This window comes from Lissotriton helveticus, chromosome 3_1 (assembly GCF_964261635.1).
Source record: "Lissotriton helveticus chromosome 3_1, aLisHel1.1, whole genome shotgun sequence".
Classification (NCBI taxonomy): Eukaryota; Metazoa; Chordata; class Amphibia; order Caudata; family Salamandridae; genus Lissotriton; species Lissotriton helveticus.
Genome location: NC_136061.1, coordinates 810749225 through 811236811, shown reverse-complemented (window position 1 = coordinate 811236811; position 487587 = coordinate 810749225). Strand labels below are relative to the sequence as shown.

At 44.9% G+C, this 487587-nt stretch overlaps 1 protein-coding gene across 1 annotated transcript; it reads right to left on the bottom strand.

The window, feature by feature from the left end:
* Positions 1 to 20568: 20568 nt before the first annotated feature.
* On the bottom strand, positions 20569 to 268850 carry TPH1 (tryptophan hydroxylase 1). Its single transcript, XM_078681083.1, has 11 exons — positions 268067 to 268850; positions 174876 to 175022; positions 162466 to 162649; positions 157981 to 158081; positions 149868 to 149935; positions 136470 to 136666; positions 105353 to 105488; positions 95185 to 95311; positions 43053 to 43148; positions 41455 to 41588; positions 20569 to 24451 (listed from the first exon to the last, which is right to left on the bottom strand). Exons 1-11 carry the CDS (start codon positions 268151 to 268153, stop codon positions 24277 to 24279), a joined length of 1452 nt encoding a protein of 483 aa, XP_078537209.1. The 5' UTR covers positions 268154 to 268850; the 3' UTR covers positions 20569 to 24276.
* Between the last annotated feature and the right edge of the window lie 218737 nt (positions 268851 to 487587).

Genomic DNA, 487587 nt, shown 5'->3' with positions numbered 1-487587 from the left:
GCTGCATGGTGTGGAGGGCCATGTTAGCGGGCACCGGGCTTGTGGCTTGCAGCGGCAAGTGGTGGGACTTCCTGTCTACATGCCGGTGGTGGAAGGTGAGCAATGAGGCTGGGTGTGCATGGGCGGGCATGCTCCGATGTGTGGCAGTAGGGAATGGTGTGCCTCTGCCTGGGTGTGCATGTGCAGGTGGGCAATATTGTCTTGTGCAAGTATGTGTACTGTGCCAGTTGTGTATCTGGACCCTGTTTCAGAGGCTCTGACTCTGATGTGTGACCTGGTGTATTGCTATACATACCGGTAAGTGGTTGGAGACACACCGGTGGCAGCAGGTGAGCAGTGTGGCCTGGGTGTTCAGGGGCAGCACTAATTCTCTCTCTTCCCCTCTCTTCTTCTCTCTACCTCCCTCTCCCTCTCTTCTTCTCTCGCTCTCCCCCTCTCTTCTTCTGTCTCTCTCTCCCCTCTTCTTCTCTCTCTCTCCCCTCTCTTCTTCTCTCTCTCTCTCTCTCTTCTTCTCTCTCTCTCTCTCTCTTTCCCCCTCTCTTCTTCTCTCTCTCTCTCTCCCCCTCTCTTCTTCTCTCTCTCTCTCCACCTCTCTTCTATCTCTCTCTCTCCCCCTCTCTTCTGCTCTCTCTCTCCTTCACACTCTCTCTCTGTCCTTTGAAAGGTGCAGGAGACACCTTCTCATAATTTTTTTGTCTTGCAGGCTGTGACCTACGGATTGTGTTGAGGGGAGCTGCCATGTGTCTTCATTTCTGTGTTAATTTCAGTAAAGTTTCATTGTTTGCTTAAAAAGAGAATGTGGATGCTCATTTCTGTGACGACACATGCATGTCACCAGTTATGATTGTGCGACATCATGCGGATTATTTCGTACTTGTACATGTACATGTTTAGGTGTAGCTGATGTGGCATGTCTTTGGTCGGGGGTGCCAGGGAGGGGTGGTCCTAGGGGTGGTGTAGGTGGGTGTTGTGGCCCTCTTGGATGTCCGTGCTACATGTTCAGTTGCTACATGGCATCTGTTTGTCTTCAGGTGTGGCTGTGCGCTAGGCTCCTGTTTGTGGTGCAGGCTGTGGTCCACCTTTACACAAGGTCAGAGCAGGTGTTAATTTCCTGCTGCTAACTCGCCTTATCGCATGTTTTGTGTTCTTATACTGGCTGGTCGTTGTGAAAGTTCAAGTGTGGTGTTTTTTTGCACGGGAACGCCTACTCTGCATCTCATTGGCGATAGTTGCAAAGGTCCTCTGTGGCGATGTTTTTTGCGGCTGCTATGGCGGGTTAGCTGGTGCTGTAAGCTGTTAACACCAGCTTGTGAATGGGGAGGTACATTTATCACAACTTTTGCAGCAATAAAGTGCCGTTAATTCAGCGATAGCTCCTTCTGAATACGCCCCTTAGTCCTTTAAGTCCCAATCCATCACAGGAATACATAATTAAAGCTTTCCAGGACTTCAGGGTGACAGGCAGAAGCCAATAGTAGGGTTCAGCCCAAGTGAAGTTGACACTGGTCATCTGTGTACTTCCAGGAAAAGGTCTCTTATAGCTTGTTTTATCCCTTTAGCTTGGACAGGTCAGCCTTTTGACCGTTGGAGTTCACTTCTTTGTCCTGGGTACAGAAGGGAGCAAGTCCGGTCATTTAGGGGTGCTTTCAGGTCACAGACAGCTGGTCAAGTCCTTTTCTGAGATTTCGCAGGCCCAGTAGTGTTTGAAGTTGGTGCTTTGAGAGCCACATTTAAGCCTGGCACAAGCTAGTGGGTGGGCCTATCTCATTAGCACAACCTAATCAATAATAAAAAACTAATTTGGGGCAACCTTAGCCACTTTTTTGTAGTTCTTGTTTGCTTTACAGCAAACAGGCCCAAAATGCCATGCCATGTCTTACCACATTTTTAGGATGGCGAAAATCTTCAGCACACTTAACTTGGGCTCTCATGGTTGAGTGTGTAGGTGTAAGAAATTGGGTTATTGGTTGAGGAAAGTGGAAGCCCCACTCAGGCAACAACCATAATCCTTGTCAGGGTGAACCACAACAGTCACTAAAACTTACCTGTGCTTAAGCCTCTGGTACCTTGGCACAAAGCAATCAGGCTTAACTTAAAGGCAATGTATAAAGTATATATGCAGAACAGAAGTAGTAAAACAGTGAGAACACAACACAAGAAAAATCCCAAACCAATTCAGAGAAATAAAGTAAAGTGTATTGAATAAAATGATATCAGAATGACAAAAATCCAATCAGTAGAACCAAAGATATGAAATGTCAATGTTTTAAGTAAGTATAGCACCTAAAAGCACAAGGCTTAACTTGCAGTCATCTGGTCATGTCAGACCAGGTGAAAGCAACTAGTTGGCCAACCACAATGGAGCCTGGGCCAGACACAGGGACCAGGTTAGCACAGCTGAAAACTTGACCTTCTCGAAGTCTGGTGAGAACAGTCCAGTTTGTGGTAGAGGAATCCACTAGGAGCAGGGAAAGAATTGCAGATGGTCATTGCTTTAGCATGAAGAGGAGGTCTGACATTTTGGACGGTCACCACTGTAGTGAGAAGATCCGGTCCGTAGCTGGACCTTCACATTGTCGGTCACTGCAGATGTCACATTGCCAGCCATTGCTGACGAACGCTGTGGCATGTGGAGTTAGGTTCAGCAGAGCATCACATTGGCGGTTGTCGCAAGAGGCAGAGTCTTGGCACGAATAGGCCCGTTTGTAGTCCTGAAGACCCGTAAACATCAGAATTTAACTTTTTCTTAAAGAGGAGTGCGCTCTGATGCCAGCCAAGGGCACAGGAACTTGGAAGGCACCGCTTGGCAATCAGGGATTCCATCTAGCAGAGGCCAGCAGGGCTCAGACATGTCCAGTTCAAGGTCCAGGCAGGCCCATTTGCAGCAAGGCAGCTAGGTAGTTCCAGGGAGGTCTCTGGAGCATGTTGTTTCCCTTTAACTCATGACAGGATGTCAGCCAACTGACCCATTGTCAGGGGTCACGACAATCCTGTTCGTGCAGGCACAAGCTAGGGATGTCGGAACTACAATTCCCGGCAGCCCGTGGAGGATGCACCACGTCGGACGCTATGTTGCCAGAGTGTCCCACATGATGTGGAAGCACAGTCAAAGGCGAGGCGGCGAGAGGAACCGCTGCCGATTATTCCTTAGCTTTGGTCCCGCTGCAGTTCCTGCTTTTCTACAATTCCTGGTTCGGTAGGGGTGCCTCGCGCACCAATACTTTGCTCTCAATTCTGATTCTTGGTTCTAGGTTCCTGCGGTGCAATCTGGCCTCAGTAGCGGTGTTTTACGCGGCCAGGATATATTGCGGTATTGCAGCTCTTCCTATTGGGATACAAACATTTGCTCTGCTTGTTGTTCTGTTGAATGCCTTGCACTCTGCTCTGCCCTGAGATTTATTTCCCTACGTTGGCGAACTCCCGAATTCCATTTAGTTCATGCGAGGGAAATAAGGGCTATAGTGCTTTTCGTTATTTATATACTTTGATGTGCACATTTATTTGGAAGCCTCGTGAGGCTTAACACTCTTATTTTGAAACACACTTTATATCGGGAGGAGTGACGTAACTCTCCAGATATTACCTGGGATACTCTGTGCTACTTGACTTGGGTATTATGGTGTTATGACTTTCTGGGTTTGAATGCATTACACCCAGTTTATTTGCGTTCATCCTTAATCACATGACTGCATAATTGTTATATTTATGTTTCCTAATAGGGGGGTATACAGATGTTCTGTTTGAGCCACAGAAAGTACCTTCTGATTTCAGGTAGAATATAGAGAAAGGCAGAAAGAGGTTTAGAAGGTTTAGGACTGTATGATATTGACATGCCTATGTGTTGTTTCAGATATCCTGTGTAAGAAATAGAGGTGCAAGCTCAACACTCCCCTGTATGTTGGTGCACGTTGTTTTTCTTTACAGGTTAGTATAGTCATAGTGTTCTGCGCACACCATTCTATCAAGGAGTAATACACAACATATAGTAATCATATTCCCTTTTCTGTCTCATTACAGGTCTCCCTCCCTGCTGTCCCCATCCTTTCCTTCCCTCGCTCACCTTCCTTGTAGTCTGTGTATACTTTATGTCCAGACTTAAGGCGGATGAGAGGTGGACGCCATAGAGCATCGGTTGGACCCTGAGGATACTTTCAGGCCTGGGATAGAATAATCAGCCCAAGAATTGATTTATCCTCCTGGTCGATCAGATTCTGCGATGGCGACATTAGATGATGTGATGGCGGCATTAGCCCTGGTTCAGGTAGAGCTGGCAGCTTCTCGTAATGAAACCGCGGCTTTACAGGCAAGAGTGGATAGGATGCAACGTAATCCCTTTGATTTTGGTAACACAACTCAGCCACAACCAAGTTCCATGGTAGTTGAAATTCCGACCCCCATACCTCTTGCCCCACCAGAGAAATTCACAGGAGATACACACAAAGTACAGGTGTTTCTATCACAAATCCTTTTACATTTTAATTGCAAGCCTAAGCTGTTTTCTACCAATCAGGCCAGGGTCGCTTTTCTTATTTCGTATCTTGCGGGAGATGCAGCACAGTGGGCGGTTACTTTTGTTAGAAAAGATGACCCTATGTTGCATGATTGGGACAACTTTAGAGAAGAATTTGAAAAGACATTCGATCGTAGAGCAGATACTTTTTCAGCAGACAGAGAACTGCTGGAATTACGACAGGGGAACAAGGACCTCATTGGCTATCTGAATGCCTTTCGAAGACTGGTAACCGAAACCCAGTGGCCTGAAGACAAACAGTCAGTGATCTTCTATCAGGGGCTTAGAGACGACTTAAAAGACTTGATAGCACAAGTGGATCCTCAACCCCAGACATGCGCAGCACTCATAGAATTAACCATGAGGTTGGATTACAGAATGAAAGAACGGAGAGGCGAGCGAGGAGAAGGGAAGAGGGAGAAATATCAACTACGATAAGAAAGACCACGATCTGTGGATGCAGGAGGATCAAACCCGGAACCTATGGATATAGGAACTGTGCGAGCATCATTAACCATAGATAAGAGGGATCATAGGCGAAAGAACGGTTTATGTTTATACTGCGGGAAAAGAGGACACTTTTTGCGTGAATGTCCTATCAAACCCAAATTTAATCGTTTTAAAAACGGATCATCTGGGGGACCCAGTTCCAAGTCATCGGCGGAAAACTGCTCAGCTCGAGACCAACAGAAGGGGAGTCTTTGAGTAGAGCCTTTATCCCTTCATTAACCAATGAAAATATTTCTTCCAAGGAGCATTTTTTTATACCAATTGTGATCCAAATCGACGAAAGAATGTTTACCACACAAGCCATGGTGGATTCTGAAGCCACGGGTTTTTTCATGGATTCCCAAGAAGCTCAACGATTAGGAGTACATCTCATCACGAAAGCCATACCAGAAGTAGTGTTTGCAGTGGATGGAAAACAGCTGGAGGCGGGTCCTATCTGTCAAATCACCAAACCTTATGTGGTGGAGTGTGTCAAGGAACACACAGAGATTTTGTCGTTTAACATCATTCAAGCTCCATCACATGGCATCATATTGGGTTTACCATGGCTGACTACTCACTACCCCACCATCAATTGGAGTGAAAGAACTTTTGTAATGGATTCTGACTATTGCAAAGAACACTGTTGGAAATAAAACAACAGGGAGGTTACCATCATTGACATTTCGTTTCACATTGCTACGGCTGCAGAAAAAGAGACGATATTGCCCGATTGGTACCAAGAATATGAAGATGTGTTTGATGATCATATGGCGGAAGTATTGCCCCCGCATAGGCCATATGATTGTCGGATCGATTTGAAACCTGGGTCAGTGGTACCATGTGGCCGGGTTTATGCATTAACTGAACCAGAGAATCTACACCTGCGCCAATATTTGGACAAATATTTGACCATAGGTTTTATCAGACCATCCATGTCACCTGCTGCTTCTCCTTTATTTTTTATACCTAAGGCCAACGGAGAATTGAGAACGTGTATTGACTTTCGCGCTCTAAACGCTATCACTGTCCGCAATCAATACCCGCTTACACTGATCTCGGTGTTATTAGAACAGGTGAAAGGAGCAGTTATCTTCACGAAATTGGATCTAAGTGGGGCATACCATTTGGTTCGGATGCGCACTGGGGACGAGTGGAAGACAGCCTTCAAAACTAGATACGGCTTATATGAATACCTGGTGATGCCCTTAGGCCTATGTAACGCGCCCGCGGCTTTCCAATTTTTCCTAAATGACGTCCTCCGAGATTATCTGGATCGGATTGTAGTCGTGTATATCGACAATATACTGATCTACTCGACAAAGACTGAAGATCACGTTGAACATGTGAGTTTGATACTCCAGGCCTTGCGGAAACATCATCTATATTGCAAGCTCAGTAAATGTGAGTTCCATGTCTCTACGGTCGGATTTTTGGGAGTCATACTCTCTCCATTGGGTCAAGAAATGGCAGAACGGAAGGTCAATGCGATTATGGAATGGCCCAGTCCAAAGTCTGTGAAAAATATACAATGTTTTATGGGCTTAGCCAATTTTTATAGGCGATTTATATTCCAGTTTTCTAAGAAAGCAGCACCTCTTACCCGTCTTACCAAAAAGAATGTCCAGTTCCTATGGACCCCAGACGCACAAAAGGCATTTGAAGGAATGAAGGAGGCGTTTGTGACTGCACCCATACTAACTCATGCCAATCCTGAACTGCCTTTCATAGTAGAAGCTGATGCCTCTGATGTGGCGTTGGGCGCCGTGCTTTCCCAAAGGGATACGGTAACAGGGCAAATGCATCCTGTGGCATATATGTCAAAGAAATTAATTAGTGCGGAACAAAACTACACTATCACGGAAAAGGAGCTTTTGGCTATCAAGGAGGCCTTTTGTGAATGGTGACATTGGCTGTTAGGAGCTCGACATACAGTAACAGTATATACAGACCACCGGGAATCTCCAGTTCCTAAAGACAGCACTGCAACTAACACCTAGATTGCTGAGGTGGATCACCTTCTTTGAAGAATATGACTTCATAGTAACATTTCGTCCTGGGAGCCTGAACAAGAAAGCGGATGCTTTACCTCGACAGGAGTCCTCAACAATTCCTTTGATAAATCCTGATAGGTCTGTTTTGGAACCACAGAAGGTTATTGGAGTAGTGAACAGCAACCTATTTTTACGGAGGGTGGCGAGAGGTCTGCAGACCTTCAGATGGAAGGATTGGGTAAAGCACCATCCGGAATGGAAGAAGCAGCAAGGAATAATGATGAAAGGATCTCAAGTGTTAGTTCCCACTTGGCAGTTGAGACAGACAGTTTTTCAATGGTGTCATACTGATCCTAGCGCAGGGCATCAGGTGCCTGAAAAGACAAGTGAAAAGATGTTAAGAAATTTTTGGTGGCCTTCTATTCGAAGAGACTGTAAAGAATGGATCAAGGCTTGCACTGTCTGTGCTCAGAATAAGACACTTCCTGGGAAAGCTCAAGGGCTGCTCCATCCTCTTCCCTCTCCGGAGGTTCCATGGGAAAGATTTTCCTTGGACTTCATAGTAGGGCTTCCTTCAGATAAGGGGTATACTGTCATTTTGGTTGTTATAGACTACCTAACCAAGATGGGACATTTTATAGCCTTTAAATCTATTCCCTCTGCCGGTAGTCTGGCATCGCTATTAATGGAACATGTTATCAGGTTACATGGCCTACCTAAAGTGATAGTGTCAGACCGGGGCTCTCAATTCACAGCTAAATTCTGGAAAGTATGGTGTTCTGCATTACACATATCCTCAGCTCTTTCAACCAGCTTCCATTCCCAAACGGATGCCAAACAGAGAGATTAAATCGCACCCTGAAACAATATCTGCTTAGTTATGTAGATAGTAACACTGATGCATGGGTGGGTTGGTTATGGCTGGCGGAGATAGCTTACAATAATGCGCAACACAGTTCCACTAAACACTCTCCCTTTTATAGTACCTATGGGTTTCACCCTCGTTTCATTTCCTTTACAGTTCCGGGGAGGAGTGAACATATTCCGGAGGTACATGAGAGGATAGGACAGATACAGAGAGTATTGCTGGACACCAGAAAACATCTAGTTCAGGCTAAAATCCAGTACAAGAAACAGGCTGATAAGCACGGTCGACCAGGGCCCTTGTATGGGGTAGGTGATTTGGTGTGGCTCTCCACACGCAACATCCGTTTCAGACGATTTAGCGTGTTCAACACCAGATTTATTGGCCCCTACAAGATTGTGAGGGTAGTGAATCCTGTTGCTGTGAAATTGGCTTTGCCTTCTCATATGCGTATCCACCCGGTTTTCCATGTCTCTTTACTGAAACCGGCGTTTGGTCCTGCTCGTGCCAAACCTCCCTCGATGTGGGTGGATGATGAGGAGGAATATGAGGTAGCTAGAATCCTTGAATCGAAAATTCACCGTAACAAGCTGTGGTTTCTAGTTGCATGGAAGGGGTATGGTGCTGAGGAGAACTCTTGGGAACCAGAGTCTACGGTGCATGCTCCCAGATTGGTTGCGGCCTTTTACAGGCGTTGCCCTGCCAGTCCCTGCTCGTGCCTGTGCTCTTCGGGAGAAGGATGTACTGTCAGGGGTCACGACAATCCTGTTCGTGCAGGCACAAGCTAGGGATGTCGGAACTACAATTCCCGACAGCCCGTGGAGGACGCACCACGTCGGACGCAACGTTGCCAGAGCATCTCACGTGATGCGGAAGCACAGTCAAAGGCGAGGCAGCGAGAGGAACCGCTGCCGATTATTTCTTCGCTTTGGTCCCGCTGCAGTTCCTGCTTTTCTACGATTCCTGGTTCGGTAGGGGTGCCTCGCGCACCAATACTTTGCTCTCAATTCTGATTCTTGGTTCTAGGTTCCTGCGGTGCTATCTGGCCTCAGTAGCGGTGTTTTACGCGGCCAGGATATATTGCGGTATTGCAGTTCTTCCTATTGGAATACAAACATTTGCTCTGCTTGTTATTCTGTTGAATGCCTTGCACTCTGCTTTGCCCTGAGATTTATTTCCCTACGTTGGCGATCTCCCGAATTCCATTTAGTTCATGCGAGGGAAATAAGGGCTATAGTGCTTTTAGTTATTTATATACTTTGATGTGCACAGTTATTTGGAAGCCTCGTGAGGCTTAGCGCTCTTATTTTGAAACACACTTTATATCGGGAGGAGTGACGTAACTCTCCAGATATTACCTGGGGTACTCTGTGCTACTTGACTTTGGTATTACGGAGTTATGAATTTCTGGGTTTGAATGCATTACACCCAGTTTATTTGCGTTCATCCTTAATCACATGATTGCATAATTGTTATGTTTATGTTTCCTAACAAGGGGGTATACAGATGTTCTGTTTGAGCCACAGAAAGTACCTTCTAATTTCAGGTAGAATATAGAGAAAGGCAGAAAGAGGTTTAGAAGGTTTAGGACTGTATGATATTGACATGCCTATGTGTTGTTTCAGATATCCTGTGTAAGAAATAGAGGTGCAAGCTCAACACTCCCCTGTATGTTGGTGCACGTTGTTTTTCTTTACAGGTTAGTATAGTCATAGTGTTCTGCGCACACCATTCTATCAAGGAGAAATACACAACATATAGTAATCATATTCCCTTTTCTGTCTCATTACAGGTCTCCCTCCCTGCTGTCCCCATCCTTTCCTTCCCTCGCTCACCTTCCTTGTAGTCTGTATACTTTATGTCCAGACTTAAGGCGGATGAGAGGTGGACCCCATAGAGCATCGGTTCGACCCTGAGGATACTTTCAGGCCTGGGACACCCATGGAGCCAAGCAGCAGGACAGTCCTATGGGGGACAAGGCAGACCTTAAGCAGCCAGGCCTTCTTCTAGGGCACAAGGCAGTACTTCCTCTTTGAACGTCCGCAGGTCCAGTAGTGTACTGAAGAAGTGTTCAGAGGGTCCAATATTTATACCTGGTTCCACTTTGAAGTGTGGGCATCTCCTAGACTCGCCCCACATTGAATTCTGGAAAGTTCTTCCCATCCCTTCCCTTTCATGAATCGGAGATGTCTGGTGTAACAAAAGACTAGTGATTGAAAAATGTAATAAGTTCTCTCAGCTCCTCAAGCTTAAAAACAATAGTGAGAAAACGGATTTAACAGAATATCCGTTTCAGCAATCTAATGGTCAACATGTTTCTGCATATATGGACATTCCCAATGCATTCGTCAGGACCTTGATGTTGCTACTGCTGTGGGTGTTAGTGAGAAATAAAAAGGAACATATCACCTGTTGTTCAGGTTCAATGGACTCCACCACAATCCAATTCGTGTGGGGATCGCGCCTCACCTCACCTGGCTGCAGCTCAGGTAGTGAGGAGCACCGCTCTCTCCGTCGGTGTCTCCTGGCGTTCCTCTGCGCTTGACTGGGATTCTGTTAAATCCGTTTTCTCACTATTGTTTTTAAGCTTGAGGAGCTGAGAGAACTTATTAAATTTTTCATTTCTACCCAGTCTCACTCAATTTTACCCCATCACTTATCACTTTACTTGCACTGCTTTTTTCAGCTGTCACATAACATTGATACCACCCACCAGACAACACGGTAGGGGTTTCCTACACTATTGTGACAGAGATCACACTAACTCCTGGGTAAGGAGAACCCAAATGATGTGATAATGGTGGTACAGGACGGCAACTGATGGGAAAACTTTCACCTACCCCTGGTTGTGTGTTTCCCAATAAAAAAATCACGTACACTGAAATTCACCTCATCACGTGGTGTTACCAAGTAATTTGGTGCATGCCACCCAGTCTGTGTCACGTATATAGGGTCTTCTGTGTTTAGAGCTTTTTCCTTTGACTCCTAGATATTTTTTGTATGTTGTAAGCACTTAACATAGCCTCTTAATTACTCCTGGCCCTATATGAGTCTCATCCTTTTTCAATAATCACTTTCCCTTTCGCATGTACACCAAGAATTAAAACATTGCATCAGGAAATATTTTCTTATGATTAATCTGTTGATTTTTTTTTCATAACGAAGAAAAAAGCACATTCATATCTTAAAATGACGAAACAGATCTGACTAAATCATATGTAATTATTACGGGTACATTACTCAAAAACAGATATCTTAAATACATAACATCACATAAACAAGTGTCCAACATATAACACATATAGTTATTCAAATGGAAAACGGACGGCAGTAAATACTCTGCTGAGATGTAGAGTTACATACCACACTTGAGGGATATAATTATTTTCCGGGGAGGATACCGTAACCAAGTTTAGTAGGAACATGGAAAGGGGGCACTAAAGTGATGCAACATCTTGCTGTAATTTGGGAAAATGCATCAAGGTAGATGCCCAGATGGTACATTGCTAAAAAATCAACAAAGCCTTCTTGCATTTTAGCTCTGATCAAGTCCAAACAACAAAAATAAAGGTGTGACTGTGAATTATTGTCTTCACGACAAAGGTGGCCCACAATACATTTTAGAGCCCTGAGAAAGACCTTCATCTACACTCTAGGTCCTCAAGAAGGTCGAAATGCATCAGCATATTACATTGGGTTGATGGTGCACCTACAAGAAAGACATTGATAGAAATAGCTTACTAAATACATTGAAGTTGGACTGTCAAGGTACACAGAAGGATGCAATTGTAGGCCCCAACCTCCTAGGGCAGTTGGATCTTTCATGTTAAAAAAATAATAATAAATGAAACAATTGAATACCTATATGTGTTGTATGTTAGGCACTTGTTTATGTGATGCTATGTATTTAAGATAACAGTTTTTGAGTAATGTCCCTGTAATGTTTAGATATGATTTAGTCGCACCAGTTTTGTCATTTTAAGGTGTGACTGTACTTTTTTCTTTGTTATGCAAATACATTTAACAGATTCATCATGAGGAATTATTTTCTGTCCCAATGTTTTAATCATTGAAGTGTGAGGTTTGATGAATATTGAAAAACAATGAGACACTTATATAGTACTGGTCCGGAGTACTTACAAGGTCACATTAAGGGCCTCAATACGATGTCGGTCGGAAAGCATTCCTACTGACTCTTAGAAAGTGGGTATTTTCTTGCTTTATCATCTTGTGTCTACCTGTGGAATCAACGTCTGGTTTAGACTGACAATTGGGCTGTTTGTATATTTTTCTCTAGCCAGTCACACAATGGCAACTAAGGTGTGCCCTGCATGTCCTGATTGCCCATCACCAGGCTGATCGTCATTCCTGAGCAAGAGCAGTGGGAAGAGTTGTCACTGACACCTGAATAGGGTTGTGCCTGGCCTCTCACAATGCAATCTCCACCCCCATGTTGTGTGTCTGAACCAAGATAGGACAAGACAGGATCTTGCACTGCAAAGACTATTCTTTGAAGTATTCATACTTCAAAGGCCAAAAAGGTATAGGTTTTGGAACTATAACCCCAAACTTTTAGAACACTTCTGGATCAAGAGGAGACTTTGCCAAGAGGAAGAGCAGAAGTGCTTTCAGGAGGAGTACTGCCCCTTTGCGATGTTGCTTTGCTGGGTTGACCTGCAGTGGCTGCTTCTGTCTTGGAGAGGGCAAATATTTGACTTTGCTTTGGTATCCTGTTTAAGACATTTCTCCAAGGGCTTGTGTGTGCTTGCCACCTGTTAAGAAGTCTCAGGACTATCAGACTTCAACTGTAGCATCGCTAAACTCTACTGCTGGGAGTTCTGACCTGCCAAGTAGTACCAATTCTAGTTCTGGGCCCCTTGTAGGTGGTTTTGCTGCTTTTGGCCTTAAAGAATTCACACATTGCCATTTCAGAGCCATTTTTCCATTTGCAAGCTTGCCATGTGGTTGAAAAACCAACACATCACTGAAAAATCTACGTAGTGCCTTTTTGCGTCCCAAAGAACCACTGCAGCCAAAGTCCAGAGCACCTTGTCTCCAATGTACGAGACCCCTGTTCTAACTCCAATGCAGGCCCTGCTGTGCAGCTGAGAGAATTGACGCATCACCGGCCCACACTGAAATAAATGATGCAGCGCCTGTTTTGCCGCCGCCGCATGGACCTTCAGTGAGTCGGGATTTCCACGCATCGCACCTGTGCACCAAAGTTTCCAACGCATCGACCCCAGAAAGGAAACCGATGCATCGCTTCTCCTGTGTGCAGCAGGATTGACGCCTCCATCACTGTGTTTTCTGACACTTTCCTCCTTTCCTGCTGTTTTTCGTCTTGGATTTTGACGTATCAAAGGTACTTTGTGCTGAAATTACCGCATCCATAGAGTTCTATGGACAGAATTGCTTAAACGTTTTAAAAGTGATATTTTGCGTTATGTATGTTGGATTTTTGTTGTTTTGGTCTTGTCTTTTTTAACCCCTTCGCTGCGGCTGCGATTTTTCCACTGTGCGGTAAACAAAAGAATAGGGGGGGCCGTGATGAACCCCAGCCGTCATCTGCACACGAGCACTGCGGAGCGTGATGGCTGGGGTTCGTCACCAGCATGGGAGGGGTTAAATAAAGATTGATTATTTTTTCAAACTGGTGTGGTGTCCATTTGTAGTGTTTTCACTGTGTTACTGTATGTGTTAGGTACAAATGATTTACACATTGCCTCTGAGATAAGCCTGCCTGCTCACGCCAAGCTGCCAAAGGGTGACCAGGGGTTATCCTGGGTGTTGTTACTCCCTTACCCTGACTAGAAGGAAGGGTCACTACTTGGAGAGGGTGCAAGCCACTGCCAACTAAAACCCCCATTTCTAACATATGCCATGTCAATGGCTGTGACCTCTCAAAAACTAAATGAAAGGATCACATTTTTCTTTAAATAGAAGCTTGACCTGGGTGGTTACCAGGGGTTGGGACAACAAGCCTTTTTGTTACCAATTTCCTGTCCTCCATTTCTTAAACATTTTCCCTAGCTGAGGGGTAAACAGCCTTTGGCATATAAACAGGAGTGCAAGGCATGAAGACTTGTAGGCTAGGTTTGCCCCAAAAGATGAACTGGCAACTTGTGCCTATGGGTGCAGCCAAGGAAATCATACTGTCAAAAGAGCTTTCCAATTAAACCTCAACTCATCTTCTCCTGAGTGTCAGCAGACTTTACTGTCTATCACATCTATGTCAATCGTCACCTCACAAATAAGGAAAGCCCCCCATTAGCAGCTAATAGACTGAGAATGCCCAAGGTCTGATGGGAAAATGTAATGAGACATAATACCATGGATGTTTCATGTTTGCTTATAGTCATGGTTTAGGGCTACTCGCAGGAAGGCTTGCTCAAACAAATACACACATAATAACGCATGCTCATGCAAGCAGACACAAACACACACACACTTGCACAAGTCAGTGCCTATAATATAACTAGAAGGTTTAATATAATAAAAGGCTACATCTGGAGGTTCTATGTTGTTGAAACTGGTGAGATACAGGGATCGCAAGAGTGCTATGAAAGTAATGATTGTTTGCTAGGATGAGTGGTGGAGAGATGTGATGTGCCAGGGGGAAGACCAAGGAAGAAGATACCAGTTGTAATATTCCCATTTTTATAGAGTGATGCAACTACCAGGAAGCAGGACTCTTTCTACTGTAACTCCAATGCATTATATTTCATTTTCCATGAGTTTGCATTGGCATTTGCAATCAGAGCCTAGTGATCATTGTTGCTATTCTTGTAGACAGCAGTGAGCCTCTGAGACCACTGACGCTGCTGTTGTTGCCAGATTCTTTATCAGATTGATGGAAGTGTCACAGAAGTGAATATTCGTTTGAACTATAGTGTCAGTAGAAGAACATCAATGAACCCATGGGACTTGCTTGTCATTTTGTGCCCAGTAGATCTCAGCAATACTAGCGTTAGAAAATAATAGAAATTACTGATATGGATCTCCAGAGCACCTCTAGCTTTTGGCAAATTGCTGTAGCAATTTTTCTTTGTGGAAGATCCATCCCCCAACATCATGCTGAGGGTGTCCGAGGAGTGCCACCTTACAAGAATAGCACCATCACTGGAATGAAGATCTGATTTGTGGTCTCTTGACATTTAAATGTTGTCATGGGTCACATGGCCCTAGAGCAGGGGTCTTCAAACTGTGGGGCACGACCCCCAGGGCGGCCAGGGAGCGATGCAAAGGGGGTCGCGCTCCCAGTCACACTTCTGCTCAGGCCCAAGGGCTTATGCCCCCCTCTTCCCCTGTGTCTCAGCCCTGGCTGCTGCAGTGTAACTCGAGCTGCTGGGGCCTCAGCTGGGCAGTGTCTGGAGTCTTATCTCCAGCACGCCCATCAGAGTTTTTCACAGGTCTTTAAAGACCATTTACATATTTACATGCCTTTGTAAACTGGTTACAGAGGCTTAGTGTTTTTTTCCTGATTCCAGTACCCCCTGGGTCCCACTCTGCCTATTCCTTTTATTTGTATTTTACATTTACTGATGTAGTGTGAGAATTCATTTCATGAAAAGAAATATAAAGTAGGGTTGCCAAAAGTAAAATGCCTGTGCGTGTTGTTTAAAGAGCCTGCAGAGACCTCCTCTTGAAACTAAATAGATTTATAACTAAAAAAGTATGTGTTCATTCATTATGTGACTTTTCTGTGCTTGTTCTTTTTAATTATCAGTCATGGATCATTGAGGCAGTCCTAGAACACAATTAAAAGTGCTTTCTATTTATATTTGCTGTTTGAAGTATGCACATATAAGTGCTTAAAATACAGCTTTAGGTGACTGCTTATTTTTGTACCAACTGGGCCATCAAAATAATCTACTGGCAACCTTATCCATAAGACTGGAAGTTTGTTGCAGGATCAGCACATTATTTATTTCCTCCACCCTGCCATAATAGCAATAGTTCAACTTAGATCTTAAACCCTACGCTGCCGTCAATAACATACTGGGTTACTTCAAGTGTCTGGGAATGCACCCTGCATTCAGAGAACTCACTTCTCATTCTCGCACTTCACTTTCATGCTCACCCTGTTCTCATAGCGATCACAATGCACTCACACTGATCACCATGCACTCACACCATTCACCTGCTCACCCTGCACTCACAATGATTACTCTGCACTCACAATGCACTTGTGCTGTTCACCCTATACCTCACCCCGCAGTCACACAAGCACACTACTCATCCTGCACTCATGTGACACTTCACTCACCTGTCCCCCTCACTGCTGAATATACAACTCACTCAAACAATCCCAGCAGTAATCATACATTCATTCATCCCATTCTGAACTTGCATCCGCACCCAAATTCGTTCGGCACCTCACTCACCCTGCAGTCACTCCTCTCACCCTACTCTCACACTGTTGCATCGCTCACCGTGCGCTCACATGGGCCCTCCTGCCACCCACACAGCGCACAGGGTTAATGTGCCTGCTACAAAGAATATGTACTATGCAGATCACAGAAATGAGTGTGAGTAAACTATGAGTAGCGCTATAAAAAATGAAATGTTTGTCAGAAAGGTGTTATAGAGAGATGAGGTGCATTGTTGCTGAGTGGTAGTGAGGGAATTCATGGAGAAGGAGGAAGCGGGGGTAGGGCACCAAAAAAGACAGTTGCACTGGGTGCAACCAGTGTTAGGGCCAGCCCTGGCTGGGAGTGTTAGTACCCCTCCCCCAGAAGTTCTGGTCTAGTGGCTGCCCTGCTTCTGCAGATTATTATTATTTACATTTGTACTGCGCTACTGTTACCAAAAGAAGCCCTGGGGCTAATAACCATCTGCTGCCTGAAGGCAAATGAGAAACACACAGAAGGAGATGGATAACCAGCTAAATGGGGTTACCTACAGAGCATAGAGAAAGGTTTCTATATCTTCCTAAAGGATAATCGATTCTTGGTGGAGTGAAACAAAGGAGGTGTGCAAGTCCCATAACTGCGCGGCCTGCACCAAAACAGCGAGATAGACAACTCATGCCTTCTTGAATTGGGGAACAATAAGCAGAGTTGCACAGGCTGAGAGGAGCATACAGGTCCGACCCGTATGCTTGGTGAGGAGAGATGAGAGGATGAGAGAGGACAGCAAGGGATTGAGAGAATTTGATTGAAGAGGTCAGGGATGAGGAGAAATGTAAATTGCAGAAGAGTAGTGTGGACACGCTAGAAGTGAGTGTGAGCCAAAGGTGAGGGCTTCTGTCAGAACAAAGGGGAGATGTGAAAGATGAATGGGGGGACCTGAGAGGTGTAAGATACAAATAGATAATAAGTTGAATGGAGAGACAAGGTGAATGAGAAGCGCTCAGGGGAACGGGTGGTGATGGGGCCAATGAGGCCATGAGATAAATGCGAGAGACGAGGACAGTAAAAAGACAGAATGGCAAGAGGTGATTAAAGGTGAAGTGAGAAGTTGAATGGGGAGAGTTCAGAAGTTGTAAAAAGGGGTGAAAGAAAATGGCCTGCAAAGTGAGAGAGGGATCCAGGGTTGGGAGAGGAGAAAGGGATGGAAGGGAGGGAGTGAGTGAGAGAAAAACTGCATGGGTAAACTGCTTAACTCTGCAGAAAAACGCCAGGGTTTTAAGGGACCCCTGATTCTCCCGGCCAGGGCCAGGTGAGCTTATAATGTGGCAGCATGTATTCCTGCGGAGTGGAAGGCCCTTCACAAAGGTTGACTAGAAATCTTTCTGATGTTAATTTCTGTATTTTGGTTATAAACAGGTACTGATGTGGTGAAATCTTTCCTCAGTGTTACTGTGTGTAAAAAAATAATTTCAAAATAATGAAGCAATGCTATCCCAAAATTCGCTGCATCACGTAACATCATTTACATTTTCTTCCCACACAATTTAGTCAAGCCCGTTGCGTAATTTGGTCCTCAACTGCCTCATAATTCCAGTAGCCCTGCCTACAGGTTTAGAAATTTTTGTCAGGAGGGGGTCCTTACACCTCAAAATGTTGACAGGGGGGTGTCGGCATCCAAAAGAACTCTGCCCTAGAGTGTCACATACAATAACAGGAAGAGTTGGTCACCAGAGCCCTGCTGCACCCCAGTAAAGACAAATCATTGGCACCAACATTACTGTTGATGGCTCAAGGTTGTCCACTATCAGTTCAACCCTCTCAAGGTGGCAGATCAGATTCCACTTTTTACTTTAGGCTCTGTACAATGAACAATGTGCTCGGGAAGATACATCTGAAAAAGGCACCGGGGAATGTGGGCCCGCTTCACTAAGGGCCTCCCCTCTCGTGCTGAAGGCCCCGCAGTCATTGCGGGGGTTGACCGGCACTCATGGCACGACCTCCTCCCTGTAGTTATTCATTGTGGAGTTTGCGCCATTAGTTTGGGGCTCCCGCCACAACTGTGGCTCCCCTGCTATGAATGCAGAGGCACTTTGTGGATTGGCCCCTTTGTTAAGTCCACAGAAGAAGTGAAAAGCTAGTGCACTAGAGCACAGCCAAACATTATAGTTATCTGGACCCTGAGACAACACCGGTTAGGAGTATCATCACTTCTATCAACATTTGGCACACAAACACCTGTCATTCTGGGAGCAGCAAGTCATTGTAGAGCATATAGTTTGTGCAGATGCGAGAGACATCACACACAACAAAAAAGTATAAAATGGTTAACGTACTTTCTTTTAATACTTTCCATTTTCAATTTCTAGTTAATATGATTATCTGTTTCTTTGTTTGACCCTACCTGCCAAGTGATTGTGACTACTGAGCAAATGTGGTTGTGGACGAGAAGGTGTTAGAAGGCATGAGATTGTGGGTGCCTGCATGTGAGTGAGAATTGAATAATAGTGTCTTCCAATTGCGAGCCTGGGTGTTTCATCAACCTTGAATTCAGTCAAGCAGGGTACTGACTTGGGAATCACTAAAACTCATTCAGACTGATGAAGAGTCCGTTGCATGTCAGAATTTCAAGGACAAAAATATCAACCTGCCAGAATATTTTGGCCAAACTTTTAATTACCACTATACTGTGAAGGTAAGTATAGATAGGTTAGATCGATTTACTATTCTTAACTCAACATCTGCATTCAGAAATTATGACAGATTCATGAATTTTCTCATATTTTTCCCTCTAAATATGAATAGAAAATTCAGTTGTAAGTTAATGAGTGCCTATAACTGTGGGAAAAACCACATTGTTGATGTTCACTTCTTTAGCATTGCATTTTTCTGGTTACCCTTTCCCAAATTCCACCCCACCAACCGGGGACCTATACTTATAGGTGTCACTTACAAATATAGATAATTTTACTTTTATTGTTTAAATTCACATTTGTGAGATACAGATGCAAAACAGACTTTGTGAATCACCTGCTAACTCTTCAAATTATAACTTTTTGATGCAAAAAACGGACTAAAAACATTGTGCATCTGGCTCATTGTTTTTCGACAGCTGCACACAAATGAAGATTTAACATTTTAAATGTTTATAATGTCAACTCAGTACATTTCAGAGGAAAAAAGTCAATTTATGAAGCATGTGATCAATCTTCCCAGAATAGAATACTTTTCCAATTTGTCAGATGTTTCACCGGTGTAAACCCTATGGCGCATATTTATAAAAAAATAATGCAGCGCAGCAAGCAACATTGTTGTGCTGCATGATAGGTAAAGAACAAGAATGTACCGTAATTGACATTATATAACACATTCCTGTCTTTTACCTGGACTGGTGCACAGTGTGTGCCTAGCACCAACGCAGGCACCCTTGCACCACAGTGCCTGCATTATAAACAGGTTTGTGTTTGTGCAGGCAGGAACACTTTCCTGCACAGAAACAATCCCCTGAGTCTGAGGCAGTTTACTGCAGCACACAAAAAATAGGAAAAAACAAGGAGATATTAAAGATATTTTCCTTCATTACGCCTCGCCAGGGAAGGTGTAGCATTTTGACACCTTCCAATGTTAACAAGTAATGGTAAATCTGGGAAAGCAACAACATCCATTGGAAGCACCCACACCTCCCCCATGGAACGCCTCCCTGGGGCAGAGTAACAAAATGCGCTGATTTGCGCTGCGTTGCGTCACTCCGGATTTATCAAGCCACTCAGAGCCATGCACGGTGACCTTGCGTGGCTTGATAAATCTTACTTAAAATTTGTGTTGCTCTTGCACCTTGTGTGGCGCAAGGGCGAAGCAACTCATTGGAAAATTTGACCCTCTGTTTGGGGCATCCTATAACACAAATAAGTCTATTCTAACAACCATAGGACTCCAGTTGTGTTAGTCAGGATTATGTGAAAGTGAAATTAACAGTCAAATGCCATGTTAGAGCAAGGTGCAAGCAAGATTTATGTTCTCAAAGACTGCTAACACAATCTGAGAATTGATTATGATGAACCCTACTGTGCACCAGTTACCCTTTTGAATATAAAGTGTTTCACCTATTCTTCTTCTTTGTCTTCTTTTATTTCTTATTTCCATCTTCTTCTTCTTATTATTATTGTTTGTTATTATTATTTATTCATTATTATATGTAGTAGTGATACTATTAGTAGTAACAGTAGTGGCAGTAGTATAATTATCATTAAAGCTCAGTTCCAGGAAATGCATTTCAATTAACATGGTCAAATTATGCATTTTACCTAAATCAACCAATAATAATGACTCTTTTTGACAAAAAGCTTTCAAACAGATGGGTGCATTCATTAATTGCAATATTTATTGTGTTTTATGGTAATGAATTTGTAACAAGTATGTTTGCCATCAAGTTAACTAATGCATTCTCTAATTAATCTAATTTATGTAATAACTGTCACTGTCGTTAATTTCTGTAGAGGTTCACCTGTAAACCTTGATTATAATGAATATAATGATTAAAATGAACATTTAAATGTTAGTCTGTAAACAGTAAGCTTGCGTATGTTTCTTATACTATCATTCTATTAACATAGGACATTGACACCTTAAGAAAAATGACAAAATAAATCCAGTTCTAGAAAACGTAAGATGTGCCTGGCTTAACACGGACTGGAAGACAACATTACTTGCTATTATTAACCACAGTTTTATTGATATAATTAGGGACATGTGCATCACAACAGCACTTTCAGACTGTTTTAAAATGAAGTATCTCTCAAAACTAATAACATTTCAACATAAAAATTAGAACAAGCAGTAACACACTCTACTGCTAAGTCATAGACAGAAGGTATTGCATTATCTCTTGTAACAATGTTGTATTCTATTTACTAGGTAACAAAAGCACATTTTAAAAGAGTGTTTTGTTTATTTAAATGGGTCAAATGTAACTCCTATATTAGTTTCCATATATATTTTTATAGATGACATTCAGTTTTCATTTCCTTCTGCGTATCTCTTTATTTGTACTATGCTGCATTCATAGTTGGAGATTTTTGGAACAGTTTTACTCTTAAAGTTCCATTGTACTTGAAACACTTACAGGAATTAATTGCTCCAATTTCTATTTGTTAAATGACATCTCTGCACAAATGGGCCTATAGGCCACCTAGACAGCAGCCTATTCTTGTTTTTCAAGGCATTATTTACATTCAGAAAGACACTTAATGACTATGATTTGAACCATGTGGCCTTACCCTGGCATGCTTCCTGCCTCTTCCCCCTTTCTGATGTCATTTACAAAGACACTTTGGCAAACCTAACACATTTGACATGCACTGTATTGATATAACAGGCGCTCTTGCAACAGACAAATAATCATGTCTATGGACAGACGCTACAAAGAAATGTATGCCTTTGATACACACGGTAGTAACAGGGTGGTACTATAATGCCATGCATGTGAAATTGTGAAGTAGAAAATGACTATGTAGGAACTACAGTACTACAACACCAACGTCACAATGTAAAGTGTAATCATCTGATAAATCTTGTGCCCTGTATTGATATCATTGGTGCTTGCAGCAGACAACTACAGATGTATGTAGTGTGACACTAAACATTGCATCTCTCTGTCTTGTTTTGCACAGAAATGTAACAAGGTAGATTTGGTGATGGCATTCCTTGCCTAGCCTTTAAAACACAGATTTTGGAACCCTTTTACATACAGTTTTCGTCTATATGTATTTCAAATTGCACAGAAAATGCAGGTTAGGTTTACATTAGAGGTGAGGAGTTAGCGTGGTCATTGTAAAGTACCAGGTCACTCCATATCAACAGGGGCACTTTATTGTAGTCCTTGACTTTGCTTCTAAAATCATGGTGTGTTAGACCTTTTGGCTTAGCTGAATTGCCTAGAACAGACCTCTCAGAATGCAACTGGATGTTAAAGGAAATTGATAATACTAGAAAATGGTGTCACTGATGACATGGGGTCTATACATTGCCTTAGCAGAAGTTTCAATGCTGTGTTTAAAAATAGAAAATATGTTTCTGTCAGTAAAAGCAGAAGCAGTGATGGCTGAGTCACATGCAGTGATTACCTTTAAATAAGGTTACCAGATAACACCCAGTCATTGAGACACCATGCTTCCAGAATGTGGCTTTCATTTAAGAAGTTGGGGCCATATTATCAAGAAAGGGCGATACATTATCACCGCTTTTATCGTCAGGAAAGCCGCGCTAAAGCGGCGATAATTTGCTTGATAATATGCCCTTGTGAATTCCCATAGAAGCCCAGGTTCTGGTGTTAACCTGAGCTTCTATGGGAATTCACAAGGGCATATTATCAAGCACATTATCGCGGCTTTAGCGGCAGTTTCCTGCCGATAAAAGCGGCGATAATGTATCGCCCTTTCTTGATAATATGGCCCTTAGTGAATTCTGGAAGTTTTAGCCTAGGTTCAGTTCAGTTGTACTAACTGAGCTAACTCAACTGCTAAAAATACTATTTTAAATGAAACTCCAGAGAGGAAGTAGTTGTGTACCCCTGAATAGAGTCATCTTATTCTGGTACCCATTTAAACATATGTTGTGCAGTTGTTTCAGTCCAGATGGTCCCTTTTTAATGTTCAGTGGAGCCTCTCAGTCAAAAAAGATTATTTGTACACTCTGAATAAGTATATTCTAAACATATGTTTAAGAGTAAACACATAAACATACTTTCTGGCACAGTATTTCTCAGTAAAATACTGACATTTGTGATTGTATTACCGATTACAGACACAATAATTTACATTTCTTTAACATGTACACAGCACATACCACAATGACTATTTTTAGCACTCATCAGCTTCAAGCTAAATACATTTACTACAATTTCCACAATATGGTTGTACATCTGAAAACTTACAAATGAGCTGCAAGCCATATTACAGAAACATATTTCGGAAAGTGGTTTTCCTTCCAAACGTGCACTTACAATCTTCCTCTACATCCTCTTCCTTCTTTGGTAGGCTTGGACAGAATACATTATATAATGTTAATGTTTTGAGTTTTTGAGAAATTCTGAGTTCGAGAGACTCAACATTTTTGAAAGTTTATCTTGTAGTTGTTCTGCACATGTGCTTGAAAATGAAGTCAAAGTTTTATGATAATTGAATTTCTACATTGATGTTAAGAAAAGTGCTAAAAAGAGAATTCGATTTCAGATGAAACTAAAAAGGTAAAATCATATTGAGCTTGAAAGAAAACCACACTAAAGAAATGAACTGTGAGGGGTTAATTGTACTCTTTTATCAGATGAGACCCATGACAGGTCCACAATTAGATAGGGATATTTTCTGACAACCATGTGTCTCTACAGGACGAGCCGGAGCAGAGCCATACAAGGCATGTGTGGTTCAGTGACATCCATCTCCCTATCCATGGTTCTCTCTTCCATTTTTTACTTTTTATGGATGAACACTTCTTGGTGTTTGTTTCTGTGTCTGTCACAATGGTATACTAATTCTTAATGTTGGGATCCTACAGATAATATTTTGACCATAATATTGATGAAATGCAATCACTGCAAATTTAATAACAGTAAATCTATATTTGCCTCGATGTTACATTCTGAGTCAATATTATGGTCATGATTTATTTGTAGGTCAATATTTTAGGGGTTGATACTGTGATAGGCAATGGCCCCAGTGTACTTCTAATTGTGCCTAGTGAGAGAACTACAACAAACAACAGGGTTATGGATAAAATGCTTGAATTAATATAAACCACTGGTAATTGCTCAGGGCTGCATTCCAGTCCATTGTTTTTGCCCACCATGCCACTGTAAACAAAGGCCAGCCTCCTCATGGGAATAGTCTGTTTCAAATTCAGCTAATTTTGACTTGTAATATTTTTATAAGACAGGTGTCAGTTGAGAAAATTGAGAAATAAGTTGTGTTAAAGCAAACATGATAAGATTGTTAACAGTTTAGGAGGATATGAGCAAGTCCACTTTGCACTTCTTCATGCAGGAGGCAGATGACAGATGTTGCTGTTGGTTACTTAGACACCCAACTGTTTGTGAAGCTTACTAAGGGCGTCACTGACAATGTCCAGCTCATGGCGGAGGTCGCATACCACACTAGTGATACTTTTGGTGTCCTTGAGGATCTGCACACTCTGTGTGTAGGGGTTGTACTTCAAGCCAAAGGGACGCTGGATTGTAGTCGCAAATTCTCTGTTTAGTAAATAAAAAAAAGAAACATTTAGTTGAAGGTCATCTACTACAGCACAAGCCCCTGTGTTTCAGGAGAAGACTAATCATGTTTAATACAGCCACTTAAGTATCACTTCTGCAATGTTTTGACAGGGAATGTAAGACTGTTAAAGATGAGGCAGCATAAGTTCTTCCTTTAACTGCTCTTGCTTTCTCTTCAACTGGGATTCTTCTCATCCAATTAATAGTGTAGCTTCATACCAGCAACTTTTAAAAATACAATGTCAGATAAGCGAGAACATATTGACTTTTCCAAATCTATTTATTATGTAAATATCTTTTATTAATCATGAACTAGGCCTCATGGGTTTCAGAGCATTGTACACACATTTGACAGAATACCAAATATGTTGCAAGAACTGTGAACGGCACTCAGAATTGCCATTATATTATAATGACCAACTCTGAAGCCATTACCTATAAAACAAGCGAGAAGACAAAAGCTTTTGCCAAAAAAGTGAAACGGATTATTCATAAAAAGGGGCAATATTGCATATTCTGGAAAGAGTGTTCAATATACTAATCCAAAGATGAAAAATAGATTGAGTTTTTTAGAACTATTTCAGAGAAAAACAAAATAAGTTACTAAAAATTTACTTGTGAATATGTATGAGAAAAAATGCAAAAAACAAAATTTCCTAATTATCCTTAAGTAAGTCATGGGTGGGGAATCAAACGTTGGTCCTAATGATAAGAGTTATCATTTGTATTGAACTATATCATCTGACATTACAGTCAATCAAAATGACCAGTTAAAGAAAAAGGTCAACAAGGAACTTCTACAATCCCATATGCATGTAATTGTGAATGGCTGTTTTACTTTGCTTTCCGAATTATTATTATTATTATTATTATTATTCTGAGTTTTGTATAGCGCCTGGTTACCAAATAGGCATCCCAGCGCTTGCCAGATAATAACGCTACCAAAGAATAATGCAGGGTTAAACAGAAAACAGAAACGTCTTTAAAAGTTTGCGGAACCGGAGAAGACTAGCTTCCGAGCGAAGTTGTAGGGGCAGTGAATTCCACAAAGTGGCCACATTTATCGAAAACCTTCTGCCCCCGGTTCTAGCCCTCTTCACCCTCCCGACCTGAAGAAGATGTTGATGGTCGGAGCGAAGAGAGCGAGAAGCCTTGTAAGGCTGAACCATCTCCCCCAGAATAGGTGGGCCTACCCCATGCAGAACTTTATGGGCTATACAGAGTGATTTGAATTTCACCCTGTCCCTAACAGGGAGCCAATGCAGAGCCCTCAGCGCCGGGCGAGCAGACTGGCGCCTGGGGAGACCCGTCAAGAGCCTGGCGGCCGCATTCTGCACTTGCTGCAGTTTGTTCAGGGTAGATTCAGGTGCACCCAGGAATAACGCGTTGCTGAAGTCCAGCCGCGAGATGATCAATCCCTGGATGAGAAGCCTCCTAGTGGACGCTGGGAGTAAAGGTAAGATCTTCCGGGCTGAGCGGAGCAGGCCAAAACACACGCCAGCAGTCTTTTTAGCATGAGTTTTAAACGAGAGGCCCTGCTCCAGCCACACACCCAAGCTCTTGATCTCCTGCTTGGGGGTGGTTACCGGGCCCAGACAGTCAGGCCAGCTGCTGGGGGACAAAGATGGAGAGGAGTTCCCCAGCAGCATGAGTTCCGTCTTGGAGCCATTTAACTTTAGCGCTGAGCTGCACATCCACGTGTAGATCTTCTGCAGACACGAGTGCAGCCGGTCGGGATGATGCGCCGACTGGGAGAGGCCAACCACCAGCTGAGTATCATCAGCATAGCTGATGATTTTAATACCCAGCGGCAGTACCACACTCTCCAGGGGGGCCATGTAGATGTTGAATAAGGTAGGGCTCAATGAAGAGCCCTGTGGCACCCCACACTGGAGAGGGATTGTAGATGATTTTTCATGGCCTTCCCACACCTCAAATGTCCGACCTTCCAAGAAGGAAGCAAACCATTTGAGAGCCACACCAGTGACCCCCACCCCGACAGCCGTTGGAGAAGCACCTGATGGTCCACGGTATCAAAAGCAGCACTGAGGTCCAGGAGGATCACTGCCACTGATCCCCCCGAATCCAGAATGCTCCTTGCATTCTCCACGACCGCCAGCAGGGCGGTGTCAGTCCCCTGACCGGGACGAAAACCCGTTTGGGAATCGCCCAGGAGGGAGTTAGCTTCCAGGAAGTCCGACAGGCGACTGTTTACCAACTTCTCAGCCACCTTACTAATACCCGGCAGCAAGGAGATCGGCCTAAAGTTGGCGAGGTCGGCGGGGTCCAGGTTAGGCTTTTTCAGAAGAGCCTTAACCACCGCCCCTTTCCAACTGGGGGGGACTATCCCTTGAGTGAGGGACAAGTTTACAAGGTCCGTCACTGGGCCGCCGATGGTAGAAGCCACCTGTTTAAGATATTTAATAGGTGCTGGGTCTTTCGGGGAGCCACTCTGCATGGTCCTCAAAACCGAAAGAACTTCCTCCATCGTGACCGGACCAAGAGAGGCCAGCTCCACTGATCGCATCCTAAGTTGGGAACTGAAGTTGTCCTCCAAGGAAGAAACCTCCCCCTGGCGGGGAAGGGAAGCCAGTATGTTGTCGATTTTAGTTTTAAAAAAGGAGGCCAATTCTATGCATTTTTTGCGTGGGTCCTCATGGATGACCTGAGGTTCGGGGATATTCAGTAGTTCCTTTATGACCCTGAACGACTCTTTAGAAGAGTTGGCCGCAGAGCCTATTCTCTCTTCAAAGAATCCCGCTTTTGCCACCCGAATAGCAGATTTATAGCTGCTCAGAGCCGCACGATATTGTTTCCGGCTCGATTCACTCCAGTCTCTCCTCCAGGACCGCTCTAGCCTCTTGCATCCCTTCCTCAGGGTCCTCAATTCAGACGAATACCAAGGCGCCGAACCCACTCTCTTCCCCCTCGTAAGTTGTTTCTTTTTTGGAAGGAGGGTATCCAGCGAGTCCGAGAGCCAGGTGTAAAGATTGGCATCAGCAATGATCGGGTTAACTCCCTGAGGGGGTAGTGTAGCCTCCAGGTGTGCCGCCCAGGTATCAACTGCGAGCCTCGACCAGGCTCTTTCCAAGATGTGAACCCTTGGGGCCACCGCCACTGGACTATCAAATTGCCACATTGCGGACACCAAAAAATGGTCTGCCCAAGGCAGGGCCAAAGCCGGAGATGAATTGAGATAGTCCAGATTTGAAAGTATGGGATCAAGCAAGTGGCCCTTCTCATGGGTCGCACCCGAGTTGGCTAAATTGATTCCAAAAGATGTGAGATCCTCGAGTAGATCTACACCCACGGCGTTAGTGGGGTCATCAAGATGAATATTGAAATCTCCGAGAAGGACAAAGTTGGCAGTTGAGGAAGCAAGAAGTGCGGTAGTTTCTAGGAGAGAGTTAGGGAAATTTCCCAAGGGTCCGGGAGGGCGATAAATCAACAAGCCTACCAAGGACACTGTAGGTGAAAGACGAAGGGAAAACTGACAGCTCTCACAATCAGTCACCCCTCCGATCTGAATCTTACAAGCCAGCGTGTCTCTGAAAAGGATAGCAATGCCTCCTCCCCTCCCTATAGGTCTATCAAGATGGGATATAAGAAAACCTGGAGGGAGTGCTCTGACCATATCAGGGCCGGAGCTGGTTGAGAGCCAAGTCTCGTTAAGAAACAACACATCGAGCTCGTGATCCAGGATGAGTGAATTAATTTCAATGGCGTGACTCGGCAAGGACCGGCAGTTCAATAGGGCCATGGAAAGGGTGGATTTCCCCGCCACTGAATTCTGGCCGGACAGACAGGCTCTACACGGTAGAAAAGGAAAGGTTCCCTCCTGTGAAAAACAACAGATGGTAGGGTGGGGCGGACGATAGGAGATAAGAACATCCCTCCCATATCGTAACCTATTGGTAGGCGGCGCCAGAGGAACGGGCATGATGACAGGCCCTAGGCCCGTCTGGGCCCGGACGGGCACAGACGGGCTGAACTCTGGCGTAACTCCGGCGTCAATTCGGCGTCCCCGCTGCGCGTGACCGCTGCGCGTTGGCATGGCTACCTATATACTGAACCAGCAAGGTAGAGAAAGGACTGATGCACGCTGCTCCCACTCACCAAAGATGGCCGCCTCGAAACAGGGCGAAGGACCCGCAAAGAGCGGTGAGTTGTACCAATTAGGGTGCAAGTAGAGATGACAGAGATGAGGGTATGCGGGCCAGGCAATTTTAAAATCAAGGAATAAGTGCCCAAATTTAAAATAAACAAAAATACAAAAACGGGAGAGTTAAAACGAACAGACTGCTACTGCACACACACACCTAGTAAATAGCGCCACACGCTGGTCAAGGAACGCGCTGACCGAGGTTGCCTACCTATATACTCAACCAGCAAGGTAGAGAAAGGACTGATGCACGCTGCTCCCACTCACCAAAGATGGCCGCCTCGAAACAGGGCGAAGGACCCGCAAAGAGCGGTGAGTTGTACCAATTAGGGTGCAAGTAGAGATGACAGAGATGAGGGTATGCGGGCCAGGCAATTTTAAAATCAAGGAATAAGTGCCCAAATTTAAAATAAACAAAAATACAAAAACGGGAGAGTTAAAACGAACAGACTACTACTGCACACGCACTACTAGTAAATAGCGCCACACGCTGGTCAAGGAATGCGCTGACCGAGGTTGCCTACCTATATACTCAACCAGCAAGGTAGAGAAAGGACTGATGCACGCTGCTCCCACTCACCAAAGATGGCCGCCTCGAAACAGGGCGAAGGACCCGCAAAGAGCGGTGAGTTGTACCAATTAGGGTGCAAGTAGAGATGACAGAGATGAGGGTATGCGGGCCAGGCAATTTTAAAATCAAGGAATAAGTGCCCAAATTTAAAATAAACAAAAATACAAAAACAGGAGAGTTAAAACGAACAGACTGCTACTGCACACGCACTACTAGTAAATAGCGCCACACGCTGGTCAAGGAACGCGCTGACCGAGGTTGCCTACCTATATACTCAACCAGCAAGGTAGAGAAAGGACTGATGCACGCTGCTCCCACTCACCAAAGATGGCCGCCTCGAGACAGGGCGAAGGACCCGCAAAGAGCGGTGAGTTGTACCAATTAGGGTGCAAGTAGAGATGACAGAGATGAGGGTATGCAGGCCAGGCAATTTTAAAATCAAGGAATAAGTGCCCAAATTTAAAATAAACCAAAATACAAAAACGGGAGAGTTAAAACGAACAGACTGCTACTGCACACGCACTACTAGTAAATAGCGCCACACGCTGGTCAAGGGAATTCAATTAGTTGTATGAATATTTCATGACTAAATCATTTGATTTATTTAGTGAGTGAACACCCCTCTTCATTTTTTATATTTTATTGTGTTATGTCTGACAAGTTATTGAGATTGTATATTTCAATAAGTTGATTTACTTCAGATGTTGGATTTTTCACTTGGTTCTTATCAGTACCATTCTAGCAAACTCCTACATTTTCTTGTCACCTTCAGAAGGGCATTGGAATTTATAGCAGAGGATAAGATCTCATTAAATTCACCAATCAGTGCTGATACCTCATACTTCATTCCTAATGGCATTGTTTTTGAAAGTATCACTGAGCTCCGGGTCAGTTTGGTTTATCTCCCTGTTTCACATTTCTTTCTTTTCTAGATTGTTTATTTGTTTTACAAGAGTAATAATTTATGGAGAATGGGATCACATTGTGAGTAGATCAGTTACTGGGTAGTGGTTTTTTAACACTATTGTTATTGTGTTAAGAGTGGGTGAAAAAAGGACATCATGTGCAAGGTTATTGGTGGTAAGATATGTGGAACTAATCAATATTCTTCAGGGGAAGTTTTTTTTAACTTTCTTCAAAACCAACTCTCGTTTAGTCGATGACTGCAATTACATTGCTTCATTTCATTGCATCACACCCATCTGCTCACCCCTTAGTGATGCACTTAATACTATAGCAACATTGTTGGCAAAAATACATATGCTTTTAAACTATCTTTCAGCATGTTGACTGCAACTGAGTAAGAGGCAAGAAGACAGTGTGAGTTTTGAATGAGTGATTTTCACACGTGTTTACCATGTTAATTTCCAAAACCTCTTCTGCTAAATACACCTCTCTGTAAGAGAATGATAAAAGCATAAAATGCTGGAATGCTGCCTCTGGTGGATTTACGCATTACTGGCTCTAATAGTCATAAGCTAGTCATTCAATGCATATATTTGGAAGCTGTTTTCACTCACAGTGAATTTGGCTTTTCAACAGAATATAGTGAAGGGGAGGCCACACATCCCTTTTTGCAGGCTGGCTGCAGCATTATATCCCACTCACATCTTTGAGTGGGCTTTGGGTCATCCCTTTATGTTATGTTATGTTATGTTATGTTATAAGGGTCTTTTATAGCGCACGGCTACTCCAACGGAGTGTCCCGGCGCTTTATATTTCATGACCAGAGCAGGAAAAACAAACAAAACATAACAGTATAGATTCACAGGAAGAGGGATGATCACTGAATCCAGGGGTAGGCAGACAAAATATCGAAATTAAAATATCGATATACAATAATATCGATGTTTTAATATCGATGGTATAGTATATCGATGTGCCATAATATCGACAGACAGAATATCGAGATTAAGGTATGTATGTTAGTAATATCGAAATTTTGTTGTTTAGTGTTATGTATTTTATTTTGTTGTTTATATGTTTGCTAAATATGTTTAGAAATGTATGTTTGAAAATTAGTAATTTTGTTAACATTTTGCGTTTTAGTATTAGAGCGGGTTGTGGGTTTATAGGGGAATAGGGTGGGAAGTAATTTAATAATAATTAATTAATTAATATATGTTTGTAAATATTTGTAATTAATAATTAATTGGTAATTAATTAATATTAATTAGTTAATTAATATATGTTTGTAAATATTTTTAAATAATAATTAATTGGTAATTAATTAATATTAATTAGTTAATTAATTAATATAATTTTGTACATATTTTTAAATAATAATTGATTGGGAATTAATTAATATTAATTAGTTAATTAATTAATATAATTTTGTACATATTTTTAATTGATAATTAATTGGCAATTAATTAATATTAATTAGTTAATTACGTTAATTAGAGTAATTTTTTAATATATATCTTTTTTTTATTTTTTATTAATTATTTGGGAACAATTAATATTAATTAGTAAATTAAATTAATTATAGCTAATGTGCTAATATATTTACTTTATTGTTATTGTTAATTAATAATTAATTGGTAATTAAATAATGTTAATTAATTTTGGGTAAAGGAGTATTTTTAGGGTTCAGGGTCAGTTTTCAGTTCTTGGGTAAAGGGGTATTTTTTGGGTTCAGGGTCAGTTTTCAGTTTTTGGGTAAAGGGGTATTTTTAGGGTTCAGGGTCAGTTTTCAGTTTTTGGGTAAAGGGGTATTTTTAGGGTTCAGGGTCAGTTTTCAGTTTTTGGGTAAAGGGGTATTTTTAGGGTTCAGGGTCAGTTTTCAGTTTTTGGGTAAAAGGGTATTTTTAGGGTTCAGGGTCAGTTTTCAGTTCTTGGGTAAAGGGGTATTTTTAGGGTTCAGGGTCAGTTTTCAGTTTTTGGGTAAAGGGGTATTTTTAGGGTTCAGGGTCAGTTTTGGGTTTTTGGGGTACAGGGGTATTTTTAGGGTTCAGGGTCAGTTTTGGGTTTTTGGGGTACAGGGGTATTTTTAGGGTTCAGTGTCAGTTTTGGGTTTTTGGGGTACAGGCGTACAGGGTAAAAATAAAATAAATTTAAATTTATTTCAAATCAATTAAATGAAATTAAAAAAAATAAAATTACATTAAATTATTAAGTTTTTAATTTATTTTAAATGTATATGTATTACTTTTAATTTTTTAATTATGTTTTAATGTTTTTATTTAATATTTGTTAAATTATATGTATTTTAAAATTATTTTTACATTATTATTAATACATTTAAAAAACGATATTTTTAATTTCGATATTTTTGTACTACGATATATATTTTTTCGATATTTTTGTACTTACCATTATGTAGATATAATTTCGATATTTTTGATTTCGATATTTTTGTGTCGATATTTTTGTATGTAGATATTCTGTCTGTCGATATTATGTCAGACATTCGAATCCAGGAACTGGCGCAGGAGAGCCCTAGTGGGCAAAAAGCCATGTTTTTAGACCCTTCCTGAACGCCAACAAATTAGATACAGAACGCAAGGTCAGAGGGAGTGAGTTCCACAACTGCGGAGCTAGCAGCCTGAACGAACGCCCACCAATGCGGGCTTTTTTCACACGGGGCACCACAGCCAGAAAGAGGGACTCCGATCTCAAGGATCGTGCTGGATGATAAAAGGCGAGCCTCCTTTGCAGATATTGAGCTCCCGAGGCATGTAAAGCCTTGTGAGCCAATGTCATGGCCTTGAATATTATCCGCTTCCGGATGGGTAACCAGTGGAGCGATTGTAATAAGCTGGAACCGTGGCCCGCCTATGGAGGCCGAAGATGGCTCGTGCGGCCGTATTCTGGGCCACCTGTAGCCGTTGCAGGAGATACTCTGGTAAGCCAAGATATAAAATGTTAGAGTAATCTAATCTTGAGCCGATTAAGGCCTGGACAGTCGTCCTCCTATGCTCCTCAGAGAGCAGAGGGAAAAACTTCCGAAGCATCCTAAGGATGCCAAAGCAGGTTCCTGTGAGGGTCAGAACCTGGGATTTAAGTGACAGTCCTTTATCTATTTTAACTCCCAAGTTCTTGGCTACCTGGGATGGAAGCGCAGGAGGAAACATATCAGCAGGCCACCAACCATGCCAGTCAGGATCAGATGGACAACCGAAGAAGAGTATCTCAGATTTATCTGAGTTGCACTTGAGGCTGTTTAGCTGGAACCATTTAAAAACAGCCCCAAGGCACTCCCGGATACTCTCTCCATTGAAATCTTCTCCCTTCCGGCAGGTAAAGAGAAGCTGGGTATCCTCGGCTTAGGATACGATCTGGGCCCCGAAAGACTCCACCAGTGTCGCCAATGGGGTCATGAAGATGTTAAATAGAGTCGGGCTCAGCACGGAGCCCTGGGGGACTCCGACTCCCAGAGGCGACATCACGGCGGAGCCAGGGGAGGCCCAGACCGTTTGTCGACGGTTGGCTAGAAATGAACGAAACCAACTGAGCACCGTCCCCCTCAGACCGATCTCATGAAGTCTTGCGTGGAGACCCTCATGGGGGACGGTGTCGAAAGCCGCCGACAAATCAAGCATGACCAGCATAGCTTTGCCTCCAGAATCCAGCGACTCTTTAATGGCCTCCGATATCTCCAACAGCGCTGTCTCTGTACTTAGATTAGGTCGGAAGCCAGATTGAGAGGCATTTAGTAGCTCATGAGACTCCAAGAAATTTGAGAGCACACCATGTACATGCTTCTCCAGGATCTTAGCCAAAGCAGGAAGAAGCAAAATAGGCCTGTAGTTGGCGGGGACTTCCGGGGCAAGACTTGGTTTCTTAAGAAGGGGGATAACCATGGCCTGCTTCCATGACTGCGGAATTACGCCCTGACTCAAGGAAAGGTTCAGAAGTGGGTTGGCCAGAGGATTGATTATAGCTGCCACTTTAGCCAGGAATTTGGCAGGGCACGGATCGAGGGGAGAGCCAGATTTGAGATTCATCATCAGTGTCAGCGACGAAGGTGTCGAGAGTGACGAGAAAACTGCCAGGACTGGACCTGATGTAGTAGGGTGGACTGACCCATTCAACAAGCATGGATCAACATCGATCGGCCTAGTTGGAAAGGAGTCCTGTATCAGCCTGATTTTCGTGGTGAAAAAGTTGGCAAGGGTGGCAGCCCATGTCTCAGAGGGGGCAACCTGCGCTGAGTTGGAGCAGGGGGTCGTGAATTCTCTCACAATCGAAAAAATCTCCTTGCAGGAATTAGCTGCATCCTCAATTCTCCTAGCAAAATAACATTTTTTTTCCTGGAGAATTTCCCGATGGTAAGCTTTTACCATCCATTTATAGATAAGCCTTGCCTCCGTGTCATACTGAGATCGCCACGCCCTTTCGGCAACTTTGCATTGCCTACGGGAATGCGCCAGCACTTCAGTGAACCAGGGGGCCGAGACCCGTTTCAAAGTGGTGCAGGGGGGAGTCAAAGGGGCTAAGTCGTTCAACCTATCTATGAACCATATCTGCAGGGTTTCAAGATCTTTATCCAGATCCCCGGAAAAGGATATAGGATGGTCCTGTAAGGACTGAGCCAGCATCTCCGGGTTGACCCGATGATACGCCCTTGAAGTTGTTCCCTGATGTGTCGTAGTAGTAGTTATAGGTTTCTTAGTGCCTAGTATATAAAAGTAGGCTAGCCGATGATCGGACCATAATACCGGCAGCACAGCTGTCACCTCCACCGGGGATGTCGAAAAAACCTGGTCCAGAGTGTGGCCTTTATCATGAGTTGGTCCAGAGAGATAGCGGAAAAGGCCTAAAGACACCGTGATGTCAATCATTTTAGACGTATCCGGGTCAGAGCTATCTTCCATATGGAAGTTAAAATCCCCGGCCACAACACAGTGCTCCGATCTTAAAGTCAACGTCGAAATAATCGACTGAAGCTCCTCAAAAAAGGACCCTGCCGGGCCAGGGGGCCTATAGACTACAAGTCCTTTAAAGGATTGTTGAGGTGACAGGGATATGGAGAAAGCGAGGGATTCAGCGCCCGTGATGGCCTCCGTGTGAGTGATGGAACACGTGAAGGCTTTTTGTACCACGAGAGCCACGCCCCCCCTCTTCCCAGTGCTCTGTCTTGCCTAAAGATGTTATATTCAGGTGGAATCGCAGTAGCAATATCTGGGTGTGAAGACTCGCCTAGCCACGTCTCTGTCAACATCAGGCATACAGGTTTTTCAATAACCAAGAGATCTAAAATTTCTTGAGCATGTCTGTGGACAGATCTGGTGTTAAGGAGTAAGTAGAGACGCTTAACATCTTATACATAATAGAATGTCCAGAGCACCACACAATTGAAGTATCTTGGTCCGTCAATCCTGCAGGTCCAAAGCTTTTTCTTCAGGAACAAAGGGTTGGTAGTACATCAATCAAAGTCCAAATCTGAAGACAGTGTGTAGGTCGGTAGTTCCAAAGGCTTTTATTTCTTAGACGTTCAAACTAATTGGAGTCCAAAGATGAAACGGTTGACACATTTTTAGCCACTTGATTACTTTTTCAAGGCTGTAAGTTTGAAAAATGCATACTTTATACACTGTACACTATCAGTTACAATGGGTAATCACAGTGTATTAGATATTTCCTATTAGTCATTCGATTGATCACAGAACATGACTGGGTGGATTTCCTGTCTATGTAAGTTTTCTGCTCCTTTACCAGTGGCTTTTCTCCCTATTCCTAAGTTTGTCGCAACCCTAGAGTTTTTCATCTTTACCTTTGTTTCGTATTGAATGAGTTTTTTCTTTCCTACTACTGCTGACTTCTGGGAACTGTGTTGTTTTATTGTACTTTTAGCTCTCCATGGGAGCACATCTGTTTTCTCGCACTCTCCCAGTCTTGGCTTCCGAGACTGGGCCTCCGAGCCTCTTCTCTCAACTGTATTGTCAAATTATCTCCTACTCCTCTGTTCATCTTCTTCTTCTAGCCTTATTAATTCACTTTTTATTTGCCCTGGCTCTCTCTTTCTTGCCCAACTTTCCACTTCCACATGTCCAAAAATAACTACCACCCCTCTTCTTCTTGCTTAAACTTTAATGAAAAAAATAGTTTTAACTAGGATCCAGGAATTACACACTCTTACTGTGCCACTCACGTCAATCCATTTTCTTGCCAGTCGCTATTGACAATATTTCAGCGAAATGTTAATAATAAATTATAGCTCAATAAAATTCTAATAGCAGTTGCCAGTGCATCAATACTCATTGCCATGCACAAGTGACTGTCTTGGAATGCTTTTTTTCATTATGGCAAAAAGCAATCTAAATGGCCACCTATATGTGTGCAGTGTGCGAATGTTCCAGAGGCCATCTTAGAATGCTTTTTATCACAAAGAAAAAGAAGTCTCCCACGCATGTATGCATGTGTTCGGGATGTAAAATATTAAGTAATGTAGAAAATAATATTGATGTTTTAAAGATTGTTTTCACTAATATAGTGGTTAAAATTTCACGTTTTCATTATTTTACTATGTTTTAGTTCCTATATTAATTTTGTGTTACCATTGTTTGTATGGGTGTTATTAATTATTTTTAAGACATACCTTCTAATTTGAAATGATTTAGAGTTTTTAATTAATTTTTAATAGTAATCTATATGGTTGCATTGGGTTGTTGTCTTTGTAGGGAGGTATGATGGGAAGGTAATTAGGTAGTAATTAATTCAGAATTATGTGTTAACTATTATGTAATTAATTATATGATTAATATTTATTATGAAATTTATGTAATAGCCATTTATTTTCAGTATATTTTATTTGCAGGCTGTTTGATTTGTAGGGGTATTGGGTGGGAAGTTAATTAGGTAAGTAATAAGTATTTAACAATGAATTATTCATTAAATATTTAATTCATTTGTTATTATGTGAAATATTGAATACTGATATATTTTATTTATGTTATGATTTTGGGATGCTATGTTTGTAGGGTATGGGGTGGGAAGGTAATTAAGTAATAATTAATTAACAATTAATTATTAATTGTTAATTCATTATTTCATTTATTTTAAACATGTAAGCTATGGAATTGTTATTTTTCTATTTATATTTAAGGTGTGTGCTGCTAGGTTTGTAGGGGTACACGGTGACTGTGAGAAGTTAGTTAATCAATCAATAATTGAACAACAATTATTTATTAATTGATAAATATTTTTTTATTGAATACTAATTACATGAATCGATTGATTGTATTTCATAAATATGTATTTTTTATGTGATTTTTCTTAAAGAGTTTTATATTTTTTCTACATTCATGATGTTACTCAGTTACTCATCTAGGTAATATGTTGAAGTGAAGTAATTTCCCTACCCTTGCTTAGACTACAGTAGAAATAGTAAATTTCTCCCCTCCAAAGTCCAGCGCTTTCCCTACTGTTGTTCTGATTGGAGAAGTATTAATAAATCTAACTCCTCAGAAGCCCAACACTTTCACTTGTATTGCTGTGACTTAACTAGGAATGGTAAATCGAATCCCTTCGAAGTCCAACTTTCCCTACTGTTGCATGAATTAGAGGTGGAGTAGTATATTTAATATTCTTAAACTTCAATAGTTTTAATTAGGCCTGGGTGGTAAAGTCTGCTCCGCTAGCGGAATTTGCGTAATTTTGGCAAATCCGCGTTCTGCGATCCGCGGCGTACTAGAAGTTTTTCCTTGTTCGTGCTTTCAAAATGCGTGTTCGCGGACGTGGAAGCGACTTACCGGGTGTCAGACTATTAAAAGGATACTTCTTGCGTAGCTGCACAGGAACAGAGATGCTAGCTCCCGAATCCACCCAGGGCAATTACCCAGAGCTTATACACAAGTCTCTGAATAAATACCTCGGGGGGGAAGGGTGAAATTGGATAAAATAATAAACAACAAGAGAAGAGACTTTCTTGGCTGGTTCCTATCGTCAGTCCGACCTGCAGACCGCTACTTGCCTTGAACCTTAAAGGAAAAAATAACTATTACTCTCAACTCTAAAAACCCTTCACTTCCTATTCTACCCTCTCCTCTTTGACTTACACCTACCATTTACTTCCAAGAGTTTAACCCTCTCTTCTGTGCTCTTTTCTGGCATGTAGTGACAGAGTTTTCTTTTATGACTTCTCCTGTAATACAGAAAATATCCTCTCCTTATTTATGCTTTTCTATTCTACAATTCTACCCTTAATTCTGATTCCCTCTGTTACTCACTGTTTAATCATCTGTCCATTAGTTTCCTTCTCCTAGATGCCTTTCTAGTTTTTTCTGTCTTCTATTTCCTGTAAGGGTTGTAATTACACCAGGGGGATTACTATTTTAATTTATCCTCTCTAGCTCTTAGTTATTATATTCAATTAACTCTAACTTACGTTTTCCTCTAACCTGCTCTCTTGTAAATATCGAGGTCTTCTTTTAAACTTTGTTTATCTTTTCTTCTCTTTACTTTCAGATTATGAGGCGGCTGAATTCCTACTACTTAATGCTATGAGGCGTTTTTCTAGTCCTAACTATTTACACGGTAAGTACAACTGTATGATTAAGTCTGTTTAACTTTCCTTTAACAATATCAAAGGCTTCAAATTGCTTTTTCACTTCTCGTTTGTTTCTTCTTTTCTTCCTCAGGAATTTCGGGAAGTGTTCGTTTCTGTTGACACGCTCGCGGTGCTTCCTCTCCTGACAAGATGCAGCTGCTTCGTATTCGACGAGGTGAGTTCTACCGAATCAAGGCTTAACTCTCTTGAACACGGAGTCTCTTCAGTCAAGCGTTTCCTACTGAAAACGCTCAGAGTCGTTTCTTAGCTATGAAAACGCTCCGCTGGATTTATATGCGTCCGTTTCTAAAATTAAGCTACAAAGGTCAACTTCTCACGTCGGGACTACTAAACGAAGGGAAGTTGTGCTTTTTAAACTATGGCCTTCTCTTGTTTTACGGACTGTGACGCGATACCTCATAACCGGGCAAGTTCTCTGGTGAAGTGCGCAGATCTTGGTCAGCGCGCGCTCCAAACAGGCTAGGCTGGTGATGAGCCCAAAAACACTAGACCGCAAACGTGGACTCCAGTCTGGCGGCCAGCCTGGCGGCCATCTTGGAGTTCCGCGTTCTCACTCTTTTGGTCCATGAACTTCCAGTTTGTTGCCAAGTTGGATTCTGGTTCCTCTGGTGGGCTATTACAGCTAATTGAGAATCTGGGGTCCTGACACCGGGATCCCTGTGTTCATCGATGAGTTTTCCTATCCGTTTGCATCTGGCCGCGCGATCCCGCAGGAGTGTGCGATCGCAAACACGTCATTCGGGCGCGCCATCGGACATCCGCGTTCGCGAACAGGAAACACGCATCATGAGTGGGCAGTAAAAGTGAATCAAGATGGCTGCAACCGCATGGGCAAGTTCGCTAGATATTTTCCCCCGAGCACACAAATAGCATCCCCGTACAGGAAAAACGCATCGCGAATGGGCGGTACAAGCAATTCCGCTTGCTCGCGGAATTCTGCATAGCTCGCGGAGATTTTGTACCAATTCGAGGAACTTTGTGTAACGCAACTACGCAAATTCCGCCCACCACTAATTTTCATACTATTGGTTTAAAAGGTTTTATATTAAGTGTTTCATTTTATTTTATTTTTAAATTCATTTTAACATTTATACTATTTTTTGTAAATGTGTTTTTGTGATTTTTCATTTTTAAATATTCTATTTATTGTACACATTAATTAAGATATTTTTTGTTTTCTATTGTTTATATGTTCTATGGTACATATTGTGTGTGTGTGTGTGTATAGATAGATATAGTGTAATATAAGAAATACAAATATGAATTTTACATTATATTAATTGTATTATTATTTTATATTCAAATAATATGAATATATATATATTCATATCAACAAATGTAAAATATGAAAGGAAATCTAGTGTAAGACAAAAATATTTGTATTAATTATATTATATACATTCATAATGATTAATTTAAGATATTAAAAAAGTGATATAATGTAAAATAAAATATTATATTAATTAGGTTACATTATCTGTATGTATATATATATATTTATATAAATACAAACACATGTATATGTGTTTGTGTGTTTAAATACGTATATATAGATATATAGTATTAAATATTAGTGTAAAATATTTATTTTATGTCACGTTTAATTTACATATTAAAATATTCAAAGTTTAACTTTTACTATTTATAGCTCTATTAATATTTTAAAAAATTGGGTTTTTGTCTATTTTTAGACGACATTAGTGTCAATAATATTTTCTTTCTGATATTTATGTTCTTACCATTATAAGTATGGGAGCACAATATTGTGGCAAATAACATTTTTGTCACAATATTTTTGTCAACAATTTTGTTTACTTCGATATTTTGTCAGTGGTCCTGTATGTGGCAATGCATCAGCTGCCATGTGTTAATACATTTTTGACTGCAAAGCAAACAAGCACTGGCTCAGTCAATAGCTCTGTGCCTGGCCATTACAGGTAAAACTGATTGCTTCTGCTAATGCTTTTTCCCTGTGCCGTGACAGCTAACCTGCCTGTAACTGTGAAGATGTAGTAATTCACAAACTGAAATTCAACTAAACACTGGTTCTGAGCAAGGCAATGACCTGAAACTACCCTTTGCCAATCGATTCCTACTAAGATAAAATCAAATGCCCAGTATCACCTGAGTGTGGAAGAGATTAGAAAAACATGATCTCTATGCAAATAGAAAGCCCTATCCAGCATGGCCACAGAGCTTTGATTTTTCACATTTTTTAAACCATGACAGCAGACATTTGAGGGTGTACCAGCAAATCACAATGTGCTTAAATTTTACAGATGCTGACATCTCATGTGAACTGTGAGAGTTCCCAGAAATATTAAGTAATTCACTCATTTGAAGTGATCAGCGCCACGCTCAATTGATTATGTTTGGATGTCTTTGTATATGGCAGTAGAATACCCACATTTACCAATGTAACTTTTGCGCATGCGCCCCATTCACCCGGTTCCTTTGTCTTTGTAGTTATAAGTTACCAAAATTCTGAGTTGCCCAATCCTGAAGGAAAGTCCGATTCTTATATGTCTCTTTACAAATATTAGTGTGAGTGTGTTATAAAGCAGTGTCATCATTTTGATAATCTGCAATAATTGCGATTAGCATTGAGTATGAGGACATGTGCCTTAAGCACTGTTAATCATTATGACACTGTCAAAACACGAGTCAACCTGATTTTACTTAACTATCACTGTGGAAAATATAAGAACATTTGGAATTGTTAATAAAATCCATACCTCATCTTCTCCTTGGCTTCTTCAAAACTCCCAGAAACAAAATAGACATCCTGGAAGGTTGTGATGATGCATTCCTGGTTGCAGGTGACATGAGGATCAAACGTTTTTACTTTGGCAAGGCCAGAGAGAGCATGCTGGGGATTCAAATCCAATATCAACAGTTTAGGCAATACCTCCTCAAATGAATATTATATTATAACATGGAAAATAACATGCTGCCATAAAGAACAAGAGACACTTTGGTGAATCTATATATGTTATACAAATCAACAGTGAAATACAGGGCAATATATAAAGCAGAATCAGTAATAATGTACAGGGCATCCGAGATATTGTCATAGTCCTTATAGAAAATATGCTAAGGAGAATTATCAAGCTACTTAGGTATCTTCATCTCAAACTCTCAACAGATTGTCCAGACCATTACCATAGTGATCTCAAACGCTAAGTTGTTACAGAACGTCAGTTGCCATTAAAAGGGATGTAATTAGACACCATGGTAATGGTCCTTCCAAAGTATAGTCTCTGGTCTTCAGCTTTCATGAAGACAAAGGCATGGGACTGCAACCAAAATGTAGCTTTAGTGATGAGATAGGCACCTAACAGATATTACAAATACCTGGAATGGCCAAATGATACCACCATCACTGCTGTCCCACATGCTGATCATTCCACCATTATTCACGTACCTCAAAAAACCACTGAGGTGGCGGAGGCAGCCTCCTACCAAAAACTTTTCTCAATCTATTTCCATTCCACTCCTGGCCGTCAAAGCACTATTCTTAGAAAACAATGGCATTATATATCTATTTTTTTGTCCCTCTCAAGCCAACGGATCATTATATAATGACCTTGACCGAATCATTAGGACTTGCTACCCTTTGTTGTCCTCAGTTAATTCAGCTTAACCTTGAAAATAGACCAGCAAGATGTCCTATCCTATTCACTAAAATATTCTCCAACCACTGTGATACCAAAAGCCAATAAATCTCTGTTCACTCTCAAAATCAGTTCTCTCGACCTCATCTTTATTTCCACTTCACTCTAGTTGTGTCCCATCATTAACCCTACTTCCTCTGCCTAAGCCATAATCCTGGTTCCCATTGGTATTCCTTTCCTCTCTTCCAACCACCAGGACCCCTGTGACTAACTGAAAATTCAATTCATCCTTGGCGGTCCCTCTGGTCTCATCAACCGGATCTACTTTCCATCATTCGTTGTATCTACTACTCTCAATGTCCCCTTCTTACTACTTTCCACCCACCACATGCAGCAAGAATATCACCATGCACTTTCACTCTAGCATAAGGCTGACCTGCAGCATAACCACCAACACTGCAAATTTCCAACTGTTGAACATTCGTACGATCTACTCACACCTCACATCCACATTGTAAAGTCTCTGATCAACATCCCAGCCCTGAGTAAGGCAGTCTACTGCACCTGCCTTCTTAGCACTCTTTCTCGGTTCTTGACAAAATCATCAGCTGTTTAACATATGAACTCTTCCAGCGTTCTAGGCACACATCAGTGTCTCCAGAGTATCCAACATGAGCATTGTGGTCAGCTAGTCAGGTCACTGAAGCTTTGCTTATTACCTTGAGTTCACTGATTGACGAGAGCAGACCAGCTCCATAGACTCTTAGGTTTCCATCCTGTTTGCACAATCCAAACTCTATAGTAAAGAAGTAGCACTGAAAAAGAAAAAATTTAAATATTTAGTGAAATGTATAATTTTATAGTAGTGGTACCTATTATAAGAGTCTGCGTTTCAATAATCCAGACAAATTTAGCTGGTCAATATATCCAACAACTGGTTCTAAATTTACATGAAACAGGTGAGAACATAATCACTTCCTTCTAACGATTTGATTTACAGCGCTTTGATCTGCAACAGGTTCCTACTCCTGAAAATTTGGTAATGAGGTTCACTGAAGTCAGGAGTAAGACACAACTTCTGAAAGAAAATAGTTTGTGAAACATGCCTAAATAGCTCTAAGTGAGCTTCTGGTCAATATCTCGACCCCTAATAGCACATTTCCTACATACTGAAAAGCATCAGGTGCAAGTGCTGAAAACGAATCAGATCTAATTAGAGTCTGGATTAAAGTGGAGGGTGCCATTAAGTTATGATGTTAGCAGGATTTAAGAGGTCTCTGTTTTGGTTGTATGTGTTATGAACGAATAGCCAACTTAAAGAAAGTAACTCTAAAGATAGGTTTCAGTGAAACCAATGTTGACAATTTTTATTTTATGAATGCATTTCACAACGTTGACAAAATCAACCTGTTGAACCCCATGCATGATGAAAAATGTATTATTTCAGGCTATTTGTTTTTGACTTCTTGCCTGTTGTGCTAACCCCTTCCTACTTTACTTTCATATTCTTTCAAACCCTTTACCTTTACTCTTGCTTCAGTGTGTTTTTTTTTTACAAAACCCTCACTCCCATCCTGCTCTTACCCCTGTTTTTACCAACCACTTAATCCTCCTCCTGCTTTACCTTTTTTTATACAGACCCTTACTCCCACTCCCTCTGTATTGCCTTTTTTAACCCACCCCTTACTTTCCAGGTTTAATAACTTTTTTTTACAAATCCCTAATTTACTATCCCACATTAAACCCTTTTTTTTATAAAAGCACTTACTCCCCTCCTTCAATACTCCTTTTGTTTATTAAACCACGTATTCCCCTCCTGCTTTACTCTCTTTTACAAACCCTATTACTCTCCTCATGCAAATGCTTGTTTGATTTTCCTGGAGGACTAACGTGCGCAGTGTGGACATTTCTCCCCCCCTCGTTTGCTTACAGGCTTCATATGAAATATTTCTGTAAATGCTGAACTGTGCCTCAAAGATCCTTAGGCACACCTAACTAAGCATGTCCGACAACAGTCTCAGACCCTTCTTTAGAAAAAAAGTGAATATTTTCTAGAAGATCTCACCAGAAAGGACTGTAGTTTCTAATAGAGCCAATAAAGAAGCACCTACGTAGGTGAAAGCCAAGCAGGGTTCCGCTGTAGAGAAAACACTCACTACCCCAGCGCCACTCCCAGAGCAGAAGGATTAAACCTTCCCACTTTTTCCTGACTATGCAAAATCATAAATAAAACTAGAGAATCTGTATCAAAGATCCTTAAAACATTGGTGAATGGGGGGGGGTTGTTGGGAAGAGGGTGGGAGGCTGGGTTCGTCTTATTGTTCTGTTCGGTTGACTTTCTTGCATGGCACTTTTGCCAAAATGTGGACAATGCGTTTCTGCGTGGGCATGGTTTATTTGCTTCCTTGAAGACTCTTAGAGAAGACGTGCCTGTCTGTCTCGCTCGCTATATATGCCTACTACATACCTGCTACCTTGCTTTGCTTGTCATTCTTACCCTTAAAACCAATAAAACAAATTTGAAATTAAAACATTGGTGAATGCAAAACTGGAAGAAAACCACTTCCTCGGTGACCTCTATCTGGTTTCTAGCTTAAAACGTGATTCAAAGTGCCCTTATAAATGTCAAGGAATTGCTGTCCCCTCACTGTACCACAGCATGGCATGGTCTGTAACCTCATCAAAGTTTTAGTAGTTGAGCACAAGGCACATCTCAGCTGCATGGTGATTATCTGTGGATTTGAAAGCATGGTCCTGCTTTGGGCTTCCTTCTTGTTGTAACGGCCTGTGAGGAAAAATTGGCCTTCTACCTCTTTGCTACTATTGGCATCTCTTGAGGTGTAACTCAGGATATTTATTTGATAATGTTTAATATCTCTAATACACCACTCATGAACATCTATGAAAGCTACAACCCTAGATTTATGCTTTCAACTCCTAGATGTTAATTAGGATGTCCGAGAAGCCTTGATATCATCTGCAAATAATGGACTATCTCAAGAGTTTCCAAAATTGGACCCATCCAATCTAGTGGGAATCCTAATGCAGGCACTTGGGCCCAGATCTAATAAGATTTTGCCTTCACTTATTTTTGTGCACCCTTGATGCAAAATCTATTTTGGGATTTTAAAAGCCACGCTAAGCCCAAATCCCTTGGCACTGAAAAAAAAAAGAGAAACGCAAGGTAGCATCAATATATAGCGCTGCCTTGAGTTATCTTGCATCAGACAGGCATTAAATGGTTGGAACATGGGTTTTCCTGTTCATCCAGCCATGTATTTTGATGCAAACCCATATTTATGATGGAGCGCAATGGTGTTCTGTAATTCTTGGGGTGCTTCATAATCACGGATAATTCGCACCCACATTTATTCCTTTGTTGTCTTAACATTGGATCATTAGAAAGTGTTCAGTAATAACACGTAAAAGTGTAAGTGGTGAGGAAAAGTGTTGTGTCATGTAGAGAAACAATATAGCATTCATGTTAGGATATTGAAATCCATAGTATATGATGTCATTTGCCTAACGAAATTGCTTATATGTGATGTGTATGACTTAAACATGCACCATATTAAAGTTGCACATAGACGTGACTTAATTGCATTTAACGTGTAGACTTTCATAAGTTGCTTACAGTTAACATGAATTTGATGTGCTTCTGTAATGTAATGAGATGTAAACACCTGAATGAAATGTTCACTTAGGTATATTTGAGAGGCCTATGTGTTTCACTCTTATGTTGGCCGATTTCTGTAGTCCTGAATTGTATTTTCCGTGGGTGCTCGGGAGTAAGGCTTTAGTGAAACTTATGTGCATGTTGAATTTGTGCTGTTCTCACGTTTCTGTTGCAGGTGGAGAACGTTGTCTTTGTTAGTTAGAATAATGTCTTTTGTTTAGGAGAGTTAGACTCGGGAGGATGTGATACATTTTGGTGAGGAGAGTTGATAATTGCGAGCCGGTGTTCTTTCTCATTGTGGGAGGCCTGGGAATCAAGGTCGTTGAGCGAGGAGCATCGACACTGCATGGAAAATCACCTATGGGAAGTGTCCAGTGAGATGAGGTGATCTGTGGGAGTGTTCTATGTTTTTGTATTTTGTATTAGGGAGAGTGTTCTGGGGTGGAGTCAGGGAGAAGGGATGAGGAGATCGAAAGAGATAGAAGGAGCTTCTTCGAACAAGCATTGTAGCTGTTGGTAATTGACCCATACAACGTGAGTGTACCTCTTAGGAAGTCTTCACGCGCTGACACTTTTTTCCTGATCTTGCCTGGGAAATGCTAAGTAGGGATGTCACGATAGTTGTAGCGTAGGGACAGACTAATGCTTTTTATTCATTCTCCGCAGATGAAGAAGGAACTTGATGTGGGGGCAATTATTGCCTGTGTTCTACTTCTGGAGATTGTCATTCTGTTTATGATTCATCAGATAAAGTTAGCCAGAAGGTTTGGATTTGTATTTGTTCCCATGTACTTCTACAACCTCGTAATGAGGTGCTTGTACATCCAGTTGTTTTTGGCTCTGTAATAAACCCACTAACTTGGATTCCGGAGTCTGTGATTCTTCAGAGTCATGGTTCTTGTAAATTATGATCCTGTTGAAATGAATTGTTTCTCCCCTCTACACTTCTCAGCAGGCAATAAAGGTCCCACAGCCGTGAGTGCCACAGTAATTTGGTAGGGAGGAACTCGGCCCTTTCATTTAAAAAGCCTTGTAAACATGGATTTACACCAAAGTTGTGCAACTACCCGAGGTTGGCGTAACGAGGAAAAAGCTCTTTATTTCTCCTTGTTACTTCCTCTTTGCATCTGTGCTGCATCGTACAGCATAGGTAGAAAGAGGAATGAGCCTCAAAGGATAGTCTGAGCAAGAAGGTACCCCTTCCTACATAAAAACGATCCTGACTGTAATAAAGACACCCTTGCATCATGGCGCTGTTAGCTCTGGCAGCCCAAAGTGCGCGAGCGCAAGGAGAGAGCTGAACTACGCCATATCTCTGTATATTGCACAGTTCTGGTCTCTCCCTTTCACCCAATGTATTAAAGCAACTTCCCTTGCTTCCCGGTGCTGTGCTGTGTGAAATCTTTAGTAAATCCCCACCCTTGTAATTAATTTAACTTCACTTTTGTTAACTCCCTTCCCTTCTCCATCTCTGCCGTTTGACTGCTCACGCGGCCATCAGGTAGCATGAACACACTTGAAAATATAAAATGTATCTATCTGGCAATTGTATGTGGAGAACAAGAGCATTTTTATTGTTAATAATAATAATAATAATAATAAAACCATTTATAAAGCGCCTGGCTACACAAGACAGTGTGTCCCCGCGCTGACTACTGCTAAATTGCCCAAGAGGCGAGCGAGAGAGTGGCAGAAAGTAGCATAGGGGAGAAAAAGGAATTATACCAGGGGAAAAAGGAAGGTTTTGAGTTTTCCCCCGAACCTTGTTTCCGAGGGTTCCATCCTAAGATCGAGCGGGAGTTCGTCCCAGCATTTGGAGGACAGATATCTGAATGAACACCCACCCATCCTGGCTCTGGTGACTTTGGGGATTTTAAACATCATCGTTCCGGATGATCTCAGGTTCCTGATGAGCCGATGTATGGTGAAAAGGTTTTTCAGGTAGTTCGGACCTTTGCCATGGGCAATACGATGCACAAAGCAAAGGGACTTGAATTTAATACGCTCCTTAATAGGGAGCCAGTGGAGTTTAGCCAACGCGGTTTTCCCAGATGCTCTGCGAGGGAGTCTGAGCACAAGGCGGGCGGTGGCATTTTGAGCACACTGAAGTTGGTGAAGGCCTTTTTTGCTCAAACCCAAAAGCAGCGCGTTCCCATAATCAAGGTGGGGGGTCACCAAAGCGTGGACTATGGTCTTTCTGGATTCAATGGGGAGGATGTCTAAGACCTTGCGGAGGACTTTCAGTGTGCTGAAGCACCTGGCTATACCTTTGCTGACCTGGGACTTATAGGAAAGATTTGAGTCAAGTGTGATGCCAAGATTGCGCACTGAATCCACAGGACGGGGAGGGATACCTAGTTCCGCAGGCCACCATAAGTGTGACCATGCTGAGGCGGATTTCCCTACTATCAGCAGTTCGGTCTTGTCGCCATTCAGGCACAGACAATTGCTGTTCATCCATGCTGCCACCGATGACAGACAGTTGGAGAAATTGGTGGCATCTTCTCTGTGGTCAGGCGTGAGCTTGAACATCAATTGGGTGTCATCAGCGTAACTGACAATGCCCACCCCAAATGCTTCAACTATGCGAGCCAGGGGTTCCATGTAGATATTAAATAAGGTAGGGCTCAAACTCGAGCCCTGAGGAACCCCGTGGCTTGCTTTCCTGAGAGAGGATTTGAAAGGGGGGCAGTGCAGCTGGAAGCTCCTGTCAGCCAAGAAGGACTTAATCCAGGCTAATGCCCTTCCCTCCACACCCATAGCGGACAGCCGAGACAGCAGCGTTGAGTGCAGCACGGTGTCAAAAGCTGCACTAAGATCTAATAGAACCAACTCTTCTGTCTTTCCTGCATCCACTATTTTCCTGAGGCACTCAGTGGAAAAGAGTAAGGCTGACTCTGTGGAGTACCCAGCTCTGAAACCCGATTGAGTGGGGTGTAGGAGAGATTGTTCCTCCAGATATCTCATGAGCTGTCTATTCACCACCTTTTCCACAATCTTAGCACAGAAGGGAAGAAGGGAAATGGGGCGAAGATTTTGGAGTTGGGAAATGTGGATGTTGGATTTCTTTTTGAGGGGAATAACCTGAGCCGTTTTCCAAGCATCCAGTACTAGACATTCTTGGAAGGAAAGTGATACAATAAGAGTGATCTGATCAATTATAACATTCTCCATAACTCCTTTAAAGCGAGTCGGGGGCAGACATCGCAAGGCGATCCAGATTGAATGCTGTTGACGATGCGTACTAATTCCTGTCTCTCAGGGGTGGTAAAACATGTGAGACGGGAATTCCCCATATGGGTGTTTACGGTTTCTGTAGGTTTGCTTGAGAAATTCTCATCCTTTGTAAAGGTAGCATGGATTTTATCAATCTTGTCGATAAAATAATCGGCAATAGCGTCACGCAGTTCCTTGGAGTATGCATCTTGGGCATCAAGTCTAGTTGGGACCGTAAGTTCTCTATAGATGGTGAAGAGTTCTCTAGTGGGGTTGTCCGCTTGATCGATTCTGTTCTTGAGGTAGCAGCTTTTTTCAGATCTAACTAATTTATGGTATTTGTTCAGTTCCCTTTTATAATGTAATTTATCCTCTGGGTTATAGTTTTATCTCCAGCTGCGTTCCAATTTTTTGCATCTGGCTTTGGCAAGTTTAAGGTTTACCGTGAACCAAGGGGTGGTTTTAGATTGCCTAGCAGGGGGCTTGGATGTCCAGGGAGCTATAACATCATCCAGAGCATTAGTCAACCAGTTTTCGTAATTGTTCCAAGTCTCCTGCAGAGAGCTGCTTTGGGGAGGGGGATTTTCAAGTAGGGCACGTTGGAAAGCCTCTTGATTAAAATTTTTCCATTTTCTACGTTTCACTGGAAGGGGGTTGGTAACTCTATTATCAGGAGGCGTAATATCAATAGTAAACGGGATGATATAGTGATCTGACCAGGTTATTCTGACTGGGGGGGAGACTTTAATGCCCTCCCAGTTGGCAAAGATGGGGTCTAGGAGGTGACCCAGTTGGTGTGAGGGGGCGGTGGATTGTAAATTAAGCCCTAAAGAAGTAAGAGCTGCAGCCATATCCTGAGCTTCCCTACATTCACTGTCATCCAAATGGAGGTTTAAATCGCCTAAAATGATAAATTTTTTATAACGGAGAGCAGGCTGAGTAATAAAATCTGAAAGCTGGTTGCCGAACTGTCCCGCACTACCAGGCGGGCGGTACGCCAGCAGACCATTAATAATATTTCTAGGTCCCATTTTAATAGTGAATAGGCCACTTTCGCTATTAGGTATTGTGGCTTTTACTAAAGTGCATTCTAGCTCAGACTTATGAATGAGGGCTAACCCCCCCCCCCCTCTTTGTTTAAGTCTGTCTAAACGAAGTAGACAGTAGCCAGAAGGGATGGCCTCGAGGGCTTCAGGGGCTGAGTCCTCATCCATCCATGTCTCGGTGAGAAAAAGCACATCGGGACAATTAGTAGTTAATAAGTCATATATTTCCAACTTGTGTTTTTTCAATGACCTGCAATTTAGTAATAACATACTAGATTTAGGTGTTTCAGGCGTAGTCCTCTTAGGGAGATAAAAGGTCTGATCACAAGTACCGCATGACGGGGGTAATAAATCAGCATGAAATGAGTGGTAGCAACTATTTATCACACTGAAGCGTAGAGACAATAGCTCATGTTTACTGTACTGTAAACGATACCTGTCTGATCCAGCAAGGACAATTGGCGCAGAAGGACAAGGAGGGCCCGCCCCGGGCCTCGGTCTGTCGTGGATGGGCGCAGACGGGCTGGACTCTGGCTTGACTCCGGCGCGAATGCGGCGCGCCCGCTGAACGCGTCCGCTGCGCGGAGCCATGACCGTCTGTTTTTATAGTGTCGACTCTCGCCCCAATGGGAGGGAAGCCCTACCCAAAATGGCCGCCGTATCGACTCTGCCCGTGCCCCAGCTAGAACGGCCTCGAAATTGACCGGACTCTCTGTAGGAGGCAGCACTGAGTTTGGTATGTGCAACTAAAGTGATTTTAAAATAAGTGACTGAGATAAAAGCCTTCACCCTCAATCGGTGGAGACAAACAGCGACGCGCTAAATCCGCGCGCTGGTGCAGGGGGGGATAGGACACAAAGGCAAGTATATACAACTAGTAAATATTAAAACAGCTAAGAGTAATTGCACGAGTGACCGCTCGGCTCAAGCCTCAAGCGTCAGTAGCAGTAATCAGTTCCTTTCTGAATGAAGCCGTGCTCGTGTCCTCACTCTACCAAATGTCGCAAGACCGTTTCTTGACTTTTAGGGGCCCTCATGTTCCAGTTGAAATAGTGTAAAGGTTTGTTTGGTGCCATATCTGAGCACCAGACGTTTAAGTCCTTGTTAAATCTACTGTGATTGGAAAAGGGCTGGAAATCTTACAAAAACTCAGGATCCTTTGATCTTAAGTCAGAAACCAACCCTCAGTGTAAGGTGGCACATGTGTTGGCATGTTTTGTATTCTGCCACCTTAAAGAAGGCTCATTATAAACATGCCACTTGGTTGCACTATAAAGGGAGATTATCTGCAGCAAGTGTGTACCATGGTGCTAATGCTAAAATAAAGCTTTTGGACATTGGAAAGACGCGATTTTGAAAGCAAGGAAGAGCGTATTCATACGGAAATGGAAGGTATATTTGCATTGAGACAAACGGGGATGCAATCAACCCATACTTAATGTATGATCACTAACTAGATGGAAAGCCCATTGACAAAAATGTGCTTAGTCCAATCACTATTAATGACATTCAAGCAAGAAAATTACATTACATTTGAAACAAGAGTATTATTAACATCAGAAGGTTTCCGGAAGGAACCTTTATCTGCTTAAGCTATATTGGCTTTGAATGTGATCTCTGGGGGCCGAATTATATATTGTGTTTGTTATTGTGTTTATATAGTGCTTAGGGCCGGATATACAACCATGTTTTGCGGTCGCAAAGGGGTTTTAGGCCCGTTTACAACCTCAAAAAACGTGTGGCTCTTGTACCAACCCTATTTTGCGAGTCGCAAACAATTTGCGACTCGCAAAATAGGGTTTATTGACTCACTATTAGGAAGAAAACAAGTTACTTACCTGTAACTTTGGTTCCCCAGTATTGGTAACTTTCATAGATTCCCATGCTTTGTATCATTCCCCGTCGTCGGAATGGGAGTCTCGGTAACAAAAATACCATAGCTGTAGGTACAAAAGACCAGGAAAAAGGCCTAGGCCTCATTCCCCTTTTGTAGCATATCACCCTCTTTGTGTAAAAGAGACCAAACTTAGGCCTCAGCCAATCAGAAGTGCCTCCCCCTTCCTGAAGGAACCTCAGAGCCTCAGATTTTCGTAGCCGTTGTGTACTTAGACACCATATCTGTTGTAGGCTGAGCTTTCCTCGGGGAGGTGGGTGGGAGGGCGCATGGGAATCTATGAAAGTTACCAATACTGGGGAACCAAAGTTACAGGTAAGCAACTTGTTTTCTTACCCCAGTATTGGAACTTTCATAGATTCCCATGCTTTGTATCAGAGTAGTAAGCAGTTAGTAACAAAACCACATTTTGCATCATCACAATATAGCAATAGGCAACATGATATAAAGATACAAAATGTGAAAGATGGAAGGTGGGAAAGAAAGGAAAGCTCACCAATCATTGGAAGAGGTTCCTCAGGACAGCCTGTCCTACTGCCACATCATCTTGTTGTAAGGACTCCAAGCAGTAATGCCTGGTAAAGGTGTGCACGCTGCTCCAGGTAGCAGCTCTGCAAATGTCTTTGATCTGGACCCCTGCGAAGAGGGCTGTAGTAGAAGCCACAGATCTCGTGGAATGTGCTCGAACCCTCCCTGTCAGAGGTTTGTCTGTAGCAGTGTGACAATGCAGAATGGCACTCGTGATCCATCTAGAAATGCCTTGCTTGGAAAGAGGGAGGCCCTTGCTTGGACCTCCGAAGGCAACAAATAACTGAGAGGTTCTCCGAAAACTCTTAGTACGCTCCAAGTAGAATTTCAAACACCGTTGCACATCGAGGGAATGCAATGTCCTTTCTGCTGGTGTAGCCGGTTGAGGAAAGAACGCCTTCAGAATGACCGGTTCATTCAAGTGGAAGTCCGAGGGGACATTAGGCATAAACTTCTGATTATTTCTCATGATGACCGTGTTTCTCTTGAATTGAAGGAAAGGTTCTTGGATAGTCAAGGCCTGCAATTCTCCAACACGCCTAGCCGACGTGAGAGCGAGGAGGAGAGCCAATTTCCATGAAAGGTATTTCATTTCAGAATGATGGATCGGTTCAAACGGGCCCTTCATAAGTTGAGAAAGGACCAGATTCAGATGGCATGTTGGATGAGGTGGTCTTACTGGTGGATAAACTCTGAACAATCCTTTTAGAAATTGTTTGATAATTCTGGCGGACCACAAGGAGGGTCCAGAGCCAGTCCTCCTGAACCACGATATTGCCGCCAAATGGACCTTAACTGATGAATGGGCTAGTCCCGACTTGGCCAAGGACAGCAGATAAGGAAGGATCTGGTGCGGCTTGGAAGCGAAAGGATCAATGCCTTCTTTCGTGCACCAGCAACAAAATCTCTTCCACTTAAGACGGTAAGTCTTGTTCGTAGAAGGAGCTCTTGCCTGAGAAAGGACCTCCTTAATCTCACTTGAAATGGGTAGATTCATAAATTCTCGCTGCTCAGGAGCCATGCAGTCAGGTGTAGGGACTGCGGATCTGGGTGCCAAACTTGTCCCTCGGACATCGTGAGGAGATCTGGAAGAACCTCCAAAGGAAGAGGAGGTGCTATCGAGAGCAGATGGAGTTCCATGAACCAGAACTGCCTCGACCAAGCAGGGGCTATAAGGATCATCCTGCACGGCTCCACCTTGATCTTCCTGATGAGTCGTGGGATCAGAGGTATGGGAGGAAAAGCATAGACAAATGTCCTCGACCATGCTATCGAAAGCGCACTCCCCAGAGAATCTCGATGGGGAAGCCTGCTTGCGTAAGACCAGCATTTCTTGTTGGTCGGAGTGGCAAAAAGATCGTTCTCTGGTCTGCCCCACTGGCTGAAGACCTCCTCCAAGATTCTCAGATTCAATTCCCATTTGTGCTGACTGAGGAAGACTTGCTCAGTCTGTCGGCGTTTTCGTTACGGACGCCCGGCAAGTGTTCTGCTCTCAGCGAAACCCTCTGAAGAATCGCCCATTCCCAGATCAGTTGGGCCTCTTGCGACAATGGACGAGATCTGGTTCCCCCTTCCTTGTTTACATAGTGCATGGCCGTGGTGTTGTCCGTCCTGATAAGCACATGCGAACCTTTCAGGCGAGGAAGAAAAGCTTGCAGAGCCAGTCGTATTGCCCGTAACTCTAACAGGTTGATGTGGAGGCATTTCTCCTGGGGCGACCAATGACCACTGACATGCAGGTCTTGCATCACTGCCCCCCAACCCTCCAATGACGCGTCTGTTGTTATCACCTGTGGAGACGGGTCGCTTGCGAAGGATAGACCTTGGGACAAGTTGACGTGATTTGTCCACCATAAAGCTGCTTCCTTCATGCTTGGAGTGATCATCACTCTGTCTTCGAATGAACCGTGGACCTGCTGCCACTGGTTGTCTAGTTGCTCCTGCAGAGGGCGCATCCTTAGTCTGCAATGGGGAATTAGTGGGATACACGATGAAATCACCCCCAGCAGAGACTTGTAGCGGCGAACTGAAAGACACTTTTTTGTGCGCAAGTCCTGAGCAAGGGTTTGTAATTTGTCCCTCCTTTCCTGAGTAGGGAAGGCTCGTGAGAGGGTGGAATCCAAGATGGCTCCCAGGAAGCGAGCCTTTCTGGACAGGAGCAGGGAAGACTTCTCGTTGTTCAGAGTAAGCCCCAGATTCCGAAACAAATTGGTACAAGCTTGAACAGCCGTCAGCGCTTCCTCCTTGGACGGAGCCTTCAGTAACCAGTCGTCCAGGTAGGGGAAGACCTGGAAATGGTTCCTCCGCAGGAAAGCTGCCCCTGACGCCAGCACCTTTGTGAAAATTCTTGGGGCTGAATGGAGTCCAAAGGGTAAGACCCTGAACTGAAAATGTCTCTTGCCTACTGTGAATCGCAGAAACCTTCTGTGTGCTGGGTGAATCGGAACGTGGAAATACGCATCTTCGAGATCGAGCGTGGCCATGAAATCCCCCGGGTTGATGAGCTTCAGGATGTCCTGGAGAGAGACCATCCGGAAGGACAGGGAGACGAGATAGATGTTTAGCTCCCTGAGGTCTAAAATGGGGCGCCACTTTTCTTGCGTCTTCTTCACCAGGAAGAACCTGGAATAAAATCCTTGTCCCCTTTGGTTTGCAGGGACCGGCTCTATCGCTCCCTTCGGAGCATCTGTTGGACCTCGAGCCGCAGGAGACGCTGGTGTTGCGATGGAATGGCTGCCGGGGGCTTGGGTGGAGGGACTTGCGTGAATTCCAGGGTATGCCCTTTCCGAATGATGTTGAGCACCCAACGGTCCGATATTATTCTGGACCAGTTGTGAAGGTATTTGGTGACCCTGCCTCCAACTGATGATCTCTTGAAGGAGGGTCCAGTAGGAAGGGCCAGGAGGCCGCTATTGGCGTTTGGACGAATCTCGTCCTCGTCCAGCCTGTTTCCCCTCCATTGCGCAGTCAATGATTTCCATCGACGTTGCTTCTCCCTCCTGTAAGATTTTCTTTGCCTCAGTCGTAGATTCCAGAGGCAGCTGGTCAAGGTATGGAGCTACATCGCACCAAAGCTGGGGGTCGTATCTTCCCATGATTGCTAGGGCATTTGCCGCTCGCACCAGCAAACTTGCCATTGATGAGAATCTCTTCCCTACATTATCCAACCTCCGCCCTTCCTTGTCCGGAGGAGTTGTTAACGGAGCAGAGGGGTTACGGGATTTCCTCTGCGCAGCTTGTGAGATCACAGAGTCTTGTACTGGGATGACCCGTTAAGGCTGCCGGGCCATCAACTGGTGCCTTGTATTTTTTCTCTAGACGCGGTAGCACCGGGACCACCGTCGCCGGGTTTTTCATGGCTTTCAGGCCCTCCTTCCACACATGATCCACAATAGGAATGGACCTAGTGGATCTCATAAAAGGCTCCTTGAAATCGTATAAAAAGCATTCCGTGGCAACTTTAGGCATGGCCAGTTTGAATCTCGCAGCAGCTCTCTCCATCAGCTGGTGGAAGCCCCCAATGTCTGCAGGCGGGGAATCCGCCAGCTCTGGGACTGGCGATGCTGGATACAGAATGATATACTCGTCATATTCGGTATCGGGAATAGAGCCATGATCCGATTGCTGACCCTCATCCGAGGAATCATCATGGACGTCTTGTAACCCGGAGGACTCATGGTGGATGGGCATTTGAGGCCGAGGGGAAACTGGAGCTGGCGTGGAAGGTGCCACTAAGGAGGCTGACATCTCTGTAGGAGTTACTGGCGTGGACGGCACCGGCACAGGCCTAGACGCCTTAGATTTATAGTCCTGCAGCATCTTGTGCAGATCCTGGAGAAAAGAAGATGGCACTGAAACCATTTCCTGCTCTGCATGATGCTGTGACTGGGCCGACTGATGATGGCCCACATCCTCACGTCCGTAGTCGCCCTCAGAGTCGGTGTACTGGCATTTGACCAGAAGTTGGGAGGGACTATTAGCGTAGCTGTATGAGTCCTGGTCCTCCTCAGAATCTCCCTCTTGCAGAAGCATTGTTGACAGTAGAGGAGACATAGCTTGCGGAGAAGTGACCTCCGGCGTGATCCGCGTCACCGAAATAGTAATCCTCTTCTCAGAGGATAAGATCGTCGACGGTTGTATACGCGTCGACGAGATTGGGGTCGTCGCAGTCGTTGACGAGGAAATGGTCGACACGCCAGCCGTTGTTGTTGTTAAAGTATTCGTCGTCGATGCTCACGTCGACGAGACCGTCGTCGTCGACATCGTCGTCGACACCACCGTCGACGTCGGCACCATTGTTGAGGGTGAGATTGGAACCGCCGTCGTGGGCACCTTCATCGTCGGCTCCTTCGTCGTCGATACCTCCGTCGACGGCTTCGTCGTCGGCACCTTCGTTGTCGGCACCTTCGTCGTCGGCACCTTCGTCGTCGGCGACGCCCTCGTCAGCGTCTTCGTCGTCAGCATCTTCGTCGTCGGCGTCGCCACCGCCGACGCTGAAGAAACCGCTGTCGACAGAGCCGTCGTCGACGAGTCCCCTGTCGACGGGAACGTCGATGCATCGATGCAGATTTTGATTTTTTCGTCGACGGCACCTCCGTCGTCGACGTCTTCGTCGTCGAGGACTTGGAACTCCTCTCAGAAGACTGGGATGAAGGTTTTTTGAAGGCTGAAACAGTCTTCTCACCTTTAGAAGGTAAATCCGGTCCTTCCCTCTCCTTTACACCTCGGTGAGGAGATTTGCTGGGACCTGGGCTCTTAGACTCACTGGGGGTCTTTTTTGAGGCCTTGGAAGATCTTTCCATAGAGGGTGAAGGGGAACCCCTACCCCTTTTCACTGATCTTCTTGAAGAAGACGTAGATGCTGCATCCTCACTGTCACTGGAGACAGTCTCTTTCCTGGTTTTCAGTTTATGGAGCCATGTCAAGAGTCTTCCCTCACGGTCCCGGAGGGTCTTGGCCGAAAAGGTGCGACAGATTTTACAGTCCGCAGCCTGGTGGTCAGGATAGAGGCAGTAGATGCAGTCCTTGTGCTTATCCTCCACAAAAAGCCTTTTCTTACCACAGGTGGAACAAGGCTTGAAAAGGACTTTTTTCTTCTCCATTTCTGACAACAATCCTGAAGTGAAGGTGAAGATTTTGAAGTAGTAATCCTGAAGAAATCCTTTGTAAAAGTAGAATTTGAGCAGAGCTCAAAGGAGACTCCCTAAGCACAACGTGCAGTAGAAAATCTGAGGCTCTGAGGTTCCTTCAGGAAGGTTCTAAGGGGGAGGCACTTCTGATTGGCTGAGGCCTAAGTTTGGTCTCTTTTACACAAAGAGGGTGATATGCTACAAAAGGGGAATGAGGCCTAGGCCTTTTTCCTGGTCTTTTGTACCTACAGCTATGGTATTTTTGTTACCGAGACTCCCATTCCGACGACGGGGAATGATACAAAGCATAAGAATCTATGAAAGTTCCAATACTGGGGTAAGGGGTGTTCCCTCCCTACTAGCGACTCCAAAACCTATGTAAAAAAGTTTTGCGACCGCAATTGCAAAACACTTGCAGTTTACCACCCTTCTCAGAGGGCTGATAAAGCACTCGCAAACAGGAAGGAATACCCAGGGAACCCCTTCCTCTTTGGGAATGCATGCAGAAACATTTTGTAAGGGCAGGCAGAGGCCCCAGAGACCACTGCCTGCCCTTAAAAATTGAAAATGAAAAGTTACATTTTTATTTTTTCAATGCATCCTGTTTTCTTTTAAGGAAAACGGCTTGCATTTTTTTTTTAACTGCTTTATTTAAAAGCAATCCCAGACATGGAGGTCTGATGACCCCAGCAGGCACCATCCCTGGGAGTGCCAGCCATTCCCAATGGGGTCGCAAATTGCGACAGCCTCATTAATACGCATGAGGCATGCAATTTGCGACCCCATTGGGAATCGCAAATAGGGTGTCTGACATTGTTGTACATTGATGTCTGCGACTCACAAATTGCGACTCGCAATTTAATGCAATTTGCGAGTTGCAAACATCAATGGTCGTACATCTGGCCCTAAGTGGGCACACACATTTGCACTACATGAATTTGCAACCCCTTTATCATTGGACTACTATGTCTGGCAAACACAGGCGCATTTCCACCCTAATTGCATCTTCACAACACTCACACTTTGGCACACATAGTGCAATTTTCATGCTGCACGTTTTACAGATTATGTAACAGTGTGCTGGGCTTGAGTAATGATCAAAGAAAAATGTGTGTTCTGCTGCCTACTCATCTCTTGATGCACACAGTCTTGTGTTGCTCACAACACCCCATCCGTTAACGTACAGCGCTCCTTGCTCCCACACATAGGTTTGCACTTTATAAAATACTGATACAGAGAGGGTCAGCTGAGCAGGGGTCTGCACAGGGCCGACTTTGGCGCCGATGGAGCCCAGTGCGACTATGTTTGTTGGTGCCCCCCAACGGCCTCCTCCATAAATTCCCTCGCTATCACCCTTAACAGTGCCCCTCAAGTCTCCATAACTACTCTCTCACATGCTTTTCTTTTGTTTTATAGTGCCACTCATACCAGTATAGGGTTTCAGAGCACATTACTTCATACACAAGTTACACAGTGTTAGAAATGGGATTTCTGGTTGGCTAGGGCAGGCGCCTAAGCCAGGCAGAAACTACCCCACTAGTCAGGCAAGGGAGTTACACGCTGAAGATAACCCCTGCTCGCCCCCTTGGTAGCTTGGCACGAGCAGTCAGGCTTATCCCAGAGGCAATGTTCAAAGCGTTTGCGCAACACACACCCACAGCGGCAACACATTAGGCACACCACAAAAAAACTCCACACAATGTTATATAAAAAATAGCCTTTGTATTACCACGAACATATTAGATCATAACCACACATATACTCTGTGCCAACTGTTACCCGGTAGTAATTTACAGGGGATTATATACATGACAGGGCCAATTGGGCCACTGTTAAAACCATAAAAACAGGTAATAACACAACCAGCAACTCCTGGAAAAAATACTGTACTCCGCATCATCACAAGCAACATATACGCATTATGTCTGCATCACATTAGGCATAAACATCATAGTATGAAATTTGCATTAGGCATCACATTAGGCATACATCCTAATACAGTAGTGCACCCCAGTAGCACTAGGAAGGTGCGCACATCTCCTGGGGGCCTTACACCACACCAGGACACCAAAGGACCCCAGGACAACCGGCCTTCCTTGGAGCCCATCTGGGCTGTCCCAAATGCTCTTTGTCCCAAAGTCAGGGCTCAGTAATCATTGGGCCTTCCACCAGGCCCTCTGGCTGCCACGGCAGCAGAAAAGATGTGCGTGATGCACAGGGGGAGGGGGTGCAACTCACCCTTTCCTATCCATAAATATAAGAACTGACCCCACGTTGCAGCTGCCCGCGCTCTCGCGGTGCAGCTGGGAATATTAACCTCGGCAACACAGTGCCCATGGATCCCCGTTCACTGGGCTCCTTCTGGGGCCCTCAATCGGTACCAACAATGCCCTGACAGGCCCCACTCACCGAAGCTTCGCTGCGGAGGAAACTTGGAGTAGTCGGCTGTCACCCGTGAGGCTCCAGTCCCTCCTCTCCCTTCCAGACTCCGTGGGGACTTTACCGGCCTCCACGTAGGGGCCGCTTTCCTTCCTCATTTCTCGGGGGCACGTTGCGTACAATTGGCTTCTCAGAATCGGCCCACCTTTGATCAGGCACTTGCCTGGCATCCGGCCAGCGACTGGGCCGACCGGCTTCCAGAGCGTAGTCTCCTTTGCATCTGATTCCCAGTGAGGCAGCCCAGCCCCAATATTTATACAGGGTTTCTCTTTGTTATGCCCTGAGACAGGGCTTGGGGGACCAGTGTCAACTGGTTCTGGGGGGTACTGGAGCACTTTGTTTACCGTGCTTCTACTCCCCTTTCTCAGGTGGGGGCTCGTTCATCAGACACACCACAAGGGGGTGGAGCTAGCATTCACCCAGGCAGGCACAGATCTAATCACGGTCAGGTGACTACCCCTCCCACTACTCCAAATGCAGATCTCCTATTCAGCCTAGCGCCTACTCACCCTGCCCTCCCTGGAGCCACACACCTCACCAGCCTCTGTCACTCCAGAGCCAGACATGCAATACACATCAGGCAGGCAGAGACACGTAGCACACCGAAATGCCAACTTCTAAAAGTGGCATTTCTGAAATAGTGATTATAAATCTGCAAACAACATTACGCAGCATTTATCATTACTATTCAAAACATACCAAACTTGACCACGCTGCTCCTGTCATATCAGGAATTACCATTGAAACACTCATTAGGGAATCCCCAATGCATTCCTATGAGAGGACAGCCTCACAGCAGTGAGAAACCAAACTGGCTGTTTGTCACTACCGGGACATGTGACACGCTTAAGGTACATGTCCTACCTTCTACCTACAATGCATCCTGCCCATAGGGATAGCTCGGACCTACCTTAGGGGCGACTGCCATGCAGTGAAAAGGAGGCAAAGACGCGGCACGCACTTTAGGTGCCACGTCACAGCGGCAGTAACACTGCGCGCACAGGCCCTGCAATGGCAGAGACCTGAGACAGGTTTGAAAGGATAATTTGGTGGGTGGCACAATCAGCGCTGCAAGCCCACCAGTAGCATTTAATTTACTGGCCCTGGTTATCTGAGATACCACTTTACAAGAGACTGACAAGTAAACTACCTATGCCAAAAAGGTCTAGACCAATCTTACCATGTTTACCACAGAGACCACACGCACTTGACACTGGACAGAAGTGCTAAAGTGCCCAGAGTCCTAAAACCACCAACACCAGGTCAGAAACAATCATTTACCATGCAACGGTCTCGCCTTTGCCAAGTTAGAGCTATTGGCATTGTAAATGACAACATTTTTATTTATGTGTTGGAGTGGAGAAGTGTGGCTCACTGATTAGAGCAGCAGACTTTGAAGCCCCGACGCGGCAGGGTCTTGAGCTCAATGTCCGCGGACTCGATAATTCTCGCCTCGGCGCCTACTCTAATCATGGGTCCCACGCTGCAACTCTGGGCAATAGCTTGCTTAATCTCCACAACTGCCCCTACAACACTGTGTTGCCTGGCTTCCCCTTGGGGGTGCCCCAGAGGGGCTTCTCACAGGGAGAGCCAGGAAGGGTTCCACAGCGTTATACAGAGCCGGGACGCCCCGTTGGGGCAGCTGTGCGCTTTACAAAATACACTACATTTACATTTTGAAAACAGATAAACAAATGGCATTGTCATTTACAATGTCAATAGCTTAATCTCTCGCAAATGCGAGACCTATTGCATTTGCACCCACACACACACCCACACAGAGCCACACACACCCACACACATAGAGCCACACACACACACACACACACACGCAGAGCCACACACAGGGAACAGAGGCCAGAAAAACTATCACAACGAGGGAACGGGGGGGCAGAAAAGCAAGCACAACGAGGGAACAGGGGGGCGGGGCAGAAAAGCAAGCACAAAGAGGGAACGGGGGGCAGAAAAGCAAGCACAAAGAGGGAACGGGAGGCAGAAAAGCAAGCACAATGAGGGAACAGGGGGGGCGGAAAAGCTAGCACAGCGAGGGAACAGAGGCAAGAGGCATCTTCAAGGCAGGTGGCGTCTCCTGCGTGTTCTCTGCCAGGGCTGTGCCCAGGTCCACGATTCAGCAAAGATCCGATCTATCCTCTCCAACTTACCGAGGGTCACACAGCGCGTCAGTGTACTGTACTTGCATGCAGCACCTAGGGGAGCAGGGCCCCGCCAGGCTGGGAGGGAGGAACTCCCGCCAGATGCCCCACGGCCACACAACCCCGCGTGTTAGGCCCCAATGCAAGCAGCCAAACCGCCGGGTGGGAAACCTGACGCTTCACACTAGCACATACCAGTGGAACAGCACACCTCTCGATCCCAGCAAGATTTCAGGTCCCAAGTGCACGAGCCAGCAGGGGCAACCCTTGGCAGGGCAGAAACCACGCCTCCACTCTCCTCCCCGCTGCCCTGGAGAGCATACCCGGCGAAAGAAAGTGCCACTTCCCATTGTCCAATTCCTAGACTTCACCATTGCAACAAAGCTCCGAACTCGTCACCCTCAAAGCAGGAATCAGGGAGCTCAGCCATTAGGCAGCGGTGACTCATGGGGCCAGAGCAGTGGTCAAAGTGGGCGGGAACGGCAGGGCACGGCGTGCCCCTACTTCTTTAATTCTGTAGATTCCGTTCCCCTACTTTTTTATTATGAACATGCGTCCCTGGATGTCAGAAATATTCTGTTCATGGACAGGCGGGGAGCAGAGAAGGAAAAGGTCTGTGTCTCTTACTTCCTGCCCAGACAAGACAGGGAAGGTGTCCGCTTCTGCTCTGCTGCTGGCAGCTGCCCCCTCTTTCTTACTCCTATTCCCTCTCGTTCTGTCTAACTCCTTCTCACTTTTCCGAAAATCATGAATCAAGAAATGGTTCTCACCGTCTCTTCCTGTCGTCCATTTGTACCCCTGTGAAATGGATGCAAAAAAGAAAAACACTTTTGCTGGAAATGCCGTTTTGACATTTTTCTATTCCAAAGTGCAGCCTCGGAAATAAAATGTTTATTTATTTATTTTATTTATTTTTTACATTTGTATGGCGCACAGCTACCCAAAAAGGTTTTCCCGGCGCTGATGACTTACCGATGAACAGAAGTAGGAGGTAAAAGGGTCTTCATATTTATTTCTGGAAGAGCCAGGTATTTATGGTCTTTCTGAATCTGGCATAGTTTTCTTCCTTGCGAATATGGGGGGGAGTTTGTTCCAAAGAGAGGGCCCTAGGACAGAGAAGGATCTACCTCCCATTCTCGCTAGTTTGAATCTCGGGGTCGTAAAGTTTGCTGCGGTCTGGGAGCGCAGTTCTCTTCCCGGGATGTATGGGGTCGCTAGGGATTGCAGATACTTTGGTGCGGTGCCGGATTTGATCCTAAACATATAGCTCAGGGCTTTGAACCTGATGCGGTTTTCTACCCTGAGCCAATGTAGGTCATTCAGATGTTTCGACACACTGGCAGTTTTTGGAATTTTGCAAAGTAATCTTGCAGCCGAGTTTTGGACCAATTGTAGACGTTTGATAATAGCTTGATTAGAGCCCAGATAGAGAATGTTCCCGTAGTCAAGACGAGATGTGATGAGTGCATTGACTACGGTCTTTTGAGTTGCAAGGGGCAGCATCCATAGGATTTTTTTCAGCCATTTCATGATGGTGAAACATAGGCCTACCACTTTATTTGCTTGTAGTTTCATCGATAGGGCATTGTCGATGGTAACCCCCAGATTTCTTACGTGGGTAGCAGGGGTGGGGATGATACCTAGCTCGGAGGGCCAATGAGCGGCATTCCATAGGTCTTTGTTTTTTCCCAAGAGGAGGATTTCGGTTTTGTCACCGTTTAGCTTCAGCTGGTTAGAAGACATCCAGCTGAAGATATTTTGAAGCCCCTGTTTGAGAAGGGATGAGGCCGTTGGATTTGACTCTGACAGTGAAAAGATGATTTGAGAGTCATCTGCGTATGTCATAAGAGTGAGTCCTGACCTGTCAGCTAAATCGGCCAGGGGTCTAAGGTAGAGATTAAAAAACAGTGGGCTCAGGATGAAGCCCTGTGGTACTCCATGAGGGGCGCTAACCGTGTCAGAACAAGCGATGGAGGATGTGATCTGAAATGTTCTATGTAACAGAAAAGACTCAATCCATTTAAGTGCTTCACCCCGGATACCGTTTCTCCCAAGTGTGGCCAGAAGTTTGGTGTGAGAGAAGGTGTCAAAAGCCGCACTCAAATCTAACAGAATGAGTGTGACTGTCTGACCATCCTCTAGGAGTTTCCTGATGGTTTCGGTTACTCCCAGTAGAGCTGTTTCGGTGGAGAAACCTGCTCTGAAACCAGACTGTGACGGATGAAGGAGGGAGTTTGCTTCGGTGAAGAGAGTGAGGGCGGAGTGAATGTGTCTTTCAAGCAGTTTTGAAAAGATGGGGAGAAGAGATATGGGTCGGTAGTTCGCAGGTAGTTCGGGGTTGGCTGTAGGTTTTTTCAGGAGTGGACTGACCATAGCGTGTTTCCAGAGTGAGGGAACTGCGGAAAGCTCAAGAGAAGAGTTTAGAGTTTCGGCAATAATGGTCAGGGCGGGGACATCAATTTGTCTGAAAACAGTGGCGGGCAGTGGATCACGGGGGGAGCCGGATTTGATGGTCTTGAGGGTGGATTTAAGTGATTCCAAGGTGATTGGAGGCCAATGTTCAAGGGTGTTAATTTCGGGTGACCAAGGGGGCATTACCTCTTAAGGGTCGTGAGGGGAGGTGTTGCTGTTGATATCTGAGATGATTTTCTCAATTTTATCATTGAAAAAGGAAGCGAGGTCTTGACATTGTTTTTTTGTTCAAAGGGCGGGCCGTAGCAGTTGTATTTGCACCTGCAAGCTCTTTAACTGGATTGAAAAGTGTTCTTGCCTTGTTCGGCGCCGTATCAATGGCGTTTGCCACGTAAAGGGCTCGAGCTTTAGTGCGGGCGGAGTGGTATTAATTTCTGGCTTTATGGTATGTCACTTTTTTGTCGTGAGCATAGTCCTTGCGCCACTTTCTTTCGAGGGTTTTACATTTCGATTTTTTGATCTTCAGGGACTCAGTAAACCAGGGGGCTGGAGGACGGTGGGTGTTACTTTTTAACCAAGATAGGGGGAGGCAGCTATCGACGGCATTTTCAAGCCATGAGTGTGTGGCCATGGCAATACTTTCTATATCAGAGCCAGGGGCCGGGAGATTCTTGGCTAGACTTTTGTTGAGTTTTTCAACATCAAGCAACTTCCAGTTTCTCATGGACGATATAGGCCATGTGTTGTTCGATTTAAGAGGTGTTGGCAGTTTTAGGCAGAAGTGAATAAGATGGTGGTTTGACCAGCATATTGGGATCGTGTTTAGCCATTTCAGTTCAGGAATATTAGAAAAGATGGGATCCAACAGGTGTCCTGCCTTGTGGGTAGGCCCAGAGTTAAGTAGCGTTATGTTCAGTGCTGCTAGGTCGTCTAGTAGGTTTGGGCATGCCACGCTAGTGGGGTCATCGAAATGCAAATTCAAGTCTCCAGAAGAGAAAAGTTTTTAGAGGAGAGATGAAAGGGTGTGATGTGGTTAGCCAGATTTGCGGCCCATGTATTGGCATTCCCAGGAGGCCTATATATTAAAATGCCCGAGGCCGTAAAGTTGGGGTTAAGAGTGATTTAAAAAAAAGCCGCTTCACATTCAGGGATGTTGACGGGTTCCAGAGTGCATGTGAGTTCTCTATTGAATATGATAGCGATTCCCCCGCCCACTTGACCCTCTCGATCTCTTCTAACTATAGCATAGTTAGGGGGGAGGGCGGTAGCTATATCAGGACCCGCACTTTCGTGCAGCCAAGTTTCAGTTAAAAATAGAGCACTGGGATTGTTATCCAGTAGGAGATTAAAAATGTCTAATTTGTGCTGCGGTAGGGATCTACAGTTAATGCTGTAGGAAGAGAAATCATGGGTCGCTTGTTTTGGTCGCTGTTTTGGCGTTTGATTGCAGAGTTTAAGATCAGGGTAGGGCTGATAGTTAGAGAGAGTAAAATTACAGTTACAACAGGTGTTGGTTACTTTTTGAGTTGGCACTAGTACAGTGCAATTTTTATGTTTTTCGGGGCGCAGGCCCTTTAAAAAGCCAGAGCTCATACCTGTGTTTTCCAGCATAAGTAGGGTATAGGTCTGTGCCCCATGCCCCGTACTGTCCCGGACAGGCCCAGACGGGCTGGTCTTAGGCTTGTCTTCGGCGCGGCTATGGCGCGGTCGCAGCGCGTATTCGCTGCACGTCATAGAGGGCATCAGGCTTATGTAGAGGACGGGCTATTCATCAGCTCCGCCTCTACACGCTCGGCCAATCAGAGCCTGCCTCAGCCGGGAAGCCGGAAGAAGGTACCTCCCTGCGCCCTCCACACAAACAAGCCTAGTGCTTGCGGTGGACCGGGGCTGCAGGAGTGACGAATGCCACAGTGGTGAGTGAAGATAAATTCAATTTCTACAAAGTACACAGTGCAAATTATTAAAATCAATCGGCGCAGTGCATTTAAAATATTGCTCGCGCTTCCTAAACATAGAATCGTTTAGTGCGCGCTGGTTAAAAAATGCAGGTATTTACTTCAGGCAGTAGGCGGTGCAAATCGTAATTCTCATTCACACAGCCAGAGTTAGTACAACTACAGAAACGCTTCACCATTTACTTCACGCATGCGATTGTCATCAGGGGGAGTGTAGGAGTACAATGGGCTTATGTAGAGGACAGGCTATTCATCAGCTCCACCTCTACACGCTCGGCCAATCAGTGCCTGCCTCGGCCGGGAAGCCGGAAGAAGGTACCTCCCTGCGCCCTCCACACAAACAAGCCTAGCGCTTGCGGTGGACCGGGGCTGCAGGAGTGACGAATGCCACAGTGGTGAGTGAAGATAAATTCAATTTCTACAAAATACACAGTGCAAATTATTAAAATCAATCGGCGCAGTGCATTTAAAATATTGCTTGCGCTTCGTAAACATAGAATCGTTTAGTGCGCGCTGGTTAAAAAATGCAGGTGATGACAATCGCATGCGTGAAGTAAATGGTGAAGCGTTTCTGGAGTTGTACTAACTCTGGCTGTGTGAATGAGAATTACGATTTGCACCGCCTACTGCCTGAGGTAAAATGTTCAAACTCTGAAAAATAATTAAATAAAGCAAGATGGAGTGTTCTTAAAGTTGCCAGATAATTTTTTTCAAACCCCAACACATTAGCGCTACTTTACAGAGTTTGCCAGTAAAGTGCTACTTTTGTTTTCTTGTGTTTCTTTGAACAGCATTGTTTTCCTCCAGTACCGCTAGGCAGCTGCCCAGGGCCTGGCACTCTGCCTGCCAGGATGGGGCCCCCCACAATGGCAATTAACACACCACTAGTCCTCGTGTATGTCTGCCGATCAGAGTGAAAAAATGCTTCACAAACGGGGTCATGGGAGGGCCCCCCCCTCCTGGGGCCTCTAAGGGATGGTGTGGGAAGGTCTAGGGGAGGGTACACCTCTCAGGCAGCCAGTTCAGAGACTCGGCAGGGTGCCCATTGTCAGAACTTTAGCCCACACAGGTTTAACTCAGCCCCCAAGCAATTCTCACACCTTCAGTTCGAAATGGGCTGTACAAGAGTTGCTTGGGGTGGCTGAGAAGAGGAGCTGTGGCCCAAGTGGAGTTTGCACAAAGCAGCTTCCCCGAGATCAGAAGGTGTCACATGTGGATTTCAGGGGCCTCCCACATTCCCTTTTGCCCAGGGCCCCGAAAATCCTAGGACCGGCCCTGCCTGGAGGTACTGCAATACCTGGTTGATGGGTGGATTGGAAAACGAAATGTGTACGGCAGCTTTGTGTTCACAAATGTAGTCTTTTGAAACCATACTGCTTACGTTTTGTAAGCATATAAGCAGTGGACATTGAAATGGGTCCTTTCTGGGCCCTGTAGTTATGTCCTTAACTTTTCAGGCAAAAATACTTGTTGATTTCTGAATAATGACTGTAAAAGCGTTAAGTTCACCATGTTCCTGCTTACATTTTACATGCTTTATTAAATCTTTCATTCCTTATGAGTGTTTGCTTTTTCCAGGATGTTGTTACCTTTTCTTTTAGGCAGCATATTGCTCTTGCCTAGTGTGTAATTTGAATTGAGTCGCATCCAGTTATTTATAGCAGGTCAAATTGGATTGTAGCGGAAGGCAGTATGAGTTTCTCTCAGTGGGGCAGTATGGTGTTCAGTGAGGGAGCAGATGTAGCACTGGGGGCGGAGCTGCTAAATTTAGAACTGGGGAACCAGGTTCAGCCTTAATGAACAGTCCCCCAGACCACTCTCCTGAGGGAGCACATTCCCATGCCAGAACTTAGAAGGCACCAGAAAAGCCCTGGTGTGTTAGCACCAGCAGGTGGACCCTAGCAGTGGCAAGTGTGGGTTCACCTTGAAAGCTTGCCCACCACAATCCATACTGAAGTTCACCTCCAGTCTTGCGGGCAGGCCTACGAAGTAGCAGACCCTAGAGCAACAGTGACTCTGTCACTGAGGTCACAGGACCCCTGAGAAGAGCTGGCTCTAGGGCGGTGCGACTGGTGTGACCGCAACGGGCGCTGACTTTGAGTGGGGGCGTTGTATATTATGGTTTTAAGAGCACTGGCTGCCTCCTTCCTGGCCGCCAGCTATTTTCGGCAATAATAAAAATGTCATGATAACTCTGATGAATAAACTTCTTCCTAGAGCGAGATCGGAGATTTGTCTAGTGGAAGTTTTGACTCAGTTTATAAGTTAAAATCCTAACAAAGAACAGTGAGCTATTAACTTTCATCTAAGAGCTGCATAGAAACTGCAAGGTATAAACTAGAGCGTTATGTTTTTTTCCCTAAGCCTTTGATTATCCTAATGTTGCAAAAAGTGTTATTTTTGATACAAATCAATAATGATTTTTAAAGAGAACCCCCAATCATGGTATTAAGTTTTAAATTCTGAGTTTGTTTTTCTCCAGGCCAATCACTATTAAACTATACTGCCTACTAGTATGGTTATCATGTGACTCCTACACCTTGTAGTCCTTTGTCTTATGTAACATTTCCTATACAGTCATATACACACGTAAAATTGATTGTCTCTGTGTATATTGCTGACAACAGAAACTCCATGGCTCGGAAACAAATGGCTCGTGCTTCCACTTTTAAGCATTTTTGGGACATTCTGTGATTAAAATAAATTCACAAAGTGGAATATGTTTCTAATGTCGATAGCTCATATTAATCGTTAAATAATCATGTGTATCCATTGGTTGAATTACATAACATAATAAGCTGTAACTGGTCAATGAAATGCCACACAAATACTAAAGATTGGGATGTTTTGCGCTTCCTGGCCACACCTCTAACTCCGCCCACTGATCCAATCCTCAGGTTATTCCCGCCCTCTGATTCTCCATCCACAGTTCCCCTACTTTTTTTCCCCCACTTCGACCACTGGGCCCCCTTTCAAGTGAGGAGGAGACAACTGGCCTTCTCCTGGATTGCCTGTTAGGACGAACGAATCGCGACGAACTGGGAGAATCCGCAGGGTCACGAGGACAAGAGCCCCCCCCCCCACCTCCTTCAGTCCCAGCACGGTGGGTTCACGATGTCCGCCCTGCGTGACTCATACGCCAACCCCAATCAAAATGTACAATCTGGGTAAAATCTGCCATAAGAACACCCACAGGCGCACAGATCTGTCTTCCCATCAGCTTATCACTTTTGAACATCGATTGAACAGTAATGGAAAATTATCTGAAGCTCAGAAATCCTGTAAATGTGGCTGCCCTCCCCGTTCTAGCCCACGCGCAGCGGGCACAGCTCCGGCCTGGAGGGAGCACACATTCCAGCGTGCAGCCCGACCGCACGACCGGCCCCACTCCGCTCACCCGATCATTACTCTCGCCCGAAGTACCGATCGTTCATGCTTTACGTACTCCCTATCACCACACACCCACGCCTGCCAATACCAATCCATTTGTGTTTGCATGTCCAAAGTTTACTGCGCTGCATCCGCAGTGCTCAACCATCAGTACCTCCCAGGCATGCCCGGTACTCCCCCAAGGGTACCGGCCGCTCGTGCCCCCACACGCCCTGCCTCTTGTTGTGCCGCCTCCCCTCCCCCCCAGGATGACCAGGCCGCAATGCCCCTTCAAATCGGCTCGGAGCCGGGAGTGCCTCGAACCCCTCACTCCTCGGGACTAATCAGAGGCTAGCTCCTTCCTATCACTTCCAGGCGCTCCGGATTTTAATTCGGTCTTTCCTGATGGTGACACCCGTGGTGGAGAATACCCGATGTGGGGGAGAGGTGGGGGCTGTGCATGGAGCCACCGTGGGGCCTATCGTGGACTGCTGAGCGCTGAAGGCCAGCCCCCCCTCTCCCCACACATGCCAGCCCTGCAAGGAGCGCATCAGGCCACCCGGGTTGGTGCGTCAGAGGCAAGGGCTTAAGGCAGTCGGGCCGCGGCCCTCCCACTTGGTGCCACGCGTGAATCCCTACCCGAGGACCGCACCGCCAGGCCTCCTAGACAAGCGGCTGCCCCGCCACACTGCATCCCGTGCAGGGACGACCCGCGATAATAGCCCCGCTGGCATAAAGAAGGCAAGGGGTCAGGCCGAAGCCCCGCACCCAGGAAGAGCCGCGCCGGCCCAAATGACCCGAGGCCGACCCCAAGTTGGGGGGGGGGGGGACGTGCATGGCAGACAGCGGGAGGAGCCAGAAAAGCTCCTCAGTCTGCGGCTGGCCGGGCAGGCAAGCGCAGCATGCAGGTGGGAGTCAGACCCCCGTTACCCTGACGTGACCACGCCCGCAGGTACCGGCAGGCCGGGCTTCCTGCGGGGGCCAGGGAACTTACACTAGGGCGGTGTCCCTCACAGACCATGGCCTGCCTGGTCTGTGAGGGACTCCGGATAGCGACCACCAGATAACGATTCCCGCAGCAACTCACCTGTCCGACCAGCAAGACGACGCGTCCGGCGCAAATAGAGCCCCAGAAAGGCATGGGGAGGTGTAGCTCCTTCGTCCCCGCCTTCCCGGGGTCTTTGAATTGGCCATTGTGTCGGCTTCTCAGGTGTTCAAGCGGACCACGCCATGACACCACCATCTTCCTCCGAGGCGAAGCAGAAATGCCTCGGAGGAAGGTATCGTCATTTTGGGATTGAGGGGCGTGTTTTCTTTCTCTCCTCTTCCCATTGGCTGGAATGTAAAATTCCAGCCAATGGGAAGAGGAGAGAAAGAAAAGAGAAAGAAAGTAAAAAACACACCCCTCAATCCCAAAAAGACGGGGCTTGAACTGAGTGATGCCCCTCTCCTCCAATGGCTGGCCTCCGTTTAGGAAGCCAGCCAATGGAGAAGAAGGGCGGGTTCAAGCCTCACTCTGGAAAACATCAATTTCTCCCAGCGAGAGCTGCGCAAGCACAGCCTTTGCTAGGCGAAACCTAAAAAGACTAGGAGGAAGGCAAAAAGTTAAGGGATGACCCTGCATAATGGCCAAGTCCAACACACAGAGACAAAAAATCACAAGTGTGTAAATCAGTGTAAATAAAAAGTGATATTGGAAAGCAGACTACCAAGTACAGTGATCACGCCATCCATACTGGTAGGTAGCATTCTCTAAGAGTGCTTGATCTGAAGAAGCACAAACTCAGACTTCAATAGGTACCACCATGGTTGAGGCAGCGGCGAGAGGCACAGGTTATGTTATGTTATGTTATGTTAAGTCCACTTGTAGCGCGGGCGGATACTCACGAGTGTCCCGGCGCGATGCCTGAGAGGTACAAGAGGAAATTAACAAACAAAAAGATGAGTATTAAGTTTCTTTTTGAAAATGACAGGGTTCTGGATAGACCGCAGGGAGAGGGGGAGGGCATTCCAGGCTGCACTGGTCTTCACCGAAAGGGAACTGCCACCCATCCTCTGAAGCCTAAAGCGGGGTACCAGGGCAAGACATTGGGTCGCAGAACGGAGAGCACGAGCCGGGAAGTAAAAAGAAAACCGCTTCTGAAGATAAAGAGGACCAAGGCCATGAAGGGCACGGTGGGCCACCACTAGAGATTTAAACCGGACCCTCTCAGCAACAGGAAGCCAGTGAAGGGAGCGTAATTGAGAGGACACACTGTTCCTTGCCTAAATGCCCATAAGCAATCCAGCGGCCATATTTCTGAACTACCTATAGTTTTTTAAGCAGATAACCAGGGGACCCAACAAAGAGAGCATTGGCGTAGTCCAAGCGGGAAAGGATCAGAGCGCAGGTGACAGTTTCTCTGGCCGCCTGAGGAAGAAGCGGGATAAAGGACCGCAGAGACTTAAGGAGACCAAAGCAGCAGCCAGACAGTTTCTTAAAATGGTGGAGAAATAGAGACTCTCATCAAACCATACTCCCAGGTTTTTTGCAGGCTATCCTGACACCGGAGGGAGCTGGGAGCCAGGGGGCCACAGCTGCTCACGAAAATCAGCGGGGAAACCTGCCAAACAATATAATTTCTGATTTTTGTTCGTTACACTTCAGCTGAGCATCAGCCAGCCATTTAAAAATGGAAACCAGACACTGTTGAGCTGCTGAGACAGAGCTGGAGGTCTTATCCCAGGTCAATAGCAGCTGCGTGTCGTCGGCATAGGCCATCACCTTAGCCCCAAGCTCCTCTGCCAGGTATAAAAGAGGCGTAACATAGATGTTAAAGAGGAGCGGGCTAAGGGAGGAACCCTGAGGAACTCCAGTAGTGACCAGCTGGGGAGAGGAGGAAAAAGGGGGGAGCCAGATCTGCTCAGCCCGCTCTTCCAAAAATGACCTGAGCCAACCCCAAGCTGCTCCCGATACCCCAATCTCAGCCAGTCGGGCCAGAAGAAGAAAATGGGGGACCGTGTCGAACGCGGCCGAGAGATCGAGCAAAATCAATGCTGCCCTCCCGCCCGCGTCCAGACACTCCCGAATGGCCTCTACCACCTCCACTAAGACAGTCTCAGTGCTGTGGGAGGCACGAAACCCTGATTGAGCTGGGTGCAGGAGTCCCTCTGTCTCCACATACTCTGTGAGTTGGTTGTTAACAACCTTCTCACAGACCTTAGCGATGGCCGGGAGGAGGGAGATGGGATGGTAATTCCTTGGGGTAAGGGGATCCAGAGAGGCTTTCTTAAGAAGAGGCAGTATCTTCGCCTGCTTCCACCTTAGAGGGACCGCAGCAGTTTGGAGGGACAAATTGACAATACCATTCACCTCTGTATTCACAGTCTCTGCAACCGCTGCCAGGAGCCTCGCCGGGCAGGGGTCAGAGGGAGAGCCAGACTTAAGCCCCCTTACAATTTTAAGAGATTCCAGAGGCGGCCGGCAAAGGTAAGCGCATTGAGGCAGGACAGGTAAGCGCATTGGGGCGTTATGGTGGAGTGAGGGCGGGGCGGGCAGGATGGGAGGGGGTGAAAGTCCACACATGACAGAATAGGTATTATTAAATAAATTAAAAAATACATATTCCGTCGTCTGACGACTTCCTCCCCTGCCTCGTCCTGTTCTGCCTCAACGCGCTTACCTTTGCCGGCCGCCGCTGGGTTGAGGGTTGGCTTTACCAAATTAACCCTTTTTGCAACATTTGGTTAATGAAAGACTGGGGAAAAGATCATAACGCTCTAACATATACCTTTCAGTCTCGATGTTGCTCTTTGATGACAGTTAGCAGCTCACTGTTCTATATTTGGATTTAGTTTATAAATTGCAAGCAAAAAAAGGATCTCTCTGACAAAAGCAGTAACCCAGCTGTTTACAATATGTGCACTTCTGTGATGGACCTAAAGTAGGCGGTGGGAAGGACTATTAGCCTTCTGCTTACTTTATGATGATTCAAAACTTCCACTAGACAAAACTCGATCTCTCTCCAGCAGGTCCAATAATCACCTTTGTTATCTTGCCATTTTTATTGTTTTCGGAAAACTGCTGAAGGCAAGGAACGCTGCAGCAGGTGCTTTTAAATCAACAATATATTTGACAACATAGCACACCATGAAGTCAGTTACCAGAGAGGTGGCACAGATCGCACCACTCTAGAGCTGGCCCTGGGTTTGTGTGTTGGAAGATGCTAAGCTGATAGACCTTTGGGTCTGTTTGCTTTTTGTTTTTGAAGTTTGTCTTTTTATGGAACCCACCCCTCTAGAAAAATGGAATAACTTTAGTGTTTTGGCGATTGATTATGGGGCATATTTACCAAAAAGTCACACAGCGCAGAAAATCATCTTTGTGCACTGAGTGACAGGGAAAGGACTTAAATGTGCTGTATTTAAAATAATACGGCATATTCCTGTCTTTTCCCAGTGCTGGTGCACAATGTGCTGCCTAGCACCACCACAGGCACTCTTCCACGGGTGCCTGCGCTGTTAGCAGTATGCTTTCTGTGCAGGAAGCAACAGCTCCTCTGGGAAGGCACAGCATTCTTACGCATTCCCAGGTCCACCAGTATTAGTAAATCTGAGAATGCTTCAGAATCCAAAGGTGGATGCGTGGGGACACCCATGCTCCACCCATGGAACCCTTTCCCAGGACAGAGTAACGTAATACAGCGATTTGTGCTGAGCTGCATTACTCTTCATTTATCAAGCCACTCAGACCACGCAAGACGGCCTTGCATGGCTTGATAAATCAAACTTAAGAGTTGTGTCACTTTTGGGCCCTGTTGTGTGGCACAAAATGGATGCAACTCTTTGATACATATGCCCCTAAATGTATTCAGATTTAAATATGTTTCAGGAGCAGCAATGATGTCCAACATTTCTTGTTAATAAGAATTTCTCTGCCCGACTTAATATTGTAAGAGGCCTTGTGCATTGGCAGCGAGGTTCTACTTCATGTAAGAGTTGAATAAAATACTAAAACATTCTGAGAAGACTATAATGAAAAACCTATGATCCTCAGGATAAAATCACCTCTTAAAAAAATGCGCAATAATAAACATCTTGTAAGAAAAGCAAAAAAGCTACTAATGCCACAAGATCTTGAATGCTAAAAATAAATCCCTGGTCTTATTTAAAATTGTTGACTCGGGGGGCGTGGCCAAGGCGGCAAGCATGGCGGACGCAGCTTGAGTGAGCTCCGTCCCGCCGGTGCATTATCCGCGCCAATTATCCTACATCTCCCCGACCCGCGGACTCCCAGACCAGACGCTTTACTGCCGGTGGTGGAGGGGCGGCCCCGGTTGCGATTTGGACACACACAGAGCACACAACCCGACGCTGGGAGCCTGATGAAGTGGGGCCTGCGCGACGTGCTGAAGCCGGGACCTCGAGTTTCGTGAGGTCCGGCCGGAAGTGCGACAGCGACGGGGTCGGCCGCGAGGCCTGGGTTGGCTACCCGGAACTACTGATCCCTTCCTGAGATCGGAGGACTTGAGGGCTCCGGAGACACCGTAGAGGCAGCCTGGAGCTGGACCACTGACGATTGTGGGGTAAGCTGTCGGGGGGAGACGGGCGCCACTGAGGAGGGGGGAGACACTTATCGCCGCAGGCCAAACCCACTCGGCGGCCAGGTCGGACCGCGGGGGCAAGGGGTCCCCGGAGTACTAGGGGGCTCTTGCCTTCGCCCCTTCTCCCGGGGGCGCCCTTTCTTGCGGACTCCCCCCCATCTCTCCCCCCCCCCGTAGCGGTGATATGCGCGACGGCGACTGAGGTGGTCGGACCGAGGGTCTGCCGGACTAGAGTGGGCTGCTGACAGGGGCTGATGTCGAGCTGCAACCAGACCTTAGTTGCCTTCTAACGGCCGGATTCCCCCCCTACTGGCCGAGGCCCTCGACGGTCTTGTGGTGCAGGGCCTCATCGGGGGTCTCCTCTTCCTGAACTTGTGATCTGTGCTGGGGGCATACTCCTGTGGCTGCTGCAAGGGGGTTGTGGTGCTCTGCAGGAGGACGGCTCCACAAGCAGCCACACAGACATTCTTGGACACGTGTCTATTTTCCCCCTGAGGTCAAGACGAGGCGAGGATAAGCTCACTGGGATTCCTAGCCGGAGGGGCGACTACCAGTGGCCGGAGGGTCCTTGGACTCCGAACCCGCTACTCATCATGACGCGGGGCGGCAATAGTGGAGGTACTACCAAGCAGGGCCCCATTGATAAATTTACAGGGCCGAGCGGTGGAGCAGGAGCGTCCGGGGGCCAGCCTGGCCCAGGACCTGGCCCGGATAATGCGGCCCTAATGGCGGCAATAACGCAATCAAGGGACATGCTTGACGCCAAAATTGGGGCTGTCGGGGCCGATGTTACGCTGCTCCGCCAGGACCTACGTAATGCTGTGGCCAGAATCACGGAAACTGAAACCAGAATCACGGAGGTGGAGGACGATGTGGTAATTCTTAAGAAGAAGGTGGCTACTCTGGAGGGGCTACAGAAGGGCCTTGCGCTCAGGGCTGAGGACGCGGAAGGACGGGCCCGAAGAAATAACCTGCGATTCGTGGGTCTGCCGGAAGACTGCGAGAAAGGCAACATGGAGACATTCCTGACACAATGGCTGGAGGGGTGGCTTCCCCCGGACTCCCTATCACGATGCTTCATAATTGAACGGGCGCACTGCGCGCTTCTCCCGAAACCACCGTTGGGAGCTCGCCCCCGTCCGGTCCTTGCCAAACTGCATAACTATCACGACCGTGACACTATCCTCCGTCAGGTACGAGCCAAGGAGCCCCTGATGTATGAGAACCACAGAGTCCTGATCTTTCCGGATTACACGAAACTAGTACAGCAACAACGACAGTCCTTCACTGCAGCGAAGGCGCGGCTACGAGAACTTAAAATCCAATACGCCCTGCTCTACCCGGCCCGCCTGCGTGTAGTGTTTCAGTCCAAGACACAGTTCATCAACACTCCGGAGGAGGTCTTCGCATGGACAGATGAGACGGTCAGAGTTAAGGTGCATACCCCCCCAAGACGCAACTCCGACTCCTCCTCTTCGACGGGACCCTCGAGGACTCCTAGGAGATCGCGTAGCAGAAGTAACTGGAGGGCACGCTCTCAGAAGAACCGACCTCCCAAGGATGGCGCGACGGGCGGCGATGACGCAGCGGAGGCCCCGGCTCCGGAGTCATGACAATACATAACGCCTTGAAGCTCCCTAATGGACACCGCCACGTGGATTGCTGCATGACAGCGGTGTGGGACGAGCTGTAGGTCGGGGGATGCCCGTAAGTGGGCGGACATCACCCCGAAAACTAGAGTAGTTAGTTGGGTTACGGGTTAGTTGGGACTGGGTGGGCAGTTGGTGGGGATCCATTGGCATAGAGGGTTGGGGGCCTCCCGTTGGGGGCTGAAGACTGTCTATACCGCGACAGATACTTCAATGTTACTGAGGTATAGGGAGGGGGGGGAGGGGGGACAGCCAGAGACAAAGTTGGGGACATGAAGGGGGTTGGAGAGTTGGTTGGGGTTCCCGGGATCGGGGGGCGGGGTGGGGGGGGGGGGGTTGGAGGGAGGTGGGATAGTTACTTTTGGCACAGTGCACGTTCGAGTCTGGTTGCTATCATTGGTGTTTGTGTGGCCCCGAGTGCCCAGGACTTTGATCTATTCACCTAGAGATGGCGGTTGATACACATGAGACTAGTCCCCCACGGGCGTCGCTACGAGAGGTGAGCTGGAACGTCCGTGGAATGCTTGACAAAATAAAGAGGGGTGCGGTATTGCGGTTGGGGAAGAGAGAAAGGGCGGATGTGTTATTCTTGCAAGAAACTCACCTTCTAGGCAACAAAACACTTAGCTTACAACGCTATGGCTACCAACAAGTATTCCACGCAGGCTTTGTGAGAGGGTCACGGGGAGTGGCGATTCTGATACATCGTCGACTGTCCTATACGCATGAGACGCAATGGGTGGATGTTCAAGGTAGATTTGTTTTTATTAAAGGAATGGTGGGAGATGAGCCGATGGTCTTTGGCAGTGTGTATGCCCCACCCCCGCTGCAAGAAGCACTCATTGAGAAGTTGTTTGATGTCTGGGCTGCCATCCCTAGTGTGATGTCCATAGTGGGTGGAGACTGGAATGATGTCATGGATGGACGCATGGATAGGTACAGACCAGATGGGGGGCCTATAACACACGTTCCCACTAAACTGAATGGTACGGTGCGGGGGATGGGTTGGATCGATGCATGGCGATACCATCACCCACATAGCCGAGAATATACATACGTCTCTGCAGGGCACAAATCCTTCTCCAGACTTGATTGCTTGTTTGTTCCTAATACCTGGATGGGGAGAGTAGCCTCTTCGTCTATACTCCCGCGTGGCCTGTCGGATCACTCTCCGGTTGCAGTGGATATGCACCTTGGTAAGATGCGACAGCCCTTTAGGTGGCGCTTGTCCACATGGCAGCTACAACAAGACGACTACAGGTCGAATAATGCGTGAAGCCATCTCTCGATACTGGGACAGCAATGATCAGCCCGAAATGGACGCTATAACCCTTTGGGAAGCTCTGAAACCCGTGCTTCGGGGGGTAGATATCGCCTGGTGCGCAGCGGCGCGTAAGACCCGCAGGGGAGAGATAGAGGAGACTGCGCGGCGGGTTCGAGACCTTGAGGGAGAGAGCACTGCCGAGGGGCATGTGGACACCGTTGGGCGGTTATTACAGATGCAGCAGACGTATAACTCTCTCCTAATGGATGAGGCACGCCAACTGTGGCTAGCTACACAGAGTAGAATCTATCAATGGGGGGGACAAATCCGGTGCCATGCTATACAGGCTCTGTCAGGGAACTTTCCATGCCCAGTCCCTACCGGGACTTTGTGATGAGGCAGGGGATCCTATGATGGCATCAGTGGAACTGGCGGCCAGCTTTGCCCGATACTATGCAGCCCAATATGCCCCGCGAGAGGTCATCCCGGAGGCAGAAGTGGATAAATTCCTAGCAGATCTCCCGCCACGGGCTCTCTCTGATGAGGACCGGGACCAACTGGACCACCCACTGTCCTTGGAAGAATTGATTGCGGCGCTCGGGGAACTGAACACCGGTAAGGCCCCTGGGCCCAATGGGTTCCCGTGTGAATTTTTGAAGACATTCCATGTTCAACTGGGGGCGCGCTATAGACAGGCGCTGGAGGCGGCCGGAGATCGTGGTCGCCTGCCGGCTGACTGGCGGCACGCCGAGATTGTAGTCTTCTGTAAACCGGAAAGGCCCCCGGAGCAACACGCATCGTATAGACCGATTTCGCTCCTGAATGTTGAAGCGAAAATACTGGCGAAGGCCCTGGCCAATCGCCTCCTCCCGTATATTACGGATCTGGTTCACCCGGACCAGGCCGGGTTTATGCCCCATAGGGCAACACGGCACAACATCCGGCGCGCGCAGATGGTGATAGAGGCGGCCCGAGCTGCCGAGATCCCGACAGCGCTTCTTCTGGCTGACATAGATAGAGCCTTCGATTCAGTAAGCTGGGTCTATCTTCGTGCGCTTCTAGCTCGCCTGAACCTTGGACCCCGATTCCTCTCATATCTGCACTTACTATACGCGGACCTGACGGCGTCGGTGAGGATAGCGGGGGCGATTTCAGACCCCTTCCCCATAGGCCGAGGCACCCGACAGGGCTGCCCCCTATCGCCATACTTATTCGCCCTAGCCATGGAGCCGCTGGCGGCATGGGTGAGAATAGACGCGCAGCTGCGGGGACTGGAGTGGGTGCGGGGACCGTCTGATCGTATTGCATTGTATGCGGACGATGTCCTTTTCTTCCTCACAGACATAAATAAATCTGGACCCAGAGTTCTAGAAATAATGCGAGTATTTGGGGAGGTATCTGGCCTGCACCTGAATACACGTAAATCCACGCTGTGGGTGCTGGGAGAGCGCGGAGGACTTGGACCTTGGGCGTCAACGCTGCAGGAGGCGGCGGGAGGCATCAAATATCTAGGCGTATTCCTTACGGACATTCCGGGGATAGCCTGGACCCGCAATGTGGTGCCGGTGTGGGACCGGGTACGATCCGATATGAAGATCTGGTCCAGGATGCCCCTGAATATATATGGCCGCTCTGCCATTTTTAAGATGGAGGCTCTCCCGCGCCTTCCATACCAGTTGCAAAATCATCCGTACCCGATTGCGCCGCACTGGTTTAGGCAAGTAAACTCTGCCCTGAGTCAGTTTCTCTGGGCTGGCGGGGCGGTCAGAGTGGCGCTCCGCACCTGTTTCCTCTCCACGTATTGTGGGGGTCTGGCGACTTCGGACATCCTATCCTATTACCAGGCATCCCACCTTCTTGTACTAAATGACTGGTGGTATGGGGACCGGGGTGACCCGGCTTATGCCCTTGAAAGGTACCTGATGGACCCTGACACGCTCCATACCATCCTTTACTCGGCAGGCAAACGGAAAAAACTCCCAATGGTTACCCAGGTGGTCTTCCGAGTGTGTCGTGGAACCCTACGCTGTATGGGATGGTGGAATGTATTAACAAAAGAAACGCCATTGTGGCACAATGGACGTTTACCGGAGCTCGCGACTCTCCAGGGGTTCCGAGGCTGGGATGACATTGGCATCTCGACGTTGGGCCACGTTATGAAAGGTACGACCCTCAAATCGTTCCAGGTTTTGCAAGCTGAATATGATATGCCACAGACCCAATTTTATAAATATTTACAGTTCCGCCATGCCTTGTCCCCCTCTTTAATAGGCTTAGACACGCTACCCGACGTTAGCCCCATTGAAGCCAAGGTGTTTATGGGGGAATTGGGTGATAAGAAAATCTCCAATATATACCAAACTCTAGTCACGCACTGTTCTTCTTCACTAGATAAGCTACGTAAGGTATGGGAGGAAGATATAGGTGCCTTGGAGGAGGATGACTGGAGAGAGGCCTTAGAGGCTCCAAGAGGGGCGGCTGTTGCAGTGCGCTTGCGATTCATTCAGTTTATATATTTGCATCGTGCATATTATACCAGAGAACGATTATGGCGAGCTGGTCTGATTGCCTCCCCTGAGTGCCTGCGATGTGGTAGCACAGTGGGCACGTTTCTACATACAGTATGGTCGTGTGTGCGGCTGACACGGTTCTGGACGGGTGTGTGGGATTGCCTGTCCGAGGTGCTGGGCTGGGACCTCCCCCGCTCCCCGAAACTGGGCCTCCTTCACGTAATGGAACAGGTTGGTGGGAATATTTATAAACACCATCTACTGCTTCTGGGCCTTACGGTGGCCAAGAGAGATGTAGCTCGAGCCTGGAAGGACCCCAGGGCTCCCTTACTAGAGGTGTGGAAGAGAGGGTTGGACTTTACCATGGGACTGGAACGCCCGGTCTTTGAAGCCAGAGGTTGCCCCCGAAAACACTTTAAAATATGGAAACTTATACTTTGAATCGTATGACCACTGTGCCGGGGGGGGGGGGGGTTGGTTCCGGGAGTGAAGGGCCAGGGAGGGTGTGGGGGGAGGGGAGTTGGGTGGGGATCCTTTCATCCCAAAATGTTGATTGCAATGCTATTATGTGTTGATTGTCCTCTTTTCTCACTGAACCCTCGATACATGGGGGACGGTGTCCTATTTGTAATGCTTTATCAACGAAATAAAATCTGTTCTGAAAAAAAAACAAAATTGTTGACTCTCTATAAACCGGTGGTTGACTAGTAGTTGAATTGCCTCACTATAACCCAAAAGATGTTAAATTTTATGTCAAACTATTGTCAAGATAAAATGAGGAAAATTAAGGATAATCTGAATCCTAACACTCCTTGCGGTGCAAACAGGGATGAAACTCATCACTATCCTAAACATGAGGAGAAAGCCCTCTAGTATTTCACCACCATCTCTGAGGAAGAATGCCAAAGACGTATAAAAACCAGCACACCACCTCTGATCACCCGTACTAAGCCTTTCCATTTATCTGATAATCTTATAATGACACAAATTATAAATACCTACTGTTAGAAATGGGGGTCTCCAATTGGCAGAGGTATGTACCTTTGTCCAAATAAGGACCCTTGCTTCTAGTCAGGATGAGGGGATACACACTGTAGATGACCCCTGCTCACCCCTTTTGGTAGCCTGGCAGACAAGCTTATCCCAAAGGCAATGTGTAAAGTATTTGCACTAAAAACACACAGTAATGCAGTACACCAGTTTAGAAAAATTAAGTATCTTTATCTAAACTAAACTAGACCAAAATGACAAAAAAACAACATACATGTAATAAGAAAATGACTTTTAAAAGGTTTCAAGTGAATTGGGCCATAGAAAACTATGGACGCATGATTCTATACAAAGTACATGTAGATGTGTCAAAATTCACAAGGGCAAACAGTTGCAGAGAAGGGAATCATTGAGAAACAAAGAGATGCACCAGTTCCAGAGTCCTTGGGGAGGCAATGCGACAGTTCTGCTGCACGCAGGAGAAGTGATGCATCGAATCTGGACTGAGGAGGGCAAGTAATGCTCGACTCCAAGATGATTCTGGTCTGCTGGTGATGCATTGGAAAAACTTGCCATACAGGTGCGATGCATTGAAATCCAGGATGCGTTGGTGATCAATGCGGCAGCGGCAAGCGACGCTGCATTGGTTTCTTCAGCCACAATCCCACGATCTGTCCTTTCTTGCAGCCCCCACAGGCGCTGCATGGTTTCTGCAGTGGTGCATGGAAATTCCTCTCGCGATCAATCAATCAATCAAGAAATTTGTATAGCGCGCTACTCACCCGGAGGGTCTCAAGGCGCTTGGGGGAGAGAGGTCCGCTACTGCTCGAACAGCCAGGTCTTGAGTTGCTTCCTGAAGGAGAGGTGGTCTTGGGTCAGACGGAGGTGGATGGGGAGGGAGTTCCAAGTCTTGGCTGCCAGGTAAGAGAAGGATCTTCCTCCCATGGTGGCTCTTCGAATGCGTGGAACGGCTGTGAGGGCGTGGCTATTCGATCGTAGCTCGCGGGTGGGAGTGTAGAAGGTCAGGCGGTTGTTGAGGTACCTGGGGCCCAGGTCGTGGAGGGCCTTGTGTGCGTGGGTGAGGAGTCGGAACGTGATTCTCTTGCTGACGGGGAGCCAGTGCAGGTCTCTCAGGTGTCTGGAGATGTGGCTGTGTCGGGGGATGTCCAGGATGAGTCTGCGGACCCGTTCTGGATGCGTTGGAGTCTTTTCTGCAGTTTGGCTGTGGGTCCGGTGTAGAGGGTTTTTCCGTAGTCCAGTCGGCTGGTGACGAGTGCCTGGGTGACCGTCTTCCTGGTTTCGGTGGGGATCCATCGGAAGATCTCTCGGAGCATGCGTAGGATGTTGAAAAATGATGATGAGACGGCGTTGACTTGTCTGATCATCGAGAGGGAGGAGTCCAGAATGAATCCCAGGTTGCGTGCGTGGTCCGTTGGTTTGGGTGCGCTGCCCAGGGCAGGGGGCCACCAGGAGTCGTCCCAGGCAGAGGGTGATGATCCAAGGATGAGGATTTCCGTCTTGTCTGAGTTCAGTTTCAGGCGGCTGTTCATCATCCACTCGGCTACGTCTTTCATCCCTTCGTGTAGGTTGGATCTGGCGGTGGCTGGGTCGTTGGTGAGGGAGAGGATCAGCTGGGTGTCGTCGGCGTAGGAGATGATGTTGAGGTTGTGTTGGCATGCGATGGCTGCGAGGGGGCTCATGTAGACGTTGAAGAGGGTGGGGCTGAGTGATGATCCTGAGTGATGATCCACTCCAGTGCCACCTCTCGCACAAAGGTGCTGGTCGGGAAAGCAGCCGCAAGAAGGGCGAAGCATCAATTGCTCAGTTCTTCAGGTTTCTTCCAGCTCCCAACAGCAGGAGCAACCTCCAGAGGCCCAAAATGGGAACAAGCATCTCCTGGCAGGTCAGAACTCTCAGCAGCAGAGTTCAGGGGAGCTGGGGGTGAAGTCTTTGTGTCCCTGGGACTTCAGAACAGGAGACCAGCACGCACAGACCCTTGGAGATTCTTCTTCAAGCAGGTTCACAGCAAGTTTCCAGTCTGTGTCCTTCCCTTGGCAGAAACAGCAATTGCAGGCCAACCCCACAAAGCACACAGCAAAGGGGCAGTAGTCCTCCTAACAGCTGTTCAGCTCTTCTCCTCGGCAAAGGTTCCTCTTGAGTCCAGAAGTGAGCTAACGTTCTGGGGCTTAAGGTCTACTACTTATACCCCATGTTGTCTTTGTTCTCTTTGTGCGAGGGTCTCTGAGCCCAGTCCAACCCAGTTCTGTCCTCGCAGGTGTAGTATGACCACACAGGGGGTGAAGACAGCCTAGTGCAAGGGAGACAGGCCGTATTCAGGTGCAAGGAAAACTCCTCCCACTACTCTAAATGCAGCCAAGCCCCATTTAGCTCAGCTCTGAGTCATCCAGGAAGGTCCGGGCACACCTCAGTCCCTACAGAGGCTAAAGACTTGGGCAGAAGAGAGAGCAATTATTCCAGTGGAACAGGGCGGCTTCAAAGAAGGCCATTCCACAATAGACCATTGCTTTGCCCTATGGGCTTTGGTCCGGAAGTCAATAGAACAAAATGGGAAGTTGCATTGTTGTTTTGTTGACTTTCGGGCCGCGTTTGACTCTGTGAACCGGAACAAACTCTGGGAGGACTTGACGGGATATGGAATTCCGGATGGCCTATTGATGATCTTGAAAGATCTCCAAAGAGGGAACTGGGCCCAGGTTATTAGAGATTCGCATGGGTCACTAACCCACAAGATATCGATAGGGAATGGCCTTAGACAGGGGTGCGTCCTGGCACCCCTGTTATTTTCAATCTTTCTGGCAGATCTCCCTGCGACACTTGAAGTAGAAAGAAGTGCAAGCCCTAGAATGAGTGGGAACAAAGTGCCTTGCCTATTATACACAGATGACTTAGTGATCCTAGATCAAACAGAAATAGGACTTAAAAGGAAACTAAATGCTTTTAAAGGTTACTGTGATAGAACATTTTTGACTGTAAATATGGAAAAAACCAAGGTTTTATGTTTTGGAAAGAGCAAGAGGAACTTTAATTGGTTTTTGGGTAATAACAAATTAGAGGCAGTCAAGGAATATAGATATCTAGGCCTCTGGTTTGATAGTGCGCTAAATTGGCGCACCCATTTGAAGGCGCAAAGAGCCAAAGCTTTTTCATCCACATGTGGGTTGAAAAGGTTTAATAAAGAATATGGTGACATGACTCATAAACCAATGATAAAGGCATTTGGTGCAATGATCCCCCCCCAAGTATTGTATGGCGCAGAGGTGTTACACCTGAGCAGTAAACATGAGTGGGACCAGGAAGGGGCAAACATTTTAAAAATATTATTGTCCTTACCAAACTGTACTATGGTTCAAGCAATAAGAATGGAGCTAGGGCTAACTTCATGGACCGTACAATCTCAAATGGCCCTGGTAAGATTCTGGAAGCGCCAAGACCCAGGAGTGACATTAAAGGTCTCACAGTGGTGTAGGGATGAGATCCAAATAAGTAACCTTGCCTGGGCAAAGGATGTGTGCAAAACCCTGCAGAAAGTAACTGGGTGCCTTAATGTGAAATTTTCTCAGGACGCCTTGATAGCCGAGTTTACTAAGAAAACTCTTAGGGAACAAGGCCAGTCGCTCTCCAGGGCGCAGGACCTAGATTATATGTCAGAGAAAAAATCGGTCCAGTGGTTAAAAACGTCATGGGTAAATGATGGCTGGTTCCCGGGACATTCTGCCCAACCGAGTGCTGAGATATGAAATTCTTAGGACTCGGGTTGGGATCAACCCATGGAAGATAGATGGAAAATTAAAATCTGCACTGATCGGCCCAGAAGGTAACTGTAACTGTGGGCGTGGACTAAGACATGATATCCCGCATATTCTACTTGATTGCTTATTTGTACACGATATAAGGAAATTGTTTTTATGTCCGATATTTCTATCACATAAGATAACTTCTCGTGCCCAGGCGATCTGTTTACTTACCGATATGCCCACATTAGAAATTGCAATTGCATTGGGTACATTTTTGAAGGGTTTAAAAGAATATGGAAGCGTGATTTCGAAAGAGGGGCACTGATTTTAAGTTGTTTTAAAGTTTTATAAAATGAAAAATTTTCTTCTTAACCTTTTAGAATTTTTGAGATTTCTGTAAAAATAGGGCGTAGTGTATGTTGTGTTTCTGAGGGCGTCACCCTCTTTTAATTTACTTTTAACAAGTACTGAATTTTACCTATTTAAGATGTAGTAGAATTTTGTCTGTCCGTACTTTTTGATTCTAATTACGTGTGTTCTGTACTGTTTAAAAGACCAAGGTCTAAATAAACAAGTTTCTCTCTCTCATTCCCTACAGTGCCTGTCTATAGTGAATGCACATCCCCAGCCCCTGTTAGTCCAAAACCTGACAGTCAATCCACAAACAGGCAGAGGCACACAGAATGGTTAAACAAGAAAATGCCTACCTTCTAAAAGTGGCATTTTCAAACACACAATTTAAAAACCATCTTTACTAATAGATGTGTTACTAAATTCCGAGTTCAGAGAGGCTAAACTTTATTTCTGCATCTTGTTCCAATGGGAAGTTATGCTTGTAAGATGTTACAAAGTATCTCCCATTCTATCCTATAGGCAGATAGCCTTTCAATAATGAAAACCGAAATTGGCAGAATTTGACTATCAAGACATGTCACACACATCAGTACATGTCCTACCCTTCACATACACTGCCCGTGGGGGTACCGTGGGCCTACGATAGGAGTACCTTACTTGTAAGAAAAGGGAAGGCTAGGGCCTGGCAAGTAGGTGTACTTGTCAAGTTGACATGGCAGTTTAAAACTGTGCACAGCCACTGCAGTGGCAGGTCTGAAATACCTTTTATGGGCTACTCATGTGGGTGGCACAACCAGTGCTGCAGATCCAATAATAGCATTTGATTTACAGGTTCTGGCACACTCAGTGCACTTTACTACGGACTTACCAGTAAATCAAAGTTGCTAATCAGGGAGAACCAATTGTAATAACTGTTTGCACATATAGCTCTTGCACTATGACACTGGTCAGCAGTGGCAAAGTGCCCAAAGCTTCTAAGTCAGCAAAAATTGAATCCAGCACAGCATCAAAAATACAGGAGGTAGAGGCAAAATCTCAAGGGAATCCATGATAAAGATGCCAAGTCTAACACCCACTGATTTCTACCAGCTTTCCATTAAGTTTGAAAAAGACCAGCATTAGACCGATTCTAAAAAAAACATTTAAAACCTGGATGATCTGGCCAACTTCAGACCTATTTCTCCATTCCCATACATTGCCCAGTTCATGGAAAGAGGTGTCACAGGACAGTTTCAATCCTTTGGAAAAAGTACACTGGCTTTCATGCAGGATGGATTAAGACCTGGATACAGAACTGAACCTACCACTTCAGCAATAGATGACTTGAGACTTATTATGAACACATATGGATGAGGATAGCAATACTCCTGAACTTACATGACATTATTGACCACAAGACCCTCCTTCAATGACTAAAACATGACAATGGTTAGAATCTTTAATTGCCAATAGGACACAATATGTCCACTGGGATCCTGCGCATCCCCCACCCCCTACACTGGGTAGTTCCACTTGGGTCAGCTTTTTCCCCACAACTAGTCAATGTTCATGTTCAACCATCATGCTCAGTAAATTTGATGTGATGACTTTCCTGTGTGTTGACAATACACAAATCATCATTAGCTTAAACAACAATCCATCAACGTCTATTTCAGGGCTCGCCCTTCTCTGAACACAATTTACAGCTGGATGTGGCAAAACTACCTCAAATACAACCCAGCAAAATCTGAGATCCTACCCATCGTTAACAAACGGAAACACTGGGATACCTCTCTATGGCCACTAGAAGACTGCCATCAGTCTGCCTCATCAGTGAGTCAGTGAGCGAACTTGGGTTGATCCTTGACTCCAAGCTGAACCTTGAAAAACACATTGTAAATGTTACGAACACTTGCTTTCAATAAGGTGCGAGGTATCAGATGTATTATGTCATTCCTCCCTTTCACACACAAGATCGTGGTAGCTAATACCTTTATTCAGTCACATCTTTACAATGGCAATTGTGCCTGCCTGAGACTACCTAAAGATTCCATTTGCCATCTCCAAAAAATTAAAAATGCCTTTGCAAGCACTACTAATCATCGTCGCCAGCTCTGGTGACTACCTATGGAGAAACACATTCTGTTTAAAGTCTCATGTATGATGTACAAAATATTCAGTGAGTCGGCACCCAAATTCCTAAATAATAACTGTAACAAACATGTTACTACCAGAAACCTCAGATCCATCAATAAAGCCATCTTTGTAATCCCCTCTACAGATATGCCAAATGAGGTTACAGAGAATTCAGGGCAATATTCTCTGGAACAGAATACATCTTGAGATCTACATTCTGCCTTCCCTACTAAACTTTGAAAGGGCTTAAAATCGACCGTGGCTCTTCACTGAACACTCCACTATGATCCTCAGTACTTCTGTATTTCTGTGCTGCCTCAGTACCAAGGGACTCCATTGGAGTGAAAGCTGGGAATACACAATATATATAAATAAATAATAAGAGATAGGTTTGAAAGAGGAACACATGGTAACTTCTTATCACATTAGAAAACACAGCCACCTACTCTGGGAGTGATAATGAGAGGTAAGAGTTATGAACAGTGGTATACGTTTAGGAGCTGGTATGGAAAGCAAGACTTCACAGGAGCATGTGATAACTAGACGTGATTGCATGCAGGGATGGAAGCCTGGGTGTAGATGGTGAGGGTGAATGTAGAGTGCACTCAGAATGAAATCCAGATAGCAGTAGCAATTCATGAAAGTGGGAAAGGTACAGACAAAGAACCTGAAGAGGAAAGGACTTCTGAGGATGGCCAACATGTACCGGGATCCATTAGAAAGTTATTATGCAAACAACAGAGAAGGGGTGGCAAAGTGTACTTTATGGAAGAAAGAGGTCTCAGTGGCATCCTTAGTAGACTGTGTATTAGAAGAAGACTAGGATCCTATCTAGTGGTGCTGACACTGGCAGCTTCATAACTTGGTTAAAGTGCCACCAGTAGAAGGGTCTCCTGGAAAGCAGCTGCGAAATGCAACATGACTCTATCTACCCACTTCCCAAAAAATATCCTTTAAATCGTAACCTACACAGTGTACAAGATGGTACAGGTCGCCTCATTGTACTGTAGCATTGAGAATACGGTGCAGTTGGTATAATGGTGACCCACCCACCCAAAACCACGTAGACGTGTTAGCCAGGACTTGACGAGTGACTCCTTCTGTTTTTGTATTCCACTTTTTAGCACAGTTTATTTCTAGTATTTTTTGTTATTGTATCTTGGCTCTCTGAAGATGTGTGCTGTGACAACCTTTTTTGTATTCTTGGTACGTATGAAAACAATAAGGGACTATAGAGGATGCAGCATAAGGTGAGGGTGATAGCCTTTATGATGAACACCATGGCAGCAGAATGGTCACTGGATGCAAATGACGAGTTTTTATCATTTTAGGTGAATTTTGGTGAAATTTGCAGAGAGGAGTAGAATTACCCAGTCTTAAATGTACTGAGTCATTAGTTAAACAAGGCTCATCCTTTGGGATGGGTGGGGAGAGAGAACAGGGAGTAGCAGAGGGAAAGGAAATTAAAGTTCTGGCGTGGTCAGAAAACAAATGGGGCAGGAGGCTTGGCTGCTGTTGGCAAACCCACATGCAATTTTTTGGTCTGTAAAATTTGGACCTGATCCCCCGGCACCCAGAAATAAGCATTTGCAATTCAATCGGTCTCCTATTTGTACAAGTTAGAGCTATTGATGTTGTAAATGCCAATGTTTTTTTACTTTTGTTTTTTTGTTTGCAGTAGAGTGTTCATATTTGCATAGCGCTACTGCCATTCATATGACCTTGCAGCGCTAGAGAACTAGAAAATGGGAAATAGGTTATGAGGAAGGAAGGTGGAAAATAAATTACACCAATGGAAAAAGGAATTTAAAAAATCGGGGAAGAGTTGCTGTAAAGTGTTGGGGATAATGCATGACAGAAGAGAGAGTGATACCAGAGCAGGATTTGTGAGGGAGAGACAGAGAGAGCGAAAAGAGGGTTTAGAGAAAAGTGTGCATGAGTGTCAGGGAGAAAAGTATGGTTAGAGAAGAATAGGGCAGAGAAGAAGGAATATGAGAGGGAGTGGGAAACAGAGGGTGGTTGCGAGTTTGTGAGTAAGAGATTAGAGCACCATGGACAAAAGGAAGAAATGGGGGAGTGTCATTGGAAAGAACCTTGGTGAGAAAGAGGACGCTAATCTCGCAAAACTAGTCTTGGTCCAGGAACCAGAGACAAAACAATAGATGTCTGTTGTGTTAATATGTACAGCACTGATAAACAGGCCCTGAAGCAACATTACATGTGCAAAAATGCTTTAACTACACGATCTGCCTGAAGGCTCGACCTAATAAAAATATCAACAGCTGTGTGGTGCTCTCATCACATTATTTACTGTGTTCTCCTCCGAGGCAGACAGACACATTATGCTGTATCTACAGAACGGTTCCTGCAGGCTGGTTGGGTTTTGTATTTGTATTTGTATGTGGATTTGTAGAGCGCAGTTGCTGCCCGGAAGCATATGGCCAGGGACTACCTAAACCCCGATCCCTTATCAAACTTTATTAAATTACATGAGATGAATTTCTTTGGAAGCGGGGGTCGTACAACCCCCGGCTGTATTTATTAAACATAAAAATTAAAACAAAATTTAAAATCAACAAATATTTACATGATTACGTAGAAAACATTTTGCATGACAATGATTACATTTGATAAATACAGATGTCAGATGGCTATCCTTAACATAATTCTAGTACAAGGTGTTTCCTATCCGAATGTAACATATTATCCATAATCATACAGCATTTACTTTTCTGCGTATCCTATTTGGGCCTACGGCAAGGTCACTAACTGGTGTCAGATCCTTATCAATTAACCACGCCCTCCAGTTGGAGTGTTCATACGCCGAGGGCCTGTTTACCGTGAGGGTACTTCCACCCCCGGTTACCCCCGTACGCTCTATTAACTCCATTAAAGGGGGCCCTTTCATCTCTGCTCCATTTACTGGCATCATTGTGCACGTGCGGGGTGGCCAACCAGCCTAGAGAAAGCGTGACTCCCCCCTCCCCCACACCCATCTAGCCAACCGGCTGTAGCTGCCCCTGGACTTCTAGGAGAGACTACTTGTCCCTCCCCTTGGGCGACCCCATTCAAGAATGGCGCCACCCTCTAAGGACCTTAAATTTACTGCTCACCAATCATGACCTTAACGCCTGACCAATGAATAGCACTAAATATGACGATTGATGACCTGTAAACGGGATAAAGTTCTAATGAACAAAACATATTAGTACAACACACCTGTAAACCATTACTTATGCAAGAAACCTGCACAAAAAACCATCATAAATCACAACACCAAGAATCTGCTTTAGGGGACGATGGGTGGGGAAAACAATTACAGCCTCCTAGAGGCTGGTGAGGCAGGCTGTGGAGCGCGTAGTCAAAGAGGCAGACTCTCGTGCTCCACGGCCTTTTAACCTCTTACCTGCCAGGCCGGTTCTAACCGGCCTGGCCTTTGCTCCTCTGGTCACCCTGAAGTGATTCCATCACTTCCGGGTCACTGGGAGGCCCGGGAACCAATTGGCTTGGAGGCGTGCCTGTCACGTCATTGCTTGCCTCCACGATAGAGGCAAGGGGGGGGGCAGTGCGCCCGCCATACTTGTGGCGTGGCCGATGCCGGCCCCGCCTTTCTCTAAGCTTCTGCTATTCGATAGAGACCTTAAGGTCATTGCTGAAGGCAAGGTGATAGTAATACCAAGGCATGATCAACACGAAATTCATGCAATTTAGAATTTCTTATGAAATGAATTGCAAGAGCCCAAATGTCCCCAAAATAGATTGAAATGCATATAGAAATAGCTTTTTGTTCTTGAACTTTGTAAGTGAAAGACAGTACAGTTAAGTGCTGGTTGCAGGAATCTGTATTGAATCTGCACATCACAAGTACTGTAATTACATGAAACCGGACTTTACTGGGGGTGGGAGGTTAGGTGTGTGTGTTTCTTTTTGTTTTTCACGATAACAACCCTCTGAAGGTGGTTACATGTGAGTCCATATTTAATATTGGACATTAAACTACAAATCCCCTAGTTCAACGTGGTCTTCGCCTACTATACCATGTGTATATGGAGCCATGAAGCAGCAATAGTCACACGTTCAAATTTTGGCAGGGATGATTCAGGAATTCATATTTCCTGTTCTGCTAAACTGTGTAATAATATCAACGAAGCACCACCACAGACATTTCTGTGCACAACATAATTTCAGTATTATAACTCCCCAGAATGGTGTATAAAGCAATACGGAAATAATAATAGCCTGTTTATATACTTAGAGCATACCTTGCTGCAACCATCCCCTCGCAGGGGAAGAGAAAGGGCGTCAGCTGCGCAGACAGTGGTACACTGACCCCCTCAAGAGAAGCTCCTAACATGGAAGACAGGCAGCTCCTAAGGTCCTGCCTGGTACTGATCCAGGCCTCACATGGAACCGGAAACCATACTAGAAAGGAAGATTTTCTAAGTTGCCCAACGAGCGTACTACACAGAAGCGATGCATTAATGATGATACCGAGAAATGATTCAGATAGTTTTTAATGACTAAATGAAAATATTCAAGAGCTTTTCTACATACAATTTAGAAGTATGTTTATGTATTTTACATTATTAGAAGAAACGTGATAGATAAAGAAATGTGGGTAGGTGAATGTTGCTCTGTTAGCGTAGTCTTCTGAAACTAAAAGAAATGCAGTTGTTTTCGTAAAACCTAAAATCAGAACGCCTAAGTAAATATGGTGAAAATGCACAATGTGTAAACTGCACAGAACCCAAAGGCTCAAAGAAAGAAAGCACCTTACCTGCGCCGCACCAGGCTGTGCCGAGAAGGGGAGCTATAGCCTGGCTCTTACCTCCATATACAGGGGTCATCGGTGCAGGGCGGGTTGTGCTTCATGGCAGGTGCATAGTAGAGAGAAGGAGGGGGGGGGGCGGTCTCCTTTGCGCCTGCAGCCCAGGCTCTGGCCTCTTCCAGCACCCCTGCTATCACAAGCGAGCAGCGCTGACAGAGCGGCAAGGGAAGTGGGTGATAGTGGAGGAGGGGTGGGGAGATGAGAGGCTCAGATAGGAGAACGAGTTGATTGTGAATAGAATAAATAACTGCACGGGCTAAGAAATAAGCAGCCACGCCATTGCTGTGAACCGTTGCTCCCGACCTTCCCCATGCGGATCGGAGCTAGACAGGTTAAAAAACAAGCATTTACCTTGGAGGAGTGGTGGGGGCAGAACACACTCTAGCTTTTTAAAAAGATGTTAGCTGCTAGACGACGTGTCACAGTGCAGTTATTCTCCACTGCCAACACCAAAGAACACAGCTCCAACACGAGCTACGCAAAGTCAGTAAAAAAAGAATGCTAAAGAACTGTAAAAACCAAACAGAGTAAGAACACATGTAACAGGGGCAGTCCTCATGGGAGGTCACAACAGTTCAAAAGGAGGGACTAATAAACACATTAGCCAAACAAAAAATAGCATGTATTTTGGATACAGCATGTCTTGAAGACACAGCGCGCATGCACTGCCTTGGAGAGACGTGAAAATCGCTGCAAAAAAACCTGGCCCACTCCGGATTAGACTGCCTAGCTCAGAATCAGCGTGTATATAAATAGTGAAAGGGCACAGTAAATTTCAGCATGAGATTCTGATGTCGCTAAGTGTTCAATATTGATACTACAGGCATGCAAGCCAGATGCAATGGCAATTGTTGAGTATTGTGGAAGTCCGGGTATCCTAAAGATGTACAATAATGACATCACGCAACAGTTCAATTTGCCCGAATGCTGCTATTATTGCAAGAAACATTTTTATCATGCACCTTGCTGTTCAATTCAGCTCTAATATAATCCAGGCAAAGCTGGGCCAGTGGATGGAACAGGCAATATAACATCTATATTGAAAGGACTGGCTCATAGTGATACGAGGTGCATCATTCCCCATGATTGAAACTGGAGCTGAGTCTGGTTGTCTACATACTGGATATCGATAGAAATATTTCTGAAGCATGCGAAATAATTGGATGACTTCTTGGTCCACAGCCTGTGAATGCAATGACATTGGAAATATATGCAATTCATCATAAAGCAAGATATCTATTCAGGCCTGAGAGCTTTCCTTCATGACTATGGAGGCGTGCTGTGGCGAAGGCTATCTCTTCAGACACTGCAGCTTTTTCCAATAAAGCACCTCCGATCTGAAAATAAGGATGTAACCTAACCCAAATGCTTGATGCACTCTGCGGACTTTATACATTACTTACAATTCCTCGTTTCCTACACCTTCACTTTCGAAAAGTAATATGTTTCTTCCGAGTTAAAAATGATGAGACAACATTGACACAATTAATTTATGGAAATACAACACTTTCAGTGACAATTTGGAAAAAGGGAAACATGTTACTGATACAATAACAAATGGAAAGAACCTTAAATAAACATACCTGTGTTTTTCCTTAAAACAAAAAACACTCAACACTGCTGTCATCTTAACTACATAAGTAAATAGAAAAGTTACATTGGTAGAAATGCCATTGTGTTGCATTGGTATGAATTGTATAGCATAACATTGGTATGGATGTTCATTTAAGAGCACCTCCAGACCTATGCTCCTGCTGCGGCGCCTGGAAACCCTCAAGGGTGATAAGCTGCGCCATACAAATCTACATATTAAAACATAACATAACAGGTTATATTAACAGAGTTTTGCTAAAGCAATGGATAACAGGGACATACAAGTGTGTATGCTCCTTTTGGATTATTTGTCATTGTCAGAGGCAAAGACAGTGATAACTGTATTGAAATTGTATTGCCCACCCCTTATAAAGTGAAAACACCCTTTACATACCGTAGCAAGCTTCTGGACAGCTTCGTCTGATGCACCCAGTGATGCCAGACCAATTTCCTGAGAAAACTGAGCAAAACTCGGTTCAGCCAATAAAGGGACATGGCCCAGAAGCTCATGGCAAGTGTCTCTGAAAAACACAAATAGATTTTTTTTAGCAGATAAATGATAACAATTTCTCAATGGAAGACGGAAAATAATACTTTTCACTGTGTACTGCAATAAACGTCACCCCAATACATTTGTACATGACAGCATGAGCAATGAGAAGAAAGGTTTCAAAGTGTCTTTGATAGCATGTGGCTAATCGATAAAAAAATAAGCAAATCTAAATTGGCACAATCCTAGATTTACTTTTTTTAAATACATCTCAGAACTGACAGTTGTATGCATGGGCACACCAAAAATAAAATAAAAAATATGTTCCGAGGTTTCTTCTGCCACTCTAAGGTACTTTTACAATGTTTTGGAATGAACAATACTTTCCAGGGGAAGGTCTGCAAAGCTGCACCAGTGGCAGAATTCCAGGTGTAATCCTTGGAAAGTCATGGGACTTTTTGTACAGTAATGCAAATTTGCATAGTAAATGAAATTCCTAATTGTAGAAAGGCAGCATGGCTGCACACTTCCACATTTTCTTCTTTTTTTCATGGAGAAAAGATGACTTTCGAATAAGCGGCTAGTGCTGGCCTCTCACACCTGCTAAAGAGTGCCTGGATACACACACGGTTGATTAGCACTGTATAAAAAAACACATAAATAAACATTTTCACCGTGGAGAAATCCCTTCTTCTAAACCCCACAGAGTTTCAAGAATTTCCGTTCCTCTCCCCGTCTTCGGTATGGATTTATTCCCGCCCTATAAAGCAGGAAATCTATGATCATTTCCAGGGTGTGAAATTGTCAGAATTGAGTTTGTGAATGTAATTTCAAGACAAACCATGGGCAGTATTACACAAGATGCCACAGGGGCGCAATGGGTGTTTGCGCCTGCTTTGTGCGCCCCATGGCATTTTAGTATTACAGAAGGGGCGGCAGACACTTGTGCGGTCTCTTCTGTAATTCGGATAGCGGTGGCACACATAAAGCACCAGCATAAAGCACCAGAGCTATCTTCAGAGGGTGTTCTCTCATTTGCATAGGGGCGTGTCCCACGCAAATGAGGAAATCCCTTTGCTCCTGCACCCACGCCGTATTATAGACATGGGGGAAGAGACAAAGAATCTCTCAGGAGGCGCACTGATAGTGCGGCAACTAAACGGTGTTGCACTGTCAGCCCGCCCCCTGATTACAGCCCTCTGGCAGGGGCAAAGGTGGTCCCATGGACTCCCGGTCATCACCTTGCAGGTGGGTGAAGTCACTGACTGCACCCGCCTGCAAGGGGATCTCTAATTCTCTTTAAAAGTGCAGGCGGGGTGCAATCTGCACTGTGAAAACAGGGAGCGGCTTCAAAGCAGACGCTCTGTTTATCGCATGAATGTGCTGCAGCTCGAGTTATTGGCTGCCCTGGGGGCAGCGTATTCATCATAATATGGCGCATTGTCCTTCATTGCGCTGGGTGCACCTTTTAAAAGGTGGGCCCGGCGCAATGAAGGGAAAAGCACAGCATGTATAATATTGCCCTGTTTCTTCAGTCATATGAATTAGTTGGGGGTGGGTGGATAGTGGCTCCCATGGGAGTGCCCTGGGAGGTAGCATTTCCCACAATCAGAGCACTTGTAAACTCACATTTGCGCCAAGTGAGAGGAAGTTATGCAATGAGAATGGGAAACTGACTTAAAGACCCCATATTTTCAGAGAGTTGAGAAGAGCCATCTTCACTTTAAAAAAACTTTTCCTAGTGACAAAAAAGGTGAAAACATCAGTGCCGACCTCAGGATGGCAGACTGTTTGCTCTGCAGACAAGTTACGGACATACGGTTAGGCTAGTCAGGTGCGCACCAGCAATACCACATAAGTCATTGGACCTCATACACAAATGACATTTGCACATGTACAATTGTGTTACATGCAAAAATTGTCTGTTTCAAGCATGTAAGGCTTTCGAAAATGATAACCTTGTAGGCGTAGATCCATTTACTTCCATGTAAAATGTTACCCATGATTACATTGTATGACATGGAAGCAAATCACACAGAAGGGCTGAGGAGTGGGCTCTTCGAGACATGGGTCCGTATTATACATGCAGCACATTTTCCTTCATTGAGCTGGAGGAATTTTTAAAAGGTGTGCCCAGTGTAATGAAGGAAAATGTGCCAACATTATGACGAATGCGCTTTCTCCAGGGCAGCGCTTTCATGTGAAAAACGTTATGGCTGCTTTGAAGCTGCTCTGTGTTTTCATAGTGCAGGTGGCAATCGTCTTCACTTTTGAAGGGGATGTCTGGGGGATCCAGGGGACCCTCTCCCCCCCCCGCCAGAGGGCTGCAATAAGGGGGTGCACTGACATTAGACCACCATTTTGTTCGCGCACTATCAGTGTGCCTCCTGAGAGCATCTTTGCCTCTGCGCCCACATCTGTAATACAGCGCGGTTGCAGAGGTAAAGGGGTTCCCTCATTTGCATGGGGCACACCCCGATGCAAATGAGGCAAGGTCAGCGCTATCAGTATTTCAAAAGGGGCTGCACAAGTGTCTGCATCCCCTTCTGTAATACCAAAGTGGCCTGTGGGTGCGACAAGCAGGAGCAAAGCAAACGCACCTTGTGTAATACGGCCCCCGATGTGCAAATAAAATCTTTTTCAAATGTTCTTTTTTTCACAGAGGAGAAATGTTTTTCCCTGCGTGGAAATGGGGAAATGTTTGTGGTTTATGAATGTCAAGAAACATAGTTTTGTGGTGTTCACAGAATTATGAGAAAATCATGCCTTGTACCACTCACTCCCCACCGTTGCATGCAGTTTATAGCTGTATAATTCTATGCACTTGTAGCAGACATTTTGCAGAAGTAAAATCATTTACACATGTCAGAAATCCTTTTGTGATTTCCCGACAGGCTATTTTCCTTTTATGAATCAGGTCTGATATATCTGGGTTGTTATGTATCGTTTATCAACGCCATGAAAGGGACCCTTAAAAAAGTGACTGTCGGACAAGTGAACATTACCTGCCTCCTTGACTCGGGAAGGTTTGGGCAGTGTTTATTGGCACGAGATGAGATTATGCAATGGAGATTAGCTCCACTAGCATTTCCTTAAGCAGCGTCCCATTGGAGCGCTTAATGTTAGTCTGAACAATCACAACGCCACTTGAATACATCCAAAGTAGATGTACAAATTGCTTAATTTAAATGTGCAAGATGTTAACAAAAGATGAACGTGCACTCGTAAATTTATTTACTTATGCACAATATTTGCCTGCAACTGTACTATGTTGCCCGGTAGAGAATCCTACTCCAGGCACATGGAATTCATATTCCAACTGTGGATGTACTAAAAATGTGGGAACATTTACAAACACGTGTGTGGGTACTTTTCAAGTTTGTGGGACTTCATAAACCTTTTCCAATCCAGTCCCTCCCTGGAAACTGCCAGATATTTGGTATTGGCAAGGGCAGGAGTAAACCCCTTTGCATGGTTGGAATGGGAATTCAACGCTCTCAGAATAGATTGAGGTGTAGGGTAGGAGGTTTCTCCACATGACAAATATTTTTCTCAATGAGAAAATAAAATTATTAAAGCGCAGTTGCAGGCACGAAAAGGTTTATCTCCAAATTCACGTACGTTTTCTAGGAGAATGGCTGGAGGCCTTTGACTGTCACAAGTGATAGAGCGCCATGTTGTTTGAAAAATTGTAGGGGTGCATTATAACCGCCTGTAGTCAGCACCCGCATATTTAGAGCACATTATTAATGTTTGGTTTAGAAATGTAGGACTAATCGAGAGTGTTGCAATATATAGAAGTATGCTCATATCATTTATTGATTAATGAAGTGCTTAATCGAGAGAATAATGCTTTAAGTAATTTAGGTTTAATTGCTTAGTGTATGCAATGTGCCACGAGATTAAACGTGCCATATTAAAGTTGCACATGTAGTTTGCTTAGTGAGAAATCTAATGTTTTAACATGAGAATAATGTTCGTTAACATAGAGTGTAATGTTAGGATTTATTAATTAAATGTTTATGTTGTCGTATTAGAAATGCATTTAAAAGAGTAAAGGCCTGAGAGAAGAAATGCTAGAAAAGGCCTAACTGTGATTTTCTTAGCATGACTAGAAATGTTGCGCTGGAAAAAGGCTTAGGGAAAGAAACTTATGGTTGCAGTTGAATTTCGAATTGTAACTTGGGGCGTGCAGAGGGATCGTTCCCATGCATTTCTTTTGCAGGTGCACGGCCGTGGAGCTCGTTAGGTAGAATAAGTCATTGTTTAGAAGTTAGATTAGTAGGAGTGAGAACGAAAAGAATGAGCGTTCACAATATTAGGCGGAGAAGGTGCCTGGGATCCAAGGACACAGCAACAGTTTCTGGAAGAAGAAGGTTTGACACTGGAAAAGTACAAGGGGCTGTACCCGCTGAAGGAGGAGTGCCATGGACGTGTTCATTGTTTTGGGGTTTTTGGATTAGGGAAAGTGCCCCGAGGGTGGAGAGTTGGTTCGGTCTTAGTGAAGATAGGGTTAGGGTCAGTTGAGTTTAGACTGGGTCCTGTCTAAGGCAGTCCAATTGGGTGTGCAGTTAGACATGGGTCTTAGTTCTTGTGGTCCTGTGGTTCCTTTTCGTCACCAGTAATTTTGAAATGAGGTCATGTTTGACCCTACAGTGATTATACACTAACCTGTCGAGAGTATTGGGTCTGTGGATCCTCGCACCCTTTTACCCTGTTTTGTTTTATTTGTTTATTTGTTGCCCTTTAATAGTTTGGCCGGTTGGGGCGCATTAGGAAGGCGTTTTTTTCCCACCCGAATACTTGGTGTTCCATACCTTTTGCCAGATCGAGGAGATTTTTTTATAAAGTTGCACTCTCCCGCATGGCGATGCCCGAGGGAGGAATCTGTTTTGTCGGTCCCGTTAGATAGTCCACTTTTTAGGTTTATTAGTTTACGTGTGCACGTCCCGGTCACGTGGGACGCGCCGCGCTGCCTTTTAGGAGAAGAGATCTTCTGCATTCACACGCGAGTTTCCGCGGTGTTGTATGCAGATCCCCCAGAGTTAATGGGCAAATTGAAGCTTTCATTATAACAGGTAAGGAGTACTTTTGGAGCCCGGTCCGTGTGACCCGTGTGAGGGGGGAGTTGATTAGATCCTCCATGTAATATAGGTGGGACTTGACGCTCGTAGTTTGTTCCTTTTGTTTCCCGTGCAGTGGCTTGCACCTGGGATTAATTTCCCTATTGAAAGTGAGGTGTGAGAGTGAACCTCACCGATGTATTGCACAATTAAAAAAGGTATGATACCCCGTCGATGGGATCCAATAAGGTGTATGATGCCCAGTTAATACTTTAGAGGTGTCTATAGTGCGCCTTGTTTTATTTATATTTATTTAGATTTTTTCCCCCCTGTAGAACTGTTCGCTTGCTTTATATTATTGTGAAGGGTCCCGCCAGATCAGATTTACTGCTGAAAGTTATCCTTTGTGAGCTGACCTGTACTACTGTGCATGTGACTTTCCCTTTATGGCTGGTGTAGCACTTCCCGCCTGGTGTATCGCCTCTGAAGTTTGAGTACACGGCAGTAGCTGTTTGAAGTTTCCTTTGTTGACCTTTTCCTTTGGAGAGGTGGAGGTTCTATTAACTTTCTTTATAGGGTTGTTTTCCTTGGGGGCACGGTTTGATCACCCTTACGCCCATATTAAATTTGACACACTATTTGTTTTGCCTACTGGTGACGGAGTTGGTTTCTGGTGAATGAGGGCACAGAGAACTAGACAGATTGTTAGAAGGTGGTATACATCTTGTTGTATGTATTTTTTCAGATTTGTTTCACCCAGTCCTGAGGAGGCTGGATTGGTTGGAAGGCCGAAACGCGACCGCGTCGACACTTTCCATTAAGAGGAGTCTGATCCAAACTAAAATTAAAGTGTAATTATATTTCTTTGATACAGTTTTTATATTAGGTTCCATATTGTTTGTTTTTGAACCAATTGTGTCTGACTACCTCAGAGTGTACTTCCTAGAAGTAATAGGAGGACACCTAGCTTTTGTTTCAACAATTTTGTCTGGGTGAAGATGGATTTATTTGTAACTAAGTACTATTTGTATTAACTCTGTGTATTTTGTCCCTTGTTGTTGTATATAGTTGTGTACATATGTATGTATATTTGTGTATAATGTAAATTTGAAACTGACTGAAACTATTGAAGAATGTTTTCTTGTGATTATGATAATTAAAATGTATAATCACGTTCTCCAATATTTGTGATGGTTTGCTTGTTGATTAAATAGTAGGTTAGTGGACCAGTGCCACCAGTATAGGAGAATTAGTTGTCCCCTATGAATTAATCATTTAGATATTTATTCCTCCTCTACCATTTTCTAAGTTTGCTTGCTTTAGTTTGAACAAGGCAGGAGCATCTGAAAGCGAGCTTGGTAGTCAGGCTACTTACCTGGAAGGTGAATGCGCTTCTTAGGGAGCCTTCACAGCTGTCCCCTTCTCTTGCTTGGGAGGTATGTTAAGTAGGGATGTCACTTTAGAGTCAGTGTAGGGACAGACAAATCTTTGCTCTTCGCTGGAACAGATGCAGTCCGGTTTTCCAGTAGGCACGGTCTAATGCTTTTAGAATTAACTCTGCTTTTCATTTTGAGTCGTCTGAGACTCTTGCGTAGGATTATGTTTGTATTAGTGCCAGTTTATTTCTTGAACCTCTTGCTGAGGTGTTTGTATGTGAAGTTATTTTTGGCTTTGTAATAAATTCTTAAACTTTCTTTTGGAGTCCGTGATCCTTCAGATTAAAATGTATTCATTTGGGAAATTATCGAGATATATTGAATTTAAAGAATTCCCTTCACACTTTCAAGCAGGCTAAAGAAGACCCGTCAACCTGGGGATTCCTCAGAGTGGTAAGATGAAAAATCAAGGTGGGAATCTCAGCGTCATCACAAGTTTCCAGCTGTACTATGGGAAATCTTTGGCCATGAGTCCTAAAAAAGCAGCAAATCTGCACTTTTAGCAGAACTCGTACAAACAGGTGCAGATTTACTACTTTTTTGTAATTCATAGGCTTGGCCTAGAAAGCTGCACCAGTTGCAGATTCCAGGCATATTAATTGCAAAGGCATGTTTTCACATTTCTATTTCCCCGAAGCACAATTGCTCAAATAGTACAATTCTGCTCTGGGCAAAGGGAGCTCTGCTATTTTTATTTATTCTGGGCAAAACATTTTTCCGCCTTGAGAAACTCACTGTGTTCCACTCTCCTTCCATCCTGAAAGGGGATTTACTCTAGTAATTTGCGTTAGCAAATCTCCAACCATTTTCAGGTTTGGAAAGGGTCAGAAAAGAGTTTGACAATGGCCATGAATTCACAAATTTGTGGACAGTCACCCACTCTTAAGGCAAACCATACCTTGTATATCCCACACGTGTAACCCCTTAAGTAGATTTTACTAATGCCCAAATTATTGTCGGGTAGTATGGCTGCATGTATTGCTTACTGCTTATGACTCGGCAAATGTGGTGGAATGCTTTTCCAAACCTGCTTGCTCTTCGTCCATCTCAGGGGAAGGAAGGCTGGCAGTCCTTGCAGCATGCTGGAGCTGTTTGGAGTGGTGATTCACCTGCATGGATAATGACTTTGTGACAGTGCACCTACCACTCCTTTCATGTAATTTGCAGATGACGCAGTCATCTTGAATATTTGAGTATAACTTCCTTCATGACCCACAACGTCTTTGCTAGGCAATTGTGATACTAAATTGTGGCAGGTAGGACCTTGCTACGCTCATCTATGTCTTCCTCTGCAAAGATCAGTTACTTTCCTTGGAGTTTCATGCAGGACATTGGGAACACAGGTCAGTATTCTGAAAGTCGAGAAACAAACATTGAAATATATTACATTTCTTGTATTTTTAAATAAACTTTTCTAAGGACTGCAAAATTGATGCTTTAATCTTTAGGTTTTTCCTAAAAATGGAATAGGAATGATTCTTAATGCAGGATTATGTTACATGTGCTATTTATGTATGTTCTGATATATATATATATATAATACGACCATAGGGGGGCGGGAGAGTGGCTGCATGCCTGACTGACAGCCTACCCGGTATTTAAAGTGACTTTGTCATGGTTTGATCAATGTAAGACCAGGCAATCATGTTGTTTCTAAGACTCATTTTTTTAAAGTGAACAGGGGACGGAATTCCACTGCACTGCATACAATGCTGTTTGCCGACGACTGCATACTTTCAGGGCGCAGCAAGGCACCAATTTTATGCAGTTATTCTCCTGGTACTAGAAGTAAGCCAGGCCCTTTGCTGTTTTAAATGGTGCACAGTTCACTCTTTGGGCTCTTGGTGCGCCATAGAGAGAGATTCTGGGCAACAGATTAATGTACAAACTGCTCAGCAATCATCCAATCACAAAGCAGGTCCCTTTAGTGAGCACGGGTGCGAACCACACCCCTGTACGTCACCGGCTGCAGTGTTGGGGAAATCTAGGTTGCTGCAGCCTATCAACAGTAGAGGCGGTAACATATGTGCAGTGTGCACCTGTCTGCCTTCACCAGTGTCAATCTGAGAGAGAATTACGGCAGTGCTCGCGTGACCACGCACCATGATCGAATCAGATCGCCTATAGGTGTTCCCGATCCATAGCCCTCTTTATTTTCCACAGTTAGTTGGGGGTAAAGACCATGTTTAAAAGCTACTGCTTCCAATTCTTTATTTTCGTATGGCTTATGTTTATGACATGGCACTAGGGACAGGTAAAGAGAATACAATAGCATGATGCAATGCTTGTTTTAGCCCATCAAATAAAAAGAAGGTAAAATCAAATATCAACAGACTGTGATAGCATGAACGTGAACAAAGCATGAAATTCCATTTGGAAGATGGCTTAGTGCTAGAAAAACTGTAACAATGTAGTTCAGGATTAGTCACAAAGGCATCAAAGTACACTTATGCTTTTATATCAGATGTATAAACAGCGGTTCACAACATCTGAATATATTTGATGCACGCATGTTGTAGGGGTTCCAGCTCTCTATTTATTTTAGGCACCTCAAAAGTGAGGTGTTGGGTATTTTCATTTATCTGCACTCGCTGGGTGCACTATTGTGGTTGTTGAATATACATGCTACTAGGGCTGCTCTGTGTTCCCAGTGCAACACTGAATACATTTCAACTATTAGTAGCAGTGTCAAAGAAATAATGTCAACTTTAGGCTAGTACTTTTACTTCACAGATTTAAAATCCACCTAGAAGGGAGCTTTGACTTTTCAGAATTCCTTACCAGATTGGGCAATGCTCAATCTTAGCATATTGTTAAAAAACAGAAATCTAAGGCTTTTTTTGGGAGCATTTTCAAATCCAAGATGCAAGGGGGAATGAAAGCTCTCCCCACCAACATCCTAAACCATCTACTAGGATCCAGGCATTCACACCTCTCCTGCAGACCAGACTTCAATCAGCACAAGCATGGGGGGAACCTCGGGACCCAGATCACAGAACACTGTCCAAGCGGGCCCTATCAAGAACCAGCTTCTTTTGAGTGAGACCTCGGTCTCCTAAAACAACTCGACGGGACCAACCTGCTTTACATAATGGACAGAATCCCCATCAAACATCCCATCGCGACAATCTCACTCTTCGGCAGGGGTCCCCCGACTCCACATTTCTGAGATGTTTTCCCACCCATTTAGAACGACCATGGACCACCCCAGACCTATCCACTGAGACTGGAACAACCCCACATACTCCTTTCAGACATCATCTGTCAGTGTCCAACAAATGTGCGGATAGTACTGCGAAAGCGCGAAAATCAGTAAATATTTGCAATTCTCACTAATTCCATCGCTTAACCTGGCTTTTTCACTGCCTCACCACCACTTCCCTTTAGCTTCTGATTCATCTTCCCTTAACAAATGCAGAAAATAACTGTAACGCAATGTCCACTGCTGACCAGTCAATCCCAGTATAATATCACTTCTTATGTCTGTGCCCTGAGCACAACATCCTGTACAGCATTGTTTTCATACTGTTAGGAAGGCTGAGCGGGATTAGAAGCGAAAGCGGGATTACTCACGGCTCCGGGGTGTACAGAGGGTCAGAGTTGTGTCTGACATACTGAGTGCAGTGGAACACGCGGAAGGCCAATCCAGCTAAGAAGTCCCTGGGAGACAGGTATCCAGCCACGGGGCGGATTGTGAAGCCAGTGCGCTCTGAAAAAGAGATGACACATTAGTTATTTGTTGTGGCGATGCGTGACTTGGCATTTATATCAGTATCTACATGAATATGAAAAATGCTCCTCCTGTATTATTTTATTTCACAGATTCCTTTACAGTTTGCTGTTTGTTGCACTTCAAAGCTACTATTAGAATTGCATCATTGTTTTAATACAAGAAAGGCGAACAAAGAAGTAATACACTACCCCAAAAACTTGCCGAAGCCTGTACTGCGAAGTGATGTGTACCCGGTAGTACAGGGCTGTAGCAAGTGAGAGAGAAGCTACATTCTGTGTCATCACAGTCATCTGAGCAGATGCCAGAGGCTTTGCAGTACTCATTAAAGAGATATTTGCTTTTCCCCTTGCCAACTCTGGCAATTGAGTCACTGTAAATACTTGTACAAAAAAATCTGGTGCCACCATGTTGATGGTGCCCTACGAACAGGCCGATAATTGCCTTACTTTAGAACCAGCTCTGCCAGTCTCTAAGCAGCTTTCCTAACCTCGATTTAATGCACCTTGAAAGTGCATTAAATCAAGCAATACCCATTCAAGTATCACTATCCTGATTCCATGTTGAGCCACACGCTGATGCAACATTCTCACCTAGGACTGGACGCTTAAAATCCAATCAAGCTTTCAGGATATCCACCGTAAATGTGTAGGAGTTTAATTTACATGCAATTATTTTCATTGGAGGGAATTTGCACATTTCTTGGTCTTTCAAAAAACTGAACATGATTTTAGCTTTTAGAAGGTCAAAGATCACAGGGTATAAAAAACATACATCATAACACTAGTAGGAGAAGATGTTCTATAGTCAAATGTCTCATCTACATCTCAGTCCGTTCTCCTAATTTATTCATAGGTAGTCACATGCATGTTCATTCCCTTCTGACATATGTATTCCCTGACCTTTGCTGTTCTTCACTACTTCTCTATTCTCACATAATCTTCCTCATAATCATCAATCATAATTTATCTTGATTTAACAAGAAGTTTGGAAGTCTTGCTAAATGTATTCAATGTTCATTTGATAGTTAATAATTCACCTCATTGTTATCCTTACCATCCCACACTATAGCCACGCACTAAATCAGGAAGGTAACTCTACTGTATCACTGTGTGCACTGAGTGCAGCACCTTTTAAAACAGAAAATGATTAGATTATCAACTTAACACTACTGGACAAGGGCAGCGCTGCTAATGCCCTGACTTTCACCGCACCAATGCAACCCTAAGACCTCTATAAAAACTCACACCCAAAGCTAATATAACAAACAAGCAAACTTCTCTTCCTTCACTCCTAGGGTCTTTAGAATACAATAGTCTTTTGAAACTCCTCCCATAGTTACTATAGGCTGTATAGCATAGGGACCTTGCCCCTTTACAAAAAACTTATATATGTTATTGGCACATGGTTCTAGCAGAAACGTGGTAGGTTTGAAACATTCCCCTTTTGTCTTAACTCATCTACATGAGACCAGAATAACATTTACAGTGTCTACCCTGAGGTTAGTTTTTTTCTGTTTAACCCATCCCTCCACTACAAATCAGCGAGATCCTGAGATAGGGGTCTTCTGTCATCCATACACTGGAATCTGATTCTCAAATTCTACGGGCGCGTCACAATAACACCCTAAGTAATAAGGTGTCCATCCATGTTGCAACAACTTAGCATGGGTGAGGAGCGGGCTCATGATTAAACATATAACCACCACGTGGGTGAGGGCTTAAAATCCTTCCATGTAAAGTGGCCATTCTATTTCTCCTCCTGGTTCTGAAACAGTGTAAGAGCACATGGCCATCTCACACAGGCATCTGCAAGTCCCTTCATTGGTTCCTAAGTTCTCCTAGAGTATTGCTTGGTGCGAAAAACATGCCTGCTCTCATAAAATCTATGACAGTCAACTATCAGAAATAGTGACTGGGACATACTTAAGCATTAAAAATATCCAAACTCACACAGCTTGAAGCAAGCAGAAAAGACAGATACACACAAATACAACAAGAGACCGCGCTAACCTAATCTATGAGGAAACATTACAATTTGATGATTGCTCAGGTGAAATCCAAGTATGCTACGTAACTCTAATCTTCCGTGATCAAGTGTTGGCCCAATTTCTGAATACCAATAGGTGAAACACTGCCTTCTGATGAAAGGGGAAAAATGATTGGAAACTCTTCTAGCGGAGACCCAGTATTCTAATTGAGAAGGTTCTAGTCTTAGCTATAATCATGAATTAAAGTATGTGGCTTTGCCTGCTGTCCCATGATCAAATTTCCCATAGCTTCACTTGGATAAGTGTTTCAATAACACATCTCTGATTAATAGCGCAGTCCAAACTTTGCTAAGCCAGTTGTATGACAGAATATTGAGGACAAAAATATTATTGGACCAAAATATTGTGGCAAAAGTATTGAGGACCAAAACAATGAGGGCAAGTGCATATAGGTAGGTGCTAGAAACGGGGGTCTCTAGTTTGCAATGGTTTGCACCTTTGTCCAAATAGGGACCCTTGCTTCTTGTCAGGGAAAGGGGGATACACTCCTCAAATAATAACCCCTGCTCACCTCCTAGGTAGCTTGGCACGACCAGACTGGCTTATCACAGAGGCACAGTGTAAAGCATTTGTGAACACATACAGTAATACAATGAAGACACTACAGACGTACACCACACCAATTTAGAAAAATAAGTAATTTTTATCTAAACAAGACCAAGTGGCAAAACCCACAATACAGTATCAAAAATAAGCTTGTCAATGGTAGAAATAGTTCAGTTCAATGTAAGTTGTTAATGCAACACTTTTCCAACAAAGTACCTTAGACGCGTCATGCAAAACAAACAAAAGGGTCGCAGAGAGAGAAGGGGATGCGTCAGTTTCTTACTGCGTTCCGGTTACGATGCAACAAGATGGTGCCTTGATGGGATGTGACGATCCGATGCGATAAAATGGCGGGTTGATGCGATACGACGAACCTGTCCGAAGCATGAACTTTTGCAGCTGCACGGCTGGCGCTGCCGTGATGTTCTCGGTGATACGTCGGGACTCAGTGTAGATGCAGCACGCTTCCTCCCCGTGGCTCGGCGATGCGGCGTGTCTCGGTGCGGATGCGTCAAGCTTCTTCTTCGTTGCGTCGTGCTTTCAGCTCCCAGCGACAAACAGTCTCTACAGGTCTCAGGTTCTTCTTCTTGGCAAAGGTTCCTTTTCATTTCCCAGAAGTGATCTAAAGTTCTGGGGTCTGGGTCCGCCTTTTTATACACACAAATCCTTTGTCTCTGAAGGCAGAGAGTGTCTGTACCTAGCCAAAACTAGTTCTGTCCTCTCTGGTGCAGCTTAATGGCAGGAGGCGGAGACAGCATTGGTGAAAGCAGACCTTGCCCAGGCAGATGAAAGCAAATCTCCTCCTCCAACTCTAAATTCAACCCAGGACCCATTGAGCTCAGCCCTGACTCATCAGACTGCTGGAGCCGCAGCCCTCTCCTAGCTCCTGTCACTCACAAGCCAGACATGCAATACACAAACCTTGCAGAGGCATACTGGATGGTTAGGCAAGAAAATACCTACTTTCTAAAAGTGGTATTTTCAAACACAGAATGTTAAAATCACCCACACTAAAAGATGCACTTTTACATTCTGAGTTCAGGCATACTAAACTTTATTTTCCTATCGTGTTCCCTGGGTCAGTAATGTTTATAAGATATTATCATCAAACTGCCCATTCTGGCCTATGGGAACAGATAGCCTTGCAATAGTGAACACCGAAATTGGCAGTATTTCACTATCAGTACATGCTACACACATCAGAGCATGTCCTACCTTTCACATACACTGCACCCTGCCCACATGAGTATCTTGTGCCTACCTTAGGGGTGACTAACATAGAAAAGGGAAGGTTTTGGGACTGGCAAGGGTGTGCACTTGCCAATCAACATAGCAGTCCCAGACTGCACACAGGCTCAGCAATGGCAGGCCATGAGCAACATTTTACAAGCTGCTTCTGTGGGTGGCACAATCTGTGCTGCAAGCCCACTAGCAGCATTTGTTTTACAGGCCCTGGGCACACATGGTGCTCTGTACTAGGGTCTGTCAAGTAAATCAAATAACCAATCATGGAATCACTAATCCATACAACAATTTACAAAAGGGGGCACTTGCACTTTGGCACTGAACAGCAGTGGCAAAGTGCCCAAAGCATCTAGACCAGAAAAAACAGATTAGGCAACAGCAAAAAGTGGAAGGGAGACTCACGCCAATGGTACCAAGTCTAACACGTGTCCCCTCCAACTCAAATGTGGGGAGAACTACCCACCCTCTTGGGAGTTCTCTTCACTAAGGCAGAAAAATCTGGACAGACCATCAGCATTGGCATGTTCTGTACCAGGGCGGTGTTCCACCGTGAAGTCCATCCCTGTAGGGAAATGATCCACCTCAACAGTTTTGGATTCTCACCCCTCATCTGCATCAACCATCTGTAGGGCCTGTGGTCAGTCTGAATCCAGAAGTGAGTCCCAAACAAGTATGGTCTCAACTTCTTCAGTGCCCAGACCACAGCAAATGCCTTACGCTCAATCGCACTCCACCTATGTTCCCTTGGAAGTAACCTCCTACTAATGAATGCTACAGGTTGGTCTAGGCCCTCCTCATTCATCTTCGAAAGCACAGCCCCCACACCATGATCTGAAGCATCTGTTTGCACAATGAATTCCTTTGAGAAGTTGGGCGCCTGAAGCACGGGTGCCTTTCACATGGCAGATTTCAGGGCATCAAAAGCTTTCTGAAAGGCATCGGTCCAGTTCACTTCCTTGGGCTGCTTCCTGGAAGTCAGCTTTGTCAAGGGTGCAGCAATGGTGCCATACCCCTTGACAAACCTCCTGTAATACCCTGTGAGTCCTAAAAAGGCTCTCACCTCTGTCTGGGTCTTTGGGGTTCCAAGCCAGAATGGTATCAATCTTGAGGTGTAGGGGCGCCACCTGGCTGCTCCCAAGCTGGTGTCCCAAGTACACCACATAACCCTGCCCGATATGTCACTTACTCACCTTGATTGTGAGGCTTGCCCTGAGTAGCGCCTTCAACACTTCCCAGAGGTGGTGCAGATGTTCCTCCCAAGTGGCACTGAACACTGCAATGTCATCCAGATAGACGGCACTGAAATGTTCCAGTCCAGCCAACACCTGGTTGACCAACCTCTGAAAGGTGGCAGGGGCATTCTTCATCCCAAAGGGCATCACCCGGAATTGGTAGTGCCCATCTGGTGTGGAGAATGCTGACCTCTCTGGCCCCATCAGTTAAGGTGATCTGCAAGTACCCAGACATTAAGTCAAACGTACTAAGGTACCGGGCAGCCCCCACCCGATCGATGAGCTCATCAGCTCTGGGGATGGGGTGCCCGTCAGTCCTGGTGACTAAATTGAGCCCTAGGTAGTCTACACAGAAACGGACCTCTGGTGTGGCACCGATGCGGCAGCCTTTGGGACAAAGACCACTGGGCTGGCCCAAGGACTGTTTGAGGACTCCATCACCCCTAACGCTACCATTTTGGAGACCTCCTCCTTGATGCAAGCTCTGACCCTGTCAGTCACTCTGTAACTCTTATGTTTTACTGGAGGGCTGTCCTCAGTGTCTACATCATGGACACACCACTGAGTGACACCGGTAGTCAAGGAGAACAGATCAGGAAACTGTACCAACAGTTGGCAACAGTCATTCTGCTGCTCAGGGGTCAGGGTGGTAGAGAGGCTCACATCATCCACTGACCCATCTTTCTCTTTTGCAGACAGAAGGTCAGGAAGAGGCTCAGTCTCCTCTTCCATCCCGTCATCTGTGGCTAGGAGCATGCCTACTTTGGACCTCTCCAAGTGGGGCTTCAGGTGGTTCACATGCAGAACCCGCAAAGTGTTCCTAGGAGACTGCAAGTCCACCAGGTAGGTGACATTACTCTTGCGCTCCACCCACCTCAAATGGTCCGGTCCACTTATCCTGGAGCATGCAATGCTACACTGGGGCCATGACCCAAACTTTTTGTCCAGGCTGAAACTCGATCAGAGTGGCAGTCTGATCATACCAACATTTCATCTCCTCCTGGCTGGCTTCCAGATTCACCTGAGTGAGTTGTGTGAAACACCTCATCTGATTTCTGAAGGCCAGCATGTAGCCATATACATCCTGCGGAGGTTTACTGGGAGCTTTCTCCAAGCCTTCTTTCACCAAAGCCAGAGGTTCTCTTACAGGGTGACCATACACTAGTTCAAAGGGACTGAACCCTAAGGACTTCTAGGGCACCTCTCTGTAAGCAAACATAAGGCATGGCAAGAGAACATCCCACTTACACCTCATGGGTTCCCTCAAGACCCACAATCATACCCTTGAGGGTCAGGTTGAATCCCTCAACCAGCCCATTACCTTGGGGGTGGTAAAGAATGGTGAACTTATAGGTTACCCTGCACTCCTGCCACAGGCACTTCATATACATATGAAGTTGGTATCACGGTCTGACACCACCTCTCTGGGAAACCGGACACGGGAGAAAATCCCCATCAATGCACGTCCCAACACGGGGGCCGCCACAGTCCTGAGAGGGATGGCTTCCGGGTACCGGGTGGCATGGTCCACCAAGACAAGGATGAACCAGTTGCCCATTGCTGTCTTGGGATCCAGAGGCCCCACAATGTCAATGCCCATCCTTTCAAAGGGGGTGCTGACAACAAGGAAAGGCTGGAGAGGAGCCTTGTGCTTCCTCCCACTTTTACCACTTGCCTGGCAAGTCTGACAGGTCCTGCAATGAGTATCTGAACTCTGGGGCCAATACAAGTGGCTGACAAACCTCTTGTCTTGCCCCAAATGTCTTGCTAAATGCACATCATGAGCCAGACCCTGTAGGAAGGTTCCGAAGCGCTGGGGTACCACCAGCACACGGGCTGACTGAGGCTCAGCAACCTTATGCTCACTATACAGGAGACCATTCTCCAAGTAAATCCAATGTGATCCAGACTGATCACCTGCTGCCAGGTTTACAGCCTGTTGCCGCAAACCCACAAGAGAAGGGCACTTCTTCTGCTCCTCAAAGAACTCTTCCCTGAAGGGTCCTCCTTCCTGCTGCCAATGGGTCAGCTCAGGTAGGTCCCCCAGTTCAGCTACTTGTTCCCCTGTAGGTTCCAGGGCATCCCCCTCAAGGTCTGCCTCCTCCTGGACCGTGGGAACATTGGGGGCTGGTTTCTCGTGCCCCCTGAATCTTCTCTTTGAGGTAGGCACCTGGGCCACTCTTTCAGGCTCCAGGTCCTCTTGAACACCTTTACCGGCTGCCATTGACTGAGTGGTCACACACGCCCACTCTGGCAGACCCAACAGCTCCAGATGAGACCTTCCCTCTACCTTAGTCCAAGGGGAGCTCTCCAAATCTTTGCCTAGCAGACAGTCAACAGGCATGGCTGGCCTCATAGCTACTTGAATGGTGCCTGAGACCCCCCCACTCAGAGGGAACCTGTGCCACCGTGCAGTGGCACTCTGAATTGTCAACTACCGGGTAGAATGCATTGGGGATCACCTGCTCTTCAGACACCAGCCGACAACTGACAGCTATCACACTGGCTCCGGTGTCTCTCAGAGCCTCCACCCTATGGCCATTGATAGTCACCCACTGCCTGTACTTCTTAGTGTTATTAGGCAGTTGGATCCTAGTGACCATCTCACTGTCTCCTAAAGAGACTCGGCACATCTCTGCGGGACCCCACCCACCTTGAGCACCCATCTCCTCCCCCAGGGCTACACTAGCCATCTTCCAGGGCGGTGCACCAGTGGGTACCGAGTTTGCCACATCAAAATGTTGACCCTTAGGATCCCAAAAGAAGTGGCCCACCTTGCCACAACTAAAACAGGTTTTGGGACCCCTCTGAACAGGCTTACCTGTTGGGGACCTGGGTTTCCTCTCAGTGGAGGCTGGGAACCCTTCCCTTAGGGGGTTACTTTGGGACCCTTTCTGGAACTCCCTCTGTTTACCCTTGTTCCCCCCACTCTTTTGCTGGGGACCCTGCCCACCTATGGCGAAGTCTCCGACATGACCCTTGTGGACCCTGGTACTGACCCAGCGGTCCGCCTCCTCAGCAACCTTCCTGGGCTCAGTCAGCTTACTGTCAATCAAGTGTTGGCGTAGCTATGGAAAACAACTACTGGACAAGTGCTCCCATGCAACCAAATCATAGTGCACCTGAAAATCATTTACTTTGCTACCCTTCACCAAACCATCCAAGGCTCTGCAAAAAAAGGCACATACTCCACCCAGGTGGTACTGGACACCAGCCTCTTGCAATTTCTAAATTTCTGCCTATAAATCTTTGGGGTCAATCCATACTTGACTACTAAGGATTCCTTCATGGGGACATAGGACATGTGATCCTCAGTGGTCAGAGCTAGTAAGATGTCCCTTCCTTCAGCCATAAAGCGATTCCACAACCCCGCTCCCCAATCTCTCTCTGGGACCCGGTGGGACTTCATCGCTACCTCAAGGACTTAAACCACTTCCCAATGTCCTCATGCTTCATGAATTTCTTAATGACATCCTTGGGAATATATACTTTACTTTCTACAGGCACTGACGGTTTGCTGCCACCAGAGGGACTTATCTCTAAGAACTTTGCTTTCAGCTCCAGCCCTCTCATGCTCTAAAAGCATTCTCTTCTGTTCCATGGCTAACCTATTTTCTAACTCCAGTTTCTTATTCTCTATGTCATTCTGACTCCCCACTTTGAGCTTGGTTATCTCCATCTCATACACTCTGTTTTTCTCCCTGTCCTCCAGCTCTTCTGGGGACGGGCCACTTGAAGAAACACTGCTACCCACCCTGGAAGGCACTTTCTCCCCAGCCAGGTCCAATGGCCCCTCAAGCTGCCCATCTACATTTTCTGCCTCCTCCCTAGGCTCTTCAGGATGCTCACTGGCATTCCTACATTCCAGCCTCAGAGCCTTTTGGTATTCTTCTTTCCTGGTGAGGCTTTACATTTCTTGCAAACAGTTTTGAGGTGTGGCACAGTATAGGTATCAACCCTCTCTTCTTCAAACTCAATATCCACAGATGCTAATTTACTCATGGCAGTTCTCAAGAAAAAATAGAAGTTCCAAGGAAAAACTCTACCAAAATGTATGTGGTCATGTAATGGTCTGCACTCACTAGTAGTGTACAGCAATCACTGTATGTAAGTCACTGATGCAAGTCCAAATCCTCAACGCTGACCACCAATGTTAGAAATGGGGATCTCTAGTTCGCAATGGTCTGCACCTTTGTCCAAATACGGACCCTTGCTTCTAGTCAGGGAAAGGGGGATACACTACTAAAATAACCCTTGCTCACCCCTTTGTTGCTTGTCACAAGCAGACAGGCTTATCTCAGAGGCAGTGTGTAAAGCATTTGTGAACACATACAGTAATACAGTGAGGACACTACAGATGGACAGTACACCAGTTTAGAAAAATAAGTAATTTTAGCTAAACAAGACCAAAAGGCAAAAATTCACAATACAGTATCAAAAATAGACTCTTCAATGGTAAAAATAGTTCAGTTTAATGCAAGTTGTAACTGCCACACTTTTCCAACAAAGTGCCTTAGATGTGTCAAGCAAAACAAACAAAAGGGTCACAGGGAAGGCAATGCATCAGTTCCTTGCTTCGGGGGAGGCGGAGCACCTGGAGAGGAGGGGATGTGTCAGTTTCTTACTGCGTTCCGGTTACGATGCAAGAAGATGGCGCCTTGATGCGATGCGATGATCCTGTGCGATAAAATGGCGGCTTGATGCGATGTGATGAACCGGTCCAATGCGTGAACTTTTGCAGCCGCACAGCAGGCACTGCGACGATATTCTCAGTGATGCATCGGGATCTCGGTGTAAATGCAGCACGCTTCCTCCCCGTGGCTTGGCGATGCATCGGGTCTCGGTGCGGATGCGATACGCTTCTTCGTCGTGCGTCGCTTTTAGCTCCCAGTGACAAACAGTCTCTAAAGGTCCTAAACAGCAGCAGGCACCTCTCTCCAGGATAGAATTTCCAGAAAAGAAATTCAAGGATTGCTGGTGGTGAAGTCTTTGTGTCCCTGAGACTTCAGACAGGAGGCAAGCTCAATTTCAAGCCCTTGGATATCTTCCTCAAGATGACAAAGCAAACAGCAAAGTCATTTTTCTCCTTTCCTTGGCAACAAGTAACCACTGAAGGCCAACCCCAAACAGCAAAAAACACAGGGGCAGTAATCTTCCTTCAGCTTCTCCAGTTCTTCTCATTGGCAAAGGTTCCTCTTGGTTTCCCAGAAGTAATCTAAAGTTCTGGGGTCTCGGTCCCCCTTTTTATACACACAAATTGTTTGTCCCTGAAGGCAGAGAATGTCTGTACCCAGCCAAAACCAGTTCTGTACTCTCTGGGGCAGCTTCCTGGCAGGAGGTGGAGACAGCATTGTTGAAAGCAGACCTGGCCCAGGCAGGCGAAACGAAATCTCCTACCCCTACTCTAAATTCAACTCAGGTCCTTTTCAACCCAGACCTAACTCATCAGACTGCTGGAACATGAGCCCTCTCCCAGCTCCTGTCACTCACAAGCTAGACATGCAATACAAAAACCTAGCATAGGCATACTGGATGGTTAGGCAAGAAAAGACCTACTTTCTAAAAGTGGTATTTTCAAACACAGAATGTTAAAATCACCCACACTAAAAGATTCCCTTTAACATTCTGAGTTCAGGCATACTAAACTTTATTTTACTATTGTGTTCCCTGGGTCAGTTATGTTTATAATATGTTATAATCAAACAGCCCATTCTGGCCTATGTGAACAGATAGCCTTGCAATAGTGAAAAACCAAAATTTACAGTATTTCACTTTCAGAACATGCTAAACACATCAGAGCATGTCCTACCTTTCACATACACTGCACCCTGCCCACATGAGTATCTTGTGCCTACCTTAGGGGTGACTAACGTAGAAAAGGGAAGGTTTTGGGACTGGCAAGGGTGTGCACTTGCAAAGTCAACATAGCAGTCCCAGACTGCACACAGGCTCAGCAATGGTAGGCCTGAGCCAGATTTTACAAGCTGCTTCTGTGGGTGGCACAATCTGTGCTGCAAGCCCACCAGCAGCATTTGATGTACAGGCCCTGGGCACACATGGTGCTCTGTACTAGGGTCTGACAAGTAAATCAAATAACCAATCATGGAATCATTAATCCATACAATAATTTACAAAAGGGAGCACTTGTACTTTGGCACTGAACAGCAGTGGCAAAGTTCCCAAAGCATCTAGACCAGCAAAAACAGATGAGGCAACATCAAAAAGTAGAAGGGAGACTCAGGCCAATGGTGCCAAGTCAAACAGTGAGGAACAGGTGCACCGCCTCCCCCGAAGCAAGGAACCTTCCCTGCGACACTTTTGTTTGTTTTGCGTGACGATCTAAGGTACTTTGTTGGAAAAGTGTCGCATTTACAACTTGCATTGATCTGAACTATTTCCCAGCACTGCAACTGTACAGTGTCTGTGAGACGAGTATTCCGCCACAATATTGACAGCAGAATATTGTTGGGCCAAAATACAGTGGCAAATATATTAAGGACCAAAATATTGTGAAGATAGCTTTATCATAGGTAAGGTAACCATCAGTTTACTATACTTAACTTAAGAATTCTCCAGCATCTCAGGGCCATTACCAACGGCGACACTGTGTACCCTGTCGCAAGTCACTTTGAGGAAAGCCATAACAAGAATGCTGCTGAGCTCAGGTATTTTGTAATTGACACAATCCCACCACAGAGGAGGAGTGGTGATCGAGAATCTCTGCTACGTAAACTAGAGACCAGGCACATAATTCTGTTGGATACTAAGACTCCTAACGGTCTTAATGCGAGTAAGGATTGCTTTACATATCTTTGAGGATTGTTTTACATATCTTTGAGTTATATATATATATATATATGTATATATAATTTGCCTTTCACATTGTACATAACATCTAGCTGCCTTTTCACCTGGACCATTTTGGTCGATTTTAAGCAAAGATGTATTTATAGTCCCTTTTTACTCTTCATTTTATCACTTGGTTGCACTAATTTTATGCCTTAATTTATTCGCGCAATTTGCACAGCTTTCTTTCCACATCAAAATGTTGATCGGCTTATGCCCACTTGGGCTGTATTACTCAGTGTTCTTTAACAATTTATGGGAACACAATGGGCCCGATTCACAGAACTAACTTAAGACAAAATCCTAAACTTACTACCATTTTGGTATTCACAGAAGGCACTTACTCATTTTGGTATTCACAGAAGGCACTTACTCATTTTGGTATTCACAGAATGCCCTTACTCATTTCGGTATTCACAGAAGTTAGGAGTCCTAACTTTAGGACTCCTAAATGCCTTCTGTGAATTCTGAAAGCCTTAAAGTTAGGATTTTTCTCAGTTTAGGAGTCCTAAAGTTAGGACACCTAACTTTACTACTCCTAAACTGAGACAAATCCAAACTTTAAGACTTTTTGTATTCACACAAGGCATTTAGGAGTCCTAAAGTTAGGACTCCTAACTTTACTACTCCTAAACTTCTGTGAATACCGAAATGAGTAAGTCTTAAGTTAGTTTTGTGAATCGGGCCCAATGGTTGTAATTTACTGATTATCTTTTATCACATGTACAGTCTAAGATAATGTAGATCCTAGTTTTTACAGGATTTTACTTTGTCTTATTTTAGCCATGTGATTTTTTATTGATGTGTACTCACAGGTTTTATCAGCAATTTTAACAGTAATGTTGAGGAATATCTATATAATTTTAACATATTTATTTATCTATTTATATGGTTCTATATTTATTCTAAATTGCTGCTAAGTATGATAGACTCACAGACCTGTGATTTCTGGATTAACTGAATTTATTCAATCAGTCTTTAATTGTTTGTGCAAACCTTGCGCTTTGTAAGAACAAGACAGTATGTCATTTATGTCTATAATTTTGGCATCTTGAACTTTAAAAGGATTATCCCGCCCTTTGTACGTTGTCATGTGATCAAGGCCTCTTCAGGCTGAAACGCGTTATGGCGGAATGGTGTAGAGCACAATAAAATTTCAACGCACCTGTTTTGGGTTTGCCTCGTCCTTTGTTGCTGGATTGCTACAAGACGTCCATCTGCCAAATATATATATATATATATATACATATATATATATATATATGTATATATATGTATAGTAAACTGATGGTTACCTTACCTATGCAAAGCTATCTTCATAATGAACAATTGTTACTTACCTGTAAACAGGTGGTTCTCCAGTATTGGTGTCTTTCATAGATTCAAATGCTTGAATAGATTCACATGCTTGAATAGATTCACATGCTTGAATATTCCCCGTCGTCGAAGTGGGAGTCCCACGGTAAATAAAATAGCAATAATGCTAAATATAATATATATATATGTATAAATATAATACAAGAAAAAGAATGAAATACAACTGAAATCCTCTAAAAACGATTCCTACATAGGAATGCAAGGTAAAGAGAAAAAACCATTTGTAACACATTAGTGTCATTATGTTAGTCCAAACTGCAGCCAATCAGGCGCTAGCACCCTCTAGAACCTTCTCCTCAGAAGCTCAAGCCCTCAGATTTTCGTAGCACAAAGTAACTAAGAGTGCATGAGGAGAAGAGAGCCTCTGAGGGGAGGAGGGTGGGTCGCATGTGAATCTATGAAAGACACCAATACTGGAGAACCACCTATTTACAGGTAAGTAACAATTGTTCTTCTCCAGTATTAGGGGTGTCTTTCATAGATTCACATGCTTGAATAGAATAGAAAGCAGTAACCTCCTAGAACTGAGATTGCTAAGCATATGAAGAAGAAAACAAGACAGTACTATAATAATAATAATACAGTCATATAACATCAAAGCAATCACAGGAAACAATAAGGAAGAGGGAACAGAGGCTCACCTTACTGAAAAAGATGGCGAAGCACTGCCTGTCCCACTGTGGTATCCGCTTCATTGATGGCATCCAAACAGTAATGTTTGGTGAAGGTGTGCCTGCTGGACCATGTCGCTGCACGGCAAATCTGATGAAGTGGCACACCAGCAAACAAGGCGGTGGATGAAGACATCGCCCTCGTAGAATGAGCTCTCACTGAAGACTGCAATGGTCTGCCCGCTTGTTGGTGGCAGAAGGCAATGGCTGAGGAAAGCCACCGGGCAACCGTGGGCTTGGAAACTGGATGTCCCCTGCGCAGTCATCCGTATGCAATGAATAGTTGGTCGGACTTGCGGAAAGGGGCAGTTCTTGCAATGTAAAATTTAAGACAGCGCTTGATGTCCAAAGAATGTAGGCGCTGCTCCGCCGGAGATTTTGGGTCCGGAAAGAAAGTCTTAAGGAACACAGGCTCATTCAAATGAAAATCCGTAGGTACTTTAGGTAGGAAAGAGGGGTTGGTACGAAGTGCCACTCCGGTAGGTTTGAACTGGAGATAAGGCGGTTTGACAGTGAAAGCGTGAAGGTCACTCACGCGACGAGAGGAGGTCAAGGCCAGAAGAAGTGCAACCTTCCAGGTAATGCATTTGATATCGGCCTTATGGATAGGTTCAAATGGTGACTTCATAAGTTGAGATAATACCACATTGAGGTGCCAAGCTGGCGGAGGGCGACGCACAGGTGGAAACTTGCGGAAGAGCCCCTTGAAAAATTGACGTATAACTCTTGATGAACAGAGGGATGAAGAGCCATCATGCCGGAAACAAGATATTGCAGCTAAGAAAACTCTCAGAGTTGAATGAGAGAGTCCTGACTGAGCGAGGCTTAAAAAGAATGGAAGGAGCTGCTGGATGGGATGGATATTGGCTGAAGCGCACCAATGACAGAAACGCTTCCATTTAAGTTTGTAAGTCTTGATGGTAGACGGAGCTCTGGCATGAGCTAGAATGTCTCTGCACTCCTGGGATATGTTCAAGTCCGCGAACTCAAGGTGCTCAGGTTCCATGCCCACAATTGAAGCGTCGAGGGATCTGGATGACACAATAGACCATTGTCCATAGTTAGTAGGTCTGGACGAGGACGTAGAGGAATGGGCTCGCACTGGGACATTAGAAGCAGTTCCGTAAACCATGCCTGTCTGGGCCAACGAGGTGCGATCAACAGGATGTGGCAGGGCTGCCTCGGCATCTTCCACAGAACCCGCTGTATTAATGGGAGCGGCGGAAAAGCGTAAGCGAATAGATCGCAAAAGTTGATCAAAAGGGCATTCCCGCAGGACCCTGGGTGGGGATGCCAACTTGCATAAGACGGGCATTTCCGATTCTTCGGCGTTGCGAAGAGATCCAGATCTGGGTGACCCCATTGGCGGAACACATGATCCAGAGTCGGTTGGTGCAGTTCCCCTTCGTGTGTTGAGGAAGTGGACCTGCTCAACGAGTCCGCCAGTAGGTTTGACACGCCCGGAAGGTGGACAGCTGTCAAGGTGATGTGATGGCGTAGAGCCCAATCCCAGATTGACTGGGCAAAGCGGGACAGAAGTGGAGACCTGGTCCCTCCCTGTTTGTTCACGTAGTGCATACTGGTGGTGTTGTCCGTTTGGATTAGCACTGACTTCCCGTGAACAACTGGGAGGAAGGACTTGAGCACTAGAAAGATCGCCATCAATTCTAGTCTGTTGATATGCCACGTGCGCTGCATGGGCGACCACTTGCCTTTGATGGAGAGGCCCTGGAGATGAGCGCCCCACCCCTCCAATGAGGCGCCCGTCGTCAGCGTAAGGTCTGGAGCATGATCGAGGAAGGACACACCCATTTCCAGATTCGCAGGCTGCGCCCACCAAAACAGGCTCCTTTTCATGCGGGCTGTGACGGCCACTAGGTCGTTGAAGGACCCAGAGACCTGACGCCACTGTAAGTCCAGCTCTTCCTGAAAAGGACGGGTGCGCAACCTGCAATTTGGGATCAGCGCGATACAAGACAAAGCCATTCCCAAGAATGACTTTAACGTCCGAACAGAAACGGACTGTTTTCGACGAATGAGTGAGACCAGACGAAGTATCTTCAGACGCCGCTCGTTTGAGATGAACGCTTTTGAGAGCTGCGTGTCTAGGATCGCCCCCAGGAAGGATCTGGTCTGCAGAGGTGCAAACTGTGACTTTTCGACGTTGATGGTCAACCCCAGAGATAGAAACACCTGCTGGCAAAGGTGTGTGTCCCGACCCAGCTGATGGTGGCATTGAGACTTGAGAAGGCAATCGTCTAAATAGGGAAAGATCTGAACTCCTTGTAGACGCAGGTGAGCCACCACCGGGGCCAGTACCTTTGTGAATACACGAGGAGCTGAACGCAGTCCGAAGGGTAGAACTTTGAACTGAAAATGTATTGGTCCCACTTTGAAACGCAGGTACTGGCGATGTTGTTCGATGATTGGAACGTGAAAGTACGCATCTTGAAGATCTATGGTGGTCATAAAATCCTCGCTGGATAGAAGACGCAGGACTTCCAGTAGCGTCAGCATACGGAATGATTGAGACTTTAGGAACTGATTGAGAGCCCTCAAATCCAGAATAGGTCGCCAATCTCCGTTCTTCTTGAGTATGAGGAAAAATCGAGAGTAAAAACCCTTCCCTCTTAGATGTTTCGGGACCACTTCGACTGCCCCCTTTAACACAAGAAGACGGACCTGATGGTAAAGCTCCTCGAGATGTGGAGGAGGTGGGCCACGAGGTGGGGTGCAAGGAGGAATCTCTGTGAACTCCAGGGTATGACCCCGTTTGACAATGTCCAAAACCCAGCGGTCCGAGGTGATCGAGGACCACTGGGAATAAAACAGAGAGATTGGTCCTCCAACAGTTTGAGAGTGGCAAAAGTCATTGACGTTTCTGATTTGCGCCACGATAGGACGACTTTCCTCTGTATGTTTTGGAGGGTTGTTGTCGAGACTGCTGATTGGTCGTGTAACGTTGACCGCTCTGATTGTAGGAACGGTATTGCTGTCCACCGCGAAAGTTGGAAGAAGTGCCGCGTCCGCGCACACCTCGAAAGGACTGCTTACAAAATTGTAGCGTGCCCAAGGACTTCGCTGTATCGGTGTCCTTCTTGATGGACTCAAGGGCATCATCAATATGGGATCCGAATAATGATTCACCATCATATGGCATATCCAGTATTCTGGCTTGGACTTCCTGCCGGAAGGAGGTGGACTTCAGCCAGCCTTGCCGTCGGAGTGCCGCCGCACTTGCCAAGAGGCGGAAACCTGTGTTAGCCATATCGACTGCACAATCGATGATTTCTTCCGATGCCCTTTGACCATCGCGGAGAATCTGTAGTGCGTCAGCTTTGGAAGCAACAGGAATGAGTGCTATGTAATCTGCAATGTCTGACCACATCTGCCGGTCAAAACGTCCCAAAATGGCTAAGGCATTGGCTGCTCGGACAGACGTGGAGGCCATGGTTGAGAACTTGCGGCCAATTGCATCCAAGCGTCGACCCTCTCTGTCCAGAGGGGCTGTGATTTGGGACGCCGGATTCCGTGCTCTACGCTGTGCGGCCTGAGTCACGACAGAGTCCGGCTTGGGATGAGAAACCAGGCAAGCTGGAGACCCAGTTGGGGCCTTGTACTTCTTCTCAAGGCGCGGAATCTGTGCAGGTAAGGAGTTTGGAGCATTCATCAATTTAATGCCCTCTTTCCAAACAAAATCAATGATAGGGATTGTGTGCACCTGCTTAAATGGTTTGTCCTTAAAGTCATAAAGAAAACAATCCTCCTTGCGTTGTGATCGTGGGAGTTTGAAACGCTGAGCCGCTTTATCCATTAAAAGATGGAAACTGGCGATATCCACTGGTGGAGACTCACTCGAGGTACCAGGTTGAGGAGAGGGCGTCTGCGCCCGATAATAATCCCATTCAGCCATATCCTGGTCAACTGCCTCCTCATCCGTGTTGTCTGGGACTTCACCGTCCTCAAGGTCTGTGTTCGCTTCCTCATCATCCGCATCCTGCGGGTATATAGTGGTATGGATGCTTATAGATCTATGAACCTGTGAAGGTGCAGGTGGTACGATAGGCGGCAACGCAGGTGGAGGTAGAGCTACAGGAGCGGGAGATTGCGCAGGTGTAGTCTGCGGTGTTGCAGGAAAACGGCGATTATAATCGTCCAGCATATGTTGGAGATTCGAAATTAAGGACAAAGGATTGGTGGCCACAGGAGCTTGAGTGAACTGCTCCTCTTGTTGATAGACTGGGTCATTGTCATCATTAGAGTCTGTGTCTTGACATTTAATTATCAATTCCGAAGGGCTACGTGCTGCCCCAAAGGCGCCATCTTCATGCTCTGAATCTGTATCATGCTCCGATGTAGTTGCGAACATTGGAGAAGGTGGTTGAGGCTCTGGATCAGAGATCTGTTGGCACGGTACTGTAGTGCGAGAATGTGAAGATTTTGCGGTCTTCAATGGCACTAACGGCAAAGATGCAAATGAAATCGGTGCCGCCGCCGACGGAGCCGTCGCCGGTATCGTCGACGAGGCTGATCTTGGTGTCGTCAACGGTAATTTTGAAGAAACCTTCGCCGACGGAATGGTCGTCGACGGGGTCGTCGACGGTATCACCGTCGACGGGCGATCCACTGAAGGTATAGTCGTCGACGGGGCCGTCGTCGACGGGGTCGTCGTCGATGCTGGTACTGACTCCGTAGACGGAGTTTCCGTCAACGGGCCTGCCTTCGTCGACGAGATCTTCTTCGTCGACGAGATCTTGGTCGACGGCGTCTTCTTCAACGAGACTTTAGTCGACGGCGTCGTCGACGACGACGATGTCTTCGGGCCTTTCGTCGACGATGATTCTCTCTTCTTCGTCGACGAGATGGGAATCGTTGACGGGACAGGTTTAGACAACAACGAAACCCTCATCGACGTCGAGGCTGTAGACGAAACCGTCGTCGACGATGAGAAAGCTGAAGTGGTAGTCAGCGTCGTCGTCGAAAATGCAGGCAAAGCTGTTTTCGTCGTCGGAGCGCTCGTCGACGCTCCCGTCGACGGCGGGACTTTGAGAGGTGTGAAAACACCTCGAGAGGCAGCCAAAGACGCCTGAGAGCCAGGTCTCGTGGGCGTAAAGGTGGTAGGAGTGGCAGAAGACACCACAGGAGCCACAGACAAGGCTAATTTAGGTCTCTTGAGGAAAGGAGAAGGAACCTCCTGAACACTACCACGCTTAGAGGCTGCTGAAGAGAAACCAGAATGTAAACTTTCTGCGTCGGACAGCACAGTTTCCTTGTCCTTAAGACGCTGCAGCCAAAGGAGAAGACGGCCCTCCCTGTCCTTCAGAGTTTTGGTAGAAAAGGTTCTACAAAACTTGCAGCTGCCAGCCTCATGATCCGGGTACAAACAATAAATACACTTCTGGTGGGGGTCCTTTTCAAAAAGGCGCAGCTTCCCACAAGAAGAGCAGGGCCTAAATAAAGACTTCTTACTTGACATTGTTGAAGAATTTTCTGGAACTAGAGGAATAGAGAAGAAAACTGAGTACAGCTCAGGGAGACTCCCTTCACACGACGTGCGGTAGAAAATCTGAGGGCTTGAACTTCTGAGGAGAAGGTTCTAGAGGGTGCTAGCGCCTGATTGGCTGCAGTTTGGACTAACATAATGACACTAATGTGTTACAAATGTTTTTTTCTCTTTACCTTGCATTCCTATGTAGGAATCGTTTTTAGAGGATTTCAGTTGTATTTCCTTCTTTTTCTTGTATTATATTTATATTTATACATATATATATATTATATTTAGCATTATTGCTATTTTATTTACCGTGGGACTCCCACTTCGACGACGGGGAATATTCAAGCATGTGAATCTATTCAAGCATGTGAATCTATGAAAGACACCCCTATAACTGGAGAAATTTGCCACGGTATTTCGGCCTAACAATACTTTTTTTTGTGGTCCTCATCTCACCTTTCAAGCCTCTGCGGGTCTTATGAAGCCGCCTTTGTTATCTGTCGCCCCTATGGCTTACCGCACTTGCTTGGGTCGTCCGAGCGGTCCCATTATTTTGTAAGGGACCCTGGTGTAATCATAAGACCAATGATGTTACAGTAATCTTAAATTCTTACCCCAGCTCACGAGGGGGTGCCAAATGTTCGAGATCTTATCCTCCACTCCGTCGTACTCTAATCATGCCATAGAGAATGCAGCTTTAAGCCAATCTTCCCTTTGTGGGGGTAGGGGGTCTTTCCACCTCTTACACACTTCCCTTCTAGTCAACAGAATCAAATACAATAATAGTCCCCTGTCTTTCTGCGAGAGGGTCTGACTGAGGCGACCATCATCTCCAAAGAATACCAGTTGCATATTTATCTCTATGATGGTGTTGAAGATATCCAGTAAATTGTCCCCCACCTCAGTCCAAAATCTTGCAAGTGTTAAGCACTCATAAAAGATATGTAGGTCGTTGGCAAGAGGTGCCGCATATCTAGGGCATTTGGGGACACGATCAGGGGCGAACTTTGCAATTTTTGCAGGGGTGTAGTAGAGTCTATTAATGACGAAGAAATGTTTTTTTTTCAAACAGGCAGGTTTAACAGATCTGTATAGGGTCTTTAATGAAAATTCATACAAAGAGTCTGCTGATGGCCCAAATGGGGTTTCCGTCCACACTGCAGCAAGGGCAGGTGTCTCATGGTCCTCTATCTCCAACAAGCTGTTGTACCACAAAGAGATTTCCTTATTCAATGGGCATATCCCTTGCAACAGATCTTCTATCTCTCTATTTCCACTGATCTCCCCCTTTTCTGCCTCATACCATGTTGTTAACTGTATGTATTTGAATCTCGAGAGCCCCGGGCCGATCTTTGCCCTCAGATACTCCCAGGGATATATCCCCCCAGAGTCCAACAGTTCGGACCAAATTCTGATACCTGCCCTCTTTATCGGCAATGCCAAGCAATCCTGCAGGCAGTCCGGAGTTCCTGGTGCATCCCACACAGGAGCATTTTCAGAGTAGTATCCAATGCCCCAGCTGCGCCTGAGCCTGCACCATAACTCCAGAGATGCCCTTAAAACTTTCAGACGCACCCTCTTGAAGAACCTAGGTGATCCAAATTTACACAAAAACGCCTCACCATCTCCTCCCCCTTCCACCCGCACCATTTCGCCCAGCAGCCTCCCCCAGGCTGATTCTCCAGGCTTTACTAGCAGCATCCGTATGCTTTTGAACAGGAATGCTGCTGCGTACAGCCTTACATCTGGGAGGGCTAACCCGCCTTTTTTTAGTCTGCGTCTAAGTTTTTTCCACGCCAGGCAGACCCCTTTATTACTCCAAATAAAACTGCTGATCTTACTCTGTACTTTCATCAGATTTTTACTCAGGAATGTTAATGGGATTGAAGAGAAGAGGTAGGACAGCTTAGGAAGGATAACCATCTTTACTAAATTGGTTTTCCCATAGATGGTCAGTGGGAGATTTCTCCATCTACTAAATAGACTGTCAATTTCCTTTACCACCCTCTTAAGGTTCAACTCGGGAATCTTTTCAATTTTCTTCACTACATAAATCCCCAAGTATCTCATCTCTTCACTTACTATCCCTGGCCACTCCCGGTTCCAACTCATCACCTCCGTCTTAGTTCTATTAACGAGAAACCCAGAGAGCGATCCAAACTCACACATACACTCTTCCGCCCTCGTGATGGCTGTGTCTGGGTCACTTGTATACAGTATCAAGTCGTCAGCATACAGAGCTATTTTTTAGCTATATTGTTCTGATCTAAATGGGCAGATTGAATCATCCAGTCTGAGCATCTGGGCTAATGGTTCCACGTACAAATTAAACAAAAGAGGTGATATCGGACACCCCTGCCTTGTTCCTCTCTGAATATTAAAACTCGCAGTGAGGAACTCATTCAGAAATATTCGTGCAGAGGCACCCTGATAGCAGTTCTGCAGGGTCTGTATAAAGATAGGACCGAATCCCATAGCCTTCAGAACCTCCTATAGATATACCCAGCAAACTCTATCAAAGGCCTTGGCCGCGTCGACAGCGACAACGGCCAAGGGTTCTGTCCTCTGGATAGCCAAATCGATGTTGCCTATAAGGAGCTGTGTTTGTTCCTGGATATATCTACCTGCGACAAACCCTTTCTGATCTGGATGTATTAACTTGGGTATCAGTTTGGCAAGTCTTCCTGCTAAAATGCCCATAAAGATCTTATAAACGGCATTCAGCAGGGAGATTGGACGATAAGAGTCTGCCTTTTTTGGATCCTTGCCAGGTTTTAATATCAGAACTATTATTGCCTCTTTCCAGGTGTTAGGGACTTTCCCAGTTAAGCTATAGGTTGAATTTAAAGTATCTTCCAATACTTCTAGGAGCTCCACTTTAAGGTGTTTATATATTTCACTCGGGAGTACATCTGATCCAGCAGCTTTTTTGTTCTTGGATTTATTTATCTGAGCTGCGATCTCCTCTGACGTAAAGGGGGCATCTAAGTTGTTTTTGCTTTCTTCTGAGAGTACAGGGAGTTGTTTATTACTAAGACTGAATCGAACTTGGCAGGGGAGCCAAGTCTTCCCTATACAGTTCTGAGAACATAGAGAGAAGACAGGTCTGTATGTCCTCGGTCTTATTTGAAATATCCCCGCTAGCGTTGATTTTAAGTTATTTTATGTCATTCCTAGCTCGGTCAGTTCTGGCTTTCCATGCTAATAAGGCACCAGCCTTTTCCCCATATTCATAATTCTGCAACCTACTGGTATCCCACTGCACCCTACATTTAGCTTCTAGTCTCCCTCTGTACTCTGATCTCGCCTCTTCCAACTTCCCCAAGATCTGAGTGAGTTGCTCCCGGTCCCCGTTGCTAACACCATCTCTTTCTCTCTCCAAACCACTTATCTTCTCTTCAATACCCTTTAGTACCCCAGCTTTGATCTTATTCTTATAACAGATAATTCCGTGGAGTTTCCCCCTAAGCCAGGCCTTGTAGGCGTCCCAAACTACATCAGGTGTTGTAGAGCCTGAGTTCAGCAAGAAAAACTCCAAGGACGGGGCCTGTACGGCGGCAATCACCTCGGGGTCCTGCAACTTAGCCCTGTTAAGGGTCCATCTTGATGCTTGTCGCTGTACCTCCTTAATCTGATATAGAAAATGTAGGGGTGCGTGGTCGGACAAGTGACTCGGGAGAACTGAAACTTCTTGTGGATTGGCTATTGAGCCTCTATCTAAAACAATTTAGTCAATCCTAGATGAATGACAGTGCTTTTTACAATAGTAGGTAAAACTCTTCTCGTCTCCTTTTATTTCCCTCCATAGATCAACTAAGTCCATATCATGTATCATATTAACTAATGCCCCACGTACCTTCACCGCACCTTTGTAATGGCTTAAGTTAGATCTATCCTTGAGGGGTCTATCAGGACATTAAAATCTCCCCCTATCACGTATGGTGGAGGTTCCAGCATCAGCACAGATTGTAATTTGTGAATATAAGCTGGATCGTCCGTGTTTGGACCATAAAAAGAGGCACAAACCATATCCTGGTTTTCGAATGCTAATGTGACGGTCAACCATCTCCCAGAGGAATCAGACTGAACTTTTTTTATGTTGCAGGGCGTCCCTTGTTTAATTAGGATAGCGACCCCTCTATTTTGAGCTGTTCGTTTTGAAACACCAAAGCACTTTACCCAGGTAGTCTTTGAGAAAATTGAGGTGCTTTCTTCATGGCTCAGGTGTGTCTCCTGTAATAGACATATTTGTGCAGTTGATAGTTCTAAATGTTTAAGGATTAACCTCTGCCTCCGAGGGCACCTTAAACCATTCACGTTCCATGTGACAAATATTATCCCTCTATTTTTTTAAATCACACCTGCCATCATCCTCTTTTCCTACATGAAAGCATCGGCCCTTTTTGAGGCAAGAATTGACATGGATATACAGAAGGTTTGGATGAGGTAAAACATTTTTTGTTTTTTTCCCACGGCACCCCCACCACGTGCCCCCCCTCCTACCCGAACCCCCCCCCATAACCCCGTGCCCTCTCTACCCGTGAGGAACCCTCCCTACTAATAGGCAAAAGCCTATTTAGCCATCTCCCCCCCCATGGAGCAACTATGTGATCCCAGTTATTTGTTTACAAAATTTCCTACTAATTATACTTCATTTTAATTGAAGACCCATTTGATCTATTTCGACCTCTGCCACTCTTTTCTGTCTCTGATCTTGGCTATGAGAGCGTCAGCTTCCTCCCCTGACCTAATCTGGTGCATATGGTTGTTCCACATTACTCTCAACTGTGCCGGAAATTTTAACTGCGCCTTGGCTCCTAGGCCGTTCAACTCCTCCAGCCTTTTTCCCAACTCCTACTGCCTTGCTGCAGTAATATGTGATATATCGGATCTTATATAGACGGTAAAGGGGTTAGAGCTGTTGAAATGTATGGGGCCTTCTTTTAGTGCGATGTAAAGAATCTGTTCTTTTATGGAGTATGTCAAGAAGTTCACCAGGATCTTTCTGGGTTTAAGTTTTGTAAGATTTCTCTTGAAAGGGTCGCGATGTACCCTCTGTATGTCGTGCAGTAAATCTACCTCTGGTGTATCTTTTAATACTGTCCCCTTCAGTAGGGATATGATAAACCCCTTGATATCGCCCCCCTCCATGGACACCGGCACATTCAAGATTCTTAGATTATTCCGACGCGAATAATTCTCCAAGCGCTCAATGTCTTCCTTGAGTTCCTTATTCTGTGCAGACAGCTTAGTAACCTCTGCTTCAGTAGTACTCATCGATTCCTTGATCTTAGGGAGTTCCAACTCCATTGCCTCGGTCCTGAGAGTTACCTCATCTACCCTCTTGGTCAGTTCTTCGCATGAAGCCTTTATTGCTGCTTGGTTGGCCTCTGATACTGTAAATCTGTTGGCCATCTCAGCTTGGTTAGTTTCCGATACTGTAAACCTGCTGGTGATTTCTTTCTTCATGGCCAATAGTATAGTGGCCAACGTTCCTGCAGTTGTGTCTGGTTTATCTGTATGGGACTCAGCACCTGTGTCTGTACTGTCAGAGGGGTGCGCTGTGTTCAGCATATCTGTGCTTCTGGCCGATAATATGATATCCTGCGTTCCGCTTGGACCATCCTCATCTAATGCCCAATATCGATTAGTTAGACCAATGTCTGGATGTATTGTTACCTCTACTTCCACTGGGACGGTTCAGTTATCGGTGCTGTTTCCTTCGGCCCCTCCCTGTAGCGAACCTCCTAGGGTGTTTGCCCCCGGGGTAACTGAGGTAGGCTGAGAGTGCTGAGGGTACTGATTACCCTTATTGTTCTGAGCAGGCTGAGTAGAAATTGTATGCTGGGAAGGTCGAGTTTCCAATGGGTGGCATCCGGAAGCAGAGGTTGTAGTAACAGTGTTAGACATTACTTTATAGTAAGTTTTAAATGAGGGGGTTACTTTTATACTTGCCTCTGTCACTTTAGCTCCTTTTTTTTCCCCCTGCTTTTAATATTTTTAGAGCTTAAATACTCTTCAGAGGTGTTCCGCCTAGTTTCTCCCCTTCTTGCACGTTCCTTTATTTCCAAGATAGGGGGTGATATGCGCGGTGGATAAGCAGGTTTTCTCTTGGATGTATTTAACACTGTCCTGGCCCTTAATGTATACCTGTTTCTTTTCTCAGGGAACTGGCTTTCCTCGGTGTTACTGACTCCGTTTGTATTCTCTTTACCACCAGCATCTATGCCCTTGTCACCGCTTCCCTCTACATCCATACACCTTACCGAGGTACTCTTAAAGTTGCTGTTATATATTTGTAACAGTACGGTGCGAAATAATGTGCAGGGTTGAAAAAAGATTTCAGGGAAATTATAGTATGGGTCTATAAGTAATCCATTTAAATGCAGGAAAAACAGCTACTCCATGGGAGAAAGAAGGTGACTAAGGCTGTTCAGCTAGCGGCCGCCATGTTCCTCCTCAACAATACTCTGTTGTCAATATTTTGGTGGAATACTCGTCTCACAGACACTGCGCAGTTGCAATGCTGGGAACAAAGCAACTGAGATCTATTGTTTTACTAGTTGGCAACACACCATTCTTTAAAAAGGTCAGATAAATAATTTTTCGCTTTCTGGTGGGAATCGTGACATGAAATCTCAAAATTTTCTATTAACCCTGTTGCTGTAGAATCACAATCTGTCAGAGAATAATCTTAGATTTGTTAGCACATAATTTTTATGGGAATTGCTAAAGTGGAAAGTGGAAACCACTAGAATGAAACTGCTCCATTAATAGTATAGAAAAAGTTTAAGTTCACCAGGAGGTATAAAGTGAGACTGTAGAAATAAAAAAGGTTAAAAGTAATAGGCTAATTTGAATTGTAATTTCACTAAACAAGCACTACCCATCCCTAAGCCAATTGGACACCCATTAGGAATAAAGGGACAATAAGAAACAAAGGGATGACAGTAAAAATCAAATACATTAATTGCATGATAACTACAATGTGGTGAGCCAAAAGCAATCCTAATATATCTCGAAGCAAATTAAAATTAAATAATTAAAGTGTGAATGGCAATAAAGTGATATTTGTTATTGAAAAGCAAGTCATATGTATATATATTTATAAGCATGGTAAAACGGAAGAGAAAATGGTATGATACATATTGATATATGAAGGGATAAGTTTGGATGATTTTTTTCTAAATAATTGTTTGTCTGCACAATTCAGCAAAAAGACATTCTCTGTATCTACTAAGTGGGAATGGGTGGCATTTCATTGAATGTCTCTGACTTGTTGTCCTGACTGCAGAGCTGGATTTGTTCATATTCTCTCTGCCACTGTATGCTACTTCAGCTAAATTTAGATCAATTTAAATGTCTATTAGACTTGATTTTCAAAAGCTTTTGCAAGCCAATATGGGCAGGTATTTCAATAATAGAGGGGGGAGGATTCCCAAAATGCAAATCTACAAGTGTATAAGACAAACATAAATTGAATTATATTTTTGCACCTAGCGATACTTCTTACAATATCCATTGTCCATACGTATTTGAGAATAAGTTAAAACAATTTAAATAATATGGAATTAAATATGGAATCCTTAGCATAATACTAAGGCACATCATAATTATTATGAAATATTGTATTTAGTTACAAAATATTTAAGATAAGTTTGATAAAATATGTTACCCTAACCCAACTGGAAAGCTAAACCTAACCCAGTGACTAAACAATATTAATCATGTTATATAGTTAATTAGATTAAATCAAATTGTCTTACAATGATTTTTCAAAATAAGGAAACTTTATTCTAAACTAAATACTAACCATAACCTAAATACCAAAACTGGCCTCTACCGCAAACAAAGGCAAGCATTGTTTATTAGTTTTTTCCCTTAATGTCTGTAGTTTACATTATTTACATTCATACTCTTACCCTCATCCAAATTCTCTCGCTAACACCAAATATTTATTTCATTGCAGTCATTTTAATTATAAATAATAATATTATTTGTATTTATATTGAGCCGACAATCATTAAATTATAAATAAGTCATGTAAATACATAATCATTTTAATGTATTACCCTCTAATGAGGTGCGTGTGTAGCACGTGTTGGCTAACAGGTAATGGTAAGTTGATGTAATTTTTAAGAGGTAATATTTTGTCTCTTTTCGAAAGTTGTTTATCTTGTGCAATACCAACATCTTTTAAATCAAAGGGGAACACATAACCATAAATAAAAATATAAAAATTGCAATAAACAATTGTGGCCTATTCATTTGTAATGAACTGACAGGATACCCGCCCTAGAATAGATACACTGAGCATAATCTACAATAATGGTAACCAGCATATTATGCTCATACAAATTACTGTTTGAGATGTGAGCAAATGAGAATCACAAGGACAATAATATGACTATACCCAGGCAAAAAAAGTCAGACTGAAAAACGCACTGTACTATTAAATCTGTATCATTTTTTAAATTGTGTTTTGTGGGATCACTGACATAATATCGACGTCACAAATATCGAGATACAAAAATATCGAGTCAAAAATATCGATTGACAAAATATCGACTCCCTATCTTCAAACAGGTAAGTACCAAAATATCAACTCCAAAATATCGACTTACAAAAATATAGACTGTCAAAATATAGATTTTTTTAAATGTCTTAAAATTAAGTTAAAACTAATATAGTAATAAATATATTTAATATAAACTTAGAAATAATTATAAAAAAATGTAATTTTAATAAATAATTTATATAATTAAAAAAATTATATCACCAAAAATAATACATATATATATATATATATATATATATATATATATATATATATATATATATATATAAAACATATTATTAAATAAACATATATAAAATTTTTAGCGTAGCATAGAAAATGGTTAAAATTTATTGTTACAACTATAGTGAGTTCAACATTAGCAAAAGTGTTGGATAGCGTAGAGGTAAAATTTACTATTCCCACTCCAGTGGGTGCAACAGTAGGGAAAGCGCTGGATAGCGTAGGGGTTAAAATTACTATTCCCACTCCAGGGATGTATGACATTACAACGCATACTTTTACAACGCCTACCATTACAACAAAACTTTTACAACGCAAAAACGTTTACAACGCATACATTTACAACGCAAGATTTTACAACGCATATACCTTTACAACGCATACCATTACAACGTAAGTATTGGTAAGTATATAATAATTTTTTGAATATAAATTAATTAAAAATATTATAATATAATTTAATTTTATTTAATAAATTTAATTTAAATGTAATTTTACTTTATTTTTACAAAGTACCCCTGTACCCCAAAAACCCAAAACTGACCCTGAACCCTAAAAATACCCCTTTACCCAAAAACTGAAAACTGACCCTGAACCCTAAAAATACCCCTTTACCCCAAAAAACTGAAAACTGACCCTGAACCCTAAAAATACCCCTTTACCCAAAAACTGAAAACTAACCCTGAACCCTAAAAATACCCCTTTATCCCAAAAACTGAAAACTGACCCTGAACCCTAAAAATACCCCTTTACCCCAAAAACTGAAAACTGACCCTGAACCCTAAAAATACCCCTTTACCCAAAAACTGAAAACTGAACCTGAACCCTAAAAATACCCCTTTACCCTAGAAACTGAAAACTGACCCTGAACCCTAAAAATACCCCTTTACCCAAAAACTGAAAACTGACCCTGAACCCTAAAAATACCCCTTTACCCAAAAACCCAAACATATAACATTTTAAAAATAATTATATACTTACCAATACTTACGTTGTAATGGTATGCGTTGTAAAGGTATCTGCGTTGTAAAAACATGCTTTGTAAATGTATGCGTTGTAAAAGTTTTTGCGTTGTAAAAGTTTCGTTGTAATGGTAGTGCATAGTAAAAGTTAAGTTGTAAACGTTGCATACCCACTCCAGTGGGTGCAACAGTAGGGAAAGTGTTGGATAGCGTAGGGGTTAAAGTTACTATTCCAACTTCAGAGAGTGCAATAGTAGGGAAAGTAAATACTTCACAAATAGATATAAATAACATAAATAGTAATACCAATTACAAATAATTAAAATATTTTACAAGTGTATAAAATATATTAAATATTTATTTATAAATACAAAATAAAATTATTTAATTATAAAAATTGCCTACTCATACTAATTAATTACCTATTAACAATAAATTAATTTACAATTTAAAAATTAATCAATTAATTGTAATTAAAAATTATATTTTAATTTATTTCCTATTAATAATTAATTAACAATTAATTCAAAATAAATACCAATAAATTAAATGACATATTTAATTAATCAGAATTAAATTACTTCCCACCCTATTCCCCTATAAACCAACAACCCGCTACTGAAAATAAATTAATGAAATTAATATATTTATCAAGTAATCAATTAAAATTATTTACCAATTATATTTTAATTAATTACCAATTATTATTTAAGTAACAATTAATTCTAAATAATTAACAATGAATTAATTAACATATTTAATTAATTATAATTAAATTACTTCCCACCCTATTCCCCTATAAACCCACCACCCGCTACAGAAAATAAATTACCAAAATTAAAATATTTATCAATTAATCAATTTTAATTAATTACCAATTATATTTTAATTAATTACCAATTAATAATTATTTAACAATTAATTCTAAATAAATATCAATACATAAATTAACATATTTAATTAATTATAATTAAATTACTTCCCACCCTATTCCCCTATAAACCCACAACCCGCTACAGAAAATAAATTACCAAAATTAAAATATTTATCCATTAATCAATTTTAATTAATTACCAATTATATTTTAATTAATTACCAATTAATAATTATTTAACAATTAATTCTAAATAAATATCAATACATAAATTAACATATTTAATTAATTATAATTAAATTACTTTCCACCCTATTCCCCTATAAACCCACAACCCGCTACAGAATAATATTACACAAAAAATTAAAAATATTATTAACTTACCTTAAATTCGATATTTTTGTTGTCTATATTATGTCTAGTCGATATTATGTCCATTCTATATTTTTGATTCAATATTATGTCCATTCTATTCGATATACATTTTTTCTAGTCGATATTTTTTGTTGTCTATATTATGTCTAGTCGATATTTTGTCCATTCTATATTTTTTACTCGATATTCTGTCCAGTCGAAATAAAAAACTCGATAATATGACTGCACACCGTGTTTTGTGTACATAGAGGATTTATTTCCTAAGTAACCCTCATCATATGTGGACAAGAATACAATCTATAAGAGAAATACCAAATTGAAGTTCTATTCATTATAGGCAAGCATTTGAAAATAAACATGTGGAACTTCAGTTGTATTTGATTTCTTTAGCATAAGGCTGTTTGATGATTTTAATTTCTGTAGTGTCTACTTATTCCCTTCACAGTAAAGGAACACTAATGATGAAGATTAAATCATGCATACTATACCTTTCAGGAAGCGTGACACATCCTCCAATTGAGGTAGGTTATCTTCTCTATAACCACAGTATTTGGTAAGTAGGGGTAAATTCTTGAGGTATTCTCTGCATGCATGGGTTGGGTAAAGTTTATTTAGCTCTCGAAACACCGTCCCCCAGGTCTTGATCTCCTCGTCAGTGAATTCAATGCGGGGGATGAGCTCACCACTACATGAAGCAACAGAAATTGAATAATTCAATTAAAATTACCTTTGCAATTCAGACACATATTTTGCATCATTGATTATATCACAGAGTATCACATGTACTAACAATAGCTGCAATAACCTCTTATGAGATCTGTTATTAGACACAGGGCTGTAGGTGCATAGATCACATCGTTTATTAAGGGCAAAATGATGCATTCTACAACACATTTGTCATTATATATTGAATTATATTAGCTTTTATAGCATGGTACATTATGACTTTACTGTGCACCAGGATACAACACCCTTTGTTGGGGCTCTTCAATTATTCCCTCACTATCACCCTCCAACAGTGCCTCTTATCTCTCCATAGCCCCTCTGTCATATGTATTTCATTTATATTTTATAGCAACTCTCATACCAGTGTAGGGTGTCAGAGCACTTTACATCACACATATATAGAGTCATTGAATCATGACTAGGCAGTGGCTCCTTGGCGTTGTTGCAGTGACGCACATGCGTCACAAACAGCCCTAACACAGACCACACACAGTGCTGCTGGAGACATGTCTAAGATGTTTACTCATGGGAGAGATGGACTCAATGCTGCTCTACAGACAATACTTGGAGCTGGAGTCCAGAGGAAGACCCCAGAAGATTGTTGATGGGTTTCCAAATCCCAACAAAAGTGCCTTCAGAGAAACAAATAAGACAACAAAAGTAAGCCTCACAATGGACTCCAACAATGCTCTTAATGCACCCTTTGAAATGTTGAAATTAACCACAACTGTCCAAAGCATCCGTGGCGTGAACCAACTCTGTGCTCTTTAGACATGACATCAGCAGGTATGCTATCAGAACATCTTGGGCTTTCTTGCACCAGTGTGACTCACACTAGGTTAAATTAGGAATGCGAGCGATGATGTCCTATTGCAGCCAGCCTCATTTGTACAGTGATTCACGGTTGTCCTGCTAATCAACTTTTGAAACAAACAGACTCAGTTGTGTCCAATATGGTTTGTTTCCACTGCTGAACATGTTAACTTTTGTTTTGTTTTGTGGGAGGAATGTAGGGTCCTGATAGACACATCTCAGTACAGGTCTTCCAATAGGGCTGTCCCTAAATTCACCCATCCATCACAGGCATCACCAGTCAGATGACCCAGCTAGTGAAAAGCACTGCTGTGGTTGCTAATGCGGTGCATCCGTACGGTGGGTTGTCTCTTGCCCCTGCCTGATCACTTACCCACTTAGTCATTTCAGGATCGGCTTTCGAGTTAGCGATACTACACATTCCCGTGTGGTCCTCTGACTTAGCTTTACGCAAATCCAAGCAAGTTGGAAACTAACATGGATTGCTGTTTTTCACTCGTTCTTTTGTCTAGATGATGACGCATTAACTAAGCAGGGTTGAAACACCATCAATGCATTTAGCTAATGGAATTTGTTATGGATTTCCTCAACTCAGTGACCTATGACTACTAATATTATTGACTCACTAGACAACTGCTTGATCTGTTCCACTGCCATAATGTTTTTACACACATTTTATTACCCTTTGGATAGTTATCACTGTGTGAGCACATATGAGCATCAAGCACTTTCCTTTTAAGCAGTAAAAATCACATAGGGCCAGATGTACGACCCTATTTTTCATGCGCAAACGGGTTTGCGACCCATTTGCACATACAAAATGTGAATGGGCAATGTACAATTCCTAAATAGCGAGTCACAATTTATTTGCGACTTGCTATTTAGGAATCGCTATTAGGAAGGAGGCGTTCCCTTCCTAATAGCGACCACAATCCCATGTATGAATGTTTTGCAACCGCAATTGTGGTCACAAAACACTCGCAAATTACCACCCTCTTCAAGAGGGGTGGTAATGCAGTCGCAATATGGAAGAGGTCCCCAGCGGACCCCTTCAACTTTGTGACTGTCTCTGAAAATATTTTTAGGGGCAGGCAATGGTCCCAGGGACCACTGCCTGCCCTTAAAAAATGAAACAAAAATGTTTCATTTAATTTTTTTTTAAATGCAGCCCGTTTTCCTTTTAGGAAAACGGGCAGCATTTAAAAATAAACTGCTTTATTTAAAAGCAGTCCCAGAGACGGTGGTCTACTGAGCCCAGCAGGCCACCATCCATAGGAGGGCCATTCCCAATGGGCTCGGAAAATTGCGAGAGGCTCATTAATATTCATGAGCCTCGCAATTTGCGATCTTACTGGGAATCTCAAACAGTGTTAAACACACTGTTGTACATGCCAAAGAGCGCCTCGCAAATTGCGAGTCACAAATGAGTCACAATTTGCAAGGTGCTATTTTGCACGACGTACATCTTGCCCATAGTTTGCAAAGTATATGGTTGTCCTCTTAATTTATTAATTGAATGCCATGACCTTTGAAAATGTTTTGTATATTTCTCTTCCACATGGAATCTCTCTTCTAGATGTGTCAATTGCCTCTGGTTCCAGGTTCTTAGTTTTTAGGTCTCGTCTACATGGCGCATGTGCTGTGCTGCAAGATGTATTATTTACAATTCAGTGGGCCTACAACCCTCCCACAGCATACCATTAGTTATTTTCATTGTCACTTTCATTTGCAATCTTTCTATTTCGTAGATCCTGTAGACTTCCCTTCCTTCTTGTGTTAGCTCCTCCCTAGAGCATGGACCAACCATATATTTTTTTTCTTTGTTCTTCATTGTGTTTTTGCAATGCACTATTTTTTGGAGGCGTTTTGGTTTTATTCCTGGATGTGCAATGTGCATTCCTGCTTTCAACACAGGCACACAGCTTCTTATGTATGTTGCTTTCACTCTATCTGCTGTCCTTATTGACGCTTTAGTTACTTACACCCCCAACTGTACTACTCTACGCCACTCCCCTCTATGCCACTCCATTCCATTCTATGCCACTCTATACCACTCCTCGTCACTCCACTACACTAGCCACGCTGCTGTACAACATGTCTACAAGACATTGGGAAAGCCATAGCTATCAGATAGGCGAGACCTGGTGCCTTTGCCATTGCTTGTTTTAAGGACATCCTCTGTTTCCCTCATAAATAAAAGGGGCAAGGCGCAGAGCCCTTGGCCAGTTGCAGATATCATCTAAGTGTCTGTGTTGTCCTTTCATCCAACATGTGGGCCTCGAGCCCACGACATAACAGACGGCACTGGAACATCCACATCTGCAACCAAGAACACTCTGCTTAGCAAGGGCTCAGGAATATCACACCGGCTTTCCAAAATAATTCAGAAAAAGAGAATCGTTTAGCATGAGAGAATTGAAAAAAATTTAGAAAATATCCGTCATATGGCCCTCCCCACGGCCGTTAACACTTTAGCTCAAAAACAGGCTTTACAATTTTGGCAACAGCCCAACTTGCAATTAGTAATTTTGCCATCAAATGTATTAATGGAAATGCTTGTATACATACACGTTAGCTGACTTTAAGCACTGGATTAAATATATTCTCCAATAAATGTGACACCGCCGGCAACCAGTTAACTAGTGCTAATCCTCTTAGTACCAAGGTCAGTGCAAATTATAAAACAATGGCAACTTGTTTTTCAATATAATGAGCAACACTCTGCTCTGTATAGAACAGTTGCTGCTGTTCTTTTTAATCAGACATGTGGTGAATATTACTCATACAAAACCCTGTACCGTGTAATTCGACACGTTGCATGTCCCTTTCACCAGCTTCTCAAACTTGTGGCTGTTTGTGGACCATGCGTTCAGTGAAGTAAAGAACTGTGTTGCGCAGGTATAATTAAAGGCTGTGGGTCGAACAACAAATGCATTATCCTGTGGGATTTTTTCCAAAGATTTTAAAAAAAAATACATATATATCTCCAAACCTGTGAGGGGAAAATTCCCCTTGGCATTTTAGGGCCACATCACATAATATTATTGTAAAGAAAATCAGGATTTTTTTCACAACTCTTTGATGTTGACACTTCTCTCTGAAGGATCCTGCTTTCCCATGTTGTGGCCAAGCCTTCCTCTTCATGAGCCTTCTGGGGTGCTAGAAATATGACTCTCACGGTTCCATTACGTTGCGTGTAGCGGTATCTCAGGCAGAAAACCACTTTTGACAACTATGTGGCTGATTCTGATGCGGGTTGGAAATGCTTCCCGACTGAATCGGATTGGAAATGGTTTCCAACCCACTCGGATTGGGACAGTCCGACCGACGGAGTAGAATGCATCCGGATGCTTCTTGATACGATTTGGTTGGCCTGCCATTAACTTCAAGGGGAGCATATGTTCCTAACCGCATCATAATTGGGCACTGGGTCATTCCTGATCCGATTTGGAAGGAGCAAATGCCATTAGGAGGCCTTCTTAACCGCATCAGAATCAGGCCCTAGGTGGGAAAGCTTTCCAACCCGCATCAGAATCAGGCCCTAAATGGTTCCTGGTGTATTCAGGACCGGAATTATCAGGTCTGCAAACCCCATAATTCCGGGCCCAGAGACATCCGTGGCGCTGCAGAGGTTGTAGGCAGCTACTGTGCCCAGCCATGCCTGCTCACATCCTTCAGAAAAGGAGGAACAGAAGAATCTTTCCCAGCTGAAAGAAAAAATAACCCATCCTCCTGTCTTCTGGTACATAATCAAGTCATAGGGCAATAAGATCCCATAGTCAATTCGGTGTTACCAGGGTGGAAGCTCTTGTTTTGAGTGCTTGTGATTGCCATAAATCCTCTTCTTTCTGATCACATATTTATTGTGCATCGCATGCATATTATGTTCATGCTTCACATGCTGCTGAGGGAAATACAGAAACAAGCTAGGCATTACAATCCTTGTCTATTGGCAAAAAGTGTTATTTTTGCACATGTGGAACCCTAGCACTTGGTGTGCCAGGAATCTGTGTTAATACCTGCATTTCATCTACTAGGGAAAGAAGTTTGTTACAAATGTACTTAATACGTGGCCTAACAACTTCTGTAATAATCTGTTCTTCCTTGCATCAAGACTACAGCTTTTTCATATGATCACTCTTCAATTTGATTGGATCTAATTTGTTATACATAGAGCTCAATATTGACCCTAGGGTATGTTGACGCTTGAAAACACATCACCTACCTTAGCAGAGCCCTAGTCGGCTAAAAAAAACAAAAGCACATCAGCAAACCAGACAAGTCAGTGAGGAAACACAAATGAATGGGGAAGTCCTTCCATGCTATATGTCCATGGAAACAAAAGACTCAGCCATCTGATCGGACACTGTCTGTTCGGGTTCCCTGTCAGTGGCCTAACGCAAACGGATGGGCCCCCTCAGCAGTACGTGTAGAGAGGCCCCCGAGTTTCCCATATCTCACACATATGCATTGGCCTTGGGCTGAATTGGGCCCCCGCTGCACTGGAGGGGCTGCAGGGGCCAGTGTTCCAGCCCTGTTCCCTGAATCAAAAATAACTTACCCGAATTTAGGGAACGAGAGGGATATGAGAGATTCTTCAGGCGGGAGGACTCAGAAAAGAGATAAAACTGTATTCTTCTGTCAAGCTATCACCTACGTTTGCCCTCTAAGGAAATATACGCTAGTGTCACAAAAATAGTTTGTATTTGGAAAGAGGCCCTTACCAACATATTAAAACACACCATGGTTTCTGTCTAAACCCGTTCTTAGTGAAACTCTTCTCAACACCTGGGAGCGGTGGCCACCACATGCAACAGGTAATTCCCCAGAGAAAGTCGTATTACATTCAAGCAGTAACGCCAATACTAAAGTCAACTAAACAGCACAATAACATTTCAATACCTAAAGAAAAATAGACAAAAATATAATTAGCTAAAAGAGACCAAGATGAAACCAGAAAAGAAGCTATGTAGATCGATTTTTAAAAAACGTTTTAAGGTAAAAAGTGCCTTAAACAAGTAAAGCACCAACGTAAACTATAAGTTTGCAGTTGACCAGGAACTAAGGGCTCATTATGATGGCGGGAGGATCGCCACCGCCGGCCCGGTGGCAATCCTCCCGCCATCACAATGTGATTTACCCACTGCCAAATTAGGATGGCAGTGGGAATCATATTGGTTCTGCAGCGGATGGAAAGTCCGTCCGTCATGGTCCCGCAAGGCGGCCCTTTTACGCCCACCTTGTGGACCAGGGCATCATTGCAGAGGTGCGGTGGAGGCACCGCCATAGTGATTAGGATGAGTCCTTTCGCCAGTCTTTTTGTGGCAGATATCCCGCAGAAAAAAGACAGATAGAGACTGGCTTTGGGGGCCCGTTGCGGGCACCCTCTGTTGCGGGGGTGAAATGGGGGTGGGGGGTACCCATGGTAACTCCCTACATTTCCATGCACAAGGTGGCAGGCACCGTGTGGTGCCTGCCACGTTGTGCATGGAAATGCACATCATGGCATTTTCACATTGCGTACAGTGCTGCAGCTAGCAGCACCATCCGCAATGTGAAAAGGCCAGGATGTGCCCACCAGTTTGGCGGGTGCATCCTAATTGGGCTGGTGGGACCGCCGCACGTCTGGCGGGCGGTCCCATCACTGTTATAATGGCAGGCGGACTCCGTCTGCCATCATAATGATCCCCTTAGTACAATTTCAAAAGCTGATCACACTACAGCAGAGGGCTGATATCTAAGCATTGCCACACCGTAAACTGCACATTTGAACTGGATGCATTGCATTTCCAGAGTGCTGTAGCAATCTCAGGATGGCACAAAGTATAGTACAAACCATCCTAGATAGTTAAATAAATAGATAAAGCCCCTTGGTTTGAAATGTCCTCCCAGTTCACTGGTCACTGAAGAAAACCATCTGCTCCTCAGGAGATACCCTGAAACCTTCCACTTCTACCAGGATTAAACTATGTTCTCTCGACTTTTTTTCATATTTACAGATATGGTGTCCATCCAAGCACCCCAAAGTGCTTTATGTGCCATTATATAAGTGTAATAATAATGCAATGGATTCCTTTATCAACACGTACTAACTAAGAGGGGGATTTCATATGTAAAATTTCTAACTGGAGTCTTGCAAATTGCAATGAGCACAAATGGACAAAAATCAAAGACTATACCCCCAGATTCATCAAAGTCCCGTTTTGCGAGTCCTTAATAGCGAATATTAAGGAATCGCTATTAAAGACTCGCAAAACGGGATTCATGTAGAAATCACAATATTTGTAGCGATTTCTACTGCCTCCTTATTTGCGATTCGCTAATTGCAAATCGCAAATAAGGAATGGCTTTCCCATTCATTCCTATGGGCCTAAAGGCCCATAGGAATGAATGGGGAGTCATTCCTTTTTTGCGATTCGCAATTAGCGAATCGCAAATAAGGAAGCGATTTCAAGGGTGCCAGGGTGTCCAAAGGACACCCTGTAGCACCCCTGAAATGCTCATGTACACTGGTGTTGCGCGTGTGTAACATACAACTTATCACTGCGCGCTGCGCTCTGCAATCCAGGCGTTGTTTCATTTTTAAACATCCCCGTTTTGTCTTTTATTTTTAAACTAATTTGGATTTTTCCCTATTCTTAACTTACTTGCCGCATTGCCTGCACGTTAATCTGTGCCCCCCACCGCGATTTCAGCGGGCTGGCCATCGCGTTAAGGGATTCTCTGAGCGCCATCTTGGGGGTTGAGAGGGGACGCTAGGGATACTGGGCGAGCGCTCTAGCAGTCAGGCTGACTGGCTAGAGACAATCAGGTGCGGACCTCGGAGGACTATTTAGATCTCCTGTAAAGGTGGGTCTTGCCTGTTAAGGCTCATATCACTGCGCGCTGCGCTCTGCAATCCAGGCGTTGTTTCATTTTTAAACATCCCCATTTTGTCTTTTATTTTTAAACTAATTTGGATTTTTCCCTGTTCTTAACTTACTTGCCGCATTGCCTGCACGTTAATCTGTGCCCCCACCGCGATTTCAGCGGGCTGGCCATCGCGTTAAGGGAAACTCTGAGCGCCATCTTGGGGGTTGAGAGGGGACGCTAGGGATACTGGGCGAGCGCTCTAGCAGTCAGGCTGACTGGCTAGAGCCCTATATAATTCGAGTATGGTGGCGCGCAGCATGTGCGCGCTGCGTGTGCGCCGGAGCGACGCCGGAGTCAAGCCAGAGTCCAGCCCGTCTGCGCCCGTCCGCGCTGAGGACGGGCGGACGGATGGCTGTGATGTGGCTGTTCGCTCGACCTTTAAGTACTCGTTACAGGATGTGTTGAGGCTTAAACCGCTGGGACTTTCGTGTTTTCATAAAAGTTCCCCGGAGGATTTCCGATTATCTCCACGTTGTGGCTGTTTTCGGGCATGTCCTGGAAGCGCTGGCCTATCTCCTTCTATTCCCCTATTGGAACCACACGAGGATTTGACCGGTAGCGCATTGAGAGAAGTTTGTATTCTTATCAATGCTCGCTCGCTTATCAAAAACAATATTGCTTTCAAGGAGCTTGTACTTGACAGGAACCCCTCGTGGCTCTTTGTCACAGAAACATGGGCAAAGGACTCCTCTGGCCCTGACCTTGTCGAAGCAGTCCCTGAAGGGTACTCCCTGCCACGGCAGGACAGAATGGGCCGTGTGGGAGGTGGGTTAGCGATCCTTTATAAGGATAGCTTCCACTGTCACACTACACTAGTTTCTGATTCTAAGGATACTTTTCAAGCCCTATATTTCTCCTTGACAGGTCTCCATAAGTTCGCATTCAATGGGATTCTGGTTTACCGCCCACCAGGCCCCAGAGCAGACTTCGGACAGCAGTTGCTTCACGTACTAGAACCGTACTTTGGTCGTGAAAATTTAACTGTTTTGGGTGATTTTAATTTTCATCTGGAGCTGTTGGAGACCCCTGATACTTTCTCCCTGCTGGATGGTTTGTCTGCCTGTGGACTATCTCAACTGGTGAAAGGGGCCACCCATCGAGCAGGTCATACGCTCGATGGGATTTTCTCTAACGATCGGAGGCTGACGGTAAAAGACCCTTTCTGCCTCTCATGGTCAGATCATCTGGCCGTTCCATTCTATGTGGCCTGCCCGACCGTGGAAGGAACTAGAAATATTCCCAGTAAAAGGGAATTACGTAGGAATTTTAAGAACATTACGGAAAGTTCCTTTGCTCCCTGGATATCTAGCTTGTCTATTTCCCAGGAGGATAATGTTCAGTCGGCGGTCCTAAAATATGAAGAGACAGTTACGGAGGCTCTGGAAGCATTGGCTCCCCCTCGGCTGTGTTACTCAGCCAGGAAAAGACCATCAGCCCCGTGGTTTTCGGAGCATTTAAGACTCCTTAGACAGGAAGCTAGGAGACAGGAACGACTCTGGCACACCAGCTGGGATTTAAGGGATAAGGAAGCCCACAAGATCCTGCTAAGGTAATATAAGTTGGAAGTCATTAAGACAAAACAAGAATATTTTATGGCTCTTACCACTTCTCTTTCCTCTTCAAAAGAGCTCTTTAGGATAGTGGATTCCCTCACTACCCTCCAGACCCCGGACCCGATCACTCCATCTCAGGAGCTCTGTGACAGTATAGCCTCCTTTTTCCAGACTAAAATCTCGGATATTTATATCGCCTTGGAGTTGCAGAGATCTTTGACCTCTGAGCCCCCAGTCTCCGTTAACATGGACCCTGTTCTCGCGGAGAAACTCCTGCCGGGATGTTTGGAATCCTTCCCTCCGCTTTCTGTACAGGATCTAGAGATTCTCCTCAATAAAACCAAATCCGGCTCTCCTCTTGATGTCTGCCCGCTCAAGATCCTTAAGCAGTGTAGAGAATCCCTCTTGCCTCCCCTTGTTGACATCATGAATAAGGCTATGAGGGATGGTACTTTTCCCCAGCAGTGGAAAAGGGCAGTAGTAAGACCTTTACTCAAGAAACCTTCTCTTGTCCCTGGGGTAATGAAGAACTTTCACCCCATCTCACTGCTCCCGGCTCCTGCGAAGATGTTAGAAACACACTTGAACAAACATCTCGCTTCCTTCGTGGAAAGCTCGGGTTGTTTGGATCTCTCCCAGCATGGTTTCAGGAGGGAACATAGCACAGAGTCTGCCCTCACCATAGTGCTGGATAATATCCGCACGCGTGTGGATGGGGGACAGACCTCCCTCCTGATTCTTTTAGACCTTACAGCTGCCTTCGATACCCTTTCTCCCTCAGTCTTAACATCTCGCCTGAGGGAGATCGGGGTTCAGGGGGCGGCCTTGGGTTTACTCACTTCTTTCCTCGATCAACGAGAGCAAAGAGTGATGCTGGGTAAATTTCTATCTCCATCCCTGTCTGTGCAATGTGGGGTCCCCCAGGGGTCGGCGCTAAGTCCGACCCTTTTTAACATATACGTGACCCCTCTTGCCAGACTAATTAGATCTTTTGGGATGGAGGTAGTTTCTTATGCGGATAACACGCAGATCCTCGTCTCTCTCTCCCAGTCAGTGACTTCGACTGCCTCCAATTTTAGATCTTGTATGGAGGCAGTCGGTCAATGGATGATTCATAATTCGTTGAAACTGAATGGAGAGAAGACTGAGGTGATGGTGTTTGGAGGAAAGGAGGAGGTATGGTCAGCCGATTGGTGGCCAGACTCACTGGGAGCCTGTCCTGTCCCCGCTTCTTCTGCCAAAAACCTGGGGGTCGTGATCGATCCCACCCTCAGTATGTGCCAACAGGTCAATAGAACTGTTTCTACCTGTTGGGGTATTATCTGCATATTGAGGAAGGTTAGGCATTACCTTCCACAGCAGGCAAGGAAGCAACTTGCTATTGCCCTGGTTGGCTCGCGTCTGGACTACTGCAATGCGCTGTATGCGGGACTGAATAAAAGTCTGCTGCAGCGCTTGCAGGTAGTCCAGAATGCTGCGGCTAGGTTTGTTCTGGACCTACCCCGACGCACTTTGGCTACCTCTGCCAGAAAATCACTTCACTGGCTCCCTATAGAGGACCGTATACTCTTTAAAACCATGTGTATGATCTATAGGGCCTTGGCAAAAAATAATCCTACCGGAATTGGATCTATTCTGTCTCGCTACAGCCCTTGTAGGAACCTACGTTCCTCTAATAGACTCCTTCTATCAGTCCCTCGTATCCGGAGAAACAGATGGGGTGGTAGGGCCTTTTCCTGTCTGGCACCCAAGTGGTGGAACGCCCTCCCGGTGGAACTAAGGTCCCTTTCCACCCTTCAGCTCTTCAGAAATGCTCTGAAAACCCGTCTCTTTGCGAGGGCATATTTGTAGTGGTGCGTTGCCTTTTTTATGATCTGTTTTGGTAGGCGCCTTGATACCTTCGGGTTTTGGTTGCGCAATATAAATTGCTTTTAAATTTAAATTTAAATTTAGAAAAATGCACTAAAGTGCATTTTTCTAAGTTTTCGCTATTTACCACGAAGTCAGACTTCGCGGTAAATAGCGGGTCCAGATTGCGAATTCGCAATTTTTAAATGGTTCATGAATTGCATTTAAGGAATCTCTAATTGAGATTCCTTAAATGCAATTATTCGCAAATTTGCGATTTCTACAAATGCGATTTTTGCATTTGGGATGATGAATCCCAAATGCAAAAATAGCGCTCGCAAAGGGCCAGATTCTCAGAATCTGGCCCTTTGCGAGCCCTATGTGTTTTCAAGGAAACTTAAAAACTGAGTTCAGCCCTTTTTTTTTCTTTGGTAATTCATTTACTAGTTGCTCAGCTGGTGTGGGGTGGTCAGATGTGGAAGATTCCCCTTTCCCTTCACCTTGCATCCAGAAAGTCTATCATATCTCCATATTAATTGAGAGAGTTTATCTATTCCCTTCACCACTACACTGCCTGCGACATCACTCCTCCTTTTTACATTGCAATAATGCTCCCTAATGCATGTCTTCATTGTGCTTGGGGTTTTCAGCAATTTCAATTGCTTGTGGGATTCGTGTTGCTCTTTTGATGCTGTGCCTTCAACTGTGTCTTTAATTCTTCTGTTGGTTTGGATGCCGATCTTTCGAATGTTAGGTTGGGAGAAGGCAGGAGGGAAGTTCACAGAATATCCATTATCTTAAGTTCAGATCATGTGGTTCATTGACCCAGGAACCGCTGCGATTTGTGTCACTCGAGAGTTTATGAATTATATAGTATGAGTTGGACAGCTGCAGACTTTTTGCTGAAGCCAGGGAAAGTGCGAGTTTCTGTCAGTATTGTCAGAACCGTTTATGAACAGTGTAGAGTACTTTGAATTTGATTCTGAACTACACCTTGAGTCCGTTGAGGTATTTTAGGGCAGGTTTAATGAGATTAGCGACCATCTCGCTAGTATGCCTCCGCAACTTTTTACCCTGTCTGATGCAACTGGAAATGTCCTCATGATGGTGGTGTAGTGGTGTGGCTCACTGGTTAGAGGCGGCAGACCCGAAAGCAGAAGTCGGCCCGGGACCAGGGTTCGATTACCGACGCGGCAGGGTCATGGACCAGGGTCAGCAGACTCGACAATTCTCACCTCGGTGCCTACTCTTAACCTGGGGTCCCACTTGTTAACTCTGGGCATTAGCTTGCCTAATCTCCACACGGCCCTCTCAACGCCGGCGATGCCTGGCTCCACCTTGGGGATTCCCAGCAGTGACCATCCCACAGGGAAAGCCAGGACGGGTTCCCCAGCGGTATACAGCGCCAGGATGCCGACTGGCAACAGTGCGCTTTTACAAGTATACACATTACATTACATGGTTAGCCTGACAGGGTTGTCTCTAGATTCGCTCCACACAACAAAAAAATCTTATTCGTGTTTCCATTTAAGAAGAAGAAGCTCTCTTTCATTCATTTTTAGATGTAACCTTGACCTTTGCTGAATTTTACAAGACTTTCGTATTTCCTTTCCAGTTGGATGTGGATTTGACTTTCTTAGGTGTACATTTAAAAGAGTACCCCATACTGTTCTAAAACCTGGGCTACATGGAGATGTTGAACAACAGTGGCAAGATGAAGTATCCTCATTGCTCTACACACACCCCCATAAGTGTAGATATTTTCTCTGACACAAAGCACTTGTCAGCTTTTCGCCTTGCTATACATCCCCATCATTATTGTATTATCCTTATTTGAGAGGTTGAGCTTGTGAACCGTATGAAGTGTGCATTCCTTTTGGCCAAGAACTTGAAAATACATTTCAAATCTACGCCAGATGTTGTGTTATGTGAGCAATTCTTGCACAATAGATGATAAGTTGAAAAAATAACTATTTCACTGTGATAAAACGTAAAAGTAAATTAGAAACATGTATAAAAACTGCTTGTGCTTACTGCTTGTAGCTCATGGCTAGGTCTGCAAAGTACTTCCTTCTCTTGCGATAGACGTTGTCCTTGAAGCCCTGTAGGGGAAAAAGTTACAAAATATGTATTTTTGTAATACTTATTGAGTCACAATGATTATTTTACTCATGTTTGTACAATATTCAAGATATATATGTAGAGAAGAACACACTGTCTTTGTATAGCTGTTTATTCCAGCACTATTTTATAAGTATCCTACACCCTGCTCTATGAGCCTTCAGTACCACCAACCAATGACGAGCGTAGATTAAAGTCCATTGAATCTAGTCAATCGTAAGCAATGTCTTGTGCATACCTTGTTACTAGTTTGAACATTTGTTAGAGGGTACATGGCTTGGCATCTCAGTGGAAAGCTGCTTACTGCTACCTCAGGATTTTGATTTGATTTCATTTTTATACAGCGGGAACAATTACCCGAAGGTATCAAGGCGCTGTAGCCGAAAATCCAGAACTGAGCAGTGTCCATAGACACACCATATTAAGTAGTAGGCGGTAGCGCTGTCTATATAGTGTAGAGCCAATTTTAAGTGTCTTTCTACAAGACAAATGCCCTGTGATCGCCATAAGGCGCTGCGGTATAGAATTCCAGAGTTTGCCTGCAGCAAAAGAGAAGGCTCAGCCTCCCCATTTCATCGTTCTGATCCTAAGTACTGAGACCAAATTACGATGGTTTCTTACTGGAGTGTACCGATGAAACATATCTTTAATCCTAGCAGGGTTAGGAAGATAAAAGGCATTGTGTACAATACAAATGGCTTTAAACATAATGCGTTTTATGATGGCGAGCCAATGCAGAACACACAACCCAGCAGCAGCTGATTGTTGCCTCTGAATATCAAGGATCCCTCTGGCAAGTGCATTCTGTGCGTATAATAATATGGATTCCTAGAATCTCAGACTGTACACCAGGTGTTGGACTTCGCCCTTTCTGCATGGTTATCTTCAAAGTTTTTGCCTTCACCCTCTTGTTTTATGAAGCCATTTTTGTTGGCCTTTAGGACGCTGTGCACTTTACCACTGCTAATAAGTGCTGAAGTGCATTTGCTCTCTCCTCAAAACATGGTAGAATTGGCTTACATCCAATTGGCCTATGTAATTTACTTGTAGGCCCCCAGTAAAGTGGTACCTCATGCACCCATGCCCTGTAAATTAAATGCTACTAGTGGCCCTGCAGCACTGATTGTGCCATCCACTCAAGTAGCCCTCAGGCCTGCCATTGCAGCCTGTGTGTGCATTTTTTAAATTGACCTGTCCATCTGGCCAAATAAACCTTTTGCAAGTCCTAAACGTTCCTTATCATAAATATAAATCATCTCTAGGGTAGGCCATGGACAGCTCACAGGGCAGTGTGCAATATATAGAAAAAGTTGGACATGCACTTTTAAGTTTTACATGTCATGGTAGTTAAAAACCCTTAAATTCATGTTTTCACTCCTGCAAGGCCTGCCTCTCTTTCAGGATAAAATTGGAGTTACCTTATTATATTTAATATGCTGCACATTCCAATTGAGAGCAGGGAGACAGGTCAAGTATGGTGTCTATAGGTTTGTAATTAAACTCCCTCTTTAATTTATTTCTGATCACAATTCAGAAAATGGCACTTTTAAAACACTGGCATTGTATTGTCCTAACCATTTGATGCCTGCAGCCTGATCTTATGGCACATGTGTAGCTAGCAGTTGGTCTTTGTGTATTGCTCCCAGACAATAAGAAAAAGGGAAGGTAGGTGCTGGCAGGATCGGCAACTCTGAGTGAACAACGGGGATAAGCTGTCACCTACCACACTTGCACATCACAAAGGCTCTGCCTGAGCACTTTCACAGGGTTGATATGCTGGAGCCGGGACACGGAGGAAGGGGATGCCTGACACCTCAGGGGGGGTGGAAACATCCCCGAAGCTTATTCTACTTCAAAGTGGTCACTTTGTATAAAAAAACCAACCTCACACACCAACTTCTCAATACACTTCTGGACGCATGGAAGACTCCCCCAGAAATAAGGACAGCTGTGCTATTGAAAGGGCTGCCACTCTACTGGTATTCTGACTGAAGGACTGCTGCCTGCTGTGCACCCAGCTGCCTGCTGCCCTCTTGCCTGGGTAAAAGGAGTGGACCTGCATCCTGCAACCAGAACCACCAGAAATACTCCAAGGCCTAGTCTCTTGTAAACAGCACCTGGATTTCTGCAGCTGTGAGTCCTACCCTGCCAAGTGGTGCCACCCTAGTCCTGGTCCCTCGGAGTGGGCTCTTCCAGCGCACATGTGGATCTAACAGAACCAATGCATCACCTCTGCTATGCAGTGCAAACCTGAGCAGAACTGATGTATTGCTTCTGCTACAAGGATTCTTCCAGTACAAGGAATCCGCATCAACCTCGTAGCCCACAGACTCATCAGAACCAGACGGTGAGAAATTCATCCTGATGCAGGCCCTTGCCCCTCAAAACTCTTGTAGATGGCAGCCTCAACAACGATGCAGCACTTTGCATTGGAAGCCCTGTCGTCTCTTCAGAACCAAACGGTGCACCACGCATCCTCGACGCAGAACTTCATATCGCAAGCTCCCCTCGTCCACAGCCTCGTTGATGACAATGCAGGACCTCGCATCACAGCTTAGCAGCTCCCTGGAACCAATGAATGGCCTCGGCTGTGCGATGCATCCTCTATGCGGGACATCACAATGTTCTGCAACAAGGATTTAAGGTACTCTTCTTCAGTGGCTTAACTTGCTCCCTGTAGCTGGCCCACGCTTTTTCACGGTCGGCCTGAACTTGTGACTGTGTCCTGGTCCAGCGTGAACAGAAATCCACAATTGGAGCTTTGTGGTTTTTGCCGCTATATTCACTGAAATCTTTAAAATTGTATATCTCCAGTTCTACTGATTAGATTTTTGCCGTTTTGATCTTGTTTTAGATATTAAAATGTACTCTATCTTTCTAATCTTGTGTGGGATCCTTTTTGTGGTGTGTGTTCATTTTGTTACTGTTTGAAGTGTTGCATAAATAATATATGCACTGCGTCTAAGTTAAACCTCAGTGCTATGTGCCAAGCTACAAGAGGGTTCAGCACCAGTTAATTTAGGGTTTGTTTGAGACTTCACCCTGACAAGGATTGTGCTTCCTGCTTAAATAGGGTTTCACCCCCCCTCAACCAGAAACCCAGTTTCTTATACCTGGTGAAAGGAGCCATTCATCCATATAAATTAGACTTGCTCTTTTATCTCTGGTCCTTCAGCTCGAAAGGTATAAAATGGTTATACTGATTATGGGCATTTAGCCAAGCTTAACTGCAACTGAAATGTAAGGATGGTGCTGCCAATTCTAGAGCTCACTCCTAACTAACTCATAGATTCATAATAAGCAAAGAGCATCTGCCACAATCGTAATCCCAAAACTATGCTGCCTCCCTATCAGATCATACCTCACCTCTTCAGGTCCAGAATGAAGCAAGGTCTGTTGTTTGTCCAATACTTGGCTTCAGGCTCTTTACTGTCTCCGGTCAGGAGTCTTCCCTCACTTCCCCACATATTTGATTGTTTCCATGCTAAAACAGAGTTCACAGTGTCCAAATCAATCCGGAGAATGGAAAATCACCTCTTTCTACGCCTAAGACATCTTCTTAACTGGAGCCGTGCTCTCACTTTCTCATTTAGCCTTTTCACACTAGGTCTTAGATTCTCATTTAAGAACTCAAATCTATACGTGATTATGGAGCAGTGACCACAAGACATGGCCTAGAGCTGCTAAACTATCACAGATCAACATCTGCATAATAACTGGCCAAAGGGTATGTTGCGTGTTTGGCGTAGTGATGTTATGTGGAGAAAATAGCATAACATTAGCATGGACAGGATACTACAGGGTAGGATCTCAGTTCTCTCTGAACAACGCAAGTCAATTCCCCCTTAAAGCCCTACAAGTGTTTTTGTGTTTGGCTCAGGATTTCATTCCTACTAATTCACAATCCTTGTAGACTGAAGTACCCATTAACCTACCCTATAATACCCAGTCATTCCCACTATTCACCCTACACTGGTACTGGACTCCAAAACCCCTTTTCATATCTTGCAGCTTCTAAGGAATGCGTGCAATTTATCACAACCATTTCCATTGCTACATGCAACTGTCTTGAGTGCCCCGGGACCTTCAGCTCCATCCAGCCCACCCTGTTACAGGGCCTTCTCTGTTAACAACATCGGTCAGTCTCCAATTCATTTACCCGTGGAAATGTTCTCAACACCATGAATCCCCTTGAGACTTCCTTTTATTGCAAATTGGCTTTGCACTGAGGGGAGCTATAAACTTAGACACCTCTGAAACGCAAACTCACTTATCTGACTGCAGCTCTATTCAAATCAATAATTCTTGGACAATTTATACAATGAGCAGTGTATGGAATCCTAAATAACGGATTGGATGATGGTATGAATGAATGCACTATTCTTTGACCTTTCCACTTTTCCAAGACAAATTTACACCGGAGCACTGCTCAAAAGATACCATATGACCAAATCCTTCTGACAATGGCCAACCTACATTTTTTTAATTCTCCCAGACCAATGTGGCAACAAATCAGACAACTGAGCACTATAGTGCCACAAATGAGGCACTCGTTTGCTGTATAAATGTGAAGTAACAATTGCAATTTAGAATGCTCACTATTGTGTCATCTATTTTGGGGAAGCAAAGAGCTGTCAATCGTTGCCTACCAGCACTTCACAAGGTGAGATTCTAGCTCTGGATGGCACATAAATGGTTGCCAAAGGCAGGCATATGTTTGTCATTTGAAAGTAAAACAAAAACGACATGTAAAATGTATATATCAAATTCTGCCTGTGTTGGAATTTACCATGTTTTTCACCAAGTGAATTTTGGAAGGTTCAATTGCTAAAATTGTTCAAGGGAAAATGGTGGGGGGTGAGGTGTCTACCATATATCTCAGAATTCCAAACCCTGTGTGATCGGGGATAACATTTGACTCCAACTTGTAATTAGAGGGTGAGTGGTAATGTAAGTGGCCCTACTTAGCCGCATACTCATAATGCTTAAGACATCAATGATTTAAAAAACAAACAGTTTACATGTGGACCTGGCAAGGTAAAGGCCTATAATCAATCGTAAACTGAAAGCATATGAAAAATGTCTTAGTTATCATCAGTTTCTCAGTTGACAGAGACCTCTGTGCTGTCAAGAGGCAATTCATCCAGGTAGCCAAGCAAAAGAGACAGAGCTAATACCGTGCCTTATGGTCAACTGGACGTGCATGCACATAAGGCATAAGGCCATAGGAAGTCCTTAATAGATCATCCTGGTACTGGGTGCTTGCGCTTTCAGGAGCGAGCAATATAGGAAAGAATTTCATTTTTCTATTGGTTTACCAGTGACAGGCACCCTATACCCCCGTTCCAGGCATCCTGGAATCTGTAGGGTTACCCTAAATCCTCCTGCACATGCATCTAAAAAGCACTGGGGAAATCCCTAAATTTGCAGCGATCTATGCCACCCAACCACACTCTTTCCTATCCGACTGCCAATGTTAGAATCAGGCCATAAATACTGCCATGCACATATGTCTGAAGGATGAATTTCTGTCATCGATTCTATGAGATTTGTACCTCTGCATATTAATGTAGCTGGAAGGGAAGCAGAAGTTAGAATTTGACAGGAGGAGGCAGAAGCCTTCTCCAGGCAAACTCTAAATTGACCCCATGTGGCCATTATTGCAATTTCTCTTGTCATCCCTTTTCCAAATGTCTTAATATGAGCATTCTTAAGGATAGATGCTTATGGGTCAAATCTCGGACCCATTGAAGAGATTAAATCTTACAACTCTTTCCTTCCACCATTACTCGTTTGAGGTGATATAGGCAAATAGTTTCTAAGACATGTATAGGGAAAGGAGGAAGAAGATAAGACAAATATTTCTAAAATGTACATGGGATAATTCATACTCTAGCTGACAGCACACCTGGAGGCCGGGCCTCTGCCAGCCCACCAGAAGACTATCCACCTTCTTGAGAGATCCCCAGCTGCTTGACGGGGACCTCTGTGCTATGAAGGATCTCCCCCTGACAAGGCCCTCTTGACATAATTGAACGTTTGTCAGGTGGATGCCATGTTTAAAGGCCCTGCTCAGTAAACTTTGAGTAGAGAGAAAATAAACTACCTAAGCGGAATTTGATTTTTGAACAGAAATAATCTGTCATGCAGGGAGTCTCCCAATTCTTGTGGGCTATTGTACATTGTCCCTGCCTTTGTCAGCCAAGAAGGTGTATGGAAATTGAGTGACATTTGAGGAGAATGCCCACCAATGTGGCCTGGTAGCCCTTGGGTATATGGTCACCTAGATCAGAAGTTTACATTGGTGTAAACCTGGCACTTCCCCTGACGTGAAAGTGAATGGGAAACGGTTAATTTAACGGGGCAGGAGGACCCCCCGATTTATGAGGGTCCTGTGCTCTGCCAAACTCTAAATCAGGACCATAGATTGTTGATGTTTGATTGTGAAGGTGGATCCCTTGCTATTCTGTGTCCATCTCTATTATTACAGAATAATCTAGCAAATACATCCATTAACACATGCATGTTTTTTATGCTGTGCAATAGGCTTTGTGTTGATGAAATTGTTCAGGACATCGTTCAATTATTCAGTTTATTATATTACAAGTTCCATACATTTGTCATTAGCGCTGTTACAGGTTTGTAGCATACCTTCAACTGTGGCATGCCTCATTCCCATCAGCTTTCCCTGCTGTTCGGAATAGATGTTATCCTGAGCAGTCCTTCTTGATCAGGAAGTTGCTCTTTTGTTGACATTTACCTGCCTATTGATCCTATTCTTGTCTGAGTATGGACTTAGAAAATAACCTTTTGCACTACTCCTTCCCTCTACCGACTCTCGCAAAGTAATCTTAGCAGTAGAGCTTCCATTGTAGAGATTAGTTTGTAACCTGATCCTACCAACATGGATCCACTGAAGAGAGCGCCATCAAATTGGGTACCAATACCACCTGTTATAAGTGCCTCGAGAGGTTTCAGCTTGTGTAAAGAGTGATATTTAGGTGTCCTAATTATCCTTATCACTAATGAGGACTTGGTCCTAACATCTTTAGAGGTTGCATCCACGTAGTCACAGAACCCCTATCCTTTTTATTTGGCATCTGCATGAAGATGTGGCCTTACGGCTAGAGCAGTCGACTTTGAAGCTGGGGGTACCGGGTTTGGGTCTTGGCATGGAGGTTCAACATCTTGTGATTCTGAGCAAATCACTTAATCTCCCCATGTGTAACAAAATTAATATGTCCATCTGTAACACAACTGGTGCTCCTGTCAAGCGCTCTGATACCTTGGGGTCGAGTTTACGCTATATAAAACTCACAAAAAAAGTGCCTCCATTTTGAATCCACCACATGTGTTACTCACCATGTAGCGTAGTGTACTTTGGCATCTATTCTAAGTCCAGCAGTAAGCGCCCATGACACGTAAACTACTCCAGTCAATGCAATCCAGCTAAGAGTATTATAACTAACTTCAGAATTGCAAAAATCCAAATGAGTGCTCTCAGTAAATAAAATGACATATTTTTCTATCGAAAAAACTAGCGTTGCACCATTAACAGATTGGGGGGGGGGGGTTCACTTGCATGGAGTAGACACACATACAAATGCACTGAATATAGTGGAAAAGTTGCGCTGTTAAAAAGGAACAGACTCTTTTGGTATTATAGAGGGGATATTGTAACCCTTTCTTTGATATCAAAATTGCTAAAATGACCCTGCACCATTTATTTGGTTATTGCATCAGCTCTATTTTATGCAACGCCCAAAAAGCTTCATGATTTGTTCAGAAGGCTGGTCCATCTTTAGAAAGATCTTTCAGGCAAATGTCCCTTAAGTAGGTTTAACTCTCTAGTCGCCTTATGTGAGCTAAGGCCCACCTTCAGAGGTGTGCTGGCAGCGGTTGTACCATGTTTAAGAGCCGTCGAAAATTAACACAATCTTCAACGCCTTTAGAACATTTTCTGAATTAAATATGTATTCTTTGTAAATGTATGAATTAGTTACAAGAACTATAGTTGTTTACTCACAGGGTGGTCAGCGTCCAGTTCGGAGCCATACATCAGAACACGGTTAGCACATTTATCCAAATCTGAGATCTTCTTAGGAAACCAAGGAACATTCTCCATATCTACAAAATGTACACATATCAGCGTGTTATTATGAGAATACCTACTGAAAGCCAGCAACAGAGGTACAATTCATCACAACCATACTTTATAGTATGCCTCGGTTTTAGACCAGGGCTGATCTTGCTTTGATTTTTTACATGTTGGTGAAATAAATCCACATATAAAAGTACTTACAGTAGTCTCCTGTTGTTATCTGCTAGTCTGTATTGCATTCACCTAACCTGTCTCTGAAGTAACCATACTGTCTCAAACAGTGAATGACAAGTCATGGACTTGCCCTGTGGTGGAACTGCCCTTGCTGCCCCAATCTCAGAGGTCAAGGAAACAACAGAAAGAGCCTGACCCCCCCAGGATATTGCGGCATGGATTAGCAAATTTAGCGGCACAAATATGGAAATTTAGCGGCACAAAAATAGAAATTTAGTGGCATTTTTGCAGCACTTTATTTTACTCATAATCATTCATTTTCATCCTTAAATAAATAGAAAATGTTTTAGCAGAGTATTCCACTTTAAAATAGGCATGTTTAAAGTTCTGCTGCTCTACGGAAGCACAGCTCCAATCCTAACCTCGTTTGAGGGGGTCCTATTTCTCCCTGGGATGTTCTAGCACCCATGTACACACCTCTGCTGGAGCGCCGCTGCCTCTTGGATCCATGAGGCACGACATCTCCCTCAGGTGCCCTAGGGCACAGGATCGTAGTGGGTGGAGGTGCATTGCCACTACTAATGTAAGGATGATAAATATTGCTCTATGCCATGGCAGACATACTGAGGCCTATAGATGGGAAAACGTGTAATGTTTTGTTCACTGTTAGATAATATCGCATTATTGTAATAGTCTACAGGATGGATCTGTCCTAACCTTAAAAAGAAATGGGAGATGCACTGTATGTGCTTTCTGTAAGTTCAGTAATCATGCGTACCATGCAAGGTATATGGATCTTTTTATTTTAAATTGGGCAATTAATATTGAGACCACCACCTGCAGGACCCGAAATCATAGCCCCGGCCCTGTGAAAGAAGTGCAGGTGCTGAGCACCTGAAAAGCACCTGCTCAAATTAAGCCATGCACACAGTCCATTTGCATGTTAGTGAGGCCTTGCTGTTCGTTTCACCCCTTCTAAGAGCCCCTGCAGCTCCACTCTGCATGTTGCTTAAAGCTTCAGCCCCTCACCGAAATTTTTTCTTAGCCCCCCCCATCCCTTCCTACCCACCCCCGAAATTTGGCTCTAGTTTTGCCTCTGTCCAGGTCCAAGGGAGGCTGTAAAACGCGGAATGTAGTAAAAAACACAAGGGCCTAGTCACGAGGTTGGAAATGCGCTCCTTGTAAGGGCTTCGAGCCCACTGGATGAGGCGCTGTCTACATAATTATGTGTACATACCAAGAATGTTTTATCCAGTTCTATTTAGGACGAATTTTGATGAAAGGCATTAGAGTGCTTTAAATGAGCATTAAGTTACATTACAGATTTGTATTTTAAGATTTGTATAGGCACGGGGAGATTAACTGAATTGCCTAGAATCACGGGCTGTTGAGCGGACACCGAGACGTCTAAATCCAGCATTTCTGACTGTTAGGCCACATCCTCTCTCCCAAATGTTTATACAGCGTGAACCGACTTTCTTCTCTGTGACTGACTTGTCCTTGCATTGCTGCAATATGCAATGTTACGTGTGCAAATGGGAGATTTTTAAGTGCAATCACGGGATATTAAAAGATTTGGTAGTCAAGATGTGAGGTATTGCTGACTGTGTATGTATGGAGTCTCCCAACTCTTCTCTCTTTTCTCTATTGTATGTATTACTTATTGGATGTATTTCGAGCTTTTATATCGTATGTATTACCTATTGGATGTATTGATGGTAATTTTAATAGACTACGGTCTAAATAAATACAAGTTTGACTGACCATGTAGTTTGTATATTCTTGTGTGTCTATTAGCTGTTTGCTCTGGTGCGCTGCTGAGGGTGGAGGAAATGTGTGACCCTGTCCAGCTCTGTCCATCCTGGACTTCTGACAGCTCCTCCAAGCCAGGATAGAACTCCTTTCACCCCCACTGCCATTTACAGCCTGCTCCTCCCAAAAGGTCAAATTAAGCTATTTTGTGTACTTCCACACCCATTGGACTCATAGGACTTCAGCATTCCCCCCCACCCCGCTCCCGCCCCGCAGGGACAGCCTCCCGGGCACACACCCGCACCCAAGCACTTCACAGGTCTTTAAAAGACCACTTGCATGTTAATGAGGCTTTGTTGTTGTTTCAACCCTTCTAAGAGCCCCTGCAGCTCCACTCTGCCGATTGCTTAGAAATGCTCTAGTTGCGCCTCTGACCCCATGTGCCTTTTCGCCTGCTTCTCTCGTGTACTTTATCTCTAATGCTGTATGGAAACACGTAGTGACGTGCGTGTTTGCGTACATCCAATAAGAAGCCACCACTTTTTTTAAATAGCAGCAGGGACACCATTTTCGCGGCCGAAATGGTTAATATTGCGGCCATTGCGCTTTTCCCCTGATTTTGCTATTTTTTCGTGAATTGCAAAATTGCGAAAAGCTGGAGGGTCTGTAAAGGTAACACGGCTCCAGGAGGCCTGTTTACTTTCTGCATTTTCACTCATTGCCCTTTCCTCTACTCACTGAGGTGTAACTAGAGTGCTGTTGATGGACTACTGGTGGGACAAAGCGTCAACCCTGTGATGCAATCAGAGGTCAAACAGTGTATGGTGTCACTTTCAATACCTCTGGTATTTAAGTGAATACAGATTTGCAAGGGAAGCGGATTAATAAATGAGTGCCGTAGCAGCCGAGAAGATATACTCACCAGTTATTAACCATTAGCAAAGAGATGCGTAGCAAGGCTCCTGCTCTCACTCACATGCCCTCTGGACTTGAATGTAATTTTGCATTGCATACCTGACGTGAGATAGTTTGCAATTTGCTGAGAGGAGGGTTAGCCTGCAATTTTTCAGTGGCAGAGCTAAGCTGTGAAGAAGCATTGGTTTGTAGAAGGGTGGAGGGTACATGTGGACTATCTTTACAGTCCATACATGCACTTGTATTTCCATACATACAAATGACCAACTGGTTTTATAGGCCTTTTCCAAAACTTGATGATCACACAGAGGCATCAAAGACTGTGAACAATGTAAATGACAAATAAAGTATAGAAATATTTCTAAAAAAACAAATGCTGTGCTAAATTCATTGGTAAATGTTTGAACCGGGAAAGATAAAAAATGTAAAGTTTGACTATTGCTGCTGTGGCCCACTTCTAAATTAATTTTTGGCGGTGCAGTGACGACGAGGTTTATTCAAAGAATCCTAGCAAACACTTGAAGAATCCAAGGACTGTCCCGCAATAGGCAAACTCTATATTTTATATTCATCAAAGCTTTATTCAATATTGAAATATCTTAAAAGCACAGAACAATAAAAGTACAATTCATGTTGTTAATTAAAACACTTAATACATAATTAAAAGGCAAGATAAAACAGCATTAAACAATTAACAGCTTTGGAATAGTTAGCAAAAAAATATATAACGGGATTGTCAGGGAAAAATATTTTATATATTATTATTAATATCTGGGTGATCAAATACAGCCAGTTAGCTGCATTTGGAGACAATATTTGCTGAAATAAGGATGTATCTCACACTGTTCATATGCCACATGAACAGCAACGCAAGGCATTAGTTAAAATAAGGTGAACTTCCGTAACAGCATTACAATTATACATTGTATCTTATTCGGCGTTAAGCTGCAAGCTAATTTTGCATTATGGGTGTCACCAATGCTTGCTACATGCAAGTGTGTCTATCTATACTGTTGTTCTCGGTCACAGACTTGTTTTTCTCTAACGTGCTGCTCTGCTGCGTCAATGCGTGGTTCAACCCTGCTCTTGTGTTTCACTAATCTGCACAGCGGCCACTTGTGTGCTAGCAAATCACCTCACAAGATTGTGAACAACCTGCATTTACATCTACGACCACACACACACATGCGCATCTCAGACAGCCATCTACACCACTGGAGTCAAGCTATCCTGGCTGAAGACGGCTGATAGCCAGAAACCGGTCCTAGGATGCTTGATTCCGGTCCAGGAAAGACATGGCTTGACAGTTCAGGCTGGACTGTTCCCATGAGGCACAGGGTCAAGGCTGATTTGCATATGGCCATGTCTGAACTGGGGTGGTGTGGAGTGCAAAAAAACGATGGATTTAGGCCCAGATCTCTGTACTGGGGTGAATGTATGACATTGTTCTGCATTCTGTCCATCAACTGTTGTTTTGCAGCTATCTATTCTAGTACTGCGGAGCGTATAGGACAGAGCACGGCTTCCCGAGCCCTCCAGTCGACCATGGTCTTTCTCTACAGCACTTACCATCCTCTTGCATGCTGAAGTGTTCTGATGGGTTCATCGGTACAACATTGACGTGGGACGTAAGCAGCTGCAAGATCTCGTTCAGTTGCTCTCCGTTACTCTCACAGTCCACAAAGATCTCAAACTCTGAGTTTCGCCTCTTAGATTTTCGTGCCTCAACGTGGATCAGATTCTCATGCTTTTCCTGTTAAGAAAAGATGTATGTTCAAGTCTAAGCAGCGTTTTGTCCTAGATGGACCAGGAGAAGGAATGAGGTCAAGTTTACAATAAATACAGAGAGTAGAAGAAAGCTTTCTGCAGCTTCAATAGGGCTTTCTAAAGAACAGTATTGCACACTCTTGACAAATAGCTCTGATTCTGGATCCATACTTAGAGCCTCTTTATTCTTTGCAAAATTTTTCATATTAATCAGTTTGCTTATATTTCCATCACCATCATTTTTAACTCCCAGATCATGTATTCATAATTTATCTGTCAAAATACAGTTTAAATAAAGCTTTAAGCGTATTGGATTTCTGCCCTAGCATGTTTTACTCCTGTTAACAGTTGACTATTGATGTTTTTTCTATGTAGTTTGAATACTGTAAGCTATCGCACTTAGATTCAAAAGTGTCAGGCAGATTTTAGATAGTCCTGTTTCTTCAACATACTCAAAGCAGCCCTTGCTTGCTCTTCAGCAACAGCACACACCACCGGAACAGTCAAGCTGCACTTATAGTCCCGGGTTACCTCTGAACTGAGTAAAAATGGGCATTTAAGTCCATGTGCAACTTTTTCATGTATATTCTGTAGACACTGGAAAGCAGTATATTAAAGATTGGTTACCTTTTTTTACATCACTCTAACTCCTTTGTAAAAATGGGCTACAAAATCATGAGAACAGTAATAATGCAGCAAAGATGGGCAGATGGTGTGATACCAGAAGTGTTGGAAAGTGGATTATTGGTAGGTGCAAATGTATATTTGCCGCTGGCAATAAGACCACTAACACAGTATATGGCTCAGAATAGGTCTTAAAAACTTATTCCCATGCTCAACCCTTGGTAGCTTGGCTGAGAGCAGGCAGACTTAACTTCCAAGACAGGTATGTAAAGCATTTACAAACACAAATTCAATAAATCATTAAGACAGAATGCACAATGAAAATGAAACACCAATTTTAAAAAATAGGACATATTTGTATCTTTAAAATGACTTCAAAATGATACAAATCCAATGTATGGACCCAAAGATATGAATTTTCAAAGATTTTGCATTATATAGCACAAAGAAACTTATAGCGCCTTGTCTGGACATCTGGTCGCAATAGACCGGGTCAAAGTCAAAGTTTCAGGCTGACCATGATGGATTTCTGCGTGGCTACCCCTCGCGGTAGGTCTCAGTCAAAATTTTTACCTTCTGACTTAGAAATTTATCTGGAGCTTTTCTTGCCGGGGTCTCTCGAAGTTCTCAGCCAGTCCGATTCGGTGAGGGTTGGATGTCTGACCTACAAAGTGTTCCAGCAGGACAAACCAAGGATTCAGGCCGACTCGTGGTTGAAGGCAGGTTGCTTGGCTTCCGCGGTAACTCCCGGTCACCTTTTCTTCGTTCGGACTTAGAAACATTTACAGAGCTTTTTCTCACGGGGTCCCATGATGCTCTTCACCAGGCCAGATTCGTCGAGGGTTCGCCAGCCTCGGATTTCGCCTACTCCTGGCCAAACTCTGGAAGTAGCACCTACGGAGCTTTTCAGCGGAACAAACCAGGATGGCAGGCCGACTCGCGGTTGAAGGCAGGCAGCTTCGCTGACCAGGTTGAGTCAGTCCACTTATCGAGCTTTTTTCCAAAGTTGCTCCAAAGTTCTCCAAAATTCTGGAACTTCTTCTTGAAGTTCCCCAAAGGGTCCTAAAGTGTCTCAAACTCACTCCAAGGGTCTGGAAGCTCCAAGATGTTCCTTGAAAGTTGAGGACTTCAGTTCCCACAATCCACTTGGACAAAACCATTACAAACCAAATGGTAGTGCTCCAGGTTGAGGATTCTTGGTGGTGATGTTCCACATGAGCTCTGTTAACCTGTAGCTTGCAGGGAGTCCACTCTTTAGTCCTTTTACAGCATGGTTGTCCACAGGGTTGTAGTTCTAGATGGTGGAGAAGGCGTAATCTTCAGAGTGCAGGCCTTAGGGAATGCACATCAAACTTCCCAGCATGGCCCTTCTTGCTTTCTTAGGTTTCAAGCAGCAGATCTGAGAGGCTCTGCCCCTCTCAGATACTTATTCCAAGTTCTCTGGGTCAAGCAGTAGGTCGCTCCTGTCCAATGAGGAGTAGGGTACCGCCCCAAAGTATGACCACTTCCTTCAGAATGTGGCACTATTTTGTCCCAGAGTGCACCAATTCTTCCAAATTCATAATGGCAGATTTCCAGCAGGGAGAGAAGAGCTGGCTAAATACACTCCTAGGATGGCTAATCTCAATAGTCTCTCCCCGTGCATCTGCTCATTCCTTCCTTAAGCCCAGCATCTGGCTGGGTTCAAAAGAGTAGAGTTGTAAATGAGACTGGTGTATTCCCCTTCCCTTGAAGTCCATTGATTACGACTCCTTCCCCTACTCTGGCATTCCTGTGTAACAGAACACTGTCCTCCCAGCAGAGCTGGTCAACCCCAGGGGCTCTTTATCACCTCTTCAAAGAAGCCTAGCTTAATCCACTTACCTCTGACCTATCAGGAAGGCTGCATCTGGTCTTACAGGCAAGAAAGTCGTATAACTTCTTGTCTGCACACTTTAGTAGAAATTCAACGATATCATATTGTTGGATTTATTAATACCATTCTGGGAAGTCTTTGAATGCTATTTTTTTATCATTCTCCATCCAGATTCATTAGTTAATAACTTCTCGCCATGTTAACCTCTGTGGCAAGGGATTTGCAATTAGATTTTTCCAGCACCAGGGCTTAGTACTCTGCCTATATCCACAGGACCCCCACCCCTGAATCACCTAGGGGAAACATTAGGGGTTCTGAATATGTAAAAATACTGCAGATCCTCCCTCCGCAGTGCTCCTAGCACCAAAGTCGATTTTGGGCAGCACTTTATCACAATGTGGGGAGTGAAATGTGCAATTTCACTTACCCCAGGGTACATAACACTCATTTTATAAGGGCCCTCCTTATAAATACCTGACTCCAGCCCCTGGGAGTGGTATCAGGTAGCAATCCCCTTAGGTCCTGATGAAAAGCCTTGGGGTAGGGCTTTAAGCTAGTTGACCAGAGAACAGGTGGGTCATATACCCTACGAGTATCTCATCATCCCCATATTTTAACCATATCGACTAGGGGAGTGAATAAATTAACTCTTCTTCCCACTAGTCAGATATCTTAAACCTCTTATTTGCACTATAAAACCCACTCCAATACCATTACAACCAGCACAGGTGTATAGGAATACCATACTATTAGTGCTCCCGCGTACCCATTGGTGATAGCAAACCCCTTTCCGTAGGGGGTTAGGGATTAACCCTATGATGAAGCATTCCACCAAGGGGTAACCCTAGTGTGTGAGGGTTACTTAAAACGAAAACCTTTTTCCTTCCCAAGATGAGGTTGTTTTTTCCAAACATATATCTACACAATTTTCCAAATAAAATGTAATATTGCAATCTTAAATTTAGGATATTACATAGATCTGTGACAAAATACCTACAGAGAAAACTGCTGAGTTCCATGGCACTGCCATGAGAGCAATCATCATGTCAACAGTTAGCACTGGGAATATCACCCTGATGGGTCTACATAACATATGCAAACAGTTGGCGCTGGGAATATCACCCTGATGGATCTCCATAATAAGATAACTGAGAGAAGCAAAGTACAACAACCTTCCTTGCCGCAAAGACCTCTTTTCTATCTGTACCCTATCATCGTTGATATGAGATTAGAGAATGTAGCTATAGCTAAATATATTCAGTGCTAGGACTATATGCGCACTACTAGTACACAGTTGTTCGGCATACAGCACACAGTCATTTAACAGAGGGTACACCGTCGCATCACATAGGACCCTGATCACAACAGACGTTTGAATCTAAAATGGGATTAGAAGATGGGTGCAAATTTACAACCACACTGAAAACTTCCTTGCTATTTGCAGTAGTTATAACCTGCTGCACATCAACGTGTGTGCGATTCTAGTTGATGCCCCCTGGATCAGGTTAATTAATGGGAAATGGAGCAAGTAATTCTCAATTCCTTAGTGGCAAAATCAGAACTGAATGCAAATTGCCTACCAACTCATTAACACACCCTGCGGTATTGGTAATTGGCAGGTGTGAAATTTCCATCCACACTTACGCATTGTTTGTAATAAGGGTTAGTTGATAAGTCAAAAAGAGTCCCTATTTACATAGTATTTTATTGCATAAAAACCATAACATCTCCTCAACCTAAACCCCTGCACATCATTTCATTTCCTAAAAATGTCTTGCCTGCTTCAGATATTTGAGGCCTGATTACATAGACCGTACTATTATCAAGCAGTGCAAATGTTTGTGAAAAGTTGCACCACTGCAATATATGTATTCCATAAATATCTGTGCAAAACCGCCCTAGTGCAATCTATGTAACTCTCCTGTAGATTTTTGCTGGAACAAAATAGCACGGGCCACTGCAGAAGGAAACAGCACATCATTATAATATGTAATGTGGAGCCAGATAGCACCTAGGTGCAAATCAGCACCTCCTAAGCAGTGTATGTAGTCTGTCAATCGATTATTGAGGCCGCATAACCCATAATCAGGAATTAACTTCCCAATACAAGTAGGAAATGACAGTGCATTGCCCTTTGATCAGAGTTCGGGATATCTTAGGCAGTTAGTATGATTAAGATTTTCATCCAAGCAATTGCGTAAAATAATAGTTTGAGGCTAGTCAACCCATCCAGTCCCCGAAATCAAATGGATATGATGCTGGATTGGCAGTTAAGTATAATCAAAATCGCAAACTTCATACATTCTACCACCCCCCAGGCAAAGAAACCAGGTTCATAGACACGTTGATAGAAATCATCACAGCAAACTCTACCCCTCATTCCAATGATATTTTCTTAGGAGACTTCAATCTTCATTGGGAGGATCATTCTGACAATCAGATCAAGCTACTCAAAGCCTTCCTTGAAGATCAATTGCTGGTCCAAGAATGTGTTCTACCAACCCACTCCAAAGGCTCTACCTTAGACTGGATCATAGCTAAGGAAAACGCTATAGATAACATTGACATCACCCCATGTGATTGGTCTGATCATCACATCATTACCTCCCAAATACCCTTCACAAAACCAAAAGCTTCCTCACAAGCAAAACAAAACAGAAAATTGATGCATGACACTAGAGGGTTCAATATGGATATTATCGCAGCACGCTGTGAGATAGAATTGCAACCTTTTAATAACATGGTGGACGTCAATTACCTCACAGAGTATTACAATAATACAATGTCGAGTATTATTGAGGACATAGCCCTGCTAAAATTTAAAACGATCCCTGACAAAGATAAGAAAAGTGGTTTAACGGTCACCTCAATGAAGAAAGATGGTCACTCAGATTCACCAGCAGAAATGGTGACAACACCCTTCCTCACCCCATTTAATACAACTACGACAGGCCAGGAAAGCATACAATAAAAGCATTCTAAACTCAAAAAAATACTTCTTCAGGAAAGAACTGGACAATGGAAAAAATAGACAGAGGAAACTATTCGATCTGCTAAAAAATCAATCCAATAAAACGGCTAAATCTGCAACAACTCCTACAGACTCGAATACAAGCAGTGAAGATTTCTCTTCCTTCTTCACAGCCAAATCGATGGAGGTGGAGCTAAAAAAAGGAGCGGAAGGCCCTTGTATCACTAAGAGCACCCCAGATGAGATGAGTTTGAACGTCAGCCAGATCTGGAAACGTCTAAAAAATAATGCAAAGGGTTGGTCTACAATAAACCAACTGCTCATCCCATCTTGGACAAAGATCATCAAAGCTTTGCTGGCACACGGCTCAATACCGGACTGCCTAAAAACAGGGCAAGTCACACCAATCTTTAAAAAACCAACAGAGATCTCTCCTCGGCATTCGACTCAGTTAACCATGCCAAAATACTAGATCGCATAAAAAATAGGATGGTATTAGAGGGTACAGTCCTAAAATGGTTTAGATTGTTCTTAGAGAATAGAACGCAAAAATTCATAGTCAACCAAATATTATCAGCTTCTTCCAGAAATGTGATAGGAGTTCCTCAGGGCTCAACACTATCCCCGACACAATTCAATCTGTGCGTAGAGCCACTCACAGAAACCTTACAAAGAGCAAACATCTTTTTTCACATGTATGCAGATGACACACAGCTGGACATCAAGGTTACATCGACAGTAGAGATAGATATCATGAACCAAGCACTAAAGAGTACCATCCATTGGCTAACCAGTAATCACTTAAAGCTTAACCCTCTTGAAACCGAATTCCTGCTGATCTCCCCCCAGAAAGCGCTACGAACATCCTAGAGTGGACCAATCTGATCACAGCACTAAACTTTACTCCAAGGATTGTTGATTCTACCAAATCCCTGGGAATTATACTAGACAAAAACCTACATATGCTATCTCATATCAACACAATGGTAAAAAAATGCCTGGTTCCATTTAAGCTACCTCAGAAAAAACTCAAACCTTTCTTAAATAAGCCTGACCTTAAAACAGCAGCCTAGACAGTAGTAATATCAAAAATCGAGTATGGTTGCACAACCCTACCTGGTCTCCCCAAGATTTCAACAGCCCCACTGAAAGCCTGTCTCAATGCGGCCACAAAACTTATAACTGACTCCAGGAAATTCGACCACATCACCACTCATCTGAAAGCACTTAACTGGCTGCCTTACAAAGCGAGAATACAACTAAAAATGGCATGTATCACCCACAAAGCGATACACTACAAAACACCTGTGTACCTAGCCCAGAAAATCACACTATCAGGAGGATGCTGTGTCTCGGAGAGTCATGGAGATCTATTACTGAAACAGGCCCGATTCCGTAAGAAAAGAACTTATGACCGAGCTTTCTCTGGTGCAGCGCCTAGAATTTGGAACGCTCTCCTCCCTAACATTAGAAGAATTCCGTCAATCTCTGCATTGTAAAATTACGCCAAATCTTTTTACATGAGTAAATATCTCCCATAATCGCAGCAGAATCGCCACTATCATAGATCCACGATGATCATACGGATGCTACCTCTCATCGAACATTAACCTCATTTGAGTATTGTATATATGTATATTAAGCTTTAATGTTTTTCTTAAAATCTTTGTACAACTACTGATGACTTGGTAACAAAACTGTTGATTCATATGCAAATGTAAATCACTCTGATACCCCACTCAGGGTCATGTTCGCGCTATATAAAACACGAAATAAATAAATAAATACAAATATTTAGATGCATGGCTTCTAATATTATCTTTAAAGGCAATCTTGGAAAAAAGCCTCTTTGTTTAAAGCAGAGAAGCATGTATCACTGCATCAGCAACAAGGATGCCCCAAGTAAATCCCTGCTGTGTCACTTTAAAAAGCCACGGTCCATCTATGGAATGCATCTACCACTGCAGGAAATATTTTAAAAATAAATGTAAACAGAATAGAAGCTTAGATTCAATCGGAAGTTGCCACAGCGATGATAGATGCCATGAACTGTATGATTTGGGAAATCTGTGGGTAGTGTGCAGGGAGTTTGAGGTCTTGAGAGAGTTGCCTCAGAAACCCATAACATTGCACCTTTGTAACGGGTATTACTCTCATGGTTCGAGCTTTGAGAATGCACTCATTAGTAACACATAACTAGCGCATTCGTTGGTTTAAGACTACAGTTTTCCCCTATATGCATCGCACCCTCCCAGTTCCTCCCTAACGGACCTACTGGAGGAGTCTGGCATCCAACTGCCATGCCTCTCCCGAGAAGCTGCAGAGGCTCTGGACGGTCCCCTTACCCCTGAAGAAATTCACGGGGCTATCTCCCTGCTGCACTCCGGCTGGACGCCTGGACCTGACGGGTTCCCCCAGGAGTACTATGCGATCTTCCGGGATGATCTTGTTCCCCACTTGACAGAGCTCTTTCATCAAGTTACCGAGGTGGGTTCCTTTCCTGCTGAATCGGATATGGCCACCATTGTGGTCATCCCTAAGACACGGCCTCCCTCCCTGGACTGCTCGGACTACCGTCCGATCTCCATGATCAACACCGATGTTAAAATTTTCGCCACCACGTTAGCCCAATGACTTCGACCGCTGCTACAAGACCTCGTCCACCCTGCCCAGTGCGGCTTCATGCCTGCCAGGGGCACCCGCCACTGTATTCGTCCCCTTCATCTGGCGTTGGCTCACCGGCATCGGCTGTCCCCCTACCTCGCGCTGCTTCTCGTTGATTTCGAGAAAGCCTTTGACACGGTGGACTGGGGGTACCTGAGCGCCGTTGTGGAGAAAATGGATTTATGCCCTCCCTTCCGCCAACTGATTGGCATTCTTTATCAAAGTCCCAGAGCCCGGGTACTTGTCAATGGTGAGCTGTCGGAACCGTTCCCGATTCGAAGAGGCACCCGTCAGGGTTGTCCTCTCTCACCACTTCTATCTGCACTGGTCTTGGAGCCCCTTGTGGCGCTCATTCGGCAGAGTCCCCTGATCAAGGGCTGGGCTTGGGATCTGAGCCAGGTGGATAAGGTCGCCTTATATGCAGATGATGTCCTGCTCTACCTGGAAGACCCGGAACAATCTGTTCCTAGGGCTCTCGCGGCCCTTAAGGCGTTCGAACACGTCTCGGGGCTTCGCTCAACCCAAAGAAGTCTACCCTGGTCCCCCTGCACCCCTCCCGGGCGTGTTTCGACTGGCAGGAGGTGATCCCCCTTCGGAGGCAATCATTTAAATTCCTCGGTGTCTGGGTGACCCTCCTTCCGGAGCTGGAATGGGCCCTCAACATCGCCCCCTTGGTGGTCCGGATGAAGGCCGACGTCAGGAATTGTCAATCCCTCCCCCTCAACCCGCTGGGTAGGAGCGCCCTTTCTAAAATGATGGTCCTCCCCCGCTTTCTCTATATTCTGCAAAACACCACGGTACAGCTCTCAGGGAGGTGGTTTCGCAAATTAGACAGTTCCCTCACCAGATTCCTGTGGGCCGGTGGACGTCCGTGCTTGTCCCTATCCCACTGCCGGATCCCCCCATTTGACGGGGGCATGGGTGTTACCAGTCTCCACCTCTACTATTTGGCTACGAGGCTCTTCGTGATCCACGACTGGTTTGCAGGAGGTTGGTCTGACCTGGCCTATCGGGTGGAGCTCACCACCCTCGATTTTGCACGGCTCCAAGGCTTCCTTTATGGTTCCCCGTTGCCCCAGGCATGGCCCCCAGTTACCAGGTCAGTGATTACGGCTTGGCACACAGCCCTTAGATACGTGAGGTGGGATCGTCAGACGCCCCTATGGCATGGCACCTGGCTGCGGGAGGTCTCATCCCTGGAAGATTTCCATCGATGGGATTTGGTGGGGATCTCGCTCCTCGGGGATGTTTGGGTGGGAGACCATATGCGCTCCTTTTCGGATTTGCAACACAGGCACGCCCTCTCCCACTCCCAGTTTTACAAATACCTACAACTCCGCCATGCTCTCTGCACACACTTCCAGACACCTGCCACTCTCCTGGGATTCAGCCCCCTGGAAGCTCAGGTGATGATGGGCAACCTGGGTAGAGGAGGGGTGTCCCGTATATATCAAGCCCTGGTAAATAACGCCCCTACTTCCCTTGATTGGCTTAAGGCGCGATGGGAGGGATGAGTGGGCCCCCTAGACTGGCGCGACGCCCTTATGGCACCCAAAACCCTCACGACCTCCTCTAAGCTGCGCCTGATCCAACTTTACTACCTCCATGCAGCGTACCTCACCCTGGTGCGTTTTTTCAAAGCCGGCCTGAGGGCCTCCCCGGCATGTAAGCGCTGCGATTTTGACCCTGCAGACTTCTATCATGTAGTGTGGCTGTGCCCGGCCCTGGCACCCTTCTGGAGGGGGTTGGAGCGCGAGCTAACCCAGACCCTGGGTGGGAAGTGCCTCATGACCCCAAAACGTCTCCTATTAGGGATATTTGATAGTCTGGACTGTACCAGGATTGACAAGCGTTTCCTAGGGACCGCTTTGGCAGTGACGAAGCGGGACATAGCCGCCGGATGGTGTCTGGCTGCGCCTCCGACGCTGCGAAACTGGTAGAGAGGTGTGGACTGGTGTGGGGTCCAGGAGGAGTCCCTCTTTGAGGCCAGGGGGTGCCCCGACATGTTTACTAAGGTGTGGGGCAAATGATTTGGCCTTCTACCGCCTTGAGATATCCGCCTTCCCTAGGATGTACACCATCTGGTTGATAACGTACCTGTGTAAGGGGTTTTTACTGTGTCAATGCTGTAGACAGGGAGGGGAAAGGAATGCACTGCTATTACGTGATATGCTACCAATGAATTTCTCTGTTTTTAAAAATGACAATAAAAATGTGATTATCAAAAAAAAAAAAAAGACTACAGTTTTAAATTCACATTTATGTCTTCAAAATTGTCAGCTAGATCCTGGAACTAACTTATTGGTGAAAAGATTTGAGTCCTGGTTTACACATGGGTGTAGGCACCGCCTAATCCCTGATAACACCATGCCGCCCCCCATGGCAACCAATAATTATTGTCCTCTATTACAAGGGAAGCAGGTCTGTGGTGGGAGAATGATAGGCAGTGCCGGACATAAACATGGAGTACAAATACCATTGTGCTGACATCCCTCTCCCACCAGGTTGTTATTGAGGGATCACCTGGCAGAAATCACTCCTGGCAGAGACGCCAGGGTTGAGGAAATCCTGAAATTGTTGTCAGTGCAAAGCAGAACGGGAGGGATTGGGGGACAGATGGAAGGGGAATCCCTGGATTCCTTAGGCCTAAATGTGCCAATTCACCAAACTGATATCTATGATTAACTTTCCTGGATGCAATGAGAATCCTGGGGATCCGTCACCAGGATAGCACAAGCCTGTGATACCTGCAAGGAAATTCACCAATATGCGCTACCAGCAGTCATTTAACACTTGCCATCTTTATTTGGCTTCTCTATAGTCAGGTCTTCTTTTTTGTGCTTTTTAATATTTTTGGTAAGCTATTTTGTGGCATCTGATATGGGGACTGAAAATATTGGCATATTCCTAAATAAACAAAAGAAAAACAGATCTATTTGAAATTATATGCATCTCTCTTGCATCCTAAGTCTTCAGTAAATATTCTTTTGATCCAATGTCATTCAAGTATCGGCTCAAGACCACTCAATCACACGCATAAAGAACATATTGATACAGTCAATTTTTCAGCATTCATCCTAAAGAAGTTCCGAAGGAGGACGACCATGATGTTTTGTTGTTCGGCTGTCTCAAAACAGAGATGAGATACTTGCTGTAGCCATGTCTCAGTGCAAATCAGTATTTCTCTACATTTGGTAGAGGGGCACATTAGATTAGAGATCCTAGCATCAAATGTATTGTTCATTTCACACCAGTCTCAAATCAGTAGTTGACAAAGTACTCTAGACACCACGATGTCATCAAACTCCACAAATGCAAGCCTTTCCTAAAGTTAAATGTTCTTAGGATGATAAGGCTTCTTGAAAAATAAGAACATTTCAGTAGATGAACCAAAGTACTGTGATCTGGTATAACCAAGCCTCTCTCTGGAGCACGCAGGTTCCATCCCAACTCTCCTATGTCTAAGTTCACCTATTGACTCCTGTTTAAGATTCTTTATTAAAATGTATGGTTAAATGAATGCAAGAGAAACTTGAAAACATATATATTACAATAGGCGTCATTCCCTATTGAATCCTAAAGGCAAGTGTAAAATTGTCATTAATTTTACTCGTTCCTGTGCATCTACTGTCCCAATATATTCTTTTGTAACATAACATCTTTTTTTATCATACATGCTTTTTCAATAATCACCCCAATGACTCCTGGAAGTGTCCATGACCAACTTTAAGATCCGCCCACTTTTCCAAAACATGACCAACAAACATTTTCAATGTCTCTTCCCAAAATTCTCTGGTATCACCCATTGTGCAGTCTTTGTTGGGAAGCACGCTTTACCAGTGAAAAGAACAGTTTTGTTGATTTTCTGTGTCTGCTTAAGGTTTCACAAAGACCACTCAAGACCTTTAATGAATTTGGTGATTTTCTTCAACAGTTTCTTTTCAGTCCATTAAGGTAGTCGTCATTACAAGGTTTTGTTTAACAAGCATATCATAATGTTTGCAATAACAATAACTCCTTGCTTTAACATTACAAGGAAAAAGTCAGAAGTAAGGCAATTGTGTCCAGTCTTAAAATGTTAAAGGGTTTATACAATACCTGAAATAGTTTAAGAGCCTTCACCAGTCCACCAACTTCATTCTTTAAAGAAAAAATGATGGCAGCTCTTCCCCTTTCAGTGGAATGGTCTCTGTTATCCTTATTTTCCTTATTTTCTTCAGCATTTATGTATTTTAGCTTGTTTAGCTGTGAACACATGCAGAATTTGGGTTTGATTGTGAAACGAAAATTGCATAAGAGACAGGCTAGGACAAATGACCAATCAATTACTTGAGAAATGTGTTTCAACCATTTTCTTAAAATAAAAATGCAATTTAGTTTTATACAGATCTGTCAAGAGGTTAAGAGCCACAACTTAAAGTGGCACCTCTAACTACAGAGACAGGCAACACTTGTTCTAGGTCCGCACCCTATTTATGACCTCCAGTCACCTTCATGGGTGCATACGTAAGGTAAGTAGTTATTATGCAGCTTGGTCAGGATCTGCCCTGTATAAAGTGCACTGTGAATGTGTTTGTGTCGTTTTTTACAATTGACTGGTGTTGTCAAATACAATTTTGTCAGAACAACGTGCTAAATAGCATAACAAATAAAAGTAGACCGTATCTATGCAATTTAAAATGTGCCCTGCGGCTTAGCCTTACTGGTAAGAATAACATTCTAGAACTACTATAAGTGGATGTTTGGAATTACTGTAAGTACATGTTTAATTCCATTTGGTTATAGTATTTTTTACTGTTCTATGTTCAGACTTTCAATTCTTTTATTTAAAATTGTAATCTAACGTTCACTCCAATAATTTCGTGCATATAGTAGGCACATTTAATGGATAGGTTGATATTCATTTTATTTTGCCGAACAAAAGAGATGACCTACGTTGTTTTTTTTAAACATTTTTACTCTTGTTTGTTAATTTACTTTTTCAACGCATATTTGTGCATGCCTCCTTACCTCCGTCTTTTCAATCTTATTGTAGGTCCAATTTGCCTTAGGACTAGATGCTATACATTTCTAATCTATTGACGAGTAAGTGCTTCTTACTCTCAAAGTATAGAACTTCATTAGCCTATACTTTACAGAAACGTCTATTGAACGTACATTGATGTATTTGTGCAAGGCAATAAAGTTATAAAGTCAAACACTGAGCTGAAAACCAATCAATATCACATTAGGTATTTACACAACCATAAGGGTTGAACATATGCTTCAGCTGCAGGTTTAATTTTTCTATAATTGATGATTATTCTTGCACTTGTAATTATCTCATGAATAGTTAATACCATCAAGGCACAGTGCACTGAAATGCAGGACAGGCCATCCAATTATCTTATTTTTGCACAACGAATATGTTAGTGGTTTTTATAAATAAGGCCTTTGCGTGAATATTTAGAACAGTGTGTTAAAGCCAAAGAATATGAGTGAAGAAATGAAGTAACCAGGTGTTCAGCCTATTAACAATCAAGTCAACATTTATTTATGAGCAATGTACGGTAAAATTATTTTATAGATAACTTGGTTAAGTTTCCATTTACGTAAAACTTTATACCATTAGAGCTGAAGACATTCCTAAATCTTTCTGTGGTTGCTATAAGAGCTTGTTAGGGTGTCTAAACTTCACCTTTACAATGACAGTCCACAAGGAGGTATTTGGTACAGTCAGTTAACCCTTAATCCAGATATTTATGTGTATTTGTTATGACATGGTTGACGACCAAAGGTACCTGTTAATGTACAGTCAGTGCCAAAATAGTAGTGATTTATTGAGGTATAGCATCACAGTATCAGTATTTCATAGCACATGGTATACGTTGAGGCTGTTGTGTCCAAAAAAGCATATTCGTCACAGATCTACACTAAAATAACAATATTCATTTTTTTCTTTATGAGGAACATTAAACTTTGTACTTTTCCAAGTCTGTGTCAGTAGTTATACATAGGCAGTATTAAGTTATACTTTAAAATCACAACCTGTATATGGGCACACATGTTAGTGGCAAAGCAACCATGAGACACATCTGTAATACAAGAAAGTGTGATGTGACCGAGATGTCCAAGTGAGTAAAACAAGGTTAGGGAAGGAGGAAAAGCAGGCAGTGGAAAAGTAATTAGGAAAAAAAGCTTTTTGCCTATGTACAAGTACCCTCACAGCCTTGAAAAAGTGACACGCCTAACTGTACCTGAAGGTAAAACACATATGAGCCTTTCATTATAATAAAAAAAAAGAATATTGTTATATGAATGTTGATCTGCTTATAAACGTTTTTGGACATGGCACAGCTGCCTCCACTTACACTCCGTACTGTGAAATAATAATACCTAAATCTTGATTCATGTAAGATTGATTTTCAAATCTATATTGATTGAAATTTTATTTACTTTGATTTAGGGCAGAATTTTTCAAGTGTTAGGACCATACAGCAGGAATATGTCAGAGCACACCATTTCGTCAGTGATCCTCTTTATATAATGGTAACAAATGACACCACTGTATTTACAAAGTAGGATGCAAACTCTCTCCCTAAATGGGTTATGTTTTATCGAAGCTAGACAAGGGTCTGAAAGAAGAGCTAAATAGGCTGGTAAAGAAAATGGTGAAGTGGCAATGTGGGTGCTTGGCAAGAAACAGTTTTTGAAAACAACTTTAGTGCTAAATAATGAAATAAAAAATTTGAAGTTTGAAAATCGAAAAACAGATGAGGCTTGCCCAAAAGAGAGACTAGGGCTGCCTGATAGAGGCGTTGTAGAGAATGCCACAGCAGAGCCTGTAGAAAAATTACCTGTGAGGATGAAGGAGTTGAACACAAGGTTGCAATTCCCATGGTTTCTGTCTCATGGTATGCTGTGTAAAATAATGTATTAAATATGAAGTTGCGGATGGTAATCCAGGCCCCGGATGGCAGTGATGAGGAAAGAAGGGATAAGGAGTATAGGAACAAGAAGGAGGATAACTGGGAAATGACGAGGTGATTGGGCATTCAAATTAGAATTATGGTACTTTGGCTGAAGTATTGTGGATTCAGATTCAACTTTGCAGTATTTTGAATGGGCATATGCTTAGTAAAAATAAATTAAATACAAAGGGATTGTCACCAAAGTGATTGTGCTTAAAGGGGTTATCAGCAGCCAGTTAAACTTTGCTTCTCTAAGAAAGAGAACATGTAATTGTCCCTCATTCCCAGCCATCACAAGATATTGCACATATGGATATTTGTGTCCAGGATGGAAAATGAGAATCATGGTTTCTTAACAAGTTTCAAGAACGTTTCTGTATTCCAAAATAATTGGCTGTGGAAATCATACAAATGGAGGACTTAATATTAATTGAAGCTTGAACCCTAAAAGGCATATGCTTCCTTCTTGCCTGTAGACATTAATGATATTCTAGTCTCCAGCAAGTACAGCCATTATACAGCTGATCAAATGACTTACAATGCTGTGCATAATCACACCAATAGCCAAGAGCCTGGTCATTCTGAACACTCTCTAGTTCTGATTCCTCTTGAGTACCTTTCTTAGCATTTGGAGAGTTTGCCCAAGCACACCCACAATTACAGGAAGACCCACCAGCTAAACTGAGAAAAGGAAAAGGAAATCTCCCAACATTGTTGAAATCATATCAACCTAAAGATGGTGGGTAGCACACCAGAAAGATCTTTTAAGTCCCACTGGAGCCCCCAGGCACACAACTATATCTGCAGTACTACACCCAGCTTCAGTCAACAATCCGCTTCCAGTTTTTAATTAAAATGAATAATTCCTCAACGTCCTCGCAGTCTTTTCCTCTCTCTCATACCATTGGTGCATTACATTCAGTAGGTAGAGTCTGACAGGCACAGGCTTTGGCTATTGCCAATGATTTGTAGGGGAAAACCTGCCCTTTGGTTTGTACGGTTTGTAAGGTTCTGTACCCAGCAATCCTCCAGTTCATACCTTGCTAGGCATGTTTTGGTACGCAAACCAAAAATCCAGTTCTAAATCTACTCATCATATTTAACTCTTTTTATAAGCCCTTTTCTCATACCTTTCAGCCTACCTTGAGGGCACCTTCCCATTAATATATATTCATCTGACTTGTCCAGTTGAATCTAGAACAGTTAACAGACATTTTTCTGCTGCATCTGATCATCTTTGCACTTGGAGGATACCTACCTGGGGCAGCGCTACAGACAGGTGTGTGGTTTCGATTTTCTCCACCCTTGCAGCACTGTAGTGTTATAGAAGGTGCCTCAGACGCCTGTGCACCCCCTCCTGTAATACTGATAGTGCCAGTGCACATGTAGCACCAATACAATCTTAACAGGGCTTTCCCTTATTCACTTATTTGCATGGTGGCATGGCCGATGCATATGAGGGAAATCTCTTTCCCTCTGCACCTGCACTGCATTATGTATAAGGGCATAGAGGCAAGGAGGCCTTCAGGAGTTGCACTGACTGTACACCACAAAAAAGTAGCACATATTGTATCCTTAAGATCAGCCTTCTGGATAGGGGCCAGGGAGTTCCATGGACCCACCCAGACTTCCCCTTGCAGTCCGGTGCAGGGGGTTCTCTGCCCCTCCCCCCCTATGAAATGATTGGGATTCCTAGCTAAGGAAGAAAACTGAATAGGAATTGAAGATAATGAATAGCAGATGGAGTATGTGTAGCTGATGAGGCAGAAAAAAGAGAATCTCAGATTTTTAAGCATTGAGTTTTATGAAATAAGACGACATTCCGTTTTCAACTGCAGAGGGATATACAGCTCTCTAATTAAGAATGGAATTGCTAAAAGAGGAATATGAAAACAATATCTGAGAATCATCAGCATAAAAATGTGAGTTAAAACCAAATAATAATGGAAGGAAGGGAAATGATATACACTCAGGAATACCAAAAAGAACAGGTACGAAGACGATGTAGTGCCTATTGGGGAAACCGAGAAAGAGCAATCCATGAGATAGGAAAAATACTTTTAAGAAAAAGGCCAGAAACGTTCTCTATTGGACGGGGCACCAGGCAGGGTTGCCCACTATCCCCCTACCTATTTGCACTAGCAATGGAACCCTTAGCGTCCTGGGTACGGATTGACGCCTAGGTGACTGGTCTTGACTGGGCACCAGATCTGTCAGATCGTATTGCCCAGTACGCTGATGATGTTCTCTTTTTTCTAGACAGACAGGACTGCCATTGCTCTGCATTATGCAGATTTTCGGGGAGACCTTGGGCCTATATATGAACCCTCGTAAATCTACTCTTTGGGTCCTTGGGGGAGGGGTGAGTCTCGGTTCCTGGACCTCCTCCGTTCAGGTGGCCTCTGGGGGGTTGAAGTATCTGAGAGTGTTTTTATTGGATTTGCCAGTCACCTCTTGAGAAAGGAACTTAGCCTCTATATGGGATCGCGTGCAGGAGGATATTAAAACCTGATCTCATATGCCCTTGTCTATATATGGCAGATCAACCATCTTTAAGATGGTATCGTCCCCCGCCTACTTTATCAGCTACAAAACCATCCCTATCTGATTTCTCCCAGATGGTTCCGGCAGGTTAATGCGGCCCTGGGACTGTTTCTATTCGCTAGTGGAATGGTGAGGGTGGCCCTGCGGACCAGTTCCAGTCCAAATATTGCGGGGGGCTGGAAACCTCTTATATTTTGTAATATATTATATGGCCTCGCATCTGCTGGTTCTCAATGAGTGGTGGTATGGGGACAGGGCCGACCCAGCCTACGCGGTCGAGAGGCAGTGTATGGAAGATCACACCTTGCACACTATATTCTACTCCGCGCCGCTGTGCAACTCCTTGCCACCTGCCATGAAACGTATCTTCTGAATTTGGCGACAAGAATTGCGGAGGACCGGGTGGTGGAATAAGTTGACATGAGAGACCCCTCTTTGGCATAATGGCCGATTGTCGCAACTAGCTGCATTGTCTGGCTTTCAGGGCTAGGACCGTATCAGCATCTCTACTCTTGGGGACGTGATACAGGGATCGATTCTGAAATCATTTCAGGACCTACAGACTTTCAAATGCCTAATACCCAATTTTACTGATATCTACAGTTCCGACATGCCATCACTCTATACATTGAGGGGTTAGGGTCCCTGGCTGAGTTTAGTCCCAGGGAGGAAAAGGGATTCCATAATCACAAGATCTCCAAAATCTATCAGTCCCAGGTCACCCATAGCTCCCACACCCCGCAGCGCCTTAGGGAGGCCTGAGAGGGAGACATAGGTCCATGGGAGGAGGAGGATTGGACGGAGGCCTTCGCCTCTCCGCGGGGGTCAGCCATAGCTGTGAAACTACGCCTTATTCAGTTTAAGTATCTCCACTGGGTCTATTTTACTAGGGTTAGACTCTGGAGGGCGGGATTGGTGGCCTCCTCTGTGTGTCTTCGATGCGAGCATGAAGAAGGTACGCTGCTCCATACTGTCTGGCACTGCTCCCCGTTAGCACGCTTCTGGAGGGGTGTTATGTCGTGCCTCTCTGAGGTACTGGGCTGGGACCTCCCCAGCTCCCCGAAGCTGGTCCTGCTACATGTTATGGACGACATAGGAGGTAACATATACAAGTGCCATCTTATGTTACTAGGGTTCATTTTGGCCAAGAGAGATATCGCCAGAGCCTGGAAAGCTCCGGGGGCGCCCTCGGTGTCTGCGTGGGAAAATTGCATGTTTTTCTGTATGGGTCTGGAGATTCCCATCTTTGTGGCCAGGGGGTGCCTGCTTAGCATTATAACATCTGCTAGCGATGTGCAGAGTACCGTGGCTTAGAGCTGGAACCCGTTTCCATAGCCGGGACCCCCGACCCGGCTTTCCTCCCACCCTAGTCAACATGCAATATCGCCCCCTGGGTACTGATGGATCATGCCTATGTAGACAAGACTGTTCTCTTGTGGTGCTGCTCTAGGGTAGGTGCGAATGCAATGGGGGGGTGGGTTTCTGAGGTTTTTGTTTTCTTTTCTTTTTGTTAATATTTCAAATGCAATGCTCTTTAGTTGTCCTATTTTTGTTATTGAAATTGTCAAAGTCAATTTAATGTACATTTCATATGAATGAGTTGCTGGGTTACAGTGCTCTGCGCTATATTTGTTATTTGGCAAATGTTCTTATAAAAAAGGCCTGAAATCCCAAATTTATAGAAAGAACTAGCTTACCCATCGCGCGTTGCTGCGATCTCCGAAGAAAGGAAATTCAAGGAAACTCGTTATGATAACATTAAATTTACATTGTGTCATTTTTATTGAAACGTATTCATTTTAATATGGAAAACATTTCAAAGTGTTGTTTTAATTCTATTTATTTATTCGAGTGCTTGTGGATACACGATTTTTTGTTTTTCCGTCTGGTGCGTACATCAGTATTCACAAGTTTATGAGGGCCCTGGGGGTCCGATATTAAAAAAAGAATTATGCCAGAAACCTTCGCGGGAGTGTACTCAACAACTTCCCAAAGTTTTGTGCGATCGGATGAATGCTGTTTTAATTCTATTTATTTATTCGAGTGCTTGTGGATACACGATTTTTTGTTTTTCCATCTGGTGCGTACATCAGTATTCGAAAGATTATGAGGGCCCTGGGGGGGCCGATATTTAAAAAATGTTTATACCAGAAACCTTCGCTGGAGTGTACTCAACAACTTCCCAAAGTTTCATGGCGATCGGATGAATGGTGTAGTAATGCATAAAGGACAAACAGACAGACGTACTTTCATTTTTATATATATAGATGAACAGGAGGAAAATATTCAACCTTGTCAAAAGCAGCAGAGAGAATGAGAAGGATAAGAAATTAAGACTGTTCATTGTGATATAAATGAAGCACAGTCTTAGTTACAGAAAGAAGTGTTGACTTAGTATAGCTACCAGGATGAAGGACAGTTGAACAGTACAAAAAAGCTCAGTGGATTGAAGAAAAGAGGAAAGTTTAGAAAAACCAATATATTCCACTTTTGTAGAGAAAAATGGAAGCTGAGATATGGGTCACAATTTAGAGAGATTCTTAGAGTTGGCATCAATGTCTTGGCACACCATGAAAATATTCCAATATTTAAAAATTGCCCTTTCCAGACCTATGGTTTTTGAGTACATTTATGAAACAATTGTGCTTTAAAATCCACTATTTGACCTTGTTTGTTTTAAAATTTTCTTTGTGGGAGAACTCCTCCAAAACCTCCTACAAGTTGGGCTTGCACACTCGTTTTCAGGGCAAGTATTACATCGCAACACTATTTAAGACCATAAGCCACCTCCGCTAAAAATAATATGGATGCAATCCTAATCACATATGTTATTGTCAACTGTTTGTTTCTAATTTGAAACAATTTTGTGTTCTAAGCACATTCAGTAAATATATCAAAATTCTACAATATATACTATATGTCTCTTTCATTTCTTGTTAGATTCAATGCTCTTTACAAACTGGGAAAATGTCAGTGGCTATGCATGGTGAAAGAGTATATTTACCTTTGCTTACAGTATGTAAGTGATGACATAGTACAATAATATAAAACCTTGAAATGTGAGTAATAAATATATTCCAAGTCACAGCACATGACTTTAGAGAGGCCTGTACATAGTTCAGAAATTCTTGGTCAACTGTACAGTTGAGGGCAACATCCCGAGCCGTGTATGGAGCTCTCGCCATACTCCGCGGCTGAGATGTCTGACGACCCTCATCGGCATCCAAGATGGCACGCAGCGGCGCTGCGATGTTTGCTGGCTCTGCTCCTGATGGTTTTTGATTAATTTCGGCAGCATTGAAGTCTCAGCTCTGCCCCACCGAGAACAAACTGAGCTGGAGTTTTAGTTTTGGGCTCCACTCGATGTACCTGACCTGCTGCTGCTGCATTACCAGCCGACTTTGCGCACCCTTTGAATTGAATTGGTGGTTTTTGCAGCTTTTGAAGGCAGTGGACTCCTGGCTATGCTGGTTGGCTGCTTACTTTAGCTTGCTAAAAACTGCTGCAACTGCCTCCACCCCCATTACTTATCAGGTTGAGTGAGTAGACTACATTTTAAGATAATTGAACAGAGTGGAGTACCCTTAATTGCGACCCATGTGGAAGATGGCTAAAAAGGAGAGAAAAGTTGAGGCAATAAGAGAGGGGAGGCACTAGACTTCACCAGGGTGGGGAACACTCGTAGGGGTCACGGAGGCGGCCCATTTAGCTATGGGTACGGCTTGCTGTCTCTAAAAGTAATCTCTGAGTTGGACATTTACTTTGCAAATGGTGAATAATTAAACGGATTTCTCGAGATTCAACTAGTAAGCCTCGCTATTCTAAAGTACCTGCGAAGCTTTTTATTACCATTGCTGAATGTGGTGAGGAACCATGAGCCATAAGAGGCAAAGCATATATGGTTTAAGCCAAGGCATTTTTAAGTCTGGTCTACTGTCAGCGCATGCGCTGTGGCTACAAGCAATACTGTTTACAATAAAGGCTTGGAGCCCACCCATTGCTTACCATTCATTGGCTTCATTGATACTCTCCTTTAAAGCATCTTAATTGGCCAGCACATGCCAGGCGTTACTTCCATTACTCCACTCTACAACACTTTACTCCACTTTATGCTACCCCACTCCACTCTACTCTGCTCCACTCTACACCACTCCATTCTACAATACTCCACTCTACAATACACTACACTCTCCGACTCTCCATTCTACTCCACTTCCATACCTTAGAGGGTAATACTGAGTGAAGTAGGGTTGCATAGAGTGGAGTGGCATAGTGTGGAGTGACGCAGAGTTGACTAAACTGGCATGAAGTGTAGTATAGTGGAATGGCATAGTGTTGCAGATTGGGGTGTTGTAGAGTGGCACAGAGTAGAGTCGGGTAGAGGAGTGTCGTAGTCGTAGTGCGGGGTGGCATGAAGTGCAGTGGAGTGGCATAGAGAGGAGTAGAGTGGCCTAGAGTGCTTGGCATAGAGTGCTGTGTAATGTCGAAGAGTGGAATAGAGTGGCCTAAAGTGGTGTAGAGTGGAGCGTGTAGGGTGGGATGGAGTGACATATAGTGGAGTGCCATAGAGTTGAGAGGCATAGAGTGGAGTGGCATGGGAGTGGAGTGGAGCAGAGTGGTGAAAAGTGGAGTACAGAGGCAGAGTGGACAGAGTGGCACTGAGTGAAGTAGGGTTGCATAGAGTGGAATAGAGTGGCATAGAGGAGAGTGGTGTAGAGTGTCGTAGAGTGGAGTGGCGAATAGTGGAATAGCTTAGAGTAGAATAGAGTGGAGGGGTATTGAATTAAATTAAGTGGAGTATAGTGTCATAGAGTGGAGTCACGTAGAGTGGAGTATGCAATGGTGTGGTAGAGCACTGCCATTACAGACAACACATTTTTAATTGAAATGACCATTATGTTTGCACAGTCATACATTTTTACTGATAAAACTATACAGCAAACAAACAATAATGTCTTGAAATGGCATAACCTAGTGTATTGATTTGTTGTGATTTTATTAAAATATCTATTTCCACCATACTGCAGCATTTCAAACAAATTTTCTTCATTCTTGCTTTCTTAATTCTAATAAATTCTGAAATATTAGTGCAGTTCATTTGCAGACTATTAAATAATGTTGCATGCTGGAAAAAAAGCCTTTCCTTTCACACCTCCATATTGTCAGAATAATCCTCTCCTTTTGAAGTCAGAGAAAAAAAAGTAAACACCATGCTCCCTCGGAAGATTGAGCCTGATATTTGACCTCTTTCTTTGAATGCTACCGTGACAAGATAAGAACCCGATTTAAAGGTATGTTTACAGAAAGCAAGCACTCCTGAAAGAATACATTACACAAGATATGCTCCACAGAAGGGACAAAGACATGTTGGACTGCCTAAAGTAAAAAAGTCAATAAAGAGAAAGCAAGTAAATGTGAGTTACAAGAGGGCTGATAGTAAGCAATGGGTGGAATGCATTCTTAGGTCAGCTTTTAGAATGTCTCCAAAAAGCCTTCAGCAACCAGACCAGACCAAAGAAAACACATCTAATCCTGAAATGGAATGCCATTACCTGGACAACAAGCACTAGTTGATAGCTTTATTGATACCTTGAAGAGGTAAACATCTCTGCCTAGCTGATGCTGGCAGCCGTAACCTGGCTCTTGATGTGCTGAGGACACGGGCCTTTGACCATTATCTCCGCACGAATAAAAATCAACATGTTTGAATAAATTTGATTAGCAAATCGCAGCCGAGGGCAATACGCCAAATACTATATTGATATCATAAGTTCTCAAATGTAAAATATTTGTTAAACTGTTGAAGACCATCACGGTTTACAAAAAAAGGTCTCAAAGTAGCAGTTGTTTCAAGAGGGCAATTGTAATTCAGAAGAACCCTAGGCATTTTATAGTTATTTTGAATGTCTGATGACTTCTACAATAGCGTGCCCCTTAGGAGTCATTTAATAATGACTTTCAGTTCTGCAGTACTTTGCCTTAAGAAATTGGTACAATGGCACCCTTATAGCGTGAACACAAAATAAACAATAAACTGATCTCCGGGACACATATTTTAAGATGTAGGTAGTAGCGGCCGGTGTCAGAGGAGAGGGGAGGGGCAGGTGAGAGGTGGGGGCAACGAACAACAAAAATACCTTTACCTGCTGCCTGCAACCCGCCACATCGCTGTCTTTTGCTCCTCTCGTGGCTCCACTGCTGACGCTGCTATCATGCATGAGAGCAGCTTCAGGAATTGCCTGAGTGCCGATGATTTCCGCACCCAGGGAGACAGGAGCCTGTGCTTTGCTGTCCCCAACCAAGCAATGCAGCTGGGTTGGTAGCGAGCATTAATGCTCATGACGGTTTGGCCGGTCTGAGATGGCCGGCCACACCGTCATGTGCATTAATAACAGTGCATACCACTCCCTGTGGGTGCCTTTTATTCCCCCAACCTCGCCCTCAAAACTCATGTAAACAAAATGAAACAATATTAATAAACACAGGGTTATTATTATTATTTTGTTGTGCTTTTGGCAGTGGGGCAATGCTCTTCCACTATAGAGGAGGGGCCACCCCTGGATGTATGATTTGAATAGAAGAGGTGCCCCCTTTATAAGAAAAAGAGCATGCATGAGGCTGAATTATATTGTGTTTATCTCCAATTTTAAAAAATAGTTTTTTTTATTTAAAACAAACTAAATATTTTGTAAAACACTGCGATCTGCTTTGTACCTATACCTAATCATTTTTCAATCCCACAATAGCTAGATTAATATGCCACAGATTACGCTGCTCAAACTGAATTTTTCCGAATAATGTGCAGCATAATTGATCTTCTCCATGCCCCACAAAATTAATTCAACCCTGCCATTCAGTTTGATGCTGAATTGTCGCATAATTCCAAAGATAGTGCCTGTAGGATAGGGTCTTAAAAAATGTGTTCCTTGCACCAAGAGTCAGCAATTTTAAATCCAAGTTTGTTAATGCTTGTGCATACTATGTCTTGCATTAAAACATTTTTTTAAACAAAGCACTGTGATGTGACCAGAGCTGGCCGCATCATAGCTGTTTTTTCTTCTCCTTAGGGTAGGTGGGGGTGGGGGAGGGCAGCACGGACAAAGGGAGGGAGGGTGGCAGGTAAGGGGCAACACGGACAGCATGGAACAATAGGATGTTTAAAAAAGTGCTAAGACGTGGTTAGCGCTGGTCACGGCATCGTGTCTTTTTTCTAATGGCAGTTCAGGGAGGCAAAACAGACAACATGCGGGTGGGTGTGGGAGGGAAGAAGGATCCCAGATGGGAGGGTGGGGGATATAAGGGGAGAGGCAACACCGCCAACGAGAGGATGGGTGTTGGGAACAAAGAAGCAACAAGGAAAATGATGGGCTGTGCGTGGAAGGGAAGAAGCAGCACAGACAACAGGGGTATTAGGTGAAGATTCAACGCGGGAAGGGTAGGGGAGGGTAGGGGAAGAACCAATGCGTCAGGAACATATGCAACACAGACAGGTGGGAGTGAAAAAGCAACACAGATATGGACAACAGACACGGTAAGAACAAAAAAAAATACATCAATCACAGGGCAAGCAGTGAGAAAACACTAATTAAGATAAAGCAATTAGTACTTGCTCCATGCTCCATGTAAAAGAAGAGGAAGTGAATATGGCAAGCACTGGCAAATCGGGAGGCAGCAAATAGGAGCGACAAATAAGTCAATGAATGATAAGCATTGGGCAGGCTCCAAGACCCTTCTAGTAAACAGTGTCTCATGCAAGCGTGAGTGAATGTGCTAGTACATGCGCTGTCTCAGGCGAGACCTAAAAAGAGCGGCAAAGCTGAAGATTGCAGGCTAGTGTGAGGAAATCCCCCCCAAACCCCCCCCCCGGAGCACTAAGTGAAAGGAATGCCCTATCTGCGCAGAGCCAAGCAGCAGCCCTGGCATGTAAAAACAAAATTCACAACTCAATTGCTGCCAATACAAGTAAAGTTCTTTTATTTTGCCAAATTTGATGTGATCCCGTTCAACTGTTCTTTTCTGAATTGATTCCCAAATTACCAATTGGAATTAACATGGGGAATTAATGTTTTCTGACATCCTCCTAAAACTTTCCAGCACGGATATGAGAAGGTTGAACTTCTTTTTGGAACGTTTTCTGAAGATTTATCAAGCAGCAAAATTATTAACAAAACAAAAAAAGCTCTTCTTCGGGAAACTCTGATCTAACTATAAATACACAGAGGCAAGCCCCTCTTTTCACTAAATATGTCAATCAGATGTTTGGGTGCTTCCATTAAACAATATGCAGTAGTATAAAACCTATATTTCACGGAGAAATGTAAAATGTTGAAAACATTCCCTGTCAAATACAGGTTCCATCATCATAATAACAGCCCCCAAACCACTCAGCAGGGCTTTTACCATTTTAAGGACCACTAGGACTATGAGGAAAAGTTATATAAATTATCTGGCAAAATAGTAATATTATGTGACAAATTCTCCAGCAGTTTTATTTTCATGTATTTGGGCCTCTCCTGGCCTTTTAATTATAAATGACTCGGGCATGCACAAAAGCATCCCCGCTCCTTCCCCCCCATGTCCTAATTGAGTTCTCTAGGAATGGGGGCGGCTCATAACGAGCGTCTTACAACACCTGGATAAATTATTTCCATAGCCGTGTTTATTTTTCCAGCCATCTTTATTCTTCTTACACTCGCGCATAACTTATGCTTTCATGTTTTTATTTTTATTTTCCCACTTACCGTTTTCCATCCGTACGCACCTACTGTTCCATCGGCATTTACCACAGATACAACCACTCACATCTGCTGACCTTCCTGCATTTTTCCCAAAAATGAAGCGAATAGAAAAATCAAAACGCAAAACAGCGCTTAACAAAGCCACTTCTGCTGCTTGTGCACGGAGGGAGATGTGCACGTGTCTCCTGCACTCCTGTTCTCAAAAAGTCCTGGGCACAGAGACTTGGGTATTTATATTCCACCACGTGTGCCTCCCCCTGGGCACTACAGGAGAGAGCTGAGCATCCCTGGCCCCACTGGCTGCCTGAGGTGGATGAGAACTTGAGTCAGAGTACAAGTGCCCACGGCGTTCCTTTAGTTATCAGGATAATTTATGACAAAATCACCAATTACCAGCCAGGATATCACTTTTTTTCATTTACTCGTTGACTCTTCAGATACTGTGGAAATCGTTCAAGTTCTCACCAATGAGTATTACTGAAAAGAGTGTTTCTGTGTATACTTATCCATTATTGACCTTTTCCAAAAAAGAGATGCAAAATCCATCCAAATAACAATTTTTTTTAAAACGTGTTACAACCACGTAAACAAAATGAAATACTCAGCAAATTTATTTACATGTAATATTGTACTCCAATACGTAAAATTGCTATGAAGTAGTGATCACACGCTGCAGAAACAGTTAGTGACAGGAGCGTGTACATAAAATGACACATGGCTCTGGGCTCCTTAAGATTACTTGTCAAAGAGGGTCAGCAAGTAGACCACTGTTTCTATTGCCCTTGGTTCCTGCATATCATATTGGGCCTACCCTTACAAAGGGGTACACTCTCATAGCATTTTAAACGATTTTCTCTGGCTTCTTAGGTGCTTGTAATTTTGGGTGAAGGGCCATCATGCTTCTTTAGCACTGACTTGTGAAGTAGTCGAGATTTTCAATGTCTGTTTTACAAGATCTGGTATTTGATTTTATTGAAAAAAATGTTTTCTGTTGTTCTTTTAGCGCCTGAAAATCGAGAATCAACTTTCAGATTTCAGTAGGCATTTGGTAAAGTGTCAACATTCAGAGAAATTAGATGATTTTTAGTTGTTTCTGTTTAAGTTGCCTGCTGATACACATTTTGAATTGAAGTGTGTCCAACAGTAGATGTGGCCTTACTCTGTAACTATATTTCTTCAATAGAGTACATCCACTTGCACTAAATTTACCAGGAAAATGTTGGAAATTACCATCTTTTATGTGGCATTCCCCTAGAGTTCTGCCTTCGTATGCTGAACCCGTTTTTGCTGGCCATCATAGGACTCTGCGTACCTTACTCCTGCTAACCAGTGGTAAAGTACTTGCGGTCTCCTCTCTAAACATGTTGGAATTGGCAGACCGCTAGTTCCTACATGTATTTATTATAAATCCCGAGCAAGTACCTAGTGTATGGTACCATATGTACCCACGGCCTGTAACTGTCAATTAAATACTACTAGCGGACAGCAGCATTTATTGAGACACCAACTAAAGTCACCATGTAAACATATCTCCAGGCCTGTCACTGCAGTCTGGGTTTGAAGTTTTAGACTACCATTTCGAACTGGCAAAACAAACCTTTCGCTAGGCCTAATAAGTATTTATTTAAAAAGAAGCTTGTGTATACTTAATGTTTTCTATGTCCTACAAGCGACAAACCTCCAACGTTGGTTTTCACTGTGGAAAGGCTGGCTCTTCCATATAAAAACACGGTGTTACTTACTTTCAGTTTGGAAGTAGCTAGAAAATGATTCAAGGACTCATTTTAATAATAATTTAAAATTCAATGTACTGGTCAATTCTGATTTTATATTGGTATTTTGGAAATGACACTTTTAGAAAGTTGCAATTTTCCTGCTAAAGCCAAAAGGGCCTTGCCACCAGTATCTTCTGACTGATTGCTTCATGACAGTGGACAAAGCGCTTTGGCGCGGGGAGAGATGTTTCTTTCCTTGCCTACCTTTTTCCTGAGCTTCAAAGGATGTCTAACCTGTCACTGGCAGATGTCACTCACACCCAGGCCTACCACCACTCTTTACTCCCCCAGAGTAATTCAACAGTTCTTCAAGGGCCTATTTTGGATATTTTTCCCAATTTGTCACCCCCCTCCTCCTTGCCATTTAAACATTGTATTGGCGCAACTCATGAAGCCCCCATTTGAGCCAATCCATAAGGTCGATCTCAAATTCATTTCTTGGAAGACTTTGCTGATTTTGGCTCTCACTTCTCATCGAGTCAGTGACATACAGGCTTTTACTACAAAACCGCCTTTTCTACAATTCACCAAGGACTCTGTCTTGCTCCGCACCAATCCGGACTTTATCCCCAAAGTGCCATCTGATTTCCATCTTAATGAGCCGGTCTTTTAAAAACTTTTTTCGCCAGCAAATTAAACTGGATTTTGTTCTGCGGGCAAACAAAAAATACTGATTTTGCTTGTTCCGCTTTTATGATGGTTGCTGGAGAGGATTGGAGTTGTTAGTGGCAGTTTTGACTCATATTTGGTAGCGCAGAGCAGGTGCAGCGGGTTAATATGCCTGCTGCAAAGAACGTGTACTATGCAAATTACAGAACAGTATTTCACGTGCGATGCTCAGTGGGATGCTGCTTTTGTCACAGAGATCTTTCTGCTACTGAGCAGTTCATAAATTGCAATCATGTTCTAGCACTGTGAGCTATGAACTGTAATCAAAGCCCTAGATGCAAACAGCATGGTACAGGTTAGAAAGTTATGTTTTTTTTCCAAGTCTTTGACTATCCTACTTTTAATACAAAAAGATTTGTTTAGGTAGAAATACATTTTTATTAGTAAAGTCAACCCTAACCACTCTGTGTAGTTAGTCATTTTAGTCAATTTATTCAAAGACTGTGCTTTAAATGCACTTTTGCTTTAATTTTTTTCAAACTTTTCATGGGTCAGGTGGAACCTCCTATTAAAACCTTACTTAAGAAAGTTTTCCTTCTTCAAATTCAGATCGGGTATTACATCTGACTTTCAGCAGTGCTAGTTGAGGACGTAGGTGGAGCCAATAGAGTAAGTGGGTGGAGCCAGTTGAGGAAGTGGGTGGAGGGGGAGTAATGAATGTGGCCTCCTGAAAAAATTTGAGCACCTGGACTCAATATTTTACAAATTAAGCACTGAAAATAAAGGTCACAAACGAGCAGCAAGAAGCAGAATAAAGGTCAGCAACAAGCAGAAAGAGGCAAAATAAAGTTCAGTAACAAGCAGAAAGAGGCAGAATAGAGGTCAGAAATTAACAGAAATAGGGACGATAAAGGTGAGAAATTAGCAGAAAGAGGCAAAATAACATTCAGCAATGAGCAGAAAAAGGCAAAAAAAGGTGAGAAACGAGTAGAAAGAGGTTGAATAAGCGTGAGAATTTAGCAGAACAAGGCAACATAAAGGTGAGAAACGAGCCCAAAGAGGCAAAATAAACATCAGAAACAACCAGAAAGAGGCAAAATAAAGATGAGAAACGAGCAGAAAGAGGCAGAATAGAGGTCAGAAACGGGCAGAGAGAGGGATGATAAAGGTGAGAAATGAGCAGCCGAGGATTCCTCTTAGCCCAGAGAGCACAGAAACACTGTAATGAGGCAAAGGGCAGACCTTAGCCCACGCTCGTCCGCTCAGGTGGCTCTTCTGGACACTGGGCCACTCTAGCCACCGGATGAGGTCCCTGGGGCCTAATAAGGCTTGAGGAAGGGGCTGTGCACCCTCTCCCCTTATATTATAGGTAGGTCCCAGGGATGGGGTCCCCGGGACATCACAGAAGCTCGGGCAGGAGGCCAAGCGCCCCCCTCACCAAGTGAAATATATTGCGCCATCCCCCCTGGGCCTCGACCCATCTTGTTTTTTTTAACAGTAGCGTGGGTAGGGGCGTGTCCAAAAGGGCTCCCATGCAGGACCTTTCTCACAGAACTCTGTTGAATGGCCTTAGCACCGGCTGGATACTGGGTCCCCCAAACACTACAACTACAACAGCCTGAGTTAGGTTTTTGTTGTAGTCACCCTTTGGGGCACACTGATAATCAGAGAGTCGCCTCACCACTGGCTCTGGGAAAGCTCCTGCAGGACACTCCAGGGCAGGGGTCTACCCAAGGTATGACGACCCCCTCAGGTGCACTAATAGCAGTTGTAGTGTTTGGGGGACCCAGTATCCAGCCGGTGCTAAGGCCATTCAACAGAGTTCTGTGAGAAAGGTCCTGCATGGGAGCCATTTTGGACACGCCCCTACCCACGCTACTCTTAAAAAAAAACAAGATGGGTCAAGGCCCAGGGGGGATGGCGCAATATATTTCACTTGGTGAGGGGGGCGCTTGGCCTCCTGCCCGAGCTTCTGTGATGTCCCGGGGACCCCATCCCTGGGACCTACCTATAATAAACGGGGAGAGGGTGCACAGCCCCTTCCTCAAGCCTTATTAGGCCCCGGGGGCCTCATCCGGGAGAGCTTACCCCTCCCCGGTGCACAGGAGTTTCCCTACCCGCAAAAGAAACTTGTTTTCTCAAACCCAGGGGGAGCATTTTTAAATATCCCACCGGGTGCCCTCCCTGCCTGCATATCTGCTCTCACTCAGTGGGAGGTTTAAACATATTTCCACAGGGTGGAAGCAGACTTCTTTTTCCCTACCTGCAATCCTGCAGGCAGATGAATACTTATTGCTCCCGCCCAATGGGACCAAGCATATGTAGCTGCTCCTGCCAGGCAAAGCAATGCTGGCTCCTGCTGTATATGCCAGTTCCTGCGGTATGTGGGGAGCCAGCTGGGGCAGAGAGGGTCCACCTTCGAATAAGTGATGCCCGGTGACTGGATCCATAGGGCCACAATAGGCTTAAGAAGGGGTGCACACAGCCCCATCCCCTTTATGGCATTAGACCATGGGGGTTAGGTCCCAATCCCCTATATTAAGTAATTCCCCTGAGAATGGGGTTCTATTGCCTCGGTGAAGGAGGGCTTACACTCCCTCCCCTTAAAAACTCCAGGGGTTTGGGTCCCAGGCGCCCCTGGTGACTCAGGGAGGGGACTCAGGGAGGGGAGTCAGACTCCCTGTCTCCTTTCAAAATTCGTTTTGGCCCAGGGGGATGCAGACCCTGAGGACGAAAGTGGCTCAGGGAGGGGCTGCACACCCTCTCACCTTTTAAGAACAAGCATTGACAATGCATTAGGTATTGCCTTTGATTAAGTTAAAGACATTTGCTTTCTTAATGGTATTGTATAGCAAAGCAAATGGCTTTAACTTAATGAAAGGCGAGACCTATTGCAGTTTTAATGGTAGTTATGTTATGTATGGCCCCTCAAAGTCATCGGCCCTTGTTTTTAACTGATCCTCCGGGACAGAGGAATAATAGCGTGAGCCATACATAACATGGCCTCTCCACCCTGAGCTAAATGTAAAAAACAAATCCGGCCTCTTGCTACCCTCCCTTACCGCACTTTGTGCTCCCCCTCTTCTCTCCCTAAGCTCTGCTCTGTGGAGCAATCAGGTCACTTTGTTTCTCACTGTGTCTAAGTCACAGCAGTGAATAACCAGATTTCAAATACAGTCTTTGTGATGCTGGCCCTGAGATCTGTGCTTAACTACGACGTGAATAGAACGCATAATTAACAAGCATTTGCAATGCATAAGGTCTCGCATTAGGAAAGTTTGAGCTACTGGTATTGTAAATGACACATTTTTTATTTATGTGTTGGTTTTGAAAATAGCAAAAATAATAGCTTTGTCATTTACAATGCCAATAGTTATAACTTGTGACACCTATAGCATTTGTAATGCAATATGTGTTGTATTCACGTGACTTAGATGTATTGATATTACAAATAACAATGGCTTTTATTTTTTTTAATAATTATTACTTAAATAAAAGTTATTGTAATTTATAATGGCAATAGCTTAAACTTTTGTAAATAACTTTTGTGAAGAATATGTTCAGTGTATTTTATTGTGACGAAAATCCAAGAACAGAAGTGAAATACTAACCTCTTTTTGTGACATTTGTAATAAAGCTTGAAACATTGAGAGAACATATTTGACCCAGTTGTTGTTGAATGGCTGCACAGATTGATGCTGTGGTGGCGCTGAGTGATGTTGTGGTGGCGACTAGTGATGCTGTGGCATTCAATGATCCTGTGGTAGCGCATAGTGATGTTGTTGTGCCCCTTAGTGATGCTGTGGTGGTGCTGAGTGATGCAGTGGTGATGCGATAGATAGAGTGAGTGGGATAGATAGATAGAGTGAGGGCGATAGATAGATAGAGTGAGGGCGATAGATAGATAGAGGGAGGGCGATAGAGAGATTGAGTGAGCGAGATAGATAGATAGATAGATAGATAGATAGATAGATAGATAGATAGATAGATAGATAGATAGATAGATAGATAGATAGATAGATAGATAGATAGAGTGAGGGCGATAGATAGCTAGACAGATAGATAGAGTGATGGCGATCAGTATCTAGATAAATAGATAGATAGAATGAGGGCGATAGATAGATAGATAGATAGATAGATAGATAGATAGATAGATAGATAGATAGATAGATAGATAGATAGATAGATAGATGGATGGATGGATGGATGGATGGATGGATGGATGGATGGATAGATAGATAGATAGATAGATAGATAGATAGATAGATAGATAGATAGATAGATAGATAGATAGATAGATAGATAGATAGATAGATAGATAGATAGATAGATAGATAGATAGATAGATAGATAGATAGATAGATAGAGTGAGGGCGATAGATAGCTAGACAGATAGATAGAGTGATGGCGATCAGTATCTAGATAAATAGATAGATAGAATGAGGGCGATAGATAGATAGATAGATAGATAGATAGATAGATAGATAGATAGATAGATAGATAGATAGATAGATAGATAGATAGATAGATAGATAAATAGATAGAGTGAGGGCGATTAGATAGATAGAGTGAGGGCGATAGATAGATAGATAGAGTTAGGGCGATAGATAGATAGATAGAGTTAGGGCAATAGATAGAGTGAGGGCGATAGATAGAGTGAAGGCGATAGATAGATAGATAGATAGATAGATAGATAGATAGATAGATAGATAGATAGATAGAGTGAGGGCGATTAGATAGATAGAGTGAGGCCGATAGATAGATAGAGTCAGGGCGATAGATAGACAGATAGAGTGAGGGCGATTAGATAGATAGAGTGAGGCCGATAGATAGAGTTAGGGCGATAGATAGACAGATAGATAGAGTGAGGGCGATAGATAGATAGACAGATAGAGTGAGGGCGATAGATAGATAGATAGATAGATAGATAGATAGATAGATAGATAGATAGATAGATAGATAGATAGATAGATAGATAGATAGTTGTGTGTGTGGTTGTGTGTGGTTGTGGTTGTGTGTGCGTGGTTGTGTGTGTGTGCTTGTGTATGTTATGCTTTGTTTTGCTATGCTATGTTTTGTTATGCTATGCTATGCTATGTTTTGTTGTGTTTGGTATGCTATGCTATGTTTGCTAGGCTATGATATGTTTTGTTATGCTATGTTTTGTTGTGTTTTGTTAAGCTATGCTATGTTTTTTTGTGTTTTGCTATGTTTTGTTATGCTATATGTTGTTGTGTTTTGTTATGCTATGCTATGTTTTGTTATGTTATGCTATGTTTTGTTATGCTATGCAATGTTTTGTTTTGCTATTCTATGCTTTGTTTTGTTATGCTATGCTATGTTTTTTGCTATCCTATGCTTTGTTCTGTTATGCCATGCAATGCTTTGTTGTGTTTTGTTAAGCTATGCTATGTTTTGTTGTGTTTTGCTATGTTTTGTTATGCTATGTGTTGTTGTGTTTTGTTTTGCTATGCTTTGTTATGTTATGCTATGTTTTGTTATGCTATGCAATGTTTTGTTATGCTTTGTTTTATTATGCTATGCTATGTTTTGCTATCCTATGCTTTGTTTTGTTATGCTATGCTATGTTTTGTTGTGTTTGTTATGCTATGCTATGCTTTGTTATGCTATGCTATGTTATGTTGTGTTTTGCTATGCTATGCTTTGTTTTGCTATGCTATGTTTTGTTATGCTATGTTTTGTTATGCTATGCTATGTTTTGTTATGCTATGCTATGCTTTGTTATGCTATGCTATGTTTTGTTATGCTATGCTATATGTTGTGTTTTATTATGCTATGCTTTGTTTTGCTATGCTATGTTTTGTTGTGTTTGATATGCTATGTTTTGCTATGCTATTATATGTTTTGTTTTGCTGTGCTATGTTTTGTTAAGCTATGCTATGTTTTGTTGTGTTTTGCTATGTTTTGTTATGCTATGTGTTGTTGTGTTTTGTTATGCTATGTTTTGTCATGTTAGGAAATGTTTTGTTATGCTATGCTATGTTTTGTTTTGCTATCCCATGCTTTGTTTTGTTATGCTATGCTCTGTTTAGTTTTGCTATCCCATGCTTTGTTTTGTTATCCTATGCTATGTTTTGTTGTGTTTTGTTATGCTATGCTATGTTTTGTTGTGTTTTCATATGCTACGCTTTGTTATGCTATTTTTTGTTATGCTATGCTATGTTTTGTTGTGTTTTATTATGCTATGCTTTGTTTTGCTATGCTATGTTTTGTTATGCTATGCTTTGTTATGCTATGCTTTGTTATGCTATGCTTTGTTATGCTATGTTTTGTTATGCTATGCCAAGCGTTGTTTTGTTAGGCTATGCTATGTTGTGTTTTGTTATGCTATGCTATTTTGTATTTTGTTATGCTATTCTATGTTTTGTTGTGTTTTGTTATGCTATGCTAGGTTTTGCTATGCTTTGCAATGCAATGTTTTGTTATGTATGCTATGTTTTGTTGTTATGCTATGCTATGTTTTGTTGTGTTTTGCTGTTTTGTTATGCTATGCTTTGTTTTAAGTTATGTTATGCTATGTTTTGTTCTGCTATGTGTTGTTGTGTTTTGTTATGCTATGGTATGTTATGTTATTCTATGTTTTGCTATGCTATGCTATGTTTTGTTTTGCTATCCTATGCTTTGTTTTGTTATGTTATGCTATGCTATGTTTAGTTTTGCTATCCTATGCTTTGTTTTGTTATGCTATGCTTTGTTGTGTTTTGCTATGATTTATTATGCTATGCTATGTTTTGTTGTGTTTTATTATGCTATGCTTTGTTTTGCTATGCTATGTTTTGTTATGCTATGTTTTGTTATGCTATGCTATGCTTTGTTATACTATGTTTTGTTATGCTAAGCTTTGTTTTGTTATGCTATGCTATGTTGTGTTTTGTTATGCTATGCTTTGTTATGTTTTCTTATGCTATGCTATGTTTTGCTATGCTTTGCAATGCTGTGTTTTGTTATGTATGCTATGTTTTGTTGTGTTTAGTTATGCTATGCTATATTTTGTTGTGTTTTGCTATGTTTTGTTATGCTATGTTTTGTTATGCTGTTTTGTTCTGCTGTTTTGTTGTGTTATGTTATGCTATGCTATGTTTTGTTTTACTATGCTATGTTTTGTTTTGCTATTCTTTGTTATGTTATGCTATGGTTTGTTTTGTTATGCTATTCTATGTTTTGTTATGCTATGTTTTGTTATGCTATGCTTTGTTTTATGTTATGTTATGCTATCTTTTGTTCTGCTAAGTTTTGTTGTGTTATGTTATGCTATGCTATGTTTTGTTGTTTTACTATGATATGTTTTGTTTTGCTATGCTTTGTTATGTTATGGTTTGTTTTGTTATGCTAAGTTTTGTTATGCTATGCTATGTTTTGTTGTGTTTTGTTATGCTATGCTATGCTTTGTTGTGTTTTGCTATGCTATGTTTTGTTTTGTTATGCTATGTTTTGTTTTGCTATCCTATGCTTTGTTTTGTTATGCTGTGCTTTTGCTATCCTATGCTTTTGTTTGTTATGCCATGCTATGCTGTGTTTCGTTATGCTATGCTATGTTTTGTTATGCTATGCTGGTGAGGGTATGTGAGGGTGTGTGTGTGAGTGTGTGTGAGGGTGAGTGAGGGTGAGTGAGGGTGAGGGTGTGTGAGGGTGAGGGTAAGGGGGTGTGAGGGTGAGGGTGTGAGAGTGAGTGAGGGTGTGTAAGGGTGAGAGGGGGTGAGGGGGTGTGAGGGTGAGGGGGGTGAGGGTGTGTGAGAGTGAGGGGGTGTGAGGGTGAGGGGGTGTGAGTGTGAGTGAGGGGGTGTGAGGGTGAGTGAGGGTGTGTGAGGGTATGTGAGGGGTGTGAGGGTGAGAGTGTGTGAGGGGGAGGGGGGGTGAGGGTGAGGAGGTGTGAGGGTGAGGGGTGTGAGGGTGGTTGAGGGGTAGTGAGGGTGAGGGGTGTGAGGGTGAGGGTGTGAGGCGGTGTGAGGGAGAGGGTGTATGAGGGTGAGAGGGTGAGTGATGGTGAGGGTGTGTGAAGGTGAGGGGGTGAGAGGGTGTGTGAGGGTGAGAGGGTGAGTGAGGATGAGGGTGTGTGAGGGGGTGTGAGAGTGAGGGGGTGTGAGGGTGAGGAGGTGTGTGAGGGGTCAGGGGGTGTGAGGGGGTGAGGGCGAGTGAGGGGGTGAGGGCATGAGGGTGAGTGAGGGTGAGTGTCTCCAATGAATGTCGCTGCTTCGCCTTCTTTGAAAATGTTCAGTGCTGCAAATAGAGCATGCCGCCCTAATTATCACAGCATGAGGCCCCAAAGTGATAATTATCACAGCATGCAGAGAGGCGCCCCACGCTGCTGGAGCACTCAACTGCACATTAATTATAGTTGAGTGCTCCAGCAGCCTGGGGCGCCTATTGACATGCTGTGATAAGTGGGGTCTCATGCTGTGATAATTGTTACTTGCGGCGCACAAGCTGTTCCACTGTCAAGCGCATTCACAGGCCTGAATCGGCTCGTGCCCATATTACAATCGGCTCGTGCACAGGCCTGTCTCCAGGTCTGTCTCCCTTGGAGGCAAACACGGTGACTATAAGTCTCGTTGGCGGCAGCGCTTCGCGCTGCAACGCCAGCGAGACCTAAAAAGCAGTAGAGGCAGGGAAATAAATTAACACTCTGTAGGAGCTAATGTCAAATTAATTGTATTAGTTCAACATTTAAATGACATAGATTTTTTAGAGTAAAAAAGTATATATCATTATTTTAAAACTGATAATAAACTTGAGAAAATTAAACCTAGTAAAAAAGTAAAAATTATTTACATTAATTCTACATGTAACAACTCAATTTAATATATATTAAATACAAAAATTGTTAGTCAGGGTACTTTTTTTTACTTACTGTTTAAAAATTACTTATAAATTTAAATATTAAAATGTGTTATTTAATACATGTTTAATGAGCACATAATGTGCTGTAAAATGGGTTAATTCTAGGTTAAAATACATTTCTTAAAATAATTTACATAAAATTTAGAACAAAAACTTTAATAATCTATCTAATATGTTCCCAGAGGGCAAATTTACCACGGTGTCAGCAAAATCTATTTAAACATACAAAGTTAATAATGGCAACTCTACACTCCTAAATCCTAGTGAATGAACCTCCTGATTTGAGGGGCTTAGACATACGTTTACACTTAGGGCTAGATCTACACTCGCAAAGGGTGAAAAGCAAACAAATTGTAGAGTTACATAGCGTATATTTACTTATGTGTATATTTACCTTTGCAAATATGCTCACAGGCATCTAAAGTTTATAGCTTTTGAGACAGATTCCGTTTTTTGTTGTGTTGAAGGGAAATAGTGCTGAGGCTTAGTATTATTGTTACTGGTCCAAGAAGAGAATTTTCAGAGAATTCTGTTACATATGTAGGTTTTAAACTTGTTCCTACATTTTTAGATAGGGCAGAGGTTAAATGATTTTAAATGAGTGTGGACCTGCTAAAGCGAAGAACAAAGGATTGTTAGACATGGTTCATGTTATGATGGGAAGAGTTTGTCCCACAAGAACCGTCCAAGTATAGAGGAAATTAGTATGAAATAGGTCAAATGTGCAATTTTTGACTGCTGGGTCATTCACGGCTTTCCTCTTCCTCACAAAACCATCTGAGATACTCTCGAAAGACTACAGAAATATTGGAAACCTTTAGAAAAAACCTCAAGTTCACGTAGCACTGCACAGAGCTCACGAATGGAATAAGAAAGGCATTTGCTGACATTTCATGTGATGGCATAGTGCCTAAAGAACAAGTACCTGGAAATTGCTTGAGTTCCTGGCAAGCCACCGGCCCGATCTGGCGCGAAATCCGGAAGTCCAGCAGCGTCATGCTTGCTGTGGGGCGGTACTTCCGCCATAAGCTCGTGCACGAAGTGACTCGCCGAGATGGAAGTGGTGATGCGGGGCTCCCATGCTGGAGGGGGAGCCCGGCGGTGGCGGCAGTAAAGTGGTGAGCCAGGTCAATGGAGGCGGAGGAGATGACATCCGGTGAGTGGGACTTGGTGCCTTGGGGGCTCGTACACAGGCTCGGGCGACTGGTGCGTGTGTGCGCGGCCAGGGCGGCTGGTGCGTGTGTGGGCAGCTGGTGCGTGTGTGCGGGGCTGGGGGCGGCTGGTGCGTGAGTGGGCAGCTGGTGCGTGTGTGCGGGGCTGGGGGCGGCTGGTGCGTGTGTGGGCAGCTGGTGCGTGTGCGCGTGGCTGGGGGTGGCTGATGCATGTATGGGCAGCTGGTGTGCGCGCGCGCGACTGAGAGGCATGGCTGACTACCTGAGATGTGCATGGCTCGGGAGGCGGGGCTGGGCATTCGAGGCCACGAGGTGCAATCGGCGCTCGTGCCCCGGTCTGTGGTCCCTTCAGAGCTAACTAGGCAGCAATAGGTCTTTCGCTGACGCGAGACCTAAAAACATAAAAGACCACCAACTCACTAGAGAGTATGCTGTTGTCTTTAAAGTTTATTTTCAAAGGACAGTGCACCAAATACACTCTTCAGTTTGTGAACTCTGTGAAAAGAGCGCCGGGCTGTTGTTCTGTTTGTCATCAGATACGTCATGTGACTGCTTGACACACATGCAATATTAATAGAGTGTTCACCAGCCCAGTGAATGTCCAGAGGGCACGGGAGACACAAAGCGCACCTTCTGCAAACTCTGTTGATAGCTCAGGGGGTGAACGCACTGCTATAGGAACTTTTAGAGCCTAGTGGTGTCAAATTCCAGTAGTGAAAAATCAGTGCAGCACTTAGTGCTTTGAAGAGGAAATCAAACTGCTAGGGCCTGGTCTGTCAATAGCATCAGCTATAATGGCCACTGCTTTGAAGCCATAGACTGCCACAGTAAGCGCTATATTAAAAGTAGGCAATAATACTCACTTTAACATCTTTAACAAAGGCATCAAACAACATATAATATTACAGCATTTTAATGTGAGGGTTTATTTAATATGAGACAGGGCCTTTCTGCAAATCCCTACAAGTCAATTTATTTATTTATTTTATTTATTTATTTTATAGCATTTATAAGGCGCACAGCTACCCACAAAGGGTTTCCCGGCGCCGAGTCAAGCATTTACAATATTCGAAGATCTAAGAAGTGAATTGTTCCCACTCCCGGTTCAGTGGGATATGGGTGGACTTTCTATAAAATGTTAAAATGTGAGACCAATAATACCTCCTAACAGCGCTGCCGAGCTATCCCAGCGCCACCCCGTTATGTAGAATTTTTGTCTTTTTAGTACTAGCGCCGCAAGTATCAGCCCCGGCAGAAGACATCTGGACTGGATGTACTGGTCACACTGATAGAGACCAGGCTGATGCTACTCTTAACTAAAGATATGTTCCTCCTTTCATCGACTCCATAAGGATGAAATGAGAACGCCCTCACGGGAACTGATCTTCAGGATGCACATAGAGCGGAAGCAAGTGCCTAAAACCACTGAGGTATATTACCAGCTGTGTGGGGACCGGTTTTGTGACCCTGGTGGCCGTTTTTGTTACAGGGATGTTTTTGCAGCATAGTTTCAATATCGGCCCTTTAACAAAATCGGCCGAAACCGGCCCTGGCAAAGAGCTCAGCCGGGGGCGAGTACTTTGCCAGGGCCGGGTTTGGTTCCCAGTCCGGCACCCCACCCATGAGATACAGAGGGGTCCACGCGGCGCGGGCATGTTAGCAAGACTTCTCCCTCAATCTTTTCTAACCAGCTCTCTTTTCATTTTTACACTTACAACCCTTTTCAATTCACACGCACCAAATTCTTCAAAAAATTCTTACATTTAAATGTTTGTCGAGGCACACTTTTTAAAATGCGTCTTTAAAACAAAGGAGTAATTGCATTTAGACAAGTGTCTTCCGGATACGGAAAAAAATTGAATTTTGCCTTCAGCTTCCCAGATCGTAAATTCACTTAGAAGCTCTCTGTAAAGCCTGTAAAGCCGCGGGGAAAACACTTAAAATAAGAAAGGCAATGTTTATAAAAAATAACAGAAGAGAGGAAACGGCTCAATAAACAAGAATTTGCAATGCAAAATGTCTCGCATTTACTAGAGTTTGAGTTATTGGCATTGTAGATTACAATGCCTTTTATTAATGTGTTGGTTTTTTAAACAAATAAATAAAAGGCATTGTCATTTAAAATGCCATTAGCATAAACTCCCGCAAATGCGAGACCTATTGCATTGTAAATGCTTGTTAAACATATTAAAACTGTGCAATTGTCGGTGTCTCATCTCAACAGATCCATAACACACAAACATGGCAATAAGCAACACAAAAGAGACTAGTGAACCTTTATGAACAGCCTATCACCGAGTGGCCACTTGTGTTGCTGAATTTTTAGTATCTTTTAATCTGTTTCAGTTTCGAAAAAATAATCTGCAGATTATGCAGCAGATGGATTATGGGGAAAATAAGGCAAATGCATAAATATGTTAAAATAAAATAAACAAACATCCAGGGATTGGTTACAAGGTATCACCTCCTCTTCACCCAGGCTAGTTTGAATCCAGTGGCACAGCAAGCATGGTGCCCACCAACACATTCCCTCAATGTACAACACCATGTGCACTCTTCTGCACATCATACTGTCCCCACAACACACCTATGCCCCACAACACACCTATGCCCCACAATACACCCATGGCCCCACGATGCACACCTATGTACTAAAACGGTGCATAAGCTATTCTCTAGCTGTCCTCCTGATGCACAACCACCACAAGGAACATCATACAGCAATCTCATGAGCCATCCAGAAGTGTTCTACTAAGATATTACTCAGACGTCCCCGGCTGCACTTCACTCGGTGAACCTTGCTATACATCAACCTGAGCCTGTCTTGCTTAACGTAACGCATTACGTTTGCTTTGGTGCTTGTTTCTGTTGGACTTTGAAAATCTGTATACTTATGCCTGTCAATGCCCATAATTTAAGATAATAATAAACTTCTTTATTCGGCTTTTTCACAAGAAAAACCATAAAAGAACAATTAAAAAAAATAAAGTAGAACGTACATTTTAAATCTAAAATGTCAATGTAAAACATCGATTCTGAATTTCATACAAAAGCAAAGACCATTTCATTTCATCAGAGGTAAAGTTACACAGTTGTTAATTATAAATTTTGTCTATTCTTCATGACGCATTTTAAAAAATTGAGAACAATATAGCAGACAGTTTCAGATTCAAGCATTTGGAGTCTGAGGAATGCCGGTCTGCATTGTCTAAAACCCCAACTCCTCATTGTTGGGAGTAGCCAAATTTTTCTGTGTGAGTGGTGGAATTTGCAGAACATGATCACATGTAGATTAGACTGATTGGATATTTCATCGCAAGGGCATGGGGGGAGACTTGAATCCCATGCATTATTCAGAGGAAACGTGACCAGTCTAAAAAAAGTGTTCAGCGTAAATCTAGTCATCAGCATTCTTTCATAAGTTGTTATCTGCAGTGTTAAATACGGGTGAATGCCATATGTTGTTTGGACCATGTTTGCATGTATGACCGAGGGTTTTGAGGATTCAGATGCCAATCTCAAGGTCTCTAAGTGGCGGAGGGCTTGTTGTTTTAATTCGTTCTTCGGGAGATCGATTATGGACTCTGGGTGAAGATAGTATTTCATAAGTCCGATGTCTTTAAGAAAATTTCTAATATAGGAAAGCCATCTTACTTTGGAAGACTTGTCTAAAGTCATTGTATCCAGTACAATGGACTGGGTCAGCAAGTTTTTGTCTGATGTCCAAATGCGCCGCCACAGCATCAACAGTTGAATCCTAATCAAGTCCTCCAAGTAAGGGATTCCTAGTTCCAGGTGGGAAGCATAAGAAGAAGTGCCTTTTGGCGTAGCTAAAAGAAATCTTATATCTGGATAGGGCTCGTATCCGTGTGTCCCCAGACTCCTGCTCCATACAACGCTATGGCCTGACATTTGGCGCTATAAATTTTCAATAACTCCACGGGGGCCCATCTCCCCAGTCTCTGGGAAAAACTCATTAGGGCCGCTGTTGATCTTTTGAACAGATGGCATCTTGTCTCTACAGCTGGTTTCCATGTCAATTTATCGTCTATCATGATACCAAGGTACGGATACTGACCAGTAAGCTCGAGTTTTTGTTTGTCGAGGTAAATTTCTTTTACTCTTTTTTTCCTGTTACCTGATATCATGACAAACGTCTTCTTGACGTTTACCAGTAGGTCGAGACCACCCATAAAGGCAGTATATCTGTTTAGGGAGTTCTGAAGCTCTCGCGGGGTACGCGCGAGGAGGACAACATCGTCCGCGTAGAGCAGAGCGGGAATCAGGCGCTGTCTTATGCGTGGGAGGTCCTGAGCCCCCTTCAACAGCCCCTTCTCCAATCCGTTGGTATAAAGTGAGAAGAGGAAGGGGGCCAGGACACATCCTTGCCTGACTCCCCGCTCCACTCCAAACGGTGCTGTCAGTTCGCCATTTAGGCCAAAGCGTACTCTGGCCGAGGCTCCTGTGTAGAGTTCTCTCAAGAAATCTAGGAGGGGGGGTTCAACTCCCATATGGCGTAGAACCGTCCATAGCTTTGAATGCGAAACGCAGTCAAAGGCTGCGGACAGGTCCACATAAACCATATATATCGTGTTCTCCTTGGCCTGCGTGTATTTACCCACCATTAAACTGAGATTAAGGGCCTGTTCGACCGTTCCGAACCCCTCTCGGAAACCGAATTGGAGGTCGGAAATAATGCCTCTCTCCTCACCCCACTGCTGGAGTCGATCCAAGATTACTCTCCCCACAACTTTCCCGATCGAGTCCAGCAGTGAGATGGGGTGGTAGCATTTCACATCTTGGTGGTCCCCCTTTTTGAAGATGGGGACCATTATAGATTTAGTCCAAGAGTTCAAGACTCCCTCGTTTACAACAGCTGTACATACTCTTGTAATAATAGGTGCCCAAAGATCTAAGTTATGTTTGAAGAAGTCCACAGGGACTCCAGCGGGCCCTGGGGCTTTCCCTATTTTGCTTGATTCTAGGGCCACTACCAGATCGGGTATATCAAAAAGGAGCGAGATTGGGTATTGAACATTTGAAGGCATATTTTCAGATTCGACGGCAGTTGAATTATTTTTAAAAATCTTCGAGAAATGAGCCACCCATGTACTTTCATCAATGGCAACTTCGATCTTGGGGATGTTATTGTCAGTAAGGTAAGGAGCCCTGACCGTTCGCCAGAAAGCCTCACTATTTTTTGAAACAGCACTCTTATGCAGGTCTTCCCAGAGTTTCTGTTTCAATTCTTTAACTCGTAGCTTACGTTCCCCGGAGTATTGGCGTCTAAGAAGTTGAATCTGCCCAGTGTCCCTAGGTTTGTTTTGTAGGGCAAATTTTAGTTTAGTGAGGGCTATAATACAATTGTGATTAAACCACCCTCTTTTTGTTGCTTTTTTAGACTTTCCTTTAGATGATAATAGTTCTTTAATTTTCTCTAGGATTTGTTTAAAATTATTTAAAACTTCTTTGTGAGTTGCCGAGAGGTCTAAGCATTTTATTATATTTGTATAGGCAGACTCAACCAATTTTTTTGTAATTTCATTGGGGTTTATTTTTTCCCATTTAATAGTATAACCATTCTGTTTTCCTACCTCTAAATTATTCTGGGCAAGAGTATTAGCTATGACTGTGTTTTGTGGCTTATGATCAGGTAAATAGAGGTGGATCCTCAACGCAGAATGATCGCTCAATAAGTTTTCAATTACCTGAAAATCTTTGGCTATATCTAATAAGCCAGGGGACAGTAAGATGAAATCAACTGTAGTTTGGTGGCCTCTGCCCACATAAGTTGGATTAAGAGAATTTAAATCCGCCATTGGTTGGTTAGCGATTTGGAGATCTAGGTCAGAGAGCACATTGATAAGGGCGTTCCCCGCCTTAGTATGCGTGAAGTGCACTAAAGGCGCCTCATGTTCATCCACTATCCCACAACAGTGTGAATTCGCCAGTGGGCAAGGATGACGATTGAAAACTCCTCCCCATAATAGATGAATTGCCCCATTTCTACCTTTCCATTGATAATATTGACTTAATCTCTCTTTTAAATTTCTGAGAAGAATCATAAATTGATCTTCCTGTAGATTATTGTAGAGATTAATTAAAAGAACAGTCTCCTTGTTTTTATTTGCAAAGGAAAGAGAAAGAATTTGGTAATTAGGATCAGAGTGAATGATCGATACTTTTAGATTATTCAGGGTGTTTGCTATATACGTTATTAACCCACCTTTGGGCCTACCTATTTTGCTACTCAGTGCTGGTGTAAAATACGTTTTATAACCTGGTAAGTGAAGCTCTGTTGTTAGCCATGACTCCTGGAGGCTGATTATTTTGTACGGTTCTAAAAAGTTTTGGGCCGTCCCATCCTCAATCTTTGAACGCAGACCCGCTACGTTCCAAAATAGGATTGGTATGAGATGTATGTCGTCTTTTAAAGCTACTCCTATTTTCGATGACGAGGGATGGCTCATGTTTGGAATGGGATAGGACAGATTATGGTTTATAGGTTCAGTTCCCGTTGGTGGTCAATCGACCATTTCGAGTCCACTGAATCTGTTGGTCAGCGGGATGTTGTACCATGATTCCCACCTGGGTTGTTCTCGGTGTGCCATCCTTGGTAAATGTGGCCTCCATTCTTCCCAACCTCCACCCTGGTGGCGTGGTCCCACTGGCTGCCAAAAATTATCTTGCTCATAATATCTGGGGGCCCCACAATATCTATTATTTCGAACGTCGACCTGTCGGGGGACTGGTGCAAGCCAAGGAAGATCATTGTCCTGGGCGAAACCATTTACTTGTCTGTAGGGGTAAAAGAAGGAGAGTGACTTAACACTGATTCCTCCTTTTGCATCCGTGTCTTCCCACGAGCAGATATAGTCTGCTATACGGGGGTCTTCGAGGGTGATCACGATGCAGTCCCCTGGGATCATTTTTCTAGTTTTGCCCACCCATGATGTTCTACGTACTGACCGAATCCTTCCATGCCAGGTCGAAGGCATGGGTCGATTGGTCTGTAGCCAATGTTGTGCCTTGTTTTTCAGAGACCAGCCGGGTTCCACAGTATGGCCTTCTAACTCTGGAACGCCAGTCATAACCACTACAAAAGGTGAAGCCTCGGGTGGCAGTTCAAGTGGAATTCTAACGTCCCCGGTGTTTCTCCAGGTATTTCTATTAGCTTTTGGGGCCGATGATTGAGGCACCGATGTTTTAGATGGTGGTTTATTTGTGGTCTTATTGTTTGTTGCCACTGAATTTGGTGCAGATGTAATTGGTGTCTGTAAGTTCCCCTGTGACTGAGGAAAGGGTATCTTTGTAGTTGGTGTTGGTATATTTTTAGGCATTGGCAGGGTGGGAGTTACTACCTGGGGTACATTCTTTTGGACGTTTGGTGGTTTGGGGGCTGTATTTGTGGGATTTTTAGATAGTTGTATGTTATTTGTATTGCCCCCTATTTTTTGAACCCCTACTATTTGGTTATGTTGCGGGGATTTAACGAGCTTTGATATCTGTAGCTCGAGCTGTGCTAGCTTTTGTTCTAGTGGCCGCAAGGAAAGTTTAAATAGGTTGGCAATGAGTTATCGCCCTCGCATGGTCCCATGTTAGTGACTGGAGGGACCGGGGAATCCAGGTTAATGAGGGTGAGGGAATCGTTCTCAATATGATGGATTTGCGCAGAGACTACTAATTGTTCTACTCTAGTAGTTTTATCCTGTGGAGCACCAGAAGTATGGAGTGTCGTGATAGGAAGGGGGTTTTCTAGCTTGTTCTGTCTCTTACTTATTGCACCCTCCCTCCGTCCTCTTTCTTGAATTTTTTCTAGGGGGGTCACTTGTGAGGGGGATTGGGTGCTAATTCGGGTGTTCTTTCTAAATCAGAACTTAACTGTGTGTCTTCAAGATGAGACACGGATAAGTCCACGGTGTTTGGCAAACTACATCTCTCACACTCCACCCTCGCCCCTTCGTTTGTGATCCCTGCTACGGGTGTTCGAGCGTCGGCCAGGTTACCCAGAGAGGATCTTTTGGCGAAGGCTAGATCTAAGGATACCCTTTCTTCTATCAAGGATATGCTTTGGTCAATGAATGTGTTCGCCTTAGTTATAAAATCGTCCATCGGACCAAGCAATTTCCCCACACTACCCGGGGCCTTTATTTTGTTTCCTCTAGTTACTACCATTTTAACTGGGAAGAGTAATTGTACTAATGGGGGACAAAATAATACAAACCAAATACAAGGGGGATAGCCCTGCCCAGTCTCTCACGTTCTCGAAAGGCCTCAAACGGCCCGGTCTTCGCCCGCGCTTCCGTCCGCGCGCGTCCCGCGTTCGCGTCAGGAGGCTGGGCTAAATAGGAGGAGGGGGGCGGGAAGAGGCACCAGGTGCGCGGGATGTTGTTACGCAAGCACCTCTGGTCCTCGCAGTCCCGCTCCCGTTAGCTAGGGCGTAGTCTCCTCTCGGCAAGGTAGTGACCGAGCACACGGGCTCCCAGGTCAGAGGGCAAGTTCAATTCGGAGCAAGTTTTCCAGGACAGGGAAGTCTTCTGCCACCACACGACTGTGAGCGGCTCCCGCGAAGCGGGGGGCCGCGAGTCGTTTTAAAGGTCCCAGGGAGGAGGGGGCGGGAAGAGGCACCAGGTGCGCGGAATGTTGTTGTGCAAGCACCTCTGGTCCTCGCAGTCCCGCTCCCGTTAGCTAGGGCGTAGTCTCCTCTCGGCAAGGTAGTGACCGAGCACACGGGCTCCCAGGTCAGAGGGCAAGTTCAATTCGGAGCAAGTTTTCCAGGACAGGGAAGTCTTCTGCCACCACACGACTGCGAGCGGCACAATTTAAGAACAGCAGTATGGTGTGTGTCCAAGTGTGCACAAGGTACAAAAAACAAACCTGTTATGCTTTATCAATACTTGAACAAATGTTCATTGTTAAAGCAGTTTTGCGGAAAATGTACCAATCACAAGGGAGATTCAGGAAGAAAAAAAGATGCAGGAAAGTAATGTTCATGTATTTCTAATAATCAACCACCTCCATCAGCTTTGAGCAAGTGGGCGTCTAAGGAAAAGCAAGTATTTCATTGAGCTGCAGGCAGCTGTAAGGAGGGGAGCAGGAGAGGGTGTGCGCGCGCGCTCGAGAGTGTGAGATAAGTGCAGCGGTGAGACCTTCTGAACGAGATGAGCCGCGCAAGTGCTGCAGTAAGGAACCGCTAACAGTTAATGTATGAGGCACGTCACTGGCCCAGTGAGATGCTCCTGTGAGGGTGTGCTGTAGAAGAGCCACCGCAGAGGTAGTCTTTGAGAGGCAAGTCTCGTCGGAGAGTTTATGACAGTTCCCAATAAAGAAATGGACTTGTGAGCCGGAGTTATGCGTGAGGCCTCATTTAGAAGCTGAAGTCTGAATTCCTTTAGGAGAGAACCCTCTGCCATTAGTGAAACACTGAAGTTTGACACAAAACTGTGAATTAGTGTAAGAGACAAAACTCTGCCATGCGAGACAAACTGATGTGTGAGCGTGTGAAGGAGGGGGCGTGTCTTCTGAGTTAGACGCTGAAGTGTGAAGTAATGTAAAAGACACCCCTCTGCCATGCACAGACGTGTGAGCGTTTAAGGGAGAGACTCCTTTACGGAGTTAGGAACTAAAGTCAGAATTAGTTTAGGCGACTTCCCCCCATTAGTAAACGCAGGTTTGTAATTGTTGTTGGCCCATGTACCTGCACCTCTAATATTATGCTCAGTGAAGTCCAAGTCCCACTACCAACAACTTCGAGACAATTGTGGAGCTGAACTATTTGAAAAGAGCAATCCGTGTGGGAAAATATTGAAATATATTAAAACATATTTTGGTGTTTAAATATTTTAGATACATATTTTCCCAATCAGTTGTGTTTTATACTCATGTATAACTAAGAAGCCTGAATTTGTGCAGTCTATAGTGCACACACAAGATAGTAAATGTATTTGTTACTTTTTTGCCCTTGCTTTAATACTAATTGCTCAGAAAATGTAGCTAATATGGCTTATTGTTGTTAAAGCGTTTGTTTCCAGGTGCTCGACAGAGTTTGGGTATGTGAGCACGTGTCATGTTCAAAGAGTTAGAGGGGGTGCCCACGTAACCTTCATACCTTACAAACTGGCCTCAAGGCGCTCAACACTTTCGTGCACACTTATTTTTCGGTTTGGCTCACAGAACGCTATGGAACCGTGTAACTTCGATTCCCTGTGGGAAGCACGCAATATATTGTTTACAAGGACTCGCTCCGTGCCCAACCCTGGCGATTTCAGGATATCAATAGGTGATTAATTTTGCCCGTGCAGACAAGGACGTACTTTTCCTCATTAGGGTGTGGCCCAGAGAAAGGAAGAGACAAAAGAAAAACTTACAAAGCCGTCGGAAGGGAACGACCGGCAAAGAGTGACAGAAGGGTGTAAAAAAGGGACAGAGAGCTCAAAAAACAGCAACAACTGGTGATAGAAGGAGATACGGACAGAAAGAACAAGCACGGAATCGAAACCTGTGGTGCGCGCGCACCACAGAGGAGCCAACGGAGGAATCGAAACCAGTGGTGCGCGCGCACCACAGAGGAGCAGGGACGAGGGAGTCTGTAGTCTGTGCCGCGCTGATGCGCATCCTAGACATCAATGGGAATGGGCGGAGCAAAGGCGGGACATGCACCCGCCTTTGCCGAATTGCGTGCCTTATTTTTTTTTTACGCTAAAGCCAATGGCAACCTGCAAAAGCAAAACCACACGCATGAGCGTGTGGTCAGCTTTCAGAACACTGTACAAGAGGTCTCGCGCTGGCAAGCAGTGCTGCGCACTACAATGCTAGGCACGAGACCTAAAAAGACACATGCTCATGCACTGCATAGTGAGGGACACTTCGAGGCGCACCCCAGACAATGGTGAGTAATTACTATGTTGGGACACCGGACGGAAACGGCTTTTGAACCCCCCCCCCCCAGAAAAAACACAATAACAGTATAAAACGGTATAACACCGAAACAAACTCTAAACTCAAAAAGTAAAATTTCTAATTGTAATGTTAAAACCGATCACGGACCACCTTTTAAATATATATTAAAAAAACATTTTGATTCAAAATATAAAGCCTCCAGTGCGTATTTTGAAATGAAAAATGTGCTTCTTTGAAGGGAAAATGCGCATTTTCCAAGCCGTGAATTGTATTTTGAAACAATGCGAACGCAATCTCCTATGGGAAAAAGCTCATTTTAAAGGGAAACGGGCATTTTTATGCGATGCTTGGAGTGTAAGGATGAAAGGTGTGTTTTGGGCGATGCTTGCACTTCAAGGATGAAGTTGTGTTTTCGTGCGATGCTTGCAGTGCAAGGATGAAAGGTGTGTTTTCAGGTGATGCTTGCAGTGCAAGGATGAAAAGTGTGTTTTTGGGCCATGCTTGCACTGCAAGGATGAAAGGTGTGTTTTGGGCCATGCTTGCACTGCAAGGATGAAAGATGTGTTTTCAAAGGTGGAACTTGTCATTTCAAGTGCCTCCTTTGTAAGGAAAAGTGCGCGTCTCTTCTGCACAATAAAGATCAATAAATAACTTAAAATGCGGGTTTAATGTCCACTTCCCTGGTTTGTTTTCCTAAGCAGCGTCCGCCACTAAGGCGCACAAAGACACAAGGTGATCCCGCGGATCTGGTCTGGCGGCCTGCTGCCTGAGAGATCCTCTGATCCGGACAGGGAAGATCTCGCAAGAGAGTACTTAGAAGCTCCTTTTGTAGGGCAGGGAGGCTAGGAGAGGGAGGGGAGCTGGTCGCCTCTCCCTATCACCCTCATTTACCTCACAGAGCCAGGGCAGCTTTAAGATTAAACCCAAGATGCGCACTGTGATGCTGGTGGGTATGGGAGCAGTGGACCTTGGAGGGGAAAGGGGAAGAGTGGGCGCTTTGGGGGCCACACTGCCCGCTTCCACCTTAAGAGGGCATTTTACGGGTAAAGTTGTGGGGACACACTCTTCCACACCTCATAAGATTCCCACGGAGATCCACAATGTGCACTCAGACATACATACAGACAGACAGACAGACAGACAGACAGACAGACAGACAGACAGACAGATAGATAGATAGATAGATAGATAGATAGATAGATAGATAGATAGATAGATAGATAGATAGATAGATAGATAGATAGATAGATAGATAGATAGATAGATAGATCCACAGCTATATATACACAGTCAGGAATGAATTTACCAGAATTAAACCCGAATTATTGCATTATCAGCAGACTGGTCTAAAATATGCAAAGATATGTTAACAATGAATATATAAAAACACACATTTGAAAAATACCAACGTTGTATTTCTACTCACACAATGTGGTGTTTGAACCCGGTCGTCCTGGGAAGTGTCGCTGAAACACTGATGGTAAATCACAGACTCCTGTACCGGGGAGGGAGGGAGGGAACCATCGAGGGATTGGGGGGCCGAGCCCTGTGGGGGGTCACTGGAGAGTACCTTGAGTGCTGCGCCCAGCTCGGCGGTGCCAATGCCGCCCTGCCAGGGGCTTCCCTCACTTTATCTGGGGCTAATCTCAGCATTTCCATAAGGCACCCCGTGTCCCGCAGGGCAGGTCCGGGGCCCCCCACACACACACACACACACAGCACTGGCCGGTGTTTAACCACACTGTACTCTCACTACAGTAATGTCATGGACAGAGCACACAATAATATTATTCACACAAATGCATTCACCCGGGTCTCTCTGCCGCGCGTGGAGGGCAGCAGCCAGGGCGGTTTCTCCCTGAAAAGTGTGTGCGTGGGGGGAGGGGGGCAGCCCCCCTCCCATCAAGGCTGGTGCCTCAGAGTCTCACTACAGTGAGATCAGGAGAAGAGCTCACAATATCAATACCTATGTACACACCCGGGGCTCTCTGTCTGCCTGGGATGAAAGGTTGTAGCAGTGTAGTAAATCTTCCTGAAAGAGAACTTCATGCAGACACCCCCCAACCCTTCCCCTCATACACACAGCACTCTGTGTCTTGCAGTGCCTAGAACTCTCAGTACGGTAACACCAGTGACAGGACAAACACTATTAATGCACGTGCACACATCTGGGGCTTTATCCTGCCCGGGGTGTATTGCCCCAGCCAGGGTCGAATCTCTCTGAAAGGGAGGGGCTGCTTGAAAGGCACAACGCCCTCACTCAACCTGCTCCCACAAATCTGTGAACTGAGAGGACAGAACGCAGCTTTCACCTGTAGGTGTAGACAGGTGGGAACAGGAAAACGAACTAGGAGATCGTCTTCTCCAAATGCTGAAAAATGTAACCCCCACCACCTTACTTCGTTCGTATATAGACAAGTAATGAAATAGGCTTATCAAGATGGCGTCTTCTGCGCAAATGGCCCTTGCGCTTCTTTTGGCGCTATGAACGCAAGCATTCACTAGAAACATCCCAGACTTAATGCATGTTTTGCAGACAGCAAGCTTTAAATGTTGCAAAATATATATGAATATCCAAATAAATTCATGTGTATGCTCTTCAAAAGATATCATGCTTAGATATATCACATTAACATGAGGCCTGGATGCTCACAGGGCTTCCTATCCGACCTTGACTGGACAAGCTTCTACAAGTTATTCTGTACCCCTTAGAGGTCACTGTCCTGACTACATGATATTTCTTTTTCTGGTTGTGCAAGTTGCTTACACAGTGCCGAGCCAGCCTTTCTGGTCTGCCCATATCTGGCTGTTTATAATTTGCATGCTGCAGACATTGCACATCCATGTTAGCCATATTTGGCTTGGTGCCTTATTCTAGTTCCGCTGACATGGCATTACTCAATGTATATAGCACCTATAAACCTGTCACTCTGGGAAGAAGCAGTCTGAGAGCCCCTAAGACTGGAGACCTGACGTCTTCCTTGCTAATTAGCAATGATGCATGCTTTTGGTATAAATACATACATTTCATTCTGTTTCTGAGCAAACCTGCTATGTCTGTTGAGTTTCATTCATTTGCTCCTGGGAGGGTGCCAGTATTTCCCCATCAAAATGGTGTCAGAAAGTGGGACATTGGAGGACTGTGATGTCAACAATTGGTAAGTGAGATGTAAGCTAAATAACTAACTTGCCTTGCTGCAAGTAACCTTTCAGTCTTTCAAATGCGTATCTAACACATAGTATTAATAAAAGGGGCATTGACTTGTATTTAAAATAGACAGGGTGACTGTAGAGAATGTTTTTAAAATATTCTCTGTATCGCTAATTGATATGTGGCATACACTGCAGGAGAGCCTGGGTTAGAGAATAATTTATATGTACCTACACATATAAGAAGTAGTGAAACAGGTGACTGATAAGTAACTGAGTTACTTTATGTCAATAAATATTGACAAATGGCTAGACCCTTCAGGGGTTTTATAAAAATCCATTGCAGTAGACCCTATGCTAGGATGGGTTATTGATTTTACCCAGAAAAAGAAACCCTCCCAGAATATAGTGAGTGGAGCTTCTGATTTGCGGGTTGCACCAGAACACAGGGAAATGATTTTGAAATATGCGTAGCTATGTCATGGATGAATGACTGCATTTGAATAGGGCATTGATCTTCAGTACTGGACCTCTAGGTTTCCTTGATTTATATAAAAAAAATGGAGGATATTAGTGCATGAGAGAAGGAAATTGGTTTTATATGTGATGTCTCTGGCTGGTCCATAACTGTTGATTTCCCTCTTTTTAACTCATTCTATCCCTCACCTAACAACTTTTCCCTTGTAGGAGACCATTTGAATTTATCTTTCAGGGTGCAAGCGCACATTGTGAGTAAAAAGTAAATTTCACAAGACCGGATTTTAGATGAAAATCATGGTAAGCTCACTAGAAAGCTGCTTAAAAAAACATCAGGAGAGAAAAATTCAAATGAAGGTAAGAATATGAATTATATTAAATATGTTAAGTGGCTGCACTCTACTATGGACAGTGACATAAAACTCCTTCCAGGGCTAGAAGAAAAGTGGTTGGAGGAAAAGTTAACTTGGAAACATTCATATTTTCACATGAGCAAATCTACACATGCAAATCTGCTCATGGAAAAATGCAGTTCACAAATATTTTCTAGGAGTACTATTTCTTGGCCTACTACTGTGAATTCTTGTGAACTCAAGGAAACCGTATATATGCAAGGCTATATACCATGCATGCACTTTTGAGACTTTCTTTAATAATTGGGCATCTACTTAGGCCTGGCGTTAGCCATGACCTTTTGTGTATATTTAAATTCTGCATGTCACTCTCTCACTCTATCAGATGGCATCACTGTGAGTGACAGTATTCTGTTCTTTCAGAAGGAGCATATTGACACACAAAGTAGTGTTGTACAGTGCCCAGAGGTCCTATGGCAATGTGTACTTTTTGAGACCAAAAAACAAATTTGACTTTTGCCAATGCTTGTTAGAATAAAGTCACGCATTGACAAAAACAAAAGTCTGACCTCCAACTTCAGACCACCTGGCTTTGACAATGCTTGTTTATTTTTGTTTTCTATAATTGTATTTAAACTGGTTAAACTGATTTTCCATTATGAATATTTATGGGAACTACTAGCATACATGTTACTAAATATGCTGCAAAGATTTGGTACCTAAAATATTACAGTAGTTTAGCTAAATGTTTTTTTCCTGCTTGCATTTTTTGTGAACGTTTTATTTTGAAAGCAAAGAATAATCACACTTGCTTTCAAGCGTCTGCAAATATTTGCTTATTATAAGAGAGCAATCTGGGAGCATTATACATAGCCTCATATTACTAAACTTTGAAAACGCGTGTTCAAATTTATACTGAAACCACCGTCAGTAGTGCAGTCAGAGCTTACAAGATTTAAGAAACAAAGGCTTTTGGCAGCTGTTAACCCAGGACCTGTCAAAGAGGGCAGAAAAGGTCCTAGGGTCAGGCTGGAATAAATTTGTAAAGGAGGGGTGTTTTTAGGAGCACAGCGCAAGCAGTTTGGTCAGAGACAGACATGGTTAGGTCACTGGGTCTTTAATACTAATTGTTACATGTTAATGTTAAAACTGTCTTTTCCTAGGAAAAGACACTAAATAGAAAAAAGTAGGTCCCACAGAGAAAAATGAATGTGTGTGCTTTTACAAAACTAGGACATAACAAATATTAAAAATAGATTCAAAATATTGCAGCACTCTTATGGCATAGCACTTTATAATGACATTTCAAGAAAACTCAAAATGTCAGTTGTGTAAGCTGAATTTATCATTGATGTGGAGTAGATTTGACTCTCCTTAGATACATGATATTAAGATGGTTAAAATAAAGCACATAAAAAAGGTGAATATTTGTTTCTCTAGCAAGAGAAATCTACGTTAAATCTGTGGTGACAATTGTATCGGATAAAAGCATTTGGACAAATATCTAGAGTTGTTACAATTGATATATGTTTGATTTAGTGGTTTTCTCTGTTAATATGAATTAATGTTACCCCTTTTTTGTTCCCAATTTTGTGTACTACAATTAGCTCGGTGTTCAATGTGTTTTGATTTTTAGACCGTTCGTGCTTTCTCGCGGATGTTTTTAAATATTTCTGTACAGTCCTGGTTTGGAACTGTTAGATTTCTATGAATTTTATTGTGTATTGCAATGTATATGGTACCTATTATTTGTGAATAATTTTGTATCCTTTTTAGATTTATCTCTTTGATCATATCCTTTTTATCCATTGTCATCCTACTGGTGTGAGGCTGCACGTGTAAAAGTGGTGTGGTAAGTGTGAATTTACCCAAAGGGGACTCTTTTTATGACTGAGGTCTCTAGCAATACAGACATGAGAATTACATTGCAAGCCTTTATGCAATCTTTTACTTTTATGCACAAGGATTCTGTGAACAAATTATGGCATTCTGAAAACTGTCATTTGTAGAACGCACAGTGCACAAGAAATAAATAAATAATAATTTTAAAAAAGTGCACCATACCTTTCAATTATAAGCACACAGGCACGGAGCAGGAATGCTTTTCAGTCATGCTTCTCGAGAGATACTTTCAAATGTGAAGGCCACATCGGGTAACATCGCTCAGACAAGGAACAACAGGTTTAAGGTCAGAAGCCAAGTTCCATATTGAGAACTGAGCACCACTACCGAAAGTAAATGTCCACGCAGGGAGTTTTTGGAGCTTTTTTTATCCGAAGTTAGCCACTGTGACAGTACTTAATTTAAACACGTTTTGTTAGCAGATCACTGATAAAATTGACTTTATCTAAATGATTTCAGAGAGTCACATGCACAGACTCTCTAGTGCAAGCTAGAATATTTGTTGAAATAAAATAAGTCAAAACTTTTAAAAGTATCTTAAAAAAAGTGGGTGTGATTTCAACTTACTTTCAGAGGCCTAAATTAGACTATAAAAGCCTCACAGCATTTCCAGATGTATACATGTACATTATAATTGTGTAAATGCAAGTTGTACATTTAGTCTATAGCCCTTGTTGTATTAAGGGAAAGACACAAAAAACTTCCCTAATCACTAATTTTTAGAATCTAGGTAAGTAAAGGGCACACACCACAGGTTCTAACATATATTCACCATACAATTACCAGCAAATAATATAAAAATATCATTTAAAAATATCATATAAAAAGGTCAAACCAACAACTAATCATAATAAATGCAAATACAAAAAGATAAAAATGGGACACAATTTATTCCATCACTTCATTATAAAAACAATACATCAATTCAAAATTAAAAACATAACAAGTGACACAATCAAAGGGTATTAATTTACAATTCACAATTCAAGAAAACGGAAGTCGACGCTGCGTTTCGGTGATTTGTCTACGATATTCACCTTTTTCAGGACAGTTTTCTATCTCAGTCACGAGGCCAGATGTGATACCAGCTTTCAATATTGGTATGTGTTCATTAGACTTAGGATAAAATTTCCTGCATTTCAAATATTTTTATATCCAGGGTTAATACCCTTTCAAGACTAAACTATGATTTTAGAAAACCTTCTGTGGGTGCCACCGTGATATGTCGAGCAACACTGGTAATGGGTTGATACAGAACTGTTAAATTAGTCTGTTTGCACTTCGCAAGGGGATGGCGAGTTGGCCTATCGCAACCGCAATGGGATTCTTCTTATGGGTCGATTAGATTTCAATGATCAATGATCTAAGCTGCAGGCTGTAGTTTCCTCATTCAACCTGGAGAATATAAGACGGCCTCCTTGCAACCACATGGCTTCTTACTTCTTTCTAATGATGCTTATCACATGTGGGTGTGTTGAGAGATGATGAATAATGCTGTTAGACTGCAGTTTGTTACATATGAAAAGGAAATGGATGGATGTGCACATAACTAACAATAAGGTTATAGATCTAGGGAACAGAGAGGTTTTGGAAAAATGCCCTCACCATAAAGTGATGATTAAAAAAAATAAAAAAAAGTTTTTTTAAAAGAGAGGGTGGTGAAACCATGCTGTCCCCATAAAGTGATTACCTTATGAACCTGTGGTTCCCTTAGAGCCTGTTGTGCCTGACACCAGTACTATATTATTATTTCTACTTATAGAGGCAGAGTATCTTTCGCTCCTCAGTGGGTTTTAGCATTAAAGTCCATCTACAGAGTGAAAGCCTCCTTGCCGTCGTGATGGGATACCCAGTATACTTTGTTCACTGTGAGTCCCAATGTCAAGGCGCAGGCAGTAAAGAGAGACTTGGGCCACCTATGCCTGGAAGGTGGTAGCATCGTCTTGCAGTAGGCTGATGACCTCCTTGTGACATCTCCATCACTTGAGGCCTGTGAAAGCTTGTGAAAAAGACGCTGTAGCTCTGCTGAACTACCTCCAGAAGAGAAGCCTCATTGTCAAAATGCCAGTCCTGCCAAAAATAGGTGACTTACCTGGGTTTTGTGATATTCCAATGTACACGCCGCATATCACCTGACAGAATAAAATTGTTTCAGGGCATTCAGCTCCTGCAATGGGTCCATGAATGCAGATGCTATGACCAATGAACTTGCAAACTGTTTCAAGAAATTGAAAGGGACATTGTGTACTGCGTCATCATGGGGTCTGCCTGACTACAAACTGCCTTTCCATCTCTGTTTCAGAGCAAAATAACATTGCAAATGAAGTGGTGCTGCCAAGGGTGTGCTGATACAGCTGGAAAAGAAAGGCCTGTGGGGCACAACTATGTGACTTTGCTTTCTGCAATGATGAGGGGTCTGCAGTTGTGATGGTGGAGAGGATGGCTCTTATTGTGTTGGACTATACCTGTATTGTCCAGCTGCCACATTTGGTATGGTTGTGTTGTTGTATGGATCAACACAACATTTTCTCCTGGAAGGCACATAGGTTATAATGGCACCATGCTGTCTAATTGTAATGTCATAATAAGAGGCCCACCTGTTAATTTGGCAAAAGTATTACCTGCAATAGGTTATTCTGATGAGATCCATTCTCTTAGAAACAAATGAGACTCCTAAGTAAATTGGTGTTGATATTGTAGAAATCGGTACCACACCAAGATTAGACACCATTAGAAAAGGCAGACTATAGGAGTGGTACACTGATGGTTCCTCCAGCATACTGATAGATACTGATTACAGGGCAGGGTATGCTATAGCAATAGCTGACGTGCAGCTCTGGCACTTGAAACATCTACCCACTAAGATAAGCTGTATGCGGTAAAAAAAGCATGAATACTAGTCAAGGGTAAAACTGTTAACATTTACACTAACTCACATTATGCTTTGCAGTTCTTATTTGTGGCCAGCTGTGGAAGTATCACAGATTCATAAGAAAAACAGGGCGCCTTATTAAAAATGGTCCTTTAGTAAGGATCTTGTTAAAAGCAATATTATTATACACCAGGATAGGAGTGATGAAATGTGACGCCTACACAGGAGCTAATACTAAGTTAGCCAAAGGTGATGCCATTGCTGACACAGCATTAGCCACATCGGTGCTCATAACGAGCTCAGCTCAGCTCGTCATGCGGCACAGTGACGCTGTGCTCATGGCGAGCTGAGCTTGTCATAACGGCCGTGGAACGCCCATGCGGGTATAATTCCCCTGCTGTGCGTTCCATTAAATGGGCGTGGTCATGACGCGCAGCACCAACTTGCAGCGTGACGAGCCGAGCTCGTCACAAGCACCGGGACACCGCGTGCGGCCTCCCTCCCCGACGCCGCGGGGGAATTAGCCCCACGGCGAAGGGTTAAATGAAAGCATGTTACAGCCAGTGCAGATGGGACTAATGAACAAAGCATTCCAAAAATACAGCTCATTCAGAGACAATTGTTGCAAGCTAATGTAAAGGAAGCACAATGGTCTGCAACACCAGACGAACATAGAGGGAGGATTGATGAATGATGTGAGCCGTATAATGAAGAGAGCGTGGGCCTACCAGGATGAGATGCTTGTGTCCCCATGCAGTACGTTCCTTTCCCTTACAAAACTGGAGCAGGGAACTATCTGATATTGCACAAGGGAGGGTTAATGTGAATTGCAGCAGTAGCGCCTCTGTACGAGGTATGTGGGATGCAGGCGCACTGCGAGGAACACGGTCCGTCACTGAGCAGAACTTTGTCACCACCATTTTTATGCAAAATGACAGCAGTAGAGCCTCTGTATGAGGTATGTGGTATGTAGGCGCACTGCGAGGGACACCGTCCTTGCAAACATCTTTCCGAGACCTGGTATAATCTGATTTGTTACATATTTGAACAACAGGCAGCAATTAAAATCATGTTCTCAGTCTCAGCTCTTTGATAAGTTTCTATAGCGCCAGTCTGTGAGTACTTCGTACTGCAAGGGACACCACAGATTGGGATTACAGTAGAAAGAACATCGGGGCATATTAGTAAGAACCTTGTTAAAATTATCGCCGTTTTAGTGGCAGGAAACTGCCGCTAAAACGGCGATAATGGGCTTGCTAATATGCGTTTTAGAATTCCAATGGAAGCCCAGGTTAGATGTCCTGCACATCTAACCTGGGCTTCTATTGGAATTCTATAACGCATATTAGCAAACCCATTATCTCTGTTTTAGTGGCAGTTTCCTGCCGCTAAAACGGCGATAATTTTAACAAAGTTCTTGCTAATTTGCCCCATCGTTTTTTCTGAGTTCAGTTAAGAAGGCTGATGTTTAATATAGTACAGACGTTTTTAAACGTTAATTTTAATATTACTATGAACTTCTCCCAACAGCAGCATTGTGGTTAGTGAAACGCTATTAGATTTCACACTGCTTGGAAGGCTTCACGGGGTGAAGTGTGTGTTCCTTGATACAGTGGCGTCGTATTTCAGGCTTCTGCCCCTTAGCGTGTACCAGTTTCCCATCTGTGCGGTAGGACTGTTTACATAGGTGGATCATAGGGGCCTGTTTGCAGATTAGTGCCTCATACATTGAACATTTGCTTCGAGGCATCTATGCATTAGGCAGAACAGTTCGACGACCAAACAGTGAGAAGGAGCCAGACTGAGGTTTAGAGAGTCCAGCTGGGTACATCCAATCTTTTAAAGCGCATCATAAGCATTAGTTTTACAAGAAACGCTGGTAAAAGTGAGAGGCAAGTTCCCAGCAGGTTACTCCTGTTCACTCTCTGCCCTCCCCCTTCAGAAGCCAAGGCATTGATTTATTTCAGCTCTCTTCACTCCCTTCCCCCGCATGTAAGTTCTTGGGGGGAGGATAAAAGAAAATGTTCTCTCACTCGCAAGTCATGCGTTTTCTTTGGTACGGTTTGAAATTTGAGAATGTAGATTCTCCATATTTTGAATTTGGAGACTATCCATTTAATTAAAGACACTGAGGCTAGCATTACGCATAAGCTTTTCTTTGCACCTCCATTTAGCCTTAAAAAAAATAACCATGACTAAATTTCAAATTAGAACTTTATGAAATTTGAGAATCCATTGGACATGAGCATCTCTGATTGTAATAGCATTCATAGATGAAAAGATTGAATGGGAAGCATTGGATTTTCCCCAATTTCCAAGGATGTCACTTCAATCAGCCGTGTTTATTTTTAGCAAGATATTACAAGGTGCAGTAATAATACATTAAAGGTAACTTCCTTCGACAAATCTTCGTAGAATGTGCAGATTTCAATAAATATTTTCTTTTGTTATTAAAGTACATGTCCTCATCATTCTGTGGTTGCAGCCTAGGGTGGTGTGGGACAGACACGTGCAGTGGTCCTTCTTCTGCAGTTGTGGGTCCTGAGCACTTGGGGCTTGCCTCGCTTGGAACTTGATGACTTGAAGATTTCAACCAGTGGTATCTCTTGTTTTCAGCAGCTATAGCCTTCTTGAGCCACGTATCGACTGCGACACTGGAAAGGCAGGTGCGGCCTCCTGGCTGATATTGACCTCTTACATGCATTTGACAGTTGCACCTCAGGGCTCCCACCTAGGCTTCCTGGCTGTCTCTGGCTATTCCCCTTACCAAGAACATGCAGGCTTCTCCTCCTCCACAGTCAAATACACACATTCTCTCTTTCAGAAAATAGGCACGCTTCTAGGCAGACCTTTTGCTTGCCAGTCTGCCTGCACAGACAGGCACACTTCTAGGCTCAAGGCAGGCCCCCTGCTCCTCCAGCTGAAAGTGGAGACTTGAGGTGATTTCTGCTTACTTCTGCAAGGTTGACTGTCATACAGACACCAGCTCTCCGAACACAACAGTGCTTTGAGTTATCTACGGAATACTACATTTCTTGGTCAAGTAGAACTTAAACTGGAATTAGGTGGGGTCTTTTGGATCCCTTCTTCATACAGATTTTCCAGACAGGGCATGTGACTCCTCTAGCTAAGGTTTCAGAACCAGTTTGGGGTGGTTGGCAAGCATTGAAATAGCCAGTAGTTCTCACCTTTGGGACCTTATATGCAGTTGATGTTGTTGCACCAAGGATATTGTGCTGCTTAACCTAATACTTATAAGGTCCCAAAAGCGAGACCTATTGGCCATGCCAATGCTTGTTTTCTATGTTTTCTTGTACACAATTAAAGTAACATACACTTATCAACATAGCAATCTGAAACCTTGGCAACTATGACACTCCACACACAGAACCCACGAGGCGCGTGGAGGTGACGCAGTTTACAGCAGGCGCAATACAATACTTCTATTTTGCAAGAAGAACACAATTATAGAACCTAATATGGAAAAAGCAAACACTCTTTTGGAACTCAAGATGAACTAAAACATATTGAAATGTAAACCGAGAATAAATGCATCACTGAAAATGATTCTCTATTGGTTTTTACGTACATTGTCAAGAAATCCATCTGTGTTTTGCCTGTAAAGTTAAGGGCATGTATAATTGAATACCCTTAAGCACCCATCCAAAGTTGGGTTTGAATTGCTGCAGGAGAGAGCCCCGTGAGGAGTCACAGCCCTGCTGAGCTGAAGTGAGCTCTCTGCACAGGAGCAATGATCATCAGCTATTAACGCTTTCTTAGCCCGCGTCAGTCACTAAAGAGGCAGGTAGAGGAAAGTAACCATCATGACTGCATATTTCCATCCAACACGAAGGCAGAGCTGAGGCATCCAGTGAAGTATAAAAGCGTTCAAAGATGGCTGCCAATGCACGTGTGCAATGGGTTGTCCTGCTTTTGTGTTTACTCCTGAAACGGGCACTGTGCTGCTTTCAATGCCGTGTCGCCCCTGTGCTTTATGAGCTAATCGGATTTGGAGTCCAGCGACATGAAGATTCGGCGGCAGAAACACGCCAAGAGAACTTTGTCCTTCTACAAGCATAACTTTGGACTGAGGGAGCCTTTCCAGGTGGTACTGGATGGGACCTTCTGCCAGGCAGCGCTGCGTGGCCAGATCCAGATCAAAGAACAGCTCCCAAATACCTAGTGGGCGAGGTTACCCTCTGTACCTCCAGGTGAGTGGCTGCACTGCCGAGAGGAAGGTGGATTATAATTGGTGGAAGGGTTTGCAAGTGTGACTCGGAGGCGGGAAAGCTGTCTACATAGGGCTTAGGGGTGAGCCCAAATACTGGGACATGAGAGCTCTCGCTGATATAGGAGTTTAATAACGCATGGCTCGAAGACTTTACACATTTAAACCAAGATGCCCATGTGATAAGTGTGTGAGCGATGATCACAAGTGAAAAATAAAATATACTGTCTGTAAATCCTTTGCATATTGGCATGGACGTTTAACAGTGACTTACAATGTTTATTAACATTGCAAAGCGGGAGGTTGAGTCGGTGATGTTTTATGACATGCTGTATGCAAACGCTTCTAATGTTTTTACCGGTGTCACAGTAGACTTGATTTGCAAGTTGCAAAAACAACAAGCATTGGGCGCGAAAGCAACACGGCCAGGCGGGCGTAAAAGCGAAAGTAATCGTGATCAAGCGAAAGTGATCGCAAACGCGGGGACGCGCTCTGTGGTGGGGGAGGGGCGAGACGCTCGGGAGAGCAAGGAAAGGGTGCCGCGAGGAATGCGCGCAATGGCAAAAGCAGGTTGGTGAGTGGCGTGCGATGTGCGCGCACCATGACGAGAGAGGAAAGCCATGTGGTGCCTCTGCTCGTCATTGTGTGCGTAACCGCACGCTCTATGCCTGCCAAAAGCGATTGGTAGCACTTTGAAAACCCACACACTAAATGTCTTGCAGAGCAGCGCATGTGCTGACTCAGCGAGACCTAAAAAGCACGGTCCCGAAATTGAAAGTGATCCTGGATCTCTTGTCTTTATGGGGCCATGTGTTTCTAACACATGGCCCCATAAAGATAAAAAAACTGCTTTGTGACAGTAGCAAACCTGGCCACCGAGTCCGGCTCGTAGGCCAAAGGGCGTCCACCAAAAACCCTCATTTCCAATGGCAGGCCACCGTTTAGCATAAACAGTGACGCCAGCCAATGGAAATGAGGGGCGGGGCTTAAAGCCCCCTTCTGTAATCTCCTTCATCACAAGAGTCTCGCACAGCGTTGCTGTGCAACGCTACGCAAGACCTAAAAAGGTCTCTGAGATGGGGTCCCCGGGGCCTGAATTAGGTTGGGGAGGGGGGCTGCACTAAGGCCATACACAGCGTGATGTTGACTTTATGTATGGTAACAAAATATTACTTTAATTTATTTTGTAAAAACCTTGAAAATAACTGAAAAAACAAATGTTAAAGTAATGTTATAGGTAGACGAGAATTTCAGTGACAAGGTATCGTTTTCAACATGCAAAATCACTGAAATTTACCAGTTATAGTTATCTTAAATAACTATAACCCATGCCCTAAGGTAACTACAACTCGAGCAGCTCCTGTATATAAAGCACCCTACAACACCAGCGAAACTGAATCTGCTCACCTCAAATGTCCGGTTTTCGATCAAAGTTTCAGGGCACAGGATTAGCACAGTGCTATCCATGCCAATATATATATATCTAGTATGTTTGAAATGAAATATCAAACTGTGACAGATTGAACTAAGATTGAAAATTTCATTTTGTCATGATCGTATTATTAATTTTAACAAGTGTATTGGTTTTGATCATCTGATTCATTAGATCTATCCCTTTGTTTTTAGGTTTCGTAACCTGGCGAGGGGCGAAGCCCCTCCCAGATCGAAATCTGTTGTTAGGTTTCGCTGGAGGGCGGAGCTCTTAGCTCCGCCTCCAGAGAAATCTCTTGATTTCCAGTAAGGAGAATGGAATACGCCCCCCAGTCCCATTGGCTAGCTCCATAAATGGAGGCTAGCCATTGGAACAGAGATCTGTCCGTCAAGGCCGGACCAGATTCGGGGGCGTTCCCGAGATTTTTTCCCAGGGCGGAGTTACGTTTTTTCCCGTTCCCTCCCCTTTTTGGCGACGTCACGCGACGTTCTGCTTTCACCTTCCTGCTCCGGCCGTCTTCTGCGTCTCTCCTCCCCCTTTCCCGCCCCCTCCCGCAGTCAGTCCGAAGCGCTGTGCTTCCCCCTGAGCGCTTTTTGTGCACAGCCGTTTTGGCCGTGAAAATCACCGCCGCAGCCCCGGGGCCGTGGAGAAGCCGAGGGAACCACCGCTGACGTCACCCGGGAGCCGCGCTGCCATTGGTTCAGGCTGCGGGAGGCTCGCCGGGTGACCTGCGCGGTGATTGGCTGCTGGAGTGAGGAGAAACCAGGAAGCGGACGGGAGCCCACCCCGCGCTCCTGCCGGGAAGAAGAAGGAACCGTCCTCCGGCGAGGCTCTCCCGAGGAGAGAGCCCTGCCACCGTCACCCAGAAGAGCCCAGCGGAGAGGAGCCGCCGCCGCCTCAGACAACCGGTGAGTGCGGGCGGGCTGGCTCCTGGTCGACGGCTCTATCTGTCTTATGCTTGCCCGGGGCCGTGGAGAAGCCGAGGGAACCACCGCTGACGTCACCCGGGAGCCGCGCTGCCATTGGTTCAGGCTGCGGGAGGCTCGCCGGGTGACCTGCGCGGTGATTGGCTGCTGGAGTGAGGAGAAACCAGGAAGCGGACGGGAGGCCACCCCGCGCTCCTGCCGGGAAGAAGAAGGAGGTAAGGTAAGGGGTGTCTATTGCTGTCTCCAGGGTAGTGGGTGTCTTGCTGTCTCCAGGGTAGTGGGTGTCTTGCTGTCTCCAGGGTAGTGATGATGGTAAGGGGTGTCTATTGCTGTCTCCAGGGTAGTGCTGGTGGTAAGGGGTGTCTATAGCTGTCTCCAGGGTAGTGGATGTCTATTGCTGTCTCCAGGGTAGTGGTGGTGGTGGTAGGGGGTGTCTATAGCTGTCTCCAGGGTAATAGTGGTGCTAGGGGTGTCTATGGCTGTCTTCAGGGCAGTGGTGGGAGTGATGATGGTAAGGGGTGTCTATTGCTGTCTCCAGGGTAGTGGCTGTCTCCAGGGTAGAGCTGGTAGTGATGATGGTAAGGGGTGTCTATTGCGGTCTCCAGGGTAGTGGGTGTCTATTGCTGTTTTCAGGGTAGAGCTGGTTGCGAGGGGTCTTTCTGTCCTCAGGGTAGAGGTGGTGGTGTAAGAGGGGGGAGTCCATTGGTACCTACAGCCATGGGGATGGGGCGCTGCTGCTGCCGCCCCCGGTCATGGGTGCCGGAAAGCGTCACTACACTCACTGCCTGGTTTGGGGAGAGGGTTCTACTGCCACCTATGAAGGCACTGGGGTGGGCACCACGGGTACTTACAGATGTGAGTGGGTGTCTTTACTGCCACGTTACCACAGCGAAGAGACCTAATCTGCTGCCTACAGACGCCCGGAAGTACTGCCACCTACTGTGCGGTGGGTGGGTGGGTTCACTAATGAAAGACATGGAGCTGGAGGAAGTGAGAGGAAGGCCAGGCGGTGATTGTGGATCGTTGTGAAAGCACTGGGAGGGTGAAGTGAAATGTTACATTGTTGAGGGATGTGGACATATTGAAGGGATCCAGCTGGGGCCGAGGGTTGGCTTATTAGCATCGGATGTCGTGAGACGGCCCCTCCTTACTTGGTAAGCTCAGGGGGGAGGTTGGGGGGGGGGTGTCCCCGCTATAATGTAGTTAGAAGTTGCAGGGAAAGCAGCTTTTTTATTGCCCCCTCCCGCCTCCACTGATAGCAGCATTGTGTGCTCTGGGGAGGGGGCTTCTGTCTCCGGAGGTGAACAATAGAGTCTAGCCGGCCCCAGAGAGAGGACGGATAACCGGGTCTATAAGGTACAATGTAAAGACCAGCTCTGGTGTATGAACTGCAGGGGAGGGAACAGGAGGTGAGGGGAAGCCCCGGGGAAGAGGCGTGGGTAATTTAGCATAGAACGGCAGAGACGAGCATCATTGTAGATACAACACATGCCCATCCCTCGCCTGTGCCGAGTCACCATTGGCTGGACAGACTGCCCTGCTCCACATGTCTCTGTAGAGTATTTGTATGTGATATTTGCTAGTGTCCTGGTCTGCAGTATATGGTGTTGGGCCTTCTCTGGACTGCACTATGGGATTATGTATGTCTTGGGGTTTTGGGTCTTCTCCTGGGTTGTGCTATGGGGTGTTGGGAATGCTCTTGGGCTGCATCCGGGGTGATGAGTGTTCTCTGGGTCTGTGCAATGACTTAGCAAATGGGGGGGCGCGTGGGAGGGTGGGGGTGTATCGTGCCCTAATGCAAGGAATGAAGCCCCCCTCCCTGACTGCCATTGCTTGTTTACTAAAATCCAGTCATAATGGAGGTGCAGAGGGCCCCTCTGGGTCCTTGGGCCCAGTTGTATCACACCCCTGGAAATGGCCTTCAGATTATTTTCTTCGCGGTGCAGAGGTATGTCGTGCAGAGGTATGTCGTGCAGAGATTTGCCGGGTAGTGTCTGCTGGGTATGTTCCCGGGCCCTCTGGGTTCTTTATTCTGTGCCATGGGGCCCTTGGTATTGGTTGAGGTACTGGGTGTAATCTGGACCTTTAATAGGAAGTGTTGGACACAGTGTGCGCTGCTGGGTATTGTCACTGTGCTACGCACTGCTTTCTATTCAATAAACCATGCAGTGGGTGTGATGCTGTGGCCTGCTTGTGTTAGCAGTACAATAGGGCGATGCATATTCTTTGTGGTGCTTTACATCCTCTCTCCCCCTGCTCAGGGGGCACATACGTTAGGAGGGAATAATAATCTCCTCATAAAAGATATGACGAGTTAAAAATATGGGGTGGGTATTCTCTAGGCTAGTCAGTGAAGCGCTGGGTGATGTTGCCAGCGCCTACGCTGTTTTTATTTTTATTGTCCACGGATGTGGAGCCCTCGACATTCCGGTTCTGTGGGTGTATGGTATCCTGTGATTGGCGGGTTTTCTCCCGTGATACTCCGTGCAGTGCTGAGAACTGGTTATTCATTGAGCCTCCTTAGGCAGCGCCGTAGGGTGCTAAGAACCCTTCATGGTGTTCTGGAGTGCTGCCTGGGTGTTTTAGTAAAGTGCTTGTTTTCGGTGCTGGGTATTCCCAGTGCCCGCGCTGTGGGTGATTGCTCGGCTGTGAAGTGGTGGTTTTCTCCCAGTCTACACTGCATACTGCTGAATAATTGTATTTCACGCGGCTCGCTTTGGGAATTTTCTGCACGTCTTGGGTCTTTGTTTTTTCAGGGCCTTGCTCGATGGTGCTTTTCGGGTCTGGGGATTGACAGCACGGCTGTCAAACACACATATACATACAGTAGGCTATGCGTCCTCCCCTTTCAGTCATTGGCTTTCCTCGACCAGTCTCTTTCAGCCATTGCCTTGAGGTTTTGTAAATCGTGTCGTGGCTCAGTCAAATGTGCTATTGAAATCAAGTGCTTGCGTTGAACGTCATGAGGGACTAGTTTACAACTGTACACTTTTCTGCCTCTCCTCTGGGGCACGATGGGGGGGGGGGGGGGGATGTTCCCTCCTGTGTTTCTCTCTGTTATGTGCTGATGCTGTTTTGCACATTAAAACCCGTTCTGCTGGCTTCGCCAATGCTTAGATCTGGCTGCAGAGTGCTTCTCTCATCAGTATGTCTAGAGAATGAGGGCCTTATGGGAGAGCACTACCTGTTACTTTGGCCCTGCTTGGGAGTACTGTCTGTTTCCGGTGTTTTGCTAGAGAGTGATTTGTATTTATCGGGCATTAGTAAGAGTATTTTTTAGGACTTACCTGCTAAGAGTTGGCCCGTTGCCTACCATTGGTTGGGTTCATTGTTACTCACATTTGCTGGCTTCATATTTGGTATTGCTTGTGGCCTTTCTTTCCTCTCTTGTATTTGTCACTGTCTTGGAGCATGGACGCCTTACATTGCTCGCCTTTTCTGGTGCTACAGTAGGGGATAAACATTGAAACTGTACCGACATGGTGATGGATATTTTGGGTTGACGTAAATGTGTATGGGTTAAAAGAAAACTGGACGGAAGATTCACCTAAGAAGAGAGGAGGAAGAGTCTGCACGCACAGGCTCGGGCACAGGTAGTGGGTGCCTGCGTTTGCAAAGAAGCAGTTTTTTTTTCTTTTCAAGGGTGGTTTTAAAAAGTGAAAAGGAGGGTAATTCGCCATATATAAAGACACCTTTCACATTTTAGGACTATTGGTAGGGAAGCATCTGAAAAATATGGTAGAAATATTGAGCAGTCTCTTGGTGGAAAATACCTCGAAGCAATTATCTGTTATGGGCATATAAAGAATTGTAATTTATTTAGGGCACACTTCTTCCTCCATGTTAGTTCTTCCATACTAGTTTTCTTGGGTCGCAACTGACATCCTCGAGTTAACAAGAATCTTTTATCAAACTGGAAGTAAATGAGAAACAAGCATTTACAATGCAACGGTTTCGCCTTTGGAAAAGTTAGAGCTATTAGCAATGTAAAAGACAATGCCATTTATTTATCTGTTTTTCAAAACCAACACCACATAAATACAAATTTTGTCATTTACAATGCCAATAGCTCAAACTTTTCCAAAGGCGAAACCTTTGCATTGTAAATGCTTGTTTTTAATAGTGAGGTTAGGACAGCCTCTGTTTCCAATTGGCTAGCTCCATAAATGGAGGCTAGCCATTGGGAGGCAGAGGCTGTCAATCGCGTTTTCTCTCGAAAACGCGATTCGGGGGCGTTTCTGGTGCTTTTTTTAAGCCCCGCCCCTTTGTCCCGGGCCGCGCTGCCATTGGCTGCCGGCCCGGGACACCCCCGTGACGTCATTCCCGGGCCGCGCTGTGATTGGCTGCCGGCCCGGGACACCCCCACACCTCCGTGATGTCATTCCCCGGGCCGCGCTGTGATTAGCTGGCCGGCCCGGGACTGACTTGTTTTTAAAATCTCCCACTTTCCTCTTCTAAAATATTGGCATGTATGCGTGTGGAAACGTTGCTTTATGAAATGTTGGTTAACACAAATTGAAATCTGATAAAGGTAAAATGTCTCAGTTTGGGCACCCTTTTACTCCTACAAAAGCAAGCTGGAACCTCGCTTACTGATTGCTGTATTCGGGTGGTTAACTGATGACAATGAAATATTTGCACACGCACTATTAACGTGTGTTAAACAGCAAGATAGCGGAGTAAGACTTCAACCGAACGTGCCGCATAATTTGCATGTTCTTGTATATAATTAAGTTCTCTTTAGCAGAATAACTATGGTTCTAAGTACAAAATAATCGCGTCCGCGTCACGATACTGCAGCCACAATCCCATTAGACAGGATTTGAAAATAGTCTCCTTCTGTTGTTTACTGCGACTGTGATCTCTTGTATCCCGTTCCATTCGGGTCTGCTGTGGTCATAGTCCACTCTCTATGTTTATGCTTCTGTAAGCTGTTTTCTGCCATAGCTGTTCCTTCAACGGAAGTTACGCTGCGCGGCGGCCATCGCTTCCGACTTGGGTACTGCTGCCGCTTCCGGACTAAGGGAGAGCAGGACAGTCTGTCGGGGAAGTCAGCGCTTACATAGGTAAGTGATTGTAGCCAAGAGCGTTTGAGGAGTAGGTACTGAGGGCACCGAAGGGACTCCATGCTTGAAGGACAGAGGGCATAGGAGGAAGAACATAGGAAGATAATGGGTGTTGAAAGGCAGGGAAGTAAAGTGTGTTTTATCAGATGAAGGGGAGGACGGATTGCCGTAGAAACAGCTGAAGGTTGTTTGTGGTGTTAATCGCAGGTACGATTATGGAGGAAATACGAAAGTACGAATGAGAGCTTTTTGGGCTAGAGCAAATTGCCCTGCAGGAACAAGAATGGGTAAAAATTAGAGTCTGGTGCTTGATGCTTTTAGCGGAGACCTGGGTGTTGTGATAAGGGAGAAAGCGGTGCTGAAGTGTTGTTGCAACGAGCGGGGGATATGATACTATAGAGGGTAGATGGACTGGGAATCGTAAAGGTAGGTACTAAAAGGATGCTCCGAGTACAGAGGAGAGTGGTGCTCATAACGGGATGACGATTGGGTGTTGGAGTGGAGCGCACGATTTATATAGCCAAGGAGAGTGTTGTGACGAGAGAGAGAGGAACAAAGGAAGGTGGGTTGCTGGAGTCTTGGGTGGAGACACTTGTGCTGAAGGTTAAGGAGAGGATGGTGTGTTATGCTGGCAAAGGAAGGCTGGAGGGACTGTTGAAACACCACACAAGGACATAGTCCTTGTATTGCTGGTTTTGGGCATTTTAATTGCGTGTGATGAAGCCCTGCAAAGGTTAATAAAGGAGGTCGTATTTAAGGATTAAAGGTGTGGAATAGGCCATAGGAGGAAGTTGCAAGGGGTTGTACTAACATTATTCTAGACTATAACTGGGTGTCGACGCAGGGGTGGTCTAGGGCTAGGAGAGATATTGCAGGGATTCGAGATGACTAGTGGCAGATGACAGCTGAAGGAAATAGTGATTGGCTGGAGTAAGGGTAGCTGTTGAAGTAGGACCGTGTCCGCTAGAGGAGTGGAGTTAGTGTGTGCTGAAAGAATAGAGTGTTGAAGGAGGGTGGACTGTTGTCAGGTTAAGCTGATGATGATATACTATGAGTAGATGTGTATTTGGACAGTGTAAGTAAGCAGTTTGCTGGAAACAGGATGAGTGTGTGTTGATGGTACAGAGGGGGTAGGACTGGGCTGGATAGAGGAGAATGGATTGGGGAGGGGGTGCTCAAGTTAATGGAATGGTGTTTAGAACAGTGTCCTTCAAGAATAGGAGAACGAGGAGGAGAGTGTGTGGGATGAAATATACAGGAGGTGATGTTTCACCAGAAGCTTGAGAATGGGTTATGGTGCTTGAGTGACAGGGCGAGAAGAGAATGAGTGCTAGAGGACCAGGGCAAGGTGTGCTGAATGGAGGAAGATGTACAGGAGAGATAGTAGGTAGGGTTCAAGAGGGACAGGATAAGGGTGTGTTAGCAAGGAAGTGGATTCTGTGCTGGAGTTGGAACCAAGGATGGTACTGTGGCTAGAGGGTGACGGCTACTAGTGAAAGATGTGGGAAGGCTAGAGAGGAGGTGCAGGAGGCTAGAAGCATTTGCAAAGTTAGGGGAGGGCTAGAGGAGGACCTCTTGCTAGAGGTCACCACGAGCGGGTTGCCAGCTACTTCACAGTAACAACCAACGTCTGAATAATGTGAAAGAAAGCCACAAATGTAAAGCGTTGCCAAACATATAACAGAAAAGGTGATAACAAAACATTATGGGTTATGTTCACACTGAGAGCTGGAAGAAGGGTAAGCAATGTGGACCTAAGGGCTGGGGAAAGGATTAGTAGTGTAAATAGGATGGTTGGAAGGAATGCAGAAACGTGAAGTGTATGATATTTGTGAATGTTTTGTGATAAGGCATACAACACATGAAGAGAGCCTAGGGTAGGTGGGAGTTAGGAACAAAAGTGTAATAGAGAGGGGAAGACAGCAATGCAACATTTCAGACTCACTGGAGCAGATGTATGCAATGCATTGAGTAAAACCCCAATAAAATCTGTTAAAAAAAACCCCACATTTACAGATCATTACGTTTTATGATAATTAGTCGATTGCATCAGGTTACCTGATCATGAAAGTTGTATTTGCCAGGATGTTTACACTTTTGAAGGTCAATAGCAGGGCTTTATTTTGGTGCACTATTACTACATGCAGTTTTGAGAGACCTAAAAAGGATGTGGGCTTGATATGTTCTATGAGAAACTAGAGTGAAGATATTGGAAGAAGAAGTCTCTGAACAAGTGTTTTACAAGGACTCGAAAGAATTATGTTTGGCTGTAGGGTGCAGCAGTCGAGAACGGGGGTATTGTTGGCAAATAAGAATTGTCCAATGCTTTTTTGAGTGTCTTTGTTGCAGCTGTAGCGCTACCCAATATAAACTGCATGGATGAGTAACTAGAAATGTGCTTGGTGCAATGTGCACTTTAAAAACAAGAATCAACGAAAGTCTCAGAATTCTCCGCTGTGTATGAAACTTAGTTGAAACTCTGTGGTTAAATGGAGCTGCTTTAGCATTCCAGGTACAATTTGTTGCACCCTGGTTGGATTCTCGTCAGTACTGCTAACATTTCATCATTTTTTCATTTCGAGGTAGGCACAATGAATGTGTTAAATGAGCATATCGTAATTCCTGTTGTTCATAGCACGATGTAACGTCAAGCTGTGGCTGTCAGCATGGTACAAAAGTAAGTTGTAAACAAAACACAGTATCCCACGTGGCTGTGTGGGATGCTGTATTTTGTTTATGGTTTTTGTTTTTCCCCTCATCCCAGATCTAAAATGATTTTGTAAATGACAGCCTTTGAGTTGCAGAAAAGACAATGTGATAAAACTCTAGCGAAGGGACTCTGTTTGAAGTCCTCCTTTAAACCTTTGTAAATGTATTCGTCCTACTCCATCTCGGCATTCTGTGAAGGAATTAAGTGATGTGAACGGCTCTTTCTTATCCCTCTGAATTTTAGACTGTGTGTCTGCAGCAAACAAAGATAAACACCAGGAAACCTATTTTAGATGACTCCTTCTCTTATGATTCTCAACTTAAGTTGTCTTACTCTTGGGGTTCACCATTTGTTTAGAATTAGCCCTTTGCTATCTGAAGATAGCAAAGCGCCAATGAAGATTAAAGAGCCTCCTTGTTGGAAAGGTTTTACGTTCTTTCACTAAATCAATTTTGACGCAGCCCTGTAAGGTTCTGGTTTCTTCTTTGACTGTGCACCAAATAGTGCATTTCATCCCAAATTTGCCTTTGGTGTCTAAATGGTTCTTTGGCCAGTTCCTTACTTAGTTGTATTTCATCGGTACACATTGAGTGAATGATTGTTCCCAGGTGACAATCCTAGCCTCAATGTTTCTTAATTGTTCTTGACATTCTATGTTGAGAGGTTAGTACTTTGCAACCACTGTCAAATGAGAAAATTGTGTTTGTATTTTTTTCTAATAATTTGTTTAAGAAAGAAAAACATTCTTTCAGTGCTGTTCACTGTTGGATGATGCTTTTGTTAGACCGAACTTTCCATCTTGGCAGTGTTTTTTCGTTGTCCATCCCGTTAATAGTCTGTGGGCCACACTCATTGCCTGCTTTTTGTATTCAAAAGTTTGAGTTTGGCTGTTCAAGACTGCTTGCATCAATCAGCCCATATATTATCTTTAACACAATCGTTTTTGTTTTCCTTATTAGGTTTCGTAACCTGGCGAGGGGCGAAGCCCCTCCCAGATCGAAATCTGTTGTTTTTAATAGTGAGGTTAGGACAGCCTCTGTTTCCAATTGGCTAGCTCCATAAATGGAGGCTAGCCATTGGGAGGCAGAGGCTGTCAATCGCGTTTTCTCTCGAAAACGCGATTCGGGGGCGTTTCTGGTGCTTTTTTTAAGCCCCGCCCCTTTGTCCCGGGCCGCGCTGCCATTGGCTGCCGGCCCGGGACACCCCGTGACGTCATTCCAGGGCCGCGCTGTGATTGGCTGCCGGCCCGGGACACCCCCGTGACGTCAGCCAATCACAGCGCGGCCCGGGACCCGACTTGTTTTTTTAGCCGTCTCTCTCCCGCCCGCCCACTGTCCGTGCCTCCTCCCTCCCTCCCTCCCACTTATAGATACACTTGTTAGGATCATATTTACATACTGTGATAGAATAGATAAATAAACAGAGGCCCATAGGCATCTAATGAAATAACTTATATGAGTAGGGTGTCAGCCCCCCTCAATCAATAACCTAATTTATTACACCATCTTACCAAGAAGCGTTCGGATAGTGTAGTAATAATGTTGAAATGTGTTGGTCATGGTTATGATGAAAACATAACAGCCCTACCAAGAGGTTTTGTTAATAGGAAGGTCACGGCATAATGGTCTCTGAAAGTACTTTTCAAAAGAGGCAGCCTAACAATTCGCGTTATTTAAGGCCAGAAGGCACCATTCAGGTATGGCCGCCACGTTAACCTACTTGGACGAATCTAGCGAACGCGACGGAAAAGGAACTCTGCTCTCGGAAGTGACAGGCCCGCCCCATCCTCACGAGCCACCGTAGCCAATCGGGAAACGCTACGGAAGCCGGCAAGACGGCGGCCCCGCAACGCTAGCCTACAGTCGGGCCAATAATGTCCGCGATAATGGGGAGCAGGAGGGCTCAAAGAACAGCGCTAGGAACCGGGGAGGCGTACAACGCGTGGAGGGCAAACTCCGTGCTAGCGTGGAGAAGGGGGACTACTATGAAGCGCACCAGATGTACCGCACCCTGTTCTTCAGGTAAGGCAGCTGGCGTCCTGCAACCAAAGCCTGGTCTTCCAGGGCTTTCTTTGCTCTTTAGTGGAGCAACTCACTGTCGTCAGGCCCGCCCCCTCACTCGCAATGGCCTGTTTTGCGGCTTTAGCGTTGATGTGACTTTTTGATAGGTCAGAAAGAATGTCAGTTTGAGGAAGGCCCGATTTTTTCCTCATATAGAAAGTGTCAGTTGCTTTCGCGTCCTTTAAGTCAATGGCCTACCTGTCATTGGCCTTGCTCAGTGTCACTTAAGCACTGAATGCCGTGCCCTAACAGTACCGTAGACGTGTCCATATGCTTCTGTCAGCTGGGGTTTAACGCAATGTGCAATATAATATGTAAAGTTTTGGTAGGGAATGGGAGCGGAAATGCAGGTCGCCCAGCACTGACCTTTTAACCAAACCACTAAGTCAACTGTATGTTGACTTTTAATTTTAATTTTAATCCAGACCTGCAATGTTATAAACAACTCGTGTGTCCTAGAAGGTATTCTCTTGTTTGCCCAATAAAATAGATTCCTTGCGTGTGTTAACTCTGACACGAGACCGATTGAATAGTATGTGTATGTAGCTTGTCTTGGGTAAGGTTTCACTTGTGTGTACTTCTAACGCATAGAAAAGTCATTCTGTTCATCTCCATTTTTTGCCCCAAGTTATTTTAAATAGAACCAACCTTATAAAGCTAATTAATTCATTACCAGGTCTTGGAGGAATAATTCCCACGGATCTGTATAGGGTTGGCTTTATACCCGGCCCTGAGGTAGGCAGTTGAGTCCGCTATAACATGGTGGTCAACCCTTTTTTGGCAGAAGAGATATTGTCACATAATGCCACATTGGAATGCTGGGGGATCTTGGTAGTAGAAGGGGCCCCGGGGCCATACCCTTTAGTATTCAGAACATCGTTTATTGCCAAAGTTTAAGCTATTGGCATTGTAAATGGCAATGCCTTTTATTTAGGTTTTAAAACAAAAACAAAAATGAAAGGCATTATTTGCAAAGTCAATAGCGCAAACTCGCGTAAATACGAAACCTATTGCATTGCAGATGCTTGTTTTAATAGACTTAAGTCTTCTAACATCAGTGTATCATGTTGAGATGCAACATGGGATCAATGTGTAAATAACATAAATAAGTTGTTGCATATACAATTTGCATTGCACTATGACTAAAAACTGGTCCCTGAGTCGAAAATCTATCGCTACACTGTAAACATTTTCATTAATTTTTGCCTATGTGAAGTGCATGATCAAGATAAATTGCAATTTGTAATCACTGTAAATACTTACGCACAAAGTACTTTTGCACATATTGCCCATTCAGGGATAAATCATTTGATTTTTATCTTATGTGGAAGACACTGCAAGTTAATTTAAATAGCAGTACATATACTCAGTACACCCCTTTAAGATGGCCGCCAAGATTCATTGAATTGAATTGTATGATTGACATAGTGCACTTTCTGTGTTTATTTCCCGGTCGGAAATGAAGCAATCTTTTTACCCGGAAACACTTTGGAATGTTAACTGTTTAAAATGGCGATTTATGTTTGTGTGTGTTATCATTTCGAAAAAGGCACGAAGCCGAAACGAGTCCTGCTCGTTTGTATATGGCAATAAATACCGTATAATTTACTTCCACTTGAGTGTGGTCTATACTTTTGCCGAGTAAAGGAAGTCTGAGCTTGAGATATATCTATATATATAAAAACGAAAGTATGTCTGTCTGTCTATCTGTTTGTCCTTTATGCATTACTACACCATTCATCCGATTGCCATGAAACTTTGGGAAGCTGTTGAGTACACTCCCGCAAAGGTTTCTGGCATAATTTTTTTTAAATATCGGCCCTCCAGGGCCCTCATAATCTTTCGAATACTGATGTACGCACCAGACATAAAACAAAAAATCGTTTATCCACAAGCACTCGAATAAATAAAGAGAATTAAAACGACACTTTGAAACGTTATCCATATTAAAATGAATAAGTTTCAATAAAAATGACACAATGTAAATTGAATGTTATCATAACGAGTTTCCTTGAATTTCCTTTCTTCGGAGATCGCAGCAACGCGCGACGGTTAAGCTAGTATATATATATATATATACGGACACACACATGCACGCTCATATATTATAATTTAGGGTTTAGGGGTAGGTAGGGTCATAGGGTGGTAACAGTAATTTTTTGGGTGATGGGGTGGGCAGGAGTATAGGGTTGTAAGCATGATTTTAGGGTTTTGGGGTTGGTGGGGTAAGGTGTGTTAAAGGTAATTTTGAAAAAAGGGGAAGTTTGGAGAGGTTCCCCCAAAATAAAAAATTAAAAAATAAAATTAAGAGGAGGAGGAGTGGTAAGAGAGCTCTGAGGACTGTCAGTGTGAGTTACAGTCCATATCACTGAGTGAACAAGCACTGGCAATGGCAACAGATCTCGCCTTTGGGACCAATTGACAATGCTGTACATCATTGACAAAAAGCTTTTCTTACTGTTACTGTGCAGCTAGGCAAAACATAGGAATAAAAGAAGGTGTGATCATTTGGCAGCCAGTGGCTGTGTCATTTTGTAGACGTATGCCTTCATGATGATGCATGCGCATGTATCACCACGCATGCGCACACCTACAAAATGCTGATGGGGCCAATTGTTTGTATTGGCCTGAGATGAAACTCAAACAAAAAATATAAAACAAGTGGAGCGGCAGGCAGGCAGCAACTTGCTGCCTGGCTTCCCAAAAAAATAATGAGACTGCGTGAGTTGGGGGCAACAGAGGAATGACTAGGGAGGGTGACAAAAAACAAAGGCAGGAGGGGTGGAGGGGTTAAGCAGCAGACATGAAAGAGAGCAACACGGAGGTCACGGGGAGAAGCACATGATGGACAGGTCAACACAGAACGCAGTTGGGGCTTGGGAGAAGCAGACGGGCTAGAGAGACCAACACAGCTCGTGGAAGGGGAAGAGAAGCACACAATAGAGACAGCTGGAAATATAGGTACTCTCATGGAGCACTTAATCAAAAAGAAAAAGAAGTTCCCTAAATTTGAGCAATGGAAAAAGTCACAAGTATGCAAATGAAGAGGCTGGTAAAGAAACTAGGCTATGGGGGGTACAAACCTAAGATGGACAAGGGAAGCCACTGAATAAGAAGCAAGTAAATGTAAGTAACAATAGAGCAAAACAATGGGAAGTAAAGGGCAGGATTTAATCTCATTGTAAGTTCTCGATAAGAGCGCAATAGGTCTTTTCCAACAAAATAGCTTGCACTGTATGGCAGGGGAAATTATATTCAATTACATGTTAAACTTTCAGAAACAGAATCAAACAAAAGCTTTTGTAGTATGTGTTACCCAGCAACACAAAATCCTTAAGATTACACTGGATGTAGGGAAACAGGGTGAGAGGCAGAGGTAGGCTGAGAGCAACTGTCCACTTTGACCATGCCGTAAAGCACCTCTGCTTCATATTATGCCAAGCTTACTCTGATCATGCCAAACTCAGAGTTAGTTTATTCACTGGCTCTGTTTTCCCAAGAGCTATTCATGCAGGGCTCTTGATTTTTGCCAAGGTGCTGGCAGGCTTAGAATGCCATCACTCTCCTCATATCCGTATTTTGAATACAACAGTGTTCTGTGTATGATAGGATACTGCTTGTACCATACTACATATTTCCTACTTTGGTTTCTGAGCAGGGGTATCAGTTTCACGTCATAGAGATCGATTTTTTAAATGTATTTCTTTGACATAAGGAACATATCTCCTGGAGGCATTCTGTTTATTCCACGTAACTTCACTGTTGTTCTGCAGTTTATTTGTGGTCCAGCAGCTAAACGGTCAATTGAGGATCAAGCCGGCCTCCGTTCCAGTCCCTGCTTCTTCGCTAGACCCCATTGTTTGCTTATGAACAAATACTCCATCTCAATGTGTCTTGGTTTAAATACATACTACAGTTTTCAGTATGGACCAAATACAACATCAGTAACACTGCATTTACTTTTGACAAAGGAATCAACTTTCAGTTCCTTCCTTTTGGATTCAAAGTATTATTTGATATATATTTGTTGACTGCCTTTTTCCACTGAATCGCTCCTATTTTCAAATGTTACCATGCATAAAGCAAATACTTTAATTACAATGATTTATTGAAAAGGTAAGGGTATTTTTAAAACAATTGCATAGTAGGTTAACAGAACTGTCTGCAACTTTGCCAGTTTCTAACAGTTTTATCAAGTTGACAATATTTTTTGGAAACATTTTATTTTGAAACAAACAATCGCAGATATTAAATACGTTTGTTGGGGATGTTAATTGGAGGCCATGAATGTTCTCAACAAAACTAAACCCCAGACTTACTAATTTTTGACTCAACGCAGCATTCAAATTTGTTGTGCTGTTTTGCACACATAGTAAAACACAGCTCACTGCTCGATTTTCAAAGATTGGCATGCAGCTGGTGTCATCCCTTTCACGGCCTTGTGCGAAGCATAGCCTGGCATATTGGCGTGGAGGTGAGCGTGCATTGTTAAGCATTGGATTGTAGAGTTTGTTGATCCTCCCCAGTAGCATCCTCTAGACAGAAAGCGATGCAAGTAGTTGTTGTACTGTGAAAAGTTCACCTTTCCAGCAGTAAACATCTGTTGTGCTACATAGTAAATGACATGTGCCACTATGCTTCATTTTGCATCGCACTATCACCAGTGCAAATGTGTGAAACCATAGTAAACCTGGGACTGAGTTAAATATTGCAGAAAAGAAAAAAGAATGCCTTTTTGTGTGTTAAGTCAAGTGATGTGCTCCTGGAAAGTCCAGGTATAAGGCCAGCCAGGTGCATACACGCTAAACGGCTTATTGGTTCCACAGTGGCTATTAAAAATGTGCAAGTCACTTTAAAGCTACTTTGCTAATTTCAAGTTCAGCTTCTGCCAAAAGGACTGTGCCTTTCAGAAATGTATTTCTTGGAGAATTAGAGTTAAAATATTCATAGCATAATTGCGCATCTGTTTGTAGTTTTCAGCATGTGACTACTAGCAGTTTCCGTGTGCAAACATCCGAAGTGTGTTTCTTGTGAACACTAGCACTTCTTCCATATGACCATCAGTAGTTTCTTTCTTGTGAAGATAATTACCACTTCTTGCACGAAAATGTCTAGCTTCTTTCATGGAGCAACAGCAGGTCCTGCACATTAACCTGAGCAGTTTGCAGCACGTAAACACTAGTAGTTGTTTCAGAGGAGCAGTACCAGTGAGAAAGCTAATTAGCAAATTAAAAATGCACTTGACATAATTTATATTGTATTGCTAGTTGTAGGCTTTTAAATAACATGCACAACTTTCTCTGTAAAACAGAAAAATAATGTGAGTTCCTTTTGAAATGATGGTCTTGCTCATCGGTGTTTCTTTGCCCAGTCCCAGTGTTTGTCCCCCTACTGTGTTCTTGCCCAGATTGCACTCTGTTTCTGCTGTCTTGTGCTTGTCATTGCCTGATTGTTGTTTTGTTTTTCCTCCTTCCGCCCGCTCACTTCCCACCATTTTTTCGCCCTCACCCCATCACACCCCTAGGTGTCTGCTCCCTCTCTTTTGTCTTTTCTGCAATTAGTTTCCTTGCTGTGGTCTTGCCCAGGGTACACAGTCTAAATATCGAGGTCAAATATATCGACCTACAAAATATCGAGTTGGAAATATCGAAGGTATAGAATATCGAGGTCAAGAATATCGTTGGACAGAATATCGACCCTAAGGTAAGTAATATTGATTTTTTTATATCGATGTAAGTAATATCGAAGTTAGTAATATCTATAGCATATATATCGATGTAACTAATTTCGATGTTACTAATATCGATATTTGTATTATTGTTATGTATTTTATTATGTATGTGTAATATGTTTTTGTTAAGTATTTTAATTGTTTTAAATTATATGTGTACTATTTTTATATATTAATAATGTTATTTTTAAGTAGATTTTATGTTTTAGTACCGGAGCGGGTTGTGGGTTTATAGGGGAATAGGGTGGGAAGTAATTTAAATATACTAAAATAATTATTAATTTTTAGGAATTATGAATTAATTTTAATTAATTTTTGTTTTTATTTCTGTAGCGGGTTGTGGGTTTATAGGGGAATTGGGTGGGAGGTAATTTAATTGTAATTAATTAATTATATATATTTATTTATTGGTATGGATAAATATTTTATTTACAATTAGTTATTAATTGGCAATTAATTATTTTATTTGATAATAAAAAATGTTAATTGGTAATTAATGTTATTAATTGTTAATTACTTTTTTAATTGATAATTAATTTTTTAATTAGTAAATTATTTTGTTAATTGGCCATTAATATTTTAATTGGTAATTATTTTTTATTAATTGGAAATTATTTTTAAATAATTGGTAATCAATGTTTTATAAAAAGTATTATTTGGTATGAAAAATAATATTGTTTAATAATTTTTCATTGTGAATTAATTTTAAATAATTAATATTTTTTGTAATGAAAAATATTTTATTGTTTATTATTTATTATTTGGTGACTAATATTTATTAATTAATATTTATTGTTAATTTATTGTTAAGTAATTATTCAATTGTAATTGCTTTTAATAATTATTAATTGTTTGTAAATGATGTAGATTTATGTAAAATTCAATTATTCATTATTTTAAATAGAATTTTTTTTTATGAGTATGTTATATTTAAATTCTATGCTATCCAACGTTTTCATTTCTGTTTCACTCCCTGAAGTTGGAATAGTAATTTTTACCTGTACGCTATCCAACACTTTCCCTACTGTTTCCCCCTCTCGAGTTGGAATAGTAATTTTTGCCCTTACGCTATCCAACGCTTTCCCTACTGTTGCACCTTCTGGATTTGGAATAGTAATTTTGACCCCTACGCTATCCAACTCGTTCCCTACTGTTGCACCCTCTGGAGTTGGAATAGTAATTTTTACCCCTACGCTTTCCAACGCTTTCCCTACTGTTACACCCTCTGGAGTTGGAATGGTAATTCTTACCCCTATGCTATCCAACGCTTTCCCTACTGCTGCACTCACTGGAGTGGGAATAGTAAGTTTTACCCACCCGCTATCCAACTCTTTCCCTACTGTTGCACTCTTTGGAGTGGGAATAGTAATTTTTACCCCTAGGCTATCCAACACTTTCCCTACTGTTGCACTCTCTGGAGTGGGAATAGTAATTTTTACCCTTACGCTATCCAACGCTTTCCCCACTATTTCACTCTCCTGAGTTGGAATAGTAATTTTTACCCACCCGCTATCCAACGCTTTCCCGACTTTTGCACTCTCTGGAGTGTGGATAGTAATTTTTACCCCCACTTTATTTAACACTTTCCCGACTGTTGCATTTTCTGGAGTGGGAATAGTAATTTTACGTCCTACGCTATCCAATGTTTTCATTATTGTATTTTTTTGGGACTTTAATTAGTAGTTTTATTTATTTTTCTATTTAATATATTTTTTATTATTTTAGATAATGTAGTATTTAATTAATTTTAAAAATATTGAAAGTATATATATTTTTCTAATTTATTAAATATAATTATTAACTTTTTTATGTTATTATTTTATGTGTGTAGATGTATTTGTAATTTATAGTATTTTTAAATAATTTATAAGTAATTAAAATAATTATTAAAACTTATTATTAAGTAAGTATATATTATATATTTTATGTATATCTTTAATTAATGTATTATTATTATATATGTATAATTTATTAATTGTAAACATTATTAAATATTTTTAACTATGTTTACTTTATATTTAAGTATTATTTACTTTATTTTACACATTATTATTAACAGATAAAAAGCGATATTTTTAATAACGATATTTTTAACATCTATATTTTTGTTTAGATATTTTTGTACTTACCATATTGTAGATAGGATGTCGATATACTTGCCTTCGATATTCCAGCGTCGATGTTTCTGTAGGTCGATTTTCTGTCTTTTGATATTCTGTCATAGATCCCTTGCCCAGATCATGCTCTGTTTCTGTTGTCTTGTGCTAACCATTGCCACCCCCAAAGGCTACAAGATAATTCACAGGGACGGAACCAATAAACACAGAGGTGGAATTGCCATCATCAACAAGGACACCATCCGCTGCATCACCTCCTAAGATGAATCAACCCCTATAATGGTACGTCTCAACTTTCAACTAATCACAGATGGAATTAACACCATCAGAAGCACCCTCGCCTACAGACCACCAAGACAACGCCCCAGCTTCTGCAATGCCATCCCTGACCTAATCATCCCGATTGCCACCGACTCCCAGCACAACTTCCTAGGAGATTTCATCTTCCACCTCAATGACCCAAGCAAAACTAATATGACCGACCTCCTGGAAAGCATTAGCAACTTCGGCTTCAAGCAACTTGCCACCGACCCTACCCACATCACAGGACACACAATCGACCCCATCTTCACATCCAGTGAGAGAGTCAAGTACAACCACATTTCCCAGCTCACCTGGACTGACCATTACAGTGTCTAATTCATCATCTTAGGACCTCCCAACACTTGCATCTTATCCTCCAGGTCCTCACGCAGAAACCCGAAAAATAACTCAGAAGACCATTGGAACAAGGCTCTCAACACCCACCCCTGAGACACAACAATCAACCCAAAACAGGCTGCGAAGAACTTCTCCCAGTGGATCACTGAATATGCTGACACAATAGCACTCGCTAAGCCAGAAAAATCCAAAGGGCTTGCCAGAAGACCTAGCTGGTTCACCGTGGAGCTGAAATCCACCAAACTCAACTACCGCCAACTGGAGAGGAAGTAGCACACCAGCAAAGAGACCAACAAGAGACCACGCTACCTTCAAGGCAGCCCTCAACCAGTACCACTACCTCCTGAAAGAAACAAATAGGAGCGCCCTAGCAGACCACATAGAAGCCAGCACAAACTGCAGTAAGGAGTCTTCACCATCGTGAAGGGGTTCTCCAACTCCGCTATTGCCAGGAACAGTATCATACCATCCCAAGGTGTGACACCCTGGCTGAATTCTTCCACAACAAAATGTCTGTCAGCTATGAAAAATCAAACCCTCAACCTACCGCCGCCAACAGTATTGGCCTGCTCACGCCAACAAACATGAACCCCAAACACCTGATCACCCACAGGGACCCTCTCACAACTCAAACCACAATCTCTATCATTAGGTCCATGCACGTGGGTGTTCCCACGGACCCCTATCCCTACAACGTCGTCATTCTCGGAAGAAAGACGATTGGTGACAAGCTCAGGAAAGTCCTGAACGCCTCCATCTCCTCGAACTCCTTCCCCGAGGACTGTAAATATGCTGAAGTGAGGCCCCTCTTGGATAAACTTTTTGCTGACTCAGGAGAACCAAAGAACTACTGCCAATCTTCCTTCTCCCCTCCCGCAAGGGCTCAAGAAAGCAATCAACCACCAACTCACCGAACATCTGGAATTGAAACTGGTCAGACATTCCGGCTGGATTCTGATGGGCTCAAGGAGCCCATCGGAACCGGCCCAGAGTCCATATGGACATCAGTTCACACCATCCGGATTACGATTTACGGCTTCTGGCAGGGTTTCCATGTCGGCCTTTCCGACATGGAACCCCTGTCGGAAAGCGTGTTTGGGGGACCCTAGCAGGATCCCCTTTCCCTTGCGGCTGCCGGTTGGGGGCCAAGGGGGCACCTACGGTGCCCCCCTAATAATCCCTGCACATTGTGGCAAGCACCCTGTGGTGCCTGCCATGAGGTGCAGGGATTAACACAATCTCCCATTTCTCTATGGGAACTTGTTTTATAGCGGTTCACAGCGTAACACAAGCTCCCACAGAGAAATGGGAGAATGCGACTGCACCCTGTGACCCTGTGCAGTTGCATTATAATTAGACAGTCAGGACTGCCGACTGGAGGTTGGTCGTCCCTTTCCCACCACGGTGTTGGTCAGAGGATACTCCAATCGACATCGTAATAGGCCCCACAGTGTTTTCTCATGCAAATCATTGGTTACTTTTTCTAAGTTATCTGGCTATTTGATTATTTCTTTTTAAATTGCATCAGATATTGTTCCTTTGGCAATTTATGAGTTTAAAGCGTTCAATTAAGTTTCTGTCCTGTGTTATATTTTTTATTGCTACATTGCAAATGTAACTTTAATTGTATTAAATTAATAAATCCAATGATAAAAAGACCACGTGAGGGCCTTTTGGCAAATTCTTTTGGGCTCAGTTTAGAATTCACTTTGCATTTCACTGGTCTTGCGGATCAAGTCATAAAGGAAAGTGTGGATAGTCTTTGGTAGGGAGAATTGCGAGGAATTCAACATTTTTGTAGAACTGCCAGAGCAACTGCTTTGGTTGGAGAACATTAGAACAATTATTTTATTAATTTGGACTTTGTATTTGAGAATTTTTTGGGAAATGTACACTTTCCACAGGCACACTATTTTGAGGTGCTTTACCGAGGTGCACTCTTCTGAGGATGCTGAATATGATTCCCTGAACCATAAGTGAACAGTTAAAATTGTTACCTTTTTTTAATTTTTGAAGGACTTTGTTTTTGAAAGACAGATTGAAAGGGAAAATGTCTACAAGAACGAAGAATATTTTCATGGCTTCCAAAGTATTTTTATTCTTTTTCATTTCAGCTATTGTTATTGGGCGGTTAAAGTATGCATTTCCTCATTTAATACATCTCTCAAACCTTAAGAAGGAGAGCAATACTAATAGATAAATTAGATGCAAAAAGAATAATGAAAATCATTATATACAGCATATTTATGTCGTTCTGTTAAAGATTATAAAGAAATCATGAATGTCAATAATTGCTATATGTTTACATCTCCCTACATCTGTCCCTGATGGAGTGACTCTTAAACAATTAACGTTGTATTATGCATTGTCTTGTTCAGAATACTACTCAATAATATTGCAGCAGAATCTGTTAGAGGAAGTTTACATGGAGTGCTATATTCCACTTTTTCTATGCATTTGTTCTGTTAGTTTAACATTTCTTTCAGTATATGAGTTTAACAATGGGTGCAAAGTATGATCAATTTGAGAAGTTGCTTGATGAGATAACACCATCTCTCCCACTGAAAAGCCCAGCTCATGAAAGGATTTTTGAGATTAGAATTCATACATGTTTACGGTGGAAGCAGAGAGTGATAATAAAATACAGTTTCCTGAAAATAGTAGATTTAATTTGAAGAAAATTTATTTTCTGTGATGTTGCTAGTCAGATATGAAACATCAGGAAAGGCCTACACAGTTTGAAATGTTAAATGAATGGTACACAAAAGAAAAAGAGAAAGCAAATCAGAAATAGATGAAGGAGCATGTTAGTAAAACTATTCATGATTGGCTGGATAGAAGATTTTGGTAGCAAAAACAGGCGTGGTGTGGAGAAGTATACGAGACTATGAGAGCTCTCCCTTGTGTAGATGATTTGGACACCATGAACCAGTTGGAAAAAAAATCTAAAGGTGCAAAGCAAAATGATTCAGATGATGAGGATGATGTCACAGATGAATTATGGAATCCAAGACCTCATCCCCATAATGTGGATGGAATGCAGAGGGCATAGAAAGATGGTGCTTTATCTGGGGTTGTCAAAAATTCACACTGGTATCTCTCTGAGCTCCACAAAAATAAACAGAAATGTAAACTTTCACAAATTAATATAAGGAATTGTTCCACCTAAGTGCAGGATAAATCTTCTTTTCTTTAAAGAAGATTTATCCGTTGAAGAAAAGTGATCCACAAATCCAATATTATGGTAATCCAATGTCTTTTAATAGAAGATTCTTCAAATAAGTCTTTAGCAGCCAACGGCCACAGCCAACACGTGTTTCGTCAGATGCTAGTTATTGCATCGCTTGACTTCATCAGGGCTTAAACGATAACAAGTCCATCACCGGACTATAAATCAAATTATTCTAAATCTGAGAATGTGGAAATACCTCTTTTCACACACTTCTTACACTCCACTCATTCTGTGATCGTCGAGTTCTTGCTTTGGCGAAATTAAATCCAAAATACAGGATACACGAGTACATGTACCTGTCCGCTCACAACAATGCTCCCTCGTACATTTCCTGGCTCTCGCAAGAACTCGACGGTTTAAAGAGTCTAGAGGTTTATTTGAATTGAAACAAAACAAGCGATAAATCATGGAGGGAGGGTGTAGGTTTGAATATGGAGGTTGTACCACATGAGGAAAAGGAGAACAGGTTGTTTTGGGTCAAGGACAGAAAATGGAGGTATCCATTGAGAGTGGTAGCGTTCAGCTATGTCCTTTTAGCGGGAAAAATGTTGATTTTACAAAAACGTCATGAATGTTATGCACACCAATGTTTGCGTGGGACTGGGAAGCCATACTCTAACTGTTATGTTTTGCATTGATAGATAAACACAACCCCTGACGAAGGGCCGGAAATTAGGCCCGAAATGCATTGGGTAAAAGACACGTGTTTGTGGATAAATCTTATGTACACTGTCACGATGAAGGATAAGGCTTGGATTAGCATTCCTGCACCGTTTAAGACAAAAGTGAAGATATAAGCGCCTGTCTTGTGACTTGTGAAAAAACAGGAAGAAATTATGAACTTGTGGAATATTTTGAAAAATAAAAGGATTCAGCTAAGAGAACAATTAAAGTTGTTAGTATTATTGCGGTGCAAAGCAATTTAATGCTGTTCACCCGGGATGGCGCGAGTAACCGCCCCGTCCAAGTAATGTATATATACCCATAGGTATCCCCAGAGGTCCTAACTTGCTGTATTACTGTGTCGGTCTAAGGATGACGTTGGGCATGAACTTTATACATAGATTTTATACAGGAAATGGTAATAATGCTGTGCAAGAAGCGTCATGCATAATGTATGAGATTTCTAACTAGGGAAAATCCCGTTCTGAATGCAGTGTAATATCTAGGTAAAACGTCACTCCACGACAACTGCGACAAGTGTAATGTAGGGAGAAAATATAGGTGAAGGGTAACGAGTTTACCGAGGCCTATATTATGGTACCTATATGGAATATAACATTGAATTTCCTTGACATTTGTTGGAGATGGCCAATTGGTAATGACTACTACCTTTTTGGGGGCCATAATGATGCCTGGGAGAGATAAGTGATATCCCAGAAACTCTACTGACTGTACCTCAAAGGAACATTTCTCTAATTTAGCAAGGAAAATGTTTTCCCTAAGGCACTGCAAAATGGTGCGTACACGCTGTACATGTTCTTGTTCTGAGTTTGGGTAAATCAGAATGCCGTCTATGTAGACAATTGCACAAACATCTAAAAACTCTCTCAAGATCTTGGTAATGAAATAGTGAAATGCTGCCGGAGCATCACATAGCCTGAAGGGCACAACATTATACTCAAACAGCCCGAACTTAGTCCTAAAGGCGGTTCTCCATTCATCGCCTTCTCAACCATGGATTAAGTGGTAAATTCCCTATAAATCTAGTTTTGTAGAAAAGGTGGAATTTCTGACCTGATCAAGTAGTACCGTAATTAAGAGGAGATGATAGTGGTTCCTAATAGTCACCTTATTGACCGACCCATAATCCACACAAACCCTCAACTCCCTATTATTCCTGGGTACAAAGAAGAGTGGGGAAGACACAGGCGACATGGGGTGGCGTATAAAACCTATCTCTAGTAGTTAATCCAGATATTTGCGTCGATATTGAGTTTCAGGTTCTGTCAACACGTAAACTCTACGGCAAGACAGAGTTGCTCCTGGGAGCAGATCTATGCTGCAATCAAAGGCTCTGTGTGGGGCCTGTTGGGTGGCTTTCAAGGGATCAAAAACATCTTGAAAGTCTTGGTATTCTTTGGGTACTTCTTGTTTTCTGTTCCTCGGACCAAGGCGCAATGCAGAGGTATTCCCACCTCTGGAGCCTCTTGGTAGCAGAATGGCTAGTTCAAGGTTATAGTACAGTGTACCCAATCGGTTTTTGGATTATGGTGTTCTAGCCAAGGTACTCCCAAGAATTACCCCGAAGGTGGGAGTGTTTATTAGATCGAAGAGAGTCGTTCAGAATGCCCATTATCGCACATTAACATTAGAGCCGCTGTCTGAAAACAAATTAGACCAGAAGACAACTCTAAACGATCTACTGCTCATACAGGCTCATTTTTTCTTTGGGAACTTTTGTGAACCCGAGCTTGGCAGCTAGGGTCAGAGCAAAGAAATTGCCTGTGGCCCTTTAGTCAACGACATCTATATTATGTGCCTCTGCAGTGGGGATATGATTACTGTGACTCATATAGTCAGATGCCGTGGAATTCATATTCCTACTTTGGCCAGACATTGTGAAATCTGTACGGCTTCTTTCAACAAGACCTCTACACTAGCCACAACCTTAGTCTTTTTTGTTTTTTCAGAGCATTCCCTAGCGAAATGACCTACTTTGCCACAATAAAGACATATGTTTAATTTTCAGAAACGTTCCTTTTCCGGATTAGATAGTGGACCCCTTATACCTCTTATCTGCATAGGTTCAGTATCAAGAGTCATACTGCCTGACTCCTTCTTCTCCATTTTTAGAATAATTACTCTGGTGTCACTCCGAGATCAGTCACTCTTTCATTCGCCCAATCGGTGATCTAGCTTAACCACAAGATCAATAAATTCTGCACAATCATCGGGCAGATCAACAATGTGTGAGAGGGAATCTTTAAGGTCATCTGTTAACCCACAATAGAATAAGGATGTTCTTTTCTCATCTGGACAGCATTTTTTCCACCACCAGTCGATTGAAGGTAGTGATATAGTTCCGCAGGTCATTAGAACCTTATCGTAGGTTAAATGACTCATTGTCATTTGCCTGGATAAAAACATGTTTTGCAAATAACTTAGTAATGGCAGCCTTAAAAGCAGAATAGTTGTATAAAAGGGAATCGTTTGCTTCTATTAAAGGAATTGTCCAGTTAGCGGATACACCACCCAAATAAGAGATTACAAATGCTCCTTTAGCAGTGCCATTGGGGAACGCCTAAGGCTTGCATGGGAAATGCATTTCGCATTGCCTTGTAAAGGCTGCAAATTTAGTACTGTCGCCATGAAAGCGTTTTAAAGCTGCCAAGGGCACAGGACTGGGTGTAGAGACAGATGCATGCAGATTCTGATCAGTAGTTGCAAACGCCCCTCTCTGAAATGCTTCTCCAAATACAGGCTGGGTCAAAACTGGGCGACTATCCCAAGCTTTAGTATCCCTACATTGTGTGAAATGTATCCTCTCTCATTTCAACTCTTCCCTAAGTGTTACATTTTCTGCTTTTAACCTATTCTGATCTAGTTGCAACTGCTGCATTAACTCAGACAGATTGTTATCATCATTAAGGTTCCCTAATAAGGCACATGCTAGATCGTCTGTGAATATTTGGGCTTGATTGGTCATGGTGCTGCCCGAAATGAATGCTGGGTGTGTGTCATAGCCTTCTATCATAAGCTACCTACCTGGATCCCACAAGATTCCAAGGGGACGACATGCTAGTTCCTGAATCCTCCAGAGACTTGCCCTCAGTTTACAGAACGAGACACTGCATCGATTGCAAATCCCAGGGGGTAGGGGGCTTGGATGGAGAGAGCATGTGAAGTCAAATATGCTGTGGCTAGTCTACTCAACAACAACACTACAACACATTCACATTCACACCAGTCTTATGAATGGTCCCAGCAAATAGAGTACATATAAACAAACAAATAATAAGCCTTTAGTCTAATATTACATTTCTCTCTTAATGTATCACCTCATGAAAACTTTTCAAATCTCAGGCAACCTTTAGTTTTGATTAGTTGTTGTTTTGTTTTCAATTAGACTGTCATTAGAGGCCCCTTCATCAAAGTTCTCGAAACTGTAGTGGTTTTGAACAAAGACACTGGTTACCTTTGTTTGTAGCACAATGTTGTGACTGAGCTCAGTGTAGTAAAATTAAATTTGATAATGCCGTTCTCATTTTATTCGTGTTCTTTTTTCCATCCAGTTTTGAGACTAATGCGGTACATTCTTAGCCGTGAGGTCAAAGTGGGAGGATCAAGGGAGATGGCAAAACAGAGTCCTGGAAGCTGGGAGTGTAGAGGGTCTTTAAATAAGACTACTTTAGAACGTTCATAAAGGTCACATTCTAATTGTTTGCAACAAGGAACTGGTTCAGACAATTAACTTGATGTGGCTGCCTTTCTAGAAGGTGATTTGGAAGGTTCACAAAGGTCACATTCTAATTGCTTATAGCAGGTAACTGGTGCAGATGAATAATTTGATGAGGATGTCTTCTAGAAGGTGTTTTAGAATGTTCACAAAGGTCGTGTTCTAATTGCTTATAGCACGGGACAGGTACAAATTATTAATTTGATGAGGCTGTCTTCTAGAGGTGTTTTATAATGTTCATAAAGGTCATATTCCAACAGGTGCAGGGTATTCATTTGATGAGGGCTGTCTATTGAAAGGTTCATGTTGAGGATGTCTATGCCGGTTGCTTGATGCTTATTCTGGTAATTTTTTTGGATGTTCCTGTGATGCCTGAAACCTGACCATTCATATGCATGGTAAAACATTTATAAACGCTATTAAACCTTTTCAAACAAACCGGGGAACACCAACTGCAGCTAGCTATTACCAACAGCATGTAGTATGGTCAAAAGTCAGGGTACAAGATGTTTGTTCATTCATAAGTGTTGGGAGGAATGATATGAGTCATGCTGATATATTGTGATGGTTAAGAGAGGTGAGCTGTGGCAGGAATCCTGACGCCCAATTTCTCTCCTTGGTGTTCAGTGGTGGGGTCCAGTACTTGTGTTTGTGCAATTGAATACAGTGATTTGTTTAACATAAAATCCCATATAAATAATTTGCACCAGAGTTGACCTCTTTTTAAATTCTTCTTAGTTTTCCATTGCCCGTTTTCTCCTTTTTCTCCATTTTAGTGCCCTACCTCCATTTTTGCACAATGGAGATGGACCTGTTCAACATCAGCAATCTCACGAGCGCTGAGCTTTGGAGGCTCGGCAAAGAATAGGGGATGAAGGCAAGCAAGAAGGCCACAAAGCAAGACCTCCAGATAGCCCTTAGAGACTGTAAGAATGTCAAGAGATGGCAGTCCACCCTAGAGGAGCATAACCCAGAGGAGATGGAGCACATTTGGATGATGGGGAGGAGGAGGAAGACCCACACCTGAGTCCTTTGCTGCAAAAGGAACATATCTCACCCCAAGAGGATGCCCATGAACTGTCACCAGAGGGGCTGGAGGACAGGAAGGCAGAGAGGAAGCTCAAACTGCAGCTGGCCAAGATGAGGCTGAAGGCAGTGGAGAGAAGGCTGAGGCAAATATAGACTTTGCCAGAGAGAAAGCTGAGGCAGATAGAGCCTTGGCTGAAAATAAACTTCTACTGGCACATGAAATGATTCTGAATGAACTGGAGCTCAAAGCCAGGCAGACCTCAGAATCCAGCAACAATAGTAACAGTATTAACCCTGTGTCCACTACAGAAAAATAGTCCCATCCCAAAGGACCTGGTCCCGAACTTTGTTGTGGGAGATGACATAGACAACTGGTTTGAGCATTATGAGGCTGCCCTAGAGATACACAGGGTCCCTTATGAGAATAGTGGGGGGGGGGCAGCTCTGGAGGCACATTACTAATATAGGGAGGGATGCCCTGTTAGCCCAAGGGACAAGATCAAGTATCCCTTCAAAAAGGAGGGACTGACCAGGAAATATGTGCTCACCCCAGAGATATATTGGCAAATGTTCAGAGACAGTCAGAAGCTTCCCCAGCAGAACTTGGTCGATTTTGTGGATCATTTTTTCCAAGGCTCTGGATGGTTGGGTGAAGGGCCGTGAAGTGAATGATTATAATGGGCTATACAGCACGATTGGTCAGTCTGTGTGTTACAGAGTTGTGCCAACTCCTTTTAAATAGTAAGCTATTTGACCCCAGGGAGCTTACTAATGAGGCATACCGCTGGATCAGCAGCACCTGGGCCCACAAAAATGCATCTGGGTACCTAAAAGGGTGGCCAGGCTCCCACCAAAAAGAAGGGGGAGATACAACTAGACGCAGTTCTCTCAAGGCCTCCAAATTGGTTCTCAAGGGGAAGGAATCAAATACCAAACTGACCACAAGAAATCTGGATTTAGGGACATGGGTAATGGTAAGCTTGTCCCTAGGTATTATGAGTGGTACAGGTTTGGGCACTCAGAGGGTTATTCTAAGTGCCCAAAGAAGGCACAGTTCCCCAATGGTGGGCAGACCCAGGGGTTGGCCAATGTAGTGCTTCGGAGTATGTGGCCCCAGTTAATGTGGGGTATACAACAGAAGTTAACCTAGTGTCCCGTGGTGATGGAGAAATTTTGCCCCAAACCCACATGCCTGCAAATACTTTCAAGTACAGGAAGTGTGTCACCATCAATGGAAAGAGGGTGGAAGCTCTTATGAACACAGGAGCCAGTATGGCTACTGTCAGAGCAGGTGATACCTAATGCATTTCACCAGGTTGTAGTAAAAAGCAACTGTGAGAGCCACTACCCAGTGGCTCTGGTTCCCTTTGAGTTGGACAGGGCTCAGGTTCTCTTAGGGTCTTGGTCCTGCCATGCCTGTGGATCGTTTGTTTGGGAATGATCTGGAGCACAAAGCCTGGAAGGAACTGGAGCTCACACCTCGAAATGTTGGGCTTACCTGACTGGGTCTGCATGACCACAGGGTCCATGGATGCCCAGTAAGGGAGCAAAGGAAGCCTGCAGCCTGGAATCATGGCCCAGGCAGTTGCCAAGAAAGAGAAGGACAGGAGCCATGTGAAATGAGACCCAGAATCTCCCATGGTATAGGTGAATGGGGCACCAGAGGAGGTCGCCCGAGAGACTATCAGGGAGGACAAGACTTCCCTATGAGACCTACCTGAGCTTGTTGTGTTGGATAGCAAGCTGAGGGTGGGCCCACCAGGGAAGAGTTCTGCAAGGGCATGAAGTGGCAAGCTGAAGCCCAGGCAGCTGGTGACACCTCTGGAGATCACCTCATATATTGGAAGAATGACCTCCTGTTTAGTGAGCCTTTGTATGGAGCAACACTTTTTCTAGTGGTCCCCCAATGTTACTGGGCCTTCCTACTGGTACTGGCTCATTAAATTCCCCATACCAGACATCTGAGGTAAGACAACACCTTTGCCAGGCTTGTCTCCCACTTTTATTGGCCCCAGGTGAAGATATACTCAGATACATTCTGCAGGAACAGTCTCACCTGTCAGGCCAGTGGGGAACAGGGAAAAACTGTCGAAGCTCATGAGGCTGAAGTTGGACGTAATCTTACCATGCTTGCTTTTTGCCTACAGAGAGGAGCTACAGAAGAGAGTTGGGTTCAGCCCATTCAAAGTCTGTTATGGACACCCTGTTAGGGGACCTCCCAGTCTGATGAAGGAGAAGTGGGAGCAAGCTCCCAAGAAACCCCCCAGGAAGTGGTTAGCTACATGCAAGCCCTCGTAAAACAGATGACCAAGTTCTGGAAGAAGGCCTCTGAGTACTTCGAGGCTAACCAGGAAGTAATGAAACTCTCATATAACCAGAAGGTCTCTCTGGTAGAGTTTCAGCCTGGCCAGAGAGTGTGGCTAATGGAGACAGAGGAACCCATGGCCCTCAAAGACTTTCGGATTGGGCCCTATGAGGTGATTGAGAGGAATGGGGAGGCCCCCTACCTGGTGGACCTCAAGACCCCCAGACACACCTAAGGGTACTCCATTTCAATTGCCTCAAACCCCACTATGAGAGATCTGAGGTGACCATGCTGTTGGTGACAGATGAAGTGGAGGAAGAGAGTGAACCTCTCCCTGACCTTCTATCATCCAAGGAAAAAGGTGGATCCATGAAAGGTGTCAACCTCTCTCCTATCCTGACCCCAAAACACCAGGAGGACTGTCACCAGTTGTTGGGACTGTTTTCCTCGCTCTTGTCCCTCACTTCTGGGCTTAGACACCTGTGTGCTGATTATATTGATACTGAGGACAGCCTGCCCATTAAAAACACAATATACAAGCTGACAGGCAAAGTAGTGGCCAGCATTAATGAGGAAGACTCCAAGTGGTTCAAATTAGGGGTGATTGAGTACTCTGGTAGTCTCTGGTCCAGATCGAAAAAAGGGGGGAGGTAGAGGGATATGCTAGGTCCACCCTCCTGTTCTAGTTATAGACATACACAATCCTAAATCTCGGATAGAGAACCAAGCAGTAGAGATAGATTTTCACTCAGTGTGAGATAGAAAATCTGGCAAAAAAGGAAAAATTTCCTTTCTTGAGTCCCACTCACTCACCGGGGTTTCCCCACAGTGACATGCTTCATCATAGGGGCCATCCCAACCCGCTGCGAGTTGAGGCGTGCTAGGACTTGCAAAATACGTAGGAACACTGTTGTGAGGAACTATGTGTGGTGCAGTGGTGTATGTGGATTGGAGTGACTTTAAAAATATCTAACTAGTGGGCGAAATAACTTTATTCTTGCTCCTAGTTGATATGTTTAAAAAGAGGTAGGTCTCTAGGGTGCCTAGTTTCAATGAGTCAGGGGTCCCAACAGAGGTCAAAATGTTTCGAGCATCCCCAATGCTCTTCTTCAGGACAACACAGGGTCCAGCCCTGTGTGTACCACTCCAAAGTGAGGTGAAAAAGTGACTCACAAATGCTATCTAATAAGCATAAGGTAAACAATACATACAACACTAATAAGTCATGTTGTATTTTCTAAAAAGTGGAACTTTACCTCATGGTCAAAGGAGGGGGCGTGAGAAGGGTCCAACTGGAACTTTCATAATTATTCCTCTCCGTCAGTGTACCTGGATGGTTCCCTCGAGACCGCATATTGTCTCTGGCCCAGCCCAGTGGTGCTGGTACACAAAGCTGCCCAACCGGGCACTGCCCCAGAACTCAGGGTCTGTGTGGAATAGAGCAGGCTCATCTCAGCCACCAAGACTGATGCTCACCTCATCCCCCGAGCTGATGAGCTCATTGACAGATTAGGGGCTGTCAAGTTCATGAGTATTTTTTACCTTATTTCAGGGTACTGGCAGAATACCCTAACTGAGGCAGCCAAAGAGAGGTCAGCATTCTCTACTCTAGAGGGCCACTTTCAAATTAGAGTGATGCCCTTTGGCTTGATGAATGCCACTGCCACCTTCCAGAGGTGGGTGAACTAGATCTTAGGCAGGATGGAGGTCTTCGGTGCTGATTACCTGGATGACATAGTTGTCTACAGCAGCAGCTGGGAGGACCACCTGTTTCACCTACAGGAAGTTCTTCCAGCCCTGCCACAAGCAGTCCTGAATGTCAAGGCCAGTAGTGCCAGATAGGGCAAGGTTCTGAGGTGCACTTGGGACACCTCGTGGGCATGATAAGGTGCCAAAATAGAGACTATCTTCGCCTGGAAGACTCCAAAACCCAAACAGAAGTGATGGCTTTGCTGTGTTTCATTTGATACTACTACAGGAGTTTTTTTTTAGGGTATATGAAACCATTGTGGCCCCCTTAATTAAGCTGGCTCCCCGAAAATGGCACATTCTCGTACACCACCTGCAGCCTTGCTTCGGTGAATGTCTACCTTCTTAGAGACTTTTTGCTGAAATTTCTTCTAAGTCAGATGGTAAGCTCCGGGCCCATTACCCTGTTTTTATCCAACCGGCGCTCTTTAGATGTTGGCCATATTTTTTTTACTTTGACCTGGTTTCGCACTACTAGATTTTTGTGGTTGGCACTTTGATCTTTCAGATGCTAGTTTTTACCTTGAACTCCAAAAATTCACAACTCCGATTCTACTGATTGGATTTTTGTCATTTCAGTGTCAAATAATGTAATACAACATACTCTATTTTTCTAAATTGGTGTGGGATTTTTCTTGTATTGTGTTTTCATTTTATTACTGTTTGGGTGCTGCACAAATACTTTACACATTGCCTCTAAGTGAAACCTGTCTGCTTTTATGGAAAGCTACCAGAGAGTTAAGAACAGGTTAATTTTGTGGGTTTTCTGGTTCACCCTGACTGAAATTGTGGCTGAAATTGTGGCTGCTGCTTGAGCAGCGTTAACACCCCACTAAAACAAAAAACCTAATTTCTCACAGTAGTTTTATCCGGGAACACAGAAAAAGGAAAACAATGATGGATTGACTTTTTGTTAAGTTTCTTAAATAACAATCAGATATAACTGTAGTCTAGAGTATTATCTGATTGTATTTAATAAATATAACTCTATTATTAACTTACCATCTACTATGAAACGAACATAAGGTCCATGTTCCACTTACCATTTATCTCTATATTAATTACAATTTAGTATTTCCTGACAAAAGATGGTTAATATTGGTAGACACTCTTTATCTTTCAAGATATTTGGTTAGTTCTGAAACAAGCTTTTTTTCTCTCCATTTTTTCTGGAACTTTTTTTTTTACAATATCAACATGATGAACCAAAACAATTGTCTCAACAGGAAACAAAAGGACAACAAAGGCAAAAAAACAATAAGGTATTTGGGGAGGACACTGTTGGCCATTTTGTCTCTGCCCCAACAATTACAGTATGGCAGAAGAGAGAGTATTTCTCTGTACTGCCATATTACTCTTTAATTTTCCGATTCTGCCTTAAAAGATGTATTGGCTCCACTCCACCAGTAGCAGGTACTGGTGGAGGCACATATGCACTGGTTGTTGGTGGAGGTGCTGATGGAGCAGAAGAATTAGAAGGTCCTACTGGAGAGACAGATGCAGCAGGTGGTGGTGGAGGTGCTGACGAAGCAGACAAAGTCAAAGGTGTTGCCGTAACCGAAGAAGTTCCTGCTTCTGCCTCTCTATCTCCTTCTGATGCCTTCTTTCTGCACACGCCAACATAGTGGAATGAATTGTCTGCAGGTGTTTTCTCATTCTCATGGTACAGAACAAGTATTGTTTCACACTCCCACGGGAAATATCTTTATTACATAGCTGAAGGTAACAGACTTGGAATTCACCTTTTTCCCTACAGATGAATATGAACAAAATCCCATACAATCGAACCCTTCAATTTCTTCCTCTGCTCCACCCCTGCTTCATCCTCTTGCAACAGCACAGGATCTTGTTCTTCAGCAACTGCAGTTCTCTAAAAGTTCAAAGGTGGCTTCAGAACAAAAGATATTCCCTCAGCTAAAGAGCACAAACTTCTTCTTTGAATATATCAAACTGAATGGGCTAAGGGGTATACTCTTCCTCTTTCCTACAATTGACAGAGTTTTAAACCAATTGCGTACATTTTTCCTGACAAGAATCTTCTACAGTGTAGCATGAAGCCAGCCAGATGTTGCAATTTTCTTGTTTTTATATGGTGTGAATCTCCGAGCAATGATAGAAAAGTACGGTCAATCTAATATAAAGTGACTGACTGACTGGCTGTCCAATTGCCTGAGTTATTGAGTGGCGGAATGAATGTGAAAGTAAGTGTGTGCCGGACTGAATATGTGCGACTGCGGGTGTGACCCAATAACTGTTGAATTCACTGAAAAAGTGTATGATTGAACCTGAATGTATGTGTCAGCGAGTGGATTATTGTCACTTAAGGGCAGGGCAGATTTTCAAGAAATTGGCGCATCTCTGCGTTTCAGCAGCCAGTGTGCAAAACCCTTGCACCACCATGGATGCATCGTATATAAAATATGGTGCACCATGGCGCAAGGATTGACAGATGCGCAAAAATCATGCATTGCTGGAGTTGTGTCACAAGCACGACGCAACTCCAGCAATACACAGGGAGGCCTATTCCCAATACACTGAGTCACTCTTTATGCCTGCTCCAAGAAGGCGTAGGGTTTTGGCACAGTGGCCTCCTAGAAGTGGCACAGTGAAATCATGTAGATTTTACTGTGCCACTTCTACAAAGCTTTTCTGCGTGGGAACGCCTACCCTGCATACATTATACCTGGCGCAGGCATAATGTGGTTGTATTACAGCAGAGTAAAGATGATTTGAATTGAATTGAATTGGCTGGGTGAATGTGATTGGATGTGCAATTGAGAGATCAGGTAACTGTGCGATACAGAGTGTTACTGGCTGAGTGTATTGCCGTGACTGGGTTGCATGCTTAACTGAACATATGTGTAAATGTCTACAAGCTAGTGCGTGAATGAGTCAAAGAGAGAGGGGTGGACTGGATGTGTTACTGACCATTTGTGTGACACGGTCAGTGTGTGAAGCAGTGCTAAGTAATCTGCACGTGCGATCTAGTCATTCTGTGCAAAGATTCCACTTATGGAAGACAAACTCAGGAGTACAAAACAGGTACAAGTTAAAGCTCAATTGTGCACAGGGTCGGCTTTTGGCGTGGGCGAGCTGGGCCCAGGACCAGGGTGCCAATCTTCTGAGGACTGCACGGAGCTGTGTGCATTAAGGGTATGCAAACAGCAACACCACTCTCAGCTTGCTCCAGACTTGTCCCTGTCCCTGCGTTCTCGTTTCTCTGTTATATTTGCCACTTTAAAGTGGTCCTTCATTATCATACCGTAGGGTATGTTTTTAACACCCCATTAGCCCCCTCCCTTCACCCTCTCACCCCTGCTGACACACACCAACACCACCGGTAGCAGCTACTACCAAACGGGCGTGAGCTGGTGTGGGGGGAGCAGAAGGAGGGGAGGAATAAAAAATATATTTTTTTTTTAAATCACTTACCTGGATGTGGCTGGCCACCCCCTTTCCTCCATCCTCTTGTCCTCTTCCTGGTTTATGTGGAAGCAGAAAGAACCCAGGCTCACCTGAGCCAATTACAATGCTACAATGCAGCATTATGTATGGTCTGAGTGCGGTGGAACAGAGCTCAGACAGGGAACGGGACCCTGGCTCTGTTGTCCACCCAGGCCGTAATGCACCCTGGGTGGAGAACATGCAAAGTATGCAGACATTTTGGCCTTCCTCAGATGGCCGGCCAAACTGTCATGCGCACAAAGAAGTGCTCACCACTCCTCCCCCAGCTTCTAAATAGCCCAGAGCTGCCACCAAATAATGGAGCCAGTAACCTTAAGGTATTAGCATTTTATTTTTCTATTTTTAATTGCTCACTCAGTAAGCAGTGGGGTGACTCTCTTTCGCCTTAGTGGAGAAGCCGCCATTGAACATCACCCTCATCAGGGCTAGGAAGAAAAGCTATGAGTGATTTCGGTGAGCTGGGGGAGGTCTGGAGATGTTTGGGTTCAGGAGCCATTCACTGAAGAGCCTGGGGAGTCAGGGACTGACCAGTGAACACAAAGGTGGACCACTGCTGCTTCATTTTCTTCACTGGCATCAGCAAGAGCACTCTAATGCTGATTGTGCAATATCAAATTTTAGGTGCCCCCTGAGAGGGTGACCCTTCCTTGGTTCTCCAAGATTCCTTGTTTCGTCCAAGATTCCCCTTCTGTCAAAACCACAGCCTTGCTCGCTCGTGTTAGACCCACAACCACCTTCCTGGGAACGTCTGCCATATTAAAAGAGTAGCTTCCTGGACATGATAGTTTACTGGAGTTGTCTGAACACCACACTCCATTTTTCTTTCCTAATACGTCTTCTTACTTGCCTTTCTAATTGTCTCGAACCTCTAGTACTGTGGTACTCATAGTACGGCCCGCATGCATTCATTGGTGGCCCACGGACCTTGCCTTGTCGTTTCTACATTTCCAGTGAGGCCAGCAGTAAACACAGATGACCGCAAGAGCATACGTAGTGAATACTATATTAAATAGGTATTCACTAAGTATGCTCCTGCGGCTATCTTCTGTGTTTACTGCCGGCCTCTGTTACTTCACTGCACCGTTGGAAAGCTTCCCAAAAGGCTCTTTAAAAGTCAGCTGTAGGCGCTTTCACAGCTGACTTTTAAAGGGCCTTTTGGGAAGCTTCTTGTTTGGAGAGGGACAGATAGAGGAAGGGACAGATAGAGACAGAGATACAGACAGAGACAGATAGAGACAAAGACAGAACCAGATAGAGACAGATAGAGATAGGGACAGACAGACAGATCTTGCTGCTGTCTCTGTCCTTAGCCATCCTGACTCTTGAATCCAGGGCCCCTGTCCCTCATCCATCGTTCATCAGTTCCATGAGTTCCCCATCTCAGTATCTCTGTCTCCCTCTCATCTCACCTCAGCCTCCTTGAATCCTCATCCCAGTGGGTCTGTCTCTCTCTCTCATCTCCCCCCAGCTTCCCTGAGCACTGAACCCATTGTCTCTGTTTCCCTCACACCTTCCCTCAGCTCTCTGTCTCTTGAAGCCAGGTATCTCTACTACCCTACACGCCTCTCCTCAGCCTTCACAAGTGCTGATCCCAGGTTTTGTAACCCTATGCACATCTCTCCTCAGTCACTCAGTTCAGAATCGGATCCCAGTGGCATATGTCCCTCTCACAAATAACTTGGCACCTCAATAAGTCCTAGCACGGTTTCTAGACCATATTCATAGCTGTGATGGCCTGCCATCTTTTCCTCCAGTCATTCCCCCTTCTTTTCTCATGATTCGACACTCTTTTTCTCTGCCTGGAACCGCAGACAGAGAATGAAAAAGCCATAGCCACAAAGGTAAAATAGGCGAATACCTTCTAAAATTCGTTCAGTAACAGAGTAGGTTACAAAACCTGCCAGACATTTTAAAAATGTTATCCAATTTGGAGATCTGTGATTTCTGAATGAGTGTTTGAGCCATACAATACAGTAGCTAGTCATGAGATGTTACACTGCCTGGCCTGAGAGACCGTCTATTTTAGCAGAGGTGACTTGACTAAAAAAAAAGCTAAATTAAAAGAAAGACAATCTCAGGTGTTAAAGGAAATATGTAATGTTAGGGTAAGGATGTATTCTCAAAACAGTCGAATGTTCAGAGACAGTTGCTGACGACTAAAGAGCAAATTGGAAAAGGAGAAGAAAAGGACTTTCAGTAGTATTTTTTATACTGCATGTCAAGCTGCACGCCTGCTTTACTAAACATTGTAAATCACAGGTGTTACAATTGCCTAGTTTATGGCAGTCAATTTACGAACTTTGGAAGGATGGAAAGCTAAATCACTTTGGCCATGATTTGAATTTATGGCGGTTGTATCACCACATTTATCACTGGTGTGCATTGAACTCACTGAGCCAGCAATCCGATCAGAAACATTACAATGAATGCTGTTTCTAGGATACGGAGCTCATGCACACATAATGCACAATTATAAGTGACTGACCTCTAAGCAATATATCCTTGTTTCTGAGTAATGGTGTACAAGGAAAGCATATTAGATTCAAGCAGTAATAAACCGGGAGGTTTTCGCAAACATGATGAACTCTCAGCTTAGCATCTGCGTTGACAATTGACTTGCCAAACTATACTAACCCTCTATTATATCAAATGTTAAACCAAATGCATTCATAACCTTACGGGGATTCTATATAAGCATAGTACCCTCAAGAGACAGAAAGAACCAATGTTGGCAGGATATTAAACAATGAAAGAAAGAAATCTGAAATAACTTCCGCTGATGGTCAACATGTTGAAACTAAATTGTGTATATATCTAATGTATTTTGAACTATTTAATCAAATTGTACTGGATAAATGTATTATATAAAAATGCATATGTAGTGATTTAAATTAAAGTTTAAAATTAGTGAATTAATATATTTAATTATTAGTTAAATATATAAATATACAATGATACACACACATATGTGTGTGTATCTATCTATCTATCAATATATCTTTTTTTCTAAGAACAACCTGTGTTCTTACAACTGAAATCTACGGTTTACGATGAGTTGAAGTAAAGAACCCATAGACTTTTTGGACCTGAAGATTAGAGTAAGAAATAATGCCCTGGTTACAGAATTGCTTAGAAAGGATACGTCAGGCAACTCTATTTTACATGCCTTTAGTAACCATTCCCCAAGTTGCAACTGGGGCATACCGTAGATCATCAAAAGACTGAAAGTGAGAGAGTATCCCTACAAAGTTCTTATGGCTACAAACGAGTAAGCAGATAGAGTGGAGAGGGAGAAAGCCCTTTACAAACTCAAAAGTAACAAGGGCAAGATGGATGTAGGTCCCATTAGATTAATCACTAAATTTCCTCAGAAAACTTGGGAGCTAAGAAAAGTGTTAAAAAAAGATGAGACATTTTGTCATTTGGCCCAATCCTTCAACCAAGAGTAGGGTCACACCCCTTCATAATGTTCCAACAAAACACATTGTTGAAAGATATGCTGGTTCAGTTACTTGGTGCCCAAACAAGGCAATTGATTGCTGCGAGGGAAATACTTTAAAAGGTGTGGTCAATGTAATGCCTGTAGTTTCAGCACCAATGTTTGCATGGACACAGAAAATGTGGGTGATCCCAAAACACATTAAGTGCAAAATTGAATTGATGGTCTATGTTATTACCTTCCATTGTGGTGTGGTAGGTGGTACATTGGGTCCTCAATTTTTCCTATAAAGAAGTGCATTCTGGAGCATTGGCGTGCGATTCCAAATAATGATGCAAGTTATGGCACAGCCAAACAGTCAAGGTTGTTTGGTTGGAATGTGGTGCCAAAACACCCTAGATGGGGCAACAGGTACCTCAATTTAGAAGAATGGAATACAGAATGATCTTGGAAACCGGCTGCATAGTTCCAGAGGGGATACATGTGGATAAAAAACTGCATGTGCATTTGTAAAACAGAGATTACATCTGTTCAGGCTCCATGGGGCTCCTCCGCCTCGACTTTATGAAATGTTGATCTGTGTAGATGAACGGGTGTTGTTTTTTAATGTTTTGCATGTGGAATTAACATTCACAGAATAGTCAGTAGGAGTCAGTTGAAACTGTCCCATAAGGCTGGTGCATGCACTGTTCTGTTCCAGTCTCGGGATTCTGATATGCTTGGGATGAGATGTGGTTTAGAGTCAAACCCACAGCTTTTGCACCTGACCAAAAACTCTGATTCTGGGAAAAAATATTTAACTGTTGTTATCTCAAATTGTTCAATGATAATATGTAAACAAAAACTGTACAGTGCCCTGTTCGAGTACATGTTCTATTCCTTCTCTGTCACATATCGATCAACATCTGATCTTAAACGAATCTCACACACACACCATACACTTTTAAGCATGATGTGTCCTGTTTAATATGGCTCTGCTGCAATACAAATTTTCTTTGCAAAGTGTTTTACTGCTCCTTGGAGCCATATCAATGCTATCCCAAAAATGAAAAGAATTGTAAATAAAATGAGAGTGCCAATGGCCCTATTTTAATACCCAAAAAGATCAAGTTTTTCTGCAGAAAAGATCGTCCTGCAGCGACCCAGTTCTGATAGCGAAGCTCAACCTCTTCTCTACCTGTCTGGGATTACAGGCAGGATTAATAATCCCCTTTCCAGTTAATCCTATCCGTAGGTCAGGGTTTCAAATCCAAGCCAGTCCTTTCTAGAGATGTAAACACTCATCATCCATACCCTCCCAACCCCCCCTCCCCCCCCCAAAGGAAGGTAGAAAGGCCAACTAATATTAGCAATGGTATCTCTGATATTTAATTTTTCCACACCCTCAGGCTAATATATTTAAAAGTGTTGCAAAGAGCACAGCAACTCTTATTGTTGTGCTGCGTTGTGCAAGACGGAGAGAACAGCGCAGAGCCATAATTATTAAAATATGCCACTGCAGATCTCTTCACCACTGCTGGCACAGTATGAAGGTCTATGCGTGATGTCTAGCATAGGTTGTGCACTGGAAAGGTACCTTTCCAATAAAAAACACTGTTACTAGACAAACTTAACTTTTCACACATTGGATGTGCGCATGCAATGTATAAAAGTTAGGAGAAAGTAAACGATGTCTTCTATTTAGCACCTGCCTCAACGAGATGTGTATTTATCTCCTGCTGCAAAGCACTGTCTAACAATTTTAGTAGCAACGGCTTTGCTTCAAAAACCATGCGTGGTAGGGAGGGACTGCCCTTGTAGCACCCATGAGATGCCTCTTGGTGCAATGTAGCGCAAAGCAAATGTCCTGCGCAAAAGGTTTGTACGGGAAAGTAAACAGTTTATGGAAACATTGCTCCGGTTTGCGTCACTTTTCACCAACATAGACAACGTCTTAATATATCTGTACCACAGTACATAATAACATATACGTTTATTTTATGAACAAGTTTTTTGCGGAATCGCAAATTGGCCGAGCGGCAGTAGTTTGCTCGGAGTCACTCTGTAGCTGTATATTATTAGATATTATTCTACGGATGTGCTATTATCCGTTATGCCGGTGTCTATTTTACTCCATATAATTTTTTTAGGCAAACAGTGCTGTTTTACAGAAGTAATATTCAAAATGCATATTTAGTCCCCCCACAAAGAGAAATGGAGCAAATAAGAGCTCAATTACAATATGTAATAAGCCACATACATTAGGACGCAGGGGGCATAACTTGCACACATTTGATCTACGCAACAGCGGGTTAACTTTAGTACATATTCGCGGCACACTGCGACACAACTCGGCAGCGCACTCTAGCACACGGTGTTGTACTGGGAAGGGTACTTTCTCACGCGCTGCGCGGCAGGTGAGGAGTTTTTGAGGCGTGATTAGCGCGGGCGCGCGGCCGTACCTCGTTCAACTGGTTGTCGTCACTGACGCTGTTCATGGAGTCGAAGGAGCGACCCCTCCGAGGGCCGCCGACTTTGCAGGAGTGCATGATGGATTCCGGGTCTGGGGCGGGGAGGTGTGCTTGAGTTCAGCACGCACCAGTCCTTCAAAACCTCTGGCGCGTGTCAGGGCCCGGAGGCTGAGCTGGCACAGAGTACAGCAAGCACTGCAGGGACGGGGCCCTGGTACCTCTCTGGAGTCTGCCGGGTGCGGAGGCTGGCAGAGCTCCTATGCACTGCAGGCGCTCGGCTCGTGGCGCCTCTGAGTGTCAGCCAGCAGGTGAGGCTCTGCGCTGGCTGCAGAGTTCGGCTTACCCCGTCAGCACGTGTTCTTTCCTGGACGCAGTATCTGCTATGTGCCTCTTTGAAGCGTGTCGCTGCTTGAGGCGTGGGGAAGGTTCAGCCTCACCTCGGCGTCTGGTCTTTTCCTTCTCACTCTGAAGTGGGGCAGGAAGGGGTCTGCAGGTTGGCAGCAGTGGCAACTCTCCTGCCCGGATGGAGAGTCAGGACCCGCTAGTCAGGGGGGATACCAGAGTCTCTGAATCCCAGGGCGCCAGCCCAGTACCCCTCAGCGCCGGGCTCCTTCTCAGACACCTGTGGAGAGTGTCAGGACGGGCTCTGCAGCCATCGTAGGTGCGCCCTGGTCGCTTCTGCAGTGTTCAAAATCAGCCTAAAATCGGGGTCCTGTTCCTGTCTCTCGTCGCCCCTCTAGTGTCACGAGCCGGGCCTCATCTGCCGTTTGGTCGCGGGGAAGCGAGGTCTCACAGCCTTTTTATCTGCAGGTGTGTCTGCGAAGGGGAAGGGGGTGCTGTGGGCAACCAGTCTTAATCTCGTCACAAAGCAAATTGAAACAAACATCACCCATCCCACGTCAAAGGAGAATTAACTGAGGTTCATTAAAATACGTACAATAATTTGGAGAAAAAAACGGAGTACACTCATCCCGGATCAAACAGGATGATGACGTGCTTCAACCCAAGACCATCGAGTGTAAGATGGCAAACACTGCAAGGCCAGAACATTCTATCATAAGAACCTCTGTGCATGTCCACTCTTTTCCAATCCCCTGCATGCTCCCCGTGTTTCCGGCTTTTTGTATTTTTAGAAACTGGTCGGTATAAATGAATCATTTTCACCAAAACTGTGTTCTGCTTAGATTTTACGAGCTTCCCTGCACTCCTGCCTCTGGAATAATTTTTTTTAAATGGATAGGGAATTAAAAAATATTTTACAGGGAAATTTTTATTGTATCCAAAATAATAGATCTCAAGCATTCTTCTGGATTTCAACTTTCTAAATTTATATAAGAAAACATTTTTGTAGAAGACATTTTTATCGCAAATGGCCCTATGGTGCTATCTGCAGCTTTGAATGTGTGGATGAAATACTTTAGGAGTAGTCAGTATGGCCATAACAATGATTATAACGTTTTTAGATCATGTCTATAAAGGATTATCCCCCAGATTCATCAATGTCCCGATTTGCGAGTCCTTAGTAGCGATTATTAAGGAATCGCTATTAAGCACTCGCAAATCGGGATTCATGTAGAAATCGCAAAATAAATCGCGATTCCTACAGCTTCCTTATTTGCGGTTAGCAAATTGCTAATCGCAAATAAGGAATAACTCCCCATTCATTCCTATGGGCCTAGAGGCCCATAGGAATGAATCGGGAGTCAATCCTTATTTGCGATTAGCAATTTGCTAATCGCAAATAAGGATGCGATTTCAAGGGTGCCAGGGGTGTCCAAAGGACACCCTGTAGCACCCCTGAAATGGAAATGTAGCCTGATGTTGCGCACACACATGTCCAAAGGACAGTGTGGGTGTAACATACCACTTAGAAAAATGAACTAAAGTGCATTTTTCTAAGTTTTCGCTATTTACCACGAAGTCAGACTTCGCGGTAAATAGCGGCCAAAAATTGCGAATTCTCAATTCTTAAATGATTCATGAATTGCATTTAAGGAATGTCAAATAGAGATTCCTTAAATGCAATTCCTCGCAAAATAGCGATTTCGCATTTAGCGATTTTTGCATTTGGGATGATGAATCCCAAATGCAAAAATTGCGCTCGCAAAGGGCCAGATTCTCAGAATCTGGCCCTTTGCGAGCCCATTTTCCCTTGATGAATCTGGCTGTAACTGCTTAGATGGCTCATATAATGGGAAGCAATACAGATTTTAACAGAGAACTGAAAAGAAAATTGCGTAATCTCGAAAGAAATATGTATATTCTCGGCACTTTAGCACCTTAAAATATTGGTGAAAGTAATAAAGTGAGATAAAAGATCACAATCTATAGACAAAAGGGTGAATGAATTTGCACATTTGCCATACTAGCACTATAGTATATCTTGAAATCATAGATTGAGCCGAAAAAGTTTATAATGTTGGCAAATGATTGAGTAATATATGTAACTATTGTAGGAAAAGGATTACAAATCGCATTTATATCAGGGAAACGTATGTATAGAATCCTATATGATAAATTAGATGCACATATTTTACCAAATCAGCACATTAGCACTTCATCTTGGGAAAATAAAATAAACCAAAGTCAAGAATACAGTGGGAGACGAATAGACAATGTACAGAAATCATTGTGAGAACTTACAGAATGTTTGAGTTACAAAATTTGTATTGACCTTAACAGTAAATTGACATTATTGAAATTATTGAAAATTCTTCTTTTAAAGGCTTGTATTTTTATTGTAATCAAATGATTAATACAATAAAGTATTTTAATACTACAACTACTTTAGGAGTAGTCATTTATCAAGCTGATATCCAAGGTAACTTTTGTATTTACTTTTTCACAGATTTAGGGGGAAAGCATTCCAGATTGAAGGCTCCGGAGCTTGGAAAGACCAGTCTGTAGAACAAATCTGATTGGTCATGGAAATTTGCAAAAAGTAAGGTAAAGGATAAGAGAAGAGCCCTTAAAAGATGAGAAGTTACATAAATTTTTGGTGCTGAGAAAGGGACCTGAGCCACAGAAAGTGGCACAAAGAATCTTGAGATTCACTTGCTGAACCACTAAATCCAGTGTATAATGGAGTGGATCTGAAACATGACCTCTGTACATTACCGCCAGCAGGAGTCATGCTACAGTTTTCTGAAGTACCCTTTAATTGCTTGAGAATTTGTTAAGAGGAGATGAAATGCACTGTGTTTGCACAGATCAGACTCAAAAGCAGCAATGTAAATACTGAACTGATTATTGCATGATGGTCAGGGGCCAGTTTCACAAAGCGAAATGTGCATGCAGAGATCTCAGTATTTGTAGATTTCCACCTACAACTAGATGGGGATCCCCACGTGGATGGTATTCACTAATTCTGGGTGGAAAACTCAGCCAAAAGTAGTATTTATGTGTCTCCACCCAATTACACAAGAGGGCCAAGCCAAGAAAAGTGAGCAGTCTAGTGTGCATTGCAAGTCCCAGCCAGCAGCTACCAATCAATGGATGCTCATACCGCTTATGCAGAACTATACTCAACCTACACCTTAGCCTACAGGTACCCTAGTAGAATCAATAGTTTAAGTAAAAGCAATGCAAACACTATAATTCCATATTTTATATGCATTCAATATTTATACAAACATAGATGATAGGTGGAGTAGAAATGATAAAAGACCATAGTAGAGAATCCTATTTATTCCAAATTAGGTAGTCAAATTGCAGTTATTTCTGAAACAGACAACACATGTTTCACCCCTATTGTGGAATGCAGGCCACAGGCTTTTTCAAATCTGGAAATACATTCAACCATCATCATCATACTTTATTCGACAAGTAAGTCATAAAGCATACATAAAAACATACATAAAATCACAGTATTTCAGTATAAAATTCCATTAAAAAACGTTCAATAAATATCTAAGATTTGAATTAAACTACTGTAGACGATTGCCGAATATCAATTTTTTGAGTGCATAAAAACTAAGTTCATAAAACCAAATCCATCATTTTTAACAGTACAGGGGGTATTGCACATAAGTTACACAAATTGAGTAGGCCCACATATTTATACACAGTCTACAAACAATAATCAGAGCCCTTCCGCAACAAGGCGCATACGGATTACCCAAGCCCATTTCAGAAATTTAGCCATGGCAATAGCAATTTGAGGGCTGGGATCGCTACTTAAAATTCTTAAAGCCTCAGTGTACCTTCGTGTACCAATCGTTCTGCAGATAGGCTTAACCCACATGGCTCTGGGTGCAGAATATAAGGGGCAAAAAAAGAGAAGATGACTTATTGTTTCTCGTTCTTTACCACACTTAGGGCATTTATCCCTACCGTTTTCCCCTGCCCAATTGGTTGTGAAAGACCTAACTGGAAGGGAGCCTACTCTAAATTGAAAATAGAGTTTGCGGTCCTGATTTTTCTCTATGGCATCCCAATACAATTCCAGTTTCGGTTGGGCCTTAAATTCTAGGAAACGGCCTGTTAGGTGTGAGGAAGAACCCCTTATACATACTTCTGCATTTATCATCTCCCAATAGCTTACTTTCAGAAGTTTCTTGGAAGGGAATATAGCGTTTGTCGGGTCGTCCCATAGCTCTCGCAGTCCCAACCGAATTAGTAGGGACCGAATGGACTTCAGCCAGTGAATTTTTTGGGAGCCATCTTTTGTCATAATCTCCCATAAGCCCTGTGCATAATGTTGGAGTTCCTCTGTGGTCCACAGTCGGCGCCAATACAGCAAGGGCCGTAGAGCGGCAAGGTCCTGGACCGCTTTTTGCCCAAGATCCCACATTAGAGGTGTTAAAGGAGTACTTGTAGGGACGCTAGTTGCTTTACGCAAAAATTTGTTTTCTGCTAGCGTCAGATTTTTCAGATTCTGAAATCCCCATAGCTCGGCTCCGTACAATGTCGAGCTTAGCACCTTCATCCTATAAATTTCCAATAGTGGGCTAATGGGCTTTGTTATTGATAAGCTAAACTTTTTCAGAAGAATACCAGCCTGCTGATGTTGTTTTAATACTGCGATATCTAATTGGCTGATCCACCCCAGATCTCTCTGGAGTGTGACCCCCAAATAAGTGAAGGCGTGAACCCGCTCTAGTGGGGCGCCATTCATATACATCGCTCCTCTGAAAGGTTTAGCAGGCCCAGGTGATATACGGCCGTTAAGGACCATACACTTGGTTTTTGCCGTGTTTATTGCTAGGCCTCTCTTCAGGCAGATAAGTTCAAAGCGCTTTAGAGCATGCTGGAGCCCACTTGGTGTTTTTGACATAATCACAGTATCGTCCGCGAACATGAGGATCGGGACCCGCTCACCACACATAGCCGGGGCATCGGTAGGGATCAGGGAGAGGAACTCAGCCACCCCGTTCACGAAGAGCGAGAACAAGGTCGGTGCCATGACACAGCCTTGTCTCACTCCCCGCTCAACCGGGAAGGTTTCCGTTACCTCTCCCTGACGACCCCACCGAACCCGGGCAAAAGTATCCTCATGTAGGCGGACGATTAGGCTCAATAGTTCAGGTGCCATCCCCAGCTCTGCAAGGACTTTCCACAGGATTTTACGAGGAACAAGGTCGAAAGCCGCCCTTAGGTCAACAAAGACCGCGTACAAGGTGCCTTTCTCTAAGATCACCGTACGCCAGTATAACATGATAAACCTAAAGACCTGGTCTATGGTACTTGATTTCGGGCGAAAGCCCGCCTGGAGGTGACTCAAGATGTTATCATCATCCATCCAGGACTGGATTTTGCCCAATACAAGACGACCCACAATCTTTTGGATCGAGTCAATCAGACTTATCGGTCTATAATTAGCTGCTGACGACTTATCCCCTTTTTTGTACACTGGCACTATCTCTGCACCTTTCCATGATTGGGGTACCCCCATCCCTTGTGCTATGGCATTTGCCACATACAGGATATATATCCTCCAGCCGGCTCTGCTATTCAAAAATACATCTGCGGGCACACAGTCCATGCCTGTGGCACAACCCTCATTAACTAGGTCTAGTGCCCTGTCCACTTCTCCTAAAGTGAAAGTGGCTTCTTTATAAAAGGCATGAGCAAACACCCCTTCGCTACTACTAGCTACACTGCTGGCATATTGGGGGCTAAAATACTCAACCCATGAGTTTTGATCAACATTATTTTGAGGGCTCTCTTTATGCCCTCCCCTGTCCCATTTAAAAATATTCCCAAAAAATTTGGGGTTTTTAGATTTACATGCCATTTTGAGATCTTGCCACCAGTTTTGTACCCATTCCTTTTTTGCCACATATTGAGTTTGTCTATAATTTGAGCGGGCCAGCTTTATTTTCCTTAGGTCTTTAGTCTTTAAAGCAAGGCCTAAATCTCCCCTAGCTTGGCGGCAGAGGTCATTATACCAGGTTTCTTCTTTTGTGATCTGGGATCTAGTGCCTAGGTTGGGTTTGCAAAAGTTAGGTTTGCAAAAAGATTTTTTTAATTTAGCAAACAGGCTATTATGAATCTCCATCAGAGGTTGATGCGAAGGGCCTAGCAAGGTGGCCTCCTCAATAGCTGCTAGTGCTCCTTCCAGGTCCTCACTAATGTCAGAGATAATTTCCTGATGCCCCACAACCTGGCACCACTTAAGGTGGCACTCATCATTTGATAATACCAAATCAGGTAAGATTGGTCTTCCAGGAACCACATTCTTTTTACGAAGTCCCAAATTAAACGATGCCGAAAGAGGGTTGTGGTCACTCTCAATATGAGCAACCACCTCCATATCTAAGAGAGTACTCCATAACTTAAGCGGGACAAGCAAATAATCAATATTACTTGCCCTTACACCATTGTCAAACGTTTCCTTTCCCATTTTGTCTGACAATGTGCGCCCATTAGCAGCCCTTAGCTGATTCCCCATACAGAGGCCTTTCATCTGTATCGCGGCCTCTGTCCATTTTTTTATAGAATTAGTGCCCAGTTGTGGAATTCCCCACCTAAGGTCCTCCTCCTCTGTTAAGCCAGTATCGTCCAGACCAAGGGGCTCAAACCTAGTATTAAAGTCCCCTGCGATTAAAGATAGTATACTGGGGGGAGTAGCCTGTAACAGTGTATCTACCAATGTAACCACATCAGATTTCTTACTGCCCGGGAGCCCCCTTGCATATACATTGTAAATATCAATTCTTAAGTCATTTGGAAATTTGAGTCTAACAACTAAAATGTCACTGCTTACCACCGAAAGCTGCTGAATGTGGCATTTAAGACTCTGTCTGACCCATATGACCAGACCACCCATAGGGCGACCTTGACTTTTTTTAACTGCTGGGACAAAAAAATTCAAGTATCCCACTTTATGTATGGCCTCGGTTGCCCACACCTCCTGGAACAGGCATATATCAAAGTGATCAATAAATTCCTACCAATCAGGCGAAATAACTTTTGTCCCTATTCCTGCCACATTCCATGAAATTAAGGAGGTGGAGCATACTGGCTCTTTGGAAACTGGAATCATATCGCCCCCAGTGGAATCATCACTTGACCTATGATATACAATGTTCTGGCATTCCAGGGAATAAGAATCATTGTGTAATACAGTATTAACAATGGCTGTAGCATTATAACCAACATTATAACCAGCATTGCCCACCTTCACAATATTATCCAACACTGTAACATTACATCCTGCATTGCCCTCCCTCACAGTATTATCGGTGGCTTTAGTGGCTTTAACATTAGAACCAACATTGCCCTCCCTCACTGCGCTGTTCCCCTGTATAATCGCTAGGTTTAGGCTCAGGTTCAATTCTCCCTCATCCCTGTTCCTCTCTTCTGTGCTACATGAGGTGAAACTAAAATGTGCATGATTTCAGTCGCAATCCGCCAAGCCAGAGAGAGCCTCGAATCTATTAAACAACCTTACATTCCCCAATGGTCAATAATTTGGTGTGGTGCCCTGCTGGAAAATAGCCCTCTCAGAGGGAACTGGAGGGCCATAGAAGTAAGCAAGTGGAAGAGCCTGAATCCCAGGGGAGAGATCATTGTAAGGCCAATTACAAATGTGATTAACACATCTGTAATTTCTAAAGTTAATAATAATGCAATCCCCTGCGACAGTCTTACATCTTCCTCCAATCCAATTGACTCTTCTAACACCCATGATCTCAGCTCGCAGATTACTTGGCAATGGGCGGTACTTATAAAGCCAAAAGATACACTTATGTTTAAGATCAAGATAAGATTCCTGCTTCCCCTGGGCAACTGGTGGGACCCCCACCAACACTACTACAAAAGGGTCAGATTGGGGAGGGAGATCAATGTACGGTAGTTGGGCGTCCTCATGTACCAGGGATAAGTGAGGCAGATTTTGTTGTCTAGCTTCCCTCCTTCTGCCATTGCCCTGTGTTGTTCCACTATCCCCTACCAATGATGGCTCAGCCCCTACTTTATTTAGAACCGGAGGTAAGGCTTTAGCAACATATTTAGCCTGGGGACGTCTATTGGTATGTACTGTACTTCCATCCCCTGCCGGCACCAGAGGCGGAGAGATAGCAGGGGGCACTCCTTTACTATGCTGTCTTGCTTTGTCCCCCTCAATCATCATACCACTAGAGCTAAGATCAGTTGTAATATGCCCAGATGATGTTACCGGGCGTGCAGCAGTGGTACTGTTCCTCAATCCTGCCTTCTTTTGTGCTTGTGAGAGGGAAAGTTCAAGGCATACCAGTCTATTTTCTATTGAGTCCAACCGATCATGGATAGGATAGCATATCTTCTTCATAGTGCCCTCCAGTTTTTTCCAAAACAGAGGGCCCAAATCAGGGTAAGGTTCCACCCCCACAGAGGTCAAATTCATATTATGAACATCTTTATCTAATAGACCAGTCTGCTTAGAGCCGAATCCTCTTGAGTAGCAGAATTTTTAGCACTTTTTGCCTTCCTTCCCCCCATGTGTGGTTGTGCTCCAGGTCGCTTTCTTTTTGCCGGTGCACCCCCGGTTTGTCGTACCATTCCCAGTTTTGCTTGGCTTGCTGAGCGTGTTCTTATATTAGGTGATGGGGCTCTATATGCATCCTCTTCGGGACCGTTGCTATTAAGCGAGGCATCGCATGTATCAAGAATAATGACTGGCTGGGGCGATGGGGGTCTTGCCTCCACTCCCGACGGCGGGAGCGTCCCCTCTATATCAGCGTGATGGGTCAGTGGCGATCTACTCCTCGCCAGGGTGCCGAGGGAAGATCTTTTATCAAAGGCGATGTCCAGAGAGAGCCTTTTCTCGGTCAGCTCTATGTCCTTTGCCAGGGCTGATGACACTCTAATCAGAAAATTATCTAAAGTGCCCATTAGTGTGCCCCCAGTCGATTTCCTTCCGACAATCCCCTCCTCGGGCATAGAAGCCATGTTTGATTACAACAGGTGAAAGGCTAGTGTAACTGCACAGCCAAATATATATGGATCCCAAGATATATATTGATACACTAAGCTTGTTGATCTAGTCTCCAGTTGCTAGTGGGGTGGCCCGTCCCGTTCTTATCCGTGCTTGAACGGGCTTAAACGGGCCCGCCCTTGGCCCGGTCTTCGCCCGGCTCGTCCTGCGCGCGTCCCGCGTAGCGGGGCTCTGGAGTTCTTTTACGCGCCTCCTGGCGCAGTCGCAGCGTCAACCAAGCGCGCTGCCGCTGAGGCTGCAGGGAATCGTAGTCCCGGGGCGGCGATGCTGTTTCAACACCCCCGTGACTCCTGGCGGTGTCGGCGTGGTCCCAGGAGCTAAGGTTGCGGCGTGTCAGGTAAGTGGCTCTCTGTGCGTTTGTTCCCCTTATTACTATTATTGAGAAAAGATGGTAAATTAACTTTTTCACTTAGTGCTGAGTTCTTTTACTGGGTGTCGCTGGGTAATTGGTGCTGAGCAAAGCAGGGCGCAGGATGCAGGGTGCAAGGCGCAATTGGGGGGGAGCACCGCTCTGCTTCCCTCCTTAACACTGACTGATCACTGCAAAACCTGGGCTGGATTCTCACAGCAGAAGCAAAGCCTTGCAGCAGAAGCAATTCTGTTTATGGAATTAAGAAACTGATTACACGAGGCGAGCTGAACCGGCCCCCGCTCTCAGCTCCCGGCTCTCTCAGGCCTCTCTTAATCGCTCCAAGTCATGATCCGCAGCTCGTGCGGTGTTGCCTCTTCCCACCTAGGCGGTCAGGCAAGCGCTCCGCTACTGGCCGCTGACGACCGCACGCTTACCCTCTCTGTCTTCTGCCTTCTGCCGCTGCTACTACCGGAGAGTCCAACAGGGACCCGGAGTCCCAGAGTACCAGTATCCTACTGTCTCACGGCTATCCCGTGGCTTGCTGCTGTTATGTGCCTCCCGGTCCGTCTCTCACAGACGTCTCCCACAGAACACTCGCAGCTTGCTGGCAGTCATGCAGGGGCTCAATACATTCAACAGATAAAGTCTAGATAAGAGTACTGTTATGTCTACTACTGTAAAGAATACATATGTTATTACTTACAATATAAACATGATCTGTGGTGGAACACTGGTGAAGCATAGCACGTGTTCCCACAATTGAAGAGGCAGGTGAGAAAATTGTGTCTACGTGCCCATTGTGAAATTCTATATTAAAAATTGTAGAGGTGGTGAATGTGGGATGTCAGTAAGATGATAGTAAGCATTCAGAAAGAAATGAGTAAGCAAAACGGAAAGGGGTTACCTAAGAAATAGGGAATAGTAGGTACTGTGTTCAAATATACTTGATGTAGGTCACAGCTAAAGCTATCGAAGAGGAAAGCAGATGGGGTTATAATCAGTCCCTACGAAGGGAGTTAGTCTATTTGTTCAATAATACACTGAGCTAATGCAGCATAGGTGCTGATTGCATAAGTGATAGGATGACCCCTCATTGCATCAGTGTGAAGGGACTTAGGGCTTGATTACGATGACGGTAGGATGGCCACCAACAGCTCATCGGTGGTGGTCCCACCGCCATCGTAACCATGCTTTCCGCCCGCCATTTATAATGGTGGGCGGATGGTTGGCGGTCGGAAAGATTGACCGTCACTCATCTGACGACTCCTTGAGCCCCCCGGTGCGTTGGAGGTTGTTGAATTCCCTACAATGGTGGCGGTGCCTTCCAGGCACCCCCGTAGGGATTACAATGTCCCTTTCCATCCGCCGTTTCATGGCGGTTAGTCCGCCATGAAAAAGGCAGACAGAAAGGGACTTTGGGGCCCCGTAGCGGGCCCCTCCTCCCCTCTGGCCCTCAGCTGTGGGTTTTGGGGGGCAACCCAACATATCCCTGCTCCATCTGGCTGGTACTGCATGGTGCCTGCCACGTAGTGCAGGGATATGTGTAGCGACCCCTTTTTGTACTACGGCTTGTGCTGCAACCAGCAGTACCCGCCGCAATACAAAATATAGGCATTGCAATTGCCTCCACGGCGGTCACATCCTAATGACTATGGCGGGACCGCCGACAGCCTGATGGGTGGTCCCATTTATGAGAGGATGCCATCCTATTCAGTCCCATAGTTTGTAAAGAATATGTGGCATAGACTTGCAGTAGGTAGGGTTGTTGAGCATGCGGTATGAGCTACAGAAAAGCATAGGATATGAACTGCTGGAAAGCATCTAACTGTCCCCACATTTTGTATTTGACATGGAAACACTTTTATTTATCTATCCATTTATAGAGCAAATCTATTACTGAAAAAGGTGTAATGGCACTGAAAACCCTGGAGCACTTCCTTCCTGTTTGAAAAAATGGTTTCTCGCACTCAAAAACAACTTGAACAGGCTGTTGCAGAAGAAAATCCACTTGAAAAACTTTTTTTGTAGATGTAGCTGCTTGTCAAGCACAATCGCTACTCAAGTGGTGCGTTTGTGATCTTGAGCTGCACTACATGGGCACTGTCGAGGCGAGAAGCTGTGCGAGCAAGCGTGAAGTCTCATGCGCGCTCGCTAGTGGCCCGAGCCCATAGTGGTGCTCCCGAGCTCCAAAACACATCTCGAGCACGCATTTGGAAGCAAAAACTCCACTTCGCGCCAGAAGGCAGATTCCAGGAACTCCATGCTCCTCTACAAATTGCCCGCATTCCAAAAACTCTGTGAGTGGAGCAGAGATTTTCACCTGGGCCTAGTGATATAGTAGACAACAAAATGCAACACAGAAACCTAATATTTATCTTCTGATTTTCATCATTTGGGGATCTAGGTAGCTGTGGTATGTGGGCATGGGGTCGGATGGCATCCAGGGAAACCTACCAACTCCAGACAGTTCTAAAAGCTGCACAACTGTTGGAGTCCAGGGTGGTGTGGCTTGCTGTAGTGGTTGCATGTTTCTTTAATGAGCAATGGAATTATGAAGAGGTCACGACACTTGCGTGGATCTTACTACTTTTTTTTATCACACACAATGTCTTGCAAACATTATAACCATGCCTAAAAAACACCCAAATTCTAGTCACTGTTCAAGTGGGAAGCCTTCAGCCATCGGGTCTGGACTCAGCCAGCAGCCATAACACTGTATCAATCCTGAGCTTTTCTGAAAACTAGAAACATTAAAATCCACAGTAGAATAGCTTGTATTGATTCCACTACCTCTTCTTGTCTAGAATGCTAAGAAACACTAATTTGCTCTAAATTTCCATGTGTGAAAGGCTGCAATATTTGGCCGTTTGACTTTTCTGCAACCCAGAGATTTCTGTAACTAGGAACGTCCAAGATAATGTGGCTTACAGGGACCTCTCCACTTTTTAAAATAAATGTCAAGGTATGTAAAAAAAGGTACATTTCATCACATTTATGTGACAGAAAATTCCAGAACTTGCAGACCACAGCAAAAGTCATACTTTTCTGTGAAGATGGCTTTCCAAAGTTCTACTAGTGTCTGAATTTGTGGATATTCCTGGGTGTATCAGGCAGAGCACCGAGTGCACAAACTGAATATGGATTCGGATTAAACAGGAAGTATGGTAAAGTGATTGAGATTTTGTAGTATGAGATGAAGAGCAGAAGTTCAACCATTACAAGATATGTCTCATCATAATCATAATACTGTAGTTGTTTTACAAGTAAGAGGTAATGATCTTAGAGTCCAGTTTCAGCAATATGAGCCAGATGTTTTGTACCTATTTTGCCATTGCAAAGCCTTCGAATCTCAAGAGGTGTGACCAAGATGCCTACCGGAGCAGTCGCCTAAACGGGAGCTGCAGCAGGACCAGCAGAGAATCCTGCAGCATCCTTCTCTGGTCAGCGTCCCGAGGCCCCTGTAACGCCTGCACGCCCCCCCCCCCCACCCCAGAGGCCCCTATCAACCTGGATCCACGGTAAGTTTCGGACGATAGCGAGGTGTGGCAAACTGACTGGAGGGGGAGAAATGGTGGTGCCCATTAACTCCGGGCAGGACATGTGTCACGGCGACGGTGGATGAGGGACTACCTCAGCACAGTGATATCCTCCTGAGGAAGGGAGCAGCTACCCCCTCCCCCCGCGCCCTCCCCCCAGTCCTAGGGTGTATCTGGAGGGCCCCTGAGACAGGGAGCCCAACGTGTGGCTGGCGGTGGCCAGCGGCAGCCGATTGGGCCACGGTGCCCATGGCCAGATAACCAGGAGGACGGATGGCCATCTGTAGAATGTATGCCACCAGTGAGGTCTCCAGTCAGGAGAGGGGCTCAACAACACTGGCCTCCTGTATTGTGATGGGGGAATCCTGCCCCACGTGCTCCTGGCTCATAACTCCTGTGGTTCGGAACCAGCATGCTGTAATCATCCAGAAGGGGACCTATGACCACTTCGGGTGAGAATTGGGGTCACAGAGGGGTCCCAATACATTGAAACCTATTGGAACCTCAATTGAACATTTGGGGTACACGGCAAAGGCCCGCCACAGAGCTGTTGTCCTGGCCTGGTCACTGTTTGGACCTGAGGGAAGTCAAATGCTGGGAGTGAAGGAGGCTGAGGCCTGTGGTTATGAGTGACAAGCCCCATTGCACGGGCATTGATTTGGAAAGCAGAGAAGCTGTAGGTGGAGGTGCCTTGGTACATTTTCCCCTCTTGGGTCCTGTAGACGGCACAACTGACTTGCATCTGCCCAGGCACTATGAGAATGGTGTGGAGTTCTGCTGCTGGCTGTGGAGGGTGCAATAGTGTGTGGTGACTGGTGTGCCTGCAGTGCCGTGGTGCACGGGGGAGTGATTTGGCTGATACCAGGCCCCTCCATGAGATACGATGGTGAAACCTAAACTTCCTAAGGCACTTCGCCTGAACCTGGAACATATCCGGTGCCTCATGCTGGAGGACCAGCACAGGAAGGTGATGTCTAACGCCAAATGTAAACCACCATGGATAAACATTCGGGCCAGTTTGATAGGATATTGCAGGACATCCTGGACACTAAGTGCATCCTGGAGTCGAAGATAGACACTGTGTCCATTGACGCGGGCTTGCTCCAAACTGATCATCAGAATTTGGTGGGGAGGGTGGACAGTGCCCAGTCCTCTCTAACCTCGATGTGCCCCACTGTGCAGGAGCTACAATCTCACCTTTAGGAAATGAAGGTGGAAATCACCGCCTTGCAGCAGAGAGCTATGGAAGCCAAAGGCCATTCATGATGGAACAACATTCGCTTCTTGTGCTTCCTGGAGTGTGCAGAAGCACCCAACGTATAACTCTTCCTGGAGCAATGATTGGTGTCCACGGTCTTAGGCGGCAAGGTGCCCAAGAGCGGGAGAATGGCACACCACACAACGGGCCGGCCACCCCCACTGGGGGCCCCACCGCGGCCCATGATAGAGCGTCTCCTGAGCTTCCAATACCAGAATTGAATCCTTCAGCTTTTCAGGTCTAAGTGCTCCTGACAATTGGAGGGCACTACCATCACTGCCTACCTGGACTTCACAGTGGAGATGCAGCATCGTCGTTAAACCGCAACTCCAGAACCTTGGACTGAAATACGCACTTCTCCCAGACAGGTCATTGAGGGTGAGAAGACCCAATTTTTCTTGTACCCAGAGGATGCCTGTACTTGATTACATGCAAAGGGGATGGAGACAGCTCCACCAGAGGCCTCACAGTCAGAGGGCTGGCTGACCCGAACCGTCAATGCTCAAAGAGGCAGAGAAATTGCCCCTCCGACAATCAGGCCACAAGGGAAGGAGCACAGGCGGTGGCTGTGCACCAGAACCGTAATCCGTTTGCTGTGCTACATATGGATCACACCTCCACCACGGGCTCGAACACAAAAGACACTGTGGATTCTCCCTGGGGCTGGGTCTCACACCCCTCCTAGCGGATGACCTGCTATGAGGACCCTGTACACCTGTACCAGTAAGGCCATGCCCACACTGTAGGGCCGGACAAACTATACACTAAACAGAACTCCCGAGATTGAGATTGGGGGAAGAAGGTGGTAGAAGGGCAGGGGCTGCCACCCTGAGGATCATGAATGGCCCATCGAAGCAGGACTTCTGGGATTCTGTCTGCCACACTTCTCAGTATACAGTACTGTAATTGGTTTGAAACTTTGATTGTTATTGGCTTGCTGTGTTTATCATGGTTATATGATTGCCGGACAGTGATTAGTGCCTGGACAACGAAGGTGGGAGGGAGCAGGAGGGGTTGTTTGTACAGGTTTCTTAGTTTTAGGAGCTACACATGTGTACCATGCTGGTTAGGACTGACACCGCTGCTCGCACACCCTATTGGTCCATTGGGTAAGGGGCTAACAAAGAAACATGTAGGATATGGCTAAACCCCACGTAGTTTGACATGGCAATAGAATATATAGAACACTGACAGGAAACACACATGACGATGACAGAACTACACTAACTGGAGAGGCCATGTGTAAAGGACCATGACATTGGCATACAGAGAGGGGTCCTGATCTGGATCACGCCAGGGTCCCGTTCGATGTGGTACTTCATAGAGTGTACCCGGAGGGCTGGGACATGGTTGTCGAGGGCTACTACGATGGCGCACCCCTTGAGCTGCTTGCTATTTATACACAGAATGCTGGTCACTCTGTTTTTCTGGATGACCTCACCCGGGCCCTCTTTCATGAGACCCATGCCCCTGCCGTCTGCGGGGTGGATTTCAACTGCGTACCAGATATTGCCCTAGATGGTATTGGCAGAGGCAGGCTGTAGCAAAATGACTCTTCTCTTCTGAGACTGGCTGACTAACAGTTGATTGCATGACATCTGGTGCCTGCACCACAGGTAAGACAGCGTGTACTCTTATTGTACCCCAGTGTATGGTGTATCCACAAGGCTAGATCTTTTTCAATGCGGCGTGGTGCCCAGCCCCATGCTTAGTCAATTTGAATTTTTATTGACTGTATAATTAATTAAAATCATTACAGTAAAACTAACAATGAATCAATTCTTGTATATAAAAAAGAATAGATACATAAAAAGCTAAAGTTAAAAGCTAATACTAAAATCAGGACTGTGATTGGTTGCATCATTTGCATGCATGAAATATTTTGTTCAAATGACTGAGTCCCGCATGATTATCCATTCCCCAACGTATGTGCCTTGGAATATTCTGTTGCAGGTGAGCGCATGAGCTACTCTCAATAGTACATTAAGTATCTTACTAGGTGCATTACTTTCTTGGAAGGGGGCATGCAAAGGGGACACAGTCAATGGTGCTACGTGAATGGATCCCGTCCACTGTGGCCCACAGCTTTTAAGGCCAGACTGATTTGGTGGATTAATTTCGCCAGTCTTGCCAAGATCATTGTGCTGGTAATGGACAGACATAAGGCTTATGCTTCGCTACAAGACTTTATGTTCTTGCTGAGGCAAATCGGGCGCAACAGTCGCCGGCGATCATTGTTGAGGTTTGGGCAGCAACAGAGAAGGTGCAGCCAGGATTCCTTCTTGTAGGTGCACAATCTGCAAGTTATGGATTCCCCTTTTCGAGCCAAAACGGGATTGAAATCAGCTATCCCCAGCATGGTCAGCCTCATATATAAAATTTTGCTTCGGGTCTCAGTTGTGAGGGACTCACTTAGGTAGGGTTGTGCTGTTCCTGCCCTGTATGAATCATTTAGTGAGTCCAGGTGAGGGCTTCGGCGAAGAGATTTGTAGTCAAGGTCGAAGGAAATTTCACGCACTTGTCTATTAATGACTTTCTTCCATGCGCTCAGGGGGATGTCCTGCCGCAGCATGCATACTTCCTCGATCTTCAATACTCGTATTGTCTTTCCCAGCCTTGTGTGCCATTCCGAGCCTGGCCACTCGAAGATAGATCTCAAATAATTTTTTTAAGAGTTTGCCGGAACTCTTAATATTCTTAGATATAGCTTTATAATCTCCCCCTGACATATCAGGTCTGGTCTTGCAAGGCCGAGCTCCAGTCTTAGCCTAGTTTTTCTTGCCGACTTTGGTATATGTAGCACTGATTTATATGCCTTGGCCTGGGCTAGATTAAGAAGAGTATCCAGTTTCCCGCGGAAGGCTAAGTGACCATAGCTGATTGCTGGAAGGAGTTTTGCTCTAAGAGCTATCAGGATAGGGCTGGCAGAAGGGCTAATTAGGTTCTGGCTTAGTTGTCTTGATGCGTGGATGACCTTGTTTGCTTTAGAGCTCTGCTGGTTTATATGTATGCTTAGTCATTTGACACGGTCGTTCATACTATCCTGATCGACCGTGTCAGAAACGCCGGCATCCAGGGCATCGCGCTGGACTGGGTGCGGTCTTTCTTGCAAGGCCGCTCGCAGGCAGTCCATCTGTCTACTTTTACTGCTCCCTTTTCCTCTCTCACCTGTGGTGTCCCTCAAGGTTCTGCCCTTTCTCCCCTTCTTTTTAATCTATATATGCAACCACTTATGGTTTCCCTTCGTCACTCCCCTGCCACTATCTATAATTATGCTGATGACCTTCAGTTGGTTTTTCCCTTGGACACTCTACCCTCTTCCCGCTCTAATTTTCAAACCACAATGTTGTTGATTTCCGACTGGATGGCTCACAGCCAGCTCAAGTTGAATCCCTCAAAAACAGAACTTGTCCTGGTAGGTGGCCTTACTAATCCTTGGGATGACACTTATTGGCCTCCTTCCCTTGGTACCCCTCCCTGCCCGGTCAGCACTGTGAAAAGCCTTGGAGTGGTCATCTCTGAGGACCTATCCATGAAACCCCAGATCTCGGCTGTGACATCATCCTGTTTTTTTCAACTGCGCAGGATCCGTAAGATCTGTCATTTTCTTACCAGAGAGGCACTCATTTTAGTTTTACTGGCTCTGGTCATCTCCAGGATTGACTTTGCTAATCTCCTGTATGTGGGGATTCCTGCTTATCAGCTCCATAAACTTCAGTTAATCCAGAATCAGGCGGCCCGCTTGGTGTTCCACCAACCTAAACACCAGCATGTTTCTCCCCTTCTGAGGAGCCTTCATTGGCTCCCAGTGGCCCAACGGTGCTCCTTTAAACTCGGATGCACCGTCTTCAAATCTCTTCACGACCGCGCCCCTGAATTTGTGTCTTCTAAACTGAAGAGATATCTTCCCACCCGTAATTTAAGATCATCGGCTGATAATCTTCTCTGCATTCCATCTATCCGTCGGAAGAAGCATGGTGGCCTGCGCTTTTCTTCTCTCGGCCCCATCTTTTGGAATTCCCTCCCCTCTTCTTTTCGTCACTGCCTCACCTATGAGTCATTTAGGAGAACCTTAAAAACTTTTCTTTTCAAAGCTGGAACAGTATGATCCCCTGGCCCTGGTTTGTTATGTCTGTTATGAGCGCCAAGAAACCGTCTCGGTGTACGTGCGCGGTATAAATTATTTAACATAACATAACATAACATAACATTTTGAATATTGGGCTGGTACGCTGTCTGATCTCAGCCCGCTCCTATTCATGCTGCGTTTGTAAGGGCTCAATTGTGTATAGACACTTTTTTGAAGAGCTTTGCAGACGGATGTCCCTTTCTGTGATGCACTGGTGACGCAGCTCACAATACTTCACATTGAACACCGATTGCACTACTCACTGAGTGACAGAGTGAGACACCCATAAAGTGGTTGTCCGGGGTTATTGTATTACCATGGTTTGGAGGGTTAGACAGAAAAAGCACAGAGAGCTCAAGGTGTAGGAGACGTAAATGCTACAGCTTGAGGTGGGGCTACCGTCTCTTACTGATGGCGCCGACAGACTATGCTGGTTACTTGAGGAGCATAGGGAAATTGAAACGCGGTTAGGGAAACTAGATTACAAGCATTATCTGGCCCGTTTACAAGGTGAAGGAGACAGAGTGAGATGACTCCTGGGGTGTTTGGTCAGGGACAACCGCTCGCGCTCCCTGATTGAAGTTTTGCGATTAGATCAGGGGGTGCATCGTGTAAACTCAGGTAGAAATCAATGATAGCTATGTTACATATTATTGGGCCCTGAACTTGGAGGTCGCTGCCCCCTCCACAGACATGCTATGGGATATCTTCCTAGGGGTCCCCCTACCTTAACTGGACCCGCTTCAGCAGGTCGAACTCAATGCTTTCCTGGAGATCGAGGAGATACAACTGCCCATAATGCAGCTTGCCCGCGCCAAGGCACCGGGCACAGAGGGCCACCCTATTGAGTATTACACTGCCTTTGCTGCCACGCTGTCTCCCAGGCTGCTTGAGGTGGATAACAAGGCATGGGAAAAGGGCAGATATACCAGACTCCCAAAGGGAGGCCTTCATAGTTTTGCTTCTCAAGCCGAGTCGGGACCCACTGGACGTCTGGTCATATCGACCACTGTTGCTCCTGAACCTCAATGATAAAATACTCTGTAAGGCTATGACGAACCAGCTGCTGCCAAAAGTGGCCATCTCATGCATGTAGATCAAAACAGGTTCATTCCATTACCTGCTTGGCTGGCCGGGGCACCCCCCCAAGCTGAAGCCAGGGTCCTAGTGGTGATCTCATTGGACATCAAAAAGGCATTTGACACTTTGAGGTGGGGATACCTGTCCACAACAGTGGAGGAGATTAATTTTGGCCAGGGATACATAAGTTGGCTTTGCATAATGTGGGATCAACCGGTGGAGCAGGTCCGAAGTAAGCCACCAAGCAGCATTCCTGCTTTTCTGCGGACCTTTTCATGGCAGGGTTCCTACCATGAAAAGTTAGTCAGAAATGCAACTTGTAATTCAGACAAAAGTGCCGGCATCAGTACTGCCGCCATACCCTGCTGCTTTCCCGACCACCCAAGGATCCACGGTCCTGTCCTGTCAGTGGCGGCGGTCTTGCGGCAGTCTTGAGGCAGTCTGACTGGCTTACTTGTAATAGGGCAGCCTCTCCAACGAGTAGGCAGCAGCCAGACAACCACCGTGGATATGGTAAAAACAACAGTTGATGGACAGAATGCAGTACAATGTCATACATTCACCCCAGTACAGAAAACTGGGCCTAAAACCATCGTTCTTTTGCTCACCACACCACCCCAGTTCAGACATGGCCATATGCAAATCATTCTTGACCCTGTGCCTCATGGGAACAGTCCAGCCCGAACTGCTATGCCATGTCTTCCCTTGACCGGAATCAAGCATCCTAGGACCGGTTTCTGGCTATCAGTCGTCATCAGCCAGGATAGCTTGACTCCAGTGGCGTGGAGAGCACAGGACTCATGTCTGAGCATTCCCGTCCCACTCGCGGTGACAGATGCAAAAACAACAGTTGATGGACAGAATGCAGAACAATGTCATACATTCACCCCAGTACAGAGATCTGTGCCTAAATCCATTGTTTTTTTGCTCACCACACCACCCCAGTTCAGACATGGCCATATGCAAATCAGCCTTGACCCTGTGCCTCATGGGAACAGTCCAGCCCGAACTGCCAAGCCATGTCTTCCCTGGACCAGAATCAAGCATCCTAGGACCGGTTTCTGGTTATCAGCCATCATCAGCCAGGATAGCTTGACTCCAGTGGCGTGGAGAGCACGGGACTCACGTCTGAGCATACCCATCCCACTAGGGGTGACAAATGCAAAAACAACAGTTGATGGAAAGAAAATGTAAATGTAAATGTAAATGTAGTTGAGCTTATATAGCGCACAGCTACCTGCAGTGGGTTTCCCGGCGCTTGCTTAGGGAACCCGTCCTGGTATTCCCCTGTGAGATATCAGGGTATCCACAAGGTGAAAGTCAGGCATCCCACCGCGAGGGGCCGTTGTGGAGATTAAGCAAGCTATTGCCCAGAGTCGCAGAGTGTGAACCCGAGAGTCGAGGAGGCACCGGGGCGAGAATTATCGAGTCCGTGGAATTTTTAGCCCAAGACCCGCCGAGGCAGGGAATTGAACCCTGGTCCAGGACCGATCTCTGCTTCCGGGTCTGCTGCCTCTAACCCCTGAGCCACACTTCTCCACTTCTCCAAAGAATGCAGAACATTGTCATACATTCACCCCAGTACAGAGATCTGTGCCTGCTCTCCATTCCACTGGAATCAAGCTATCCTGGCTGATGACGGCTGATAGCCAGAAAGCCGGTCCTAGTATGCTTGCTTCCGGTCCAGGGAAGACATGGCTTGGCAGTTCGGGCTGGACTGAGGCACAGGGTCAAGGCTGATTTGCATATGGCCATGTCTGAACTGGAGTGGTGTGGTGAGCAAAATAACGATGGATTAAACCCACATGTGTGACTGGGGGTGAATGTTTTGCCATTGTGCAACATTCCGTCCATCAATTGTTATTTTTGCATTTAACCACGGATATGGTGGCCTTCGACCGCCGTACTTGTAATCGGGCCCTACGTTAGAAGGTAATATCTTTGACTGGGACAAACCTGCTTGGGATATCTGACCGGCGTTCAATTGAGGTCAGCATGAAATCTCACCTATGTCTGGGTCTACCACTTCCATACAATATTATTGATGGTTTGTGAACTTTTTTTTTTTTAATAATATTTTTACGTAAAACTTGAAAAATGTATATCTTTGGTTCTCCTTATTAGATTTTTGTTGTTTCGGTGTAATTTTGTTAATTAAATGTGCTCTATTTTTCGGGTTTTTGTTTAAGGATTTTTATTGTGGTTTTTTTTTTGACTGGCAGCCAGGGGGTTGTGCTCAGATTAATTTAGTGACTTTGTGGTTTATCCTGACATGTTAGTATTATTAATCCTTGAGGTGAGGAATCACCAACTGCAAAATTGAATCCACTTTCATACAGTGAGATTTGTTTTTTTATTGTTTATAAATGAGGTCAGTTGTGTCATGTCTTTGTAAATTCATCTTCAATAGTCTAGTCTGCGATGTTAATGTCTTACAAAATCAATGATGCTTGTGGAAGGTTTTGTTGAGCGTCTTCTACTAGTGACAGTTGCATTGCCAGGAGGACATGGACTGAGCATGAGCCGGAGGTGGTCGTGGTGGGATTCTGTGGAGTCGGATATTTCCTATAACTATAATTGGTCTTCAGTTAAATAAACCTGATGGATGTTAAGTTTTCACATTCAAAACTTTATAGTTGTTTAGGATCAAAAAATCTGTGTAAATGGAGTAGCGTCAGCATTATCAGGCAACAGTTTAGTAAACCACATCATGCTTTCGTGCATAAGAATGCAACAATGCATTGAAAGCATCTTTCTCCAATACTTTACCCACGAGAAGACATTTTGCCTCTTTAATTACCATTCTGATCTGGGGTGGCTCCAGTGTAATAAACTTTTCGCATTACATAAGTACATAACTTATAAAAACAATAAACTGAAGTAAGTGTATTGATTGATATGTGTTGCATCAGAAATAATCATATCAATTGTAAAATGTTTTTGTAACAATGGATATCGCGCTATATCTGGGTTGATATGTCCAGGTCCAATAATATTGCATCCAGTACATCATCTACCACTGTATCATCATTTTAAGTATACAATTATTATTCTTACTTTTATATCTACTTACCAAGACTTACTTTGTGAAGTAGTTGTTACATCAGCGAAATTGATGCCATAGTACTGTCACATGATATAACACGTACGATATTGTTGAGTAATACCTGGAATGGTTGTCTTTTGCTTTGAAATTGGCATCAATTCACTCAAGAAAAAAGCCAAACCAGCGGGTTCTTTATGAGGGCAGGGGAGCGTCTGCCTGCTGCACGGTGTTAAAAATAAAATGTCAATGAAATGATTTGATCGCCATTTTATTATTAGCCAAGGTACCTCCGAGCCAGTAGGGTGTATCCTGACTGACCTCTGCTGCTGCATCTTGTCCATTCCCTCGTCCTTTACCCTTTTCCCTCGTTTCCCCCTTGACGATACTCAAATGTTTCTTCCCTTTTCTGTTTTGCCTTTTCTCCATACCCTTGTATCCCTCCCACCCTCCCTTGGTGCTGTAACTGCGTCCCCCCTCCGACCCCACTTAATGGAACTCTGCTCTCCTGATTTATTTATTTTTTTATTGATTTTTTTTTCAAAAACCTTTATTCGAGCAAGCAAAGGAAAATACAAGAATGGGCCTACAACCTCACGGGCTGGCCGCTAATAGTAAGGCACAATGAAAGAGGCAGAAAATCATTCCCGTGGACAGGCACAAGTCAGGTACCAAGCATTACTCCAAACACAGTACAGAGCATATTAATTTTCTGTTTTATACATAAAAACAACGAACACTAAAAAAGGCGAATGCACAGTAATCAAGGTCAGCCCAAATACCGGAGGGGATGGTCAACAATCAGGAGAACATAACACGAGCCATAGGGCTCTGACAAGGTCAGGGGGGGGGGGGAGCAGCGGGGAGAACCGGAAAATCACAGAGCAGTATGAAAAGGTTTCGGGAACGCCAGCCTAGGGAGACAGGGTAACATCAGTAGTGCCAACCATGGGAGGGGTACAGATATCCCCACGATATTCATTCCACTGGCCCCAAATCTTCGTCCACGCCCTGGGTCTGCCCCTGGCCACATATACGGCCTTCTCACGAAACATGGACCAGTCCATGTTATCCTCCCATTTCGAGACCTCAGGAGGTTTGGACGCGCCCCAGAGTTGCGCAATGTCCCGTTTTGCAATCATGTATCCCAAGGTAGCCCATCTAGTCTAGGCTACAGAGTAGTCGGTGGGTTCCCACACATTCAACAGACACCGTCGTGGCTCCGGCCGCAGGGCCACACCAGTCACAGCAGTCATCACTGCAAGCACATCAGTCCAGTAGGCCGCCACCACTGGGCACTCCCAAAGAATATGTAAAAAAGTAGCACTCAACCCACAACCACGCTTACATAACCCATCCGGGGAAAAGCCCATTGTCACCAGACGCGGACCAGTGACATATACTCGATGAAGGATTTTAAGTTGAACCAAACGGAGACGGGCAGGGATGGCTACCTCTTTCGGAGAAGAGAGTGCCGATTGCCAATCCTCGTCGTCCAATTCCAACCCATCGCCGACCCAAACCTCCCGAAGTCGGACCAATAAGTCTGCCCGATTATTGATCAGTTTCTTATAAATCAGGGAAATGGTGCTATCAGGCAGGTGGCCATCAAGGACACGATCTTCGAGGGGGGAAGACTCGGGCAGGGTCTCATCAGGAGTCAGGAATGAGGCGAGGGCGTGTCGGACCTGCAGATAGCGAAAAAATTCTCTACCATTCAAACCGTATTCCGCCTGAAGGGTCTGGAATGACTTCACACTACCTTTCGAACAGACATCACCCACCTTACATATCCCAATCATATCCCAGCGGTCGAAGCCCTTAGTAGACCAGAGACACCCCAATCGTTCAGAGGCATAAAGCGGCGTCGCCAATGTCATTCGATCCTCCCATCCCAAACTCACATTCGCGGCTCGCCACACAGTGACTGCAATCCTGGACGGGCCCACAAGATGGCGCCCGGCTGATCTAGAATAAAGCGCTCTATTAAAGTCCCCACCCGGCAGCTGGAGTCTATCCATCTCAAAGGCAGGATTACGACCCGGTGAAAACATCACGTGATTAATGGCCGACAACTGGGAAGCCCAATAATATCTCTTGATGTCGGGGAGCGCCATGCCCCCGTCATACCAAGGGACGGTGAGTTTCGCGAGGGCAATACGTGGACGCCCGTCCCAGATCAATTGCCTTTGAAGACTCTCGATCTCCCGGAAATAGGTCTTGGGGATGTCATCATAGGAATTCTGGAGTGCATAAAGGAACCGCGGCAAGGACATCATTTTAAACAGAGCCGCCCTGCCCAGAGGAGACAAAGGGAGCTTACGCCAACAGGCCACGTCCAGTCGCAGTCTAAGCAACGGGGGGAGGAGATTACGCTCAAATCGGAGCGAGGAGTCCAACGTAATGAAGATCCCTAAATACTTGAAGCCAGACTGGACCACCTGGATAGGAAGTCTGCTCGGCAATGGGGGCAAAACACCCGAAAGAACATACACGCAGGACTTGGCCCAATTAATAACGAGGCCTGAGTTGGCACCAAATGAAGTAAGAACATCAAATAAAACAGTCAGAGATTTACGCGGGGAGGTGAGATATAAAAGAATGTCATCCGCGTAAAGTGAGACGCGGTCCTCAAAGTCCGGTGACCAACGGATCCCTTTAAGCGAAGGCTCCCATCGAAGCCAAGCAGCTAACGGTTCCAGGGCAAGAGCGAAAAGCAGCGGAGACAAGGGGCAACCCTGACGGGTTCCCCTGCCAAGGCTGAAAGGGGCCGAAACTCTACCGTTTACCACAACTTGTGCTAAGGGTTCAGCATATAATAACTTCACCCAACCGATAAACTCAGGCCCGAAACCAAATTTCTCAAGAGCCGCCCAAAGATAAGGCCATTCCACAGTGTCAAAAGCCATCGAGGCATCCAACGATGCCAAAATGGCCGGCTCCGTCAGAAGCCCCGCCCTCGCAATCGCACCGTGGAGACGACGTAGGTTAAGAGCCGTGTTGCGATGCGGGATAAATCCGGATTTATCTGGATGGACCAAGTCATTAATGACCGTCAGGAGGCGGGTCGCCAGGAGCTTAGCCAATACCTTGGGCTCAACATTCAGCAGGGATATAGGTCTATAAGATGAACAAAGGTCCCGCGGTTTACCATCTTTGGGGATGACAACTATTGTGGCCAGACGCTGATCATATGGGAGAATACCCCGTTCCCGGGACTCCAGAAACATGGCACGAAGATGGGGCGCCACTCCGTCGGGACGTAGCTTGTACAGTTCAATTGGCAACCCGTTCGGGCCCAATGCTTTGCCCGAACGGAGTGAACGGATGGCAGTAGCTATCTCATCAATAGTAAAGGGGGACTCCAACGCTATACGATCTAAATCGGAAACACTGGGCAGAGCTATATCGCGTAACAGAAGGCGAGAGTCAGCCACATCCCTCACAGATACAGGGGTATAAACCACACGAAAATACTCAGCAAAACATTCAACTATTCCAATCGGGTCCGTCACACTCGCACCACTCGATGACTGATTTACGGGCACCACACGATTAGCTCTCTCCTTCTTATCCAACCATGCCAGTAACTTACCCGCTTTGTCCCCCACATCATACAAACGACCCTGTTGCTCCCGAAACATCAGTTTAGCAGCATCCGTGACCATAGACTTATAGGCAAATTGTTTCAGACCCAGGGCGTGGAGTTTCGCAGACGTGACACCCGATTCCAAGGCAGCCTCCAGTGCAGCAATCTCCCCCTCAAGGTCCACCACCTCCCGATTCCTCGCCTTCTTAGCTTCAACAATAAAGGAGAGGGCCTGCCCACGAATCACCGTCTTAAAGGCCTCCCACAGGGACACCGCGGAGGAAACCGACCCCTCGTTATCCAGAAAATATGCATCCAAAGACTTAATCAAAAGGCTGCGGGTCTCGGGGGAGGTAAGGTACCATGGGTTGATAGGAGCCACCCGGCCCACTGCCTCCACTCCAATCTCAAAACGGAGCCAGAGCGGAGAGTGGTCAGAAATGCCCCTGGGGAGGTGTACAATCTCACGCACCGCTGGCGACTGAGCCGCAGGCATCAGGAAATAATCCAGTCTAGACAGACTCCCATGGGCCCCAGAGTGGAAAGTATATTGAAGCTGAGTAGGATGCATAAGCCTCCAGCAATCCACCAAGCCAAATGTGTCCAAAAACCCACCCAACCACTGTTGGGCCACAGGAGTATCTCTAGGGGGGTGGCGATCGTGTAGACCGGAGAACACAGAATTAAAATCACCAGCCATAAAGAGAGTACTATCAGGGAGGTCCAACAACACACGGCCCAAATCGGAAAAGGTAGAAGTCTGCAGGCCGGGGGGCACGTAAACAGTAAATAAGGAGAGGGTACGACCCTCATAGCGACCCACAAGGACAGCATATCGCCCCCGATCATCCAGAATCACATCATCAATAGCTAGGGGGAGGGAAGCCCGAACAAGGATACCCACACCCCTAGAACCCGAGGTAAACCCCGAATGTGCTGCGAGGCGATAGCCCCACCTATTCATCGCATGACAAATATTGCCCACCAAATGAGTCTCCTGCAGGAAAACAATATCCGGAGATAAACGGCGTATACATTTCAACACCACACTCCGTTTGATACGATCCCCCAGACCGTTAACGTTCCACGAAACAAATCTCAACCCGCTACCCCCCATCCCACCCAGCAACGCCAAAACCCCTCACCAATGAGCATGACACAAGAAACATCATCAAATACAGGATAGAGTCGCCTTGAGAACAAAACACACAAACAACGAATTTCCCAACCGCCCACCCCCCAACAGACAAAAGAACACCCCCCACCCTGCACCCCTGCAAAAAGCTAAAAAGCCACCCCAACCTGCAGTCTGCCTGTCGCCCAAGAACCCCCATTCTACACAAAGACCCCGGAGGAGGAAAGGCTCCGTCCCACCCGCCACCCCGAGCAAGACCGATAACGAGGGAAAACACACAACAAATCACGTAAACAGTAGAGGAACGTAGGCATACAATCCTGGAAAGAGTTACTCAAAACAAGGCCACCAGGCGTAGACGAAATGTTCAGCTCTCTACACCACCTTCAGCACCGCCCGGGTGGGCAGCGGACTCAGTCTCAGGAGGTCGGTCAGGCAGAGAGTCCAGCCAGTCATTCACAGCATCCGGCCGATCAAAGAAAAAAGTTTGGTCATTGTACTCAACCCGCAGCCTGGTCGGAAAAAGCATAGCATAGCGCAACCCCATGTCCCTAAGACGCTTCTTGGCACCACGAAATCCCATTCGCTGCTTCTGGACCTGTTGGGAAAAGTCCGGATAAAAGTTCACTGTGGCATTCTCAAAGGCCACCGGGCCCTTCACACGTGATGCTTGCAGGATAGCGTCCCGATCCCTATAGTGGAAAAGTTTTGCAACAATAGGCCTCGGCGGGGCACCTGGCTTACCCTGGCCCCCCGGAACACGATGTGCACGCTCCACAGTGAAAAATTTACTCAGTCCAGATGGAGAGAGGTGGTTTTGGATCAGGTCCTCAACTAGGAGATCAACCGAGTGGGGTTCTGGATTCTCCGGAACACCAACCACGCGAACATTACAGCAACGTGCCCTGTTCTCAAAGTCTTCCAAGCGCCGGGTCATGAAATCGTTCACCCTACGGAGATTGCCAATCTCCGTCTGTATCTCCGAGACGTCTGCCGTGAGGCTGGATGATTTGAGGTCCAATGATTTCACCTTCTCATTGGTTTTTGATAGATCGGCTCGAATTAAGTTCACATCAATGGCCACGGTGTCAATTTTGTGGGCCAAGGTTTCATATTGTTGGCCTATCGTCTCCCTCATGCCAGAAATGGCGCCCATGATGTCCTGCAGGGAAGGCTCCGTTGACGTGTCCACGATGTGGTCAGACGCGCTGGGACCGGGCAGGGCAGCTCCGGGGGACCCCTTCGAGTGGGTATAACGGTCCATGACGTTAGATTGGACCGGACCCCCGCGCAGAGGTGTCTTCGTCTTCCGTGTCTCCCGGTCCCCTCTGCCCGCCATTTTGGAGACTGCGTCACAAGGAGATTCACCAGGTTCAGCGGACCGGGCACCAGAAAGTGAGGCCTCGGGACCAAAGGGCCGCAACAAGGGTACCACTAGGATAGAGCCAGCCAAATAGGAGAATAGGCCAGCCAAAGGTCCGACAGCCAACTCGTGCCCCGGACCCAGCCCTGGCCAGACTCTCTCACCGATGTCTCAGTCTGAGGCAGAATCGAAACCGAAACTTAAGAGGGGGACCCTCAAGTCCAATCCCCCTGCCGTTGTTGTTCAACTCCAAGACGGCCACTGAGCCTCACCCAGTCCCGGGCGCACCTCAAGGGCGGAGCCCAAAAGTTCAAATCACCGTAACTCCGGCACCCGGTGTCGAAATAAAATTCTGAAAGGGCCAGGTAGATCAGCCCAACGTCCTCTACACAAATCCTCGTGAAAAATCAGGATCTGTTCAGGATATTATGCCGGGAGCGGCGGGGGTCCGGGGAGCGCTGTGCTCACGCGGCCATCTCGGATGCCCGCCAAGCTCCTCCCCCTGCTCTCCTGATTTTTCATTTTTTTTTGGGGGGGGGGCTTGACCATAGAAATCTACTAAGTGTATATATATGTATATAGAGATAACTCTAATCACTAGTATATGCAGTATACCTTTGTACTCTCTGCCATTCCTATGTGACTCTTAGAGTATATCCATATGTATCTCTTCCTTGAGTGACTTTACTACTTGTACATTTGCAATTTTTCTTTCAGTTTGTATCTCTTCCTTGTGTGACTTTACATCTTGTACATGTGCAATTTTTTCTGTTTGTATCTTTTATGTAACACATGTAATCCTAAATCCTTATGTTTTGCAACTGGTTCTTATGTAAAGCGCTCTGACACCTTCGGGTAAAGTTTGCGCTATATAAAATCGCATTAAATAAATGAATAAAAAAATTAATAAATGGCAGCAAGAGCACTGAAGTAGTGGTGGCCACGCACTAGCATGTCACTTTGACTGATGGTCTTGCGCCGACAAAGGTGACATATGTACTTTGAAGCTCTCCATGAGACAGCTGGGTAGAGATCAAGCACAGGCCTCTATGGCCTGAATGAATGTTAGGCCAATCCATTCCATTCAGTCCTGGCACTGCTTTTATGCAACATTTGGGAAGCGTCTGGATTGGTTAAAGGGTTTCTTCATTCAACAGGCTTCCAAAGGACAGTGAGAAGGCCTGGAGCCCCCTGTAAGTACAATTTATTTTTATTTAGTTAATATAATGTGTAATGCTTTACTGTTTGTTTTCTTTTGGAGGGAGGGGTTGTTTTAAGTTGGGCTTTTGAGGGAGTTTTTTTTTGCCATGGGCTTTTGGAGGGCGGGAACATTTATTTTTGTGTTTTTTGGAGGTGGTGGAAGACTTTGCTGGCTCCACCACTTTAAAATGTCACCAGCCATTCATAACCCAAACTACGATAAAAAGAAATCTGAACTGAAGTGATGTGTTTTGAAAGTAAGACAGAAATCTTCCCATCTCCAAAGATGATGCAGCATCTTCAGGATGAGCACAGAAGAGATGTCACGCTGTGCAATGTCACAAGTGAGATGCTCAGGCAGCCCTGACGTTTGACCTCCAATTCTTAGCAAAGCACGGGTTGTACACACACATGCATGTGATATGACCCCTTGCACGTATTGAGTCCCTTCTGGGCCTATGCTCCATTAGAAAGGAGTTGTTTATTGTCTTGTTGGGACTAGCTTAAGGGTTGCTCTAAAAAACACAGGGGGGCATATGTACAAGGAGTTAACGCCGCCGTAGCGGCACTTTTTCGATGGTACGGCGGCGACCTCAGTTAGCGGCAGTTTTTAGGTGAAAACGTGAATTTTAAAGGTCGCCACTTCTGTTAGGGATAGTTAACCAAAATGAGGTGCAAGGTAGGCGTTCCCGTGCAAAGACAGCCACTAACCTCACTTTGCGATATTTACAGGTAATTCCTTGTTTGGAGCATGACCAAAAAAACTGCCTCTAACTGCAGTTAGAGGCAGTTTTTTAAGACCAGAAAATAGGTCTTAAAAATGGTGCAAAGACTTGGGGCCTCATTTCAGCAGGTTTTGGTGCTGGACAGCGCTGCAAGGAATGTCGCTGCGCTGCCCTGCAACAAAACTACAGGGCAGGAATGTGCACCATCAATAAGATAGGGTGCATTCCTGGGCCTCATACATGAAAAGTGTTGCAGCGCTGCGACAAAACAGCATTGCAACACTTTTCACTACGCCCTTCTTGCGACACCATGGATGCACTGTATTCACTGTACAGCGTTCCATGTCGCAATTATTGACAGATACGTCTGGAATCCTGACGTATCTGTCAGCACTAAAGTCATGCATTGCTACAGTTGTGTCACTAGCATGACGCAACTCCAGCAATGCATGGGGCCAGCCTATCCCTCTGGCACTGTGTCACCCTTACGCCTGCCAAGAGGCAGGCGTAAGGTACTGACGCAGTGCCGTCCTACAATTGTCACAGTGAAATCTGATGGATTACACTGTGCAACACCTATGAGGCTTTGATGCGCGGGAACGCACACCCTGCATACATCATACCTGATGCAGGTATAATGTGGCACAGGGCTTCACAAGGTCACGCAGATGCCTACATGCGTCACTTTATAAATACGGCGCAATGTGGTGCACGAATCACATTGCAAGTACGTCAAGAAACTGACGCACTGTTCAGGTGAAACTATCTATCAGAAGGGGATAATCAATAAGCCCCCGTGTCTTTTTCACCTACGTTGGTGCACAATGGCTGCCATGCGTCAACACAGGAACCCTTGTGCCATGGTGCAAGGGTGACTGTGTTGTGGAGTTGATTGTTGTTGTGGCTCCATCACTTCTCGAGACATCTGCAGGCATCTGGACTAGTGGAGGGCGGGGGTGAACCAGTTGGCCTTCTTCGAGTGTTGTTTCCCAGGTCATTTCCTGAGGGGTGCCAGGGTGTCGGCGCAGTAGGAGATCCATTGGAGGAGGTTGCGCGCTGCGGTGTTATCGTCTGTAAGCATTGGCACGCGGTGGTGCCGAGGGAGTTGACGAGAAGTTCTTCAGTGGCCTTGATCCTGCTGCGAGGGTGGGCGATGATGGCGGTGGTGTATGGTGGGCATGATGAAGACCTGATGTATACAATGATAGTCTGTCCAGGAGAGTCCGGTAGTGTGACTGTAGTTGAAGTTCCTGCTGGCGGAGGAGACGTGCTTGAGAGTGTATCCTGCTATGTGGGTATGTGCAATGACTAGCTGCTTGAGAATGATGTTGGCGAGCATCCCCAGGAGGGGGTGGTGTGCTGGTCACTGGGGTTGTCCAGGTGAAACTTGAGGTCTCCGACTAGGATGGGAGAGCCTGGGGTGCAATGAGGTCTACAATGGAATCAGTGAATGGGGGGCCATGGCCCGGGGGACCTGCAGATGAGGGTGCCGCAGAGGATGGCGTTGGTTCCGATCTGGAAGTGGAGGTGTTCCATGGTCACCGTTGGGTCATTAGAGTGCGAGGCTTCCGTGAAGAAGGCGATGTCTGAAAAGGTTGCATTGAGGAGGTACCAGATTTCTGTTGCCTGTTTGTGGAGTGACCGAACATTGAGGGGTATGTAGTTGAGCCATTTGGGTGCACTTTTGGTCACCTGAGCGGCACGAGGCACTGTTGTCTTGATGTGGCAGAAGGTGCGTTTTGTAGTTTCAACAGGTGCAGGGTTCAAGAGAATTCCAGTGTTGCTAGATGCCAGACAATGTGGCGTCCAGGGTTGACGGCGAGGAGGGTGTTGGCATCGTAGCGGTAGATTGTCCGAGAGGAGGAGTCCTTGGTGCTATGCGCGTCCAGGGGCGGACAGATGCAGATGGGCTTGCCTTTGCCTTGCCTTTGGCAAGGGAGATGTCCATTACAACGCAGGCATTACAACACATTGTAAGGTTTGTAATGGAGATTTTTTAGTTTTAGGGTGTGTTTGGGTTTTGGGGTGCAAGGGTTAGTATTAGGGTTGCACTGACTCGAGTGGGAATAGTGATTTTTACCCCTCAGCTATCCAGTACTCTCCCTACTGTTGCAATATGCGTAGTATTAGTATGCATTATAATGGAATATGATGTAATAGTACGAGTTGTAACATCATATATACCTTTGGCACACCAGTGGTACACACGCTTCACCTGGGTGCAGAGTGGCTGCTATTGAGAAGTGCAGCGGGGGAGACTGGACAGCTGGGAGGCAGGAAACACGGGAAAGGACACTGGAGGGGCGGGGACGAGGGGTGTGTGAGTGGGGGTTGTTCATATTTTTTCAAATTAATTCTTACTTCGAGGCCGGGTCCCGCATCTTCTGTGCTCCTGCTCTCCTGAGACTGCTTCCAGGAACAGGAAGCGGGCAGTCAGGATCCCTCCCCTAAGCAAATCACAACGCTGCAATGTGGCGTTGTGATTGTTCTTGAGCATCATTACTAGGCGTTCAGCCAGCGGCTGGAGGGGTGGGCCTGTTCTCCATGCAGGCCATAATGCAGCCTGCATTGCGAACAGGGAAGTGCGCATGACTGCTTTGGGCGGCCTGAGAGGGCCAACCAAACTGTCATTGCGCACTTGAGTGGGCTTACCACTCTGCCCCTCTCCATGAGTGGAGCAGCCCCACCCACCCCCCCGCCTGCAAAGGAAGCATAGCACGTGTGCATCAGAAAGTTATCATCATGTTATTATTTTGCCTCTTCTTGCACTGCTTGAAAGCAGTGGGGGCAATGCTCTTCCGCCATAGCGGATGAGCCACCACTGGGGGTGCGTCATCCACAGGTGCTAGTCCTGGGCGACTTGACCTCCGGACCTCCTCCGCTACGTGTCCCATCTTCTCCTTACCTGGACATTGACACCATGGCCCAATCCGCTGCACTCTCTCCAAATCTGTGACTCAGCCAGCAGGAGCCTCAGCCAGGTGGGATTTCACAAGCCTGGGTACAGCAGTTGCTGCCAAGTCTGCTGCGGAACCTCCTGATGCAGGTGATGCAACAGGGCCCCCTTAGGTGTGAAGTTGCATCGCTCCCGTCACACAAGTTTGGCGCATCTCAGGGGCCTCACCCTCCACAGCGTCCGGCCAGTGCAACATAATCCGTTCTGCGATGCACAGAGGCACCGCCCATCCATTGGTAATCTCATCCGTGCACCCCAGTGCAGTGGTGGATCATAGTATGCAATGCAGACCTCCATACATTGGTACGCAGGTGCTTGTCTACCATTCACAGCTCCAAGGGGCTCAAGACGGGCTTCTCACACAGGTCAGCAACATGTCTCTACCAGGTAAGGGCGATCCCCACACCTCAATGTCTACTGCCACGGCCTAGCGACCCCACTGCACTTCTGCATCCCACTCTGGGTCACGGGCACAGGCCCAGCAAGGCCTCCAGGCTCCAGACGCATGCCCAGCAAGGCCTCCGGCCCCGGAGACTGTCCACGCTTTTGAGGTTTTGGATGCCATGGTGTTTCAAGGAGTGCACAATGAAAAGTGATGCACCACGTGTCCCACCTTCTACTTACCTGGACATTGACACCATGGCCCAATCCGCTGCACTCTCTCCAAATCTGTGACTCAGCCAGCAGGAGCCTCAGCCAGGTGGGATTTCACAAGCCTGGGTACAGCAGTTGCTGCCAAGTCTGCTGCGGAACCTCCTGATGCAGGTGATGAAACAGGGCCCCCTTAGGTGTGAAGTTGCAGCGCTCCCGTCACACAAGTTCGGCGCAGCTCAGGGGCCTCACCCTCCACAGCGTCCAGCCAGTGCAACATAATCCGGTCTGCGATGCACAGAGGCACCGCCCATCCATTGGTAATCTCCTCCGTGCACCCCAGTGCAGTGGTGGGTCATAGTATGCAATGCAGACCTTCATACATTGGTACGCAGGTGCTTGTCTACCATTCACAGCTCCAAGGGGCTCAAGGCGGGCTTCTCACACAAGTCAGCAACGCGTCTCTACCAGGTAAGGGCGATCCCCACACCTCAATGTCTACTGCCACGTCCTAGCGACCCCACTGCACTTCTTCATCCCACTCTGGGTCACAGGCACAGGCCCAGCAAGGCCTCCAGGCTCCAGATGCATGCCCAGCAAGGCCTCCGGCCCCGGAGATTGTCCACGCTTTTGAGGTTTTGGATGCCATGGTGTTTCAAGGAGTGCACAATGAAAAGTGATGCACCACTGGTTTTGCACCGCAATGCACCTCTTTTCATAGATGTAGCCCTGAATTTCCTCTTTTCCTGGGACTCTGGCTGGTCATATTGGATGTTGGGGGGCTTGAGGGGGTTGTTGATCTCTGCTGCACTTGGCCCTAGCTGCTCCATTCTGCATGCCATAGTTTTTTTCCCAATTTTTTATTTGAAGTAGACTGATAGGCTACTTTTGCCTATAGAGGAAAAAACCACACACGCTGGGCTGACTAACGTGCGTTTTTTTGCCGCTAATGGGCCTTTCGTTAGTTTTCGCCCGCTGACGCCAGAATTCCTATCACCTTCACGCTAGTGTTAGCAGCAGTTTTCACCGTGGCTCCCTTAAACTATCATCATGTAGTGACGTCTTGTATATACGTCGCTAACAGGGCAATATTTTTCAGCGGTACGTGGCAGAAGGAAAACTGCCCCTAACTAGCATTAGTTAACACTAGTCCTTGTACATATGGCCCAGGCTGTAGTCTGGATTTTGGTGACGATAAACGTAGATTTACTGAGACATTAATCTTGTATTCAAGGCTGAAATTAGGTTGTAGGGCTTAATTAGAGAGAGGAGAGATGTCGAGGAGGGATAAAACGAGATCCACTCAAGGTCAACCGTGCTGAGGCGATATTACTGCGTTCCAGTTAGTAAGTATACCACAACTTCTCTACTTTAGTCACAAAAGCCTGCCCGATAAGCTTTCCAGAGCAAAAGAAATTACAGTGAAAGGAGTGTGCTAACAAATCCCGTTGCAGACAGGATTAGACCAGTCTGATGCTAAATCTGCTTAGACTTTCTTGCACTCCAATTAATGTTACACTGAGTAATGGAGCTAATGAGATAATTTCATGTCCCTACGGAGAAGACGAAGGTGCCGATAAATCTTATGCTCTATATACTACGTCACAATGTTTAAGATTTTTACTGTGACCCAGTTTAGAGATAAATTGATTTGGGCAGGAGATTGTGGCTGGTTTATAAGTCTATTTCAATTCTTTTAGAACTCTGAAAAATAATTTTGTGAAACAAAATATCATATCAATTTATAAGTATTGGTATTTTTTTTATTTTTTTTTTATTAAGAAACACATTCACTTGTTCCCATTATGTTTTTTGTTTATGTTCCTTTATTTTTTACTTAAAATGAAGCAAATACTTGGCTCCTTGTGGCACATTAGTTGACAAAGAGTAACTTCATAGTGGTGGATGTGGTGCTGCTTGGTAACTTGGACATGTAGAGCTCCCTGCAGGATTAATACTTCACTAGTCAATGTTTCCATATCCCTACGCCCTATCTTGAAATAACAATGCAGAGCATGAACTGAAATAAAGCCCAATGCATTAGTATCTCCAAAGTCAGTGATGGTGCATGCGCACCGAAGAAGTGTGCACAAGGACTGGATGGCTAAGACTACATTTTCCAGAAAGAGATTGGTGCCGCTGTAGTCCCTGAGGTCTGTGCACTAGTCATGCACACTTGTATACTATCAGAAACATACCCATGCTCCATACATTTAAAGAGAATAGGGCCTCAATAATACCCCAATCCCCACTGCACCCCACAGCGAATGTACCATGCTTCTACAGCTTTTCCACCATTCAATCCCAAGAGAGCAGTAGTTGCAAAAAGTGCTTGTTGTCACTCTCCAAAACATGGGTAAACTTGCTTATACCCAATTACCATATTTAATTTTACTGTAAGTCCCTTGTAGAGTGGTACACACTATAACCAGGGCCTGTAAATTAAATGCTACCTGTAGGCCTGCAGCACTTATTGTGCCTCCCACTTAGGTAGCACTTTTAAACATGTACCAAGCCTGCCACGGCAGTCTGAATGCAGTGTTAAACTGCTTTGTCAACTTTACATATAAACCCCCTTGCCAAGCTTTAAACTTCCTTTTTTTATTACATCATGACAGCAAGCCAGATGCAGTCCAGATTGCATGGTAGTTGGCAAGCATAGTAGATGCATCCCAATCCGTGAGTTCAATCAAGTAAGTAAGGGTCTGATTATGATGGCAGTGACACCGCCAACGACAGCCCGTCGGTGGCAGTCTCACCCCCATTGTAGACAGGTTTCCCGCCCTCCATATTCCATGAATTCTGAATCCCCCCCCAACAACCCATGTTCTCTTACAACTCTAAGCAGGTCCTGGACATGATATTTGCTCATCTAGTCGACATCTTTAATGGAATGTTCATCTCAGGCTACTTCCTAAGGCTTGGGAAAAACCCATCCATTCTGCCCTTAGTAAAAAAACGGTACAAAAGGGGGTGGTGATGGACGGAGCATCTGAATCAATCAAACACTCACACCCAGTCAAAAGATCTGGGTTTAATCCATCACCGTTCTTTAGCCCACTCTGCCACCCCAGTTCAGACATGGCTATATGCAAATCAGTCTGACCCTGTGCCTCATGGGAACAGTCCAGCCCGAACTGCCAAGCCATGTCTTCCCTGGACCGGAAACAAGCTTCCGAGGACCGGTTTCTGACATTCCAGCCGTCTTCAGCCCGGCTTGCTTGAATCCAGTGGCAAAGTGAGCAAGGGACTCACGTCTGAGCATACCCTGCCACACTTATGGCGGCCAAAAGCGGTACAAAAGGGGGTGGTGATGGACGGAGCATCTGAATCAATCAAACACTCACACCCAGTCAAAAGATCTGGGTTTAATCCATCACCGTTCTTTAGCCCACTCTGCCACCCCAGTTCAGACATGGCTATATGCAAATCAGTCTGACCCTGTGCCTCATGGGAACAGTCCAGCCCGAACTGCCAAGCCATGTCTTCCCTGGACCGGAAACAAGCTTCTGAGGACCGGTTTCTGGCATTCGAGCCGTCTTGAGCCCGGCTTGCATGAATCCAGTGGCAAAGTGAGAAAGGGACTCACGTCTGAGCATACCCTGCCACACTTATGGCGGCCAAAAGCGGTACAAAAGGGGGTGGTGATGGACGGAGCATCTGAATCAATCAAACACTCGCACCCAGTCAAAAGATCTGGGTTTAATCCATCACCGTTCTTTAGCCCACTCTGCCACCCCAGTTCAGACATGGCTATATGCAAATCAGTCTGACCCTGTGCCTCATGGGAGCAGTCCAGCCCGAACTGCCAAGCCATGTCTTCCCTGGACCGGAAACAAGCTTCCGAGGACCGGTTTCTGGCATTCCAGCTGTCTTCAGCCCGGCTTGCTTGAATCCAGTGGCAAAGTGAGCAAGGGACTCACGTCTGAGCATACCCTGCCACACTTATGGCGGCCAAAAGCGGTACAAAAGGGGGTGGTGATGGACGGAGCATCTGAATCAATCAAACACTCACACCCAGTCAAAAGATCTGGGTTTAATCCATCACCGTTCTTTAGCCCACTCTGCCACCCCAGTTCAGACATGGCTATATGCAAATCAGTCTGACCCTGTGCCTCATGGGAACAGTCCAGCCCGAACTGCCAAGCCATGTCTTCCCTGGACCGGAAACAAGCTTCCGAGGACCGGTTTCTGGCATTCCAGCCGTCTTCAGCCCGGCTTGCTTGAATCCAGTGGCAAAGTGAGCAAGAGATTTGCCACTGGATTCAAGCAAGCCGGGCTGAAGACGGCTGGAATGCCAGAAACCGGTCCTCGGAAGCTTTTTTCCGGTCCAGGGAAGGCATGGCTTGGCAGTTCAGGCTGGACTGTTCCCATGAGGCACAGGGTCAGACTGATTTGCATAAGGCCATGTCTGAATTGGGGTGGCTGAGTGAGCTAAAGAATGATGATGGAGTAAACCCAGATTAGTTGACTAGGGGTGAGTGCTTGCATTGTTCAACACTCCGCCCATCATCCCCTTAGCTTTCGCTTTGTTCGTCCTAAGTTGGCAGGGTATGCCCAGACGTGGGTCCCTTGCTCACTTTGCCACTGGATTCAAGCTAGCTTGGCTGATGACGGCTGATTAGCCAGAAACCGGTCCTAGGATGCTTGTTTCCAGTCCAGGGAAGACATGGCTTGGCAGTTCGGGCTGCACTGTTCTCATGAGGCACAGGGTCAGACTGATTTGCATATGGCCATGTCTGAACTGGGGTGGCTGAGTGAGCTAAAGAATGATGATGGATTAAACCCAGATCAGTTGACTGGGGGTGAGTGCTTGCATTGTTCAACACTCCGTCCATTATCCCCTTTAGTTTTGCTATGTTTACATTACATGACATTTCTTCCTCTACTGTGATAACATTTTTAGAGAATATATTCAAGAGAGAAAGTTATCCTTGTTACTTGCTCACTTATAATGGAGCACAATTCTGTTTCAGAGAGATGGAAAAATACTTGATAAAGTGTGGGATGGAGCTCTAAACATCAGCCTTGTATCATTCACAGACCAATGGTCCTACTGAGAGGGTGGTAAAAACCTTAAAGAGGGGATACAATTGGCCAGAGCAAATGGTCTTGATTGGAAAATTTAGTTATCTTGAACAATAGCTGGATATCGCATGTCTCCACACTCCTCCACAGGCAAGTCTCCATTTGAGCCATTCAAAGGTAGAGCTCCTTCCACAAAAGTTGTCCTGGGTAGATGTTTTGAGGTAAAGGTTGTGTAAATAATACCCTGGGTGACTGCAGAGAAAAAAGAATTTTCTTACAAACGAAAAGGAGGAAGAGCTATGACAAACAGAAGAATGTGAGAAATGTAGAGGCAAAAGTGGAAGATTTTATCAAAATAAGGGTGACCAAGGGGTGCGCAGACTGATCCAGGGTTACGAGAAATTTGGAAGTTGTCAAAAGTTTCAAGAATGCTGTTAAAACACATGATGGCAGGATCTGGAATAAAAACAGAGTGGGGATCCTTCATCGTGAACAGGTTTAAAATAAGAAACTTATTAAAGACAACCAAAAAGAGGGTCTGATTCAGTCTGAGATGGGAGGCTTAAAAAAACTTTCAGTAATACCTTCTACTATGAGGAAGAGTGGGAGAATAACTAAGAAACAAGTCTATTTGAGGGCTTTTGTGGCGCAGTAGACAAGTTATTTTTCCTTTTGTGCATAAATATCATTCATTATGTATGTGTCCTTTTAACACTTCTTGTATAACACTTGAATCGTTTTTGGGGTAACTTTGCTATTATGTTGTTTGTAGGGGTCTCTCCTTGTGTTGTCTCAGAGTTAGTTTACTGTTAAGGGAGGGCGAAATGTGGGATCTCAAATATTGTTTGCATTATTTCTTTCTTTCTTTCTTTCTTTATAAAGTTTTATATTCATTTGTTTCATGTATGCTGTAGGAGGTAGATATGTGGCATACATACAAATTTACAGAGTGGCTGACTGAGAACGTTTTGATGTAATGGAATGAGAATGCTGTGGAGTTAGAGAACAGCAGTTGGTGGGAGATGGCGGGATGTCTGAAATAGAGGCTTGTCTCACCTGACTGAACCTTTCTCTATTCGTCCTTCTCAGAAACACCACACACCACCTTTCTGATATTATTGCAGAGGTCCTTTTGTGTCTGCCTAATTTGTGCTGGTGCTTGTCAGTGCTTGGCACTGGCACTTATTTTTAAACACTGGCACATATGTATGAGAGTCCACCACATGGTGGCACTTTGTCTCTTTTTTTAGCAGAACTCACCAGTGGAAGTTTTAGGTATTTTATAAACATTTATAAAAAGTATAAAACAAGCACTTTCAGGCCCTTCCTTGCAGTCCCAGGTGAGCTAGAATATTTAGAAATGTCACCCTTACTGGAGTGTGAATCTTAATGGTTAATGCTGGTACTGGCGATCAGCAGCAGTGTCAGGAGCTGTAGGTGGTGCCAGCTGCAGTTCACACTTGTGAAATACCTTGGGCGCTGGCACATAATATATTACAAATTAAATACTGGTTTTGAGGGATGTGTGTGTGATAAATATGTGTGTTTGTGTCCTCTCTCTCTTTGACATTGCTTTAGAACCAACGTTGCTGTTTCCAGGGCTCATGTTACTTCGTGACATTTCTGATTTCTGTACTATATATCTCTTGTACACTTTTCCCCACTGAGAAACAAAGGGCAATGGAGATCACACCCATCCTACCAGATTTTACTGCTTGTCAGTGGCGGCTGCTACGGAATGGGGGCAGTGGGGCGGGGTGGGGGGTTGATAAACTAAAAAAAGATCACTTACCTATTACCCCCAGGTCCCTCCTGACCTCGTCCCATTCCTTAAAATATGGAGATGACCATCTCCACGACAGAAAAAAGAAAAGGAGCATGCTGGGATACCCTACCTGCTCCCTGTAGGAGAGTAGGGTCTGCAATCCTATAATCACCCAGATTTTTGCTTTTTGCTTCACTGGTTTATGACTTTCCCTGGCTGTGGGCCTGCTAATCAGACCCACAGCCTAGCTGTTCTCTCTATTCCAAATTGTACCCAGGTACTGAATTGGCACTGGGCCCTCTCTGAGTCCCTGTACCCAGGGCAGAGGTGCACCCAGAAGTCTCCCAGGGGCTGCAGCATGTATTATGCCACCCCTGGGCTGACTAACTAAACAGGCACAACTGGCTGCTTGACAGCTGGGAGCAAGGTGGTGTAATCACCCTTTGCTTTAGATATAGTATACCTATATCTAAACCTAAAATGGGCACACAGATCTCCTATCAGTCACTCCTATGGCAGGCCTTAACAATCCTGAAGGCAGAGTGCTTGGAATCGTGTGAGATGGTGCTCTGGCATGAGCTGAGCCTGTCTGCGGCTTTCGGGATCTATCCCTTAGCCGTTTCCATGATAGCGTCAGACCATATACTCTTAAGTGCCTTATAATCCTCGCGGTTATGGTAACTTTGGTCTGACAATATCTAAACATGTCGTGTAAGGTGTCATACGCTTTGGAATACTACCCCCTCGCCAGTTCTGGCGACGGGGGTAGCATTCCACCCCTCTAGAGGGAGAAGACATGTTGGTAACCTGTAACCCCGGTTAAAGTCGAACACAGCCTCAGCTCCACAAGATGGATGCTGCCACCGAGACACAAGTCTGCCCTCCTGCTGCTGGGAGTCCTTCCAGCGCGGGAGGCATGGACAAAGGGTTTCCTGTCAGGGGCGGTGCCAGCACCGTCCCAGACAGGATTTTGTGTATCCCAGGTAGGCAGGGCTTTAGAGGAAGGTGACTGCAAGTGGCACCCCGGTGCTCACTGTGCATATGCCGGCTTGAACCAGTTCCAGGGGCACATCAGCCCCTGAGCTGGGGAAAGTCCGGCAGGGGAGAGGGGTGTAACCACCCCCCTCCTAGTCCCACCCATAGGGCAGGACTTAGTCGCGTGCCAGCCCCTTTTCTCAGGATAAAGGTAGGAGCAGGCCCCCTTCCAAATTAGATCATCTTTGAATCCTGAAACTACTTTCTACGAAAGGAACTCAAGACTTCTTCCTAAGATTTCTCCCTTGTGACTAAGGAGTGGTCACCCTGCACCCGCAGGCACCATCCAAGCATCGCGGTTTGCTGTAAGTCTCTCCTCCGGATCAAGACTGCCCAGCTCGATGAGAACCGGCTTACCTGGCACCTCTGACCTCTACCTGCATCATCAGCCCAGCTGAGATTCGTGGGTGTGACGAGACCTCGAGGGACCGGCCATCTTCAGGACTGCACGACGCTTGCCCAGCACGACCGCCGAGGGATCCTCGAATGAGTGCTTTGGGGTTCGAGAAGCCCTAACCCTGAGCAGCTCCAGCACCGAAGTCCAGCCCCCCAGCATCCACGAGATCTGCGTGGGGCCCTTCTGCTCTTTGCTGCTCACCGCGTTGTCCCACTACTTGCCTGCTGGCTTGTGGCCCTCTTGACGACGCACCACGACGACAACACCGCTGGTCTGGTTGCTCGAGACTGGCCCTTGCTCCCCTCCAACAGAGGAGCACCCTGGACCCTCCTGGTCCCCTCCAGACGCCATTTTGAGTCCACCGCGTGGGCTTGCATTTGCCAAGAGTTGTTGCCCCAATCCTGGGTCCAGCGACGTCGACAGCAGATACCTCCGTGGGACAGCTCGCACCTCCATCCTGGTCGCCGACAACGCCTCCTGGTCCGAGAGACTGCAGAGCCCAGTGTCGCCCACTCACCTGGTCGAGGTGACTTCGTCCGGTGCCACCCTGGTGCCCACCTGATCACTGGCTAGTGATTCAGAACTTGGTCCCCTCTGCTTACAGGTCTCCTTCTTCACCGATCCAGGCTTGGATCCCTCCGAATCTCTTCACTGGTCGCCTGCCAGCAACTTCTTCTTTCAGGCTCCATAGACTGCAACGAGGATTCCCGACGTATTTTCAGACCTATGCAGCCGCAGCCCCTCGGCTAGGTAACCTGAGCATTTCGGTGCTCCAGCATAGCTTAACTATCTAAGTGTCCAGATCCTTTTTCGTTTCAGCTCTACCTAGTCGGATTCGTCCGATAACACTAACTTTACGAAATCTAGCATCCATAGACTTTGTTCCGCATCCCGCGTGAGAGTGCACACTCTGCACCCGATCCCCCTAGGCCTCCTGCTAGTAATCTTAAGGATCAGTAGTATAGTCCTAGCGATCCCAAAGCCTCTGAGATTAGTTACTTACCTGCTAGTATTTCGCATTCCACTTTTGTAGTATATGGTTTTTCGTGCCCCTCGGGCATTTGTGTAAATTGTGCGACTTTCAGTATTTCTTTAAGAGTTTTGTATTGTGCTTAGCTCCCTGACTCATAAAGAGTTCAGGGTAGTCTTGTTATAAATAAATATACTTTATTTTCATAACAACTTGTGTGGTGTCCTTTCACTTGGTGTTCAAGGGGTAAATGTGATGGTAAAACAGCTGGCTTAACACGCCCTCTAGAGTTTAGCCTAAAGACTGCTCGTGTCCATGCTACTAGGATAGCTGGTCTATCAGGTTGACTTACAACCAATCATCAATAAGGGTTGTTTGGTATGATACAGAGTGATCACTAGAATAGTGAGCACTATATATCAGGCCAACTTCTCACATTGGTGAGCAGCGGTTGGGATTTGAGCTTGCTGTTGTTTTACCACACGTATCCTAAGAATATCATTTGAAAGATCACATAAGTACCAAGGTACATATAACTTAGCTTAGAATACTCTGAGTTCTACTGAACCAGCTGTTGTAGTGTTACAGGGCTTAGCACACCCTGACTACAACTCTTAGCAAGGGATCAGTAGGCAAACAAATAGTGTAGGTAAGTGCACCACTTACACCTCACTAGAAAAGCATGTCTACCCATGGAGAGTCTTCAGAGACTCCCCTAGTGGCTACTGACCCTCCACAGGTCATCTCAAGATATGCAGCTCTCAGTTTCCAGGAGATGAGACAAGTGTGTACCTCCATGAAACTGAAACAGGGGTCTAACCCCACCATTCCCTTTCTGATAGGTCTCTTAGAGACATATGATGCTAGGAAAGCTTCTCATACAGATGGGAATATGCCAGCCTTAGAGGGTACCCTTGGTGATCCAGACCTCCTTGACACTGACAAAGCAGTTGAGGAGGAGGAAGAAGAGGAACTCTCTGGGGATGAGGCAGACAGGCCTGAATTAGTCAGCAGACTTACTAGGGCCAACTTAGACCTACTTAGGGAAGGATCTGGGGGACCCCCAGTACTGACCCTAATGAGGCCTAACATTGGAGTTAGAAGATATAGATCTCCTTCTAGGGACTCCAATAGATCTCTGCACTCTAATGCCTCTTCTCAGAGGAGGAGGATTTCTCCCCAGAGGAGATTGACTTCCCCTCAGAGAAGAGAGCATGAAGCAAGGATGAAACAGGCTAATCTAAGGATTGAAAGGGAAGAACTTGCCCTGGCCAAAGAGAAGCTTGCCTTTGCTAGAGAGCAGCAGATGAATGGGACAGTTCCCACTGGTGGCAGCAATCTCCCTAGAGATAAAGAAAGGAGTTTAGATACTAAACACCTGAGTGAGATAGTGCCCCCCTTTAAACAAGGGGATGACATCCACAAATGGATGGCTGCTTTGGAGAGGGCCTGCACTGTCCAGTGCATCCCCCAGAGTCAGTGGGCAGCTCTACTGTGGCTCTCCTTTGAAGGCAAAGGTAGAGATAAGCTCCTCACTACTAGAGTTGAGGATGCTAACAATTACCAAGTCCTGAAAAATACACTGGTTGATGGGTTTGGCTTAACCACTGAGCAGTACAGGTTGCTGTTCAGGGATACCCAGAAAATTCAGTCTCAGGATTGGTCTGACTTTGTGGATTGTGCCACTAAGGCTTTGGAAGGCTGGTTGCTGGGCAGTAAGGTTACTGATTATACAGGGTTGTACAATCTGATCATGAGAGAGCAGATTTTAAATAACTGTCAGAACCAGTTGTTGCATCAGCACCTTGTTGACTCAGATCTGACCTCTCCCCAAGAATTGGGAAAGAAGGCAGACAGATGGGTCAGAACAAGGGTCAAGCAGAGCCAGACTCAGAACCAGGGTGGTCAGAAGAAAGCAGACCAAAAGGGTAGTAACAAGAGTGAACAAAATGACCAGAAGTCTTCAACAGGTCCCCAACAAACCAAAGAGGGTGGGGGTCACGCTTCACAGCAGAAAAAGAAGACTCAAGAAGGCCAGTCAAAAAGGTGGTGCCAATACTGTAAACACTGGTTTAGTGAGTGCACCAAGAGAGGAGGGCAAACTCCTACCACTACAGCCCCTAAGGCAACTGCACCCCCTAGTACAGTCAGTAGTGGTAGTGCACCTCCCAAGGGAATAGTTGGGTTAACCTTGGGAACTGAGGGGTCTGACAACTTAGTTGGCACACTCACTCAGGCTGTCCTTGTCTGTACAGGGGATGTGGATATATCCTCTGATGCCAGTCCCAATACTTTGGGCAAATACAGGGAGACACCTTTAATTAGTGGAAAAATGGCTCAGGCCTACAGGGACACTTGTGCCAGTGTCACAATGGTGACACCTAACTTTGTGTTCCTTGGACAGATCATGGCAGGTGCAGATTACCTGGTGACCAATGCCAGCAACGTCACTACCAATCATAGTATGGCAGTTGTTGATTTCTCCTGGGGAGGGGTAAGTGGCACAAAGAAGGTTGTGGTTAGTTCAGACCTCCCAGTAGAATGTCTGTTGGGCAATGATTTGGAAACATCCCTATGGTCAGAAGTGGAGCAGAGGACTCACATGGAAATGTTAGGCTTGCCAGCACATGTCCTTGCTGTGACTAGGTCACAGGCCAAAAGGTGCCCCACTGAACAGGTGCTGGATCCTGGAACAATGGGCCAGACACCTCCCAAGAAGAGGAGCAGTAGGGTTAAGGCATTGCCTTCCCCCTTGCCCCAGGTTGTGGATCAAGCCTCTGAGGAGGCTGATCTCAAAGAACTGAGGGAAACTGAGCCTAAAGAGCTTGAACCTGATCAGGTTGAGTTTCTGGGCTCAGGGGGACCCTCCAGGGAAGACCTGGGGAAGGCACAGTTGGACTGCCCCTCACTTGAACCCCTCAGACAGCAGGCTGCTGCTGAGGCTGCAGGGAATGCCACAGGTACCCACAAGGTATACTGGGATGATGGACTCCTGTACTCTGAGTCAAGAGACCCCAAGCCTGTTGCAACCAGGAGGCTGGTCATCCCCTTGTCTCAGAGAGGTTTCCTTCTTACCTTGGCCCATGAGATTCCCCTTGCAGGTCACTTAGGCCAGAACAAGACGAGGGACAGGCTTGTCACACACTTTCACTGGCCTCACATGAGTGAAGATCCCAAGGAGTTTTGTTGCTCCTGTGTCACTTGCCAAGCCAGTGGCAAGTCAGGTGGCACAACAAAGGCCCCCCTCATACCACTACCTGTGGTGGGGGTACCCTTTGAGAGAGTGGGGATTGACACTGTTGGACCAATGGAACCCCAGACAGCATCAGGGCACAAGTTTATACTGGTGGTAGTGGATCATGCCACCAGGTATCCTGAAGCTATACCCCTTAGGACCACTACAGCACCTGTTGTGGCAAGAGCCCTAATTGGAGTGTTCTCCAGAGTGGGCTTCCCTAAGGAGGTTGTCTCTGACAGAGGTGCAAACTTCATGTCAGGATATCTGACTGCAATGTGGAAGGAATGTGGTGTCAACTACAAGTTCACCACACCCTATCACCCACAGTGCAATGGGCTTGTTGAGAGATTCAACAGGACCCTCAAAGGGATGATTCATGGACTACCTGAACCTCTCAGGAGGAGATGGGATGTCCTGATACCCTGCCCTTGTTTGCTTACAGAGAGGTCCCACAGAAGGGGGTTGGCTACAGCCCTTTTGAACTTCTGTTTGGGCATCCTGTAAGGGGACCACTTTGTTTGGTAAAGGAAGGATGGGAGAGACCTCTCAAAAAGCCTGGAACAAACATTGTGGACTATGTACTTGGTCTCCGCTCCAGGATGGCTGAGTATATGGAAAAGGCATCTAAAAACCTTGAGGCAAGCCAAGAAATCCAAAAAGCTTGGCATGACCAAACGGCTGTCCTGACTGTGTACAAGCCTGGACAGAAGGTGTGGGTGCTGGAGCCAGTGGCCCCAGCAGCACTCAAAGACAAATGGTCTGGGCCCCACACAATCATTGAGCAAAAGGGAGAGGTCACCTACCTGGTGGACCTTGGAACTCCCAGGAGCCCCCTCAGGGTGCTCCATGTAAACAGGCTCAAGGCATATGTCAACAGGAAGGACATGGGCTTGCTCATGGCCACAGATGAGGGACAGGAGGAAGAGAGTGACCCTCTCCCAGACCTGCTCACTCAGAATCCTGATGATGGATCAGTAGATGGTGTTGTCTTTTGTGGCAGCCTCTCTGAACATCAGCAACAGGATTGTAGACAGGTTCTGCAATCCTTTAGACATATGTTCTCTCTGACACCCAGTCAAACTGATTGGTGTACCCATGAGGTTAACACTGGAGACAGTCTGCCTGTCAAGAGTAAAATCTACAGACAGCCTGATCATGTCAGAGACTGCATCAAGACAGAGGTGCAGAAAATGTTGGAGCTGGGAGTCATTGAGCCCTCAGATAGCCCTTGGGCTAGCCCAGTAGTTCTAGTGCCAAAGCCTCACACCCAGGGTGGTAAGAAAGAGATGAGGTTTTGCGTAGACTACAGAGGACTCAATGCAGTCACTAAGACTGATGCCCAACCAATACCAAGAGCAGATGAACTTATAGATAGATTGGCTTCTGCCAACTACTTAAGTACATTTGACCTGACAGCTGGGTATTGGCAAATCAGGTTAGCTGAGGAGGCCAAACCCAAGACAGCATTTTCTACCCCTGGTGGGCATTATCAGTTTGTGGTAATGCCCTTTGGTTTGAAAAATGCACCTGCCACCTTCCAAAGGCTGGTGAATCAAGTTCTCACTGGGTTGGATGACTTCTGTGCAGCCTATCTTGACGATATAGCTGTCTTTAGCTCCACCTGGGAGGATCACCGGGTCCACCTGAGGAAAGTGTTAGAGGCACTGCAAAAGGCAGGTCTCACTATCAAGGCCACTAAGTGCCAGATAGGGCAGACACAGGTTGTATACCTGGGCCACCTTGTAGGTGGAGGCCAGGTTCAGCCATTGGAGAGCAAGATACAGGTCATACAGGACTGGGCTCCTCCAACCACCCAGACTCAGGTTCGAGCTTTCTTGGGCCTGACTGGTTACTATAGAAAATTTGTCAAGAATTATGGGTCAATTGTGACTCCACTTAATGACCTGACAAGTAAAAAGATGCCAAAGAAAGTTCAGTGGACAGCAAGCTGTCAGAAAGCATTCAATGACCTAAAGCAGGCCATGTGCACAGCACCTATCCTAAAGAGTCCAGACTACTCCAAAACATTCATTGTCCAAACAGATGCTTCTGAGTTGGGTGTGGGAGCTGTTCTATCTCAGCTGAATTTTGATGGTAACGACCAGCCCATTGCTTTTATTAGCAGAAGGCTGACCCCCAGAGAGAAAAATTGGTCAGCTATTGAGAGGGAGGCCTTTGCTGTGGTTTGGGCCCTGAAGAAGTTGAGGTCATACTTGTTTGGCACTCACTTCAAGATTCAGACCGACCATAAGCCCCTCTTGTGGCTAAATCAGATGAAGGGTGAAAACCCCAAACTACTTAGGTGGTCCATTTCCCTACAGGGGATGGATTTTACAGTGGAGCATAGACCTGGTACTGATCATGGCAATGCTGATGGGCTCTCCAGGTATTTCCACTTAGAGCAAGAAGACTCACCTGGTCAAGGTTAGCTTATTGTCCCAAAGTTTGGGGGGGTCGTGTAGGAGAGTAGGGTCTGCAGTCCTATGATCACCCAGATTTTTGCTTTTTGCTTCACTGGTTTACGACTTTCCCTGGCTGTGGGCCTGCTAATCAGACCCACAGCCTAGCTGTTCTCTCTATTCCAAATTGTACCCAGGTACTGAATTGGCACTGGGCCCTCTCTGAGTCCCTGTACCCAGGGCTGAGGTGCACCCAGAAGTCTCCCAGGGGTGCAGCATGTATTATGCCACCCCTGGGCTGACTAACTAAACAGACACAACTGGCTGCTTGACAGCTGGGAGCAAGGTGGTGTAATCACCCTTTGCTTTAGATATAGTATACCTATATCTAAACCTAAAATGGGCACACAGATCTCCTATCAGTCACTCCTATGGCAGGCCTTAACAATCCTGAAGGCAGAGTGCTTGGAATCGTGTGAGATGGTGCTCTGGCATGAGCTGAGCCTGTCTGCGGCTTTCGGGATCTATCCCTTAGCCGCTTCCATGATAGCGTCAGACCATATACTCTTAAGTGCCTTATAATCCTCGCGGTTATGGTAACTTTGGTCTGACAATATCTAAACATGTCGTGTAAGGTGTCATACGCTTTGGAATACTACCCCCTCGCCAGTTCTGGCGACGGGGGTAGCATTCCACCCCTCTAGAAGGAGAAGACATGTTGGTAACCTGTAACCCCGGTTAAAGTCGAACACAGCCTCAGCTTCACAAGATGGATGCTGCCACCGAGACACAAGTCGCCCTCCTGCTGCTGGGAGTCCTTCCAGCACGGGAGGCATGGACAAAGGGTTTCCTGTCAGGGGCGGTGCCAGCACCGTCCCAGACAGGATTTTGTGTATCCCAGGTAGGCAGGGCTTTAGAGGAAGGTGACTGCAAGTGGCACCCCGGTGCTCACTGTGCATATGCCGGCTTGAACCAGTTCCAGGGGCACACCAGCCCCTGAGCTGGGGAAAGTCCGGCAGGGGAGAGGGGTGTAACCACCCCCCTCCTAGTCCCACCCATAGGGCAGGACTTAGTCGCGTGCCAGCCCCTTTTCTCAGGATAAAGGTAGGAGCAGGCCCCCTTCCAAATTAGATCATCTTTGAATCCTGAAACTACTTTCTACGAAAGGAACTCAAGACTTCTTCCTAAGATTTCTCCCTTGTGACTAAGGAGTAGCCACCCTGCACCCGCAGGCACCATCCAAGCATCGCGGTTTGCTGTAAGTCTCTCCTCCGGATCAAGACTGCCCAGCTCGACGAGAACCGGCTTCCCTGGCACCTCTGACCTCTACCTGCATCATCAGCCCAGCTGAGATTCGTGGGTGTGACGAGACCTCGAGGGACCGGCCATCTTCAGGACTGCACGACGCTTGCCCAGCACGACCGCCGAGGGATCCTCGAATGAGTGCTTTGGGGTTCGAGAAGCCCTAACCTTGAGCAGCTCCAGCACCGAAGTCCAGCCCCCCAGCATCCACGAGATCTGCGTGGGGCCGTTCTGCTCTTTGCTGCTCACCGCGTTGTCCGACTACTTGCCTGCTGGCTTGTGGCCCTCTTGACGATGAACCACGACGACAACACCGCTGGTCTGGTTGCTCCAGACTGGCCCTTGCTCCCCTCCAACAGAGGAGCACCCTGGACCCTCCTGGTCCCCTCTAGACGCCATTTTGAGTCCACCGCGTGGGCTTGCATTTGCCAAGAGTTGTTGCCCCAATCCTGGGTCCAGCGACGTCGACAGCAGATACCTCCGTGGGACAGCTCGCACCTCCATCCTGGTCGCCGACAACGCCTCCTGGTCCGAGAGACTGCAGAGCCCAGCGTCGCCCACTCACCTGTTCGAGGTGACTTCATCCGGTGCCACCCTGGTGCCCACCTGATCACTGGCTAGTGATTCAGAACTTGGTCCCCTCTGCTTACAGGTCTCCTTCTTCAGCGATCCAGGCTTGGATCCCTCCGAATCTCTTCACTGGTCGCCTGCCAGCAACTTCTTCTTTCAGGCTCCATAGACTGCAAACGAGGATTCCCGACGTCTTTTCAGACCTATGCAGCCGCAGCCCCTGGGCTAGGTAACCTGAGCATTTCGGTGCTCCAGCATAGCTTAACTATCTAAGTGTCCAGATCCTTTTTCGTTTCAGCTCTACCTAGTCGGATTCGTCCGATAACACTAACTTTACGAAATCTAGCATCCATAGACTTTGTTCCGCATCCCGCGTGAGAGTGCACACTCTGCAGCCGATCCCCCTAGGCCTCCTGCTAGTAATCTTAAGGTTCAGTAGTATAGTCCTAGCGATCCCAAAGCCTCTGAGATTAGTTACTTACCTGCTAGTATTTCGCATTCCACTTTTGTAGTATATGGTTTTTCGTGCCCCTCGGGCATTTGTGTAAATTGTGCGACTTTCAGTGTTTCTTTAAGAGTTTTGTATTGTGCTTAGCTCCCTGACTCATAAAGAGTTCAGGGTAGTCTTGTTATAAATAAATATACTTTATTTTCATAACAACTTGTGTGGTGTCCTTTCAGTTGGTGTTCAAGGGGTAAATGTGATGGTAAAACAGCTGGCTTAACACGCCCTCTAGAGTTTAGCCTAAAGACTGCTCGTGTCCATGCTACTAGGATAGCTGGTCTATCAGGTTGACTTACAACCAATCATCAATAAGGGTTGTTTGGTATGATACAGAGTGATCACTAGAATAGTGAGCACTATATATCAGGCCAACTTCTCACACTCCCTCCCACTGGGAGTACATAAGCGGTACCAACCCAGCATGCAGCCTGTTCTTTTTTCTGTCTTCCGACAGAATGGATGGAGTTTTGCTGTTCTCTTACCTGCGGTGGCTTCAGGGTCTTTTCGTGGGGCTGCTGGGCTGTCCTCACCGTCCCTGAAGTCCTCCTCTTTGTGGGACGCGTCGGGCTGCTGGGCTTCTCGACGTCCTGCTCCGCTGTCTCCTGGCCTGCCGGGCTTGCCGGGAGCCGTGTTGGATGCCGCCCGGCCCTTTGCGGCTGGGGCGCTGGTTCTGCCGGTTCACTTCCGGGTTGCTTTGCGCGTCTCCCTGGGGCTTGGCCGTTGATGGGAGTCGCGCTGCTGCTGGAGTGTTGCTGGTTCCTGGGGGGCTCTGCCGGGCTTTGCTCCTCGGTTTTCCGGCCTCCATGCCTTTGCTGCCTTTCTTCGTTCCCCGCGCATGTTTCTCCAAATGGCCATTTGCGGGACTTGCTTGGTGGGGTGTCTGCCATGCTGCTTTACCCTGGATTACAACTTGACGGCGTTGTGGCCATGCCGGCGGATATCTTTGCCTGTGTGTCTGGTGACTCTTGGTTCACTGGCAGGGGAGCTTGACACATGTTGTGTCTCCGGCTGGTTGATGGTCCGCCTGCTGGTCTTCGGGGTCCTGTTGGTTTCATTCCTGTTCTGGCGTTGCTGGATGCGTGTTCCTGGCTGTGCCTGCCGCCCGCACATTTCTGGCTGTGTTGGTGCTGCTTGGCCGTGTGGCTGGCTGACTCCCTGGATTCTGGAGGTGCTCTGCCGTGCCACTGTGCTGAAATCCCCTCGTGCTGTGGAGACCTTCGTCCGAGGTGTGGTATGCTCTTCCTGGCGCTGTTGTCCTGGAGGGCGCCTGGGCGGTCTCTTGGAGGGCGGTGGGCTGTTGGGGCGCTCCTCCTGCCCTCCTGGTGAGTACCGCGTAGCGGTTCCTGTTTCTTTCTTTTTGCTATTCCCGTGTTTCCTGCTGTCTTTCTTTTGCGGGTTCCTCCTGGGCCTGGTCCTGGGCTCCCTCCCTGCAGCCGGTGTGGTGCTTGCTGTGGCCTCTGCGGGGGGGGGGGGAGGGGATGGGTCTTCTCTGCCCGGCGCTGGTGTTCTGGTGGGCACCTGGGCTCTCTGTTGGGGGTGGGGGGGTGCTTTTGGGGCCCTCTTCCTGCCCCCCTGGTGAGTTCCGTTTATGGTACATCCCTGTTTCCTTCCTGTTCACTGTCCTTCTTTGCGGTGTGGCGGTTGGGCTGTGTCTGGGCGGGTTCCGTCTCTTGGCCTGTTGTCCATGGCTGTTGCCGGTGGGAGTCGTCCTTTGGGCGTCTCTCTGCCGGTCCTGTAGGGTGGGTGCTGTTTTCCTCAGTTTACTCCACTCGTTTCCGCATGTCTCTTGGTCTCCTGTGCTCCCCTTGCTCTTCTGCTGCCGGGGTTGCTGTTGGGTGCTTGCGGCCTTGGTTTGCCTTCCCCGTGCCTCCTCGGCTGGTTGAGTTCTGTTGGTCGAGGCGGTGGGCTGGGGGTGCGTTCTTCTTGCCTCCTTGCTGTCCTTTCTCCTCCTCTGAAGTTTCAGCTTTGGAGTGGCCCTGGGTTCGGGTGGGCCTCCTCCTTTTGGCTCTCTCGGGGGTTCTCCGGCCCTTCTTTCTTGCCGGGGGTGGGGGGTCCCCTGTTGCTTGGCCTCCCCTGCTCTGCGGTTGTTCTGCCCCTGGTGGGGTGCACTTGTGCCCTTGGTGTGGTGTGCATTCCCCCTTTTTTTCTTTTTGGGGTTGGGCTTCCTGCTGGCGACCTGGTCCCCGGTGTTCTTTTCTGTTCCGGGCCGCTTCTGTTTTCTCCTGTGTGCCTTTGGCTTGCCCCTTCGGTTGGCTTGCCCTTGCGCCGTGGGTTGGACTTTTTCTTCCTGTTCCCCTGGCCTGTGTGCTGTTTTGGGGGTTCCGGTTGGGGCCTTGACGGGCTCCTGTTCTGTCCTACTCCTGCTGCTGCGGCTCCCTGTGCTTCTGGTTCCGGGGTTCTTGCTGGATTTCTTTGATGTTCGCGTCTGGCCTGTCTCTCTGGTGCTTGCCGCTGGGTGTGGGTCTTTTGCCGCTTGTGCTGTGCTCTGTGGCTGTGTTGCCCTGTGGCTTTGGCTTCTGGTCCTTCTGCTGCCTGGCCGGCCCTGGTGGGGTTTCTTCCTACTGGGCCGTGCCTTGCTTTCTGCGGTCTTCTGCCCTTTGGTTCCTGGTGTTCCTGTGGGTTCGGTCCTGGTGCATGCCTGTCGGGTTCCTGCGGTGTCCGCTGCTGGTCGCTTCTTGCTTCCTCTCGGGTGCTTTGCTTGGGCCCTGCTCTTGCCTTCTGGCTTTCGGCAGGTTCCTGTGTCCTCCCCTTGTTTCCTTGTTGGGGGGACTGTTGGGCCCTTCTTCTGTCCTGGTGGCGCCTTGTCGTGGTGCTGGTTGGCTCCGGGCAGGGCTGGTTGTGCTCCTGGTGGGTCCTGTTGTTGTGGGCTTTGCTTCTCGCCTGCTGCCTGGTGGGGTTTGGTTTCCGGTTGTGGTTTCCTTCTGCCCTCTTGTTTCTCTGGATGTTGAGTTGTGCTTTGCGGCTTTGCTTTGCTGGCCGTTGTTGCCTCCGGTGGTGGCTGGGTCGTTGGCCCTGCCTTGGGTGGGAGCTTGTTCTTCGTGTGCCGGGCTCCTGTGCCCCTCCCTGTCTGCCGGTCCTGGCTGTGCTGTGCCCTTTCCCTGCTGATGGGTTTTGGGTGTCGGTCTCCTCGGGGGTGTGGCCTCTCCTTTCTCCCCTTGGTTCCTGCCCTTCTGTTGGTTCGTGCGGGGTGGGTGCCTGTCTAGGTGCCGGCCTGCCTGCCTGCCTGCCTGCCTGCCTGCCTGTGGTTTTCGCTGTTGGGCGCTTCTTGCTCCATTCGGGTGCTTGCCCCTTGCTCGGGGTGTCTGCCTTCTGGTGGTGTCTCCCCCTGGTTTCCAGGGGGGGGGTTGGGTTTGTTGTGCCCTTCCTCTGTGCTGGTGGGCCTTGGCCTTTTTGGGGGTGTTGGCTCGGGTTTCTTCTTGCCTGCTGCCCTGTTTCCCCTCTTGTGCCTTGCCCTGTTGGCCGTGCCTTTTCCCTCCTTGTGGGGTTTGGGTGTCTGCCTCCCCTGGTGTGTGGCCGGGTTTCTGCTTCCCGCCCCTCTCGCTCTGCCTTGGGTTGCGGTTGGCTTTGCTTCGAGTTTGGGGCTTTGGGTGGGCTGGCGTTGGTCCTGTGCTCCCGCGCGGGCTGTTTTCGGCCTGTGCCCTTTGCTCTCTCATTGGTGCTGGGGTGTCCCTTCCCGCTCCCTTGTTGAGTGGTGCGCCTTGGGCTTCTTCGGGCTCCTCTCCTTTGCTTTCGGTGCCGGAGTTTTTTCCCCGTGTGCTCTGGGGGCCGGGGCTCTGCCTCTGTTGGTTTTGCCTTTCGGGTCCCTGTTTTGGCATCCCGTTCGCTTTGCGTTCGGGTCTCTGGTGCGCCTCTTGGCTTGCTTCTGTTGGGCTTTGTGCTGTGGGGCCCTTCTTTGCTTCGGGTCCTTTTTTTGGTCCCTGCTGGGGTCCTTTCCTGGCTGCTCCTTCTCTTGGGCTTTGTTGCGGCGGTCCTGGGTTGGTCTTCGGTCCTTTCTGGGTCCGCTCCCTTCGGTTGGCTGTGGCGCTGGGTCCATTGTGTGGGCTCTGGGCTTCCTTCCTCTGGTTCTCCTTTCTCGGGGAGGTCTGGCTGTGGTTGGCTGTTGTGCCTTTCCTGTGCCCCTTCCTGGTTGGCGGTTCCTTTTTGCCTCTCCTTCTGGGTCCTGGTGGTGCGGTGTTGTGTGCCTCCTGGATGGCTGGCCTGCCTGTTCTTTGGCGGGTTTCTTGAGGTTGGGCTGTGGGCCTTGTTGTTGGCCTTCTGCCTTTGGGGTTTCGCCTTCGGTGGTTCCGTGGTGTCTCCCTTTTTTCCTCCTGGTGGTCGATTCCTCCTTTCCGGTTCTGGGGTTTTGGTTTCCCTGGTTCCGTGTGGGCCTTTGTTCTCTTTCTTGGCTGCGCCCTCGTTTTTGCCCCGGTCTTGGTCGTTTTTGGGGCTCCGGGTTCTTCTCCCGGTTGGTTGGCCTTTTGGGTGCTGCTGCTCTTCGGAGTCTCTGCGGGGGTTGGCCTTTGGTTGGTCCTGCCCTGTGGCCTGGTTCCTCTGTGGTTCCCTGTTGCTGCCCTCTTTTTGGTTCTGCTGGGGGCTTCCCCTGCTGTGTTGGGGTCGTCCCTCTGCTTTGTTCCTTCCTGTTCCTTCAGCTCGTCCGCCCTGTGCGGGCTGTTCTTTGTTTGCACTTGTCCTTTGGGCTGGTTGGCCTGTTGGTCCCTGGTTGTTTGGCGGCCTGGGTCCGGGGGTCTTCGCCCTTGGGGCTTTCTCGCTGGTTGTTGCCCTTTCCTGGCTCGGTTCTCTGTTGGGGTGCGTGCGCTTCTCCTGGGCTTCCTTTGGTCGGGGGGGGCCTTGGTTTTGGCCCCTCTGCTTGCTCCCTTGGGGGCTTGGCTCTGCTTCTGTGCCTCCCTTCTGCGTGGCGGTCCCCTTCTGGCCTTTGGGGTCTTGGTTTGGGCCTCTGGGGTACTGTTTTTTGGTCTGGTGCCCTTGTTGTGGTGGGGTTCTGGAAGGCCGGGTTCTCTGCTTTGGTATTCTCCATATTTTAAGGAATGGGACGAGGTCAGGAGGAACCTGGGGGTAATGTCCTATTACTTACCGGTAATCTTCATTACTCCTGGTCCCGTTGACCTCGTCCCATTCCTTACTTCCCTCCCTCCCTCCCTTGCGGCCGTCCTTCCTGTTGTTGGCTTGGTGTTTACAGGCTGCATGCTGGGTTGGTACCGCTTATGTACTCCCAGTGGGAGGGAGCAGGTAGGGTATCCCAGCATACTCCTTTTCTTTTTTCTGTCGTGGAGATGATCATCCCCATATTTTAAAGAATGGGACGAGGTCAACGGACCATGAGTAATGAAGATTACCGGTAAGTAATAGGACATGAACGTCCGCCTCCTTTCCTCTGTCCTTTTCTCTTCTCTTCCGGACACCTGGTAGCACAGAAGCACACCCAGACTCCCCTAAACCAATCCCGACTCAGCTGTCACTAGCATGTTATTGATCTGAGCTGCATCTTTGGCCACTCAGGCAGCACCTGGTAGCCTGGGACAGTTCTCCACCCGCCAGTGCAACACAGCCAGATGGAGAAATGCTAAGGGCTCATGTCTGTTTGGTTTCCGAAGACGTCTGGCCAAACTGTCATGCACATTTATGGTGCAGCAACCACTCCTTCTCCCTGTGACCCCCAGTTCCACGCCACCCTAAACTAGCACCGTAGCCTGTACTAAAAATTTTAATATCAGTTTATTCTTCCTTTTTTACACTGCTCAGAGAGCAGTGGGGCGATGATCCTCCGCCTTAGCGGAGGAGCCGCTGCTGCTCCTTGTAAGGGCGTGTTTAGCCCCAAAAAGTTCTAGGCCATGAAGTGCGAAAAAGGTGTGCACTGGCACTTCTCTGCCTGGTATAGCCCCTACTGAACATTCTGCTGCCTGGATCAATTCTCAATAGAAGAGGGAACTAAGAAGACAATATGAGGGGGCAGAGGGTGGGGGGGGGGGTGTTGGGAGCAACAAGTTGAAATGATTCACGCGTGTAATCTGCAGCACATTTAAATGTGACGCTGCATCAATTTTAATGAATTTTAAACGTTGATGTTTTAGAATGTTTAAATGCATGATAACTGTTTTAAACGAAACACAAATAAAGGTATAGCGTACAATAAAACCACAGACGTTGAGTGCGACAGATGTCTGGCACAGAAAGCTGAGGCTCATAACCCTTTTTTTCGTCACTGGTGTAAGTTTCACCAAGTAAAAAGAACGGTGTTCCGAAAGGCTTTCTATTTTATCGTTTCAAGTCACCCGCCTTAATATGAGAAAGTGTATTATACCTAGAGGGGCATAAGAAGCTCTGTTTGCGCAGTATTCGCATTGACAATGAGCATTTTACCCTAAAGAAATAATTAAAAGTGTAGCAACTGACGCAAATAGAACAAGGAGCATTAAGGGAAGTCAACAGAAAAAAAAGACAGCGTGCGCCCCATGGCTGGCAGCACCTGATCTTCAGCACACCAGAAGAGTGACAGGAAATTAAATCTGCGGGCTGTGTATATTCTAGCAGGGCAATTCCCTGGCATCAATGGAGGCCGGTGACTCATAACAGTCATGATTCTGACAGCCTAAAGGTTGCTAATTTACAAAGCACCCATCTGCCTCCCATCTGTTTGGGTGTTTGCTTTGCAGTGTTTGAAGAAGTCATATAGCCCTTTCATGTTGCAGGCGGCAGATAATTTATATAAATCAGTCAACAGTAGGGCTAATACTTTCTTGTTTGGGAGTCCAGAGAGAAAAAGAAAATATTGGTACACTTTCTGGTAATTCCATCTGGCGACCCTGTGTGAAAAAGAAGCCTCAGGGGGTGCCGGGGAGTATGGCAGCCCCCTCCAGCACTTTGGAGCAGCCCCCTTCCCCCAACTTCTCAGGGACCGCTCCACCCTTGAAAGGGGGGTGGTGGGCATTTGGCCCAGACCAATGAATATCTCTGAGATATGAGAGACTCAGGGGGCCCTCATCCTATTCTTGGGGGGGGGGGGGGGACGGAGGGGAGAGGGGGTCGGGAAGGGGGCATCAATTTGTGTTAGGCCACTGCCAGGGTGCCTTTCTATTGAAGACTAAATTCACGACTCTCATAATTAGCCTTGCTGATATTTCACCAATAAGAAACGTGAAGGGAAGGCTTGTTGCTTTTCGGAATCATATAAAGTACCATTGATGTTTCTATAGCTGTCTCGGCATTACCGAGCTTGAGTAAGGTTGTTTAAAGGATGTTTTTTTTGCCAGCAAATTTTCGCGAGACTTCCGATTGTCAACTTTCATTTACTTTGAGAAGATTCGCGGATTACAGTTGCCAGTGCAAAGTCTTTCTCTGGTTGTGGTGGTCCATAACTACTCAGGCCTGGGTGGTGCAATGCGTCTCCCAATTGCAAGCTATTCCGGTTGCATATTCGCAACAGGTGTTTCAATTATGGACGTCCCATACAAGAAGCAGGAGCAATCGGAGCAAATTTGGAAAAAGATACAGGAAAGGACCCAGTGCACCAGGGTCCCCACATGTAATTACCCATTGCAGACAGACAACACTCCGATTAAATCCTGCTCCTTCATCGTCCAATCCCTTACTTTCCCAGAGCTCATCACCACTCCCATGGTGTTTCTGTTACCTGTTTAGGAAACTGTCTCATTAATCCCCTCCCTTCTGCGACCTCTTCTTGTTTCTTTATAGTACACTTTTTCCACTATATTGTTCAGGGCCCCGAGTTGGCTTTCACGTAGCAGCTTATTTTAATATCCATGTCAGTTTAGATACACATTCTCGTCCCTTTCATGTTGGGCAAAGTGTCTGTGTTTTCTGTATTCTTGTTGGAAAAAAAAGAAGAAGAAAGAAGGGACAGAGAAAAGCATAATAACATGGAAGGGCATGACAAATTGTTTCCAAATCTATGCAAGCTAAAATGTTCTTTCAGCTACTCAAAGGGTTTTTAGCTGGGCACACCTCTTAAAGTAAGGGATGGGTCAAGGAAGGAAGACCAGGAGGAAAGGCTCTGATTACGTACTGATAATCTTCCTTGCTCCGATCCTTCCTTACTCGCCCCACTACTTACAACCCACACCCCACTCTGCTTGCTTCATCGGCCATTACCTCCTGACGGGTGCCCCGGCACTTATTTGTTTTACAAAATAACGACATGGAGGGGATTTATAGAATGGTTTCCTAGACAGATAATAGAAAGAGAAAACATCTTAAGAAGTGGTTAGTAAATGGGGCACATCTACTCAGAAGGTAATCGATGGGACAAGTAAGAAAGAATTGAAGTAATGAAAATTACTGGTAAGTAACCCGAGCAATACTAAGGAGCATAGCATAAATTTCAGCGCAGTTAGTATTGCAGCCCGAGTAATCCCAGCCCCTGAGCATTACTCTCCTCATGGACATCCCATAATGAGATCGTTTTCACACTAATGGAATAGAGTCGACCCAAAAGGACCCGCTAAGTGTAATTCACACTGTAGGCATATTTACATAATTATTCCTCGCCGCAAACACCGTAGAGAATTGCTGAGTAGCGCACCAATTTCCACAGAATCGCCATTTTTGAAGCACTATCGAAATAAATTATGGGGCAGATATACAAGAAACGGACGCATCTCTGCATTATTGCAGAGATAAGTCAGTTTACTTGCGTCACCCAAAAACAACCTTGCGCCACCATGGATACGTCTCATTTACAATGCAGCGCACCATGGCGCAAGGATTGACAGATGCGTCAAACATCTGTTGGCGCAAAGGTAACGCATTGCTAGAGTCATGTTGCAAGCACGAAGCAACTCCAACAATGCTCAGGAAGGCCTATACCTATTGTGCTGCATCACTCTTTACGCCTGCTTCAAGCAGGTGTAAGGTTTTGATGCAGTGGTGTCATAAAAGTGGCGCAGTGAAACCTGACGCAGGTAAATGTGGTGCAGGGCTTTACAACATAACGCTTCTCCCTAGATGTGTCACGTTGTAAACGTGGTGCAATGTTTACGCCGCCGTTGCCTCATAAAATTGACGCATCAGCAGTGCAAAAGTGTTGCAAGGGGCTTGTAAATCTGCCCCTCGGAGTGGAAGCAGAAATTAACATTCACTACCTGGAGGCGGTAATTCGGTCGCTTTGGTAGATGAGTCTTGAGGTAAGCTAGCTCTCATCAGAGTAAATATTTTGGTACCTATTTTGTTTTAACAATAGGGGACTTTTCAAGGACCATTGGAACAGTACTTCATCTCATCTGGTTGTTTAAAAGTTGGATGCTGCATTGGTCTCAAGAAATGTGATGGAGTGGTGTGTGCATTTGTAATTGTAAGTGGAATGTAGTGTTTTGCACGCGTAAGGTAAAACTGTAAGATATCCTAATAGAATATATGCCTGAGGGGTAAGAGAAGGGCTGGTGAAAACAGATCTGCACCTAGCAGGAACTATTATAGCCGCTAAAGTGATATGATTTCTTTTTTTTACTGTATAAATAAAAAAATGTTGCGCTTAGAGTTTGTGTTTACAATTGTTTGCTAATAACAGAGATATTTTACGGGAAGTATCTTTATGACTGTGGAGTCTCCGCACATAAACAAATAGGACTGTCCTATGTATAAGATATAAAGTAAGGGGAAACAACCTTTACAACGCACTCTTTACATCGCACTACATTTACAACACAGTCATTTCATCGCAACATCCTTTACAACGCATGTCACTACAACTCAGGCATTACATTGCATGTCATTACAACGCATACCATTACAACGCATAGTACCCCTACACTATCCAACACTTACCCTACTGTTGCACCCCCTGGAGTTAGAATAGGCATTTTTTCCCCTACACTATCCAACACTTACCTTAAATGCAATGTAATGGTATGCGTTGTAATGGTATGCATTGTAAAGGTATAATGCGATGTAATGGAATACGTTGTAAATGTAGTTTTAAAAGATTTGTTGTAGTGGTACGCGATGTAAATGTATGCCTTGTAAAGGATGTTGCGATGTAAAAGCTGTATTGTAAAGGCATGCGTTGTAAATGTATGTGTTGTTACATCATACATTCAAAGTAAGTGGGTGTGAAGTGGCGGCTGGAAAGATTTGAAAGCGGTAAGGAGTAAAATAATTATTTACTGTACTGCAGCGAGCGAGCCTAAACAACCTACGGAGGGTTCAACCCGGGGGTAGAAAATTTAGAAAAAAGAGTGGACAAATGCTGCATTTTGAAGCAAATTACTACTGTCTACGTAGCACACACTAGAATTCAAATTGTCTGTTGATGCTCGACTGAAATGTATTCACCTCAAAAGTCAAAGGGCCAAATATGGTTATCATAATTAGTGAATGCCCAAAACAGAATTGCAACCTGCAAATGTAGTACAGTTGTGTGAAAAATATATTCTGAATTTAAAAAAGGAAACTGAAACAAAGATACTTGGGCGACAAAGCTTGGTGTGCAGTCGCCGGCGGTATTTAGAGGGGGATTACATTGGAAGATAGTTTTATATGATATTTTGACAAAACTGGGTCAGAAGAATTTCATTTCAGAAGATTGTTTCACTATGTTTCTGTTCAGCGCTTGGATGACTATCTCTAGGTGAATACAGAGAACGCGAGATTATAAAAGTGGAAACTAAAAAGAAAAAAAACATTGTTTATACAAAAAGACAAAACGTAATAAAATGTTAGCCTTACACGTATTAGGTGATATAACTTGTGCACGTGCTTCACAGAAGACCAACCTGAAGTGTAACTCAGTGATCCTGCTGCCTGTCAGTTTTACATAGTTTTTACCCCGTGAGCGTTCAGCACATTTTTCTTCTGCTATGTAAATACCATAAACACATGAATAAAAATATACATCGAAATCAGAGCCTGAAAACACACTTAAAAGTCAGCTGGGGCCCCGGGTCGCTATCAACACAACCAGAGCCTGGAGCTGTGATGCAGATCGCACATGTTCCAAGTGTGTGCAGTCAAAGCGGAATTCATAACTGTTTTGCCAAGTTAGATAAAAATGCCTGCCAGCTAAAACCTTTAACATTTCCACTGACTGTGAAAATTACAGCACAATTGGCTTTGGAGTACAGACGCTCTGTTGAAACTGGACTCCAAACGTATCTGCTGACGCTGCACATCGCTCACAGCCTGGTTTTGAAATGCATATTTTTATTCGTACCAGGCTTATAAAACCTGCACAAATGTTTCTTTCTCTCGGCACACATACATATGCAAATATCAGCGCATTCTCATTTCTCTTTTTCACACAGAAACATGTATCTGGGTACACACGCACATACACACTCATTCAGACAAACATTTGTCTTGCTCAAAACACACACATATGAACACACATAAATATATACAATAGAAGTACAATAGAAGCAGCATATATGAATGTCTCCACACGGATGGACACACACTACTGTCTCTCTTTCATACACACACGTGAAAACACATGTGCACACTCAGCGAGCAAACACTTGTTTTACACACAGGGTTGGATTGGGATTGAAAATCGGCCCGGGCAAGCAAAAAAAATAAATCGGCCCACATTTGCATAATGCCTTTCCTCAAATCACTGTTTTGGCGTAATCTTATATAAAAAAGTGGAGTAATGCATGCGTTAGTTCACACTGGTGAAACACACCTGGAAAGAAGTGAGGCCACTTCTACTCAGGCCCCCTGCCCCCGCTCAGTATGTGCACACATTAATGGGCCGGCCCTGGGAGAGAAAGGGGGTGACACCTCTTCCTGTTGCTAAACAGGAGTTAATGACCTGCCTCTAGAAACCCCACTCAGGCACCCACTGGGCCCTGGCTGTATTCGAGCAATAGAGAGAGTGCCCAAATCGGCCCCAGACTGCTAAAAAAAAGCAGCCCACAGCAGGAACTCGGACACCGGCCCCTCGGGCATTGCCCGAATGCCCGCATTACCAATCCGACACTGCTTACACAGACAAGTAGTACCCATTCCCGGCTCTCCAGTTCATACACATACGTGGACACACGTGTGCATGCTCAAACAAGCACACACTTGTCTTACACACAACAACCTACTGTTGGTCTTCAATACACACATGTACAAACAAGTGCACATTAAAAGCAAGCACACACACACATATACACAAACACAACTTGTGTTAACTTGCATTTGAAAACGGTAGCAGCCCAACAAACCATTTATGTGCAGGTCTTAGCAGAGCTGGGCTCAGAAAATACTTTGGCTAGAGGACTACCCTTCTGACGTAGGGCCCATATGGAGAAAGGCATTCGCCTATGAAAGGCCTGTAGTCGACTTCAGTAGACTATCGACAACTTGGCTCGGTACTGACCCCTAGACATCGGACGAACACCGGACCACGAGGGACTCGGACACATCCTCACAGAAATAGTTGAACCTTGTAAGACCTGAGCTAGGCAGATGCCTTGACAGGGACGCACCCTCAGTGCTCTGACATGGCAACGAGACAACATAACGACACACAAAGCACCGAAATCAATACATAACTATCACGATTCAAATGGAATGAATCTACCAAACCATGTAATGAAATTGATAAATACACATTATACTAACTAAACCTCAGTAGACACAGTTCTCTGTGAAAATAAAAAGCTACTTTATAAGGAACAAACAATTTCACTGCGAGAATGGAAGGGGTTTCTCAGCACACCACACAATTTACATGAAGATAACGTAGTAGTGGCATGAATGACTAGCCTCAGAAAATAAATACATTCGCTGATGTGATGTTAAAGTTACCCAACTAGAGTCGTGGGTCGCAATACTCACGGGGCCCGTCTCTCACAGGGGGATTGGGGGGACTGTCGTGAGGGGGGGTGTCGCGAGGGGGGAGGGGTGGACTTGAACAGTGGTGGGGGGCCGCGGGGGTTGAAAATAAACTACAAAGAAGTTTAAACTTACCTGACCGGGTCCGCCACCTCTGTTGTCTGCTTCTGGGCCGAGTCCGCGTTTGGCTTCTTCACTGTCCTTCGTCTTCTTCTTCATGAGTGGCTTCTGGCTGGCAAGCCCTCTCAGGCTATCAGCCAATCCAGACGCTGCTCCAGAGTCCAGCAGCGCCAGGATTGGCCTGGAGCAGGGTCACTCCCTGCTCATTAGGAGACCGAGGGCTGCGAATGAAGCAATCCTCGCTCTCCTAAGGGTAAGGCTTAGTGTGCATGTTCGGGCTGGTATTAAAAAAGACCTCCCCAAAAATGAACATGCGCACAATTGCGCTGTCACTCACCTTGAGTGCTGTCGCAGCCCCACCCCCTTCAGCGTCCCTCCTCCTTGTTCTACTTCTGATGCTAATTCCATTCCAATCAGGAGTCCTGATTGCTGGAATTAGCGTCAGAAGTAGACCAATGTCTAAATGGGGCCGTGGGCCCGTGGCATTGGTGGGGCAATGCCCAAATGCCCCCAATGGGCACACCACCACTATGGGTGTGTGTATGTGCGTGATGAAGTATGCGTGTGCGTGTCTAATAAAGTAAGTGTATGTGTGTGATAAAGTAAGTCGGTGTGTTTGATAAAGTACGAGTGTCTGTGTGTGTGTGTGTATGTGTGTGTTAACGTAAGTGTGTGAGTGACCAACAGCATTATTTTTGAGTGTATGTGAAGGAGTGTGTGTTTTAAGATGACCCATAGATGGTTAATGTGTAAAGTATTTATGCAGCACAGAACACAAATAGTAATAAAGTGAAAACACAAATCAAGAAAAACCCCACCCCAATTTAGAAAAATAGAGTCCATTTTAATAAATTATTTGGCATTAAAATGACAAACAGCCAATCAGTTGGAAGGGAGTTATGAATTTTTAAAGTTCTAGTAAAAACTAGCGCCTAAAAGATCAAAGTGGCAACTGCGCGAGGCCGGGTGAAAGTCGACCACAATGGAGTGCGGTTTGGATACAAGAAGTGGATTAGACCCGGGCAGTGCTTACCTTTGGACTGCGAAGAATTTGTCAGAAAATGTTTTTGAGAAGGTGAAGTTCAGCGGGGCAGGGGTGCAGGAGATGTCCAAAAAGGAGTGTCATCGTCAGATAGCCTTGGGTCGAAGCTGCGGTGAAGATTTCTATATCCAGAATAAGGGACTGATTACGATGTCAGGCAGAAAGCCTCCTCCAACAGTCAGAATCTCCTCAACTGTGTCGGAACCCTTCCGACCAACTCGGCCAGTTTACAGTCTGCCCAACCGATTACGATGTTTGCTGTTGGAATATAAATCACGTGGTCATTCCGAATCGGTTCCGACTGGCTCTCGGAGAATTTGTGTCAGTCAGAACAGCATCGTACACCTCTATGGACAGCGTTTCTGACCTCACGATTACGATGCTGATTTTCAACAACCTTTCCGATTCAGCCTGTCTTCCATAGAAAAGCTGTCAGAAAGTCACTTTGGGGCCCCCTAGGGGTTCCCTTTCATCCTGAGGCCTCCGGTTGGGGCCAAGGGGGTACTTAAGAGTCTCCCATGTAAAACTCTGCACTCTGTGGCTGGCACAATGGAGTGCCTGTGACAGGGTGCAGGGTTTTACGCGCACCCCCCATTTCCCCATAGGACCTAGTGTTACAGCCGGATGTTGGGTGGAACCTGGGCTCCCATAGGAAACAATGGGACTCCAACCGAACAGTGATCAGTCGTATCGTGATCGGTTAGGCGGAACCGCCGACCGCAAGTCAGACGGTCCCGAATCCGAGTCGGTGTCAGCGGAAAGTTTCAGCACAACATCGTAATCGGCCCCTTAGTCTCTGAAGTGGAAGTTGAAATTCTCCAGTGGGATGACGCAGAGGGCTGTAGTGGAGGACAGTCCTATGAGGCCGGATACCCCTTTGGCGAAGGATCACTGAACAGGATTTGCTGCTGTGGAGAAGAATGTAGCAGTAGAAGCTGCAAAGTCAATATGATAGGTAATTTTAGATTTTGGGTGTCGGGCCTCCTTTAGCACCACTGCCAATGGTCTAGGACTGGTGGGACTCCACCTCGAGGGTCAGGACTCACCCAGGCTGGGTTCAGGTGTCGATCCAAGGTGAAGGGAGCCTTTTGTGTTCCGTAGGCTCAGATCAGGAGGCCAGCAAACTAGCCCTTGAGAGTCACTCTAGTGGTCCTGGATTCAAGTTGCAAGTCCTGTCCTTCTTCCCCAGGCAAGTGGGCAACAGAGCAGAAAGGCAGTAATTCAGCAAGGCAGCAGCAGGTCAGCAGTCCAGCAGAGTGTTAGTCCTTTTTCCTGGCTGAGTATCCACAAACCAGGGGCCCGATTCACAGAACTAACTTAAGACAAAATCCTAAACTTACAACCATTTTGATATTCACAGAAGGCACTTCCTCATTTTGGTATTCACAGAAGGCACCTATTCATTTCAGTATTCACAGAAGTTAGGAGTGCTAACTTTAAGACTCCTAACTGACTTCTGTGAATACCGATAGTCTTAAAGTTAGGATTTTTCTCGGTTTAGGAGTAGTAAAGTTAGGACTCCTAACTTTAGGACTCCTAAATGCCTTCTGTGAATACCGAAAGTCTTAAAGTTAGGATTTTTCTCCGTTTAGGAGTAGTAAAGTTAGGACTCCTAACTTTAGGACTCCTAAGCTGAGAAAAATCCTAACTTTAAGATTTTCGGTATTCACAGAAGGCATTTAGGAGTCCTAAAGTTAGGAGTCCTAACTTCTGTGAGTACCGAAATGAGTGAGTGCCTTCTGTGAATACCAAAATGGTAGTAAGTTTAGGATTTTGTCTTAAGTTAGTTCTGTGAATCGGGCCCCAAAAGTATACTGAGGAGTTGATGTATGAGGTCCCCTTTTAATATGCTGGTGCCCTCCTTCAGGAAGGTGGGAGAAGTTTCTAGAAAGTGGCTTTGAGGTGCACGGAATTTCAATCCCAGTGTTATCCAAAGTGAGTGGTAGGCCTCACAGTAGTGAAAAATGAATTTAGGAGTTTTTCACTACCAACACATATAAAACTTAAAAGTACGTGTTCAACCTTTAAAATACACAGCACCCTGCCAAATGGGCTACCTAGGGTCTACCTTAGAGGTGACTTATATGTAATAATAGTGAAGTTTAAGTCTTGGGAGGGAGTTTTAATGCCTATTCGACATGGCAGTTAAAAACTGCATACAGGCTGCAGTGGCAGACCTGGATCATGTTTTAAGGTGTTACGTAAGGAATTGGCCCAAGAAGTGCTGCAAGTCAACTGGTAGCATTTTATTTATTTATTTATTTAAAGAGTTTTATATAGCGCTGGCTAGACCCGGAGGTATCAGAGCGCTTTACATGAGAATCAACAATGTAACAGAAACAGTTCAACAATTACACAATAAATCCCCAAAAAAAAGAATAGGCAATACAATGAAAAATGGCAATTTGGGTGTAAGCCAATTTAACAATGTTTTAGGGGACTGAGAACAAGCACTTTCGCGCTGGTTAGTAGTGGTAAAGTGCACTGAGACGCAAAGCCAACAAAAACGATTCCGGCAAAAAGTGTAGGGTAAAAGGCAAAATGTTCGGGGGTGACCATGCAGAGAAGGCCAGGCCCAACTGCTTTCCTTTTAGCACTCACAGTTGCATGTCTCCACCACAGGGATTTTGTCTACTTTAGGATGCATGGAGCATGCTGGAATGTCTGGGGTGTGCCTGAGGATGGGGAACGCCTGGCATTGCTTGGCATTCTGTGCTAGCTCACATCATGAAAGAGAGATCACCCTATGATATATAAATATATTTGGTGCCTGTGAAAAGAGTGAACTAATGGTTGTTTGAATAGCAGAGTTTAGTGGTTGCCTGATGGTGTTGTAGACCACGTTTTGGGCCCATAAACCTTTATATTGCTCAGAGTAACCCTGAACAGTTCTGAAAGCAGCAAGGAGGCTGCCATTTTTACACCAGATCCAGCGGACATTGCTGTAATCTGGATCCATCTAAATCCATCATGCTGCTATCTAAACCAGTGAAAGAGAGTAATTGGTGATGCCATCAGGCCCAAAAATCCAAGTTCTCTAATCTACAGCTGGACGTACTGGCCAAGGTGGTCGAGAGGCACCATGACGTTTCCTTGGCCACTTCATGTGATGCTGCAGGGTATTGTTGCTGGATGCAAGCAGGAGACTATGGCCAAAGTATGTGAAACTGTGGGAATAGAAGGTGCACATTAGCCTCAACATATCATCAGCCTAAAATGAAAGATTAGGATGCCAGCACTTGGCACATGCCACATGCATACCCATGTCAAAGTTACTGGAAAGGGCAAATTGACTCTGCCCTTCATGCTACAATCCACTCTACACAACAACAACAGCATTTGTAAAGCGCGCTACTCACCCGTGAGGGTCTCAAAGCGCTGAGGGAAAGGGGGAGCAGCTACAGGTTGAACAGCCAGGTCTTGAGACGTCTTCTGAAGGTCAGGAGGTCCTGGGACTGACGCAGGTGGATGGGGAGGGTGTTCCATGTTTTGGCGGCGAGGTGGGAGAATGATCTTCCGCCGGTGGCCGTTCGGCGAATGCGTGGTACGGTGGAGAGTGCGAGGTCAGCGGAGCGGAGCTGGCAGTTCAGGGTGTAATAGAACAGTTGTTCGTTGAGGTATGTTGGTCCGGTGTTGTGAAGCGCTTTGTGGGCGTGGGTGAGGAGCTTGAAGGTGATCCTCTTGTTGACTGTGAGCCAGTGCAGGTCTCTCAGGTGGGTGGTGATGTGGCTGTAGCAAGGGAGTCCAAGGATGAGGCGTGCGGAGGCGTTTTGTATGCATTGGAGTCTCTTCTGGAGTGTGGTCGTGGTTCCTGCGTAGAGGGCGTTGCCGTAGTCCAGCCTGCTGCTGACGAGAGCTTGGGTGACCGTTCTTCTGGTTTCGGTGGGGATCTATCTGTAGATCTTGCGGAGCATGCGGAGGGTGTTGAAGCAGGCGGAGGAGACCGCGTTGATTTGCTGGGTCATAGAGAGCGTTGAGTCCAGGATGACTCCCAGGTTGCGTGCGGGGTTGGTGGGTGTCGGGGCGGCACCCAGTGTGGCCGGCCACCAGAAGTCGTCCCACATCACCTGTGAATAGTGCACAAGGCCGCTGTGCCGTCCTAATGTGTCAAAGGTAAAATGTGTTATAAGTTGCCAGAGAATAGATATCTAGTTGATGGGTGCACTGTAATGCAAGGTTCAGTATCATACCAAGCATTGACACAAACTTGTAAGGTTCCACAGTACAAACACACGAACTGACATTGGTGCACATAAGATATTGCAAGGAAAATTGAAGTAGGGTGACATTGATTGCACCGGGGACAGGACATACAACTACAGAACAACACTGTAAGGGGATATTGACATATTAGCAGGTCTATACATAAGCACAGCTGCTAGCTATCCACATATACACACACGCCCCTTTTCTTTAACTTCATGACTGTACACGTGCTTGTTCCTGAGGGCCACTAGCTATAAACTTCAACATTACATGTTGCTTAGATGTACACTGCCTTTCCATCTATGTTGTAAACACAACTGCATATCCACGACATTGACAACATTTTCCTCACAGGCCTCACCACAACTTTCAGGACTTCAATAGAAGTCTACACACAGTAAGATAGAATAGGCCAGGACTTATTTTCAGAACACTTGCAGCAGTCGCAGGCCTTCATGTTCAATGTTCAGAGGTGTTCTTCTTTATTGAGTGCACTCTTTATGACAGTACTAGTGTTTCGGGGGCAATTAAACGTTTATGCACATGTACTCTATTTAAAGGAACTGCCTGCTGAAGCTTAATCTAGGAAATATACCAAATATCGATGACATGATGGAACCCGAATCCTGACCTCTGACCTCTGACTCCTGACCCCCGTCCATAGGCACCACTCTCAGTGCAGCAGTGGACAGCGTTTCCTGATCATACCAACATAGTCTCCGTTGCCAGCGCCAACTCGTGAGGCACCGTCACTGAGTGCTGGAGGGGCACACACCCTCTGACAGTCTATGTGACAGGTCTATCAGGGGAAGCAATGGCTCAGACCCAGGCACACCTGCCTGCAATGAAGGGCCTTGCTGCTGTCTCATGGATTATGTGCCTTTTCATACATTGCAGGAAGGGTACCAGTCCCATACTATTTGCAGCGGTGAATTCCATGTTTGGTTTGGTTTTATAGAACGGACTAAATCCCCCTTTCCCTGGTTCCCTGTAGGTGGCAAATCCCGGACTGCTCCTCATAGCTCTTTGGCAAAGCACACTCCAAATGCATAACAAAGGAAAATGCCCTTCCTTTCAAGTCGCAGGAGGGTATGTTAATCGTTGCTATATTTCTTGAGAGTTGGTAAAGGGCACATCTGGTTCTATGTCCTCATCACCTGAGTTATCAAAAGATGGAAGTGCCGACTCATGGTTTGTTGCGTGTGGTATATCCCGCGCTACACGCCTCATAGATCTTGCTGTCATATTTGGTTTATGGCTTGCTGTAAACTCTCGTTGCCCCTTTTGTTGTTGAGCGGTACAGTGGACGCCAATAGTTTGCCAAAAGGTTCACACACTCTGCAGTGCTTGGATTGGATTTCCATACATAATTACCGCCATTATGCTAGGGTCTGGTGCACCTTTCACGCACACAAACAACAACTTTCATGGGAGAGTTGGCAGTCAAAGTTAGTGATTTCGATTCCCAGGAAAAACATGGCATTCCCAGGAAAAAGGCATTATGTTCTTTAGGGTTCTGCAAACGTGAAATGTGAGCACGAACCAACGACCTGTGCTTGAGGGTGTAGCACCGAGAAAAGAGCAACTGTGCTTTTCAAATATGTTATCTGACCTGTTGCTTCAAACTGTGGGCCAACTAGGCAGTGTGGAACGAGGTGTTTCACTGTGGTGAATGGTGCAATGTGGCTTGGGTATGCGGTGCATTCTGCCACAAGTTATTGTTCACTGGGAGTGATGGTGGAGTGTGCATCAGGTTGGATTTGTTGTTACTTACCTACTTTTATATTGATGCTTGACCTCCTCAGATGTGTCCCTAAAATTAACCTTTTTTCTTAAATTTATGTCTCGAAGTTACAAGTCACTGCCCAGAAATTGCCTTCACGCCCAGAGGTGGGGTGTTTGGGGGTGGAGGGGACGGTGGGGGGGGGGGGAGGGAGTGGGGGCGTTTGTGCTGCTGTACCTGGCTAAGAATTTGCTTTCAGATTAGACGACTGTTCACATACGATTTAAGGCACATCATTTATACGTCTAGCTTAGCAGCTTAATTGACTGGAAGTGACAAGCCAGAACCTGCAATAATTGACAAATAGTCCCATTCATCTTTATGAACAAATACAACATACATGTCTTTCTTGCTCATAAAACATGTTTTTTGTTGTGTCTGTGTGACTGATGATGTGAGCCAAGTTACTAATAGTGGGGTTACAGGGAGTAGTCCTTATGCGAGTGTTTGGGCTCCAACACATAGTGCAGTTTCTTTAGCAAACAATGTGCGTTTCAGAGGGCTCAGCCTAGAGCGGTTTGGTGTACCATCAGTGACAGTATAATTAAATGCTTGAATGGATTGGGTGCATTTGACATAGAAGCTAGAATGGTGAGGTGATTGAATGGAATGGTTGTGGATGTGTCTTTGGAAGATGATCTGTGACTTTCACGTCATGACTCCTATGTTCTAACTGAATAACTGAATAGATTACCCTTTGCTTCACTAAAGCACATCACGCATAGTGATATTACACCCACCAGACTCAATATTCTCCTTCTTATAATTAAAGCTGTGAAACAAAATGGTCTCACCACACAGATTCTCATTGTTTGTGACCAGCCCCATGCACAGTATATCCAGATACAGAGTACAAGAAAAACAAATTAGTAAACCTCTGTGGGGCTATTGTAAAGACCTCTTCACACTTTTAGAAAACCATTCTTCACTTGCAGAAGGACCATCAACCTCTATACACTATGTTCTGCAGTTGGCAGAGAAGTAGTCTTGAGCAATTAAAGTTGGTCCTGCTGTACAGCACTTGGGCATGGCTCACTCTCCGCTCTGGCCCTGAGACAAGAAAGGTTCAGAATGTTTAGGATGCTGATCGAGGATAGGTTAACCACCGCAGTCAGTATGTGTGTGTGTGTGTGTGCGCGTGTGCGTGCTTGCGTGTGTGGCTGTGTATATATGTGTGTATATATATATATATAAATCACAAGACTCACTGAAATGTGTCTTCATGTCACCCTTGCCGGGCCAAATTGGGAACCAAAACAACCCTGACAAAAATGTTCAACCCAGCTCACTTTCTTGGCTATTCTCTTCTCTAAAGGATTTTGTAAAATATGAGGCCAATAGTGCGTTTTGGGAGGGGGCATCATAGTACTATCAGCCAAGGGAGCAGCTTAGCCTAGTGGCTTTACGATTCCCTGTCTACAATCTGCCAAATCCAATCCTTCACACCACTCAGTGAGAGGCAATATCTGAATATTGCGAGCCTTTATTACCTTTATATGTGGTAATTGACCTGCTGCAGGCTGCGGATGGAGAATAGGCCTTTAGGAGTGCGGTGCAGTAGATTGGATTGCACGGAGCATGCAGCAGTGTGTTAGTTCTAGATTTGGCCTTGGAGTAGGTTTGTGGACGTCTGGAAAGCCATGTAAGTAAAGTAGTAGGCACAAAGGCAGAACATGCGGTGCCCCATCAAGGGGAGACGCTGCCGTAGATGGCTCAGGCTTGAAGTGGAGCTGGTAGGTCCCTAGGTTGGCAGACATGAGAAATTGGAGAAATCGTGGAGTCACAGGGATATTCCCTGATGATGTGGTGGAGTGCTAACAGGGGGAGTGGACCCTGATGGCAATCTCCAAGAAATATTCTCCGAGGAGAGACAGTGGTTGGGCTTGCTTCATGGGGTCTAGTGAAACCAAGGTAGCTGGCAAGGAATAACTGAAGTGCCAAAACCACAAGCCCAGTCTATCCAACTAAGTTGCCCAAGAAATATTCGAAATGTAGAATGACTGAGCTTGCTACTGGGGAGTGGGCTTGCACCCTGAAAGACGAGCAAAAGTATAAATTAATGTGAAGGCCCAATGCATGGCTTGTCTGTCATCCATGCCCATAATAATAAATGGAAAGCTACCACTTCAACAGATGCAACAGGAAAATTGGTGGACCTAGTAATAGATTCATTAAAAAAAGTACTTTGATTGAGTATGAACAATTTGCTACTATGCACCAGATAATTATATCGTGCGCAGCTTGGGTAATGCTAGGCAGAGACAAGCAAAACTCTCTTTTGAAGAAAAAAGCTTTGAAAAAAAGCCCTCATCGAGGGTTGATGGAAAAAAAGCAACAGGGTTTGAGACAGGGACAAGTGACATGGAGGACAGTGAGGACAAGGGCCTCCTACTGGAGATGAAGCACAGTCTCCAAACTCTGAAGGGGAAGACTGACACCGCAACTGCCTGCAAGGATAAAATGAAAGAGAGAATGAACAGATACACCAAACACCTGTACAACTTGCAGTGGTGCATCTCAGGTGTAGAGGAATATGCACATCAAAAAATGGGAACATTGCAAAAACTGGAGGTAGACCGTGATGCGCAAGAAAAATGAAGACCTTGAGGGGAGGTCTAGATGGAATAACCAACACATATTAGGAGTCCCTGAATTCACAAATTTTCGTCAAATATATTTCATTGAAAATATGTTAAAGGAAATGTTCTGAAACAGCAGCTTCTCTTTGATGTTTATAGTCTGGAATGCCCATCATGCTCAGGTGCAAAGACATTTACCCAGCACCCCTCTTATGCCCATAATAGTAAGGATGCTTAATTATCATGACTGCAAGTCAACATTGAAACCTGCCAAAGAGAAGACTTACACTATGAGGAAGTCTTGATTTCAATGTATCCTGACTTTTTAATGGCAGTTCAAGAGGCGTGCAGAGCATTTGCATCATTAAGAAAAAACTAGAACAGCGAGGTTTGAAATATGTGATGCTTTAACCAACTAAGCTGAAGGTCAGTCACAATGGCAAGTTGCTAAAGCAGTTACATGTCTTTTTTGCAGACTAAAACTAAACTAGCCTCACCTCAACCCTATGGAGAACTGCTGTCCCCCATTTTGCATGTCATAAATGACAATAATTGAGCAAGAGAATCGGTGATCTCAAAATACCTGGAATGACATAGATTTTGAGGTTGCTGTCATCATTACCCATGTTGTTGCATAATTTTACTAGCCTGCCAGATCCCATTAGTATGCCATTTTTAACATGGCTCTACCGGTTGTAATTTGCTTTGTTTGAATAAGTTATACATGTTGATGCAGTTAGAACAGCTCGCTTCATATGTATAAAGTAAAGTAATATGGTGAGGTGAATCAGTGTGGAAATCGGGCCGGGGGTACATAGTAAGGCTAACTCGTATTGGTTGCCCACAGGATGACCTTGAGTGTGATACAAACTCACACCATTTTCGTTGAGCAACTGCTCCTTAATAAGTACTATAGAAAGGGTGGAATGTGGAGATGGGTTAGGTTACAACACTGCCAGTTTAGGTTCTCAGTGTGGGAGGATGGGGAGTAAGAGAGGTAACGTTCAACCAAGCCAGCTACATCTCTGAATATTGCTGGAAGCTGGAAGAGAGATGCAAAAGTTACAGAATGTATACGAGGAAAGGCATTTGACCTGGCCCTCACCCCTAAACAATGTGCCTTCGCCTGCCTGTTTTCCGTTAGGACTTTGTGCACTTTACCACTGCTAACCAGGGCTAGAAGGCTTGTGTTCTCTCCTTAACACATGGTAAACTTTTCTTATTATCATTTGTCACATTTAATTTACTTTTAAGACAAAGGGGTGCTACATGTACCAGGGGCCTGTCAATTAAATGTTACTGATGGGCCTGCAGCACAAATTGTGTGATCTACATAAGTAGCCTGTTAAATGTGCCTCAGGCCTGCCATTGCAGCCTGTGTGTGCAGTTTTAAACTGCCATTGCAACATGGCAAAAGAAAAGGTTTGCCAGGCCTAAACTTTTCTGTTTAATACATATTTCAGCCCTAGGGTAGGTTCTAAACGTACCATACAGCAGGGCGCAGTGTATTTTAAAAAAGCTGGATATGTGCTTTCAACTTTTACATGTCCTGGTAGTTAACACCTCCAAAATGTGTCTTTCACTACTGCAAGCGCTACCTCTACCTTAGGATAACATTGAGTTACCTTATTACACATAATAACAAAGACAAAGGTGAAATAGCTGTTGAGAGGATGGGCCATCTCTGACTTGATGAGGGAGAGGAGCTGCTATCTACCGCACCTGCAGATCACAAAGGCTCTGCCTTAGCACACTCACAAAGGGTGTGACACTAGTCTTTTGGACTCCAGACAATCTGGGACCAGGGCAAGGAGGCAGGAAATTCCAAGTGCCTCTGGAGGTGGAAACCTTCAGAACCTCCTTCTACTTAAAAGTGGGCACCAGATACAAAAAATAGACCCCCAGATCTAACTCTTCAGTATACTTCTGGACGTTGGAAAACGCAGAAGTATGCTGTGCTGCTCTGCAAGAAGGACTGCTACTCCTTGTGCAGAATACAGCAATATCCCGGCATTGGCGCTTCCACAGAGGCCTAACAATGCACCACTGAGCTCATGTGCAGAATACTGTGTTATACCAGAATTGGCACATTCACAGAGGTCTAACAATGCACCACTCAGCTCATGTGCAGAATACAGCGGTATCCCAGCATTGGCACTTCCACAGAGGTCTAACCATGAACCACCGGGCTCCCATGCAGAATACAGCAGTATCCCAGTAATGGCGCATCTACTGAGGTCTAACAATGCACACTTGGCTCACATGCAGATTACTGCGGTATCCCAGCATCGGCATATCCACAGAGGTCTAACAATGCACCACAGGGTTCACATGCAGAATACAGCTGTATCCCATCATTAGCGCATTCACAGAGGTCTAACAATGCACCACTTGGCTCACGTGCAGAATACAGCGGTGTCCCGGCATTGGCCTATCCACAGAGGTCTAAAAAAGCACTACTGGGCTCACGTACAGAATGCAGCGTTATCCCGGCACTGTCGCATCCACAGAGGTCTAACAATGCACCACTGAGCTCATGTGCAGAATACAGCGGTATACGAGCATTGGCATATCCACAGAGGTCTAACAATGCACCACAGGGTTCACATGCAGAATACAGCTGTATCCCAGCATTAGCACTTCCACAGAGGTCTATCAATGCACCACCGGGCTCACGTGCAAAATTTAGTGGTATCCCAGCACTGGCACATCCACCGATGTCTAACAACGCAACAATGTGCTCCTGTGCAGAATACAGTGGTATCCCAGCATTAGTGCATCCACACAGGTCTAACAATGCACCACTTGGCTCACATGCAAAATACAGCGTTATCCCAGCACTGGCGCATCCACCGAGGTCTAACAATGCACCACTCAGCTCATGTGCAGAATGCAGCGGTATCCTAGATTTGGCACGCCCACAGAGCTCGCACAAAGAAACTCTGTTCTAATTTGCAGGATGATCTGGGATCTCCATACTGAGACACTCAGCGCACTCTTGATAATTACTTTGGCTCGTCGCCTTCCACGTCCATTTTTGTAGTGAGAAAGTTCACCTACCACAGAAATCTGCTTAACCTGCAGGGTGACAGATTAGAGTCTGAGTTTGACCGATTTATACTTTTGTTATTGCAAAAATGACTGCCACCAGAATTGGAAAAACAACTCCTGTATTAGTAACTGCCTTGACGTAAATGATTTTAATGTGCTGTACAAACACTTTATTTGTCTTCTACTTACTCCAAGAGAAGGACCCAGTAAGCTTCTCGTGCTTATAAGTGACCAGCTTCAATGTCCACTGGAGATTCTCAATACTGTGTGTCGAACATGGAGAAGCTTCAGGCTACATGCTAGGGAGTCAGGCTCTGAAGTGTGATTGTGTTTAAACTGCAGGTTACAAGTTACTGTCATAGACCCCAGTAGCAATAAGAGGGTTTGTATTGCTAGGTCTGGATTGACAGCACAGCTCTCTGTGATCCTCCTGCTACCAAATCTTTAAAATATACAGAGTGGGCCTGGACTCCACCCAGAGAAGTATCACCCTCTCTGCACATGGTTTTGGCCCATAATTCTATGCAGGGCTACTAAACTTCTTAAATGTACACCGAAACATCGCATATTAAGTTCTTTATCTCATAAATGCTTTGTATATAGAACATAATTGTGTTGTGTATTTTTTCGCTTCTGTTTGTTGTTCAAAATGTTTACTCAAAGTGTAAGCAAGATCTTTTGGCGTAGCCAGCGCTTTTTTTTTTGCACCTCCTGCAGAGATGTGTGTGTGTCTTTAGAGTGTAACCTGCAGGTTGCAGCTTCTGATGAAAGTAGAACAGGAAGGGATTTACATGCATTACAGCAGTCCCAATAAGATAGCTCAGGGACCACGTGCCTGCTGCAGAGGCAGGAGTGTTGATCCTCAGCAGATCACACATCGAGTTCGAGGTGCTAACATGCCTGCCTAAAGGTCTGTTTTACCTTGGATGTATTGTTAAATGGTCCCATCTCTAACAGGGGGAATGGGGAAGAGGAGCAGGTTATTCTACCAGCTTCATAGATCTACGTGTAACTTGTTGAAATCCCAATCACATGGCTGCAGGAATCTGTGCGTCCGACGGAGGAGCCAATCCGGCCTTTGACCGTTATTGAGTCAACAAATTGTGTCTATTTGAATGTTGTAAGAATACAATCTGTATCCCTAATTCGACAGTAAGACTCGGGATCGTGCGGATATTTCAGATGCTTGCTGCGCTCTCTCCCAGCACTCTATCGTAATATATTACAAAGGGGCCCTTGCAACCTTGGCCAATGGATTTTAAGAAGATAAAAGTAAGATGTGTACCCGTTTGCAAAGTCTGAGTCTATGGGAACCAGTTGCAGGATGTAGGCTCTGCCCCAGAGGCTGGCCTGGCTGCGTTTATTGCAGACTTGCACTATATATAAAATAGATGAACCGAGGACGTCGAAGATAGGCAAGTGTGTAAAAAAAATGCATGCAGTGGGCCTTGCTAAATTACCAGCTTCGCTGTAACTGTTTAATTGCTCGTCCTTTGGGTGGAGAACCTATCAAGACGACTTGGCAGGGCCGGGCTGGGAAACCAAAATCAGCCCTGGCAAAAATGCTCAAACCAGTCCTAGCCCTTCCTCTCCTCATACTCTCGTTCCATCCTCCCATTCATCTTCTCTCCTCTCTCCTCTCCCTCGCTGATTGCTCATTTGCTATCCATCCCTCTTTTACCCTCTAACTCTCTCTCGCGAAGCCTCTCTGTGCCGAATATATGACGTTACAATACAAAAATACAACGCATACCTTTACAACCTGGTTTTTACATCGCAACTACCATTTCATCGCATGATTTTACAACTCATGCCATTACAACGCATTTTTAGAAACTACCATTACAACGCATACCATTACAACGCATAATACTTTTAGGGCAGCAGTGGAGCAAGTGTTGGATAGTGTAGGGGTAAAAACTACTATTCCCACTCCAGCGAGTACAACAGTAGGGTAAGTGTTGGATAGTGTAGGGGTAAAAAATACTATTCCCACTCCAGTGAGTGCAACAGTAGAGTAAGTGTTGGATAGTGTAGGAGTAAAAATGACTATTCCCATGTACCCCAAAACCCAAACCCACCCTAAAACTAAACAATCTCAATTACTTACCTTTTAATGCGTTGTAATGGCATGCGTTGTAATGGTATGCGTTGTAATGGCATGTGTTATAGTGACATGCATTGTAATGGCATGCGTTGTAATGGCATGCGATGTAAAGGCAGTTGCGTTGTAATAGTTGCATTGTAAACGTAGTGCATTGTAATGGCTGTTTCCCCTCTGCGCCTTCTGCAATTAACCTGGTAGAGGCATCCAGACATTCCATGACTGTCTGTCAGTCAATGTTCCAAGCGGCCACACAGGGAGGGATGTTAATGAATGAACTCACTCTATCTTTTCCGGAAAGATCATCTGAACTAGATGCTCTTTAAGCATCACCATGAAAATCTGCACTACAAATGAGAAGGCTTGTACAGTCTGGCCCTAAGACAAAAAAGTTACAGAAGCTAAGTTCCCACCTCATAGACGTCGACTGATCAAAATGCCAGGGCTATTAGCAGGGACTTGACGCACCCTTTGACCTTAATCGCATCACTGGAAGTTACATCATAGATCTTTTATCCTCATCTTCCCATCTTCCCAAGAAGTCCGCTACTTACCTTAATCCTGATGGCATCACAATAATTGATGTTGCATGATTAATAACACAACACAGAGCAATGTCTATTTTAGATACCACCTATATGAAAGTGTTAAATGATCTTCGAAAGTGATGGTCTGTAATACTTGCCCTGAACTGTAGTGAGCAAGCGAGATAGATCTCGTCTTGGGGAATTCAGGAGAGCTTTTCCCCCGTCAGAAAAATTAAAAAGAAATGGGGTCAGATAGTGCATTTTTAAGCACAATGTTCATATACATCAGCTAAAAGCCAATTGCTCTGAAAGTGTGCTTATGAAATATTCAAATCCTTCCATGGAGTGCCAAGCAAGTGAAACATGACTCTCCCCAGAAGTTGATCCCATTTGTTTCAGAATGTGCTATGGGTACCTCATATAACAAACATTACCTCAAGGGTCAGCATTTTGTTATGAGGGCCCGCCATAATCCATGGGTTACACCAAGATAATAAGTATATACAATATGCCACTGCCAGAATTTGACCATTTATGTCATCCACAGCCCATGAGTCATCCTTGAGTTAAAAATTTCCTCTTGTACGTCAAGGCCAAGATTTTGTCATGGTTGCCATCATCCCACATGCCTTGGTTGTCCTATCTAGGCCAAACACCTCCAATTTTTTTGCTGTAGGAGCCCAAATTCAAGAATTTCTTCAAGTGTGCTAGCATTGGTCACAGATGCCCCAAATGACAAGAATTGCCTGTAGCTTGCCGGTGCCATGTTCTATTATGTGTGCCCATTCGGCTAAAAATCAGCTGCAATATGCCAGTGCCAATATTTTGTCACAGGTGACTGTCAAACTAAGAATTACCTACATTAAGCCAGCACCAGTGTTTCACCATGGGTGAGTCTACAAGGCAAGAATTACATTCAGAGTGTCAGGGCCAACAGCAGGCTTGCAAGCATAACATCAAATACTTACTGGAGTTCATTTAAGTCACTCATTCACACTCACACTCATACATTCTCACTCACTTTCACTAATTCATTTCTCTCCTCACACTCGATCATTCTCACTCACAGTCTTGCACTCAATATTACTCTCACCCATTCATTTGCACTCCCTTTCACTCATTCTTACTCTGACTCTCTAATACCCAATTTGGCTCACTTACATTCACTGTTATTCTCACTTCCTCGTTCTCACTTACTCTCATTTATTCTTACCCACTCCAACCCATTCATTCACACTCACTCACTCTCACATTCTCTTTTATTCTCACTCACTCACACTCATGCACTCATACTCACTTACATTCAATCTTTCTCTCACTCCTTCTTCCCTATACTTGCTTTCAATGAGGATTTCTCTCACTCACTATCACTCACTCTGATTCTTTTTCTCTCACACTTATTTTCACTCAAACTTCTTCTCACTCCAAAACACTTGTTCAGTCACTCTTATTCATTCTCACCTACCAAATCATGCTCTCTTGCAGATTCCCTTCTCACTCATTCATACACAGTAAAACTCAAGATCACGCATTCTCATCCTCCAACTGTCAGTGACTATTATTCCTTCACTTTAATTCACACACGCATGCTTACACATACAGACATACGTGCTCTCGCATACAGGCTCCCCCACATAAACAACACTCACTTCCAAGCATCCACATTATACATTTAAAAGCATCTTTTTACTTACCTCAGAGAAGGGCTTGAGAAGGACTTGTTCCAACTGTGCTCCTTTTTTAGGTCTCGCCTACGCAGAGCACATGCGCTGCATAGGAAAGGGACCTCTTGAGATCGCTTCAGCTTTCCAGGCAAAAACGTGCACGCGTTGCATTGCTTTCAATGCAACGCGTGCACGTTTTGGCGATTTCCTTGCGGGAGCGCGCGGTGCCATATGGTCGCACGCTCGCGCAAGGGAAACGCTGCCTGCTCTCGGCCGCCCCCACCCATTTGCGCGAGGCGTGTAGGCGCTTTCACATGTGGGTAGTTCAAACCAACTGGGTTTGAATGCTCTGGTGTCCCAGCCCGTAGTGTGCGCGAGCAGATCAACATAAGTTGGCGGCTGGAGCCGGTGAGTCTTCGTTATTCTCCCTTTCCTCAGCATTGCCCACAGTGGTCGCATCACGGATGAGAGGCCAAACACATTTGGCAACTGAGGGATCTGAAACACAGATAGATTAGGTAAATTGTCCAGGGTCACAGAATTTGGTTGAGTTGGAAAGTTTTATAAGAATTCTGGTCTCCGTATTCTACATCTGGCTAGTTAACCACAAGACCAATAATCTACCCTAAGTTAATAAGGAGTGTGTGCTCGCTCCTTGGATGTGTCAGCAAATATTTATTTAAAGTCATATTTTTATCCACATCATCGTATTTTTCATTCTATTACATGCTATGCCGCTTCTGGCATTGTTTGCTTTCCTCGTCGAAGGAAAGGGGATGGGAAAATTGTTTATAAGTGACTTCAAAACAATCTTATTTCATGGTGTACAACAAAAATAGATCCCTGCATGTTTGTGGCCCAGAAGATTTAAGGGAATTTACCTAATCTAAGGTTTTGCAAGCAGCACCTTCCTGACATTACTTGTGGTCAGGGGGAATAAACTTCTCTTTGTTGCTGTGTCTTGAAAGAGATGCCTGGAAGGGTGATATAAACCTGCGGCTTGCATGAGGAGATAGGTAGGTGGTTTCATTGAATATCAGATAGTGTTCTCACTTTTTGCAAGTATGAATTCAGAGTGGGGGGTGCCTTCTCTGAAGAGTTGATCACCACAGTGGGATAGTTGGTGTCATAATAGTATCAGTCCACTAGAAGTGATCATTTCCTAGCAGGAGACATTTGTTTTTGTCAAGGTCGTTTTTTGTAGGGTGCAGAATATATGTTTTTAATGTAATTTATAGATGATGGAATTGTGCTTGAGCGCCAACCAGTGGAGTCACCTATTGTGAGTTAGGTGCGCTCTGAATGTCGTAGATCCACTACAGACGTGCATCTGGCATATGTAAAGATTAGATTCACGTAGGCATGATAACTATGGGTTGCAATAGTCAACGTTGGAGTCAATCTTGACTAATCAACCGTCAAGACCGGAGCCTGAGTAGATATTATGATGTGACTATGAAGGAGAAATGCCTTTCGTTTCTAAACTACCTAAACTGGATCTGTGCATGGGGCACAGATCCAGCTTTTGCAATACAGTAGGTCGCGCATTTGCGAGATTTGTAAGCTATTGGCATTGTAAATTGCAATGCCTTTAGTTTATCTGTCTTAAAAAAAGAACACATACAAAAAGGCATTGTCATTTACAATGCCAATAGCTGAAACCTTGCAAATGCGAGACCTATTGCATTGCAAATGCTTGCTTATTATACTAACACTCAATAATACATTTTTGTTCATTAATAATATAATAACAAGCGTTATCAAAGCCTGATCTATTGGCTTTGTCAATGGTTTTTAGCAATCCCATATGGCATCCCTGAAGCTGTGCAGCATAGCCTTAAAGGGAAAAGGAAAAAAAAGTGCTATGCCACGACAGATGAGTCATTTGGTAGGTGCGTACACCAAACATTCGCGTGGATACAAATTGACATAGGTGATATTTATTTATTTTTTGCCGATTTGAATTGGAATTGTAAATGAAAAAAAGAATAGTCCAAAAGTTTTCTTTTTTTTTCACGGGTGGGGAAATAGCCTGAAGTCTAGCGATGGAAGCAACATGGATGTGGTTAGGGGAAGCAGTACAGATAGCAACGCAGAGGGTAGGGAAAGCAACACAATGGGAAGAGGGAGAAGGACAGACTGGGACAAGAAAGAGCAATGTGAAGCGTACGTGGAGTGCTGAAGCAAAAAGAGAAAAGTAGAACTCTGAAAAGGAGCTGTGGAAATATACAAGCAAAAAGGGTATGCTCCAGAGGAGAGGCAAACACAAAATGAACAAGGCAAACCATCAAATGAGAAGCAAGCAAATGATAGTGAACATAAAGACATTGTCAGCGGTTGCAAAATACATGCCGGGGGTTGCAGCTCCGACCCTTGGCGACTCCTAACTGATGTTCATGCCCTAAACGTTCCCCCTAATGGATTCCTGGGTCCTGAGTTAAAATTAATGCATTTAGAACTCTTGGTTTACACTTACATTTTAGGTACACTTACTAATTTTGTTGGATTTCTCAAAAAATCACAGCAGTGCTCTGAGGAAGCTGTAACCATCATAGATTTCCAGGAGGAATTACATTTGTACACACTACACAAGGATAAGTGTACAAAGTGCATGTTTATGCATTAGTAAATGCTTTCGCTAACCCCCCCCACACACACACAAACACCTCCACCCCATCCTCCTCGGGAAACTCACTGCTTTTTGGCTGTGAATCGTTTTTAGACAGCATTCCTGACCTGGAATATGCACTTGGCACACCTGGGAATATATATATTGATCATTGCTTATAACTGACAGGTAATATTCCATCACTAGGATGCAGTATTATTTGAGTGCAAATGACAAGCTTAAAATGTTGTTTGATGAATTGAAAACGTGAATTTACACTCGTAAATTATTATTATTATTTTTTTTATTTCTTTTTAACACCTTAAGTGCTGCCGTCGGCCAACGGTCGTCACGGGCACTACCTCCCCAGTGCTGCGTGCGACCGCTGGACGTCCAGTTCAGCACTGGATAATGGACAGCGCAGCACTGTGGAGGTTTATTTACGAAGCTCCTAAGGTGTTAATAAACAGTTCAAACAAAGCACATCAAATAAATACAAGCAGGCTACTTCAGTGTCTCCGCGATATCGCACAGAACAGAATATGTTTCCATTGTTACATAAATCAAATCAAGGGGTATCAACAGTGTCAGTGTCTAATTCGCGACTTGATGGGAGACAAATCTCTCTTCTATAGCGGTTCCAAGCTCCCCATATTTTAATCCACTTCCCGGGGCATCCCCTGACAATAAAGACTCACTTTTCTCTGTACATACACCAGTCCAAATCTTCCTTCCAGTTCTTCAATTGGGGGGCTGACAAGCCCCCCACTGCTGTGCAATATTGCGTTTCGCAATCATATATGCTAAGGTTGCCCATTGCGTGGTGTAAGTATTAAGATCGGTAGGTTCCTAGATATATAATAAGCATCTTCGGGCTTCTGGCTGTAGATCTACTCCTAGCACCGATCGCATTGTGTGGTGGATGTCCCCCCAATATTGTTGTATCCGCTGACAGTGCCATATTATGTGTGTAAACGTTCCCAACTCCCCACACCCCCTCCTGCAATCGCAACTTTCAGCTCCTCCCTTTAGTACAAGACCAGGCCCTGTGACATATATCCTGTGCAATATTTTTAATTGTACTAGTCTCAGCCTGGCTGGGATTGCTACCACCCGTGGGGAAGAGACCGCCTCTTGCCAATCCTCATCTTCGATTTCTAGACCATCCCCGGTACACTGCTCTCTGAGGGCCAGTAACGGATTCTCCATATTGTTAATTAACTTCCTATATATTAAGGAGATGGTCTTTTCTGGGAGGTGTCCATCTAGGACTCTGTCCGCACTCGTAAATTATTGAACCGAGTTGCTTGAATGGGTTTTTGAATCAGGTCCATCACTTGGGAAATCACCTAGTTGCTACTCTTGACTGAATTTCACTCACATGTAGGATCAGACAACTCACAAAAAGTGGGTGCAAATTGCACACCAACTTTTTACGGCTTGCCTGAGACTGTCATGGCTGCTTAATAATACATATATCAAAAAATGCCCATTCGCACAGTCAAAAAACCATCTGCCTCTTGATAATTAATTAGTCAGGTCCCTATTTCCCAAGCCATGTTATTGGTTATGAACATAGGAAAGTTGGCAAGCAAGATCAGATCTCCACATATAAGGTCTCTTTAGCTAAAGGGATTTAATTAGGTCTCGCCTGAGCCAGCACATATGCTGCTCTGCGAGACATTTAGTTAGTGCGTTTTCAAAGTGCTACCAGAGGCTTTTCCTGGCCTCAAGCTTGTGATTACGCATGTATGCACGCACGCAGCCGCCTTCTGTCTTTCCTCCCTCATGGCTCATAAAGCCTTACAGCACTCTCCCAAGCGCCTCGCTCTGCCCCTCCCCCACCACAGAGCGCGTCCCTGCGATAACTTTCGCTTTCACTGCCGCGCGGCCAATGCTTGTTTTAACTTGCAGTGCTCATGCACGCACTACGATCGCTTTCACTTTCACGGCCGCGCAGCTGTGTCGCTTTCAGGGCCGCACGGCCAATGCTTGTTTTGTTTCTTCTTGCATTATCTACCTGTATGACGCTTCCTGGCGGTCCATCTCAAGTTGGCATCTTGTAATCCTTGTAGATCTTTCTGTATGACACACGTGCACAGCGCGTGCGCGAAAGGACCTGATAGCCCCAAAGGAATAGGTGTTATCGGTGGGCATTTAGAGAAGCGACTCTCTTTAATGCTACAGTGAGTCAAAAGGTAGGCGCCCCAAAGACTACTTTTTCAAAATATGGTACTGCTGTTCTGAATTTAAACCGAATATTCCTTCTTAGGGTGTCGCTTGAGAGCTTCCTCTGCACGCTACAGTGCCCCGGATTCTGGAGTTTGTTTGTCTTTCAGAAGGTGCCTTGTTCTGGCCTGTGCTGTAGTGAAGTGCATAGGTATGTCTAGGCGCACACGGAAGTCCAGGTGCTGTTGTGTACCATACGACGACCTTTACTGGGACGAAAATCTCCCCCAGCCATCTTTCTCCTCTCCGATTCACCCCACCCCCTTCCTTTCGAATGTGGATGCTCCACACCCTTTGGCCCCAGACGGCCTCAAGCAGACTTTGCAGACGTGTGCTCCTTCCGTATTAATATCGTCTCTGCGGCTATTTTGGTGCCTGACTCCCGGCTCAGCCTTTCGCTTCATTCAGCTCTGTTGCCATTGAAATTGTCGGGCGCCTCTTCCGGATGCCAGGGACTAAGAATACTGCCCGGCTATTTTTGGAAGTGGATGCTCACAACACTTTAATGTTGTCACCTAGGTATTAACACCGTCTTGCAAAACAGATCTGGCGAGCGTGAGCGAGAAAAATTCACCTCTCTGTGAGATTTCTTAACACGGGTGATCATATTTCTAACCTCCCTTTTAACCCCTTCGCTGCGGCGGCAATTCCGCCGCAGCGCTAGGGGTGCGGGGGGGCCGAGCGGCGCTCGCATGCTCGTGACGGAGCCGCTCCGTCACGAGCCGCGGTTGAGCTGTGCTCATGACGGAGCGGTTCCGTCACGGCCCCGCCCGCTCAATAGAACGCGCCGCACAGGCGCGGCGGCAGGGCCATGACGGAACCGCTCCGTCATGAGCACAGCTCAGCCGATGCTCATGACGGAGCGGCTCCGTCATGAGCATGGGAGGGGTTAAATTTACTTCAAGTGTTTACATATCACTCACACTTCCTGTTTACAACGAAAATACAACTCTCAAAACTGCAGAAAGGCATTGAAAATAACCTGTGGAAGGGCCGGACCCATAAGTTCTGGACCTAGTCTAGAATCACAATCGGATGTTTCGTAAAGGGGAGGAAGTTGTTATTATTACCAATCAATTTTATAGGAACTTTTCGGCACACATAGTAACAAAAGACAACTATGTAAGGATAGTTAATGTATTAAAAAGTCAAAACTAACTGGACATAAAGGCACCTCAAGATGAAAATGTAGAAATACATTACAATCACCATGAATCCAAATCTGCGAATCCAGCTTAAACGGTGCAACATAAACAAAATATTTAATTCAAGAAGAAGAATACAAAGGATCAGAAAGCATGAGTCCAAGTTTCCCTGCATCGAGGGATGATGAGTACAAAGCACTAATCTATCCCTGTACTAACGCTAAAATAACATCCCTACATAAGCATCTTCAGGGAAAAGAAATAAAAGGTGTCAGCATGTGGAGTCTTCCTTAGAAGTTTATCCGCCATCGATGGGTCGGAAACTGATAGAGCGCGCGAGGTCACCCAGCCAATGATTCCGCCGTTTCCGGCTTCAGGGCCCATATACTTTCAATTCACACTATTCATTGACAGGGCGACTTCACGGGCTGCTACCAATTGTGTGTGTACCCTACAGTTATTACTTAGTGTACCCGACTTACCATCCACCGACACGGGTACCTATTACTTCAATGGATCAGGGGCCTAGCTGTAAAAGGAAAGGCAGCAAATGCAATTTCAAATGACATTCAATACTGTTGTAAATGACCACGGACAACTGGAAGTTTAAAATGTTTATCTAAAGTTCGTTTTCATCAAGCATTAAACTTACAAGAATAAGACAGTCAATAACCAAGATAATGGAAAGTACATAACTATAGAGAAATAAAATCAGGGTAACCATTTAAATACAATTATGAGATAAAGAGAAAATGCTATGTATTCAAGGCAAGGAGTTTTCAGACAGTTTAAGTAAGGCCGTTCTAGACCATATCAGAAAATGACAAACTGCAATGCAAAATATGATTTCCAAGAGGTAGGATAGCATAGGAACAATTTAAGAGTATATGCACTTAACTTTATGATTCAATAGTTTGCGGCAAAAGCATGGAAAAATCAACATGTGCAAAGATGTGTCTTTATTGAAGCAAAAGACTGAAATATAGAAAGGTGCAAGTTTAAGGAACTTAGAGCAGTATTTACCTAGACTGGTGTGGAAACCAAACCCTGGCCACGGGTCAGTTAAGGACAGGAAACCCTCAAGGAAGGATACCCCTCAAAGGACAGCAGGTGCAGAATGGACACCCAGGACAGGACAGGATACCCTCAGATTAGGAATCAGGACAGGACCTCAGGACAGGACAGCAAACCCTCAGGACAGGACCGCTCAGGACAGGACCGCACCCGCAGTTTGGAAGCAACGCCTGCGTTCCACCCTCTCTGCAGCTATCGATCAAGACCCCGATTGAGTCAGCGAACTCCCAGCAAAGTGCTTCGCCAGCACTTTAAGGTTCAGTAGAACCTTAGTCTATGGTCAATTTCGGACAGAGTGCTCCGCAGCGCTCTGTATCTTCAGTCACCTATTGAGTACGATGGGTCAGTGACAGGTCAGCTAAACCAGACAAGTCGGACAATTCCCTAGGTGAACCTAGGGTAGATATACTGTTTTGGGACAGGGTACCACCCCCCAAATGTTGCAAAGTGTCAGAATCCCCAATTTCGATTGGTCCTAAGGTAGGCTTTGGGTAACACACCAATCATAACACACTATTTGGATGCTTCATTTACATATCTGGGTACCGCCTAGCAAGATTGGGGTTCCCATGAGAAACTGTGCAGAAATACGAGTGACAATTAACATTGTTGCCGAGGTAGGACAACTGGCTCCGCTTTCCTGGGTTTTCAGGTCAGTTCTCAGGAGCATCTTGCCCATCACTGCCAGCTGGCTAAGTTCCATCAGCCAAAGTTGTCAGGTCCCCGGAAAGTCGCATATGCGCAGAAGGGACCTCCAAGATGGCTCTCGGTACAGACAGACCCACATTTCCCGCAGTACATGAAAAGTAAGCGAGAACAAATTAATACATAGAAATAACATTATGAAAACACATCATTTGGTTTTGAACTTTCAACTTATCACTACAAAATATACTTATGCAGGCTAAATGTTAGCTACATATAACAGGCACAAGAGCAGTGGCACGAGCAGTACCACGTTACAGGCAAAGCTATGTATTACGCATGCGCATAAATTTCCCTCCACTTCTGCAGACCCGTCAGGACACGTGAGTGTGACTGACGCATGCGCAGTAACTAAATACAAGCGGCGGCCATATTTTACGGACAAGGATTAAATGCATTAGGAATACACATAGGCAAGCTTCATAAACTTTGCTTAAACTAAATATAACGTTAGTAAGACGTACACTTATTACCTTGTTACACATAAACGAGGTTCATGAATACAGTAAGCCGCAAAATATGCGAAGCTTTGCTTCATCAATCCCCTCTTTGATGATATTTACTATCATCACAAAATTTAATGGAACCAGATGCCAACTTTTCTTTCACACTTTATACAGTTCTATCTCTTCTAGCAATCGCTCCAGCTTTTCTCGTTCAGTTTTGGTAGGGTGAGAATTCTTCACCTTTTTATAGATCTGATTATTCATCTCTTCTAATTCGAGCTCATCCACACTCCGTTTCACTCCTCTTGTATTTACTTCTCTTGCATTCACTTCATACTTCTTTGTGTGTTTACGACACTTGCAGCAGACAAATATGAAAAATAGGATGAGACCTATAATTCCAATTGGCATCAGTACTTTGAGCAATAAGCCTTTACCTATACTAGCGAACCAATGACCTACATTTGAGAGACCATCTACCAGTCTCTTCCAGGCACTATCAACCTCGAGTGGTCTGAGTTCCTTTGCCAAATTAGTAATGTTTCTCACATATCTTTTGAGCTGCACACTTTTGTCCGGAATATAAGTGCAACAATGTTGCGCCTTAAACATCCGGCAGACTCCGCCCTCTTTCGCCAATAAGGTATCAAGAGCAAGTCGATTCTGCAAAACCATTGATCTGATCGCAACCATTTCGGTATTGACCAACAGAAATCCATGAGCTGTCTCAGTCGACAACACATCCACTATAGTGGACAATTTGCAAATTCTGTGAGTGTTCAGAACCACTCCCACTCCAGGTATCAGTGCACTGAAAATACTACCCATTATTTCACCTATACTTTCTCTTTTACTACGCACTAAGCCATTAGTATTTTCACTGCTTCCAGCAACTCCATTCACATGGTATATTTTCGGGAAGACAATGCCAAAATAGCAACTTCCATACCAGTGATCCGGTAATTTGAAATAAGCCTTGTCCCCACAAATATAATAAATTCCAGGAAACACAGGCTCTGACCCATTTTTGAAACCCCAACCTCCAATTACCTTGTAATTATGTTCGCATTCACTGGAACCAATGAAAATGTTATTATAATAGCTAGTCTTCTCGCGGTGAAGACATAGCTTGCCTTTCTTTTCAAAATCCAGCAACAGAGCAGGACCCGCCCCACCAGTTGAGGTGCCTTCCATGTTCTCTGCCCACTTTGGCCTTTTCTGACTTTCGTCATTAGCCTTCTTTTGTATTTTAATTCTCCTTTTCTCTGCCATGTTTAGGAACATCTTTTCCTGCTCATGCAAAGAACAAGTCAAGTTATCTCTGTGTGCGTCAGCTATGTCGATATTACCTATTGTTAGGAAGTAATCTCCCATGTATTGTATTGCGTCACTTTTGGTATGTACAGGATTCAAGTTCCCACGTATAGGAAGCTCAGAAAAGATCACGTCATTATTAGAGTAATAGTACTGTAACGGTCCTCTTTTGTAAAATAAACTAGCTAAAATGCTACAGGAGATTCCATATGTCAGCGGTAAGTGATGGTATGTCACGCCTTCAGCTACAGAGGTAGGTAGCTTCATGCAGACATAGCAATCTTCAATTTCCATAGTCTCTACATAGTGTATTAACAAGTTTGCAAAAACATTTAAGCGTGTCCTGTTTTTAATTCTATGATAATGTAGTTCTCCCTCATCTGATGCTTCTAAGTTCTGTTTTGTTTGTCTCAGTGCTCTCTCATGTCTTGCTACACTCTGTGTTGTTAGCTCCTCACTGTCAGTATTTACAATTTCAGTAGGGACAATATTAGTATCTTTGCTTACAGCAAAGGGAATGAAAATTGTTAGTCCTATCCAGAGTAATATCAGGACAACTATACTACAGACACATACCTTGCAGCAAGTTTTGCAACCGCTGCGACTAGGTCTACCATTCACGTTTGAATCAGACATTTTGGCTTCAGAAGAAGTTTCTCGACCCCTCTTTGTGTCTCTACACAAGTATCTTACTTTGTGCAAATTCACGGTGGCTCTTCTTCCTCTTCGTCAGAGTACTCAAGGACGGGCTCTCCGTCGCTTACGTCAGTGATATCGAGATCTTCAAGTTCTTCTAACACAAGTGTCCATTCAGGTGACTTGTACTTTTTGTTTTGTCTCTTTATCCGATCACTCCTTCTTTTGGAAGTGTCTTCTGGTTGTTCTGCTATACGAGCACTTCTCCTTTCTTCTGCACGTTTTTCTTCTACTGTTTTTATTCTCAATCTCAATTTCTTTATGTATCTAGGCTCAAGATGCTTTCTTTTCTTAAGTCTTTTGGTTGGTACTTGGACTTCGTTTTCTTCTCTTGCCCTCTTATTTTCATTAGCTTGTGGCAATTCTGCTTCAGTTTCTTCTTCTTCTATCTGACTAATTCCAGGGCTAGCATCTGTTTCTTCTGCCTGGGTACTAATCTGGCCTTGTTCAGGTAAATTGTGTGTTTGCTCTTCAAGTGTCTCTGACTTTGTTTCCTGAACACGTTCTTCTAATTCTATCTGATCCTGTTCAAGCACTTCGATCTCTGGACTTTCTTCTGCTCGAACTATTACACTATGTCTAGTCTGTCCCTTCCCGATATCAGGTGTCAGTGGAGGAGTATCAATCACTTGTTCTGTATTCCTCTCTTGTTCAGGATCCTTCACTTGTTCAGTATCGGGCACCGGCTCTGTAGCATTCACTTGCTCTGTATCAACCACGTGCTCTGTCCCTGTCTGACCTTCTCCTTCCTCAGTTTTGATGTGAATCTCAAGAGTCTGAGGTTCTTCGCCTGTGCCTTGCTTTTCCTCTCTAGTCCACTCTCTACCTTCCCAAAGTCGCTCACTTGTTCGAATGGGGTCTTCAGTGAGATCAATCAATGGAATCCACTCCTCTGGCCATATGCTAGGCAGCTCGTCTTCAGCTACTTCTGGCTCAGCTTCCTTTACCCCTTCAGCAGGCTGGGCTCCTGGTAGTTCGTTGTCAACTATTCTTGGGCCAACGTCTGCTGATTCTGTAGCTCGACTGGTACTGGGCTGTACGTCGTCAGCTACTTCTGGTCTGGCTCCTGCAGAGTCCTCTGCTGGACGCCCTTCTGCTTCAGGCACTTCGTCTGGTGGTACCTTCTGGGTGTGGCTGGCGTGTATCCAACGCGGAACCCCTGCACACTTGACTGCTGTGGTAGTAACCAGAATCACCTGACGTTTTTCTCCCCACCTTGGCTCCAGGCAGCTCTTCCGAGTATGCTTCTTTATCTTCACCCAGTCCCCCGGGACCAGTTTGTGGAGAGGAGTCGTTGGATTGAGGATGGCGTCTTCTCCGATCTGGCGAGAGATAGAACGCACTTGGTCACCCAATCTCTTGCAGTATTCAAGCACCAAATCATCAGTAATACTCAACAGTTTGCTTCCAGGCACCCATGCTTGTCTCATCACTCTTCCCATAATGATTTCATGGGGACTTAGGCCTGTCTTGCGATCAGGAATACTTCTGAGTCCCATCAGGACCAAGGGTAGGGCCTTCACCCAGGTCAATTTAGTTGCATCACACAGTTTTGCTAGTCTGTTCTTGATAGTTCCATTTATTTGTTCCACTACTCCAGAAGCCTCTGGACGGTAGGCACAGTGAAGCTTTTGTGAAATTCCAAAGGCCTTACATAGTTCGTCGATCACTGCATTCTGAAAATGTGAGCCTTGATCTGATTCAATAGTGACTGGAACCCCGAACCTAGGTATCAGTTCTTTTAATAAACACTTAGCTACTGTTTTTGCGTCATTTTGGGGAGTAGGGAAAGCTTCCACCCACTTTGAAAATAAACAGACCATGACAAGGACATATCGTTTCCCTTCACAACCGGGCATGGTGATGAAATCAACCTGTATCCTTACAAAGGGACCCCCGGACCTCCCAATTTTTCCCAGTTCCACCACAGTCCTCTTCCCTGGGTTCATCTTTTGACATGACAGGCACCTCTGGCAGAGGGACTCTGCTACTTTCCTGAACTTTTTACTGTACCAGGTCTGTTGGAACACTAGAATCATGGCATCCCTACCAATGTGTGATCCTTCATGTATCAACCTCGCCATTGTGCTAAGTAGGTGTCTAGGCAACACAGGCATACCAGTTGGACCTAAAATGACACCATCCACTCGTCTTGGTCTACATCCATCTTCCTTCCACTTCTCTCTTTCTTGCCAAGGTGCCGCCTGCTGCCACTCTTTCACTTCATCCCATGTAGGCACCTCTTCAAACACCTGAAGTTGGCAGCTGGTTCCTGGCCCCCCTCGTTTTGGATTTACGATATACCGATCTCTTGCGCACCATTGGGCCACTCGATCAGCATAATCGTTTCCCAGTGATACCTTGTCCATGCTCTTCTTATGAGCAGCACATTTTACCACTGCCAGTTCCTTTGGTAACTGGATTGCCTCTAAAAGGTCTTGGACAACCTTTCCATTTCTAATAGGGGTACCTGATGAAGTCAGGAACTCCCTCTGTAGCCACAACTGGCCAAAGTCATGCACAACCCCATAACAGTACTGACTGTCAGTATACACTGTTATGCGCAGGTTCTTCCCAATTTGGCAAGCTTTTATCATAGCAATCAATTCGGCTACTTGTGCAGACTTGATATGATATAGGTAACCTGCTTCCTCAATTTTCTCTAAGGATACTACCGCATAGGCAGCACTCAGGCCTCCTCGTTCATGCCTTAGACATGAACCATCCACAAAAAGTTCTTTATCATGCACAGGCAATGGCGTTTCTTTTATGTCTGGGCGTGGCTTAGTGTTGAATTCTGTTAAGTCTATGCAATCATGTTCATCATCCACCCCCCCCTCCATATCCTTTGGGTCGGGAAGTAAGGTGGCTGGGTTCAGAATACTGCACCTAACAATGTTTACATTTGCAGCACCCACAAGAATCCTCTCATATTTAGTCAGCCGACTAGGGGTGAGATACTGAGTTTTTGTTCTGGTCAACAAAATTACCACTCCATGTGGGACATACACAGTTACCGGATGTCCCATGACAATGGACTCACTCTGCTCTAAACTTGCGCAGGTAGCAGCTACTGCTTTCAGACAACCTGGTAATCCAGCAGCCACTGGATCCAGGGTGGCAGAGAAATATGCCACAGGCCTTCTCGTTGTGCCATGATCTTGTGTCAGGACCGACAATGCACAATTATCACGAGTGTCACAGAACAGGGCAAATTCTTTGGAATAGTCTGGCATTCCCAATGCAGGGGCGGTACACAGACAATCTCGCAGTTTGTTGAATGCTGTTAAGCTTTCATCATCCCATTCTACAATCTCTGGTGTTCCTCTCTTGGTCATTTTTATCAAGGGCCTAGCTAGGACTGCAAATCCCAGAATCCACTGCCTGCAGTATCCTATCACACCCAGGAACATTCTGATCTCTTTCTGAGTACGGGGCAACTGCATCTTTTGAATTATTCTCACTCTTTCCGATGTCACTTTTCTGACACCTTTTTCTATCTGGTGCCCCAGATATTTCACCGATTTTGCACAGAACTGTAACTTGTCAGGGGCCACTTTATGTCCCTTCTCACACAGGTGATTCAGTAGGGCAATGGTGTCAATCACACAATCCTTATGACTTTTAGACGCCACCAAGAGGTCGGCTATGTATTGCACTAAGACAGAATTCCCAGGTAAGATCAAAGTTTCCAAACATTTTTTCAAGATCTGATTAAAGATAGAGGGGCTCTCTGTATACCCTTGAGGGACCCGGTTCCAGCAATACACGTGACCTTCGAAGGCAAATGAGAAAAGAAATTTGCTATCTGGATGCAAGGGAATGGAAAAGAATGCATGACACAGGTCTATCACAGTGAACCACTCAGCATCCCAGGGAATCTGATACAGAATCACTGCTGGGTTCGGGACAATAGGGCAACAGGGAACTACTATCTTGTTGATTTTTCGTAAATCCTGCACTACTCTGTACTTGCCACTAGGTTTCTTAATGCCCATAATCGGAGAGTTACATGGGCTACTCATCACCTCCTGTATGATGTTTCCTTCTAACAATTTCTGTATTTCCACAGTAACACCAGCTTTCACTTCTGCATTCATTCTGTAGGGTTTAGTATTGGGGTACACTGCATTGTCCTTGATGGCTATCTGTATGGGGTCCACATTTTTCATTAACCCTACATCTTTCCCAGTAAAGTCCCACACCTCTGGCTTCACTGCTTCTTGGAGTTCTTTGGGTAAATCCTGCATGGTCATTCGTTTAATTTCCGAGTCAGGGCGGACTAACATTAATTTATAAATGCCGTCTTCATCTGGGGTCTGAATTTCAACACCCTTTGGTGTGCAAAAGATGGTACAGTTCATTTTGCACAGCAAATCACGTCCCAGCAAGTTCACTGGACTGGTGTCGCAAACAACAAATCTATGCATTTCCTTAAAGTTTCCAATTGAGATCTCCATGGGCTTGGTAACAGGAGTACTAATCAATTGATTAGATACACCCACTACTTGGATGGCTTCTCCCGAGAGGGGTAGGTTTGGAACGTCCACTGTTCTCACAGTAGAACGGGTAGCGCCAGTGTCCAACAGAAAGGTGACATCGTTTCCGTCAACCTTTCCTTCAATGTATGGTCCGGACTGGTCTACCGGCAAGGAGGCGCCAAGTACGCACTCCTCGTCCTCCCCTCTCAGGCCCCGTCAGTACTGGTCATCACAAAGGAAGGTATCATTTAGAAGATACTGCGAAGTTGCTGCATTTCTGTTCTCATTACTTTCCCAGACTTCTATCTCATCTCCCTCTGCCTGTTTTCCCCTGTATACTTGCTTTGGTGCTCGGGGCACCTGAACTGTTTTTACCTGTGGTTGAGTCTTTCTTGGTCTCTCTTTCTGCGTCTGTGGAGTTAAATCAGGCATTTTGGGGTTATCTTCCGGCAAGTAAGGACACTCGTTACGCCAGTGTCCAATTTCGCCGCACTGATGGCAGGGAAATTTCTTCATAGCCTCCTCCCTGCTCATTTTGGGCCGGGGCTTGCCTCCTCCCCCTCCCCCAGGGCCTTCGTTTTTAGTGTTTTTGACCATGTTACTCAACTGCTTTTCCTGCTGTTCTGCGAGCTTCACCTGAGCCCACATCACTTTTTCCTTGAGAGCCTTTTTCTTTTCTGCCATCTCGTCCTCGCAGTACTTTGCGTACCGCAGGACCTCATCTACCTTTTTGGAGTGCCAACAGATTTGGTTATCTTTTATCCACTGACAAATTTCAGGTCTTAAACCGTTTACAAACCTGTAAATGAAGTGCGTCATGTCCTTCATCTCGATGTTATCTATACCACTGTATGTTTTAAACACCTGCAACAGCCTTTCATAATAGGAGTGCACTGTCTCCTCTCTTTCCTGCGTTGTTCTATCTATCCTGGTCCAATCAGTTTCCTTAGCTGGCACCTTTAGTTTCAGATGCTGAATTACTTGTTCATATTTTCTCATCACTTCTTTCGATGGGTCCCCTGTTTCTTTATCTCTTGTGTACTCCTCACTAGGCCAGGCTATGGCTATTTTACACTCGGTCCATAGATCGACCGGGACCACAATGTCGAAAAACCCATCCAGGTCTTTCCACAGGCATTTCTGCACCTTTACGAACCTTTCCACTTGCCGGTACCATTCAACCGGCTTCTCGCGTAGTTTCGGAAAATCGTTAGTAAAGGACACAATATCCTGTCTGGACCATGGAACGTGCACATACCTCCCACCTGGTACTTCCCGCATGGGGCATAACGTTTCGGGCTTGTCTACTTCTCTCAGAGGGAACTCAGGGGTAGCTTGTCCTGATCGGGCCTCATCTTTCTTACGTGCCCACCTCGTTTTCCACCTCTCCACATCTCCCCATTTTTGCAAAACTGCAAGCAACTCTTTAATCTGCAACTTCCTCCCTGACACATTCAAGTTCTCTAAATCCTTGTCTGAGAACTCAGCTCGGTATGGTTTCTGCAAGGGCTTTGATCTGGATATATCTATCCCCATACTAGCTGCAGTGTCTGTCAGCTTTTCGTGGAGCACCCTGGTACTTCTGGTAAGGCTTTTACACATGAACAGCAATTCTTCTTCAGAATAGGTGTTTAATCTGTCTAACCCCACATTCCCTGCCATCAATTCCTCTATTTCTACCCTCAGCTTGTAGAGGTCTAAAGGTTTCGTTTGCGGAGCCTGTTTTTCTAAATCACGACTCCAACTTTCAATCTCTTCCGGAGTTACCAAAGAGACACTCCTGGTCCCTGTTGCTGATTCTAATTTAATTTCTTTCGCATCAAAAGGATTATGCCTCTTCTGCACTCCCTTTCCGGTCTGTTTGTTTGGTAGATCCAAGAACACCACTTCGGACTCGCACTCACTGGACTGATCGTCTATCAGTAGGGGCTCTTGCCTCGGCGGGGCCATTATCGGGTTCATAACTGGAGGGTTCGAACTTCCTTGACTATTCCCATACAACGGGACTACTGGTCCGATCGTTACCGGAATAGTCAAAGCTTCAGGACTGGTATTTAACTGGGAGATTTTCTGAATTATCTCTGTCCTCTGTCTAGCGAGGGCCTCTTGCTCCCTTTCATCTAGTACTCTTCCTAATGTCCGGTCAGGTATCATCTGTGGGGTCAGGTGAGGGGTAAGACTCGGGGCAGTAGGATGCGTTTCACTTGGTCCTCCGCCATAATTTGGTTTTGGGAACAAAGTTCCTGTGCCAAATGACCTACGCTCTTCCCCATATGGAGACTGCAAAAAGGGTACTCCTGAACTTACTGGCTTTTCTTCGTTTTCATACAGAGGTCTGGGAAAAAATGTTCTTTCACGGGAATATTTTTCCTCTGAGCTCTCGGGCATTCTAGGATATATATTGCGTACCTCTGCGGGTCCGGGGTTCTCAAAATAGGGCAACACCTGGCCACTTCCCCCCCTACATAGGGATCTGTCTTCCTCCTTAATAGATGGACGCTGGAGATTCTCTCCTGCACTGGAAGGTCGGGCTCCCTCATTATAAGGGGGCGGACTTCTCGTGAAGATGTCATCCAACAATTCATCATCTGACTCTCCAAAGGCTCCCCAATGCTTACACTTTTCTGTCTTTTTCTCTCCCCCCGCAGGGGTACATGCTGGCATCATGGGAAACAGACCCTCCACAATCATGCTCTGTCTCCACTGTTTCATCCTCTTGTCCCTAGTCTCCTGTTTCAGCCTTGGGTACCACTTGGTCAGACCTTTGTCCATCCGGGGTTTCTCTCTTTCAAAAGCCTCAATCTCCCATTCCTCTAATGCCTCATACTGCGTTAGTCTTGGTCTGGGATGTAATTCATTCATACGGGTTCTCAAATTGAATAAAATCCTACCATTGAAGGTACCGTCTAACGGAAAAGCCAATACTCCGTCATCTTTTGTGTACCTTACCCAATTCTCCAACCACACACAGGTGTTGTACCCTCGGTCAAACATCATGAATGAGGCAGGAGTATTCGGTGGCGGGATAGTAACACCCTCCCTAGATTTAATCGGTTTGTCCGTTTTGAAATAATTCTTTACCCTATTTATAAGGGACATCTTTCTCTTAGCTCCGTACATAATATCGTATCTATTAGCTTTCCACTGATCCCTTTCAAACCCTTGGTTTCTTGGATCGGGTCTAGTCTCTGGACAATACGAGTGCCACATACAATTTCTACGCTTAACTCTGTTTACAAAGTCACCTCCAATCAGAACGCGTCTTGCAATTCCGTGCGACCAATGAGGTGCACGCGTTCAAATATTTTCGGCCAATGGGTGCGCGGCCCCTTCGTGAGACTGTTCTCACGCTCCGGCGCTTCACCCCTCCTTCACAATTCCAGCCCCGCTACCCGCCCGCTGTTTCTACCAATCCCAGCGCGGCACGGAGTAACGTCAGAGACGCTTCGCGACTGACTCCCTCCCTTCACAAGGTAACGGAAACTTTCTTTCCTTTTAAAGTGCTCAGTGCTTGGTTATTTTACAACAAATACACATTCGCCACAGTGCTCAAGTGTCTAGACAGGATAGCTTTGTTTTACTGCAAGTAAACTACTTCCATTTACTTTTCACGCGCTGCGGGTAGATCTCTTCCGCCTACCCTTCACTCTAGCATCGGTGAACCTGTTATTCCCCTAAACTCATCCACTTCTCCGGGATATATCCGAGTCTAAGGTTTCCCAGCGGACCCCTTTGCTTTCACCCAAGCTCCGAGGAACCTGCTACTCTTCCGATGTGACCCTTACTAGGTTACGCCACTATGGGAATTTTGCCAATGAACCTCGTTACTGACATTTATTCACACATGTATTCAGAAAACCCTAGTTAGTGCTTCCCGGTTATCCTAACCTGCACCTAACTTTCCTTAAGCCTGTGACCTCAGGACAATGGATTCTATTCACCACTTGCCCTTTTAATTCCCCGGGGAGTTCGGACAACAAGAAACAATACGATTTACAAACGCATGGATTAATACATATAACAATATAAGAACAAGAATAATAATGAAAAAACAATTCATTGATTTTAGCAGCGTATTCACAAGAGAGTGATCAGTCCCCTCGGAACAGCCGCTCTTATAGCAGCATTAATGTACTAGCAGCTCCCGACTTAACTAGTCTAACTAATCCTGCCTAACCTTTAGCTAGTCCCTAACCATCCTCTGATCTACCAGAAAAACTGATAGAGCGCGCGAGGTCACCCAGCCAATGATTCCGCCGTTTCCGGCTTCAGGGCCCATATACTTTCAATTCACACTATTCATTGACAGGGCGACTTCACGGGCTGCTACCAATTGTGTGTGTACCCTACAGTTATTACTTAGTGTACACGACTTACCATCCACCGACACGGGTACCTATTACTTCAATGGATCAGGGGCCTAGCTGTAAAAGGTAAGGCAGCAAATGCAATTTCAAATGACATTCAATACTGTTGTAAATGACCACGGACAACTGGAAGTTTAAAATGTTTATCTAAAGTTCGTTTTCATCAAGCATTAAACTTACAAGAATAAGACAGTCAATAACCAAGATAATGGAAAGTACATAACTATAGAGAAATAAAATCAGGGTAACCATTTAAATACAATTATGAGATAAAGAGAAAATGCTATGTATTCAAGGCAAGGAGTTTTCAGACAGTTTAAGTAAGGCCGTTCTAGACCATATCAGAAAATGACAAACTGCAATGCAAAATATGATTTCCAAGAGGTAGGATAGCATAGGAACAATTTAAGAGTATATGCACTTAACTTTATGATTCAATAGTTTGCGGCAAAAGCATGGAAAAATCAACATGTGCAAAGATGTGTCTTTATTGAAGCAAAAGACTGAAATATAGAAAGGTGCAAGTTTAAGGAACTTAGAGCAGTATTTACCTAGACTGGTGTGGAAACCAAACCCTGGCCACGGGTCAGTTAAGGACAGGAAACCCTCAAGGAAGGATACCCCTCAAAGGACAGCAGGTGCAGAATGGACACCCAGGACAGGACAGGATACCCTCAGATTAGGAATCAGGACAGGACCTCAGGACAGGACAGCAAACCCTCAGGACAGGACCGCTCAGGACAGGACCGCACCCGCAGTTTGGAAGCAACGCCTGCGTTCCACCCTCTCTGCAGCTATCGATCAAGACCCCGATTGAGTCAGCGAACTCCCAGCAAAGTGCTTCGCCAGCACTTTAAGGTTCAGTAGAACCTTAGTCTATGGTCAATTTCGGACAGAGTGCTCCGCAGCGCTCTGTATCTTCAGTCACCTATTGAGTACGATGGGTCAGTGACAGGTCAGCTAAACCAGACAAGTCGGACAATTCCCTAGGTGAACCCAGGGTAGATATACTGTTTTGGGACAGGGTACCACCCCCCAAATGTTGCAAAGTGTCAGAATCCCCAATTTCGATTGGTCCTAAGGTAGGCTTTGGGTAACACACCAATCATAACACACTATTTGGATGCTTCATTTACATATCTGGATACCGCCTAGCAAGATTGAAGTTCCCATGAGAAACTATGCAGAAATACGAGTGACAATTAACATTGTTGCCGAGTTAGGACAACTGGCTCCGCTTTCCTGGGTTTTCAGGTCAGTTCTTTATCAAAAGGAGGGAGGGTGATCAATCGATCAGCGGACACTAGTTACCACTTGTGAGAGTGGAAGGTCCAGTTACAGCATGTGTCCGTGAATAGTCTTCACCAACAAAGCGGGGGGCTGAACTGTTCCTACAAGGAGTGGGAAGATTAGAGGAAGACTAAGAAGGATTAAGCAAAAACTGGCGTGACCAGAGGTGTAAATGTAACACCTGTGGGCATCCCTTTTGTCGGATGTATTTGCCTCACACACCCCGAAGGATGTCATGCTTCATCATCGGCGGTTGCTCCTCGTCGGGGGGGCGGTGCAATCCCCGACGGGCACACCTCAAAGAGGGGCACTTTGGCGGAGATCTTTTGTATCCAACTGCCCTATGGTGAAGTGTGGGTGTGTGGGCGGGGAGGCAAATGAGCCTGAGGTGATAGTTAAAATGAAGCAAGGGGTGCCGGAAACTATTTTATTCTGGTGGTCCCCCTATTGCAGTTAAAATCGTGAAGACAAGCTCACTCAGTGTCACCTCGTTAGGTTGAGTGACCTATATGGAGCTCTGAAAAACAACAAGTGGTCAACATGTTTCTCGCAATAGGAATACTCTCCTGCGATTCATCAGGACCTTAAAAAGTGAAAACTAACAGAAAATGAACTCAATAACATGCCAGTGTCATGTATATGGTGTGGTGTGGGTATATTTTACCTCGATGGAAAGTCCTATGCCTAAGGGTTAAGGGCTAAGTGCCACATGAGTGGTCGGCGGGTCAGTACAGCGGGGTTAAGCCTTCAGACTTGGCTCAATCAGCCCGTGTCCGCGTGGGATCACCTACCCATCTCCGCCGAGCTCGGATAGATGTCAGTTCTCAGGAGCATCTTGCCCATCACTGCCAGCTGGCTAAGTTCCATCAGCCAAAGTTGTCAGGTCCCCGGAAATTCGCATATGCGCAGAAGGGACCTCCAAGATGGCTCTCGGTACAGACAGACCCACATTTCCCGCAGTACATGAAAAGTAAGCGAGAACAAATTAATACATAGAAATAACATTATGAAAACACATCATTTGGTTTTGAACTTTCAACTTATCACTACAAAATATACTTATGCAGTCTAAATGTTAGCTACATATAACAGGCACAAGAGCAGTGGCACGAGCAGTACCACGTTACAGGCAAAGCTATGTATTACGCATGCGCATAAATTTACCTCCACTTCTGCAGACCCGTCAGGACACGTGAGTGTGACTGACGCATGCGCAGTAACTAAATACAAGCGGCGGCCATATTTTACGGACAAGGATTAAATGCATTAGGAATACACATAGGCAAGCTTCATAAACTTTGCTTAAACTAAATATAACGTTAGTAAGACGTACACTTATTACCTTGTTACACATAAACGAGGTTCATGAATACAGCAAGCCGCAAAATATGCGAAGCTTTGCTTCATCAATAGCATAAAGCTATTGAGACTGAGCTTGTCCTAAGATGCTCTCTCTCCAAAGGCACAAGGAGAAGGGGGCGCTTCCCTCTTCCCAACAACAAACTATTGAAGAGAACTTTCCCAAGATACCTTGCAGGTCACGCCACATGCTCTGGGTACCATCCTAAAAATAGTTTTCCATGGGGCAATGGTGTTCTTCTTTATCGATTCAAACTGTACAATGTAACTGTTTCTCTCCTTGCCTGACTAATGAAACAAAGGCACTATTCTAGCTAACAGGAGCAGCACAAAACATGAGAAAGAACACATTCCACAGCACACATGAAAATCAAACTGCAAATTCTAAAGCATGAGCTTCTAGGTAAAATGCGTTTCAGGCCACAAAATTCGGCTAACATAAGAAAATGGCATGTGAGTTTTACTAAATTGCATAGGAAAATAAGGCACATTCGATTAATGCATTTACCTACACATAGACAACAAATTAATAAACACATTTAATAAATGAATGATTGTCAGTTACACAACAGAAACTCTTCACGTTGATGTTTGCTGCTAGTCACATTCACTTCCTACGTTAATTCTCCAAGTTAATATTCAATGGCCTAATCAGGTTTCATGTTATTACTTTTAAAAACTTTAAAATGTCACGTTAATACAACAAAGGATTAAATGCAGGGGCGCTCTACACGTGTGATTATAATACACTCCTGCAAACAAAATGCTATTTCCGCTACATCACCTTGTTCACTCGAAATGGTGAGACCACTTTTCCCAGATAAGAACATTTTGTGGACTACTGGTACTTTGTGGAGAGTGCCAATTCCTTGACTGCGCAGCGGCTCTATTCTGAAAAAATCAGGCGGGCTCATATTTCTTCATTATTCACAGTTGCAGGATGTTACTCAGCATGGACTCTCAGAATGTAGAATCACATGCCTACCCATTCAAAACCCGGGTTCGGTACACAAAACTGCTTAGGGGCAGAGGCCTGTGATAAAGGCGGTATGTGCCCTTTGAAACTGGAGCCTACTACCAGCGACCCGACGGCCTCTGGCCTTTTCTGGAAGCGTCTCTGAACTGCGAACCCCTTCACCCTGCCCCACCTCCTGACTTCAGGTTAGTAAGCTATTCTGGAGGCATCACCACAACTGCACTGCAGTGTGCTAATAAGCAGCTGAAATGCACAAAAACAAACAATGGCAAAGTTAGTAGTTCTGGTGTCGGAACGTAGCCTTTTGGCGCAGCCTATGCTTGTTTTGTCATGCTTTTTGTTGCGGAAGCTGCCAGGGTCTAATTAATCTAAAAATTAAGACTCGGCTGAAAGCAAAAACAGGCTTTAAGTCTCGAAAAACATACATACACTAGTCATCTCCGACACTTAAGGGACTACTCTGTAAGTGGATGTGAGCCTGGTGAAAGGGCAGACTTGCAGTCACTCACAGTGAAGTTAGCCAGTGACTGAACTGGAATGACCCACTGCCCCATGCTGGATGCTGTGGTGGGCAGAAGTAAAGGCCAATATTTCAATAGCATTTGGATGTCTTCAGTGTCAATGAGTTAAAAAGATCAAACAGATAAAGCAAAAGAATGTGCCACGTCATTTACTTTCAGTAACACCCTGCTTCATAATTTACTCTCTCCTGCTTCGCAAGTTAGTCAATGCTGCTGCATAACTTGGTCCTCCAGTGCCAGATATTTCCAGTGGTTCTTCAAAGGATTAGCTACCCATGAAAAGGAACAGTATCAGGTGTCCAAGTTACTGGCTTGAGACACAATGGGTGAGCAACCAGCCAACAACCTAAAATAGACCATCAAAAAGCCCAACAACACTGCCTAAATCATGACATTATTCTTTATATGCCCCCGGAAGGGCTACTTCAGAGAATATTTGAATCAATGGGCCAAATATTACAGCTGTAAACACAAAAGTCCTTGCAAGACTTGTAAAACAACACCAACATGCCTTGGCTAAACTTACTGACTTATTCTGGCTTTTAACTGGCATACTTTGAAAAATGTGAGCCCATTGGAGGTGATCCATGAACCTTTCTGATGCTCAACAGTAGAGATTGGTTCACTAGAGGTCCTGTTCCTAGTTTAAGTTGACTACTGCACACCCAAACCAGATTACGGCGGAAAGACAGACTGTTAGCACCAGCTGATTACAGATCAAGGATACTGCCTTTTTGTTTTACCAGCTGCCCTGCAGGTCTTTCCATGGAAAATCCATGCATACCCCCATTACTGTAGTATTTATTTACTTCACTATCTACAGGAGCATGTACTGTGAGGGTTGTAGGTGTGTTTATGTTTATGTTAGTATTGATGGCAAGTTTTGTCACAGAGAAGTTCTATGCAGAGTGAATTGTATCTTAAGGAGGATCACTTTTGTTTGACTGAGTCCTTCTTTGATGCTGTGACAGCCTGTATGTAACCGCTCTTGAACCTTGTCCCAGAGACACTCTAAATGCCTACTGGGCTGATGGATTATACATCTGAATCCATACCATCCAATAAGCTCCTACTTGCTGCCACAGTACTCAACCTCCTCTTCTGCCCTTGGCACGTGCCACTATCTAGCCGTTGGTAGAGCTGGAATGAGTCTGATAGCCACTGGTTGCTAGAATGTGCACTGCACTGTAGTGAAGGTTGAATGATGAAGGTCCAGTAGGTGCTAGTAGATGTAGTTTATTAGAAGTAAGGTGGTACGAGGTACATAGATATTGAGCAGAAGTTAAGTAGATAAAGAAGTAAAGAGATTCAGCCCCACCAGGAGCAGGTCATCTTAGCTCAGCCCCCAGGTCTCCACTGACCTGAAGCTTAGCCAGGATTCTATTACATCACACATGTCAACATTCTAATAGGTAAATAAATGAGAGATTGCTATGAACCGAAATGCAGAAGTCACTACATTTCTTCTCCCTTTACAAAATGAACAAAAAAGCAAAGGCTTAAAGAATGTACTAAAAAGGTAAGACTCACGAATTTTTTAAGTAACTGCCTCTTCCAAACTGCCAAGTATGGTGCATTTTTAACCAAAATTAGGCTTGAACAAAAACTTTCCTGAAGGCAATACAATCTGCTCTTTCACATGGTATAGGGAACCGGAGGTCCTTTATCTTCCGAGCAGCAGTTGAACACTTTGACATAGAATTTCATAACGCTGGATAGCAGAGAAAGGGCTGCTGTTGCCAAAGTCGGAAAGCAAGGCCCTCCATTACGAGAGAGCGGGGAGCACATAAAGGGCATTTGCTTCATGACAGCAATGACACTTGTTTTAAGAGCAGCAGGAAAAAATAATCGGCAATGTAGCAAGCATGTAAAATGCAGGTTTGACGAAAGCTGAATATGAACGCTGCTGTGGAAAACAGTTTAATCACATTGAAAGATAAAATCATTAAAGTACTTTTGAACACTGCCAGTTTGTTTTCTTCTTAAGTGGAATTTTAATTTAGTAATTCTTTCAATTTGGCAGTCTAACTCAGGAATTATTATCAAGAAAGTAAAAGCAGGGACTGGACTTATTTAGAAGAAAGACAGGGCGACCGTTGTATTGGTCACTGGTGGGGCTCGCCAGTATGCTTAAATCAGTTGAATGTAGAATATAAGAAATTGTTACCTTGAAGAAGTTTGAGTTGAAAGTCCATCACAGAAGCTCTTTCCTTGTTAAAGGTTGAATTTGAAAGTCCATCACAGTAGTAGGCTGAAGTTCGCCCAGATCGTCTCCATAAGAAAGTGTAGTGAAGGTTGAATGATGAAGGTCCAGTAGGTGTTTGTAGATGTAGTTTATTAGAAGTAAGGTGGTACGAGGTACATAGATATTGAGCAGAAGTTAAGTAGATAATGAAGTAAAGAGATTCAGCACCACCAGGAGCAGGTCATCTTAGTTCAGCCCCCAGGTCTCCACTGACCTGAAGCTTATCCAGGATTCTATTACATCACACATGTTAACATTCTAATAGGTAAATAAATGAGAGATTGCTATAAAGAGAAATGCAGAAGTCACTACATGCACCCAGATTCTTCTCTGTCTCTCTAACATCTTAGGAAGAAGCACTCTGACTGGAGTAATGTGACGAAAGCACAACCAGAACCTCTCAAGGTTAATATAAACACAGGCCCCATTCATTCATTATTTTTACTTTGTTTAGATTTTGTAAGGAGCGATTCTGAACAAGCTTAGACAACTATTGGACTCTGCCTAATGCCTTTTCACTCCAGGCGAAGCATAGGACTCTGCAAACAGCAGGCTACTGCAAACTGTACCGGAATAAAGGGGAGCTGTGCTTTTTGCTGTGTGAAGAGGAGCAGCCAGTCAGGATAAGGAGCTTTGCATCCACCTGATTAACACCAGCATTGAGGTTGCTTTATCTTCTTGAACCACCTCAAACCCACAGGGCGAATTATTAGCAATTCAAGAACATTTGTGGTACCAGAAGGAGGTGGACGTTGAGAGAAGCATCCCAAGATGTAAACTGTGGTAAGCCTGCATTATCCAAACCCACAAGTCTCTGTCCCGACTTTGAGAGAGACCTTCCCCTTTCCCGCACCAGAGTGACCTTAGGTTTTCCTATTCATCTTAGCCTCTAGTTTACCAGTGGTATGGCTGGGCGCACTGGTCGACTGATTAAATCAACTTAATACTCCTTACAGTTGTACAAGTTATATAGTTTCATGTGCTGGTTGAACCCTAAATCCAAATCCAAATTAACCAGCCCCAACCTCAGTCTCCAAGGGCATCCACACAATCTTTAACTGTAATCAACCATTTTCTAGATGTGCCCTTACAGTTTGTATGTTAGGCTTTGTATGCTAGCTTGACTTCAGTACCATTAATCCCATTGTCTTAAATTCTTTGATTGTAAGACCAGTTTGAATCTCAAATGGTCTTCCCTTGAACTATGGTCTATTATAGAAACCAGCTATTTACCCTGGTAGCTCAGTTACCTAGCCGTCAAACCTCATTGAATGGGCTCATTTGGGACACTCTTAACTTGGAATTTGGAAGGGAACCCTGCTCAACGAATGGCAGTGTTTCTGGTTAATTATATTTTAATTGGCCTAAAAAACCCTTGGCTACCCAACTTTGCAAGCTGGTGCACTGTGAAACCAGGGAAGAGATCAGACCTATCGTTCCTGTACCTCGTTGACTAATTGTATAAAAGATAGTCCATTAAAAAGGTCAGCTTTTAAACTCCTCCAAAGAAACCCAAACCTTTCACTATCAGGATGGCATTAGCATAAAAGCCTTACAGCACCAGCTCTTTCTTACTGGACTTCTAATTATTGCTTTGTTCCTTAAAAGTGCTCTTGTCACTACATGCAAATTCAAATAATGGCAGAGCCAATATTTCTGAATTATAAATGAGAGTGTCTCTTAAATACCCAGTGAGTTCCCCTAGTGTATCATTGCTGTACTGAACCAGGATGGCAAACAGTGCTATCACCAGATTCACTTTAAACATAAAAGGTGGGTGCAAGGTGAAACTTGCTTTATAACCAGCATGGGACGTCTGTCGGTTTTCAAATCATGCATTGAGGAATGCACAGTATGATTTTGCCTGTGAGGGTGGCAGAACTGGCTTAAAACTCAATGAGTGTGACCTTCAAAATTTTATTTAGCTTACTACGATTCTGTTGTGTTTTCATTGCTAGTTACTTAATTTAAATTGGTGGTAGTCCATTTATTACCCTTCCACGATGACGTTGCACAGGTCAATTGTTGAGAAGTCATAATTGTCCAGCAAGATGTTCCAGTCCCGAATTAAGTGACCAGGGTCATTGATGACATGGTGGACAAGGATATCCAGATATTTGTGTTGATGTAATGAATCCAGAATTGACAGGTGTACGAATGGCGTACAGCAAAAAAAGTGTGGTGCCTAACTGCCTGCATATAATTAGTCATGGCAACTATATAGCATTCCTAATTTGAGCACAAATGAAGAGGTAAGTTCGGGTCACATGTAAGTTCGTTACAGACAAAGGGGCCGTAAATGATGCGGCCCATAAATGCCCTGACCGATGGTCGGAGCTCTGCTGGCCGCATCGTAATGGGTCGCTTCCCGACCACCGCATTATAGTGCTGGTGGTCGAAAAGTAAACCAGTCGGTCATTCCGACTGTCTTATGATGGGCTCATGGACCCGTCAACCAGTCGGAGCCGGCTCGTAATCCAAAAGGGCGGGCCTTTCTGCCCTTGGAATTACGATGCACGGTTTCAGACATTGTTTCCATGCCGGCCTGTCTGACATGGAAACCGTGTCAGATAGCGTGTTTGGGGGCCCACAACAGGGCCCCCTTGAGCCTGCGGCCTCCTGTTAGGGCCCGAGGGGGCACCTATGGTGCACCCCTGTTGACCCCTGTCATGGGATGCAGGGATGATTAACCCCTCTCATTTGTCAATGGGAGTTTGTGTTGTTGTAGGTCTAGGTCCGTAACACAAGCTCTCAATGAGAAATGGGAGTATGCAACCAAGCAGGGTTCGGTTGCATTGTAATAAGGCGGTCGGGACTGCCGACCGGAGGTCGTGTCGGTCCTAGGGCCGAGACATCGTAATCAGGCCCAAAATGTCAGGAAGGCCAGATGTGAAAAGTAAAGGTAAAACCAGGAAGAGTGAGGTGTCTCTCTCTGCCTAGTCACCTATTGACCCATTACACAATGAAACACTGATTGAACCATAGGAGGGTCCCAATTTGCTCACATTCAGATGCATATGGATGATTTGTCTAGTATCTAGGATTAAAACCTGCATCTCACCAGATACAGAAACAGCAGTGTATCCAGCAGACCGCACCACAACCTTCTTTCGGATTTGTTAGCTCTTTCTGTAGTGACAGTCTGCTGTGCCCTGGTCCTGCAACTTGTGCGGACAGCACAAGGTCTATAAACGCATGCCCTGGTTAGTTGTCTTTCCTGGAAGGGAGCATTACTTAAGGAATGGCATATAAAAATTTAATGTATGCACAGTCGTTTAGTGGGGTGTTATTTCTATTCTACCTTGCAACATAAGATTTGTATAGCTCTTCAATCCTTGGCTGCACAGCAAATCAGGATATTTGTGATGCATGGCTAAACACTTATAAGGTCCCGTAGGCGAGACCGATTGACTATGCCAATGCTTGTTTGAGTATGCATCCTTTTTAAGCAAGCATTGATGAATTATTCACATTTTCATAGCGTGGGAGACGTAGGTCTACAGATAATCAAATGCATAATTAACTGAGAGAATAACAAACCAGACAAACCAAATGTGTACATTAGGGAGCGGTGGGGGAAAGCCATACAATGGCGGCACGTGCTTTGTACTTTGAAATGATATGAGTAACCGAGTTCGGGATGGAAATCCAGCCGTCGTGACTCAGTTGTATTTGCATCTGAGAGCTCTTCAGCCCTTCAGAACAAAGACGGCGTCCTTTGTCTGACGCGCGCTGGGTCACCCCCATGCTTTTCACTCAGCAGCAATTTATTAGCCATGCAGATGGCCGTGTTTGAAAAAAAGAAAGGCCGGGTGCAATCGCGCTGTTTACAATCTAGTATGGTTAAAGAATATTGCGCACATACCTTGCTGTAAAAAAAAATGCTGTGGTTGCGGAGAATGGTGTTGCTGGGTGTGTGAGGCCCCCCATCCAGAAGCACATGTTAAGGGGGGCACGACTCCTGGGGACAACAACAAGGTACATTTGATATTTCAAGAGTGGGGCGATTCTCCCAAAGTTTGTTTAGATATTCTTGTGTTCTGCTGTCAAATGTTAAAGATCATGATAGATACATGACACTATATTTTTTAATTATTAAATGTTTACCCCAAGAAATATTCGGACACAAATGGAGGCAGTTTATGCACTTTAAAGCTTATTGGGCCAAGAGCATTGATCAAACGATGAAAAATGCTGTAGGCAAAGGGACTCATTAGAAATTTCTTGAAAGATTCTGAGAAATCATATTCTTAAAGGACCCCAGGCCAACAGCATTGCTGAAAGCTGCAACACATTTAGAGATGACGGTCTTTCACATGGAAAATGTGAGAAAAAAGTAATACATTCTGCATTTTAGAGAAGGACCTCTCGTCACGTCAGGTCATAATTTAATTATAATTTTACTCTGGATTTGAGAGTTTGTCTCTTAATGTATAGCAAATTGCGCATTTCCAGCATTATTAGCTAAACAGAGCAAATAGTCTAGCCTGGTGGCTGATTGTACTCTCGAATATGGAGTAGGGAATATCATCTTACCTTAGTATCGTAGCAAAAATTTCGAGGACCAAAATACCAAAAGGTAAATACATATAGAGAAGTATACCCTTTCTGTAACTCCACCTCTACGACCCTTGATGAAATGTATATTGACATGGTACATCATTTACTTTAAACTCTTTATTCGACTCTGAACAGTCATAAAAGAACATAAAAAGACAACATCTACATTACCATATGTCAAAACAAAATTAAAATACAGAGGGGCAGATTTACAAGCCCCCTGCACCACCAGTACGTCACTTTTTGTGACGTACTGGTGGCTTATTTCTCTGCCCCATATTTACAAGGACAGGAAAAGCCACCCTGTGTGGCTTTTACTGTGCTTGTAAATATGGCTCCTTTTCACACAGCACTTTGCTTGAAAGGGGCGTTCCATGGGTGTTGCTGTGGGTGTCTCCCGCAATACCCATGGAACAAGACACATTTCCAGATTTACGAGGAATCGTAAATCTGGAAATGGGTCTGAATTCTACGCCACCCTAGGGGCAGCTAAGCGTTGCGCGGCAAGGAAAATGTTTGCATTTCTCCTTTTTTTTCCTATTTCAATGCGTGCTGCATTCTACAGCACGCATTGAAAGAGGAAAATGCCTGTCGTGACGGTGCCCCTTCCTGCACAAAAATAATCTCTCCATGACGCAGGCATCCTTGCACCATGGTGCAAGGGTGCCTGCATCGGCGCATGGCAGCTGTTTGTGCGCCAGCGCAGGGGAGATCTAGGAATGCGACATATTATTGTAAATATGTCACATTCCTGTGCTTTGGCAGTGCCCCAGAGTGGCACAGCCAAAGGGCTTGCGGTGCCACGCTGCAGCTCTTCCTCGTAAATCTGCCCCAAAGAGAGCAATAAAACTGGTAAAACCACAAACTGCAATATAAAATATAATTTTTTAAGCATTTTTATTTATTTATTTATTTATTTATTTATTTATTTTCGACATTTGTATTGCGCGGCAAATACCCGGAGGTGTCTCGGCGCATTTGATACTTTATGGAACAGAAACTGGCTGGAAGAGTTATTGATCAAATAGCCAGGTTTTCAAGGCTCTACGGAAGGCCATGAGCGTGGGACAGGTTTTAATGGCTGTGGGCAGAGAGTTCCAGAGTCTGGGAGTTGCCACCAAAAAGCGTCTGTCTCCCCAGGTAGGTGTTCTAGTACGGGGGACAGGAAGTGCGAAGGTGGAGGCTGATCGCAACAATCTTTTGGGGGCATAGATCCTGAAAGCATCTCTGAGGAAGCGAGGCCCATTCTCATGTATGGACTTATAGGCAATGCAAAGTGCCTTGAATTTAATTCTGCTTCTGACTCGTAGCCAGTGCAGCTGTCGTATGGCCAGGGAGGTTGCGTGACGTTTAGGGATACCAAGAAGGACCCTTGCTGCCGCATTTTGAACCGACTGCAGTTTATTTAAGATTTGTTCTTGTGCGTTAAGAAAAAGGGCATTGCTATAATCCATTTTGGAGAAGACGAAGGTGGTCACCAATGTTTTCCCTGCTGAGGCCGGGAGATAAGGGAGTATTTTTTTAATTTTCCTCAGCATGAAAAAAGCAGATGAGACCACCGAGTTGACATGATGTTTAAAGGATAGCTTGTTATCAAAAACAACTCCTAGGTTTCTGACCTTGGCAACCGGGACAGGGGGAGAACCCATTTGCTTTGGCCACCAGATGGGAGACCAGTCCGGAGAAAGGTTGCCAAAGGTCATCACCTCGGTCTTATCCGAGTTAAGTTTCAAGCAGTTCCCCGACATCCAGGAGCAGATGGCAAGCATCCCCTCCTGGAATCTCGAGGCAACTGCTGGGCCATCCTTATGTACAGCCAACACCAGCTGCGTGTCGTCTGCATAAGTGGTTAGAGACAGCCCGTGAGCCTTTATGACCCTTGCCAGATCCGCTACATATATATTAAATAATGTAGGGCTTAGCGAGGAGCCTGGGGGCACACCGCAGGGTAAATTGAAAAAAGGGTGAGTAGAATTCCCCCAGTCTGACTGCCTGCGTACGGTTGGCCAGGAAAGATGTGAGAAGGTCTTTGGCCAGATGGTTGACCCCCAAGGATGCGACACGGTCGATCAATATAGAGTGATCGACCGTGTCGAAAGCGGCAGACAGATCTAATAGTATAAGGACTGCCGCCCCCCCCCCCCCCCTTGGTCTAAAATGGCCCTAATTTCATCGGAAGCCTTTATCAGGGCGGTTTCAGTACCATGGCCCTTCCTGAAACCAAATTGCGTGTCATCCAAAAGTTGGTGCCTATCTATGAACTCTGAGAGCTGCTGATTCATCAAAGATTCAAAGATTTTGGCAGGAAAAGGGAGACAGGCAATAGGTCTATAGTTGGCTGATTCTCCCGGGTCAAGAGAGGGCTTTTTTAACAGTGGTCTTATGACTGCTTTCTTCCATGTATCTGGATAGATACCGGTCTGAAAAATGGAATTGCAGATATCCATCAGAGGAGGAGTAATGACCTCTGATATAGAGTTGGATATTGAAGGTGGGCAAGGGTCCAAAGGGGAACCTGATCTGATGGTGGTGGTGATTTTGCTAATCTCTTGTACCGAAACTGCTTGAAAAACAGAGAAAGTGGGTTTTGAAGAAGAAAACAAGGAATGGGCAACGGGAATTTGAGTACATTTGGGGGGGGGAGAATGGAGAGTATATATTAGTAACCTTAGATGAAAAAAAGGTGGCTACAGAGTTGCAAAGGTCTTGTGTTGCCTCGATGGATGGGCCTGTGGGGGGATTGGAAAGGGAATTAACCACTTGAAATAGCTTCCTAGCTGAGTTCTGTGCGACTCTATTTGAGATGAAAAATAGGCGCTCTTCTGTAAGGCAATAGCTTTTTTGTATATTGCCAAAGCGTTTTTATAGGCGAGCTTCGCAGTGGGGCAGTAGTGCTTTCGCCAGTGTCTCTCCAGGTTCCGGCAGTACTGTCTGTGGAGTCTAAGGTCCTCAGTGAACCATGGTGCAGAAGGCACTGCACGATTAGGGGAAACGCGTTTAGTCGGGACTAACTGATTGGCCGCCTCCCGGATCCATTCTTGATACCTTGTGGACCCTAAGCATGGGTTGGGGGAGGCCTTATATGGGGCGTTATTAAGGGTGACAGAGAGGAGTGGAATGTCAAGATTCTTCCAAACTCTAGTAGTTATGGGGGCATGTATTTTGAATTGAGGCGGATTAGGATTATGAACTGGTAGGGTGAAGACCACTGCAAAGTAGTCTGACCATACCAGCGGAAGAACAGTAAGCAAAGAAATGTCCTGGTTATTAGTGAATAATCCATCTAAAGTATGCCCTGCTTGGTGAGTGGGGCAACTGACTAGTTGTCGCAGTCCCGCTGACTGGAAATCATCTATTAAGTGGATGGTGTCTTTATCGCATATCGCTTCTAGGTGAAAATTAAAATCGGCAAGAATGGTGAAGTCACTGGGTTCTAAGGATAGCTCCGTGAAATATTGTAAAGATGCAAGAAAGTGTGTGCGAGGACCAGGGGGGGCGATATAGCAAAATGCCTTTAAAGGCTTGATTATGGTTAAATGATATAGAATAGGCCAGAGCCTCACAGGCGGCATGCTGTATAGATTCTGTTGTAACAGAATATGTGGCTCTATGGATAATGGCTAGGCCCCCTCCCCTGCCTACTTGTCTATCAAGTCTTGTCACACAGAAAGCATTGGGCGTGGCCACACAAAAATCTGGACCAGAGGCTGCGTCCCCCCATGATTCTGTGATAAAAAGAATATCTAGTTCCTGGTCCGTAATACACTCCCTAATTTCCAGATGGTGTTTGGGAAGGGAGCGGGCATTGATCAATGCCATACGGTAAGGTGGTTTATATTCCTGGGTTATAGGTAGCGAACTGATAGAAGATAGGGGAGGGTGAATTGTAAAACCACAGCCTGGACAAATTGTGGGGGCTGACGTGCAGAGAGTGGGAAGTGATATTATTATACACTGGTGAGAACTCTTACCATGATTTAGGTCCTTTAAAAGTTTGGAGGGATAGCGCAGGAGAGTGCCAGTAATGAAGGTAGTTCCTAGACCAGGGGGTATGGCCCCAGGCCCGGAACAGGCGCGGACGGGCGCAGACGGGCTTGCCTTAGGCGCGCCTTCAGCGCGCCCGCGGCGCGCCCGCTGCGCGTCCTAGGGGGCATTCGGTTTTTATGCCGGTGGTGGTGAGCAGCTAGACTGCTAACCTCGGCGCAAACCGGAAGTGTAGTTTTCACACTTCCTGTAAGGCGATCAATCCCTCCACACAATCTGAAGGCTCAGTGGTGGACCGGGGAACACGCCTATCCGAGCACAAAGTAAGTTCGCAATTCATTTTACTTTAGTGACATGGCAAAATAATTGTGACAGTTTAAAACCGCTAGGGCGCTTTTGAGTGCCCGTCTGTCGGCAATTTAAAAACATATATAACACAGTGAATAAAATTCAAAGTAATGCTAATTAGCGGGGCATTAAAGGCAACGCTCCGATCAGCGTGGTGGTGTCCCAAAAAGAATCCACGAGCTGAGAGAGTCAATGGATTTATGCCGGTGGTGGTGAGCAGCTAGACTGCTAACCTCGGCGCAAACCGGAAGTGTAGTTTTCACACTTCCTGTAAGGCGATCAATCCCTCCACACAATCTGAAGGCTCAGTGGTGGACCGGGGAACACGCCTATCCGAGCACAAAGTAAGTTCGCAATTCAATTTACTTTAGTGACATGGCAAAATAATTGTGACAGTTTAAAAACCGCTAGGGCGCTTTTGAGTGCACGTCCGTCGGCAATTTCAAAACATATATAACACAGTGAATAAAATTCAAAGTAATGCTAATTAGCTGGGCATTGAAGGCAACGCTCCAATCAGCGTGGTGGTGTCCCAAAAAGAATCCACGAGCTGAGAGAGTCAATGGTTTTTATGCCGGTGGTGGTGAGCTGCTAGACTGCTAACCTAGGCGCAAACCGGAAGTGTAGTTTTCACACTTCCTGTAAGGCGATCAATCCCTCCACACAATCTGAAGGCTCAGTGGTGGAACGGGGAACACGCCTATCCGAGCACAAAGTAAGTTCGCAATTCAATTTACTTTCGTGACATGGCAAAATAATTGTGACAGTTTAAAAACCGCTAGGGCGCTTTTGAGTGCACGTCCGTCGGCAATTTAAAAACATATATAACACAGTGAATAAAATTCAAAGTAATGCTAATTAGCTGGGCATTGAAGGCAACGCTCCGATCAGCGTGGTGGTGTCCCAAAAAGAATTGATCTGAGCATTGAGTCACGTGCTCGAACAGCTGCACGAATAAAAATGCCCACACACAGGCAGGATTCTTCGCCCGAAAGCTGTTTCAGAAAGTTAAAAGCTTTACCACAGCATCTAAATCTTCTTGCTCTCAGCATAATGACTAAAAAAGTTCTAGTAAAAAGCTGATAATAAACACAAAAAAATAAGAAATGCATCATTGATTTGAGGTGCCATTACACTTAGCTCAAGATTTTGTTGAAAACCAATTAAGAAGCATAATAAATATTTCAGTGTGTCAGCCCTAAAACGGACTAATGAGAGCGCTCCCAGGTGCTTTTGGGCTCCCAAATATAAGATGTCACAGCCCTGGTGTCATGGCTTATCTTTATATTGGATGCAACCATTGGTTTAAATATTTGAGCCTTAATCCTAACCTCCTCATGTTTTATCGATAATAATGAGCGCACACATTTCCTATCAAGATCTTGGAATAGAGAAAGATCTGAGAAAACATGCCCAATACCAATTCCTTCCAATTCTTTTTTAACATACATTAGCCAGGGTATTAGTGATCCTTTGGCGCAAGCAGGGGGCTTAATGACCGGCCAGCTGCCACACAAGGTAAATTCAGTAGGCAACCTATGACTCGCGCGAGTTTTAACCTACTTTGAGATACATGGAGAGCCCAGGATCCGGAGGTGCTAATAGTTATGCCCAAGTACGAATATTTATGAGTTTATTGGTATCGTCCGTGATACTAGGTAAACGTAGCTTTTTCGGGCCACAAGACATATGTATGCACCCCGCGTGAATTTCCCCCGCTCACGCCCTAATGACGCACATAAGTGGTTCACCCCACAATTGAAGATCTGAAAACTTGAAGTGCGTCAAAAAGAAAGGAAGTGGAGGACCAGGTACTTACCACATGATAAAGCAGATTACTGTACGGCCCGTAAACTTTATCAAAAACTCGTTCTAAAACAGAAAAAAGACTATTTTTCTGAGAAAATTCTGAACTCACAGAATAAGACTAAAGATCTGTTCAACATTGTGAATGATCTTAGTAACAGTGATAGAACCACTCCTCTGGTCACTGCTACACAAGAGCTCTGCAATTCGCTGAATGCGTTCTTCTTAAACAAAATTACTACTATAAAGCAGAGTATCCTAAATTCTTTGCCCCCCCCCTCCCTTGGATGATGTCCATCACAACCCTTTTACTCTTGAAATCTTTCCCCCATTGATGCTAAAATGCTGTCGGATCTCTGCGTACGGGTTAAATCTGGACCACCTGATGACATCTGTCCCCCACATATTTTTAGAGAGGTGGGGTTAGCGATTCCACAGGGCGTTCTTCCGTTGCTAAATGGCTCACTGTCACAGGGTAAAGTGCCCAGCTTCCTTAAAAAAGCTCTGCTTATTCCATTGATTAAAAAAGCAGGAGCAGACCCACATGACCCGATAAATTACAGACCAATATCTCTGCTACCTTACAGATCAAAAATTTTGGAAGCTCATGTTTCTACAAGTGTGTCCAAATTTATAGAAAAGTCTGAATATCTTGAATCCAACCAGGCAGGCTTCCGCCCTTGTCACTCGACGGAAGTTGTGATTCTTGCTGTCCAAAACACCTTAAGGCGGAATGCCGATAAAGGCATCCACCAGGCCCTTGTACTTCTTGATCTGTCGGCTGCGTTCAACACGGTTGATTATACCATCCTTATCAACCGTGTCAAACAAGCCGGCCTCAGGGGCCTTGCTCTAAGCTGGATCACCTCCTTTATCACTGGACGCATGCAATCAGTTAGACTAGGTCCTTTTACAGCTCCTACCACTCCCACCACATGTGGAGTGTCGCAAGGATCATCATTGTCACCCTTATTATTTAACCTGTATCTCCGCCCATTATTATACTCTCTAAAGGAATGCTAAAGTCACCATCTATAACTATGCGGATGATCTCCAACTCATCTTCCCTCTTAACACCAAAGATTCCGTGTTGGAATTTCAAAACACCATGACACATATACAGAGATGGATGAGCCTTAATCATCTGAAGCTTAACCCAGGCAAGACTGAATTAATCTTGCCTGGGAAAAGTGAATTAAGTTGGAGTCCATGCTTCTGGCCATCTAGTATGGGTCCTCCACCTATGAGATCTTCCTCGGTGAAAAGTATGGGAGTGACACTCAGTGCGGATCTTTCCTTGAAAGTTCAAGTTGGCACTGTAGTATTTTCCTTTGCGGTGTGGAGCCTGTCCTAAACGGACGTTTTTTCGATCTTCACGTATCTATATGCCAAGTAAGTCTGCCCCTACCCAGCGGTATACATTCTGCTAGGCGTTTATTTATTTATTTTCTCCGCTATTCGTTGGCTGTGCTAAGACGCTTTTGCCCCCTCTTTCCTTAGGAAAGTTTTTCAAGATGCCTGCTCGTTGTTCTACTAGACTAACTTACTGAAGCGGACAGATCCTGCAAACACCGTAATTCTAAACTAGCAAGAGACTTTAGGTAATTATTATTTTTATGCAGCTCCGCCAGCCTTTTATTTTTCTTAGTTACTGGACGCCTATTGCAACACCTGCCCGATATATGGTGTACTTGTTATTGCCGGGTATCTATCTTTTCCTTTCGTTGTACTGAGACGTTTTTCTCCCCTCATTTTTTATCAGGAAAGGCTCTAAATATACAGATATTCTGCAACACGCTACTAAGGAACGGAAGCGGCCGCTGTTCGTGCTACATTTTAAAACGAACTACCGAGAAACTATAGGTAAATCTTTGTACCTCCCGCTGAAGTTTATTTACTCGAGACTTAATGGCCTAACTCTGTAAACACTCTGGAGCAGCTCTTATTCTTGTCCCTGGCCTCTGGTGAATATTAGAATTATAACCAGTTACTGTGTCTAGACTTTGTAAACACTCTGGAGCATCTTTTTATTCATGTCCCTGGCCTCCGGCGAATATTAGAATTGTAACCTGTTACTGTGTCTAGACCCAGAGATAATATATGGTCAAGCCTCGTCCTGTGGCTTTTTTCGAACTTGCAGTACCTGCGACACTACCTTGTTCATTATGCTTATCATTTCTAGGTTGTTTATTTAATACTTTATTGCCTGTTCTCTAAAGTGTAGTCCTATGAGAAACTTTGTGTTTTGTGTCTTTCCAGGATATAGCTACATACATATTTACTACTCTTTTGGTATCTTATTCCCCGAGACCGGGACTACAAGGCTCTCCCACTTTCCTACACTATTAATCAGCTATCTACCCAGGTCAGCATCTGATTCTAGACTATTAAACCAGGTCTCCAGTAAACTGTGATATCTTTGTCAAAATGAAGTAGAGGTGTCTATGTAAAAGTATCCCTGGTTTAAATATTATCCCCGATATACACTCTTCTCACGATATTGTACTGCAATTTAAGAACTATATCCTTATTATGATTTTGAGGATATATGTATAACTATGCTGGTGCATTTAACTATACTTTTGAAGATATTTTTGTTTATTCTGTCCTCCTTTCTTTTCTCTCGGTTTATTATATATCTCTTGATGTATATATGTTTCCAGAGACCCACATTTGTGTGCAAACCATTTCCTCTCTGTGACCACCGGTGTCTAGTTGGACTCTGCCTAGCCTTTCACTATTGGTATGTACAGCTTCTAATTCTTTCTTAGTTTACAAAGATCAGTATACGTATGCGCCCAGGATACTCTGCACTGTAAGATCTGTTACGCTTACCTGACCAAGAACTGTATGTACTCCTTTTGGGTTAAAAAAAATAATAATAATAATTCTTTAGAGATGTTCCTTTCTTTATTTATAAGTTTGTGTGTCGGTTACATGTTAACTGAATGTTACTTACCTGCATCCACTGTTTGACTCCATATAATTTCTATGACCGTTTCTGTCCCCTGTCCCTAATTTTTGGGATGTGGTTTTGACCTATTTTGTCCTTGCCCACAGATTTGCTGTACTAAGAAGCTGTTTGCCCAGAAAGTTCTGTAATTGGGATTCCTCCACTCACTTTGAAAGTCTTGAAGGACCTGGATGGCCGCTACAAATTAAATGACTGGCGCCCTGATGAAGGAGTTCCCCACTGTGGCATTTCCGAAACGCGCATCAGCGGTTTTTTCTGTCTGACTGATGAGAGTCTGGTTGTTTTTTGTGTAGTTGTTGATATTTACAGGAATGTTTTGTTGTATGAGTATGACTGGTATGTTTTTTGCATGAATGAATGAGTTTACAGAAATGTTTTTAATGTTTGTTTGAGTTCTGGGCTAACGCTATGTCTATTATATATATGTTGTGTGATTTACTGAAATTATGAACTTTTTATAAGCAAAAATGAAAATAAGATAATTTAAAAGAATATCAGCTTTTCTGTGGGCAATTGTTAATTTCGGAACCTCCTGGTCCGCTCTATTTTTGGGAACCTCCCTTTCATGTTGTTGTTTATGGGCACTGTAGTCTCTGCCAGCTTCTTTCAACTTAAGAAAATAAGAAAAATAGCCCAGTTCCTTACACAGGCCGCATTTACTCAGGTTACCATTGCCCTTGTCTTGTCCCGACTGGACTTCTCAAATAGTCTTTACCTGGGACTCCCAGCGGGCTTGCAAAAAAGACTCCAATTTGTTCAGAACCAAGCTGCCAGGCTCATTCTTGGACAAACAAAGTGGCAGTCTATTAGACCTGGCCTGAAACAACTTCACTGGTTACCTGTGGCACAGAGAATTGTGTTTAAAACTGGGTGTATTATTTTTAAAACTTTACAGGATACAGGCCCGAAGTTTATAAAAAACCTTGTTTCCAGATACAACCCTTCATTAAATCTTCGTTCTGCTCATAAAGCTTTATTGGTTGTCCCGTCCTTTAAAAAAAACGCCTTGGCGGCTGCTGCTTTGCCCATCTTGCAGCCACCTCTTGGAACTCACTCCCGTTCTCCTTAAAAATGAGCGTAGACCTTCTTAGTTTCAGACATTCTCTTAAAACTTGGCTGTTTAATCAGGCTTATTGTTGAGTATTACTTTTTGTTATGTTCCCTTCGATAGCGCCATGAAGCCCTTGGGCGTACGAGCGCTTAATAAATAAATATTAACATAACATAACATGTATGATTTTGAGAAATTAGTCAACAAGTTCCGGTCGGCCATGAAATCCACAAATGAATTAACCAAGCATCGCAGAGCCCTTGGGATGCGGGCCATTAGGACGGCATCATCCGCGTACACTAGCTTGGGAAGAGAGACACAGCTGATCTTTGGTACATCCTGCACACAGCCACTTAAGTGTGAGCTAAGGCTGTTAATATAAAGAATAAATAGTAAGGGTGCGAGCACAGAGCCTTGTCTCACTCCCCGCCGAATCTTGAATTCCTCTGTGCCTTCACTCCCCCAGCCAAACCTCACACTTGCAGTTGTATTGGTATGCTTTACAACTAGCATGTTGACAATCTTACTGTCTAGCTCCAGTTCCTAATAAGCATCTCCAGAGCGTTGATCTGTTTACATAATAAAACGCCATAGTGAGGCCCACAAAAGCTAGGTACAACGGTACCCGACTAGCCACAGTGTACTTCCCAATTATTAGGTTTAAATCCAGGCACTGCTCTATTGTGCCGATTCCCATGTGGAAGCCGGATTGGCTATTATGTATGGTTATTAATGGTTACCCAATCATTGATTCTTTTGTAAAGAATCCTGCCCAGAATGTTTGCGGGAATATCTATTAGTGATGTGGGTCGGTAACACTGTGGGTTAGAGCGGTCCCTCTTCTTGAAAATCGGGACTATGGTTGAACGTTTCCAAGAACTCGCCATTTTTGACTCTGTCAAGTTGTTATACATGTTAGTTAATAGGGGGGCCCCAAAAAGTGACATTGGTTTTTATTAGGTTTCGTCTACGCAGCGCACATGCGCTGCATAGGAGGACCTTTAGCCATCGCTCTGGTCATTTTCAAGCACACACTCATGCTTGTAGCGGCATCCACCTTGCGGGAGCGAGCAGGGGCACGCCACAAGCACGAGTGCAGTGCTTAAAAACAAGCAGATTGCCCTCCCGGCTCCACATCCTTGCGCTTTCACTTTTGTTTGCGGCAAGCACGCGTGCATCACTCGCGGGCTCACCTCCTCCTCCCTACCTCATCTCCCTCTCTCTCCTCGCCCACACGTCCCGCTCTCTCCTCGCCCACTCGCACCACCCTCTCCGTCTCTTTTTTGAAGAACGCTTGTTTTCCTTTGAGCCTTGTCTCGCGATTAAAGAACACATTTCATTTGACATTCCTAAACCTACCACAACAAGGCATGTCACATTTGTTTCTCTCCAGTTTTATTTCCATTGTGTGTCCCTTTAAATTAGTGTCTGTTTTGCCATGGACTCATGTTGGAAATGGGATCCCCGGCTGGCCAGGGCTTTCGCCAAAGTCAGTCAGAGACCACCACACCCAAGTCAGGGCAAGGGAGTTACACGCCAAGATAACCCCTGCTCACCCTCTAGGTAACGTGGCGCGAGCAGCAAGGCTAAACTTGGAGGCGATGTAAGTTAAGTATTTGCGCATGCACCCCAGCAACAACTCCCAGGGCCCACCACAAAGGAAACTCCACACAAGGTTATATAAAAATAGCCTTTGTATTACACCAAAACACATTAGATAAAACACACACTTTACAATGTGCCAGAGGCACGGGCAGAATTTACAAGGGATTATTTACAAGACAGGGCCACCTGGACCACTGTCAGGAATCAGAAGTAGCACTTTCAGAAATAGCACTTAGTACATAGAATATAGCACAAAATAGCACACAACCAGTAATCACTGGTAACCAGGATCTCACTAGCACCACCTGTACTAGGGAGAAAACAACCACCTATGTATCACAATACCTGTAGGGGTGTAAGAGGAAAACACATGATGCAATGCATAACATTCATTCAGAGGTGTAAAGGCACATGACGCATAAACAATACATTCAGAGGTGCATAGAAAGTACAATTGCGCCAAACTCACGTAAGTCACCACCTGTGACAGTCCCTGTGTCCCAATGTCAGGGCCTAAACGTAGCAGTTGCCCACAAAGTGCTGGGCAACTGGTGCAGGGAAAGTTAGGGCAACGTTGGAGCCTCTCTGGGCTCAAGAACCACCACTGTGGCACTGCGGAGCCTCTCTGGGCTCCTGGACACGAACTGGCCCTCCTGAGCCTCTCTCAGGCTCTTCCACAGAATGGGCACTCGAGCCTCTCTGGAGCTCGCAATGCAGAAGGGCTGGAGCCTCTCTGGGCTCCACCACGAGGGAATGGCACCCTCAGAGCCTCTCTGGGCTCAACACAAATAAATGCCCGGGCCCCCCACAGGGCCTAGAACAATGGTGCCCCCTTCGTTGGAGTCCCCCTTCTGGGGACTCGAAAACAAGACAAGGTCCCACGAGCCTCTCAGGACTCTAGTCACCGAAATGCCCCCAGAGCCTCTCGGGCTCACAGAACACAGAACGGGCTCTTCTCAGTGGAGCGGCCCTCCCTCAATGGGGCCGCTCGCAGGACACACGAACCCGCCCTCGCACTCACCGGCTGATCAGCTGGGCCGCGGGCGGGGCTCCTCTCCTCTCGTCCCGGGGCTCCAGGCACGACGCGGCAGGCTCTGCTCCTCGAGAGCTCCCGCTCCTCGGGGCTCTCTGGACACTTCTCCCTGGGCTCTCCCTCACTTTGGGAGCCTGGGGAGGACAAGGGAAGACGCCGGCTTCTCTCTTCACCGGAGCGCGGGGTGGCCTCCCGTCCGCTTCCGGTTGCCTCTCTGTCTTGCCCCCGGCCTGCCTGACTTCCGGGTCGCGGCAGCGGGGCGGGACTTCCGGTCGGCCTCTCCGGGGCCGCGCTGTGATTGGTCGGCCGCCTCACCACTTCCGGGTCGCCGCGGGCAGCGCGGCGGCTCGCTTTTTAGGCAGGCAGGCGGGGGATGAATTTTACCGAGGGGTGGCCTCCCTCGTGGTAAATCACCAAAAACGGGCCAAATCAAAGCGGCAATGAGCGGGGTGGCACCCGCGCCGTCAAACCGCCACACAGGGCGATCAGATGCCGGGTGGGCACCGGCTGTGTTCTCAAAGCGCTAGCAGCGCTAGAAACGACGGGCAGGCGCTCTCCAGCGCCACAGGATGAAAAGACAGCGCTCACAGCGCTAGGGCCAGAATAAAGCGCTTCTAAGCGCTATGCAGGGATTTCAGCGCTCCCCAGCGCTGAAGGGCAGAGAGCAGCGCTCTCAGGCTGCAGGCAAGGAGTCCTCAGTGCTCCCCAACACTGGAGGACAGGACAAGGCTCCAGCAGGGGCTGGAGGCAGGCAGGGGGCAAGGCTGGGCCAGAGCCAGCACACTGGGTCTCCAGGCAGGGAGACACCCCAAGTGGCGGTCCTCCTGGCCCCAGCAGCAGCAACAGCCCCCTCTGGCAGGATCCAAAAGCAGAACAACTTCAGTGGGGACACAGCCCCATTTTTATACAGTGCATTCCTTTGTTCAAGGGTGCAGAGTGGGGGCGGAACCAGTCGCAGCTGGTTCTTGAGTACTCTGTTTACCTCAACCACCCTCTCTATTCACTGGCAGGGCTTGGGTCATTAGACACACCACAGGGGGGCGGAGCCAGCATTGTGTGGGGAAAACCCAGCCCATCCAGGACACAGGTACACTCCTCCCACACATCACTCATGCTAATCTCCCACTCACCACCGGGCAGACCCATCCAGACTTCCTGGAGCCTGGCATGCCAGCCAGCCCCAGCCAATCACACGCCAGCACCCTCACAGCACACGTACAGCCATGTCTAGAAATGATACTTCCCCACTAGACACATACATGCTGCATACACCATCTCGCAGCATTCACTCTCACGAGTTCACACATACCAGACTCAAGCCTGTACACCCCACGCACCAGGAACTACCAGGGACACATACATTCCCCATGCATTCCTATGGGCGGGCAGGCCTAGCTCAGCACATGCACTCAGAGTGCGCACGCACTTTCCACTGGGACACAGTGAAAGTGCGCAGAATCCCTAAAATCACCATTACCAGGTCACCATTTCACGCAAAAAGTCTAGGGGTGAACCTGCCCTAAGGGCCAAAGTCCAACACAACCCCCTTCCAGCCAAAACGCAGGGTAGAACAATCACCACCGTGATGGACTTCCCTGCTTGGGGCGATAGAACACGGACGCGGGCCCACAACTGCAGGGACACCCTCCTGTTCTACGCCACGGTGAACCCATGGGATTCCTTCTAAACACACTGTCTGGACCAACTGGGCTACCCCACTGGTACTCCCAAGTTGTCCGCGGCCAGGACCAGGCCCTGGGCCACCCAGGTGCCACTGGTCCATGCCAATTCGCAGAGCGGGGGGTAGTAACCCCTGGCACATAGGAGCCATTCTCCACTCTTCCTGTCTGCAAGACAGGACTAGACTGCCACTGGTTCTCCAGCCTAGGGCCTACAACCTCAGGCGGACCAGGAGTCTCAGGGAAGGCTCTCCTCCCCTTACCTCTTCTCCTAGAATTCCTCCTCCTCCGGCGAGGGGTACACCTAGAACGCCATTCCAACCCAGGGCTTATCCACTCAGGTTGCACCGGGGTCAGAGGTGGGCTCTCCCACCCTCTGCACCCCCTTCCAGAGGTCTGCCCTCTCCCACCTGGAGAAGTTCCTCTGGAAGAAGAACCGGTCAGGACACTGGTTACAGTCGTCCTACCCTTCAGGTCAGGCTGACCCTGAACCTGGCCTTCCAACCTCTGGTCTAAAACCTTCGGTGGAACAATTGCCTGGCACTCCAGGACTTCTGGGGACTTACACTCCATCCCCCTGAGGCTAACAAATGTCACATCTGTTGTGTGACTGTCTGTCTGGCGCAGATCTCCCGCCCTCTGTCCACCTGACAGTGCGTGACGATCCCCCAGACCAGAAGTGGCGCCACCCGGGTCCCTCCAAGAAGATCTAGCCCAACTGGCTAGTCCCTGGTCCACTGGTGCATCCACTGGGACACTCATCCCCCAATCACTCCTCACGCTGGACTCCTGTACCCTCCCTACCGGAGCGGTACTGCCAGCCTCTAGAACCACAGGAGCTCTGGTTACAGACACTCCAGGTCCTCTACTCACTAGGAGATCCTCCTCAACTGGGTTAACAGGACAGCCTAGGTCCCCAACCTGGTGTTCCCTCAAGAAACCACCCAGGTTCTGAGACAGGGCTTCGGGCCTCTGGGGGCTCTCAGCCACCCACTGACTCCTGCTCCACTGAGCCAGGCAGTCAGCCCCTACACCCTTCTCACTAACCAGGGACCTAGCTGGGCTACACTGAGCCTCTTCCACCACGCTGGGCTGGAAGATCCCTGACCCACTACTTTTGGAGTCACTCCCCAATGACTCTACAGAACCCCTGGTACCTTCCCAGCGGTCTGCTTCCTCTGCAAGGTCCCAAGGACAAAAACATTTCAACTTCAGCAGGTGCTGGCGCAGCTCTGGACACACAACATTGAGCAACTGCTCTTTGAGGAACATATTCACTACTCCGTCCCTCTCATCGTCCGGGTTAGCCGCCAGCCAATCCTCCATTGCATCAGAACAGTCATCCACAAAATACCCCCACTTCTGGTGAGGCGGTTTCCTATGGTTCCTGAACTTCAACCTGTTCTCCTCCTCTTGGGAAACAGGTTCCAGACTGGGGGAACTGGGACTGGGATTTCCTACACTGAAATCTAAATAGCTGCCACCACTGGACTCAACCCTCCCTGGGGGATCCAGAAACTCAACACTGCGCGCAGGGGATAGTCTACCCTCCAGAGCTACTTTGCCTCCGGTGGCGGCCCTCTCAGCCTCCTCTATCCTTTCCTGCGCTAAGACCCTCTCGGTCTCTAGCTGTTGCTTCTTAACCTCCAGCTGTTGCTTTCTAATGCCCAGCTCTGCCATAGCCTGGGCATGCTCCAACCTGAGCTTTTCTAAAGCCAGCTGGTGCTCCCTTTCTCTCCTCCTATCTTCCAGCTCCTCTGGGGACAGGTAAAGGGATGAGGCGCTGCCTCCTACGCTGGACCCAGCAAGGGACTCCCTATCTATGGGGTCCTCACTATCTGCTGGCGTCCCTGTGCTATCATCTTCTTCCTCCTCCTCAGACTCTTCAGGGCTCCCCTCTGACCCACCACCCTCATGGTGTGAGACCCGGGCCCTCTCCTCACTGTGCTCACGCTCCCAGTCCTCCTTCTGCCATTGGATCAGGTTACCCCTAAGTTGGGACTGGGTGTCTGACTCATTCACTGCAATGTCTCTCTCTTCGCAAAACTCTCTCAGCTCATGCAAAAACAGACCCCAGACATTAAAAGCAGACTCCATCCTGGCAGGATGCTCGCAGACACGTGCAACACAGGGGACTTAACAATCTGAAGTAAGAGTACACAATTCCAAAACTTCAACAATCTCCTTATCAAAGAGAACTCATACTCATGCGTCCAGGAAAACACACCATTCATCCACACACACCCTCCCCTCGGATCGGTAAGGCAGTTTCTACCACCCCTGACTTCTCAACCTGACCAAAAGCGACACAGGTACCAAACTCTGGAAGCAGGGCGGGGGACAAATGTACTGAACACAATTATAAAATGACCCTCTTCAGGAGAAGAAACAATGGAATTTCAAAAACAATCCCCTAAAAATGTGGTCATCTAAAATGCAGAGTTTTGTGGTGCAGCCAGCTGCTACTAAGGTACAAGGCAAACACAAATCCTTATCCCACCGCTGCCACCAATGTTGGAAATGGGATCCCACCGCTGCCACCAATGTTGGAAATGGGATCCCCGGCTGGCCAGGGCTTTCGCCAAAGTCAGTCAGAGACCACCACACCCAAGTCAGGGCAAGGGAGTTACACGCCAAGATAACCCCTGCTCACCCTCTAGGTAACGTGGCGCGAGCAGCAAGGCTAAACTTGGAGGCGATGTAAGTTAAGTATTTGCGCATGCACCCCAGCAACAACTCCCAGGGCCCACCACAAAGGAAACTCCACACAAGGTTATATAAAAATAGCCTTTGTATTACACCAAAACACATTAGATAAAACACACACTTTACAATGTGCCAGAGGCACGGGCAGAATTTACAAGGGATTATTTACAAGACAGGGCCACCTGGACCACTGTCAGGAATCAGAAGTAGCACTTTCAGAAATAGCACTTAGTACATAGAATATAGCACAAAATAGCACACAACCAGTAATCACTGGTAACCAGGATCTCACTAGCACCACCTGAACTAGGGAGAAAACAACCACCTATGTATCACAATACCTGTAGGGGTGTAAGAGGAAAACACATGATGCAATGCATAACATTCATTCAGAGGTGTAAAGGCACATGACGCATAAACAATACATTCAGAGGTGCATAGAAAGTACAATTGCGCCAAACTCACGTAAGTCACCACCTGTGACAGTCCCTGTGTCCCAATGTCAGGGCCTAAACGTAGCACTGGTGCAGGAAAAGTTAGGGCAACGTTGGAGCCTCTCTGGGCTCAAGAACCACCACTGTGGCACTGCGGAGCCTCTCTGGGCTCCTGGACACGAACTGGCCCTCCTGAGCCTCTCTCAGGCTCTTCCACACTCGAGCCTCTCTGGGGCTCGCAATGCAGAAGGGCTGGAGCCTCTCTGGGCTCCACCACGAGGGAATGGCACCCTCAGAGCCTCTCTGGGCTCAACACAAATAAATGCCCGGGCCCCCCACAGGGCCTAGAACAATGGTGCCCCCTTCGTTGGAGTCCCCCTTCTGGGGACTCGAAAACAAGACAAGGTCCCACGAGCCTCTCAGGACTCTAGTCACCGAAATGCCCCCAGAGCCTCTCGGGCTCACAGAACACAGAACGGGCTCTTCTCAGTGGAGCGGCCCTCCCTCAATGGGGCCGCTCGCAGGACACACGAACCCGCCCTCGCACTCACCGGCTGATCAGCTGGGCCGCGGGCGGGGCTCCTCTCCTCTCGTCCCGGGGCTCCAGGCACGACGCGGCAGGCTCTGCTCCTCGAGAGCTCCCGCTCCTCGGGGCTCTCTGGACACTTCTCCCTGGGCTCTCCCTCACTTTGGGAGCCTGGGGAGGACAAGGGAAGACGCCGGCTTCTCTCTTCACCGGAGCGCGGGGTGGCCTCCCGTCCGCTTCCGGTTGCCTCTCTGTCTTGCCCCCGGCCTGCCTGACTTCCGGGTCGCGGCAGCGGGGCGGGACTTCCGGTCGGCCTCTCCGGGGCCGCGCTGTGATTGGTCGGCCGCCTCACCACTTCCGGGTCGCCGCGGGCAGCGCGGCGGCTCGCTTTTTAGGCAGGCAGGCGGGGGATGAATTTTACCGAGGGGTGGCCTCCCTCGTGGTAAATCACCAAAAACGGGCCAAATCAAAGCGGCAATGAGCGGGGTGGCACCCGCGCCGTCAAACCGCCACACAGGGTGATCAGATGCCGGGTGGGCACCGGCTGTGTTCTCAAAGCGCTAGCAGCGCTAGAAACGACGGGCAGGCGCTCTCCAGCGCCACAGGATGAAAAGACAGCGCTCACAGCGCTAGGGCCAGAATAAAGCGCTTCCAAGCGCTATGCAGGGATTTCAGCGCTCCCCAGCGCTGAAGGGCAGAGAGCAGCGCTCTCAGGCTGCAGGCAAGGAGTCCTCAGTGCTCCCCAGCACTGGAGGACAGGACAAGGCTCCAGCAGGGGCTGGAGGCAGGCAGGGGGCAAGGCTGGGCCAGAGCCAGCACACTGGGTCTCCAGGCAGGGAGACACCCCAAGTGGCGGTCCTCCTGGCCCCAGCAGCAGCAACAGCCCCCTCTGGCAGGATCCAAAAGCAGAACAACTTCAGTGGGGACACAGCCCCATTTTTATACAGTGCATTCCTTTGTTCAAGGGTGCAGAGTGGGGGGCGGAACCAGTCGCAGCTGGTTCTTGAGTACTCTGTTTACCTCAACCACCCTCTCTATTCACTGGCAGGGCTTGGGTCATTAGACACACCACAGGGGGGCGGAGCCAGCATTGTGTGGGGAAAACCCAGCCCATCCAGGACACAGGTACACTCCTCCCACACATCACTCATGCTAATCTCCCACTCACCACCGGGCAGACCCATCCAGACTTCCTGGAGCCTGGCATGCCAGCCAGCCCCAGCCAATCACACGCCAGCACCCTCACAGCACACGTACAGCCATGTCTAGAAATGATACTTCCCCACTAGACACATACATGCTGCATACACCATCTCGCAGCATTCACTCTCACGAGTTCACACATACCAGACTCAAGCCTGTACACCCCACGCACCAGGAACTACCAGGGACACATACATTCCCCATGCATTCCTATGGGCGGGCAGGCCTAGCTCAGCACATGCACTCAGAGTGCGCACGCACTTTCCACTGGGACACAGTGAAAGTGCGCAGAATCCCTAAAATCACCATTACCAGGTCACCATTTCACGCAAAAAGTCTAGGGGTGAACCTGCCCTAAGGGCCAAAGTCCAACAACTCCAAATTTGCTTTTAACAATACACACGTTTTTATGTTAACACCCCTGACTTTTTGATTTACGATTTACTCCTTATTCAAAGTGCCCGACATTGTTTTATCAAGATTTAGTGCGACCCTCAGTGGATTTTTTCTGTGTGTGTGGGGCGAGGGAGGGATGGGGGGGGAAGCGGTCATTTCCCATTCCTAATTTCTCTTCTGGAATTATGCTGAATTAGACATTTCTATTCTTTCCTTAATTTGTTTTAATGTTTTTCTTCAGGAGTATACTTGTCTCCATTTTTGGTATTCTCGTCGTTATTTTACCATTATCTTTCCCCATAATGTGCTATTTTCTAACTATTTCAAATCCGGATTTTCTTGTTTAGAGTGTCTTTGTTAATTATTTTTTTTGGGGGGGGTTGTTGAGGGAGGGGGGTTTTCCCTTAAGATCTCAACTGAAACCTTCATAATTTTTCTATTTTTTACTTCTTTGATTTCTCATTGGCAGTGTGTTTTGGTTTCTCCTGTTCATTATTCTTCCCTTGATTTTCTCCAGAACGTACATATTTTATGTTTTTTTACTATGTGTTTTTCACTCAACCTGTGTTTAATTTGCACTTAAAATATACTGATTCTCTCCAACTAGCGTTCTTGTTCATCTAGATTTGCCCAGGAAGGCAACTTTTAGTCGTTTTTTTATCTCATGTTTCTTGTCAGTTTGTTTGTTCGGTATTTTTCTCATGTCTTCCTACCTCAGTATATTTGGACTGTGATTTCCCTCTTTTCACATTGCAATGTACTTTTTCTGCTTTCCTGATTTACTCCTAAGGGATTTCACTGTTCAGAAATACTCAGCATTTTTGCTTTACTTGTGTGATCTTTTTTTACTCCTTTATCATAAACATTTTTGCCTGCAGTCAAACAATACATCATTACGAGCCATATTTGATCCGATGAATTTCTGTTCAGGAACAAGTGGGGTTATTTTGCTCCAAAGTTAGATCTTTAAAGCCTTTTTGTTTTGGTTTAGAAATGCATGCAGGTTTGCAACCCCATGTCAGAGGGAGACTTTCATCCAGTCTTGTTTTTCGCTGGGATATGGCGCTTCAACAGTCCTATTCTAAGTAGACCCTACCAATGCCATCACTGGGCCTTTAAGTGGGATGAAAAAAGTGTGTGTGGTGGGTGCAGGTCTCTATAGTGGGCGTGGCTTAGAACTAAGAGCCCTTTTCAAAAGGTGTGGCCTATTTAATTAAGGGCAACAACACAAACATTACAATTCCGTGCTTCCATAGGGTATCACCCAATTAGTATTTTGGTGACTCTCCAAGAGATTTTTAGGTTGAGCCTTGGCAGCGCATGCGCTGCTCTGGGAGGCATGCTGTATTCAGGTATGGACTTAAAACTCTGCCCATATTTTTAATTGGCTTGTGTCATTGTCCACTGTAAAGTGTGGCTTTTCAATGGTCAATAGGCTTAGTAGTCCCTCCTTAGAACCGCCTTGTCTCATTTTGTAACCTCCCACGAGGACACCCCCTGTTATGTGTGTTGTTACTCGATAGGCTTTAATTACAGCCTCCGAGCACTATTTTCTCAAATAGCTTTATTCTGTCAGCTGTTGCAGGCAGGGCAGGCTCTCTCCTAAGGCTTTAAAAAAAATCTTTATAGCACGGGCACCGAATGCATTTGCGAGAGTTTAACCTATTGGCATTGTAAATGACAATGCCTTTTATTTATCTGTTTTAAAAACAACACATAAATAAAAGGTATTGTCATTTACAAAGCCAATAACTCAAACTCCCGTGAATGCGAGACTGATTGCATTGCAAATGCTTGTTATGTCTATCAGTACCCCATCGGGTCCTAGGGCTTGTCCCCATCTGCTCTGTAAAATGGTCATAGACACTTCTTGCAGTGAGGTTTATAGTAGTTCAGAACTGGCCGCCAGGGCCTCCAGGTGGCTTGTGTCTTTGTCCTCCGGGGCAGAATATATTTGTGAAAAATGTGCTAACCAGGTCTCACTGTCCATGTGACAGCCTATGTGGGATATAGCCTCTGGTCATATACTCGCACGTTGTTTACTGCACTCCAGAAAGTGTTATTACTTTTAGTCTGGACAGTATGGCTCGGTGTCTCCCAGTGCTGATTAAGAAGTTTATTACGCCCGAGGTTTATTAGCAACTTATATTGTTTACGTAAGTTGATGACCAAAGCCTGATCTCTGGGCTTCCTAACCAGGGCATTATGCAACATACGGTTTGCTCCTGAGTAATTCTTGTTGAAGCAATACGGGTTCTGGGGCTTCTTTACAAGTGGTTTCGAGGGCAATTTTCTGATGGCATGGCACATGACGTCTATGAGCCCACCGCCTGCCCTTCATCTTCACTTTAAAATAGGCATATTAGGGCTACATCCATGTTCTCCCTTATTACCGTTTTCAAAAATGACGTGGAGTCTTCCAGCCTCCAACAGACCCTCAGGTTATCTCTAGATACAAATAAATATTTAAGGGCAGGCACAGTAATAAACTCTTTCCGTTGAGGGACGGCCAGCTCAATTTCAATCAAATTATGATCCCCAAAATGAGTGAGGACAGCGTTACTTTGCAGTAAGAAATGTGTGAGATTACGTGATACAAAAATGTAATCAATCACGGAATTACATTCACGACCCCTGAAAGTGGGGAGAGTGAGATTATTTTCCCCTGTCCAATCCATAATATTCAACATATCAGCTGTAGCTAAAAAAAATCCTGCAATTCTCTGCCTCTTGTGTCCCCGGCATCTGCTCCTACTAGGGTTTGTGCCAGCCTGCGCACCTGGCAGTTTAGCATTAAAATCACCTCCCAAGCATATATGAGTAAGACGCCCCTTTTCGGATGCAGTCTCCACAAGGGAGTACAGAAACCTAAAAAGCCTCGGGATTTTTTGGTTAGGGACACTCGAAAAATCATTATTATAAAAATGTATAATATGTAAGGGGGGGATCCCCCCTAAATAGGACGGCCTGGTAATCATTCCCTGGGACATCGAGGACCTCTATATTGCAGTGAACTAACAGGGTGATCCAGATCAATAGACCCTCCCGCTGCTCTACCAGCATTAGAGGGGTGGCTGGTAAGTTAAGGCACAAATAACCCTCAAAACTTATTCCTGAGCTCTGCAATGTTCCAGCTCATTATCTTTAGGGATGGCTGGGCATTAAGCGTTTTCTTTTTTCCAGCTATACTTGGTACCGGGCCCAGGTTTACCATGCTAGGGGGGCTGGGCTTTGTTGTTATAGGGAGCTTAACAATTTGGTTACCAGGTGGCTGCGTATCAGATGACGGGTTTGGGTAGTGACTTGCACTGGAGTGCCCAAGCTCAATCAATCCATCAGGGGTTTGTAAAGCGCAGCTACTCCCCCGTGAGGGTCTCAAGGCGCTGGGGGGGGCTCTGTTGGGTGCTGGGATCATCTGATGAGCCAGGTCCTGAGGTCCTTCCTAAACTGGAGCAGTGTAGGGCCTTGCCGGAGGTAGAGGAGGATGTTGTTCCAGGTCTTGGCTGAGAGGTAGGAGAAGGACTTTCCACCTGTTCTAGTCCTGTAGATATGTGGGATGGTGGTTAGGGGGAGGTCGGCTGATTCAATCTTTGTGGTCTGTTATACGGAGCTAACCCCTTCTGCAGTAGCGGTCGGCAGTAGGAGTTTCAGCAGGGCGGTGACGTGGGCAGAGGGAGGGGCAGGGTGGGGACCACATCACCAAATGTGATGCAGTGCACGCAACGAAATTCATTTTATTTATTTAAATGTTTACTTACCTGTTAAACTCCGTAATCCATACATTACTACCCCCCACCCTGCCCCTCCCCCTGCCCACGTCACCGCCCTGCTGAAACTCCTACTGCCGATCGCTACTGCCCTTCTGTCAGTCAATATCGCTACAGTCCTACACAGCAGCATATCTATTTGAACATATAATCCCTGGGCAAACCTGATTAGGCCAAGCAGGTAACACAGAGCGTGTCCTCATATTAACGGGTTTGTTAAAATATCCAAGTGGTAACACTACTATATTTTTATTAAAGAGTTTTATATAGCGCTAGCCAGACCCGAAGGTAACGGAGTGCTTTACAACACTTTGTAAAGCGGAAAACACAAATTATAGCAGTAGTAAGCAGAAAGCCACAGGGTGCAGTAGAGGACTTTGCGCGTTGTTTAACAATAGAGGGAAAGTTACATAGTCTAATAATAGTGGACACAGTAGATTCAAGCAACGCATCCTTCCGATCCAGGTGGATAGTGGGGAGGAGTCAGGCTAGGAATGAGGTAGAGGTCTTGGCTGTAAAGTGTCATAGTGCAGTAATGAGCACGCTGGAGAGTAATTGGTGCCAATCTATCCATTTGGGAAGGCACGGTTGAGGTAGAGGTCTTTGAGTAGCCTTTTGAATTTTAGAAATGAGAGGATAATCCTGATATGGACTGGCATGGAGTTCCATATTTTGGGCGCATCTCCAGAGAAGGATCGGGTTGCGTTTTTTTGTTAGCGAGTTTTCGGCAAAATGAGGAGTAGACTATTGGAGTTCCTGAGGCTCCTTGTCTGACCGGCCTTTGTGAGTTTGGAGGCCAGGTAAGTGGGTTTCCCTGTGTGGAGGGCTTTGTGTGTGAGGCAGGCAGTTTGGAAAGTGGTTCGCAATTCAACTGGGAGCCATTTCAGCTCTCTGAAAGCAGGTGAGATATGGTCATATTTTTTTACTCCGGTGACCATTCTTGCAGCTGCATTAAGAGTAGATTGGAGGGGAGCTAGGTGTGAATTTGCTGTGCCTGTGAGGGTTGCATTTCCGTAGTCCAATCGGTAAAGTATCAGAGATTGAGTTGCTTATTTGAGGTCATTGTTCGGGATGAAGGGTTTTATTTTATTGAGTAGTTTCAGGTTGAGGAAAGCACTTTTTGCATTGTTTTTGATGTGTTTGTCCATGCATAGTTTAGGATCCAGTATGATTCCCAGCAATTTGACAGAGTAGGCCAGGGAGAGATTGTCGTTTAGAGCATCAATTGCTTTAAGCCATTCTACGACTTGGGGGTTCTCCGTTTTGTTGGAAAAGAGGAGGATTTCCGTTTTGTCTTGATTCAATTTCAGGTGGTTTAGAGTGAGCCAGTGTTGGACTTCTCTAAGAGTGTTGTTAAGTCTCTGGATGTCTCCAATGGAGAAGGTTTCGAGAATGATCTGGGTGTCGTCCGCATAAAGGTGGAAGGGAATGTTGGATCTTTTGAGTATAGTGGTGAGGGGTTCCATGTATATGTTGACAAGTTGCAGGGAGAGGAGTGATCCTTGGGGGACGCCTCTGCTGTCAGGATGAAGGTACGACAAGAAGTTTTTGATTTTCACTCTTTGAGAGCGATTCTGGAGAAAGGAGCCGAACCAGCGCAGGAACACCTCTTCAGCCCCTAGCCTTTCTTGGAGTACCATAATGAGTAGTTGATGGTCCACCATATCGAAGACTGCTGAGAGGTCCAGGAGGATTAGTAAGGAGCATTGGTCTGTATCGAGGGACTTGTATATATCATCTATGATATTAAGGAACACTGTCTTTCTGCTGCACCCTTTTCTGAAGCCCGATTGGTGGGGGTCCAGGAGATTGATGTTGTCCATGTGTTCAGTCATTTGAAGGAGAACGCACTTTTCCATAGTTTTGGCCTGGAGAGGAAGATTGGAGACCGGTCTGTAGTTGTTCAAATCCTTGGTGTCCAAGCCTAATTTTTTCAGTAAAGGAGTAACTTGGCCAAATTTGAGGCAATCCGGAATGACTCCAGAGCTCAGGGAGCTGTTTATGATCCTGTTCCAGAGCAGTGCTAGGGAGAATTTTAGCTTCTTCGCCAGTTGGGCAGGAATAGGGTCCAAGGCATGTGTGGAGGGTCTAGAGGAGGAGATCAGCTTGACTATCTCTAATTCTGATGCAGGGTTGAATGATTTCCACTGATTGTAGGGGTGATTTGTTGTGTTGCCCTCTGCTCTTGGGGCCGGGCTCCTATGGACGAGGTTGTTGTTGGTGACCAAGGAGAGCTCAATCTTGGAGATTTTGTTGTTGAAGAAGTTGGCAAAGTTCTCGCACAGGACCTTCGAGGCCAGTGTTGAGGATACGGGGGCTTTGGAAGTTTGTTGCCTGGTGAGGGTGAAGAGCTCTTTGGGTCTGGTTTTAGCGTTTTCAAGGGCATTGCAAAAGAAGGATGTTTTTTCACGATTGATGTGGACTTTATACTTCTTGCGTTTTGCTTTGAGTTGGTCCAGGAGTATTGGGGACGGATTGTTCTGCCAGAGTCTTTCTACTGCTCTGAGTTGTCGCCTTTCATTGTTTATGTCTGTGTCTGGAGGGAGTAGTGCTGGCTCTTTTTTGTTTTAAGGGGTCTAATTGGTCTATAATGTTGATCATAGTGGAGTTGTAGTGGGAGGTGAGTTCTGTAGTGGATAGATCACCAGAGGAGATGGGGGGGAGAGAGCTTATCCTTTCTTCCAAAGCGTCTTTGGGAATCTGCTTTAGATTTTTTTCCAAGTGGGGGTGTTCCTGATTAGGGGGTTGGCGAAGGATCGATTGGTTGATGTGGAATAGGATGATGTGATGGTCAGACCAGTCGACAAGTATGGTGCGTCAGGATGGGCAATGATGGCATCAAGGATTGATCCTTTTTTGTGGGTTTCCTCTAAGCAGTGTTGGGTGAGGTTGTAGTCATGTAGGATTTGTTCAGGTTATGAATCAGCAGGTTGTATTCCTCATTCCAGTGAAGGTTGAGGTCTCCTAGAATTAGATTACTGGGGTCCTGGAGTACACATTTAGATATCAGATCAGAGAGGTGTTCTCCAAATGAAGTGTTGTTGCCTGGAGAATGGTAAAGGAGATGACAGGATAGAGTTTTGTTTTCCCTCATTTTGATGTTGGCGGTAAGACATTCAAAAGTGTTGTACTTGAGGGCTTCGGTTTCCGTCACGGAGAAGGTGTTTTGTGTATGATTGCTATGCCCTGTCCATGGTGGATTTTTCTGTCTTTGTTGGTGGTTACATAGCCTGGTGGCACAAGTATGTCCATGATTGGAGAGGAGGACTAGTTCAGCCAAGTTTCGGTGATGAAAGCAATGTCTATGTCGAAGGTCAGGATGGTTTCAGCCAGCTCTGTGGCGTGTTTAATGGCTAATCTGCAGTTAATAATCATGCAGTTAGTGTTGGTCTCTCCGTTTTTGAGTATCATCTTTGTGGAGGCCCTTGGAATGGATGTGAGGCATGTTGGGGGTCTTGGAGATCTGGGTGGAGAGCGATCCCTTCTATGTCCAGTAATGACCTGTATCTGTGGATTAGGGGTGACAGTCGGGGAAGAATCGTAGGAGGAGGCACTGTCAAGAGCTTCGCACATGGACAATGCAGCTATTGTTCTTTTGGGTCTTTGTGCCGGGTCAAGGAGTGGGGTTGTGTTCCAACAAGGCCAAGGAGCCCTAGAGTGCCTTAAGCGTTTATTGTTGGTAGTGGTGGAGGTCGGTAGCAGGTGTTGGCTGGAACGTCGAAGTGTGGAGAGGTTCTTTGTGATTTCTTTGAGGTCTCGTAATGCTTTTTTAAGCTGGCTTTCTAGCAGGGTAAGACGTAGCGCCATCTCCTCGGTATAGGAGATGAGGGTGTTCTGGGGAGAGACGTCTCGAGATGGCGGGAGCTTGTCATTGATACAGTGGGTTTTGGTATTTGTGTTGTCAGTGTTGACTTTCTGGGTAGTCAGGGGCATGGGGTGAGAGGATTTACGTCTAGAAATCAGAGGCCTCAGCTTGCAAGAGGGAAGGGAGAAGACGCTGGGCGACATAGATTGTGGGTTTGCGGCGCTAGTAGATTGTTGAGGGGGCAGAGTGGGGCGGGAGGGGGAAGGATTCTGGCCTCAGGGGGTTGGAGAGCCTCATTTAGGCTATACCTTTTGCGGTTTGAAGGGGGTCTGGAGAGTGCGCAGTTGGAGCGGGGAGGATGGAGTGGAGGTCCCCGTCTTCGGGGGAGGGGTAGGTGCTGTAGGCACCTGGCGCGGGGGTAGCATCCAGCTAGTCGGACCGTCCGGAGGTAGGTAATCGTTCGGCTGGGGTGCCGTGTGTGTAAGGAGGCATTGCGTAGCGAGGGGAAGAGTAAGTCAAATGCATCTAGGTTGTCATTGGTGGCTTGGATCAAGACTGTGCCGTTGGAGTATAGGGTCACCGAGGTGAGGTCATTCCGCAAGGGACGGTTGGCGATTGTGGTCGACAGTTGACAACTGTGAGGGGTGTTAGTTGTTTTGGTTACGAGGAGATTTGTTCTTAGGATGGTGATCCAGTTTTCTAGTCTTTCCGTATGGAAAATTAGGTCCATTTTCTGCTGCCCTTTGGCGGAACAGTGGTAAATGTCCGCGAATAGTGTTTCTGGGTGTTGTCTAATCAGTCTGTGATTTTTGATTTAGGTGAAAGGTTGGGGGGAAGTGATGGAGAAGGAGTTCGGGCTGTGTGGTTTTAGATGGTTATGCATGTAAGAGTAAGGTGAGGTTGGGGTGGTGGGTGACATATTGTCTAAGTTGGAAAGGGGGTTGCCTTTTGAAGCTTTTGCAATTTACATCTCCTGGGGGACCGGTATTCCAGCTGTGCCTGCAGAGGCTGAGGGTGTCGCTAGGTGATTGGGTTGTTGGGAAATGGTCTAAGGTTATTAGGAAATCGGTCTAAAGATCATTGCTTTGACTTATGACTTTGTGGAGAAGTGTGGCTCAATTTCCGCGGACCTGATAATTCTTGCCTCAGTGCCTATTCTAATCATAGGTCCCACTCTGCAACTCTAGGCAATAGCTTGCTTAATCTCCACAACGGCCCCAACAGCGCTGGGATGCCTGGCTTCACCTTGGGGGGCCCAGGAGTGGACATTTCACAGGGAAAAGCCAGGAAGGGTTCCACAGCGGTATGCGTACAGCGTCAGAAAACCCCAGTTGGGGTATAAGCGCGCTTTACAAGTACAAATTCATTTAATTTCATGTATGTAGAGAGAGAGAGGGGATAACTGGGGATTGCCAGCAAGTGGACAGGCCTAAAGTAGTTGTCAGGGGCCTGGGGTTGGATTACGGCGTCTGTGTTGTTAAACTGCTGGAGGCTGGTGTGGTAGTCGGGTAGTATTGGGGAGCGTGAGGAAATAATATTGGGGGGAGGTTGGGATGAGGTGAGTTTGGCTAGCGAACGGTATTAATCTAATTGTCAGGCTAGTGGGAGGGCAGAAACAGCCTTCTTTGCGCCAGGCATTGCGTAGAAGACTGGCATCTGTGGGGTTGACAGGGCTGTGGGTTCAGTCACAAGAGCTTGTGTGGAATGTGTCGGCGTGGATTTGTCAGAATCGGGGGTTGCTATAGCAGTGATAGCCCGCCGCCATTTTGAGGTGAGGCGTCTATGTCACATGACCTGTTTCAGAATGTTCCCTAGATCAGAGCGCTAGTGATTTTGTGCGTGACATTTGAGCTACGAGATAAACGGAGGAATAGTGCTGGCTACGGTTAAATTAGTAAGAATCAGGGATTGGTTTAACAATGACATCCCGCCGCCATTTTGAGATCAGACGCCCATGTCACATGACCTGCTTCATAGTGATCCCTAGATCCGAGCACTAAAAATTAAGTGCGTGGCTTGCACCCGGTGAGAGTGTCCTACCTGATTTCTTTAATTCGAGTCGTGCCGAAGATTGGATTCAGGTAGGCACAGAGATAGGTGGGGGGGTGTGGAAGTTGTGAGGCAACCGCTTTGTTGTATTTTCACCATGAGAATTGACACAGAGTTATGATTTTGGACTCGCTGACATTGTGTCCGGTGTTTATTTGTAGAACGATTGCTGATTATAATGCTTTTTCGCTGGAGTAGGGGGGGCGCCATTTTGGGTTCAGGCAGCGCGCTACCCGCATCCCGTCTTCCTGGGTTGGCCGTGCTGTTGACTTTGCGGGATAGCGGTCCTCGTCCAAGCTGAAGGGAATTACCAGCTCTATTTTGAGTACACCCAGAAAGCTGCTTATTGGGGGCAAGGAATGTGAAGGCGGTGTACTGACTGTAGTGCAGCATTTAACAAGTGCAAAAAGGGTGCTTTCAGCACCATGGGCGCCATTTTCGGACCAGGCAGTCTGGTGTTGAGCCCCGTTGCCTCTGAAAGTTGAGTCAACTCGACTCAAATGGAGGACTTGAGCGTACCCGGAGAGTATCCTCGTTTGAAGAGAGGTCAAAGGGACTATGGAGAGACACTCGGTCTCATTGGAGAGGCTTAAGGAGTTGTAGACGCGAGGGGGTTTTCAAAAGTCCAGCTTGCTGTTCTGGCACTTGTACTAAAGAGATGGTTGGTGTCCAGTGTTGGTTGAAGTTTTAGGGTAGCTCTTGTGCTATCCAGCGGTGCTTACTTGGACCTTCTGTTGACCTGACCGAGGCGGAGGCAGCGATGTACGCATCTAAGCCTTTGGTGGAGGCTCAGCAGCACGGTACCGGTTCACCACTTTGATGGAAGCAATCGGTGAGTCTTAATTTTTCAAGGGACGCCCGGGATGGGGGCGTAGATTGGGATTTGCACTTACTTTGTGATCCTGTACCCCCAGGGGCTCATATTCAAGCCTCTATCCCCGTGGCCATCTTGCATTTTGTCATTATATAAGTATTTAGCATTGCACCAGTGGCGTAACAAAACCTGAGAGGGCCCCCCTGCAAAGTACATGGAGGGGGCCCACCATTCTCCACGCCAGTCAATATCTCTCAGGCCAGCGACCTGCCATACTGCAGGGCTCACTCCAGTAATCAAAAAAGGATTCTGGTGCCTCCATTGGTCGCATCCTCCCTCTCATCGGGTGATTTACATACATCAGTAAATACTGCTGCTGCACCCTCCAGCAAAGTTACATAACACTGGCTCCAGCCGGCCCACCAAACACATCCTCTTACTTGATGACCCACCTCCAAGTGAAGCATGCTCAGTTAACCACTTCCAAACACAGTCCACATCAATTACACTCCACTACAAAACCCGCAGTTATGCTTTTCCGCCCACCTGTAAAACCACCCCTTGGATGTCAATGCGAATCCGTGACCGCCGCGCACTGCTCCCATGTCCACTACCAACAGAAAGACTGATTGCCGGTCCCCATCTAACCGCTGCCAACCAGCAAAGACAGCCTTTCAGCTGCTGCCTTCCCCAATGCCACTGTGGTAGTTTAAAACATGTTAAACAATCTCTTCAGCTTACCACCATAAAACAGTTCTTCCTGCTAGCCTCTACGGCATCAAAGCCATTCCTGCTACTTTTCATCCTCTGCATGATGCACACAATAATATTAATGTACAAAGGGTCCGATTTTTGTCCTCACGCCAACATTAATTTACACTATGTACCCCACTAAACCATACCTCCTGTCAAAAGCAAACCTGATCTCATATGTACCACCAGTCAGCAAGTAACTCAAGGACAAACATCAGAGAGAATGTGGGATTCATGTAATTAAACCTACAGTGACAACATAGCATTTCTCCACCCACTGTCTGGCCAGCGAAGTCTGCAACCGCACAGTAGCCATCAATACCGGCAACGTCTAAAGTGCATTTCCACTTCCTTTCATTGGTAGCTTCTGATACATATACCTATGCTTTCTGAGCGGCATCTACCACAGCCCACAGCATTCTTTGTCTCCCTAAGACTAACCGAATGCTGTCGGTGAACGCTTCTCTTCCTCCTTCCTTACTAATAACTAATGGAGGATAACAAAAAAATGTATAGTATTTTCTTATGCAAATAGCGTGTCAAGCCTCACCAGATCCACACATATCAATATTCTTCTATCACACCAACCTGTCAACCCTATTATTATCTGGAGATGTTTTTTATCCCTTCCGTGAACTGGGAAAAGCAATACCTTGCACAATAACAAGTCCCTTTAAAACCTCTGCTACTTATACAGGCTGGCAAAGCACTTACTTGTTTCACTAACTGTCATTGTAAAACAAACCGGTAACTCATTTGAGGATTGGAATTACTGCGTAGAGGTGTGGAAGCTAATACGGAGATGTAGGACGATTTTTTGCATGTCTGCCAGGCACTCGTTCTTCCCTGCATGCGCACAAAATGCAACAATACAATTTAGCTTAACAAAGTGTTTAGTAATGAACCGGAAGGTAAAGAAACAGCCCATATTATTTTTACAAAGTAAAATGGACAATCGTCAACTTTATACCCCATGACAAAAAAACCTTAGTGTGCACAGCTTGTTCAAATCCACGCCACCTAATTCTACAACATCTGAACATCTCATAATTCTATGGCACACAATTCAACAATTCAACTATGCATAATTTAACCCTACAACATTCCATACCACATAATTACACTCCTAAAAATAAAATATACATATTTCCACTTCACTCCATACCACATAATTCCACATCACATAATAACATTCCACACAACCTAACACCACTCGAAACCACATAATTACACTCCACACAACACAATTTAACTACACATAATTCCACTGCAACCTATATAATTATACTTCACACAACATATTTACACTCCACACCAAAACACATCATTACCCTCCACAAAATACAACTCTGCAACATGCTGCTCATTCCACTCCGCACAATTATACACCACACCATGCCACTTAATTCCACAACTCACACAATTTCAAAATTCATCCCCACACAATTCATCACACAACATAATTACACTCCACATAATACCACTCAGCACCACATAATTAACCTCCACATAATTATGCTCTACTCCATATTGCATAAATGCACTCCACACAAATCCAGTCTACGCCACGGAGCAACATTCAACATAGCTACACTTCACACCATGCCTCATAATACCACTCAACGGCCCACACTTCCACATCACACAATTCAACTCTACACATTTCCATTCCATACCACATGATTCAACAACAAACTACATAATTCAAACCAACAACACAATCACACAACACACCAAAAACATCCAATATACACCACAAAATTCCACATCATGCTACAATATTTAACAGCCATCCACATAAGAAAACTCCACTACATGTTATGTTATGTTAATTAATTTGTAAAGCGTGTCTGTTACCCGGAGGTGTCCTGGCACTATCTGTTGTCCCTAGGGAGAAGTAGGTTGGACGGTCATAAAAGAGATTCTAGAATAACCAGGTCTTAAGCATTTTTCTAAAGGGGAGTAAATCGGTCCAGCACCTCAAATGTGCGGGGAGCTGGTTCCAAAGTTTTGCTGCACCCGCCACAAATCTCTTACCACACTAACGTGCCTTTTTCACCGGTGATACTCTTACTAATTTTTGCGCTGATGAGCGCAAGGATCTAGATGGTGAGTACCATGGTGAGTACCATTGCAGTTGGTACTGAAGATAGAGAGGGCCCTGCTTCTGAAGAGATCTGAAAACAAGGCACAAAGATTTAAACTGTATCCGTTGTCTTACCGGTAACCAGTGAAGTTTGGGAATTTCACTAGAGATAGGGGAGAATTCAGATATGCCGGAAATAAGCCTGGCAGCCGTGTTCTGCAACAACTGTATTCTCTGCAACAGCCTCTCTTGGATGTTTAAATAGAGGCTGTTGCAGTAATCAAGTTTTGACATGACAAGTGCCGTGACCACTGTCTGCCGACTCTCCTTGGGCAAGAAAGGGAGAATTTTCTTAGTGGTTCTAATAGTGAACATCTTAGAAGAAACCACCGCGTTTATTTGTTTCCTCATGTCCAGTCTGTCATCCATGTCCAGTCTGTCAACCACTCCACAACACAAAAATACCATTCCAGATAATCTCACTCCAAGACACACAATGCCAATCCATGACACACAATCCCACTCCACATAATTCCAGTGCACTCAATACCACATAATTACTATCCACATAAATGACACTGCACACCATGCCACATTATTTCACACACATATCCAATCCACACAACACAATTCCACAACTAACAATTCCAATCCAAACCACATATGTCCACTTGACATCACACACATTCACTCCACTCCAAACAGAAAACGCATAGGTAAAATACATTGTCCTTTACAAAGTCAATAGCTCTAACTCTTACAAATGGGAGACCAATTGCAATTCAAATGCTTCCCAGCAGATCGGTCCTGTTCCTGGAGCTGCAAACATTTGCCTGCCCCAGTCAGCATTGTGCTGCCTGGTCCCTTCTCAGAGGAGCAGTGCCCTTTTACTGGCCTGGCTCTGACTGAAAAGAAGCAATGTAACTTGTTACTTTGTTTCTCTTCAGTCCTGGGTCAACCAGAGGAGCTCAGAACAGAGTGCACACTGCAGCTGCTTTAGAGCAAGACACACACAGCTCTCTAAAGATGAGCTGAGGGTGCCCCCTTTACATACTGAAGATTGGCCCCCCCGCACCGCAGGAATGTGTGCAAATGTAAATGTGAGTATACTTATAAAGTGCACTGCCGCCCCATCTCGGGGCATCCGGGCGCTGTATACTGCTGTGGAACCCATCCTGGCTTTCCTTGTGAGATGCCCCCTCCAGGGTACCCCCAAGGTGAAGCCAGGCATCCCAGCGCTGTCGGGGCCGTTGTGGAGATTAAGCAAGCTATTGTCCAGAGTTGCAGAGTGGGACCCATGATTAGAGTAGGCACCGAGGCGAGAATTATCGAGTCCGCGGACATTGAGCCCAAGACCCTGCCGCGTCGGGAATTGAACCCTGATCCCGGGCCAGACATCTGCTTCAGGGTCTGCCGCTTCTAACCAGTGAGCCACACTTCTCCTGCGGGGTGTTTGTTACGCCCCTGCATTGCATCCCCATTTTCAATACAGAGCAGTCTTTGTGGAAAATATACAACCATACAGTCTCCTGTGATATCCTCTGGATCTGACCCTAACCATACCACCCCCCTAGCCATTATAATATCTTGGGCCTCATTGTCAATTAAGCGGTGATTCATCTTCAGCCATTGTGTAACCTTATTCCGGGCCTGTTCCAAAGACTCAGTTTGTGCCTTCTTTAATGGTGGTATACCTGCCAGAATCACCACATAGGGACAACAGTCTGGGAGTAAGTTGAGGACTGCGGTGCACTCACTTTTTCTCACAGTTTCCAGATTTCATTCCTTGTGTCCAATTGCCCCTTCATGTGATTGGAGAGGGCCAAAAGGGAGGGGTCCACAAGAGGCATTGTGACCCCTGTCATATTGCCTTGCAGAAGTAGATCTCACCCTCTCCTTGCTCACATTATCTTGCCACAAAATAACTTGACTAGCAGCATTCGGAATCCCTGCTGCATTGGGCTGGTTGTGGCTCTCTAACATGCTTTTTTGTAGCATAGCCGTGGTGCCACCAGGTCTCTGCTAATATTGTCAGGAGAGTTATTGAGACTTAGTCCCCGGCTGTCTGTTAGCTCAACCAGGCACGGCCCTTGCCCGAGGGAGAGTCATTGGTCACTTAGGGCGATTACGGCGCTTACTACCCCAGTAGCCCTCTCCAGCATGATATCAGTGCTGGTTGACTTATGAGACTGTCGTAGGAGCCTGTTTGTCTTACATTTACATATGCTTAAGCAAAGAAAGTAGTCTATTCACATATAATGCTTACCCTCTACTCTCCTTCATTTGTTTCTCACCACAGATGTTGGGGGTGTGGCCCAGCCCAGCCTTCCCTGGTCGATGACAGGCGCAGGACGGGCCCGCCCATGACCCAGGCATGGCCCTCCCATGTACCTCGCTGCGGGAAGAGTGCTGGCACTATGAGCGCTGCTAGAGGGCTCCTCCCGCATTCCTCAGCTGTGTCTCTTGCAGTGCGATGCACTCTGGGACTCCGAATCCCACCAGGGAGTTTTCAGCCAAAGCAGCCCCACACCGCGGAAAGAGTGCTGGCGCTATGCGCACTTCTGGAGGGCTCCTCCCCATGCCTCAGCTGTGTGCCTTGCAGTGCAATGCTCCCTGGGACTCTGAATACCACCAGGGAGTTTTCAGCCAAAGCAGTCCCTGGTGGCTAGTTGTACTCTTGAATATTGAGTAGGGAATATGTTACATTTTATTTCCATATTTTCTCACTGCACCTTTAAATCCTTCTTGTTTTTCTTTAAGTGTTCTTTAGAACACCACTGTCTTCTAGGCTTCAGGTCAGTTGCACTGTTCCTGCTGGCCAAGAAGCACTATCTGTTGCTGTGCTGCATAGTAAACCCATTTCAACCTCAAGCTGTTCCTGTGGATTACTTAACAAATTTGGCGACGAGGGTGACCTCCTTCTTACTGAGGACTGCAGCACAGGTGTGGAGTCATTCATCAAATTTGGAAAAACTTCGAATTTAAAGACTGTATTGTTTAACACCGATATAAAGGATTGCCTGAGCATCGTTTTGAAGAAGAAGAAATTCCAGTTTGAAAGACTCCTACCAACATGAAGTTATCGATTTAAGACTAAATCAAGGTAATTCTGAAGTGTTTACCTTTGAATTTGTGACTCTGGCTGGTGTTCGTGAACAAAACGCGAGACCCAACATGAGACCGATGCGTCCATTTACAGACGTCATCACTAGAAGAATGCTCCTCCGTTTGTTTTCAGGCGTCACGAAAGACAACAGCGCAGGAAGGGAAACAGCACGAAGATCACGTGAGCGCGTCCTGTGCGTGATGATGTAATCGCGTAACGTTCTATAGCGTGGTAGCCATTTTAGCTTGTTTATTTCGGTTGTCCTAGCAACGTTTCACCGCAGATCGGTGATTTCGTTTTCAAAAGCGTTTCTGGCATTTCCTGGCATTTCTGAAACGAAGGAAAAGGAAATAAACTTAAGTAGGCATTTTTCTTCGTTTTCATTATTTTTACATCGTTTGGAGAATTTAAAACTGAAGAACTATTTGACTTGAAGTACTTTCAGACTACATTTTTGGCATTTATTTTAAAACATTAAGAAGAAGTTATTTTCTTTCTCACCTGTTAAAGAAATATATATACCTTTATTGATAGAGTGATTCTTTTGGGGTTTTTAATTTTTTTTTAAAAGATTTGGATTATTTTATCACTCAAATATTCTAGACATGCAGTTTGATCCACCTGAAAAGTTTTTACAGAACAAAGGTGATCCTCCTATTGCTTGGACTCATTGGAAAGAGGAATTTTTCAACTACATGAAAGCCATAGATGGCGAACGCATGGGTGCGGAGAGGAAGAAAAGTATTCTTTTACACTGCTTAGGTTCTGAGGGACAAATGGTTTTTAGAGCTTTACCTCCTGTTCCACCTGAGTTAGGTGAAGGTGAAGGTACTAATGTATATAAAGAAGCATTGCTTAGGATTGAGAAAAGATTTAAACCTGTTTCTAATATAGCCCTTAATAGATATAAGTTCTACACTCGTGCACAACAAGATTCGGAATCGTTTGATGAATTTATGACTGCTTTGAGATCTTTATCCATTCATTGTAATTTTGGTACCATTTGTGATGAAATGTTGAGAGATCAGATTATTGTTCATGTAAAGAACAAGAAAACACAAGAACGTTTATGGGAACTAGGAGATCCAAAACTATCTGAGGCAATTGCCGTTGCAAAATCATTAGAACAGTCTGAAAAATGGATGCTCACAGTTCAAAAACATACTGTTAATAAGTCAGATTCTCATGATGAAGTTTGTATGATCAAACATAGAGAAGGGCAAAGTAATGATAATCCACATTCAAATTATAATATCAACAGATTTAGTAATACGGGAAATTTTAAGAGGTTTGATAAATCTGTGATATGTCATAAATGTGGTAGTAGGACACATGTTGCTTCATACGCGGGGTGTCCTGCCATTAATAAAGAATGCAGGAAGTGTGGAAGGTTTGGACATTTTTCTACTGTTTGTAGAGATTTGAGGAAATTTGTTCAAAATCCCAAAAGTAAAGTAGCTGTTGTTACAGAAGAACTTTCTAAAACTTGCAGTTGTGTTTGTGAGAGTATGGAGAATTGTACTACATCAAATAAAGGTTTTGTAGTCTATCTTGCTGAAGAGATTTCTTTGATTGATGCTGATTGTCAGGTAATTAAGAAACCCATTTGTAAAATGTTTTTTTGTGGTGTAAGTCTTAATTTGATGGCTGATTCAGGCTCACCTTGGACTATTATTACTAAGGAGTATTTTGATGAGCGTTTAGGACATGTCTTAAACTTTACAGACATTCTTCCGTCTGAGATTTGTGCACTTAGTTTCAATGGTTCAAGAGTAGAAATGTTAGGTCATTTTGTGGTCAAGATTACTTTCAAATCCAGGTGTGTGGAGGTTAAGTTGTATGTTGCTGTTAAAGGTGTGAATGTGATTGGTTGGAAGGATCAATGGAGATTTGGCATAATACTTAATTCCTGTGCCAAGGATCCTGTTATTCTTGGTGAGATTTTTGAGGATGAGAATATTTCTTCTATTTCCAATGAAAAAGGAACTGAGTTAATAAAATCAGAATTTAAAGATGTTTTTTCGGACAAGTTAGGTATGCTTCGGAATTTTTCCCATCAAATTTAACTCAAATCTGGAGTGGTTCCTGTTAAGCAGAAATTGAGAGGGGTGCCTATTAATGTTAGGGCAGACCTCAAGAAAACTTTGGATGAGTTGGTTTCGGAGAAGATTATTGAACCCATTGACTCTGCAGAATGGGTTTCTCCGATCGTTTTAGTTAGGAAACCTGACAAATCTTTGAGAATGTGTGAGGACCTCAGGGCGCTTAATTTAGCTATAATTGTGGACTGTCATCCACTTCCGAATATTAATGAGGTTGTTTCTATGCTAGAAAGTGCTAAGGTATTTTCCACTCTCGATTTAAGATCGGCATATCACCAAATTACTCTTACAGCTGATTCTAAATGCCTCACAGCCTTTATCACTCCGCAGGGTCTTTTCCAGTACACAAGAATGCCGTTCGGGTTGGCCACGGCAGCCTCAGTATTTCAAAGGGTCATGTATAATATTTTTAGAGATGTAGATCACTTTGTAAAGTGTTTCCAGGATGATATTTTAATTTTTTCAAGTACGGATGAAGAACACCTTGTTCATTTACGTTGTGTTTGTGAGAAGTTGAGAGAGAGTGGTTTGACCTTGAAAGCTAGCAAGTGCAAGTTGTTTCAATCTTCAGTTGAATATTTGGGTCACACATTATCAGGGGATGGGGTGGTACCCAAGAGATCGAATGTGGATGGCATTAGCAAAGCTCCCCTCCTGTTAACAAAGACCAATTGCTATCCTTTGCAGGTATGTGCGAATATTATAGCAAGTTTGTCAATAACTTTGCCACAAAGATGGAGCCCCTAAGGAAGCTTTTGAGACATGGTAATTCCTTTGTTTGGGATAAGGAACAACAGGTGGCATTTGATCTTATCAAATCTGATATTTTGCATGCTCCCACCCTTAGACCTTTCTGTTTGAATAAAATGTGCATCATCACGGTTGATGCAAGTATGTATGGTCTTGGATCAGTTTTATCTCAAAGGTCAGGCCAAGAAGAGTGGAATGTATGTTTTGGGTCTCGCACACTTAATGAAACAGAACGCAGATATACTGTCATAGAGAAGGAACTTTTGGCTTGTGTGTGGGCGATTGAGCACTTCAGAAATTTCATTTGGGGAAGTAAATTTGTTCTTAGGACTGATCACAAGCCATTAGTTAATATTCTTTCTCCTGGTGGCGGGTTGAATTCCACGGCTCGCATTTCCAGGTTAACCTCCAGACTTCAGGAATATTCTTTCACTCCGGAGTATGTCCTAGGGAAAAAAATTTTGTTGCAGACTTTATGTCTCGTCATCCATGTTTAGTTTCTGATTGTAAAAATGTGTGTGACTCTGAAGTTGTTACTTGCTTACAAGATGTTCTATCTACTTCTTTTGGTGAGATCTCTGAAAATATGTGGGAAACCTCTGATAACCGAGATCTAACTTTACAGTCTATCAAGAAATATATTGTAGAAGGATGGCCTGATAAGAAACTTTTGAAAGAATATTTTATGCCATTCTTCAATGTGTCAACTGAATTAGAATTGGAGAATAATTTGGTGTTCAAGTCTGGTAAGTGTGTCCCACCATTTACCATACAAAGTTTGATTTTAGATGTCGCACACAAATCTCATCCAGGAATGTCGGCCATGAAAAGATTGATAAGGAATTATTTCTGGTGGCCAGCATTGGATCGTTTAGTTGAACACAAAGTAAGAGAGTGTACTGTTTGCATGGGAAATGATAAAATGTTGAAAGTCAATGTTCCCCCTTTGAAGACAACCTCTTGGCCTACTTCTCCTTGGAAAAAAATAGCTTTTGATATATCTGGTCCATTTATGTGTCTTCCATCGGATTCTCGCTATGCGTTTGTTCTTGTAGATTACCATTCAAAATGGCCAGAAGTTAAGTTTGTTTCATCTGCCTCTACCAATATGGTGGTAGAATTTTTTAAAGAAGTATTTTCCAGAGAGGGTTGTCCTTCTGTCATGGTCACGGACAATGGGGTTCAACTTACCTCATTAGAAATGGAGAATTTTCTTAAATTACATTCCATTAAACATCATACTGTTTCCTTTTATGAACCACATGAAAATGGATTGGTAGAACATTTTAATAGAGTTTTGAAAGGGTTCATTTCTGATATTTCCAAGTCTGGTTCAGATTGGAAAACTCTTTTGAGAGAGAAACTTTGGCTCTACAGGATTACCCCCCATTCAACTACAGAAGTTAGTCCGTTCCGCTTGCTCAAAGGACGTGATCCTGCTTCTACCATTTGTCCTTGGTGGTTCAGGGATAAATGTTCCAATCAATCTTTTTCAAAGGAATTGGTTGAACAAGCCGCTCAGAAGGTTGAGAATAAGCAAAATAAAACCAAATTGTGGTATGACAATAAGTGGAATGTCAAATCTCCAAATTTTGCTGTGGGTGATGTTGTCAGGATTAAAAGACCAGGTCTTATTTCAAAATGTTCTGATAAGTTTGGTAAACCCATGAAACTAGTAAAAGTGTTTAGCAATAGTGTCATTACCCAAGATGGCAGGCTGTGGAACATGAAGCGTGTTGCCAAATGCCCGACTGTGCAACAAGCCTCTTTCCCCTGTACTAAAAAAACTTCTAGTAGTTCCATTGCCTTAAGAGTCAAGTCTTCTGATCGCTCAAGATTGTTTCCTGTAAAATTTGATGATTATGTTTCATAACCCATTTTGTTATTTCTTTTTTATTGAAGGAAGATGTGTTACATTTTATTTCCATGTTTTCTCACTGCACCTTTAAATCCTTCTTGTTTTTCTTTAAGTGTTCTTTAGAACACCACTGTCTTCTAGGCTTCAGGTCAGTTGCACTGTTCCTGCTGGCGAAGAAGCACTATCTGTTGCTGTGCTGCATATTAAACCCATTTCAACCTCAAGCTGTTCCTGTGGATTACTTAACAGAATATCATCATACCTTAATATTGTAGCTAAAATATTGAGGACAAAAATCTCTTTTGGTAAGTACATATAGAGAAGTATACCCTTTATATTCCTATAACTCCACCTCTCAAGCCTTGAAGATATGTATATTGGCAAGGTACATATACGTGGAGTTAGGTATTGAAAATCTAAACATACTTACCTGTCAATATTTTTGACTTCGATATTTTGACTACAATATTAAGGTAAAATGATGTTCCCTACTTGAAATTCAGGAACCACATCTGGTGGGTCACTTGTCTAGTGCATCCCATGCAAGGATCATTATTTCACACTAAGGCTACTGGTTTGAAGATTGGATAGCCCAATCCGCCTTATTATCCTCATGAAGGAAATAACATGATTTCTATTGTTTTGGCTAACAAATATCTTTTTTTTCTGGCAGTAGTATTAAGTACCCTTTAGGAAGAACATACACAGACTGGTAATATCATTTAACAATATGTTATATTAATAAGGCTGCATTATTTGTACTGAGGTCAGTTAACAGAACCTGGCAACCTGTTACCTTTGATACCAACAATTTGGAATCAAAGACTTAGATATTCCACTTTTCCCATCAAGAGCAAAGTCTAAAAAATCCCTGATTTGTGATCTAGCTAGTGTTGACCCCAGGACACTGGGAGGGTTGGCACCGGTGGATAAATACAGTTGAAATAAAGAGGTTCAAACTGTCATCCTGCTGTACAGAATGTGAACTACCTGAGCAGAGCACAAACTTCCAAACTTCCCATTAGGTCATTTTCCATAGGGATGTGATGCATCAGGACATTTACTAGTATATTATATTATAGCCTGCTGCTGAGGGCTATACTGGTTGTTAAAGGCCCTGAACCCAAGTTGTGAGCGAGAGGGCTTTTAACAACCAGTATAGCCCGAGGCAAAAGAGCTATACGGCTATTAGAACATTCCACACAGTAAGGGTAGAATGTTGTAAATTAAAAAGGAAGAAACATTAGGACAAACAATAAAATGTTGGAGCTCGGGGCTTATACCATCCATTATAAGCCCAGAGCTACTTCATTGTCTTTAATGGTGCTCTCAGCACTCGATTGTTCTAATCTGTAATGTGACTTTTCTTAGTTGTACAAGAGTATTTGAATCCAGTAGGTATGAGCATAGTTACAGAGGATAAAGGAGAGGCAAACTATAGAAGCAGAAGAGTAGAATAAAGCATTTGCATTGCTCCACTCATTTGCACAATTAGCAATTAGTTTACATACACAACCAAAAACGTGGGATGTATTTGTAAAGTACAAAAGTGAAAAGCCACTAGTGGAATGCAGGATCTACAGTGGCACTGCCTTTGCTGAAACAGAAACGCGGCCTTTAAAGGAGAATTCATATTAAGGGGGCTGCCACCAGGACCTTGTCTTCTTTACAATGGAGGTTGGTGGGATGTAAGGGCCTACCTTTGGGTGAGGGGGAAACCAGGCTAGATTACTGAGTCATTTAGCTGTCAGACAAGCAATCTTGAATCTGATTAATAATGAAATGTGATGCAAGAGGAATCTTTGGTGTGCACTGGAGAATGATCACCGTTCCTGCGGTCGAGATCAGCTGTGATGGCAGCATTTAGGTCTCACTGGAGTTGGTCAGTCTGGTTCAATGTCAGACCAGTACAAAAGGCATTCCAGTAGTTGAGGTGCAAGTTGATCAATGTTTGGACTACCAATGCATGGTCACCACTAGCAGCAACAGTTTTAATCAGTCCTAGAATGCCTTGATCTTAACACTGCTCTTAAACAGCAGGATACTGTGAATGTAATATGGTAATTCGGTAGGAGCTGAAGGAACATAAAGCCAGGTTGAACCTGCATAAAATTCAAACATTTGAGCAAAGGCTCAAGAAACATTCTCCCAGGTAAGCTAAAATATCCGCAAAACATCATAAAATGTAACATATCCTGCTTTGTCGCAGCTGCAAGGACCCAAAAATCCAGGTGGGCTTCAAGCACTAGGAGAAGCCAACAGATGATGGAACAAATTAAATGTAAATCTGGTCATAAAAAATCTGGCTCAATCACTAGTAACAATGGATAGGTATAGATTCATTCCATGTACTGTTTTTAAGAGTGTATGCCCCCGAACCATGGATTTCATCAGTTCTGTCTGCTCTCTTTGTAGCGATTTGTATTCCAAAAATGTATTCCTCATCCACATCAGCTCCGAAGTGTGCATGGATTGGGAGCTATAAAATTAGTCCTCCCTACCCAAGCTATTGAAGGTGGCCTTGACATATGTGATGGAGCAGAGGTTTCGCGAAATAAAACCTGCTCCAATTGAATACTCAGTAACATGTATTAACAGTGTGCGGTGAAAACGAATGTGGAAAAGTGCCTAACATGAGGGAAAATGCTACTGCGCAAGTGCGTACCACAGCACTGGAGTAGGCCGCAAATGCTTTTTGACAAACTAAAATAAAAGGACTAATGCTGCTTTTGTGCATCTTATAAATGAATCCTAGAAAAATCATAATAACTTGGGATGGTCATGGATAGATGCAGCATTGGGAGGGTGCATAATGGAAAGCATTATAAGTGATTAATAATGCCTGTGTTTATTTTCCATAGAAGCATGGTTTTCTGCTCTGCAGGAAACATTTGGAGTTAATGAAATGAGAAATAAAATTCAGAAAATAATATTAAACAAAATGGTGAAAGTGGAAGGGGAGTGTCCTTCATGGGTCCTGTGTGCCTTCCAAGAGTCAGCTGGAAGAAACAGTTTCTTCAACGAGGAAAAGAACATTTCCTCTGAAAGCGGCACAGATGGACAAATAAGACACAGAATTTGCCACATACAGAATGAAGGAAGTGAATACTATGATAGTAGCTTGAAGTTGTAACTCTTGGGGTGGAAGTAAACAAATTGAACAAATAAACAATAAGACATTGAGCGAGATGGTCATGACAAGAGTTATGTGACAATACACCCCCTTCCTTAACCAATCATGTGTAGAGAAACATTCTGTTCTGACACGGATGTGGGTTGAACATCTAGGTTTTAGGGTATAATTGAGGTACCTGTTGGGAATGGTTGGAAAGTTGGTGTTGTATGGTTAGTCGGTGGCTTGCTTTCCTACCTGCGTGAGATAAGGCCTTGTTTGCTGTCTCCTATTCTTGAGCTGGTTGTTCCTGTCTGCTGATTCCTGACTCAGTCTTTGCCTCTTCAACTCTTCTTGAGGGGCCTTACTGCTCTCATGGCCAGAGAGTAGTTTTTCTATTTCAATTGGATTAGTATAGACAGAAAACTGAATTTGCATAATCATTTTCGAATGTATTTGTCTCCGAACCTGTTGTCTCTTCGCCTTTTCACTCCTTTATGCACTGTTTAATGAGATGTATTTTTGTCATTATTTCTCTGATATTGTTACTCTGTGATGATCTATACTCTTTGTTGGTATTGATGAGCATTTATTGCACATTATTTAGATAAATATTATAAATATACAAATCACTCTGTCTTTATTAGAGGTGTTTTACTAGTTTATGAGTATTTTTTAACCAAAGATTAGTTTTCCAAACCCTGTCAACTAAATAAAGATCGCATTGCCCTAACTGGTATATTACAAATGAAGATATGAATTGGATTTTGGTAAGTTTGATATTTAGTTTAGTAATTCACTAACCCAGCGTGAAGGGACTTGTTGGGTAATGAAATTGGGCCTTCTCTGTGGAAAATTATCAGTCCCAGATCTCTGGATCAGTTTTGGTAGCAGACTAATGGTTTATATTGATTATTTTGACAAATTAATGGTTGAAATATTGATTTTGGTTTCTAATATGAAAAGTTAGCATCTTTGTTTTATGTAGTTTGGAAGTTCAAGTACGGAGTTGCCTAAGATCCAGTGATGTTGAAACATTCAAGTTTATTTATTTGCATAGTTCGTTAAAACCATTGTAATACAAAAATATTTCATTTCAAAACAATATATACATGTAAAAAGCATTATATATAAAATTATTTTAAAAAACTGTGCTATAGTTGTGCAAATTTACAAATCCAGTGTCAAATTCTTAGCCACATTATGTCCGACTGTGCACATCTCATTTATAATCCAAGGTATCTGATTTGAGTCCCTATATTCCTTTATATATAAAAAATGTATACGTGCAAAATGAGGTGCTTACAGCTCAAAATAGGGCTCTTTAGTGCTTAACATCAAGATCCTCCTGTTCCTGCATGTTTCCCGTGTGACTGGGTTGAGTATGCGGTTTAATTTTGTTTTTCCAATAACTATGTTTCCAGTGTTTCTTTTCACATATCCTCAAGAACTTTACCAAGGAACAGTTCATTTGTGGGTCGCTAGGTGCAAAACATGCCAGAACTGCCTGACTCCCAGTTCAAACCCCTCGTTCTTGCAAAAGTTCTCTGCAGGAACATAGTAGATGCAGCAGATCTTCCGGTGCTGAACCGCATAAGCGTCACATTGGATCTGCCTTCTCCTTTAGCCAAGGTGGGAGATGCTGTATGCAGGATAGCAGACCAAATCTATACTTCATAAAGCTAATTTTTATATGTTTGGCATAGCTAAAATTGAAGTGCTTTTGAGCAACATGCTTGCAGTAGGTATTCAGAGGCATCCATCCGTGAGCCCTTTCTGATAGTGAAGCTTTATCCTCCAGCCAAGAAAGATATTTGACTGTTTTCCAAACCAGTTTCTGGAGCACGCTGGTATTTGTAGGTGTTTCCCAGAGGTGGTTCAATCCCAATTTGAGCCGATTTATCAGCAAGTTTAAAAGAGATTGGAGGAGCCCCGAGCTATGAAGTTTGGACCATAGTCTGTTGTGATTGACAACATGATCAAAGGCTGCTTTATACTTGATAACACACCGATGCTGGGGCCTCCTTGCCTCAAAAAGCATTGCCATTGTTATTATGTTTGTAGTTGTCCCCACTGCTTTCACAAATCCAGTCTGATTTAGTGGGATTGCGGATTTCTCTTCCACCCATACCTCAAGTTCCTCTAGTAGCATTCCAGCAAACAAATCTTGCCTCGTTGTCAATGAATGTCACTAGCCTATAGTTCTTTGAAGTTGACCTTTCCCTTGACTTGTGAATTGGTGAAATAATAGATCCTCTCCAAGAGTCTGGCAATATGTTTGTCATCCTTATTTCCCTGAACAGTTCTATGCTTTAGCCCAAAAAGTAGACTCTTGTTTGTAGAATACTTGTGGTATTCCTATTGGGTCAGGTGCCCCTTCTCTCCTGCCGTGCCTATTTACCTTTTAATGATCTTAATTTGGTTCATTGGCAAATCCATAGTTAAGAGATCTTTTTCCAATTTCCCAAGTGTGGACTGGTTGCTTATCGCATACACCATGCTGATGGTATGACCTTCCGATATATCCGAGAATTCTTTACCCTTTGCACTAAACTCTATGTCTTGGTGGAAATGAGACCTAAGATATTTTGCCCATACTTCCTCTGAAATATTAGAAGAAATCCCATTTTGGTTAGGATGAGCAAATTGATTTATGGTTCTCCAAAAACTTGCACTGTTATTTTATTTGATGTCGGCATGTAATTTTGCCCGGACGTCATTCTCTGCTTCTCTGTTTGCATCCCTTTTAGTTTTTTCAATAGTGCCTTGTTCTTTCGCAGTAAGTTTATTTGTATTGTATCATGTGGCTTACAACGAAGCTGTCTCAATGAGCGATAGATGGAATTCTCAGTAAGCTTGATTTCTTTCTTTGCGGTTTTTGATATGGACTTCACTCCTCCAAATCTCTGCTGGGTTTGGGGTTTGATCTTAGTCGCATAAACTGCCATAGTTTCAGTGAAATGTTCCCACTTCCTAACTTTGTCTTGTCCAGCCCTCAAGTCAAAGTGTTATTTTGCAGTTTCCAGCACTCTGCAAACTGCAGGAGTCCCAAATTGAATTCTTTTAAGGTCAATGATGAAATCTGAACCTCGAGGGGCCCGACACTGCTCGAACATAGGAACAATTGTTTTGAGCTCGATTTCTTGTGCCTGGTGATCGCTATCTCTTTTGTCACCCAGTTGAAAAGGGATAATTTGATGGAACAACTCTAGGGAGGCAAAAGTGTAGTAGAGTATTGTGTTCGTTCTTGTTGAGCTGTGTGTTGTTAGAGGGTGTTTGTCTCCTCTTGATCTGCCATTTAGTGCTCTTAAGTTTAGATGTTGCAGTTCCTCCAGTGCCAACTCTCCAGCCTTAGTTTATTTGCATGGATGCTGTTTCCCTTGCATTGGAATGTTCCAAATTGTATTTTGTAAGGACACTTCTTCATCCAAGGAGGAGCCCTTTAGACTTAAGTTTAGGTGCCCCGTAAGAATAAGTTTAGTTGTAGGCCCTTCTATAATACATGTTTCTACAAAATTACACATTTCTTTTACTAATTTGCTTTTTCGTTTTGGTTGAATGTAAACATTTATTATTATGATTTTGGTGTCCATTACATGTGTTGATGTTGGAGAGAATAAGTTTACAGCCAGAGTGGCTGGTGATGTAGGACCAAATTCACGGGTGATACGATTGATTGTACTTGCAACATATATGGCCAGACCTCCCTGGAGGTGACCATACTTTTCTCCTGCTAGTGCACTTGTGTAGAAACCCAGGAAACCTTGCATATGAGGAGGATCAATCAGCCAGGTCTCTTGTGGAGCCACAATATCAAACGCCCTGGTATAGGTGATAAAATCCAGATCTGATCATTTATTTGCCAGTCCATTCACATTCAATGAGAATATCAGTATCGACCCGTTCATGCCCGACCTTTTTAGTGGACCAGGAAGAAGTCAATCTTTTTTGTTGTTATTTATAGTTCTCGAGAACCCCAATTCTGCAATGTAATGGAGTCATGATAGTTTCAGGTTCTGCTGAAGGGAGCTCCCCGTACATTTTACAGTGCTCCACGGCTCCTTTCAGTACCGATGCAGTAGTCCTGTTTGCGGTCACCTCGTTTTCCCTTGTGTGCTTTGACCTTAACAGGTCCAGGTATCCTGGGTTGATGTATGGGGTAATAGTTATCCCCAAGGTCTTAAAAATGTTGCTTTCTAAAAATATCCTTTGTGCAATTTTAGATGAACTCCATGTTGCTCTTGTTTTTTCTCCTGCCATCGAGTCCTTGCATTTGATGAATTCTATTGAGTCTAGGTCAGTTGTCTTGATCTCAGTCAAGGATGGAATGTGGGATAGCAGACGTAGTATGTTGCCTCGATTCATGATATCAAACCTTCCTTTAGATGTATATTCTGGTATAAACTATAGGGCACTTGTTTCCTTCCCATTTATCCTTTTAGGGTCGTTTTTTGCGTTGTAATTTGAAGGGCAGCATTATTCTGACATCCTCCTATTTCCCACAGGTTCCCTTCAGCTCTTTTCAGTTGTGCCTTTTGTTTAGCTTTCATCAATTGTCCTGCAGATTCTCTCCGATTTAATTCCCAACTACTTTGGTTAGGCTCTGTGAGTGCATCAGGATGCTGTCCCCGGTGATGCTCTGTATTTATAGAGGAAGATGTTTGTGCGTCATTCATAGCCTTATGGAAAAATGGATGGTCTTTGTATTCACCATTTCCCTATGAACCATGACCTTATTGAAAAAATGTCTCATCTTGTGTTCTCTGGTTCCATACATAATTTCCTGGTAGTCCAAGCTCACCTTGCTTCTCCTAGAGGATTGACCATTTGTACTAGGATTTTGGGGAATTCCAGATGGCGTGTCATCCTGGTTCGAGTTTGCAGCTGGGTTCCCATCGTGGTTTCTACTTCAGTATTTTTTAAACAATTTATAGTGCTGTTCCTTTCCAAAGGTGGCTGTGTAGATTCTATATCCACTGCCTCCCCTGATTGCTCTATCTTTCTAACTTCTTGGATCCTGGTGGGAGACTTTTGGCTTAATCCCACCTTGATCATTGTACTTTTTTGTATTTTGTATGGTGTGGATGAATTTTGTTGTTTTATTTTTCTTTATTTTTAAGGGTTGATGTTGCCCAAAGAGGCGCAAAAATCCATTCACAAAAGTCCATTCTTATCACAAATTTGTTCTGACCTTTCTGTTTTTGTGCGCGTCTTTGTTTTGCATTCATTTTGTTTTCCCCTTTCTCCTCTCCTGGGGTCAATAGGTTCTCATCCTTGGTAACTTCATTTGGGTGAATTTTCGTGACTTTAAAATTTCCATTTAAGGATTGTTCCACTGATAGCTCGGTACGGCCATTATTTGAAATCTTTTTAATTTGTGAACATAAGTCACTCAACATTGTCTGGAGAGTAGCTAGTTTATTGACAATCGGACTGCATCCACAGGTTCGACTATTAGCTTTGCAGAGAGGTGTTCAACGTGCATAGCTTGCTGTCAATTGCTACCACAAAGACTGTCAAAGTATTCATTAAGGTTAGTTATATGTCATTTTTATTGGAATGATATTGCAGGGCTTCTACCAGAAGTTGCACTGTTTTTAGCAGACTTGCCCAGGCTTTCCCATTATCTGAATGGTGTGTGTGTGTCTTCGTGTTGATCCCTGGATGCGCTCTTTCAGCATCCTGGTAGGTTTGCTTTTACGTGCATCTCCTCCCCTGCGTTTTGGGCCGTATGTCCTGTTTGCCCCTCTGTTGTTATATCTGCCTGGATGTTATTCCTGCAGTTATCCTTTGAGTAGGTTTCGAGGAGACCCTCCCATTCCTCCTTATCGAGATATGAGAATTTGTCCAAATCTTCACTATCATCCAATTCCCTGAGATGGGATATCGCGGGTTTATATTGAGTTGGTGATATTGCAAGCAATTTTTTGTGCTCTGAGCCCAGATTTTCATTTAGGATTTCGAGTTGTTTTTGTTTTTCCTATTTCATCTGCAGGCATGTATGTTCTTTTCCTTGCCTACGGGTTTTATTTGGGGCTATCAATCAATCACACGTTTGTTAAGCGCTACTACTCACCAATAAGGGTCTCAAGGTGCTGGGGGAGGGCAGTTTTGCAGGTTCCAGTCCATCAAGGAGAGGGTCTGTCGAAGAACCAGGTTTTTAGATTTCTTGTGAAGATGGGGAGAGATGTTGTCTGTCTGAGGTGGAGCGGGAGGGCGTTGCAGGCTCTGGCCGCGAGGAAGGAGACGGAGCGACAGCCGGATCTGGTCTTTCTGGTGCAGGGGACCACGGCATAGGAGAGCTCGGCTGATCGTAGGGTCCTTTGGGGGTGCGTGGAATTTGAGTTGACTGTTCAGGTATGCTGGTTCGGCGTCATGGAGGGCCTTGAAGCGTGGGTGAGCATCTTGAAGGTGACTCTATCTACGATGGGGAGCCAGTGGAAAGTGCCCAGGTGCTGGAAGATGTGGCAGTGTCTTGGCAGGTTGAGGGCCAGTTTTGTGGCGGTGTTCTGGATTTTCTGTAGCTTGTGTGTGAGGTTTTTGTTTATTCTGGCATAGTGTGCGTTGCCATAGTTGAGTCTGCTGGTGACCAGGGTGTGAGTGACGGTCTTTCTGTGTTCTAAGGGGATCTATTCGAAGGTCTTACATAGGAGGCGGAGGGTGTGGAAGAAAGAGGATGAGACAGCGTTGATCTGGTCGTCCATTTTGAGTTCGGAGTCCAGGATGATTCCCAGGTTGCGCGCGTGGCCTGTGGGGGTGGGCAGACTTCCGAGAGCAGGGGGCCCACTAGATGTCCTTCCAGGCATCGGGTTGTGGGCCCATGATGGGTACTTCTGTTTTGTTGGTGTTTAGTTGGAGGCAGCTGTTTTTCATCCATTTGCTGACGGCTTCCATGCCTTCTCGAAAGTTGTGTTTGGCAATGTTGTGTTCATTGGATAGGGAGAGGATGATTTGGGCATCGTCTGTGTATGACACAATGTTGAGTCAGTTGGTTCTGACGATGGGGGCGAGCGGAGCCATGTAGACATTAAAGAGCGTAGGGCTGAGGGATGACCCCTGGTGGTTGGTGTAGGGTCCGAGAGGAAAGGGGGGAGTCTGACCCGCTGCATTCTGGTGGAGAGGAAGGAGCGGATCCAGTCGAGGGCCTTGTCTTTAATTCCTGTGTCGTGGAGTCTGCGTATTAGGGCGCAGTGAGAGACTGTGTCAAACGCCGCAGAGAGGTCAAGGAGGATGAGGGCTACTGTTTCTTTGGGAAAAACCAAGACATCTTTTCACGTGATTGAGAAGTAGAGTGATGCTGGTCGTTATTTTACTGGTTATGAAAGGATCTCTTGAATGATTGAACTATCTCTTTATTTAGTGGAGAAGACAAAGTAGCAGCGTTTTGTGTCGTTTCTAATAAGAATTTATTTAGAAAGACTTTGTAGTACATTGCCATATTATTTTGTAAAGGGAGGGTTATACTGATGTCACAAAACGCAGCGCTGGCATTGGTCAGAATAGCGGGTGCGTATCGTGCCGTAATTGGTTTGTTAGTGTGAGTCGCGCTCGTATTGGATGAGCATGAGCGAATAGAGTGAGCAGAATAATGGAAGCATTTCCTTGATTTATGAATTATTTAGCGAAAAGATGGAGTTGAAAATGAAGTTGGTAAAAATGATACACAAGATTTATTTTAAAAAGACAAGCCAATAGTTACTAGAGAGGGAATTCCTGTACCTCCTCCAAGATTGCCTGCTTGTTTTATGATGTTAGAGCATGGATATCATACATGTACATGGTTAGAGAATTGGGTGAGTTAGACAGAGGATGATGGAGTTTTAGCTTTTACCAGAGCATGGTACTTTTAATGTAAGAGTTTTGGAGAATTTGAGAAGACGAACAAATTTGTTAGAACTGAATCTTAGACCTATGCAGTGTGAGGCGCTTGAGGAATGGAAACATGAGGCGTACAGAACGGAAAGAGATAGGAATGGGATAAAATATAGGAATACAATGAGATGGTATTCAGAAGCAAAATGGGATGCTCAGATGAAAAGGTGGAGAAGAGAAGTAATTTCAGATGGATTATACCCAGTAATGGTTGCTGAGGGACAGGCTGGTGAAGATGCAAGGAGAAAAAGAATAATGTAGACACTTCAGAACTAGATATGGATCCAAATGAAATTGATGATGAGTTATTAGATGAGATGGTATTGAAGAGACCTCCACCATATCAGGAGAGTCAGGATGGGATTAATCAAAGGGTTCCATTAATTGAAATAGAAGTTCCACAAGTTCAACAGGTTTCACAAGCTTCACAAGTTCCATTAGTCTTACAATCTTCACAAAATACAAGAGTTTCACAGAAAAGAGAGATTAAAATGCTCAAAAAGGAAAAATTGACTCAGAAAATTAATCAGATGAGTTTAAATGCAGAAGCGTTGTCAGTTCCAGTGACAATTGGTACTATAGTTCCATTTTATAGTGAAGGTCAAAATATTTCAAGAGTGCATGCATAAACAGTTCCAGTGAATGGTGCTAGGGATGTTAGTGGATCAGAATCAAATGAGATGGGTATGTCACTGTTTGACAGTCCAGTAAATGGAAACGTGATTGAAACACCAAAAAGGAGTGTATAAATCGATCCTAGAAAATTAATGTTAAATGTGAGAGAAACAACTTCAGTATCAGGGGGTTCTGTAGGACCTTCGCCAGTAGAATTGGATAAATGAATTAGAGGAATGGCTCCTGGTAAGTCAAAAACGAGTATAGATATAGATAGGTTAAGAGCAGCTCTGGAAGAAATGATTATTGGTACAATAAGTCCAGAAAGATTGATTAAATATCAGGATGATGAGTTGTTATTCTTGTGTAGGAATATTACATTGAAAGCGAAAAATTAGCATGAGAGGTTAACAGAAGCTGCACAGGAATATGGAGTGGATATTGAGAAATCTGAGGCTTTAAAAAAGACATATAGGTTGGACTTTAGTGACAAGGACTTAGAGAGTATGAATGCATCTGGTAAGCGGTTCCAAATAAAATAATTAATTAATACTCTGAAGAGATGGGGTGAATTGTAATAATGTAAGGTAGCTGGGTGAAAAAGAAAGAAGAAATGCTTGCAAGTACGGGTGTGACGGCGGGGGGCGCTAGAGGCCGCCAAGCAAGATGGCTGCACTTGTGTGAGGCTCTTACAGTTCGGGCTCCAATCCCTTCAATATTATGGACATCCTGACATTCTGACTTCGCACAACCAGTCATAACTACATATGGAGCGCCCCTGAGGCAGCCTTGGACTGGAAGATTGTCTCTTTCTTGCCTAAAAGCGCGATTGCTGATGTTGGGAGCCCGGAACTCGCGGCCCCTAAGATGGCGACGCTTTAAGCACTGCTGCTGCTGAGCAGCTCCTTACCTGACACCTGCTGCCGGACTGAGCCCTGCTGACTCCCGTGGGGTGACTGGTATGAGCTGCCCCCCCCCACACCCCCTGTGGTGGGCCAGGTCTGGCCCCGTGATCCTCTGGCCTGCTGTGCTGTTTCCTGGGCGCTGCCTGTTGGCTCCGGGGCCGATCATTGCGGAGTGTGGACGGTGAGGTGGAGGCCGATCCCGGTTGGCCTGGATAGAGAGGTGCCACTATCGACACTTGACCTCCGCCACTGAGGTGAGCTGTGAAGGAGATCGGGGCGTCAGAGCCTGGGTGCGAGGGCATGTTGCTGTGGCCGGCTGTCTCCCCCTGCCAGGACCACTCGGTGGGCCTGGTGTGCTCTCGCCCGCTCCTGGTGGCTGGGTCGGCGCTACGTGTCGGGGGGGCGTTGACTGCTGCAGTGCGCGCGGGCCTAAGAGGGCGGCCTGCCGCCTCCCATCTGCCTGTCGGAGACCTCGACGCCTGACCGCTGCTTGGGAGAGCCCGGACCTGCAGCTGGCAGGCCTGGGGAGACTTGCGGCCTCACATCCTCTACCGGGCCTGTGCTGAGCCAGTCGCGGCACCGAAAATACCCCGATCAGCCTGCGGCCCCATCCTGCTGCCACCAGTTGCTATATTGAGGGTCTACTGCTCGCTTCTTGAGAACACTGCTGCCGTGGACAGGGGTGGCGGCGGACATTTGCCTCACGAAGTCGGCGCTGCGGGGGGCCCGGACCTGGTGCTGCAGCCCTCTAGATTTTGGCAACACTGCCATCAGCACCTAGCCTGCCCTTTGATTTGAGAGGCCCTGACCTGGAACCCGCCTCCTCCTCCACGCACATTACTGGACACTTCTGGACCCCATATTGTGCTGGCCCTATGCTCCTGCAGCCCTAGTGAGCCGTTATTCTCCCGAGGAGGTGGGGTGCACTTTGACCTGGTCTGATACTGGGAGCACTATCACGGCGTTGACATCCGTGCTTGCTGGGGTGGTGCAGCCTACATATGGAGACCGCCGCCTGGGCCACAGCCGGAGGCCTGGTAGGTCCCGCTGGAGGATTGGTCGCGTGAGGGGGCTAGCCGCGGCACGGAGCGAGCGGAGTCGGATATACTCAACAGTCGCACGTATAATACGCGCGTGGTTCGCTGTCTGCCCTGTGCACGAGGCGACACCCCGTGAGTAGACACGGATCTTCCCGAAACTACATTCCATCGCAGATCCTCCTGCCTGACCACAAAGGGGAAGCCAGATAACAGGCTGCCGAAGCTCACCTTCGACACCAGGAAGACTCCCCGATCCCATATGGAACCAGATGACAGACAGGCTGAACCCGCGACCACATCCACAGCGGACCTGAAGGAGCTGCTGTTTGTGATGCAGTCCAGCTTGACATCTATCGAGTCCAAAATGGACTCCATGTCGGCTAGAATGTATGACCTTACGCATAGGGTTGAAAAACACGATGACCGATTAACTGAAGCGGAGAGGCGGATATCAGACCTGGAGGATTCAACCACTGCCACAAATAATCGCACCCTTGAAATTCATAAAGTTTTCAAGGTGATAGCCGCCAAGAACGAGGAGCTGGAATCGCGCTCAAGGAGGAACAACCTCCGTATTTTAGGGGTACCGGAATCCACCGCAACCGGGAAAAGGGAGACTTATGTGGAACGCTTACTCCTGACACTGTTTGGAAGAGAAGATATCTCGACAGTCTTTGTGGTCGAAAGGGCACACCGCTCGCTGGTGAGTCGCCCTCCCCCTGGTACTCCCCCTCGTCCAATAATAGCTAAAATGCTAAACTATCGCGATAGAGACACTGCCATCCACCTATCCAGGGAGAAAGGACGCCTCAATCATGAAGGGTCAGAGATTTCCATATATCTTCACTATGGCTGGGCAGGAGCAAAGACGTAAATTCCTTCAGGTCAAACGAAAGCTTAAACAACTTGACATTCCCTATGCTATGCTGTTCCCTGCCCGCCTGAAAGTCACTGCCCAAGGAAAACAACACTTCTTCACAAACCCGCAACATGCTCAAGACTTCATTAAGACCCTACCCAAACCAGCTGGAGACCGCCATTCTCCTATGAGGCAGGAAGAAGAGAACAGGGGCGTATCGGACATAGAGTAGCTGACCTTACAATAACCCGCGATTGGGACCTCTTGCGAATGGACACGTACACCTAACAGAATGCCCGGTCCTTGGCTGCAAGGGAACACATCATACGCATCCTGTCAACGACAGGCATGACTCCCTGGCTGCACGGACACGAACATTGATATCGCAGGAAGCCCATAACACCCGGCCTGGCCATGCTACCCCCGGCCCAAAGACGAGATGAGTGCTCCGGAGCATGGCCTGCAATGCTCGCATTGACCCCTGCAATGTGAATCTGTTATAGTTTCAGGCCCACTCCGGCCTCTCAATTCAACTAGCTTAGATGCCTGAATGGACCGAAGATTTTAAGCCGAATGCCCTCGCCTCTGCGAGGTGTACCTGGTTGCCCTTGTCAGGATTCCCGGCCGCTGGTAAATCACTGCCTGCGACATAGCGAGTTTCGGGACTCAAACTACAAATCCCATGATCCTTTGCGCGTCGCGTCGACATGACGCTATGCGACGGGGAAATGCATATCTGTGCTCCAGCAGGAAGACGCGCTGCCGATTATTCTTGAATGGTGGCTTGGCGTTTGGTGTTGGAGTCTTCTGTCTTGTTCTGGAAGTAGTATTGCTTTTGGTTCTCCCAAGCTTTGGATTACTTGGCTGGGGCTTAGGAAGCGCCCACATCGGTGAGTCTGTGACTGCGCAGCGTGGTCATTCTTTGGATTACTTGGCTGGGGCTTAGGAAGCGCCCGCATCGTGGGACACCTCGTTTCAGGTTTTGGTGTCCTGGGGGGTTCGTTCTAACTACAGTGGCGGGTGTCGTGCTGTGCCTACTCCCCCGTTAACTTCCGTCAACCTTTGCTAACTCTGGTCTTCTGTTTGCGTGCTTTTCAGGAGACGGAGTGTTCTGTTGTGGAGATTAGATCCATTTCTTTATTTTCTTTGAACTGTAGTAGACAGGCTGTCTGCCGCAGGGACCGATCCTATTTTCATTTGGGCTGTGCTGCTATTTGTGTTCTTGTTCACACTATATTGCATTAACAATTTCCAAGAAAACAGGAGTGGTTGCATATAACATTGCTAATGAACTACGTGTGATGCAATCATTCATGGCTAATACATGAAGTAATGTATTTGGAACATTCTTGAGGGAATGAACGTTTCTATCTGGGGGAAAAGAAACAGAGTGTTTGAATTCATATTCCATACCGAAAAAAGGGGAATAGAGAGACTCAGTGGAGAGGGCAGTCAGGATTTCCTCATTCAGAATAGGGTAGGTGTTTTCTCTTTTGACTACTACCTATTGTTTAATACGGAGAGGCAAGTCATATTGAGATTGTTCATATATTACAGAAAGAATCCTGTGAATGAGAAGAGGCCCATTCTATTTCCCGCTATAATCTGCATTCCGGTTTAGCTTTGTCAGGTGAGAAATCTTAGCTTAATAGAGCAGAATGGTATGTCAATAATAAGGGAATAGTGCCACTTATTTCGTGCTTTGTATCTTTCAGGTTCCCCGTTCCTGCAGCCCAGCCGTTCCCCTCCGGACCTTTATCCCCCGCTTGATCTCCTAAACAGTCTGAGGTTCATTCATAGCCAGACTTGGGATGATCGAGAGGAGGGCCCCTTTACAGCATCAATACAATCCTGGGGATTAGCAACGGAGGATTCTGACAGCCCTCTTGCCACCACCCACCAGGTAAATCCTTTCACGTGACTTTGTGCAACGTAGTTGCAATGTTTCCTTACTGTCCCCTGTTGGGACTGGGGCTTGTGGGATTGTTGGGTGGGGCGAGGCGGCTCTGCACAGCAAGTTGAGGCTGCTGTTGTGGGAGGAGGGAGGGATTGGGTATTGTTCTTCATGTTCCTTTTATTCTAGCACTTGGCACAATTCCACTACTTGTTCTATCTACATGTAGCTACACACAACATGGCCCATCACGTTTTCTTCTATTGTGACTATGGCAGAGACCCATCCCAATATGCCCAAATATAACTTTCTATCCTGAAATGTCCGCGGCTTAGGAGACCCCCGTAAACGCCGTCATATTCTCGCTTATCTGGTCCACCACAATGTTCATTGCGCTATGCTGCAGGAAACACATCTATCTCCCAACTCATCCTCTACCTTCGCTGCCCACTGGGCAGCCAACAGAGGCTTCTCCTGTTATTCCTCAAATGCCTGGGGTGCACTGCTGTGCTGGTGCGACATAAACTCCCATACACTCCCATAGGCTCCTACGCAGATCCTCAAGGGAGGTATAATGTAATGTGGGGCAGGCTATTGGGGAAGTCTATTATCATGGTGTCGTGCTATGGCCCAAATTCAGATGACCCAGAGTTTTTTAGGGTGCTGTGGGGGAAGATAAAAGATGTGGACACCACACACCTGATTTGGGGTGGAGACTTTAATGTCACGCTTAACCCCAGCCTAGACAGGTCACACCCACAAACACATCATTACACTGCTGCGTAGCGAACCCTCAGTGATATTGCTGAGGAACATGACCTTGCAGATCCATGGAGAACCCACCATCCAATGACACGGCAGGGATGCTGCTACTCCTCTGTACACGCCTCCTGGTCGCGTATAGATTACTGGCTGGTTGATAGGGGACTGGTGACTTGGACGTCACACACCACCTACTTATCACACACATATTCGGACCACTCTCCGGTTCTGTTGACACTCACCCTGCTGTTGGAGGAACCCCCATACCTGGCATGGTGCCTCAAACCGCAATCCTTGCTTGACCCTGTCTTCAAGGATGAAGTAGAACAAGAAATATACGACTTCTTCCTTCGTAATACTGGCTTTGTCCCCGTATATTCTACGATATGGGAGGCTTTCAAAGTCACCATACAGGGCATCTATATCGCAAACAGCGGCGGGGTAATGAAAGACATAAGAAACACACTCCACAAATTAGAGGTAGAACTGAAACAAACTGAGTCTGATATGCAGTCTGCAACCTCTCCCACATTACAGGCACGGATACGTCAGCTCCTTAATGACTATCAAGAAACTGCTGAGCGTGAGTGTAAATTCAGGGGGAAATACCACAAAGCTCGGTGTTATGGAGAAGGCGAAAGACCAGGTAGAGCGCAGGTCTCCTCTGTCCGCCCTCCTCGGTTTACTAATACAGTACTGGAAATTGAAGATGAAGATGGCCTGATACGCCAAAACTCCTCGGACATTCTAGCAGCGTTTAGGCAATTTTATAAAGGTCTATACGCCACCCACTGCCCCACCTCAGTAGATTTTGACTCCTTCTTTGACGACACTGCCGTAGCCTGGTTGGGAAACGGCCAAAGGGAATTCCTACTAGCCCACCATGAAGATGATGAAATTATCTCAGCTATCATGCAATTACAATCTGGCAAAGCCCCGAGGCCTGATGGCCTTCCGGCCGAGTTCTATAAATTTAATGAACATCTCATTATTCCAGTGCTACGGCACGTGTTCGAGGAAGCCCACGAGACTCGCATCCTACCCCGTACAATGCGAGAAGCCCTTATTATATCATTACCCAAGCCAAATAAATCACCCACGCAATTGGACTCATACATACCCCTCTCCCTTATAAACGTAGATGCCAAAATTCTCGCCAAACTAATAGTCAACCGCATCAGCCCCCTCATGCCAGTGCTGGTCCTCCCGGACCAATAGGGCTTTGTCCCGACTAGGAGCACTGTTCACAACTTGAGGACATTATTCGCTTTACTTCACGACATTGATCCCGAGGAGAACGCAGCCTGTATATTTCTCGATGCCACCAAGGCATTCGACTCCCTAGAATGGGACTACCTGTGCTTTGTGTTGGTACGCATGGGCTTCCCCCCCCTTTCCTGGCTGAGATAGACTTATTGTATACTGGTCTGCGCACCACAGTGATGGTGAATGGATTGCGCTCTTCCTCTTCCCTGCTGGCGAGAGGCACTAGGCAGGGGTGTCCCCTTTTCCCTCTACTATTCGCATTGGCTATTGAACCTCTCGCTGCTAAAGTCAGACAACATTATCGGGACCATGCTAACATCTACCCAGAGCGGCAGATTCTCATATCATTATATGCTGACGATATCACTCTATATTTACGACACCCTAACGTCAGTTTGAATCCCATATTGCGCCTATTTATTATATTTGGACAATTATCGGGGGTCAACATCAACTGATCTAAGTCCCAAATGTATCCACTTACTGACTCCACCACGAGATTCACCCTTGACTTTCCCCTTAAGTGGTGTGATGACACTCTCACCTATCTGGGCATCACTGTGTCCCGCTCACGTGAGGAACTTATAACAGCCAACTACGGGCGTGCTCGGTGGATTGTGATACCTCTGTCCATGGATGGTAGGGCATCATTGATTAAAATGGTCATCCTATCTAAACTCCTGTACTTATTTGTTAACATTCCCTACGCCCCAGCCATCATTTCTTCTCTGCCATGAGGTCCCAACTAACATGACTACTATGGGGAGGGAAACAAGCCAGACTCAAATGGGACACTATTACGCACCCTCTCAAAGCGAGGGGGTTCTCCGTACCAGACATCGATTTATATTTCAGCTGCGCACAGGCGCATTTTGCTACATACTGGATGAAGCCCCCCCTACGTGCCTCACCTGGCGATTGAACATGGCTACATGTGCCCCACTCCTAGCACATCCTACATCAGCGTCTTTCCGGTCACCAGGCACATTGCATCCACCAGCGTTCAATGTACAGTTAGTGCATGGCACGACTTAGCTAAACTGACCACTTGCACACCACTATATATTCTCCTCCCCTTCCTCTTCACGGGAGACAAGACCTCCCAGTTACACAGGAGGGTGGATGTCTGAAGCTCCTCCGTAAACTCTCTATACATACCTGAGGACACCTATATACCGATGGGAAGTTTAGCACTAGCGAGGAATTCTTTAAGGACATCGACCCTACTCCTTTAGACCGCTTTTATTACATCAGACTCCAACAAGACGCGAAAGCTGCTACACCTTCTTTTCCTCTAGAACCCCCAGTGATGCCCCCACTACATATCCTGCTACAACAGGATGCCCCTGAACATGTACTGTCAAAATTATACTGCACCGTTCAAACCAATAGAGAATATAACCCACCATTGGCCCAGGGCAAGTGGGAGGTAGAGCTCGGTCCCCCCATAACTGATGAGCAGTGGACATACTGCTGTGCACAAAAGGTGAAATTTCCTTCAGCAGCAGATTCAGGATGATACATTACAAATACCTACATCGATTATATTACACACCAGCACGACTATACAAGTTGAAACTACAAGACAATAATCGCTGCGATTGATGTGGTAGGGGAGATGCCGACTTTAGACACCTAGCCTGGGACTGTCCGCCTATACAGCCCTGCTGGGAGGAAGTGCTTGCTGCACTAGATCTCATGACTGGCTTGCACATCCCTACTGACCCATTTACTGCCCAACTGGGTTATACCGAATCCATTGCTGCGAAAATGCGGAAGTACACCTCAATGGCACTACTACTCGCCAAAAGGAAAATTTCCTGCAGGTGGGGGAGAGGGAGAGCGCCGAAATTTAAAGACTGGCTCCAGGACCTAATATATTGCGAGGAGCAACTACACACTTATGCAGAACTCCAAACCCCCTCGTCACGCCCACAAGATATATGGGGCCCGTTGCAACCTACTTACTGGAACACGCTGCAGATAATAACGCGGAAACCTCATTACACATATCACCTACTCCCCGACGGTCTCCCCCAGCAAAACACACACCTGCCATGCACTAATAGGCTTGGGACGATGTATGTCGTAGCTATATTATTTATGGGCCACAATATTTCCTCATCATGATTATGAACTTTTTGTACATGTGACACACAAGTGGAACTGGTTATTTTCTTTTACTAGATGCCTTAGTTGTGTATTAACGTTATTACCAACATATATATCTGCAATGATGACTCTGCCTTTACAGTCAAAAAACTCCCACTAACACGGCCGGCCCGATGGGGTTGTAGGCGGCTTGCTGTGTACTCCCCTAACCCTGTAACACATCCGTCCTATATATTTGCAATGTCGCTATGCCGGCCGAGATACGGTTGTAGGCAGTGTGCGGAAATGTATATCTACCGTTGGTCTTTAATAAAGGTTTTTTGAAACTTAAAAAAAAAGTACGGGTGTGACGGCATCTCCTTTGCTTCCGTTAAGAGAGAGAGAATCTGCTGAAATGAAATGTCCAATGAGAGAAGTTCTGGGTGGTGGATATATTCACATTCCTTGGTCAAGACAGAACATATTGTCTTTCACGAATGAATTTCCCAGGTTGAGAGAAAAGTCTGTGAGTGGTACAAACAGGTAGAGAGGTTTGTAAAGGTCTCAAAGGTCTTGTTGAAATATTTGGATGGTATGTTTGATATTGTAGTTCCAGCTGATTTATGGACTGAGTGTAAGATTGCAGTAGATTGGCCGAAAGAGGAATATCTTAGAGATGTTAAAACTGGAGCCCCTTCAGAGGAGGGAATGAAGAAATATAATCAAGTGATTACTTATTTGAAAAGTAAGATTTCCCCAAAAGAAACAGATTGGGTTAAGATTGACAGGATGACACAGGAGTCAAAAGAAACAGTACATGCTTATTACAAAAGACTTTTACAGGTGTTTAAACAGTTTAAACAGTAGCCGCAACTCTCAACGCACTCAATGCAGGCCGGAACCACGCCTGCTGCCGAGCCACCCCAAGACGCACCCACGGACCCTTCACCTGCTGCACCTGCAAGTTCACCTGCCTCCGAACCTGCCCTGCACCCGCCAAGCCAAGCACCAGCAGCAACCACCTGAAGTGCATCCTGCTCAACACCCGCTCCGTCCACAGACACGCCATGGAACTCTGGAACCTCCTCGACGCTACATCACCGGACGTCGCCTTCCTCACGGAAACCTGAATGAACGCCTCCTCAGCACCCGACATCGCAATCGCCATCCCGGACGGGTACAAGATCATCAGATGGGACCGCGTCAACCAGACCGGAGGAGGCATCGCCATCGTCCACAGAAACACCATCCGCATCACGACCGACTCCAACGACACCTTCACCGCAGCCGAACATCTCCACTTCCAGATTCACGACGACCCTCAGAGGCACCCTCATCTACAGACCCCTGGGACTACGCACACAATTCAGCGAAGACATCACGGACTTCATCAGCCCGCTCGCCCTCCCCTCCGCTGACTACATCCTCCTTGGAGACCTCAACTTTCACCTGGAGAACAACAAGGACCGCAACACCGCCGCCCTGCTGGACAACCTCGCCAACCTCGGACTCAAGCAACTGGTCAACACCCCCACCCACTACGCCAGCCACACGCTCGATCCCGTCTTTTCATCCAGCAAGCACATCACCTTCAGCCACTCCACCGGACTCCACTGGACCGACCACAGCTGCGTCCACTTCAGCTTCAGAAGAACCACGACCCACCACCACCCGCTTCAGATTCCCCACAGAAGCTGGAGTAAGATCACCTGCGAGCAGCTCACCACCTCTCTCTGCCAGAACCCACCCGCCAGCACAACGGACCCCAACGAAGCAGCCCGGAACTTCACTCAGTGGCTGACCGCCTGCGCTGACGACCTCGCACCACTGAAGAACGCTCCCAGCAGACCCAGAAGCAAGAAGGCATCCTGGTTCACCGACGAACTCAAGGACTCCAAGAAGACCTGCCGCACCCTCGAGAAAGCCTGGCTCCTCGACCGGACCACCGACAACATGACCGCCCTCAAACACGCCACCCGCAAGCACCACCAGCTTATCCGCACCACCAAGAAGAAATCCCTGAAGGAACGACTGGAAAACAACACCAACGACAGCAAGGAACTCTTCAGCATCGTCAAGGAGTTCTCCAACCCCTGCACCGGCAACAACGACATCACTCCGTCACAAGACCTCTGCGACTCCCTCGCCTCGTTCTTCCACCGCAAGATCACCGACATCCACAACAGCTTCGGCGCACCATCCACGCACCCAACCACAGAACTAACGCACCCCAGCGCCACCCTCCGCACCTGGACCACGGTGACCACCGATGACACAGCCCGCACGATGAACACTATTCACTCCGGATCACCGACCGACCCCTGCCCACACCACGTCTTCAACAAGGCCGACTCCACCATCGCACCCCAACTCCGGAACATCATCAACACCTCCCTCAACACCGCCACCTTCCCGGAGAGCTGGAAGCACGCCGAGCTCAGCGCCCTCCTGAAGAAACCAACAGCGGACCCCACCGACCTCAAAAACTTCCGCCCCATCTTGCTCCTCCCTTTTCCTGCTAAAGTCATCGAGAAGATCGTCAACAGACAGCTGGCCGCCTTCCTCGAGACGAACGGATCCCTTGACCCCTCGCAGTCCGGCTTCAGAGCCAACCACAGCACCAAGACCGCCCTCATCGCAGCCACCGACGACATCCGGACCCTGCTCGACAAGGGGGAAACAGTGGCCCTCATCCTCCTGGACCTCTCCGCTGCTTTCGACACTGTCTGCCACCGCACCCTAGTCCAGCGCCTCAGAAATACCGGTATCCAAGAGAAGGCACTGGAGTGGATCATCTCGTTCCTCGCCGGAAGAACACAGAGAGTCCGCCTCCCCCCGTTTCGATCCGAGGCCACCGAAGTCATCTGCGGCGTCCCGCAAGGATCTTCACTCAGCCCCACCCTGTTCAACGTCTACATGAGACCTCTTGCAGCCATCGCACGCCAGCACAACCTCAACATCATCTCCTACGCCGACGACACCCAGCTGATCCTCTCCCTCACCAGAGACCCCGACACTGCCAGAACCTGCCTACACGAAGGGATGAAAGACGTCGCCGAGTGGATGAAGGACAGCCGCCTGAAACTGAACTCAGACAAGACGGAAGTCCTCATCCTGGGATCTTCGCCCTCCGCCTGGGACGACTCCTGGTGGCCCCCAGCCCTGGGCACTGCACCCAAGCCAACCGACCACGCACGCAACCTGGGCTTCATCCTGGACTCCTCCCTCTCGATGACCAGACAAGTCAACGCCGTCTCCTCATCGTGCTTCAACACCCTGCGTATGTTTCGCAAGATCTTCCGCTGGATCCCGACCGAGACCAGGAAGACAGTCACCCAGGCACTCGTCACCAGCCGACTGGACTACGGAAACGCCCTCTACGCCGGAACCACAGCCAAGCAACAGAAAAGACTCCAGCGCATCCAGAACGCCTCCGCCCGACTCATCCTGGATGTCCCCCGACGCAGCCACATCTCCAGCCACCTGAGGAACCTGCCCTGGCTCCCCGTCGACAAGAGGATCACGTTCCGGCTCCTCACCCACGCACACAAGTCTCTCCACGACCTGGGCCCCAAGTACCTCAACGACCGCATGACCTTCTACACGCCCACCCGCCAACTACGATCCACCAGCCTTGCCCTCGCAGCCGTACCACGCATTCGAAGAGCCACCGCCGGAGGTAGATCCTTCTCTTACCTGGCTGCCAAGACATGGAACTCCCTCCCCATCCACCTTCGGCTGACCCAGGACCATCTCGCCTTCAGGAGACAACTCAAGACCTGGCTGTTCGAGCAGTAGCACACCCCTTCCCCAAGCGCCTTGAGACCCTCCCAGGTGAGTAGTGCGCTATACAAATTGTATGATTGATTGATTGATTGATTAAAAGCATAACTGACAAAAAACATGGGACATTTTGAGTATACTTTTGTGTTTGTATTGAAACCTGAGATTAGAAATATGATTCAGCAGCATTTGTTACAAAAAAACACAGTGGATGAAATACTGAGGTACGCAAAGTATTGTAGTGATGATATTGAATCTAGACATAAGAAATTGAAAGAGAAAATGATGTGGGCAAAGGTGAAAGCGGCACAGCAGAAAAATGGGAATTTCAAACAGGTTTTCAGATGCAAGGGCAGAATCAAAATTTTTCAAAATGGTCAGGTACCTAGTATGAATATCGTACCGAATGCTGGTGTTCAAGTGCAATTACCAGGAAAAGGTAGAAGTAAAAGTAATAAAGAAGAGATGAAAAAGAAATATCCTTGTCATGCGTGCGGAAGGTTAGGGCATTCGAAGAATGAGTGTACGTTTTTGTTATGAAATAATGGAATGGTTCAAAATTTTAATCCACAGCTGCAACAGGTAGTTACACCACAGGTACAAAATGTACAAAAGGTACAAGTGCCTCAAGCTCCTATACCAAATAATGTGAATGCTCAGGTACAGAGATACAGTGTGAATGCTGGATTTCACAAGCGTGAACAAGTTGATAAGAATCAAAATGTACAAATGGTTTCACAATATTGGTTACAGTGTCCTGAGAGTGATTCAGTTTAATCTCAATGACGGTGCCTGAGGTGGGAGGAAGAGTGCGTGCTTGGCGCATCTCTAGAAGTAGATCAATCAGGTCCTTTTGTGGATGGGAAAGAGGAAGGTAATGATATTACATTCCCTTGTGGACACTGATGCTACCCATTCTACTGTGAGAGCAGCAGAAATTCCGAACCTACCCCTCTCGGGAGAAATTATACAAGTTGTAGGAGTTTCAAATAAGTATCTTAGAACTCCGGTGACCAAACCAATGGAGGTTCATATTGAAGAGTTTAGATATTTGCATCCATTTGTGGTGTGTGATACAAGTCCAGTGAACCTTTTAGGTAGGGACTTACTGTGTAAAATGAATTGCACCATCTACTGTACACCAGATGGTATTGCTTTCCCAACACCAGATGAGGATGTTGCTTTCAAAGTGATGTTAGCAAGGCAAGGGACAGAAGTGGATGATTTATATCCTTTATTTACAGCAAGATATTTGCCGGTTGAATTGAGAGATACAGTGACAAATGATGTGTGGAATTTTACAGGGAAAGGTATCGGATTGATGAAGGGTGTTGATCCAATTCAAATGTTGGTCAAACAAGGTGTAGAATTTCCGAAAACAAAACAATATAAAATTAGTCCTGAGATCATCGCAGGAGTTACTCCTGTAATTGAGCAAATGATTTACCTGGGCATTCTGAGAGAGATACTAGGGAGTCCTTGTAATTCACCTATTATGGGAATTAAGAAACCGAGCGGCAAATATAGAATTGTGCAAGATTTGAGAAAAATTAATAAGATTGCAGTACCTTGTTGTCTAATAGTGCCAAACCTAGCAGTAATTCTTTTCCCAATTCCCTGTGAGGCGGAATGGTTCATAGTGAATGATTTGTGCCAAGCATTTATCTCGATACCATTGCATCTGGATAGCCAATATGTTTTTGCTTTCCGGTTCGGAGACCGTGTTTTGGCATGGTGCCGAGTTCCTCAAGGGCCTACAGAGAGTCCTTCAATTTTCAAACAGGTTCTGAAAAAGTGTCTGGAGTCATTGGTTATGCCAGAAGAGTCAGTACTGGTGCAATACATCAATGATTTATTGGTGGCATCAAAGACACGAGAGGCATGTGTGACAAATACAATTGCTCTACTGAACCATTTGGCAGTAGATGGGCATAAAGTGCCACCAGCAAAATTGCTATTTTGCCAAAAAGAGGTTCAATATTTGGGACACAAAATTGAGAAAGGAGTCACAAGATCGAATTCCTGTGATCTTGTAAATGGGACCTCCCAGAACACAGAAATAAGTTTGAATGTTTCTGGGCATGGCTGGATACTGCAGACAGTGAATCAGTGGTTTTTCACTGATAGCCAAGCCGTTACAGAGATTGAAGCACAAAGATGTAGTCGATCCGATCCAATTGGATGAGGAAAGCATGAAGGCTGTTATTAAGTTGCAAGATAGTCTTTGTCGAGCACCTGCATTGGGAATGCCAGATTATTGTAAAGATTTTGCAATATTGGAAGGATGGATGTGCACTTTCAGCTTTGATGGAGACACATGGAATGGCACCTCATCCAGTGGCATATTTCTCTGCCACTTTGGACTCAGTGGCTGCAGCGTTGCCAGGTTGTTTGAAAGCAGTGTCTGCTACTTGTGTGGGTCTGGAGCATAGAGAATCAATTGTGATGGGACATCCAGTGAAAGTGCATGTGCCACATTCTGTTGAGATTTTGCTGACAAGGACGAGAACACAGTGTATGACAAGTTGTCATTTGACTAGATATGAGAGAGTGATCTTTAGAGCAGAGAATGTGACAGGAGCAAGAGGCACGACACTGATCCCAGCAACTTTGTTGCCGAGTGCAAGTTGTGAAGTAGTAAGAAATGAAGCAGATCATGATTGTTTGGATGTGACAGAGTTGTGTACGAAACCAAGGCCTGACATAAACGATACACCATTGTCAGAACCAGATTGTGTGATGTTTGTAGATGGTTCCTGTCTGATAGATGAAAATTGTGCATTGCTTGCTTCATATGCAGTATGCACAGTGGCTATGGTTCTTGAAGCATCTAGTCTGAGAGGGAAAAATTCAGCTCAAATTTCTGAATTAGTCTCTATGACCAGGGCTTCTATAATTGGCAAAAATTTGAAGTAACCATAATTACGGACAGTCAATATGTTTTCGGGGAAGTGCATGATTTTGGTCAATTGTGGATGTTCTGACTTCCTCAAGATCCCCAATCAGAAATAGCAAAGATGTACAAGATTTGTTGAATGCATTCAATTACCCAAAATGATTGCAGTGGGCAAATGCCCAGCACATAAATCCGGAAATGATTATGTGACCAGTAGGAACAGATACGCAGACCAGGCTCGTTTCTGTGCACAAAATTCAATTTCGATTAACAAAGGAACATAAAAAAAGAATACAAATTGTCACTTGATGTTCTTTTCTGTAGAAACATGGGATGAAGTAAGACAGTTGCAAGAAGAAGCTAGTGAAGAAGAAAAATAAATTTGCATTAAATCAGGTTGTGCTAGGAGACCTGAAGATGAAGTATTGGTGTATGCAGATGATAGACCAGTAATGCCAGACTGTTTAATTTCTCGAATGGCAAGGATGTACCATGGAGTTACACATGTGGGAAAAGATGCTATGATTAGGCTCTTTGTGGTACAATCCTAAGTTCAGGGTTATTGCAGAGAGTCTTTGCCTGAGATGTGTAGTATGCCAGCTGCATAATCGAGGTAGAAAGACTGTTGTTAGTTAGGGGCAGATTGGAAAAGCAGCAGGACCCTTTACACGGTTACAAGTTGACTTCATAGAGCTCCCGCCTTGTAATGGACTGAAATATGTGTTGGTAGTTGTTTGTCTGTTTTCTCGTTGGGTAGAAACATATCCAACAAGAAGAAATGATAGTTTAACAGTTGCTAATTGCTTTTGAGAGAGATCATTCCTAGATTTGAATTTACAGAGTCTTTAGAAATGGATAGAGGTACACACTTTAATAATGAAATAATTTGGATAATTTGTGCAGCATTACAAATTGAACAAAAGATGCATTGTGCCTATCGACCTAAAGCCTCAGGTGTGGTCGAGCAAATTAATGGTACTATTAAATCCAGACTATCAAAGAAAGGTGCGTGCATCCACAGCACTAAAATGGCCAGATGCTTTACACTTGGTATTGAGGAGTCTGAGAAGCATTCCTGATTTTTTTAAAAATTGATTATCCCCTCATGAAATTATAATCGGAAGAGCAATGAGACAGCCGATTGTAGCAGCAAATCAACTGATGAATATAACTGATGATCTAGTGCTTGATTATTGCAAAGGATTGGCTGATGTGCTGTGTTCTGTGTCTCATCCGGTTGGAGAAATTACAACCACAACACAGCAAGAACAAGCAGATGATTTAAGTCCAGGAGAGTGGATTCCGGTGAAGAAGCATGTGAGAAAGTAATTTCTGGAACCTAGATGGCATGGCCCTTACCAGGTATTGCTGGTGACAACGACAGCAGTGAAGTGTGGAAGCTTGCCGAATTGAATACATGCAAGGAATACCAGGAGAGTCCCAAGTCCACCTGAAAAGACAAGAGGAAGAAGTGCGGCGACTAGCAGGCAAGAAGAACCAGAAGCTGAAGAACGTGAAACAATAGAGTCTGAAGCTACAGTTTCTGAAAGTGTTGAACACATGCTTGAACAAACAAATAGTCAAATAAAGTGGGCACCAACTACTGGATCTCATAAGACTGCTGTTGAAGGTGATGATGGAGAAGTGTCAAATGAAAATCAAGAGCAAGTGCAGCAGAGGAAATAATTGAGTAAAAGACCTTGCATACTTGACACTGAAGCAGAAGAACTTATGCAAGTTGAGAAAGCAAGAAAATGTGATGTGTGGCCAATAAGAGTGAAATAATAATAATAAATAACTCTAAAAGAGAAAACACCAGACACAATATTTGAATTACCAAGTCAAGCAGAGCAATGTGAGTCAGAGGAGTGGTGTGGCTAACTGGTTAGAGGCGGCAGACCCGGGAGCAGAGGACGGCCCGGGACCAGGGTTCAATTCCCGATGCGGCAGGGTCTTGGACCAGGGTCAACGGACTCGATAATTCTCGCCTCGGTGCCTACTCTAACTAGGGATCACACTCGGCAACTCTGGGCATTACCTTGCCTCATCTCCACAACGGCCCCCCACATACGCCGGGGATGCCTGGTTTCACCTTGGAGATACCATCTCACAGGGAAAGCCAGGACTGGTTCCCCAGCGGTCTACAGCGCAGAGATACTCCTTTGGGAGTCGATTCTAGCGCTTTAGAAACCCACAATCAATCAATCAATCAAGAATCAATTCGGAAAACGAAAAGAGTAAGAGTTTCGAACAAGAAATACAGAGCTCCAGAATGGACATACGTGGTACTAGAAAAAATTGAACACACTGATCAGAGTAAAGAAAATGCTAGTACTGATCAGATTGAGACAAACAATTTTGAACCACTTTAAAAAGAACTGTGTAAATTAAAGTGCTGAAATTTGATTCATATGAAGGAGTGCAGGGAACTGGAGAAGAAGAAGACATTAAAATAAAGGCTTTAAGATATAAAAAAAAAGAAAAAAAGAAAAAGCGGGGGTGAAGAAAGATGCCTTGATGAGTTTTTTTAATTGATACAAATGTTCCTAGAGATAGCAGTTACAGCAGAGACTGTATATCGAAATCATAGTTTTAAACGTAGATGTATTAATGCTTGCTTATTTAGTATTTTATTACTAATGATAGTGTGGTTAACACTAATTGTTAATGTGCCTGTCTTAATGGTAACTAATCACAAAAACAATACTAATGGTGTGATGAGTGAGAAAGTAGATTCTAGAGGTCTAGAAGAAATTTCACATACTAATATAGAAAAGACAGAAGATGATAGCATTTACCATCAAGATAAACCAATTAATGACATTTCGTTAAATCTCTTTACTAAATTGTTGTATGAATATGGAGACATAATGGATGCGAGAGATTGTTATGTGTGCATGCAATTACCATCATCTGTCTCAGAGGGGGTGAGTTTTCATCGCCTACCTTTAACGCATGGAGTATCTTGTAGCGTGTTGACTAGTCTTTTATACGAGAAGGGTAGCTACAATACTATTATTCTTGGAAATTCCTATGACAAAGAACATAAATAAAGTAAGTAGTGCTGAAAGTGCAGAATATATGGGAGAATTTTTTCATACAACAAAAACAATAGGTACAGTATATGCACATTGACATAACTTGTAGATTGCGGCTTGAATAAATAGAATTCATTAACATGGTAGAGGATGGAAGGCAGGATTTTAAGAGAAAGGATGCTGAGCGAAAGTCTCATGTACCTCCATGGGCTTTCAGAGAAGATTACAAAAAGGGTGAGACATATGCTGCCATGACCCTGGACTAGCATCATAGAGGGAAGCTGTGCTTGCTTACATTAAAAACTGACTATAACAATTATTTCATTGGTTCTGGTGATTGTGATCATACTTTTCTAATTACAGGAGGATGGGGACTAAAAGGAGGGACTGATCCTGTCTTTCTTTAGAGGAATCTATTATGTGTATGATAAGAATGCTTACAGTAGGTTGCCTGCACATTGGTATGAATATTGCTAAATGGGTATAGTTGTTCCAAAAGTGTATCGCTTGGATAAAAATGATGGAATCAATGAAGTAAAAAGAATGTATTCATACATAATAAGAGAGGAGTGACTTTTTCAGAAATAGAGGAAAATATTTATGGAGCATTGATACCTTCAGTTTGAGTCATATTAAATTCACACAAAATTAGAAAATTGTCAACAGTGGTTGATCATTTATCAACAGACACTGCTGGTGGGTTTTTGATGATTGATACTGAAATGGTTCTGATTAGGTCTATGGTTTTACAAAATTGGGATGTATGGCGTTACAACGCACACTTTTACAACGCATACCGTTACAACGCATTTTTTACACCGCAACATCCATTACAACGCACACCATTACAACGCATACCATTACAACGAATTATTAGAAACTACCTTTACAACGCATTCCACTACAACGCATACTACATTTACAATGCATACCATTACAACGCATTACATTACATTGCATATAAGGTAAGTGTTGGATAGTGTAGGGGTTAAAATTACTATTCTAACTCCAGGGGGTGCAACAGTAGGGAAAGTGTTGGATAGTGTAGGGGTTAAAATTACTATTCTAACTCCAGGGGGTGCAACAGTAGGGTAAGTATTGGATGGTAAGTTTTGCGTTGTAATGGTATGCGTTCTAATGACTGCGTTGTAATGGTATGCGTTGTAGTAGTGTGCGTTGTAGTGTCATGTGTTGTAATGACTGCGTTGTAAATGCATGCGTTGTAATAGATTTTGCGTTGTAAAAGTTTCATTGTAATGGTAGTGCGTTGTAAAAGTTGCGTTGTAAAGGTTGTATACCACAAAATCGACTTGCCCTTGATGTGTTATTGCCTAAAGAGGGTAAAGTCTGCAACATGTTGAAAGTACAACAATGTTGCACTTATATCCCTGATAAGAGTAAGAGTCTGGAGGGGAATATTAAGAACAATACAAATCTTCGAGAAGATTTGGCTGTTCTGAAGGTTGACGGTGCTTGGGAGAAACTTGGTAAGAGTTTTTCCTCCATGGGAAATTGGTTTTCTACCTTTGGATGTAGTGTATCAGGGAGAATACTACCACCTATCATTGCAGTGGCTACAGTTATACAAATGATTTTTCTGATCTATAAGTGTTGTAAATGCAAGAAAGAGACATCTGATCTGAAATGAAGAACAAGAAAGAGAAATAGAGAAGAAATAGAATTAGAGGACAGAAAAAGGAAACTATTATTAAACAATGAATGATTTAGATGGAATAATGATAAATCGAGAGAGAACAACCTCTTTCCGAAAGTGATCATTTGTATTGGTGGGTATTTTGGTGATGGCTCAAAATGCCATCAAAGGAGGGATTGGTGGAGCAGGGTTTTCGCGAAATAAAACCTGCTCGAATTGAACCCTCAGTAACATGTATTAACAGTGTGCATTGAAAACTAATGTGCAAAAGTGCCTAACATGAGGGAAAATGCTACTGCACAAGCGGGTACTAAAGCACTGTAGTAGGCCACAAATGCTTCTTGACAAACGAAAACAAAAGGACTACTGCTGCTTTTGTGCACCTTATTAACGTATGCTAGGAAAATATAGATGCCTGTTTGTTTTCCGTAGAAGCATGGTTTTCTGTTCTGCAGGGAACATTTGGGGTTAATGGAATGAGAAATAAAAATTCTGAAAATATTATTAAACAAAATTATGAAAGTGGAAGGTGGGTCCTGTGTGTCTACCAAGAGTTAGCTGGAAGAAACAGTTTCTTCGTCGAGTAAAATAACATTTCCTCTGAAAGCAGAATGGATGGACAAATAAGACACAGAATTTGCAACATAGCCGGAATAAAGGAAGTGAATACTATAATAGTAGCTTGAAGTTGTAATTCTAGGGGTGGAAGTAAATAAATTGAACAAATGAACAATAAGACATTGAGTTAGATGATCATGACGAGAGTGGTGTGACAATACACGCCCTTCCTTAACCAATCATGTATAGAGAAATCTTCGGTTCTGACACTGATGTGGGTTGGACATCTGTGCTTTAGGATATAATTGAGGTACCTAGTGGGAGGGATTGGTTGAGTTGGTGTTGTGTGGTTAGTCAGTGGCTTGCTTTCCTATCTGCATGAGGAGAGGCCTTGTTTGCTGTCTCCTATTCTTGAGCTGGATGTTCCTGTCTGCTGATTCCTGATTTAGTCTTTGCCTCTTCAACTGTTCTTGAGGGGCCTTACTGCTCTCATGGCCAGAGAGTACTTTTCCTATTTCAACTGGGTTAGTATAGACAGAAAACTGAACTTACATAATCATTTTCAAATGTATTTGTCTCTGAACCTTTTGTCTCTTCTCCTTTCCACTCCTTTATGCACTGTCTAATCAGATGTATTTTTGTAATTATTTCTCTGATATTGTTACTCTGTGATGATCTATGATTTGTACTGTATGCTGGTATTGATGAGCATTTATTTGACATTATTTAGATGATATTATAAATATACAAATGAGTCTGTCTTTATTAGAGGTGTTTTACTAGTTTATGAGCGTTTTTGAACCAAATATTAGTTTGCCAAACTCTGTCAACTATATAAGGATCACATCACCATAATTGGTATATTAGAAATAGAGCTATACATTGGATTTTGGTATGTTTGGTATTTAGTTTAGTAATTCACTAACCTTGCGTGAAGGGACTTGTTGGATAATGAAATTGGGCCCTCATCAGTGGAAAAGTATTAGTCGCAGGTCTCTGGATCATATGCAATCCACGAGTTCTTGTCCACGTGCTCAAGGACCAACAATTGGAGAGAATCAGTCTATGCAGCTGGGATGCCTCCCTAGTCCAGACCTTAATCCAACATGACAGTGGTCTGAGGGCCATTATGTCTCCAATACGTTTTACCCCAAGCCCATTGTGCACACAAAATGCTGGGGTGCTTTGGATAACCCGTAACATGCCTTGAAAAACATGTTTTTGACAGTCTAGATATTATCAGCTTTTAGATATCCTCAAACCTCATTACCATAAACGGTCTAAGAAACACATTTAGCCTGGTAAACCTTGGTTAGAATTCCAGGAAGCCTGGACCCCAACCTCTGAGTATAACCAGCCACAGCACCTGTGGCCTTGATAAGCTCCAATTTGTTTACACCAATAAGGGGCTTTCAATTCATATTAGAGTGAAACAGGACCCCGAGATATGTAAAAGCCAGAACTTTTGGGAAAGTATGATTTCCCACCTTGAATGTTTTGGATCTGGTGGACCGTGGGCCATCTACCATCCAATACAACTTAGTGAAATTTACCTAAAGGTCCAAACTAGTCATAAAGGCAACAAACATATCCAGTAATAACTGTAAACCCACTGTGGTCCACGCCATGAGGACCACATCATTGACGTACAGTAAAACTAGAAGCACTCTTGTTCCCACCTTTGGGCAGTCAGCCTAAACCAAGAGAAGGGTCATCTCCAGACCATTAACATAAAGGGTGAATGGGAAGTGGGCAAAATACACCCAGAACCCCCCCCACACTAGTTTTAACAGATTGAGTACAAGCCGATCCCTGAGAGTGCCGCACAAAGGCTGAGGTGTGGGTATGTAAATCACTTAAAAGGAACACAGCATCTGGGTCCACCCCTATCGCGATTGACTCCGTCAAAAGAGGACACAAGGTCCATGAACTCAAGATGAATTGACTCGGGACGGGCAACAGTGTACGTGCTAATAATTAAATATAGATTCAAGCATCGGTCTGTTGTTGATCTGTCTGGCCTGAAGCTGTATTATACCTCAGAAATTAAGTTATTTTCATCAGCCCAAAGCATCTGCCTATTTAAAAGTACCCTTCCCAGGACCTTCAAGGTGGCATCAATCAGGGATATTGGCTAATAACATTGGGGTTGTCCTTATCCCCCTTTTTAAACACTGGTACAATTACCGCAGTGGACCATGAGGGCGGGGTGCTCTCCCTCACTGCTGCCTTAAGAACCATCGTCATGGCAGGACCCCAGATCTCAATATCATCCAAAAGCAGATTGAGGGTATCCCATCAAGCCCTGGGGCCTTATTGCATGCTTTCTCCCGGATGCCCTGAGTGACTTCATCTAGTGTAAAAATCACATTGGCTCTGCCACCTGCGAATCCACCCTCATTACCCTAACATATTCCATAGTTATAGATCCCTTGAAAGTGCCATATCCACTGTTGCTCTGTATTGTGCTGACAATACTCCCCGTCAAAACGAGGCACTATCTTTGGTTGTGCAAGCATGTGCTAGATCGTCCAAGGCTCTCTTTCTAACAATAGATTTAGAAATAGCAAGTGAGAGTATATACCCCTTAAATAAGTATAAAACACTAAAAACATCAATACAAAATTACTAAAATTAGTAATAAAGGAGGAGGAGCCAAGCCGGCGACCGCAATGGCTGCCTAGTCCCTCGGCTCCGATCACCATCTCCTCCCGAGACCACATCCTGCATGAACTACCGCAGCAAGACGGAGCGCACGGGGACATGAAAGCGTCCGATTACCGGGGGTGAAGTCCCGAGGTTCATGCCTGCTGTGGAGGCGAGATATGGTCGGCGACGTTCGCGGCCCGCAGCGGCCCTGAGACCGGGGACTCGGCCATACTGTGTAGCTGGTCCCTGAGTGAATAACAGCGGCCGCCGGCGACCTGGAGGGACCGGTCAGCTCCGAAGTGGCGTGTGGCGGCGGTTCTTCTGGCGGGCCCATATTGGCAGACTGTGGGCACGTGGGAGGACCGAGACTGTCACTCTGCCTCCGTGTAGATAGATAATGCGACACGATTTTCACTTGTTCTCCGCCGAGAAGTGTTTTGCTACTCGTCCCGCCTCTGGCGGGAGGCTCCCGAATTTCCTGCAAGCCGCCGCTCAGCTGAACTGACTCCATCGGTGACTTTTAATTGATCTCGGTGGCCCTGCCGGCGGAGTTACACTGCTCGCTGCCTTGCTGCCTGTGCCACGGCCCCGCTCCGGACCTGCTTTGCCCCGTGCTGCTATGGAGAAGGGGAACATGGTACGCGGGGGGCACAGAACAGATTTGCACCTTGGCGATCTGATGGCCTCCCTAGCTGCCCTCCGTGACACCTTGGTGCAGGGCGCCCGACTACTGGGGGGCAAGTTGGACATGGTGACCCTCGCGGTGGAGCGAATGAGATCGGCTGACCCGTTAATGCATGGCGAGACGCCGTCTTCAGCGCCCAGATGCTTCAAGATGGCGCCCATTACTTCAGCTGGAGGGTCCGAAACACTGTGCCTCGCGACATTCCATGACTGTACTATTGGATGCACTGGACAGTCTGGAGGCGCTAGACTAGATCTGACTGATGGACTCTTTTCCTACGACCTGCTGCTGGAGATCCTGGTGCTGCTCCTGCCGTGTTTGGACATTGAAATGTTGTTCTCCTGTGTTACTTCGTTGCATGTAGTGTGGAAGGTCTGTTCCCATGCCAGGTCTTGCCCGTCGCACTTGCTGGAGTTTGGTAATGTTGCTGGATCTGGTGATATACGTAAGACTGGACAAGGATAAATGACTCTCCTTCGGGTCCTCGTCTTTTGTGCTGGGGGCTGCGAGGGTTGCGCGACATGTCGCCTTATATAATGCTGCGCTGGGTTGATTTTGTCCCTTGCGACTTGTTTAATTTGGTCTGACTCTTGCCACTTTAGTTCACATCCTGTGCAGATATAACGATTATGTGAGGGAGAGGCCGAGGGACTGCTGTAGATTTGCTCTCCATTTTTGTTTATGGCTTATGTTGCAAGGGGTACTGCTTTCATAACGTTGTTACTACAGTGGGTTTTGCTGCTTTGGGGAGCGGATGTACTGTTTTATAGTCAATCCTGTTTCATGCTTACTACTGCTTACGCTCCGCTCGCAATAGTCCCGACTGTTCATACCTTGCTCGATGATGACCCCTTGTACTTATAGGTTTTGATTGCCGGCGGGGGGCACCGGGTGCCCGGGAGCGGGTCTGTTTCTCTCCTCCTCCACTCTTTATACTTTTCCCTACCTTGGGGCAGTTCCGGGGCGACAGGCACGCTGTTAGTGGGTTAGGCCGTAGCCATTACAGGGGTGCAGGGTGGAGGGTGCGGGGGGGGTTTGTTATTTTAGTTTGTTTTGTTCTGTGGTCCCTATCGCTCTTTTCCGGCTTTGGGAGGGTTCTTTCTCTTTAATAGGGTTGGCTGTCTCTGGGTCTCGCACCTTTTTTTTTTTTCTTTTCCTGCGTCTCAACTAGTCTTTGTTTCCTGTTCTTGGGGGTGGGCTCTCTGGGATCATATTTGGAACTGTTGCTTTCTGTAATGCTGCTTATTGTCCAGTCTTATCGCTGCAGCTGATTATTGTATAGTTGCTGTACTCATAGCCTATCTCCGATTGTAAATGGGGTGCGTCCCCCTTGTTTCTTTTGTGTCCCTTTATGTAAGGTGTGCAGTCCTGGTTGTTGCAGCCCCCTCTCGTCTTCTAAATTTAAAAATGAAAACCTCATAAAATTAGTAATAAAAATGCTGCTCGCACTCCTTGAGGTATAATCAGCACAAACTGGCTATTAGGGCCAATCTCAGCAATCTCAGAGTAGGGCTGGTCTTCGGTAATCGAGCAGACAATTTATGTCTAATAAATCAAGACACCAAGACAAATTTAAATACTGCAATCAGTATCATACTTATACAATGACTTTTCCAAATTCTGAGAGCATTTATATGATTTGTCATTCCTATAAGACAACATACCGGTGGAATTACCTAGCTCAGATTTAGAGTATTTTGGGTAGAAGAATTACAATGTTCCTCGGTGTTAGAAATGGGGTTTCTGGTTGGCTAGGGTATGCACCTAATTTCCAATAGAAAGCACACACAACCCTGCCAAAATTACTTATAAAGGTCCCCTAAGGGATCCATACATTTACTGAAGGGGTGACATTAACCATATATCAGAGCCAGGAACATCATTGGTATTTTAGTCCATTATGTCTTTATTTTTTATATACATTTTTTTTGTAGCATTTCATGGATTGAATAAATTCCATAAATAGATAATCAGGGTTTATTAAATAAAACAGGCAAGTGGCGAACGATATTGGGCCTAATGTATCAAAGAAAAAGATAAGTTAAATATACAGGTTCCACATACTCCCACACACACAGGATCCTTATACACACAAACAAATATTCAAGGGTTCAATTATATATACACATTCATTCACACTACACATTCGAATTGGTACACCAAAGCCTATGGTGACATGGGCAAGGGTGCAGTTAACGGAGGCAGTATTGATGGAGATGACGTTGTCTTCAAAGACTGAATAGCTGCCGTCCTCTTAAATCACACCGACGCGCGTTTCGGTGTTAGGCCGGAGTGGGCCGCACCTTTGTCAGGGCAGGGGTGTACAATCAGGGGAGGGAACACATACACTGTGGGGTAAAAAACATTATATAATTTCAAGTACAATCTTCATATATACATTTAAAATGATCAATTTAAATACACATGATATATCCAATATTTGGCTCATTCTTATTCATACATTAATTTTTCTTATATGTGTCGAGGCTCTGATATCATATGTTCACTCCCATATTAGTTTAATCTATCCCGCAATGGGGAAGATGACGGTCATAACCTGATAGACCAGGGAGAAGGTGGATATATCCTCATTCTAAACTTTCAGCACGTATTCACAGTTTTTATAGATCATTCATACAGGTCGAGGATTTTGCTACATGTCCCCAGATTGTTTACAAAGGAACACCACCGTGATGTCTGAAAGAACTTAAGTCAAGTTACAGTGGTTTTTTCCTTTTTCTTTATAACATCGGGGAATTAGTAAAGGGTTTGACAACAATGTCTACAGGGGCTAAGTAGTAGATCTAATGGCATAATCGGCAGGGGGAACAGAGATTTCAAGAATACTAACAAATGGGTAACCCAATAAGGTGGAGGGTACTTACAGTCAGGAAATCAGAAGAGGGGATAGAGGGAAAACCAAGACCCTTCAAAACGATTTTCGGTCTACGGTATTCTATGCAAAAGGTGGAGAAGATATAGAAGATATGTATCTGTTACAGACAACTCATATTTCTGACGATTGACAGTAAATTCCGGTTATTGACACTGTGGTATCATAATGGGGAGGTACCTTGATAGAGAATAAGATTCATCCACAGGTACGATTCAACTGATCTGAAGTTGCCATGACAATATATAGCTTCAGAAAGATTTAGCATAAAAAAATTCCAATAGTCAATTTATTCTTCCCCTTTCAGATCCGATGCTGCTTGGGAGATGGTTGTCTGCACGGAAGTAAAAAAAATAATAAAGGGTCGAAGGTTAACGGAGCGTAGATATATATATATGTTTATTTATGGGGGTTTCTTGTTGTATAACATTCCCTCCTGTTTTTAATATACATATGTACACAGGCTCAACCGTGTTGTCCCTATATACATAGGCGCTGAGATGGTCATTCCCTATTGAACTCAAACTGGCGAACAGCTGGGTGATTCTCAAATATACAGGGACCTACTCTTTTCAGCAGTAGCTCGAAGATAGGCAGCGAGGCTGAAGGGTACTAATCTCCATCTCAGCGCCTATGTATATAGGGACAACACGGTTGAGCCTGTGTACATATGTATATTGAAAACCGGAGGGAATGTTATACAACAAGAAACCCCCATAAATAAATATGTATATATATATCTACGCTCCGTTAACCTTCGACCCTTTATTATTTTTTCTACTTCCGTGCAGACAACCATCTCCCAAGCAGCATCGGATCCGAAAGGGGAAGAATAAATTGACTATTGGAATTTTTTTATGCTAAATCTTTCTGAAGCTATATATTGTCATGGCAACTACAGATCAGTTGAATCGTACCTGTGGATGAATCGTATTCTCTATCAAGGTACCTCCCCATTATGATACCACAGTGTCAATAACCGGAATTTACAGTCAATCGTCAGAAACATGAGTTGTCTGTAACAGATACATATCTTCTATATCTTCTCCACCTTTTGCATAGAATACCGTAGACCGAAAATCGTTTTAAAGGGTCTTGGTTTTCCCTCTATCCCCTCTTCTGATTTCCTGACTGTAAGTACCCTCCACCTTATTGGGTTACCCATTTGTTAGTATTCTTGAAATATCTGTTCCCCCTACCGATTATGCCATTAGATCTACTACTTAGCCCCTGTAGACATAGTTGTCAAACCCTTTACTAATTCCCCGATGTTATAAAGAAAAAGGAAAAAAGCACTGTAACTTGACTTAAGTTCTTTCAGACATCACGGTGGTGTCCCTTTGTAAACAATCTGGGGATATGTAGCAAAATCCTCGACCTGTATGAATGATCTATAAAAACTGTGAATACGTGCTGAAAGTTTAGAATGAGGATATATCCACCTTCTCCCTGGTCTATCAGGTTATGACCGTCATCTTCCCCATTGTGGGATAGATTAAACTAATATGGGAGTGAACATATGATATCAGAGCCTCGACACATATATGAAAAATTAATGTATGAATAAGAATGAGCCAAATATTGGATATATCATGTGTATTTAAATTGATCATTTTAAATGTATATATGAAGATTGTAATTGAAATTATATAATGTTTTTTACCCCACAGTGTATGTGTCCCCTCCCCTGATTGTACACCCCTGCCCTGACGAAGGTGCGGCCCACTCCGGCCTAACACCGAAACGCGCGTCGGCGTGATTTAAGAGGACGGCAGCTATTCAGTCTTTGAAGACAACGTCATCTCTATCAAAACTGCCTCCGTTAACTGCACCCTTGCCCATGTCACCATAGGCTTTGATGTACCAATTCGAATGTGTAGTGTGAATGAATGTGTATATATAATTGAACTCTTGAATATTTGTTTGTGTGTATAAGGATCCTGTGTGTGTGGGAGTATGTGGAACCTGTATATTTAACTTATCTTTTTCTTTGATACATTAGGCCCAATATCGTTCGCCACTTGCCTGTTTTATTTAATAAACCCTGATTATCTATTTATGGAATTTATTCAATCCATGAAATGCTACAAAAAAAATGTATATAAAAATAAAGACATAATGGACTAAAATACCAATGATGTTCCTGGCTCTGATATATGGTTAATGTCACCCCTTCAGTAAATGTATGGATCCCTTAGGGGACCTTTATAAGTAATTTTGGCAGGGTTGTGTGTGCTTTCTATTGGAAACTATGTTAATTCCCCTTTTTTCCTGCCTACATCAATCATTCCCTCGGGGAACCCCCTTCTATTTTGTAGGGTATGCACCTAAGCCAGGGAGAACCCACCACCCTAGTCAGAGAACGGAGCTACACACCTACGATAACTCCTGGTCACCCTTTTGGTAGCTTGGCACGAGCAGTCAGGCTTATCCCAGAGGAAATGTGTAAAGCGTTTGTGCAAAACACACACACCAGTGACACAAGAAATACACCTCAAAAGAAACTCCACACAGTAGTATATAAACATATGGTTCTGTATTGCATATAAGCAAAGCCCACACAAACCAATAATCACATTGCAAACTAGGCAATTGTCAAAACAACACAGTGCAATAAGATAAAGACATATGTTGCACATGTCATGAAAACATCATCACTGTGCAAATAAGTGCGAATCCTGAAATAATACTCTTTATCCTGACAAGACAAGGCAAAAACAACATATAGCATAACATCAGCGCATAAAATGCAGCCGTTAGATTAGGGAGATCGCATAGGATCAAAATGCTGTGCATACTATGCAATCCTGCATTAGTACTTGTTATCCTGACTAGGGGTGGGCGTCAAATTCCGTTTGTGGAAATTGCGATAATTTGACATTTTCACGTTCCACGGAGAGAGGAAAAATGCCAAAATTTCCACGATCCGCAGCGTACCGGAGACTTTTTTCATGCTCGCGCTTTGAAAATACGTTCTTGCGCGCGCGATCGCCTTACCGGGATCCCTGCGTTCGCCGACAAGGTTTCGAGATCCGGTCGCGTGCTCCACGAGATGTTGGTAGCCGTTTGCGCTATCTCGCGAGAGTTCACTCCCGCGATCACGTCATTCGTCTCGCGATCATGCACCGCGAGAGTGTGAGATCTCGAACACGTCATATCGAACGTGACAAGGAGCTAGAGAACCCGAACACGTCATTCTCCACTGCGAGCGAGAGCGTGAGGACGCGAAAGCGTCATATCGAACGTGACAAGGAGCATGAGAACCCAAACATGTCATATCCAACGCAAGAGGGAGCGAGAGAACGCGAACACGTCATTTTGGACGCGCCATCGACATCGGGAGAAAGTAAGGTGAAGCTCGAGAACTCGAACATGTAAAAATTTCAATCTGGAGAAGAATATCATCTCTGGCAGCATAAAACCTTCTGCAAATTATGATTTGGCGGAAAAAAACTCCTCAGATTGACATTTGGCTGTCCTTTTTTAAAATGGGGGGAGAGGGAGGAAGTTCCACAGAATCTCCAACTTCCTGTTCCTGTCCAGCATGCTCCACCCAGTGCTTTGTCCATCTCCTGCTCATTCTGCCTTTGGATTTTGAGCTAGAAAGATCACTCTTTTTGTCTGCTGCATCATTATCATTGGATTTGAGGATTTTTGAATTAAATATTTTACAAGTAAGTGGTTGTTGTGTCTGTTTGATTGGGGGCATTGCAGTTGTTGCAACTACAATTTAATTTTTGTACATATCATTCCTTTTTTTTTAATTGTTGGGGTAGTAGTAGTCAGTAGGCCCAGAGCTAGTCATTGGTGGGTGCATGATAAAGCAACTGTTCCTTTGGTGTGTTTTGAATGTATTCATTTTCAAGCATCATTTAGGGCATGGAGGGCATTGGATTGAGTTGGGAAATGTGTTTTTTTGGGGTGGGCTTTCTGTTGTTGGGCCTGGCCATGTAGCTGGTGGCCATTTAGAAGCCTAGGCCTGCAAGCTTGTTTGGCCTTGTCTGCCAACAGGCCTGCTTTCATCCGGTAGGCTCAGAGCAGGTAGCCACAGCTGCATTAAACAAGTGTTTCTGTGTGGTCTGTTGAATTTAGACATCATTTAGGGTATGGATGGCATTGGATTGAGTTGGGAAATGTATTTTTTTGGGGGTGGGATTTCTGTTGTTGGGCCTGGCCATGTGGCTGGCTGGTGGCCATTTTGAAGCCTAGGCCTGCAAGCTTGTCTGGCCTTGTCTGCCAACAGGCCTGCTTTCATCCGGTAGCCACAGCTGCCTTAAACAAGTGTTTCTGTGTGGTCTGTTTAATTTAGACATCATTTAGGGCATGGATGGCATTGGATTGAGTTGGGAAATGTGTTTTTTTCGGGTGGGCTTTCTGATGTTGGGTGTCTTAAAGGCATGCCTTTGTTGTGTGTGTCTGGTGTGTGATGGTGTGAAATGCATGCACCCTGCAGACCTTTTTTGGGCCTGTGTATTTTGGTTTTTGCATTTTATTGCATTAAAAAGGCAGAACAGTGTGCTTTAGCATGCATCCTTTGCCTGGTTTTATAGGCCTTTTGTCATCTCCTGGTGTTTCCCAGGCCCCCTGCTTGTTGCTTGTGATTTGTGAGTGTCCATGTGGCTGGTGGCCTTTTGTGGTGGGAGTTATTAGTGTCCTGCTTTTGTTTGCCATATAGGCCTGCATGGTTTTCCTATTGGCTTACTGCTTCCATCCATCCATCCCCTTTGCCAGCAGCAGCTCCATGAATGATGTGATGCTCAAATAATTTAATGGCAAATAGGGTCCACCCCACTTCCATTACATTTTTATTTTGGTGGTTCCTATTCTCTTTCCTATCCTTCCTGAGAGTGTAGTGTGCACACAGTAGTATAACATAGCACTTGTTGACAAAGTCTCAGAAATGGCTAGACCCGGGGTCTCCAACCGGTCGATTGCGAGCTACCGGTAGCTCGCGGAGTAGCTTTTGTAGCCCTTCAGTAGTATTTGGTGGTATTTTGGGCTATTAGCTTTTCTGGCTCCATTTGCCCACCCTCACCCAAACCAGCGCTCCGATTGGAGCCAAGCTGGGGTGGGGGCGGGTGAAGAGGATGACGCTCCTCTCCTGGAGCTGCAGACTCCTCTTGTGAGAGTCTGACTCTTGTGACGTCAACGTGAACTGAAAACGCGCTGGCATCGCACTGTCTGCCATTGCGCGACGGGTGCCAGCGCGGAGCAGTAGGAGACGCGACTTCCACCGCCAGAAGCAGCCAGGAGATGTGCCTTCCAACGTCAGGAGACGTGCCTTCCACCGCAGGTAAGCTCAATGGTGGAATTAGGGATCCCGTGGGAGGGATGGCTGACAAGGCGTCAGAGAACGCTGGTGGAACAGAGGGCAGAAAGGCACAAAAAATTAGTGGAACAGAGGGCAGAAGGGCACAAAAAATGAAGAAAAACGAGTGGAACAGAGGGCAGTAAGGCATAAAAAATGAGTGGAACAGAGGGCAGAAGGGCACAAAAAATGAGTGGAACAGAGGGCAGAAAGGCACAAAAAACGAGGGGAGCAGAGGGCAGAAAGACACAAAAAACAAGTGGAACAGAGGGCAGAAGGGCACAAAAAACAAGGGGAAAATGAGTGGAACAGAGGGCAGAAGGGCACAAAAAACGAAGCGAAAACGAGTGGAACAGAGGGCAGAAAGGCACAAAAATGAGGGAAACAGAGGGCAGAAAGGCACAAAAAACAAGTAGAAAGGGGGCCGAAGGGCACAAAAAATGAAGGAAAAACAAGTGATACAGAGAGCAGAAAGGCACAAAAAACAAGTGAAACAGAGGGCAGAAGGGCACAAAAAACAAAGCAAAAACGAGTGGAACAGAGGGCAGAAAGGCACAAAAAACGAGTGAAACAGAGGGCAGAAGGGCACAAAAAACAATGGAAAAACGGGTGGAACAGAGGGCAGAAAGGCACAAAAAACAAGTGGAACAGAGGGCATAAGGGCACAAAAAACAAGGGGGAAACGAGTGGAACAGAGGGCAGAAGGGCACAAAAAACGAAGCGAAAACGAGTAGAATAGAGGGCAGAAAAGCACAAACAACAAGTGGAACAAAGGGCAGAAGAGCATAAAAAACAAGGGGAAAACGAGTGGAACAGAGGGCAGAAGGCACAAAAAAAACAAAGCGAAAACAAGTGGAACAGAGGGGAGAAGGACACAAAAAACGAGTGGAACAGAGGGCAGAAGGGCACAAAAAACAAAGCAAAAACAAGTGGAACAGAGGGCAGAAAGGCACAATAAATGAGTGGAACAGAGGGCAGAAAGGCACAAAAAACGAAGGAAAAACGAGTGGAACAGAGGGCAGAAAGACACAAAAAACGAGTGGAAGAGAGGGCAGAAGGGCACAAAAACAAAGCAAAAACAAGTGGAACAGAGGGCAAAAGGGCACAAAAAACGAGTGGAACAGAGGGCAGAAGGGCACAGAAAACGAAGCAAAAACGAGTGGAACAGAGAGCAGAAAGGCACAAAAAACAAGTGGAACAGAGGGCAGAAAGGCACAAAAAACGAGTGGAAGAGAGGGCAGAAGGGCACAAAAAATGAGGTCTTAATTTTGGACCTTCATTTTGGACCTATTAATTGAAATGTCTTGAAGCGTCACAAATCCAAAGTCATTCCTTTTGGTGTTCTAGGGAACTCTTAAGTGAGGCCTGTCTTGGGTATTTTGCTCAAACCACAGTATGGGCTCTGATGAAATTAGGCTTAAAGTCAATGAAACTGGGCGTGGGGGGTCTCTCGGAAAAATGCAGAGTTGCTTCGGGTTCAGTAGCTCGCGACGATTTTCACTGTCCAGAAGTAGCTCTGACTACACAAACGGTTGGACACCCCTGGGCTAGACTATATCTTTTGTTTGTTTGTACTAGTACAGTAGTAACTGAACCACAACAACAAATGCAACATTTCACTGATGTTCTTCTCCTGGCTTATTTGCTTTTAGGTGCACAAAAAGCCAGAGGAGGAGGTGTCATCATCATTACCCGTTGTACTGCCAGCCAGACAGAAGTCCTGTTATGCATCACGTCCATGTGTGACCACAACTTGTGCACCTGCGTCCTGCCTGACATCTGAAGAAGATGGCCCCAAAGAAAGGTACCAGGTCCAGTACCAAGAAAGTTGCCGGTGAGAAGAAGGAACAGAAAAAGGAAGTGCCACTAACCACGACTGGTGTGCCGGCCAATGTTTTTTTAGGACCAAACAAATTATGCCTGCAGCAGCGTTGTCCGCGAACCAAGCTGGGGGCAGCACCTCTGCACCATCGGTCCAACCCCACCAACCTAGGCCCAAGCCCTTGAGTGTCGCAGAGGTAGCCAGTCTACTAACGAGCAGCGATGTTGAAATGTCATTATCGCAAAGTAGTACACAATCAACGCAGGTGGAAACTCAGCAGATAAGTGAGCCGCAGCAGCCGCAACAAGAACAGCAGCAGCCACAAGAACAGCAGCAGCCGCAAAAACAGCAGCAGCCGCAAGAACAGCCCACAATAGTAGTTGTTGCTCCTGAAGTAGGGGCATTTCAGAAAAACGAGCTTCCTGCAGACAAAGTGGAGCAAACCACTGTTTCAGAAGTTCTATTGTCTTCCAGACCACCAGCAAGGAAAAGGAGGCTTAATTCATCATCTTCTTCTTCAAGCCCCACTTCTGATGATCATGATGCCACTTGGCAGCCACCAGCTCAGTCTGAGAGTAATGGATGCCACAAGACAATGCTTCTGAAAAGGAAGGTTCCAGAAAAACTTAGAGTTATGGAGGTAGATGTACAAGAGGGGGATGATGTTGAGGACGACAAGCCAGTCATCACGCACATCACTCCCGCCCCAAAGGGGATGGAGACCAACATTATCACCCTATACAGAAAGGCTGCTGCTGAGCGGGATGTAGCACGGATACCACCAACACAGGTTACACCACCATGACTTCCAGCTGCCATATTTTCAAAGGCCCGGCAGGGACCTACATCTAGCTCAGCCATCTCAGTAGGTAGTGGTAGAAGAAGTCACAGTGTAGCTGCACATAGTCAGATTCCAAGAACACACTCCAGTTCATCTGGTATTGAAAGTGGCACATCCAGCAGTGCCAGAAAGTTCTCCTCCCCAGTTTGGGACTTCTTTTCTGTTAGCACCAACGAGGAGAACGTTGCTATATGCTCAATTTGTCAACAAGGTGTTCGGCGGGGTAAGCTTGGTACAAACTATGGTACCGGAGGCCAAACAAGTCATCTCAGAATACACCACACTATCGTGTGGGAGAATCACCTACTTCACTTACAACAAAGTAAAAAAACTCAACCCATTGAAGTTGGGCATGAAGAAACAGGGGACGATATTATTGCGGTGGTAGGTGAAGAATAGGGAGGGATTTCTAGCCCTGTCCCCAGTAGTGTAGTGGTACCGCCCACATCCTCCTCAGCAACATCTCAGTAAGAGCCATACTCAGAGTCAGACTGAGACACCAAGGCGACCGAGTACTGCAATGAGACAAAGTGCGCCGTTGAGCCTAGGTGGGTTAATGAAAACAACAGCACCGCAAAGGAAAGTAATCCAGCCTACCATTGAGAGCATGCTTAGGTTGGAGGGGCAGTTCCAATGCAACCACCCAACGGCACGGTTGTACAATACGAAGCTGGCTAAAATGTTAGCGCTGGACCTTCTCCCTTTTTCATTTGTGGAAGGGGTGGGTTTCCTTGAATTTGTGTCAACCATCTGCCCTAAATGGAAGGTTCCCAGCCAGTCCTATTTCGCAGGAATTGCTGTTCCAGCACTCCATCATGATGCGCTGGAATTAGTTGGCCAAGCTTTGCAGCAGAGTGCTGTTCACAATATCCACCTGACAACAGACATGTGGACCAGTTGCCAAGCCACAGATTACATGTCATCACTGCACACTAGGTCTCTTTTGTGGGGGTTAGAGATAAGCTATCTGAAGGAGGTGCTGTTGACACAGGTAAGATTTTTAAAGCTACTCAGAAACATGCAACTGTAGCCATGTTCGCCATGGAGAAATCTCATATTACTGTAAACATTTTGGAAGAGTTTTGCAGCAAGATTTTGAATGGCTGCGCCCAAGAGGGCTTAGTATTGGTTTTGTTGCCACAGATAATGGCAGCAATGTACTTAAGGCCATGGATCTTGGTTCCTATTTCAGGGTTCTGTGTTTGGCGCACTGCATAAACATTATAGTTCAAGACTTTCTGAAAAAAGAACCCATAGTCAGCAACTTACTGACCACCTGCCGAAGAATATGCACTTATTTCATCCATTCTTTTAAAGCTCGAAAGCAGCTGAGGATCATTCAACGTGATTATAGAATGCCAGTCAAAGCACTCATCCAGGAGGTGGCAACACGTTGGAACTCAACATATTACATGCTTGATCATCTGTTTGAGCAGTACAGGCCACTCAATGAATATGTCATGCGAAGAGGGGATGTTACTGTGAAAGGCATGAGCCTTCAGATGGATTAATGGTGCCTAGTCAAATGCCTGACTGACATGCTTCGTCCTTTTGAGGTCTTCACACGTGAAGTCAACAAGGAGGACTGTACAATGGTCCAAGCTATCCCATTATTGCAAATGCTAGAACATCAGCTGGAGAAGGTGTCTGAATCATACAAAGGTGTTGAGGAAAAAAATAAGCATATGACTTGGTGGAGAGCTTAGCCCGTCGCTTAGCTGAAAATACAAGGGTGCAAAATAAGATTTAAGAACATTACATTTCTGCCACAATTCTGGATCCACGGGCAAAATTGGCACTGAAGAAATTTTTTCCTTTTTCAGAGATGGATGTTGCCCTCTACAAAACTTGGATAGCTGTGGCAGCGAGTAAGTTGGAAAATGAATGGCTGCTAATTAAAAGTCCGCTAGATCAACCCACAAGAAGTACTGCAGGAGGGCATACGGCATCAAGTGCAACTTCGGAGGCTGAGGGCAGTGCGTTTGGCTCAGAACACTCACCATCACTATCGACAACAGCAACAATAACTGGATCATTAGGCCCAGTAGAATCGTTACCTGATTGGTATTTACAGTTAGACATTGATAAGCACAGTGCTGATGCACAGAGAAAACAGCCAGAAAAAAGGTTAGCAGTAGCACCCCTGAACATTGAGCGGATGATCCAGGCCTATCTGGACGACCCAACAGAGGTGTACATTGGTCAAAACCCATTGCAGTGTTGGTATAGGAAAAGGGAGGAATGGCTCAGGAGGCTGGAAATAAGCTATCTGGCTTGTCCTGTCGCAAGTGTCTCTTCCGAACGTGTTTTCAGTGCTGTTGGTTCCATTGTAACAGTGAGAAGGACCAGTCTCTCACCCAAAAACGTGGAGAGGTTAACAATGATCAAAATGAATCAGCACTTCATACCACCGAATTACACAATACATGAATCAAGGGAGGAAGATGAGGACAGCGGCTCAGGTGACGGAAGTAGTGTGTTACATGATTACCTACTACTGGTTAAACCCCCAGAGTTTGAGGATGAGCTATACTTCCCTGACAATTAGGCTTGCACTTACTGTCTTCCTCCCTTATTTTCCTTTATTTGTCTGTCTGTCTTTCCGGTTACAAACTTTGAATCACAACAAATCCATCACCACCGTCGTCTACTGTTCAATATACGAGTTTCAGCTGTCTGCATTTCACAGTACAGTCCTCAGAATCCAGCTCCATCCTACATCCTCCTGAATCTCCCTAAATCCATTGCCCTCAAGACAGATGATTTTTGGATGATGAAAAATAGAAGAACAAATAAAATCTTTCCTAGTCCCTCCAAAAGAAATGGAACATGATGACAACTGTAGCTATCCTCCTTTCTGAGCCGAGAGAGACTGCCCATTAACTGAAAATGAGATTGAACAGGTAATGAATGCATTGGACGCAGACTGAGTGATTTTGTTGTTGTTTGTTGTGCATGAAGTTATTTCATTGTGAACTAATCATCATTCTACACACTAAAAGTAACTCAAGGCAATTTTAACCTTCTTGCAACTATTTTTAATAAGACATTTGTACTTCTACTGCAGCTTGATACATTGCTTTTGATTGAATACAGTAAGGGGACTCAATCTGTACACTGCACACTGAGTATGACAACAGGACCGTCCATGATGATGATGGAGAAAAAGACGGCCAGTTAACTAAAGATGAGAAGGAACAGGTAATGAAAATGAATGGCATGCATTGGACACCTGACTCTGAGTGATTGGTGTTTGTGTTTTTTGTTGTTTGTTGTGCATGAAATGAAGTCAAAGTGTACTAGTAGTCTTACTGTACACACTAAAGAGTGACTCAAGTCAATAGTATTTTTACTATTGTTGTGTAATAACAAAATTGTACTTCTACTGCAGGCCGATCTTCACAGTCAGACAGTACAAGTTTCGGAGATGATTGATGGAATAATAACAAGTCAGGAGAACGTTTCATGAGTGGCATAAAAGGTAAACAAGTCAACAACAACCACAGCAGACCTAAATGTCTGTGTAGAAGTGGAGTCGAGTGTAGCGGTGGGATGACTGCGGTGCATTGATTTAGTCACTTAGGTTGTAAAATGCTATGTTGCTGGATAATATGTGCTTTGTCCAACTCTTTAAAAAAAATGTACTCTAAACGGAGGATGTGCTAAGCGACGTGCCGTCACTGTGGGCCTGCTCTGTCCTGTTGTTGTTGTAGGTCAATTCTGGAAACAGACTAGAGTAGAGATGATGCATACATGCCGCCTCGGAAAGTGTTCTTGTTGCACTAAACCATAACTTGTGAATTTTTTTCAACTTTGTTTCTCAATATCCCTTTTGTTTTTCCATCTACAATTACAGGCCGGGCCTTGTGCTATACTTGGGAAAACAATTTACACTTACTTTACCAATAAATCTACATTTGCCAGGCAGGCAGTGGTGACTGGCGACACCCAAGATTAATCGACGAGAGGACCAAGAGAAATGCCGAGATGCAAATCCACATTTCTGACCAGGATAACACAGTAACAGTATCAACTTTCATCTTTTAAATAATTTGATTAATTTTTTTGTCTACAATCTTTACAACAGTGTGTTCTTCTTGCTGTTATTATTATCATTAGGTTTGCTCTCGGTTTATGATTCATCCCTACCAATATTTAAAAAGTTTATTCGCTATCTGTAAAAGTAAGTACGGAACAACTGAACAAGAACTGTATGTAATCCGGGTCTCCTTATCAATCATCATCATGCATGCATTTCCTTTTTCTCCCTTAACATATTGATATGGATATGGTTGTCTACAGAGTTTGTTGTTTGGTGTTTGTCCATGCATACTGTCGGTTTTTCATTTTCAAACCTTTGCCCAAACCCCCCTTCCCATCCATTCAACAAACCCTAACCCTCTTCCCCCAGGCTGTGTGACTTATTGAGGTGTGACTAAATTAAATGTACACCAATAATTTATCACACGCTTGCTGGGGCAGATGTGGCGAAAGCAATAGTACTTCAATTTCAAGGAAGAGCAAGGATCTTCTTCAGCTTGCCCACCCATGAGCAGTATATTTTTGAGGTGATTTTTATTTACCAAAGGAACATATACATCCGCATTGATTGCCGGCATTGATTGGATTTGTTGTCATCCTCATACACAGCACTAACTGTTACGCTTATGTTGAGTGTACGGTAGGCCTAATCAAGTGACTCAAAACAACTATAGTTTGTAACTCTGGCATGTTAGGAAAGGAAGCCATCATCACCATGCAGCCATCGCTGTGCCTAAGTTAAACATCAAGCAAAGGTAAGAGAAGTTTGGGGGAGGCATAATTAATAATGGACATGTTTTCAATCAATTCACACACCCCTTTGAGTCCAGTTAAAGAATGCATAGAGTAGGAGAGAGAGACTGACAGTACTAGTATGACAACTCAATCAGTGAGGGGTACTGCATCTATCTTTTTGTGTCTTACAAAGTCAGCCAATTATTTAAATCAAACACTGGCTATGGGCGGCCCTGCACCAGCAAGGAAACAGTGTGATGTAAAACAGTAACCCCACCCACAAAACATTAACAACATTGTATGTAAATTAGAAATATTGATTTAATAACCCTAACAAAAAAAAACTATGTAAAAAACCCACAAAACCTGACCCACCCCTCTACCTAACCCCAACCAATGTCCATAAAGAAGTCCAACCAAATGTCCAATTGGCCAAAACCCCAACGCCCATTCCCACCCACCAAAACAATAAATAAAGAAGGGGCAATAAACAGGGTCTCCTATGTTTGGCGGAATTGTCTTTGGAGGACACGCACTGCCTCCTCAAGTAGGGCGACGCATTGCTTTAGAGCGCGCCAGTTGCAGCCACAGTGGGGGGGCACCAGTGATGGAAAGGCGGTGGTGGGCGGCCGCCAGACGGTAGCACAGTACCGCTGGTGGGCGGTGGCTGGGGCCCAGGGCATTGGAGGAGTGTTCAGCTGCTGCCGCCTCCTCCTCCTCCTCTTCCAGGACCACCAGCCGATGATATTCCACTTGTATTGCCTCCAGCTTCCATTGCCATTCCTTGGCGGCCAACTCCTTCTGATCCGGTTTGGAAGGAGTAGCTGTATATCAAAAAGAAAAAACAAGACTATTCTAAAATATACTCTTAGAAAAACAGTAAGACAAGTTAATTATACATGGCATGGTAGCACTAGAAAAGCACAGTACATAACATGTGTGGTATGTATCTATCCTCTCACTTGCTTGGTCTTTAACATTTGCAGGATTTTTTCAGGCATTTCAACCAACCATGCATCAGATTCCTATCAGCCACCTTTGCAATTTGCATGCTTGCATCACACGTATTATTCTCTCTTTCAGTCATAAATATTAAATCTCGCCCGTCCTTCTTCCTTCCACCCATCTTTCCCTTTTTAGTTCAACACCAGGTGATCTGATCTCACCTTCGCCGCTGGCCCCGGCCCTGGTGGTCGGTAGTGCGCCTAGAAAAAACATTACACATTTTTTAGGTGTCATATACACCTCCCCCTATTGGTCAGTAGCAAGATTGAAAAATGAGTTAATAGTATAAAATACATCACTAGTACAAATCAAGTAGTACTAGAGTAGACACTAATAGTTATATGGTCCCTAGGGTCATTCTAGTCTTTGCACACGTGACGTTACCTCGCCGCTTGTTGTATAAGACACCTTTGAGCCCACATGACCTCATACTGTTACTGTCTAAGCGCTGTGTACAAGGTCAACCAAAACATTAACAAGCCACTTTTTTTGAAGTTGTAGAGTTAGTCCATATTGCTTATCCATAAAAATGCGACACTTTTTGGAACGGCTGAAAAATGCTTGCAATATACTAACGCGCACCATTTTTCTCATTACAGACGGAAGATTCACTTCTATGAACCAGAGCTTTGCAGAGCTTATGATGTAACAACTACCAGTACTAGGTTCTTCTAAGGTGAGGGGTCCCCAGAATTCGCTCAGAGATCTTCATTAATAATTTTATATAAACTATATTCCTACCAAGGGGATGGTGGTGCTTCCACTACTGTTCAGTTATCATGATTTCTCTTTTTTTTCCTATGGACTTCTACTTGTTGTAACTGTAAGTGTAACAATGTTTACTGTTTTAATGTTATACATTTTCCTGTTGGTGCTGCATTATAGAACAACGTAGATAGCTTGTCAATTCAAAATAAAACTTTTGAACTTACATAGACTCGGTGGTATTTGGTGTGGACATACACGAGTGAGCGAGCAAAAGGAAGGGTGTGCATGTGCATTGCTTCCACGACTGAGAGGTCGGGTGTGTTATGTTCTGGGTTGTCTACTTGTTGGGTATCTTGGGGGGAGGGTTCGGAGAGCTAATAGTTATGAAGAGACACTACTATAACTAGTCGGGCAGGGAATTGTGGTGGGTTCTGAACTTCTGATTGAGGTGTGAGGAAGGTCCAACCTCCCATCACCAACATCCTATTCTCTTGTGCAAAGTTCTGTATGTGCAAAATCCCTACAACAGTAGTAGTATGTCCTATCCTATCAAAATAGTAATAAATCTGGTTGGGCATTTGTAGGTGGGAATTGTTGGAAAGCCTCAATTAACAAAGACTCAAGATCAATAAGACTAGAAGTAGTACAAGAGGACAACCCAAAGGACTGGACCCAATGGCTAGAGCTACTGGTGAATCTGAGTTTTATTTAAAACCTTTTAAATAAAGAGTGGCCACTGGGCAAGATTAGCTACTACAGACATACTGATAGTAGTAGTACAGAGAGTCATCATAACAGAGGCAGGGATAACAAGAATTTCGAAACAGATAGTACAGATTGAAGGATAATTGTTGGTAAAAAATAGCATTAGGAAACGGAAACAAAGGGGGGATAGGAGCAGCTGAATCTGTTGACAATTTCTATTCACTGTCTGAGGCATCCTCTGATGAGGGTCTGAATGCAAGCAAGGACTGGGCGGCATATAGTGAAGGCAGCAGTCTTGAAGAGGATCTAAGACTAAGCGCTACTTCCCCAAAGTCAAACGTCACTACAGTTAGGAGACGTAAGGAAAATAGGTCTCAACAACCACCGTCAGAAATCACTGTAACACCTAGTGAATTTATAGAAGGAGTTAAAAGGCCAAATATAGCTGACCGAGAAAATGGGGAAAACCAGCCAAGGGAATCGCCCCCACGGGAGATTACTTTGGCAACTATCTATGAAACAATGATGGAAAACAGAGCCGAAGGCAAGGCAGAGAATACTAGAATGCAAGCCACATGTAGCAAGGTTAAAAATGCGGTACGGTGTGCTATAAAAGTAGGGGTTGAAACAGCAGAAAGAGTCACGGAAGCAGAGGCTCGAATCTCTGTTCTTGAGGATCACACCGCTACACAAAAGGCGGAGCTAGAAGCTGTAAAGGCTCACCGAGATGATTTGACCCATAAACTTTCAGAGCTTGAAAACCAGGCCCGTAGAAATAATCAGCGTTTTTTGGGACTTCCGGAGGAGAAGGAGGGCCGGGACACTCGTAAATTCATTGCTGAACTGTTGAAGGAAGCCTTTCCCGATTGACCGCTTGGGACTGGTCTAGAGAAATTCAAAGGGCACATCGCTTCCCGTTCAAGATAAGGAAAACCCGTCAAGGAGAAGAGCCCTGGTTTATTTTAATAATTTTTTAGCTTGGGAAGATATCTATGCTTTGGCGCGTCCAGATAAGAAAGCAACTGCCAAGAACTGTCTTTTCTTTACCAGACCGGAGTTTTGTCAGGCCACAGTCTCAAAACTGTGGCATCTACGTCAATTGATACCAGACTTTCAGAAAAAGGGGGCTGTGGCTTACCTACAGAATCCGGCTAAACTTAAGGTGGTGGCTAAGGGTCAAACTAAATTTTTTTGGTCGGAAATTCAGGCTAAAGAGTTTCTGGACACTCTATAGGGAGATGGAACTGTATGATTTAATATGGTAAAAGGGGGGGGAAAAGGAAAAAAAAAGGGGGGGGTGGTGATGTATAGAATTATACCCCGGAGGTTTTCTTTGGGTGATTGAGAAGCCCCTTTTCTGGTTTTTTTGCTTTTCTCTTTGGTCTTCTTTTTTTTTGTTTGGTTTCTTTCTCATGTGAATAGGGGATTTCCTCCTTGAACCTCTCCCTGAAATGGTCATAATCGTTTTTTTTTTGTTTTTTTCCTCCAGGGTTGTCAGGAGCCACGGGGATGGGGCACGGCACTCCATATATTGCAGGGACTAATGGTCCTTGGGCCTCATGAGGAGGGCAGGAAGGGTGGGGAGGGTAAAGGTGGGCGCGATGGCCGGGGGGGGGGAACGGGTGGGGCACGGGGTTTTGGTGGAAGGGGGGAAAAAGACAGCAGCAGACAGGAATGGGAGCAAGCAGGTAAATAATTCAAGAGTCGAAACTGTAGAAGAGAAGAACTTTAGATTACGGTCTAAGATCTTTGTAGCTAAGAAGATGTGTAGTCTTGGGGTCGAACTGGATTTTTTCTCACACAGTTCATGGATAGGAATATAAGGGTTTGTACACTAAATATATGTGATCTTAATGATGCCAAGAAACGACAAGTGCTAGCTAAATTTGTCCAACTATTACAAGTTGATATACTGTGTCTGCAGGAAACTCATGTTGCATGGGCTAATAGAGGATTTTTAAAAGATTTAGGAATGGATCTTGTTGTTTGTTCCAAACAAACAGGTGTGAAAAGAGGGGTAGCTATACTTAAAAAAAGGGGGTTAGTTGAGTGTCTCAAAGTAGAGGCCGACAAATGGGGCCGCTGGGCTATCTCTGAGTGCAAAGTTGGTCAATGTAAATTTACTCTGTGTAATATCTATGGGCCAAATCTGGATGATGCGGAATTGTTTAACTTTTTGAGCTTAGAGATAGCACAATGGCCATCACCAGTTTTAATATGTGGTAACCTTAATATTAATATTGAAGCAGGAATAAATATCCGCTCTACTCATATATACACTGGCAGGAAAAAATTGGTTTTTAAAGCCTTACGGCGCTTGATTTTGGATCACGGTCTTTACGATGTGTGGAATCTAAAACATTCGGGGGAGTCGGGTTTCACATTTTTTTCTGCTCCTCACTCAAAATTTGTTCGACTCGATTATTTTTTTTCAATGAAGGCTTTCCTGGTTAACGCTAAAATTGAGATTCATCCTAAGCTAGTCTCAGACCATAACCCGCTTATATTGGAACTGGTTTTAGACTCGGATGTAAAATTGGAGATTCCACAGTGGTCTTTTGATAGAAAACTACTTCTGGATGAGGAATATTGTCCGTTTATGGCCAACAAAATCCAGGAATTAATAATGGGTCGGCTGCACAAGAGACAGTGTGGGACACGTTTAAATCAGTGGTACGCGGGGAAACCCTTAGCTTCTCCTCATTTAAACGCAAAAGGGTCTGGCTTAAACACCGGCAGGACTTTGAGCAGGTCTTTACCGACGAGAAAAACCTGGCAGAGGTAATAAGGTCAGAGGCAGAATTAGATGTAATATCGGCAGCTCAAAGGGACCTCACTATAAAAAGGGCTAGCGTGTATGCCAGCATTGCGGATCAAATTGCTGAAAAATTTGTACAGCATAAAGAAAGTTTATATGAGTTTGGGGAAAAAGCGGGTAGAGTCCTGGCAAAAAGAACAAGGGAGAAAGCGGTTTATAACAATATTTCAAGAATTAAAGATCTTAAGGGGGTTCTGCAAGAGACGAAGGAAGGAGTGTTGACCTCTTTCCAAGAGTTTTATCAGGCACTATATAGTGATGAGATTGGGTGGGTGGAAGCAGGTGAATATCTGAAGGTTGTGACTCCCGCAATACTACCGGAAGCACAAAGAATTACTTTGATGGCACTGCCAGAGTGGGAGGAGATTGAATTATCGATACAAGGTCTATCCTCGGGTAAGGCCATGAGTCCGGATAATATCCCTTTGGAATTTTATAGGCTTTTTAAGAATGTGATGAAAAGAGAGTTGGTTGAGGTTTGTCAGCAGGCCTTCTTAGGAAAGGCTCCTCAATCATGGTCAAACGCCACTATTGTGGTATTTAAAAAGAAAGGGAAAAAAGATACGGAAATGGGGTCCTATATGCCCATATCATTATTAAACTCAGATAGCAAAATCTACTCCAAACTCATCGCTAATAGGTTAAATGATATGATGCCGGACTTGGTATCGTTAAGACAACATGGATTCATACAACATAGAGGCACCACAGACCACATAAGATGGATCATATCTCTTCTGGATTGGTCGCAGTGTACTAGTTCTCCTGTTGGTGTGGCCCTGTTGGATGCTGAAAAAGCATTCAACAGGGTCTCCTGGGTATTCATGTGGTCGGTTCTTGTAAAAAAAGGGGTTCCAGGTGAATTTGTCAGGGCAATCCAGACATTGTACTCCCATCCATCAGCTGCTGTCAGGATTTCAGGGAAAACTTCAGGGCCGATTTCTATTGCAAGGGGGACAAGACAGGGATGTCCCTGCTCCCCCTTGCTATTTGCGCTATATATTGACCCATTTATTGTTACCTTGGAGAGGAACACTGCAATTAGACCCGTCCATTTAAACAATTATGACTTTAAAGTCTGTGCATATGCAGACGATATTGCTATGCTGACATCAGATATAACCATGGCATTACCCAATATTATAAGTGAAGCTGAGGTCTTCGGCCAATTCTCCGGTTATAAATTAAGCATCGAAAAGACACAGCTCATACATTCGGAGGCTGGCCATCCAGAGAATAATAAGTTTGAAAAGGAGGCTACATACTTAGGCATAAAGATTACTGCCAAGACTGAAGACATTATTCCAATAAATATGAATCCCATCATAGTGTCTGCTAACAAAATATTAGATAGAATAAACAACTTAAAGTTCTCACTCTTGGGACGCAGCAATGTGCTTAAAATCCTTATTTTCCCTAAGTTTCTGTACTTATTTCAGGCTATTCCATTTGTTATCCCCACCTCTTATTTTTCTCGAATGGAGAGAATGTGCTCACGCTTTTTGTGGGGGTGTCATCGGGCTCGGAGAGCATTTAAAAAAATTTACGCTGCCCAGAGAGAGAGGAGGATGGGGATTCCGAACTTCCAGATGTATCATTGGGTAGCGATATTACAGCATATGGGTGTTCTTTTATTACCGGTAGACCCTACTGAGGAGTTCTCTGCTCCGTCTATATATGAAATCCTTTTGGGAGCCGAGGCAACGCAATTTTAAAACCGGATTATCGAGCCAAGTTACTCTAAAAAAACTACATTTAAGACCCTTTATCCTGCTTATGTCACATGGAGGACAGTTAAAAAGAGACTGGGTATTAGTCCGAATATTAATATATATACTCCTCTCTTAAACTGTCCCCTTCTTCCAGATATATATTATGACCAAGTGATGCTAAGATGGTATAATTTGGGTGTGTGCAAGATCGGTGATCTGTTTCAAGAAAATGACTTTGCCTCCTTTGATCATTTAAGGGAGACCTACAAGTTGCAACGTACGGATTTCTTTAAATATCTTCAAATACGCAGCTTTTGTGATCAGAAGCTATCAAAAAATTTGATTAAAGTTGGGAAAATTGCAATAATTGAAGCGATTAAGGTTAGGCAAAAAATGGGGCCCCTTTACCAACTACTTTTGGAGAAAGTTGATGATGATTTAGAGGTATGGGAGGCCAAATGGCAAAATAAATTGAACATTGAGCATGTTGATCTGGCGAGAAGCATCGAAATAGCCACTAATGTTTTCCTGAATGGTTCACTGTTAAGCCAACATTTTATGTCGGTCTTTGAATTGTATTACACACCTGGCAAACTCGTCAAATGGAAATCAGGGCGGGGGACTACATGTAACCGTTGCGGTCTGTATGCAGCTGATGCAGCTCACATGTTTTTTCTTTGCCCTAAGCTGTCTCAACTTATCTTAGATGTAGAGCTCTTTTTAATGAACAGTTTGGGCATTCATGTAAAGTTAACGGCACCTTTGGTTATCTTTGGGTGTGAAGAGAGCATGGATTATCGGGCCCTGGCCGCAGAGGAAGACTTCATCTTTATATGTATGTCAGTGTACCGCTCATGTATCACGTCTCAATGGCTTGATGTGGAATCACCAAATTTCATTAAGTGGCAAACAAAATTACTCTCCATCTATCACCTGGAGTATGCATTGTACAAAATCAAGGGCAGGAGGAAGAACACCTTTGGGTATAAGCTATGGTCTCCAATAATTAATTGGATAGGCTCTTAATGACGAGGGGTATATTATGTTATTGCTGGTGCTTACTTAATCTTATATGCAATATGTACTGATTTGGAAAGAAGACCTGCTCTGGTCTACTACTACTGCAGATCTACTGTATTAAGCTACAAATGTCGCTAATTGAAGGTGTTTGAAAGCGTGCTGATCTGTAATAACTTGTTTTCTTTTTTTATGATGTCCGCCTGCTGCCATGAAACTCAATAAAAAACATTTTTTTAAAAAGGAAACGGAAACAATAGTTCAAAATAAATATGGTGCATTAAAAGTTCTGGAATAAGAATTATTAATATTAAAAACAAGAAGACTTACTAGGGCCAGCACAAGAGCCCTCGTTGGTATCCTCCTGTTGCTACTGTTGTGCTCCTCCCGCCGACTGCGACCCTGTCTGCTTACCCCTGGGTGCTGACAAGGAAAGATATAAGAAAGAGACTTCGTTTGACCCCATTGACTTATATAGTCAATAAGCGCTGATATGAACTTCTCTTTCATTTAGCTCTGATTTAACCTCGACGGAGGAATGTCCCATTTCCGGAATTAGCCAAATCAGCCAGACTCCATACAAAATGTGCCGTCACGTAAGAGCCTGAATGACAACTGGAGCCAGAAACGTGTATAACTTGCATGAATGCATGGCTGACCCCCCCACTCCGGACTGCTCTCATTTCCCGAGGCTGGAGGATCCCGCGGTCCGTCCTGATGGTTTCTGCCTCGGACCCCCTTTCGCGCTGCACAAGTTACACAGAGCCTGAGATGGTCTCCAGCGGTGCCTCCCGGACATCGGAGCTCCCTGCATTTCCCACTCGGGAGTTACTAGCTCTCTGCTCCCGTGTCGAGGAGCTTGGTTCTTTGGAGCTCTGATCCTGATTTGGCTCCTTCGACGACGCCCGGAGCTTGCTTTGGTCTGCCACTGCCGATTTGGGGAGATTACACACGGCGGCTTGAAGAGTCACCTTGAAGAGGTGACTGTTATTCACTGAGCGCCGAACCCTGCTGTTGAGCTTCCGTCCCAATCGAGCCTGTGCGCCTGTTGTTTTAATCCAAAACGCTGTTTTTGAGGCTTTGCACTTTGTGCAATCTGTGCCGAGCACCGCATACTCCTCTCTCCAACCCTGTACCGCGAGATGAGTAAGCATCGGTAAGTCTGCGGGATCTCACACGGCAAAAAAGCGACAGGAGCACCAGGATACTTGCAGTTCGCTCCCATATTTACCTTTGAAACTGAATCCCCGAACTAGAAGCTTATGATCCCACACCCCATTTCCCAGAAATATTTGGTCATAGTTTGATTTTGCACTATTTTTACTTTTACTTTTTTTCCCTCATGACAATCTAATCTAATTGGAACTCATTTTGTCTTTGTTTACTCTCGGGCAATCAACATTTGTTAACTAAGACTCCATTTTGTTACTCCCCCCTGCCCATCGGAGTTATAGACACTGTGAAAGGACTAACATCACCTACACTAATTCGGCAGCCATCTTGAAAGTAGCCCTGACATCACTTTTTTTTATCACTAAACCCTTCGTCCCACAACCCTTAACATTCTCTACCTTATTACTTTGTGCACTTTACAAATTTATGTTCAGATTATTATTGCACTGCTGTTCACTTTGGGTACTTTATTAATTTATATTTGATGTTACTATGTTTAAATCTATTATTTTCTTTGTCGTTCCCTCTCAAATCTACACTGCATATCTCTCTTCGCCTTTAATTCTATAATTTTTATTACTGCTTATTATCACTAGTCCTTACTCCATTTAAATATTGTATTTTGATCATGTTCTCTTAATTTATGTCACTCCTTTCAATCTAAATTCTCTATATTTAAGCGACTGCATCTTGATATGTCCCTCTCTCCCACATACTCTATTTTAGCATGCATTACCCCCGCTATCTATAATTATAACTCCCTCTTTCCACTTACTTCCCTTTCTCTTCTTTCCCTCTTTTATTCCACCTTTTAACTATTTCTTCTTCCTACTCAATTACACCACGTATTTTCATTTCTCTACCTTTACCACCTCCCTCTATTTTTATCGCCCATCCCACTGACTCTCCTTTTGAACTACCCTACTACCTATACCCCTTCTATAATATTTATCTTCTTTATTTTCTATTTCCCTCTATTCTCCAGCCCCCTCCGGGCTAACAGCTTTTTGTTCTCACTCAGTTTACAATGTTTTATATTTGCACTTCTTTTATATCGTTATGATTATGCTCTTTACTGTGACGCTTTCTATCTTATTTCATTTTATTCAGGAATGTTCGTTATGCTATATCCTCTTTTTGTTATACACTCTGTTATATTGTATTTTATTCTCCTCTGCTTAGTCCACCCCACTGCCGATCATTGTAATATGTCTCACGATACTCTACTGAACGCTCTCAATGTTTAATCCTTAATCCTTTTTATCACTTTACCTTCTTTTCTCTACGTTGTTTATTTAAATTACTAAGGTTGCTGTGATTGCTGCAATTTAAAATTTTGTGATTGTGATAACCTGTAACACCCAAAAATCCTACCTATTGCTCCCTTGGTGATTGACCCCCCGCGCAGCCGAGTCAGGCGCTGAGGCGGGTTGAGGACAGCCGCCGTGACCCCCCGGGCAACGCCCACTGAGTTAGGCCACACCCCCCCCCGCCTACGACATTTAAGGATGTGCTGCTTCCGGAGGCGCAGCGGACGGGCGCAGCGGGCGCGCCGGCGGTGCGCCGAAGGCGCGCCAAAGGCAAGCCCGTCTGCGCCCGTCCGTGACCTGACGGGACCAGGGGCCACGACCCCTGCCCCTCACCCCACCCAGGTCAGGACCTACAGCTCGGCTGCCATAAAAAAGATAAGGCCCTCTACCATGGCGCAATGCCCGCTCTCCTTCTTCCCAGTCGAACTTCCCATTCAATGCCCTGGCTGCAAACACTCCTTTGACACCATTGAGTCGCCAGCCACGTCCCAGGAATACCAGATGTACCTGTTAAACTGTCGATCCCTTCCTCGGCACAGCACACAATTATGTCTTTTACTAGAAAACTACAACCCAGACGTTATCTTTCTGACCGAGACATGGCTCATGTCTCATTCAGAGCCAGACATAGTCTCAGCCCTACCCCCCGGGTTCCAAATCTACAGACTAGACCGGACCAAGGGAAGAGGTGGAGGCCTGGCTATCATTCTAAAAGATAAGTACGGTTGCCGCACTACTACTGAAGCTATTCCTGAGTGCGAGAGCCTAGCATTCAGCATAGACTTCACAGCGAACAGCTCCTTCTCTGGCACCCTGATATATCGCCCCCCAGACCCAGGAAAGCTGTTCCACAGATCTCTCCCAGATATCATCGCTAATCGACTTCTAACCTCGGCCAACTATACGGTTCTAGGAGATCTCAACTTACATTTGAACTCCCCTACAGACCTTGCTGCCAGGGAACTAACAGAGGACCTAGCAGCCTTACAACTGATCCAGTTGGTTAGATCCCCCACCCATGAAAAGGGGAACTTACTTGACCCAATTTTTAGTAACTGCTCCAAGTTAATGGTCGGGCAACCTATTTGCCTCCCATGGTCAGACCACTTTCTTGTCCCACTCACCTGGTCTACCACCAAGCCTCCTTCACTGACTCCCCATCCCATTACCAAGAGAAACTGGAAAAAACTTCTCATAGAGCCATGGACAACTAACCTTGAATGCTCTCGCCCACCTCCCTGCACAAACCCCAACCAAGCAAATAACAACTATGAGGGTTGGATCAGGGAATCACTGGACACGATCCTTCCTCTACGGAAATCCATTCCTAAGAGGTCACACAAATCTGCTCCTTGGTTCTCAGATTCCCTGAGAGACCTAAAACGCCTCTGCAGGAAAAAAGAGAGAGCCTGGCGACTAGACTTTCTCCCGGGAAAAAAAACCCAATACAAAGAGGCTATTAAGGCCTACAGAAATGGGGTTAGGGCGGCCCAGGCCTCCTACTTCGCAGACCAAATAATGGCAGCAAAATCAAAACCCAAGGAAATTTTCCACCTGGTCAAAAAATGCATTACCGTCAACACTGCCCCCCCAGTCCCGAAAACGCTAGAACAATGCAATGAACTTGCAGACTTCTTCCATAACAAAGTCACTCAGATCTATTCCGCCTTCCCTGCAGCTGCCAACAACTCAATAACACCCAATCAGACTTCTCCGACTAATTCCCCCTCCCCAGGACAGCCAACGCTGGACCACTTCCCCCCACTAAACCTGGAGACATTGCAACAACTGGCACGCCAAGTTAAATCTGGCTCTCCCCCTGACCCTGCCCCACCAGAAATATTGCTCCAGGCAAGCCAAGCCATTCTTCCCGTGGTGCTAGAGCTCCTCAACTCATCCATATCCTCCTGCACAGTACCCACTGGATGGAAGAGAGCTATGGTACGGGCTCTGCTGAAAAAGCCCACCCTCAACCCAGAAGATCACTCCAGTTACCGCCCAATCTCACTACTTCCCTGGGTAAGTAAGGTGCTGGAGAAGTACATAAATACCCAGCTGACACAATTTCTGGAAAGCCATGCTCTCCTTGACCCATCCCAGACAGGATTCAGGCCCAAACATGGTACTGAAACCGCCTTGCTGGCAGTCACCGAAGAGTCCCGAAGGATACTAGACCAGGGAGGATCAGTGGCAGTGATCCTCCTTGATCTAAGCGCAGCCTTCGACACGGTCAGCCATGACACCTTGCTGAACCGTCTGCGCAACATCAGTGTCGGAGGCGATGCTCTAAGATGGCTTGATTCATTCTTGCACAATAGATCCTTCCAGATCTTCGACGGGGACACAATATCAGCCAGGAAACCCCTGAACTGTGGAGTACCGCAGGGCTCTTCACTAAGCCCTGCGCTCTTCAATGTCTATATGCAACCACTGGCTGGGCTCGTCGAACCTTCGGGTATAAAAATTGTATCATATGCTGACGATACCCAGCTAGTGGTTTCAATGACTCAGGAAGGCGCCGGTCACACCTCAGGAAGTCTGATGAACTGCCTAGAGGACATTAAAAAGTGGATGACATGCTCCTCTTTGAAACTTAATGGAGACAAAACCGAGCTCATGCTCTTAGGCCCCGCATTACCCACGTCACTTCCCTCCATGTGGCCTGGGTGTCTGGGCACCCCTCCCACTCCCAAAGAAAGCGTAAAAAGCTTAGGAGTATGGCTGGACAAAAACCTCTCCTTCTCCACCCAGGCTACTAAACTATCCGCCATCTGTTTCGGCTTACTTAGAACTCTAAGGAAAGTCCTCCCCCTCCTCCCAATGGAAGCCAAACAAGTGGCAGTTCAGGGCCTGATTCAGTCCCGGCTGGATTCAAACAACGCCCTGTATGTGGGGGCCCCTGAGACGTCCATGCGAAAGCTACAGGTGGTCCAGAACTGCGCAGCCCGTGCCCTGCTACAGATTCCAAGGACGCAGTCTGCTAAACCCGCATTGAGCAGCCTACACTGGCTCCCAGTGAGACAGAGAGTGGCTTTTAAGGCACTATGTATTGCCCACCGAGCTTTCTGGAAGTCGGGTCCAGCGATCATTAACAAACTGGTCACTCAATACCATCCTAATAGAACCCTTCGGTCCACGGAGGCCTTTCTGGCCGTAGTCCCAAGAGTACGGAGAGCTAGGACCGGAGGAAGGATGTTTTCCTTAAATGCCGCTAAAATGTGGAACTCACTCCCACTACAAATCCGGTCCAACCCTAACCTACTCTCATTCCGCAAACAACTGAAAACCTTTCTGTTTGCCAGGCCCACTTACATCTCAGTCTCCGCCACCCTCAGCTCTGTTCTCCATGCTTTAGCGCTTGGACGCCCATTGGGCAGCAATCGCGCTTTACAAATCACAATACAATACAATACAATACAATACAAACATTGATGATTGGTGTGAAACAAATAAAATATTTTTAAAGGACGCTCAAAAAAACACTTATGTAAACGACAATTGCAATAACTAAATTGACCGATCTCATCTGGTCAACAAGTAGTATTGGGGGATTTGCGGATCAACTACTTACTATTTATCAACACTAATCCAGTCTTCCATTCTGATTCCAGAATACTAACTAAGCCTAAGTAGTACGTACCACCTGACCAAGCCCCCCTGTTCCAGGCGTGCCATGTGTACATTAAGTATGCATTTCCACTTCTTTTAGTCCTCAACAATGCATATGGTCAAATGGAGGACACATGACTACATTTTTGTATACACCAAATTTTTGGTTGATTGATTGATGTGACGTAACAGAGGGGGCATCAGGCATACCACAAAAAAATTACAAACTCATACAAAGTAACTAAACCTAAGTATCAATCCCCCCCTATCTCTTAGTGACAGGACAAAGTAAGGACTAGAGTCACTATAGCATTGCGTAACTTAATTTCTCTAAAATAAACTCTTACATAATCATGCTAAGCGAGCGCAAACACAAAGTTGCAAACAAGTAAGATTAGTAGCGCAGAAGAGCACTTGTGTCATCATAAACATCACAGAAGACTTTTAAACATAAGTTACCTGTAATGTAAGCAGCAGCATTCTAGCTGGTTGGAAAAAAAAGATATTCGCAATATATAACACAGAGCAAAAGAACAGAAACAAAGCAGTAATAATTAAATAGTTACTCACCAAGACCCGGGACCTCCACTCCTAGCAGGTCCAGCAGGTCCTGCTCCTGGTCCAGGATATTGGACCACCGGTGCGTCAGTTGGTTCTGGGTGCGCCTGACCCCAGAGCAGCAAAACACTGCCTGGCGCACCTTCCCCCACCGCAGCCGAGGCTCCCAGAGCCCGTACCCGGACCCAGGCCTGCCACATGCTGCCAGGGTTAAGGGGAGGTGGCGCTGCACAAAGAAAACAAGTGCAGCCAACTCCACCTCCCCAAATAAGGCCCGTGCCTGCACCCATTGTGGGCGCCGCCTTCCGCAAGGAAGGCGGTCACGGCTCTGGTCCTACGCAGAGCCCTTTGATCCTTAGACATGGTTCTGGGGTAGACGGGGCGGGAAAGAAAAGGTAAATAAAAATTAAAAGTAAGTAAAAGAAATGAAAAGAGCAGGAAATAGAAAAAGAGTGAGAAAGTAATTAAAAACATCAGCAAAAAGTAGACAATAACCAAAAATATAGAAGCAGGAAAATAGTCAGAGAGATAATAAATATAAAAGATTTTTTTTAAAAGTGTCTAGAAAGAAAGGATTGAAAAGATAGAGGGAAGATTCAAAAGCAGGCCCCAGAACCATGCAATAGAGTGAAAAACAAGATGGGCGCTCCCATTGCGACCGCGTGGGCAAGTTCACGTGATACTTTCTCCCGGAGCACACAAAGAGCGTCGCAAACACGTAAAAGTGTTCCCGAACAGGAAATACGTATTGCGAACGGGCGCGAGCATGCATTGCGTGACCCAGAACAGGAAATAAGCATCAGGAGGGAGCGGGACAAGTGAAAACAAGATGGCCGCGCCCATAGGCCACCACAGCTGCAGATTGCGGCTCAATCCACGCTCGGCGGGTGAAACAAAACCAGGGACACGCCGGTCCTGGTTTCTTACAACAGGAGTTTCAGGTTCTCCAAGGTAGCAAGCTGGGAGCCCACAGAACGGTGCCAGACATTATCCTAATTACATAGGAAAGCCAGGAGCAGTACACAGTGCTCACCAAGAGCTGAGCTCCTTGGAGATCACTTGTTTGACATGCAGGGACCGGCAGACATAGTGTCCAGCACATAGAGGATCTTAGCAGAGTGGCAGTCCCTCCAGGATCCCAACAGGCAGCAGGCCAACACTAATGGTGGTTTCTACCTGGTTGCTCAGCAGTCCTTTCTGGTGCAGTATGTAGCGCCAGCAGCGTCAAGTTACAAGCAGTGTCTAAAATTATAGGGTCAGGGCACCTGTACTTATAATCAAAATGTCTTTGAT

Coding starts and splice junctions, on each gene's coding strand:
- TPH1 (XM_078681083.1), bottom strand. CDS start 268,153: ATGCACTCCTGCAAAGTCGGCGGCCCTCGGAGGGGTCGCTCCTTCGAC. Junction 175,023..268,066: donor ACGACAACCAGTTGAACGAG/GTACGGCCGCGC, acceptor ATGTGTTCACAG/CTAAACAAGCTAAAATACAT. Junction 105,489..136,469: donor TGTGTCACGCTTCCTGAAAG/GTATAGTATGCA, acceptor TCTCTTTTTCAG/AGCGCACTGGCTTCACAATC.